Source organism: Bos grunniens, chromosome 1, assembly GCF_055505025.1.
Source record: "Bos grunniens cultivar Pamir isolate PY7600 chromosome 1, Bosgru_T2T1.0, whole genome shotgun sequence".
Lineage (NCBI taxonomy): Eukaryota > Metazoa > Chordata > Mammalia > Artiodactyla > Bovidae > Bos > Bos grunniens.
This window is the reverse complement of record NC_141165.1, coordinates 8,318,558-8,879,344: the sequence shown is the minus strand read 5'-3', so window position 1 is coordinate 8,879,344 and position 560,787 is coordinate 8,318,558. Positions and strand designations below refer to the sequence as shown.

At 46.5% G+C, this 560,787-nt stretch overlaps 5 protein-coding genes, 4 long non-coding RNA genes and 1 other non-coding gene across 36 annotated transcripts; 6 read left to right on the top strand and 4 right to left on the bottom strand.

Moving 5' to 3' along the window:
- Positions 1–5,976: 5,976 nt before the first annotated feature.
- Positions 5,977–26,782, bottom strand: CLDN14 (claudin 14). The gene is made up of 2 exons (XM_086412207.1): positions 26,357–26,782; positions 5,977–7,443 (listed from the first exon to the last, which is right to left on the bottom strand). The coding sequence occupies exons 1-2, from the start codon at positions 26,576–26,578 to the stop codon at positions 6,685–6,687; spliced, it is 981 nt and encodes a 326-aa protein (XP_086268333.1). The 5' UTR covers positions 26,579–26,782; the 3' UTR covers positions 5,977–6,684.
- A 7,973-nt stretch (positions 26,783–34,755) lies between these two features.
- LOC147378924 (uncharacterized) lies at positions 34,756–42,848 on the top strand. Its single transcript, XR_015167573.1, has 3 exons — positions 34,756–35,050; positions 38,490–38,600; positions 40,092–42,848. It is a non-coding gene; the product is annotated as an uncharacterized LOC147378924 (long non-coding RNA).
- Positions 42,849–223,361: 180,513 nt separating this feature from the next.
- Positions 223,362–245,687, bottom strand: LOC147378923 (uncharacterized). Of its 5 annotated transcripts, XM_086411512.1 has the most exons (8): positions 245,640–245,687; positions 243,019–245,276; positions 242,453–242,725; positions 230,286–230,457; positions 229,814–229,957; positions 226,696–226,822; positions 225,977–226,079; positions 223,362–224,473 (listed from the first exon to the last, which is right to left on the bottom strand). In XM_086411512.1, the coding sequence occupies exons 2-4, from the start codon at positions 243,262–243,264 to the stop codon at positions 230,419–230,421; spliced, it is 558 nt and encodes a 185-aa protein (XP_086267638.1). In that variant the 5' UTR covers positions 243,265–245,276; positions 245,640–245,687; the 3' UTR covers positions 223,362–224,473; positions 225,977–226,079; positions 226,696–226,822; positions 229,814–229,957; positions 230,286–230,418. The 5 variants fall into 5 exon arrangements, with proteins under 5 accessions (XP_086267638.1, XP_086267543.1, XP_086267807.1 ...); XM_086411417.1 differs by lacking the exon at positions 229,814–229,957; XM_086411681.1 differs by lacking the exons at positions 229,814–229,957; positions 230,286–230,457 and having other exon boundaries at positions 242,372–242,725.
- Positions 245,688–246,299: 612 nt separating this feature from the next.
- Positions 246,300–299,413, top strand: SIM2 (SIM bHLH transcription factor 2). 4 transcript variants are annotated; one of them, XM_086411198.1, is made up of 11 exons: positions 246,300–246,696; positions 255,062–255,144; positions 258,130–258,219; positions 265,425–265,533; positions 269,193–269,278; positions 272,792–272,991; positions 279,773–279,879; positions 292,077–292,224; positions 293,622–293,790; positions 294,352–294,760; positions 297,563–299,413. In XM_086411198.1, the coding sequence occupies exons 1-11, from the start codon at positions 246,522–246,524 to the stop codon at positions 297,649–297,651; spliced, it is 1,665 nt and encodes a 554-aa protein (XP_086267324.1). In that variant the 5' UTR covers positions 246,300–246,521; the 3' UTR covers positions 297,652–299,413. The 4 variants fall into 4 exon arrangements, with proteins under 4 accessions (XP_086267324.1, XP_086267158.1, XP_086267247.1 ...); XM_086411032.1 differs by lacking the exon at positions 297,563–299,413 and adding an exon at positions 296,947–297,537; XM_086411121.1 differs by lacking the exon at positions 297,563–299,413 and adding an exon at positions 296,947–297,537 and having other exon boundaries at positions 246,347–246,696; positions 294,355–294,760.
- Positions 299,414–300,965: 1,552 nt separating this feature from the next.
- Positions 300,966–525,883, bottom strand: HLCS (holocarboxylase synthetase). 20 transcript variants are annotated; one of them, XR_015167038.1, is made up of 12 exons: positions 501,579–501,821; positions 497,375–497,512; positions 480,406–480,568; positions 478,500–479,437; positions 472,321–472,503; positions 439,964–440,235; positions 346,288–346,448; positions 312,098–312,165; positions 310,417–310,577; positions 308,578–308,692; positions 306,160–306,373; positions 300,966–304,318 (listed from the first exon to the last, which is right to left on the bottom strand). XR_015167038.1 is itself a non-coding variant. In XM_086409960.1 (12 exons), the coding sequence occupies exons 4-12, from the start codon at positions 480,437–480,439 to the stop codon at positions 304,147–304,149; spliced, it is 2,157 nt and encodes a 718-aa protein (XP_086266086.1). In that variant the 5' UTR covers positions 480,440–480,568; positions 497,375–497,512; positions 510,664–510,717; positions 512,331–512,570; the 3' UTR covers positions 300,966–304,146. The 20 variants fall into 20 exon arrangements, 18 of the variants coding, with proteins under 18 accessions (XP_086266086.1, XP_086266257.1, XP_086265625.1 ...); XM_086409960.1 differs by lacking the exons at positions 346,288–346,448; positions 501,579–501,821 and adding exons at positions 510,664–510,717; positions 512,331–512,570; XM_086410131.1 differs by lacking the exons at positions 346,288–346,448; positions 501,579–501,821 and adding exons at positions 510,664–510,717; positions 511,971–512,042.
- LOC147378921 (uncharacterized) lies at positions 312,048–317,922 on the top strand. Its single transcript, XR_015167536.1, has 2 exons — positions 312,048–312,187; positions 317,831–317,922. It is a non-coding gene; the product is annotated as an uncharacterized LOC147378921 (long non-coding RNA).
- Positions 502,143–504,129, top strand: LOC147378920 (uncharacterized). The gene is made up of 2 exons (XR_015167505.1): positions 502,143–502,355; positions 502,764–504,129. It is a non-coding gene; the product is annotated as an uncharacterized LOC147378920 (long non-coding RNA).
- On the top strand, positions 511,738–516,454 carry LOC147378919 (uncharacterized). Its single transcript, XR_015167482.1, has 2 exons — positions 511,738–511,915; positions 516,148–516,454. It is a non-coding gene; the product is annotated as an uncharacterized LOC147378919 (long non-coding RNA).
- A 13,054-nt stretch (positions 525,884–538,937) lies between the features above and the next one.
- RIPPLY3 (ripply transcriptional repressor 3) lies at positions 538,938–550,361 on the top strand. Its single transcript, XM_086409269.1, has 4 exons — positions 538,938–539,550; positions 540,477–540,543; positions 544,960–545,027; positions 548,731–550,361. The coding sequence occupies exons 1-4, from the start codon at positions 539,324–539,326 to the stop codon at positions 549,029–549,031; spliced, it is 663 nt and encodes a 220-aa protein (XP_086265395.1). The 5' UTR covers positions 538,938–539,323; the 3' UTR covers positions 549,032–550,361.
- Positions 550,362–554,038: 3,677 nt separating this feature from the next.
- On the bottom strand, positions 554,039–554,145 carry LOC147378916 (U6 spliceosomal RNA). The gene has a single exon (XR_015135529.1). It is a non-coding gene; the product is annotated as a U6 spliceosomal RNA (small nuclear RNA).
- Between the last annotated feature and the right edge of the window lie 6,642 nt (positions 554,146–560,787).

Below are 560,787 nucleotides of genomic sequence, written 5' to 3'. Positions count from 1 at the left end.
TTTCCTTTTGGCTGCGCTGGGTCTTCACTGCTGAGCTCTCTAGCTGTGGCGCAAGAGCTTCTCACTGCAGTGACTTCCCTTGTTGCGGAGCCCGGCTCTGGGGCGAGAGGGCTCAGTGGTTGTGGCACATATGGAATCCGTTGCCCCGTGGTACGTGGACTCCTCCCGGACCAGGGACAGAACCCACGTCCCCTGCACTGGCAGGCAGACTCCCAACCTCTGGGCCACCAGGAAAGTCTGCCAGTGCCTTTCTTTCCAAAGCCCCATTTCCTCATCTGGGAAATGCAGCGATCGCGGTGGCTAGGTTCCTTGTGGCTGAACACTGCGGATGGCTCCCTTCTCCTGGCTTCCAGAGCCTCCCCTCTTTGGCACTCCTAGCTCACGGGGTGTTTCTCATCTGGTCACCTTGCCAGACCCCCCTCGCCCTCCCAGACCCAAAAGTGCAACCCTCAGCCTCTCTGGTGGCTCATCTGTGTTCGCATCCCACGGGACCCTTTCTAGCTGTGCAGCTAATTGCATCCCAGGCTGAGGCCCCACATGGGGCTGTCCCTCAGCTCCAAGTTCACACGTGTGAGGCCCCAGTTGCTTTCTCCACTCGAGGCAGCTCAGATCAAACACACGCCAAACAAATCTACCTCACCAGAACCCTTTCTTTCTCTTCCTTTCTGTCTTCCCTCCTTCTCTCCCTCCCTCCCCTCCCCTCCGCTTCCCTCCTTCCTTTCTCTCTTTCTTTCCAGAGTCTCCTTTCAGAAAATGGGGATCCTATTCTTCCACTTAATTCAGTCCCAAATCTTGGCACCACCCTTTAAGCCTTTTTTTTTTTAGCCTCTTTTTTTTCACACCCCACAACCAAGCCATCAGCAAATGTGATCACCTCTGTACACCTTCAGGCACATCCCAATCTCTTCCCCTCTCCATGGCTGCTGCCTAGTCCAGGCCTCCATCTCATGCCCGGATTGTCACCATCCACTGGAAAAGACCCTGATGCTGGGTCTGAAGGCGGGGGAGAAGGGGATGACAGAGGATGAGATGGCTGGATGGCATCACTGACTCAAAGGGCGTGAGTCTGAGTAACCTCTGGGAGTTTCGATGGACAGGGAGGCCTGGGATTCTGCAGTCCATGGGGTCGCAGAGAGTCGGACACGACTAAGCGACTGAACTGAACCGCACTGAACAGAGTCATCACAGGTGACGTTCCTGCCACCCGGGAGTGAGGAAGCACAGAGGGTCCAAGGCAGGAGAAGCAGGATGTCATGGGGCTTTGTGGCCATTTAGGGTGCAGACCCCGGTTTCATCTTTGGTACACAGTAAGTCCTCTGCATACAAATGAGTTCTATCCTGAGAACTAGATCATAAGTCCAATTTGTTCCCAACTCCAACAAAGTTAGCCTAGGTACCCAAAACACAAATGGCCATCTGGGACTGTACTGTAATAGGTCTATATACTTTTCATACCAATAATACGTAAAGAACAAACACAAAGACTAAAGCAAACATTTTAACCTTCCAGTACAGTACTTTGAAAGCACAGCAGTGCAGCACACCAGCTGAGACCTCCTGGCAGTGCCGGTCACAGCGGTGCCGCTTTTATGCAGCCTGGACTCGAACTAAAGACACTGCACCGCTGTACTCTATACAGTCCTGTGCAGGGAATCACACGAAAGACAAGCACTCGTAATGGGAGCACACACATGTGGTCACATACAACAGACACGTGAGCTACCTTAGGTGACGACATGTGAATGCGTATTTGCATCTTTAAAAGTTTGAAACTTGAAGGTTCGTATGTAGGGGAGTTATTGTATTACTGTCAAGTAATGGACAGTTATACACATTGTGAACGTACCATATTCACAAATTATTTCTATTCAGGACAACAGTGGCTGATATGAATGTAGGATTCTCTGGGGATTTCAGAGGTTTTTGTGTTTTTTTTTTTTTTTTAAATTTTTTTTATTTCAGAAGGCTTGAGCTTCCCAGGTGGCCAAAGTGGTAGAGAACCTACCCGCCAATGCAGGAGACATGAGATGTGGGTTCAATCCCTGGGTCAGTAAGATCCCTGGAGGAAGGCATAACACTGCTGATTTCAGAAGGCTTAAACAATTAGGGTGTCTTATCCAAGAAGGAGGACATCTTGGTGCTTTGAGTATAGGAGGGGCATGGATCTATTTCAGGAAGTGGATTCCTGGAGACTGGGCCTGGGTCTAGTGTTCCCTGGGGGAGAAGATTCCTGCGCCCCTTCACACAGAAGGGCCAGGGAGGGGCTGGGCAGTGGCTGAGGACGGATGGGCTATGACCTAGGAGCAGCATTGGCGGCCCTGGGTTGTGAAGGTTTCAGCACCTGGCAGTCAGCAGGTAACCAGGGCAACCCCAAGGACTAAAGGCTGAGCCTCACCCCTCCTCCAAGTCCAGGGCCTCCAGGAGAGCTGGGGCCCTGAGCCTCCCAAAGGCAGGGGAGGGAAGAGTGAGACATGGCAGGGTTTAGACCTCTCTGGATTGGAGCCAAATTTGATTTGATTTAGGGAAGCAAAGACATATAGCATTCCCTGTCCCAGGAGGGTCATAGGGTAATTTACATTCATAACAACGGTTTCCTGGAACACATCAGAGTCTGGCTCATGTTTCCTTTTCATTCTGAAATTTGGGACTATGCGTTGTACCTCGAAAGGAGACCATACCTCAGTCAACACAGCCTTGGTTATGGGCAGAAACAGGCATTTGCAGGATGGCCCCGGTGGTTGTCACGTGACAAGAAAGGGGAATCGCAGGATCTGAGGTCGTGTCTTGGGTGTGAACGAGAGCAAGAGAGCAAGAGGAAACCGGGAGCAGCGTTCTTACCCACTTATGTGAAGGAGGGAATGAGGTCTTCGCTGGTGGGCCCGCTGAAGGCCAGAGTCAGGTGTGTGTCACTTCCTGCCTTCTATGAGGATTCAGGCTTGGACCCATGGGTCCTCTACAACATTTCATCTAATCCAGCAGAACCCAGTTAACAGAAGCTTTGTGGAGTGATGGTTCTGGAAAGAACTAGATATGGTCATGAAACGATTCACCTGTTTGGAAATAGTCTGAATGAAAGTAATTAGGCTACGGGTCATGCCTGTGAGCTTCCCAGGTGGCGCGGTGGTAAAGAAACTGCCCGCCAGTGCAGGAAAGGCAAGAGAACTGGGTTTGAAACCTGGGTCAGGAAGATTCCTGGAGTAAGAAATGGTAACCCACTCTAGTATTCTTGCCTGGAAAATTCCATGGACAGAGGAGCTCCAGGGAGGCTTCCATAGCCTGGCAGGCTACAGTCCATGGGGTTGTAAAGAGCTGGACATGACTGAGCACACACACACACACACACACACACACACACGTTTCTACTTGAATTAGTGTGTGTGCTTCCTGCTTACCTGTCTGGGTTCGAATCCTGGGTCTTTTGCTCACTAGCTCTGTGACCCTGGGCAAATAATTTAATCTCTATGAACTCTGATGTGCTCTTTTGTAAAATGGGGTTAAAATAGTCTTTATTCATTGGGTTCTCATGTATCTCTTTAGATCAAATTAGTAAATAAAAGGTCTGCCTGGAACATAGTAAATGCTTAATAAATTGTAATCCTGATTATTATTAGTCTTTCACCTGATAAGAAGAGAGAAACATATTTTACTTGAGGAATGACAGAAATCAGAGAAAGAGTTTGGTAAAAGCTATTTTAGAACGGAATATTGCCATTTGGGGCAACAGGGGATGGACCTAGAGATTTCCATACTTACTTCAGACAAAGTAAGTCAGACAAAGACAGATACGCTCTCACTTACATGTGGAATCTAAAAAATGATACAACCAAATCTATATACAAAACAGAAACACACTCACAGACATAGAAAACAAATTTATGGTTACCAAAGGCTGGAAAGGGACAGATTAAGAGTACGGGATTAACAGATACAAATTATTATATATAAAATAGAGAAATTTACTGTATAGCACAGGGAAGTATACTCAATATCTTATAATAACTTTTAATGGAAAATATTCTGAAAAAATATATAATAATCACTTTGCTGTACACCTGAAGTTAACACAATATTATAAATAAACTATACTTCAAATTTTAAAAAGCTATTTTTATCTTTAAATTTGTAATCGATCTATTAACTAGAACAACTTCACTAAACACATTCTAGATTGCGATCACCAAGTAAGGACTGTAGAATATCACTTTATTTTAAGGAGATTTTGTTTCTCTTCTTTATTGATTCAGATACAATTTGAAGAGTAGAAATTGCTTGTTTTATCATAAATAAGTGATGATCTTTCTGATCTAAATCCCTGACCTAAATAGGATAGCATATCCCAGACCCTTTTAGCTTCTCTAGGATTGCTGGCATGCATGCTCAGTCACATCTGACTCTTCGCGATCCCATGGACTGTAGCCCACCAGGTTCCTCCATCCATGAGATTCTCCAGGCTAGAATACTGGAGTGGGTCACCATTTCCTCCTCCAGAGGAACTTCCCCACCTGGAATCGAGCCCAAGTCTCCTGTGTCTCCTGCATCTCCAGGATTAGATGGAGGCTAAAATGTATGGTACCCTCTCCTTCCTAACAGAAGAGGCTCCTGTTGCCTGGGGTCTAGAGGTCAGCACAAAATAGAAAAGAAACGTGTCTGTGTTGGACTGTCCTTTATACCCCGATTTTTCATGTTGCTCGAAGGTTTTCCTGTTGTTAGATCTCATCAATGGTGCAGCTTATTAGGTGTAGCTGGTGAGGCTTAAAGGAATCAGCAGAGCGTAGCTGGGTGCACACACTTTCCTGGTGGGAGCCTCTGCCTTCAGGGAAGCACATGGCAGCTAAGCTTCTTGTGATCCTCTCGGTGACCCCGACAACCTGGTCAGGAGGAAGTGTGCAGTTAGGGGAGCATCGGGCAACCTCCAGCCTTGCTGGATCCAGAGCGGCAGGGCTGGGCCTCCCCTTCCACCCTCCTGGTCCCCGGGCCAGGAACTCACCAGGCCAGGCCAGCAAGCCTGGCCACCCGGCTCCGTGCTCATGCTGACCCTCTGTGGCTCTCTTCCCTGCAGACAGTGACAGCTGGAGCCCTGGTGACCCTCTTCCAAGACCCCTTGAGAACGGAGGGCCTTCATGGGACAACCCTCAGACTCAGCTGCTCCACGGGGTCGTGAAGAGCTGGACACGACTGAGTGACTCAACAACAATAGCCCTTCCCCGGGACAAGGTGCTTTCTTCCGAATCACAGCTTGAGGCTGAAATAGAGGCTGGAGCAGGGTGCCTTCGGGGCGTGTCAACAGACACAAGCTCCCTGGCTAATGGGGTAACAGCAGGTGTGTGTGTGTGTGTGTGTGGTTTAGATCACAGCCAGAAAGCAGCGTCAGGGTCCTTAAGGCAGTCAGCCTTCACCTGGCCCTTCCAGCGGTTCTTTCCAGCTGGAAGAGCCTCAGCAGGCTCCCGTGTCTGTTCTGGAAGCAGCTGCCATCACACTTCTGTCCCCAGAAAAGAAGCCTGTACGTCCTGCCCCAGGGGTTAGCAGCTTTCCTACCTGGGCCTTGTGCCAATGCCTGGAAAGCAGGCGCATTCCACTCTGTCATTTTTTTTTCCTTCTGACTTTTGCTGCCTTACCATTGCGGCCCTAATGTGAAAGGGTAGAAGATGACTTTGTCCTTCTTCTTTGGTTTATGGCAATTACCTTTTTTTTTCCCCCCAAAAAAACCCTGGACTTCCTGCCCGGCCTCTCAAGCCAGGACAGGGTGGCAGTTTCTGGTGATGTCTCTCAGGCATCTCTGGGATGAACACCAGCTCAGCCCTCCTCTGCTTTCCCATCCTGCCTCAGGCAGAGCCTGGAAGTGGGCTGACCATGGTTACCAGCATCTCAGCAGACAGAATAACAGCCTGGAAACAGACATGGATGTTGTCCATTTCACAGACAACCACATCCAAAAGCTGTCTTCCCGGATTGCAAAACAAACCCCACTGACCAAACTCCCAAGTCGCTTTTTTATTCAGCTGTCATAAACCACCACATAAATACATAGAATAAATACAAAACCAGTAAGGATTACTTTTAAGCCTTTGGTATGGAGAGCTTTTCTCCTCTTCTTATTTCCCCCTTTCCCTGTGGTTCTAAGCCCCTTTCCTCAGGTTCACATGATGCCTTTGGACACCAGAGCAGCCCAGAAGTAAGCCTGGTGCTGGAGGGCCTTGAATCCATCAGTGGACAGGCTAGGTTCTTGCAGCCTGTCGGGGTGGGGGCTCCTTGCAATGGGGGGTGGGATAGTGGGGTGGAGACAGCCCCCTCCCCCACAACCGGACTCACACATAGTCGTCCAGCCTGATGTCTTTGGATGCTAACGCAGTCCACAAGGAAACCTGGTGCAGGCGGGACTTGAATCCATCAGTAGGCAGGCTAGGTCCTCGCAGCCTCTCGGGGTGGGGGCTCCTTGCGATGCGGGGTGGGATGGGGGGGTGGAGACAGCCCCCCCACCCTGCACCGGACTCACACATAGTGGTTCAGCCTGATGTCTTTGGATGCTAAAGCAGTCCACAAGGAAACCTGCTGCAGGCGGGCCTTGAATCCATCAGTGGGCAGGCTAGGTCCTCGCAGCCTCTCGGGGGTTGCCGAGGGCGCTCCGGAAGATGGGGGGTGAGGTGCGGGGGGAGGACAGGCCACCCCGACCCCCAGGGGGGGCACTCACACATAGTCGTTCAGCCTATAACCGCTGTGCGAGGCCGAGACGGCCGAGGGGGCCCGATTGTCCTTGTAGGCGTCGGGGGGCCGGTAGGCGGGCGCGGGGGCGCCGGCAGGGGCCGCGGCGGCCCGGGGCGGGGCCCGGGTGGGCGCCTCCTCCTGGCAGGCCAGGCAGAGCAGCGTGCCGCCGATGAGCGACAGGGCCGAGGCGATGAAGCCGAGGTAGAGGGCCTGCCCGATCTCAAACTTCATGCCGCTGGGCAGCAGCGGGTTGTAGAAGTTCTGCACCACGTCGTGGGTGGTCCAGGAGACGGCCACCAGGCAGAGTAGGCCGGCCAGCAGGAAGAGCGCGCCGCCCACCGCAGCGCACGCCGTCTTGGCCGGGGTGCCCTTGGCGCAGCGCGTGCACTGCATGCCCACCACGGCGCTGGCGCACGCGGCGCCCGACAGCAGGCAGGACACCACCATGAGCGCGCGCGCCGCCTGCAGGTCGCGGGGCAGCGCCAGCAGCGAGCGGTAGATCTGGCACTGGTAGATGCCCGTGCTGTGCCACACGCACTCCATCCACAGCCCCTTCAGGTAGGACACGGCCGTCAGGATGTTGGTGCCCACGTGCGCCGTGCGGCGCCAGTGCGGCAGGACGGTGGTGATGAGCGTGCCCACCAGGCCCAGGAAGCAAAGCAGGAAACCCAGGAGCTGCACGGCGGTGTTGGCCATGGCCTCGCCGGCGGCTGCCCGCTCACTTGGGCGCCGGCTGGAGTCCTAATGAAGCCGGGAGGCGGGGCGGGGAGACAGGAAACGAGTTAAAGATTATCTTCAGGCATGCCATTTCTGCCCCCGAAAGCCAGATTTCCATAAGCCGTTGGTACCACGATTAACATATTAAAAAAAAAATAGCTTCTGAGGCTTGATTGGGTGCAAGAAGAGCTGCTTCGTCTAAGCTTCCGTGGAAGGCCAGAGCTAGAAGGAGCGAGGGTCATGAGGCCGGCCTGTGCTTTCCAAGGACCGCAGGGCCCCCACTTGTCTCAGTGCTTACCAGCTGCACGTGGGAAGTTCTGCCTTATGTCTACCCTCACACTAGGCTGCTGCAGACTCGTACTTTGCTCTGTTTGATCAATGATCCACTAAGGTTGTTAGGGATACCCTTGGGGCTCAGAGGGTAAAGAATCTGCCCACAGTGCAGGGGACCCAGGTTCGATCCCTGAGTCAGGAAGATCCCCTGGAGGATGACCTGGAGGGCAATCCATACCCTCCAAACCCTTGTTTGAAGCATCCCATGGACAGAGGAGCCTGGTGGGCTACAGTCCACGGGGTCACAAAGAGTCGGACATGACTGAGCGACACTCATGTACTTACTGCTGCTGCTGCTAAGTCGCTTCAGTTGTGCCGGACTCTGTGCGACCCCATAGACGGCAGCCCACCAGGCTCCCCCGTCCCTGGGATTCTCCAGGCAAGAACACTGGAGTGGGTTGCCATTTCCTTCTCCAATGCATGAAAGTGAAAAGGGAAAGTGAAGTCGCTCAGTCGTGTCTGACTCCTAGAGACCCCATGGACTGCAGCCCCCAAGTCCCTCCGTCCATGGGATTTTCCAGGCAAGAGTACTGGAGTCATGTACTTACTGGAGGCTGCTAAATCAACAATGGACTGATCATTGTTAACAAATGGACTCATAAGCCTGTGCTGCCTATGGCTTAGAAAATAGCTTAGAGTGCCTGTCAGGACGAAACATTTTCTGAAAGTGGGAGGCTTCCCTGTGTGCTCAGGAAGGGAGGGGGTTAGCACCCTGGGCAGGTCAGATGCTGCCTTCCAGAATTCCAGGCATGACCTTAGAGATCATGACGCCAGGGGACAGGAACTACCAAGGCATCAGCTTCTTAGGTGCTATGGCCAAGACCATAAACCAATGGCCCTCCCCTCCAGGCAGGGCACCTCTCCTGACACCACTCTGAAGAGGGGTGGGCTTGTTACAGACAGAGGCTGCGACCTGGCTTTCGGATACAGGGTGGGGGTGTGCAGAGCCATTTCGTCCTCATTAGGAAATCAATTTTCATTAAATTAATTCCTTGTCTTGCCAAATGCTCAATCAATCCCTTAGTTTTCTTCTATTTTCACTTTAAGACCCTTCCTAGAACTGCCTGTTAGAAAGTTTGCATCTGGGACACTTGTGCGTGCGTGCATGCATGCGTGCTAAGTCACTTCAGTTGTGTCTGACTCTTTGTGACCTCAGGGACGTAGCCCGCCAGGCTCCTCTGTCCATGGGATTCTCCAGGCAGGAAAACTGGAGTGGGTTGTTAAGCTTTCATCCAGGGGACTGTTCCCACCGGGGGATCTAAATGGAGCCTCTGATGTCTCCTGCATTGGTAGGCAGTTTTTTTTTTTTTTTTACCACATGTTACTTGGGAAGCCCCCCAAACGTGCTAACCACAGCAAAATCTCAAACCCTTCTTGGGGGCAAGGACCCAGCACGTGTGTAGTAAGTGGTGGCAGGCATGTACAGGATACTCAGGAAATACTGGGAGGGAAGAAGGAGAGAGGTGGGGCGGGGGAGGGAGAAGAGAGGATGGAAGGGAGGGTGGAAGAGGGAAGGAGGGGAGAGAGCGCGAAAGCACCCGAGTGGACACCCCAGCTCCTCTCTCCTGCCGGAAGAGAGTCAGGAGTCCTGTGCGCAGGGCCACCCCCACCCTCTGGGTGACTAGGGGCCTGTCTTTAAAACGAGGGAGCTGCAGTGACAACCTCAAGGGCTGGGAGGGGTGGGGGGTGGGAGGCAGGGTCAAGAGGGAGGGCCATATGTATGCCTGTGGCTGATTCACGCTGATGTACGGCAGAAACCCACACAGCATTGTAAAGCAATTATCCTCCAATTAAAAATAAATAAAACAAATAAACCATTAAAAAAACCCAGCAACGAGGGACTGGACTTCATGGCCCCCAAGTGTCTTCTGATTCTGAGGGGAGGAAAAGGGAAGGGTCTCAGCTGGTGACAAGTCACTTCTGCAACCCAAACTGGTGATAATTCAGAAGGCACCCCCACCCCCACCTTCCTTCTTTCTCAGGGCATTTTTCTGCAGTTAAGCGCAGAAAGGAAGCAGGGAGCAAAGTGGGCTGAGAGGGAGTCTCCCAAGGCAATTCCTCCTGTGAGCTGTCTTTGGGGTCCCCCAGGACCTCTTGGCTTTAATCCTGGGTCTGTCGTAAAGAAATCCTCCCACTAAATCATAATGCAGGATTGGGTTAGTAACAGGTGATGCTTCCTCTGGGGACCTCAACGATAATCTTGCTGGATTTAAAAATCTATGCCTAGAGGTGGGAGGAACTGGCAGATGGGGCTGGACACATGTACACTATTGATACTATGTATAAAATAGAAAATAATGAGAACATACTGTATAACACCGGGAACTCTGCTTAATGCACTGTGCTGATCTAAATGGGAAGGAAGTCCAAAAAAGAGGGGATGTATGTATATGTAAAGCTGATTCATTTTGCCATCCAGCAGAAACTAACATAACGTTGTAAAGACACTATACTCCAGTAAAAATTAATTTTAAAAAAGTTATGCCTACATGTCTTAGCATTGTTGGAAGTAATCTTAGATCTACCCTAGAAGGGTGGGGGTATGGGAACAAGGCTGGGGGTTTTGCTGATGTTAAAAGTGACTGTTTGCAATAAATGCTGGAGAGGGTGTGGAGAGAAGGAAACCCTCCTACACAGTTGGTGGGAATGTAAATCGGCACAGCCACTACGGAGATGTTCCTTAAAGAGCTACAAGTAGAGCTACCGTGTGAGCTTGCAGTCCCACTCCTGGGCATATATCCAGAGAAAAACATGGTCCATAAGGATACATGCAATGTTGATTGCAGTACTTTTTACAATAGCCAAGACAGGGAAGTAGCCTAAACGTTCATCAACAGAAGAATGGATAGAAAAGGTGTGTGTGTGTGTGTGTGTGTATATATATATATATATATATATATATATATAAATGGAAATTAGTCAGCCATTAAAAAGAATGAAATAATGCAGTTTGCAGCAACTTGGACAGACCTAGAGATTGTCATACTGAGAGAAGTCAGACAGAGGAGAAATATAGTATGACATCCCTTATATGTGAAATCTAAAAAGGAATGATACAAATGAACTATTTTTTACAAAACAGAATCAGACTCACAGAATTAGAGAACAAATGTATGGTTTCCAGAGGGAAGGATTGGGGGAAGGGATAGTTAGGGAGTTTTCTGATTGACATGTGCACACTGTTATATTTAAAATGGATAACCAACAAGGTCCTACACTGTAGCACAGGAAACTCTGCTCAGTGTTTTGTGGCAGCCTGGATGGCGGCGGGGGGCAGGGGGGAGTTTGGGGGATCATGTATACATGTCTGTGTATAGCTGAGTCCCTTCACTGTACCCCTGAAACTGCCACAACACTGTCTATTAATCAGCTATCCCCTAATACAAAAGAAAAAGTTTTAAAAACTAAAATAAAAATAAATGACTGCTTGCCCAGGACCCTCCTGTTCGTCACTCACGCCTCGAGCTGATCGACCACACGCATCTGGTGATGGGGCTGGCTTTCCTTCGGAGGCCTTCTTCCCTCCATTCAGCAAGTAGCCACTCTGTGCAGGTGCTGGGCTTGCAGTGGCGGGATGGGGGCATGGGGGAGACCCCCCCAGTCCCTGCTGCCCAGGGAAGGGTGGGGGCCAGCTGTCCCGAGGTCACTGCCAGGGAGGCGGCGGAGCCGGCAGAGGGGGCCGCTCTGATATGGGGGGCCAGAGCCGATGCGTGGAACAGCAGCTGTTCCCTGCCCTGTTTTCCACACGGGGGACCTGGGTGCAGGAATGAAATTTCATTTTCTGGCCTGGCTAGAATTTTCCCTGGTTTACTTCCTCCTTTTTGAATTCAACAGGATTGAAGTTAGAGTAAGGGCTAGCAGTGGTGTTATGAGTATATCCTCTGTGGCTGACTCTCCCCACCCCGTCCAAAGACATCTTTCTACAGTGGTTCAGGTGGCCAGGGGTGGGGGAGCTTTCGGTGCTGAAATCGGGACAGTCCCAGGCAAACCAGGACGATCAGTTCCTCCAGGGAGTCTGGAGGCTGGGGACTTCTCCAAATGACCTCGGATCCTCCCAGTAACGCCCCCAGGCCACCTCCAGCAGGGTGGATGCACTGTCTGTCCCTGATCCTGGGCCTTCTGAGGCTCCTCCGGGATTTTGCTTGTCAAGGTCAATCGCTCAGTATCCTGAGCCTAAAGAATGTGGCATGAAAGCTAAGCCTGCTGACCCCACTGGTCTAGGGAGGGGGACTGGAGTTTATTGGACCTCTAAATATTTATGGAGAGCAAGGACTGCTAATTTTAGAAACCATTAGGTTGCTATATTTAAACTCCTGCCAGCAGGAGTTGCTAATTTAAGAAGTGAGTGTTAATGAGCCCCCAACTCCCAGACCCCAGCTCTCCACCCACTTCCCCCAGAGTTACCAGCAGCTGCTACTGGTCTTAGGTCATAATTCAATTTCCCAGCCCAGCCACTTTTCACTTTGGGGCCCCCTGGATGGAAAAACAACCTCAAGTGAATGAATCTCCTTGGAAACCACTCATCTTGGAGCTTCGGAAGGAAACTCGCCCAAGCATGGCCTCGGGGGGGAGGCGGGGGGCGGTGTGTGGAGAGGTCAGCTGGTCTGCAGTTGGCTTCACCCATGAGCTACCCTTTTCCTGCAGACGTGCGCGTGCTCATAGAGAGATGTGCGTTTGGGACAAATAAGGGTTCTAAGGATCAGGTTCTGAAAAAACCTTGACCAGCTGGATGGGTGGGGCTGCATGTAACAAGAAGACGCCTTCCAGGAAGAAACACTGGGCCTGCGCTGGGATTCACAGCCCTAGAAGCACCCTCCTGGCGGAGCAGTGTGTGGCTTAGTGACACACATGAGCAGGATTTCGGGCCAAGCTTCCCAGTGGCTGCTTCTTGAGGTGCTATGTTGGCAGGATGCCTCATGGAAGACATAAATGCCAGGTTGCTGTTGTTCGGCCACTAAATCATGTCCAACTCTTTGTCACTCCATGAACTGCAGCACGCCAGACTTGCTGGTCCTTCACCATCTCCAAGAGTGTGCTCAAACTCATGTCCATTGAGTCGGTGATGCCATCCAACCATCTCATCCTCTGTCGTCCCCTTCTTCTCCTTTTCTCAATCTTTCCCAGCATCAGGGTCTTTTCCAGTGAGTCGGCTCTTGGCATCAGGTGGCCAAAGGACTGGAGCTTCAGCTTCAGCATCAGTCCTTTCAGTCCTTCAAAATGGACTGGTTGGATCTCCCTGCAGTCCAAGGGGCTCTCAAGAGTCTTCTACAGCACCACAGTTCAAAAGCATCAATTCTTTGGCACTCGGCCTTCTTTATGGTCCAGCTCTCACATCCATACCTGACCACTGGGAAAACCATGGTTTTGACAGGTATGTTGGAGAAAATCTGGTAATGGCAGGACCTCTCATCATTGGCCACATGCAACCATGCATTGGAATCTCCCAGAAAAGTCTCTTGCGTGGCATTTCCTAAGTTTATTTGACTGGAGACATCCTCCCCCCGATTTTGCCAAAGGGCAGCTTAAAGTCAGATCACTTTGGCAAGTGGACTTAGAGGGTGGACGTCTGTTGAAAGTTTAATGGAGGAATGATGAGAGAGGATTGATTTTTTAAAAGGATAAGTTTGATGTTGGTGGGAGTTGAAAGAGCACAAATAGGAGGGACAGAAAGACATGCTGATGTGCCCCCGGAAAGTCTCAGGGTAACCCAGGGCTGTAAATTGATGTGAAAGTCTGCGAAGGGCAGCTGTGAAGTGCAGCAGAGTGACTGTGGGCCCCCTACACTGGATCTGGTTTTATGAGCGCCACATCCGAAAGGCGAGGGTTTGTTTCTTTTTCATATAAACTTTTATGTTGTCTCCTTCCTCTGTTGTCTGTAGGCTACATTTTTTTTTTAAAGGAAGGAATTTTAAAAAAAAAACAAGACAGGAACCCAGAGCACATGGTGGGTTTCCTCCCCGCCTGCCTGGACCCCAGCTGTGTCAGCTTTGGAGCTGGCCTCTGAATTAGGTCATCTCAACAGCCTTGGCCAGCGGGGGAGCTTTGCCGGGACAAGGGACGTGCGGGTTGTTTGCCTGGCCCCTGCTGCTGCCCCTTTACTGCCCCAGCTCCCTCTGCCCCTTTTGTGACGAGCTCTGCAGTGGACACACATGTCCTGTGTCCTTTCCACCCACACAGCTGAAGGGCATGTCAGCCCAGGAGCAGAGGCCGTGCAGGTTATACCCGGGATGCTGGGGGCAAGCCAGGTGCGTGGAAGGCTCTACACCCCAGAACCACTGGGGCCTTCCTGCCTTGGCAAAGAGCTGGACGACTTGAGCTCTTGCACCTCATTTCAGCTTCTGGCTACCCTGCAGTCACAGTGGATCTACAGCCAGTTGAGAACAGGCCATCCCCTATAGGACGGCTCCACGGGCTCCTGACACGTGTCGGATCCCCTGAGACACCTTGGACTTTGTTTCCTAGAGCTTTATCAGAAAAACGAAGAGCTGCCTTTCAAGCACGATGGTTGCTGGACTCTGAAAGAATGCTGAGTTGCCCCAGCTCTGATGTCCAGCAATTAAAGAAGTCTGGCTCAACCAATTGCAGTGTTGGGAGGGGTAGATTGGGCGTTTGGGATCAACATGTACGCACTGCTATATTTTAAATGGATGACCAACAAGATGATTGCTTCTTGGTGGGAGAGTGATGACAAACCTAGACAGCGTGTTGAAAAGCAGAGACATTACTCTGCCGACAAAGGTCCGTATAGTCAAGGCTGTGATCTTCCCAGTGGTCACGTACAGTTGTGAAAGATGGACCGTAAGGAAGGTAGAACGCCAAAGAATTGATGCCTCTGAACCGTGGTGCTGAAGAAGACTCCTGAAAGTCCCTTGGACAGCAAGGAGATCAAGCCAGTCAATCTTAAGGGAGATCAACCCTGATTATTCACTGGAAGGACTGATGCTGAAGCTAAAGCTCCAGTATTTTGGTCACCTGATGCGAAGAGCCAGCTCATTGGAAAACACCCTGATGCTGGGAAAGATCTAGGGCAGAAGGAGAAAAGGGCATCAGAAGATGAGATGGCTGAACGGCATCACAGATGCAATGAACATGAACTTGGGCAAACTCTGGGAGATGGTGAAGGACAGGGAGGCCTGGAGTACTGCGGTCCATGGGGTTGCAAAGAGTCCAAGACTGGGCGACTGAAAACAACCACCACCAACAAGGACCTACTGTATAGCACAGGGAACTCTGCTCAATGCTCTGTGATAATAACCTAAGTGGGAAAGAATTTGAAAAACTGATAGATACCTGTATATGTATAACTGAATCACTTTGCTGTATACATGGGAAACTAACACAGTATTTAACAATATCAATGATGCGTGCGTGCTCAGTCCCTTAGTCATGTCCAACTCTTTTGTGATCCCATGGACTGTAGCCTGCCAGGTTCCTCTGGACTTCTCCAGGCAAGAACACTGGAGTGGGTTGCCATTTCCTACTCAAGGGATCTTTCTGACCCAGAGATCGAAACTGTGTCTCTGGCATCTCCTGCCTTGGCAGATGGGTTCTTTACCACTGAGTCAACTATACTGCATTATAACATAAAATTATTTAAAAAATATCCTTCCTGTCATGCCAATTAAACTTCATTATAGCTTAGATATTTCATAAATGCTAAATCTTGGGAAATAAAAACTCCAGGGAAATTTGGATTCATCTAAATGAGCTACATTAACCAAACTACCCAACAGGAGAAAAGAAAAAGAACTTTTATGCACTATCGGCATGAAATAATTCCAACCAGTAATGCTTAAATCACATGCTGGATGCTTGCTACTTCATAATGTGCAAAGGGAGGGGATCTCTTTCCTAGAAATGTAGGTATTCTCCAAAGGTGCTATTTTAGTACTTCTTTTTGTGCAAATATGTCAAAATTATGACAAAGTGATTAAGCCGTACCTTGGAAAAACCATTTCATATTCATTTAGGATGGGTTGGACTGTGGGTTTTTTGGCTCTAAAAACAAAGTTTCCTTCATTAGTATTCCAAGCTTTCTGTAACTTTCCTTGGGTTATTTTTCAGACTGGCAGCCATCTGTATTTTAAGCTTATGAGGACTTTTATGCCATGTACATACGGTGTTGAAGAACTGCAGTCTTTCCATAAGAGGCAGAGTCAGAAGAATTATATAATTAACTTATTGACTGCTTGGATAGTTGATATTATTCAGGAAAACTGGTGTGAAATATCTTGCTCAAATCATATAGAATGACAGTTTATAGATGAAAACTTCCTCTCTATTTTGGATGAGTAAAGAAAAATCTATTTTTTCATAACAAGAGCTGGTTTGGGGGAAAATCCTGTGTTAATATGAATAAAAGTCATGGGATGTGGTTAAATGCTTGCAGAGGCCGTTTTCAACTCAGCGAGATTGAACAAACTATTGATTTAGTGAAATCTATAAGCTTAAGTTACCATGACTGTAAATTCCTAAACCGTTTCCCAGGAGGCATTATCTCTCTCATTTCAACTCACCAAATTTCATTAGAATCCATTAAAAATGCAGTAGATCAACATGTTTAAAATGAAGTGATTGAATTTCATTTAATAAAATACCCTGGTGCCTCTGCATAGGTTTTTTTTTTTTTCCTGACAAGATAGTTGTATAGATTGGCTATGTTGTTTTCATTTTTCAGGGGATAGGTGACTAAAAAAATCTGCCATACAAGAAAAATATTAGAAAAGCAAAAAAACTCATAGGTTATATGGTTATTTTCAAAAGTGTTAGATGATGATTAGGTAGCTACTAGTTTGAGTGTTCTCTAGGAAAGCTTTATGTAAGAGAGGCTATGGGTTGCACTATTTCCCCACTAAGATATGCTGAAGTCGTAACCCCTGCGTACCTGTGCTCAGTCACTTCAGTCGTGTCTGACTCGGTGACTCCATGGACTGTAAACTGCTGGGCTCCTCTGTCCATGGAATTTCCCAGGCAAGAATACTGGAGTGGGTTGCCATGCCCTCCTCCAGGGGATCTTCCTGTCCCAGGGATAGAGCTTGCATCTTCTGCATCTCCTGCATTGCAGGCGGCTTCTTTACCTACTGAACCTCCTGGGAAGCCCCATAATCCCTAAGACCTCAGAATGTGACCTTATTGGGAAATAGGGCCGTTACAGATGTAACTTTTAGTTACAATGAGGACCTATGGGGTAGGGTAGACCTTTAAACCAGTAAGACTGGTGTCTTTATGGAAAGATGAAGAAACACGGATGACACCATCTGAAGATGGAGGCAGAGATTGGAGTGATGATGCTGCTACAAGCCAAGGACAGCCAAGGATGACCAGCAGCCGTCAGGACAGCCAAGGATGACCAGCAGCCGTCAGGACAGCCAAGGATGACCAGCAGCCGTCAGAAAGGAGGAGAGAGGCCTGGAGCAGATCCTTCCTTGTGGCCTGCAGAAGGGGCCAGCTGGCTGCTTGAGTTTTGGACTTCTGGCCTCTAGAACTGTGAGAGGATACATTTGTATTGTTTTAAGCCACCTAATTTGCAGTGCTTTGTTAAGGCAGCCCCAGGAGACCAACACAGAGGATCACTGAATGGCGGCCTGGGGAATTACAGAAAAAAAAAGAAACAAACACCCATGTTTGAATATGAGAAGTGAGTTCCCTTCCGGAGGAGGCACTGAGCAGGGTCTAATGGCTTCACATCCCAAAGTGCGGAGGACAGAATCCAGGGAGAGAGAGAACATGGGGAAGGGGCTTTGGAAGCCCTTCTGTGGTTGTAAAAACTCAAGAGCAAGTGCCAACTACAGTAAGTAACCCAGACAGCGGTCAGATGACTCAGCTTCTCCAGCTTGGAAAAGTGCACGAATCCACTGACCCCACAAAGAGTTTGGGGGCTCAGTTCTTCACTTTTGTGTAATTGGCTGGGCTGCGTTCAGAGACATGGCAGACCTTTCAGCCTGCATGTCTGGTTTTCTTAAGTCAACATGTATCGGTTTCATAGACCATAAAAACCTAAATATGGGGTTCAGGCCAGATTTGGATAAGGCAACTCCTATATTGTCCAAGCTTTCTCTTGGAAATCCAGTAGATCTCAGAGGGACCTCCCTTTAGGACTTACATCAAAACAGAAACAAGTAACAGGACATTGTTACTTCCAGCTGGGCTGGAAACCTCCATGAACAAGGTAACTATCTGATGGATTTTGTAAACCTGAGAAAATGATTTATTTGAGCATTTAACTGGGATTATACAGCAGTGACTAAAAATATGGTGTCAAATGAGAAGGTAAGACTGAGATTTACAAATGCTAAATTAAATACTGCTAAAAAAAAATGATGTTTAGGGCTTCCTTAGCAGCTCAGTGGTAAAGAATCTGCCTGCCAATGCAGGGGACACAGGTTCAATTCCTGATCCGAGAAGATCCTCCATGTTGCTGAACAGCTAAGCCCATGAGCCACAACTATTGAGCCTGTGCTCTAGAGGCCCGGAGCTGCAGCGACTGAAGCCTTTGTGCACTAGAGACCCTGCTCTGTGACAAGAGCAGCCACCACAATGAGAAGCCTGAGCATCACAACTAGAGAGAAGCCCCCACTCAGTGCAACTTGAGAAAAGCCTAAGCAGCAACAAAGACCCAGCACAGCCAAAAACAAATAAATTTTAAAAATGATGTTTAATGCACATTCTCTGTACATTTAGCCTTTCAAGCCCAGGTGCACAGAAGCTGTGAGTTATTAATGATGAGGGTAGAAACAATCACAGCTCAGTGTCCATGATGTTCCAGACACGGGCTTCGTGCTTTCACTGGCATTAACTTAATCCTTCAACAAATCTCCAATGTGTGTGGCATCCTTGTTTACAGACGGAGAAACTGAGGCTTGGAGAGGTTAAGTAACTTGTCCAATGTCACACCTGGGCTGAATCAGGGAGACTCACAGGTGAGTCCTGCAATCACCCAGGTAAGAGATCCCAGCAGTAACAAAGGTGGGTGCTGAGAAGAGATATATTTGGAGGTGAGAGTGGCTTAAGGTCTTGGGCAACTGGAAGGATGGAGCTGCTATTTATTGAGGGTGAAGACAGTGGGGAGTGGGAGGACCTGTGTTTGGAGGGTGAAGGGCAGACAAGGGGAGTTTGGTTTTAGACATGCTGGGTTGAGACGGCTGTCGCCATCTGGTGTGGGAGGGGGACACTATGGTTGGATGTGTAAGTGCAGAGTCCGGGGAGGGCACGGAAGTGGGGAAGTCCACTCGGAACTCAACAGCAGAGAGCCAGGACTGAGGAAATCCCCTAGTGGTCAAGTGGTTAGGACTTGGTGCTTTCGTTGTGGTGGCCTAGGTTCAATCCCTGGTCAAGGAACCAAGATCCTGCAAGCCTCATAGCACGGGGGGGAAAAAAAGAGGCAGGTTGGAAAGAAGCCGTGAGACTGGGTAGGAGCCCCTAGGGAGTGAGTGTGGATCAGGAACAGCAGATGCCTGATGACTGATCCCAGGAAGCCTCCAAGAGCAGAGATGGAGGTGAGGAGGAGGAGCCAGCCATGGACCACGGAGAGTGGCGGGAGGGAGGAGACAACCCAGAGCGAGACTGGCGAGTGAGGGAAGTTCCAAGTTGGAGGGCACGACCCACTGGGTCAAGTCATCAGGTGAATCACATCATCTGAGCCCTGGAAATGACGGTTGGATTGAGCAACATGAAGGACAACGGAGACCTTGACAAGCTCAGTTTTTGCCAAGTGATGGGTGTGGCTTCAGGATAAGCTACAGAGAGGGGCACAGGACATAATGAGCCCGGAGAATTCTTTCCAAGATTTGGACCATCAAGTGAACCAGGAGATGAGGCAACTGTTGCAGGAGGGAGGTTCTTAATCTGGGGTCGAGGGCCCATAGAATTCACGGTATCAGTCAGCTTGGATGGGGAAAACAGTTGCATGATTTATTTCACTATCTTCTCCTTGAAAAGCATGTCCTTGTATAATGACCCCTTACAGTAATCTGATTAGTGCCTGTGACTTCATCACCAACAGAAATCGTGGTTTTACCAGCATTGCAGGTATCTGGGAAGATCAGTTACCATTGTTGCTATTTCAAAACTATGCTAGTCATAAGACCCCTGCTAGGTCTGATAAAGAAGCATAAATTACCATGGACAAAATGATATTAAAATACTTTGATAGGGACTTTCCTGGTGGCCCAGTGGTTAAGAATCCGCTTTCCAGTACAGGGGACACTGTGGTTTGATCCCTGATTCAGGAATTAAGATCCCACATGCCAAAACCACCATATGACCCAGCAATCCCACTCCTAGGCATATACCCTGAGGAAACCAAAATTGAAAAAGACACATGCACCCCCGTGTCCCCTGCAGCACTATTTATGATAGCTAGAACAGGGAAGCAACCATCTGCCCATTGACAGATGGATGGATAAAGAAGCTGTGGCACATATATTCAACAGAATACTACTCAGCCATCAAAAGGAACACATTTGAGTCAGTTCTAAACAGGTGGACAAACCTAGAGCCTGTTATACAGAGTGAAGTAAGTCAGAAAGAGAAATATAAATACCGTATTCTGACACATATATATGGAATCTAGAAAGATGCTACTGGTGAATTTATTTTCAGGGCAGCAATGGAGAAACAGACATAGAAAACAGACCTATGGACATGATGAGAGGGGAGGAGAGGGTGAGATGTATGGAAAGAGTAACAGGGAAACTTTTATTACCATATGTAAAACAGATAGCCAATGGGAATTTGCTGTATGACTCAGGGAACTCAAACAGGGGCTCTGTGACAACCGAGAAGGACGGGATAGGAAGGAGGTTTGGGAGGGAGGGGACATGGGTGTTCTTATGGCTGATTTATGTTGGTGGTTGACAGAAAACCACAAAATTCTGTAAAGCAATTATCCTTCAATTAAAAAAATAAGATTCCCAATTAAAAAAGAAATCCCACATGCTGCTGGGCAACAGAGCTTACACGCCACAACTACTGAAGCCTGCATGCCCTAAAGCCTGCTAAAATCTGCAACAAAAGAAGCCACCTCAACGAGAAGCCCTCCTACCACAACTAAAGAAAAGCCCAGGCAAAGTAAGGAAGATCTAGCACAGCCCCAAATAAATCAATAATAAATTTTAAAATTTTTTGATAACTGAATTTTGAAATAAACGGCTTCCTTTACAATCCTGGGTATCGTTTTACACATCTAAAAGTATTATTTGGAGAAGAGACACTTACTTCACTTCATTGAATTCAAGGCAAAATAAACAACCAGTCCAATAAACAACAACAACATCAATAACAAAATAAATAAACACAAAACAGTTCAGCATCTCTGCCGGTGGGATGTGCGGTCAAGAGAGGATGCTTGTTTGGTTGTTGATCTGAAGATGAGAGAACCCAGAGTATGTCTGCCTGCCTTCGGAAGTGACCCCGTAAGAAGCAGATATTGATGATGCTGAAGAGAGATCCTTGAACAGAGGACGTGAGGGACCCTGGCACACGTCTGGAGAGGCAGGCTCAGGCTGGAACAGGAGGGTGAATCAACGTGGGAGCCTGGGGAACGTGGCCACGGGCACTTGGTGATGTTCTCTGAGTGTCCCGGTTTTCTCAGGGGAAGAAGCAAGGAGATGAACTGGGAAGAAAAATAGGGGGGAAGGTGTTTAAGGTTTGTGCAGAGGAGAGGAGGGAGGTGCTGGTCACCTTGGAGAATGGGAGCGTGATGGACTAAGACAAGGTCAGCAGCAGAAGCTCGTGTGAAGCCAGGGCCCCTGAGGGTTCTGTGACCATCAGCCGCTGGACAGCCTCCTCCGGGACAGTCAGTGGGACTACATGGGCGCAGGGAGAGTAAAGGACTGGGGATTCTTCTAGGAGAAATGATGAAGGGAGAGAGCAGAAGGGAGACTGGCGTGCACACAGGGGAGTGACTGTAATGGTGGGCGGCGGATGGTGCTGGGGAGGAGGGGAGGAACGACAGGGAGGAATGAGCTGGAAGGACCGGAGGTTGTGGCTGGAGACTGAGACGCAAAACACAGTAACCTTGGTGGGTCACAGCAAGAGGTCGAAGAAGACAATGGGGATGCGTGGGAGCACCAGGGATGGTGCAGGGAACGGCTGGGGAAGGGACGGGTTCAGGAACTGATGGGCAGAACCAGCCGTGGATAGGGAACCACCGTGAATGACTTAGCACAGTCTGTAATCTGGTCGTTTCAGCGTGGTTTGAGAAGTTGCATCTTCCCTGATTATGGACTTATTCTCTGCCCGTGAAGTTGAGAGAAAGAGACACAAGGCTAGAAAGAGGAACGGCTCGCAAGTTGCATGTCTGTTAAGTACCCACTCGGGCACGGGCAAGTCAGTCTTCGCCTGGCTCTCCCTTCTGCCCTTCAGGCCTTTCACCCACAGGAGCGCCGTGCGATAAACACCCTGTCCTGGAACTCACTCTTCCGCTTTGTGTTTTCCTAAGCCACCCTCTGTCCTTGTCCCCTGACATCCTGTTCTTCTCTGCAGAACGGGGGGGACTGCAGGACAGTAGCTTCGTACCTTGGAAGACTGGCTGGGAGATACCGAGGGGAGGAACCGCATATGAACCGAGCCGGAATGCATACACTGCTCTGTGCGACCCCCGACAGCTTGACAAATAAATTGTGGGGCAGGTCCTGGCTGGAAGGGAGCTTCCTGGCTTGTGTGAGAGGTGGCCGGGCCTCCCCCAAGTAGGAGGCTGCTTAGGCTTCACCCTGTTGCTCACCCAACTCTGAGTATTCCAGCCAAGGAAACTGAACTCAGCAGCTCTCCACTCTCCCAATGGGTCAGCATCCCTTGGAGAACTTTAAAAAGACCCCGAAGCCCCAGCCACTCCAGACAGCATGGTTCATCCATTCATTCACTGCTTCATTCAGAAAATATGGAAACTTTTAACTTCCCCCCTCTCTCCAGGTGCTGGGATGTGCAGTCAGGTTTGAGAATCGCTGCCTTAATTCATGTGACTTGTAAAGGTTCTATCAGGAGCTTTCAAAGAGTTCCTGCTATATTTAAAATAGATCTCCAACAAGGGCGTAATGTCTAGCACTGTTAGTATTCTGAAATGAATGCGAAGAGAATTTGAAAACGAACAGATACAGGTGTGTGTGTAACTGAATCACTTTGCCAAACACTCGAAACTAACACAACACTGTTAATCAGTGATGAAGACAAACAACAACAACAACGAAAGAAATACAAAGTCAAATTTATCAAAATCCTCCCCCCACCTTCCCCCCCAAAAGAGCTTGAAATTGTTTAGCCAAGAGGCACAGTACCGATGTCTACTCTGCTTGCTGGCTCTGCTGGCTGACTCGGGGCCTTCTCTGGGCAGCCCAAGATGGAGACAGTTGTGTTCATCTACCTACAAGCCTTCGCCCCCACACCACCTCTGCCATCAGAACCACCTCTCCATCCACAAGTCCTACCTGCACTCAAGTCCCACATCCATCCTTGATCCTGCACTTCCATCTACCCCTAAGCTGCCTCTTCAATGGCCAAGCATCTTAGAAAGAGGCAGTTTCCCGATTCACCTCTCCACCTTCTGGCTCCTGCCCTCCAAGTATCCTGCCCCCCAAACTTGTTCTTACCACCTGGGTCCTTTTACTGGGATTCCAGCCCCTCTTGGGCATTCAGCCCACCTGTGGTGTTAATATCAGCCAAGAAGTTACCCCCCGGGGCATTTAGCTTTCACTGGGTGGCCCTTGAAAACAAAACTCTTTCTGGCTCCAAAGAATGATACGTGCAGTGGCAAGAAATGATGGGGTCAGTCCTGGAGAGAGGCCAGTGCTAATTTGATGTATGTATTTATAAAACATTTGAGAAGTTTAGAATGAATTGGGCCGAGTCTGGGATTCCAGCTTGCAGAAGTTCACATAAGGAGCTTGCAAATGAAACAGTGCAAAATGAAAATGAATCCCTTGTTCAAAAATGATTAAGAAGTTCAAGATGGTAACCGCAGACCAGCAAACCCAGCAGGTGCCCTCCCTGGCACCGAGTCCTGGGCGCCCATGGAGGTGGCAGGCCCACGCGACCTGGATGTTGAGATGTTCCTCCCTTAAACCAAAGAGTTCTAGTTTGAATGTTGAAAGGGACAAGAGACGCTTTTGCAGTGTTCTGCGGAATGAAAAATATGGTTTAATGTGTTAGTTTCTTTTTCTTCATTTAAGTGGAGCCCAGATGCCTCTGTAAACACCTGCCAAGGAGGAGCCTTTTGAAAACAAAGCTATTGCTGGTCTCCTGTGCCCAGGACAGGCCGCCAGGGGAAACAGACTTGATGTTCTGAATCTCAGCTTTCATGTCTTTCTTGTTCCAGGGAAGCTATAGGTGTGTGGATGTGCGTGCACATCCAAGTTCAAGGGTGAACCGCTTGCCTCTTGGGCCCAGAGATCCTGCTCACAGCCTCCCTGCACCCTGGCAGGGGACCCCCAACCCCAGGTGAGGAATGGGAGTCCCATCGGCTCCCTTCTTGCCTTCAAGGACAATCTCGGGGCACCCTCCCCTGGAAAATTTCTGCTCATGGTTGCTGTTGGCTGCCCAGCTGAGAGCCTATGGCCCTGGCACCCATTCATCCTGCAAACAGTAAGGACTCCACCTCAAGCTGATTCTGAAGATCAGCTGGAAGGAGGAAGGTTTGAACTGAAAAGTGCCAAGAATTACTCTTGAACTGGCTGGATTGACTGTCTGAATTAAAAAAAAAAAAAAAGACATCAGGATAAGCCTTGAAAAGAGGCTTTTAGACTTCTTGTTCTCTGTAATGCAAGATATTCTCTGAGAAAATGATTTTTTAAAACCCCAAATTGATATATTCAATTTTTATGAGCTATAATTGAAAAAAAAAAAAAAAAACTAACTGGAAAGCAGGAAATATTTATGGTAACTTTGTGTCCTGTCTGGGAAATCCCCTGGACAGAGGAGCCTGGTGGGCTACAGTCCCTGGGGTCAAACAAGAGTGGGTCACGACAACTAAACAATAACAACAACAAGGGAAGAAATTATCTCTTTCTTTCCACAAATTTCTCTGCAGATGCTTAAGTAGCATCAACCCCGTTATACAGATGGATAAATAAAGCATGGTGAGCTTTAGAGATTTGCAAAAGACTGATGCTGAGGCTCCAACACTTTGGCCACCTGATGCGAAGAACTGACTCATTGGAAAAGACCCTGATGCTGGGAAAGATTGAGGGCAGGAGGAGAAAGGAGAGTTAGAGGATGAGATGACTGGATGGTATCACAGACCCAATGGACATGAGTTTGAGCAAACTGCAGGAGATAGAGAAGGACAGGAAAGCCTGGCGTGCTGCAGTCCACAGGGTCACAAAGAGTAGGGTACGACTTAGGGACTGACAACAACGGAGCAGATGGAGCCAGATAAGAACAGAGGCTGGCATCTGGTCAAACTGATTTTGGATAAACAGCTGAGTCATACATGACTCACCTGGCTATCTACATCTTAACAGCTGCTTCCCAGAGTTCTCTAGAAGATGCTAAGATAATATCTGTAAAAACCCATAAGCCCCGCAAGGAAGGACACCCAGTACAGGAAGGTGTGTGCTGTTGAAGTTCTGTCATTGTTTCAGATACATCCACCAGGACTTCACTGATACCAACCAAACTGGAGACCCGGGGTAAGATGCTGGGGTAACTCCACAATGGGACTGTGCTCTGGTTTCCGGAGACTTTAAAACGAAACAGAGTGATCAAGCGACTGGGGGCCTTGCAAACAGCAGGAATGAAATCTCCCAGTAGGAAGCTGCCGCCAAAAGCCAGCGTACTGAGTGCTTTCCAGGGTCCAGGACCTTCTCAGGGCACTAGTCCCAGATCCCGGTCTCCTTTGTCTGTGGCCACCCCAGTGATAGTTCAGACAGTAAAAAATCTGCCGGCAATGCAGGAGACCCAGGTTTGATCCCTGGGTCGGGAAGATCCCTTGGAGAAGGGAATGACAACCCACTCCAGTCTTCTTGCCTGGAGAATTCCACGGACAGAGGGGCTTGGTGGGCTCCAGTCCACGGGGTCGCAGAGAGTCGGACACGACTGAGCAACCAGCAATCGCTCTAAGTAGGTGGTGGTCCTCCCCAGCAGCTGCTGGGGATGTGGGGTTCAAGCAGTCGAAGGATTAACTCACTGATCAGATTGCATGGGTTTCCCCTCTTCAGTACCAAACCTGACCCTCATTAACCAGAGATCCAGCTCTTCCTCTCTCTGTTCCAGGCCCGTGTCTGCGTGCTGGGGGGTGGGGGGAGGATACATCTCCCGAGTCTGGAGGCCCTTGACCCCCCACAGTACATGAGGGGCAGTGACAACAAGCGCTGTAAGCTGACACTCACAGATCCAGCCCCCCAGCCCCAAGCTCCGCAGGTGATGAGAGGGTTCTGCTGCCCAAACGCTCAGGAACTGGACTCTGTCCGTCCCTCCTGGCTCATGAGAAGCCGGGCTGTCTCCACACCCGGGGCAGGGTCCTCAGGGTGCTCCCCACCCAAGGCCCAGGCACAATGGCCCTTCTGCAGGGGGTGACATCTCCCACCCAGAGCACCCCCGCCTGCACACAGACCCCAGACAGACCACTGCTGACCCCAAGCCCTCCCACCTCGTCTCCCGGCCCCACACTCACATGCAGCGCCCTTGCAGTCCCAGCCGCCTCGCCGGATTCCCAGCGGCTGTGGGAACTGGCCGGGCGCCAGGCGGCCTGACCCACGGACTCCACCGGACCCTGCCGCCCTCCCGACCTCCCTCTTTCACTGACTGGCAGCTTCAAGGCCAGGGCATCTGAGCAGCTGGCAGCTAGACAATTACTGTGTCCTTTGGGATGAGCCTGTGTGGGCACACATGTCATTTGGTTGGATGGTTAACTGCCCTGTCCGCTGGGCCAAGGCAGACATTCAGGACCAACCAGAAATGCCATCTCTGCCCTTTGGAAAAAACGCCTGATACATCAGGGCATCATCATCTCCTCCCTAAAACACTCTCTGGAGACTCTCCGGGACTGGACAAAGCCTGGACCACTCCACGGGGTGTCAAAGGCCATCCACGTCCAGACTGGCCCACCTCCCTGCTCTCTGCATCCTCACTTCTTCGCATCCTTGTTCATCACCCCGCAAGGGACTGTGCAATTCCTGCCAGTGACTGAGACCCGCACGCATACCCTCCTGCTGCCCTGACCACCCAGCCTGCTCTGGGTGGTGACCTGGCCATCGCCTGGTTGCTTTGGACTTTTGTTCCATTGAGCAACACGAAGTTTCTCAACCAGCGGGCTGCTGGGCATCCTTCAGTGAGTTCTGATCAACGTGCAACTGTTTTTTTTGCTTTGTTACTTTATGCCTACATTTGCAGACATGGGTGGTTCAGGGACGTCGGTGGGGTGTATGTGTGTTGTAGGCACAGGGCAGATAAAGGGACAGTTTGTAATTAGTTGGAGAAGCATGTTCAAGCATGACTCAAGAACCCAACGAGTTCAATACCATCAGTAACAGTCCCCAGATGGCTCTTCTGAAAGTTAGGACTGCAGGAGAGGTTGGCCGAGGGAATTGGGGCTGTGCTGGGATTCAGAATGGCTGAGAACCCCTTGTCACAACTAACTTGTCACACACATCTGTCCCTGCCTCATTAATATCATCAATGAATCTCCAAGAGCAGTGACTATGCTCCTGAGTTCTTTCCCCAGCGCTCATCAACCTGCCTGACTCTGGCTGGTGCTTAGGAAAAGACACGGTGAAGGGACTCAGGTGTGGGATAGTGGCCTGGGCGTGGACCTGAGCCTGCCCTTTATCCCTGGCAATGGGACTGGGAAGGCAGGGATGGGAGCATCTTGTGTCTGGGGTCTTCAGAAGTGTCTGTGAGTTATCATTGATTGAAGATTAACAATCCACATCCACATAGCTTGCTTTTTTTTTTTTTTTTTGTCTCTTCTCCAGAAATAACTGTCCTAAACAAGATCATCTTTTGTTCAGGGTCATTCATAAGCCCTGATCCTCTTCTATTAATATTTAGAGATAGCTCACTATATTTTATATACTAAAAAAATGCACCCATATTATTTATAATATTATGCTGGGAACTTCTTTGAAATTATTTTGTAATTTTGCCTCTGGGATGATTCGGCTCCATGTGATACATTTCATTCACAACTGCCTTTGATTTCTTGACCTTGATGGTAGAATCTTAGGCAGTCCTGCAGAGAGAGACAGCCTCTAATTGTGATAAAATATCATGACATTTTTGAGAACACTGCACTTAGTAATGAAAGAGGTGAACATAACGTTAACGTTTTGCAGAATTCCGTAAAAACTTGATTTTCCTCTGGAACAACTCAGTCCTATTCTGGGCTGAAGAGTGAAAGCTCCCAGGCCTGCAGCCCTGGTCTGTGGTTGCTGGTGGACAAAAGGGCCTTTGCCCTCTGACTTCTCCGAGGGCAAAGTCAGAGGGACTCTCTGTGACTCAATCCAAGTGTAAAAGTATCGATCCATTTTTCATTTGTTGAATATTTCTTGAATTACAGCATGTGTGAGTTTGATGGGAAGACAGACACTGCCGCTTCATCCTCAGACTATGGGGGTCACTGGTACACGAAGCAGCTGCACCAGTGACCATTAGGCAAGGAAGCTAGGCTTGGAAAGCTAGATGGGGAAACAGTGGAAACAGTGACAGACTTTATATTTGGGGCTCCAAAATCACTGCAGATGGTGACTGCAGCCATGAAATTAAAAGACGCTTACTCCTTGGAAGGAAAGTTATAACCAACCTAGACAGCATATTAAAAAGCAGAGACATTACTTTGCCAACAAAGGTCCGTCTAGTTAAGGCTATGCTTTTTCCAGTAGTCATGTATGGATGTGAGAGTTGGACTATAAAGAAAGCTGAGCACCAAAGAATTGATGTTTTTGAAATGTGGTGTTGGAGAAGACTCTTGAGAATCCCTTGGACTCCAAGGAGATCTCACCAGTCCATCCTAAAGGAAATCAGTCCTGAATATTCATTGGAAGGACTGATGTAGCTGAAACTCCAATACTTTGGCCACCTGATGCAAAGAGGTGACTCATTTGAAAAGACCCTGATGCTGGGAAAGATTGAAGGCGGGAGGAGAAAGGGATGACAGGGGATGAGATGGTTGGATGGCATCATTGACTCGATGGACATGAGTTTGAGTAAACTCCAGGAGTTGGTGACGGACAGGGAGGCCTGGCGTGCTGCAGTCCACAGGGTCACAAAGAGTTGGACACGACTAGCAACTGAATTGAACTGAACTAGGTGTGGGGCTCCAGCCCTCCTCTCCCACCCAGGATCCTCATCATCACTCCTCCCCACTGCCATCCAGATCTGCCCTTAGATCTTTTTTAAACTCTAAGGTGTAAATGACTAATAACGGTTTAACATATTGTTCCTCCCGGAAGGTATTTTTAAGTCTAATGGATAAAGATTTAGTAGTGAAATTTCAAACACCAATCAGGGTGTACAGGAGGATTTGGGAAAGGAAGGTGGTGAGCATTTTTTTTTTTAACACCTCCAATCACTCCATTAGGGCTTCCCAGGTGGCACAGTGATAAAGAATCTGCTTGCTAATTCAGGAGATCCCAGAGACTGATGCGGGTTCAACCCCTGGCTCAGGGAGATCCCCTGGAGGAGGACATGGCAACCCACTACAGTATTCTTGCCCAGAGAATCCCATGGACAGAGGAGCCTGGTGGGCTACCGTCCATGGGGTCTCAAAGAGTCAGACCTGACTGAGCACGCATGTATAGGCAGTCATTCCATTGAGTTAGGGCAACCTGTCTTTACAGATATGATTGAAGCCAGTAGATATTTTGGAATAAATGGATGGATGATGGATGAATGGATGGACAGATAGATGATGAATGGGTAGTTGAGTGATGAATACTGTTGTTGTTTAGCTACTAAGTCATGTCTGACTCTTTGTGATCCCGTGAACTGTATCCCGCCAGACTCCTCTGTTCACAGGATTTCCCAGACAAGAATATTGGAGAGGGTTGCCATTTCCTTCTCCAGGAGATCTTCCTGACCCAGGGACTGAACCCCTGTCTCCTGCACTGGCAGGCAGATTCTTTATCACTGAGCCATCAGGGAAGCCCATTGGTGGATGAATAGATAATCTTTATTCTATCTAGACTGGTCGTTGAAGCTTGATTTATTTTATGCTTCCTCATAGAGCCAGGCTAGGGGCTAACATACATTAGGAAGTTGGTAGAAGTTTGTAGAATAAATGGGTAAGTAAAAAGAATGTTATGATTTTCAGTTACTATAGTACTTTGGGTCCCCTTGGAGTGGACTCAGCTATCTTGCTGGGACAGAAGCCACTGTAAAACTTGACCTTGATCAATTTATTGGCAGTAAATCCTGCCAGACACACAAGACTTCCATGGAATCCTTTCTGAGTGGTTTCATGTTAACTGTGCAGAGCTCTGACTTTCAGCGAATTCCTGGTATTAATAATAACAATGATACTGAACTCATTGTGGGTTAGTTATTGTTTTAAGCACATCACATATATTTAATAATTTTATCCTAAAAACAGCCTGATGCTTGAGTATAGTATTAGCCCTTCCGCCAATTTAATGGATGAGAAAATGGAGGCTCTGAGAAGTTAAATAACCTGTTCAAGGTCACATTAATAGGTGTAGGCAGGATTTGAATACAGGCAGATTGACCTCAGCATCTGGGCTCATATCACGATATAGTCAGCACTTGGTATCTGTGGGTTTGGCATTCACAGATTCAATCAACCATGAGTCAAAAATATGTGAAAAAAATTTTCTAGGAAGTTCCAAAATGCAAAACTTGAATTTGCCATGTGCTGTCAGATATTTGTGTTGTTGGAAGAGGGTGTTTGCTATGACCAGTGCATTCTCTTGGCAAAACTCTGTTAACCTTTGCCCTGTTTCATTTTGTACTCCAAGGCCAAATTTGCCTGTTACTCCAGGTATCTCTTGACTTCCTACTTTGCATTCCAGTCCCCTATAATGAAAAGGACATCTTTTTTTTTTTTTTTTTTTTGGTGTTAGTTCTAGAAGGTCTTGTAGGTCTTCATAGAACTGTTCAACTTCAGCTTCTTCAACATTACTGGTTGGGGCATAGACTTGGATTACTGTGATATTGAATGGTTTGCCTTGGAAACGAACAGAGATTATTCGTTTTTGAGATTGCGTCCAAGTACTGCATTTCAGACTCTTTTGTTGATTGTAATGCCTACTCCATTTCTTCTAAGGGATTCCTGCCCACAGTAGTAGATATAATGGTTATCTGAGTTAAATTCACCCATTCCAGTCCATTTTAGTTCACTGATTCCTAAAATGTCAACGTTCACTCTTGCCATCTCCTATTTGACCACTTCTAATTGACCTTGATTCATGGACCTAACATTCCAGGTTCCTCTGCAATATTGTTCTTTACAGCATCGGACTTTACTTCCATCACCAGTTACATCCACAACTGGGTGTTGTTTTTGCTTTGGCTCTGTCTCTTCATTCTTTCTGGAGTTATTTCTCCACTCTTCTCTAGTAGCATATTCGGCACTTACCAACCTGGGGAGTTCATCTTTCAGTGTCATATCGTTTTGCCTTTTCATACTGTTCATGGGGTTCTCAAGGTAAGAATACTGAAGTGGTTTGCCATTCCCTTCTCCAGTGGACCACATTTTGTCAGAACTCTTCACCATGACCCGTCCATCTTGGGTGGCCCTAAATGGGATGGCTCATACATTCATTGAGTTAGACAAGGCTGTGGTCCATGTGATCAGTTTGATTAGTTTCCTGTGATTGTGGCTTTCATTCTGTCTGCCCTCTGATGGATAAGGATAAAAGGCTTATTGAAGCTTCCTGGTGGGAAAGACTGACAGTGGGGGAAACTGGGTCTTGTTCTCATGGGTGAGGCCATGCTCAGTAAATCTTTAGTCCAATTTTCTGTTGATGGACAGGGCTGTGTTCCCTCCCTGTTGTTTGAGCTGAGACCAAACTATGGTGGAGTTAATTAAGATAAAGGCGACCTCCTTCAAAAGGTCCCATGCATGCACTGCTGCACTCAGTGCCCCTACCCTGCAGCAGGCCACCGCTGACATACAGCTCCACCAGAGACTCCTGAACACTCACAGGCAAGTCTGGGTCAGTCTCCCATGGGGTCACTGCTCCTTTCTCCGGGGTCCTGGTGCACACAAGATTTTGTTTGTGCCCTCCAAGAGTCTGTTTCCCCAGTCCTGTGTAAGTTCTGGTGGCTCTATGGTGGGGTTAATGGTGACCTTCACCAAGAGGGCTTATGCCATACCCAGATCTGCTGCACCCAGAGCCTCTGCCCATGTGGCAGACCACTGTTGACCTGTACCTTCACAGGAGACACTCAAACCCTCAAAGGCAGGTCTGGCTCAGTCTCTGTGGGGTCTCGTGGTGCACACAAGATTTTGTTTGAGCCCTCCGAGCATCTCTGGCAGGTATGGGGTTTGATTCTAAATGCAATTTTGCCCCTCCAACCATCTTGCTGGAGTTTTTCCTTTGCCCTTGGATGTGGGGTATTCTTTGCCACCAAAGATGGAGAAGCTCTATACAATGAGAAAAAACAAGACTGGAAGCTGACTGTGGCTCAGGTCATGAACTCTGTATTGCAAAATTCAGACTTAAATTGAAGAAAGTAGGGAAAACCACTAGATCATTCAAGTGTGACCTAAATCAAATCCCTTATGATTATACAGTAGAAGTGATTCAACAGATTAGATCTGATAGACAGAGTACCTGAAGAACTACAGATGGAAGTTCTTGACATTGTATCAGAGGCAGGGATCAAGACCATCCCCAAGAAAAAGAAATGCAAAAAGGCAAAATGGCTGTCTGGGGAGGCCTTACAAATAGCTGAGAAAAGAAGAAACACTAAAGGTAAAGGAGAGAAGGAAAGATATACCATCTGAATGCAGAGTTCCAAAGAATAGCAAGGAGAGATAAGAAAGCCTTCCTCAGTGATCAATGCAAAGCAATAGAGGAAAACAGTAGAATGGGAAAGACTAGAGATCTCTTCAAGAAAATGAGAGATACCAAGGGAACATTTCTTGCAAAGATGGGCACAATAAAGAACAGAAATGGTATGGACCTAACAGAAGCAAAAGATATTAAGAAGAGGTGGCAAGAATACACAGAAGAACTATACAAAAAAGATCTTCATGACCCAGATAACCACAATGGTGTGATCACTCACCTAGAGCCAGATATCCTGTAATGCAAAGTCAAGTGGTCCTTAGGAAGCATCATTACAACCAAAGCTAATGGAGGTGATGGAATTCCAGTTCAGCTATTTCAAATCCAAAAGGATGATACTGATAAAGTGCTGCACTCAATATGCCAGCAAATTTGGAAAACTCAGCAGTGGCCACAGGACTGGAAAAGGTCAGTTTTCATTCCAATCCCAAAGAAAGGCAATGACAAAGAATGTTCAAACTGCTGCACAATTGCACTCATCTCACAGCTAGCAAAGTAATGCTCACAATTCTCCAAGCCAAGTTTCAACAGTATGTGAACTGTGAACTTCCAAGTGTTCAAGCTGGTTTTAGAAAAGGCAGGGGAACCAGAGATCAAATTGCCAACATCTGTTGGATCATCAAAAAAGCAAGAGAGTTCCAGAAAAACATATCTACTTCTGCTTTATTGACTATGCCAAAGCCTTTGACTGTGTGGATCACAAAAAAACTGTGGAAAATTCTTCAAGAGATGGGAATAGCAGACCACCTGACCTGCTTCCTAAGAAATCTGTATTCAGGTCAAGAAGCAATAGTTGGAACTGGACATGGAACAATGGACTGGAACAATTTCCAAATTGGGAAAGGAATACGTCAAGGTTGTATATTGTCATTCTGCTTATGTAACTCACATGCAGAGTACATCATGTGAAATGCCAGTCTGGATGAAGCACAAGATGGAATCAAGATTGCTGGAATCAATAACCTCAGATAAACAGATGACATCACACTTATGGCAGAAAGTGAAGAAGAAGTAAAGAGCCTCTTGATGAAAGTGAAAGAGGAGAGTGGAAAAGTTGGCTTAAAACTCAACATTCAAAACATGAAGATCATGGCATCCGGTGCCATCACTTCATGACAAATAGATGGGGAAACAATGGAAACAGTGACAGACTTTAATTTCTTGGGCTCCAAAATCACTGCAGATGGTGACTGCAGCCATGAAATTAAAAGACGCTTACTCCTTGGAAGAAAAGTTAAGACCAACCTAGACAGCATATTAAAAAGCAGAGACATTAGTTTGCCAACAAAGATCCATCCAGTCAAAGCTATGGTTTTTCCAGTAGTCATGTATGGATGTGAGAGTTGGACTATAAAGAAAGCAGAGTGCCAAAGAATTGATGCTTTTGAACTGTGGTGTTGGAGAAGACTCTTGAGAGTCCCTTGGACTGCAAGGAGATCTCACCAGTCCATCATAAAGGAAATCAGTCCTGAATATTCATTGGAAGGACTGGGGCTGAAGCTGAAACTCCAATACTTTGGCCACCTGATGCAAAGAACTGACTCATTGAAAAAGACCCTGATGCTGGGAAAGATTGAAGGCAGGAGGAGAAGGGGATGACAGAGGATGAAATGGTTGGATGGCCTCACCGACTCAATGGACATGAGTTTGAGCAAACTCCGGGAGTTGGTGATGGACAGGGAAGCCTGGCGTGCTGCAGTCTGTGGGGTCGCAAAGAGTCAGACAAGACTGAGCAACTGAACTGAGCTGACTCAACTGTCAGCTATTTATATTATACTTGGTATTATAAGGAACTTGAGATGCTTTAACGTGTATGGGAGGATGTGCATAGGTTATATATGCAAATACTATGCCATTTTATACAAAGGACTTGAGCATCCTCCATTTTGGCTCAGGGGAGGCTGGCGCAGCTACCTGCAGATACCAAGGGACAAGGGTGTGTGTGACATGTCCAAAGTTAGCTGGAAGCGGCAAGCTCCCCTCGAACCCCTGCTCAGCTCAGCATCACCGAGCCATCTGCACTGACAGGTGGATTTGTTTTTGACTCAGCTCTGCCCCCATCTCTGCTGGGTTCAGGTGGCCTGTGGGCGGAGCTCAGTTCCTGGCCAGCTTTGCCTCTCATAGACTGCGGGCACAGAGCCGTCACTTTCTTTCAAACCATCAACCTGTTTGCGGAGGAACTGCCTGGCTGGGCCTTGGACTGTTCCTGACCCTCTATCTGGGGTTGCAGAGGCTGTGTCCAGTGAGGCCCAGAAAGCAAAGCTCAAGGCAGCTCCCTCTTCTGAGGCCTTCTAAGGGGTCACACGGTGAAGGACAGGGGGATTCTTCTCTGCTTACAGGTAACTGGAGAGCACAGGTCAGTCTTGGAAAGGGAGTCCCCATCTTTGGTTGAAAGAACCTGACCTCACGGTTGGTGAGGATGCGGTTGAATGGGATGATGGATGGCACCTTGTCCAGCACAGGGATCACTGAAGGAGAGGTTCTGTTACCCCTTTGTGGAGAGGGCTGTGGTGGGCACCCACAGGCTAAGTGCTGGTTTGGGGGCTGGGACCTTTGGGATCCCAGCACTGATGATGTCGTTATCCACGGCAGGCCCATCTTGGGGGAAGAAACTCCTTTCCCACCTGCCTTTGGCTTAGGTGGGGTGAGAAAGCCGGGACCAGCCCAGCTGCATACCTGAGTGGACCACAGTGTCAGCAACAGACATTTCAACACAATCCAGTGTTTGCTAATCGCTCTCGTGTACTCTGGACACAGGAAGATTTAACCTTTTGGATGAGATAGATACCAGTAACTTTCCAGCTGAGAAGCCAGGGATTATCTGATAAGTGACAACCAAAAAATTATGTCTTAAACTATAAAGAGGTCAAAAGAATGGAACGTGGGTTCTCAGCAGGAATCTGCACAAAAGTCTGTGTAATCAAACCTATGGTTTTCCTGGTGGTCCTATACAGAAGTGAGAGCTGGACAATAAAGAAGGCCGAGTGCCAAAGAATTGATGCTTTTGAACTGTGCTGGAGAAGACTCTTGAGAGTCCCTTAGACAGCAAGGAGATCAAACCAGTCAATCCTAAAGGAAATCAACCCTGAATATTCATTGGAAGGACTGATGCTGAAGCTCCAATACTTTGGCCACCTGATGAGAAGAGCTGACTCATTGGAATAGACTGATGCTCGGAAAGATTGAGGGCAGGAGGAAAAGGAGATGACAGATGATGAGATGGTTAGATAGCATCATGAACTCAATGGATATGAATTTGAGCAAGCTCTGGGAGACAGTGAAGGACAATGAATCCTGTCATGCTGCAGTCTATGAGTGCAAAGAGTTGCACACAACCTAGCAACTGAACAACAACAGCAATGCTCACTATTCACAATAGCCAAGAGGTGGCTATTCACAATAACCCGGATGCTCATAGGCGGGTAAATGGATAAGCAAAGAGTGGACTAGCCAAATGATGGAATATTTCTTAGCCTTAAAAAGGAATGAAATTCTGATATATGCTACCACGTGGATGAACCTTGAAGACATTATGCTAAGTGAAATAATCCAGTCACAACAGGTCACTGTTATATGATTCAGCTAACTTATAAGGTCTGAGTAGCACAGTAAAGAATCTACCTGCAATGCAGGAGACCTGGGTTTGATCCCTGGGTTGGGAAGATCCCCTGGAGAAGGAAATGGCAACGCACTCTAGTAATCTTGCCTGGAGAATTCCATGGACAGAGGAACCTGGTGGGCTACAGTCCATAGGGTTGCCAGAGTTGGACACGACTTAGCAACTAAACCACCACCAAAGTAGTGAGAGTCAAGTTGGATTCAGAAGCATCCCTCTTCTAGCTACTTCTGACAAACTAATGCCAAATCCAGATCCTGGCCACCTGGCAGGAAGAACCACTCCTTCTCAGGGGATTTAAGGTCATGAGCATTTTCTGCAGCAAATGCTTCCTTTCTCATGGGCTCATCGTGGTTATACCACTCTGCCTGAGTGGGCAGGCCTGGCATTGCAGGAGGAGGAGGTGTGCAGCCGTGAAGCCAAATGCAGGCCTCTGCGGGCGGGTAGCATCAGGTGGGGCTAGAGAAGGCTGCCAGGTCATCCACCTGCCGACCCGGCCTCCCTGGACTCCTCCTAATTGCTACCCCTTGCCTCAGACAATCCCGTGACGCCAGGTGTCTCACCTCGGGGTGCTTCGTGCCTTGTAATTTACTAAGTGCTCTCGCACAGACTGTTACTGAATCACACAGACACCTCTAAGAGGCAGCTGCTATCATCGCCAGGCATCTGGTCCCGCCCTCACAGACAACCAGAGAAAGAGCCGAGCTCCTGATCTAAGCCCGGAGTTCTCTCCTGCACAAGCTGCCAGCCCAGTGTTGCCAACCCTCCTTCTGGCTATTAGAAAAGCCAGTGGTTATGAGCAGCTGGGTTCTAGGTGGTGCTCTGGAAGCAAGCCCCAAGTCCACGGCTGAGATTCACTGAGTGAACAAGCGTGGGTCTCAGCACAGTTTTGTGAAAGGTCTTTCCTCCACCCTGGAGGCTAACTTACATCCATTACAGCTAACGGACCAGGATGACTTGGACAGGGTCTTGCTTGAAACACCTTCAAAAATACCTCAGTTGCCATGAATTTACCCAGGCAGCACATGGATGAGAGTCAGAGGCTCCTGAGATGTGTTTAGATACTAACAGGGCCTTTTCAAAAGGGAGAGGAACCTGAATATTGACTCTGATAATCTGGGAAGATGCTTGTTCACACTGCCCTCCACCTCTGCTTCCTGCCCCATCCTCTCTTGTTTATACACATGCACACCTGTGCACACACAATGGACCCATGGACACACAGTGGGCTTCAAGGGCTTCCCTGGTGGCTCAGATGGTAAAGAATCCACCTGCAGTGTGGGAGCCCTGGGTTCAATCCCTGGGTTGGGAAGATCCCCTGGAGAAGGGCATGGCAACCCACTGCAGTATTCTTGCCTGGAGAATCCCCATGGACAGAGGAGCCTTGTGGGCTATAGTCCATGGGGTCACAAAGAGTCAGGCATAACTGAGCACAGCAGCACGCACATTCACACACAGAGACCCACACTTTTTCTTAAAGCCAATCTTGGCAGCAGCAAAGCTGAATATTTCCAACCCTCTGTAAATAAGGTAAAAATGAGGACTTCCCTGGTGGTTCAGGGCTTAAAAAATAAATCCGCCTGCCAATGCGGGAGACACGGGTTCAATCCCTGGTCTGGAAAGATCCCACATGCCTCCAAGCAACTAAGCCCATGCACCACAACAATTGAGCCTGTGCTCTTGAACCTGAGGGCCACGACTACTGAGCCTTGAATCACAACTATTGGAGCTCGCATGTCTGCACGCCCTAGAGCCCATGCCCCACCACGAGAGAGGCCACTGCAACGAGAAGCCTGCTCACTGCAAGGAAGAGTAGCCCCCCTCACCGCAACTAGGGAAAAGCCTGTGCAGCAACGAACACCCAGCACAGCCAAAAATAAATACTTAAAATATCAAAAATAAGGTAAAAAGGAGAACAACTTTGAACCAGAGAAAGAGCTTCCTTCCATCAGGTGAAATGAGGAGGCTGAATGCCGAATGCCCTTCACCACGTTCAGTCCCAAACACTGGGCAGTGGCTTCCCCGAGCCTTGACTCCAGCAAATTGACAGGGCCATGTGGGGACCCCAGGGCACATTCTGGTCTGTGAACCAGGGTCCCCCCTCACGGTCTCCTCTCTAAGGCTTATGCTCTGAAACAAATCACTTCCCCTGCTCTCCACAGTGTTCCATGATCCAGAATCTCCCTTCGCAGCCGGAGGCCTCTCGCGTATAGAGGATCACCAGAACCCAGGACCGTGCACTCGAAGCTTGCGAAGGCAGAGCAGCGGAGAAGGTACTGTTACAGCGAGACCAGGAAAATAAAGAAAGGGAGCCCAAGGTCAACTTAACACGTTTTTTTTTTTTTTTTTTTTCCAAGCGCTTGGGGGATTTTTCATGTTGGTTTCATGGAAATTTATTTTTGCAGAGGAGACTGTGTTTGCTACAAGATCTTGCTGTGTTCATTTAGCCCAGTAATAAAAACCATCTGCCTGAAATCCTTTTTGGAAAGAGAAGGGATATAAACAAATAAGCAAATGGTTATAAAAGACCAGGGGGAGGAGGAGGGCTGTTTCAGAAGGAGGGGAAGGTGAACCCAGAGCAAGTGCGAAAGGCCAGTATTTACAGGAGCTCTGACTTCTGAAGGGACGTGTCAGGCTGTTATGAAAACATATATTGGGTTCAAGTAAATATGGCATGTTTGGGAGGACAAGTGAGGAGGAGAAGGCACCACTCTCTTCCCAGGCTCTCGTTCTGGGCTTGGAACTCCTTTATCACAGGAGTCAGAACGATATTAGGGGGACTTACCTGGTGGTCCAGTGGTTGAGAATCTGCCTTGCAATGCAGGGGACACAGGTTCAATTCCTGGTTGGGGAGCTAAGATCCCATATATTTGGGGGCAACTAAGTCTGAGCACTGCAATTTGAGAAGCAAGCCCACAACTGCTGAGCCCACGCACCACAACTAGAGAGAAGCCTGCACACCACAGTGAAAGATCCTGCCTGCCTCAGCTAACGACCTGACACAGCTAAATACACAATTATTTTTAAAAAGAACAATATTAGGAAACATTAACCTAGCAGCCCCAAACTCACATCTACTGGGAACCTCAGGTAGTGGTGGTTTAGCCACTCAGTCGTGTCCAACTCTTTTGTGACCCCGTGGGCTGTAGCCCGCCAGGCTGCTCTGTCCTTGGGGTTTCCCAGGCAACAATACTGGAGTGGGTTGCCATTTCCTTCTCCAGGGGATCTTCCCGACCCAAGGATGGAACCCTGGTCTCCTGCATTGCATGTGGTCTCTTGCAAAATTTTTTACCAACTGAGCCATCAGGGAAGCCCTAAGAACCTCAGACATGACCTTATTGGGAAACTGTCTTTGTAGATTTAATTAGTGAAGGTCATACTAGATTGCTAAGACTAGACTGGTAAAGACTAGATTGGTCCTAAAGGAGATCAGTCCTGGGTGTTCATTGGAAGGACTGATGTTGAAGCTGAAATTCCAATACTTTGGCCACCTGATGAGAAGAGCTGACTCACTTGAAAAGACCCTGATGCTGGGAAACATTGAGGGTGGGAGGAGAAGGGGACGACAGAGGATGAGATGGTTGGATGGCATCACTGACTCAATGGACATGAGTTTGGGTAAACTCTGGGAGTTGGTGATGGGTAGGGAGGTCTGATGTGCTGCGCTTCATGGGGTTGCAAAGAGTCAGACACGACTGAGCAACTGAACTGAACTGATACTAGATGGGAGCGAACCCTAAATTGAATGGCTGTTGTCCTCACAGGAAGAGAAGAGACACACAGAAGAGAAAACCATATGAAGACAGAGCGGTTGGGATGATGCACCTAAAAGCCAAGGGAAGCCGAGGGATGCCAGGAGCCAGCAGAGGCTGAAAGAGGCTGAATGGATTCTCCTCTACAGCCCTCAGAGCCTTCGGGGAGGACCGCCCTGCTGACACCTTGATTTGGGGCTTCTGGCTTCTAGAACTGGGAGAGGATAACATTCTGTTGTTTTAAGCTTCCTAGTTTGTGATGAACTATTATGGAAACTCAGGCAGCCCCTTTATGGCTGGGAGCTGGATAGGCTGGGACAGATGGGGCATATTAGGACCAAGAACATGGTCAAAGGGCTTCCCGGGTGACTCAGTGGCAAAGAATCGGCCTGCCAAGCAAGAGACACAGGCTTGATCTCTGGGTTGGGAAGATCCTCTGGAGAAGGAAATGGCAACCTGCTCCTGTATTCTTGCCTGGAGAATCCCCATGGACAGAGAAACATGGCAGGCTACAATCAATGGGGTCACAAAAGAGTTGAACATGACTTACTGACTAAACAACAGCCACAACAACGTGACCAAATTCTTGGCCTCTAAGTTAGGAGCATAAGTCCAGGAGTAGGGCAGAATGGACTTTGAAATAATATATTGATCTAGTTTTTCTTTTTTTCCATTTTGATTTGTTTTCCTTTCACTGAAAGAGAGAGAGAGACTCTTCTGGGCTGAAGGATTGAGAAGACAGCCTGAGTGACCTTCAGGGTCACCTCCATGGACAGGTGGGGTCCTCTAAATGTCCCAGCTGAGTTGGGAAATGGTGAGTACAGACAGTTGCCTTTCTGGATTCCTGAGGAGGCAGGACATGGAGAAGTAGCAGGAAGGACCAGGTTTTGGCTTCTGACAGCTAATACAGGTTATGTCTCCAGCAAGACAGTGTTCTTGAAGGCCAAGTATTGGCAAGAGATAATTTTAAAAATTCCTTTAGGTCCTGTGTGTGTGCTCTTGTGTGCTCAGTCATGTCCAACTCTTTGAGGCCCCATGGACTGTAGCCCACTAGGCTCCTCTGTCCATAGGATTTCCCCAGGCAAGAATACTGGAGTGGGTTGTCATTTCCTTTTCCAGTGGATCTGCCCAACCCAGGGATCAAACCCATGTCTCCTGCATCTCCTGAACTGGCAGTTGGACTCTTTACCACTAGTGCCACCTGGGAAGCCGGCTTTAGCTCTTCAGTTCAGTTCAGTCGCTCAGTCGTGTCCAACTCTTTGCGACCCCATGAATCATAGCACGCCAGGCCTCCCTGTCCATCACCAACTCCCAGAGTTCACTTAAACTCACGTCCATCGAGTCAGTGATGCCATCCAGCCATCTCATCCTCTGTCATCCCCTTCTCCTCCTGCCCCCAATCCCTCCCAGCATCAGAGTCTTTTCCAATGAGTCAACTGCATAAGGTGGCCAAAGTATTGGAGTTTCAGCTTTAACATCAGTCCTTCCAATGAACACCAAGGACTGATCTCCTTCAGAATGGACTGGCTGGATCTCCTTGCAGTCCAAGGGACTCTCAAGAGTCTTCTCCAACACCACAGTTCAAAAGCATCAATTCTTTGGCGCTCAGCTTTCTTGATAGTCCAACTCTCACATCCATACATGATCACTGGAAAAACCATAGCTTTGACTAGATGGACCTTTGTTGGCAAAGTAATGTCACTGCTCTTCAATATGCTATCCAGGTTGGTCATAATTTTCCTTCCAAGGAGTAAGCGTCTTTTAATTTCATGGCTGCAGTCACCATCTGCAGTGATTTTGGAGCCCCCAAAAATAAAGTCTGACACTGTTTCCACTGTTTCCCCATCTATTTCCCATGAAGTGATGGACCCGATGCCATGATCTTCATTTTCTGAATGTTGAGCTTTAAACCAACTTTTTCACTCTCCTCTTTCACTTTTATCAAGAGGCTTTTTAGTTCCTCTTCACTTTCTGCCATAAGGGTGGTGTCATCTACATATCTGAGGTTATTGATATTTCTCCCAGCAATCTTGATTCCAGCTTGTGCTTCTTCCAGCCCAGCGTTTCTCATGATGTACTCTGCATAGAAGTTAAATAAGCAGGGTGACAATATACAACCTTGACATACTCTTTTTCCTATTTGGAACCAGTCTGTTGTTCCATGTCCAGTTCTAACTGTTGCTTCCTGACCTGCATACAGGTTTCTCAAGAGGCAGGTCAGGTGGTCTGGTATTCCCATCTTTTTCAGAATTTTCCACAGTTTACTGTGATCCACACAGTCAAAGGCTTTGGCATCGTCAATAAAGCAGAAATGGATGTTTTTCCGGAACTCTCTTGCTTTTTCCATGATCCAGCAGATGTTGGCAATTTGATTTCTGGTTCCTCTGCCTTTTCTAAAACCAGCTTGAACATCAGGAAGTTCACGGTTCACATATTGCTGAAGCCTGGCTTGGAGAATTTTGAGCATTACTTTACTAGCGTGTGAGATGAGTGCAATTGTATGGTAGTTTGAGCATTCTTTGGCATTGCCTTTCTTTGGGATTGGAATGAAAACTGATCTTTTCCCGTCCCGTGGCCACTGCTGCGTTTTCCAAATTTGCTGGCATATTGAGTGCAGCACTTTCACAGCATCATCTTTCAGGATTAGAAATAGCTCAACTGGAATTCCATCACCTCCACTAGCTTTGTTCATGGTAATACTTTCTAAGGCCCACTTGACTTCACATTCCAGGATGTCTGGCTCTAGGTGAGTGATCACACCATCGTGATTATCTGGGTCGTGAAGATCTTTTTTTGTACAGTTCTTCTGTGTATGCTTGCCACCTCTTCTTAATATCTTCTGCTTCTGTTAGGTCCATACCATTTCTGTCCTTTATCGAGCCCATCTTTGCATGAAATGTTCCCTTGGTATCTCTCATTTTCTTGAAGCGGTCTTTAGTCTTTCCCATTCTGTTGTTTTCCTCTATTTCTTTGCATTGATCACTGAGGATGGCTTTCTTATGTCTCCTTGCTATTCTTTGGAACTCTGGATTCAGATGTTTATATCTTTCCTTTTCTCCTTTGCTTTTCATTTCTCTTCTTTTCACAGCTATTTGTAAGGCCTCCCCAGACAGCCATTTTGCTTTTTTGCATTTCTTTTCCATGGGGATGGTCTTGATCCCTGTCTCCTATACAATGTCACGAACCTCCATCCATAGTTCATCAGGCACTCTGTCTATCAGACCTAGTCCCTTAAACCTATTTATCACTTCCACTGTATAATCATAAGGGATTTGATTTAGGTCATACCTGAATGGTCTAGTGGTTTTCCCTACTTTCTTCAATTTAAGTCTGAATTTGGCAATAAGGAGTTCATGATCTGAGCCACAGTCAGCTCCCAGTCTTGTTTCTGCTGACTGTATAGAGCTTCTCCATCTTTGGCTGCAAAGAATATAATCAATCTGACTTCGGTATTGATGAACTCATCAAACTCATCTGGTGATGTCCATGTGTAGAGTCTTCTCTTGTGTTGTTGGAAGAGGGTGTTTGCTATGAGCAGTGCTATGACCTTTAGTTCTTAGTCCCATATAATTCACTCAGAGATTTGATCCTTAAGGTTCTTATAATCCAGATCACTCAGGACATCACAGATGAGTTTCTGCCATGAGGGATGGGGGTGGATGAGGACAAGGAAGGAAGCCGAGGAAGGGGAAGCCAGAGGTCACACGGGTTGCTCCAACTCCCTGCAAAATGAAGGTTCGGGTGGGAGCCCAAGGAAGATGGGCTTTTCTCCTGCTCCTTGTTTGGAACACTGGTGGACGTGCCCACATCCTAATACAGAGGCATGTGGGTGCTAGGGAGCCCAGTGCGGTGGTAGGAAGAAGCAGTAAACATGCTGGACCAGGATTCCTGGGCTCCTTCAACTCCTCTGCAGCGTGGAGGGGGCCCAGGGATTCTCTCAGATGCCCCACAACAGCACAGCAGGTAACCAAGGGTCTGCTGGGAGCAAGTGGCTGTGAGGGCCCCAGTTTGGCCAGGGATGAAGCAGAAATCTCACCAGACCTAGGGGATCTCCACGGTGACCTGGTCACACTCAAGAGGCCCCAAGCACAGGCCTTCAGTCCCTCGTCTTTAGCAGCGACATCAGCGGGAAGTCCAAAAGGGCGACCAGCACAGCTGCCTGGCAGGAGGGGCCCGTGCAGGGTCAGGACAAGACCAGGAGACCTGTCGTCTACCCACGGGGACCATGAGTTTCTCTGTGCACCAGCTGCTACCTTGGGTATGAGGGTGGGAAGGAGCAAACAGCACTGATGAGAGTTGAAATCTATCAACAAATATTTCCAGAAGTCTGTGTCCATTGAAGGCGATCATTTCAACCAGAGTTGACAAATTCAAAGACAAATTACTCCCTTCTAATGCCCGTTGGAGAGAGCCTAGCGTGGAAGAGAACTATGGAAGGTTCATGACCCCAGCACACCTGAAGGGGGGAAGTGAGTCTGAGTTCTCACCACCTTGGCCTGAAAGGATAATGGTTATGGCTGAACAGTGTCCCTCCAAAGATTGCTAAGTTGAAGTCCTAATTCCCAGCACCTCAGAACATGACTGTATTTGGAGATCGGGTCTTTAAAGAGGTGACCAGGGTTAAATGAGGTCTTACAGGTAGGCCCCAACCCAAGATGACTGTCATCCTCAGATACACTCATAGAGAGGACAACCAGAGAGAAACCATGTGAAGATGGGAAGAGACTGGAGTGACGCTGTCATAAGCCAAAGGACGCTACAAATCATTGGTCAAGACCAGAATCGAGAAGAAGCAGGGAAGGACTCTCCCCTAGAGCACTGGTCCCCAACCTTTTGGCACCAGCGACCGGTTTTATGGGGCTTCCCAGGTAGCTCAGATGGTAAAGAATCGACTTGCAATGCAAGAGACACAGGTTTGATCCCTGGGTCAGGAAGATCCCCTGGAGAAGAGAATGGCTATCCACTCCAGTATTCTTGCCTGGAAAAGTCCATGGACAGAGGAGCCTGGCGGGCTACAGTCCATGGAGTCACAAAGAGTCAGACACAACTGAGCAACTAACACTTTCACTTTTCACCAGTTTCATGGAAGATACTTTTTCCACAGACTGGAGTAGGGGGATAGTTTCAGGATGACTGAGTGTGTTACATTTATTGTGCACTTTATTTCTACTATAATTACATCAACTCCACCTCAGATCATCAGGCATTAGATCCCAGAGGTTGGGAACCCGTTTCCTAGAGACTTCAGAGAGAGCATGCCCCTGTTGACCACTTAATTTTGGACTTTCAGCCTCCAGAACTGTGGGACAACACAGTTCAGTTGTTTTAAATCACCTAGTTTGTGGTGCTTTGTTACTGTGGTCCTATGAAGCTAAAATACACAACTTCATAGGAATCAAGCTTTCAGAAGGATTTCACTCAATCTAGGTGGAGTTAGAAATCTTCCCCTTGAGAGCAAATTACTTCAGATTTTTAGCATGTGGTGAATTGGGGGCACAAGAGGTTGCAGGGCACCTCCCCTCGCTCTCCCTTCCTGGTTTAAACCATCTGACCTAGAGCCTGAAGAGCAAATGCCCCCTCACCCCCACTCCTGGCCACCAGGGCTCCCTCCCACCCCACCGAGGAGGGAGGAAATGGATGGCAGAGAACACAGGTTTTCTTAGCTTTCCAACAGGCAGCAGCCCCGAGTCTGGTTTTTTTTTTTCCCTCTTCCCTTCAAATTGGTCTTTCACGTCTCCAATAACTCTTATCTTTCAGCAAACTCAAGCAGGCCCAGAGCAAGCTGTGAAATTACCAAACTTCAAAGGTTTCACACAAATCATCTTAAAGGCCTGACCTAAGCTCAGGAAAGCCCGAAGGAGGCTGAGAAATCACTCCTTATTTCAGCACTGTGTCACTGAGACGTTGTTCCACCTTGCAGGTCACACCTGTCACCTTAACCGGCCCCACTGGGGTCCCAACCACCTCAAGACACCTGCATGATCCACCCTCCAAAGGCTGAGTTACAAGCTGCGCTCCAGGTCTGCTGGCAGCAGCTTGGATGTTATTCCAGGGGGGTGATGGCTGGGGCGGCCTCACCAAGGCTTTGGTTTAATTTCCTTTGCTGCTGTTGGGGTAGTTTTGCAGGAAGTGGGTGGAAGTGATGGTTCTCCACAGCAGTCAATCTTAGTCTCAGCCACTGGTGGTGATGGTGCAAAGTGATACTGTTGATGGCAGAGGTGGGATGCCTTTGTGAGCTGGGAGAAGTGTGAGAAGAGAGAAGAAAAAAAGTAAAATAATGATGGTGATGATGATGATGGTAGTGATGATGGTGCCTTTTCTCCAGTCCTGGAGGATTAAAATTTGACCTTTCCTTCTCCCTTTATTTTACATTTCTTGTCTGGATTTAGCTATTAAAGACCAATAGAACAACTGATGGGAAAAATACTGTCGGTAGCATTTAAAGTCCTGGGCTTAGGTCAGGCCTTTCAGATGATTTGTGCGAAATCTTTGAAGTTTGGTCATTTCAGAGCTTGCACTGGGTCTCTTGGCAGCAGGTTCATTGAGCAAGAGAAGAGGTTTCCAGTCTTGAACTGGATGTTCAGGCGCTCAGTCGTTATCCAACTCTTTACGACCCCATGGACTGCAGCACGCCAGGCCTCCTTGTCCTCCACTATCTCCCAGAGTTTGCTCAAGTCTGTGTCCATCGAGTCGGTGATGCTATCTATCTTGAATCGGATACGTGGCACTTGTGTTCAACAGACACCTTGGGAGGATGTGTGATGACTGGGTGCTGTTTTTGGTGAGGGAAATGTGAAAATGGATAAGACAGAGAGCAAAGCCTTCCTCCCAACCACCCAGGGAAAGATGCACACACAGAAAGCGGCTGTAAGTGTCCGGCAGCCTCTGAAAGATGAGAGTGGCCCCCAGCAGGGTCTTTTAGCTCCATAAAGAGATGATATAATGAGCCTGGGTCCTGCCCCGGGATCTGGCTGGCGGTGTCTGTCTGGGCAGCGTCAGTCCTATGCAAACATGGGCCTTGGGAGAGCTGAAATCCAACCAGGGCCCAGGAAGCTAAGACTCGTTTCTGCTCCAGGAGGTCATTTTCCTCTATGTGGCTCACTCAGCAGGGACACTTTTTCGCAAGTCAGCCATCCAGACAAAGGTGTCTTTTTGCAGTCCATCCTCCTGGATAAGGCACTTCCCCCACCCCCACTTTGCACCGTCTCCAGGCATGTAAGCCACCCTGATCTAACAGAATCAGGGCTGCCTGCAGGAAATTTTACAAAAGGAGGGCAAGAGAGATGACCCCGAGGATGGCAAGCCTCGAGAAGTAAACAACATAACACACTGGTTTGGGGAGGCCTGCGAAGCCCTCAACTCATGGGGAACTCGGCCATAGAGTTTTCGTGTGAATGGGGCCATTCTGCCTTCAGTCTTCTCCAATTTTGATTTTATAGGGGAAGTCCAGGACTATAATCTTGTGAGGAAAAGGGGGCCCTTGTGTTTTCTCTTTGAAATGATGCAGTGCCTACATGGGAAAACAAGGCCCGCTCTTAACAATTATTTGGTACACACTTAATGACCAGAAAAAGCCTTTAATTTCCGGAGGTGGCTCAGAAATCTTGTCTAAGCACGTGGCCACAGTGATAACCGTTTAGGAGGCACATGGAAGAGGGCATCAGAAGATAATGTCAGAGTGCAGAGCAGGGTGGCTACTGGGCCTGCCCACTTCCTCCTCTGAAAACATAGCCCCTTGTCTTCCAGGGATGCTGAGGCAGGGAGAGGCAGTGACTCCAGGCTCCCCAGGGCTCCAGCCTGGTCGCAGCTGACCCTGGGCCCTCGCCTGGCCATCTTTCACTCCCTAGAGACCTGTCTTCAGCTTCTTTTCTTCCCCAAAGCCCCTGTATTTGTTTCTCAGAGCTGTCTGACAAATAAGCACAAGCGGGGTGGCTGACAACAACAGAAATGTATCCTCTCACCATTCGGGAGGCTGTAAGTCCAAAATCAAGGTGCTCCTGTGGCTTCTGAAGGAGAGTCTGTCCATGCGTCTCTCCAGCTTCTGCTGGTGGCCTGCAAGCCAGTCTCTGTGTCTTTGCTCCGCTGAGAAGTCTTTGCTCCGCTGAGAAGTCTTTGCTCCGCTGACACCAGTCAGAATGGATGAAAAGTCCACTTTACTTAGTGTGACCTCACCTTAGCGCAACTGGTTATGTCTGCAGTGGCCCTCTTTCCAGATAAGGTCACATTTTGAGAACCTAGGGAGGACATGAATTTGAGAGCAACGCTTGTTCCACTGAATGGCGCTCCGTACTGTCTTTCCTGAGCTCACTGTTCAAGCCAGTCCACCCCCATCCTCCACAGACACTGAAATCCATGGATCTTGACCCCTGGGATCCCACAGAGTTAACCCATAGATAGTCTCAGCCTTGCCGCCCACTGGCTCTCTGACCCTGCCTGTCCCAGCAGCTTTCCTTTCTGTTCCAGAAGAAGCCCTTCTTCTCGTATTATGCTCTAAGAAATCCATTCATCTTTTACTTGTTGGTTGCTTTTGTTGTTTAGTTGCTAGATTGTGTCCAACACTTTGTGACCCCCATGGACTGTAGCCCGCCAGGCTCCTCTGTCCATGGGATTTTTCCAGGCAAGAATACTGGAGTGGGTTGTCATTTCCTTCTGCAGGGGGGAGCCTCTTTCTGATCCAGGGATCGAACCTGAGTCTCCTGCATTGGCAGGTGGATTCTTCATCACTGAGCCACTTGGGAAGCCCTAACCTGTTTAACCAAGTTTAAACTCCCGCACCCGGATTTTCAACCTGTCTCCTCACCCTCTGATGGACCTGCATCTCCCTACTGTTGATGCGGTTGCCAGTCACCCCCATCCCCCAGGCCTCACCCTTCTCTGCTCTTAGCTCACCCGACCCTGGTCAGGCTGCTCTCCTGTTTCTCCCCACTCCCTCCTGCCCCTGGCAGGACCCACCCCCCTCCTCCTCTTACAGCTTCTGTCCCTCAGGTGGTGGAGCCTCAGTGCAGGCGTGCTGCATCGAACGGGATTCCCTGCTGGCTTCCCGAGCTGTCTCAGTTCCTCCCATACCCTTTGTTTCCGGTTCCGGACGATGCCGGAAGTCGCTCCTTCCCTGAGCTGCTCATGGCCTCTCTAGTTCACTGGTGCTTTGCTGACGAGCCATCTACCCAGCTAGACTTTGGGCTTTCTGAAGGTTAAGACCATGACTCATCTGTGCTTCAGTCCCCTGGCACCACCCAGGACCCCAGAAGGCTCTATCAGTTTTCACTTAGAACTTGCATGCGTGGAGCCATTTTGCTTTATGAGCCTGGGTTGCCATGGAGAATTACTTCTTAGGAGTTGAGTCAGTTTGGGATGTTAACACAACAGGATGGGGGATTAGACTTTAATTGTTTTATGGGACGTGTTTAGAGTTTCTAAAGGTGGGCCTTAGGTCTGCCTGTTTCAGAGCCTGCAGAGTCGCTTTTTAAAAGGGAAATTCCAGGCCCCTGACCCAGACCTGCTGATTCAGAATTTTAGGAGGTGAGTGGGGAACTGAGCGCTGATGTCAGCGCTGGCTCCTGTCCTGGTGATTCTTATGCGTGGTAAAGTTGAGAGTCATGGATCCAGACACGTGGATGATACATACTGATTCTAGATGTTCTAGCAGGGCTGAAGATAAACAAGAGACTTATTACAGCTCATAGAGCCAGCTGGGCAAAGCCAAAAGTGATTCATTGCTTCCTAGGTGACCCATCACTTGAAAAGCGAGGGTTCTCTCCTGAGGTCTAGTGACATTCTCACAAAATCAGAGGCCCAGGAGGAGAACCTGGAGGGTCTTTGGAGTGACCCGTGGGCAGTGCTGAGCCCAGCCACAAACAGAGTGTACCTGTCTTCCCCTGCTGGTCCCCTTCCCCCTAACCCCAGGCGGAGAATTAGAGCATGCTGTTCAGAGCTAATGTTTGCTTTGCTTTTGGAAACACCTCAGGGCAACTCAGGATAGGTTTTCAGAGTGGTGTTTGCCTTGGCTTGGCTGCAAAGTTCCCCCTTTCTAGTCTATTTATTGCAAGTTAGCACTCGGCCCCAGATCCAGGAGTCAAACACTGGTTCTAACAGAAATCAGGGTGCAGACGAACAAAATGAAACATGGGGTGGGCTGAGGGCGTGTCCCCATGCTGGCTTCTTGGCTGGCGGGTGACCTGAGGTCAGGGTGGGGGCCAGCCTCGCAGCCCCTGGCCTGGGCAGTGATGCCTGTGGACCGTGGGATAATAACGGCCGCCCACTGCCCAACAACAGGCTCTGAAGGAATTGTTTCCCAGGACAGGGATGTGTTCCATTGTTAGCTCCTACTTTGTTTACATGTTTTCTTATCTTTCAAGAGATTCAACTAGCTTTCGACAGCAAATTGCGGGTCCTTCTTGATATTCGCTCTCAAGTTGCAAACAGAGGCTGCCTTACATTTGGATGATAATCGCCAGGGCTGTGCCAGCGAGTCCATTTACACCGTATCCTTTAATCCGTACAAAACTCCATGCGGAGGGTGTTATTAGATCCCACTTAATGATGAGAAAGCAAACTCAGAGAGGTTAAGTGAGTGACCCAAGGTGACCCAGCTGACAAATGGGGAGGGAGTAGCCCAGGGATCACCCCATCTGAGCGACAGCGGGGCTCGCCACTGGTGATGACCTACTCCCATCAAAAGCATCTTTCCTTGCCTTAAGGAGCAAACGCGACACACACACACTGCTGTATATAAAATCAGTAACTGATAAAGACCTACTGTATAGCACAGGGAACATTACTCAGCACTCTGTAATGATCTATAGGGGAAAATAATCTAAAAAAGAGTGGGTGTACAAATATGTACATGTGTAACTGATTCGCTTTGCTGTACACTGGAAACCAACACAAGTTTGTAAATCAACTATGCGCGAATAAAAAGGTTTTTAAAAGTGGAGGGATTAACAATGGTTTACCAAGGCCTGAAAAATTTCATCTTTTCATCTTCATCTCTATGCAAAGAGTCTAGCTCCTCTTTGCATTAAGTATATCAGCCCATTTTATATTAGCAAAATGAAAACTGAGGAAAGGTATGGGTTTCCCATGACACGTCTGCAGGGCAGTAAAATACACTATTAAGGGGAATTTCTGGCCGTATCACATTTCTATTTCACAAAAATGAAAAGCATGATTGAGCTTCACTAGTGTGGGTGGTAGAAAGTGAAAGTGAAGTCTCTCAGTGGTCTCCCACTCTTTGTGACCCCATGGACTATACAGTCCATGGAATTCTCAGCCCAGAATACTGGAGTGGGTAGCCTTTCCCTTCTCCAGGGGGAGCTTCCCAACCCAGGGATGGAACCCAGGTCTCCCTCATTGCAGGCGGATTCTTTACCAGCTGACCCACAAGGGTAGAAAGAGTTTAAAATGCAAATGGAACATAAGCAAGACCCTTGGGATGTGGCCGCCACCCTCTGATCCAGGGTGGGTTGCAATCAAAGGCGTGCTGGATGGAATCTGGGACATTAGGGGCTGGGTGAAATTAAACCAGAAGCTGTGGGCTTTAGGGAACAGATCCACAGTCTCCCAAATTTCCTACTTGAAGACCTCCTTCTCACTCTTCTGTTGCATAGTTTCTATGGCAGAGACATGGACACAGCTCTCCTGTCCCAAACCCACAAGGTCACTTTGATCATCGGAGACTTACCTCTCTTATCAACAGCCTGGCCTTCGTTCAAGGACCCATGATTCTCTCTACACTCAAGAATAGGAAAAAAGAGTACTGTGAATTAAAAAACCCCAGTTACTGATTGACTCTAAGGAACCCCAAAGAGGCTAAGATATTATTTAGACACAGACCTTAGCTCCTAGAGGCTGGATGAAGTGGGCTGGCAGGGGTTAATGGTGCTATGCTGCTTGACTATTCCGGAAAACATCATCTTTTGACTTACTGCCATGAGCTAAAAGCAGTTAAGAAGAAACCACTGTGAACAATAGTAACTGCTATTCTATCGGCAAAAGCTGAAGTTGGTGTTATTACCCTAGGTTTGCATTATTAGGGAACAAGAGATTTGATGAGTTTGGTAATTTGTACAATATTATAAAGCAAGCAATTGGTAGGGTCCAGAAAAAATGGAAACAGTGACAGATTTTATTTTCCTGGGTTTCTAAATCACTGCTGACGGTGACTGCAGCCATGAAATTAAAAGACACTTGCTTCCTGGAAGGAAAGCTATGCCAAACCTAGACAGTGTATTAAAAAACACAGACATCACTTTGCCGACAAGGGTCCACATAATCAGAACTATGATTTTTCCAGTAGTCATGTACGGATGTGAGAGCCAGACCATAAAGAGATCTGAGCACCGAAGAATTGATGCTTTTGAACTGTGGTGCTGGAGAAGACTCTTGAGAGTCCCTTGGACAGCAAGGAGATCAAACCAGTCAATCCTAAAGGAAATCAACCCTGAATATTCATTGGAAGGGCTGATGCTGAAGCTGAAGTTCCAATAGTTTGGCCACCTGATACAAAGAGGTAATTCATTGGAAAAGACCCTGACGCTGGGGAAGACGGAGGGCAAAATGAGAAGGGGCCGGTAGAGGATGAGATGGTTTAGACGGCATCGCGGACTCAATGGACATGAATCTGAATAAACTCCAGGAGATGGTGAAGGGCAGGGAAGCCTTGTGTGCTACAGTCCATAGGGTTGCACAGAGCCAGACACAACAACAACAACAGCAGGGCCCAGAAATAAACGAGGTCCTTTCTTCTCTAAGCAGTCTCCCATGAAACACGGTTCTCATCTCTGCCGTGGCCTGACGGAGTATCACATTCTACTACTGCATCAGCCAGAAGGTCAAGAGCAGTTATGCCATCCCAGTAGTATGCTTCAGTCAGTCCTGGAATTAGCAGAGTTCACTCTCAGTCAAGAAAAGAGTATTCCAAGGAAATGATATCTTAGATATTTTTTTTCCTTAGTTGGTAGACGTTCCTTGAGAGGGTTATGGTGCATTAAAGATATATTACTGTGACGTCTTGTAAAAATTTTATAGCTACTGTTTTACACTTATTCAGCATTCTGGATCTCACTGTGGTATTCACTTCAAATAATGCTGTGTGAGTCAGTGTGTAAGAATCAAATGCAAGTTGTACATTATTTAATGACATCCTAAATGATGATAGCTTTAGGAAAGAATTTTTCTTAAACACCGTGGTTGTAGCATTGTCCACTATTGCTTTAAAAGTCGAGTTTCTTGGCATTCATAATTATGATGGTTATAAGACATGAGTTGTTTACTATTAAACAGTATACCTAATATTTCTCAACTATTAAAAAATGTGTATAATCTCAAAAGCATCTGACTTAAAGGAAGAAATTATCAGCCCAGCCTGTATGTTAGAATTTAAAAGCTTCAGAAACTTTTACAAGTTCCTATTGTGCAGGTTTCACCCTTAGACCAATTAGATAAGATCTCTAAGAAGAGTTGTTTGGCTAGTTATAGTTTAGAGAGTTCTACAGGAAGGAATGATGCTAAAGCTGAAACTCCAGTACTTTGGCCACCTCATGCGAAGAGTCGACTCATTGGAAAAGACTCTGATGCTGGGAGGGATTGGGGGCAGGAGGAAAAGGGAACGACAGAGGATGAGATGGCTGGATGGCATCACCGACTCGATGGACATGAGTTTGAGTGAACTCCGGGAGTTGGTGATGGACAGGGAGGCCTGGCATGCTGCAGTTCATGGGGTCACAAAGAGTCAGACACGACTGAGCGACTTTGATGATGACTACACCTGTTATACCACTAATGTCCACTAGATGCCGCTGTGATCTGCTACTTCAGATTCCAAAACGAAATCTGAAAACCAATTTTCTCAGTATTTAAAATTGAAACAGTAAGCCACTTTTAAAGACAAAGGACTTTTAAAACCTCATGTTTTGAGAGATTGTTGCTCATAATTTCCTTCTATTAACATCCATCCTAAGTATCTCACAAAGTGTAAAATTATTTAAAAGGTGAATTGAAAAGTTTTAAAGGCTTTATAGAAAAGATTATCACCTCCCTTTTCTCCACATCCTCAGTTTTCACATTCTGTCTCGTCTGTAGTGGGCTATAGAGAAGGGGTAGTAATACTGATAGGTAAATGTCTGACTTAAATTAAAAGTAAAACATGAACAAAAGACTATGATGTCTTTTGGTTGGTAGACAGCAGATGATGGAACTTTGCACACATGAATTACTGCTTCCCACACAGGAAAAGCTGGGGGGAGGGGAGGCGACTAGGGTCGGTGGGAGAGCCTTGAGCTTAGACCCAAATGTAATGTTAACCCTGGGGATTGACCCCGGGGCCTCCACGCTGAAAACTGGGATGAGAATCCGTCTTCCAGTAAAATGATAAGAGGACTTAGAAGCTCAAAGAAACTTCTGGAGACCAACTTCAAGCAGCGTGACTCAAACTGTTTCCCATCTCCAGTGAGATGAGAGCAGAAATTTGGAGGAAGCATTTCAAAACACTTTTATAGCAAAATAGCAAAGTAATATTAGGTATGTTAAGCATAAGAAAAAGAAATTGGGTTTGTATTTTGTATGTCTTTATTTTTTATGTCACTTCTCATAATTCAATTTTTTTTAGTATTTTGCAAAAGTATTGATCTGTAACAGATTGGAAATTTAAAATAAAAAGAGTACAGTAGTACTTCACCTCAGATAGCCAGGGAAGCACTCAGAAACCCACCCTGAGCCACCAAAGGAGGAGATCCCAGAAGCATGACCTTATTAATCCCCTTAGTAATTTTCTATTACTAAGAACTATTATTTCTATTTCAATACAGGTAGAAAAGGGCTGAAGAGCAGGGGCACTTGGATTGTGAAGGATAGGATGACTAGAGAAGTGAAAAGAAATCCCAAAATGGCACACCTTGGGGGGCCCCAGCCTCTGAGCCTGCAGTTGGCAGCTCACCCCAGAATCCACATCCCTGTAGCTCTACAAGGTTCAGAGACCCCACGTCATCACTCTGAGCCTTGCCCAATGAACACACAGCAATTGACCCTGGGACTCAGGGACTGCAATGAAAAGAAAATACAAAACCACTCAGGATAGCCCAAATCTTACATATTTAGCTTCAGAAGAGAAGCATGAAGAGAAGTCCATAGCTCACTTGCTTCCTGGCTTAATCCAGCCCAAATCAGCTGGCGCTGATGGAAGGGAAGCTTAATGTACTGTCCATGTCCATTTACAGATGACTGAATTGGCCATTTTGCTTCTCTAGAAACTGCCCTGTTGTCTTATCATACTGTCGGTATCTTTTTTTGGAAAGTAATTTGGTTATAATTATCAACATGTAAATTGTGACTGCTCTTTAACCCAGCTGTAGAAATTCATCTTATAGTTAAACTCTTAAAGCAAGCAAACACACACAATACCCAATACTCATTGACGCTTTGTCAGAGAAAAAACAAAACTAGATAAAAGCTAAATGTCGTCAGTAAGAGACTAGCTAACTGATGGCACCTGTAAACCAAACTAGGACACCCTCAGTGAAATATGAAATGCTTCTCAAAGTTCTAGTGTGCGAAGAGTTCCAAGACACGATTGTAAGCAAAGGAAGGACGCTGAAATCCAGTGGGTCCAATGGGATCCTATTTGTGTACAAAGCAGCACATGCACTCTGATCATGCAGAGAACCCTCTCAAGCCTGTATCTGTCCACAGGGGTCACCTCTGGGAAGTGCAGCTAAGGGTGGAGACTTGCCAGAAGCACTTTCACTTCTAACACCGTGCTCTTCTCTGTGGTTTTTTAAGTAAAAATAAGTATTAATTTAATATGGAACAAAATGCCTACTGCAAAAGAAAAAGAGCTGAATGAAATGGCAACAACCATGTCAGCCAAAGATACATGCAAAAAGTAGTCACACCCTGAAGGTCGAGAGAAATTGACCGACGTCGACAAAGAAGAAACCACAACTCCTGGATGGCTGTCACCCATGGCTGGTGAATATTTTTAGTGTCAGGCAATATAAAACCCAGAGGACCACGCAGCAGGGGACCCAAGGCTCCCAGGCATGACGGCCACCACCAGGTGACAAAATCCAGAGACAACCGCTTGATTACTTAATAACTGTGTGGAAATGGAAAGGGGTCGGTTATCTGAAAAAACCCTACAAAAACAAACAAAAAATGATTGCCTGGGCCCACTTCACAGAGGGAGTGTCTCAGCTACCAGCAGTGTTGTTACTATTTGCAAATGGGAAACACACATTTCTTGTTAATTCTACCCCACATGATGCTGATTCATTCTGATAACCCTGGTCTCAGAAATACTCACCTTAAAAGTTACATGTAATTACTACACTCTCCCACGCCCCCCACCACAATCTGCACTCTAAGGATGAGAGCTGCGAGGGAAGCCCCTGTCCCCATCGGGGCCTTCGGCTCAGCAGACTGCATGATACATGACCCCTGGCTAATGAGTATTTTCAGAGCTTTTCCGAATTGAGTGCGTGCTGAAAAGCACACTGCTTATTCTACTTTGGCCTTTCTTTCTATCATTTATTTCATGTTCCAGCCATAGTTTTGAGTAAAAGGTGTTCGGACTTGCCTCAGAGGACAAAAGAATAGTACACTGGATGTCAGAAAGTCAGTTTCCAGGCAGCTCAAGTTGCCCTCATGGAAATGGTGGAGGAAGCAGAGGGTGAATGAAGGTCAGCGACCCCCGGGGACAGAAGTCTTCTGCAACTGTAACCAACACCACAAGCAGCCCTGTGCGCCCAGGAGAGATGACCAGGGGCACGTGAGAGGCCTGTGGAAGCAGAAGCCAGGTTAAACTTCTAAAGGCCCAAAGAGCAATCCTTCCTAACTTCTGTGTGCACTGCCCATGTCATGGCTTACTTATCCCACACACGTTGAGGGGGCCTGGGTTGCCAGAAGTGGGGGGCAAGGGGCAGGAAGACACAGAGCCACCCCTTACAGACACACCAGAGCACTCAGGCCTCCCGGTGTTCTTGGAAAGAAACTTCTTTCCTTTCAGTCAGGGTGGGCCGGCCCTACAGCTGCAGCATCACTGAAAACAGTAGCAAGACAGACAATAGTCTTCCAGATCTGCCTTTAGGGGAAACGGTGGGGTGGGAGAGGGAAGGATCACAGGAATAGGGCCTGGAATGAGGGGTTCTGAGGGGCCTGAGCGGGACAGTGTCTTCTGAGATAGGTGGGTGCCCTTAACCATGAGGCTTCTGTTTTGCCGAGGTGGGGGTGGGGGGAGGGTTTGCTGCAAATGTGGGGCCAGAAATGAATTTCTTAGCGGTGGGGGACAGGCTGAGGCTACCTCCTGATGAATTCTTCTCCTATTGAGCCCTTCCTTTATTTATTTAGAGGACTCAGCCTTTCCTCTGAGTAAATATTGAACAGATCTTTTCATACCACCCAGTTAAACAGTGGCAAATTGTTATCTTGTCTCCACCTGGCCCTGTGCATGGCTACGGTGCTTCCTGCTTTAGGCCCTAACTTCCTTGGTGGAGCAGGCGGAGCCCCTGCTCTGTGGGTGAAGGCCACTCGCTTCCGGTGTCGGCCATCTTGGGAGGAGGCTGTGCTCAGGCCTGAAGTCCACAGGGAGAAAGGTCTGAGACCTTACTTTGTTTGGTCTTGTTAGAAGGGTAGACGTTTGGGGGTGGTGTTTACCACTTGGAAGCAGGAGTGGGAATGGGGTGGATTTATTTAGACCCAGAAAAAGGGAGCCATGCTGAGCTGGCTGAGGTCCATTGAGGGTCTCCCATGAAAAAGAATGGTCGGGGCCGAGTCGCTGTGGAGGGGAGGGTTGCCCTACCATGCAGGACTTTTCTCCATAGAACAACTTCGGTGGTCCCGAGTTTCCTCTCTTGAGGAAAGCAGTAGGCACTACCCCAGAGACACTGCTTTTAGATTAACACCTCAGAAACCAAAAATCTCTTTACAATGGCCTATACAACCTGTCTATCCCCAAAGAACATGAAGACACAGGGCCCTACAGTAGACATATTGCATCTGGGTCAAATGAGGGATGTCCAGCCTTTGCTAGAGCCAATGGTCTGAACAAGCAGAGCCCAGGTGGGTCCGGGGCACAATTGGATTCTTGGCCTCCTCATCCTCAAACGTGGTGAACACAGCTACAGGCTCAGACCCAGCAAACACTGAACTTCCCAGGACATTTTCCCACCGGTCAGACTGGAAATACCAGAAAAGCAAAGGTAGCTGCCCTCAGAGGTAGGGCTGATATTTTCTTTCCTTTTGGCCAGTTTGGTTTTAACTAGAAACTGGAATACTAATTATAATGATACATGTTTACAGATTTTAACTAATTAATCCCTTGGAGTCCTCTTTTAGGGGAAAGCACTCTACCCACCTCATACATCAGGAAAACAGAGCCATATGGGTTGGTGGGGCTGGGTGGTCGCTTGTGTCAGTACAAGCGTGGAGGCCTGGACTTCAGCAGTTCTTGACTTCTTGGCCTGGGTCCAGGTTGCTGGGCCTCGCAGCCCCTAGAAAGGTAACACATGAGAAATTGAAGCAGACCAGACCATAAACCATCAGGGGCAGTTGGCTCCAGTTAGGAGGGTGGGCCCAGTGGCCCTGCCTATGCCTGTTTCTCTTAGAAAGACAGGTTTGGAGAGGAGGAAAACCCATTTCGCCAGGACTGGTTTGCCCACCTTTAATTACCAGTTAAAACAAAACATTCTGTAGAGGAAAAACTCCCCTTGAAAGAAAACCCAAGTTGCTCTGAAGATTTCATCTTCCCCTTTCAAATCTCAAGATCCACAGTCATGTAATCCAGTGTTGGCCTGAAAAAATATTTGTCTACAGAAACACCCAAAAGGGGTGTCAGGGACCCGAGTGCCTAGGCATGGGGGTGCAGCCTGCAGGGTGCCCCTCAGCCAAACCCCCCTAATCAGGCTCTGACCTACTTATTAGAAACTCTCTTAATCCCCTTTAACAAGGAGTATCTAGGTTTTCTCCTGATTCTGTCTTCTCTGTCTGCCAGCAATATTTTTCTCAACAAATTAGGATGAGATAGGAGGTGTGGGCAAAGAGAAAAGGGTAGAAAGGTCTTCAATGGCTATGGCTATTTCAAGGTAAGGGAGGTGGTAGGAAGACAGAAGGAGGCAGGGTGGGAACCTTTCGACGTCAACAACTGAAGACATATACAGGCATCCAGGTTGGCAAAGAAATCCAGGCTGGGTCCCCAGAGAAAACTGCTTTTCTGAAAAATGAGTAGGCCTGGTCAAGCACGACGCTGTCAGTGTATCCAGACAGATTACCAGCTCTGTTTGGAAGCAGAGCCTTGCTATCCCTCCAAACCCAAATAGGCATTTATTTAGTCTCAATCCCATATATTAACTTGTATTATTGTCCAGTTTTTCATATGTGGATGCTCTCTTTCCCCAATTCAATTGTAGACTTCTTAGTGGTAGAGATCAGAGTTTTTATAATCAATAGTAATTAAAACGATTGATCCAAAAGTTTCCCCTTGTGTGTTATCAACTGAGGGACATAAACTAATTTCAGTCTCATTTCTATTGCTTGATTTCCTTTCATCGTTCCAGATTTCCTGTTAAGGTCCAAATTTTGAGAGTGCTCCCCAATGCAAGAGCACATCTGGGAGACACGTGTTTCTCTTCTTTGCTCCTTCACAATGGTAATTTTTCCGGCTACTACAGGAAGCTGGGAAGATTCAGAAGTACGGGAGCCCCACCAAAGTCTGAGATGATATTCATTGATGCTATCAGCATGTCTGAATGCCAACATCTGCTTCAAGAGTGATTGCTTCAAGAGAAGTTCATCCAGTCCTAAATTTGGTTGGTCTGTTTTGAGGTGATAGCCTCATATTGAAGTAATTTCTCCCCACCAAAGGGTCTAGAATAGGTTCAGTTGTAACCAATTTTCTGTAGTTGTGACTGGCTCAAGAAACCTGGAGAAGGTTATTAAGAGTGTATGTCTAGGCATATGGACAACTGCGCCAGCCCAACTGTCTGTGAACACCATTAGTAGCCCTTGAAACAGTTCTCCAGGAAGTGCGGGCTGTTAATAACTCTGCCCCAGTGCTCCTATGAGAGCCGAATGTTGCAAGGAGCCCAAGTGCTCTGAATTGACAACCTGCTGGGAAGACTGCAATGAACCCAGGAAACACTGCCGAAGAAAAGTGGGAAATGATCAACTCTCCCTGGCCAGTAGATGGACTTATCACTGTCGAGAGACAAAAAGTGGCAAACTGATAGATTATGGAGCTGTGTCCCTTCTACTCACTCTGAAAAAGCCTCCACCTCAAACACTCAGAAGTGCTAAAACATCTCTTGTGTGGCAAGAGAAAGAATCTTCCCATCAGTAACTATTAATTGACTTTCACTTTGTAGGAAAATACTGTATCAGGTGCTTGGAGACAGAAAGAAAAATATGTCTTCAGGATGTTTACAATCTAGCTACCGGGATAAGACACAAGATTGAAAACCTAGTTAAAATGCAAAGCAGTGGAATATCCGCCCTATGGGATAATATTCTCCCACTGAAGTGAATGAAGAAAATCTATAAGTCCTGAATGCGAAGTGGAAAAAGGCCAGCAACTAAACAAAATACCATCTACATAAAAATTAAAGCAAAGTGCCTAAGTATGTATGACCATCCATATGTATGTAAATCCATAAAGGAAACAGGAAGAGGATACACCAAAATTGAGACAATTTCCTTCTCAGGAGGAAAGTGAGACTGAGGAAGGCTGTAAAGGATACTTTCCATATTTTTACTCAACACACTTCTGTACTGAATAAATTATTCAGAACAAAAAAAAAACCTGTGTATTTCTTACATAAAAAGGGGGAAAGAGTGAAAAATACAAAGCAAGTTCATGATAGATAGGTGATTAAACCAAAGGTAATTATTGTGGTCCCATCCCTCTGCAGTGATTCCTTGAGCTTAATCATGTGATATAATCATGGCCAATGGGAGGCTGCTGGGTAAAGCTTCCTCGCTCTTAAAGGGAGGAATGAAGAAGAGAAAGCACATCTTCTCCCTTCTGGTGGATATCTTAGAGTCCTGGATGAGAAGCCTGGTGGTGCAGCAGCCATTCTGTGCCTTGAGGAGCAACCCTGGGGACCAAGCTGACCTCTGAGAATGTGGCTAGAAAGATGGAAACACTGGGGTCTTTGAAGACCTCATGGAGCCACTGAATGAACATACCCCAGAGCTGCTCTACCTCTGGGCCTCTGCTTAGTGAGAGGGCACACTGTTCTTTTTGTTGAGGTGGGATTATCTGTTACTTGCAGCCTAATGCATCCTTACTGACATAGCAGTCAGCAGGAGCCCTGTCTGCTTATGAGGTCTCAGGCTCCTTAGGACTTGGGGCATCTTTGAGTCCTAGGGCAATGGAACATTTTCCAGAATGGAGAAGAGGTCAGGAGCCTGGTGGCTGGAAGGAGAGAGGGAGCTTTGGGGAAGCAGGGAACTCCTCCTAAGACAGGGGCACCCATTCTTCTGGCATCCTGGTGGCGAGTGAGGCTGCAGGTGTGGGGCAGGGGGTTATGAGATGGCTCAAAAGAGCCATCACAATGCTGGGCTATTTGGAGGGAATGTTTCCTTCCTTTGGAGTGCAAAGCTCCGGCTTCTACATGTCAGTAGCCTCCTTAGGGCTGAAGCCAGTGTGTGGTGGCCAGCACCACAGGGAGCACAGCTTCAACCTTGCAGAGCTGAGCATGGGCCACGGGGGGCTGTGACCCACAGTGCCTGGGCCGGGTGGCAATGTTTTGGAGGTGGCTCCATGCCACCTCGCAGTGGGGAAGAGGTGAGAAAGCCCCGGAGATGGCCCTCCACAGTGTCCCAGGATCCACCACGAATTTGCCCAGAAGTGGTGACGGTTTTGACTGGTTTGTAGAGAAGTCTAGCTGAATTAAACTCCAGTGATCCCCAACATGATGTTGATTTAAAATGTTTTAAACTGGAGTTTAAACATTGCTGTGTGGGAGCTGAGTCCCGGAAGGCAGAGCAGGGGAATAAGTCTGATTTATCATGGTTGCCTGGGGGAAGAGCAAGAGTCAGAGAGAGACACACACAGAGAGAGACAGAGAGGAAGACAGAGACAGAAAAACAGAGACAGAAACAGAGAGACTTAGGGAGAGAGACCGGGAAGAGAGAGCGAGAGGGGCCAAGTGATTTCTCACTTAACCTGATCCTAAAGAGGTGGGTGGCTGGTTTTCACGTGGGCTGTGAACGCCAGCCCTCGCTTGGAGATCTGTTTCGTTTCCTGGTCTCACCTGCAGCTTGAAATCAATCATCCCACTCAATTCTTGGAGTGAAGTCAAGGAGGGTTTACTCTTAAATCACAAACTCTGAAAGAGGGTCAAAAAAAACAAACCCAGCACTGGCTTTTGAACTAATCTGTGGAACCTAAAGTGACATGAAAGGGCTTCAGGGGCTGCAAGTGTACAAGTCTCATTTAAACACTTTTCTGGTTCACGTGGGAAACAAGATACAGAACAGGAAGCAAGTGTTGGTGGGAATGTGGAGAAATTGGGATGCTTGGGCGCGGCTGGTGGAAATGTAAAATGGTACAGTCTCTGTGGAGAACAGTATGGAGATACTTCAAAAAAATTAAGTATAAGACCTAGCAATTCCACGCTTAGATATATTAATATATCCCAAAGAATTGAAAGCACAGACTGAAACAGATACAAACAACTATGTTTTTGGCAGCATTATTCACAACAGCCAAAAGGTGGAAATAAGCCAAGAGTCCACTGATAGATGAGTAGATAAACACAATGTGTTCTATCCATATATTGGAATATTATTCAGGCTTAAAAAGGAATAAAGTTCTGTTACACACAACCATATGGATGAACCTGAAAACACGAAGTGAAGTAAAGCCAGCCACAAAAGGACAGATACAATATGATTCCATGTGTATAAATCGTCCAATTCACAGAGATAGAAAGTAGGGTCGTGATTGCCAAGGGCTGAAGGGAGGGAGGAATAGGAGGCTAGTGTTTCGCGGGTGCAGAGTTTCTGTTTGGGATGATGAAAAAGTCTGGAAATGGATGGTGGTGATGGTTACACAATATGAATGTACTTAATGTCACTGAATTCCACACTTAAAAATGGTTAAAATGCTAAGTTTTATGTTACATAAGTTTTACCACAATTGAAAAAATATTTATAAAACTCTTAACTGCTAAAAAAAACTATAATGGAAACGTCATAAACTTCCAGATAGTCAAATATACATGAATTGTGCAGACGTTAGAGGACACCTGTGTGTTAAATTGGGCTTCCTTTAAGCTCTCCTGGGAATCAAGCTTCTTCCAGCATTTCTCGGGGGGATTTGCATTTATTGCAAATGTGTCAGGGGCTACGAATCTTTTACAAATTCAGACTTGCCTTTATCCAGTTACATAAAATTATGGGAGCATAGCTATGACCTGCTTGTCACAGCCATAGGAGCCCGTTGTATGAGAGCACCTTGTGACATGCCCAACCACAAGATTACATCTGTCATTTATTTGAAGCTTTTGACGCTTCTTGTCTAACTTTTATATTTGTGAATAAGAATATAAACCACCATTAGATATCATCAGGGGTTCTGCTTTGAAACAGAAACTTCCCTCTCTCTCCTTTTCAAGCATCTGGACAGTTTGCACAAAGAGAATCTTCACACAGCCATCTGGAATCCCCCTTGATTTTTGTGTCCATCAAAATATACAAATGTTATCCATTTGAACTCAAAAAATAAAATTTTACTAATAACATACTATATTTGTTTCAAACACTGGGGTTTCTCTAAGATTCAAACTCCAAAATGTTTCTGCTGATAAAAACAAAGTTTGAAAATCACTGTTTTTCATCAGTTTCTGTTTCATTCAATTCAATGAACATTATTGAAGTCTTCATTCAATTATTAGCTGAACACACTGAGTTCGTGGGGGATAAAAGTAAGAGAGAGTTACATTCAGACTGCCTGCAAGCTAAGAATGGTTTTCACATTTTAAATGGTTGGGGGAAAGTCAAGATAAGAATAATATTTCATGACACATGAAAAATTATACTCAAATCATGTCAAGTAAAGTTTTATAGGAACATGGCCACATTTGTTTTTATTTATACATTGTTCATGGCTGCGTTTGCTGTACCAGTGCAGAGTTGAGTAGTTCTGATGAAGACCATGTAGTCCCAAAGCCTAAAATAGCTGCTATCTGGCCCTTTACAGAAAAATTCACCAATTCCTGGATCAGACAACAGCTGTATCCATGTATTCACTTTCATGCATTGGAGAAGGAAATGGCAACCCACTCCAGTGTTCTTGCCTGGAGAATCCCAGGGACGGGGCATCCTGGTGGGCTGCCGTCTATGGGGTCGCACAGAGTCGGACACGACTGAAGTGACTCAGCTGTATCCATGTGAGGTCTGAACATCAAGAACTGAGAAGCCTGCCATTCATATTGATGGTGCCAACATTTCTGCAACATTATTGCATAAGCCCATCTAAATCAGTGTCCTCCAGCCTGAAATATCTTGTCATGATATTATTGTCATGAAATATTATTCTTATCTTGACTTTTCCCCAACAAAATTTCAAAAAATTTTAACAATGAGATGAAATTTCACTGAGCCTGCATGCACGCCCTCCAGCATGACCTCATCTCAACCATATCTTCAAAGACCCTGTTGCCACACAAGGTCACATTTGCAGGTTTGAGGGATGAAGACGTGAACATCTCTTGGAGAGGCAGGGACACAATTCAACTCTCAACAGACTCCACACGTCCTAACAATCCCCCAGAAGCCACAACGACCCCAAGTAAAACATCTCTTTCCAAGGTCTTTTCAGCCTACGTGGTGCCATCCCAGGGGGCCTCCTGTGGCACCCAGGCAGGGAATGGAAAACAACGTGTGCGTTTTCCTTAGACGTTTGGCAGGAGGAAGCTGGTGTGTCTCTCAGAATACCGCCCCCTTTTTAGTTCTCCCCGTGGACGAGGCTCACAGCTTTGCAAAGCGACTCTCGTGGGATCGTGGACCATCAGACGCTGTGACCTAGCAGCTGCTCACTTCAATTTCCAAGCTGCGCTGAGCAGAAGGCCCAAAATGGCAGTGGTTTGGGGGAAGGCCAGACTTTCTCAAAAAGCTGTCATTTCAAAAAGGAAGGAAAAAAAATTCCACCGTTTGGGAGGATAGGCGCTGAGTAGCAAAGATTTAAAAACTTGGCTGCGACCACAGAATGTCTGAAAATGGAGGCTGCTTTGTAAAGATCAGCTTCTCTTTAAACCACCAGGCCATCCACTGGGTTCCTGGCAGCATTTAAGCCGCTCCGTGGGAGAAGCTGAGGTTTCATATGTCCCCTTCTGGTACCCACTTGGTGAAGGATGGAGAGGGAGAACGAGAAGGAAGGGAGGAAGAGAATGAAGGTAGAATGGGTGGGAACCTTTTCTAAAGGTGGTTTCCATCTTTCCCCAGCTCACAGATACACAGGAGAAGAGAGCACGGTGGCCTACCAAATATCTATTTAGGGCAGGACTATAGTTTCAGATGTTTTCCAGGTGTCTCAGTGGTAAAGAATCCACCTTCCAATGCAGGAGATGCGGGTTCGATCCCTGGGTCAGGAAGACGCCCTTGGAGGAGGAAATGGCAACCCGCTCCAGTCGTCTTGCCTGGGAAATCCCATGAACAGAGGAATCTGGCGGGGCTATGGTCCATGGGGTTGCGAAAGAGTCAGACACGACTTAGCAACTAAAAACAACATAGCTTCAGACATACCATCTTGTAACCAGAGCCACACAAACCTCGACTTCTGAACGTTCCCATGGCCAAGACAGAGATTTTCACAACATTCCGAGAAAATCCTGAAATCGAGTCCTGTAGATGGCTTGGAATTTGGTGGGGGGAGCAAGGAAATAATCTTCCACGCATCAGAGGTGCATCTGTGTGGGCAGATGTCTTGAGAGCAACTCAGTGAGGCCCAGAGCTGGTGGTCACTGCTGGAGGGGGAATCGGGCGGGGGCTGGAACACAGGCTGGAGAGAGTGTTTTGGTCCTGATGCCGATGGCGCTGGGCTGGGGCCTCAGGTGGGCTGATGGGGGTAGTGGGGGGGTGGTGGGGGGCACTGTGGCATGCATCTGTCATCCCTGTTCCCAGCCCCTCACTTCTCCGGGGAACTGGCAACACTGTCATGATTTCTCCGCTAAAAAAACCGTGTTGGGTGTATTCAGTTAACCTTAAAACTGCATTCCAGGGTACAGTAGATGCGAGCAAGTGCCGCCTGACTCCACTTAAACGAGCTACCTGGAATGGTCAGATTCACAGTCAGAAAGGACATTGATGGATGCCAGGGGTGGGGGCGGGGGGTGGGGAGGGGGAATGAGGACTTAAGTGTTTAATGGGGGCACTTTCAGTTTAGAAAGGGGACAAGGTCGGGAGATGGATGACGGTGAGAGTTGCACAACCATGTGAATGCACTTGGTGCCTCTGAACCATACAGTTAAATAGGGTGTGAGCAGTATGTTTTATATTATGTGACTTTTACCACAATTAAAAAGACATTAAAAAAATCATGCTGGAGAATATTTCGTGCTTTATTAAGACTCTTAGGCTTCAGGATGCTCTATCAATGGCAAAATGTCAGCTAAAAAAATCCCCATCAAGTTATTTGGATTTTTTTGGATTCCTAGTCACTCAGTCATGTCTGACTCTTTGCCACCCTATGGACTGTAGCCTGCCAGGCTCCTCTGTCCATGGAGTTCTCCAGGCAAGAATACTGGAGTGGGTTGCCATCCCCTTCTCCGGGGGTTCTTCCCGACCCAGGGATCGAAGCCGGGTCTCCTGCATTGTGGGCAGATTCTTTACCATCTGAGCCATCAGGGAAGCATCAAGTTATTATAGGAAATCCATTCATGACTTAAGGTTAAAAATAAGGGCCACACCTCCCAGCAGGATCTCTGTGTTCCTCTTGTCGATAAATGTGTCCCAAAGTAAGAGAATGGCTCGATGGCACCTACGCTCATTATAAAAGTCATCTTCTTTTCATGTCCAATATAATCAAGACAGCCACACCCCCACGCTCAACCCACCTAGCCTTCCTCTCCCATTTTCAGACCCCACACTATCTGAGACTATGTGTGATTGCCCTGGTGGGTGAGGAGCCTGTCTTGAAATAAAGCGCATCAGGACCACAGCGGAGTGACTCAAACCGAATGGTGCACCCTGGCTCGGCACAGTACACTTCCTGGCCTCACTTATTAACTCTTGGAGACACTGAGAGCTCCCCAGGATGGGGTTGGGGGTGGCGGTCTGCGAACATCCCTGCCTCAAGGCCAGCAAAGCCCGGGACTCCCCCCGCCCCCTCCCCAGCCCTGCGGCCCCAGATTTCAGCAGCTCCAAGTGACAGCATCCGGAGGACGCTGTGATGTATGGTCCCTTCCAGAGGACAGGATGCAGACGCGCGGGGGAGGGAAATCCGAGAACAGTGCTGTGAGGATGCTTCTGTGCCCGGGGGTTCCACGCGTAAATTACCAACCGCAGCTCCCAGTGGGAAGGCGAGTACTGACGTTCCTCTCTTTGGCAAACTTGGACCTTTTTGTGCTCAAGGTAAGTCTGAGAGGAGCGTAGTTTTGACTCCGAGGTGATGTTTCCCCCCATTCTGCTTCAATCATCTGCTGGGTCTCCAACAAACAGTATGTCCGGCTCAGTGACTAGGTCATGAGCAGCGAGGACTGTGCCTCTACAGCCCCGGCACCACCGGCCACACACCCCTGGTGGCCATGCGTGGTCGTTCCTGGGAGCAGAGGTGTTTGATAAGGGGAAGGGGGAGATGACGTGTGTCACACACGACACAGTGTGGGCAGACCCCATGTCAACTGCAGACCCAGCTTGAGACCAACCAGGGTGCTTGGCGTGGACAGTTGTCCTCCAGCCCCCGATCTGTCCCGAGTCACTCATGGTCCTGAGTGCGCCTTCTCCTCGTGCGAGGCTTCCACCTTCCCAGCTCCAGGGAGCAAGGCATGAGCCTAAGCAGACCCAGTGTGCTCCCCACACGAGGGCGACCATCTCTGCCACCCCCATATTTCTTTCCTTTGCCTTTGTACAGAGCAAACAGACAGCTTCAGATAATAGGTTGGTTTCCTGCACATCTTGCAGGAAACCAGCTTTTAGAGATCACAGATCCATCTCCTGAAACCTCATCTGGGCACAGAGTGATGGTGTGTGTTAATACATGTGTGTGTGCACCAAAAGGAACATTCTCAAGCTACATTGTTTAGGATCAGTGGTCCCTAACATTTTGGGCACCAGGGACCAATTTTGAGGAAGACGATTTTTTTCATAGGGTGGGGGACAGTTTGGGGATGATTCAAGCTCATTACATATATTGCGCACTTTAATCCAACACTGTCATTGATCTGATGGGAGGTATCCATCCGTGACCTGGAGATTGGAGACCCATGGTTTAGATGGTCTGTGTTCAACCAAACTTTTGCAAATGAAAGGATTGCACTCAGGATCAAAACTTCAATGACTTAGAAAATAATCTAAGGATGTCCCTGGCAGTCCAGCAGTTAGGACTTCTCACTTCCACTGCAGGGGGCTTAGGTTCAATCCCTGGTCAGGGAACTGTGTGTTCATTTAGCTGCTAAGTCTGTCCGACTCTTTGCAACCCTATGGACTGCAGCCAGCCGGGCTCCTCTGTCCGAGGCAAGAACACTGGAGTGAGTAGCCACTTCCTTCTTCATGGGACCTTCCTGACTCAGGGATCAAACCTGCATCTCCTGCATTGGCAGGGGAATTCTTTACCACTGAGCCGCCACTAAGATCCTGCAAACCTCGTGGCGTGGCCACAAAAAAAAAAAAAAAAACAGAAAAGAATATAGGAAGTTTCCCAGTTTGGTGGAATGTGGAGTAAGCACCCTTTCACACGATAAAGAGTAAGGGCCATCCCCACCGCTTGACCGCCTGCTCTGAGATGCTCCAACCCTCTGTTCCCCGGAAGACTCCATGGAGCAGTAACAGGACAGATGGGGAGGCATGTGACCTCTACACCAGGGCCTGACTGCCTTCCACGAACACAAGGAAGCCCCGCCACTCCATCCCACCCCCCAGCAGTGCAAGCTTCTGGCAGCACACCTCTGCCTTGAATTTCTACTCACACGAGGCAAACAGGGGAGCCAGTGACACGGAGAACTAGATGCCCCTCCCTCCGGCATCACATGACCACGGTGGAGGCCCAGAAACCAGGGGCACGGTCTGCCTGGTGCCACGTGACAGCCAGGATCACATACCTAGAATCTGCTGGACCTGGGCCCACTGGGGCGAATGCAGGCACTTGCTGTTCAAGTTGTCACATTCACACACAGTCACTAGCCACTTTCCGGCCGGGCGGGTAGGCACTTGGTAAGACTGGAAACAGGACCTGTGTGGAGACACCCAATCAGGCCATGACGCGTGGGAGAGGTAGGACTGGGACCTGGTGGGGGGGTGGGGGCAGGTCCAGAGACAGCGCTCTTTTCTCAGGTCACCCCCGCGCATGCTGGGGACGCAAGGCACAGACACAGGGTGCTTTCTGTTTTGGCTCTCCCTGCACTGCTGGGCAGCCCTGACTCATGGCCTTGGAGTTATGGGCCCTTTGAGAGCCTTCTTCACCTCCTGCTGCCCTTGGAAGATGCTCCATAGACCTTATACAGATGAGCAGGACCTCTACCCACATGTACGAGCTCAGTGAAATATGCCAGTTGATCAGTTATCCCCCAAGGAGAGTAGACACCATGGCCCTCCTCAGCAGGGCTGCCCAAACCGGTTGAGAATCAATGAAGCACTGACTCCTATCAAGGTCCAATCCTGTGACCTCAAGAGAAATAAGAGACAGAGATCCTGACGTCAAGGGCATGTGGCTGTGTGTAGAGATGGAACCAAAGTGCACAGACCCAGTAGCTGCTGGTCTGCTGAAATATGCTAGAGGAGTTGGGAAGGGGGCAGGAGAGAGTGGTGGTCTTCCTGGAGGAGGTGAACACTGAGCTGAGCCTTGAAGGATGCAGACATCAAAGCTAAGGGCAGGGAGAAAGGAGGTTCTGGCGCCAGAAGAGCAACACAGTGGTTGGGTGGGTGCACTGCGGTGGTCAGAGGATGGTGAGGAGCCCCCGGGCCAAGCCAGGGAAAATGGGTGATAACAGAGGAGCTGGCAGGAGGCTAGACAGGGCGTGGGGGTGGGGGCTTCGGAAACTTGGCAGAGGCTTCGAAGGGCGACTTCCTGAGCAGGCGAGTGACAGTTTGGGAAGGGTGGGGACCATGTGGCAGCCACATGTGGGGTGCCCGGAGCACAGCAGAAGAGAGCAGATACCCTCGGGATGGAATCAGGCCCTGCTGGGGAAGTGGCATCTACAAGGTCCCCAGCATGACCCCCTGCTACCCACTGTCCTGTGTGCAGAGGGGCAGGTCTTCGGGACGTGTGGGGAGCCCCTGGCATCATCCATTGCCTTATTGGGAACTGGCTTCCCTGGTGGCTCAGATGGTAGAGACTCTGCCTGCCATGCGGGAGACCTGGGATCAGGAAGATCCCCTGGAGAAGGAAATGGAAATGGCAACTCACTCCTGCATTCTTGCCTGGAGAATTCCACGGACAGAGGAGACTGCCAGGGTACAGTCCATGGGGTCTCAGAGTTGGACATGACTGAGTAACACTAAAGGGTTGTCATATCTTGAAAGTATGAGCTGGGGCCTTTCTCTGATCCCCTCCCAGCCACCCACATACACTTCCACCATGGGCTGGGCCAAAGCAACATCACAAGGGAAAACTAACATTTATTTCGGCCCATTCAGCCTCCCTTCTGACCTTTCCTCTCCTCTGTGCCACCCCTTCCACTCAGGTACCCACAGGTGTCCTATTCTTTCCTTCTTCCCAGAATCACAGAGTTCAGGGTTGGAAGGAACCTCTATGGAGATCACCTGGGCAGAGGCCTGTAAACTCTTATTCTAATGGGCAAGATGGTACGTACTTTAGGCTTTGCTGGCCATACAGCCTCTGTTACAAGCTCAACTCTGCCCTTGCAGTGTGAAAGCAGCCGTGATGGCACAGAAGTGAAGGGCATGGCTGTGTTTCAATAAAACTTTATTGACAAAAACAAGCAGAGGGCCGGATCTGGCCCACAGGTCCTAGCCTGCTGCTCCCTATCTAATGTTCACTCTCATTTCACTGATGATGAAGCAGAGCCCTGGACAAATGGACTGACTTGGCTAAAGACTCAGAGATCTGAAAGTCCATGGGGACCCGTTGGGATGTTTGTGTTTTCACTGGTGTAGAAAAAATAAAAACAGATGAAGGGTTTTATTATTATTATTTTAGGTGTGCTCATTCATATCCACTTTAAGTCTAGCCAGGCAACCACACTCGTGAGGTTGATTGAGCAACTGAGACAGACTTCACTCCAGTGTGATGATAACTAACCTTTCCTCTAGGCTTTACCATCACCTAATAAGTAGTACAATCCATCTGACTACTGAGGTCAGAAGCAGTCAGGCTGCTTCTGTGCTTGGTGGGGACAATATGCTGACCTCTGGAGACATGGGACATTGATGGACAGAACCTTGGCTCTGGGGACCACTGGAAAAGCACCGGGTTTCCCCAAAGTTTTGGTCATGCTCCCTACTAAGAGCTTTTTATCATTGTCACTGACACCTACAGGTACCGTGCACCCCAAATAAAAGGAAAGCAAACACTTGAAAAGGGGAAACTTGAGGATCCATGTTAAATGGTCAGTGCACAGGTAGCCCAACATATGTAACCGAACTGTTCTTCTTTTCGGACGTGATAATTCCATCTATTCGGACCACCCTGTCAGCGTGTCAGATGTAAAATATTACACGTGGAATCATGAAAAATTGCCAACATCTCACCACCATCTTTTGATTAATGGTTAGCTCCTCAGAGATTGATCGGTTTGTTTGATTTAGTTACTTGGAGTGACTGATGGCTACTTTAAAAAATACTTAGCTTTAGAGTTACACAACCTGAGATAATTTTCATAGTCCTTGTGTAGCCCCATCCAGAATAATTGGACTTTATTGCCTTCCTCCCATGCATGAACTGACGTTCCCTGGAGAAGCAAAACAGATTCAGACTTTGTTGCCTTAATATTTCCATGTAGATCAGCTGCCGTATTCATCGAGAGGCTCTGACCAGATGGCCAGCCAGCCTTGTAGTGACATTTCCCATTTCCCATCTATTACTCACTGATGGAAAATAATGTGACGTGAATTCCCCATTTTGGGTAATATGCGGTTAGATCCTTGTCGTACCTGCACTGAAGATAAATGACTTATCATGCAATAATTTCGTCCCTCTCTAGGGAGAAAATAGGAGAAACAACAGTTCCCCAGGTTTGGCAGGAGTAAGGAATCGTCACCGTTCAGGCATTCACCAGGACATCTCGATTTAATTTCCTAATTTTTTTCCCCCTCATTGCTTATTTTCCTATTACTGGGTGGGGAGGGGAACTTATTTCTGCTGCTTAAAACAATTAAGCTCAGGTTTTAGAAGGCGTCCTCAGATGCCCGGACTTGGTCACAATACTGGGACGTCTCTTTTCTAGACACCAGTCTGATGCAGAGCTGAAGTAGCAAACATTACTGGCGGTGGTGGTGCAGTCGCTACGTTGTGTCCAGTGCTTTGTCACCCATGGGCTGTAGCTTCCCAGGCTCCTCAGTCCATGGAATTTCCCAGGCAAGGATACTGGAGTGGGTTGCCATTTCCTTCTCCAGGGGATCTTCCAGACCCAGGGATCAAACCTGAGTCTCCTGCATTGCAGGAGATTCTTTACCGACTGAGCCACCTGGGAAAAATTAGTGGAAAAAAAGTCCAACTTTATCATCTAGACTGACTCAAATGTGTCAGCAATTTTTTTTGCATTTTAAACTATTAGTTATTACTCTTCACTATTTGACACAATGTTGTCAATATTGTAAGATTAGGCTTGGTTTTCAGTTTCTCTCACCTCACCCTAGGAGGTACATTTATTTTAGCTATCACACCCTCTAATTATTGCTAAAGATGAGTAAGTAATAATGGCAGACTTGTTAATAAAGAATGTACAATTAAAGGCAACGTTTCTTCCATCTTTAACATGTGCCAAGCAGTGTGGTAAGAGAATTCCACACTTTAGTCATATAATCGTCACTGTTGCCCTTTGGGGCGAGCATTATTATTACCATCATTTTCCAGTTAAGGCAGGGAGGCTGGAGAGGAAACTAGCCTGCCTGGGTCCACAGCTGAGTGGGATTTGAACGCACAAAAATGACTTGAGACGTTTAACATCTGTGCATCAGTGAAGCCAAGTGCCAGGCAACTCTTCTTTCTTAAACAGGCTAACACTCCCCTTCTTAGAAAGAAGGCAAACTAGTTACTTCCCAGTTTCTGTTCTTCCCACTGGGCTGCAGGTCTCATTTTGGCTGGTTCTCACTGGTGTGTGTGTGTGTGTGTGTGTGTGTGTGCGCGCAGGCACATGCTCCATTGTGTCCAACTCTTTGTGACCCTATAGATTGTAGCCCACCAGCCACCTCTATCCACGAGATTTCCCAGGCAAGAATACTGGAGTGGGTTGCCGTGCCCTCCTGCAGGGGATCTTCCCAGGGATCGAACCAGGGTCTTCTGCATTGCGCGCAGATCCTTTACCACTAGCGCCACCTGAGACATCGGAGCTAGCCTGGGATTCGCTCCCCTTCCATTGATCCTAAAGAATGTGGGTCCCCCGCACTGACCATCCGTGCGGGAGCATCTGTCCTTGCCCTGTCCCAGAGATGTGTGATTCATCCTGGGACCCAGGTTGGCTGCTGGGAAATCGATTTTGCTCAGTGAGGTAATCCGCACGTTGGAGATGGCGAAGGTTCTGGAAACGGCTTCTGCTCTCCTCCTCTCCCTCATTTCTACCACAGGCAGAATCTGCTTTGGAGTGAGCCTCACCTGGCCATAGCCCTCCATCCACTGAGGGCAAAGAGAACGTAAGCCAGGGGTGGCTTAGAACAGCCTTCTGCAACAAAGCTCAAACGAAGAAGGTCACCTGCCTGGAGTGTATACCCCGTTAGTAACTCAAGCCTTTTACAAGCTCATTTGTATTCATCCAGACGGCTGTTTTGGCTAGAAAGAAATGCTTTCTCCTCACTAGAATTAGAAATAATTTGAGCAGAAAGCTCCAGGCAAGACACACAAATCATGTTTGAAAGGATGTATCTTTTCATACAAAGGGTTTTCTTAAATGGAAAAAAAAAAAACAAAAACTCCCCAATCTGTACTTCTATTAAGTGGTTTCTAACTCAGAATGTACAGCTTGCTTTGTTTCCTCATCTCATTCCCATCATTTGAAAAATTCAGATCTTATCCCACATATATGTCCCTATAATCACAGTCTTCCTTGGTAACTTGCAGGAGGTTCTGAGGAATAAACAGCTAGGGGGAGTTTTTAAAAGATTTCCCCTTATCTTTTATTTGCATTTGTTGATGTAAAAAATAGCATTCACCTGCTGTATGAGATCTAGACATTTTCCCATACTATTTCTCTCATTTCTTATTTATGTTTCTCAGTCTAAAAAATAAGCGCTACCTGACTTCCCAGGCGGCTCAGTGGTACAGAATCCTTCTGCAATGCAGGAGATGTGGATTTGATCCCTAGGTCGGGAAGATCCCCTGAAGAAGGAAATGGCAACCCACTCCAGTATTCTTGCTTGGAGAATCCCACGGACAGAGGAGCCTGGCGGGCTACGGTCCGTGGGGTTCCAAAGAGTGGGACACGACTGAGCATGCACACGCACAGAAGGCACAGACATTTGACACACTTTAAGCAGAGAAAATACTGCCGTACACTCGGATATTATGTTAGTGTCAGAGAAGTGCCCGCTAACTGTCCCCTTCCCATGGACGCAGCCTCTTAGGTACCGGAGGGCACAACTTCCAGGGAGGCGGGTTTTGTGGGAAGATTTAAAAGATTTGCACCACCACCGCCAGTTTACACAGCACCGTGCGTCTCAGTTAAAGAGTAAGTCTTCGATCAGGGTTTGACAAACCTAGACAGCGTATTAAAAAGCAGAGACAAAGGACCTTTGCTGACAAAGGTCCGTCTACTCAAGGCTATGGTTTTTCCAGTAGTCTTGTATGGATGTGAGAGTTGGACTATAAAGAAAGCTGAGTGCAGAAGAATTGATGCTTTTGAACTGTGGTGTTGGAGAAGACTCTTGAGAGTCCCTTGGACTGCAAGGAGATCCAACCAGTCCATCCTAAAGGAAATCAACCCTGACTATTCATTGGAAGGACTGATGTTGAAGCTGACGCTCCATTACTTTGGCCCCCTGATCCAAAGAGCCGACTCATTGGAAAAGACTCTGATGCTGGGAAAGATTGAAGGCAGGAGAAGAGGACGACAGAGGATGAGATGGTTGGATGGTATCACCAACTCGATGGGCATGAGATTGAGCAAACTGCAGGAGGTGGTGATGGACAGGGAGGCCTGGTGTGCTGCAGTCCATGGGGTCGCAGAGTCAGACACAACGGAGCGACTGAACAGCAACAATCAAGCTTTTGCTCAAAGGCAGGTTTGGGAGGGATGTGGAATATATATATTTTTTAATAAAAATAAAACCCCTCATAGATAGAATGGGGTTTATTTTGAACAGGAGCAGAAGTACTATGGGGACTGGTTTGTGGATTCCATTTCAGCCACAGATAGCCTCGAGTCTCCCTAATGAGAGAGACTGGGGGCCTCCGAGGGGACCATCCCCACTCAGGGAGGAGTCTGTGGCAATCTCGCCTTCTCCCTCCTTCAACTGATGAGGCAGTCTCTGCCCACGAGCTCACATGCTCCACCTCTGGAGGCCTGTCCCCCTTTATCAGCACCTACTGCGTGCCAGAGGGCTTCCCTGGTGGCTCAGTGGTAAAGAACCCACCTGCCGATGCAGGAGACACAGGTTCGATCCCTGGGTCAGGAAGATCCACTGGAGAAGATGATGGCAACCCACTCGAGTATTCTTGCCAGGTGGCATTAGTGGTAAAGAACCCAACTGCCAATGCAAGAGACACAGGAGACGCAGGTTCCACCCATGGGTTGGGAAGTTGTGTCCCAAAGTCACGTCCAACTCTTTGCAACCCTATGGACTGCAGCCCACCAGGCTCCTCTGTCCAAGGGTTAGGCTTCCCTGGTGGCTCAGATGGTAAAGAATCTGCCTGCAATGTAGGAGACCTGGGTTCAATCCCTGGGTCAGGAAGATCCCCTGGAGAAGGGAATACTCACTCCAGTATTCTTGCCTGGAAAATCCCCTGGGCAGAGGAGCCTGGTGGGCTGCGGTCCAGGAGTCACAAAGAGTCAGAGGGTTAGGGTTAGGTTAATTATGTTCATAATTAAGGGAAGTCCATGTGAAGATAAAAACGTAAGTAAGCAAAATCCAAGTGTAGGTGTAGATAACAAAGCGTAGATGACGGAAAGAGGGAGTGAGGAATTCTGACAGATGGACGGGCAGGGAGAGTCCCCAGCATGGCTGACAGGGCTTATGAAGAATGAACAGGTAGACAGGGGACGCGCTTTCAAACAGTGGGAGGAGGTTTTGTTTTTTAAGATTTTTTTTTTATGTAGACCATTTTTAAGTCTTTATTTAATTTTGTTACAACAGTTTTTCTTCTTTTTAAAAAAGATAATTTTTAAAATTTGTTTTTGGCTGCGCTGGCTTTTGGGTGCTGCATGGACTTTTCTGTAATTGCGACCAGTGGGGGCTACTCTTCACTGGGATCCATGGGCTTCTCACTGCAGGGGCCTCTCTTGTTGCCGAGCACCGGCCCTAGGGCGCTGGGGCTTCAGCAGCTGTGGCACGTGGGCTCAGCTGTTGCGGCTCCCGGGCTTACTTGCTCCGTGGGATCTTCCTGGATCAGGGATCAAACCTGAGCCTCCTGCGTTGGTAGGTGGATTCCTTACCACTGAGCCACCAGGGAAGCCCCTACAATATTGCTTCTGCTTTATGTTTTGGTTTTTTGGCCACAAGGCATGTGAAATCTTAGCTCTCCGACCAGGGATCTGACCCCACCCCGACTGGCAGGTAAAGTCTTAACCACTGGACCACCAGAGAAGTCCCTATGCCTTACTAGATGCTCCCAGTGGAGTCAACGAAGGGGAGATGGGAAACCAGAGCAAACCTTCCAACAACCCACATAAAGGAATTAGGGCTAAATTAATTCAAATGAACATGGATCCCTAAGACAGACTGTTGAGTGAAAAACCAAGATGTGAAACAAGTTACATAAAAAAGAAACACTAAAAACAATACTATGTGTATTTTAGAGGTATATATGGGAGCCTGTGTCTATAAATGTATTTTTCAAAGATCTCTGTTATGTGTGCATCCCAAACCAGTAACAGTCCCTAGGAGGAACAGGAAGGAATTAGGACTGGGGGTGAGGGGGTCTGAGTGGACTGCACTTTTCTTCTATACTGGTTGTTTTCTTTATAATTAGCAGAATGTATTCTGTATTACCTATATAATTACAATACATTTTAAAAATTAAATCAATAATGTGTTTATTTTTCATTATAACACACGGCACTTAAGGATATTAAGGATATTACACTATGTCCATCTAAGCTAGGTATTTCTAAATGGATTCTAAAAAAACCCAGAATTACTGATCCTTAAAAGGTATAGAGTTCAGAGTCTAATTCCCTTCTTTTACAAATGAGGAAATGTGGGTTTCTGGGGGTCTCTTTATTTATAAGCATAGGAAGAAGTACGTAAAACAATTCATGGGAAAGTCATTGTTGCCTTTAAGTTTTCGAGGAAGCTATGAAAACTACATTAAAATGCTATTTTTCCACCAAAATTCATTTGCTCAGCCACAAGAGCCATTTTCCCTGAAAAGGGGTGCTCAATTGCAAAGCTTGAGGGTTAATATAGTCTAAGCTGGGATGGGAGTGGAACAGGTTAACTTCTGCCCAGAAACCACCACAGGACCTTGACATAAGCTAACCTCAGTGTCCCCATTCCAGCACCAGGGATTTCCTGCACCCTCAGAAAAGCTACTCCACTGACAACAAGATGGGTCGGTGGGGGTGGTGGGGGACTTTTATCTGTGAGCTAGAATGTTAGCCTTAAAAGTATGTGCTTCAAACTGATTTCAAAAGTGAGCGTCTAATCTAAGCCTTGCGTTTTGGTGGGGTTGAAAAACACAAGGGCTTCTCTAGAGATTTCGGTGAGAAAGAGAAGTCGGTACTCGGACTACAGAAAATATTTAAGTTATGATCAGAAATATATTTGTCTAGAAATAAAAAGGGGTTCTCCCCCCCTTAAATAGTCACAGCTGGCTCTCCGACCATATCAAGTTACCAGGCTGCTCGATGACTCAACTGCCCCATCTGCGTTGGTGATTGACACAATGTATTCAGGGCTAGGGAACCCGGTGTCAGGACACCCCTGTTTGATGAAGGTTTATTTTACCAGCACCAAGAGACTTGCACAGTTAACATCTGTGCTGCTGCTCCTGAAATTCCGAGCCATAAAACAAGTAAATTCAGCATGGTCTAAAATTCCCGGGGCATAGCAACCAACTGTCCAGAGAACACATTGAGAGGGCTGCTTGGTAATGGAGCGGGGTTTATCTTAAGCAGGACTGGACATCTGGCGGCATCTTTCCCGAGCAAGTGTGGGAAGAAGGAAGCTGGGACGGCAGAGGCCAGCTGGACAGAGAGCCGGGGAGGGGTCTGCTCCAAGTGCTGCTCACCTCTTAGGTTCCAGGCTGTTGAGATGGGGAACGCCACACTCAACCCCAGGAATCAAGGCTGTATTTGAAGATGCTCACAGCTTACAACTGTGGACTCAGCTCTGTGTCCAACCTCATGGGGAGAGTTCAGTAAGGCCCGCCTGTCTCTGAGTATCACAGAGTCTTTAAAAATGATGGTTCCATAGATGCTGAGCCATCATGGGAAAATACTGACAATCAGACTAAACCAGAGACAAAGAGCAAAAGAAACCAGGGCAGCACTGATACTATGGTAATAAATTAGTGAGACCTGACACGCAGCCCAGGACCAGAGGTGAACGCAGAGAAAGAGGAGTCGTTCAGCTTACTGGGGTGAAGTGTTCCTTTCCAAAAGCTTTTCTATTCTATTAATGGAAATGCATCATTTAATTATAGTATATGATTGGAAGCTATAGGGATGGAAATGCATCCTCTAAAGACACGATCTCCACTTTTTAGGAATCCTAGAGTCCTGGGGGCAGAGAAGGCAATGGCACCCCACTCCAGTACTCTTGCCTGGAAAATCCCATGGATGGAGGAGCCTGGTAGGCTGCAGTCCATGGGGTCGCTAAGAGTTGGACACGACTGAGTGACTTCACTTTCCCTTTTCACTTTCATGCATTGGAGAAGGAAATGGCAACCCACTCCAGTGTTCTTGCCTGGAGAATCCCAGGAACAGGGGAGCCTGGTGGGCTGCCATCTCTGGGGTCACACAGAATCTGACACGACTGAAGCGACTTAGCAGCAGCAGCAGCAGCAGAGTCCTGGGGGAGGCACAGGAGTGACGTAGGAATACGACACCAGGTCCACCGCTGAAACCAGTTATGACAGAAACACAGGACAACCCCTCCGGGGAGCCAAAGCGAGAATCATGAACTTGAAAGTGCTCTGACAGGTACAGGACGATGAAAACATGTGCCTTCCGGACGGTTCCCAGGACCACATCTTCCGGTGTGACACCCAGAGATTTTTGAGGTCATCCTCACATCTGAACACACGTTGCGTGTTCAGTGCAAATATGTTAGAGAGAGACGGGTGACACAATCACAGAGCTCTCCCAGCAAGACGACCCCCAGCTTCCTTTCTGGCCACGTGCAGGCCTGGCCACACCTGCCCAAAGCCCCCCCCCCAGAAGAAGGCAGCCTTTGATTTACCTGCCATCGCCAGCCCCAGTGTCCCTTCTTCACGATGCCACCGGCTCTGGGTTCCTTCATGCTACGGCTCATGTCCTTGCCCATCCCCCAGCACTTACATGGCGGTAACAGGACGCGACTTTAGACGCACTGGCTCCATCTCGCCCAGTCCCAGCGAGAGGGAAGGCCAATATTTCCCACCCCGCCCCCCAGGACGGCAGACCGGAACCATCCGAAGCCAGGAAGTGTTGCAGGAAGCCATGATCTTACTATATGATTAGAGCCACAGAAGTGTGATTTACGTAGGATGAAAAGGAGGGGTGAAACTATAGACTATCCGAAAACAGAGCAGCAGTTAATTAAATGGCCGGACATCCATTCAATGGAAAATCACTTATCTACTGCTGCTGCTGCTGCAGCAGCTGCTGCTGCTAAGTCGCTTCAGTCGTGTCCGACTCTGTGCGACCCCATAGACGGCAGCCCACCAGGCTCTGCCGTCCCTGGGATTCTCCAGGCAAGAACACTGGAGTGGGTTGCCATTTCCTTCTCCAATGCATGAAAGTGAAAGGTGAAAGTGAAGTTGCTCAGTCGTGTCCGACTTGTAGCGACCCCATGGACTGCAGCCCACCAGGCTCCTCCATCCATGGGATTTTCTAGGCAAGAGTACTGGAATGGCTTGCCATTGCCTTCTCCGCACTTTTCTACAGTATTTGTAAAAAAATACATCTGTAACGACAATATGGTAATGGAAAAGGGCACAGGACACAAAATTAAGAGAGAAAGCTTGTGCAAAATTGAATGTAGGTTATGATTGGAAATATACAGAATCTTTTTAAAGGCTTTAAAGGAATACAAATTTAGATGTGCTTACACATAAACACTGAAATATAAATCCATGTATAATCACACGCTGTATTGTCAAAGAGAATTAACAGGTGCAGTCACAGAGAGCAGTGGGTCTTTCTCTGAGCAGACTGATTATTCAGAAGTGGCAGAATCATGGGGGATTTTTTTCTCTATTGCCCCCAATTTTTACAACGTCATATATAACACGTAATTGCAAAATTATCCTCTGAGAGAGCATGTATTTTGTTTTCTGGCAGACTGCTTTCCAAAATTCAAACAAACAAACTAAATCATGCAGCTCACTCATCCTGGTGGCCTGCCTGGAGGCGAAGGCAGGATGGCCCCAAGGGACCCAGACTTCCCTCCTCACGGAGAACGGAGAACCCATCCTCACGGCTACACCTTCTCTAAACATTTTCCTGGGGAGGGAGGGAAGAAGCACAGCTGTGCTGTTCAGAGTTCTGGTTTGAGCCTTACACAGAAAGAAAAAAATACATATCAGAAAATCTTGACAGAGGTTGTAAAGTCAGCTGCGGCCACCTCTGGGCACAGGTTGTCAGATCCGGGGGCTGTCCTTCTTGGGGAACCCATGGCTTGGCTTTCTGCTTCATCCCAGAGGGCCAGCCTGGCACTTGCTTGGTGTCTGTCCTCGGGGTCCAGCTGGGATCGAGCATCCAGCTGAGACCCTCCTGGTCCTGAGGACACGTCCCGGGGCGGGCAGAGTGGAGAACTGAGTACAAGAGGCAGGGCCGGGCAGCCCACCCACCCCCAAGTCTGCCAGCTCTCCCCTGTATCAGGTTAGATGCCCAAGTCAACTTACTTAAAATTGACTTGGGGCAGGGGGGCCTTCCCTGGTGGCTCACGGGTAAAGAATCTGCGTGCCAGTGCAGATGTAGATTCGATCCCTGATGGGAGGAAGATACCACAAGCAGCAGAGCAACCAAGCCCGATGCTGCTGCTGCTGCTAAGTTGCCTCAGTCATGTCCGACTCTGTGCGACCCCATGGACAGCAGCCCACCAGGCTCCTCTGTGCACGGGATTCTGTAGGCAAGAATACTGGAGTGGGTTGCCATTTCCTTCTCCGACAAAGCCCATGCGCCCCAACTATTGAGTCTGTGCTCCAGGGCCCGTGCTCGGTAGCAAGAGAAGCCTCTACAATGAGAAGCCCACGCACCACATCCAGAGAGCAGCCCCTGCTCACCGCAACGAGAAACCCCGTGTGGCAACGAAGACCCAGCACAGCCAAAAAGAAACAAAATTATTATTATTATTTTTAAATGACTTGGGACTTCCCTGGCAGTCCAGTGGTTAAGAATGTAAGCTCCCGATGCGAGGGGCACAGGTTTGATCCCTGTCCGGGGCACTAAGATCCCGCATACCACTCAGTACAGCCAAAAAAAGAAAAATGACTTCACTGCGTTACATTTTAATGTTACATCCCTGACGTTGACTTCCAGAGAAGCAGCTCCATGAAGAAAGTCCCTGAATCATTTTATAAGCTATTAAAGAAGCTGCTCATGACTTTGCTTGGTGTCATTTGTCTAAGGATCTATGAGGCAGATTATTTTTTATCAATGAGTGTAAGACTGTTTCCTGCGGATGATTAAAAAAATATTTTTTTCATTTGTGCTTTGGCAGCTCTAAACTCAAAGTTAAATCTCACGTCTCATCACACTAACAACACTAACATACATTTATGATATATTTGCTCCCTCCTTCCCCTCCACCATCTTTCTACATGTTAAAAACATTTTCTCTTTTATTCAACAGACTATTTCATTGTAAATGGCCTTAAATTCTTTCTAGGAAGGGGCGGTTTATAAATAAACCTGCATAGCACCGTATCTTGAGGAAATTGTCTACTGGCAGAGGCCCAGCTTGATACATTAAACAAGGTTGTTAACATTGCTTAAGCGAAAAAAAAATCCACAGCCAGGACAAATCCAGAACACGGCTTTCTATACAATCACTAGACCGGGCAGTTCACAAACCAAAGCCATAACAAAAGGGGCTGAGAGCCTGCTCTAGATTGAAAGAGACAAAGACACACAACACAGACACGCTGACCTTTGATTGGATCCTGGTTCACGAGAAAACCACACAGCCATAAAAGACATTTTTGATGCAACTGGGAAATTTTAAATATGAATTGGATAGTTGTTGTTCAGTAAACCCAGTCATGTCCCACTCTTTGCGACCCCAAGGACTACAGCACTCCAGGCTCCCCTGTCCTTCACCATCTCCCGGAATCTGCTCAAACCCATGTCCACTGAGTCGATGATGCCATCCAACCGTCTCATCCTCTGTCATCCCCTTCTCCTCCTGCCTTCACGCTTTCCCAGCATCCAGGTCTTTTGCAATGAGTCGGCTCTTCACATCAGGTGGCCACAGACTTGGATAGTAGATGAAGTAAATTTTCACAGGTGTGCTAATGGTATAGTGGATATATAGGAGAAAGTTTTTCAAAGAGTGAGATATTTATTGTGAAGTGTCATGACTGTTTACAATTCACTTTTAAATAAGAAAATGAAACAAAACCATATGTGTGTGTCTCTGTGTGTGTATTACTCAGAGAGAGATCAAACACGGCAAAATGCAAGCAACTGCTAGACCCAGGCAGACAGTCGTTCATTGTACTGATTCCCAGACCTTTACTGTGTGTTTGAAATTCTTCACAATAGGTTGGGCAGAGGTGTGCAGAAGTCCATTCCAGATCAATCAAAGATGTTTTAAACCTCATGACAAATCATTTTCTAGAACCCTGAGTGTACCCCAAACATAAACAGTTAGGGCAAACATTAACAAGGTTCAAGGAACAGCCATGAACTTAGCAAGAGAAAAGGAAAACAGCCACCACCACAATTTCACCCTCGTCACAGCATGGAGGACAGGTCGCGGGACGCTTGGGTGGTCCAGCAAGACACAAGCATCAGAATCAAGATGTGACACTTCCGAACAAGTCACTTCTATTTAAACCTATTTATCTTCATAGTCTGCATCGACAGATTTATTCCACATACGCAAGCCAGCCAGTAGCAAGACATTCATGGACCTCTGTCTAGAATTGTGGAGATCACCCAAACCCAAATATAGGCAGTTATAGAAGCAGGAGGAAGCCCCTGGCACCTGACCACCAGCACTTCCAAGGCTGCTGAAGTCTCAGTTGTGTCCCCTCCATTTGCAGCCCCCGCCCCCATGGGGAGGGTGCTGACCCATGAAATTCTCTGACCTGAGCTTTTAACCATGGATTCAGAGCTGACATGTTACACCGATCCCACTCCAAACTGTCAACCGGAGAGGCTCTGCTGCTAGCCATATCAGTTTAAGGAATGCTGAGAATGAGCTCTGAATCATGCGTTCATCTGTTCAAGAGCATCTGCTCAGTACCTACTATGTGCCAGACACGGTGCCAGATGAGAACATGCCCTTGTGAATATATCAGATGAGGTTCTTGTATTCACGGTGTCTAAGGTCTAGTGACGAACATAAGCCATGAAACAAGCAAACAAATGTGTGTTTATATGTACACATAAAAATACATTGTTGTTCAGTCACTCAGTCGTGTCCAACTCTTTTGAGACCCCATGGACTGCAGCCCTCCAGGCTCCTCTGTCCATGGGATTTCCCGAGCAAGAATCCTGGAGTGGGTTGCCATTTCTTTCTCCAGGGGATCTTCCTGAGGCAGGGATTGAACCCACATCTCCTGCACTGCAAGCAGATTCTTTACCGCTGAGCCACCAGGAACCCTCTGGGTGCTTATACGTATACATAAAAACGTATCTGAATACAAATTGATTTGTCCTCAAAGGAAATACATGGGATCCAGTTGAATGATGGATTTACCTTTCCCACTGACATCAGACACTGGGTAGCCTCACCCCCTGAAATCTCGTCCCTTTCTGCCATGAATGAGGGGGCAGTGGGAGATGGAGAGGGGCAGGTTCAAGAAGGTATCTCTGAGGAAGTGACTTGAAGTCAAGTCCTAGAGGAGGGGCAGGAGGGACTCAGTGCTGGGGAGAGCTGGGGGAGGAGGGTGCCAGGTGCAGAAGACGTGTGAGGTGGGCCAGGTTGGGTGGAGGAGAATGACCCAAGATGCACCTGGCGAGACGACATCAGATCAGACTTGGTAGGTGGTTATAAACAGCTCTGCATTTACTCGAAGTGGATGCTGGGCCATTGAATCATTCGAAGCAATGGATGGACGTGATGTGACTCAGATTTTAAAATGCTATCCTGCGGCAAGTTGACTGCAAGGGGGCAAGAGGGTAAGCCATTGCTGTAGTTCAGGTGAGACATGTGTTCTAGGAATGCCCACTAGGACATGGAGTAGGAGAGACGTGGATAGCACTGACCAGCTTTGCTAATGGGCTGCGAAAAGGGACAGAGGGTGGCTTCTAGATTTCTGGTTCAACCAAATGCTGGTGCCAGTTGAGGACAGAGAGACAACTCAGAGTGAACAAACTGGTGTAAAGAACATAAGCGAACAGTTTAGACAGAGTTTTTCATCTTCTGAAGAATACCTCCTCTCTTGTGGTCAGTCAGTTAATCAGTCTGGTACTTGTGAAGGGTTCACCATGTCTCCACCTCTTCACATTTACCTTGACCATCTACTTACTTAAAGATGATTTGACAGGACATTCATTAAAAGTCACAGGTACAAAAAAAACTATTGAAAAGGGATGTGCGTGTATGTGCACCCGCGTGTCTGTGTATAAATAGAAGAACCAAATAACAAAAGGGTGGAAATAAGGGTGTGTGTATGCTCAATTGCTCAGTTATGTCTGACTCTTTGTGACCCCCATGGACTGTAGTCTGCCAGGCTCCTCTGTCGATGGAATTTCCCAGGCAAGAATACTAGAATGGATTGCCATTTCCTATTCCAGGAGAATCTTCCCGACCCAGGGATCAAACCCACATCTGAGTCTTAATTCTAACAGGAGCTGTAATGCTTGCAAGCACAAAACTTAGCTCTGAGCTCCCCAGAAGCCAAAGAGAAAAGGGAAAGGTGAGTTTTGTGTCCAACTCTTTGCGACCCCATGGACTGTAGCCTACCAGACTCCTCCATCCATAGGATTTCCCAGGTAAGAATACTAGAGTGGATTGCCATTTCCTTCTCCAGGGGATCTTCCTGACCCAGGGATTGAACCCTGGTCTCCCACATTGTAGGCAGACGCTTTATCGTCTGAGCCACCAGGGAAGTCTCAAGTTTTGTAGTTATCATTGTCTAATAACAGGAAGCTTGTTGGTTTAGGTGGAGAAATAAGCTATGCTTATTCTCTACTTTGAAAGCGTTTTTTATCACAACATAGCATGTCTAGGGGCCAGTGATCAATGTGGCAAAAGGTTTTGTCAATAACAGTTTAATACAAAAGCCTTCTATATAAAACCTCAAAAAGAAGCCCAAATGCCCAGCAGAATGGACCCATAGGAGGCACTGGTGAAGGGCACAGGTCCTAGGTTTTGTTTTTAATAGTCACTGTGATCTTGGAATCCACTGATTTAACCACAGTTTCTTTTGTCTTAGGATGTGGATCTTTTCTGAGTCTCTCTCTCTCTCTGAAGGTGTGTGTATGTGCATGGACCTTTTGAGAGTCAGTTGTAGAATTTCTAAGACTTTTTAAACCTAAGTTTACTTGGCGTTGCTGGGTCTTGGTTGCTGCCCAAGAAGAAACCAACTGGAAACTTGGTTTCTCTAGTTGTGGCAGGTGGGGGAGACTCTAGTTGCCTGCACAAGCTTCTCTCTGGGGTGGTTTCTCTGGTTGCAGAGCGCCGCCTCTAGGGTTCGAGGGCTTCAGCATCTGTGGCCAACTGGCGGCTTAGTTGCTCCCAGGCCTGTGGAATCTTACCAGATCAGGGATCCAAGCGGTGTACTCTGCACTAGCAGACAAGTTCTTGAACCACTGGACCAGCCAGGGAAGTCCCTCTAAGATGTTTTGATAAACCTCCCATGCTCCCAGCCACCCCCCCTTGCCCCCTCCCCGACTCTGGCCAGGAAAATTCGGCCTTGACTTGCTTTGGGAGAGCAAGCATCAGATAACAGTTTCCAGAGCTCGTCCGTGTCACCCGGGAAATAAACACGCCTGAACTCCCTTTCTGTCCTCTGCTCAGCTGACGCCCCTGAGACAGCCAGGGAGCCCCCTCTTACATCACAGCCTTCTTCTCAGGGGACCCTGGGGCCCTGTGAGTTCCTTGGGGCCAGCCTGAACCAGAGTCCGCTCTAAATGTCCTGAGGCCGGGAGAGAGACACCCCCACCCCCACACCTCGGCTGAGTGCCCGCCCCTGCACCCCACCGCGAACTCACCCTTCCCGGGGAGCTTCACCCCGGCTCATGGCCCTGCAGGGGTCTGCAGCTGGGGTCCAGGACGCCCCCTTCCCTCCTGGGAAGCGACCCTGAGTCCCGGACAGCCCCAGAGCGAGGGCCCCCAGTGGCCCGCGAGTGGCCCTGCACGCGGGCGGCGCGGGATGAATAATTGACTAATGCAGGCGGCGGAGTGGAATTACCGCCGCGGTCCGTCCAGCGCAGCCCACGCGCCCGTTGGGCGGCCGGCCGTCTCTGCCGCCGCCTCTGGAACACGGCTGCCTTTCCAAGATGCCCTTGCCAGCTCGGCAAGTGCACGGCCTTTTACTGGAAACATATTTGCATACTGCATTTCAGGTTCAAAGGTGTGCGCATAGCTAGGAGGATTAATGAGCGCAACCTGGGGGGGGCGGGGGGTGGTGGTGAAAACGCACCCCGCCCCCATCCCGAGGGGGTGCCGAGGGACTGGGGCTGCCGTCTGGGGTGGAGGGAGCCCCAGCATCCAAACTGAGGCGCTCAGAGGGCCACCAGCTGCTCCTCTATTCTCTGCCTTTTCTTCATTTATGTTTTTTCCCCAGATAGTTCACTGAGCATCTCCTAGGCGCCAGGGTTGCGTTGGGAGTCGGGGGAGGATACAGCCCGGAACAAAACAAGACGCTGCTTTCATGGAGCCTGCATTTGGTGGGGAGGGGAGACATACAGGCAACAAAGAAATAACACAGTTGGTGGGGGCGGGGTGGGGAAGGGAAGAGGGTGGGGGATGGAAAGAGCAATTATCCAGAAAGGGCAAGGAGAGTGATGGGAAGTTATTCAAGAGTGCTGAAAAGATGCTTCTCTCTGGCTATTTTAGATTCGCACTGTCATTTAACAACTATATTATTATTTGCTAATAGGACTTACTACAGTATAAAGTGCTTTAGCGTTTTTGCTTTATGTAATTGTCACAGCAACCTAATGATATGGATCTTTCTGTGCCCCTTTTAGAAAAGAGGAAATTGAGGCAGTGCATCCCAAGGCCACTTAATAACTAGTGGGTGGTCAAACCTTGAACCCAGACTGTTGTCTTTAGGGCCCCACTCTGAAACTCTGCGCCTTTCCCACTCCTTCCCAGATGTGTGACGGGGCCAAAAATAACCTCATATGCATGAAAGCATTTTGGAAAGTCAAGCCCTCCTCCTCCACATTACCTGATATGTCTCTTGTTCTTGTCTATTTCTACTGGATTCCTAAAGAGGGCAAGAAAACACCTGATAATTGGGACCTGAATCGCCCAAGGGTCCCCAAGCCGCCAGCAGACAGGTGGCCAGTGTCGTCACTTCTGCCTGCTATACGGAGCTGTGGCTGTGATGCTAGCAGCCAGGACACCCAATGGGTGACACTCGAGAAGACAGCGGTCACACGAGCTCCTGGCTCCTGCCAACCAAGTTTGCATTACAAGGGTGCTGCCTACCAGCCTAGTGGGTGGCAGGTGCCCTCTAGGAACCAGTGGGAGACGGGCAGGACCACAATCTAGGTCAGATCCTTGCCCTGGGTTCCTCTTGCCACTCTCCACCCCTATTTATGAGACGGGCAGCACCAGAGACAGTGGCCTTTCCCTGAGTCAGAGGAGCCAGGGCATCAAGTCCCTGAGTCCAGAACCAGGATCAGCCAAGACTCCCAAAGGCAGCTAAGACTGGATTCTGGGCAGAATCTTAGTCCTCGATGTTAAAACTAAGTACTTCCCTGGTGGCTCAGACGCTAAAGCATCTGCCTGCAATGCGGGAGGCCCAGGTTCAATCTCTGGGTCGGGAAGATCCCCTGGAGAAGGAAATGGCAACCCACTCCAGTATTCTTGCCTGGAAAATCCCATGGACGGAGGAGCCTGGTAGGCTACTGTCCATGGGGTCGCAAAGACTCAGACACAACTGAGCGACTTCATTTCTTTCTTTCTCCCAGGCCCCAGGAAGTCACCCCTGCCCCCACCATCTGACGATTCCATTGGAGGATTAAGAGGGACCGGGAGTTGCGATTTAGAAAGAGTAACGAATTTGAAGCTGGGAAGAATTTGGACTTTCCTGTGCAATCAATCCCTGGGGCTTCCCTGGTGGCTCAGACAGTAAAGAATCTGCCCACAATGTGGAAGACCGGGGTTCAGTCCCTGGGTGGGGAAGATCCCCTGGAGGAGGGCATGGCTACCCACTCCAGTATTCTTGCTTGGGAAATCTCACGGACAAAGGAGCCAGGCGGACTACAGTCCATGTGGGTCACCGAGTCTGACATGACTGACCGACTGAGCACCAACACCCAAGCATCAACCACAGATGGCCATCCCCTCCCCAGCCCCTCCATCTGGGAGTGCAGTTGCAGACGCTCAATAAGCCAAAACAAAATTTCTCCGGGTTTTATCCAAATATGCCTTGGACTTTGGAATGAACTCTTACTCCTCCTTCCCTCTGACCCGACTGCAAATCAGCTTTTGATGGGATTGGACAGTTTGCGGAGATGGGCAGTGATCACATTGAAATATGATGATGGGGGCAAGACTGTAAGGACATCCTCGAAGTAAGACATGTGTGGTGGAGCAGCCATGTGAAAACAATTAGAACAATAAATTTACTAATTGCCGAGAGTAACTTAATAACAAAACCACAATGCTCTCCGCTATTAATCCTGGCTACTGGGGCGGGTGCCAATTGCATTTTGCTTGCTGGAGGGATTGTAAATATCAGGCCAGAGACACGGTGTTTTTGGATATCAAGCGAAAAAGCTTGCGTGGCTTTTCATAATTGAAAAGTAAATGACTCTGCAACCTCAAACCCATTCAGGGGGCCCTAGGGGTTTGAGGTATTTCTTAAACCCATGCAGAGAAAGAAAGGAAGGAGGCAGGCCTGGCCATGACACACTCTCCTTCTTCAGCACCTTTTGCACTTTCTCCATGTAAACTCAAGAGATGGGAGTTGCTTCAGGTTTTGGAGGCTTGGTAATTGATTTCTAACAAGTGGAGATTCAAATGCCATATTTTAAAGAGGTTTGGAGTCTTAGGGTTGAATGGATAGATTCAAGGTAACAGCTAGATTCAGTGAACCATTCTTGGATTAGGTAAAGAGCCTTCAGTCTTTGGGTCCCCAAGTCTTTTGGGGGCTGCTTGTTACAGATGATTCCTCATCAGAAATTAGGTTTTGTAATTCCTGGCATAAGGAGTAAGGGGCTTCCCTGGTGGCTCAGATGGTAAAGAATCTGTCTGCAATGCAGGAGACCAGGGTTCAATCCCTGGGTCAGGAAGATACCCTGGAGAAGGAAATAGCAACCCACTCCAGTATTCTTGCCTGGAGAATTCTATGGTCAGAGGAGCCTCGACTACAGCCCATGGTGAAAGTCCATGGACTCGCAAAGAGCTGGACACAACTGAGGGACTGACACTTTAACTGTCACATCAGGAGTAAGTGCAGTGTGTTTGGACCAGAGAAGGACCCTTACCTCACAGAAGATCAAAGACAACCATCAAATATACCACCTTCAATAACCCAGCAAAATGCGAAGGACTGCAAGTTCCCTAAATAGATGGGCTCTTTGACTAGCATTTGTGGCTCAGACGGTAGAGTGTCCGCCTGCAATGCGGGAGACCTGGGTTCAGTCCTTGGATTGGGAAGATCCCCTGGAGAAGGCAATGGCACCCCACTCCAGTACTCTTGCCTGGAAAATCCCATGGATGAAGGAGCCTGGTAGGCTACAGTCCATGTGGTAGCAAGAGTCGGACAGGACCGACCAACTTCACTTTCACTTTGAGCCTGCAGTTATCTTAAGGTTGCCCAAGTCTTCAAGGGTTTTGGGTCGTTCAAGCTTCATTTTTTCTCTCTGAAATATTCAGAAAAAATAGACTGAAGTATTTTAAAAAATTTTTCCCTGGAGTATAGTTGATTTAAAATATTGTGTTTCTCCTGTACAGCAAAGTGACTCAGTCATACATACTCATGTATCTATACTTTTTTAGAGTCTTTTCCCATGTAGATCATTAGAGAGTATTGCAAAGAGTTCCTTGTGCTATATAGTAGGTCCTTGTTGTTATCTATTTTGTATATAGTAGTGTGTATAAATCAATTCCCAGTCTCCCAGTTTCCCTGCTTGGTGTCCATAAGTATGTTTTCTGCATCTGTGACTCTGTTTCTGTTTTGTATATGATTCTGCAACCCCACTCCTGGGCATACCTCTGGAGAAAATCATAATTCAGAAAGATAAATGCATCCCAATGTTCATTGCAGTGCTATTTACAATAACCAGGACATGGAAGCAATTTAGATACTTATTGATGGAGGAATGGATAAAGAAGATGTGGTACATGTATACAGTGGAATATTACTCAGCCATGAAAAGAACGAAATAATGTCATTTGTAGCAACATGCCTGGCTGCAGCGATTGTCATAGTGAGTGAAGTCAGTCAGACAAAGACAGATATCATAAGACAGCATTTACACCTGAAATTGGAAAAAAATAGCACTAAGTGTTTTTTTTTTAAATACATTTGCATCTACTTCTATTCTGTATTTGACCATATCTCAAGGGGAAGTTGCATTTACAAGAGCTGGAGGTTCTGTTGGTACTTCACCGTGATGTTGCTGTCACTGCAATGAGAAGGTTAACATGATAATAACGTGAAATTTCAGAGTTTGAAAGACCAAGCATGTTTTTGCTGGACCATCCCCAGGAGATGTCTGATGGCTATTGGGAGGCTGAGAGGAGGAGAGGTGAGTAGTGAGGCAGGGGGCACCTCAAACTCTCTGACGTGTCCCACTTCACTGAGGACGATTGGTTTTACCAAACCCTTAACCCCTGCCTCCAGCTGTAAGATGGGGGGCCAATGGGGGCCTAAATGGGATCCCCTGACCAGCTGCCTTCCAGGAAAGTCAGGGGTTATTACCTTGGACTTACTAAAAGTTTGGAGAAAAATAGTATTTCTGAGGCCATCCAACTTTTAGTTCCTCTTGAAGTTTGCTTTTGGCTTAATTCCAGTCTTTAGAGACCTGTATACATTGTTTTCATTCCTTTCAGAATTACTTTCACTAAATCCCACATGAGTCTTATCTCATTGGCCCACTTCTAAAGTAGTAAGACAACAAATTCTCAGGTCCATCCTACAGTCTGATGGAGTGTTTCCAGCGGTGCTCGAGAAAAGCTGCGTGTCTGCTGAGTCTTTGAGTCAGCGCCATTGTCCCCTAACAATTTTTGCTGGTGTGGTTGTTAGCGAGAGTTGTGCTTCTTCTGAACAGCTGGTTTATTTTTCTTTCTTATCCCTCGACTCTGGAGTTTCTAACTGATCATGTTATATCTTGGGGTTGACTGCATGGCTTCCAGATTCAAGTGCACGAGCTCTTACTTAGGACATTGTACATAATGTTCATTTTCAAATTTCTGTCTTTGTCTCCCCTCTTTCTTAAAATATGCACTTAACCATTTTTACTACGAAAAGTTTCAAACACACAGGAACAGCAAGTGTACTGTAATGAACGCTCATATATCCATCACCAGGCTTTACTAATTTTCAATTTAGAGTCAGTCTTTAATATCTGATTTTACTCTTATTGGGGTTTGGAATCTCTTGTAAGTCCCTCAAATCCTAGGTGGAGAGTACATTTTAAATCATCCCAGTAAGTCAGTGATTCTTCTTTTTTTTTTTTTTTTTTTATCTATTACAGAATTGACAGCTTTAATTTTTCAGCACTTTATTTTTTTTTATTTGATAAATTTAACGCCTTTTATTGCCATACCTCATTTTACTGTGTGCTTTGCTTTAGTGAACTTTATAGATACATGTTTTTTTTTTTTTCCTTGTTAATTTTCTGTTTAGTTGATCTATCCATAAGTGTGAGTGGGGTATTAAAGTCTCCCACTATTATTGTGTTATTGTTAATTTCTCCTTTCATACTTGTTAGGATTTGCCTTACATACTGCGGTGCTCCCATGTTGGGTGGATATATATTTATAATTGTTATATCTTCTTCTTGGATTGATCCTTTGATCATTATGTAGTGACCTTCTTTGTCTCTTTTCACAGCCTTTGTTTTAAAGTCTAATTTATCTGATACGAGTATTGTGACTCCTGCTTTCTTTTGGTCCCAATTTGCATGGAAAATCTTTTTCCAGCCCTTCACTTTCAGTCTGTATGTGTCCCCTGTTTTGAGGTGGGTCTCTTGTAGACAACATATGTAGGGGTTTTGTTTTTGTATCCATTCAGCCAGTCTTTGTCTTTTGGTTGGGGCATTCAACCCATTTACGTTTAAGGTAATTACAAATAAGTATGATCCCATTGCCATTTACTTTATTGTTTTGGGTTCGAGTTTATACACCATTTTTGTGTTTCCTGTCTAGAGAATATCCTTTAGTATTTGTTGGAGAGCTGGTTTGGTGGTGCAGAATTCTCTCAGCTTTTGCTTGTCTGAAAAGCTTTTGATTTCTCCTTCATACTTGAATGAGATCCTTGCTGGATACAATAATCTGGGCTGTAGGTTATTTTTTTTCATCATTTTAAGTATGTCTTGCCATTCCCTCCTGGCTTGAAGAGTATCTATTGAAAGATCAGCTGTTATCCTTATGGGAATTCCCTTGTGTGTTATTTGTTGTTTTTCCCTTGCTGCTTTTAATATTTGTTCTTTGTGTTTGATCTTTGTTAATTTGATTAATATGTGTCTTGGGGTGTTTCTCCTTGGGTTTATCCTGTTTGGGACTCTCTGGGTTTCTTGGACTTGGGTGATTATTTCCTTCCCCATTTTAGGGAAGTTTTCAACTATTATCTCCTCAAGTGATTCTTCTATGGAGGGGATTTTTGCCCCTCCGTCCCCCACCACGTCCTTCTTTGAGAACATTTAGAAATATCTGGGGACACTTTTGATTGTCACAACTGGGTGGAGGTCAGTGTCACAGCTGGGCTAGTGACATCAACATGTAGAGTCGGGGATGAACAGGATGACACCCAAGGCAGAGTGATCCGGCCCTAACTGCCAATAGTACCGAGGTTGAGAAACTTAACCCTAAATGAAAAGTATATTTCAAGCTAGAATATTCCTAGGAAGTTGAGCTTGAGTAAAGTTGAAAACTGCATTTTGAAGTTGAAAACTGTTCTATTGATGAGTACCATGGGGTTTGGTGGCTTATGGCAAATTCATGGTACATATGCTAGAACACCAGTGAGCAACTGGTTCATACGGGTTGTGTCTGGGGAGTTGGGGAACTGGGTGGATGGAGAATGGGGCCGGATAAAGACTTGCTTTTTTTTTTTACATTACTAATAGAACTGTAAGGTTTTTTGGGGGGGCGGGGGTCATGCCACAGTTTTTGGGATCTCAGGATCTGAACCCAGGCCATGGCAGTGGCCATGTACAGGAGGTGGTGACCAAAACCATCCCCAAGAAAAAGAAATGAAAGAAGGCAAAATGGTTGTCTGAGAAGGCCTTACAAACAGCTGAAAAAAGAAGGCAAGTGAAAGGCAAAGGAGAAACAGAAAGTTCTCCTGAATGCAGAGCACAAGAGAATAGCAAGGAGAGATAAGAAAGCCTTCTTAAGTGAACAATGCAAAGAAATAGAGGAAAACAATAGAATGGGAAAGACTAGAGATCTCTTCAAGAAAATTGGAGATACCAAGGGAGCATTTCATGCAAAGATGGGCTCGATAAAGGACAAAACCAGTAAGGACCTAACAGAAGCAGAAGAGATTAAGAAGAGGTGACAAAAACACACAACTGCACAAAAAAGCTCTAAATGACCTAACGGTCTGGTCACTCACCTAGAGCCGGACATCCTAGAGTGTGAAGTCAAGTGTGCCTTAGGAGGCATTACTACAAGCAGAGCTAGAGGAGGTGATGAAATTTCAGCTGAGCTATTTCAAATCCTAAAAGACGATGCTGTGAAAGTGCTGTGCTCAATATGCCAGCAAATTTGGAGAACTCAGCAGTGGCCATAGAACTGGAAAAGGTCAGTTTTCATTCCAGTCCTAAAGAAAGGCAATGCCAAAGAATGTTCAAATGACTGTACAATAGAACTCATTTCACATGCTAGCAAGATTTTGCTCAAAATCCTTCAAGCTAGGCTTCATCAGTACCTGAACCAAGAACTTCCAGATGTTCAAGCTGAATTTAGAAAAGGCAGAGGAATCAGAGATCAAGTTGCCAACATCCACTGGATCATAGAAAAAGCAAAGGAATTTTTAAAAAATCTACTTCTGCTTCATTGACTACACTAAAACCTTTGACTATGTGGATCACAACAAACTGTGGAAAAGTCTTAAAGAGATGGGAATATCAGACCACCTGACCTGCCTCTTGAGAAACCTATATGCAGGTCAGGAAGCAACAGTTAGAACTGGACATGGAACAACAGACTGGTTCCAAATAGGAAAAGGAGTACGTCAAGGCTGTGTATTGTCACCCTGCTTATTTAACTATGCAGAGTACATCATGAGAAATGCTGGGCTGGAGGAAGCACAAGCTGGAATCAAGATTGCCGGGAGAAATATCAATGACCTCAGATATGCAGATGACACCACCCTTATGGCAGAAAGTGAAGAGGAACTCAAAAGCCTCTTGATGAAGGTGAGAGTGAAAAACTTGACTTAAAACTCAACATTCAAAAAGTGAAGATCATGGCATCCAGTCCCATCACTTCATACAAATAGATGAGGAAAAAGTGGGAACAGTGTCGTATTTCATTTTCTTGGGCTCCAAAATCACTGCAGATGGTGACTGTTGCCACAAAATTAAAAGACACTTGCTCCTTGGAAGAAAACCTATGACAAACCTAGACAGTCTATTAAAAAGCAGAGACATCACTTTGCCAACAAGGGTGTGTAGGGTCAAATCTATGGTTTTTCCCATAGTCATGTACAGATGTGAGGGCTGGACCTGAAAGAAGGCTGAGTGCCAAAGAAGTGATGCTTCTGAACTGTGGTGCTGGAGAAGACGCTTGAGAGTTTCTTGGACAACAAGGAGATCAAACCAGTCCATCCTAATGGAAATCAATCCTGAACATTCATTGGAAGGACTGATGCTAAAGCTGAAGCTTCAATACTTTGGCCACCTGATGTGAAGAGCCGACTCATTGGAAAAGACCCCGATGCTGGGAAAGGCAGGAGGAGAAGCGGGCAACAGAGGATGAGATGGTTGGATGGCATCACCGACTCAATGGACATGAGCTTGAGCAAACCCCAGGAGGTGGGGAAGGACAGGGAGGCCTGGCGTGCTGCAGTCCGTGGGGTTGCGGAGAGTCAGGCGTGACTTAGTGCCTGAACAACAGCGAAGCGGCAGTGAAAGCCCTGGATCCCACCAGACCTTTTAAGCTTTTTAAAAAACTGAAGTAGAGCTGATTTGTGTTTCAGATATAGAGCAAAGTCACTCAGTTATATATACAAGATTCTTTTCCATTATAGGTTATTGGTTTGGTGGTGGTTTAGCTGCTCAGTTGTGTCAGACGCTTCGTGACCCCATGGACTGTAGCCCGCCAGGGTCCTCTGTCCATGGCATTTCCCAGGCCAGAACACTGGAGTGGGTTGCCATGTCCTTCTCCAACTGTAGGTTATTACAAGATACTGAATATAGTTCCGTGTGCTATTCCGTAGGTCCTTGTTTGTTTTTTAATCTCTTTTATATATAACAGTGTGTATCTGCTAGTTCCAAATTCCCAATTTATCCCTCCCTTCCGCCTTTCCCCTTTGGTGACTCTGAGTTTGTTTTCTCTAAGGTTTGCTTTTTCCTGTGTACCTGCTCGTGGTTTTTCTATTTTATACTGTATGTGTGTCTTACCTATTTGAAGTAGTTATGTTTGCATAATGTGGACTACCTGATGGTTTTTAAAGGATCAGAAAACACAAAATTATTATTAAAAAAAAACAAACTGCTAAAATGGTTGTGTAAGGAGACCGGAAGGAACCTTCTGAAAGGGCTTTCCAGAGAACCGTGAGCCTGTCAGACCCCGAGGACGGCTCGGCAGAGGCCTGGGCCATTAAGTGAATCAGAAACATGTGGAAGGGGCAGCCGTCTGGGCCCCGCATGACGGATCAATTGCAGGGGAGTGAAGTTAAACGAGATGGTCCCCATGCCAAGCCTCTGACACTAATGAGCCCTCAACTCAGGGAACAGGTCTCTGGCAGGCAGGGAGGGGTGGTGGTGCCCTGCAGCCTTGCCTGGCAGCGGTGTGGGCAGAGAGCAACCTCGGGCCCTGAAGATGAGTCCCCGCCACTGCTGGCTCATGGCCACATGCCCCTGGGGAGTCCTCCTCCTTTGGCCAGATCTTCCAGAGGACACGCCTGCGATGAGCTGTAAGTGGTGGTGGGAGTGAGGCGAGCTCCTTGCTCCTTTCAAAGAGAGCAGCTCTCCAGCAGTTTCAGCAAGCAGCTGTGCTCAGGGTTGGGGGGCGGATTGCAGGCCCTCCCACCTCTCTATCCTCCTCTTCCTCCAGGCTCCTTCCTTCTCAGCTCCAGCTCCCAAGGCCTGTGCGGGTCCCTCATATTCAGCAAGCTCCACTCCACTGAGATGCCTTTGCACATGTTGTTCCTTCTCCCAGACACACTGTTCCTGTCCCCATCCCAGTGAATAGCTATTCATGTTCACCTCCTCCAGGAAGCTCTCCTTGACTCCCCTAGCAGGCCAGATCCCCTTCTTACAGGATGTCCAGTCTCTCTCTCCCAGAACTTGGAGAGATGCGTCTTCAGACGGTTTGTGCAATTATGTGGTAGATGTCTGTCTTCTAGCTGGTCTCTAAGCTCCGTGGAGGCAGTCTGGGTCTGGATCCCAGCTCAGCACTTGGCACATGCTTGGGACTCAAGTACCTGTTCACCAAGTCACCCAGTGGGTAACAGAAATGGCATTGCCCCAGGGGTGTGACCACCAAGAACTCGTCAAGCCACTCCTGGAAGAGCAGGTAAGCTAGGAGGAAGGGAGGTGCCTCCAAGCTGTGGGAGAAGGGGGTTCTTGTGTCCTGGAGTCTCCTGTGACTTCACTAGGGGTGGGGGCCTGGGCGTGGCCAGGCCTGGTCTCCGCCAGAGAGCACAGCTGGATTGTTGCCCTGACCACAAGCCAGTGTCTTCTGTTTGTCTTCTTTCCCACCTGGTGCCGCTAGAGTGAGGCCTTGTGATGCTCAAGGGGTGAGTTAGTGACCTTCTCAAGTTGGCCCACAGATAGGGGAGCCCGGGGCAGGAAGAGCTAAGAGGTTCTTCAGGATGACCTGGGGGAAATGAAGGACCCCCTTTCTAGCTGACCCTTGGAGAAGGGCAAAGCGGTTCTGCCCTTCCTGGCTACGGTGACCCCAGATTGTGTTGAATAACACTTCTCTGGGTTCCCATGATGCCCTGGGCATATTCTAGTTGCTTAGCAACGGTGATGGTGACCTTTATGTCTGGTGCCCAGGTAGGTTGTGAGCCCTTGAGAATCAGACTGTGGGTTTTTTCCCCTCCTTCCTTTCAGTCCTCAAATCATGCACAATGTCTTGGTGATCCAGGTGCTCCGTAAATGTCTACAGGATGGGCTTCTCACATGATCACATGTCATCATGCCTAGAGGGTCAATTGTTGATGACTCTTTAGAAGGAAACTTGTCCATCCTGCCACCATTTCTATCGGCAGAAGTGAAGACTGAAAGAAAGGGGGTTTGCTTCAAGCAAGACTATTCTATTCCTTCAGGTGTTCATTAAACACACACACACACACACACGCACACGCTCTCAGCTACCAAGAATTCTTGTCGAAGCCAGGAGTGGTAGACGTGTAAGAAAATGCTGTAAAGTGAGAAAGATGTATTTGGTGTTGAAAAGTGAATTGATGAGGAGAAGTAACGTGTGGGTTCCCGGGGTAATACGAGCCGCCCGGGGGATGCAGAGACCCCCTGACAGGTGTGCGGGCCTCCCTAGGAGACCCCCACAGAGGCCCTGGAGGACATTCTGCCATCACCCGCTTCCGACAGAGACAGCACCTCCTCTGGCTGTCTCCCAGAGGAGATGGGCAGGTGGACAGGAATCGCGTCTGGGGGTTGTACGAGACACAGGCTGGACAGAGGTCAGAGAGACTGTCCTCAGAGATTCTGGTCAACCGCACAGCTGCTTTTAAGTGTGGACCCTAGGCTCCTGTGGCAGTTGGAGGAAGTCACCTGTGCCAGGTAAGGATGCAGAAGCCAAGGATGAACTCGAATCAGAGAACTTCCTCTCCTCCTTCAGGTCATCACTCAAGTGTCACCTTTTGGGGGACCCCTATGTTGGCCAGCTTCCCACAGCCTCGCCGCACACACAGCCCTTCCCTGCCATGTTTAATTGTTCCCCTGAACACTGATGCCCTCCCCCAAAAGCCCAAGTTGCTAATTTTCTCACAACTCCCTCCCTCCAGAACTGTACTATGAGACCCTAACCTGCACTGCTCGTGGCTCTGTCTCCAGCATCCAGAGCATTGCTGGGCAGGTGTGAACGCGTTGTCTATGGAATGGCCAAGAGAATGAATGAAGTTTACCTTAATAACGATGATCCTGTATTCTGATTCACTTAAAAATATTGCCTTCCTAGATGCCCCCAAAGCACTAGGCGGTCCCAACCTATATTTAAATTTTAGCGACTTAAAAGTACTTTTCTTTTGAGAATATATTGAGTGTTTTTACAAGTGATCCCAAGACAGCTGGGGGGCTTGGCCGTCGTCATGGCAACAACAACAGTTTAATACCTGTTACTGAGACCCAGATGTTGAATAACCTCTTCACTGGTGTAGATCCTCCTAAAATTCATTTTCTAGCCCGTCTGTGTCCAATCACTTCAGGGAGGACTTTTAGCAATTATAAGCTGAGGGAAAATTTGAGGTGCCCTAAAGATAATCACGATGGTGTGATCACTCACCTAGAGCCAGACATCCTGGAATGTGAAGTCAAGTGGGCCTTAGAAAGCATCACTACGAACAAAGCTAGTGGAGGTGATGAAATTCCAGTTGAGCTATTTCAAATCCTGAAAGATGATGCTGTGAAAGTGCTGCACTCAATAGGCCAGCAAATTTGGAAAACTCAGCAGTGGCCACAGGACCGGAAAAGGTCCGTTTTCATTCCAATCCCAAAGAAAGGCAATGCCAAAGAATGTTCAAACTATCACACAATTGCACTCATCTCACACGCTAGTAAATTAATGCTCAAAATTCTCCAAGCCAGGCTTCAGCATTACGTGAACCGTGAACTTCCAGATGTTCAAGCTGGTTTTAGAAAAGGCAGAGGAACCAGAGATCAAATTGCCAATATCTGCTGGATCATCGAAAAAGGAAGAGAGTTCCAGAAAAACATCTATTTCTGCTTTATTGACTATGTCAAAGCCTTTGACTGTGTGGATCACAATAAACTGTGGAAAATTCTTAAACAGATAGGAATACCAGACCACCTGACCTGCCTCTTGAGAAACCTATATGTAGGTCAGGAAGCAACAGTTAGAACTGGACATGGAACAACAAACTGGTTCCAAATAGGAAAAGGAGTACATCAAGGCTGTATATTGTCACCCTGCTTATTTAACTTCTATGCAGAGTACATCATGAGAAACGCTGGGCTGGAAGAAGCACAAGCTGGAATCAAGATTTCCGGGAGAAATCTCAATAACCTCAGATATGCAGATGACACCACCCTTATGGCAGAAAGTGAAGAGGAACTAAAAAGCCTCTTGATGAAAGTGAAAGAGGAGAGTGAAAAAGTTGGCTTAAAGCTCAACATTCAGAAAACGAAGATCATGGCATCTGGTCCCATCACTTCATGGCAAATAGATGGGGAAACAGAGGAAACAGTGTCAGACTTTATTTTTCTGGGCTCCAAAATCACTACAGATGGTGACTGCAGCCATGAAATTAAAAGACGCTTACTCCTTGGAAGGAAAGTTATGACCAACTTAGATAGCATATTCAAAAGCAGAGACATTACTTTGCCAACAAAGGTTCGTCTAGTCAAGGCTGTGGTTTTTCCAGTGGTCATGTGTGGATGTGAAAGTTGGACTGTGAAGAAAGCTGAGCGCTGAAGAATTGATGCTTTTGAACTGTGGTGTTGGAGAAGACTCTTGAGAGTCCCTTGGACTGCAAGGAGATCCAACAAGTCCATTCTGAAGATCAGCCCTGGGATTTCTTTGGAAGGACTGATGCTAAAGCTGAAACTCCAGTACTTTGGCCACCTCATGCGAAGAATTGACTCATTGGAAAAGACTCTGATGCTGGGAGGGATTGGGGGCAGGAGGAGAAAAGGATAACAGAGGATGAGATGGCTGGATGGCATCACCGACTCGATGGACATGAGTTTAGGTGAACTCCGGGAGGTGGTGATGGGCAGGGAGGCCTGGCATGCTGCAGTTCACAGGGTTGCAGAGTTGGACATGACTGAGCAACTGAACTGAACTGAAAGTGAGTGGTTTGCTGAGAGTCATCCTGTCAAGAGAGATCTAGGTGGGTGGCCAGACTTTCTCTTGGCTGGGGTTTCTCACATGGTATCTGAGGAGTTGGGTTCTTGGCATTTGGTGCCCATTCCTCATCCATTTCCACCTTTTACACACAGCTGGCCCCATTTCCCCATCTCGTCCCCGCCTAGGGCCCCGGACCATCGGCCACCACTTCCCTGATCCTTCCTGACTCCATCCTACTGGCCTTGGTCCTCACCACTGGCCTTCTCTGGTCCTAGTGACCTGTTTGCTCTCTCTCTGCGTCTTCCTTACGCCATCAATGGCTCCTATGCTAAGTGAGATGGGTGTACCCCCAGCATCACTCCCTGTGGAGACCATGGAGGGCAGGGCAGGGCAGGGACCCCTGTGATGAGAAAACAGCTTCTCTGAGTTGCTCCCTGCACGTTTCACAGCATGCCACTCTCACTCCGAGACTGGACATTTAGATCAGGACCTGAGGTTAGGAGTCTCACCCCCCGTTCCCTCTCACATTGCTTTTCCCAGGACACCTTTTAAAATAACCGCTTAGGGAGGCTGCTCTATAGAGCACAGAGCTCAGCCTGATGCTCTGTGATGACTTATGGGGTGGGATGGAAGAGGGGAGGTGGGAGGGAGCCTCAGAGGGAGAGGACATATGTGTACTTAATAGCTGATTCACTTAATTCTGCAGCAGAGACTAACACAGCATTGTAAAGCAATTATACTTCAATAAAAATGCATAATCAACAAAAATAAATAATCAACATTAAAAAATTAAGATCATGCCTTGTGGTCCCATCACTTCATGGCAAACAGAAGGGGAAAAAGTAGAAGCAGTGACAGATTTTCTTTTCTTGGGCTCCAAAATCACTCTGGACAGTGACTGTAGCCATAAAATTGTAAGATGCTTGCTTCTTGGAAGGAAAGCTGTGATGAACCTAGACAATGTATTAAAAAGCAAAGACATCACTTTGCCGACAAAGGTCCACGTAGCCAAAGCTATGGTTTTTCCAGTAGTCTTGCATGGATGTAAGACTTGGACCACATAGAAGGCTGAGTGCCAAAGAATTTATACTTTTTGAATTTCGGTGCTGGAGAAGACTCTCAAGAGTCCCTTGGACAGCAAGGAGATCCAACCAGTTCATTCTAAAGGAAATAATCCCTGAATATTCATTGGAAGGACTGATGCTAAAGCTAAAGCTCCAATACTTTGGCCACCTGATGCAAAGAACTGACTCATTTGAAAAGACCCTGATGCTGGGAAAGATTGAAGGCGAGAGGAGAAGGGGACAACAGAGGATGAGATGGTTGGATGGCATCACCAACTCAATGGACATGAGTTTGGTTAAACTGCGGGAGTTGGTGATGGACAGGAAGGCCTGGCATGCTGCAGTCCATGGGGTTGCAAAGAGTTAGACACAACTTAGCCACTGAACAAAAACAACAAAAATAAGCAAATAAAGTAACAGCTCAGGGCTCAGCCTGAGAAAACTGGACGACCTTTGTCCCAAGCACCTGAGAGGTCATCAGTGCCTGCTGTCCTGCTGTCCATCCCCTGCCCGCCGTGACCTAGGAGGGACGATGGCCCTTCCTGAAGCTCTCTGCGTGCCTCCTTTGCTGGGATCTGTAAGTGACAAATCTTGTAACTTTACTTTCTCTATGTGAATGCATTGCAACTGCACCTTGAATCTAAATGACCCGGTACCTTCACCTCCCCAGGGCTGGAGCTCAAATGCTGGCGGAGTGGCCTGCGGACACTGGGCGGGTGGCTTGGGTGTCCTCAGTCAGCAGGTCGTCATCTGCATGTTCTCAACTTAATATACCAACTCTGGCCTCCCAACTCCAGCCCCCAATGTTCATGTCCACCCGGAGCCCCCGAATGTGACCTTCTTTGAAAATTGGTATCTTTGCAGATACACTTCATTACGACGAGGTCATACCAGATTCGGATGGGCCCCTAATCCCATGGGACTGATGTCTTCAGGAAAGGGCTGTGTAGAGATGCAGGGAGACACAGGCACACGGAGGGGAGAAGGCCACGGGAAGACGGGGGCAGAGATTGGAGGAATGCATCTGCAGGCTGGAGCCAAGGGTCACGGCAGCCCCCAGGAGCACCTGGAGAGGCTGGATTCCCCATCACAGCCTCCAGAAGCCACCGACCCTGCCGACACTGTGCTCTCAGATCTCCAGCCTCCAGATCTTTCAGACAGCAACTCTGCGCGGTTTAAGCTGCCTGTTCTGTCGTACTTGTTTGCAACAGCCCCCAGAAACTGACAGAGAGCCGATGGCCTGGCCGGACTTCCCCCCCACCCACTGTGGACTTTCCTGCCGGGAGGAGGGTGTGGACCTCAGGGAGACAGATGTCCAGGCAGACATGCTGTTTACCCTCAGACAGGCTTTGTCCCTCGAGGCTCATCCTCGTGAGAGCTGACCCCCGAAACTCTGTCCCCGGCCCACTTTTGCCCTTAGCGCTCCTTCTAAGGGTCCACTTTTCTCATCTGGTTTCTCTCTGTGGCCCCCAAGCTGGCTCCGGGCTTTGAGCAGGGTGCCTGGCATGGGGTAGGACACCACAAATAAGCTCTTGGACTATAGCTACGCGTTACAGGGAGGAGATGGTCAGAGCCATCAAGAAAACTACTCTTCTGATCTGGGTCTTCGACACAACCTAGGTTGCGGGGTTGGGGGTACCCCTGAGCCAACTTTGTCGTAACTAGCTCTCCTGGAGACCCGGGATGAGCCAGGTGGGGCCACACACTGGGGGAACACTCAGTCTCATGAAAACAGCAGACTCCCCCGTGCTGTTGGAGATTGCTGAAACAGACAGCGGCTCCCGCCAACCACCAGGCCTGTGCTGTTGACCTAGATGAACGTTGAGCCTAACCCCATCAGTCCCGCCTTCCTGGCCTCAGACAAGCGGTCCTTCTTGGCTGCTACTTTCAGCATTTTTAGAGGACTGTTCGGGGTGGCAGGGCAGGGTGAGGAGGTGGGGGAGAAGGGAAGAAGGTGGTCTCGTGTGAGATTTCTACAGTTTGCTCACAGTGAAAAATGGGAGAAGTGATAAAGTTACCGCACGCACCAGTCATCCACCCAGAAACATTTGCAACTGATTACGTTCCTGGGAGTTGGCACTGAGTCATGAGAGATTCTGGGAAGCAGCCTGCTGGCATGAGCCAAAATGCGGGAAAACGAGAAGGTACCTCTGAAACACGCTTAGAAGGAAAATCATTCCAAGTCATAAAAAAGATAGAGAGACCGGTAGTTGCCTTTCTGAGCACCAAAGCATCCAGTGTTACCTTAAAAATAATAAAAATTGGAATGACTTTGGCAAGGGTCTCATTTGAAAAGACCCTGATGCTGGGAAAGATTGAAGGCAGGAGAAGAAGTGGATGACAGAGGGTGAGATGGCTGGATGGCATCACTGACTCGATGGACATGAATTTGAGTAAACTCCAGGAGCTGGTGGTGGACAGGGAGGCCTGGCATGCTGCAGTCCGTGGGGGTCACAAAAGTCGGACATGAATGACTGACTGAACTGAACTGGCAAGTGTAAAGATGCGGGCCTGCTAGCAGCATCAGATGGACTTTCTGAATTCCTGTTACCATTGAGAGAGGTCCCACTGGGAAAAGGGAACTGATGGTATGTCGACCCGGTATGTGGGCACCCGGGGCTCTGGGTTGGTCGCATCCGTGGCCACACCCAGTTGACCTGCTGCAGAACCCAGCCTCCTAAAAGGGTCACAAATGACATCTGCTGGAAGTCAATGCCCCAGCGGCCCTGGCTCTGTGCTTCTAGAAATGGCCATGATTGAATTGGATGAAGACTCACACCTAAGCCAAAAAAAATCAGTCCTACTTTTGGCCGAACTAGCCTTTATTGACTTAGAGAGTAAATTCAAATCACAGAAGGAGACAGAAACAAAGCTCCTTTCTGACCCAGAAAGGCCCCCTGCATCTCCTGGAGTGCCTGTCCTGGGGTGCCCGCCATCCTGGGAGCAGCACCCTGAAGCCATGGTCTTCGCCCTGGACGGCAGTCTTCTTGCTTCCCCTCTCCACTCTGATCTGGACCGCCTCCTGCTGTGGGGGCTTCTGACTGGTTCTGGGACTGATGCTGTTCCCGAGGCATGTCCTTTTTACCTCCTGGGCTTTGGGGGAGCGGAGGCCCACCTGTCTGGTCTCATCTCTAAGTAGAATCACTTGGTTGCCTCGCTGCCCCGGGGCCGGTTGACACAAGACACGCCAAGCCTGGGCCAGGGCCTGTGGACCAGCAGGAGCACTTCCCGCAACGGCCAGATGGGCACGTACTCTGCTGTGTTGAGAGGGAGGCGTTGAATCGTCTCAAGGTCGTGCCGCAGGGAGAGCCCCATTCCAGCTGACCTGTGGGGGACAGGGACCGGCAGCACCCACTGTGGTCTCACATCTTCCTTCCCCAGCCTCCTGCTTTCCTGAAGACGCTCAGGGGTGACAGGAAACTGAGGGTGAAGGGACGGGGACCGGCAGCACCCACTGCGGTCTCACATCTTCCGTCCCCAGCCTCCTGCTTTCCTGAAGACGCTCAGGGGTGTCAGGAAGCTGAGGGTGAAAACGCCAAGGGGCTGCGTTCCAACGTGATGCTGGCTGGCAGCTCCTGCGAGGCAGGGTGCCCTGCAGTGGGACAGACGCCCCGAGGGTCTGCGGCTCAGCGCCTGCTCCTGGGCGCATGCAGGGGGCATCTTCCAGCACTTTCTGCTTGGAAGCACCCCCAGGGCCAACACTGGGGAACCCCGAGAGCCTAGTCCAGCATCCCAGAGCCTCTTCTCCTTATTCCTGTACCGTCTTCCCCAGAATCCTGGTGACGTCTTAGGGGAAGCCAGGCTTGGGACAACTGTGAGTGATGACACCCCTTCCCTTGTGGTCAGTCAACCTCCCCCCACCATGGGGTAGGGGGACACACTGGTCTCACTGGCCAACCCCTGCAGGACCAGCTACAGCCAATAGCACTTGGAGGAATGTATTCTTACCCTGTCCTGTTAAGGCTATTGTGCCTGAAAGCAGCGAGGAAACGTGGCCAGACACACCTTTCCTGCCAAAGCCCTCCTGGCTCCAAACCTGAAACCACCTGTCCCTCCTCCTCCTTCAGCAAAGACCAACCTCCCTTCAGCAAAGACTGATTGCTTCCGGGGCAGGCCTGGTCCCTGAACTCCTGCCACACAGACCTTGCCTCCCAAGGCCAACGTGGGCATGTAGAACGGCAAAGCAGGGTCAGAGGTGCCTTGGGCTCCCCTGGTGGCTCAGACGGTAAAGACTCTGCCTGCAGTGCCAAAGACCTGGGTTCGATCCCTGGGTTGGGAAGATTCCCCTGGAGGAGGGCATAGCTACCCACTCCAGTGTTCTTGCCTGGAGATTCCCATGGACAGAGGAGCCTGGCTGGCTACAGTCCATGGGATCGCAGAGTCGGACCTGACTGAGGAACTAACACTGGGGCAAAGAGGGGTGTGGATAAAGGGTCACCGAAATAATATTAGGAGAAACGGCCGTGTAGAGTAAGTGCTTGGTGTGACCTGGGCCTGCCCGGTTCTGAGTGTTCCACTCACTTATTTCTCACAACATTCACAGGGGAGAGATTTGGGCATTCTTACTGTTCCACACGTGGGGCAACTGAAGCACAGAGAGGTCAAGAAACTTGCCCGAGGTCACACAGCTGAGCCCTGAGGTGAGAACCGTCCTTCCGGGCTTTCACTTGCCTAGCTGTGGTATTTCCAGCAGGACAGGCAGATGACGTCCGGCCGCCTCAACTCTCTATTAAGTTCCTTGAGGGCAGCGGAGCCACTTTCCCTCACAGGACCTCTTTTCATCGAGGAAGCACTTAATAAATCCTGATTATATTCTGCCCCAGCCTGCACAGGACTGAGGGGCTTGCCTCCCCCAATGTTGTTGTTCAGTCGCTCAGTCGTGTCCTACTCTTTGGGACCCCATGGACTGCAGCACGCCAGGCCTCCCTGTCCTCCACCACCTCCCGGCCCCCCATAACCTTCTCTGGTTGGGAACCTCTCCCGAATCACAGACACAAATGCCTTTCCCAAGCTCCTCAGTGTGTATAGGATTGTTTCCGTGTTTGTTGGGCATCGCAGCTCACTGTGTGTGCTTGAGAGCAAAGGTCAGCCTCTCTTACCTCCCCTGGGGTTCTCCGAGCCAGCCAGGGGCCTGGCAGGCCGTGAACCATCAGCGGACATTGGTCAAGTGAATGAAGGAACCTCTCCAACTTTGCCCGACTCTGCGATTCTAACAGGATCACTTTTCTAGAACACCCACCCCAACTCCGCCTAACGGAGAGAAGGCTGCTTTCCTAGCGTTTGGAATATATTAGGAGGGGGTTCAAATAAATTTCCAAGACACAACAGGCTCAAACCACTGTGGCTTTGCCAGAAATCACTGGGGAATTCAAACCAGAGGAGGGGGGTGGGGCCGACGACCCTCGAGAGCACCGCTTGCAGGATTCTGTCGAGGAGAGTGGGCTCGGGGCTCCCCCAGCCCAGCCTGGGATGGGGGCGGGGGGTTGCACTCATGGGCTTCCAAACAGAACTTATCAACGATTTAGTCTCATTAAGTTGTAAGAAAACAGGCAACGTGTTCCAAGGTCGTAAGTTTTCTCCAGCGTTCAAACGTTTCCAATGTTTTGTAAAACCAGAGCAGGGCGGGGGCCCGCTGGGGCTGGCTTGGGGTGATAGATGTATGTGCAGTTTGTGAGGAACTTTTCCAGCCGCCTTCAAAGCCAGCTCATTACCGTTCCACGGGCTCCAGGCAGTTTCTCTTAGTCCCCAAGCGAAGGCTGCTCAGCGGGTGTGTGTGACGATCTCCAAAGACCTGGAGGGCCCTCCTGGCATTTTCAGCTTTAACAGAAGCTTCTGAGACTGCCAGTGTGGACACACGCAGCCAGGTTTTCCTTGCTTTTCTGCAGGTTGGGGTGTATGTCACCCAGGTGTGTGTCACTCACAGGCCACTTTGCACAGCAGATCTGAGGATGGCGGCCCTGCCCTAGAATAAGGAATTCAAAGAAATTTCTCTTTGATCATTAGGTTTCCCTAATGGCTCAGACGGTAAAGCATCTGCCCACAATGCGGGTAGACCTGGGTTCCATCCCTGGGTTGGGAAGATCCCCTGGAGAAGGAAATGGCAACCCACTCCAGTATCCTCCCCTGGAAAATCCCATGGGCGGGGGAGCCTGGTAGACCTACAGTTCATGGAGTCGCAAAGAGTTGGACACGACTGAGCAACTTCACTCACTTATCCTTCATCTCTAGATTCATTCCCCAGAGAAGTTATTCCGCAAACATCAGCCTCACGTCACCGAGCTCCTCCAGGGGCACTTTGCAGGGCTCTGAGCTGCCTGATCAATGGACAGTAATTTCATTACTTCACTTCCTGATGCTGTGCGGCCGCCTGGTTTTTCAGCTGGCAGGTGTGGGCGGCTTACCTCGGGGAACCCTCTCATCCTCTACTTTGCAGCTCTCAGAGCAAAGGGGCTCAGTGATTTCTTCTCTGGAGTCCTCAACTGGCAAGGTGTGTTCTCCAGGATATTCTAATTAAAACAGCCTACATTCCAGGTCAGAAAATCTTCCCTTGAGTCAGACTCACCTCCCAGGGCATCAGAGGCAAGGTCTACACAGCTGCAGAGGAGCAGTGAGGGTGCTTGCAGTCCTGGGCAAACCACGGGCCCTGCAGTCTGCTCCATCCAATCCCTTTGCTTGAGGTCTCATGGTCATCAGACGACAGGGTGATCAGCTTCTGAGTCCAGCTGTCTGGGTTGGAAGTCTAGCTCTGTCCTTTCCGGGAGTGAGACGTTTGGCAAATTCCAACTTAAGTCTCTGTGGGCTCTTCCTTCCATGTGGAGAGATGTTGCACTCAGAAGGTGGCTGTTTGCGTGAAACCAAATGACCAATCCCCAGGTGGCATTAGTGGTAAAGAATCGCCCTGCCCATGCAGGAGACATAAGAGACACAGGTTCGATCCCTGGGTCAGGAAGATCCCCTGGAGGAGGGCATGGCAGTCCACTCCAGTATTCTTGCCTGGAGAATCCCATGGACAGAGGAGCCTGGTGGGCTACAGTCCATGGGGTGGCAAAGAGTTGGACATGATTGAAGTGACTTAGCATGTAAATGACCAAAGAAGAGCCCTTAAAACCACATCATGTGATGAGAGATACCAGTTCCTAAGAATCCTCTTTACCCAGCATCCTCCTGAAAAAAAGGCTCAGTAAATATAGGCCCTTTGGCTTACACAGATTTTTGCCAAACATCATCTTTGTTTCCAGTTGATTTTCAGTTGAAGAGGCTCTTCCTCTGTGCTTATGTGCAATCTTTCCCTCACCTCTGGGATAATTAAGTTAATTATGCCCCATGTACTATTTGTATGGGCCTTCCTGGTGGCTCAGGGGTAAAGAATCCACCTGCCAATGCAGGAGACATGGTTCGATCCCTGTGTCAGGAAGATCCCCTGGAAAAGGAAATGGCAACCCACTCCAGTATTCTTGCCTGGGAAATCCCACAGAGAGAGACATCTGGTGGGCTACAGTTCACGGGGTCGCAGAGAGTCAAACACGACTTTAGTGACTAAACCACAGCAACGGTACCACTTGGAAGTGTTTGGGGAGGTCACACTTAAAGGGAATTTTAAGGTGGGTAGATCTGAAAGTGGAGCATTCTTGACATTCAGGAATATTGCTCTGGAGCGGACAGCTCTGGTAAAAGGTAGAGTTCTCTGTAAGGGCTCTATCTTCAGACATTTGTCTTTAAGGTGATCCCCACTGATAAGTCCAAGACCGTGATCATGGCACCCTGGGACGTAAGCTTCCTGAACCCAGAATTTGGTTTGATCTGTGAAACTGTACTTTGCTGGGACACCAGATTGTACTTGGACATTCTCCTCCAACTGGGCCGGCTCTCACGTCGTCAAAGCCAAACTTGGCAGCCTGTCTATCTCAGAGCCTCACACTCCTTACCTCTCAGGATGTACCCCTTGGGTGGTTGATGAACCCTGAGGGTAGGGAGTGCTCTCCAGGAGGACAAAGACGCCAGGATGTTCCCCTGAGCCACTCTGCAGCTGTGTTCCATGAAGGCACCACATGTCCTGGGGCCAAAAGGAAGCCCCGAGAGATACATGGGGGTAAAAATGGGAAGATATTCATTCTTGTTACAATTCAGATGAGCAGGAAACTTCGCACGTTGCTCCTTTACTTTTTTTCTGGAATGAATCCAATCTTCCTCTATGCATCTCTATTCACTGGATTGAAGGGAAAAAATACTGTTTGTCTGATTTCGAACATAGTCCCATCCATCATTCAGTGCTTCTCTAACTGTCTGTGGTAAGGGGACCCTTTTATGGTTTGTTTTTAACTTCTAACAAGTTGCAGATCCTTTCATAACATCTAATAGAAATGGATGACTGGAAAATAAAATTTAAGAAGACATACAAAGTATAAGCCAAATTTTTTTTGTGATTGATTTCTGTAAACATGAAATTATCCTCTCAAGTGGCTACCAGAAACTTCTGAACATCTACCCTCCGTTTCAACGCTTTTATCATCCTATGCTGGCAGTCAACAGTTTTGAGAATCCATCCCAGTCCGAAGGCCCACTCTGAGTGGCACTAATTAAAACCATGTCCAAAGATGTAATTTGACTTGTTTGATTTCATCCTTACCTGCTGCCCCCTCCCAGGTGGCTCAATGGTAAAGAATGCTCCTGCAATGCAGAAGACACAGTTCAATCCCTGGGGGGATTGAGGATCCCCTGGAGGAGGAAATGGCAGCCCACTCCAGTATTCTCGCCTGGAGAATCCCATGGACAGAGGAGCCTGGAGGGCTACAGCCCATGGGGTCAAGAAGCGTCGGACACGACTGAAGCAATGTGGCATGCACACACACATCCTTCAGCTAAATTCTAAGCGTATTCCCACTCTCTGGTCTAAACACATAACAAAACTCCTTCTGGGAGCATTCCTGTGGAAAAGGACCCATTTTCCTCCCTATCAGAAACCTCACCAGTTCTCCATAGTGGAGAGCTTCCAACCCACGCATCACCTTGTGTTTTAAATTTATTCATCAGTTTTGTTTTTAAAAAAGTAATTTTCAGTAACCTCTAAAAAAATGCTTTCTCTCTTATCTCAAAATATTCAAATGACGGACTGCCCCTTCTTCTCGCATGAACAAATTCCACCTGGCTTCTTTCCACCTGGGAAGTTAACAGGAATCGTGTAGGGTGGAGCATGGGCTTGTCCTCCCCGCCGTGTCTATCTGTCAAGCGGTGTAGTTTTGTGGTGAGCCCACTGGCCTGGGAATGCTAATAACCCTGGCTTCACGGGTAATTTGGGGTGAGGTATTCATTCTGTTCTTCATTTAGCTCCTCTGCAAAATGGGACAAATAATAACACTGCGTGATCTGGAAGCCATAACAAGATGATGGGAACCAAAGTGGTCACCTCCATCTAGCCATGAACTTGAGGGCTGTACAAATGCAGAATGAAATGTTATCATTCTTCAGGGGAGCTGGATTTCATGAAGAGCTCTGTATTTAACTCACTTTTTTTTTTAATAAAAGAAGTAAAGAAAAAAAAATAAATGATTGCAGCCTGGGATACGTGGGTTACATTCTCTGTTGCTTGTCAGAGCCAGTAAAAGGGGCCACACTGATTTGCAAAGTTAATCACAGGGCACGTTTGAAGGGTTTACAATAGGAAAAATATTGTGTGTCTTTAGGCATTATTTGCATTTTAGTTTTTTGTAAATTTATTTTTCAATTGAAGTATAGCTGATTTATAATGTTACAGGTGTACAGCAAAGTGATTCTGTTTACATTTATTTTTTCATGTTCTTTTCCATTATGGGTTATTTTGAGATATTGAATCTTGAATATAGTTCCCTGTGCTACGCAGTAGGACCTTGTTATTTTTCTACTTATATATAGTAATGTGTATCTGTTAATCCCAAATTCCTAATTTTTTCCCTGCCCCTTTGGTAACCATAAGTTTGTTTTCTGTGTCTATGTGGATTTTAAATTCTAAATCGCGACATGAAATATATGGTCTGGTTTAGACTACGCAACCAGACATCTTGGCCTGGTTTCCTTGCTCTAGAGCTCTCTCCTAATAACCAAACAGGAGAAAAAAAAAAGCAGGGCTTTTTTCAAAGTTGCTAGTCAATGTGCTGTAAACATGGGTCTGAGGTTAGAATATTGAATTCCATGAATATCAACAATCTGTCTTACCCCATTAATCAGAGGTTTACAATCTCTGCAGGCTCAGGAGCCATGGGGCCGTCACTGATAATTCTCTGTCAAAGAGAAATGGAATCATCTAGACGTGTGCTTGAAGAGGAATTTTTCCCCTTGTTGATTTTATGTAGGAAATGATTATTAAAAAAATGTTGGCTCACAGGGTGGCTTGGGGGCTAGGGGAGGAGGCCTCATATTGGGGAGGGAGGAGACCTGGGTGACACACACGCCCTGTTGGCGGGGCTCTGTGAACCCAAAGAGGGTCAGCAATTTGTTGGGCCGAATCTCCTTGGGGACCTCTTTCAGAGCAGTGATACTGTGTGCTAAGTGACTTCAGTCGTGTCTGACTCTTTGCGATCTCCCATGCGATCTCCCATGAACTGTAGCCCGCCAGGCTCCTCTGTCCATGGGATTCTCCAGGCAAGAATACTGGGGTGGGGTGCCATGCCCTCCTCCAACCTTCCCAAGGATCTTCTTGACCCAGGGATCGAACGTGCATCTCTTAGTCTCTTTACCTCTAGTGCCACTTGGGAAGCCCAGCAGTGACACTAATCACCCTCAAATCCACACCCCCTCCCCTGCGTTAATACACCACTTGAGTTGTTTTATCCAGAGATAGACATTGGCTCGGCTAGGATTCCCTAAACTCCAAAGACATGTCCCTCTTCCCAGTGGGAAATCATGCTTGATGAACTGAAAGTTGTGTTTTTTTTTGTTTTTTTTTTAATTTTATTTTATTTTTAAACTTTACATAATTGTATTAGTTTTGCCAAATATCAAAATGAATCCGCCACAGGTATACATGTGTTCCCCATCCTAAACCCTCCTCCCTCCTCCCTCCCCATACCATCCCTCTGGGTCGTCCCAGTGCACACTAGTCCCAAGCATCCAGTATCGTGCATCGAACCTGGACTGGCAACTCGTTTCTTACATGATATTTTACATGTTTCAATGTCATTCTCCCAAATCTTCCCACCCTCTCCCTCTCCCACAGAGTCCATAAGACTGTTCTATATATCAGTGTCTCTTTTGCTGTCTTGTACACCGGGTTATTGTTACCATCTTTCTAAATTCCATATATATGCGTTAGTATACTGTATTTATGTTTTTCCTTCTGGCTTACTTCACTCTGTATAATAGGCTCCAGTTTCATCCACCTCATTAGAACTGATTCAAATGTTTTCTTTTTAATGGCTGAGTAATACTCCATTGTGTATATGTACCACAGCTTTCTTATCCATTCATCTGCTGATGGACAACTAGGTTGCTTCCATGTCCTGGCTATTATAAACAGTGCTGCGATGAACATTGGGGTACACGTGTCTCTTTCCCTTCTGGTTTCCTCAGTGTGTATGCCCAGCAGTGGGATTGCTGGATCATAAGGCAGTTCTATTTCCAGTTTTTTAAGGAATCTCTACACTGTTCTCCATAGTGGCTGTACTAGTTTGCATTCCCACCAACAGTGTAAGAGGGTTCCCTTTTCTCCACACTCTCTCCAGCATTTATTATTTGTAGACTTTTGGATCGCAGCCATTCTGACTGGTGTGAAATGGTACCTCATAGTGGTTTTGATTTGCATTTCTCTGATAATGAGTGATGTTGAGCATCTTTTCATGTGTTTGTTAGCCATCTGTATGTCTTCTTTGGAGAAATGTCTATTTAGTTCTGTGGCCCATTTTTTGATTGGGTCATTTATTTTTCTGGAGTTGAGCTGTAGGAGTTGCTTGTATATTTTTGAGATTAGTTGTTTGTCGGTTGCTTCATTTGCTATTATTTTCTCCCATTCTGAAGGCTGTCTTTTCACTTTGCTAATAGTTTCCTTTGATGTGCAGAAGCTTTTAAGTTTAATTAGGTCCCATTTGTTTATTTTTGCTTTTATTTCCAATATTCTGGGAGGTGGGTCATAGAGGATCCTGCTGTGATGTATGTCAGAGAGTGTTTTGCCTATGTTCTCCTCTAGGAGTTTTATAGTTTCTGGTCTTACATTTAGATCTTTAATCCATTTTGAGTTTATTTTTGTGTATGGTGTTAGAAAGTGGTCTAGTTTCATTCTTTTACAAGTGGTTGACCAGATTTCCCAGCACCACTTGTTAAAGAGATTGTCTTTAATCCATTGTATATTCTTGCCTCCTTTGTCAAAGATAAGGTGTCCATATGTGCGTGGATTTATCTCTGGGCTTTCTATTTTACTCCATTGATCAATATTTCTGTCTTTGTGCCAGTACCATACTGTCTTGATAACTGTGGCTTTGTAGTAGAGCCTGAAGTCAGGTAGGTTGATTCCTCCAGTTCCATTCTTCTTTCTCAAGATTGCTTTGGCTATTCGAGGTTTTTTGTATTTCCATACAAATTGTGAAATTATTTGTTCTAGCTCTGTGAAGAATACCGTTGGTAGCTTGATAGGGATTGCGTTGAATCTATAAATTGCTTTGGGTAGTATACTCATTTTCACTATATTGATTCTTCCAATCCATGAACATGGTATATTTCTCCATCTATTAGTGTCCTCTTTGATTTCTTTCACCAGTGTTTTATAGTTTTCTATATATAGGTCTTTAGTTTCTTTAGGTAGATATATTCCTAAGTATTTTATTCTTTCCATTGCAATGGTGAATGGAATTGTTTCCTTAATTTCTCTTTCTGTTTTCTCATTATTAGTGTATAGGAATGCAAGGGATTTCTGTGTGTTGATTTTATATCCTGCAATTTTACTATAGTCATTGATTATTTCTAGTAATTTTCTGGTGGAATCTTTAGGGTTTTCTATGTAGAGGATCATGTCATCTGCAAATAGTGAGAGTTTTACTTCTTCTTTTCCAATTTGGATTCCTTTTAGTTCTTTTTCTGCTCTGATTGCTGTGGCCAAAACTTCCAAAACTATGTTGAATAGTAATGGTGAAAGTGGGCACCCTTGTCTTGTTCCTGACTTTAGAGGAAATGCTTTCAATTTTTCACCATTGAGGATAATGTTTGCTGTGGGTTTGTCATATATAGCTTTTATTATGTTGAGGTATGTTTTTTAAGTTTGGCTTCCCTCCTCCCCAGCCAGCTCCACCCTGTTCTTTGGGATCCTTGGTTGGAAATGCTGAAGACTATGCAGGCTGGAAACTGCCTCCGTGAGAGTCCAGGTCCATGTTCGAGTCCCTTGAGGTCAGCACGATTAATTCCTGTATTCATATATGAATTGTCCATGATGCAGTTCATGCTGTATGTCAAGAAGGATGCTTGATTCTCCAGGTTAGCAGTACTTGGTCTGTGTGGGGCTTTAACACATGAGCAAGGGTGGAGGAATCAGAGACCTTCCGCGTACCCCCGCCAAGCACAGCTAGAAACTAGAGACGTGGTTTAAAGGAGTTTGCACGGAGTAATTATTTGGAGAAGGAAAATGCTAGCACCTCTGATTTTGGTCCCCAAGACTACAGGGCTTCCAGAAAAATCCATCCCCAGTCTCTAGGGCTGATGCAGTTTCACCCTGAATTTCCTTGGCCATCACTGAGGAGACACGCTGGGGTGGAGTGACTTTGGTTTAGGTCCTACCCCCAAAGATGTAAATCTAAGTCACTTCCAGTCACTGTTTCACTGAAGACTTGGGTGGCACGTGTTGCTATGACAGGCAAAATTATTTCCCACCAAACATGTCCTTGTTCTAGTTTCCAGGATCTGTGAATATGTTATGTCACATGGCAAAGGTCAGTTAAGGCTGCTAACAAGCTGCACTTATAACATGATTAGTGTGGATTATCTGGGTGGACACAATGTAATCACAAGAGTCCTTAAATGTAGAAGACAGAGGCAGAGGGTCAGTGTCAGAAGGATGTGACATGTCAGAGACTCTACTAGCCATTGCCCGCTTTGATGATGAAAGAAGGGACCATGAGCTAAGAATGCAGATGGAAAGAAAGCCAGAGGCTGGAAAAGGCAAGGAAATGGATTCTCCCTTAGAGCCTTTGGAAAGGAAAACTGGCCTGCTGATACCTGGATTTTAGCCCAACCAGACTCATCTCTGATCTCCAGAACCATAACAAATTGTGTCTTTTTAAGCCACTTTCTGGTAAATTGCTACAGTAGCAATAGCAAACGAACATAGTTACCTCGATGTTTTCCTCTAGTTGACAAAAATTACAAGAGAACTAATTTTGTTGTTCTCGAAACTGTTGCAAGTCAAGTGGGAACAGAGGTTTAGAGCAGCGGCGGTGATGCCCAGCACGTGCATAAAAGCAGGTAAGGATGGATTTGAGAGAACAGGCGGATGGCGTTTGGTCTCTCTGCCCGCCTCTTGTGAGGACAGGCATGGGGTCGCCAGACTCTCCCTGATTCTTTTGGAAGGAAGATGGTCATCCGGAACACCAGGGCTGCCGGTTCTTCAGAAGCCACCCTGCCATCTCCTTAGAGTATCATGGTTTCCATTTTTCCCAATGCCTCCTCCTCTAAAACAAAATATTCTTTTCGTAGGTTACCCTGCTTTGTTGGAAAGATGTAGGTTTCAGACTTCCTTCCCTGGTGGTGTGCTTGCTGGTCAGCTGGTTCTAGGGGCAGCCAGCAGCTCTGCTTGTTGCATTTGCCAGTTTCCACAGTGTAAATGTTTCCACCAGGGCTGACGTCAAGCTACCAACTTAAAATGCAGAGGTGGGAAGAGATGTTCGCAGTCTGGTTTGGGCAGGCTCCAGCGTACCCCAAGGAGTGTCTGAAGCACCCCCAGAGGGCTGCTGAAGTGCAGGGGCCCTGGGTTTTCAGAAAGCACAGCACATTTTAACAGTAGTTTGACTCTTCCTATAAAGAGCACTGCAGAGACTTTCAAAGCAGTTGTGCCTCATTTTACAGCTGATTCTGGAACTAAAGGCCCTCACCCCCAGGCTGCAGCTGCTTGGGACCAAAGAGAATTCTGGAGACCCAAAGAGCTGAGTCGCAAGCTGACACGAGTTGATTAAAAACTCCGGACATCATGGGCAAGCCCAGTTTGAACCCTGGAGTGTGCTTTCTAGAATTATTCTTACCTTTTTACAATTAAATAACTGTAAAGTCAGTCTAGCCTGACTTTATAAGGTTATTTGAAAACCACTGAAACATGAAACCATGGGTCTCAGGGAAATTATTAGGAGAGTTTTCATCAAATTAGTATGTCTCATTTTATAGCCATCATGCCCGAATGTACCAGTCAGTCTCATTTCTATCGCTGACTGTACCAGGTGTACTGCTGCTGCTGCTGCTAAGTCGCTTCCGTCGTGTCTGACTCTGTGCGACCCCATAGACGGCAGCCCACCAGGCTCCCCTGTCCCTGGGATTCTCCAGGCAAGAATACTGGAGTGGGTTGCCAGGTGTATTAGTTAGTAACCTGGTATGAGATACTTAAACAAGTTTGTTGGAGGAAGTTTAATGCACACATAGGAGATATCACATGTGCTTCATGATATGACCATTGACTTTCAGTCAGGAGTACGAGAAAGGGAATAATGACACCAAGCACAGATTGTTAGAAAGGGGATGCGAGTTAATATTTGTCAAGCACTTAGACTCATCCTAGGTGCTTTAGAAGTGTTTGCCCCATAGAGAAAGGACTTGTGAACACGGGCGGAGCGAAGGAGAGAGTGGGACAAACTGAGGGAGTAGCGTGTGTGTGCTCAGTCACTCCAGTCGTGGTGACCCCGTGGACTGTAGCCTGCCAGGTTTTTTCTGTCCACGGGATTCTCCAGGCAAGAACACTGAAGTGGGTTGCCATGCCCTCCTCCAGGGGATCTTCCCAACCCAGGGATCAAACCCGTGTCTCCTGCATTACAGGCGTATTTTTTACCACTGAGGGAAGCCCAAGCATGTATTTTTTACCACCAGGGAAGCCCAAGAGAATAGCATTGACGTATATATATACTATCCTGTGTAAAATAGCTTCTGCGTAGCACAATGAGCTCAGCTGGGTGCTCTTGATAACCTAGAGGGATGGGAAGGGAGTGGAGTGGGAGGGAGGCTCAGGAGGGAGGGGTTACATGTGTACATACAGCTAATTCACTTCCTGGTACCGCGGAAATGAACACAACATTGTAAAGCAATTATACTCCAATTTTAAAAAATTGAAAAAATTAAGTGCTTGCTCTTTGTCAAAGAAATCAATATGACTTTAAAGAATTGAGAACTTAAGAAGTCTTTGACTTGGGACTTACCACTCAATGCTACAAACACAAATCACAGCATAACCAAACAGTTTTTCTCTTGCAGTCTTTTACAGAAGTTTTATCCCCCCTCCCCCCATTTCATTGAAACCAGACACTTGCAGTGACTCTGCCCTCCCAGTTGAGCTCCTGAGACCGCACAGTCTCAGCAGCCCATCAGAATAAGCTTTGACCATTACCGTGGGTGAGAGCTCCATGCAGCCGTTCTCTGCATCACAAGAGCACTTTCTTATTCACCCAACCACACAGCCCCAACTTAAATGAGGTGGCCCCTTCCCTACAGGCTCTGTGTTCCCCCTCCTGATTCATTCCAAAGGCCAGGTGATAGTCTGGCCTCTGCGGGCCCTGTTCGCTGGGTTCAGGGTTATAAATCAGGGTGCTCCGGCTGATGGGCATGGAGGCCGGAAAACATCTGTCTGCCAGCAGGGAGAAGGAGGTGCTTGCAGCCACTGGGCTGACTACAAACTCTTAGGCTCCCGGGAGTGGGAAGGCTGGGATGAAAGGAAAGGCGGACATTAAGGATGCTGGACCTACATTTTCCAGAGCACATCTTCATCCCATTGTGAATTGATCTGCAGCCCTGGATTTCATCAACGGCGTAAAACCTCAAAGTCAGCCTGGAGGGACAGCCTGCCATTTCGTCCTCACCAACAATTAGGAGGCCGGTCCGAGAGGCCTGCCGTGCCTCAAGTTGGAACTGTTGAGGGTGTGTGCGTCACACGGACGCACGCAGAAAAAGTCTTTGCCTAGAAATTGAATCCAGTTCCTTTTTCCTGTATTTGTTTTGCAATCCACCCTTGGAAGGGAAAGTTGTGTAGGAAGACAATAATTCTCCAAGGCACACCACTTCAATTAAGAGAGAAGCCCAGAGGAGCCCTGGGGTTTCAGGAGGAGCCAACCGCAGATTAATGGATGTCGAAGAATGCTGCATTCGCAGCTGATTTATGCCTATTCGTGTATTCCGAAGTGTTTAACTCATGGGCATTCCTTAATCATAGCACGATCCCGCGACCACTTTCATTTGGGGGGATGGGGATGACAGGGTCTTGTTTATTTGGCTGAGCTTTAATAACTTAGCTCTTTCTTACAATGCTCTTACAGAAAGCATTTTTGTAAACTGAGAACAGTGTCCATCCAGTCCCCTCTGGGTCTCCCTTCTCTAGTCCCACATGTTCCTTAGCTGTTTCTTTTTTCCTTGGCCATGCCATGAGGCATGATCTTAGCTCCCTGACCAAGGATTGAACCAGCACCGCCTCCAGGAAGCCTGGACTCTTAACGACTGGACTGCCAGGGAAGTCCCTCCTTGGCTATTCTTAATACAGTAATTATTTTCTTCCTCTGAACTGGAAATTGTCCAGACTCCATTCACCCCAATACCAGGTGGCTCATACTTAGGGTGGTTTGAGCAAAATCAGCTCAGCCATTTCATTTGTGAAAGAGGGATAGAGGGAAATCTGTGTGCTTCCTAGGATAAGCCTAAGTCAATCATTTTTTTTTTGTTGTTTTACTTGGAGGACATTCACTTAGCATCTACTATGTAGGGGTTCCACACCAGGCAGGAAAGATTTGGAAAGAAAAAAGACTTCCCATTTTGCACATGAGCTCCCAGTCTAGTAGGGGAGACAGATGAGAAAACCTGTAATTACAGTAAAGTGAGACACTTTGGGGGAGGGCTTCTAGGACTACAGGACGGTGGAGCTGAAGACTGAGGGGCAAGTGGGAGTTGGCCAGGTCTAGAGATGAGCCCACTTGGACCCAAGAGGAAGTTCGTCCTCTTCAAGGAAGTGCAGGCAGCCTGCGCTGGATGGAGCATGGAGTGGTGGGGGCAAGGCTATGAGGTAATGAAGGGTCTTCCATGGAACAGGGCTGTGAGGTAGGTGAAGGGTCTTCCATGGAGCAGAGCTGTGAGGTAGATGAAGGGTTTTCCATGGAACAGGGCTGTGAGACAGATAAAGGGTCTTCCATGGAAGAGGGCTGTGAGATAGGTGAAGGGTCTTCCATGGAACAGGGCTGTGAGGTAGATGAAGGGTCTTCCATGGAACAGGGCTGTGAGGTAGGTGAAGGGTCTTCCATGGAACAGAGCTGTGAGGTAGATGAAGGGTCTTCCATGGAAGAGGGCTGTGAGACAGATAAAGGGTCTTCCATGGAAGAGGGCTGTGAGATAGGTGAAGGGTCTTCCATGGAACAGGGCTGTGAGGTAGATGAAGGGTCTTCCATGGAACAGGGCTGTGAGGTAGGTGAAGGGTCTTCCATGGAACAGAGCTGTGAGGCTGAGCAAGAAAGTCCCTTGCCACCTGCCATATGACTCCTCCAATGGGGAGTCTAATATCTGGACTCCCCTAGGGTCCCTGGCATGGGTGGGGGGGATTTGAACACAGTGGCCACCTAGATGCTTTTGAGTGATGATAACACAGAACTTCAAAATCCCAATACATGAGACAATGGGGGATGAATCCATCTCTCTACATCCCCTTTCTTCCTCTCACAAACACATCCCCCCTATTACTCCTTTATGGACACTGGGACTGTGACACTGTGATGCTACTGAACAAGCCATGTGATGGAAATGAGCACCATTTGTATCTAAGAAAGTGATTAACTTAATCGGGTAATCAATTTGACACTTTTTTATTGCTGAATTGAGTGGTTTTGAATTTACCAGTGATTTTCTATCTGATATCAATAAAGGCTGAAATTATATCAATATTCTAAATCCATTTATATCTAAAATCTACAAATAACATGGCATTTACAATATAAGGCCAGTGACATTTTAAGCGTGTACTCAGTTGCTCAGTCACGTCTGACTCCTTGTGACCCCATGGATGGTAGGCCCCCAGGCTCCTCTGTCCATGGAATTCTCCAGGCAAGAATACTGGAGTGGATTGCCATTTCCTTCTCCGGGGGATCTTCCTGACCCAGGGATTAAGCCCACATCTCTTGTGTCTCCTACATTGGCAGGCAGATTCTTTACCTTTGTGCCACCTGGGAGGTTCCAGATATTAAGCCGACTTACTCTAAAAATTGATTACAAAAGGAAAAGTACGTCAGGGTTATAAGCTAGACTTGATTTTGAGGAAAACCCTTCATTATGAAAGGATGCTAGCTAATAAATACCAAATAAGTGATCAAATTAGAAAATCACGATTTTGTAACCTTGAATGAAATAATTATTTAGTCAAGGATCCTTGATGGATACTAGAAGGATTCAGGGAAGAGTGGTTGAGAAGTCCTCTGATGATCTGAGATGACTTACTCATCTTAAGAGTGAAAGATAACTTTATAGTGGAGACAGAGATCCGTAGGCACCCTCTTACCCCAAACATGATCTTTATGTCCCTAAGAGTGGGATGACCTGGAACTGCCGTGACACAGTAGGAAGTACACAGCTACAACAGAGAAGGTTTCTTGGCAAAAAAATGTTTAACATGAAATTAACCAATTCTTAAGTTCTCATTGCCAGTGTGCCAGGAAGTAACAGGGGCTAACGGATGGCCAGGGAAGACATAAATACAATATAGGCTATTGCTGCTGCTAAGCTGCTTCCATAGTGTCTGACTCTGTGCGACCTCATAGACGGCAGCCCACCAGGCCCCCCCATCCCTGGGATTCTCCAGGCAAGAACAGTGGAATGGGTTGCCATTTCCTTCTCCAATGCATGAAAGTGAAAACTGAAAGTGAAGTCACTCAGTCGTGTCCAACTCTTAGCGACCCCATGGACTGCAGCCTACTAGGCTCCTCTGTCCATGGGATTTTCCAGTGCAAAGTACTGGAGTGGGTTGCCATTGCCTTCTCCGACAATACAGGCTATGCAGAAATGTATTCTTATTCTTTAGATGTTTACTAACTTACATTGTAATGTAGTGTTATTACTATGCTATCTTGGTAGTGTCTGTCATTTATTTTGAATTGCAACAAAAACACAACAAATTGCCACATATATGGCACAGTATTAACAACTGTTAAATCTGGAAGGTGAGTATATGGTCATTCATTATCCTACATTCTCTTCTTTTTCTGTATGTTTGAAATGTTTAACAATATAAAGTAGAAAAGGGAGATGCTGGAAGACAAAAGATTTTAAGATGAAAGCTTTTAGAGAATGCACCTACTAGTTTTCACCACGTATTTTAATGGCTCTGTGTAGAAAGTTGCATATTCTCTGGGGTTTTGTGAAAATGATGCTAGTTCAGAAACAATTCAAGTTGGAAAAATAAGCCATTCAGAAACAGAAATGTACAGTATGCCCCCTGTAACACCCTTACTGCTGCTGCTGCTGCTGCTAAGTCACTTCAGTCGTGTCTGACACTGTGCGACCCCATAGACGGCCGCCCACCAGGCTCCCCCGTCCCTGGGATTCTCCAGGCAAGAACACTGGAATGGGTTGCCATTTGCTTCTCCAACACCCTTACTACAGGATAGTAAAGAAAGTAATTATGTCCTGTGGTTAATACTATGCAAAGTCCTGTAATTAAAGTGCTTTTAAAATCTCTCCCTGTGCTTCCTATCATGGAGAGCTTATTCAGTGTCGTTGCTGTTCAGTCACTCAGTCGTGTCCGACTCTTTGCAACCCTATGGACTGCAGCACACCAGGCTCCTCTGTCCTTCACTATCTCCCGTGCTTTGTTCAAACTCATGTCCATTGAGTCGGTGGTGCTATGTAACCCTCTCATCCTCTGCTGCTCGCTTCTCCTTTTGCCTTTAATCTTTCCCTGCCTCAACAACATCAGTTTTGCTGTTCTTTGCCCATGATATAGTCAGTGGTGTTCAGAGTGGCATAAGACATCCCAAGAGCCTTCAAAGTAAAAGACAAGCTGTATCATTCTCACTCCACTTTGAAGACTATGGACCCCAGGATTCAGAGCAGGCCGTCAGGTTGGAAGGATTCCAGTGGTGAAGGAGTGAACTCCAAACCCAACCGCAGACTGAAAAGATGGAGATTCTTGGATGGGAATGCCTTTGGAGCTGAAGGACGTATCATTACGTCTAGGTGCCCTGATTGATGTGGAAGACCCTGCCAAATTCCCTTCTCCAGACTGGAAATTCCAGGGTAGTGCTGGTACCAGTGAGTGACATTTTCTTGGACTGTCCCCAGGAGTCATAAACTACTCTGCCCACCTTTACATACCTAAGGAATGAAGGGTGAAGATCATCACATAGACATTTAAATTATCTTAACAACATCACATTGAATTGACCTGGGAAGAATGTACAGAGGGTGGATGGAGTCTGACTGAATCATCTCAAGCCCGTTTCTCAAAGGCTCCCTCCTCCCTCAGTGAAATCAGATACAGCAGGGGGATTGCCAAGTTGAGACTGCACTGAAGCACAACAGGCTTTGTTTTACAAGCGTTTCTTTATGATTCTGTAATCGGCCGAGTCCAGGGGAACCCTGTGCAGTCAGGAGACGATGCACTCTGGGATTGTTATCCCAGGCTTTTACTGCCCGTGGTTGGGCTTGTTTTGTTTTGTTTGGGGGTCACTATGTAATTCCAGCCCTGGCGTCATCTGCATCTGTGCAGGGGGCTTGTGTAGGTTGTGTGCTTGTGAACTGGATGTGCTCCCCAAACAGCAGGGAGCACCCCAGGGGTGCCCCAGGCAGCCTTCTACCTCAGGTTTATGTGGCCCATGTATATGGCACCGTGGGCCACCTGCCCTCTGCAGAGGCTGGGCTTCTGCTTCCTGGGCATTAAAAACAATTTTTTTGGCCAAGCCACAGGGCATGTGGGATCTTATAACCCTGACCAGGGATCGAACCTGCAACCCCCATGGTGGAAGCTCAGAGTCCTAACCACTGAATAGCCGGAGAAGTCCCTGGGTTTGTGCTTTCTCTCCAGCCACAGCTCCCCATGGTGACCAGGGGTGGAAGAGGAGATATTGTAACAAAGAATATATATCTATATAACTGAATCTCTTTGCTGTACAGCAAAAATTAACACTACATTGTTAATCAACTATACTTCAATAAAATATTTTGAAAACGAAAAAAAGTTTAAAAATTAAAAATAAAAAAGAGGAGATTCTTAGCTAACACAGGAGATTAATTACCATCCCTCAGCCCTTACATGGCAATAAGTGAGAACTGGTATCATTTCATATCAGCCTAAGAATTTTGAAGCCTAGCTAAATTCTTTTTTTCTATCCCCAGTGAGTGTAGGAATTAGGGCTGCTTTTAAACAGATGTTTAGGAAGAAATGGGTCAAAACTGTGGGCTCTGAAGTCAAGAACTTTAATTCAAACTTGATTCTGCCACTTTTAACTGTGTGACCTAGCATACAACCGAATATAAGCCTCGGTGCCTCACCTGTAAAGCAGGTCTAAGGGTGGTCCAGATTTCACAAGGCCTGTGAGAGGAATGAAGGAAGTGATGTCTGCAAACGGCCTCACTCAGCTCCTGGTATACAGTCAACGCTGCCTAAATGACAACAATTTTCATTTCCAATCTTGCTCCTTTCTGCCCCATGCCAAAACTAAGGATGTGCCTTTCCAAATGACAATGGAGGGTATTTAAAAACAGTGACCCCTAGGGGTCTATAAGTCATACACTGTGAAAATTGGAGAAATGAATAACAGCACTAGGTATTAATGCTGAAGTCCCTGCAATGCAAAAGATATATAGATAAAGATGTGAATGATAGTTACATCTAAGTCTGGCTGTTATTTAGAAGCTTGACCACACTGTTTTGAAAGCTGACCACCTGATATGAAAGCTTTGTTTTATGAACTTTCCTCTGTACACACTATCCCCAGCAAAACCACCAGAGCAATACAACCTTTAGGAGAAAAGACATGAATTGATGGTCAAAATATTAACACGTAAATGTCTTAATTTATTTACTCTCTGCTGCTGCTGCTGCTGCTGCTGCTGCTAAGTCCCTTCAGTCGTGTCCAACCCTGTGCAACCCCAGAGATGGCAGCCCACCAGGCTCCCCCGTCCCTGGGATTTACTCTCTAATGAGTCTTAAATTATTTATTTTATATTAAGGACACACCCAAGGATCTAAAATAATTGCTAGAATTACATGAACTGAGTAAGGTCATAAAATACGAAGTCAATACAAGAAAAATCAGTTATATTTCTATATGCCTACACTTGAAAATGAGATCCAAAAAAATCAACTCCATTTATAATGGCATTCCAAACTTCAACTACCTAGAAATAAATCTACTGAAAGACGTTTAAGACTTATGTATAAAAAATGTAAAGCATTCCTAAGAAAAATGAAAGAAACCCAAATAAACGGAACATATTCATGTTAATTGACTGGAAGACTCAATACTGTTAAGATGTCTGTTTTTCCTTAAAATTAGGTATTTGTTCAACACAGTCACTACAAAAAAATTCCAGGAAGTTTTTTTTTTTTTAAAGACATAAATGAGCTGATTCAAAAAGGATCTAGAATATCCAAGATGACTTTGAAAAAGAAATACAAACTTGGAGGACTTACACTATGTAATTTCAAGATACATAATACAGCTCAGTAGTCAAGGCAGTAGGGTATCAGTATAAAGATATACACACAAATCAGTTGAACGAAACTGAGAGTCAATGGATTGACACTTAGACAGTCAGTTGTCCACAAAGATGCCAAAGTAATTCTATGAAGAAAACAAGTCTTTTAGTAAATATTGTTACAACTGAATGTGCCATAATTATACCATGAAATACTATTGGGCAATAAAGTAGAATGAACTATTGATATACCCAACAACATGGATGATTCTCAAATACAGTATATCGAGCAAAAGAAGTCAAACCCAAAAGAGTACATACACATTGATCCTGTTCATAGGAAATCTAAATAAAGACAAAATTAATCTCTTTATGTAATCTGTTAAAAGGTCTGAAAGTGAGGAGGAGGAGAGGGGATCAACCGGAGAAAGCTTGAGGGAAATTGCTGATATAATTAAAAAATAAAAAGTTCTACACCTTGTCTTGAGTGGTGATTACTAAAGTCTACTCATTCTCAAAGCTTGTTGAACCAAATACCCAGTATCTGTACATTTAATTTACATGAATTATACCCAAATAAAAAATTTTAAAACAAGAATGAAAAAGTATCAGGGCAGAAATTATTTAAGTAGTGAACTACTCTTTTATTATATCTGTCCTACATTTCTCTGCTTGTTATTGCAAAGACCACTCATATTATGATGGTACGGATCATGTGGTATGATTTCTTAAATTATAGCCCTATTTGAATTTTTAGAATTCTTATCACACAAAGTTGTTTCAAGTAATGAAAACACACTAGAATACTTTATACTGTTTGTGGTGCAATCATTTCTAACACAAAGGCATTCATTTTTCCACTTAACTTAGATGACAAGGATTTGATTCAAGTTTTTATATTCTTGTTAAATTTCCCGAAGACACAGGAAATGAAAGCCTTTAAAGCCAGTTCCCAGTGCTTTCTTCCTTCCCTTCTATCCCTCTCCCCCATGCCGTCATCTTTATTTACTGGTGACGACAGTTTTAAGAAATAAAGTCATATTTAGCAAAAAAAAGAAAAAAAGAAAAAAAATCAAACTGAAAAACAGACATTCTTGTCTTTCCTAAAGAATAAAAATGGGTAGAGCATGTCATCATATTACCTTCTTATGGAATTTCTATACCAAATTCTCTTACTATAGAATTGAAGTTACTGCTTTTGCAAAGGAATCAAGATTACTAATGCTGGTTATGCTGCTTGGCTGTTGTCTCTCTTGCCATCAGGCAATGTGCAGGGGCCCCCTTGTGTTTACCCCTGACTCCTCTCTTGGGTTGATAAGCTTTCACTGACCCTGATGCTCAGTGACATCAAACTGTGATCATCAGCCAAGAATAACTCATCCATGAGTGAAGCCAGGCAAATGGGGCTTCCCAGGTGGCTCAGTGGTAAAGAATCTGCCTGCCAGTGCAGGAGATGCAGGAGACGCGAGTTTGGTTCCTGGGTTGGGAAGATCCCCTGGAGGAGGAAATGGCAACCCATTCCAGTATTCTTGCCTGGAGAATCCCATGGACAGACAAGCCTGGCAGTCTCCAGTCCATGGGGTCACAAAGGGTCAGACAGGATTGAGCACGCACACATGTTACTTAGGACATAGATGCCAGGCATGACTTATATTAATAATCTCCACGTACTGCCCTGAGGTAGGACTATCATGAACCCTATCCCATGAAGCACAGAAATGTTGCATAACTTACATCTAATAAGGAACCGAGCTGGAGCCTGACTCCAGATGACTTGTCCCCAGAGTCCATGTTCTTAGCCACCATCTCACACAACCTCACGCTTTAGCAAAAGGGAACAAATAAAGCAGAAGCAGGAGATGCTGCTGTGCACGCTGGTTGATAATGGAGACAGTCTCCGGAGCGGGTACCTTGTTCACAGGAAGCACAAACAAGATTTATTGGCATAGACGGACATTCCTAAACACGACTCTCGTGATTTCATAGATGTTAATGGTCTTGAGTTGTATAACCTTGCAGCTGTTGATGAAGTGCCTCTGGATTTATACCTGGTTTCACTTACTCCCTAGAAGGAGCCATCTTGCTTTCAGAACATAAAAAGCGTCACCACCTTTCTGGTGAAATGAGCTCGTCGACCCTGAGAACAATTCTCTCCGGGATTCTGTAATGGAGATGCAATGACTCTTCAGCAGTTGCCCTCCTGGAGACGCCAGGGCAGTCCAGAAATGCGCTGGAGTTTCTTTCCTTTGGAAACTGATCTTGCTATTAATCAACATGAACACAAAGTCTATGTACCCCCAAATTCCTATCCCATGTGCTCAGTGATTAAAAGGGAGACAAACCATCCCTTCTCACCAGAGAAAGGTTAAAAACAAGAATATGTTTTGCTGACATCCTTAGAGTCCATGCTAAGTTGCTTCTGTCGTGTCTGACTCTTTGTGACCCCGTGGACTGTAGCCTGCCAAGCTCCTCTCTCCATGGGGATTCTCCATTCAAGAATACTGGAGTGGGTTGCCATTTCATCCTGTGGGTGATCTTCCCAATGCAGGGATTGAACCCATGTCTCTTATGTCTCCTGCATTGGCAGATGTGTTCTTTACCACTAGTGCCATATGTGTGTATTTATCTATCTATCTATATCTATCTATATATATATCTGTTTAGATTCCAGGCAATTAGAACCACTTAATAAAACAAGTTGATGAATAACTCAACAATCATCTAATCTATTCACACAGAATTTTCTCTCCTTGTCTTCCTTCCATCTTTTCTTTTTTCCCCCATACACAGGGAGACATACATTCATTCATTCATTTGATAAATATATACAAAGTGCCCATGTATGGGGCACTGTTCTAGGTGCTGCCTATACAGTAGCAAATGACACAAATGCACAAAATCCTGGCAACCATGATGCTTACAGACTCTGGGAATCAGATAACAAAATTAAAAAAGGAAAAAAAAAGACTGTCAACTGTGGTGGGCGGAGTAATGCCCCTCCAAAGATGCCCAAATCCTAATTCCAGGAAGCTGTGAATGTGTTGCCTTCCATAGCAAGAGATTTGACAAGTGTGATTAAGTTACCATCTTTCCTTTATAAACCTCCTTGTCCATCCTGCTCCCAGCTCGCCTGCCTGCTCTGATTATTTTCACCTTCTGTGGCAGAGACTCCAACCTCAAGACAAAATTAGGCAGAAATGTAATTGACAAGCTAGAGTGCAACTTACCGCGTTGGTGTGTCCCCAGCCTGGGCGACGTCTACATCTGAAGGCTCCTCCAGGCACCTCTTGAGCATCTTAGTTGGCCTCTTTCCCAGGTGCTCCAGCTCCGCACTTTCACTTGGCTGGATCCCCAGGCATCCTCAGTGGCTTCCCCCAGCCTGACCCCACCCCCCACCAGAGCCTCCTGGCCTCGTGTCAGGCTGCACTTTGCTCGTCCTTCCTGGAGATGCTGACTCTCAGCAGGTGTCGGCTCGCTCCTGGAAGGACATCTCTCAGACCTCCCAGGCACCCAGGCCTGTGGCACACACAGTTTCAGCTCTCAAAGCTGCCCTTTGGGTACTTGCCATTCCAACTCTGTCCACTCTAAAAAGGGGCCAGTGTCTCTCCGGCTCAGCTTAAATTTAGAGTCACTCTTCTCTCAACAAAAGGCCAATCAAGCGCTAAGACGGTTTCACTGACGTCTGTCCCGGCTCAGATGACCTGTTTTCTTAGGCTTCATTGTTGCCAGTCAAGGCTGGTGCCTCTTGTTGCTTAAATTCAGAAGAAAGCCCAGGCTAAGAGTGGTGTTAGGAAACAGGAAGAGATCGAGAGGAAAAGAGAGTGGGTGAGCAGGGCCATGGAAGAAAAATACTGCAGAAAGGCAGAACTGAGTCCCAGAGAGGAGGGAAGAGGTGGCCCGTGGGTGAAGTCCATCCAGAAGGGGAGGAAAAATGCACATGGGAAATGATTTCTTAAGGAAAGGTGAAGCCAAGAAAGGACAAGAAAACCATTAAGAAAGAAAGGAATGGAGGGAGAGAGAAAGGAAGAAACTTCACGATGAGGATTAAAGCTGTTTTGTTGTCTGGGAAAGATAAAGGAAAAGGAACTTCTTCCCACTGTGTGTGGAGATCCAACCAGTCCATCCTAAAGGAAATCAACCCTGAATACTCATTGGAAGGACTGATGCTGAAGCTGAAGCTCCAATACTTTGGCCACCTGATGCAAAGAGCCGACTCATTGGAAAAGGGCTCTGATGTTGGGAAAGATTGTAGGCAAAAGGAGAAGGGGGGAGGAGAGAATGAGATGGTTGGATGGCAGCACCGACTCAAAGGACATGAGTTTGAGCGAACTCCAGGAGATAGTGAAGGACAGGGGAGCCTGGGGAGCTGCAGTCCATGGGGTCGCAAAGAGTTGGACACAACTTCAAGGCTGAAGGACAACCAACTTTTCAAAGCAGGTTCACTTCCATTTTTCCATAAGGACTTCATCCCAATGACCAAAGTCAGGCAGACAGCCCAGCTTCCCAGAGGTTGTGGCTAGAAAGTTTCAACCCTCTAATCCACGTCTAATCACTAGGTCTTTCTGGTCACCAGCCCATCCTGTGGTCCCAACCCAAGTCATCACTAGCACAAGCTCAACAGGGATTTCTCAGGGATGACAAAGCAGACTTCTATGACTCAGGAGTTCCCGGGGTATGAGGAACTCTGTGCCAGGTCTGGGACCAGAGCAAATATATTCCTTATAACTACAGTGTCCGTGCCCTGCAACATAGCAGATCTTCCCATCTGAAGTCAGAATTGATTTCTCCATCCTTGGGTCTGGGTTTTGCCAGGTGCCTTGCTTTGACCAATGGGATGGGAGAAAAACCTCCAACAGAGGTCTGAAGGTGGGTGTACTGGGGTTTGCTGCTGCTGCTGGGAATCCACTAGCCACCATGTAACAAGGGCAAGCCAGCCTCCTGGGGAATGAGAGATCACGTGGAGAGAGAGCCCAGCCTCCCCTGCCTTCCACCTGACATACGGTACCAGCTGCAGAAGAAAGGCCATCCCAGACTGTTCAGCCCCAGCTGGGTGACTCAGACCAGAAGAAACGTGCTCTTCAACTCACAGAATCATGAAATGTAGCAAGTATTTGCCATTTTAAGCCACTACATGTGGGAGTGGTTTGTCACACAGCAAAATCTAACTGGTACAGCAACTGTACCTGGCGATGAAAATGAAAGTGAAAGCTGCTCAGTCGTGTTGGGCTTTTTGTGACCCCGTGGACTATACAGTCCATGGAATTCTCCAGGCCAGAATCCTGGAGTGGGTAGCCTTTCCCTTCTCCAGGGGATCTTCCCAGCCCAGGGATCAAACCCAGGTCTCCCACAATGCAGGCGGATTCTTTACCAGCTGAACCACCAGGGAAGACCAAGAATACTGGAGTGGGTAGCCGATCCCTTCTCCAGCAGATCTTTCCAACCCAGGAATCGAACCACGGTCTCCTGCATTGTAGGTGGATTCTTTACCAACTGAGTTATTGGGGAATCCCATACCTGGCAACAATAGCCAGTATTTATTAAGACCTTATTAACAACACACACACTGCTAGACGCATCCTGGTCTGCCATGGGATCTCCCTGGTACCCTGGACAGAATTTTAAACACTGTAGATGGCCAGTAGATATCATTTTAATAATTTTTAAAATGTATTTCTACTGTACTTAAATCCAGAAAGCTTAAATGAACACTAAAACACAATCAAGCAGCATAAGTTAAAATGAGGTAAAAGAAGAAAATGCAAGTGTCATAAATACAAGGAGTCATCAGTTCAGTTCAGTCGCTCAGTTGTGTCCGACTCTTTGGAACCCCATGAACTTACGCCAGGACTCCCTGTCCATCACCAACTCCCGGAGTTCACTCAGACTCACGTCCATTGAGTCAGTGATGCCATCCAGCCATCTCATCCTCTGTCGTCCCCTTCTCATCCTGCCCCCAATCCCTCCCAGCATCAGACTCTTTTCCAATGAGTCAACTCTTCGCATGAGGTGGCCAAAGTACTAGAGTTTCAGCTTCAGCATCATTCCCTCCAAAGAAATCCCAGGGCTGATCTCCTTCGGAATGGACTGGTTGGGTCTCCTTGCAGTCCAAGGGACTCTCAAGAGTCTTCTCCAACACCACAGTTCAAAAGCATCAATTCTTCAGCACTCAGCTTTCTTCACAGTTCAACTCTTACATCCATACATGACCACAGGAAAAACCATAGCCTTGACTAGACAGACCTTTGTTGGCAAAGTAATCTCTCTGCTTTTGAATACGCTATCTAAGTTGGTCATAACTTTCCTTCCAAGGAGTAAGTGTCTTTTAATTTCATGGCTGCAGTCACCATCTGCAGTGATTTGGGAGCCCCCAAAAATAAAGTCTGACACTGTTTCCACTGTTTCCCCATCTATTTCCCATGAAGTGATGGGACCAGATACCATGATCTTCGTTTTCTGAATGTTGAACTTTAAGCCAACTTTTTCACTCTCTACTTTCACTTTCATCAAGAGGCTTTTTAGTTCCTCTTCACTTTCTGCCATAAGGGTGGTGTCATCTGCATATCTGAGGTTATTGAGATTTCTCCCGGCAATCTTGATTCCAGCTCGTGTTTCTTCCAGTCCAGCGTTTCTCATGATGTACTCTGCATAGAAGTTAAATAAGCAGGGTGACAATATACAGCCTTGACGTACTCCTTTTCCTATTTGGAACCAGTCTGTTGTTCCATGTCCAGTTCTAACTGTTGCTTCCTGACCTGCATACAGGTTTCTCAAGAGGCAGATCAGGTGGTCTGGTATTCCCATCCCTTTCAGAATTTTCCACAGTTTATTGTGATCCACACAGTCAAAGGCTTTGGCATAGTCAATAAAGCAGAAATAGATGTTTTTCTGGAACTCTCTTGTTTTTTCCATGATCCAGAGGATGTTGGCAATTTGATGTCCGGTTCCTCTGCCTTTTCTAAAACCAGCTTGAACATCAGGAACTTCACGGTTCACATATTGCTGAAGCCTGGCTTGGAGAATTTTGAGCATTACTTTACTAGCGTGTGAGATGAATGCAATTGTGTGGTAATTTGAACATTCTTTGGCATTGCCTTTCTTTGGGATTGGAATGAAAACTGACCTTTTCCAGTGCTGTGGCCACTGCTGAGTTTTCCAAATGTGCTGGCATATTGAGTGCAGCACTTTCACAGCATCATCTCTCAGGATTTGAAATAGCTCAACTGGAATTTCATCACCTCCACTAGCTCTGTTCGTAGTGATGCTTTCTAAGGCCCACTTGACTTCACATTCCAGGATGTCTGGCTCTAGGTGAGCAATCACACCATCGTGATTATCTGTGTCGTGAAGATCTTTTTTGTACAGTTCTGTGTATTCTTGCCACCTCTTCTTAGTATCTTCTGCTTCTGTTAGGTCCATACCATTTCTGTCCTTTAGTGAACCCATCTTTGCATGAAATGTTCCCTTGGTATCTCTCATTTTCTTGAAGAGATCTCTAATCTTTCCCATTCTGTTTTGCATTGATCACTGAGGAAGGCTTTCTTATCTCTTCTTGCTATTCTTTGGAACTAAGGAGTCATAAAATGAAATTAAGCATAGAGCCAAAAAGAAAAAAAAAAAAAGCAAATATAAATAAAATCTAAATGATGGTTTGGAGTAGGTATACTAGTCTGCAAGGGTTGTCATGACAAAGTGCATTGACTGGGTGGTTTAACAACAGAAATTTATTTTCTGACAGTCCTAGTCATCCAAGATCAACATTCTGGCAGGGTTGGTTCCATCCGAAGCCTCTTTCCTTAGCTTCCTGATGGTCATCTTCTCCTTGTATCTTTAGTTTGTACATGTCTGGATCCATATTTCCCCTAACCAAATTTCCTCTTCTTATAAGGACAACAGTCATGTTGGATTACCGCCCAACCTAGTGACCTCATGCATGCATGCCAAGTTGCTTCAGTCATGTCCGACTCTTTGTTACCCTATGAACTCTGTAGCCTGCTAAGCTCCTCTGTCCATGGGATTCTCCAGGCAAAAATACTGGTGTGAGTTGCCATGCCTTACTCCAGGGGATCTTTCTGATGCTGGGCTCAAACCCGCATCTCCTGTGGCTCTTTACCACTGAGCCGCCAGGGAATCCCCTAGTGACTTCATTTTAGCCCAAAGGCTCTGTCCCCAAATACAGTCATATTCTAAGGTCCTGGGAGTTGGAGATTCAACACATGAATCTGACAAGACAGTGTGGGGAGGGGGCACCACAATCCACCCACAGTGGTTGAAGACCGCTTTGTTTTAAGCTTCCCAACACTGAAAGGGGACAGTAGAGGATGGTGGTCGGATGGCATCACCGACTCAATGGACTTGAGTTTGAGCAAGCTCCAGGAGTTGGTGATGGACAGGGAAGCCTGGCGTGCTGCAGTCCATGGGGTCGCAAAGAGTCGGACATGACTGAGCAACTGAACTGAACTGAACACTTACAGGAAAGCCTACACTATTACACAAGTTTATATACATAAACTCAGGAAAAACAGGACTACCCTGTGGATAGCTCTCCTCACAGACAGGGTTTCCATAATCTTTCCCATAAAATGCAAAAAAAAAAACAAAACAGCATCTTACAACTAAAACAGCAAATTACAAATCCATTTTCAGCACTGGCCAGTGGTCTAAGACTGGAGAGAATGATGATTTGAATACTTTGTCTTCTTAGCCTCATTACATGAAGGAGTAGCCACTAGACAGGATGGCTGTCAACTTCTGAACTGGTCTTTCCACTAGAATGGTTCCATTTCTTTGGAAGTTAAAGGGATTTTTATTCTCAAGAATTTTCCATTAAAATGCAGCACCATGGTTGAGAACCCATGAAGGTGAGAATGACCTGGGTGTGTTTATTAAAGACCCCAGAGTGTAAAGGGAGAGAGAGAAGTTTCTACATCAGAGATAATGTATGTCAAGGAACAGTTTTCTCCATTTCACATCTTAGGTGACATATACCAGAAGGGCATTTCTCAACATCTCAGTAAAATTTGGTGGCTCAGACAGTAAAGAATCTGCCTGCAAGGTGGGAGACCCAGGTTCGATCACTGGGTTGGGAAGATCCCTGGAGAAGAAAATGGCAACCCACTCCAGTATTCTTGCCTGGAGAATCCCATGAACAGAGGGCCTTGCTGGGCTACAGTCCATGGGATCCCTAAGAGCTGGACACAACTGAGCAACTAAACACTTTCAGTATCTAGCTTAACTCCCAGCATCTTTCTCCCTGTAGACTGAACATGCCGATTGTGACTTGTGCCCACGGCCCCTCCTAAGGGAAGATACCTGGTGAGGTCCTCCATAGACAGCCATGTACACGGCAACAGTGACCCTCCTCTTCCTGGTCTTAGCTGATGGTCCACTGACCCAGGGACTGGCAACCTATTTATTGGCCAGCAACCTATGACATGTGGCTTGGCATAATATATGTTGAGCCAATCAGGTTCTCTCTCTCTTACAGGAAATGGGCAGATGGGAGTGTGAGTCACGTTGTAAAACTTGGACCAGAGTCCTCAAGGGTTCAAACACAGACTAAAATTATGGGGAAGCAGAAATGAAAAGGAAGTAGAAGCCATAAAGCATTAACAATAACAGAGTATGCTTCTCATCCATTAGGAACAGAAAATATTATCCAGAGAACAGAAAAGCTGTGTTGGTGAGGATGTGGAAAAATTAGAATGCTTGTGCATTGTAGGAGGAAATGTCAAATGGTGCAGCCACTGTGGAAAACAGTATAGTAATTCCTAATGAAAATCAAACAGAAATATCATGTGATTCAGCAATTCCACTTCTAAGTACACACTGCTGCTGCTGCTAAGTTGCTTCAGTCGTGTCCGACTCTGTGCGACCCCATAGATGGCAGCCCACCAGGCTCCCCCATCTCTGGGATTCCCCAGGCAAGAACACTGGAGTGGGTTGCCATTTCCTTCTCAAATGCATGAAAGTGAAAAGTGAAAGTCAAGTCACTCAGTCGTGTCCGACCCTCAGCAACCCCATGGACTGCAGCCTACCAGGCTCCTCCGTCCATGGGATTTTCCAGGCAAGAGTACTGGAGTGGGGTGCCATTGCCTTCTCCCAAGTACACACTACCCCAAAGAATTGAAAGCAGGGGCTCAAACGGACACTTGAATGCTGATATTCAGAGCATCCTTTACAATAGGCAAGAGGTGAGAGCAGCCCAAGGTCCACTGAGTGTTTTGAATGTGTTAGTCGCTCAGACTGTAGCTTCTGTCCATGGAATTCTCCAGGCCAGAATACTGGAGAATACTGGTTGCCATTCCCTTCTCTAGGGGATCTTCTCGACCCAGGGATTTAACCTGTGTCTCCATAAAGAATCTGCTTGCAGTGCAGGAGAGTTGCCTACCGTGAGCAGACAATGAAAGCCCGTGATACTTAGATAACATGGAAGGAGATCACAGAGGTCATGGGAGCTTTGGTAACAGATCACTTTGGTCTCTGCCAAGCAAAAGTATCAATATGGACCCTCTGCTCATCCCTGTCATTTGGTTTGGGCTGCAGGTTCTGACAGAGCTTCAGTGGGTGCCAGGCACATTTCTAGGCCCCAGGGATACAGCAGGGAAGCAAGCAGAAAAGGAATCCCTGCTCTAGTGGGGGAGACAGACAATTACAAGATGAATCCTCAAACTACAGGGTGGCTTTACCGTGATAAGTACCGAGGAGAAAAATAACACAGGGAACAGAATAGAAAATCTGATATGGTTACCTACTTAGAAGGGTGAGAGATGGAAGGACTCGCAGAGAAAGTGGTGTTTGGATAAAGACCTAAACCGGTTGGGGGAGGAGTGGTTATTGGGGGAGGGGCTGTTCAGCCTTAGGGGACAGCATGTGCAAAGACCCTGAGGTGAGTGGTTTGGTGCAGCTGAGTGTCAGCAAGGAACACGATTGCCGGGTAAGACACGGGACACTCAGTTCCACTTGAATTGCAGATACAGAATGAGTAGTTTTTTACTATGCACGCATGCTAAGTCGCTTCAGTCATGTCCTCCTCTTTGTGACCCTACTGGATGTAGCTTGCCAGGCTCCTCTTTTTGTGGAATTCTCCAGGCAAGAATACTGGAGTGGGTTGCCATGCCCTCCTTCAGGGGATCCTCCCAACCCAGGAATCAAACCCAGGTCTCTTATGTCTCCTGCATTAGTAGGTGAGTTCTTTACCACCAGTGCCCCCTGGGAAACCCTTTTTAATGTGTGTGTGTGTGTTTATGTGCACACACGCACATCTCTGTGTGTGTATGTGTGTGTGTGTTAGTTGCTCAGTCGTGTTCGACTTTTTGCAACCCCATGGACTGTAGCCCACCAGGCGCCTCTGTCCATAGGATTTATTTCCCAGTCAAGAATACTGGAGTGGGTAGCCACCCCCTTCTCCAGGGGATCTTCCCAACCCAGGGATCGAACCCAGGTATCTTATGTCTCCTGCATTACTAGGTGAGCTCGTTACCACTAGTGCCACCTCGGAAACCCTTTTTAATATGTGTGTGTGTGCACAAACATGTGTGTGTGTGCACCCACATCTCTGTTTGTGTGTGTAAGTTGCTTAGTCATGTTCAACTTTTTGCAACCCCATGGACTGTAGCCCGCCAGGCTCCTCTGTCCATGGGATTCTCCAGGCAAGAATACTGGAGTGGGTAGCCATTCCCTTCTCCAGGGGATCTTCCTGACCCAGGGATCGAACCTGGGTCTCCTGCATTGCATGCAGATTCTTTACCATCTGAGCCACGAGGAGTTCCAAATAGTGCATGTTACAGTCTTCCCTGGTCCCCCTGTGAGAGACTGTGGGGAAAGACACAGCTTCTTGGATATGACACAAGTTGTGATGACCCAGCCATGAGGAGTGCTGAGGTCCGTTCCTTCTGGGTGCATATGCTATCCTAGCATGAGGAAGTGCATTCCAGTGAGGAACACTGCTGGGACAGCAGCATGAGGAAGCCCGCCTGGCCTTTCTCACCCAGCCCGCCTGACATTGTCGTCTGGTTTCCTGAGAGCCTTAGACCTACATTTCTCAGTGTGCTCTGAGGAACACCTGTACCAAAGAAAATTCTGTTGAAAAAACAAAAAAGGGGTTCCAGGAGCAGAGTTTGTGCAACACTGCCTATTTTATCCTGCCCATGAAAGATTCCAAGAAATCTTACCATAAAATAAACATGGTATCATTTTGCTTAATCCAGCCTTCCTAAACTCATTTGACTGCAGAACCCTTTTACTGGCTGGTGCAGCATATTTGCAAGCATTCCTCCTACAATGGTTTGTCTTTTTTAAAGTATTATCTTTTCTCCTTTTATTTATCCATTTTTGGCTCTGCAGGGTCTTCACTGATTTTCGTGGGCTTTCTCTTGGTGGCGAGCGGGGGGCTACTCTTTGTGGAGGGGTGTAGGCTTCTCATCGCAGTGACTTTTGTGGCGCGCAGGCTCAAGGCATGCGGCTTCAGTGGTGGAAGCCCATGTCCTGGGCAGGTGCAGTGTTGGGACTCGATAGCCGTGGCACGTGAGATTTAGTTGCTCCCGAGGCAATGGGATCTTCCTGACCCAGGGATTGAACCTGGGGCTCCTGCGGTGGCAGGCGGATTCTTATCCACTGGGCCACCACGGAAATCCCCCTATAATGGTTGATTTTTATGTGTCGACTTAGCAGGATCACGGGGCTCAGATATTTCATCAAACATTATTCTGGATGTTTCTGTGAGGGTGGGATTGGATGAGATTTACATCTAAATTGATAGACTTTGAGAGAAATGCCGACGGACCCTCCATAATTGGCCTTGTCCAATCTGTTGAAGGCCTGGTAGATATAAAAGGCTGACCTCGGGACTTCCCTGGTGGGCCAGTGGCTAAGGCTCCAGGCTCTCAATGCAGGGTTTCTTGTCCCTGGTCTGGGAACTAGATCTCACATGCCGTGACTAAGACCTGGCACAGTCAAATAAATGAATTTTAAAAAGAAATACAAAAAGGCTGACCTCCCTCAAGCAAGAAGGCACTCTGCCAGCAGGAGACTCAGACTTCAGCTGTAACACATGGGCTTCCTGAGTCTCCAGCCCACCAGCTCACCCTGCAGATTTTTGGCCTTGCCAGCCTCCAGTGGCTCAGATAGTAAAGAACCCGCCTGCAATGTAGGAGACCTGGGTTCAATCCCTGGGTTGGGCAGATCCCCTGGAGGAGGACGTGGCAACCCACTCCAGTATTCTTGCCTTCAGAATCCTCATGGACAGAGGAACCTGGTGGGCTACAGTCCATGGGGTTGCAAAGAGTCGGACACGACTGAGCGACTAAGCTCATAAGCATGTGAGCCAATTCCTTAAAACATCTGTCTGTCTATCTATCTATCTCTTAGCCAGTGTTCTCCAGAGAAACAGAACAATGAGACACACAGACAGGCTCTTTTATTGTGCTTTGCTTTATTGCCCATCAAAGATATTGTGTGTGTTGGTAGGGGGAGTTGTTTGTTTTTACAAACTGAAGGTTTGTGGCAGTCTTACACAGAAAGCAATTCTCTTGGTACCATTTTTCCAACAGCACTGGCTCACTTCCTGTCTCTGGGTCACATTTTGGTGCTTCTCACAATAGTTCAAACTTGTTTTTTATTATTTTTATATGTGTTATGGTGATCAGTGATCTCTGATGTTATTATTGTCGTTGTTTGGGGGCACCACAAACTGTGCCCCTATAAGATAAAAAACTTAATTGATGATGGTGTGTATGTGTGTGTGTTCTGAATGCTCCACCAGTTGGCTTTTCCACATCTCTCTCTCTCCCCTCAGGCTCCTAGTCCCAGAGACAAAACAATATTGAAATTAGGCTAATGAATAATCCTACAATGGCCTCTAAAGTGATCCAGAGAAAGGAACAGTCACATGTCTCTTACTTTAAATAAAAAATTAGAGATGATTAAGCTCAGTTAGGAAGACATGTCAAAAGGTGACATGGGCCAAAAGTTAGACCTCTTGCACCCAACAGCCAAGTTGTGACGGCAAAGAAAAAGTTCTTGAAGGAAACTGAAAGCGCTGCTCCAGTGAATACACAAATGATAAGAAAGCACCTCAGCCTTATTGTTGATCCAGAGAAAGTTTTAGTGGTCTGGACAGAAGATCGAACCAGCCATAGCATTGTGTGCATACTCAATCGCTCAGTCACGCCTGACTCTTTGCAAGCCCATGGACTGTAGCCTGCCAGTCTCCTCTATCCAGGGCATTCTCCAGGCTAGAATTCTGGAGTGGGTTGCCATGCCCTTCTCCAGGGGATCTTCCCGACCCAGCGATCAAACCCACATCTCTTGTATCTCCTGCACTGGTGGGCAGATTCTTTACCACTGAGCCACCTGGGGAGCCCGCAGCCATAGAATTCAGTTCAGTTCAGTTCAGTTCAGTCGCTCAGTCGTGTCTGACTCTTTGCGACCCCATGGACTGCAGCACTCCAGGCCTCCCTGTCCATCACCAACTCCCGGAGCTTACTCAAACTCATTGTTTTAAGCCAAAGCCTCATCCAGAACAAGACCGTAACTCTCTCCAGTTTTGTGAGGGCTGAGAGAGGTGAAGAAGCTCAAGAAGGAAAGTTTGAAACCAGCAGAGGTTGGCTCATGAATTCTAAGGAAAGAAACTGTTTTTCCATGACTTAAAAGTACAAGGTAAGGCAGCAAATGCTGATGTATTTAGCAGTTGCAGCAAATTATCCAGAAAGATCTAGCTAAGATCATTAATGAAGGTGGCTACACTAAGCAAGAGATCTTCAATGAAGATGAAAGAACCTTATATTGGAAGGAGATGCCACCTAGGACTTCCATAGCTAGAGAGAAGGCAATGCCTGGCTTCAAAGCTTCAAAGAACAGCCCAATCCTCTTGTTGGGAGCTGATACAGCTAGTGGCTTTAAGTTGAAGCCAATACTCATTTAGCATCCCCAAAATCCTAAGGTCCTGAAGAATTATGCTCAATCTACTCTCCTCATGCTGTCTAGATGGAATAACAAAGCCTGGATGACAGCACGTCTATTTACAACCTGGCTTACTGAGTGCTTTAAGCCCACTGCCGAGACCTACTGCTCAGAAAAAAAATATTACTGCTCATTGACAATGCACCTGGTCGCCCAGGAGCTCTGATGGGGACGCACAATGAGGTTAATGTTGTTTTCCTGTCTGCCAACCCAGCAATACAGAATCCATTCTGCAGCCCGTGGATCAAGGAGCCATTTTGACTTTCGAGCCTTACTATTCAAGAAGCACACTTTGTAAGGCAACAACTGCCATAGATAAGTGATTCCTCAGATGGATCTGGGCCAAGTAAATGGAAACCTCTGGAAGGGATTCACCATTCTAGGTGCCATTAAGAACATTTGCGATTCATGCGAAGAGGTCAAAATATCAACATTGACAGGAGCGTGGAAGAAGTGATTCCAGCCCTCATGGGTGACTTTGAGGGGATTAAGACTTCAGCTAAGAAAGTAACTGCAGGTGGGGTGGAAATAACAAGAGAACTGGAATTAGAAACGGAGTCCAGGGAAGGGGGAGGGCGTGAGGAAGGAGAGGGTGAGACGAATGGAGAGAGTAGCATGGACGCATACACACTACCATATGTAAAATAGTCAATGGGAGTTTGCTGTGTGACTCAGGGAACTCACACCGGGGCTCTGTAATAACCTAGGGGCGGGGGAAGGGAGTGAGGTGGGAGGGAGGTCCCAGAGGGAAGGATCCATGTACACCTATGGCCAATTCATGTTGATGCATGGCAGAAATCAAGCCAACACTGTAAAGCAATTATCCTTCAATTAAAAATAAATTTAAAAAAAGAAATGGAGTCTAAAGATGTGAAGTGCTGCAGTCTGATAATAAAACTTTAACAAATGAAGAGTTACTTCTTATGGATGAACAAAAACAGTAGTTTACTGCGATGGAATCTGCTCCTATGAAGATGCTGTGAAGACTGTTAAAATGACAACAAATAGCTTAGAATATTACATGAACTTAGTTGATAAAGAAGCATCAGGGTTTGAGAGGGTTGATTCCAGTTTTGAAAGAAGTTCTACTGTTTATAAAATGCTATTGGCAGCACGACTTGCTCCAGAGAAAGCGTTCTTAAAAGGAAGAGTCAATTAACGCAGCTAATTTCATGGTTGTCTTATTTTAAGAAAATGCCATGCCCACCCCAACCTTCAGCAACCACCACCGTGATCAGTCAGCAGCTATCAACATCCAGGCAAGGCCTTCCATCAGCAAAAGTATTATGATTTGCTGAAGACTCAGATGATAGCTAGTGATTTGTTTTTTTTTAAGCCATAAAGTATTTTTCAATTAGGTATGTGCATTGTTTTTTGACATAATGCTATTGCACACTTAATAGATAACAGAATAGTATAAACATATCTTTTCTACACACTGGGAAAACAAACAATTCATGTGACACTTTATTGCAATATTTGCTTTATTTTGTTGGCCTGGAACCAAGCATGCTCTATGTCCAATATATTCCTGTATATAAACATATAGAAGATTTATTAGAGGAATTTGCTCGTGAGATTATGAAGGCTAAGTCAAGTCCCATGACCTGCCATCTGCAGGCTAGAGGCCCAGAAAAGCCAGGGGTGTAATTCCAGTCCCAGCCCACAAGCCTGAGAACCAGGAGTGCTGATGCGGAAGGCCAGGAGCGCAGATTCGCCCTTCTTCTGCCTTTGTGTTCTGTTTGGACCCTCAGTGGATCGGGTGAGGCCCGCCTGCTCTGGTGAAGGCAATCAGCTTTACTCGGTCTACCAATTCAAAACTGCCAACCTCTTTCAGAAACCCCCTCACAGACGCACCCAGAAAAATGTTTCACCAGCTCTTCTGCGCATCTGTTAGTCCAGTCAAGGTGACGCATACAATTTAGCATCACAATATATGAATACACATCCTACTCGTTCTGGTTTTCTGGAGAACTCTGACTGATATGCTCTGACCAGCCTCCATAGAACAGCTGGGGAACAGCAGTGCAAAGTCTGAGGAAGGGTCCTGTCACTGATGCAGTGGGGATCTCCAAGAGCCCCGCCAGGCAGGCTGTCGAGGGCCAGAGAGACACACAGACCAAGTCAAGAGGCTTCAAACACGTAGTTCATTAGATCAACTCAGAACACGCAGCAAGAAGCAAGGGGAGAGGTCTGGGGGTGGTTGATTCCCTCTGGGTCAGGTGCTGGTGGGGTGGGAGGACCATACGCCTGAATCCTGGGCCTCGCGGTGTTCACTCGACCCCTCCATCTGCCACGCCAGCCCTCCTCCTGATGGTGCGGTTACCGGGACCAGCCGACAGTCGAACCAGGAGGCTGAGCGGACGGCAAGTGACCTTGCTCTCTGAAGAATCAAAGGAGTGCGTCCACTGAGCCAGTAGCTGCAGCTCATCCAGGAGCCTGTGAAGCAGCTGGGGGATTTACCTGCATTTTGAGCGGCTGAGCACACGCAGATGCAGAGAGAGTGACACCAGTGGGTGGCTGAGTTAAGACCTCGTGAATCCTGAATTCCTCGTGGATATTTTCTTCCATCCCTTCCAACTCCATTCAGTGCACAAGCTCTACTTTGTCTACGACTAATGGGTCTCACGGCTTCCCAGGTAGCGCTAGTGGTAAAGAACCCACTTGCCAATGCAGGAGACATAGGAGATGCGGGTTTGATCCCTGGGTTAGGAAGATCCCCTGGAGAATGGCGTGGCAACCCACTCCAGTGTCCTTGCCTGGAAAATCCCTACAGACAGAGGAGTCTGGCGAGTTATAGTCCATCGTGTCGCAAAGAGTCAGTCATGACTAAGCGACTGAGCACACAGAGATGAAGGAAAAGCAAGTGGTTTTTATTTCATGAAGGTTAGAATCTGCCTTCAAAACATACCAGAAGCTGTGAATTTGTTAAAAATGATCATTTTTGAGCAGAGTGAAGACGTTTTAGAAGGTGACATTTGGGGAATTCCCTGGTGGTCCAGTGGTTAGGACTCTGCACTTTCACCAATGAGGGTGAGGGTTCGATCCCTGGTTAGGGAACTAAGATCTCCACAAGCCACATGGTGTAGCCATAGGGGGGAGTGGGAAGCAACCTCATATAGAAAGTGACATTTCAACCAGGAAAATGGAATGCACTGGGCAGAGGAAGGGAAAGGGCAGCCCAGTGTGCTGAATGCTTACCAGGGATTCTAACCGGCCAGCGGGGGATGCGGAGGCGGGGTGGGGAGGAGAGCGAGGCAATGCAATAAATTTACAGAGAGAGACAGATGCATATGTAAGTTATAAATCTCAGAGAAGATAAATAAAAGATTAGGAGTGAGAAATGCGAAGGCTGAGAGGTGTTATCTGAATGAATACATTGAATGGAGAAAAAAATTCCACAACAGGATTAGCTAGAAAAATGCAACGTTCCCCCGCTTTAACCAAAGGAGGCAAGGACGTTCCAAAGAAATGTATTCCACTTGAGAATGGCCAGGGTAATTTTTCAGCAATGGAATCAGACATTTTTGAGGGGGGAAACCTAATAAATGGCCTCGCTCTCAGTGGTCAGAGGAGGTCTTTTGGAGGATGGAAAACAGAATCCAAAGGCAGGCATTGATTCCCCAGAGGAGAAAGGATAAAGCTGAGATGAAAATCAGGCCAGCACTGAGGGCTAAGCATTTGAATGTCCAAGGTCAACTTCGGTCTGCTAATTCCTGCCTCTCCTCCACTCAAGGACGGGTTCCAAGAGGCAGCCAGCAGCCCGCCAGCGTGGACCACTGAGTCTCCATCTGTTGTTGACCAACACAATCCGCTTGGCCTCAGACCAGGAATTTGACACACATTTCTTCCCAGGTGGCTCAGCGGTAAAGAATCTGCCTGCCAATGCAGGAGATTCTGGTTTGATCCTTGGGTGGGGAAGATCCCCTGGGGAAGGAAATGGTGACCCACTCCAGTATTCTTGTCTGGAAAATTCCAAGGAGAGGAGAGTCTGGTGGGCTACAGTTCATGGGGTTAAAGAGCTGGACACGACTGAAGTGACTCACCACAGCACACACACAGCACAGCACAGCACCTCCACAGCAAAGCAGCTGTAAGGAGAGGTTAGAGCTCTGGCAATGGAAGCTTCTCTGCAGTAACTTCCATGATCTTGAACATTAAACTTGGCAACAACTGATGCTGAGGCTGAAACTCCAATACTTTGGCCACCTGACTCGAAGAGCTGATTCATTAGGAATGACCCTGATGATGGAAAAGAGCTGAAGGCAAAAGGAGAAGAGGGTGGCAGAGGATGAGATGGTTAGATAGCATCACCCACACAACGGACATGAATTTGAGCAAACTCCGGGAGATGGCGATGGACAGGGAAGCTTGGTGTGCCACGGTCCACTGGGCTGCAAACAGCTGGACATGACTTACCGACTGAACAGCAACAAAGGCATACAGGACCTGCATCTCCGGTCCCCTGTCCTCAGCCCCCGTGAAGTCAAAAGTGATAACACAGCGCCTTGCCAAGGCCTTGAATGAGCTGTCAGCTCCTCAGTAGCAGCTGGAAGGTTACAAGGGCATCCTTTAATGACTCTTCGGGAATTCCCAAACCAACTCGGTCCACACGGCGCAGGTCCTTTACAGCCCCTTCCGGCCCTCCCATGATTGGAGCTGAGTTAAGAGTCTCAGCCAGGTTCCCCCTCCAGTCAAGCCTAAGCCCAGGGAAGAGAGTCAGAGATGCTGGGCTGGAAGGAGGATGGAAGGAAAACCCTTCTGTTACATGTAAGATGCAGGGAGAGCGGCCTCAAGGGTCCTGAACAGCCTTTGGGGGCCTGTCTGGCCACTCTCCACAGCAGCCCAGGTGGAATCCAGGTGTTTCCATAGACAAATCACTCCCATCGTGGATGTGATTGACAAGCTGGGGGTGGAGGCTGCAAGCCTCTAGGAGATGGTAGAGTCTCACTAGAAGTTAAGCCACAGGGCATCCCACCGCTGGCCGTCATCCTGGGTGGGTCCAGTGACACCTGATTCTTGCCATTCCTTCAGCTTCCCTCCACCAAAGAAATTCTACCTCCTGCTTTGAGGCCCACATGCTGAGCTTGCCGTCCTAAAGCCTTCAGGAGAGAATCCTTGCTGGCCCCTCTGGCTCAGCTGTTTGTAGACAATCCCTGGTGTTTTGTTTGGCTTGTGGCTGTGTAACCCCAGGCTCTGCTTCCTCATCTCGTGGCGCTCTGCCTGGGCCTGTGTCTCTGTGTCTGCGTTTCTGTCTTCTTATAAGGACGCACTGGGAATCTTGGAGGCAGGGCCCACCTTAATCCAGGATGTTCTTACCTTCACGTGATCACATCTGCAAAGACCCTATTTCCAAAGCAGGCCACAACCTGAAGCTCCTTTTGAGACAAGAATTTTATGAGCATACTACTCAATCCAGTGAAAGAAGCCAGAACATCTAACTTAGCAGGTATAGCCCACTTTTATTATATATCCCATCATCCTCCCCAGAGCACTCTGAAGTGACCAGGAGTCTCCCCTTTCCATTCCGTAAATCTGGTCCAGCACAGACAGGGCTCAGCTTTCACATAAAGGAGTTTTCCAGGTGACTGCAGGCAAGGACCTGTGTCAGCAGTGGCTACTGGCAAGGCCAGTAGAGGGTGACTGTGGGAAGCCCCTCAGGACTTCTTCCGGGTGAAAGGGTGCATCGGCGTAACTTCTGGCTCTCTGCCCACCCCTCACTTTCCTTCCTGGATGGTGTGCTTGGAATGGGCCTGGACAGGGAGAGATCCCCTCTTTGGAGTGTGCTGTACCTCTCCAGCACACCCCAGGTGGCTCAATGGGAAAGAACCTGCCTGCCCAGTGTAGGAGCTGCAGGAGACGTGGGTTCGATCCCTGGGTCGGGAAGATTCCCTGGAGGAGGGCATGGCAACCCACTTCAGTATTCCTGCCTGGAGAATCCCAGGGACAGAGGAGACTGGTGGGCTACAGTCCACGGGATGAGAAAGAGTTGGACAGAACTATAGCGACTTAGCACACACTCGTATACCTCCGTGGGGTGGGGTAGGGACTGCCCAGATCCACCACACACCCCTCTGAAGTTGGACTTCGGTATTAGAGAACTTACTTACTCACAGCTCGTCTTTATCTGTGGTTCAGTTATGAAGGTGGTCTTTGGGGTCCCTTACCCTTCATCTCATCTCTCAACTGGTTCAGAATGTGGGCAGGAAGGAACACGCTGTTCGGAGGGGAAACCCCAGACAGAGACACACACTGCTCACTTGTGTGTGTGTGTTAGTCACTAAGTCGTGTTCAACTCTGTGTGACCCCATGGACTGTAGCCTGCCAGGCTCCTCAGTCCATGGGATTCTGTAGGCAAGAATACTAGAGTGGGTTGCCACTCCCTTCTCCAGGGGACTTTGCCGAACCAGGGATCGAACGTGGGTGTCCTGCACTGGAATGTGGGTTCTTTACTGTCTGAGACACCAAGGAAGCCCACTTTTAACATCAGTCAACTTAGCACTTCACACACAGTCCACTCACATCAGTCCTTAACGTGCCAAAAAACATACCTGAGTCTGAAAAGTGCAGGGCCCGACCCCAGTGAGCTTGAAGGCTCCATAAAGGGCCCAGGAGGGAATTGATTTCTCCTCCTGTATTATTACTCCACAATAGCTGGTATGCACTCCAAATAAGGCAACAAAGGAACCAGGCCACGCTGGGGAAAGGAGTTTAAGAGAAAATCTGCCAAATGCCAGAAACTCTCAAAGGAGAGGAAGTAGCTGGCCACCCCCTGGGCTCCGGTTCACCGTCACAGGGTCAGTTTCTATACAGCAGGCTTCCACGACTATCTCTCTGCAGAGCTGTACAAACACGGCCAGCGTACTCTGTGCCCGTGGAAAGACCTGGATCAATAGGAGTAACAGGAGAATGAAGGGAAGAGGAAAAAAAGATTTTATCAAACCTATTTGCTTTAAAGATGCCCTAAAGACCTGCACAAACACACCTGCTTCTTCAGCGCCCGGCAGGAACAGAGCAAACATCTCTCCTTTAAAAGAAAGGGCAGAGAAAGAGAGACACTACAGCTCCAGAGCCGGTCCCCCGGGTTAGGCACTCCCATCTTAGCAAGTGAGAGCAAGAAACCTAACCTTCGGGTCATGACGCGCTAAACATGAGCCCGTGATCACTGTAAAACCCTGATCACCAAAGGCTTCTAAGTTAGTTCTACATCATACTGGGGACGGTGTGGGGCCGGGGAGCCTTCAGCAACTGGACCTCTGGGGGAAAGGACCCTGATCTATAACATCTGCCAGTATCTGTGGTGTAAATACCCCACCGTAGCTGATTTCCAGCTCCCCGTGTGACTCATGGAAGGGAGATTTGGAGTTGTTGCCGATCCATGTTGACGCAACAAACACAAACCACATCTCAGCACAGGGAACCGGAAAAAGTACTAAAATGGTTAGGAAGTGATACGTTGTGAGGATTTATGACCTGTGTTTTAAATATCATTTATTTAATTGTAAGCATATACATTTTAATTTTTAATAGTGACTGTCCAATGATCAACTCACAAAAATCAACCCTAGTTGAAATAAGACGTTCAGCACACCACTGCCTAGGGACCTTTTTGGAAATACCAAGACCCCACCCCCACCTTATAAATGCCCAAGACATTGGTGGGGACCACACAGATTTTTAAAAGCTCACCAGTGTGGTTCCAATGGGCATCCTCCACTGAGACATTCTGATGTATCTCTACAGAAAGGAAACTGAGGTTCAGAGGTTTAAATGTCCCAGTTGATGCTTCACCAAGGTGGAGAATGACCATGACCATGAGTTAGGTGTCATTTCTTCCCCCAGGCCTTCCCATGATGGTTATGTGCAAGGAGGAGAGGTGGCGACAGAGGATGAGATGGTTGGATGTCATCATCGATTCAGTGGACGTTGCGCAAACTGCAGGAGACACTGAAGGACCGGGAAGCCTGGCGTGCTGAAGTCCACGGGGTCACAAAGAGTCAGACATGACTGAGCAACTGAACAGCAACAACATGTGTATACATATATATGTGGGCTTCCCTGCTGGCTCAGGTGGTAAAGAATCTGCCTGCAATGCAGGATTTGCAATTTCAGTCCTTAGGTCGGGAAGATCCCCTGGAGGAGGAAATGGCAACCAACTTCAGTATTCTTGCCTGGGAAATCCCATGGAGAGAGGAGCCTGGCGGCTACTGTTCACGGGGTCACAAAGAGTCGGACACAACTGAAGTGACTGAGCATGAGCATGCATGCATACATATGTGTGTGTGTGTGTGTGTATATTATTGAATATAGTTCCCTGTGCTATACGGGGGTAGGGGTAGTCCTCATTGGTTATCTGCTTTATATACAGTAGTTCAGTTCAGTTCAGTCACTCAGTCGTGTTCGACTCTTTGCGACCCCATGAATCGCAGCACGCCAGGCCTCCCTGTCCATCACCAACTCCCAGAGTTCACTCAGACTCACATCCATCGAATCAGTGATGCCATCCAGCCATTTCATCCTCTGTCGTCCCCTTCTCCTCCTGCCCCCAATCCCTCCCAGCATCAGTCTTTTCCAATGAGTCAACTCTTCACGTGAGGTGGCCAAAGTACTGGTGTTTCAGCTTTAGCATCATTCCCTCCAAAGAAATCCCAGGGCTGATCTCCTTCAGAATGGACTGGTTGGATCTCCTTGCGGTCCAAGGGACTCTCAAGAGTCTTCTCCAACATCACAGTTCAAAAGCATCAATTCTTTGGCGCTCAGCCTTCTTCACAGTCCAAATCTCACATCCATACATGACCACAGGAAAAACCATAGCCTTGACTAGATGGACCTTTGTTGGCAAAGTAATGTCTCTGCTTTTGAATATGCTATCTAGGTTGGTCATAACTTTCCTTCCAAGGAGTAAGCGTCTTTTAATTTCATGGCTGCAGTCACCATCTGCAGTGATTTTGGAGCTCCAAAAAATAAAGTCTGACACTGTTTCCCCATCTATTTCCCATGAAGTGATGGGACCAGATGCCATGATCTTCGTTTTCTGAATGTTGAGCTTTAAGCCAACTCTTTCACTCTCCTCTTTCACCTTCATCAAGACGCTTTTTAGTTCCTCTTCACTTTCTGCCATAAGGGTGGTGTCATCTGCATATTTGAGGTTATTGACATTTCTCCCGGCAATCTTCATTCCAGCTTGTGTTTCTTCCAGTCCAGCATTTCTCATGATGTACTCTGCATAGAAGTTAAATAAGCAGGGTTACAATATACAGCCTTGATGTACTCCTTTTCCTGTTTGGAACCAGTCTGTTGTTTCATGTCCAGTTCTAACTCTTGCTTCCTGACCTGCATACAGATTTCTCAAGAAGCAGGTCAGGTGGTCTGGTATTCCCATCTCTTGAAGAATTTTCCACAGTTTATTGTTATCCACACAGTCAAAGGCTTTGGCATAGTCAATAAAGCAGAAATAGATGTTTTTCTGGAACTCTCTTGCTTTTTCCATGATCCAGCAGATGTTGGCAATTTGATCTCTGGTTCCTCTGCCTTTTCTAAAACCAGCTTGAACATCAGGAAGTTCACGGTTCACATATTGCTGAAGCCTGGCTTGGAGAAGATGAGTGCAATTGTGCGGTAGTTTGAGCATTCTTTGGCATTGCCTTTCTTTGGGATTGGAATGAAAACTGACCTTTCTCAGTCCTGTGGCCACTGCTGAGTTTTCCAAATTTGCTGGCATATTGAGTGCAGCACTTTCACAGCATCATCTTCCAGGATTTGAAATAGCTCAACTGGAATTCCATCACGTCCACTAGCTTTGTTCGTAGTGACGCTTTCTAAGGCCCACTTGACTTCACATTCCAGGCTGTCTGGCTCTAGATGAGTGATGACCCCATCGTGATTATCTGGGTCGTGAAGATCTTTTTTGTACAGTTCTTCTGTTCATTCTTGCCACCTCTTCTTAACATCTTCTTCTTCTGTTGGGTCCATACTTTTTAGTTCCTCTTTGCTTTCTGCCATAAGGGTGGTGTCATCTGCATATCTGAGGTTATTGATATTTCTCCCGGCAATCTGGATTCCAGCTTGTGCTTCACCCAGCCTGGCATTTCGCATGATCTCCTCTGCATATAAGGTAAATAAGCTGTATATATTTATACAGCTGTATATTTATATATATATGACGTCCTTCTTTCCCAACAGAGTGACTCTGTCACTGTTTTGTAGATAAGTTCATTTGTGTCATTTTTTAGTCCCACGTATAATTAATGTCGTATTTGTCTTTGTCTGACTCTGCTTAGTAGGAATCTCTAGCTCCATCTATATTGCTGCAGAGGGCATTATTTCATTCCTTTTTATGGCTGAGTCGTGTCGGACACGACTGAGCGACTTCACTTTCACTTTTCACTTTCATGCATTGGAGAAGGAAATGGCAACCCACTCCAGTGTTCTAGCCTGGAGAATCCCAGGGACGGGGGAGCCTGGTGGGCTGCCGTCTATGGGGTCGCACAGAGTTGGACGAGACTGAAGTGACTTAGCATAGTGCAATATTTGAGTAGTGCAGTTTTTTGAGGTATTGACCCTTATGTTAGGAGTCATGCAGAAAATCTCACTTTTTAATTATTTAACAAGAGCAGAACTAAAGTTTACCTTTAGACTACCTATAGACGGCAGAGGATGAGATGTTGGATAGCATCACTGACTCGATGGACATGTGTTTGAGCAAGCTCTGGGAGCTGGTGATGGACAGGGAAGCCTGGCATGCTGCAGTCCATGGGATAGCAAAGAGTTGGACACAACCAAGTGACTGAACTGAACTGATCTATAAAAAAAGGGAGCTTAACAAAGCAATGCATAGGTAAGGAGACTAAAAGGAGACATCAGTGACTTCAAGCATATTTTAAAACCAGCTCTGTATCTATCTTTATACAAACCATTTGTTAATAGCAAATGATTCTCATCTACTCACCCACAAAGGGCTGGCTGAGCTTGTAATGTTCAGTTAGTGGTTAGTTTAAGTTATTCTTTTTACTGAAAAAATGAAATTTACTCGGGCTAGCAAGATTATGGGTGATTTTTATTCACAATGATTTACTCTTCTGCATTTTTCCTGAATTCTCTTCAGCAAGCAGAATGTCATAATGCCAGTATATATTGATACTTTTAAAATGTTTTTATGATCGGGGGAAGTTGACATTATTTAAAAAAAAAAACAAAATCTACTCTGTTTCTTTCTGCATGCAGGCTGTTCACCAATGCAGTCTGATTTCTCTCCCAAATATACTAAAGAGAAGAGTGAGAGGTTTTAACTGAGCCTGCAGCTCCTTCAAACTTTCAGGGCTTTTCCTGACTCTTCCTGGGGAGTTGACGATAACTTCCTCTGAATTCCTGTGGGGTCCCCACGGGATAGGACATGGTTCCTGGCAACAGGTCCCAGGCCAGTTTCTCCCTCTCCTGCTGCTGGTTGAGAGAATGTCGCACTGTGAACGCCTTCTCCAAAGAGACGAAACCTGAGTTTCAGTGGCAGTGGGTCCAATTAAGCTGCTAAGAATGAGATCTGCCGATTCCAGCATCTGCCCTGGTCCATCCTGAGAGGACATCCTTGCCTCGTCCTGTTCCTGCAGAGGAAGGGTTGGTAAGGGTGGTGGGGGGGCGGTGGTGGTTGACAGGGCTGGGGAGCCGAGTGGTCAGGGCAGTGGATGCTGGGCTGGGCTCGAGGCTCCTGCGTTTTTCCTTAGAACGAGCACACACCTTGTGTCACTTTGTCTTTCAGGCAGGCCAGACTCCTTGAAAGCCTTTTCTTTCTACACCCTTAGCAGCTCTGGTCTCCAAAGCCACACAGATCCTAGCCCCCTTCTAAGCCACACTGATTAAAGCCCAGTTCTTTTTGTCCCAAAGCCTTTTTACTTTTGGCCGCACTGAGCCTTCCTTGCTCGTGTGTGGGCTTTCTTTAGTTGCACCTCTGGTTGTGACGCGTGGGCTTCTCACTGAGGTGGCTTCTCTTGTGGCAGAGTGCATCCTACGGGGCTCCGGGGCTTCAGTAGACGCAGCCCACGGGCCCAGGAGCTGTGGCTCGCTGGCCTGAAGCCCGATTCTAAGCCCGACTCCCCGACGCTGGATCTCCCTGTGGACGCCACGTCCAGTGGCAGGTTTCTCACCAGAACACTTCCACACCCACCCTCCTGACACACCTCACCCCACCCTGGGCAGGGGCCAGGGGGGCAAGGGGAAGGGGACTCCTGCAGACGGCTGTGGAAGAGTCACATCAGAGACCCCTCTCATGTGTGCAAAAAGGGAATCCTCTTACACTGTTGGTGGGAATGCAAACTAGTACAGCCACTATGGAAAACAGAGTGGAGAGTCCTTAAAAAACTGGAAATAGAACTGCCATACGACCCAGCAATCCCACTGCTGGGCAGGCACACTGGGGAAACCAGAATTGAAAGAGACACGTGTACCCCAATGTTCATCGCAGCACTGCTTACAATAGCTAGGACATGGAAGCAACCTAGATGTCCATCAGCAGACAAGTGGGTAAGAAAGTTGTGTACATACACACAATGGAATATTACTCAGCTATTAAAAAGAATGCATTTGAATCAGTTCTAATGAGGTGGATGAAACTGGAGCCTATTATACAGAGTGAAAGTAAGTCAGAAAGAAAAACACCAATACAGTATATTAATGCATATATATGGAATTTATAAAGACGGTAATGATGTGAGACAGCAAAAGAGATACAGACGTAAAGAACAGACTTTTTGACTCTGTGGGAGAAGGTGAGGATGGGATGATTTCAGAGAATAGCACTGAAACATGTATATTGCCATATGTGATCTATTTCACATAGATCACCAGTCTAGGTTTGATGCATGAGATAGGGTGCTCAGGGCTGGTGCACTGGGATGACCCAGAGGGATGGGATGGGGAGAGAGGTGGGTTCAGAATGGGGGACACATGTACACCCATGGCTGATTCATGTCAATGTATGGCAAAAACCACAACAATATTGTAAAATAATTAGCCTCCAGTTAAAGTATATAAAGTAATTTTTTAAAAAAAAAGAAAAGCAAAAAGTAAAAAAAAAGAGACCCCTCTCCTGTCCCTATGGGATGTGTGTTTGGAGGAAATTCCATGACCTCTCAGGACCTCAGTGGCCTCACCAGCCAGCTGGTGACAGTGATGTTCACCCACAGATCAGTGTGATCAGATTTGAGAAGTTACTGCATATGGCTAATGGTGCCAATGTCAGAGGCTCCACCAATGCCCGAAAGGCACGTCTCCTTCCCTGTGGACCCCTCCTCTGGGGTCCCCTCTGTCCCCGCACAGGCGTCATCCGTCATGTTTCCCTGATATCGGTAGGGTTGCCAGATAAAAAAACAGGACATCCGGTTCAACTTGAATTTCAAATAACAATTAACTTTCAGCATAAGTATACCCCGTGCAACATTTTTATTTGCTAAATCTGGCACCCTTAATTCAAGGAGAGAACGTGCTTCCTGGAGCAGGACACCAAGCCTGACTCACGCCTTCCCAACCCTCTCTCTCCCTCCCCAGCCTGGCACAACACCAGGCACACTCTCACACACTGGCCGACAGACATGAGACCCCAAAAGGGGCAGTCCTGCCCCCTAGAGGCTGTTTTGGAGAATGGAGGAGGCATTTTTGATTGGCACCATCAGGGAGCCACCACTTAATTGCTTCCCAGGAGGTGCTAGTGGTAAAGAGCCAGCCTGCCAATGCAAGAGACATAAGAGACTCGAACTCGGGTTCAGTCCCTGGGGTCGGGAAGATCCCCTGGAGGAGGGCATGGCAACCCACTCCAGTATTCTTTTCCTGGAGAATCCCCATGGACAGAGGAGCCTGGCGGGCTACAGTCCGTGGGGTCGCAAAGAGTCAGACATGACCAGAGCAACTTAGTACACACACATCAGGGTGCAGGAGGCGACAGGGGAAAGGGCTCCCCCCAAACATCTAAGGGACAGGAGCCAGGGACCCGTCAGGCACAGAACAACCCTCAGCAAAAAGTTGTCCCTGGCCCTACACACCATTCCTGCTTCTGAGTGTCTGAACCTACCCAATGGGTAGGAGGATTAATTTAGTTACTTTTTGATAAAACACTAGACCATGGCACATAGTAATGCTATGTATAGATGCAATTAAATATACTCTTAATTTTTTAGAGCACAGAGGAATAAAAGAGGGTCTGCAACTACCCAGACGGGAGAAGCATGAGACGGGGGTGTGAGACCAGTACAGGATGCCCTTCAAGCAGAGGGCCCCAACTCTGGAGGGTCACCAGGTCAGCAGCATGTACCCCTTCCAAGGAGAGCTGGGCTCCCCTGCAACCCTCTCTTTGCCTAAGGGGTTGCCTCCTCCTTACCCAGGCAGAGGGTAAAGCCCTTAGAGACCCCCAGTCAGCCGTGGGTGGTAACTGTCCCCTTGGGCCACTGAGGCTCCTGGACGGACGAGGAGGAGCATGTTGGGAAATAGTCTATGGCTGACTGTGCCTGGGGTGTCTTCTGAGGACTCCTGGGTGGCTAGGGTTAAAGGGCAGCATGTCTCTACCATCTGCCCTGGAGACACAGCAGCTCTGAGGGGCCTCTGGAGCCAGGTGCCCCCCGAGGCAGCCCTCTGGTAACTCTCAGCTCCATCCTGCTTGTCCAGGCAGGTCCACAGCCACAGGCTGGCCTCTCAGAGCCGGGGCATCCTCTAAACAGCCCAGTGAGGGAGTCTATCAGGCTCTCTGCTCTGGGCTTCTTCCTTCTCTATTTCCCCGGGAAATAAGGACGCCATGTTTCTTTTTACCCATGCTCCTCAGGTCACCTCACATCCCAGGAAAACGCCTCATGTCTTCCCTTTTCAGGCAATGCCCCCTCTTCACTGCCTACAATGGGGAGCAAACTTTCTCTAAAGAGCCAGACGGTGACTATTTGGGACTTCGTAGGCTATAAGCGGGATCTCTGTCACAACTGTGAATGGGTGTGACTATGTTCCAATAAAACTTTATTGATAAAAACGTGCAAGGGGCCAGATTTGACCTGGAGGTCATACTTTACCAGTTGCTGGCCTTTGAGGTTAAGGAATGTAAAAGGGCAGAAGCTTTTCTGTTGGAATCCCTGAAGGACAGCACAGGCTCCCTTTCCATTTTCCTAGCTGAGTTGCTTGGGCTGTTCTTCATCTTTGAACCCCAAGGAAAGCAGGTAGGCCTCATACTGCTCAGCTGGTCAGAGCAGCCTCCAAAAGACTAACAAGACTTGTTCCTCTTTCCCTTCAAGTTCTTTGAAGCTCACCCTGCTGCTTGTTAAAAATCCAGAACCTCCCTTAGCGAGTGCGCTCCTCTCCGTGTGTTTTATGAACACTCGGGAACTGGCCCCATTTTGAAAGAGTTTTATTACTACCTCTTGCTAAGTGAATGCCAAGCCTGTCAAGATACAGGGAGAGGAGATTCAGTTCCTTTTGTTTTATAGAAAAGAACAATCTCCTGGGCCCACAGGCTTTCTAGTTCCTTCTTCAGTAGCCTGAGCAGACCAGCTCCAGTGGCTAACACCAGTGACCAAAGGACCTATCCCTGGGACAGAGCTGGGCCATCTGGAGATCTTGTTATGATAGAAGCAGTTCCAAATACAGAGGATCCCTGGGGCTTTGTGAATGTATTTTCTGACTGTTAGACAAAACAGCAGTGTTTCGAAGCCGAAGAAACATAGGGTCTCTTCCTATATGATAGATTATGTTTCCAAGGAGAGTTTGGGTCTTGCTTTAATTTAATCTGACGAACAAAGGTTTGAAGCTAATGCTTTTCCCTCAAAGCAAAGAGTCTTTGGAACGGGACTTTAAAACCCCTTCAAGTGGCTTAGAGAGAGATTTTTTTCCCTGAGTTGAAGAACGTATTTGACATGTACTGAACATGCTGGATTTCCTGAGTAGGTGATGTACAGCCTAGCAGGCGAATAAGAAAAGTCTGGAAATGATGATTTCCAAAGGACCTCTGAAAAGACAAGGAAGAAAGAGAGGAGCGGGCGGGGAAGGAGGCAATTTTTCACTTCCTAACTTCCCATATTCTTTTGTTTTCTGAACCACGCAACTCTAGTATCCAGAACCCCATACCACGCTCCCCCACAAAAAAAAGCTAATTTTAAAACAGTATAAGAATGAAACTGTTCACTGCCTCTGCAGTCCAGTTGGGCCCCTCGACCACCTCCTTTGCCCTGGGCAGGGGACTGCTGGTCCAAGCCTTGCTGGGCGTGGGGCTGAAGAGCAGCGCCCCCTGGAGGTGAGCTGTGTCCTAGCTCTGGTTTTAAGACGCTGCCTGGGCCTTACCCCAGTTCCAGTCAAAGGTATCCAGCAATTTTCAGAAACATTTAAATTTCCTGATTTATTGCTAAATGAGTTCTTCTAAGAACGGCCAATAGTTTCAGCAGGGCTGTGTGGCCATCAAGGAGATCTCAGAGCCGTGAGGACAGAGGCAAGGAACTTGGGAGTCTCCAGGCCTAGATTCCATCTATCACAAAATGAGGACAAATCTCCAGTCTTGCGGACTTGTGAAGAGACGCCAGGGGATGCCCGGAAGTCCCTTAGTAGATCAGCTGCTGCCGCTGTTTACTCGCCCAATTCTGTCTGACTCTTCGCCACCCCATGGACTGTAGCCTGCCAGGCTCCCCTGTGCATGGGATTTCCCAGGTAAGAATCCTGGAGTGGGTTGCCACTTCCTTCTTTCAGAGAATCTTCCCAACCCAGGGATCGAACCCGTGTCTCCGGCCTTGGCAGGCACGTTGTTTACCACTGGGTCACCGGGGAAACCCCAGGCAATGAGCAGGCTCTCAGTAAAAGAAGCTAACACCAGCAGGGCCCTCGGAGGGAACACCCCCGGGGAAAGAGCCCGCCGCACCCTGCCCGCCTGCCCATCACATCCTGGTACCCGGCCTCTCCTGCTCGTGTGGCCCACAGGCTTGCTGGGTCCGCCAGCTCCCCAGCCGTCCCAGGCCCCGCCCCTTCCGGTCCCCCCATAGCCAACCCTCCACGCCCCTCCCCAGAACGCCTGCCTTCCCAGGGCCCCACCGTGGCCTCCCTGGAGGCGGGAAGGGCTGAGGGGGTCGGAGTGGGCTCCCGGGCCCCCCCACAACCCACACTCGCACACCCAGAGGCCTGCAGAGCCCAGGCTGGTCTCCAGATGACTCCGGCAGAAAACAACCACAGCCAACCGGTGCTTAGGGAACAGAGGGGCTTTTGACCTAATTATTCCCCATCACTGGCCTCCATCGATCACCTTCTCCCGATAATTGCCCGCCGCCCCACATCTCTCGTGGGATAAATGGGGTGTGACGCTGAGAACCAGCAGTCCTCACTTTGCACACACTGGGCCTTTGTGGAAGAGGGTTTTGTTTACCGCCGTTAAAACGGAAGAAACACAACCAGGGGGTGCTGGGGAACAGGAGGCTCCTGAGGGGGTGAGCTGCTGGTAGAAGCTGAGCAGGGCCTGGACCCCGGGAGACCCCTGCCGCCTGGCTCAGACCCCACTCACTTGCTCACTCAGTGGTGTTTGCACACCTTATCCTTCCCTCCCTGACCCCGGCGTATGAGGACTTCCCCCTCCTGGCCTGGCACTCAAGGCTCCTCCACACGCCGCCCCTTAGCTCTCTGCTTCATCTCCCACCGGTCCCTCCAGTGGCCAGGCGGCCCTGTTCCAGCTCAGTCCACTATTTGCCGGCAGGACAGTGAATTGCCGCCTCGGCCCCTTCGCTTGGCTGGCGTGTCCCCACTCTGCCTTGCCTCCTCTGCCCTAACACCCACACACACACTCTCCAGCTCTGTGTTGCCCTCTCTGGGGGTGGGCGCTTGCCCAGCCCCTCTGGACCTGCCAAGTACCCCCTCCATCCCACAGTGCTGCACTGGAGTGCCCCCTTTTCTGTTTCTCCTGGCCTCAGCCAGCCCGGGAACCCCGGGCCTTCGAGATCCCCGCATCACGAGCACACCGCACGTGTGCAGAGCACATGCATCTGCATCTGGTGGCTGATGAAATAACCAGGCGACAGGTGCGTTCCCGTGACATTTACCCCACTGAGGCACTTCCTTTACAGAGCAGGCCCAGGCCTTCCACGCTCCTCCCTCTAAACCCATTGAGACACCTCTGAGCTGTCTGGGGCTCCCAAAGCTAGCCTAGCAAGAGGCTTCAGCAGCGAACTGGAGCCTCACCCTGACCGAGTCTGATTCCTCTGTGCCAAGAATCCCATGGATGGCTGACTGAGAAGAACATCTTAAAAATCAAACGCAAACAGAATGGGTTGGGACTTAATGGAGACCTTTTCATGGAACCCGACAGAGGACTCGCAAACTGACCTCTCCCCTCCTTACCTCTTCCCATAGTCCCTCCAAACTGAGCTGATTGGACCTCCTGGCCCATGTGGGTTCCCAGCCTCAGTGTGGGAGTCGATCAGCTTGGCTCGAGGAACCTTATAACTTGTGTGTTTATGACGTCTGCTGCTGCTGCTGCTGCTGCTGCTGCGTCGCTTCAGTCGTGTCCGACTCTGTGCGACCCATAGATGGCAGCCCACCAGGCTCCCCCGTTCCTGGGATTCTCCAGGCAAGAACACTGGAGTGGGTTGCCATTTCCTTCTCCAATGCATGAAAGTGAAGTTGCTCAGTCGTGTCCGACTCTAGCTACCCCATGGACTGCAGCCTACTAGGCTCCTCCGTCCATGGGATTTTCTAGGCAAAAGTACTGGAGTGGGGTGCCATTGCCTTCTCCGTTTATGACGTCTACGCTCCCCTAAATCTGTGGTTCTCAACCCGGCCAGGGTGATCTCTGCCCCCAGGGGACAATGTCTGGAAACATTTGCGGTTATTACCACCCAGGGGGAGGGGAGGAGACATGCTGGGTGGAGTTGGGGGTGCTGCTATACACACCACAGTGCACAGAACAGCCCCCCCTTTAAGAAGGACTCAGCCATAAATGTCCATTGTGCAGAGGGTGGGCGCCTTGCGAGAGTTCTGTAACACATGTAGGAAAAGATCACAGCGTGCGTTTTCTAGACGCCCCATCTGTTTGATTTGAACTCTGGGTTGACATCTTCTGCTGGTCTTCCTTGTCCAGGGAGCTGCCAACGTCATCCTGGAGGAACAGAGAGCAGGAGGAAACTTCTAACTTGGAGAGAAGCCCAAAGGTGCAGACACCATAAGGGCAAGTGACTCGGGATGCAGGCAGTCCGGGTGCGTTCCCGGGAGCCTTCTTTTGAAATTCAGAGCACTCCTTCAATCCAGCTCACAGGAAGCCTCCGGATGAAAGGTCGATGAGAGACGTGTAAAGAGAGTACTTTTGTTTCGAAGCTTACAGGGAAGGGCGGGGAATGTTCTGAACGGAGCCAAACCACACACACCTCTATTGGGCCGTGAAAAATGCGCACATCAACAGGACAAAATAATGCACGTGATTCAGCTTTTCAGGCGCACAGCATACATGGCTTACCCAACGAAATGTGAAGGCTTATTTGTTTAGTGGAAATTCTCAAAGAATGGCTCTGCCTGTTGCAACAAGTAGAACGTGTAGTGTAATTGTGCTGGAGTTTTTCAACACAGGATTTCTCTGTCTGACAATATTTGAACAGATGGTGTGTAGGCCAGCACCCATGACAGCGAGAGGCCCGAGCGGTTTCCAGCCTGAGACCTGGACCCGGACTCTCTCTGTTGGCCAATGTGCTTATAGAGCTCGGCAAGCTCAGAGATCTTTCCTGCCTTCTGTGTCACTAAGATTCCAAAGGTCTTATTTTTGCTGACACTTTCTCTTGTCCTTTACCGACCGTATCTGTCAGGACTGCCTTCAGCTGAAAGTTACAGTGACCCTATCTAAGAGGGACTTGAGCAATAAAGACCCTCGATTCTATCTTGTCACAAGTGAGAAGTAGAAAACAGCAGGGTTGTTCTTGTGTGGCTCAGGCATGTCACTGAGGATTCTTTTCCTATTTTGTTGCTGTTGCTGGACTTCTGCTTATTGTTACTGTGCAGTCGCTCAGTCCTGTCCGACTCTTTGCAACCCCGTGGACTGCAGCACGCCAGGCTCCCCTGTCCTTCACTGTCTCCCAGAGTTTGCTCAAACTCGTATCCGTTGAGTCAGCAATGCCATCCAACCATCTCATCCTCTGTCGTCCCCTTCTCCCGCCTTCAATCTTTCCCAGCTTCAGGGTCTTTTCCAATGAGTCAGGTCTTCACATCAGGTGGCCAAAGTATTGGAGCTTCAGCTTCAGCATCTGCCCTTTCAATTAATATTCAAGATTGATTTCCTTTAGGATGGACTGGTTGGACCTCCTTGCAGTCCAAGGGACTCTCAAGAGTCTTCTCCAACATCACAGTTCAAAAGCATCAGTTCTTCGGTGCTCAGCCTTCTTTGTTCTCAATGATTCAGATTTTCATCCTTAAGCACATCATCTTGTGGTCCTAAGATGTTGCTGCCGCTGTAAACACAACGTCTCAAACAGGAAAGAAAAGGTGGTCAAGGGCTTCCCGGCTGGTAGAGCGGTTAAGAACCCATCCATGCATGCAGGAGACACAGGTTAATAGAGCCCTAGGCGGGGGAAGATTCCAGATGCCACAGAGCAGCTAAACCTGGGCGCCACGACTATGGCGCCTGTGCTCTAGAGCTGGCGAGCTGCAGCTACTGAAGCCTGCATGCCCTAGAGGCTGTGTTCCGCAATAAGAGAAGCCACTACAATGAGAAGCCCAAGCTCTGAAATTGGAGAGTAGCCCCCACTTGCCATAACTAGAGAAAGCCCACACGTCACAATGAAGACCAAGTACAACCAAAAATACATAAAATAATTAAAAAAAAAAAAGTTGGTCGACATCCCTCATTGCCCAGGACTGAATGGAGGTTTCTCTGGCAGACTGGGACACATTGGCCCTCATTCATAGGGGGGCATCTCCTCCCGGAGTCCCAGCACACTGCCCTTGTGTCTTGGATCACACCCTCACCACTAGGCCAGTGCCTGGAAAGAGGCCCAGGACCCCGTCATGGTTCACCCCTTCCCCTCACCTTGCCCACCACTCAGATAGAGTTGGTGTTCTATTGGCCAGAAAGAAAGCAAGGACCCAAACATCTGCCAGAGTGCTCCTGAAAAACTGGAATATCCCAATTAACCATATCTTACCAACTGAGTGAAGTCTGATGGACTACTCGTTCATTCATTGATTCGTTCATTGAAAAAGTATAGGTTTTATGACCAACCCAGACAGCATATTAAAAAGCAGAGACATTACTTTGCCTACAAAGGTCTGTCTAGTTAAAGCTATGGTTTTTCCAGTGGTCATGTATGGGTGTGAGTTGAACTATAAAGAAAGCTGAGTGCCAAAGAACTGATGCTTTTGAACTGTGGTGTTGGAGAAGACTCTTGAGAGTCCCTTGGACTGCAAGAAGATCCAACCAGTCCATCCTAAAGAAAATCAGCCATGAATATTCATTGGAAAGACTGATGCTGAAGCTGAAACTCCAATACTTTGGCCACCTGATGGGAAGAACCGACTCATTTGAAAAGACCGTGATACTGAGAAAGATTGAGGGCAGGAGGAGAAGGGGATGACAGAGAATGAGATGGTTGGATGGCACCACCGACTCAATGGACATGAGTTTGAATAAACTCCTGGAGTTGGTGATGGACAGGGAGGCCTGGCGTGCTGCAGTCCATGGGGTCACAAGAGTCGGACACGACTGAGCAACTGAACTGAGGAAGCAGAAGGACAAGGAATTAACAGGATTTGACCAAGTGACTTATGACCATAATTAGTCTCCTGTGTTGGTCATCCCTCCCATTGTCCAGCATGAGACTCTCTGCTGCATCTTTCATTAACCATTTCTGGCTGGCAAACTGCCCTGTGGGCTTCCCTGGTGGCTCAGATGGTAAAGAATCCGCCTGCAATGCAGGAGACCCAGGGTCAATCCCTGGGTCAGGAAGATCCCCTGGAGAAGGGAATGGCTACCCACTCCAGTATTCTTACCTGGGAAATCCTCCATGGACAGAGGAGCCTGGTGGGCTACAGTCCATGGGGTCACAAAGAGTCAGACACTATTGAGCAACTTTCACTCATCAACTACCTTGTAGGAAGCTACAGAAACACTCCTGTCAACTGCTTCTTCAGGACTGAGCCCCCAGGAAAATGACTCAGCCTGTGAGCTCTAACCCCAAAATGGATCTAACTCTGTAAATAGTAAACACCACACACCGAGGGTCATCCTTTAAAATGCTTCAGAACAAGCCAAACTAACAAGCACCCCCCACACATGCACTTTTTGAATTAAAATAGTATAAAATCTAAATTCCTATTTCCCCTGAATATAGCAGAGGAGACTTGGTAAATCTGATCTCTGTAATACTCCAGCCAAGGAGGAAAAACTCTGATGACCTGATATTCTATCTGTCAAAGTGAAGGAAATGACACAGAGCTTTTAATCAATATTTATGTAACACTCACCAAAAGCTGTACTTGCTGAAGTAAAATATAACCTCTTTCTCTTTAAACACCTTTTACTTGTTATTCGGATAGGAAGTTATTCTTTCAGAATTAGCTACATCTGTCAACCCGGCATTCCTGGCTGCCACATATAAAGTCCTTACCATTTCCCACCTTCTCAATAACCTTCTCTTTAGCTTAGATTTTATTTATTTTTGACAGCTCCCTGGGGTTTCCTGACAGGAGAAATCTTTAAGACGGAGGCAATATTGTTTTCACATTCAGAGCTACACTATTTTTTTATTGGTGTTTTCAACTCAGGAGAAGACAATGGGACAAATCCATGCCAAATGCAGTGAGTTTTTTTATTATTATTATTAATAATAATAATTTACTTTAAACCTTAATGTTCCAAATCAACATTTACTTTAAACCTTAATGTTCCAACTTTCTTGTCTCTTTTGTCAGTTTAAGAGGCGCCCAGCGTGTGCTCAAATGTGTTTTCGTTGGATCGGCGTAGGTTAGATCTCTTTGGCAGGAAAGCGTGGGTGAAGCAGATGAGAATTCATCAGAGTCTCTCTGTGCACAGCTCCATGCCCTTACTACCGTTGTTTCGTTCAGTTCAGTTCAGTTCAGTTCAGTCGCTCAGTTGTGTCCGACTCTCTGCGACCCCATGAATCACAGCACACCAGGCCTCCCTGTCCATCTTTTCGTTATATTGCCATAAATTGATCAGAATGAATCTGTCCCCTTTCTGCCTCTGATCATGGCTTACAATCCATTATCAAAGACAGCATCAGCGACTCAATGGACATGAATTTGAGTCAACTCTGGGAGACAGTGGAAGACAGAGGAGCCTGGCGTGCTGCAGTCCGTAGGGTCACAATAAACAGCTGGACATGACTTAGCAACTTAACAGCAACTATCAAAGACGGGGTTTTGAGCCTTAGTCCTTGGCTGAAAAACACAGATTATCTCCTCCTGCCTCTGACTTGTGCCTAATCCAGTGTCTGTAGCTCTCGCATCTGCCAAGGATACCCCTCCCTGTTATACTTAAACCCTATCATTCAAGTGACACAGAACTATTAGTAGTGAGGTTAGCCTTGGCGTCTCTCCAACAGAATTGCGCCCCTAAAGCAATGGCAGGGTTGAGATTTTCCTTACTTTCCTGGGGAGATCCTTACAGAGAGGGTCACAGTGTGTCTCTGGGGGAGGGTGGTCCTAAAAGAGGAGGATGGTTTGCGTACAAGAGAAAGGAAGAGTTTGATGAATTTGGCCTCAGAAGCTCTGATGTCCACATACCTCTGGCATTCCCTTTGGGGTTTTCTGGATGTCATCTGATCTAAGTGGAAATCAGAGAGGTAGAAACTGAGCTCTTGAAAGACTGAAAGCAAATGGATTGGGTGAGGTCTTAAATCAGCTTTTTCTTTTCTTTTCTTTTTTTTAACGAAATTGCAAACCACTCTGCCTGCTGCACAGACACAGCCGTTGCTAGGTTCTTGGTTGAAGAACCGCCCAGGCCCTAACTAGCAGGCTCCCTGTGATATAGTCCAGATTTAACTTTAAAATATATATTCTTTATTGTACCTGCCTTGTTCCAGAAGGCGTTTAAGGCAGCTAGCTGAAATATATAATCATGAAAAGCTGATTCAACTTCTTATTTGGCAAAAGACGTCCTGCTGTAAATGGGGGGAGAAAATTTGAAATCCTTTTTCATTATAAAGTGAGTTATTTGAGGTGATTACCTTATTTTACAACAAACAGACATTTCCAGTAATTGAACACAGTTAAGTATCTGTCCAAAAATTTCCTTTGTACCTTGTAAATTATGGCTAATACTGCTAATATATAGTGTTTTCATTCCTTCTGAACCACCAGGAAATCTGATGTCATTGTATAGACCATGCAGAAGAAATGTTTAGCACAGGCGAGGCTGGACAGTCACCAAATTTGAATCACTTGAGGTTAGTGCTTTGCCTGTGGGATGAAGGGTCTTCAAGGGCTCTGACCCCTCTCAGGGTTATTTCATTTTATTTTATTCAACATTGAGGGGCACGGGTTTCTAATTTTTTCCTTCCACGAGTTACTTAAAATACCATGTTTCTGTGATTTATTAAAGTATTCCAATGTCATTCTTTTACATCAATTTAATAAATGAACTCTTGCCCATATTCATAGCACAGAGCAGAGTCTGCACAGTCTCTGGCTGGCTTCAGTGGGGCCCCATGGCAGTCAGTTCCACTCTATTGGTCATTTCTGTCATTTCCTGAATTGATGGACAGGTTCTGGAGAAAGAAGGAGAGGAGAGATGCTATGGCGTTGGGTGGAGATGGACACCCTGGCTCAGGTGTGGGCGGGGCAACATCTGGACTCCGTGGTCCCCTCTGAGTGCCTGGTGTTTGAGGGGACACACTGCCCGCCAGCCCTCCATTATTCCTGCCTTATTCCTGAACAGACAACACCAGGTAAGCCAGGCTTAAGGAAGAGGTGACAGGGGCGGTCAGGGGGAGAGGAAGCGCTTTCCTGGGTGGGTGTCGGGCCCATTGGTGCTGAGGGTGGCAGGGGGTCTTAGAAAGTGGTTCCAACCAGGCCTACATCCAACCATATTCAGGCCACCCGGAGGCTGCTGGAGCCAGGACTCTGGAGACTGTATCATCTGAGGTTGAGGGGTTTTTATTATTATTTTTGCTTGTTTAATAAAAGACAGAACAGGGACCTCCTTGGCAGTCCAGCGGTTAAGACTCTGCACTTCCAAAGCAAGGGATGCAAGTTCACGCCTGGTCAATGAACTAAGATCCCACATGCTGCAGGGCACGGCCAAAACTTATTTAAAAAAAAAAAGTCATAAGAGTACATCAAGGAACAAAACAGAAAGAGGGAAGGACTCACAGGGGCCAACTTCTTTTTAGAGATCTTTCCTGGTATCTTGAGCTCAGTGGGCCAGGGCAAGTGCTGAGGGACTCACACACAGAATCGCTCTGTGGAGGAGACACCATCATCCATGTTTTACAGATGAGGAAGCAAGACCCAGAGAAGCCAGGATGTTCTGAAGATCTGTTTGTTTTAATCAGTGGACCATAAAGAAGGTTGAACGTTGAAGAATTGATGCTTTTGAGTGGTGGTGCTGGAGAAGACTCTTGACAGTCCCTTGGACTGCAAGGATAACAAACAAGTCCATCCTAAAGGAAATTAACACTGAATTTTCACTGGAAGGACTGATGCTGAAGCTGAAGCTCCAATACTTTGGCCACCTGATGCAAAGAGCCGACTCATTGGAAAAGACTCTGAAGCTGGGAAAGATTGAGTGAAAGGTGCTCAGTCGTGTCCGACTCTTTGTGACCCCATGGACTACACAGTCCATGGAATTCTCCAGGCCAGAATAATGAAGTGGGTAGCCTTTCCCTTCTCCAGAGGATCTTCCCAACCCAGGGATTGAACCCAGGTCTCCTGCATTGCAGGCAGATGCTTTACCAGCTGAGCCACAAGGGAAGCCCAGGGAAAATTAAAGGCAAAAGGAAAAGAGGGCTGCAGAGGCAGAGATGGTTGGATGGCATCACCAACTCGATGTACATGAATTTGAGCAAACTCCGGGAGTTGGTGATGGACAGGGAGGCCTGGCATGCTGCAGTCCATGGGGTCCCAAAAAGTCAAACACAACCTGCCAACTGAACAACAAAGCACAAAGACCCAGAAATGACTATGAGAGAGGAAGGAGTTTATACTCACAGCTTCTGAGAAGCAGGGGGCATGGGACACTGTGTAGGGTGACCCAGGGATGTGGTGGATCAGTCATGGGCAAAGGGCAAGGGAAGAGAAGCTTGGTTCACAGCCTTTACTAGGGTTTTGCCGGGAGGCAGGGCAGGGCACAGCAAACAGTTTAGGATGGTGAGTTTGAGTAACTACAGCAGGCTCTAGGCCACAGGGCTGTCCCTAATTGTCTGGATCCTGACTCTAGGGTAATTTAGAGTAGGGGAATATTGACACAGTCTGTGCCAGGTAGATGTAGGAGATGGTTAAGATGTGAGCTCTGGATTGGATGGTTTCTCTGTCAAAGACAGGCTTGCAGGGGAGCTGTTTACTGTCTGTAAGAATTAGCTGGGCTTCCCTGTTGGCTCTGTGGTGAAGAATCCACCTGCCAATGCAGGAGACACAGGTTTGATCCATGGGTCGGGAAGATCCCCTGGAGGAGGGCATGGCAATCCACTCTAGTATTCTTGCCCGGGAAATCCCACGGACAGAGGAGCCTGGCCGGCTATAGTCCATGGGGTCACATAAGAGTTGGACATGGTTTAGCGACTAAACAACAACAAAAAAGAATTAGCTAGCTCTGGGAGGAGCAGTCTCTCCAGGTTCAAGTCCCCAGATGCCGGAGCGTCAAGAATACAGAAAATAAGAAAACATGGTCAATATGCAGCTAATAAGCGACAGAGCCAGGGTTCGGACCCAGGCTGCCTGAGTCCAGGCCCTTCATCGGATTCAACCTGTGAGAAGTTTCTCATCTCCCACCCCAGCCAGCTGCTGCTACTGCTGCTTAATCACTTTAGTCATGTCCGACACTTTGCGACCCCATGCACTGTAGTCCGCCAGGCTTCTCTGTCTATGGGATTCTCCAGGCAAGAATCCTGGAGTGGGTAGCCATTCCCTCCTCTGGGGGATCTTCCTGACCCAGGAAGATCAAACCTAGGTCTCCTGCATTGCAGACAGATTCTTTACCAGCTGAGCCACCAGGGAAGCCCCAGCCAGCTAACAGGAGCCAACTAATCCTCAGGTCCTGCTCTTAGGAGCTTGTTTTGGTTAGAGAGTAAAAGTCAGAAGGAAAACATGAATATAAGATGAGATAATCTCGCCTGGAAAAGTCACTGCAGCAGAGCAAATGGTATTTTAAATGCTTCAGGGACATTTCCGTTTTTAAGGAGGCTCATGATTCATTTTTTCCCCTATAAATTATCAACAGTTTCCTTGGTTTCCTTTCTTCTTTAGATCCACCTTTGTCTTGCATCTTTGGGCCGGGGAGTCAGATTTACTAAGAACATGTCTGTTTAACCAATATTTACGTGTGTACCTGGAAAATTTCTGAGGCAGAAGTGGCTGTCGGAGCTTGAGTTTCTGGAGGGTTCTCCCACTTGCTGGAGAACCACCGCCCTGGCTGTCCTCTGTGCCACTGTCCACATGCAGGCCCACTGTCCCCACGACCGACACACACATGCACGGGTGTCTGCGGAGCAAACAAAACAAATGAGAAGCGTATCAGGAGAAACAAATGAGGGAGAGAGGTCTAGGTCAGCCCCACCTGACAAGACGTGTCATGGGGTTCTCCAGGCCAGAACACTGGAGCGGGTAGCCGTTCCCTTCTCCAGGGGATCTTCCCAACCCAGGGATTGAACCCAGGTCTCCCGCATTGCAGGCGAATTCTTTACCAGCTGAGCCACAAGAGAAGCCCATTCACACCTCAGATGTATTTAAAATTTTCCAGTAGCTATATAAAAAAGATAAAAATAAACAGATGAAGAAATATTTAGAAATCTGTTCTATTTAAACCTGATGTATCTGAAGCATTATCATTTCAACTCGTAATCATGTCAATATTTAAGATGCATTTAACAAAAATTATTAACGAGATATTTGACATTACTCTTTTCTTATGAAGTCTTTAAACCGGTGTGTATTTTACACTCACAGCATCTCTCAGTTCACACCAGCCACATTTCACACGCTGATATCACATCTCATGTGGCTGGTGGCTTTCACCCTGGATACAGAACGACAAGTACCAGGCCATTTGGCCTCACAGTTTTCTCCACTGATGTATGGGCCCTGGTTCAACACCTCCTTCAGCTAGTCTGCAGGTCTTTTTCAATGTTGTGATATGTAAACAATCCCAAGTTTTGAAGATGTTCACATATCTTCATTTGTCTGAAGCATTTCCTCAGGACAGATTACAGGGAAGGTTTTAAAAGACTGTGTCATCACGCAGGTGACACTGGGCCTCACTCTCTGAGGGTTAAAACACCCATATCACGATAAGTGTACAACCTGTATTCTTGGCTTGTCCAGACCTGCCAGAAAGGACCCTCAAACCTCCTCAAAGCGTGCCCCCTAAACTCTCCACCTAGGGAGAAGGATGTGGGCCTTTAGGCCTCCCTGTGGCTTCATCTGGTTTTTTCTGCTCACTTTCCCTGCGCCCATCTTATGAGATATCTGTGGGCCAGTTCCCCACGCTAAGGGCCCAACTCGCACCTCTGGGCTGATGGAGAAACGGCAAAGTCATTCCCAGCTCTGCCACATGCGGGCCAAGCTCAGCACTGCCTTGGCTCCCGTGTCTCTGTCCACAGACACCAGAGCTGGGCAGGCCTAGAACATTCCAGAACCCACCCACTAGGACAGCTTTATTACGCTCAGGCAGACTGGAATATCTGCCAGCCCTTAACTGTGGATGAAATTAAAAGATGCTTACTCCTCGGAAGAAAAGTTATGATCGACATAGACAGCATATTAAAAAGCAGAGACATTACTTTGCCATCAAAGGTCCATCTAATCAAGACTATGGTTTTTCCAGTGGTCATGTATGGATGTGAGAGTTGGACTATAAAGAAAGCTGAGTGCCAAAGAATTGATACTTTTGAACTGTGGTGTTGGAGAAGACTCTTGAGAGTCCCTTGGACTGCAAGGAGATCTAACCAGTCCATCCTAAGGGAGATCAATCCTGAGTATTCATTGGATGGACTGATGCTGAAGCTGAAACTCCAATACTTTGGCCACCTGATGTGAAAAACTGACTCATTTGAAAAGCTGGGAAAGATTGAAGGCGGGAGGAGAAGGGGATGACAGAGAATGAGATGGTTGAATGGCATAACCAACTCAACGGACATGAGTTTGAGTAAACTCTGGGTGTTGGTGATGTACAGGGAGGCCTGGTGTGCTGCAGTCCATGGGGTTGCAAAGAGTCGGACATGACTGAGCGACTGAACTGAACTAAGTGTGAATGGGTTCTTTCCAAGGGAACTCTCTCAGGCCTCCAGACTCCCAGCCTCCTGACTCAACCACCCACGAGCTTCAGAAATGCCCAAAACCCATCTACGTCCTAGAGTGAGCCAGTTCAGGTTCTTGTTGCGTCCCCCACCACAGACCATTGACCCTCTATCTATTGGCAGTGACAAAGGGCTACCTGGAGATTTTGTGGGAAGGAGTTTCATGGGCATCTCTGTGTGTCCAAGGCTGATGAGGATGGAGAGACTCAAGGGGACAACTCAGAGCTGGGGTCAGATGCACTTAAGAATGTGGGAATGTTAGAGCAGGAGGGAGACTTGAGCTGGTGTATCAGTCAGTGTTGCTGCAGTAACAAACAGCCCCAAATTTTCCATGGCTACGACAGGAAAGACGTCTTTCTAGCTACATTACTGGGCCCACTGCTGTGGCACCGCTCTGCCCATCTTCTCATCCCAGGATACAGGCTCAAGCAGCAGCTTCTTCTGTCTCTCAAGGCAGAGGAAGAGAGCAGGAAAGAGGGCAGCTGCTTCTGCAGTGCCTCCTAGAAAGAGTTTGTGCCCACATGTGACTTAAGTCCATGGATTCATGTTCCATTGGCTGAAAGATACCCTGTGGATAAGCCCAAAGTCAGTGGGGCAGGGGGTCTAAACCTTTAACAGCAGAGGGAGAGTGATTAACTATGAACACCAAGTCTAAGTACCACAGACACCACATCCCCAATTCTGTTACACACCTGGGGAAACTGAGGCACAGTAAAAGAAAGTGGCTTGCCCAAGTCCACATGCCAGGTAAGAGCAGAACCAGGGCTAGCACCAAATCTCTGGTGATCAACCCAGTGTTCTTGATACTACCCTCAGAGTTTCCCAAAACTTATCCCTTGTGTTCCAAGGGATATCAGTAAGGGTCTTTACTGTGAAACATCTCAGAGCCTTTTAATATGCCACTGAGAATTATGACTCTGCCAATCAAGGAAGTGGGTTCTAACTTTTTCTGATTTTTTTTTTTTACCACAAAACCCACAGAACCAGCTGAAGAGCAGTTTGTACAGTGGCCCTACCAGGAACACACTTTGGGACACACAGCAACCCCACACCAGCTAATCAAAGGGACTCTAATTAGCCATCAAGAACTTGAGGTTTTATGTTGCTAAAAGGAATGTGTTAATATAACCTTCCTATAAATTCTTCAAAGCTTAGAAATAGACACAGCTCTCCATTTTTAGAAGGTTCACATAGCTTTGTGAGGCCATCATTAATTTTGATTATTTTTTCCACTTTCTTTTTTCAGTTGTAGCAGAAAATGTAATAAATGTAATGAAACTGATCTTCATAAAGTCTTTGGTGGATGAATCATAGGTCCCTGAAAATGTGTTTGCCTATCTACAATGTCTTCTTTTTTTTTCTTTGATAAAAACAACAAATGTTACACATCACTTCTCAACAATAAAAATATGTTTCAACAAAATGAAAACGTGTGCTTTGGTGTGATAATGACGACACATGTCACACGAGACATCTCGAGGAGTCATAAATGATCTCCAGTTGAGGCCATGGAACTATTCTGAAAAAAGCATGAGAATTAGATCATCTCAAATCATGAGAGTATTTCTTTCCATGATGAATCTTTTGATCTGTAACATATGTGAAATTAAAATCAATGTCACACAGTTTTAGATTTCCCCAAAGCCTTCAGAAAGTAAAAGCCTATTCAAATGGCTCCAAAATAAAACTATGAAATACACTGCAGTCACCCTTTAAAATAATTTTCTGACACACTCGAATAGATAGAAACTCAGGCCAGGAGGGACTTCCCTGGTGGCTCAGCCAGCAAAAAACCTGCTTGTGATGCAGGAGACCCAGGTTTGATCCCTGGGTTTGGAAGTCCACATGCTAGGTAACAGCAGAACCAGGGCTAGCACTCAATCTCTGGCAATCAACCCAGAATTCTTAATCCTACTCAGAGTTTTCCAAAAGAAGGAAATGGCAACCCACTCCAGTATTCTTGCCTGGAGAATCCTGTGGACAGAAGAGCCTGGCGGGGGTAGAGTCCATGGGGTTGCAAAGACTCAGACCCGACTGAGCGACTAAGCATACACACATGCAGGCCGAGAGGGTTGGCTCCTTTTTCCAAGGCTCTCAAGCAGGTAGCCCCAAAGATCACAAACTTTTGAAACAGAAGAAGCCTGAAAGCCACCAACCTGCTCACTTGGGACCTGGGTCCTCCCTGATAAGTCCCTCTAGGTCACAGCATGGGTCCCAGGACAGGCACCTTCCTTGGGATAGATCAGGTGGTACCAAACTATCCAACTACTTATTTGGCTGTGCTGGGTCTTCATTACTGTGCATGGGTTTTTCCTAGTCCCCTGATCAGGGATCAAACCCATATCCCCTGCATTGGCAAGCAGGTTCTTAACCACTAGATCACCAAGGGAGTCCCCAGAGCTGTTTGTTATGTGCAATCAAGACACAGCTTCCCTTAGGTTCCAACCCTTGGGGAAGGAGAAAGTGAGTCTAGTTCCTCTGTTCCATGACCATCCCTTCAAATACGTCAGGACCGCCATCTTCCTCCCAATCTTCTCTTCTCCATGTCAAATACCGGCTGGTCCCAGGCTGCTCCTGGCATGAATGTCTCTAAGGCCCTTCAGCTGCTGGAGACAGACGTTAGCCTAAAGGAGCCTCATGCGTCCAGGACTCCAGACAGGGCAGAGACAACCGAGGGCTGCTGTACACCAGGAAGTGGGGACATGTGGCATCAGAGCCACATGGGGCTGGAGGGCCTTTGTCTTCTTCATCTCTCTGTGTCTCCATGACTGGGACCCACGCTGCTATGATAGGGACCAAACACTGGCTATGTGGGGATGTTTCTTCCTGCAGCAATGCTGACTCATATGCCATCAGCATATAATATATGTACAACTTAGCTCACCAGTAGATCACATTCATAGATTTGCAAAATATTTCTATTACCATTCCAGGATGAAGTAGTTTGTCATTTTTACTGGGGGACTGAACCAAATCTAGAATTTCAGGTTGTTTTCTGATAGTATTGAAAATGTGTTTAAAATAATTAAATCTTTTCCACGTGGTGTCAAAATAAAAGTCCAGCCAAATTGTTGTCCTGTCAAAGTATAGACTTCTACAAATAATATACGGGTTTCTTTTCTCTCCAGGGCTCCCTTCGCATCCCAGACAATCGTGCTTCTACAACAGTTGAGAGAAGGAAGAAAAATCGTTTGGAGAAGAGAGTTTGGTCAGCCTTCCATCTCTGTCAGGGCCTGCTCGGGGAACCTACCGAATTTCATTCCATGATCCCAAAGGCTACCATGTCTCTGTCCCCACATCCATACCCGGGTGAGCTGGAGCCCTCTGCTAACCGCTGGGGTCTGCCACCTTCCGGCCTCCTTGGGGGACAGTGAGCCTTTGTTTTTGTGAAGGAGAAAATGATGTTTAATGAGACCACACACACCCTCAGCCTTCTCTGCCAGGGTCTCATCTTGAAGGACACAGTCAGGGCAGTGAAATGCAGTTGTCCTGGGCCCCCAGGAGCCCACTCACCTGAGGTCACAGCTCCCCCACAACCCCCACTCCTGCAGGGGTCACCTCGGGTCCCCGGGTACCCTGTCCCCCTGAAACTGGACTCCATGGGACATGACCGCAGGGAGTATTGGTAGCAACAAAACATAAGTCACTTGCTTTTCCTCCCTTCTTCTGGAAGCAGCCAGTCAATTAGCCATCTAACTGACGTGCTGGAAATCGCAACATGCTGAAATGTCTCGATGATTATCAAGGTCTCAGCATCAGCTTTGTCAGGAGAACCCTGAACTTGCCAAGGGGACACCCAAGATGCCAGCCTCCCTGCCCCACTCCACACATCCATTCTGTTTCCATAACAGCAAGTGTGATGGGGAAAAACCTTTTGTATCCTATTACAAGTTAATCAATAAAGGGCTGTTGCCTATAAGCTTAAATTACCCATAATGACTCATCTCTGGGAACCTGCCTCCCAGGTAATGAACATGAAGCTTCAATTAAAAAAATTAATTAATTAAAAAAAAATACCTTTGTTTAGCTCACAGGAAACCTGACTAGGCCCCACCTACAAATGCCTGCAGGAAGTAAGAAACTAACATATCCCCTCCGGAGGCTGATGGGAACCAGGAAGTGTTTGACTTTACGCTTCCCTTTTAGTATAAAAGGAGGCTGAAGTCTTAACTCAGGCAAGATGGTTCTTTGGGGGCCATGAGCTTGCTGTCTTCTCAGGTTGCTGGCTTTCCGAGTAAAGTCGTTATTCCTTGACCCAACAATTCATCTCTGAATTAATGGCCCATCTTGTGGCGACCAGCACACTCTCAGTCTCAGTAACACAAAGGCTGCAGAAACCAGCACCCTGGGCTCAGTGTGAATTTGATCACAATTACATCTCTCACTGGTGCTTATAAGCAATGAGGATTCAGCATGTCGAGCGTGTAAGGACAGGCTACTTGCTATGTTCCTATGTCCTGAAATAGGAAGGTTGCCCCAAAAACAAATACAGGGAGGAGGGTTCCCCACCATCATCCCCTGGGACCAGCCATCAGGAAGCTTTCGAAGCATCAACACATGTGTGTGCAGGCAGGTTCTGAAGCTGTGCCTCCCAGAATCCTTGTGCCACTCAGGACCCCTGGCATCTACCCGGCCTTGCCTGAGGGTGGTCTCCAGTCCTAAGTGGACTGACGTCCCATCCCATCATGAGGCCCACATGCAAGAAAAACCACTACCTGTACCCCATGGATGAGTTGCTTTAGCATGTTTGTGTATATAGTTACATCTTTAAACTTTATTGAGGTCATTACAAGAAGCAGCTCAATGAGAACGGCTTCTGCATTTGGGCGGATATCACTGTCAAGGGCAGGCCTCTATTTGTCACCCAGTGAGCCCAATAGAGGTCCCAGGAAAGATTTAAATTTTTTAATGAATGTAATGCCACAGGGGAAAGGCCTTTGTGAAGATTGCAGGCTCCCCTCCTTCTGATAATGAATATTATGCAACCCAGTGGCTCCTAGGACGTTTAGAGCCGCGGTCAAGGATAAGCCTCGGAATGGTCTGCTTACTATATCTGCTTCCTTCTCCTTTGCAAGGTCTTGGAGGTTTTTGTTGTTGTTGCATTAACATCGCCATAATAAACCTAAACCAAATAATGTTATTTGGTTTGTGAACAGCAGATTCCAAGGTTTTTTGGAAGGAGATGGAGTATAAGTAAATAGAGCTAGATATTACTAGCTCCATAAATAAGCTTAGCCCTCCCTGTACGTCTGTAAGAATCCCCTGAAGTTTCAGGTCTGGAGACACCATCACAGCAAAACGGGTGGTCCTCATTAGTAAAAGTCGCCAAGACATTTGCAAATCATAGAAAAGTGGGGAGAAGGAAGCCCTATCACCTGAACATAGGAACTCTGATTTTGTGGCTGGAGGCCAAAGAGCAACAAGTCTCTTGAAAATGGCCATCTCCCCACCTAGTTCTGGGAAATGATGGAACAGGCTGCAGTACCTTCTCTAAGAAATATTTCCGTTTTTTAAATTAATTTATTTGTTTTTCACTGACCACGCAGTGCAGCATGTGGTATCCTAGTTCCCTGACCAGGGATCAAACTTTCTGCAGTGGAAGCAGAGTCTTAACCATGGACCCCCAGGGAAATCCCAAGAAACATTTTCTATAAGAGAATATGCCTACTTCATCCCTCCCCAAAATACTCATTTTTTGAAAATTCCTAGTTAGAAATGCTACATCATCACTGACTGAAAATAAAAGTTTCTCAAAGAAAAGACTGACAGATACAGGGAACAAGCTAGTCGTTACCAGTGGCAAGGGGGTAAGCAGGAGGACCCACACAGGGTAAGGAGGAAAAAGGGTTATTACAGGATTATATGAAATGAGGTGTGGGAAACTTTTGAAAACTGTAAACCACTATAGAATTTAAAGAATCTTTCCTTCAATTGAAAACTATAAAAAATGACTAAATAAAAAATATTTCCAGAAGGCAACTAGCACGCTAAAGCAGAAGTCTCTTAGGTGATTAGAGCTTGGTGGTTTCCCCTGTTTTCCGTGACACCGCCTGATAACCAGGGGCTTCCCTGGTGGGTCAGATGGTAAAGAATCTGCCTGCAATGTGGGAGACCGGGGTTCAATCCCTGGGTGGGGAAGGTCCTCTGGAGAAGGGAAGAGCAACTCACTCCAGGATTCTAGCCTGGAGAATCCCATGGACAGAGGAGCCTGGCCAGCTACAATCCATGGGGTCGCAAAGAGTCAGACACAACTGAGTGACTTTCACTTCACTTCACTTCACCTAGTAAGTGGGCTTCCCAGGGGGTGCTAATGGTAAAGAACCCACCTGCCAATACAGGAGACATAAGAGATGCGAGTTTGATCCCTGGGTCGGGAAGCTCCCCTGGAGGAGGGCATGGCAACCCTCTCCAGTATTCTTGCCTGGAGAATCCCATGGACAGAGGAGCCTGGTGGGCTACAGTCCATAGGGTTGCAGAGTTGGACACAACTGAAGCGATTTATGGATTTTCCAGTGGTAATGTATGGATGTGAGAACTGGACTATAAAGAAGGCTGAGCGCCGAAGAATTGATGCTTTTGAACTGTGGTGTTGGAGAAGACTCTTGAGAGTCCCTTGGACTGTAAGGAGATCCCACCAGTCCATCCTAAAGGAGATCAGTCCTGGGTGTTCATTGGAGGGACTGATGTTGAAGCTGAAACTCCAATACTTTGGCCACCTGATGAGAAGAGCTGACTCATTTGAAAAGACCCTGACACTGGGAAAGATTGAGGGCCGGAGGAGAAGGGGACGACAGAGGACGAGATGGTTGGATGGCATCACCAACTAGATGGACATGGGTTTGGGTGGACTCTGGGAGTTGGTGATGGACAGGGAGGCCTGACATGCTGTGATTCATGGGGTCGCAGAGTCAGGCAGGACTGAGCAACTGAACTGAACTGAACTGAAGCAACTTAGCACACACCCAATATCTCACCCACCATCAATCACATAAGGATCTGGGGAGAGGCCTAAAATTATCCCACCCCCAGCTGAAGATATTTTCAGTTAAAGACAGGAGGAGGCTCCAAGGACCCAATTCTTCATGGTGTTAAATGATCCTCAGTGTTCTGTTAGACAACCAATAGTTCTAAGCTGCTCTGCCCTTAATTAGCTCTATGACCATGGAAATGTCCCTTTTCTTCTTGGCCTCCATTTCCTTATCTTTGAAAACAGAGACACGTCTTGGATGATCTTAACATCCTCTTTTATTCTGAGCCTGTTGCATCCTGCTGGAGCCAACCTTTTCTAGAATTGCCAGCAAGCGCCTCTTGCTTTCCTAAGGGGAGTGGTCAACAATGTCCACCAGGGGGCGCCTGGTTCACTGCAAGCTGTGGCCCTGGGGTTCCGGACACCCTGTGGGCAGGTGGGGTGACCCCAGCTTTCCCATCCAGCCCTGGAAGGATTCCAGGCATCTAAGGATGGAAGGTCCTCCTAGGGGGTTAGGCTAGAATGGCATCATCTCCTCTACTAACCTGTTTGGCCATTTATCTCCACCTCTGAACAGCTGGTCTGGACATCTGTATTTCTGAAATTTCTGGTATTTGGTAATTTGGGACCAGCTGCCTATGTGAGAAGCTTTTCAGTTCATTCACTTCTGATCCATCAGAAGCCAAGAATCTAGGAGCTGGTTGAAGCTGGAAAAAAAAAAAATCTGCCTCTTACCCTCAATCCCTGGGTGCTGAGATCTGGGCTCACGACCAGCATTTAGAGGGGGTGGTGATTTAGAGGGGTGGTCAAAGAGAGTCCTGGGCAATGGGAAGGGGGCAGGGGGCTGAGGATGGGGGTGTGTTGGTGCTGTTCTCCCAAGATGGCCTGAATGTCTCTCCACTCACGAAGGCTACAGTCAACCCTGGACAAAATATGGGGCTTTGGCCCCTCTATCTGTAGGTGGAACTCAAGCCACATGGGAATTCTCCAAGTATAAATACAATCAGACACAACATTCCCTGTGCTCCCAATGAAGTTTCTTGGATTCTTGGGACTGCTGTTTCTAAGGCTCTTGAAGAACTTCGCCAGCTCTGTAGAAGATGTTTCTTACAGATTGTTATTCCCTCAAAAATATATGTTGAAATTTCAGCCATTGGTACCTGTGAATGTGATGTTATTTGGAAACCGAGTCATTGCAGATGGAACTGGTTATGTTAAGGTGAGGTCATTCAGGTGGGTTTTCAATCCAACGTGCCCGCTCAGTCGTGTCTGAGTCTTTGTGACCCCATGGACTGTAGCCTGCCAGGTTCCTCTGTTCATGGAATTTTTTTCAGGCAGGAATACTGGAGTGAGTAGCCGTTTCCTTCTCCAGGGGATCTTCCCGACCCAGGAATTGAACCTGGGTCTCCTGCACGGCAGGCAGATTCTTCACCATCTGAGCTACCGGGGAAGCTCTTGGCTCTTACTAAACTGAACAAAAGGTAGCCCCGCCTATTATCTCCAAACTTCCTCCATGGACTGTTTTCCAGTCAACCCCTGCCCTTCCAACATCTCCAACCTTTTCTTCTCCTCTGTTTCTTCCATTGCTTCTAAACAAAGATTGAAACAAATCATTAACCTTTATACATATTTTCTCTTCTTTCACTGTCAAAAATGTCAGTCTATGGTCATACTGGGTTGACTGGTGGCCCTACCAAAATTCACATCACCTGGAACCTAAGAATGTGACCTTAGCTTTGAACAACAGTTTTTGCCGACGTAATTGGGCTTCCCAGGTGGCTCAGCAATAAAGAATCTGCCTGCAATGCTGGAGACACAGGAGACTCGGGTTCGACCCTTGGGTCAGGAAGATCCCCTGGAGGAGGGCATGGCAACCCACCCCAGTATTCTTGCCTGGAGAATCCCGTGGACAGAGGAGCCTGGCGGGCTACAGTCCATGGGGTTGCAAAGAGTCGGACACGACCCAAGCGACTGAGCACACGTGCACACAGACATTATTAAGGTAAGGGTCTCAAGATGACATCATCCTCATTGTGGATGGTGGTGAGCCTGAAGTCCAATGACAGGTGTCCCTGGAAGAGTCAGAAAGGGAAAGAGCACAAGAAGAGACATGGGGGAGAAGCCATGTATAGACAGAGGTGAAGGCTGAAGTGATGCATCCACAAGCCAAGGCGTGCCAGGGCCCACAGAGAGCTGGAAGAGGCAAGGAAGGACGCCTCCCTAAAGCCTTTAGGAGGAGCGTGGGGGCTTCCTTGGTGGTCCAGTGGCTAAGAATCTGCCTTGCCATGCAGGGGATGCATGTTCAATCCCCAGTCAGGCAACAAAGATCCCAACATGCTGTGGAGCAGCTAAGCCTGAGTGTCACAGCTACTGAGCCTGCGCCACACCTAGAGAGTCCCTGCGTCACCGTGAAATGTCCGGATGCTGCAACTAAGACCTGGTGCCGCCAAATACATTAATAATTTTTGTAGAAAGGACTGTTGCTTCTTGACACCTGAGTTTCAGACTTCTGGTCTCCGTAACCGTGAGAGGATAAATTTCTGTTGTATTAAGGCACAGTGGCTTGTGGCCATCTGTGCAGCCGCCCCAGGAACCTGATATGATCCAAGAAGGTGTACAGTTGCTGCTCCCAGGTAGACCACTTCCCTTCCTGAAACACTTCTCAACCTTGGCTGCTGAGACTATCCCCGCTCTTTTCCTTCCAGCACTAAACACGCACTGGCCAAGCGCCTACTCTGTGCCAGGCACACTGCAGGGTCCAGGGCTGCGGCTGCAGTGACGGGTGGTCCCTGCCCCAGGGAGCTTAGGCTCTTCTGCCAGTGCGCCTCTCCTCCTTGGGTCCTCCTCCCACTAACCGGGGCATCTTGCCTGCTCCCTCTGCCCCGCAAAGCTTCTGTCACAAGAACAACCCCCGAATCTACAACTGTATCTTCTGCCTGTGTCTCCTAGCTTCCAGACCAGACCTGCCTCCTTTGGCTGCTCCGTGACTCCTCCTGGGGCCTCTCGAGATGGCAAAGTCCCCCTTCCCTCTAAGCAGTTCTATCCCCATCTATATAACCCGGCTCTCCTGCAGAGTGCCCCTCGGCCTACAGGCAGGTGCCTTGACACTCCTCCTGATGTCCCCATACCCAGGCCCGGCCCAGGCCTGCCCCGCCTCCTTCCCTCCCCCTCCCGCCCGCCCCCGGCTCATCCCTTATCACCCCCTGTCCTCTGTGTGTCCCTCACACAGACTAGGAATCTGAACGCCTCACTGTCACAGGCAGGCTTCCCATCAAAGACCCCTGATGGCCCTGGCCGGACTCCGGAATACCGTCTGGCTCCTTGGTGGGGGCAGCCACAGCCCTCCTTAAAGGGAGCCCAGCACATGTGCCCCTGAGGGCTTCCACCAACCTGGACCCTTCACATCCTTTAATACTCCCAGGCCTGTCCTCCCCTTGCCTCCCTGCCCAGCGCCCTCTAACTTCCCTCAATCCAGCCCTTCCAACCACCAGCCCAGCCTCAAGCTGGCCTCCATGGGGGACGGTGTTCTCTCCTTCCCTGGGATGCTGGTGTGGCCCTGGAGCAGGTTCTGACCTGTTGTCTGGGCCACGTCCCGTCTTCCACCTCCACCTTCTCCGACCTGAACCTGGCAGGAGCCACGGCCACACCGTCACCCACCCCTCCCAGCCGCCCCTACAGGAGCGGACCCAGCAACCAGCCTCACGGTGGACGAGTCCCACCAAGAGCTGTGGAATCAGAACGGGCGAGTTCAGCTCTTGGGGCACATTTTATCCTCCTGCAAGTGAAGCATGATTCTCTTGAAGAAATGCGGGTCCACTGGTGAAGACTCCTTGCTTCCAGTGCAGGGGGCACAGGTTCAATCCCTGGTCGGAGAACTACGCTCCGGCATACCGCACCCTGCGGCCAAGGTGGAAAGAAGGTGACAAGCTCCGTGTGAGGATGAGAACTGTCCCCAGCAGACGATTTCCCACCCTCATCACCCAGACTGTCAAAGACTGCGCCCCCCACCCCAAGGCCTCCTGCTATGAGCTGAAATTCACATGTTGAAGTCCTAACCCCCCGACCTCGGACTATGACTGTCTTTGGACACGAAGTCATTGCAATTACACAGATGTCATTAATTAAGATGAGATCATCCTGAAGTATGGGGACCCTTGATCCAAAATGACTGATGTCTATAAAAAGGGGAAATAGGACACAGACACACAGAGAGGGCAGACCCCATGAGGACGTAGGAAGCAGACCAACATCTACCAGCCAAAGAGAGGGGCCTCAGAAGACACCCACCCTGCTGGCATCCTGATTTCAGACTTTTATCCTCCACCACTGCAAGGCATTTCTGTTACTGAAGTCACCCAGTTATGGAGGGACATTTACCATATGTCCTTCCAACCCTCTGTCCTAAAGGGCTGCATTTGCTCCCAGGACCCTCAACAAGGGACGTGCTTAATTCCTAAAGGGCAGTTACCCAGCTCCAGTAGGAGCTAATTACCCGTCTTTTCATGGTGGGTTGGGGAAGGCAGGCGTGGAAGAGCCCTGTCTCCCCTCTTCCTTTGTCGTCCCCTTTTCTTCTGGGGTCCCTTGGGCATTTCTCCATCCAGCCAACATCAAGGGAAGGCCTGCCATATACTAACAAGGCCTGCAGTATGCAAACATACCGCTGGCCCACGTGTTACACCCTGATGTGAAAAGACCAGTGCACCTTGGGAACCTCATCGTGATCCCATATGCCTGGCTAGCCAGTCGGCGCATTTCCTCTGGACCCTGAGTCCAGCCCTGGAGTAGCAGTTGCCCATGAGAACACAGGTCTTCTTGGGTGCAGAGCATTATGTACAAATATCCCAACTTTATGCTGTTCTTCAAAGGAAAAGAGGAGATCCACTCCCCCTTCTCTTGGGAGGTTGCATCTCACAGAGGCAAAGAATGGACAGCATTTTCCCCAAAGGGTGGACTGGTGGTTCTTCCTGGGAGGCTCCTGGGCCCAGCAGTGGTGGGAGGCTCTGGCTGTGGGTCTTCACACCGGAGACCAGGCCAGAGAATGCGGGCTGGGATGACTGAGCCCTGGACCCCCCGGCAGGGTAGGGGGTTAGGGCTGGACAGAAGGCCAGCAGGGAGCAGGGCCAGGGAGGGAGGGGGTCCAGATGAGCAGAGAGAGCCCAGCCCACCACCGTGCAGGCCTGGGGAGTCCTGGCTGGGACCCAGGAGGAGAGGAGGGTCCAGGATCTAGAAGCAGGCAGCTGGGCTGGGAGACGGCCACAGCAGGTCACAGGCCCGCAGTTCAGGAAGGGAACGTCAGACCTAGGTGGAGAGGGGATGTTTGAGGGTGAGCAAGGCCAGGTCTCCCAAGGATAGACTGGGAAGCCCCCCAGCATGGGGGCAGTGGTCCCGAGAGCAGGACCTCAGCCTTGGCTCCTGGCCAGGATGAGAGAAAGGAACCGTGTCTCTGAAAATAAGAGGAAAGCCCACATTTCCAGAAGCAGACCGGCAGAAGCCGCGATTTGAGAAGCCAGCCTCCTGAATGGGGGGCAAGTGCTTTCCGCCTGAGGTCAGGACCCAACTAGGACACGAGAGGACCACGGGAGGGATTGGGGGGGATGGGGGAGGGAAGGGCAGGTGCACCGAGCTCGGAGGGAGCAGGGCTGGGGGACCACACCAGCCCAAGGGCCGTGCTTTTGGAAGCCAAGCATTCTGATGGTCTTTGCACTGTCCCCAAACCCACTGACTTTCCCCAGACACTTCGACGACTTAGCACCAGCTCTCAGACTGCCTCTTCCACCCAGGCAACAACCTTCCGAGGCTCACAGGGGTTTGGAAAGCACTCTTACTGCCTAAGACTCTCAGGTTGCAGGACTGGTCAGCAGTCAACCCCCAGCCAACACAAGGCCAGCCTGGAGCGTAGGCGGCCCCGATCAGGAAGGGTTTTACTTGGTCTCCCATCTGAGGTCTTGGGAGAGGTGGAAAGGAGTGGGTGGTTGAGCAGGTGACCTGGAAAGGTGACCTGAGTTGATGTTTGAATTGTGAAAACCCATTAACCAGAAGACTAATGTTTAGCCTGCTGCTGCTGTTGATAAGAGCAGGGTGCTTGAAAGTTGCACCTTCTACCATTTCCTGAGCTGGAATAAAAAGAGGATCTTTGTTCCATCACTAAACAGACAAATTTGGGGTTTCATCCTTCAGTGAGTCTAATCAACCTACATAATTGTTCATCTTTCCCTGTAATTCTAAAACCAGAAAAAAGATGAAGAGAAGCCAGTTGTGACGTTTAAAAGGATAAGGAATTGGCAGGAGTCACCTGCATTTTTGCAGTGTCTGCCTCCTCTTTCCCCTCCCCACCGTCCACTAGTCTATTTTGGAGAAGCGCCGGCAGGGGTCATTTGTGGATTAGAAATTTCATGACCCCACAGACTCAACAGCCAGAGTGAGCACAGTGAGTAAGAATGACTGCCTCTTAGTAAGTCTGAGAACCAGAAACCGACAAGAGAAATGGCCTCTTCTGCCTCTGGAGCCGGCTGTCTGAGGGATCGAGCAGCCAGACAGATGTTCCCCTGGACGTGAAGGCTGATCCTCCACGGTGACAGACACGCAGAGAATCCACGACACCCGGATGCGCCCCCTCCTCCAGCAGGTTCCACAAGCGAGGGGGACCCTCATTGGTTCAGTCACCGGGATCCTGCTCACCAGGCTTTGCATGAGACACAGACATGGGCAATGAGGATGCGCTGGTGGAAATCTCCCCAGTCATCGGTGCCTGCGGTTGTTTTACATTTTTTTTTTCCCCCAAGAAGGCCAGAAGCTAAACAGCAGGGCAGAAGACCCAGGGACCTGAGATCTTAGTCCCAGAAGCTGGCCCTGACCAACACCTGTGGGAGAAGCTCCCCATTGTTATTTCAGGCTGTCCTTGACTCTTCACCCCTGGGGTCCCTGAACCCCACCTGTGTGGATGGAATGTTTTGGAAGAATGAGAACTTGGGGGCCCTCCTTGGTGGTCCAGTGGTTAAGACTTGGCCTTCTTCCAGTGCAAGGGGTGCAGCTTCCACCCCTGGTAGGGGAGCGAAGATCCCATGTGCCTCACAGTCAAAAAAACAAAACTTGAAACAGAAGCGAGAGTGCAACAAATTCCATAAAGACTTTAAAAACTGTCCAAGATTCAGAATGGGGAACACATGTACACCCATGGCTGATTCATGTCAATGTATGGCAAAAACCACTACAATATTGTAAAGTAATTAGCCTCCAATTAAAATGAATAAATTAAAAAAAAAAGTCCAAGAATCTTAAAAAAAAAAAGACAGAACTTGCTCGTTCCCCAACCCACTCTGCTCAGGGCCTGCACACAGCACTACTTTGCACAGCGTGTCCCAAGGCAGATCCATGGGGCTGTGAGAAGAAGCTTTTGTCCCAAAGCTGCCAGGGAAGGGCTTGGCTTCCTGACCCGCTTTTGGGACCCAAAGCCTCCGCAGAAAGTTCCAGGTGGGATCCTGGAGGCGGGGAAGCCAGCCAGGCTGCTGGGCCTGGGTGACCACTTAGTGACACCTTTGGGTGCTGGGGTTGCAGGGCCCACCAGGAGCACCCTGGAAGGAGAACGCCATTCCCTCTGGCCCTCAGCTCATCCACCCCACCTCGGGCCTCTGTGGAGCCTCAGGGGGGTCCATCTGCTCTCTTACCCCACACCTCACATCCCACCTGAGCTCCCTGACCCAGGCCGGCCCCAGGGGAGGGGAGGAACCCTCCTTGGACACATAAAGGCCCGCAGGCTACTCCCTGGGAAAGAGCCCTGGGGCAGGTCGCTGATGCTCTCCAAGTTCCCCATCTCCTGCCTAATAAAGAACACCAGAGCCACCTCCGTCACGGTAAAAATCAGACAGCTGGAGCACACGATAGTTCTCAGGGCAGGGAACACAGAAAAGGCTTCCCTCCTCAAAGGCAGAAGAGGGCTCTTGGCTTCACTGCTTCTCAAGCCTGGGTGCTCCAGGTTTGCCCTCGGAACACAAAACCGGGCAGCGATTAAGGAATTAGGGTGTATATGAATGCATCACATGTATTTTATTTTATAATTATGCATATATTAGTGCATGTATCGGAGAAGACAATGGCACCCCACTCCAGTACTCTTGCCTGGAAAATCCCATGGACAGAGGAGCCATGGGCTGCAGTCCATGGGGTCACTAAGAGTTGGACACGACTGAGCGACTTCACTTTCACTTTTCACTTTCATGCATTGGAGAAGGAAATGGCAACCCACTCCAGTGTTCTTGCCTGGAGAATTCCAGGGACGGGGGAGCCTGGTGGGCTGCCGTCTGCGGGGTTGCACAGAGTCAGACACGACTGAAGCGACTTAGCAGCAGCAGCAGCAGCAGCAGCAGCACATATATGTGGAATCTAGAAAAATGGTGCAGATGAACTTACCTGGAAAGAAGAAATAGAGACACAGATGTAGAGAGCGCAATTTCTGGCACTGTGGAGTAGCTGTAAGACTTTGGACCCATTTCATAACTTCCATGCCTCAGTTTCCTTGTGTATAAATTGGGATTATAATGATGTATTGGTAGTAAGCCAACTCAGGGTAATTGTGAGGAGGACATTTGTTCAGGAAAAGTGTTCAGAAGAGTACCTGGTATTTTTCCCCCCGAATTTTTGGCACGTATTGTACACCCTGAACAGCCACCAGCTCTCCATTTGATGCAGCTTGTGGGTGGATTCCAGAGGGCATGGGCTGGGGCAGCAAGGCTCTCTCCTTTCAGATCTCTGATGGCAACCATCCCCTTGGCCCTTCACAGGTCCATGTCCAGGAGATAGCAGGAGGAGTCCAAGGTTCCCCTTTTCGGAGCTACTAGAAAGGACTTGGAGCATGCGTTGAGCAGTCAGCAAAGGTGAGGGGCAGACTGCTCAGACCACCCAGGGTCTGAGGTCTGCGGCAGCTGTGGATGTCCATCTGCGGATGGACACCACAGGTGAGCTTTAGTGGATGGTTTCAGGTGCTGGCAGTTGCTATTAAACTAGCATAATAAGAGCAAAATGTTTTCCAAAAGCAAGTGGAAACGTTTTCCGGGAGAATCTGGGGTTTCATTCGGACAGACATGTTGTGAGGTTTTTCATCAGCACTTCTCTGTGGAGGATCAAGACGTCAGGATGGACCCTCTCCACCTGCCCCCCAGACCTCACAGCTGGGCACCACTGCGTTGGTGCAAGCTTACAACAGCACCTGGCATTTTGTAAGCTCTCAATAACTGCTGGTTACCACTGCCATTGTTTTACTGGAGCATACCCTGAAGTAATTTTTCAAGATAGACTCCATGGAAGGGAAAACTTTGAGTCTTTTTTCATGTATGAGATGTCCTTATTTTGCCTTCTCATTTGATTGACAGGTTGCGAGATACAAAGTTCTATGTTTGAAATCACTTTCCTTCGGTGATTCAAAATCCTTTCCCTTGAAGGCATCGTCTCACTGTTTTCTCCCACCCAAGTACTAACCAGGCCCAACCCTGTTTAGCTGATGAGATCAGATGAGATCAGGCACATTCAGGGTGATCTGGCCATGGACTGTCTTCCTGTTTGCTAACATCCAGTGTTGCTAATGAGAAATTCCATGCAAATGTGATTTTGTACCTTTGTATATAACTGTTTCTTGCATTTGTGACTTTTTAAGGTCTCCTCTTTATGTTTGGTGTTTGGAAAATTCACAAGGATGTGTCTAAGGGTGAAATTTGACCTCTTCAACTTGCCCAATATTTGTCGAACACTTTAGCTGAGCCTGTGTTTCTCTTCAGCTCTGAAAGACTTTAGATCAGATCAGATCAGATCAGATCAGTCGCTCAGTCGTGTCTGACTCTTTGCGACCCCATGAATCGCAGCACGCCTGAAAAACTTAAGTTCTGATAATTTCCTTCTATCATTTTTTCTGAATATTTCTTCCTTTCAATTTTCTTCTTTTGCACTTTTGGAACTGTCATCTGATAAAATACTGGACTTACTGCAAACTGGTACAGCCGCTATGGAGTACAGTGTGGAGATGCCTTAGAAAACTGGAAATAGAACTGCCATATGACCCAGCCTGAGCATACAAAACAAGGAAACCAGAACTGAGACACATGTACCCCAATGTTCGTTGCAGCACTGTTAAAAATAGCTAGGGCATGGAAGCCACCTAGATGTCCACTGGCAGGCGAATGGATAAGGAAGTTGTGGTACATATACACAACGGAATATTACTCAGCTATGAAAAAGAATAGGGGCTTCCCTGATAGTTCAGTTGGTAAAGAATTCGCCTGCAATGCAGGAGACTGCAGTTAGATTTCTGGGTCAGGAAGATAAAAAAGAATGCATTTGAATCTTTTCTAATGAGGTGGACAAAACTGGATCCTATCATACAGAGTGAAGTAAGTCAGAAACAGAAACACCAATACAGTATATTAACACATATATATGGAATTTAGAAGGATGGTAAGGATGATCCTATATGCAAGGGAGCAAAAGAGACACAGATGTAAAGAATAGACTTTTGGACTCTGTGGGAGAAGGGGAGGGTGGGATGATTTGAGAGAACAGCATTGAAGCATGTATATTACCATATATGAAATAGATGACCAGTGCAAGTTTGATGCATGAAGCAGGGCACTCAAAGCCAGTGCACTGGGATGACCCAGAGGGATGGGGGAGGGTGGTGGGAGGGGGGGTTCAGGATGGGGGGACACATGTGCACCTGTGGGTGATTCATGTCAATGTATGGCAAGAACCACCACAATATTGTAAAGTAATTATCCTCCAATTAAAATAAATTAATTAATTTTTTAAAATACTGGACTTACTTAATTGATCCTCTATGTCATCTACATTTTCTTTCTTAATTTCCATCTTTTTATTCTGGAAGACTGCCTTTGTTGTTCCTTCCAAGTCTTTTATTACAGGTTTTATTTTGATAATAATAGTTTTCAATGTCAAGAACTCTTCCTTATTCTCTAAGTGCTCCTTTTTCAGAGCAACTGTTCTCATTTTACAACTTTCAAAAATTGTGATACCTTCAAAAATTCCTCTAATATACCTATTGGAAGGTTGGATACAAATTTTATTTTGAGTTCTTCTCTGTTTCCTAGTTTATCTATTCTTTCTCTTGCATTAGTTTTTTTTTTTTTTGTTAATCATCTAGGTCCTCCTGCTTGGCCCATTTCTCCTTGTAAAGTATGGTGCTCCTCAGTTGCCCTTCATATTTAGACACCAGAAGAGTTGGTTAGTGCAGGTAGCTATTTTCTCTGTTCTTTTTTTTTTTTTTAACATCAAAAAAATAGTTGTAAATGTTTGTTAGAGATATTTTTTATTTTAATTGGCAGCTAATTACTTAACAATATTGTAAAGAGTCCCTTGGACTGCAAGGAGATCCAATCAGTCCATCCTAAAGGAAATCAGTCCTGAATATTCATTAAAAGGACTGATGCTGAAACTGAAACTCCAATACTTTGGCCACGTGATGCGAAGAACTGACTCATTGGAAAAGACCTTGATGCTGGGAAAGATTGAAGGCTGGAGGAGAAGGGGACGACAGAGGATGAGATGGTTGAATGGCATCACCTACTCAATGGACATGAGTTTGGGTAAACTCCAGGAGTTGGTGATGGACAGGGAGGCCTGGAGGGCTGCACTCCATGGGGTCGCAAAGAGTCGGACATGACTGAGGGACTGAACTGAACTGAACTGATTGCAGTGGTTTTTGCTGAACACTGACATGAATCAGCCTTGGGTGCATCTGTGTCCCCTGTCCTGAACCCCGCTCCCACCTCCCTCCCCACCCATCCCTCTGATCTGCTGCCTGGATAGGCTAGGTGGGAATTGGGAAGCACGGGTTCTCTCTTCTGTCGTATCTGTCACCTCTCCCCTTCTCCCCACAGAGACCACTCCCTCTTTCCCTCTACTGAATTCTTCTCCTCCCCAACCCCGCAGCAACTAGCCCGTCTATCAACCGCAGCAAGTCCACACCTACAGTGTGAGCCAGCCTAAAATATCTCCACAAGGGCTTTGGTGTCGCTGGACCAGCTCCCACGGATACCCCCTTGGTGCCAGGTTATCTCCTTTCCCAGATGCCCAGTAGATACATGTTGCCCGCCCAGTAGATACATGTTGCCCGCCCAGTTGAATATCAGCATTTTGTGGAGGGGATACTAGAAGCCCTGAAGTTAATGCACCCAAGCAGCTCAAAGCAGCCTGTACAGTCTGCTGGTGTCTACGCATCCCCTATCTAGAGGTGCCACGGTCTTCCTTTCCAGTACAAGGAGTCCATTTGGGACAGCGGCCCCTGGAGAACCACTATGGCACTGCCAGACTGTGGCGCAGTGGTAAAGAGTCCGCCTGCCAACGCATGCACAGGAGACGCGGGTTCGATCCCTGGGTCAGGAAGATTCCCTGGAGGAGGAAACGGCAACCCCCTCCAGTATTCTTGCCTGGGAAATTCCGTGGACAGAGGAGCCTGGTGGCTCCTACAGTGCAGGGGGTGCAAAAGAGTCAGACACGACTGAGTGACTGAGCAAGCACACAGCACGGACCACTGCAGGGTCACCCACAGGCATCACAGTGGATCCTGCGTTTTGAGATTTAAGGCACTGACATGGAATTTAATAAGACTCATCATCCTAGATTCATGCCTGAAGCTGAAATGGTATTTTCATTTCTTTCTTCCTTTTCTGTGTAGTGGGATCTCAACAAACTGAGGGCTGGAGATAGACCTATTCCTAGGAGCCAGAAAACTATTCCGAATGGCCAACACATTCCTGTGACTAACATGTAAGATACTTGGATACATTTTCCACTCTGAGGAGGCTTCAGAGGGGACTGAGTACAGGTTAGTGACAATCAACAAACTAATTTACTATCAACTTTACTGTAGAATTACATTTCAAGCTGAACTCAGAAAGCAAGAGAAAGGATGCAGCTCCAAAACAATTTCCCAGCGAGTGAGTTTTTTTTTTTTAATCCATTGGTTTCAATGGCCATGGTAAATCAAGGACATTTTGAACTCTGTGCAACCAAAGAATTCAATGATCTGCAAGTCTTGTCCCACTTGACTAGTTCTCCAACTAAACTAGTTAACACCAGAGACTGAACCAAGCGTGAGAGCCGTATCTGCCTTGCCTAGTTCTTTGTTCTGATTAAAAACAAATATCTAAACTCAACCCCCAACCCCCTTATTATTAATTCATAGTATCCGTTTAACCACTACCGATAAGTTTTCCCACTCATTTTTTAAAACACAAGTTCAATTTAATTGTTCCAGGCTAAAAATATTCAGCTCCCACTTCTCCTAGAAACTGGAAGTTGAAGAATCCCTTTGTTTCTCCGAATGAGTTACTGTAATAACAATAATAATAAATTAGCACTACTGGATTACTTTCCTCAGTCAGTTCAGTTGCTTGATCATGTCCGACTCTTTGCGACCCCATGGACTGCAGCACTCCAGGCTTCCCTGTCCATCAACAACTCCTGGAGCTTGCTCCAACTCAAGTCCATGGAGTCAGTGATGCCATCCAACCATCTCATCTTCTGTCGTTCCCTTCTCCTCCTGCCTTCAATCTTGCCCAGCATCAGGGTCTTTTCCAAGGAGTCAGTTCTTCACATCAGGTGGCTAAAGTATTGGAGTTTCAGCTTCAGCATCAGTCCTTAATGTAAATATTCAGGACTGATTTCCTTTAGGACTGACTGGTTGGCTCTCTTTGCAGTCCAAGGGACTCTCAAGAGTCTTCTCCAAAACCACAGTTCAAAAGCATCAAGTCTTTGAAATTCTTTATAAAGCACTCAGCTTTCTTTACAGTCCGTATATAACTCTCACATCCATACATGACTACTTGAAAAAGCACAGTTTTGACTAGATGGATCTTTGTTGGCAAAGTAATGTCTCAGCTTTTTAATATGCTATGTAGGAATATTACTTTCCTAGAGCTTCCATAGAGTCGGACATGACTGAGCAACTGAACTGAACTGAACTGAGAGCTTCCATAACAAAGTACAACAAGCTGAGTGACTTAAAACAGCAGAAATTTATTCTCTCATGTTTTTTTAATTTAAATTTATCTATTTTAATTGGAGGCTAATTACTTTACAATATTGTATTGGTTTTGCCGTACATCAATAAGGGCCAGAAATCCAGAATTAAGTTGTGGGCGGGACTGACTTTTTCTTGGGGGCTCAAAGAGAATGCCCACTCACGCCTCTCTCCTCATTTCTGGTGGCTGCTGGCAATCCTTGGAATCCCCTGGCTTGTAGCAACATAGCTCCCATCACTGCCTCTATTGTCACGTGACCGTCTTCCCTCCACGTGTCTGTGCCTTTACATGGTGGCTTCTGCTGTATGTGTCTGTCCATTCTCTTCTTCCTATAACTTGCATCTTTTAATTACATCTGCAAAGACCCTATTTCCAAATAAGGTCACATTCCCAGGTGTCAGGGTTTAGGACTTGATCTTCTGGGAGGACCCAACCCACAACAACCGCCTACAAAGTCCCACCAACTTCGGTCTGGCTACCCTGCAGGAGGTGGGCGTCCAGCGCTGTCAGACAAAAGCATCTTCAGTCTTGATCCCAGGTCCTCAGTCTGTGACTATGCATACTGTTTCTAACAATGATGTAAGATCCTGAAGGAACTCAATCCTGAATATTCACTGGAAGGACTGATGCTGAGGCTGAAGCTCCAATACTTTGGCCACTTGATGCAAAGAGCTGACTCATTGGAAAAGACCCTGATGCTGGAAAAGATTGAAGGCAGGAGGAGAAGGGGATGGCAGAGGATGAGATGGTTGGATGGCATCACTGACTCAATGGACATGAGTTTGGGTAAACTCCGGGAGTGGGTGATGGACAGGGAAGCCTAGCGTGCTGCAGTCCATGGGGTCCCAAGAGTTGGACACGACTGAGCGACTGAACAACAAGAACCCTAAAGATGGGTTATGTTGAAATCTGCGAAAGACCTCTAACTCTAGGACTCAGAAAACCCAGGAATCCAAGCTCTCAGTCCTGCTCCTGAAAGCAGCTCATTTTCTGGGCCATGAGGCTGTATGGAGACGGCCCTGATGGTCTCCTGTCCATGGAACCAGCCCTGCAGACTTCCTCCGCAGCCTACAGAGCCATGTGCCATACGTCGTGCTGCTCTGAGCACCTAACAAACGGCAGGATGTGGCTTTGCATGGTAGTTTGAAATGATCAAAAAAATACATATTTACCAAAATATGAGCTGAACTAGGCCATCCGGATGCTGGGTGTCAATGCACCGTGGATCAGTGTTTAACAGCCGGGGCCATTGGTTTCACAGAACTGATTCGAATGTTTCCAACCGTACAGGCAACGCAGGAAAAACTGGCACATGGATTGGCTTATAGGAAAACATTTAATGGAGAGGTAAAGAAAAAAAAAAAAAAATGGAGTGCGAGGGGAGAAAAAGGCTAAAAGGAAAATAAATGTACAAGTGAAACTCTTTAAGTCTCACAAATCTACAGGGATTTGTAACTCAGGAAAACCCTAAAGTGAAACACAAATCAAAAAGTGACCGAGAGCCATAATCCACATTCCTAAATAAGTTGTCTTTTCCGGTAATGAAAAAAGAATAAGACTGTAAATATAAAATATCTCTCTCCATCATTGTGGCTTCTTTCATTTCTTTCTTAAAATATTACAAAGCAAACAAATCCTGCATTCTAATCCATTATAAACCAGTTCCATATCTAATCAACTTGAAGCCAAAGCCATATGGGCTGTGCAAACATAAAAAAAAAAGTAATTCTAAGATAAGCAAAACAGGAAATTGGAGGTTGATGATGCTGAAACTGATATCCGAGTGGTAATCTGAGCAGTGAAGTCACTAAACCCTTCCTGCACCATAAACAGAGTTTCTCGGGGTGTGTTTCATTTTCCTTCCCTTGAGATTTGGCGGTGGGTTACACCAGTTAGTGAAAATCATCGTCTTTTGCTTTCTTACCCCCACATCGGCAGAATGTGTTGGGGGCACCAGGCGTGGCCATCTGCTCAGCTAAACGCTGTGTGGTCCACCCTTCAGCCGAAGCCCAGGGAAAAGGCAGATGGATCCACCTTGGTTTCCCAGTGTCTGCGAAAGCCAGTCTGCCTATCTAGACCAGGCTTATCAGCCACGGCTCTTGTCACACTTTGGCCAGGATTTGTCTGTCGTGGGCGGGCCATCCTGAGCGTTGTTGAATCTTTAGTCACACCCCCAGCCTCTACCCACTAGATGCCAGTAGCAATTCCTTCAGTCGTGATAATCAAAAATATTTCCAGCCATGGCCAGACAGGTCCCTGGGGAGCTGGGGCGGGGGGCGGACATGGGCAACAGAGAACCACTTATTTAAAGGAACGTTTGCTGGAAAGAGCTCAAATCATGCATTTCAGGAAGTGTTACTTCGTAAGACTTCACAGAGGGAATTAGCTATATGATGCTTTGAACTTGAATGTCACCTTCTGCATAAGACCTCCTCTGACTGCCCTGTTTACTCTCACGTACTATTTCTGTTTGATCCCTGAGTCGGGAAGATCCCCTGGAGAAGGAAATGGCCATCCACTCCAGTATTCTTGCCTGGAAAATCCCATGGACCGAGGAGCCTGGCGGGGCTACAGTCCAGGGGGGTGCAAAAGAGTCAGACACAACGTAACGACTAAATGACAGGTCAGTCAGTTCAGTCGCTCAGTTGTGTTGCTCTTTGCGACCCCATGAATTGCAGCACGCCAGGCCTCCCTGTCCATCACCAACTTCCGGAGTTCACCCAAACTCATGTCCATCGAGTCGGTGATGCCATCCAGCCATCTCATCCTCTGTCATCCCCTTCTCCTCCTGCCCCCAATCCCTCCCAGCATCAGAGTCTTTTCCAATGAGTCAACTCTTCGCATGAGGTGGCCAAAATACTGGAGTTTCAGCTTTAGCATCAGTCCTTCCAAAGAAATCTCAGGGCTGATCTCCTTCAGAATGGACTGGTTGGATCTCCTTGCAGTCGAAGGGACTCTCAAGAGTCTTCTCCAACACCACAGTTCAAAAGCATCAATTCTTCAGTGTTCAGCTTTCTTCACAGTCCAACTCACATCCATACAGCAGAAATAGATGTTTTTCTGGAACTCTCTTGCTTTTTCCATGATCCAGCAGATGTTGGCAATTTGATCTGGTTCCTCTGCCTTTTCTAAAACCAGCTTGAACAACTGGAAGTTCATGGTTCATGTATTGCTGAAGCCTGGCTTGGAGAATTTTGAGCATTACTTTACTAGCATGTGAGATGAGTGCAATTGTGCAGCAGTTTGAGCATTCTTTGGCATTGCCTTTCTTTGGGATTGGAATGAAAACTGACCTTTTCCAGTCCTGTGGCCACTGCTGAGCTTTCCAAATTTGCTGGCATATTGAGTGCAGCACTTTCACAGCATCATCTTTCAGGATTTGAAATAGCTCAACTGGAATTCCATCACCTCCACTAGCTTTGTTCGTAGCGATGCTTTCTAAGGCCCACTTGACTTCACATTCCAGGATGTCTGGCTCTAGGTGAGTGATCACACCATCGTGATTATCTGGGTCGTAAAGATCTTTTTTGTACAGTTCTTCTGTGTATTCTTGCTACCTCTTCTTAATATCTTCTGTTTCTGTTAGGTCCATACCATTTTTGTCCTTTATCAAGCCCATCTTTGCATGAAATGTTCCCTTGGTATCTCTAGTTTTCTTGAAGAGATCTCTAGTCTTTCCCATTCTGTTGTTTTCCTCTATTTTTTTGCATTGATTGCTGAGGAAGGCTTTCTTATCTCTCCTTGCTATTCTTTGGAACTCTGCATTCAGATGCTTATATCTTTCCTTTTCTCCTTTGCTTTTTGCTTCTCTTCTTTTCACAGCTATTTGTAAGGCCTCCTCAGACAGCCATTATGCTTTTTTGCATTTCTTTTCCAGGGGGATGGTCTTGATCCCTGTCTCCTGTACAATGTCACGAACCTCCATCCATAGTTCATCAGGCACTGTATCAGATCTAGTCCCTTAAATCTATTTCTCACTTCCACTGTATAATCATAAGGGATTTGATTTAGGTCATACGTGAATTGTCTAGTGGTTTTCCCCACTTTCTTCAATTTAAGTCTGAATTTGGCAATAAGGAGTTCATGATCTGTGCCACAGTCAGCTCCCGGTCTTGTTTTTACTGACTGTATAGAGCTTATCCATATTTGGCTGCAAAGAATATAATCAATCTGATTTCAGTGTTGACCATCTGGTGATGTCCACGTGTAGAGTCTTCTCTTGTGTTGTTGGAAGAGGGTGTTTGCTATGACCAGTGTGTTCTCTTGGCAAAACTCTATTAGCCTTTGCCCTGCTTCATTCCGTATTCCAAGGCCAAATTTGCCTCTTACTCCAGGAGTTTCTTGACTTCCTACTTTTGCCTTCCAGTTCCCTATCATGAAAAGGACATCTTTTTTGGGTGTTAGTTCTAAAAGGTCTTGTAGGTCTTCATAGAACCATTCAACTTCAGCTTCTTCAGCATTACTGGTTGGGGCATAGGCTTGGATCACCATGATATTGAATGGTTTGCCTTGGAAACGAACAGAGATCATTCTGTCATTTTTGAGATATCATCCAAGTACTGCATTTTGGACTCTTTTGTTGACCATGATGGCTACTCCATTTCTTCTAAGGGATTCCTGCCCGCAGTAGTAGATATAATGGTCATCTGAGTTAAATTCACCCATTCAGTCCATTTCAGTTCACTGATTCCTAGAATGTCGACATTCACTCTTGCCATTTCTTGTTTGACTACTTCTATTTGCCTTGATTCATGGACCTGACATTCCAGGTTCCTATGCAATATTGCTCTTTACAGCATCAGACCTTGCTTCTATCACCAGTCACATCCACAACTGGGTGTTGATTTTGCTTTGGCTGCATCCCTTCATTCTTTCTGGAGTTATTTCCCCACTGATCTCCAGTAGCATATTGGGCACCTACCGACCCGGGGAGTTCCTCTTTCAGTATCCTATCATTTTGCCTTTTCATACTGTTCGTGAGGTTCTCAAGGCAAGAATACTGAAGTGGTTTGCCATTCCCTTCTCCAGTGGACCACATTCTGTCAGACCTCTCCACCATGTCCCGCCCTTCTTGGGTGTCCCCACAGGGCATGGCTTAGTTTCATTGAGTTAGACAAGGCTGTGGTCTGTGTGATCAGATTGGCTAGTTTTCTGTGATTATGGTTTCAGTGTGTCTGCCCTCTGATGCCTCTCGCAACACCTACCGTCTTACTTGGGTTTCTCTTACCTTGGACGTGGGGTATCTCTTCACAGCTGCTCCAGCAAAGCACAGCCACTGCTCCTTACCTCGAACAAGGGGTATCTCCTCACGGCCACCCCTCCTGACCTTGAACGTGGAGTAGCTCCTCTTGGCCCTCCTGCGCCCGTGCAGCCACTGCTGCTTGGACGTAGGGTTGCTCCTCTCGGCTGCCGCCCCTGACCTCAGACATGGGGTAGCTCCTCTCGGCCGCTGCCCCTGACCTTGGGCGAGGCGTAGCTCCTCTCAGCCACGCTTCTGCACAGTCCGTTGCAGCCAACAGCTGCAACTATTTCTGTTACTTACTTATCATATTTAGTTTGATATTCTTTCTTGCCTGCTAGAATACATGCAATTCTGGGCACACAGTAGGTGCTTAAAATCAATGGTTCAATAAATGAATGGATGAAGGCCATTCCATATGGTGTCAACAATGACGAGATGTGTTCCCCACATAACCAGCATCACCAATGTGTTGGGTGAAGCAGCTCCGGGGTTTGTTGAGCCAGTGGGGCCACAGACCCAGGGGTCTTCCTTCTCAGTAGACATATGGGTGCCCCATGAGGACTCAGTCTGCGATGCGCCCACAGCATCCCCATCAGGAGTGCCATTTGTCACTCTGGGATGAGCCACAGTTTTTTTCCACTTCGGCTTCAGCACTGCAGAGGGTGGAGCTTGTCACAGGACACCCCTGCTTGGGTCACTGATGTCCTTACAGCAGAGGGTCTGTCAAGGGTCTCAGAGGGCAGCGTGGGGCTGTGAGCTCACCCCATGAGCCTGTCCCTTCCCCACCCTGCTGGTCAGGGTGAGAATGCCCGCCCCTCACCATCCCCCTGCGAGAGCCGACTGGAACAGCTCACAGAGTTAATCCCCAGCCTGACAGATCCAGGAAGACACTGATACCGCCAGTCAGGAAGTCACATGCCTCCTTCTGTTGGCACTTATTGAGCACCTTCTGTGTGCCAGCCCTGATACACTGAAATGGCCAATCAGGAAGTCACATTCCTCTTTTGTCGGCACTTATTAAACACCTTCTGTGTGCCAGCCCCTGCTAGAGGTGCTAAACAAACACAGCCCTGCCTACCCAACAGGAGACTTGCAGAAATTTGATTTATTTTTGGAGTTTTGATAGCTTCAGAGTCCTGGTCACAGAGGAAAACTCAATAAAGATCTTAAATTAAATTGCATGTTTGCGAGTGAGAACGAGAGGAAAAAAGAGGGAACATGAGTGAGAGAATTAGCTCCTGCCGTGCCCAGTGAAAGAAAGTGAAAGTGTCAGTCACTCAGTTGTGTCCAACTCTTTGTGACTCCATGGACTTTAGCCCGCCAGGCTCCTCTGTCCATGGGATTCTCCAAACAATACTGGAGTGGGTTACCATGCCCTTCTCCAGGGTATCTTCCTGACATAGGATCGAACCCAGGTCTCCAGCACTGCAGGCAGATTTTTTTTACCATCTGAGCCACCAGGGAAGCCCCGCCGTGCCCAGTAGGACCATTAAGAAGCAAACCTCCATCCCTAGTTTATCCAACAATCATCCCCAACATTTCATCAGGGAGAGAAAACAACTCGTTTCCTTCTTTAGAGTCAGTACAGTATTGTTTTTTAATGTTTTAAACCCATAAACAAACAGCCCCATTTATATAAATGATCCATCTTCATCTCAAATGCCCATTTATGCTTCTTGGTCAAAATAAACCCAAAAAACCAAAACACTAAAGAGGATTTTGTGACCATTCCTTCAAACCTGAGAGGACAGAGGAGGCCTCGGCTTTCAGCTTTCAACTTACCTTGTTGGAAGGGGCTCCGACGTGGGTGTGGGTGTCACCAAGCACAGGAGAAAAAGTGGCTGGGAAGAGGAGTGTCCTGATGGAAACTCTGAGCAGGACATTGAAAAGTTCAGGAAAATCCTGAGTTGTCATAGCAAGATAGGTTTAATAACAGCCTCACAAGTAGGAAAGATCCACTGCAGAAGGGACTGGCAACCCACCCCAGTATTCTTGCCTGGAGAGTCCTACATTCAGAGGAGCCTGTTGGGCTGCAGTCTATGAGGTCGCAAAGAGTCGGACACGACTGAGTGACTAACGCTTCACTTACAAGCATCCCCAAGTGAGAAACCCTTCCTCCCAATGAGAGAGACTCCATTAAAATTTTTTTTTTCATTTTATTTATTTATTTTTGTCTGTGCTGGGTCTTTGTTGCTGCTCGCAGGCTTTTCTCTAGTTGCAGCGAGCTGGGGCTACTCTCTGGTTGCGACGTGCAGGGGGTTCTCCTACTGGGGAACACAGGCTCTAGGCGCATGGGTTTCAGAAGTCGCAGCACGCCGGCTCTAGAGTGCAGGCTCAATAGCTGTGGCACATGGACTGGTGTCCCCTGCATTGGCAGGTGGATTCCTCTCCACTGCACCCCACCAGGAAAATCCACTTTTAAAAAATATTTATTTGCCATTTGAAGTATAGTTGATTAAGGATGCTGTGTTAGTTTCAGGCGGCCGGCACAGTGATCCAGTTATACAGTATGCATGCATCTGTTCTTTTTCAAATTCTTTTCCCATTCAGGTACAGAACATTGAGTAGCATTCCTTCTGCCATATAGGAGGTCCTTGTTGGCGGTCTATTGTAAATAGCTGTGCATATATACAGCCCATCCCAAACTCCCTAACTATCCCTCCCCAGCACCACTCTCGCCAGGTAACCGTAAGTCCATTCTCTGGGTCTGGAAATCTGTTTCTGTTTTGTAATTAAGTTTGTTTACATCACTTTTTAAAAGATTCCGCACATAAGCAATATCATATGATGTTTGTCTTTCTCTAACTTTCTTCACTTAGTGTGATAGTCTTCAGGTCCATGCATTTTGCTGCAAATGGCGTTATTTCATTCTTTTTTGTGGCTGAGTAATATTCCATTGTGTTAGTACATGTGAGAGACTCCATTTACGTAATTCCACAACAACTGTCTCTTTGAGAGTTTCCCAAATCATCTCCTTTAGGAGCCCACCCCCAAGGTCGCTAATTGAATTACATTTTCCTTAACCTGCCAGAATTCCAGCTCGGACTTAGGTCTCTGTTCACTGCCTAATTCTGAGGGACCGAAACGCCATTTCCAGCAGTGGACACAGGTTTTGAACGCCTGCAGCACAAGCCTCTCTGAAGCACCGTCTTACGTCTGCTCCTGACACAGTCTTCGTGTGCCGCTGCAGATGCTTCTTGGCTATCTAATTCTGCCCCATTGTGCTTCCAAGGTGGAGGTGGAAGGGAATTTCAACACGCCATTCCGTCACATCCTGGCCAGAGAGCGACCTTTTGCCGTGTGCACAAAATCAGCCAGAAGCCAGTGCCGACAAGACTACCCAGTCACAAATGACTAAGGGAACAGACTCAAAGTAGCTTCATAAAAAAGAAACCACACATGCTCCATAAACATAGGTGGAATATTATGCAGCCACGAAAATGAAAGGCACACAGTGGTATCTGCTGCCATGCTGATGAATCTTGAAGTCAAGAAGCCAGATGCAAAAGACCTCATATGGTATGATGGCATTTATATGAAATACCCAGAACAGGCAAATATATAGAGAGAGATGGAAAGTGGTGGGGGGGCTGGGGAGAGAGAACGTGGTGCAACAGCTTAATTGGTTTCCTTTTGGGATGAGGAAAGTGTTGTGCAAGTAAACACAGGAGTGGTCGCACAGGATTGTGAATGTGCTAAGTGCCACTGAGTTTTCCATTTTAAAATGGTTACTATTAAGTTATGTGAATTTTGCCTCAATAAACATACACATACTTGTTACTGGCAACCTGAAAAGAGGCTGTAGTTTTAACCTTTTGGTGTCACCTGGGTGTTTTCTGTAAGTTGTATGTATGGCTTAATAATGAAATTCCTTCCATTATATACATAAGACACATCCCTGGATTTTGAATATATGTATATGTATATTTAATTTATATTGGCCTCACCATGTGGCTTGTGTAATCTTACTTCCCCACCAGGGATTGAACCCAGCCCCACTGAAGGGAAAGCATCAAGTCCTAACCAGTGGACCTCCAGGGAACTCCGGATACTTTTTTTTTTTTAAAGAGAATTGATGCAGGGGCTCAGTTTCTAATTCTCTGTCTGCAGTGGGGTCATACACTGACAAGTCTTGATAAGAATAATTTGCTTAAGGGGGAAAAAGAGCACAATTCCAGAACGTATGGAGCTCTCCTCTCTAAGACAAACATCATCAACTCAGCAATAGGGGTGCTGAGGGAAGAACGTTTATTTGGGGAGTGTCTCCACCACGCCTGCGCCCCCAGTGCATGGATGTCCCTTTAGCAGCACGTGGTCGTGACGACAGACTTTGCTGATTGCCTTGCACATCTGTGTTAGGGCTAGGGTCTCGTTTCAGTGCTTGACAATCGACACGGGACGTCAGATGTCACAAGGCATTAAGTAAAACCCAAAAGAGAAAGATATTGGTACCGTGTTTATTTGGAAGTGCCAACAACTGCTTAATTGCAATTTTGTAGCAACAAACTATTGGCTGAGAGTTATGTTTATCAAACAGGTTCTTTGTTTCTGCCATTTCCAGGTAGTTGAGCCTCAAGTACCAAGGCTGTTCCTCCGAGGCTGGAGTCATTTCTCACTCTGGCTGCAGGTCTGATGGCATTTGGTGAGCAGCTCATCACAGGTCCTGCCAACGGACCCTGCTTTGTCTCACTGCTGCCCCAGGCTTCCGCCCTTCCTTGTTGTCAAGGAAGCTTGGGGCTCATCCCTCTGTTTTAGATGGAGGGCCACCACCGACTGTCCACCCTCGACTATCCCAAAGCCGACTTCCCCAGTTTGGGACTCCTTCTGGGTTCTTGCTTCCTTCCCCTCCTACTCCTCTACCCCTTCTGCCATGGGATCAGGCAAGTCAGCCAAAGGGAGAGAAAAATCCAGAGAAGCCCACTCTACTGCTTTCCATCCAGAAACAGGAGAGTTGTGAACAGGGAGGGAGGTGACATAATTTGCAGGGTCCAGTGAAAAATAAGAATGCAGGGATGCTTATTCAAAACTTGTTGAGAATTTCAAGATGGTGCTATAAGAGCTTCAGAGCAAGGGCAGGTCCTGCTAAGCACAGGGCCCTTGGGGCCAAGCACAGGTCTAGGCCCCTGTTGCTGGTGAGGCAGTGCAAGAGGAAGGAAGGTTGAAACACAAGAAACTCTAGTTATTCAAGCCACGTCCTGAGTTAAGGGGACCCAAGTTCCAGGAACAGTACCCAAGACAGGGTAGATTGGAATAAACCAAGATGGGACATCCCAGCGGAGAAGTCAGCTGTGGGTAACAGAACTGCCCCTGACCCTGAGTTGCCCAACAGCCCCACTGCCCAGCCTCCTGGCACAGCAAGTCCAACAGAGACAACCTCTCCCATTTTCTGCCAAACAAAAGTCCCAAGAGACACTGATGGACCCAGCTTCAGGCAAGGGTCCATCCCTGAACCAGCTACTATGGCCAGGGGACCAGGGACTCTGAATGGTCAAGTCTGGGTCACATGCTCCACCCATGCAGTCTGGAGAGGGTAGGGCACCTCGATTGGCAGCTCCAACAGAAATCACAGGGAATAAGGGCTGGTTTCCAAAGGCAAAGTGTATGCTGCAACCAGAAGGGCAATGGAAAGGTGTGTTCAATCCAAAAAAAAAAAATAAAGCCAACCACAACAACTCAAGCTAAATTATACAAAAATGAAATTTAATTGCATGAAAAATTGGGAATCCTGAGTAGGGTTAGCCTCAGAGAGCCCAGGAACTCACATGTAACACCAGAACTCCTACCTATCTGGTTAACTATTCATCCATCCATCCATCCACTCACCTGTCCATCTGTCTTTCTCACGGTCCTGCTTCTATCTATGTATTATTAAGGCACAAGGCTCTGAAGCCAAACTACTGAGGTTCAAGTCCAGATTCCATAACTTATAGGTGTGTGGCCTTAGGGCAATTTACTTAAACCCTCTGAACCTCAGTTTCTCCATCTGCAAAATGGGTATAATAAACTATCTCATAAGACTGATGTGGGGATTAATGGAATTATTCTTGTAAAGTACTGAGAACAGCATCTGAAAAAGTGAAAGTTGCTCAGTCCGTGGACTGTAGCCCATCAGGCTCCTCTGTCCATAGGATTCTCCAGGCAAGAATACTGGAGTGGGTTGCCATGCCCTCCTCGAGGGGTCTTCCCAACCCTTTCTTTCACTTATGACTTTTTATTTTTATTTATTTTTATTTTTTTTAAATTTTTTAATATTAATTTTATTTTATTTTTAAACTTTACATAATTGTATTAGTTTTGCCAAATATCAAAATGAATCCACCACAGGTATACTCACTTACTTATCCAGCTTTTATAGGCATTGGCATCCAGATGTGTTCCATACCAGCTTTGTCCACCATGTTGCCAAAACCAGATGTGCAGGCAGACACTCAGCAAGACAGTTGTCAAAATTCTGAAAAACAGAGAAATGAGCTGTCATCTCAGAAAAGGGGAATGATTGTGCTTAGGCTGCCCGCCAGCCCTATTATTCTGCAACTATTTGAAAGATAATATGGAGAACATTACAGGTGCCATCCATATTTTCCTTTTCCGTTTGGCTTATGAGTTTGTTCATTCAGTCGCTTAGTCGTGTCCGACTCCTTGCAACCTCGTGGATTGCAGCACACCAGGCTGGCTTGACCTTCACTATCTACCGGAGTTTCCTCAATTTCATGTCCATTGAGTTGGGAATGCCATCCAGCCATCTCACCCACTGTGTCTTATGAGTTGGCTCTCATCAACTAAGAGAAAAGAACAGCCCAAGGTCGCTGTCATTAGCAACAATACAGATTGCCACTCTAGACAGCACTGATTCACCATGCACCAGCTCCTCTTCCTAGCACAGAACTATGTTAACATTTTTGGAGGCTTTCCTTGACTCACGCTCATCCCTCCCTCACCTCCATTTACCACTTCTTTTCCCTGCCCTAGAGTAAAGTTGTTGAAGCCTGAAACGCCCATGCTCTGGTTCAGGAGTTAAATGGCTCATCCCTAGAATGTTCACAAGGTGAGGAATATCAGTAATGCCCTCTCCTTTCTCCCAGTCTCCCACCCTTCCCCCAAGTCCAAGTCTAGCACAAGGGCTAACTCTGGATTCTGGGTCTGCACCGGAAGGTAAGTTGGGCCTTGGGGTATGCCCTCTCCCCTAGTCCACACGTGAGCTTGCCTCTGCCTCTTGGCACAAACACAGACCCGAGTTTGCCTTCTGGAGACCACAGTCCCAGAGAGAGATCAGGGTCAGAATCAGACTCCACCAGCAGGAGTAGCAAGTCAGCCGTCTAGAGCCCTATCAGCTCGAGGCTCTGGATCTCCAGGGTGATCTCAAGAGCACCCTTCCATGAATTAGAGAACTGGATGAAGGAGGGGAGAGGATACCCAAAAAAGTCTTCACACCAAAACTTTCAACACACCGGACTGAAACCATCTGTGCACACACCTTTCTGCTGGCCCCTGCATCTCTGCCCCTTCCTGAGACCTGCTCAGTCTTCTCTTTTCCGATAACTTTCCTCTTTCCTAGATTAGTTTGATGAAAGTGAAAGAGGAGAGGGGGAAAGTTGGCTCAAAGCTCAACATTCAGAAAACTAAGATCATGGCATCCAGTCCCATCACTTCATGGCAACTAGATGGGGAAACAGTGGAAACAGTGACTGACTTTATTTTCCTGGGCTCCAAAATCACTGCAGATGGTGACTGTAGCCATGAAATTAAGAGACGCTTACTCCTTGGAAGGAAAGTTATGTCCAACCTAGACAGCATATTAAAAAGCAGAGACATTACCTTGTCAACAAAGGTCCATCTAGTCAAGGCTATGGTTTTTCCTGTGGTCATGTATGGATGTCAGAGTTGGACTGTGAAGAAAGCTGAGTGCCAAAGAATTGATGCTTTTGAACTACGGTGTTGGAGAAGACTCTTGAGATTCCCTTGGACTGCAAGGAGATCCAACCAGTCCATCCTAAAGGAGATCAGTCCTTGGTGTTCACTGGAGGGACTGATGCTAAAGCTGAAACTCCAATACTTTGGCCACCTCACGCGAAGAGTTGACTCATTTGAAAAGACCCTGATGCTGGGAAAGATTGAGGGCAGGAGGAGAAGGGGATGACAGAGGATGAGATGGCTGGATGGCATCACCAACTCTATGGACATGAGTTTGGGTAAACTCTGGGAGTTGGTGATGGACAGGGAGGCCTGGTGTGCTGCGGTTCACAAAGTGGCAAAGAATCAGACACGACTGAGTGACTGAACTGAACTGAGATCAGTTTTCCTCTCCAAAGCTTTATCCCTCCCTATTTGATGTCCCAGAGCTGGATCTAAAAGAAAGATGTGCAGACATTTCTTCTCTACCTCAACCTCAGCTTCGCCATTGTACACCATGTCCCCTGCTGGCCCCCTGCCAACGCACATACACCTGACAATTGACAAAGGTAGGCATCTTTGCCACTGGAGACCAGTGGCATTTGCAAAGGTTATTGCTCTTACAGTAAACTGTGTAGCCCAGGGACAGTCACCTTGTGGGCTTCTTTATTCATGAATCCTCAGGATGGATGGGTTACAGTTCCTCCTTCTGAGCCTTTCTTATATATGTTTACAGTAGTTTCTGAAGTACATCCTTAATCAAAGGGGCCATGACTCATTGACACATCTTTGGAATATTACTGAGTAACTCATTAAAATGTTAATAGCTTCTGTCCAGATATATTGATCTTGATGTCAACTCTTCTTGGAATAATAAATAAAGTTGAGTCTTTAAATTTTATCTTTCAACCGTGCTGAGTGATACGTGAGCAAAGGAGTGTCTGAGGGGAAATACGTTACTTGGAGGCCTCCAGGTGGACTAGGATCAAATAAAGAGGGATCTTTAAGTGCTGTGATGAAAAATCTCACGGCAGGCCGAGTCAAGCTCCAACCCAGAGTAAGGGAAAATACCCAAAATCCACCACGGACCATGTTTTTTTCCCCAAGATGTTTCTAAGTAAACCAATCAACAAGGATGATTTGGGGGGACTTCCCTGGTGGTCCAGTGGCTAAGAATCCCCCTTGCAATGCAGGGGATACAGGCTCAATCCCTGATCCAGGAACTAATCTCCCACATGCTGCCGGACAAACCGACCTGTGAGCTGCTACTAGAGATCCTGCATGATAAAGAAGATTCTTTGTGTGCCAATTAAGACCCAATTCAGCCAAATAAATAAATAAATATTTTTTAAAAACCCAAGAATGATTTTATACCAACTACCTGCGCCAGGCTCCTCTGTCCATGGATTTTCCAGGCAAGAATACTGGAGTCAGTAGCCATTCCCTTCTCTAGGAGATCTTCCTGACCCTGGGATTGAACCTGGGTTTCCTGCACTGCAGGCGAACTCTTTACCATCTGAGCCACCAGAGAAGCCCTAAATAAATAAAACTGAGAGAAAAAAAAAAAAACAAAAACACGTGGATGATTTTGGATCAACAACCTGACAAATACCTCCTGGCTTTCCCAAGTGTTCTCAGTGATGGAGATCTGGGCAACTTCAGACTGAGAGGGGCCAGCGGTCCACGAGCCATCCTGTTTCCCGAGAGCAAAGTCCAGGGAGGGCGTGCCCTGGTGCTCCGACCACCGACTCATTACTCTCTGGCTCTCCCACCCCTCTCTTTCTACCTTTTTGATCTTTGAACACACCATATTCATATCACACTCCTAACCTCCCTCTGCCTTCTGCCTGGAAAGGTTCTTTGGGTCTCAGGTGTTCCCAAGGCTGTGGAAGGCTGGATCCTTCCTGCCAGTCAGCTCTCAACCCACCTGTCCTTCCTGGAGATGCTTCCTGGATTTCCCATCCTCCAACACGCCCTTCATCCGCAATCTAAACCTTCCCTAATGAGAACCTGCCCAATTTTAAATGCCACACCCTTTTCTGAAGTCATCCTTGCTCTTGGTCCACTTGATTTTGCACGTTTCCTCCCAGGAGAGTGAACAGGGATTCTGTGTCTATCTTATCCGTCACTGTAACCCCAGGCTCTCATCTGGGCCAGGGACATAGTAAGCCCTCAGTCAATACTGGTTGAATAAATGAGGAGTTCTCTAAAACAAGGAAGCGATCCTGGGATGCCCAGAAGGCAATTAAACTGAAAGGGGCTCCACTAAGCAAAGCGGGAGAGAGGCTGGGAAGGGACCAGTGTGGAAAAATCCACAGGCGATGTTTCCTACTCAGAGGATGGGGAGGAGGAAGGGATTTGTTTGGAATGCACACCAAAAACTCCAATGGAAAAAAAAAAAAAAAAAGAACAACTCCAATGACTACTTGGAGCTCAAGTCAAGAGGGAAAAATCCTTCACGTGGCTCCGTGACCTGGGACCTGAGTGCCATGGTTTAAAGACCTGCTTGAACCTTAAGTCAATGTTTCCAGAACAAACACCCACAACCCAAAGTGGCCAGGACCACTGACACATCACCCTGCTCTCTCGGGCTGGGGCAAGTTCTGGGACATTATTATCATTTCTGACGATCCCGCCATCCCAGCCCTGGCCGCTCTGATACCCATCAATGGGCCCATTCAGATGGAGCTCCGTTTTGCATATTATTCTTAATAAACATTCATAGTACAAGCCATAATGGCCCTTTCAAGGCTGCTGCTTTGAATGCGTGTTAACAACAGAGTGTCTTTGTGTACTTACATGTAAAAATACACTGGCCACCCTGTTGATATGCGGCATATATATTTATAAATATTTATCACCGAGTCACGGCTGACATTTTCAAAAGGCTGCATTTGAACTAGGACCTTGGTTTTTTTTCTGTCTCCTGAGCCAAGGGGCCAGACGAGGTTAATTAATCCAATTTTGCCTAATAATGTGCGGGTAATGATCTCCATGCCCTGGTTTTATTTGTCAAGGGGGAGGGGCCCCAAGGAAGGAGGGGTTTCCCAACTCCGGGCTTGATCTCCAGCCAGCCTGGGGCGATGGAAACGTGCCCCCGGCACCTTCTGGGGAAGCAAGAAAGAGAAGAAGCCAGTCGCATATAAAATCCAGGACCCTGGACATGGGTTATTCCCCGGGGAAGGGATAAAGTGACCTAATGAGTTTCTCTCCCGATTCTGTCCCCAGATTCTGTCCCCGAGCCCCTGGGAGATTCCGATGACTCAGACATGACATTCCAAATGCACTCAGATGGACTGGGATGAAACTCCTTGCTCTTTGTAATGTGGTTGATATGAGAACACTTGCACCCCTGGCTAGGACAAAACATGTATTGGCTCTGATAAGGACTGGCTGACAGAAATACCTGTTTTTAGAGAAAAAAAACAAAAAAAACTGGGGGAGGAGGGAGGTAGAGTGCGTGGTGTAAATGCTTTGACCTCCTGCGCTGGGTTGGTTCACAAATCACTGTGCACTGAAGACCCTTCTGCAAATCTCTCCATTTCCCCCAGAAGGGCTTCCTGCTGTGTGCATTTTGATCCCTGTTCAGATTCATCTCCTAATTCTTGAAGCTGAGCAGCATCTAGGAATGGACACAGTCTTGCAAGGAGGTCTTCAAAGTGTGTCTAAATCCCTTGAATGCTTGCTCATCTCTACTCATCTCCAGTTGGGGTCTCGGTTTTGCCTGGGTACTGCAGGTGCCTCTCTCTTCCCTGTGATGTCCCACTGGGGTCTCAGGAATCCTCTTTGCCCACCCCTGCTCTGCATCCCCAGGTGGCCTCCCAGCTCTCAGAACAGACCTCACAGATGATAGCTCCAAGCTCATTCTGCCTGGTCACCTCCAGGTTTCCCCTATCCAGCTCTATGGGTTCAGGAAGCTTCCCTATCCCCACACTACCCTCCACCCTCACTCACCTCCATCAGGCAAACCTGGGCTGCCAAATCCCAACACAACAGTCCCACTTAACCCTGACTGACCAAAACCTAAGAAGAGCAGTGATCTATCAATACTTAAAAAAAAAGTCAAACGCAGGCACCAGATTAGATTTTAAGTCATCTGTTCTTTGGATCACCTCTGTGCGACGGAGGCTCATTCTTCATGAGGCTTAAGTAACAGATGTCTTAACACACCCTCACAAATGGTGTGACTGCCCAGAGGGTATTCACCCCACCCGTGTTCTCTTCCTTATGCTCTATGGCCAGGAAAACAGCAATGGACTTGAAGTCAGAAACCTGGGGGAAAAAAATCCCAACTTTGCTGCCTAAAAGCTGCGTGAACTGACTGGGCACATTACCTAACCTGTATGAAACAGAGGTTATAAACTTATTCCACAGGATCATGGTGAGTTCTGAATAAGACAACTTAAGGAAGCACCCAGAGGGACTTCCCTGGTGGTCCAGTGGTTAAGATTCTGCCTTTCCAATGCAGGGAGCGCAGGTTTGATCCCTGGTCCAGGAACTAAGATCCCACAAGTAGGGTGGCCCGTTTAAAAAAGAAAAGAAAGCACCCAGCATGGAGCCAGGCCATAGTAAGTTCTCAGTTCTCAATAAAACGTTGAAGAGATCACTGAAGGAGGAAGTCAAATCTAGAAATGCCTTTATTTTTGTTACTTAAAATCAGATTCAATAACACTTCGAGAGTGCCAGCAGCTAAGACTTAACTCATAAAGCTGGTGTTGTTCAATCAGTCGTGTCCAACTCTTTGCGGCCCCATGGACTGCAGCACGCCAGCTTCCCTGTCCTTCAGCATCTTTCAGAGCTGGCTCAAACTCATGTCCATTGAGTCGGTTATGCCATCCAACCGTCTCATCCTCTGTGACCCCCTTCTCTTCCTGCCCTCAATCTTTCCCAGCATCAGGGTCTCTTCCAAAGAATCAGCTCTTCGTGTCAGGTGGCCAAAGTATTGGAGCTTCAGCTTTATGGACTCAGTGAAAAAAAAAAAAGAGAGAGAGAGATGAAATGCTCACTGCAGGGCCCAGGGGCTGAACTCCTCTCTGACAGGGAAGGAGTTGCATGTGGCAACTGGTTGTAGAGGGGAGTTAGCTCCCCAAGGGGTAGTCATAGACCAAGGGGAAGGAGGAGATGAGAGGCAGAGGCATGATGAGCGGCTTCTCTCTCTCCATCCAGGGGACTGGACTGAGAAACAGTGACATCCCACAGAGCTGAAAAGCACGTGGGCTGACCCACTACAGTAAGTTCCCTACGAGCCTTTCAAGTTGTGAACTTTCACAGACGAGAATGCGAGTTCTATCAGCGTCAGGCATGAGTGACATTGCCGCTCGCCCTCCGTCTCCGAGAGCTGACCATCCTTCAGCTCTGCCATCTCCCACCTCCGCCCCCTCCTCCAGTCAGTCAGTCAGTCTTCTTGCCCCTTCACTCAACGCCAGCCCCTGTGTGCCAGCTGTTGTACTGTGCCACTGTACTTTCCAAGGTACTGTACTGTAAGATTTAAATGCTTTCTTCATGTGTTTTTTGGAATGTTCATTGGAAGGACTGATGTTGAAGCTGAAACTCCAATACTTTGGCCACCTGATGCAAGGAGCTGACTTATTGGAAAAGACCCTGATGCTGGGAAAGATTGAAGGTGAGAGGAAAAGGGGGCAACAGAGGATGAGATAGTTGGATGGCATCATCGACTCAATGGACATGAGTTTGAGTAAGCTCCAGGAGTGGGCGATGGACAGGGAGGCCTGGCATGCTGCAGTCCATGGGGTCGCAAAGAGTCAGACATGACTTAGCGACTGAACTGAACTGAACTGTTTTTACGTATTACTTGTAGAGTGAAGTACTATATAGCGACCGTATTAGTTGGGTACCTAGGCTAACTTTGTTGGACTTAAACAAACGTGCTCTTAGAACAGAACTTGTTTGTATGCAGGGGACTACTGTGGTTCTGTCTTCACATCGACACCTTGCTTCCCACCCTCCTCGCCTCCACTCCCCCTTCCCTCACTCACTGCCCTGAGACTACACCTCCCCTCCATAAAAAAGCATTAATACTGAATCTTGGCTTTAGGCTCAATTTCTTAGGGAAACTGGACCAAGACAGGTTGTTTTAAAGAGGCACATGCTGAAGAGCAGGGGGAAGGGCTCCTGAATTGAGACTGTGAAGGAGACAGAGGTTGAGACTGTTCGTGAGTCCATTCAGTTGATTTCATTAAACCGCCTGGTTCACATGGCTCAATGGACTGAATGTCTGTATTCGTCCCCCTGCCGCCCCCAAACTCATCTGCTGAAAGCCGTCTCCAGTGTGGAGGTATTGGGAAGGAGGACTTCAAGGAGGTAATTAGGTCATGAGGGTGGAGCCGTCATGAATAGGATTAGTGCCCTTTTAAGAAGAGTCACCAGAGAAGGCACGGCACCCTACTCCAGTACTCTTGCCTGGAAACTCCCATGGATGGAGGAGCCTGGTAGGCTGCAGCCCATGGGGTCACTAAGAGTTGGACACGACTGAGTGACTTCCCTTTCACTTTCCACTTTCATGCATTGGAGAAGGAAATGGCAACCCACTCCAGTGTTCTTGCCTTGAGAATTCCAGGGATGGAGGAGCCTGATGGGCTGCCGTCTATGGGGTCGCACAGAGTGGGACATGACTGAAGCAACTTAGCAGCAGCAGCAGCAGCAGCAAGAAGAGTCACAGGGAGTTCCCTGGTGGTCCAGTGGTTAAGAATCTGCCTTGGAATGCAGGGGGTGTGGGTTCGATCCCTGGTCAGAAAACTAATATCCCACATGGCTTGGAGCAACTAAGCCCTTGCATCGTAATTACTGAGCCAGAGAGCCCGCTAGTGTCTGTGCACCGCAAATAAAGATCTCGCGCGATGCAACTAAGAGCCAGTGCAGCAAACAACCAAATATATTCACAAAAGAGCTTGCTCTTGCTCTCTTTCTGCTTCATGAGGACACAGCAAGAAGGGAGCCTTCTCCAGTCTGGGAAATAGGCTCTCACCAGGAAACCAGCTGCCCAGCCCTTTTGGCCTCCAGAACTATGAGAAGTAAATTTCTGTTGTTGAAGCCTGGGAGCCCAAGCTGACTAAGACATGCAGTCACACCAGTTACCCCTTGAAGTCCATGTCCTCAGAAAAGCAGGGACATCAGGCCGTGGGCCCCACCTGCCAGCTCACCTTGCTGGCTCTGGATGGCCCCAGAGGGATGGTCTTGGAAACCCTGCTCCCAGCCCCTTTGCCTGAGGCTGAATCTTCTTTAGCTGCTCAAGCTCAGCCAGAAAACCCAATCAAGGGCAAAGCATCAGACCTTTTCTCTTCTTAGCCTGGCGTTATTTTTATTTACTTTTTTATTGGAGTATAATTGCTTTACAATGCTATGTTAGTGTCTGCTGTACAATGAAGTGAATCAGCTATTTGCATACATATATCCCCTCCCTCTAAAGCCTCCCTGCTTCCCTCCCACCCATCTAGGTCATCACAGAGCACCAAACTGAGCTCCCTGTGCTACACCTTGTACTATTGTTAAATAATTAATACAGATGTGGTCATGAGCAAAAGAGTTTTACTCTCATGCTGTGATGAAAATATGGTCAGATCAAGGTCGATGAGTCAGGGGGACAGGCAGACGGCCTGCCCTTTGGACACACCTACTCTCTCTCTCTCACTCTCTTTTTCCTCTGAAGTAGGCTGATCCACAACAGGGATTTCATCTTAATTTTGTTCCTGGAAGAATTCGCAAGATCACAAGCCCAGCTGTGCTCCTTCTTGGCCAGGCCCCATTCACCATCCCACAAAAAGAGGGAAGAGCAGGGCTCCTTTTAAAAGAAGCCAATTGAGGCCTCTCGTAAGTAAACTTGGGCTTCCCAGGTGGCCCTAGTGGTAAAGAATTTGCCTGCAGTGCAGGTGGAGGTGGGGGGGGAGCGTTGATCTCTGGGTCAGGAACATCTCCTAGAGAAGGAAATGGCAAAACCCATTCCAGTATTCTTGCCTGGGAAATCCCATGAACAGAGGAGCCTGGCGGGCTACAGTCCATGGGGTACAGAGTCAGACACGACTGGGCATCTGAACACAATAAGTAAACTAGCAATTAAATCCAGAAGCCAGTAGATAATTCCTTTAACAATAAAAACAGTAGCACATACCTTAGATATAGCACCACACCTTTTCAAAATTCTTTTTCAGGTATTGTTCAGTTTGACTGTAACTACAGAAGCCACAAACCTACGTAGCAGTTTTGTATTGAGTTGAACCATATGACCAGTTTTGTAATTCAAAAATGGTTGAATGTGTTTCAAATACACTGAACAGTGTATTGACAACCAATGTCAAAATTCTGTCTGACAGCCAATGTCAAAATTCTGTGTATTTGACAGCCAATGTCAAAATTCTGTAAGAGAAAGCAACATTAGTAAGCAAGAGGCCTTGAGAAGGTCAGGGCTAGAAAAAGAGATGCAGAAAAGGAAGAGAAATGGGCATTAAATTAAACAGTACCAACAATTACCTCTTTTCTTAGTAATAAGAGTTCAGTGTGGTTTTGAGGTTTGAAATTTAATCTGTATTCCTTCAACCAAATAATCTTATTCCTACAATTAACACATTTTAAAGTGGGTATTTAACAAGTACTTGGTGACTGATGAATGGACACCAAGGTCAACATCAGGAAGAGGGCTACCAGCACCCCAAAATGAAAGGGTTGAGAGTAAAAACATGGCTTGTTTGTCTAAGTGATGGTGGGGCTTAAGCAATCGTGGTTTCTAATGCAGAATAATTTGTCAGGTGACCTTGAATGAGACTGTTAACCCTCTTCTTGTTGCTATGAGAAAGGGGGATAATACTTATTCCATACAGGGCAGTGCTGAAGGGGTAAACATGATTGATCACTGCGAGTTCGGGGAAGGAAGACGGTGTAATAAATACTAATTATAATAACCGTTCCTGGCTTGTAAGAAAAATGCCTCCTTTTAAAAAAGGAAGGAAGGAAAGAAAAATTCCACACAAAGAGGGTCTCATGGGGAAGTCATAGGGTGTCATGGCCTTATGCTCTTCAGAATAAATCTAAAGGGTAAAAGGCTTGGTTACAGTTCACAACAGTCAGAGAAGGTGGAAAATATTCTTTTAAAAAATTCTCCTTCCATAAATGCATTTCACATTTTGGTGATCAAACTTGCACAATTTTAGATTAATATATCAGATTATATTAATTGCAATTAATTAATTGTTCATAAGCACACATCTTCATAAATGCTAAATAAAAAGCATTCAAAACGTAGATTTCATAAATTCGCCTCCTACGATAGCTCAGCTATACATGAGTATGTGTGTGTGTTCAGTTGCTCAGTTGCGTCTGGCTCTTTGTGACCCCATGCCCTGTAGCCTGCCAGGCTCCTCTTGTCCGTGGAATTTTCCAGGCAAAATACTGGAGTGGGTTGCCACGTCCTACTCCAGGGGACCTTCCTGACTCCGGGATTGAACCTGCATCTCCTGCATTGCAGGCAGATTCTTAGGCACTGCACCACCCAAGAAGCCCCTCAGCTATACGTTGTGGTGTGTATTTCATCAGCACCCCCTGGGCCTCTTGTGGATGGTTGTATTCTTTTTCTTTTTTTCTTTCAATTTTTATTGGACTATAGTTGCTTTACAATGCTGTTATTTTCTGCTGTACAGCCGAGTAAACCAGCCATACATTATCTTGAATGGATTTCTTCATGCAACCGTGGCTTCCAATCATACGTACTCAAACATCCCATAGCGCAATCTCAAAACAATGGGAACAACACCTGAATTTTCAAGATGAATTTTCCAACCCTTTAGGTTCTCCCCCCTCAGCTTTCTGGGTCCCCCCTGTTTCTCCCTGACGCTGCACAAGGTTTATAGGGCTTCCAGCCCAAACAGAACATGCTCCACAGGGAAGGGGGCTGATTGGTTTAGTTTGTGGGCAGCCCCGTAAGGGGTGGTAATCGACACTGTAACGTATGACATGTTGCGTTCCTTCATCTTGCAGCTGTAATTGAATACACATGAACCACCCCCCGCCCCCACTGCACTGGTGACCCCGGAGTGTGCCACACACCTGGAAGTAGTGAGGTTCAATTAATGTGTCACCGCCACTAATAGCGGCTACCAGTGAGAACCACCAGCAGCCGGGGCACAAAGCCGAGAGCAGGGCGGCGTAAACCCCAGGAGCGCCACTCCCCAGCTGAGCTGCCCTGCACCAGCTCTTAAAACCTGGTTTTCCCAGGAAAACGATTTGCTTTTAATTACTCCAATTAATTTTACCTAATGGCTTTGCTCATCACTCACTCAAAGAGTTATTTTGGGGCCAACGTACCAAGTCAATGGAAAGGAAATGACAATGGCTCGAGTAAATTTCCGTGATAACACTTTTTAATAAAGAAACAGATGAGAGATTGAATATGATTTGAAAGGTGGGACTCGAGCTGAGGAAATGCAGAATTAGCATGACGAATTCCACCCCTTCTTTCTTTGGCTCCTTCCCTGAGTATTCGCAGAGTGCTTATGACGGTCCAGGGACCCTGCAGGGATTAGTGCGGAGGGGTCTCTGCCTCCCCAGAACCCAGGGCCTTGGGGTGAGTCAGAGCAGTTATGGGGCCCCAGGGCCAGGAGGCAGAGGAGAGGCAGTTGGAGCGAGTGGCCACCTGCCTGCAGGTCTGGGGGTGCTCCAGGAGGAAGCAACACCTGAGCTCAAGGAGGAGTTGGAGTTCACCAGGGAAGGGGGAAGGGAGAGAAGAGTTTTTCCGGGCAAAACCTCACATGTGGAGACACGGGAGGCCAGAGAGAAATTGAAATAACCTGGTGGGCTTCCCAAGTGGTGCTAGTGGTAAAGAACCCACCTGCCATGCAGGAGACATGAAGATCCCCTGGAGGAGGGCATGGCTACCCACTCCAGTTTTCTTGCCTGGAGAATCCCTGTGCACAGAGGAGCCTGGCGGGCTACAGTCCACAGGGTCACAAAGAGTTGGACAAGACTGAGCAACTTATCCAGCACGCACACACGCACAGGCGACAAAGAAGGGGCCAAGCTGAGGTGGGGGGTGGGGGTCTTTACTGGAAGAACGTGAAGGGGAGGACCCAGGCGAGAGCTGCCACCTCCTAGTCTTCTGGAAGACGAGAGTTTGGGCTTCAGTGTCAGAGTCTAGTTACACTTTTTCCACAGCCAAATAGCCTTTCTCTTTCTTAAATACACACACACACACACAGTGGGGGGAGCACTAACATTAGAACTCAAAAAGAGGGCAAGACTACAATTTTGATATATCCTTGAAAGAAAAGTTTATTGCATTGTATTTGCTAAATTTCATTTAATCTAAATTAATTAATTTAGTTAATTGCGGCGATTTCTGAAACAGTGAAAATAACACCAAAGCTGGACAGCAGCCCTGTTCTACAGAAGGCGCCAACTGAGTTTCCCTGACCACTCTCTACTCCTCCTTGGCTGTGGCCACGCCCAGGCAGCTGTCACTCTGACCACGCCCTGTCCTCATTGGCTGTGACCACGCCCAGGCAGCTGTCACTCTGACCACGCCCTGTCCTCATTGGCTGTGACCACGCCCAAGGCAGCTGTCACTCTGACCACGCCCAGTCCTCAAGGGCCCTGGCCACGCCCATGCTTTCTTCTTTCCCAACAAATACACAGCCCTGTCATTTTGCTGACTGGCAAGGACTGCTTGGTTCCTGGCCTTGGGCTGCCCTGTGACACAACAGGGGTGTAACCCAGATAAGTGTGCACGTTAGCGTGCTGGTTGACCTCCAAGGAGAACAGGCCTCCAGGAACCCCCGCTCGCTCTCTCATCCACTCCTGGCCCTTAAGTCGCCTGAGGAGGAAGGCCTCCTCCATCTAGGAGCCAGCCTGGGTGTCCCTAGACATGGAGGTCGTGTAGGTGTGCTTATGGGTGAACCTCTGGGCTGGAGTGCAGACGTGTTTATCGCTACACCCTCCTCACATCCCTCCAAAGTGGCAGAAAAGGCAGGAGAACCAAGGAGTGTCTCCCAAGGACAAAAAGGTCAGGAGAAGAAGCATCAGAAGAGAAGAATTTGTGAGGTGAATACTGACTGGAAAAATGGTACCTGACTTAGCAGGAGGGAGAAAGATGGCCCCTGCCCACTGGAGGGAGGTGGTGGGAGGGTCGTCGTAAGAGACAAAATGATCCCTTCAGACCTGTGGAAAGGCTCAGGACTTGGGGCAGGCAGTTACTTCTGAAGGCGAGGGTGCCATGCCACGTTGGAAACCGGAAGACAGGTGCGGGAGTGGTGGGGCCCGCAGGCCCGCTCCTCCGGTGCATGTTTGTGGTTCTGCACCCGAATGGCCTGCTACCCACCTTGTCTTGGAATGTCTGCTCTCTGCCCACCCCTTTAGGATACTAGAAGTTTCCTCAGTGACTGGTTGAACCAGAGACTCAGAGCACCAGACTCAGTGGAGGGCTAGCACACTCACCCCATCTAATGGCATTGCAAAGTGTGGGGTAGCCTTGGAGGGGATGGCCTTCCTGAATTGGTAGGGTGGAATTCATAGTTTGCCCCTTTCAAATCTGGTGAGCTGGGACTTCCCTGGAAATCCAGGTATTAACACTCTGAGCTTCCACTGAAGAGTGTGCAGTGTTCCATCCCTGGTCAGGAACTAAGATCCCACATGTCATGGGGTGCAGCCAAAAAAAAAAAAAAAAAAACCCTGCTGAGCTGACTGCTCTCTCACCTGGATCCCCACATGTTAACATGCAAGGGAACTTTCTAGCCTCTGAGAGCGGAGGAGTTTTGTGTAGGGGCTTGCAGGAGAAAAGAACATGAGAAGGGTGGGAAAAGTGGAGGAACCAGCTGAAAACTACCTCTCCCTGTCTGCTGAGCTGATGTGCGTGTCAGTGGAGAGTTGTGTTGAGACCCAGCCCGGGCAATGTGCCTTCAGAGCCCCATTGTGGGGCTTCCCTAGTGTTCTCGTTGTTAAGAATACACCTGCCAAGGCAGGGAACATAGGTTCAGTCCCTGATCTAGGAAGACACCATGTAGTTCAAGGCAGCTAAGCACAGGCTTCTCACTGTGGTGGCTTCTCCTGTTGCCGAGCACAGGCTCCAGGGTACTCGGGCTTCAGTAGTTGTGGTTCCGGGCTCTAGATCAAGGCCCAGTAGTTGTGGCACACGAGCTGAGTTGCCCTGTGCCATGTAGGATCCTCTTGGACCGTGGATGGAACCCATGTCTCCTGCATTTGCAGGCAGACTCTTTACCACTGAGCCACCAGGGAAGCCCATGGCCAAATTTTTTTTGCACAGAATTACCAGATTGGCTAAAATTTAAAGGACTGACAGTACCGAGTGTTGCCAAAGATTGGAGCAACTAGAAGTCTCACATTGCTAGTGGGAGACGTAAGATGTTACAACCACGTTGGAAAACGTGTGGCAGTGTTTACTAAACTAAACCCACAGGCTCTCTGTCCCAGTGGATCCACTCTTGCACATACACCCAAGGATGCAGGTACTTGGGTGCACAAAACACACACAAAACGGTTCATGGCAGCTGTATTCACAATAGCCCAAGGTAGCAAACAACCCAGATGTCCACTAAGAGTTGAAATGAATTTGTAAATGATCTGATATATATACAACAGAATGCTGGGGAAAATTGAAGGCAAAAGGAGAAAAGGGCTGCAGGGGATGAGATGGTTAGATATCATAACTGACTCATTGGACATGAATTTGAGCAAACTCCAGAAGATAGTGAAGGACAGGGAAGCCTGGAGTGCTGCAGTCCATGGGGCCATAAAGAGTCAGACCCGACTTAGCAACCGAACAACAAAAACTAGCAAACTATTTCTAAAGGCAAAAACATCTCACAAGCATAATGTTGAACAAAAGAAGTCATACCCTAAAGAGTACACAGTGTGAGACTCCATCTATGTGAAATTCAAGAACAGGCAAAGCAGATCTACAGTGAGAAGAGTAGTTACTTTTCAGGATGGTTTGAGAGTGGCGTGGGTGAGTGAGCCTGCTGGGGAGTTAGATATATTCTATAGCTTGATCTCAGTGGTGTTTACAGAGAGATATACAAATAGAGATCATTGTCAAGTTGTTTGCTTAACATTGGTGTACTTTATGTAATTTAAACCTCAATGAAAAATGAAGGGGAGATTGCTCAGACATCTCCTGTCTGGTTTGGGTTCTTCTGGAGGCAGATCCTGAGACTGAGACTGGAGGCATGTGGTTTATTATTTCAGAGGTAAAAAAACAATTGTGAGATAATAGAAAATACGTATATTGGTCTCTCCCCTCCATTCCTGGCCCAGAGCTCCTGAAACCCTTGTAATTTCCTGGGTGATGGGAGTGTCTTTTGTTCTAAGTGGGTGGGCTTCTGGATGAGGGCTGGTTACAGAAAGAACAAATTGTGGTTAGAAGCTGGGGATTTTCAGCCCTGCACCCCCAGTCTCTTGAGAAGGGAGAAGGGCTATAAATGGAATTAAAGATGGATCATACTCATATGATGAAGCCTCCATAAAAATCCCCAAATCCCAAAAGTACAGGGTTTGGAGAGCTTCCGGGTTGATGAACATATGACGTGAAAACTCTGCCCCTTCCCACTTGCCTCAAGCCTGCGTATCTCTTGGCTGTTCATCTGTATCCTTCATCATGTCCTTTAACACGCTGGTAAATGTAACTTAGTGTTTCCCTGAGTTCTGTGAGCCTCTCTAGCAGATTAATCAGACAGGCAGGGGGTGTCATGGGTACCTCTGATCTGTAGCCAAATCAGACAGCAGTTGTAGGTAACCTGGGGTCCTACCTCTTACAACTGGCCTCTGATGTAGCATAGGAGCAGTCTCGTGGGACTGAGCCCTTAGCCTGTGGAATCTGATATTATCTAGGCAGATAGTTCGGAGAAGGCAATGGCAACCCACTCCAGCACTCTTGGCTGGAGAATCCCATGGACAGAGGAGCCTGGAGGGCTGCAGTCCATGGGGTCGCAAAGAGTTGGACACGACTGAGCACACAGCCCAGGGAGGTAGTAGGTTGTAGGACACCCAGCTGGGGTAGCAGAGAATTGCTTGGTGGTGAGGAAACTACCTCCCTGACACTCTATGATTGGCTCTTAGAATCATTTCCTCACAGGTAGCAAGGAAAGGAGTTACAGGAATGATACAAGGTGAACTGTGGAACCAGCTCTCATGGTTGGTCATTGGGCTTAACTCCTCAAGGAAACTTGGGGAAACTTGCAGAACACACACAGAATTATCCCATCTAAGCGGGGAGGGAGCTGGGGTATTTATACACCTACTCCATGGAGTCAGAACTTAAGGGCAACCAGGGCCAGGTGCAGTGTCCTGGCACTTCTGGCCTGAAGGCTGGTGGGGCGGGTGGCCCCTCAGGTGGAAGGAAGTCAGACAGAGCACACAGAGGGACAAAGACGAGGCCCTGACAACACCTGTCACACTCTCATATCATACAAGTCACACTGATAGTGCCCAAAGAGAATTTATGTGTGTGTGAGTGTGTGTGCTCAGCTGTGTTTGACTCTTTGTGACCCCCTAGACTGCAGTCTCCAAGTCTTCTCCATCCATGGAATTTTCCAGGCAAAACTACTGGAGTGGGTCGCCATTTCCCCCTCCAGAGGATGTTCCCAACCCAGGGATCGAACCTGCGTCTCCTGCATTGACAAGCGGATTCTTTACTACTGTGCCACCTGGGAAGAGAATTTACCGTGACAAAAAATAAACTGAATTCCCAGAGGATCTTGAAATAAATGTGTACTTAAGTCCATCACATCTGCGACATTGGAAAGGCAGAGGTACAAATGTGCTTGCGAGAAACATCATTCGTGAAATCTCAGGGCCTCCTGGAGGGTCTCAGGCCCCGAGTAGTCCATGTATCAGCTACTGGTGCTCTTTCTATTATGAAGTGAGCCAGCTGCCCCCTCCAAGCCAGAGCTGCTAGGGCCAGGGAGCTGGGGAGGGAGGCATCTTGATGGCTTGATCACTAGATGATAAAGACACATTTTGGTATTATCAAAGTCTGAATTAAATGGGTACCCCAAATGATTATTGGGGCTTCCATGGTGACTCAGACGGTAAAGAATCTGCCTGCAATGCAGGAGCAGGTTCAATCCCTGGGTTGGGAAGATCCCCTGGATAAGTAAATGGCTATCCCCTCTAGTATTCTTGTCTGGAGAATCCCGTGGACAGAGGAGCCTGATGGGCTACAGTCCATGGGGTTGCAAAGGGTTGGACACCACTGAGGTAGTCGCCATTTAAAACACAGTCGTGGATTTTCCCGGTGGTTCAGTTGTTAAAAATCCTCCTGCCAAGGCAGGGGACATGGGTTCGATTTCTGGTCCAGGAAGATCTCACATGCTGTGGAGCATCTAAGCCTGTGCACCTCAGCTACTGAGATCGTGTGCCCTAGAGCCTGGGCTCTGCAACAAGAGAAGCCCCCACAGTGAGAAGCCGGCACAGCTCAACTAGCGAGTAGCCCCTGCTCGCCACAACTAGAGAAAGCCCATTCACTGCAGTGAAGATCCAGTGCAGTCAAAAATAAATAAATTTTAAAAAAATACAGTCACTTTGAAGAATCTCTTCAGATAAGTCGGGTTGGTTCTCAGGACAGTTCCACACTTAAGTCTTAGATGATCCTGGGGGCTTCTGCTCCCTGTCTTCCCACTCTGGTTGCTCCTTTTCCTGGTGTTAGTGATGCCCTAGCAATGATTCCACCCCTGTTCCATCCAGTCTGGTTCCCAGTCCCGTGACCTATATCTACACAGACCCCTCCCCTCAGGGACCCAGTGCCTAGCACTGAACAACAACCCCCCTCCAACAGACACAGAAATATTCACCCCTCACCCATTCCCCGTTGGGCTGCAAGAGGGGACGTCTAGGGCTCCATCCAGGGCTCGGTGCCTGGTCACCTTCTCTCTTCCCATCCCCACATGCTGCAGGCTTCAGTGTTTTGTCTACACAAAGAAGCCATTCTCCCGTCTGGGTTGTGGACCAAATGCGAGACCCCAGGAGGGGCCCCACTGCTTGACTGTACATGTGGGTTCCATGCACACATGACCTCGATCCATTCCTCTTCCAGCAAAATTCGATTTGACAACAGCCCAAGGTCTCTTCTCACTAATGAGTCTTTTCTTCTGCTGGTCACGTCCAAAGAGAGCAGCATCCCCCGGTGCCTGTTTTGTCTGTTAAAGAATCTTTTTCTCCTTCCCAACTCTCTATTCGTGCACTGTGAACCCAAAGAGAATTTCTCTTTATGATGTCTAATCAAATGCAGAAATAAGAGAAAAATCTTGAACCCGCCGGAGAGCAGGGTTGGATACGCAATGAAACAGGATGGGAGAGACCATCTATGCAGACAAAGGGACAAGGGGAAAACAGAAAAGGACGAGCACTCAGGGTGACAGCCGAGGAGCCGAAGTGAGAATGATGTGGGTGGGACACTGATGGTAACCACCTAAGCAGCATCCCCGGCGCCCGAGTTGTAGCAGCGGGACCTGGGCGGGATGTATATAAGCCTTTCAGTTCAGTCCCTCAGTCATGTCTGACTCTGGGACCCCATGGACTGCAGCACGCCAGGCCTCCCTGTCCATTGTCAACTCCCGGAGTTTACTCAAACTCACGTCCATTGAGTCGGTGATGCCATCCAACCATCTCATCTTCTGTCGTCCCCTTCTCCTCCTGCCCTCAATCTTTCCCAGCATCAGGGTCTTTTCAAATTAGTCAGTTCTTCGCATCAGGTGGCCAAAGTATTGGAATTTCAGCTTCAACATCAGTCCTTCCAATGAATATTCAGGATATTTACCACTCCCCACCCCCACCATTTCTGGAAGTCCATAAAACAAGAGGACTCTGACACTGGCCAGAACCTCCATGAGGCCTGACTCAGTTTATGTGGCCCCCTGATCTGCCCAGATCGAACCCGGGTCTCCTGCATTGGCAGGCGGATTCTTTACCATCTGAGCCCCCAGGGAAGCCCTTGTTCCCTGGAGCACTGGTTAAACACAACCTCAAGCTGTGGCCGGCTGGGTAATGACCCACCTGTGTTTTCTCCTCTCCCTTTTGGTCCCACTCCCCTTCGCCCTCACTCTGGCTTCCCTGGGATTGTACTATCATCCCCACCCCCCAGAAAAGTATTTGCACACAAGTTTTGCTGCAGGCTGTTTTCTGGGGCACCTGGACAAGCTTTGCCCCAGCAAACCGGCACCCCTCAGCACCACAGTGAGGAGCTGTACCCTGGCATATAAACTACGCCTACCCAGTTTGACCTGGGTTCGATCCCTGGCTGGGGAAGATCCCCTGGAAAGGGAATGGCAACCCACTCCAGTTCTCCTGCCTGGAGAGTCCCCATGGGCAGAAGAGCCTGGCGGGCTACAGTCCATGGGGTTGCAAAGAGTGGGACACGACTTAGCAACTAAACAACAATGAAAACAACTGGGAACAAACTGGGTAGGTGTTTGTTTATATCCCGATCTCATCCGTTTCCTGGAACTGGGTGTTTGAGGCATAGTCATCTATATCCATTTCCCAGGATGTGACGAATTGTAACAAAGGACCACACACTGAATGGCTTCAAATAACCAAAATTTATTCGCTCGTAGTTCTGGAGGACAGAGGTCAGAGGTCAAGGCCCTGGCAGGGCTGTGCTCCCTCCCAGGATCCCGGGGGAGAAGCTCTCCTCTCCTCTTCGAGCCTCTGGGGTGGACAGGCCCTCCTCGGCCTCCTTGGCTTGTGGACGCATCCCTCCGTCTCTGCCCCCATCTTCCCGTCGTTGCTCCCTCTGTGCATCTGCCTGCCCCCTCTGCCTCTGTCCCTTAAGGACCCTTGTGATGGCATTTAGGGCCCACCTGGATAATCACTGCAGATGGTGACTGCAGCCATGAAATTAAAAGACACTTACTCCTTGGAAGGAAAGTTATGACTTAGACAGCATATTAAAAAGCAGAGATTACTTTGCCAACAAAGGTCCGTCTAGTCAAGGCTATGGTTTTTCTAGTAGTCATGTATGGATGTGAAAGTAGGACTGTAAAGAAAGCTGAGCACCGAAGAATTGATGCTTTTGAACTGTGGTGTTGGAGAAGACTCTTGAGAGTCCCTTGGACTGCAGGGAGATGCCACCAGTCCATCCTAAAGGAGATCAGTCCTGAGTGTTCATTGGTAGGACTGATGTTGAAGCTGAAACTCCAATACTTTAGCCACCTGATGGGAAGAGCCGACTCATTTGAAAAGACCCTGATGCGGGGAAAGATTGAAGGCAGGAGGAGAAGGGGACGACAGAGGATGAGATGGTTGGATGGCATCACCAACTTGATGGACATGAGTTTGGGTAAACTCTGGGAGTTGGTGATGGACAGGGAGGCCTGGTGTGCTGCAGTCCATAAGGTTGCAAAGAGTTGGACACAACTGAGCAACTGAACTGAACTGAACTGGATGATCCGGGATGACGGTCTCCTCTCAAGATGCTCAACTTACACCTTCAAAATCCTTTTACCAAACATGGTCTCACTCACAGGTTCAAGGGACTAAAATGTCAACATATCTTGAGGTGGGTGGCATTTTCCAATCGCCCGAAGAATTGAAGCTTTTGAACTGTGGTGTTGGAGAAGACTCTTGAGAGTCCCTTGGACTGCAAGGAGATCCAAGCAGTCCATCCTAAAGGGAATCAGCATCCTCCCGCTTCTGGTTGGAATACACAATAAAGAGAAAGAAATTTTAAAAATCCAGTGAAATGCTAACCTTATCACCAAACAGTTCTAGGGAGAAGCATGAGCAGGAAAGAAGTGTGAATGTTTCCATTTCTGGGGCCATCTAGGGCACAGGAGAGACCCCACTTTCAATCTTCATGTCAACATGCGTTATTTCTTTCTCGAGAGAAACAAAACGGAATAATCCAGCATCGCCGGGTAGAGGAGCTCACAAGCGCAAGAGCCAGGGCTGGCTGCCCGCACCTGGCCCTTGGCAGTGGGGTCCGCCCACGCACCACCCCCCTTGCCTCCCACCAGCTCATTTCGGCTCCTCTGGGCCTGAAAGACCCCAGCCCTACCATAGCTGGAGTGGAACTGTCAGTCCCCTCATTTAAAACCCATCTGCGAGAGGCTCATAAATCACACCCTTGGAAAACTCACTCCTCATTATAACTCAGCAGAGAACAGCTCTGTTCAGAGATTTAAATAAATATGAGCACATAGTTAAGTTGGTTGTTTTTTCAGTGGGGGGTTCTATGTAAGGGGATTTTTGCGTCATATTCTTTCAGCTGTTCATGTTAATAGAGCCAGGAATAATGACAGGCCTGTCTCCACATGCAGCCATCCCTACTGTCGATTAAGCAAGTGGCCACTGAATACTTAATGTGATTTCAGGGGAGCCAAAAAGGTCCCCCAATAACTCTCTCCCTTCTGACCCTGCAAAACAACTCTGTCAATGTCCCAAATTCTACAATTAGAGCTTCCTTCCTTTGGGCTTCCATTGTGGCTCAACTGATAAAGAATCTGCCTGTGATGCGGAAGACCTGGGTTCGATCCCTGGGTTGGGAAGATCCCCTGGAGAAGGGAAAGGCTACCCACTCCAGTATTCCGGCCTGGAGAATTCCATGGACTATATAGTCCATGGGGTCGCAAAGAATCAGACACAACTGAGCGACTTTCACTTTCACTTTTCTTTGGACTGCCCCTGGTCAAAACTGATACCACGGGACTTCCCTGGCGGTCCAGTGGTTAAGATTCTGCCCTTCCAACGTAGGGGCTGCAGGTCTGATCCCTGGTTGGGAAACTAAGACCCCACATGCCACGTGGCCTGAACAAATTAAAAAAACAAAAGGCCACACTGGTGTCACTAACAAGGGGCCATGCGGTTTTTTTATTTGGCTATGCCAGGTCTTAGTTGCAGCATGTGGGATCTAGTTCCCTGACCAGGGATTGAACCTAGGCTCCCTGCACTGGGAGCTCAGAGTCTTAGCCACCGGACCACCAGGGGAGTCCCCTGCTGGGGACTATTAAGCAGGGCTCACGTACACATTTATCCTAGCATTTTCTCAGAGCAAGGGTTACGGTGGCCGTGCAGGATAATCCACTGGGTGGACAGGGAGCCACGACTGAGGGGAAGGTGAAGAATCAAACGCAAGGCTGAATCCCGGAGGAGGTCCCTGTGATTCTAATTTCACACTTGAATGTATGAAGTGCCTACCTTGTGTCCAGGGAGCTGTTCCATCCTCAGGACCACCTGTGGGGTAGGGACCAAGGCTCTTCCATTTATGAGCAGCGTTGGGTGTAAGTCCATGTTTTCCCACCTAAAGTGACACCCAACAAGTTACCAAGGTGTATATTCCTTGTTGAGGTAAGTTCCACAAAAGAACAGTCTCCACACTCTGAGCAAGTAGGTGCGTTCGGGCTGACCTGCTTCACAAGATCTATTCACAGAATAGACAGATGGACACCCAAAGGAACGCTGAATCTAAGAGGGGGCTGGGAAGAAGAGAGGGAACTGGGGGTCTCCAGTTTTCTGACCAGAAGCTGAGCAGGAATCACCAAGAATGAGGACAGGAATGGGCAGGAGCTGGCTGGAAGGCCAGGAGAGAGAGAGGGCTGGTGTAACCAGGAATCTGAGTGGTGGAAACTGGCCTGAATCATGGCAACAGGGAGTGGGTGGGGCTGTCCTGAGGTAGGGGGTGTGTGTGTGTACTCAGTCAGGTCTTGCTCTTTGCGACCCCATGAACGGTAGCCCGCCAGGCTCCTCTGTCCATGGGATCTTCCAGGCAAGAATACTGAAGGAGGTTGCCATCTCCTTCTCCAGGGGATCTTCCCAACCCAAGGATCAAGCCAGCATCTCCTGCATTGGCAGGCAGATTCTTTACCACTGAACCACCTGGGAAGCCCCAGAGAGGGACCCAAATCTGAGATTCTCACCCAAAAAAAACTCTGAATAATTCCAAGGTGAACTGTATGGACAAGAGGGAGCTTCCCCATCTGTTTGGCAAAAGCAGGCGTAGATCCTCTTTGGCGGGAAGGCTTCTCAGGTTAGTCTGCAGGAATCCTACAAATTAAAATTCAGCACAAACAAAATCAACAAATATTTGCAAGTCACTATGAACAAAAGCTAACAGAAACAAGAAGCAACAGCTGTAGGTCCCCAAGGACAACAGATCTTTCTATTGTAGCAACAGCATGCAGAATTGTGAAAAATAAAACATCTAAAAAAAAGGATACACTTATAATTTATGAATAAACAACAGGAAAATATTAAATATCAGTTGGTAGAATCGGAGAAAAACACACAGAACTTTTCAAATTAATAACATAACTGTTGGATAAAAAACTAAACTCAGTGGGTGTGTTAAACAGTAGATCACACTGTTAAAGAGAGCGTTCATGAATTGGAAAATATATCTGAATAACCTTTCTAGAATTCAGCAGAGTCAGAGGGATAAAGATATGAAAAAGTGTAAAAGAGATAGAAAAAGAACAAGATCTAGCACAGAGCTTGGCACACCTCAGCCTGTGTGTCAAATCCAGCTGGCCACCTGCTTTTAATAAATAAAGTTTTAATGGCACCACCACACAAATTTGATTGTGTGTTGCCTATGGCTTTTTTCACAATACAATAGAGCTGTATATTGGAGACAAAGATCATATGGCCTCCAAAGCCTAAAATATTTACTCAGTGGCCTTTTATAGAAAAAAAATGCCCCTGGACTAGTACATACATGACTGGGAACCCAGGAGGAAAATATAATATTTTAAAATATAATGACTACATTTTCTAGAACTGTTTAAAACATGTAGCCACATTGCCAGAAAGTACAATATATTCCAAGTAGGATAATTAAAAAGACTCATGTTTGCAGGATGGATTGAACTGTGTCCCTCAAAGATTCATCCAAGTCCTCAACCTCAATACCTGTGAACGTGACCTTATTTGGAAACGGGGTCTCTGCAAATGCAGCCAAGTTAAGGTCTTGAATGATATCATCCTGAATTTGAGATGGGTGCTAAATTCAATTGCTAAGTGTCCTTACAAGGAAAAAGGAGAAAGAGAGAGAAGGGAAGGGTACCAGGGGGCTCAGTGGTAAAGAGTCCATCTGAAATACAGGAGATGCAGGAGATTCGAGTTTGATCCCTGGGTAGAGGAGATCCCCTGGGGGAGGAAATGGCAACCCACTCCAGTATTCATGCCTGGAAAATCCCATGGACAGAGGAGCCTGATGGGCTACAGTCTGTGGAATCACAACGAGTCAGACCCAACTGAGCACATGCACACACACATACACACACACACACACACACACACACACACACACACACACAAGCAGTGATACAGATGCCAGGAAGGCCGTGTGAAGACAGAGGCAGAGACTAGAATGATGTAGCCACAAGCCAAGGGATGCTTGGAGCCATCTGAAGCTGGACAGAGCAAGGAAAGAGCCCTCTCTAGAGCCTTTGGAGGGAATGCAGCTCTGCCCACACCTTGATTTTGGATTCTGTCCTTCAAAACTATGAGAAAATAAATTTTTGTTGTTTCAAGCCACCAAGTTTCTGGTCTTTTGTTATTGCAGTCCCTGGCAACTAACACGGATTTTGTTTAGTGTGGAAGAATAAAGATGACTCCAAGTTGTTTGGCATTCTCCATACCAAGAGATGATATTATCTCCCCTCTTCTTGAATCTGTGTGTTGGCCTGTGACTGTCTTAACCAATAGAATATGGCAGGAGACTTCAGAAACCCTGGCAGATTTTGCTTTTATGCTTCTGGGAGCCTTGACCTGCCTCATAGAGGTGCAGCCACCTGCTGAAAAGAGCCCATGGAGAAGCCAGAGGAGAGAAAGGGAGGCCCTGGGCCTTAATGGAGAAAGAAAGAAAGGCCCCCTCTCCACCATTCCAGCCAGCCCAGCTGTCTAGACGTCCCAGCCACCCAACACTTTGGAGCTGGCTTCTTGCTTTGCCCCCCTCCTGTCCCCTTCCACAAGCCCGGTTCTCAAAATGAGAACCTCTCATGCCTTCTCAACCCCAAGGAACTTCTCCAGAGAAAGTCCTGCCCAGAAGGTCCTATCACAGGTGAGTGAGCCGTCTCGGTTGTCCCAGCCCAGTCAAGCCCCAAGAGGAGTGCAGTCCTAGACAGCAGAAGAACCACCCAGCTGATCCCAGTCACTTCACAGAATCACAAGCAGATGAGGCATTGACAAATTTGAAAAAGAGATGTCCCTACAGATATAGGAACTGCAGGCCAAACAAAGCAGAGATGAATGGCTGGTTCTTCATTCCTATTCTCAGTAGATGAACTTATAATAATAAACTCTTAAGACATGTATGAGTAGGAAATTTACAGGCAAAGTTAACTCTTGGGTCTTAGTATCATATGACTCTAGTTTTGTCAACCATATACAAGGAGTGTATTATTATTATTATTATCATCATTCACCTCTTTGGTACCTATGTAGATAAAACTACTAATCAAATAAAACTAAACCAACCCAGACAGTGTATTAAAAAGCAGAGACATTACTTTGTTTACAAAGTTTCATCTAGTCAAAGCTACGGTTTTTCTACTACTAGTCATGTGTGGATGTGAGAGTTGGACTATAAAGAAAGCTGAGCACCAAAGAATTGATGCTTTTGAACTGTGGTGTTGGAGAAGACTCTTGAGAGTCCCTTGGACTGCAAGGAGATCAAATCAGTCAATCCTAAAGGAGATCAGTCCTGAATATTCATTGGAAGGACTGATGCTGAAGCTGAAACTCCAATACTTTGGCCACCTGATGCGAAGAACTGACTCATTGGAAAAGACCCTGATGCTGGGAAAGATTGAAGGCGGGAGGAGAAGGGGACAACAGAGGATGAGATGGTTGGATGGCATCACTGACTCAATGGACATGAGTTTGAGTAAATTCCGGGAGTTGGTGATGGACAGGGAGGCCTGGCGTGTTGCAGTCCATGGGGTCACAAAGAGTCAGACACAACTGAGCAACTGAACTAAATGAAACATCAAATGAATAAATACTGAGTTTAAAAAATTAGTAAAACAAACTCACATGGTTAAATATGTGCCTCAGGACCAGAAACCTGCCTTCTTGAAACCTGACCACCAGGTGGAACTGTAGAAGTGAAATGGCATCTCACTTTGGGTAATCATACACACCTCATCTTATAGTCAGAAAGGAAAAAACACATTGTACCTGAGAGAAACAAACAAAACAGGGTCGGGGAAATAAAAGAAATCTTGAGCCTTTCCTGTAAGTTACTTCTGCTGTTGCTGCTGCTAAGTCGCTTCAGTCGTGTCTGACTCTGTGTGACCCCATAGATGGCAGCCCACCAGGCTCCCCCGTGTAAGTGACTAGCTACCTAGCGAAAACAACTTTCTCCCAGACTTCTGCAGTGCTGCTGCTTGGAGATTTGTCAGGACCTTTGTGGATATGACAATCATGTGATAAATTTGCTATTTTTCTGCCACGCACAGACCAACTGTAATCTCAGTAACTTTGGTAACTTTGAGAATTTTTTCACCTTTAGATACATGTGTATTTTTTTGATGCTCTAATCCTTTTAGCCCGTGGAGACTCTTAGCGGATCTTTTCCAAGTAGACCTCTTTTCTAAATACTTTTGTCTCCAAATTTTCCATTTGTGGGGTCCCCAAACTCAGGCAGAGCGGGCAGAGCAGAAGGTGAGAGCAGAAACCTGGATGGGAATAGAAGAGTTAAGTGAACGTCTGTATGTTGGACAGCTGTCTCTCCCACTTAAGTTCCCAGAAAACTGGAATGAGGTGCACTTTCCCCAGACAAGAAATGGGAGGATTTGACCAAAAAGAAACTAAATGGCCCTAGTTAAAACAATTATGGGCCTTCCCTGGTAGCTCAGCTGGTAAAGAATCCAGCTGCAATGCAGGAGACCCCGGTTTGATTCCTGAGTTGGGAAGATCCCTGGGAGAAGGGTTAGGCTACCCACTCCAGTATTCTTGGGCTTCCCTGGTAGCTCAGCTGGTAAAGAATCTGCCCACAGTATGGCGGACCTGGGTTCGATCCCTGGGTTGGAAAGATCCCCCGGAGGAGGGAATAGCAACCCACTCCAGTTCTTGCCTGGAGAATCCCATGGACAGAGGAGCTTGGTGGGCTACAGCCTATGGAGTCACAAAGAGTCAAACACGACTGAGCGACTAATGCATACACACACGAAATGATTATCGACACTCATAGCTGGGGCCCCCAGAGAAAAAGCCGAATAGCTTCTCAACCGCCCCACATGGAAGCCCAGCTGCCCACATGTGCTTCCAAACAGCTTAGAACTTTCAATCAGACCCATTCTCTGATCTGGCCAAGATCTCTTCCTCCTCTTTGTTTGTTTGCTTTGCTTTCTGTTTTTGTTCTATGCTCCATTTTTGTCTTATCATTGACACTGTCCTCTAACATCAGGTTACAGGTTTGGTTTTTTTTCTAGCATTCTAACATGACGTGGCCTCTAACATGATAGGTAGAAAACAAATCAACAGGGGAAAAAAGAGATATATGTGAGCAGCAGAATCAGAGCAGTAAGCGGTGTACTCCCAAATTCCAAGAACTTCAGTGAGTAACCTTACCTGGACACGTAAGTAGTTAGTTTATCTTGAGATGAAATTATCCTGATTCAGTGTTAGTCGCTCAGTTGTGTCCGACTCTTTGTGACCCCATGGACCATAGACCACCAGGCTCATCTGTCCATGGGATTCCCCAGGCAAGAATACTGGAGCAGGTTGCCATTCCCTTCTCCAGGGGATCTTCCTGACCCAGGGATCGAACCCGGGTCTCTGGCACTGCAGGCAGATTCTTTACTTCCTGAGCCACTAGGGAAGCCCATTGTGATTCAGAGTGGGCCCTAAATTCCATGACTGGCCTCCTTATAGGAAGAGAGGAGGACACAGAGACACACAGGAAGAGACCCTGTGAGAATGGAGCCAGCGATCAGGGTGTTGCAGCTACAAATCCAGGAATGCTTGGAGCCACCAGAAGATGGAAGAGGCATGGAAGGATTCTTCCTGAGAGCTTTCAGAGGGAGCATGGCCCTCATGACATCTTGATACCTGATCTCCAGAACTGCAGGGGAATAAATTTCTATTGTTTTTAAGCCACCAAGTTTGTGGTAATTTGTTACAGCAATGCCAGGAAACTAACGCAAGCCATACTGCTAGAGATGCAAAAAATTAGAATCCCAGGCCTGCAAGAGAGGAGGGGCCTTAAGGCTTTCTGAGGCTCGGGACTGATAAAAGCTTTCAACTGAGACCTCAGGTCTATACCCTGAGAGAAAGGGAAATCAGATTTAGTCTGAACACTGGACCAGATCGCAAGCATGAACAATGCAAAAACGTTCATACGAAACATGTGGAGCTCACTGTAAGATCTAACATAGGTATAACTGGAGTGGGGGCAAGATGATGGAGGGGATAAAGAGGGGTGATATTTGAAGATAGACTGAGAATTTTCTAAAATGACAAGAGACATCAAACCACAGAGTCAAGCATGATTAAATAACTACAACAAAAAAAGAGCATTTCTAGGCAAATCAGTAAAACTAATGAAAACCAAAGACAATGCCTTCTATTAGCCATTGATGATGCGGTGACCTTTGATGAAATCCATAATTTCATCAGAGGTTTACAACATGACATATCCTAATTCTATCCTGCCTTCTTTTATAGACAGTATAGTCAAATACTTTTACACAGAGATTTCCCCCTGTTAACCTGTTTGCTTACCTCAGATTTACTTATACTATTGTATTTTAGCACCTCATCCACGTTCTTTATTATCATTCTTGTCCTTCATGATTGGCAGTTTGATTTCTTTCGGTATCTGGTTGAATCTAAAGACCCACACTTTCACAGCATCTAATGATTCCTTTCTATTTCTATTACATTGCATTCACGAAGTCTATGATCCTCTTTCACCATTTTCTACTGACTTTCCAAAATTAATTAGGGAGGGATGCAATAAAATATTCAAAGACTTCGACAAAGCCCACTGAACAAGCAAAGAACACAGTCTGCTGAAGCTGTTCTGTGGACCAGCAGGGACCACCACCAGACAAAAGCTCAGAAAGCTCCTCCAACAGCTGATGCCCCTGAGGCCCGGTGTGATGGGTCACATACAGTGTGGGAGTAGAGGATGCACAAAGTCAAATGCATGAATCTGTGCTCAGCTAGAGAGTCCTATCCCCAGTGACCCCAGGGCAGCTGCAATTGGCAGCTGAGATATTATTTCTCCAGAAGCACAAGCCTCCCTCCTCAATATGCAAGTCCTCATTTCCTACCAGGACTCAAGTAGTAGAATGGGGTAGACATGGAAATCCCTGTGGATATTCACTTCCTCGTTTCAAGTAATTGACATTCAACCTATGTATCTTTCAACTCAGAGTACATAGGGACATGTGAGCATTTTATTTTATGGTTATATCTATAGCCTTTTAGCATTTGATGCTGTGAGTTGAACTCATGTTTAATGCATAAACTCAGGGAAAATCTGGTTGATAGGATAGATTGCTAATAGATTTAAGGAATCATTTATAGTTATCAAGCTAGACTCAGAAGAGCGGAAACTCTCTCCAAATAAATGAATAAGTGGCAAGTCCTTTACAAACTGAATAACTCAGCAAGTACTCGACAGGAAAGGAAAAGCTCTCCGAGTGAGTAATCTTGGCTTTCGCTCATGCTCCTCCTGACCCATTAAATTATACAAGGGCATCAGTCATTGAAAGCTAAAATTAACACCTACAGGTCCTGCCAGAGAGCTCTGATATCTCCAGTGGGAACTTTCCGTGCACTTGTGACAGACCAACAGCCATTGGTGTTGCCATGGGGAAAAAATAAGAATTGAGTTTCCTGCCTTGGTTTTTCCAGCAACTGCCAAGTGGGCAGTCTGCTTGGCCTTTGGCAATAACTCTGCTCTGGTAACACTGACTCAACAAATATTTACTGGCCATCTACTACACGACCAGTACAATGCTGGGAGCTAGGGGTAAAGAGGGGCACAGGACGGACAGAGCATGCACCCCAGGTCCCGGAGGCCTGAGCCCCTAGACCAGCCCCAGTACTCATCCGCCACATGGTTCAGGCAGATCCTAGGCACTGGAAGAGTTCCCAGTGAAAGTCACACTCCACACCGAGTGAGTAAGAGCTGGATTAAACTCCAGTTCTGTCCCTTACCAGCTGTGTGGCCCGTCTCTGTGGTCATTTAGAAACAGCCAGAAAGGCAGAAGTAGTTGGGATGGCTGAGTTAAAACGGTAATCTGATTATAATTTCTGCCTGGTTATAATTTCTTTTTTTCTTTAATTGGAGAGTAATTTTCATATAACTAAATAGTATATACAAGTTTTAAGTATGCAGCTTGATGAATTTTTCACATGAATCTCATGTAACCATCACCCAGATCAAGATCCAGAACATTCCCAACACCCAGGAGATACAATTTCTAAAGGGAATATGTCAAAAGTCAAATCTCAGGACCTCTGTTAAGTCCCCACAATCAGTGCTACCAACCACAGGGCTGTTTTCTGACTAGCTGTTGTTGTTTAGCCACTCAGTCATGTCCAATTTTTTTGCAGTCCCACGCACTGTAGCCTGACCATGGGATTTCCCAGGCAAGAGCAGAGATGAGCTTATAGTCTTATCTTTCTAGTGACCAAGTCCACTTATTATAAACTAGTCTGCTGGACATAAGGGTACAGATGAAACCTGTAAATGCAGCTTGGAACAGTTTGAATGTGTACTGAGCTAACTGACCAATATAGGATGAAATCTATAATCTTGCCCTATCCTTAACACCAGACTCAAATGTACTAGTTACCCAGGCCAGATTCTCCTTGCTATAAAATTTACACAATATCGCTTCCCTCACAGCTCAGTTGGTAAAGAATTCACCTGCAACGCAGAGGACCCCGGTTTGATTCCTGAGTCAAGAAGATCCGCTGGAGAAGGGATAAGCTACCCACTCCAGTATTCTTGGGCTCTCCTGGTGGCTCAGTTGGTAAAGAATCCACCTGCAATGCGGGAGGCCTGGGTTCGATCCATGGGTTGGGAAGATCCCCTAGAGAAGGGAAAACTACCCACTCCAGTATTCTGGCCTGGAGAATTCCATGGACTCTACAGTCCATGGGGTCAGAAACAGTTGGACACAACTGAGCGAATTTCACTTTCAAAATTGTTACAGGAACAAAATAAAAGTTGGAGGGACATTATTCAGCGTAGCCAAAAGGTGGAGACAAAACACACGGTCATCAACAAACAGATGAGGAAAATGTGGACTTCCCGAGCAGTCCAGTGGCTAAGACTCCATGCTCCCATGCGGGGGGCCTGAGTTTGACCCCAGTCAGAGAACTAGATCCCATGTGCTGCAACTAAGAGTTTGAATGCTGTAACTAATAGATTCTGTATGCCACAACTACAGACCCCACATGCTGCAACAAACTGAGGATTCCAAGTGCCAAAAATAAGAGCTGGTACAGTCAAATAAATAAAATATTTTTAAAAAAGAAAGTGTGGTATATCCATACAATGGAATATTATTTGACCATAAAAAAGAATGAAGTCCTGATACACGCTACAACGTCGATGAACTGTGAAAAGATCATGCTAATTGGAAGAGGCCAGACACATAAGACCACATGCTATAGGATTCTATTCATGTGAGAGTCTAGAAATGCAGAGAAAGAAAGTAGGTTAGTGGTTGCTTTGTGCTACTGGTAGGGGTGGGAGGATTGGGAGTTAATAGCTAGTGGGGTTTCTTTTGGAGGTGATAAAAGTGTTCTAAAACTGATTTGTGAGGATGATTGCACATATAGGAGGATATATACTAAAAACCACTGAACTGTACACTTCACATGGGTGAATCATATGGTTTTGCTGTTGTTCAGTCACTAAGTCATGTCCAGTTCTTTGTGACTCCAAGGACTGCAGCACATCTGTCTCCTCTGTCCTCCACTATCTCTCAGAGTTGCTCAAATTCATGTCCATTGAGTTGGTGATGCTAATCAACCATCTCATTGTGTCACCCCCTTCTCCTTTTGCCTTCGATCTTTCCCAGCATCAGGGTCTTTTTCAATGAGTTGGCTTTTCCCATCAGGTGGCCAAAGCATTGGAGCTTCAGCTGAAGCTCCAGTCCTTCCAATTCAAGGTTGAGATGGGCTTCCCCAGTGGTTCAGATGGAAAAGAATCTGCCTGTAATGCAGGAGACCTAGGTTCAATCCCTGGGCTGGGAAGATCCCCCAGAGAAGGAAATGACAACCCACTCCAGTATACTTGCCTGGAGAATCCCATGGGCAGAGGAGCCTGGCAGGCTACAGTCCAGGGGGTCACAAAGAACTGGACACAACTGAATGACTACACATTCACTTTCTTTTTCCTTTAGGGTTGACTGGTTTGAATTATATGGTACCTGATTTTAGTTAAAAATCACAACCCTGTTAAAGGTAGCTATTATCCCCATTGTACAGATCACAAAACCAAGGCTTAGAGAGAAACCAAACTAGATGTGACACGAAAGCTTGCATTCTTAACCATTATGCAAGAACTCATTTAAAGAAAAACTAACAACAACAAAAAAAGCTTATTGTCATATTAGAAATCATTTCCATACGACAAATGACAAGAAACAGAAGTTCTAGCTTAAAAGCTGTGAACATTTCTAAGGTCCTTGATACACATTAGTAGGCCAGATTCTCACAGGCAGGCAGAATGGACTGACTCCACGGCAGGGACTCTTACCAAGTGAATGCGTGGCTGGGTGCCCGGCACACTGTGGCCCCCCAGGAATGTCTCCTGAATGAGTAACAGCCTGTTTGCAAGCAGGAGAGAGGGAGGCCTCCCCAGTTCAAAGAAGGACAGTCCTTCTGAAGCGTAATGTACAAACTACTTCTAAGTGAGGCCAGCCCTAGACTACTTATAATAGCCAGTGCCTGGAATATGCAGCCGACCTATCTGTTGCAGCCACCTTCACACGCCAGGTGACTCATCACACAGGCTCCTGGTTTAGCTGACTGCGAAGAGGTAAAAAACGACCTAATAAAGTGTGCCGCGGTGCATGTGGGTGAGCACGAATGGCCTAGAGACTGCAGCTGTTCTTTCCGTGAGTAGTTCAGTGGGAGCAGTCTTTAGTGAGCGCAAGGGCTTCTGTCTGGATTGTTTCATACGTCCACTGCCCTGGTAAATGCTGGTTCTCCAATCAAATATTAGCAGCTCACATACTGTCACAGTCCACGAGAGCCCAAGGTAAGTCAGGCTGTAAACCCCATGCCTTCGGAAGCTGCATTAGCCAGTGTAGGCTACTACACAGCCTCGACAAGCCCTGCCCTACAAACCTTTGGACCTCAATGAACTGCTTTTTCCTGCAGAGCCAAGTCTGGTAGCAACAGAGTCTGTCTTGAGAATTTCACCACCAAGATACCAACCTGTGGGACATCATCTGACTGTGGGTATGTTCCAATGGGTTCATTCAATCTTTCAGACTCTATCACATGGGATTTTTCACCATCTTTATTCCCCCTTTAAGAAAAAAAAACAGCCCAAACCCTATGGGTATTAAAGATGCCCCTTTTAGTGCTACTTTACGCACCTCGTGGACTACACTTTGTAGGAGTCTTTAAAAGGACGGAATTATACTTTGTATTTTCAATACAGGAAATATCTAGAGAAAATGGAGGTCCCCTTCGGCTCATACTCCACAGGTGGCTCTCACATTCATGAAGCTCTATCAGATCCTCCTGGCACTGTCAAAGGCAGGCAGGGAGGCAGTCTTACCCAACCAGACCTTAATGGTTTTATTTATTCCACATGGTCAAAAAACATGTTCGAACATAACTTGCCATAATTTTTCTGGTGATTTCTATGCATCACTTTTTAATTATGAATAATGTTTTCAGAGGCACTCCTGAGAAATTTTACCCAAGGTTCCCTTGACAACCAACCTCATAAAGTATCGAAAGTGAAGCTGCTTCCATGACCAACAGGGAACATCAACTTTAAAGCATAGATTCCTCAAAGATCCATTACTCATCTTTGCTGAGAATGAATCTCAGATTCACAAGTGCAAAGGGTCTCGGAGAAATTCAGATCCACCCACATAACTAACAAAATATATTTACTGTCAAACAAGGTTCAAAGAATTTTTGTACAAAAATAAATTTCCTAACTTTTACTTGGAGCATTTTTTCTTTTTTTCTAGCAAGGGATTTTCTCTGTGTGTCTAAATTATTGCCTTTCTATCCTCTGCTGAAAGTCGTCAGTTTTTACAGGATGTGCTGTGGCCATGGCAGGAAGAATCCTTTCCTCTTGACTCAATCCAGGCCACTCAGAAATTTAAATGTTTGTGCATGTTAATGAGCACGAATTTCCCTTTCTGGGTTTTACTTAGGAAAATCCAAGTAACTCCTGGATCTCAAACGACTAAGTAAGAAAGGTCCAAGCACAGGTAAAGGACAGTGGGGTGGGGCTGGCCTGGGAATTCCAGCACTTTGCAGGTGCAGCTTCCCTGGCTTCCACTTTCCTTCCTTTGTCAGAGTTGACAGCTTCTGCAAAAAGAACGATGCAGACATCAAGCTGAACTGAAACGTAAATAGGTCAATTAGCTTTCAATGGAGCACTCTTTATGTGGGTTAGACAGGGAGGTATTTTCTGGTCAATTACTTTAAGTAGACATCAATAAACACTAAAATTATTTGTGCACCGGGAGTCATGGCGCTGGACTTTTTCCTCCCTGGTCCTCAACTCTCCAGGAAGTAAAGCAAATTCATACAGGAGCTTTGCAGTGGTCACTGCGGATATTTAAGGCGTTCAACAACTGTTTTCGGTTATCACTTTTGGTCTAGACCGCGCGGTGAGAGCCCCCGAAAGACGTGGAACCTGACGCCTGTTGTCTCGCCAGGTCGCCAGACCACGCTCCAACGACTGCGTTCACCACCGCGCATTTCTCTCCCCATGCCTGCTTGTATTTATTCAAAAGTTAGATTTCGCAATAAACTCCTCGCGCCCCCCCCCACCCCCCGCCCCATGCCAGCTCATGGCTTAGCAATCAATGGGAACGCTCCAGAATGAAATGCAAGATTGAAACTAAGTCTCACACCACTGGAAGAAAAGTGTAATTAGCTTCGATCGGAGCGGAGTAGCATTTGCACAACTCCACGCAGCCACTGCGCACACTCACACCCTGATCGCCCCTGCCGTCAGAGGGAAAGCGACAACAAAGTACCCTTGAACTTGAAAATCCGCCGGTGCCCGAGGGCTCGCCTGGTTCAAAAGCTTCTCGGGGATAAAAACTGAGAATTCCGTAGTCAGATTAAATAATGTCTTTGTCTGCACCCTTTGGTCGAAAAGAACGTCGGTGCTGTAACCAAGATTTTTTGTTTGTTTCTGCTCTCAAAAAAAAGGAGACGGTGCTGGAGTTGGGGCCAAAAATAGTCCCAAACCGCAGTTTGAATTCACCCTGTAGTTTATCCGCTAACCGATACTTTTGCCAGGGAAAATACTCTTGAACTGAAAAAAAGTGTTATGTGAAAAAGTCCCCATTTATGCGAAAACGTGCTCCTCCTCCTGGGTATTTGTTCTGGCAATTAAAAGGAATTCTGTCTTGGGGCAGTTAAGAGGGGGCGAGGGACGGCGTAGGGGAGTCGCACCTCCCTCCTCAATCGGGGTACCACGCCGGACCTCCCTCCCAGAAGGCGGAACCGCCAGCCTGAAAACCCGACTCCGGATCCGGGCTGCGGACGAGCGCGCGAACCGGGGACGGCTCAGGGATCTTTGGCGAAGCCGAGATGAAAGTACTGGCCTCTCTGTTTCCACCAGACTTCCATCCATCAACACGCGCGGGCTCTCACCCTCTCCCCAGACCTCACGCGGACCCCAGATCCCTCCTTTCCACGACGAAAGGCTCTGGGGAGAGGGTCAGACCAAGTACGGGGAGGATGAGAGGCGGGCACGCGCGGGACAACGCCCGCATCCCTCACGCACGCCTGTGAGCGTCCCTCACGCACGCCTGTGAGCGTCCCGCACACCTCCCAGCGCGCACAGCCTCAAGCGCTCCAGCTCCGCGCAGGCTTCCCTCCTTGCAAACGCGGGCCCTGACCGGTTGTAGGCTGCGCCGCCGCGGTGAGTGCAGCGCGCACGTTTGCTCCAGGGCTTCCTCGTGCTTTGCGCCCCCAGCCCCCTGCCCAAGTGTACTGACACCACCTCCCCGTGCGCGCGGGTCTGCCACTGTTCGCAGAGCCCTGTACCCTCCGCGTTGACTCAGCCTCTCCTGCGGCCGTGCGCATTGCGCCCCCTTCTGCCAACCTGCCCACGGCCGGGTTTCTAATCACGCGGGCGGTCCCGAGGCTCTGACCCCGCAAAGGGCGGGAACCCCATCGCAAAGTCCAGCCGCAAGGATCTCTTTCCGGGCCCGCACCTAGAGTAGGAGTCCCGAGTCCCTTCTGCGGAATTCAGATGATCTCTGGTGACGGGCATGCGTGAAGCTTGGCCTGTGGCTCTGAAGGGGAACAGCAACTTCCAAAACCAGATTTCCTCCTGCGTACCCTGCGAGATAGGGTGCGGTCCCCTACCGGGTGCCCACCCCCCAGCCTTTCTGCAGTCCGGCTTTAGCGTCCGAAACCTCAGACGCGGGATAGCTCTCTGCTTTAGGCGTCGCCACCTTCTCCTCCTGGGATGGAAGAGTGTATTCCCGGACACACACACCTCTCAGGAAACCCGCCTTCCATGCTAGCCCTTAAAATGAAAGAAAAAAAATAAAAAATTTGCGCGAAGCAGGAAGACGATCACGCCCCGGGTTGGGGAGGCCGCGCGCGCTCAGGCCAGGCTAGAGAGAGCGGGTTCTGCCTGCCCGCCCACCCGCTGGCCTTGTGGAACTTTACTAAACCACGAATGAACGAGCGTACCTCTTCCTACAGATTTGTTTAGATCAGGCCGGTTTCCCTCCATGTTCGCTTCGCTGTGCAAATAGTCCCTTGTTAATTAAATATTAATAAAACGACTTTGTGTCCTCAAAGTATTTTAAGAGCCTTATATTATAGTCAGGCTTACGTTAAAGGTTGGCGATTACTATTACTACGCGCTAGGGAAAAAAACTGCTTTCTTCGATATGCAAAAATTGTCTCTGGTGGGGAGATTCGGGTTTTGTTTTTTTTTAAGGAAGAGTTTTGGCTTATGTTTTTGAAAGGAGGTTTCAGCGCTGTCGTTAATGAACTAATTGGTTTTCGGATTTCAAGGCGGTCTGTAACTGGTATACCTATTGAGGAATTTCAGTTTACACCGGACTGGTAAGACTCCTCCAGCACAAGGGTTTCCAGACGCGATCGCGGGCTCGCTGGAGGCGAAAAGCGAGGTTTTGCCCGGGAGTCGATAGGCCGCCTCTCCTCGAACCAGGATTTTGAGGCGACGTTTCTGTTAAGCCGGGGCGAGAGCACACTGGGAGTGTGTTTCGCAGGCTTCGTGCCGCTGGGCTGTGGAAGGGTGGGAGGAGGCCAGGGCTGGACATTCAGCGCCCCTCTCCTTCGGCTGGGATTCCTGGCGGGTCGCTGAGCGCCGCGCGCGCTCCCACAGGACCCTTGCGCTCTCCCCAGGGCACTGGATGTCTGTGTGCACCGCGAGGGTGCCAAAGCGCCGTGCACCTTCTCAGAGAGAGGGGAGAAATCGAGGCTAGGTCTGGGAGGCAGGGAAGGAATGCAGAAGCAAGGGCTCCCCTCACCATCCCACCCCCACCCCCAGGTAAAATTAGAAGCAGCGTGTGGCCGTGTCTCCAAACCTGACCGCGGCTTCAGTGGCTCGCCGCGGCCCTCGCTGGGGACTGTGCTAATCACTGTAATTACTAGTGGCACTGATTTTGATCCCTAAATGCATTCGCCTTGAGGGAGGGAGAGAAGCAGGCAGCAGCTACTCTTTTCCTTGGATAGGTGGTCCCCTCTAGCACGCAATCCAAGAACCAAGTCCAAGAAGGACAGCGCTCTTTTCGGATTTCCAGGAGGCAGAGTCAGCCTTGAGCAGGCGGGGATAGGCGACTGGGAGATGGGACTAATCCCCCGCTGGGTGGTGCCTCCTTCCCTCCCCCCTCCCACCCAGGAGAGCCACTTAGGACACACACCCAGCGGAGGACCGAACACTCAAGCACCAAGGGACCCCAGGACCCCGTGCACGAGGGCGGATCTGTCCTAGTTACTGAGACATAATCAGATAATCAGAAAGAAGCCGACAAACTCCAAAGCAAACACTTTTCTCCTTCGGGGTAGCTACCAGTGAAATAACGTATTAAAAGCAAAACAAAAGGCAACTTCTCTCTTTTCACTACTTGGGAATGAGTGAGCAGAGTGAGTTACTGTCTGGGCTTCTCGAAGAATGAATAACATCATGAAATTGCTCTGGATACCTGGAATTACTTTTATACGACAGGGTAACATTGTAATTGTTGTCCGATCCTTTCTGGGAGGAGCAATGAGCCCAGGAAAAGTTGGTGACATCTCCATTGTCTTCCAATGGAAAGGAAGTGAAAAATCGAAGGGAAAGGAGTGAAAAATCGAAGAACGTTTTTTGGATAGCTCAGACCAAAAACACCTGGCAGCCATGAAATAGTTATATATGTGAGGACGAACCCGAGCTGGATTTTCTGGAGTAACAGCATCGTGCTAATCGCCTGTGTAGACAAAGGCTTTATAAACCGAAGAGGTTCACACCTCGGTCGTCCCGGGTTTTCTGCTGGCCAAGCTTGTCGGGCGGTTGGCGTTCTCCCTAAACACCGCTTCAGAGATTTCAACTCCCTCCTCCAAATCGAGTGCGAGGCCTGCGAGACGTCCTCTCCTCCCCGCCTCCTTAAGGACAAAGTCTTTGATCCCCTTCTGCCCCCGCAGCAGCCCATCCCTGGTGGAACGTCTGCGCGTTTCCGCCTTGATCTCACGCGAAAGTCGGTTTCCGCGGGGGATGGGCCGCAGGTAGGGGCCGGGCGCGACCTGGAGGAGAAACAGTTGCGGAGCATCTGAAGCGGAAAATCCAAGCAGATGTGGGTCGGCGGGGCCCCTCCCCCTTCCTCTCCGGGCCTCAATTTCTTCCAGATCAGTTTCCTAATGGAAAATTTCTAAGAGGTGTTGGGGGCGGGGGAGGGGGGGGGCGGCGTGCAGAGGCGTGCTCGTGCGCCTCGGAGTGCGCCTAAGCTCTGGAAGCAGGACAGGCGGGGACTGGTGGCGCCCCACAAGCAGGCCCCCGGCAAGCGCGGCAGAAGTTTCTTGGACTCGAGGTGTCCCACCTGCCCTCTTCCGGGCCCCCAGCCTCCACGCATTCCAGATTCTGCCCACTCCTTCCGGGCCAGGAGGACTGTTTCTGGGTGATGCCCGCGACAGTGGGGTCTTTCGTTGCCCCTGCGAGCCCGTCTCTGTGCTCTGAGCGACGCGCTCGGCTCTGAAAACAGACGAGGAGGGACTCCCTGCCCCCCAGGAGCCGTGGAGCAAGGAATATGTACTGGGTGTCCCCGCCGGCGGCCGCCGGCTGACATTGCAGTTAGCGCGGGGTTAGTGCTTTTCCCAATTTACAGAGAGCTTCTATCCTGTGGGTGCCGTCCCAAGTGTCTCCTGGGCCCCAGGTTTTTCCCTTCGGTGGGGAGTGCCCTGGGACCACCTCGGCTAGGCTCAGGGGTCCCTCCTTCGCCATCCCACGCAGACAGCTCTAGGCTTCCCCGCTGGGGAAACCCCGAGGTCTGCGCCGAAGTACTTTAAGTTATTTCGGGGCTGCTGTGTGAGAGTCCAGGCCCGTCACCGCGCGGTGTGTGCGTGTGCGTTTTGAATGAATATATTGCGGGTGGGGGTGATACAGTGCCCGCTTGGACGTTTGCTAGGGCAGACTGTGGTCCCAGACAGGACCCCACAATCCCCCGTGTGCAAATCTTCAATCGCCCCGCTATGCTACATCTCACACCACACGATGCGAACCTGTCTCACCAGCGCCCACTGTGCAGACCGGGTATTGACATCTCCAGGACCGTTTCCCGTAAAATCCGGGAACTTTGGTTTCAGGAACGTTTCTGTTCCTGTTACCTTGTTGAACTTCTCCCACTTCCACTTATCCATGTTTCTGCGATCCGGGTAATCCCTTTCAAGCTCAGAAGGAATTCTCCCGGGTCCATAATTGAGGATCGGAAATCGTGGGGGTGATGGGAAGCCTTAAATCCCCCCCGAAGCCAGGAAGGTGCCTGAGCGCACTCGGGGCGCGGCCTGTGCTAGAGCGGCGGGGCCCAGCGGGCAGTCCGTCCCCTCCTGGAGCCCCTTCTCCCAGAAAGCGGGGGACCACCGCTGTCCGCGCAACCGGATGCGGGATTCCCGGCCCAGAAGCGGGCCGGGTGGTGTCTTGAGTTTGGGCACTGCCTAACCGCGCCGCTCGCGCGACGGCCCGACCCTCTGCGCTCACGGCTGGAAACAGGAAAGCGCTCCTGGATCCGAGACCCCAAAGAAAAGGGCTAGTTCCTTCGTGCGCCGGGCACTTGTTTGGTAGCAGGCCACCAACTCCGAAACTCCATTGGGTCGATGGTTTCGAGTAAGACCACGGCTGTGGGTTCCGCGGGACGCTGGAGCAGGCGGGGGCCAAGACGCGGTCTGCGCACCCTGTCCCGCCCACCGAGGCAGCTACGGCGTCTCCAACGCCATGGAACTTCTGACCTTCAAAGGGGTCCCTGGAAAAAGTCAGGGGCGCCTGCAGCCGACTAGGTGGCCGAAGGGCCTGCCCTCCAGACCCCGGGGAGGGAGGCAAGTTCCAGGTCACTGTACGGCAGTGGTCGCGCTGAGTAGGCTGCTCCCAGGCCAGGGAAGAGAAGCCACCAAGGACGGAGATCCTAGAGCCTGGCCCCGCGGCTCCGGAGTCTCCCCTCCCGAGCTGACCTCTGGATCGGGGGGCACCTTACAGCCCCAAGCCCACAGCCTCAGCACGTGGCCGAGGGACCCCAGGATCCGTTGCCCTGCGTCCACTGCGGCTGCCCTCTGACCCCGCGCGCCAGGAAGAGTCCTCCTAGTGCCTGCGTCCACACCGCGTCCAGAAGGTTCAGGCTTCTGGAAGGGATGGGGGTGTGTGCGACCTTCGCGACCAGGGTACTTAGGAGGACCCCCGGGGTTGCAGGCAGGGGGTTGGGATGGGAGGGGATACGAGAGGAGGTCCAGGCTGGCCCTGAGGGAAAGCGCGCAGGAGTCCTACGCCCCGCGGCCGGCCGCGTCTCCAAGGGCGCCTCCCTATTCCGGCCTGCCTCCTGCCCGCATCACCTCGGCCCCAGCAACGCTCGTCCGATGCGCCTCCCTCGGTGCCCGTCGCCCCCCGCAGCACCCGCTCCAGCTGCGCTTCCCTGAAATTCCTGCTGCTCTGGATCGGGCTTCGAGAGCGGCTACCGGTGAACCCCGTTCTCTCCGCCGCCCAGGGCAAGGCCTCAGCGGTAGGTTCGGCTGCCCCCACCAGGCCCCTCTTTCCGTGCGATCCGCGCATCTCCGCGGCCTCCGACCCCTCCAGGGCAGGCGCTAATCTTTGGCTCTTGCGTTTCGAGGAGAGAAAGGGAAGAAGGGTCACTTCCGAGCTTCATTCGCGCCGTTTCCTGAGATGGGGGGCACTGGGGGGAGGCGCTTTTCTTCCCCCTCTGGCCTCCCCGCCACACTTTCGGCTCTCCCTGCAAACTGGGGAGAAGCGGGGGCCCCGCACGGCCTCGGGGACTCATCCTCCACCGCGGGGCACTCGGGTCGCGCCTCCCTGTAGCTACCCGGGAGCCACCGAGAAGGTCCCGGCACCCCTTTCCCCCTCCTTCGTCCTCCAGCGCCCCCCCCCATCCCCCGCCCCGGTGTCCAGGTCCCGCGACCCGCTCGCCCGAGCCCGTCCCCGCCGCGCGCCCCGGGCACTCACCGCCACTTCCTCGAGGCCCGGAGCGCCCGGGTCTCTCCCGGGAGAGTCCCTGGAGGCGGAGGCGCGCCTGTGACTCCGGGGCCGCGGCGGGGTCTGGAGGCGAGGTTGCCCGCCCCCGCCCCCGCCGCGGTCCCTCCTCCCCCCCTCTTTCCGCCCCCCCTCCCCACTTCCCCGGGCCGCGGCGCCCGAGCGCTCCGCCCGAAGGCGGGTCCGCCATAAACAAACGCGTCTCGGCCGCACGTGGACCGCGGAACTTCTGCGCCTGGCGGCAGATCGCGGGCTCCGGGCGCCGCAGCTGCGGGCACAGGGTACCGCCAGGGAGGGCAAGCGAGCGCTCCCGGGCCGGGCCCAGCCGCCTCCGCTCCCCCTCCGCCCCATGGCTCCTCGGCCGCCGCCGCCCGTGCCGCCCTCCAGTCCGGAGGGGCCTCGCGGCAGCGGGTACGAACACTCGGTCAAGGACTAAAAGCACAGCACCGCCGCTTCCTCGCCGGCCACTCTCCAGCCCTGGAAGGAAAGCCCGCGCGGCCCAGGGAAACGAGAGGGAAGGAAGGCAGAGTGCGGCCGAAGCGAGCGGGAGTCGGGGCTCCGGTTCGCCGCGGGACAGTTCGGCCCGGAGGAGGCTGCGCCCCGGGGCGGCGGCGGCGGCGGGCGGAGCGCGGGGCGGCGCCGCCGGGTTGCGCCGACCTCCCGGCCCGCGCGGCTGCAGAGAGGCGCCCCGGTGTCCCCCGGGTCGGCCCCACGCACCTGCTGGCGCGGCCGGCGCCCCCGACCCCCACTGCCAGGTATCCCGCGCCCCCTTCCCCATCGCCGCCGCTGCAGCCGGAGCGCGGCTCCGCGGGCCTGGAGCACCGCCGGGTCTAATATGCCCGGAGCCGAGGCGCGATGAAGGAGAAGTCCAAGAATGCGGCCAAGACCAGGAGGGAGAAGGAAAATGGCGAGTTTTACGAGCTGGCCAAGCTGCTCCCGCTACCATCGGCCATCACCTCGCAGTTGGACAAGGCGTCCATCATCCGACTCACCACGAGCTACCTGAAGATGCGCGCCGTCTTTCCCGAAGGTGAGAGGCCCGCAGGTGGGCGGCCGGGAGCTCTAGGAGGCCCAAACCGGAGCCGGAGCTCTCCCGGAGGGGCGGCTTTAGTTTCCCGGGCCGCTGCCGGAACATCTGGCGGAGGTCGCCGAGGGGAACTTCGGCTCCTCCTGGAGTTGAGGGGCCAGGGGCCTGGTGCGCAGACTACCACACCATCCTCTGGCCCAGGACTGGAGAGGGACGAACCAGGAATCGCTGCATGAGTGTGCGAGTCCAGCCTGGCCTTCTTTCCTTTCCTCTTTCCCTTCTTCGTTTCTTTAACTCCTCTTTTCTTTTTTCTTTTTTACTTCTCTTTGCGTGAAGGGGGAAGGGCAGTGTACCCCGGCGGGAACTGAAGGGTGTTTGCTGGTCGCAGCTGGGAGAGACTGGAGTACATACCGGGAGGCCCTGCAGGCCGAGCTCCCAGCAGAGCACCTGGGGAGCCTGGGGCTCAGACTCGGGCCTCCCCGGTTGTCTGTTCTCTGCTGAGCTTTCTCGGTGCTGGGATTCCAGAGGTCAGGGTGGGAGTAACCCCGCTCAAGGAGGTGAACCCAGATGAGGCAGGAGAGACAGAGGGAGGTGGTTCGTTTGGAAGTGGCAGGCGGGCCTGAGCAGTCTTCTTTTCTAGATTGGAATTAACAAGCCCAGGAGGGGCAGGTGCCCTGGTGGTCAAGGGTCACCAGGACCCTCCAGTCCTGGCAGGCCCTCCGTGATCAGACATGGTGGCCCACTGGGCAGGACACTCCCTGCCCCAACCGGCCTGTGGGTGCGTCGCGGGCACCTCTGGGCTGGAAGAGGCCTGATCACCGCAGCGGCCCTTTTGGCGTCCCTGTAAATCTGAACCGATGCCTTTCTGGCGTCTCTGTGCCCAGCCACAGGGGCTGCGGCCTGGCAGAAGGGATTAGGACCCTTGTCTGAGACTCTGCTCTGGAGTCTGAGGGGCACAACCCCCACAGAGACCTGCAGGCCTCGGTGTCCCAAGAGCTCCGCCAGGACTAGGGAGATGCCTTCGGCCACAGGGCACAGGAAAGGATCGAGGCAGCGTCGCGACAGGTGTCCCTCCAGCAAAGAGCACCTCTGTTAAGGCGGTTCCAGGCCAGGTGATCGACCTGAAGTCGGTAAACCCGACCTTTGTATGGTGGGTGCCCCTGAGCCTGCTGTTTGGCACCGTCTCTGGGTCTTAAGCTGCCTTTCACACCGCCTCCTGGGTGGAGTGTGGAGGGCCTGTCCTCCGGCTCCGCAGCAGGCGGCTTGGAGCCCAGCACCACGCAGGACGCAGAGCCCAGAGGACTGGAAGCGGTGGCCTGTCCCCGCCGGCGGGCGCCCTGTGCCTTCCAGCTGCGCCGTGCAGCCGACTGGCGCGTTTCTGCCAGGATCAGGAGCCCGTGAGACCTGACCGCCAGAACCCCAAGCTCTTAGAAGGGAAAGTTCTTTTCCTTTCCCACCAACCCCCCCACCCAGAGGCCCCCAACTCGACTCGGCTCCTCCCTTTGGGAGCTTCAGTGGCCGGCGGGTAGTGATCACTCATCTTGTCCATCTTCCACCGAAGTAGAGATGATTCCTCGCCTGCTGAAGTTTCAGTGAAAGTTAGAGGAGAATTAGGTTTTGTAAAAGCCGAGTCTCCTTCCAACCCAGGGAGGAGGGATGGCAACTGGTTTGCCATAGTGAGCCGATCAGTAATCCGCATGCTACAAAGCAGGTGCGGAGTCCAGACGGGACGGAAGCCTCCTCTCCCGTCCCAAGGTTAAATGATTTTCAAGCAAGTCAGAACTGAGTTAGAGGTTCGGAGAAAGGGGCTAACTTGCAGGCCATTCATTGTTTGGCGATTTCCAGGAAAGCAGGTTACAAATTGGGAACTGGTGGGTGGACTGCTGCTGCAAGTACTTCAACTAAGGCTGCAGGTTTCAGCTCTGGCAAGCAAGTCTCCAGGCCTTGGGGCCCAGAATGTCTTGGCCCTGAGGCTGAACGAGATAAAGAACCCGCCTGCCAATGCAGGAGACTGGAGTTTGATCCCTCAGGTTGGGAAGATCCCCTGGAGGAGGGCATGGCAACCCACTCCAGCATTCTTGCCAGGGAAAATCCTATGGACAGAGGAGCCTGGCGGGCTGCAGTCCGTGGGGTCACAGAAGAGTCGGACAGGACTGAGACGACGGAGCGTAGAGCTGGCTGCAGGGATGGGTGGGCTGCGGTCTGGCCCCTGAGCACAGGCCCTGGTGTTTTGTTCCTAGTGATCTGTGCATCTCCTGGAGGTGTCGGGGCGGGGGTGGGGGGGGACCATCCAGATTGGAACTCCAGGAGGGGTCGGGGATTGCAGTTTGGTCCTAGAGTTTGGTAAATAGTACTGGACCTATGGGGGGTCCCAGTTCATCCAAAATGGGGAGCAGGAGGAGGTCTACCCCAGCGGTCCAGCAGTGATGATGCTGGGGTCCTGGCCTGCCTCGTGGGCGGCAGCCTGGGGGACTCCTCCCTGGGCTCAGAGACTGGGCCCTGCTGCTCTGGTGGCGACACTACACCCCACCCCAACCCCAAGTGAGTCTGGGACTGGAGGGGTGCCTAGGGCAGAGAAAAGGATGAGTTTAGAAAGACCTCAACCGTGCAAAATGACTGGTTCCCCTCTCCGGTAGCTCAGAAGGGCGGGGAGTTCGGAAGTAGCACCTGAAATCAATTTAAGGTGTTCCGGAGGGACCGCTGGGAGGTGGTAAGGGGTTGCGATGGGGGCTGGTGGAACCACGAGGGGTCTCGAGGCAGGCTTCAGTGAGGTTTCAGGACCACCCCAGTCCTGCGACGTGGTGGGAGCTCCAGGATCTGCTCCAGGTCTCAGGGCAAATGGAAAGATACGGAAACACCCTCACTGTTGGGTGGCCTGGGAGCAGGCGGGATCCCCAGGTGAAGAAAAATCTAGAGACCACATTAGGACTAAGGGAGTTAGCACATGAATAGCACAGGCTGAAGGAACCACGGGGATCCTCAGACTAACGCTTTGCATTTGAGGAAATTGAGGCCAGAGCGGGACGGGCTTTCCCCAGATCCCCTTTGACCTGGCGAGGACCAGGCGGGCGGTGCCCGCTGCGGGCACGGAGGCCAGTACTGGAGAGGCCGCCGGGCCTCAGTTCTGTTCATCCTGAGACCGCAGGGTGGAAGGAGAGAAAGAGGAGACACCCCAGCATGGGGACAGGGGGAGGCAACTGGAACCAGGTAGACACTCCCAGGGGAGGCCAGTCTGCAAGCTGGACGGTGCTGGCAGCCCAGACAGCCGGTCCAAGGCTCGACGCTGTCGGGCTGCCCTGCTGGGCCTTGGTCTTCTTGTCTGTAAAATGGGCCCATCAGCAACTCCATGGCTGCGCAAGGTTCCTGGGATGCTGGGGTGTGAGGAGGCAGGCCAAGCAGGTGGAGGTGTTCCTCCTCCAGTCTGCATCCTTCCCGTGAGCTTGCTGCCTTCCCCCGCCCCAGCCAGATGTGGCTTGAATGCTGTCGGCCCTACTGGGCAGACTTCTGGGACCCACCGCCTGGAGTTGGAAGAGGAGTGGTTTTCGGGGTCCCCACCAGTTCTTCCCCTTTAACTGCAAGCTGAGAAGTGGTGAGGTAGATGGGCAGGCAAGAGGGCAAGGGAGCCAGGCCGGCTTTGGCAGGGACTCAGAATCAAAAGCTTAGTGGGTGGGAAGGCCAGGTGCTCCCAGGGAGCAGGGTCTACCTGGCCTGTTATCACTGTGCCCTTCCCTTCAGGGGAAGGGGGGTGGCTTTGGAAACACAGAAGTACCTCGGGTGGGCCATCACTGCATGTGACCACGCTAGGCAGGATGTATTCCGCTGTTTGGTGATCCGTGCTGGGCCTGGGGAGGCTGGGGTCGGAGCTGGGAGAGCTTGGGGTGGCCAGTCACCAGGGTTAGGCCCCCTTCCCTGGAGCCGGGGTTCCCAGGGAGTGGCCTCCTTCTGGACACTTGTCCAGAAACTCTTGCAGAAGAGACTGGCTTCACGTCCCCAGTTGAGGAGCGGAGCTGGAAACAGGCTGGTTATGGGGAGAGAACAGAGACCCTCCTCCCACCACCCGCCCCCCAAGACCCCAGACAGGTGTGAGCGCATGAGAGAGGCAGGGACCACAGCACACGTGACAACCTTTTACTCCAGAGAAGTGAGCTTGTCACACGCACAGTTAAGTGGGGTTGGAGGCCTGCGTTATTCCAGTGGCCGGATTTGTCTGGGTTTGGGTTCAGGCAGAACCTTTCCCGCCCACCCAGCCCCGCCACACCTGAGTGCCAAGGGGAGGGTTGGGGTGGGGGACGTCCTAGAAACAGTTGCTGGGGATGGAAACGCTTTGATTTAGAGGCTTTGGTAAGGAGAAACACGCCCTAAACTGACCTGGGGTCACAGATCCAAGGCCTTTCTCTACTGCAGCCCGAAATAGTGTAGGGTTTTTTTTTTTTTTTTTTTTTTAAGTAGACATATTTTTTTAGAAGAAAGTGGGTTTTTACAACCCTCTCTCTCGATCTCTACTTGGAAGTTTGCCAGGATGTGCGCGAGGTCTGGGAGAGGACGCTCACAGAGCAGGAGACTCCGGCGGGTGATGGGAACACCAGAGATGCAGGGCCCAGGTGGTTGGGGGCGCTCAGATTCACCTCTGAGGGGTTGACCAGTGCTCTAGAACGGCTGGGGGGCTCCGGGGTGCGCACTCAGAAGCCTGGCGGGGCATGCGCTGGCCACGAGGCCTTACCACCCCCCCATCCTTCAAGGGTAGACATCAGACAAGGTTCAAGGTCGCTGGTCGCTTCCAGTTGTCTGTGGTCTGAACGAGGTACAACGCTGACTCTTGGCCAAGTAGGACAGGCTGGAAGCCCCCCTTCCCCTACCCCGACCCAGAGCCAGGCTCTGGGACCTCTCTACCAAGCGCTCCCCTCAATACCCACTCTCCTCCGCTGTGCAGCTGTTGGTTTGGAAGAGAGTTCTAGGGCCTGGATTTTCAGGGAGCCCAGTGACAATGAACCATTCCAAGGCTGGGAAAGAACTGAATTACCCCCATTTTCGGTACCCAAGGTTGCGCTGGGGGAACTGTGAGAATCACCGTCGGTCAGGAAGTTCTTATCCAAGTCTGGACCCATTTATTTGTCACTGGATACAGTGGGTTCTGCTCCTGGATCCAGAGGAGCAGATCCAACTGCCTCCTTTGGGTCTCCACGTGTGTGTCCCTTCATCTGAGAGGGTGAGACCCGATCCCTCTGCGAGGGAACCCCTCCAGTCTCCCGCCTCAGCAAGGAATCCACTTACTTATGTGATCTGATGTTTATGGCCTATGACCTGCACCCAGGCACAGCTGGTGCCTTTTCAAAAGTTGTATGTTGACTGACTACCTGAGCACCCAGAGAGGAGAGACCATATTTAGGTAGCTTCTGTGGCGGGCTTGCCAAGTGGCTCAGATGGTAAAAAAAAAAAAAAAAAAAAAAATCTGCCTGCAATGCAGGAGACCAGGGTTCAGTCCCTGGATTGGGAAGATCCCCTGGAGAAGGAAATAGCAACCCACTTTAGTATTCTTGCCTGGGAAATCCCATGGACAGAGGAGCTTGGCGGGCTGCAGTCCATGGGGTCACAAAGAGTCACACAAGACTGAGCGACTAATGACTAACACTGGCAGGCTGGGCCTGGCAGGGTTGAAACCAAATAGCCCGCTGAGTGCGGGTACAAGGTCACCCACAGACCTTTGGAGGCAGAGGGAGAAAGGGGATACCTGTCTCCCTTTCCCTGTGACCTTGTGGCTGACCGCCCCCCCAAATGGCCTAGCCATCTAGATTCCCAGCATCAGACAGTGCCCCCCGCTGCCGACACATGTAGGGCACTCGGACCCCAAACCCTGGTTGGAAACCACAGGCCAGGTTGGGAACCCCATTTGCTCCAGTCATTGGTATGGTTGCAGGGATTTCCCAGAATCAGGCAAGACAGACCGCCAACGACATAAACCTGGAGGAGCTCAGCCCAGCTTTTTCTTACACTCTTCCTTCATTTTTCTAACAAACGAAGCTTTTTGTCAGATCCAAATAAAGACCACATATCCAGCACCTCACTTTTTCAGGAGTATATATGGCTTTATGGTAACGAGATGATTTTTTTTTTGGTTACAAACCTTACCTTCTTTAGTCTCTGCATCCAGCCCAGAGTAGATTTTTATGGGCCCCGGGAAAGGCCTCGCGCACAGCGGTTTCTAATGGAAGGCCTGGCAGCCCCATCACCCTGTGAGGTGGCCTGGGGGCAGGGAAGTTCGAGGAGAGCCTCCCACCGCCCACCCCCCTCGTGCCAGGTCCAAATCTCCCCTGGCAAAGCAGAGACGTGGAGAAACCGAGAAATCGTAGGAAACGTTATAATAAGAGGACAGGCTCTGCTGATGTATCCAGCTATTTGAATTACACAGAAAGTTGGCCTGTGTAGCCAGTGCACTTTGGTGTGTGAGGCTGGAAGGCTTTGGGGAGACCCAGGGAGTCTGGTGTGGGGGGCTCATTCCCAAAGGTGCAGATTTCCCCATGTCTCTCAGACCCAGGCGTTCTGAGGAGTGAGGGCCAGGGACTGTGCCCACTGTCCACAGAGAGCCAGGCAGAGGTGGCCTGGCCCAGACCGGGGAACAGGACCAGGAGTGGGCTAAAGGACAGTTTAGCAGCTGCGTTTGCCGACTGGCGGACATCAGAATTCCTGGACCCTGATTACACTTTTTTTTTGATTTAAACCCCCAAGGACTTCAAATGTTGGTTCTTTCCATTTCTGGTTAAAGGGAGTAAATGCCAGCACCAGCAGGCTCTCGGGTCTTGGGGAGGAAGGCCCTACCGATGGCCCTGTACTGTGGTCACCGTGGTCATCCTTGGGGATGGGGTGGACGGGGGTTTCCTGAGGTTAAAGAGACACCCCGTTCCACTCTGAGGTGGGGTCTGGGGAGTTGGGTGGGAGTGGTGATGGTATTTGGGAGATCGGGCTATGTGGAAATGAACCAATTCCTTATGGGGAGATCAGGATAAACCTCCAAGGAGACATAAAGGCCACACCTTTCTTAGTTGCTTGGTAGAATTGGCCAGTAGAGGGGTCTCCAGCGTCTCTGGGGGGCCCTGGGCCTGGAGGTGCTCTGGGCCCTGCAGCACCCAGGCACTGGGGGGGGGGTGCGTTTTCTGCCTGCTGGGATTGAAAGTTCCAGAAGCTGCGGTGCTCCTGGTGCCCCGCAGGGACAGCGGGGAGACCCAAGTGCCTGCGCACCACTCGGGGGGACTGTCCTGGGAGTGGTCCTCGGATTCGCTCTGGCCCGGGGTCGGGCCCACACTCCCGGGAGCTGCAGCAAGGGGGCCAGTCTGCCCTGGAGGAAGGGGACGCCCTCTGACCCAGAGACAAGACCCCAGCTCACCTTGTAAGGTCGCAGCTTAGGTGGGAGGGAGTGGGGTGCTAGGACAGCGGTGACCGGCCTTCGCCACGTCACACCGGCACCAGCCTCGGCGATCGCTGGAGGGTTTCAGGCCAGGCCGCCGGCAGGAAGGACTCCAGGGAGCGGCTTGGGGGTCCCTCTGAGCTGGCACTTAGCGCTGCAATCTCACTGGGCTTTCCTGCTTCCTGCAGAGAAAGCCTGGGAGCCCCTGGGGTCACAGCAGCTGAGCCGAGGGCACTCGAGAAGGGTATTCTGCTGAGCAGGGCTGTCTTTCCCCTGGTGCACTTTCTGCAACTCCAGTGGCCTTCCCAGAGGTTGTGGGGAGCCACCGGAAGCTTTGGGGGACAGTTAAGAAGCGGAGGGGCTGCAAGACCCCGATTGTGTGACAACAAACACTTCCCAGGTCTGTCTAGTATATACACCGCCCTCCCGGCCCTCAGGCCATCCCCTGCCCCGCCCCCAGCTGCTGGGGAGTTAGGAGTTCACCTTGGGGAAGCCCCCAGGGAACCCCTTTCCAGGTTGGGGCTCCTGGATTGGAAGAAGGTCAGTGCTTCTGGGGCCTGTGAGGGGGTTGCTGAAAAGTCAGGGAGTTGGGAGGATTCCGGGAGATTGAAAAAGATTTTTTTAAAAAAACCAGAAAAGCCGCCTCTAAGACGGCCAGGGCTCTAAGTGTGGGCTGCTCTGTCTTTGGGAAAATACATAGCTGCCAGCTTCGCAGGGGAGGGAGAAAGGAGGTACCTTTGGAGGTAATATTTACTGGTTGAATCCATATCCCCATTTGGATAGGAGGATGGCCGATTTCAAAGGAGATTAGATTACCTTGTGGCATGTCAAATAAAACCTGGAGGCCTCTGTGGGAATTTCTCCTCTGCCCTCTTTTCTTTTTGATCGAAGGCCAAGGAAGGGGTGACTGGGGGCGGAGGTCGCTGGCTGGGTGCTGCCGTTTACCGGTTTGCTTTGGTTCCCGTCCAGGTTTAGGAGACGCGTGGGGACAGCCCAGCCGCGCGGGGCCCCTGGACGGTGTCGCCAAGGAGCTGGGATCGCACTTGCTGCAGGTAGTGGGGTCGCCACGCAAGGGGAGGGGGAGGTGAAGCACTGTGCCCCCCAAGGCCCTGCGCCCCATGGGGCCTGCCTTCCGACCTGCCACGCCAGTCTTGGAGGGGGCTCCCTTCTCAGGGAGCCTCTGGAGGGTCCATTGACCAACCCCCAGGCTGAAGAGGACAACAATGATCAGACTTCGGGCCAATAGACTCCCCATAACTCCTCTTCTGGGGAGGAGGACTCCAGGGCCCCATGTGGGTTCTGCACAGCCAGTGCAACCTCGGGTTGGCCCCCCCATGAACCCCACACCTAGCCTCCTTTCAATTCCTGCCCCCAGGACTCTCTAGCCCTTGAGACCTAGGGGAAGGGTGAAGTCCTCTACAACCTGATTTTCCTCAGTACACTGTTTTGGAGCGCTTGCTCTGTGCCTGACACCGTGCCAGGCTCTGGAGCCAGAGAAGGAAGGCGCAAGGACACTCCAAGCCAGAGAGAGGGAGCAATGAAGTGCTTGATGCTTGGGTGTGTGTCTGGAGAAGTTGCAGTCGAGACAGCATCCATAACTGAATCTCAGCAGTTGACGGCAGAGGACCGGTTCACTGCCGGGCCCAGATTCTATTCTAAATCTACTATATCATCTCTTCGCTTAGAAGTGTGTTCTATTTTTAACTGCATTTTTTTCAGAGGAAGCAGTCGAGGCACAGAAAGGTTAAGCCGCAGGCTTGAGGTCACACCACACCGGGCGGAGCCTTGTTCCACCCGAGTGGTCCAGCTCTTAAGTGGGGGCAGCTCAGGACATGGTGCGGCGCCCCTGGCTTACCGAGGAAGCCCTGACTTGGTCTGTGGTCCGCCGCTTAGCGCCCCCAGCCCGCAGCCATTCAGCCAGGGGCTGTTAAACCGCCCTGACCTCGGGTTTCCCCCCCGCGGTGTCTGGGGCCGGGGCGGAGTGACCAGGCGCACGACCGGCCACTTCCAAGTCCGGGGCTGGCGCTAGGTGGGGACAGCAAGTCCTGGTGTCCCAGAGTCTTTCAAATGCCCTTTACAGAGCCTCATCAACGACCCGATTCATTCCCCCCTCCCGTCATTTGTCTCTGCCACCGAAAAATGCCTACCGAGAGCTATTTTGCATTTCCTCCTTCTATTTTGTGTTTTCTTAAAAAAAAAAAGTTGGCTTCGAAACTCAGGGACTTGGGTCCGCGCTTCGAAAAAGCAGATCTGTTCAAAACTCTTTTGCCCCCAAATGCCCTAGTGTGATTTTTTTTTTTTTTTTTTTAAACGCACGCGCTGGGGAAGAGAAGCTCCCGGGATATGTTTGAAACCCGAGGCGTTTCCAACATAGAGCCAGCGGTGCGCGAGCCCGCCCGGGAATGGCGCTGTTGGAGCCCTTTCCCCTGCGCGCTGCCTCCACGCTCACGTCCAGCGCCGCGCGCGATATTTTGCGTGCTTGATGCTCCTTCATATTACAAGGGACACTAATATCAGGGACAACTAAGTGCCAAGGAGCGCCACTGAAAACCTGGCGGCAAAGTCAAAGCCAAGTTTCTCCACTGTACATTTATTTAATTCCGGAGTGTGTCTGTGGATGGGCGGCTTTGCAGTTAATATACATGCAAACGCATTAGGTCATTTGCAGCTCTGAAGGCAGAACCAACATTTTCCATTAAGAGTATTATTTTTTAAGCTACTACTGGCAACGTTCAGAATTTAATTATGATACAACTTTTTTTCTTTTCCTCATACAGCCGCTATTATTTCATTTCGTGATTTTGGAGTTAAGCATGCAAAATGGGCGAACATGGTGATAACTTTAGAAATTGCTAGTTCATATCTTTGAAAAAGAGTTTAGTTGGTGAAATATTTCGTAGCTGATTTAGAAACATGGAAGTCGGGCTCCTGATCAAGGTGTTGATTTCAACCTCAGCACAAGGAAAGTTAATGATAGTTCAGTTGGCAAAGAAGTTTTTGCAGCAAAACTGTATTTGAGACAGCCGAATGTAAGGATATCTTTCAAGTTTCACTTCTATATTCTTTTTTAGGCAACCCCCCCTCCAAAGAGGGGGCGGATTTAGAAAAACCAAAGGTAATCTGGTTTCAATTACATGCTGTAAAAATAGAATTTGTGGCCAGAAATTAATTTGGAATATTTTTTATGGGGGCGACGTTGTGGGTTGTATGGGTCTTTCACCAACTTTATTGCTTTTCTTTGGTTCTGGATCTAAAATATGAATGGGTAAATAAAATGCAGTTTCCTTTTTCAAAAATAATTTAGTCCCTTTATCCTAGCCACACATAAATGCAATCATTACCTTTCATTTGACTTAATTACGTCTTATAATTTTACTTTATTTTTTTGAGGGCTAGCCAGCTTTGGCAAAAATCAGAATATCCTTTGGGTGGTTTTAATTGTTCAGAAATTGATCCTTCTTCTCCCTGAATTTTGCAAAGGTCGTTTGATCTCTTGCAAATTCTAAATAATTAATTCTGTAGACATAGTCTGTTAAAAATAACTGGGTATTTTCTTTTATTTTCTGGGGAGTGGGAGGGTTCAGAATTTATTATTCAAATGGTACTTAGGGATAACTAGAAAATTGTGGCAAATAAAGCATATGTTCTAGTGGTTTAAACGGCTGCCAATTATGACATAAAATGGTCTATACAGTGGTAGATTTTCCCCTAAGTACCATAGAACTCCGGATTTGTGCTAAGTGCTAAAATAACCCCAACAATAAAGCTACTACGTTTAAACTGAGCTTGATAGGAATTCTCAAATGTTTTGCATGATTTTTGTGATGTAGATGTAAGACTGTTTTTAAAGTCCTTTAAAAGTATTTGAGAGCCTGGCTGGGGAACGAAACCTAACGTCTGTCTCACGGCTCCAGGGCTCCTCTTTTATATATACGTTGATTATAATATTTTATACATTGCTCCATCCCAGTGACCGTATGATGACCAGCTTTAACTCTAACCTATCGTCTCTTACCCTGATGCTTTTTCTTTTACAGACTTTGGATGGATTTGTTTTTGTGGTAGCATCTGATGGCAAAATCATGTATATTTCGGAAACAGCTTCTGTACATTTAGGCTTGTCCCAGGTGGGTATCATCTAATTTTATGTACAATTAAAATAATAAATTAAGCGTTGGCGGATCTTGACAGCCTTGAAAATGAGTCTGTCCAAGATTCTGCTTTTGTGTATGAACCTAATCCAAAATTGCAAAATTGTTCTTTTTTTTCCCGCCGACAGGCTAGGTTTTTCTTCTCCGTGTTACATTTCACTTTTCCACTTTCTTTTTCCTTTGGGGCTAATGCCTAGTAATATCTTTGCAACAGTCAGCTTTGTCTGTTCGCCTGGACTCTGCTTATACTGTAAAGCTCCCTGCCACTAACAAGAACTTCACAAAGGGAGATTTTTCAGGGCATGCTTGATGGTCTACATGTGGTATTGTGAGTTGCTATGAAAGAAAGAGGCAAGCTGATGTAGAACGTGGATTTTATGCAGAATGTGCTTTGGGGAGAGAGAAAAGGGGGGTAGATTTATGAGTGTTCACATGGAATTCAGGGTAATTTTTCCTGAGTTTTTCCAGTTCAGTGGTCGTTTCAGTAAAGCATTTTATATGCTTGTGATAGAAACTCATAAAACTCAGTTTACTACTGTTTTTTTGCACAGCAAGGTCCTGGTTTCTTTAGAACATTTGAATATTACCGATTTTCCTGGAGCCATCTTCTAAAAAGGAGGTCATTCCCTAGAGGAGAGAGGGGCACTCGGTTTTATCTATCCCTGTCAAGCCAAGGGTTTGGTGGAGGATTTGGCTGCTTTCTGGGCTGTGGCCAGTCTGGATTGCGGGGGAGTCTACTGATGGTTGCCCATTCACATTTCTGATTTAACAAGCCTGGATCATGGTTCTAAGAGTCACACTGTTTAATACATGTAGGGGCTAAATATTTCTTTACATTGTGAGTGATCGGAGTGCTTTTTTTCATTACAACTGAAGACACACCAGAATTAATTAGATACAGGAAATAGGCTCCCAGGAGGCAGATGAATAATCTGTGTTGCACCACTCTCCTCCTGTAGTTAAGCCAAAGTAAAACATGCCAATTAAAGTGGCTTGAGTTTTCTCATTGAAAAACAGAATTACCAATTTGGAAACCTGCATCTGGTATATTCTTTTTTTTTCTTCTGCCAAGATGTTTCTTAAACTTTCCATTTGTTTACAGCCTTCTTTCCCAGTGGATGTACATCCTTAGCCAGGTCCAAGGGGGTTTCTGTGCCTGTATATTTCTTCTGCAGAGTCTTCTAAAATGAATCACATATTAAAATTGTCCAGTATTTTCTGTTCTCTTCCTCTTCTCTTCTTTTATGATACCAGGCCTCCCAGATAAGATTTAATAAGGTTTTTGACTCTTTGACCTATGTGACTCATGGGATTAGTGTACTGGTAGAATGGGAAACACTATCGGAAATATGAAGTTTTCTCTTTTTATCTTTTCTAGGGTTGTTATTCTCTGAATTTTCACCTTATTAATCTCTGAATGGTTAGAATTATTTAAGACCCTTTAGTTGGACCCAGCCTGGTTTCTACTCCTGACTTGATCTGTGGCTGAGTGCCCTTGATCAGATTTCTTTTTTTTTTTTTCAGATTTCTTAACTTTTTAAATGTAACTTACAATAACTTTTGATTAGCCTTATAATAATGTCACAAACAAGACAAAACGTTTCGCATACTTTTTAAAAATTTATTTTTAATTGGAGAATAATTGCTTTACAGTGTTGTGCTGATTTTTGCCATATAACGTGAATCAGCCATAAGTGTACACGTCACCTCCCCCTTGAACCTCCTTCCCACCCCCACCCATTTCACATACTTTTAAAATGATTGGCCAAATATACTTTAAACTGGTTAGAATCACTTTAACTGAACATTAAATTCAGATCTGAGCTCCCTAGCAGCCAAAGCAAAAAAGGAAATGCATTTAGTTGTATGGTTTTCATTGTCTGATAAGGGTTGGCAGTTAATCTCTCTGAACCATAATTTAAATAAGAAAGCAACGCCTACTGTACCGCTTCTTTAGAATCACGGTGAAAATCATACCAAAGGCCCATCTTGTGTGATTTATAAACTATAGGGAGCTACACAAAGCCAAGCAGTATCACAGCTAGAACTGCACTTCAATTAGCATCCTTTGGTGGGCACATATTAGGGATACTTAGTCATGGGAAATGTCCTGACACATCAAAAGGCTCTACCAGTGTACATACCAGGGCATTCCAGTTCATCCCATCAGGCTGTTCTGTCTGGCATCCTATATCCTTCTGTCATTTTTCTCTTTTCATATGGGAAATAAAAATGATTGTTTTTGAACACGATAATTAAAAATGACCAAAATACTGGCTAGGTAACATATACAGCTCGTGTTCATGATAAACGCCACAAATGGAAATCTAATCAGAATCACAATTTAAACTATATTTCCTCTCAGTCATAACGCAGACATAAAAGTTTGTATATCATAATTTTGAAAGGGGAGGGAGTTACACGCTACCATTTTCCAAGAAAGCTGTAGAGATGCCTTTTGTCTGTATGTTGCCCAGAGAAGTGTCCATTTCAAGTAAGTCAAACTGACCGTCTCTGAGCCTGGCTGATTTTTTTCTGATCTCCTGGCGGGACTATCCCAGTGTCAGCCTCCAGCTACAAAAACACTTTCCCGGCGACGTCTGGGGAGTGTTTCATGGTGAACTGTTTAAATAAGCAACAACAAACTTTCCCCTCAAATCTACCTCCTGTTCACGATTAACTCTGCAGAAGGAAACCTAGGCCGAATCACAAAGTGTATTTTTTTATGTCTTCTTAAATAGTAAAATAAGGTATTGAAAATAATGTCAAACACCCAACTTCTCTTTAAAAAAATGTTTGCACCTTTTGGATTATTTTTATTAGTGGTAACAACTCAGACAAATATATCAAACGTGAAAACTTAAAATAGGCCTCAAGATTTTTTAAATCACCAGAGATAAAAGTGTTGATAAAATTTTACCCACTAGTCAAGAGTAACCTTTTAAAAAGGTTTTCTGATGAATAAGGGTGATAATAGCTTATATTTACACTATGCCCTCTGTGTTCCCAGAAGTTTCAGTTACTCTCAATAATAATTTTTCTTTAAGTAATGACTCTTTCACCTTAATTTGGGGGTTAAAATCTATGTTAGCAGCTCCTAGGAAATATAAACTCCTAGGTTTGCCATAATTGTGTGATAATTCGTAGCAAAGTGTTTTGTTTTTTTTAATCTACACTATCTAAATAACTGAATTATCTGAGAGTATAAAAATGATTCTTTATGTGTTAATAAACCCATCCCAGTTCAAAGCCCTTTATTAAACTTTTTTAAAAGCACATATTGGAGTAAGTCTACTTCATTTGGCAGAGTTTATTCATTTATTTTTGCTTTTCAATTAGTAAATGTGGCCATCCTTGCTTTCAGACTTTGGTACCAAAAAAATGACAGAGAGGACCCCCAAATTCAAATTATCTCCTCAGCCCATAATTCAAGTGTTGGGGGGAAAAAGTCAGGCTTCGACTTGAAATTCTATTTGGTATATGCCACACTCATAATCCAAAGTAATTCGTGAAGACAAACTTATATCTGCTTGGAAGAGGTAGAGTTGAGGAAGCACTCCTTATCCGCCAAGTTTATTAAATGATTTAGTTTCACGGTTTTTTGATTAATTAACTTACATTTGAAGCAGGAAAAAAGCCTTGCATACATGCTGTGTATTTCTTCAAACATTTTAAAGTATTCTTGAGGTTTAAATTTCCTTACCAAAGTTGCATATGGTATGTAACATCTAGGTACCTAACATGCATTCTCACATAATATAAATATGTATGAAATAGCCGTTCACGAGCTACATAAAGGAAAATGTAATATTTGAGAGTGTGGCCGGAAGCACAACTGTAAAAATAACCATGGTGTTGTTTGGAGCCATAAGACTTAATCCTTTCACTTTTGAAATAAAGAGAAAGAACAGCGTTTAATGTTTGTTGACATAACTTGAACTCTGAAACCCAAACCATTTTATTTTAAAATGCTTAATTTACCATAGTCAGCAAAACACCCAAAGCAGAGCAATGTGTATTTCCAGAGTACTGGGTGAGTTTCCCCTCCGACCCAGAATATATCCATTTAGAGCTGTATTTATCATATGCAGTTCTCTTGGCAGGAAGAAAAGCTATTCAGCAAAACATAAAAAAGCTCTTAGAAGGAAAGCAATTCATTTTGTAGTTAGCTGGGTTTTACAAATACTAAAATATCACATTGAGGGTCTGTTTTAATAAGGTTGATGTATGAGAGCTGGGAGTTTTATAGAGACAACCATAATTTTCTTTTTTTTTCTGGTGAGGTAGTCACATTTCTTTCAACATTCAAAAGCACGAATAGATATCTCAATACAGGAAACACCATGTCAACCATAATTTTGAGTCAAGGTCAGCACTGTTTTATCATTCCCAAATTTGTTCTTTAAAAACATTTCCGTGATTTGAAGACTGTTTTACTTCCTAGACAGCCTTAGAGGTTTATCACGAACCTGAGTGTACAGAAAACCAAGCTTTTTCATTCATGGACTGCACTATTCTCATTCTCCAAAGGCATGTGATGAGAACAGGCTCTTTGGGAACAGATGAAGCTACTTTGGGGATTAAAACACAAATCAAATCCCTGTGAGCCCAGATGCAAGTCCTTTTGCAAATGTATGAAGATGTTTCTCTACAAAGACATCAGTTACTTTTTCTAAAAGCAAACTCCAAGCAAACCAGAGTTGTCATTTTTCTCTAAAAACCCGGGTTAAGGGAGAAATGATAGGCTAACACACACACACACACACACACACACACACACGCTATTTATTTTTTCATTTTTAAAAATAAGCCACTGGAATTGTGAATCCTTTAAAGAAAAAAATAGCTTTCTTATTGATTAGCCTCCATTATTCCCCACCTGACAGAATCTCTAGGGCTGCCCTTAGGAAACAGCTGACTTGAATGTTGCTGGTTTGTTTAAACTTTTAAAAGATTAACAGGACTGACTTAAAAGAAGGATATTTCATTTTTACTCTTTTATTTTTAATGAAGTCATGTACTAACTTTTTAAAAATAAAACTTGGCACAGAGTAGGTTCTTGTCTTTTTTTTAAATATCTGTGGCTGTGTTGGGTCTTAGTTGCGGCATGCAGGATCTTTAGTTGAAGCATGTGGGATCTAGCTCCCCATCAGGAAATTGAACCCAGGCCCCCTGCACTGGGAGCTCGGGGTCCTTAGCCACTGGCCCACCAGGGAAGGCCCTGACAGAGTAACTTTCTACATAGGCAAATATCCATTTGGGTCATCAGGAAAGTGCCAGGTTGGGGAGGTAGAGAGGGAGGCTTTCTGTTAGCATATTCTCTCTATTGGTCTTTATAATGTTGGGGAAAACATTCCATGAATAATACAGAAAGTAGAACTGAGAAAACCATTTTTTTAGGGACCAAGATTACTTAGCGGACCAGAAACATAATTTGTTCTGAATAAAAAGACAACTCTTAAACATCTCAACACGTTGGAGAAAGTGGGTGGGAAGAGTCGGTTGAACCCCTTCCCCTCTCTGGTGCCCCCCTAGTTTGATGATGGCCTTGACCCTGGTTTGGAACGGTAGCTCCCGGGAGAACGTCTCCTTTAAACCACTTGCTGGGGCTGCACAAGGGGGCGCCGTCGGGGCTCCCCTTTTCAGAAGGTCTCTGCTCTCAGCCATGAAGGGGTGGTTGGGACAGGCCTGCCTTTGCTGTCAGATGGCGCCCTCTCCCCTGGGGGCAGGGCCAAGAAGGTTCCTCAGACCCACCTAAGGTTCCGTGCCACCCAAAGGCAGTTAGTTCCTCACCTCTCTGCATCTTCCCGCACTGGGCTGTGGGGCTCCCACTGGCTGTAGAAGTACCACCACCGCCCCAGGGGCCCTGACTGATAGATACCAGGTGCGTTGATTCGCTAACCTGGCCTGCACTGTCGATCTCTGAAAGAGGATCCACCACCACTGCTCCAAAAGGTGGTAGCTTTTGGAACATTCTATACTACGGCCCATCTTCCGATGGGAGAGCGGGCCCAGGTCCTGAGGATCTCTGTCATCCCCTAACGTGACACTTGTGTTCGGGAGAACAATCCAGAAGTTCTCAAGGTTAGGATCTGTGAGTCATCTACAGGGACCTCTGTGGAAAGACAGTGACTATGGTACTCTCCTGGGGAGGCCCATGCCTAAATGCAAAAAGCCGAGTCTGATCCAGCAGGGACATGGCCTCCAGGCCTGCGTGGGCTCCTCCCTGGGGTGTGTCTGGAAGTAGGTGGTGTGTGAATATCAGGGGAGCAGCCCTCAGGTCACGTGGCTCACTGGAGTGGTCCACCCCCTCCCAGAGGTCACTCAGCCAACCAGCAGCACCCACAAGTGGGAACCATGGGGTTAACACAGTGATCCTGGACCAGACGCATTTCTGGCCATGTGAAGGAGGCCTGGCGGTGGTCCCAGGGGAAGGACCCTGTTGGGGAGAGTTGTCCTTAATCAAAGGGAGCCCCCAGGTTTCTCCTCTCAGCCCCTGAGGTCAGGAGCTGTCTGCTCTGGGCGTCTCCTGGCTACCTATTCCCGAGGGCAGCAGGTCAAGGATGCGCGTGGCTCCGGTCTGATTTTTCTTTTTTTTTTTTCCAAGATTTATTTATTTATTTTACTTATTTTATTTATTTCTGGTTGTGCTGGGTCTTCATTGCTATGTGCAGGCTTCTTGCTGCAGTAGCTTCTCTTCCTGTGGAGAACAGGCTCCAGAGCACCCGCTCGGTAGTCGTGGGCTTAGTTGCTCTGAGGCATGTGGGATCTTCCCAGACCAGGGATCAAAGCTGTGTCCCCCGCTTTGGCAAACAGTTTCTTAACCTCTGGAGCACCAGGGAAGCCCCTTCAGTCTGATTTAAGGTACCTCCCGTGTGAAGGATGCTGCCCAGACTGGGAGGGTCCCTCGATCCATGGTGCACCTTTTCCATCCTTCATTCTACTTCCTCCTGCTTGGGACTCTCCTGGCCCTTTTGGGAGACAGTTGAGTGCTGACTGAAAAAAGGCAAACGTTTCTGTCGGGGTCGGGGGTGGGGAGGGCGTGGGTTGTAAGCTGAGAACAAGGTCCTGCTTCCCCCTGGAGGGTGCACACCTGTGATACAACTTCACCTCCTCCCTCCCCACCTCCCCAAAGTCCTAGAGAAGATTCCTGACCCTTCCCCCTTTCCTTTCCATGGCAGGTGGAGCTCACAGGCAACAGCATTTATGAGTATATCCATCCTTCGGACCATGATGAGATGACTGCTGTCCTGGCAGCCCACCAGCCTCTTCACCATCATTTGCTCCAAGGTATTTCCTTCGGACGAAAAGAAACCAGAATGAACTCCAGACGATGCTCTTTGTTATGACCTAAGGGCTCTGTTTCCCACACTGCCCATCCAGGGTCCCTCCAGCAAACATGCAGTGTCCACGGAATAGGGGTTTGCTCTTATGCCTCTGTCCTTTAAAGCAATACTGCTGATCTCCTTTCATGTGCTGGAGACTGTGAGAGGTGCAGAGCAGGAGACAGAGAAAAGTGGTCCAAACCTTCCCCCCTAAGGTGCTCCTGGTTTAGAAAGCCAACAACCCAGGTCTAGATCTGGGCTTCTTAACCACAGGGTCTGAGGATAAAACTAGGGGAGACCATGAAATTGCATGAGATAAGTACATCTATTCCCTATTTAGTTGAGATCTAGCGTTTCCTTTGCCTGTAGACTGTAGACAGCAAGCCATCTTACTATCACTAATACCTGTGGCTTTGACTACAACAGAAATCATAGGTATTTTCACTTCATGTTATAGTTGTTGCAGGTATTTAAACATATTGGTTATGCTCACCACTGCTTTGAAATTGCAGGAGTTGTGATTCTGTTGCAGGATCTTGTTATTTTATGTGTTAATAAAGTAGCACATTTATAGCCCACTGTGATAAGCACCCTTAGACTAGATGTGGCATGGCTGTTCCATGGACAATGTGGAACCAGTCTTCACACAAAAGACTCCTTAATTTACAACTGCTACACATGCTAGGAAGACACAGAAAGACTTAATACAAGGGCCCTGGCCTTGTAATTCCTTCCCATGGTCTAATGAGATCAACCAGTATGCTGACCAATATGTCACTTGTCTGCTTTGGGCTATGGAATTCCAACTCGGCCAAAATTCCACAGTGAGATAAAATGCCAAAGAAGAAGTGTCAAATGTGATGAGAATGGGGTAGCCAGCTACAGGGGGAAAGAAAATGGATTCCATTCTTACTGCTTCTTCCTGGGATGGGTCCTTCTAAGGCTAGGAGAGAACACAGACCAGCACTCTCAGTTTTAAAACCGCTTGCAGATCCAGCTCTGCGGCCCTCCTGTTTTAGCCCCAGAAATAGTCACCATGAGTCCACCAAGCATGGACACTGGTAAGCTGGTTTCTGAGATGAGATGGGGCCTTAATTGTAGCTGTGACCTCTGGTGCTTAAGTCCTTGGAAATGGTCTGGCTGCATAAATGAACAGGAATACGACTCTAAAGAAGTAATTTCTAACAAAATGAGAGCTAGAAGAGCACGCTGCTGCTGAATCTAGTGCTTTCCCTGTGCGGTTGTTTAAAGTTGGACAATGACCACTGGAATCTTAAGAGAATCCCTCAGAACGTTATGTTGTGTGTGTTTGTTTTAATTGAAGTATAGGGGCTCACAATGTTAAGTTTCAGGTGACAGCAAAGTGATAACGCTTTTATATATATTCTTTGTCAGATTCTTTTTCACAACAGGCTTTTACAAGATATTGGATGTGTTATTGTTTTAAAAATTACAGTGAGTTGATTGCAGGGGAGTGGGCTTTCCGCTATTAGCTCTGGTTTCATTTTACCTTCCATGCCTTTAAAAAGTGTTTGGACAATGACAGTAAATGAGAGTTGGGATTATGGCGAGACACATCCAGTTTCCCCGTGGGGTTCACGTCTGAGGTGAGCCAACAACACAGTAGGAGGGGGTCTGGGAGAGGTGGGGTCTGTGTGGGACTCATTTCCACAGCCAATCGAGTGTTCAGGCTTTGAGGTTCACAAGCGGTTAGTTTTCTCCCCGATTTCTCATCTTCAGAGTTATTTTTGGGGGTCTGAACTGACCTCATTGTTTTATGGTAATGGTGTGAGACGTGGGGCTCTCCCCCAAACTGTATAATTTCCGGGGGTGATGTTTTTTAGACCTGAGCATGGAAACGTGACAGACTGGCCGCCATGTTAAAGGGAAGCTCCCCGGCCCCAGCCTGGGTGGAGGAATTATGGGTAAACGTGAAAGCCCCACCCACTGGGGGAGTCGGGGCCTCTGAGGCGACTGGGAGGGGCACAAGGCATTCCATTCCCCGTGGTGACCTTTCTTTAAAAATTAATTTATTAACCACCACCAAATGGCTGTTTATTTAGAGTGGACTGACCTCGCTCTCACCCGGGGCGAGGACGCTCTACCGTCCGTGCCCAGAGAGCTGATGTCCGCTCAGTAAGGCGGAGGGTGTTTCCTCAGGTTGTTTAGTCACCTCAGTCGTATCCGACTGTGAGACCCCCATGGACTGTAGCCCGCCAGGCTCCTGCATCCATGGGATTTCCCAGGCAAGAATCCTAGAGTGGGTAGCCATTTCCTTCTCCAAGAGATCTTCCCAACACAGGGATTGAACTCAAGTCTCCTGCGTTGGCAGGTGGATTCTTTGCCACTGAGCCACATGGGAAGCCCGTTTTCTTGGGGGATGTCTGCATTTGTAATAGTAAGGTGGAGATTTGTGTGTGAGGGCTTGGAAGGGAATGAAGGAAAGGCTTGGGCAGCCAGAGAAGGAGTGGGTGGGGAGCGGGGTCCACCCAGTGCTGTAACTCAGGGAGAACGCTTTGATCAGGCCCAGTGGGTTCACTGGGCCGTGTGCCCAGTCCCATGTGGCTGGGCAGTCCTGGTGCCCATGGTCATGGGCACACTGGTGGGAGGCACCCTGGGGCTGGCTCCCTCTGCCAAAGAAAAGCCTGCACTTCTGAGTCCTGGTCAGATGCGGGAAGTCAGATGCTTCTAAGCTACCAGGCAGGCACAGCACCAGCCCGGGGCTGGCCAAGGCAATTCTCTGGGCACCAGGCCTCTCCATGGCTGCCACAGGGACCACAGGCAGGTTGAGCTGGGCAGGGTCCCTACACAGAGGTTCTCACCTTGGCCCCAGGCTGGTGTTTCCGAGGTTCTTGGGATGGCCATGTTTCCGGAGCACATGGAAGCCACACAGGGCCAGGCTAGTCTCCTCAACCCACTGGAGGCCTGATAGTGAAAGTGTTAGTCTCTCAGTCGTGTCCGACTGTTTACGACCCCATGGACTGTGTAACCTGCCAGGTTCCTCTGTCCATGGAATTCTCCAGGCAGGATCCCTTCTCCAAGGGATCCTCCCAACCCAGGGATTGAACCTGGTTCTCCCGCATTGCAGGTGGATTCTTTACCTTCTGAGCCACCAACCAGGGCCTCAGTTCAGTTCAGTCGCTCAGTTGTGTCCGACTCTTTGCGACCCCATGAGTCACAGCATGCCAGGCCTCCTTGTCTATCACCAACTCCCAGAGTTCACTTAGGCTCATGTCCATTGAGTCGGTGATGCCATCCAGCCATCTCATCCTCTGTCATCCCCTTTTCCTCCTGCCTCCAATCCCTCCCAGCATCAGAGTCTTTTCCAATGCGTCAACTCTTCGCATGAGGTGGCCAAAGTACTGGAGTTTCAGCTTTAGCATCATTCCTTCCAAAGAACATCCAGGACTGATCTCCATTAGAATGGACTGGTTGGATCTCCTTGCAGTCCAAGGGACTTTTCCTGGTCACCAGCAAAAGTGCTCTGGCTGGGGGTCTGGGCGGCCCTGAGCGGAGGACTCTAGATGCTGGATCCGGCCCTGAGGGTTTATTGAGAGCCTGGGGATGAAGTCAGGGAAAACATTGTGGGACAGTTTGCCAATCTAACCTCCTGCCTGCTTTCAGAGTATGAGATCGAGAGGTCATTCTTTCTTCGAATGAAGTGTGTCTTGGCGAAAAGAAACGCTGGCTTGACATGCAGTGGATACAAGGTACCCAGCCTCGGGGCTCACAGGTAGAGAGGGGGCGGTGGCGGGTCTTCACTGTGCTCTGTGTTTTGCTTCACATTCAGGAATATCTGCAGACAGGCAGGTGGGGGGACCTAAGCGTTCTATACCGCCTAATGTAGAACTTTCTAGGGACACCACTCGTAGCAAATGCGAAAGCTGGCATTTTACAAGGACATCCCAGGCAGGCTGGATTGCATTGTCTAAGACCAGGAATACATGGAGCTAAGGGTAATATTTGGCTTTGGCACCTGCAGGTTCTACTCTGCACACAGGGCAGTCCCTCTAGAGTAGCCACATCTAGACTTTGTCCTGCCGCAGAGAAAAGGATCCTAAGCCCATCACTCTGGAGCGAAAGGTGGACAGGAGCCTTTTTATTTTTTCAGGTTTTTCACTTTGTATCGGGGTGTAGCCAGTTAACAATGTTAAGATAGTTTCAGGTGAACCAGTGAATTGATTCAGCCATTCGTATACATGTATCCCTTTTCCCCCAGATTCCCCTCCCATCCAGGCTGCCACATGACGTTGAGCAGAATTCCCTGTGTTGTACAGTAGGACCTTATTGATTATCCATTTTAAATATGGCAGTATGTACATGTCATCCCAAACGCCCTAACTATCCCTTCAGAAAGGAGGGAAAAACTATCCCTTTTTGCAGGAGAATTTGTATAAAAGGAGGGAGGGGTGAAGTGAAAAGAGAGGGGATGGTTTTGTGCCTTTGTCCTCTCTTTCTGGAATACCCTTCTCCCTTCCTCTCCATCTCAGGGTCTGCCTTTCCCCAGCCTCTCCTCAGCCCCCTCCTTTGAGCCTCACTCCTAGCTCCTCCCTTTGACCTTCACCTCAAGCTTATTTCATAATCTGGGCAATGAGTTTCATATCTGCTGTCCCAGCACCCCAGCCTCAGAGATGGGAGCCTCCAGCACTGCCCTACACATAGTAGCTATTCTTCTGGAGACTTGGGTCCTGAGTTGTTTCTGACTCTTCTTACCCATCTGACTGGCTCATCTTAAGTAAAACCCATCACCCACCTTGTCCTCAATTTCCTCATCAGTAAAATGGGAGAATAGGTTTCATGGGTAAGGTTTGTTCCAGCTCCAAAGACTGAGTGCATTTGGGAATACTGGAGGAAAGTTTTTGAAAAGAGAATATTTTAGCTGCTCATCACTACTGTTAGGATGATCTTGAGCCTTTCAAGATTTTACTGACTGTAACTTACGTAAATGCTTCCAATATTGAGGTTTAAAGCTGTGCGCATGTTTCAGTTTGACATCTGCCACTCTACAAACACTTGCTTGTATACGGTTCTTGGCTAGATCAGATGTTAATAGAAGGGTTTCTCTATAGCCACTCTGAATTTTTGCTTATTGTTGTTGTTGTGCAGTCGCTCAGTCATGTCTGACTCTCTGTGACCCCATGGACTGCAGCACGCCAGGCTTCCCTGTCCTTCATTATCTCCCGAAGTTTGCTCAAACTCATGTCCATTGAGTTGGTGATGCCATCCGACCGTCTTCCTCTGTCACACCCTTCTCCTCCTGCCCTCTATCTTTCCAAGCATCAGAGTCTTTTCCAGTGACTTGACTGTTCGCATCAGGTGCCCAAAGTATTGGAACTTCAGCTTCAGTATCAGTCCTTCCAATGAATACTTGGTGTTGATTTCCTTTCGGATTGACTGGTTTGATCTCCTTGCTGTCCAAGGGACTCTCAAGAGTCTTCTCCAGCACCACAGTTCTGAAGCATCAATTCTTGGCACTCAACCTTCTTTATGATCCAACTCTCACATCCCTACATGTACGTGAACTTGAAGTCGTTCAGTCGTGTCCAACTCTTTGCAACCCCATGGACTGTAGCCTACCAGGCTCCTCTGTTCATGGGATTTTCCAGGCAATAGTACTGGAGTGGATTGCCATTTCCTTCTCCAAGGGATCTTCCCAACCCAGGGGTCGAACCTGGGTCTCCCACATTGTAGACAGACGCTTTACCATCTGAGCCACCAGGGAAGTCCCTACATGACTACTGGAAAAACTATAGCTTTGACTATATGGACCTTTGTCAGCAAAGTGGTGTCTCTGGTTTTTAATATGCTGCCTAGGTTTATCATAGCTTTTCTTCCAAGAAACAACCATCTTTTTTTGCTTATTACCAGTAGATAAAATCTTAAATTATAAATAAGGTAAATAGGGACTTCCTTGATGGTCCGGTAGTTAAGAATCCATCTTCCAGGACAGGAGATGCAGGTTTGATTCCTGGTCAGGAAACTAAGATCTCACACACTGTGGGGCAACTAAACCGACATTCCACAACTAAGACCCAGCACAGCCAAATAAATAAATATTTCCAAAAAATAAATAAGGTACAATTTAAAATGAGGACTTTTTGCACTGAAAGAATTCTTCATTTACTGGAGTGATATAGTTTGTCAAATGATATCAATGTCAAGTTAACAGTTGCCAAGTTCATCCTCATCAGGGGGTGATAAGCATAAGAATCATTACTGAAATAAACATTATGGAACAAAAAGTTCAGTTCAGTTGCTAAGTTATGTCCAACTCTTTGCAACCCCATGGACTACAGTATACCAGGCTTCCCTGTCTATCACCAACTCCCAGAGCTTGCTCAAACTCATGTCCATCAAGTCAGTGATGCCATCCAACCATCTGGTTCTCTGTCATCCCCTTCTCCTCCCGCCTTCAGTCTTTCCCAGAATCAGGATCTTTTCTGATGAGTCAGTTCTCATCAGGTGGTCAAAGTATTGGAACTTCAGCTTCAGCATCAGTCCTTCCAATAATATTCAGGACTGATTTCCTTTAGTATGGACTGGTTGGATCTCCTTGCAGTCCAAGGGACTCCCAAGAGTCTTCTCCAACACCACAGTTCAAAAGCATCAATTCTTTGGCGCTTAGCTTTCTTTATAGTCCAACTCTCACATCCAGACATAACTATTGGAGAAACCATAGCTTCCCAAAATGTCTTTGTGTGCCATCTAATTGCAACTTGGCCCTGAGTTAAAGTGAAAGTGCTAGACACTCAGTCGTGTCTGACTCTGCAACTCCATGGACTGTAGTCTGCCAGGCTCCTCTGTTCATGGACTTCTCCAGGTGAGAATACTGGAGTGAGTTGCCATTTCCTTCTCCAGGAGATCTTCCTGACCCGGGGATCAAACCTGGGTCTTCTGCATTGCAGGTGGATTCTTTACCATCTGAGCCACAGGGGAAGCCTGTTAATTATGCCTAAATCCATTTTGCAGTACATTAGAATCCCCTCTTGTGGAGTTACCTAAGCATAGTCAATTACATAAGACAAACCTTATATTTAATTATGATATTACCTCCTAAGAAAGAAGCAGAGTTCATTTCTTCCAAGCAGTGAATCAGGCATCTGTCAGCATGTTGGCCACGGGGCTCAGTAGAGGCTGGGCTCGGGGATATTCCAGCTCATTCCAGAAGGCAAGCAGGCCCAGAGTCAGAAAGGTATGAGGCTGACCCTGCCTCTCTTTCCCAGGTCATCCATTGCAGCGGCTACCTGAAGATCAGGCAGTATATGCTGGACATGTCCCTGTACGACTCGTGCTACCAGATCGTGGGGCTGGTGGCTGTGGGCCAGTCGCTGCCGCCCAGCGCCATCACCGAGATCAAGCTGCACAGCAACATGTTCATGTTCAGGGCCAGCCTCGACCTGAAGCTGATATTCTTGGATTCCAGGTGAGTCTGGCACCTGCTGCAGCAAAGTTCCGGAAGATTCTGATGGTGGAAACCGGACCCTGGAAGCTACACTATTAAACCAAAATGTAACAAGCAGGAAGCCATACTCAGAATGCGAATTAGAAAGAGATTTAGTGAAAAGAAGTCAAGAATTGAAAGAATTAGTATCAGCCTTAATATTCAGGAGTGACTGGCTTCTCCAGCTTATAGGTACTTGTTTTTTTGTTTATATTTTCATTATCTCACTGGAGTTTGAACTGGAAGTACGTGTTGTAGGCAACAGCCTTTTCTGCAGGCCCGCAATGTCAGGATTCTGCCTCATATCTCCATCAAGTTGGTAGAACATTAAAACAAACAGAAAGTTTCCACTCTGAGTGGTGTGTGTTGCGGGAGGCCTTTCAGCGCCAGCTGGCGGGAAGCCAGGCTCTGACGGTCACCACAGGACGGGGCAGCAGGCAGAGAGGTGGCCTTCGCCTGGGGAAGAGCTGTGGGCTCAGCTCCACAGGCAGCTTTCGGGGCCTGGGCTGGGAGGCCATCTCCAGTGGATGGGGAGGGGGCACTGCAGCCCCCAGACTGTTTGCCACTGGGCAAAGCCCAGCGATTTGAGAATCTCTTCTCAGAGAGAGGAGGGAAGGTGGACGGGGCAGAGGCACTGACCTGTTGTCTTGCTCGGCCTGGGGGAGCCTGCTGGCAGGGGGAGGCCTGAGGGGGACACTCCCTGGGCTTCCATTTTCTTCATTCACTCGGCTGCCCACGGGGGTGTTAAGGAAAGATGAAACTAGATGGTAGATGGGAAGTGTTTGTAAAAGGAAAAAAATCTGATATACCTGCAAGGTGAGTCATCTTGCTTCCTGGCCTTTTAGATACCTCGGCTGTACAGACAGGAACAAGTGGTCAGAGACCCCACTCCTGACTTTTGGTGTGTGTAGCTGAGCTTTCTTGGAGAAAAATTAATATATATGTATATACACTTATGGCACTAGTGTATATATGCACATATGGTAATAGTGGTGAAGATCCTGCCTGCCATGCAGGAGACATAAGAGATATGGGTTCGATCCCTGGATCAGGAAGATCCCCTGGAGGAGGGCATGGCAACCCACTGTAGTATTCTTATCTGGAGAATCCCATGGACAGAGGAGCCTGGCAGGTGACAGTCCATAGGGTTGCAGAGTCAGACCCAACTGAAGTGACTTAGCAAGCAGGCATGCACATATATGTTATAAATACACATATGTATAGCACATTTTCCCTGTATGTCTTGAAGCTAGGATTTATTGATTTTTTTCCACTTCTTTTTTTAAAAGATTTGTTAAAATTTACAGCAGTTGTAGTGCATGGGCTTAGTAGCCCTGAGACGTGTGGGATCTTCCCAAACCAGGGATCGAACCCATGTCCCCTGCATTGGCAGGCAGATTCTTAACCACTGGACCACCAGGGAAGTCTTTTTTCCACTTTTAAAACATTGCAGTAAAGTATACATAACATAAACTTGATCATTTTACCCATTCATGGAATAAAAGTAAACTTACTTGGCTAAGGATGGGAGATGAAGACATTAATTAGTTTAGTTACTCGTAAATGCATCTCAGAACCACTCGGAGGTAGAGGCATGGCAAGGCATGGCCTTACAAAGTCGTCATCATGCTCCCAGAAACTCTAAGCCAAAGAGGAAACATAACTCCTTGGGGGAAGGATGCCGGCCCGATGCTGCCCGGGGATGTTTCCCTGCAGTAAAGATGGGAGCACCTGCAGGGGAGGAGCCAGGCATGGGGTAGACAGCACTACCCACAGTGACAGAGCAGCTCTCTCTAGACTTAGGAACCACTTCTAAAAGGGACTTCCTTCCCTGGAGGTCCGGTGATTAAGATTGCATGCTCCCAATGCAGGGGGTGTGGATTCGATTCCTAATTAGAAAACTAATATCCCCGCATTCTGCAAAACATAGCCAAAAAGACCAAAAAAAAGTGGACTGCAAGAAAATCCACTGGCTGTGTTTATTATTGTAGAAATTTGGGAGAATATGACAGGTTTCTCCTTTGTTTTGTCTCCCACTTTTTCTTCAGCCATCCTGGGGAAAGCCTCTGAAGCTCAGTGAATTCTCTAGAAGAGGAAAGAGGGGTGTTTCCCCAGAGGAGAGAGTTCGGGCCTTCTCGAGCTGTTCCATCCACACAGCTCTGACACGGGAGGGACAAGGGGAAGGCTTTATGGAAGAGGGTGTGCGACCTTAGCTCAGAGGCCAGCTTCCTCCCGAAGGGACCTCAGATGCGAGTTTTCCTCTGCTTTGGGGTGTGAGGGCCAGGCCCCTGAGTGGGTTGAAAGCAAGGGGGTCATGCCAAGGAAGACTTCCTGTCTCTATAGGAAGCTCTTCTTGCCAAGTACAAGGAAACGTCTAGCAAAGCCTTGAGGTGCTTCTGAACCCCAGCCACCCAGGAGGTCCTTAAGATGGTCTGAAATTTGCCGGGAAATTCTTCACACTCTGGCCTTCAGGTGGTTGTAGCAGTTGAAAGGCCACTGGGCCGGGAGACAGAGGAGCCGGCCCAGTGCTGGGTGGGCAGCAGAATGGCCTGGTGGTGTGACGTCAGTTCCTACATCCAAACCCCAGAAGCCACAGAGAGGGGTTGGCCTGAAGCCCAGTAGCTCTAAAGTCACAAGGGCCAGGGTGGTGGGCCTGTTGGAGGGGGCCCAGCCGCCCCCCACCCACCCACCCAGCATAATCCCAGAGAAAACTGAACTCGACAAAACCTGAAATTCGGTTCATAGGGGTTTTGTGGTATTTCACTTTGAAACTGTAGCTGGTGCTTTTGCTAAGGATGGGTGAACCCGACAATGTTTGGGTTTGGCAAATCCCCCTGACAGGTCTTCAGACACTAGAGGGTTGGAAAAAACCAAGAAGGCATGCTGCCAAAGCCTTCCCTTCCCTTTAATTTTTTAAAGCCAGTGTGTACTTTGATGAGAAACTTAATACATGTGTTTCTGATTCATTTACACGTTCGGGACCGTTGTTCTGAAACTTTACGTCTAACGGGTCTGGGAAGCCTCTTTCATCCCCACACGGTAGAGATGCCTGGTTTTCTTCTTGGGTGGGGGGGAGCCAGACGTCTCAATTTTCCTGCCACACAGAGGCAGACTCCGGTGGGGCCTGAAGTTCTAGGTGGCCCTCGGACAGGTCCCCCGGGCCCTGAGAGGCTCTGGCCTGTGCAAATTCCCTTTCTACCCACCTCGAGCCCCATCTCCTTCCTGCCCTGGAGGAACACCATGGAAATGTGCACACCAAATAGTGAATGATTCCAGGGAAATACGAGGCTCCCAGAGATTTACGACCCGAAGCCCATGCAGAGCTCAACAGAAAGGGGAGCGGGTTAGGGAATGAAAGTGAGGTCAAATTTCCCCATTTAATTTACAACTAGCGTTTCAGATCCGGGCCAGCAGGGCCCCCAGTCCGTGCCACCCTCAGTCCCCACTTACTTCTCCCCGTGGCCTCACTGCCCTTGGAATCTCCTCTCGTCCCCTTCTTTCATCTGTTCTTGAATATCTGTCACCAAGATGTTGGGGCCACCTCCTCCTGGGACGTGGTTCCCAACACAGTTGCCCAAGGCCTGGGAGTCAATATCACAGCCACATGCAGTTCTTACCTGCGAGTGGAGCGATGCATGTGCTAGTGATGATGCCATCGTGGGAGCTGGGAACTACTCTTCTTCAAAGAGCTAAAGTGGGAAATCAGTATGCTTGAGGCTGAATGAAAATAGGAACAAAGTAGGGGCGTATAAGCACCAGGAGAGTGTTTTCATGTCCACGGTGAGCTTAAGGCTTGCTTTCAGTCACAACAGTTTGGGATATTGTTTTACTATTTCTGGGGGCTCTAAGACAGTCCTCCATTGATAAAGAGGCCTCAGTGTCTCCATTATTCCCCATAGCTCATCCATCGGAATCACCCCATCATAGCATTATCACCCTGGAACCAGCTGTGCCAGTTAACTGTCCAGTGTGGACGGGAGGGTTACAGGTTTGCACATGCAATAGGCGAGATGTGAAATCAACCCAAGTGTCCATCATTAGGTGAAAGGATAAACAAAATGTAGTGTCTACATAAAGTAGAATGTTACACAACCATTAAAAGGAATGACATTCTGATAGATGCTATGGCAGGAATGAACCGTGAAAGCATGTTAAGTGAAAAAGAAGCCAGAAGCAAAAGGTCAAATATTATATCCCTCCTCTTAGATGAAATTTCTAGAGTAGACAAATACAGAGATAGAAAGTAGAAGAGAAATTGCCAGGGACTTGGGGAGGGGAAGGGGGGAATCGTTGTTTAATGGATACAGTTTCTGTTCTGGGTGGTGAAAAGTTCTGGAAGTGGAAGTGGTGATGGTCATTGTGAATTGTACCCTTTAATATGGTTAAAATGGTAAATTTTATGTTGTGCATATTTTAACTACAAGGATTTTTAAAGGATTCACAGTAATTTTTAAAACGTTCTCTTTCCCAAAAGCCCTAGCGAGAGGACATTTTCTCACCTTGGCAGCTTCTCCTGATATTAGTAACAAGTTCACTCTTTTTTAAAAAATATATATATATATTTATTTATTAATGTATTTATCCATTTGGCTGCACCAGGTCTTAGTTGTGGCACGTGGGATCTAGTTCCCTGACCCCGGATGGAACCCAGGCCCCTTGCATTTGGGAGTGCAGTGGTTAGCCACTGGACCATGAGGGAAGTACCAACAAGTTCACTGTTAAACATCCTCTGATAAGCTTTACTCTGAAAATGGATACAGTCTTCAGTTCAGTTCAGTCGCTCAGTCGTGTCCGACTCTTTGCGACCCCATGAATCACAGCACACCAGGCCTCCCTGTCCATCACCAACTCCCAGAGTTCACTCAAACTCATGTCCATCGAGTCAGTGATGCCATCCAGCCATCTCATCCTCTGTCGTCCCCTTCTCCTCCTGCCCCCAATCCCTCCCAGCATCAGACTCTTTTCCAATGAGTCAACACTTCGCATGAGGTGGCCAAAGTACTGGAGTTTCAGCTTTAGCATCATTCCTTCCAAAGAAATCCCAGGGCTGATCTCCTTCAGAATGGACTGGTTGGATCTCCTTGCAGTCCAAGGGACTCTCAAGAGTCTTCTCCAACACCACACTTCAAAAGCATCAATTCTTCGGCACTCAGCCTTCTTCACAGTCCAACTCTCACATCCATACATGACCACAGGAAAAACCATAGCCTTGACTAGACGAACCTTTGTTGGCAAAGTAATGTCTCTGCTTTCAATATGCTATCTAGGTTGGTCATAACTTTTCTTCCAAGGAGTAAGCGTCTTTTAATTTCATGGCTGCAGTCACCATCTGCAGTGATTTTGGAGCCCAGAAAAATAAAGTCTGACACTGTTTCCACTGTTTCTGCTTCTATTTGCCATGAAGTGATGGGACCAGATGCCATGATCTTCGTTTTCCGAATGTTGAGCTTTAAGCCAACTTTTTCACTCTCCACTTTCACTTTCATCAAGAGGCTCTTTAGTTCCTCTTCTCTTTCTGCCATAAGGGTGGTGTCATCTGCATATCTGAGGTTATTGATATTTCTCCCAGCAATCTTGATTCCAGCTTGTGCTTCTTCCAGCCCAGCGTTTCTCATGATGTACTCTGCATATAAGTTAAATAAGCAGGGTGACAATATGCAGCCTTGACGTACTCCTTTTCCTATTTGGAACCAGTCTGTTGTTCCATGTCCAGTTCTAACTGTTGCTTCCTAACCTGCATATAGGTTTCTCAAGAGGCAGGTCAGGTGGTCTGGTATTCCCATATCTTTCAGAATTTTCCACAGTTTGTTGTGATCCACACAAAGGCTTTGGCATAGTCAGTAAAGCAGAAATAGATGTTTTTCTGGAATTCTCTTGCTTTTTCGATGATCCAGCGGATGTTGGCAATTTGATCTCTGGTTCCTCTGCCTTTTCTAAAACCAGCTTGAACATCTGGAAGTTCACAGTTCACGTATTGCTGAAGCCTGGCTTGGAGAATTCTGATCATTACTTTGCTAGCATGTGAGATGAGTGCAATTGTGCAGTAGTTTGAGCATTCTTTGGCATTGCCTTTCTTTGGGATTAGAATGAAAACTGACCTTTTCCAGTCCTGTGGCCACTACTGAGTTTTGATACAGTTTTAAGTCATTCCAAATCTTTTTTTTTTTTTTTTAGCACCTCCTGCAGTTGCTTGCTTAAGACTGTTATTGAAACTCTTAAATATCCCACAGATTTCAGAAAATAACTCCTTTTTTACAATTTTATTTATTTTTATTTTTGTCTGCTCTGGGTCTTTGTTGCTGCATGGGCTTTTCTCTCGTTGTGGAAGTGGGAGCTGGTCTTCATTGTGGTGCACAGGCTTGGGCTCCAGGCATGCAGGCTTCAGTCCTTGCGGCTCTCAAACTCTAGTGCACAGGCTTAGTTTCTCAGAGACATGTGGGACCTTCCCACATGGGACCAGGGATTGAACCCATGTCTCCTACCTTGGCAGGCAGATTCCTATCCACTGAGCCACCAGCAAAGCCCCCAAACCTTCTTCTAACTAGTAGTTTCAGAAGGACATTCCTGCTCATGAAGAGTGTGGCGTCCTGCAGCAGGCTGGAGTTCATAGACTTCCTTCTTGTAAAAAAGATCATACTTAGTTTCCAACATCAACAACTTCACCAAGCCGTTTCAAATGATTGGTTGGCAAAACCGACATTAGTGTAAATGAAAGGCAATCTCAGGGCTGTATAACTCACCGGCAGCTGCCGTCCTCCCCTAGGGTGACGGAGCTGACCGGGTACGAGCCTCAGGACCTGATTGAGAAGACCCTGTACCATCACGTGCACGGCTGTGACGTCTTCCATCTCCGCTATGCGCATCACCTCCGTGAGTACCACGTCACCCTGGCCGGGAGCCCTGGCAGCTGGGAAGGGGCGCCACACAGTGGGGACGGTACCCGGGCAGCCAGGAGGGGGCGCCACAGAGTCCGGACGGTGCCCTGGTTTGCTGCAGTGACTCCCCATCCCGTACACACGGATCTGAGGCCTCAGATCTGTCTCTGGGCAGCCCTGGATTTCAGCACAGCCCCTTGTCAGCTCTCAAACATCTAAGGAATCCCTGGCAGGTGTGGGATGGCTGCTGGAGTATGGATGTGGAACTTCAATTGCTCTGGATGGCCATCTGGATGCCAGTTATGGATAACAACCAAAGCAGAAGAACTGATCATTTACAGGGAACTTACTACCATCCAGCTCTAGTTTAAGGGATTAAATACGTTACCAAGCCAGTGAGGGAGGTTCTTATGTGCGTGATCCTCCTTTTACTGTTGAGAACATTGAGGTTCAGAGAGGTTGCCCATGGTCACACAGCAAAGAGGGGGCAGAGCTGGGTGCTGAATCCAGCGAATTTGGTCTCCAATGGCTGGGAAGCTCAGGGAGACCACAGGTTCCTAGGATGGGAGAAATTCATATGGAAAGAGAAAATAAACAGTACTCCATTTGCAAGGCGGTTTGGGGACCATACAATGGGAGGGTGGGGGCGCTATTCACTTAAATGTCTAGACAAGTATCGCTTTCTTTTCTAGAATCTAAATTGAGGCAGCAGATAACTGGGAAGGAGTAGAATACCTTATCCCCCCAGTGTCTAACCCTGCCACGCTGATGGCCAGTTCAGAGGTGCTTGTTCGTGGGGGTGAAGAGGGCTGGGGAAGCCAGAGATGCTGTGACACGGCCCCAATGGCACATCCTGCTTCTTGCTGTGTGAGGAGGACTGAGAGGTGTCAGAGGACAGGTTGCTGGGGTGGGCCGGAGGTGGACGGTGGGTCTAGGGGCTGCCTGGCCATTTGGTGACAACTGGGACCTGGTCAGCCCGGCAGATGCTAGGGTGTCGCTGTTCTTTTGTCCTGAGTCACTCAGGGCAGAGACGCGTGACGACCGGGACATTGGCTGGGCAGACCCGTCGCTTCTTCCTGTTCCTCGTTAAGTCACGTGGAAAGAACTCTACCTGCTCAGAGACACGGAACTGTGAGCAGGCTTTTCTTTATTTTAGTACAAATGGCCAATCATGCTCTCGTATAAACACCCCTGACTTTCTTATAGCCCGGCTTGGTAGGAAGCAGCTGCCTAATATTGGGATGGGTTTTTAGGTCGGAGTCACTGATTCAGGAGCCAGATGGCTTCCTTGTGCAAACAGGGTGGGAAGTGTCCATTACAGAATGAGATCTTTGAGGGCCTGTACGGGCAGGCAGTAGAGGGGAGCAGTGGGGAGTATGTGCTCTGGAGCAAGGAGAGTGGACTGGGACGTGGAAGACAGTGTGCACCACGGAGCAGTCTAGAAGGGAGGACAGCTGGGGGCAGGGGACCAAAGGGGAGCGTTCACACCTCCACACCGCCCCACTGACCATTGTCGGGATATCCGAGGGGAAGCCCCAGCCCTGGGGTTCCCAGCCCCATCTCCCTGAGACAGGAGGGCTTGGGAGCCTCTCTCTGCAGCATAGGAGTTAACAGTAAATCCTTGAATTACATGGAGGGAGAGTTGTTCCCCAAAGAGTGGAAGCAAGTTGGGAAATCTGACCTGGAAATGCAGAGAGAGGAAGCTAACAGAATTAAAAGTCTTTGTTTTAAATACCATTTTTTAATATCTCTCACACTGCCTAGCTAACAGAGGGGAGCAGGGGATTTTTCAGGCAGAATAAATTCAACTCGGGCTTTGGAAACTGGCCATGGTGGTGGCCAGTAGGAGGCTCCCAGGTTCCCCAATGTGGACCGAATGCGTTTCACCTATCGAACCTGAGGGCCATTGGGCCAGGTGGGCCGGGTGGGCCAGGAGGTGGAGAGGCCTGTGGGTGGGACTGGCCCCCCCTGGGCCTGTTGGGCACTCTGGTCTTCAGTGGTTCTAACCACTCGATGGGTCTCCAGCATGTCCACCAGGAGCCCCTGGTCTTCGCCAGCTCATGTGACTTCCCAGAACCGGAAGAGGGTGTGTTTGTGAGGTCTCCTGCAATTCACGTGATGAGTTCACCTTCCTTCATTTGGAATGGGGATTTCCAGACCTTGCGGTTATCAAAGGGACCCTGAGAGGGAAGGTGCACCCAGGCATCTCAGAGACACGCAGAAAAGGTGGAGGGTTTACATACCAGAGGGAGAACGGCTTTCTTTCCCAAAAGAGCTGTAGAATTGGTCAATCAAAGACGGAGAACAGCGGTATTGACAGTGATTGCTGTGTGACTCCGACCTTCACTGTGGCCGAGAAGCCTCTGCAGAGGCAGGAGGCCCAGAGCAGGGGGCAGCGGGCCCCGGGGTGGACGGGTGTGGCCTCAGATCCAACCCGGCTCCCCTCCACCAGCTTCCCTGCACCCCATATCAGTGTGTGAGCAAAGTGGCAGCCCAGGCTCCTACCCACACATGGGGCAAAGGTGGGTCTCAGCCTTGGCTCCAGCCTTGGGACCCACCCCCCTCCAGACGCCCCCTCCCAGCAGCCAAGACACCACCCTGAAGGTCACTGACCCTCAGAGCTGGAGCTTTGGATGAGGAAAGCGATGATGGTCCTCAACCGGGGCAGGTGTTTGGAGGCAGGTCTTCGTAGAGCTCGGGCGATGCTGAACGTGTGGTCCCCGAGGCCTCGCTCTCTTTCCTGGGCTTCCTGTTCCCACCTCTCCACCCCCAGGAAGGCTTGGCATTGCCTTACCTTCCTTAAACTCCAGAAGCTGAGTTAGGTCCAAGGGCAGCAGGTTATCTAGACGGTCGCCGAAGCAGGGTAGTAAGTGGGAAGGACCTGCGGAAGGGAGGGAGCCCCTGAGGGAGGCAGCATGTCAGCCGGCGTTGCTGACGGGCCCTCCATGCCCCAGGGACCCTAAGCCGGGCAGGACCCCTGCCCCTGGTGGGTGCTGAGGGGAGAGGGGGTGCAGGTACTTACACCCCGGCAGGCATCAGCCAGGCACTCTTGGGATGTCGAGTCTGCCTGCTTATCTGTCCTCTGTCAGCACGGGCTCGGCCTAAGAAGGGCCAGGAGTGGGGGGTCTGGGAGGAGGGGAGGCGGGTCTGGGGAGTAGGGGGGACCACCAGGGAGGAAGAGGGGGGTCTCTGGGAGTTTCTGGTGTGTCGGCCCACGTGACGGTCCTCTCTCTACAGTGTCTGCTCAGCTTCCCCACTCCCTGGCCTCGTGGTCCTCTCTCCGCAAGCTGCCCTCGCTTCCTGTGCAGGCCAGTCTCCTCGCTCACTCTCTTTCTCTGTCGCTGTCTGTCTGTCTCTCTCTCTCTCTCGGGGGGACAGGCCCTTACCGCCCCAGGTCCCCGTCAGGTGGGGGAGTGTTCTCCACACACGAGCTCCCGAGGCCAGGCTGAGGTGCGCCACCCCTGGGCCCGGGCTCGGGGAGGTGCCCCTGGGCTGGGCTGGGCTCTTTCTGACGGCTTGCCCTCCTCTCGGCTCCCGCATGGACCGCATGAGTCAGCCCTGACAGAACTCCGCCGACTGGGCGAGGAGCCGCACAAGAGTGTTTTCTCACTGAGCTGGAGGCCAGAAGTCAAGGTCGGGGGTCACGGGGCTGGGTTCTGTCCTCTCTCCTTGGCGTGTGGATGCCCGGACGTTTTCTCCCTGTGTCCTCCTCCTGTGTCTGGGTCGCTTTCTCCTCTCTTCTTTCTGAGGACCTGGTCACATGGGGTCAGGCTCTCCCATGTGACTTCATGTTATCCGATCACCTCTTTAAAGGCCCTGTCTCCAGACAGTCATGTTTGTGATGCTGGGGTTGGGATGTCAACATGTGAACTTGTCAGTCAGGGGGACACAATTCAGCCCATGAAAAGGGCTTCTTTTCAGTGTCTCTGTGTCCTCGCCTGGGGGGTGGGCACAGTCCTGTTCCCACTGGACACCCTGGCTTGGGGAGGACAGGAGAGGAGACGGAGGAGGTGGGACGCGTCCCTTCACCAGGTGACATTTTGGTCGTGTCTCCGGCCGCTCTGGTGGCTCAGTGGCCCAGCCGACCTCCCGCCCTGCAGGGTCCCCACGAGTCCCCATGATGGCCCCTGGGGATGGGGCTTCGGGTCCTTCAGTCCAGCCACACCCAGAGCTGCCCTGGGGGCCGCCTGGGACCTGGGCGGCCACTTGGCTTTGGCTGCTTCTCCCCTAGCCGCCGTAGCTGAACGCGGCCACAGTGACCCTCTCGCTGGGCCCCTCAGGCCTCCAAGGCCCCTGGGGGAGCCGCTTCCTGTGAGATGCACGGACCTTCTGTCTTTGCAGTTCATGAGGTAATTTAGCTTGGGAAGAAAATTAACAGCTGTGGACACCCAGGACCAAAGGAGGTCACCCTCTGGTTCTCCCAGGTCAAGCTGTCTCCTCCATACTGCGATCCGAAACCGAGGAGCCAGGCGCAGGGCTCTGCTAGAGGCCTGATCGGACGTCATGAACGGAGGCTCTAGAGGACCGTGGTCAGCCATACGGTTTTCACACATTCTTCAAAATATTATCTTAACCGGGAGCAGGAGTCCACAGTCTGAAGAAAGCACAGCCCCTAAAGACAGAATCAACGCCTTCCAGAAACACAGCCTTGCGAGGAGTAGCAGGGCTGGCCAGCGTGGTTCTGGGGAGCTCGGCCTTCCAGAGGGCACGAGACAAGGGGGCAGGGCTGGCCCCAGCACCTCACGGCACTTCAGCCTGTGGTCAGTGGGGTCCTGGGCATTCCCAGCTGAGCTTTCCAAGGGAGACTGTGCCAGTGCTCCCCCCAGAACATTCTGTGAGGGGGTCCTCTAGGGCAGGGGTCCCCAACCTCTGTGATCTAATGCCTGATGATCTGAGGTGGAGCTGATGTAATAATAATAGAAATAAAGTGCACAGTAAATGTGATATACTTGAATCATCACGAAATCGTCTCCTCCACTCCGCCACAGTTTGTGGAAAAAATGTCTTCCACAAAACTGGTCCCTGATGCTCAAAGGTTGGGGACCGCTGTTCCAGGGGCTTCTCTGGGAAATGTCTTGGGCCCTCCCAGCTCGTTCCCCTCACCGCCTCCTGGTGGCTGAGGGGCAGTCCTGCAGCCCCATTACAGGGCCGTGGGGACAGGCTCCCCAGCTGGAGCTTGCCCCCTTGCTGCTTTCGTGAAGCATTTGGGGACTCTTTCTTGTATGTGGGGGGCTTGACCTGCAGGTCCTGGAGGTGGGCAGGGGGCAGCCTGGTGCACAGGTGGGGCAGGGATCAATACTGGTAGACCCGAAGGTGTGTGTCAAGGGACACTGAGCAGAGTTCTTGTGGACACAGTGTTTAGGACGAACCTAATGTCTGCATAGCTGTTCATCCAAAGTAGTGGAGAATCTCACCTACTTCCCTAGGGAGGCCCCTGTCCAGAGTGGGCCAAGCCCCAATGCCAAAGAGAACACAGGCTGTGTCCAACCATCAAAATATTTCAGTGTTCCGAAAAGGCTTTGAAGCCTTAACACGTGGAACATATTTCAAGCAACTGTCATAACAAAATTATAAAGTCTTTGACTGTGTGGATCACAACATATTGTGGAAAATTCTTCAAGAGATGGGAATACCAGACCACCTGGCCTGCCTCCTGCATACAGAGAAATCTGTATGCAGGTCAAGAAGCAACAGTTAGAACTGGACAAGGAACAACAGACTGGTTCCAAATCGGGAAAGGAATACGTCAAGGCTGTATAGCGTCACCCTGCTTATTTAATTTCTATGCAGAGTACATCATGAGAAACGCTGTGCTGGATGAAGCACAAGCTGGAATCAAAATTGCCAGGAGAAATATCATAACTTCAGATATGCAGATGACACCACCCTTATGGCAGAAAGCGAAGAACTAAAGAGCCTTTTGATGAAAGTGAAAGAGGAGAGTGAAAAAGTTGGCTTAAAGCTCAACATTCAGAAAACTAAGATCATGGCATCTGGTCCCATCACTTCATGGCAAATAGATGGGCAAACAATGGAAACAGTGACAGACTTTATTTTGGGGGGATCCAAAATCATTGCAGGTGATGACTGCAGCCATGAAACTAAAATATGCTTGCTCCTTGGAAGAAAAGCTATGATCAACCTAGACAGCATATTAAAAAGCAGAGACATTACTTTACCAACAAAGGTCCATCTAGTCAAGGCTATGGTTTTTCCAGTAGTCATGTGTGGATGTGACAGTTGGACTATAAAGAAAGCTGAGTGCCAAAGAATTGATGCTTTTGAACTGTGGTGTTGGAGAAGACTCTTGAGAGTGGCTTGGACTGCAAGGAGATCCAATTAGTCAATACTAAAGGAAATCAGTCCTGAATATTCATTGGAAGCTGAAACTCCAATATTTTGGCCACCTGGTGCGAAGAACTGACTCATTGGAAAAGACCCTGATGCTGGGAAAGATTGAAGGCAGGAGGAGAAGAGGATGACAGAGGATGAGATGGTTGGATAGCATCACTGACTTGATGGACATGAGTTTGAGCAAGCTGCGGGGGGTTGGTGATCCACAGGGAAGCCTGGCATACTGCAGTCCATGGGGTCGCAATGGGTTGGACACGACTGAGCGGCTGAACTGAGATAAGGCAACTGGTGTAGACCTGTGGAGAACACACTAAATGACACACAAGAGTCATAGACTCAAATGCGTACAGGGCCAGGCATGTAACATGAATGTATGAACGGGCTCAGGGAAAGAGAGTGGAGCTTATGGTCAACTGGAGAACACATGACCCACCCAAGGGTGTTCTGGTCGTAACGGCAACTCTGTGCCACCAACATAGCGTGTCTGTGGACACGTGTCCATGGGATGTCAGCTGGTCTTCAGATAGAAGATACACTTGAGGGCTTCCCTGGTGGCTCAGTGGTAAAGAATCCCATCCGCCAGTGTAGGAGACACAGGTTCGATCCCTGATCTGGGAAGATCCCTTAATTGCTGTGGAGCAGTGAAGGCTTCGTGCCACAACTTCTGCGCCTATCCTCTGGAGCTTGCAAGCCGTAACTGCTGAAGCCTTCGAGCTCTAGAACCCATGCTCTGCAACAAGAGAACCCGCTGCAGTGAGAGGCCTGCACGCCACCACCGGAGAGTAGCCACATGTAGAGAAAAGCCCGCACTGCCACAAAGATCCAGCGCGGCCAAAAAACACATAAATAAAACTGGTTTTACACTTAGAGGAGTACTCCAATTTCCAGTGAGGACTTTAGATTGATGATCCGGGGAGATTGGCTTCTGCTGCTGGCTTCTCTGGCCTCTGGACTGAAACGGACAACGGAGCTTAACTCACACACAGATCCCTTCCATATGCTGCCCTCCAAGCAGAGTCTGGAGGTTGAAGCAGCTCTGCCTTGCTGACGAAGGTGTGGGGAGCCCATGCCTTAACTGGGAGCCATGAGCCAGGAAACAGGAAGTAATCTAGAAAGCACAGTGCCGTCTACATGCCGCCCTGCCCCCGGGAGCAGTTTCGGGTGTTTATAGGTGTGACCCGATGGGTCTGTGGAGCCTGTCCTCTGTGCTGTCTCACTGTGCAGATGTTGCATGGTGTGGCCTTCTGGAAGTTCCTCCCGCCGCCCGCCCCCTGCCCCCTGAACTTTACAGATCTTCTTACCAACCAGACTGCCTCCAGCAGCAGGTGTAGAGCAGTGGGGTGTTGGGGGGCATGTGGGCACACCGAGACCCGCTCCCCTAAGGACCACGTGGCTTGTCCTCAGTCTTGCCATCTGCAGTCTCCCTGGGGCCCCATTGGCAGCAGAGACTGAGAGTCCAGAGGAACACGGGGACCGCACTTACATCTTCCCCACGGGGGTGGTTTAGTCTTCCGTGGCAGCAGTAAAAAGTGAAAGTGGTAGTGACTCCGTCGTGTCCCACTCTTTGTGACCCCATGGACTGGGGCCGGCCAGGCTCCTTTGTCCACGGGATTTCACAGGCAAGAATACCGGGGTGGATTGCCATTTCTTTTTCCAAGGGATCTCCCCACCCAGGGATCGAAACCGAGTCTACCGCACTGCGGCTGTAACCAAACAGCAAAACCGAGTAGCATGAAGTAACAGAAACGTCTTGCCTCACAGTCCTGGAGGCCAGAAGTCCCACGTCACGGCGTCGGCAGGGCCGGCTTTCCTCTGGAGCTTCTGGGGTCAGAGCCTTCCTGCCTCCTCCAGGTTTTGGTGGCTGCTGGCATCCCTGGCTGGTGGCCTCCTACTCCGTCCTCTGCCTTCGTCTCCCTCTGTGGGTCTGTGTCTTGTCCTTTCTGTCTCCTACAGGGACACGTTATTAAATTTACTGCCCTCCCTAATCCAGAATGATAACATCCTTAAGATCCTTATTTACATCTACAAAGACGCTTTTCCCAGGTATGAGTCACATTCACAGGTTCTTGAATTTAGAATATAGAATATATCTTTTTAAGGGGATGCTATTCAACCCATGACAGGTGGTAAAGTGAAGTGAAAGTCCCACTAAGTCGTGTCTGAGTCTTCTCGACCCTGTGGACTATAGTCCACCAGGCTCCTCTGTACGTGGAATGCTCCAGGCCAGAATACCGGAGTGGGTAGCTGTTCCCTTCTCCAGCAGATCTTCCCAACCCAGGAATTGAACTGGGGCCTCCTGCACTGCAGGCAGATTCTTTACCAGCTGAGCCACCAGGGAAGCCCACAGTGTCACTGGCATCCTTTTAGCTCTTAAAATTCAAAACAGAAATGGAACTTATGCTTGTGGCCAAAGTTTACTTTCCTTCCAGAGGCCAGCTCATTGACCTGGCTCTGCCTCCAGGGAAAATTCTGGAAGCAGGAGGAGTTCTGGAGGAACCAGGAAGGCTATCTGTCTTTCTGGATAGAGCATTTGTGGAACCGAAAGTTCTATTCCTAAGTGGCCTCGGAAAACCGTGACCATTGGCTCTCATCTGGACATGGGTCTCCTGATGTGGGAGACACTGCAGCCCAGATGGAGGGGCAGCTGAAGGCTTTGGGGACATTTCCCCCCGACCCCCACGAACCACCACAGTTAGCAGGGCCTTACGCCATAGCCCTCACCTGGGCAACTGTCATATGGCTGATTCAGTCCGACAGATTAGATGAGGAGCTCCAACAAACCAGGAACGTTGTAACTAAGTATCTAGGATTTCAACTTATATCAATATGTTGATTATCAGCATGAGTCACAGAGAAGAAAAAAAAAATTTTTTTTTTTAAACATATACCTATGTTTGTTTGGTCTCTGTACCTAAGTTTAATCTTAGCAGAATCAGGAAGGGTCAGAGCTAATAAAACAGCTGCAAATTCTGCCGTTTGAATCCTCATCTAAAACAGTTGGGATAAATATTCTAATATTCATTGTATCTAGCTTAAGGTGATTATGAGGAGATTTTTAGGAATATTGTAAGGATTAAGGGGAAGCCTAAAGTATAAGATAAGAAAAAGGAAAAGTATACTGTCATAGTCCCAGGGGCTTTATAGATACTGCAAGGAATAGATTTCAAAGCCAAAGAGATTAACGAGCGTTTCAGTTGAAGAAGGAATGACACCTCAGGAAATCCACAGACAGGCCCTCAGTTTGACCCTGTGGCCTCTCTTTGGGGGGCCATGAACAAATTGTTAACTGAGTTTCCTCTGTGCGTTGGCTCACACCCATCCCTGTAAGTAGCTTTGCAGAACCTTTGAAAGGCCCACTGCCCCATCCTGCCTCAGCAGGCCTGGAGAAACGAGAGTCAGAGCCCCTGGCTTGGGCCTCAGCCATGCTCTCAAGCTGTGTTAGCCCTGGTTTCCTGGTGATGCCCACCTGCCATGGTGTAGGGGAATAAATGAGGCAGTGCATGAGAAAATGAGCTGGAACTAGAAACCTTGTATTTTGTTCTTCAAATAGTAACCCTTTGGACTTCCCTGGAAGTCCAGTGGCTAAGACTCCACACTTCCACTGCAGGGGGCATAGGTTCGGTCCCTGATCTGGGAACTAAGATTCCCTGTGCCCAGCCCCAAAATAAAAACATAAAAAAGCGATCCTCAGAAAGAAGCGCTGGAAAGACTCTCTTCTTACCTACTACCTTGGGCTGTACTCTTCAGCATGGGATCTTGTTCCTGCCCACTGAGCCCACTGAGGTGCAGACATTAAGCCCGGGAGGGAAAGAGTTGGTCTCTGTGCTATACCAGAGCTCAGCCTCAGCTTCTGGGCCGGACGGTGGTTACTCGTTTGTCCCTGGCTTCATCCCTAAGGAGTGGGGATACTTATAGACCTTGTATTTTCACTTCCCACTCCCACACAGACTGTTTGCCTACATGAAAAATAAGTTTTCCTTCTGTTTTTAAAACTTAACACCCCCTGCTTGTTGGAAATTTAGAGAATCAGGAAGAGAAAATGAAAATTGCCTGTAATTGTGTCAGTCTGATAAGTGTGAGCTGGTATGTACAGAGCCCTTCACGCACGTCTGCCATGGTTCTAAATCTTCATGTAGATGCTCTAACCCTCACAGCACCCAGTGGGGTAGGAACTGTGACTGTCTTTCTGTTGCTGCTGCTGCTGCTGCTAAGTCACTTCAGTCGTGTCAGACTCTGTGCGACCCCATAGACGGCAGCCCACCAGGCTCCCCCATCCCTGGGATTCTCCAGGCAAGAACACTGGAGTGGGTTGCCATTTCCTTCTCCAGTGCATGAAAGTGAAAGTGAAGTTGCTCGGTCATGTCTGACTCTTCGAGACCCCATGGACTGCAGCCCACTAGGCTCCTCCATCCATGGGATTTTCCAGGCAAGAGTACTGGAGTGGGGTGCCATTGCCTTCTCCTGTGACAACCAGGGTAACTCAGGGAGTTAGTAACTTGCTCAGGATCATACAGTTAGCTGTGTGTGAGTGTGTGCACATACTTTTTCATAATTAGAATTATACTCTATGCAGTTCTGAGTCTTGTCTTTTCTTTCTTTAACATTATATCATACATACTCCCCATCACATGATAAATTCTTATCCATCATCATTTGGCTGTGTCTTTGGGTCTCCCATTGTGGTACACAGGCTTAGTTGCCCCAAGGCATGTAGGGTCTTAGTTCCCCGACCAGGGATCGAACCCATAATCCACTGCATTGGAAGGCAGATTATTAACCACTGAACCACCAGGGTAGTTCCCTCAGTCATCATTCTAATGGCTGCTTGGTACTCCACAATTTATTTATCCTCCTCCCTGTTATCAGAGAGTTACCTCTCTCTCCCTTTTCTCCTGAAATCTAAGCAGGACTACAAGGGATCTCTGGGCCCTTGAGTCTTTGCCACGGGAACCTCACTGATTCCCCTCCCCCCTGACCCCCACAGCCCCGCCTCCCTGCACCCCTGAAGGCCCTGCGGAGAACCAGTGCAGTGTAGGAGTCCCTGGAGGCTTGACAAGTGGTTCTCCAGCAGTCCAGAGTCTGCAGCCTTGCAGAGAAGATGGGTCCACAGGCCCAGTTTTCAGCAACTTCATAGCCGTGTTGGGGTCTCTCCTATCTGAGCAACATGGGAAATTCATGGGCCAAGGGAGAACTAGGGTTAACGTGCGTGCTTGCTCAGTCGCGTCCCACTCTCTGCAGCCATGTGGACTGGCTCCCCTGTCTATGGGATTTCCCAGGCAGGAATACTGGAAAGTATAAATGGCAATAGACTAACAGACAGAGCACACCCTGTGCACACAAAGTTCTGGGGAGCAGCGAAGATCCCTTTCTTGAACGCACTTAACTTACTGCTGTGTTTAAATAACTACATCACTCCCCATTCCTTATACCTATTAAGAGTTCCAGGGATTTTAGCATAATTATGGCATTTTGGAAACTAAAAAGCAAAACCAGTTTTATCCCTCTGCCAGGTGACAGTGTTGTCTGGGGACTGATGCTTCTCCCGGTGAAAGCAGTTAAATTAGAGCTCTTCACACGGGAGGGGAGAGGCTGCTCCGTGGGCCCCATAAAATTGGAAGCGAAAACCCTGCATGTGTGCGTGTGCGTGTGTGTGAGTGCACGCACACGCGCATGCATCCTCCTTTGGAGAAAGCTCACACCCTTTGTCAAGTTCTCAAAGGTGTCCTCGGCCCCAGAAAGGTCTGGAACCGGAGCTCGAGGTCGTCCGCAGGGGGCAGCCTCTGCACGGGCGGGTCCGGCTAACCGTCCCTCGGGACTCCTGTCCCCTTGTGCTTGCAGTGCTGGTGAAGGGCCAGGTCACCACCAAGTACTACCGGCTGCTGTCCAAGCTGGGCGGCTGGGTGTGGGTGCAGAGCTACGCCACCGTCGTGCACAACAGCCGCTCGTCCCGGCCGCACTGCATCGTGAGTGTCAATTATGTCCTCACGTAAGTCAGACGTATTTGTTTCTCTCCTTGCTCTCTCCTTCCCACCGCCCTACCCCCCGCCACCCCATCCTGCATCCAATCGGTCCTATACGCTCCATCTCTCCCTCCCTGTCTCTTTCTGGAACTGTTCATTTGTCTCCTGCTCTGTTCTATTGGACAGTCTGGTTGTCTGGGAGGTTCTGAACGATTTTTGTGTCAGCATCGAGGGCAGCGGTGGGAACATGCTCCTGCCCTGGACACAGCGGCCCCGGGTGCGGGGATGTGGGCGGCAGAGGGCGAGTAGGCGATGCCACCCTATCTTGAACACGACAGAAAGGGGGTGCACATCCCAGACCGAGAATACAAAGATAACACTCTCTGGGCCCACTAACATTCGGGCCATCATGCTTGCTCCTCCCACTTTTTCCATGTCTGCCTATACAGCCTGTCGTAAATGGTAATGAATATTTACTGCCTTTAAGTCCTCAGAAGTTAAGTTCAGTGGCAGTTAAGACCGTTAGAAGCCACAGGACACAAGTCTACCTGGAACCAAATATTACTTCTGCCCGCCATGCTGTTACGTGCTATATCTCTTTGTACCCAGCTCTGACCTTGAGCTCCATGTTCCCCCAGACACAGCCTGCACGGGGTCCTCTCGTGTCTTTCTGTCTGATGCAGTGAGGTTTGGGGCTCTCTCTTCTTTCACAGAATGATTGTCAGGTTGCTTGGGGTTTGGGCGAGGGGAGTGTTGGGAGGTGGGTGTTTGGTTTTTTTTTTGTTTGTTTGTTTGTTTGAGGCAGAGTGATTTTAGCAGAACTGTAGGGAAGAAAGCATTTTGGTCCCGTGATGATTCTTCCTGAGCCAACTTGCATGGGCTGGGGCTGGTCCTTGGGGCAACTTCCCCTCCCATGAGTGTGCCAGTGCCTGGCTGGCTTTTCAGGGCAGAAATGGGTCCCAAATGTGGAAGTGGACGAGGCTAGAAGCCAGGCTCTGGGACCCTCAAGGGACCCCTATTTACCTCCCTGGTGCTAAATAGGGAAGCAGCCGGGCCACAGACACTCAGTTGATCACGAGCGGTTTCTGCCTTTTCCTTGTTGCCCTGACATCCTGCCTCGTGGTGCATGGTGTCCCCAGGAAACGTGCCTGGGGGCCCCGTTAGGTGGGAGAGAGCTATTCCATGCTCCCTGTCTTCCCGCCACGGAACACCGGGCTCGCTCAGCATCTCCTGGGGTCTCCAAGCCCGAGGCTGCAGGTGGCTCTTTACAATGAGGGGAGGGGGGCCACCCCTCAAAGCCAGCACATCCGCTTAGTGCAGTGACACGAAGGAGCTTCTCAAATGAACTCGCCCCAGGAACGGGCCTGGGAGGGCGTCCCTCCTTGCGGCCCATGGACATGACCTGTCCCGTCTGGCTCCTCAGGGACATCGAGTACAAGGAATTGCAGCTGTCCCTGGACCAGGTGTCCACGTCCAAGTCCCAGGACTCCTGGAGGACCGCCTTGCCTACCTCACAAGAAACTAGGAAGTTAGCTAAGCCCAAAAACACGAAGATGAAGACGAAGCTGAGAGCAAACCCTTACCCCGCACAGGTAACAGCCACCACCCGCCAGGGCTCGGGGCACCTGAATGAAGAGTGAGGCCTCGGCCGCGTTCAGGGGTCTCTCTGCCTGGGAGTTTCTCTGGGGGAGGCAAAGTCCCTCTGGCCGTCCTGCCCCCAGGGTAGAGAGTTGGCCTGGGGGACACAGGCCAAGCTGATGGCCAGGTGAGTGAGTCAGATCTTGGAGACAGAAGACTCCCTCAGAGAGGCTGATCAGAGTCCGTGCAGTCGGGGCTCAGGACTCTGGGGCCCCATGTTTCCAGAGCGTTTTTGTCTGGAATGGAAACACTTCCATCTCTTTTTTTAAAAAAGGCTTTTGCAAGCTCTCCGAAGGTGCAAGTGGCTTGTGTTGTCACTTGGGGGTGAGGCGATCTCTTTCCACGCGGGTTGGGGGTAGTAGGGGGTTCCCCGGAGGGCTGTCGGCCGGCCTCCTGTCCCATGTGGGACCGCGCCAGTGGCCCTGGGACACCGGCAGGCACCATGGGGTGGGCAGGCAGCTTGCCGCCGGCCGCCCGCCCCGGCAGGCCCTTCATCTGTCTTCTTTGCTTGGCAGCAGTACGGCTCGTTCCAAATGGACAAACTGGAGTGCGGCCAGCTCGGAAGCTGGAGGGCCAGCCCCCCTGCCCACGGCCCAGCTCCCCCAGAACAGCAGCTCCATTCAGAAGGCGGCGACCTTCTGTATGCCCCGTCCTACGGCCTGCCCTTCTCCTACCACTATGGACCCTTCCCTCTAGACTCTCACGTCTTCAGCAGCAAGAAGCCTGTGCTGCCGGCCAAGTTCGGGCAGCCCCAGGGACCCCCGTGCGAGGTGGCGCGCTTTCTGCTGAGCACCCTGCCAGCCGGCGGCGAGTGCCAGTGGCACTACGCCAGCCCCCTAGTGCCCGGCAGCCCGTCTCCGGCTAAGAGCTTTTCCGAGCCGCCGGTGAACCCTGCTCGGCACAGCCTGATGCCAAACTACGAAGGTGGGTCCTGTTTACACGAGGGGTGCGGGCAGGACAGTGGACGGAAGTGGCGGTGGGTGGCAGACGGAGAAAGGATGCCCAGGCTCTGGGCAAACACGCCTTTCCTTCTGCCTCTGGGCGGGAGTGGCCGTGCCTTCCCGCCCTCACTGCGAGCGCTTCCCGAGGCTGCGACCGTGCCCATGCGCCTCGTGGGCACCAGGGACGGTGGAGATGGGGTGTGGGGCCACCCTCCCTAAAAGTCCCGGACCCCCTTTGCTCCCTAAAAGGGAGGCAACGTGATTTTCCTATATGGTTTCCCAGGTGGTGCTAGTGGTTAAAAAAAAAAAAAAATCTACCTGCCAGTGCAGGAGACACAAAAGATGCAGGTTCGATCCCTGGGCTGGGAAGATTCCCCTGGAGAAGGAAATGGCAACCCACTCCAGTATTCTTGCTCTGGGGAAATCCCATGGACAGAGGAGCCGGGCGGGCTATGGTCCATGGGGCCACAGAGGGTCGGACATGACTGAGCAGTTTAGCACAGCACATGTATCCCGAGAACCCCCAAGTGTATATATTTTATGATTACTTTCTACTCCACCCCAAAATGAACATGAGACACTATTGGTTTTCTTCTCATGCCAGTTTTCAAAGCGTAGGAAGCAGTGGTGGAAAATCACGGGCTCAGGGACAGAAATGCCGATGCCCACCCTAAGGCAAATAGCACAGGTCCTCCAGGACTCAGTTTCTTCATCTGTAAGATGGGAGCAAGAGCCACGAGGATCATACCTACCACAGGGCTTGGCAGGCAGACAGGATTGGCCATCCAGCGAGCAGCCAAGCAGAGGTCCTCTGTGGAGGTTTCACCAGCTGCCCCCAGGCCCAGAGAGGCCCCTGCTTCCTTCCCGGGGCAACCCCAGGCAGAGGGTAGGAGGAGGGGGTGGAGGGTTAGCTGCCACTCAGACCTGAGACTGTAGAGACTGTAGAGCAGGTTTGTGCAAGAGTCCCGCAGGACCACTGAAGGCTGGGGGGACGTTACAAGCCCCCAGAAGAGTGACCTGCCTGGTGTCCCCTCCTCTCCTTCGCTCTTTGGAGGCAGGTCGGGCTCTGCTGCTCCCACGGCTGCTGAGCAAACTTCTTGCCCTGTGCTGTGCCCGTCTTCACAAGCCTTTGAGATACAGAAGAAGAGGGCTAGTGACATTCTCGGAGATTACCAGGACGTGTTTTTTAAAAGTAACCAGTTCAGAAAACAATATGCCAGCAACCAGGGCAGGGCAGGCCTGAGATTTGCATTCCTAATAACCATCAGTGCACTGGGTCCCCCAAATAACCACAGCAGGGATTTCCTTGGCACAGCCCGGGGAAAGAAAAAGCAAAGGGATTGTCCTAACTGGTTATTACCCACTGGAGACGGGACTTGAAAGAATTACTTTTCTTTGTGTGGGGGTGTTGACCAATGAGATAAAACAGTATTTGATTTTTTTTTTCATTGCTATTTTGGAAGTGAAAGAGGTTAATAACCACTTCATTTGCCAGATACTTGGTAAAAACTGGACCAGAGGTGCTAATTGGGGGCAATTTGTAATCGATTTCCTAGTCTTTTTGATATTAAAGGAAGACAAAGGATGTCTGAAGGTTTAAAAGTGGGAAGGGGAGCTAACTGATTCTAGACCGTCTAATTGGTGATGCTGGTTATGACATTAATTAGGACAGTACTAAAGGGAGCAGGGTGATTACCACTCCACCCTCCCCACTGAGGGAAAAGCAAAACACACAAACAAAAAAGTCGTGGCCGACTGGGGCCACCTAAGAGTAGGGCCGGGGGAAAGAAGCCTGTAGACCAATGCTGTCCAGCATGGTGGCCACCAGCCCCGGGTGGCCAGTGCGGTGAGAGGTGGTCCTAGCGTCTCCCCCGCGTTTGGAAGGCAGAAAGGAAGACCGCCTTATCTGCTTTTTATACTGCTCACACACTGAACTAATCTTCGGCTCTGTGGCATTAAATCAAGGCTCTTGCTAACATTAAGTCCACCTGTTTCTCTTCACTGCTTCCTGCGGCTCCTAGAACAGGCCACTTGGATCTTGCGATTGGACTTGGCGGGGTGCGGGCGGCTCCGGGCGGGTGGCGGCCCCAGGCCCCCTGGGGGGGTGTCGCTTGGGGCGGGCCCCCTCCTCCCCCGCGCGGGCGTCTAACGTGTCGCCTGTCCCCGCAGCGCCCGCCGCCGCGCGCAGGTTCGGCGAGGACACCGCGCCGCCGCCGCCGCCGCCGAGCTTCCCGAGCTGCGGCCACTACCGCGAGGAGCCGGCGCCGGGCCCGGCCAAGGCCGCCCGGCAGGCCGCCCGGGACGGGGCGCGGCTGGCGCTGGGCCGCGCGCCCCCCGAGTGCTGCGCGCCGCCGGCCCCCGCGCCCCCGGGCGCGCCCGCGCAGCTGCCGCTGGTGCTGCTCAACTACCACCGCGTGCTGGCGCGGCGCGGGCCGCTGGGGGGCGCGGCGCCCGGCACCCCCGGCCTGGCCGGCGGCCCCGGCGCCCCCGAGGCGGCGGGCGGCGCGCTGCGAGCCCGGGCCCCCGGCCCCGCCGGCCCCGCCGCCGCCCCGCCGCCGGGCGCGCCGCGGCCACACTACCTGGGCGCCTCGGTCATCATCACCAACGGCAGGTGACCCTCCCGGCCGCCCGCGCGGAGAAGCCATAGGCCGGCCTCCTGGGCTCCCTGCCTCACCGAGTCCACGGGGCCGAGCTGTGTATGCACGGTTTAAATTAATTTATACAGAGACGACTATTTTACTAGAACTCCGCCGCCGACTTCTAGATTTTTTTTTTTAAACCGTAGATGCCATAAACGCCCACGTAGAGGACAGAAGCGGCGACGTCTGGGACACCCTGACCGACGTTTTGTTCTCCAAGAGCTGGGTTTTCTGAAAAGGCGACCGCCCAGGGGTGGCCCCAACTACTCCGTCCTTGGGGGGAACTTGGTTTTCTCGCCTTGAAATCAGGCCTGCGCGCCCCCGATGCTCAGTAGCAGACCCGCTTTTGGCGGGGGGCGGGGTGGGGGGCGTGGAGAAGGCAATGGCACCCCACTCCAGTGCTCTTTCCTGGAAAATCCCATGGACGGAGGAGCCTGGTAGGCTGCAGTCCATGGGATCGCTAGGAGTCGGACACGACTGAGCGACTTCACTTTCCCTTTTCACTTTCATGCATTGGAGAAGGAAATGGCAACCCACTCCAGTGTTCTTGCCTGGAGAATCCCAGGGACGGCGGAGCCTGGTGGGCTGCCGTCTATGGGGTCGCACAGAGTCGGACACGACTGAAGTGACTTAGCAGGGGTGGGGGGCGGGTAGCAGTTGTAATATCTCCAGACACCCTCCATTTTGCGAAGGTCACCCCACCCGAAGATGGTCAGATAGATGGGCCAGCCCGGGAAGCCTCCTGTGTTCATTGCCCTTTAGGTTTTTAAGTCAACGGCAGAATGTGATGATTTAAGTTCCCTGAATGCAGGACAACTCCGCAGTTTTCAAGTCATTCATGAGTCTCATGAAACGTTTTTGTTTTAATTTAACCCTTGAATATAAACATCGACAAGCCGAGACCAAGGGGGTGAATGTGGATGTACGTCTCAAGTGCATTCACAAAGTTTTTATTCCCTCCCAACCCCGTGAACTCTTGAGAATAGCACCTTCAGAATATATTGAATAGGCATTAAATGCAAATATATATATATATAGCCAAATATTTTATGAGAGTGACAGGTGGATGATTTCCGTGCCCAGTGGATTGGCTACCCCTGTCAAGTCTGATGACAAGCAAAGTCCCTCTGGCCCACACAGACCTGTAATTCCCTAGGCTCGTGTTTGCTACAAGTAGTGCTAATAAAGTTAGATAAATTGCATGTGCAATATGGAAACTTGTCAATGGACTGCGCCTCGCGGAAGAAAACATGCTAAAGGGATGTAACGAAAATAATGTACACGTCTTCAGCATTTTCTGCATTTTCTACAGAGTAAGAAAACTCCATATGAACATGTCATGTGTGTAACAGGTGAACAGGAATCTTTTTATAAAGCACCAGCAGTGTTTTTAAAATAAACTCCCATTAATTTTTATTTTTATACTTTTGCTTCAAGATTTCCCTGTTTAAAAATCCTTTCATGGCTCCAAAGTGGATCAATGCATTGAACCACACTTTTTCAATCTGCTACTCACTATAAACGCTCCCTCATTTTGCTGCTTTTTCAAAGATGGTTTACTTTTAGGAAACTATGTCCACCTTTCAGCGTGGAAAATTTGTTCACCAATGTCTCCAGCTCACTATTCCTTGAATCCGCGTGCACCTACATGTACTGTTCTCAAAATGTGAAAGGACCTGCCGCCCAGCCAGTGCCACTCTGAGGCCCTGCCTGCTTCCCTGGGATGGGTCAGTTGCCTTAGGGTCCAGTTTGCAAATTTAGGAACATGTGTTTTGCAGTGAAGGGGCGAGGTCAGAAGAATCCAGTGCGTACACCTCTACACTGCGCTTAGCCACAACTCATGAGCAGCTTGCTCTGAGTGTAGATACACAGAAAATAAGCCTGGGGTAATGTTTTTATGCTGTCAAGACCCATAATTAAACCCATGATTCCTGGAAGGTGCAGGTTTGATGAGCAGGAGATTCACTTGACATTTTTCAATAAAGTACCATAAAATACGTTTGTGTCTTATCTTGTTATTAATCATTGGGGGCTGTATAAAATAAATACAACTGTGAGGACTTCCAGAGCAATTTAAGACCAGCTGTTACTGTTCGCAAAGAAAACTGTTACAGATTTATAAACCTTAACATAAATAGGCTTAATGATGAGGGTATGTGTACTTGAAAAATAAAATGTGTACTAGGAAAAACTTCCTTGCCTAAACAATGCAGTTTTCATAACCTAGAACATGAAGGAGGATCCCATGCAAGCTGGCTTCCAGGCGGACAGCAGCTCTGTGCAGAGTTAGCAGGGCAGTTACTACGGCAACCTGACATTGTTACCTCCATCTTTTAGTCTGCACATTTAAGCTTGGGGATGTTGTTTCTCAACTTCGTGAGGCTCTGGAAGAGAAAGCATGTTAATAGATACGCATGTCTTTCACAGAAGAAGAAAAATGCAGTGGTTCCTAACATGTTGACAAAAAAATGCCAGATGAAATGGATTTCAAGAATAAGCCCAGTTCAAGACTGGTTTGGCCCTCCTTCCACTGGGCCTCCAAGGGAACGGAATTCCTTTATGTTCTTGGAAGCCCTTTCTAGAAAAGCCATTCCATTCATACCTTTGTAGAGAAGTGAACAGGGTGTGAAGTGCTGCTCTGAGGAAATCTGTAAAAGCCTGTATTTTCTGCTCCCTCACCCCCACCCCTTTGATCATATTAAGTCCAATGGCCATGTCTTCCTCCCTTGGATCCTAAGGATGGGAGAGGTTTACTCCATCAATGAATCCTGTATAAAGTATACTGTAGTTTATGATGGCTCAGACAGTAAAGAACCTTCCTATAATACAGGAGACCTGGGTTTGATTCCCTGGAGAAAGGAATGGCTACCCACTCCAGTATTCTTGCCTGGAGAATTCCATGGGCAGAGGAGCCTGGCGGGCTACAGTTCATGGGGTCACAAAGAGTTGGACATGACTGAGCAACTAACACTTTCAAGATGGTTAGGTAGACTGTGGGGGCTGCTACAGATAAAAGAAAAATTTCAAATAAATTCCATAAAATTACTGTGGAAATTTTAGTGAATTGTAGCCCTTGAGTTATCAAAGATGCATTATTCAAGCTATTCCTAAACTTAAGTATGATAAATAAGATTGAAATCTTGGGGAAGAACTGTGGAAACAAAAGTCAAGTAGTTCTCACAAAATAGGAAGAACAATTGGACAAGAACAGAACATGTTCTTATATTAAACTTGTTAAAATTTTTAAACTAAAAAATTTACATTATTAAATCTCACTTTAATTAAATTTTTTTGAACTTTTGGGATTTGCTGACTTTCATTCTTTGGAGTAATATGACTTGTCTTTTGTATGATACATAACACATTTTTCACAACTACATTTTTAAAAAAGCAACCAGCTTCTTAATACTTACATATACCTATTCCTTCTGATGTAAAACTATTTATTTTTTAAAATGTTTAAATGTGAATAAAAAAAAATATTGTAACTGAAAGGAATTGCTTATTTTGACGAATGAAACATGGTAAAAATAAAAAATAAGCCCAAACTACAGAGAAGGTCTCAAAGTTTATTTTGGTAGACTTGCTTTTTATAGGCATCGGTTTAAAGTGATTATGTTTCAGAGATGAGTCTTTGAAAAACTAAAAATGCAGAGGTTTAACGCTTTATTTCAAATATGCATAGTAGTTAGGAATACCGATTTCTCAATTCTTTGCCCATTAAGACCAGACCTACAGAAAGTAAGCCTAAAACGTCTCCTTTATGGATTCTGAAATGGCTGGCTGAGGCTGGCTTCTCTCCTGGTTCCCAGACTCGAGGGTGAGGGGTGCCCACGTAGTCCTCCCCGTGTGTGTAGGTGGTGGGGGTGGGGGCAGGGTTGGAGGTGCATGGTACCCCAGGCCTGGTCGTGTGGACCCACCCCTCCTTGGACCACTTGCTCCCACACCGGGCAGTCTGCTATGCTGTAGCAGAGAGCCTCTGGGGGACACAGATCCTTCCGACTGTGCCCCAGCTCTGTACATGCTGCCAGGATGACCAGTGCCAAGGAGTGTTGCGGGGGCAGGGGAGGGGCACGGAAAGCCCAGCTATGGCTGGGTCCTATTTTAGAATTTCTCTGAAATTTGCTACCAGCCCCGAGGGGTTGCCGTCCTTCCTGCCTTTCACGTAACTCGGTAGATGCTCAATGCGCAGCCTCTACGCTAGGGCACAATTCAAATATCCCAAAGCACATGCCAATCCTGAGTTTAGGTGCTATGTTTTAAAGATTAAGAGGAAAACTCGAAGTTCTCGTTAAGACTTTAAAGCTCCTTGAGATCCTAGATCGCTGGGTGCATAAACTGCACCCAAATTAACAAGTGCAGTGTAGCAAGTTTTCCTAATGCTAACAGCTGTAAGCAAAATGCCTTTATTTAGCTGTTCTATAGGAAGCAGAATTTCAAAAGTCTTTGGTTCATCTGAGGCAAAGTCAGGTTTATGCAAAACGCAGCATCTGCTCCAAGTCTATTTTGCCTCCCTCAAGACAACTGGGTGTCGGCACAAGTAAGAAATAAGAACAGTCTTGAAAGCGTAGGAGCAAAGCGATACGCCCAGAGCATCTCCATCTGCTGTGACATGGCCACACTTCATTAGTTTTAATTTACCAAAAGGAAATTAAATGATAACATTATTTTTTCCCTAAAGCAGACTGTCTAGAGTAGGACTTAAGCTTAAAACAAATCATAGCATGTTTTTCATTAAATAACCCCCCAAAGAAATGCAAAAAGTTAACGATGGCAGCTCTGAGAGATGGCTTGCCTTATATTACAGAGTTTGAGAAGTCAAACTTGCAACATTAGCCTGAGAACTTTCTTCTTAATGATATTTTGCAGATGCCCTCTCCAGGGTGAGTCCATTTGGTAAATTTGGGGTGCTGTGGACTTCAAACTTTTATTTAGACTTGGGCATTTAGGAAAGAGTGTTTTGTTTTGTTAAGAAAAATAATTCTAGTTGAAGCCTTATTTGTAAAATATGACTTCTGAAATCTTTTCAAGTTACATTTCCAAAACATACATATTGGGTTAGTGTACTTGACTAAACATGTTATTTTTTTCCATCTACGGGGTTGCCTGTGCCTGGCTAAAGGTAGACAGATTTTTATACCGAAAACCGCAACTTTCTGGAGTTAGCCTGACCGGTTAAAGCTGGAGAAGGACAGTGCTAGGGCACAATAAGGGAGTTCTGTTCAGAGCTGAGAGCCTCATCAACTTTTCTTTTCACTAATTTCAGTTGGGATTGGCAGGAAGAGAGAAAAGCGGACAAAAAGTGGCCTCTTCGGGCTGAAAAGCAATGTGTTATGAGTCTCAAGTTCAGTGGAGATAAGAGTTACATGGAAAAAGCATGGAATACATCTGGAAAGAGCAAATGCATATCAAAAGGCTTCCTTTCTTTTGTTCTTTCATAGAGATTCATAGGGCATCAGATTTTGAACATCTTCTTTTAAGACTTCACACACACACACACACACACACACACACACACGTGCGCGCGCGCGCTCTTAACTGACGGTATGCAATAGCAATAACTTTTTTTGGCAATGTGAAAAGGGGGCAAAGAACTGTGACTTAGCAATAAAATGCCATGTACGTCTATACTGTGTACGTCTATACAGTCCTGCAGGAATGCTCTATATTTCAAAGCAAGCCCGCAGCTGGCTTAAAGCTCCAAATCCTCCTTTGCGTGTGGTATGAGAGGGAGACTTCATCTCCAGCTGTTGGAGCCAAATCACCCACCCTCACATCCAAGCAATTACCTAATCAATGCTTTAAGGATCTTGAACTTGATCCCATCACGGCAGAATAGTCCATCAATTTAAACTTAGGAAAGCTCATTAATTAATGTCAAAGTAATGAACTGATTCCTTCTACGAGGTCATTACAACCAGAGCTGCTAGGGTGCCTCTGTAGCCATGTAGACATTGCTATTGGACCACAAACCACCAGGCTGAGAATAAGGCTTAGAAACCTACCTTCTCTTTTCTTCACTAAACAAACAAAAAATGATGACTAAGGACCAGTGTATGTTCCTATAGGAAAACATCTCCCTGGATTCTTGTAAACAGTGTTACCATACTCCTAACTCACCAATGACCAGGGCCTGAAAGCTTTTTAAAAAATTTTTTTAATAGTCTACGGATAAAGATCTTCACTGGGCTTCCCAGGTGGCTAGTGGCAAATAATCCACCTGCCATTGCAGGATATGCAAGAGAGGCAATACCTGGGCCGGGAAGATCCCCTGGAGGAGGGCATGGCAACCCACTCCAGTATCCTTGCCTGGAGAATCCCATGGACAGAGGAGCCTGGTGAGCTACAGTCCGTGGGGTTGCAAAGAGTCGGACGTGACTGAGCACGCACAAAGGTCTCCTCTACTGGGAAAACGTGAATTATTCCATTGCTGTTTCCATGTAAAAACTTTTTTTTTTTTTTTTTGCCAATTAACACACATCCAATTTCAAGAGGGGAGAACAAATCTCATATCTATGGCAGGTCTTTACCTGAACTACATCTTTTCAGTGATCGACCCTCTACCCTGAACAAAATTTAAGAATGAACAGGTTAATTGGAGGAAAAAAATCATCAACAACTCTGATTTAGTTTTTCCGGCTCCACGGGCTAGGAAAGGCGACAGAAATCCAAGGGGAAGCCTCCCGCCTCAGTTCTGCCCTTCAGTCTGTCCGTCAGTCCCCAGCCGGGACTACTGCTGTTTGGGGACGATGAGGTTTCTCAGCATGTCGAAGGAGTTGCCGTCAGGATGCACCGTGACCACATCGCCGTCTTCCTGGTGGACCAGAAGGAACCCGGAGTCATCCAGGCCAGCTATCCACACCTGTGGTCCCTCAGCGCTTCCCAGGCGGACTTGCTGAGCACTGAAAAGGAAGAACAGCCCTCGGTCACTGGGGCATGTGAGAGGCAGCGGAGGCTTGAGATGATTAGTTAAGTCCGTTATAGCAAAGGATTCGGGGCTGGCGGGAGAGAGGAGGCTGGGCTGGATACAGTTAAAATGCATCTGGGTCTGAGCTCTGCCTTTCACTGGTCCCGCGTGAACTGTCTCAGTGACTACAAGAATATAACCAAGTCCAATAGGGAGTTAGGAGTTGCTTCTCCTGCAAACACTGTCACTCCTAATTCTGAACATCCAGAAGGATTTTTTTGCGCCACTTCCTTCACTCTCTAGCACTTTAAAGAAACACTGCAACCCTCCAGGCTTTTTGGCTGAGATAAGATTGGCCTCTTTCTAGCTGTTCTGAAAAGAAGACTTTTCTTGAGTTGGGGTGCATCAATTATAAGTTAAATGCATGCTAATTTGACTTGTTTTCAATATTTTTCCAAATGCACCTACTGAGTTATAGCCTTAACAGTTTTAAATGTATAGAAGCTGCACCTCCCCCATTTTTATTTTGAAGAATTTCAGACCGACAGAAAAGGGGGAACATAGTACAACAAACCTCACGTGCCCTCTTTCTCTCACTGATAACCGACAGAAAAGGGGGAACATAGTACAACAAACCTCACGTGCCCTCTTTCTCTCACTGATAACACTTTCCACGTTTGCAGTTCTTCCTCAGTGTGCGTGCGCACACGCTCTTTTATGCGGGGTGGAGGGGGGTTCCTGATATTTAAAAATAAGTTGTAGGCATCATGACACTTTAAATATTTCGGCAAGTATAAGAATAATCTTCTTAAATCCAGAATATCATTATCACTCTCAAGAAATGTGATCTTGACACATTATTGATTATCTGTCCCTGTGCAAAAGTCCCCATCATCCCATTAATGTCTTCTGTGGGTACTCTCTCCCTTCCAGGATCTGATTATGAACCTCATATTGCATTCAGCTGTCATACCTCGTGAGTCTTCTTTAATCTCAAAAATCTCCTACCTTCTCTTTGTTTCTAAGACCTTGACATTGCTAAAAGGTAGGGGCCCCTATTGGTCAACATCAGTACTTTTCAAACTAAGGTGCCTGAAAGCTTGCTGGAGCCCTCGTTAAAACAGGAATGCTGGGCCCCAGCCCCAGGGCAGGAGTCAAGAATTTGCATTTCTGCATGTACATTACCATATGTAAAATAGACAGCCTAGTGGGAAACTGCTCTGTAACACAGGGAGCTCAACATGGTGCTCGGTGACAACCTAGAGGGTGGGGGGGGGAGGGAGGTTCAAGAGGGAGGGGACATATGTATACCTGTGGGATACATAGGTATGCATACAACATGAATGTTGTACGGGAGGAACCAGCACAACATTGCAAAGCAATTATCCTCCAAATAAAAAATTTTTAATTAAAGAAACAGAAGTCAGCAAAGGAGAAAAATAGAATTTGAACACAGAAAAAAAAAAAATTTGTGTTTCTAACAAAGTTCTCAGGTCAGGCTGAGGCTGGGAGGTCTCCCTTTGAAAATGATAGTTACCGAGAATGTTCCCCAATTTAAGATTTGCCTGATGCCTCACAATCAGATTCGGTTTAAACACACACTGGGGCAGGAAAGCCTTCAGTGATGCAGTGTCCTTCCCAGCGCGTCCCACCTGGAGGCACGGGATTGCCCGTTTGTCCCCATTCTTGGTGACGCTCACTCAAGGTGGTATCCCCCAGGTTTATCCATCAGTCAAAGAGGATTACCCAGACCTGTGTTTATTTTCTCGCTTTAAGATGTTAAACTATTGCCTTAGTAAAGGGATTTTAAGAGGATGCAGACAAGCCAGCACTGACCTGTGTACCCAGTACTTATAGTAGAGAGGAAGAACGCCGTTGGGCCCCTGGTCCTGAAACACGTCAATCAGCTTCTCCAGCACGGTCACCGTTCGGGCGACGAGACAGTCGGCTCTCAGGGGCTGTAGCTCTGCCCCGTGTTCCTTATTGTATTCTGTGATGAGATCATTGATGCATATGGTAGGGTTGCTGTTCGTCACGTTAAATCCACAGCCTGAACGGAGAGAAACGATGGACAAGGTGAGCAGCTCAACCTACTGAGACATCACACGTCTCTCTTGACCGCCTGGATAAAGTTACAGCTTTTACGCTCAACTTGCTGCTTTCTTGTCCTCATTTCGAGGTTTTTTTTTTTTTTTTTTTGTCTCTGGCCAATTAGAGAAGGACTTATATCTCAGAGTCCATCTTTCTTTTTCATCCTTCCCTTACTATCCTCATCAAACCAGAGCCATTCCAAATGTATTACACATTAGTTGGAAAAGAAAAAAAAGCAAGTCACACTGGATTCAATTAAGCAGAAAGGGACGAACAGGACAAAACAGAGTTGCTTCTTAAATGATACTTCCTGTGGTCTAGCCAAGAATGGGAGCTCAGTGCTGAACCAGATATAAAATAAAATCTCTTGTTTCTTTTTCTACTTGAATAACAGAACACATGCTTGAAAATAAATAATTTTATTCAGGTCTTAAGGAATAAACTCTGGATTCAGAGACTTCCAACCTCGATCATGGCATAACCCCAAACACATCTTTTAATGCTTTATCCTTGCAAGTCTTTGGTGCTAGGGTTACGTTGTTGGCAGAGGGCCAACCCACGTTCAGTGGCTCTTTCACAGGCCCCTAAACCAAGGCTTCAGGAGAGAGTTACCGGCTTATCTCTGTCGTTACTTAACACCGCTGTTCTCTGCCGGCTGGGGGTGAGGGGGGTCTTCAGAAAAGCTGAGACTTAGTTTTCAACAGGGCCTGAATCAGCCTCAAAGAGGGCTTCAATAAGAAGTGAAATACTGCAAGAACTAGGCAAGTGAGCCGACCATCTTTCCAGGGCCTCTGAGAAGAAAAGTTCCCAAATACTTGTCTTAGATAGAATAATAACATTCATAACAACAGTACTTTTTGATAAATGTTCTGAGCTGTTTTCGGTATGAAGGGAAGGCTTGGCTGGCCCAAGGTTGTTGTTATTTTTTTTTAATATACTGGCTACTAAAATACAAACCAGTGTAAATGACACCTGGGGAAAAAAACAACTACAAAGCAGGGAAGACTTTGCAGTCGTTCGTTCGCACTTTCACCAACAAGACACAACAGCGGAGTACCTGTGCCGGTACACGGCATTCACCTAAGCGTCTGCAGCGCTGAAAAACTCCCGTGTACCCAGAAAGTGCACGGTCCTGGGAAAAGAGCCACGTGGACTGCTGTCAGCTTAGGCTGTGTCTTTCTAAGGACCAGCAGGCGCCACTGATGGTGACTTCTTGAATCTTTCCCCAAAGATGCCCTCTGTGCCCCCTGCTCACCTCCCACGGCCTTAAGACGTCAATAAAAGCTATGGATTCTATCAGAAGCAAGTTTCGTTTCCCCTCACTGACAGAGAGTTCCTCAGCTCCCTGAAGCCATCATTTGTCCCTATTCAGAACCTCTGTATCCAGCCCAGTTACTCATTTACACATGGGAGACGGAGCTTGGAGGGGAGGAAATAACTTCCCTCGAATAACACTGCCAGTTGGCAGCAGCGCTGGAAACACATGCCGTGTCTTCTCTGGCTGGCACTGCCCACACACCATCACACGTTTTCTGTCCACTGCTGATTTCTGAACCCCACTCCAGTTCCTCTGGGCATTAGGGAGAAGGTGATGCTTGGATGATCAGGGACACCTAGGACTTCTCGAACTGCTTCTGAATCCACCCCCTTGACTGATGAGGAGGTGCTGAGGTGAAACGGGGAATCTTTACCTCACCCTGACCAGCCTGGAGTGTCTTCTGAAGGTCAAAAAGAAGGCAAATTTTCCATGGCCTGGGAAGGTCAGATTAAGAATGCAAGGACACCCATCCTTGAAATCAACTTTTCTTTTCTTATTACCAAGCAACAAAGTGGATATTTTCATCATGTCTAATTCAACAAGAAGCGGGAGTGTAGAGAGGTGTAAGAAAACGCCTGTTTGATGCGATACCCATGTGGTGGTTTCCACGGCCAGAGGTACAAATGCTAAACTCTCTGAAAGGCTTTCTACCCACCTGGCCTGTTCTGCATACATATTGTGTTCTGTAAGTCAAAGCTCAAAGAAAAAGAAATCCCAGATGATAATCCACTCCCCTCAATGGAGCCATGTGTGAGCCATTTTATTTCTATAATCTAAAAATTATAGAACTAATTAATAGGACTATTAATCTAAAAATTCTGGGGGTAAGGGCTTTAAGAACTTACCAATAAGTATATAGAATGTTTCTCCCATAAGTGTTGAGTTAACCAAAACTCCACCAAGCTTCATGAGGTCACTGTAATAAATATCATTGGGCCACTTCACTCGCAAATTGATGTCCTAAAAGGAGAATCTGCGAATTAATCAAGCAGTCTCAAGACACAAAGGGACCGGGAGAGGTCATCCAACTTAAAAAAGAAAACACTGGGACGACCCAGAGGGAGGGTAGGGGAGGGAGGAGGGAGGAGGGTTCAGGATGGGGAACATGGGTATACCTGTGGTGGATTCATTTCGATATTTGGCAAAACTAATACAATATTGTAAAGTTTAAAAATAAAATAAAAAAAAAAAGAAAACACAAAGATGAGCAGAATATTCTAGAAACGGGCAGGAATAGGGAGTCTCGTGCTCTCTTCTTTTTCAGACAGCCGATAACCTCTTTGGAGCAATACTTGGAGTATTAAAGTTCCCCGCGGGGCTAGAGGAAGGAGACCTAAAGAACACAGGAATCTCAGTCTCCTCTCCCTCATCACTGTGTACCGCCATCAGAAACACTCTGAAGACACCCATCTTGGGAATTAAATTGATTATCCCAAGATCCATAACCACAGCACAGGGGACCATCATGTGCTAGGGAGGAGGGCGGGGGGGTGGGGGGGTGGGGGGGGTGGGGGGGGGTGGGGCTTAAGGCAGGGAACAATACTCTTGGGGGCTCTTTTTCCTTAAGGACCTCCTGCTCCAGAGTGAAGGATGGCCCTGAACCAACCAGAGTCAAGCAGAAATGTCTTGAGTAGAATGCTATGGAGATACACAGGAGCAACACATTTTACTGAGTCATATCACATCATGTATGGATGTGAGAGTCGGACTATAAAGAAAGCTGAGCACCGAAGAATTGATGCTTTTGAACTGTGGTGATGGAGAAGACTCTTGAGAGTCCCTTGGACTGCAAGGAGGTCCAACCAGTCCATCCTAAAGGAGATCAGTCCTGGGTGTTCATTGGAAGGACTGATGCTGAAGCTGAAGCTCCAATACTTTGGCCACCTGATGTGAAGAGCTGACTCACTGGAAAAGACCCTGATGCTGAGAAAGATTGAAGGCAGGAGGAGAAGGGGACGACAGAGAATGAGATGGCTGGATGGCATCACCGACTCAATGGGCATGAGTTTGGGTAAATTCCAGGAGTTGGTGATGGACAGGGAGGCCTGGTGTGCTGTGGTCCATGGGGTTGCAAAGAGTCGGACACAACTGAGTAACTGAACTGAACTGACTGATTAGAGGATACTGAGTTTATTAGTCTCCATGAAGTGCCAGCGGTCAACCTGGGTAACAGAAACAGAGCGGTCCAGTGGCCGGGGCAAGGCTGCCTGTGCCCTCTGGGGAATGGCCCGCGAGTAGACACTGCCTTGAACTGGGCCACCTGGAACCCCACCTCCTGCCATGACTGTGAAGTTGAGGCACACAGACTGGGTGCCCGAGGTTTGTTTAGGCCTATAAAAGAAGTCTTTTCACCAGAAAACACGATGGATAGATAGACTCACCCAGTCCAATGTGCTTCAGTCAAAAAGAAAGAAAAGGAAAAGAAAGGCCTGCCTTTACTAGGACATTGGACACATCTCTCAACAGCACAGAAGGGAAATTCTGGGAAATGAACACATTCCAGCAAGCCCGAAGCTGCTATCAAACACTTTTAAAACTCCAGGAGCTCTCTGCTGCCAGCTTTACAAAAAGCAGGCTGAGGCTCCACACACAGCAGTCATTCAGACACGCACACACACTACAAGCACGCCTAAACAGAGATGTGCGTGCATGGCAGGGGTGTATCAGTGATGAACTGCACATACCTGGTACCCGGGGATGGATCTTACCGCCTCTACGACGGCCAGGGACATCAGATGCTGGACAAACGGAATCCTCTGTCCCAGCGGGGATCTCAGTGGGATGCAGACCAGCAGGGTGGAAAGGGCGCATCCCAAGGGGCTCAGCCAAGCATTCTTTCCCCGCCCTGGAACACAAGCCCCGTCAGGAAACTGGCCAGCCTGCCCTGTGAGCAGACTGAGGTGCACATAATGCCAGAAAAAATGTGGAGGGCTCAGAAACACAAATGCAGGATCTGTCCCGCTGGAACAAACCGGGACTGATGAAAACGCCTGGAGATTCTGGGGTTAACTCAACAATAGAGAAGCTGTTTAAAATCTGAAGCTCTGTGGCTGAACAAGTTCCCGATAATTAGCATAATGTTCTGCCTCATGTCATCCATGCTTTGATGATTCAAAGTCTTACACAGTGTCTGAACCTCACTCTCGGTTTAATTCTCACCATATGGCAACTCAGGCAGAAACAGAGACAGTGGGGAAACTGGACCGAACCTACACTGATCCAGGAGAGGTCCTGGAAGCCACGTTTTTTAGCAGTGATCTCAATTGTGATGGTCTCACAAAACCATTGAATTGTACACTTTAAGTGGGGGGACTGGATGGTATATGACTTACAGCTTGCTGTTATTTATTTATTTATTTATTTTTTAAAGGAAGCTGAATTTGAAAAATGATTCCTGATATTAACCCTTGAGTTATTTTTCTTAAAAAAGAAGTTGAGGAAATAAAAGAGAGAGTATACATCTCTCAAAAGAGAGGTATAACATAATTTCTTCCCTGGCTCTTTGTTTTTTTTTTTTAAACTACCTTATTGAGCACCACAGCCTCGAATAATATTTTTTTCTTTCTTTGAGTTATGTTCAAAAGACATGCTCAGGAGAAAGAAGTGGAAACAGTGGATTTCTCATTTCATTGCTTCTTCTGGAAAGGGTATAAGAGCCTCTGAGAGTTAAAAGTTGGGGGTCTGCCTGGTACTTGCTGGGGGTGGGGAGGGGCAGGGGACAGTGGCCCACGTATGACCCCTGAGCAGGAATAATCTGCTTGCAGCTGGACCCCAAGTGGATTCTGGGAGGATGTGGGCTCCTTCCTCTGAAGGTCAGCAGCAGGTGGAAGCTCTGGACAGCCCTCTGCTCCTTGGTGGGCACTCAGTGAATAGGCACTGCCCACTGATCGAGGGCCCACTCCATGCAAACTCCAGTGCCAGCCAGGGTGGGGGCTGGCAGATGAAAGACATGTGACACTCGGTCTAGACACGGAAGGCACCTCCCAGAGAACCTTCGGGAAAATAAATGCCTCTCTAACATAGTTATTATTCACAAACGGCAACGCATTTGTGACACGAACGGCAATGTGTCAGGAAGAGGAATTTACAAGATGTAGGTTAAAGAACATTAAAACAATCACAGGCGGTTGTCAAGTGATTTAATAAACATCTTGGTTGGAGGGTACACTTGAATTCTACTGAAGTTCAGTCTTCTAATCAATTTCCCTTCCTCTTCCTCCATTTTAGGGCAATGTGAAAACAAACAACTTCTGACTTGAGTCAGCTCGAGGATCAGCACATGCAATCAATTGGCCCTCTGGCCACGAGAGAGTCACAGATTTTAGAAAACAAAAACAACAGAAACAGTAACAAAAGATGACTGACCTTTGCCCTGCGTCTGGCGGACTGCGATGGCTATTAAACCCATTTCCTGCGGCATCTCAAACATCAACCTGCAAACGATGGGAAAGACCGGTGAGCCAGAACTGGGACAGGACGTGGGAGCCTCCGGCTCAAGGTGGGGGACGCTGCTTGCTTCCATTCGCGAAAGTGTTAGTAAGCAAGGGCCGTCTTCCGGGTTTCAAGGGATACTGAGCCCATTCCCAGCTTCTGGAGTGAGAATGATGGGAAAGGGATGCAGGAAACACCATTTAATAAGGAAAAAAAGGTGGGCTCGGGGGTGGGGCACGTGTACCTGCCCAAGCTATCATTCAGTTTATCCAAGACATTGTTAGGTTATATTTCTTCAGAATATCCTATCAAATTCCTCCTTCCCCCGGTGGTGTCCCCTTCTGCGAGTGACAACTAGCAATTCCTGACATTTGTTTCTACTTAGGGCGTGTTTCTGTCTGCACACTGGAGCATAATCATAACAGAAGTTTCTGATTATTCAGAAAACTAATATGGTGGCAATAAAGCCGTTTAAAAGACACACTATCCCCCGAGAACTAATTATGTTTTAACTATAGTAAATAAATCTACACCTTCTGAGAACTCAGGAGAACCTTGGATCCTTTTAGGCTTGAGTTCGGCTTTTAAAATGGTTTTTATTTAAAAGAATACAAACTTCCCTTTGGGGGAAGGGTAGAAATGTGCACTGTATCTCCAGCAAAAGAGTCAACATGAACTTTTTTTTCCCCCAAGAAAAGGAAAGCGGGGTGGGGGGGAAACCCTCACTCTGAGAATTTCCTCAGCTCCATTCTACCTGTTTAACTCACAGGGGGAAGGTTTTCCTCTGCATTCCCAGGAAATGAGCAGGCATAGCTCTCGGTGCCTGCTAAGTCGCTTCAGTCGTGTCTGCCTCTTTGCGACCCCATGGACTGTAGCCCGCCAGGCTCCTCTGTCCCTGGGATTCTCCAGGCAAGAATCCTGGAGTGGGTTGCCGCGCCCTTCTCTAGGGGATCTTCCCAACCCAGGGATCGAACCTGTGGTCTCCTGCACTGGCAGGCGGGTTCTTTCCCACTAGTGCCACCTGGGAAGCCCCCTAGCTCTCAGTAGGACTTGTTAAAGTCAAAAATCAGACCCGTCAGTGCAGCCGCCAGGATGTCTCTGAAATACTTTCTGGGCGTGAGGGTAGTAGCAAGGGCGGAGGTGACAGCGAGGTGGTACTCTGTTCGGAGGGTGGGTTCCAGAGCATCCCTGCGCTGAGAAGAGGGACCACGCTCAGAAAGCGCTTCCTCCTCTGTCTGGCTCGGGGAACGGAGTGGAGCGTTAGACACAGTGAGAAAAGTAGAATACTTAAAGGCCAAAACACCCAGAGCGCCTCTCTGTGACCCTGGCGGGCAGAGCCTCGTGGTGCCCAGGTGCGGTGAGGGGGAGCCCTTGGCTGGCTAAGAAGAGCCTGGCCACCCGGGGCAAGGGCCGGGCGGGGCCGACAGGCACAGGGCATGCCAGCGAGCAGGCAGCCCCCTTGTCTGGGTGCCAAGCCCACTTCCATCTCACATGAAATACAGCTCCAGAGGTATTTCTCTTGGACACCATGAATAACCCATTGAGATCGGCTCTGCTTATACGCTGCTGGGCTCCAAGAATAAAGCGTCCTTTTCTTGCGTGGAAAATCCAAAGAAGGAAGCTTTGTCCACGTGGGGAGATAACATTGTCTTCTCTGGCTCAGCAGAAACCCAGCTACCTTCACCTAGGCTCGGAAGGCTGCTGGGCTCTGGGGTAGGGGGGCAACACCTAACAAAGTTTTCTATGCAAAGGGGATTGGGGGGGTGGTGATTTTGCATGTGTGAGTAGATTGCAAAGGCTCTTTCCATCTCGGATGTTCTGTAAATAAATAGGTAGATGGTAGACAGTCATGTCTAGAGCCAGCCACGGTGATGGTGGAATTAGGCATGGGGAGGTGGGAAGGTTCAGAAACCAAACACAGGCTTCCAGAACAAAGAAAAATGATGAAGGGAACATACGCACTAAACTACTGGAGGCTTGGCAGCAGTGCACAGGGCATATTGATGAGAAGACTGAGCTTGTGAAGCTGAAGGCCAAGAGGAAATTCTGCGAGGAGGGAAACAATGAATGGGGCGGGCGGGGGGATGGGGAATGCTTAGTTTGAGCCAGGTGAAGACGGCTAGGTTTATTTGTGCGATCTGAGATAGCTCTGGGGGCAGAACCACATGGCTCATGGTCCACAAAGAAGCATTTATGAACTTTGGCAAAATGGAAAATTTGCATCTCCGAAGGTGGAGTCGCTAGGTTGCCTTAGCAGAAAGGAGACACCCTAAATGCATTTCTAACCCGAGCTGATGTTGTTCTGACAAAAGGAAAGAGAAAAAGGGGGGGAAGGCGGGGAGCAGGTTACATAACAACACCTCCCCACCTCTGTGGTTTTTTTCTTTGTTGGAAAAGGCTGTTTGGTAAACGGTTCCTGTGATCAGCAGCCAGGGGCAGGCACTGGGTACCACCGGGACACGGGAGGAGACTGCTCTGTTTTGGTACACTTCCCTTCTAGCTCAGTGGTAAAGAATCCGCCTGCCAATTCAGAAGACACAGGTTTGGTCCACAGGGCGGGAAGATCCCCGGGAGGAGGAAATGGCAATCTACTCCAGTATGCTTGCCTAGGGGGTCCCATGGGCAGAGGAGCCCGGTGGGTTATCCTCCACGGGGTCACTAGAGAGTCAGACACGACTTAGCGACTAAACAACAGCAGCTTCGGGCTGAAATACGCGGAGCCCCAAGGCTCACCTGGCAAACAGGACAGGGCCAGGGACACCTTGTTACTGAGGACATCGCAGTTCCGGCTGCGTGCTCTGCCAGCCAGAACCCCCCGAATGTCACGTGGCTGTGGGAGTTAAGTTTCAATATTTAAAACTAACCTAGAAGACAGACCAGGATAAGCTGGTGAAAGTTTAGGGTGAACAGAAGTTTATATTCAGAGTCAAATCAATCTACTTTGAGGATTCAAACCTAAAGACATAGTCCACACTCACCACAGTGCTATGAAAGTGAAAGTTTGGAAAAAACATAAGAGTTCACTGGGGAAATGAGGCCGGTGGGACAATCTGCAGTCATCATAAATGATAATTATGAAGATTACATAACAACACAGAAAAATGCTTGCAATAAATTTTCAATTTTAAAAAACAGGATATGAAACCCACATACACTTTTACCCCAACTGTGTAAAATTCACAGAAAAGCAAGGGAGGGAGATTCGGCAAAAGAATAATTGTGGCTATATTAGGATGATTTTATTTTTTAAACTTTCTTTAAGGTGACTGCTTACCTGTTTTTTTTTTTATTTTATTTTTAATTAGAGGATAATTGCTTTACAGTTTGTGTTGGTTTCTGCCGTACAACATGAATCAGCCACAGGTACACACCTGTCCCCTCCCTCTTGAACCCCCCTCCCACCTCCCACCTCCCACCTCCCACCCCATCCCACCCCTCAAGGTTGTCACTGGGCACCAGGTTGAGCTCCCTGTATTACACGCAACTTCCCGTTAGCTATCTATCTTACATGTGGTAATGTATATATATCAGTGCCACGTTCTCAGTTCAGCCCACCCTCTCCTTTCCCCACTGTATTCCTGCCCTGCAAATAGATTCATCAGTACCATTTTTCCAGATTCCATATATGTGTGTTAATATACGACATTTGTTTTTCTCATTCCACCTCACTAGAAGTGACTCAAATTCATTCCTTTTGATGGCTGAGTGACATTCCATTATATATATATACACACACCACAACTTCTTTATCCACTGATGACTGCTTGCATTTAATTTGAGAAGCATTTTTGAAAAATTTGGGGGAAAGAAGCATGGTTTTTATGTTTAGATATAATATTTGTTGGCAACCCACTCCAGTATTCTTGCCTGGAGAATCCCATGGACAGAGGAGCCTGGAGGGCTACTGTCCACTGGGTCTCAAAGAGTCAGACACAACTGAAGTGACTTAGCACACATTCGTAATATTTGTAAATATGTCAAAGAATAGGACTAAAAGACCAGCTTTAAAAATAAGATAATAACAGTCACCTGTAGCATCCATTTTATTATAACCAATGAACAAGACTTTATTTAATTTGTAACTAAAGAGCAGAAATTCTTAAAACCAGTCTGTTCATCTGCAATGGGAGCCTTAAAATTTTTATACCTTCTCACCCAGTGACTATATCCCTAAGATTGAATTCTAAGGAGTATTCAGACAGGGAAACAATAATTAAGGGTCACAGCTATTTCCTCACAGCACTGCACGGTGAAAAAAATCATAAATAGTACAAACAGCCCACAATAGAGGAAAGAAAAAAAATCATAGTATCCCCAACATGAAAAAATATCATAACGCCATCAGTGATACAGGCAAATGCCCACTGAACACCATTAGAAGATTTAAAGAGTGTGGAAATTCCTACATGCAGCATGATTCCACAGGTGCTTTAAAATATACTTTTAAAAATTATTAGGAAATATACCAAAATATTAGCTGTGGTTACTTTAAGTTATGAGTGTAGTTACTGGAAAAACACAGGAAAGTACAAAGCAGAAAAGTCATCCAAAGAAGTCCTTCTTAGAAATGTATATTCTTCTATACTTTTCGTCTTAAAAATACGACACACACACATACACACACACAATATATTATACAAAATATTTTCTGATGATTGGAAGGATTGCTCATTTTGGATCTTCTTTCTTTCTTTCTTATTAATTTTTGGCTACACCAACCAGGGAACTCATGCCCTATGCAGTGAAAGCAGAGTCTTAACCAATGGGCCACTAGGGAAGCCCCTGAACTCTTAAAATGAAGTAGATATTTAGTTATGGACATTTTTGTTTTGTTGGTAATAAACAAAAAAGGCTTAAAAACAACATCATGATATGATCCCACCTATGTAAGCTATGTACTCCTATGTGCATTCTTAGACAAACACAGGACACCTATTAACGTTGGCTACCTCCAGAAGGCGGATGTAGAATGATACCACGGTTTAGTTTCTTCATTGTGCTCTTCTGCGTAATCTCTGGGAGTTAAGATTCCAAGTGGTTTTTAGTTTCATTATATTTGTGCAAGTTTTCCACTATTTCTATACTTGGAGTGCATTCATTTCATCATCAGGAAAAAAAAAATGGTTTTTCAAATGTAGTACATTGGGAACACCAACCATTATATCTGAGCATCACTGTTTTTTAAAAAAAGTTCAAAAGCTAAAATTTAAGGATTTTTAAAAAAAGTTTCACTCTAAAAGTACAATCAATTTTTTAAAAAGTTGCCTTCTATTCAAGAATGCACAGTATCGCTTTTGGAAAGAAAATGAATAGAGTTTTCTGCTCCCAAGAACGTGCATACTGGAGCGAGGAGGGTGACAGGGCTCTGACATGCTCAGGGAGATGGTCTAGGGTGAAAGATGCTGGACCCTGGACCAGCGACTTCAGAACAGAGGGCCAGGCATTCGGGGGCCAAGCGGAGACCAGCAGTCCCAGAGGAGCACGGGGTTATCGAGGGACCAGGGGGTTATTGCTCCTGGCGGGAAAGGAAAGGTTCCAGGGGAACTTGAGACATGTCACGGCAGAGGTGACTCAGGAAATGGAACAGGTCCGGATTCGAACCCCAGTGTTGACGTGAACTAACATGGAGTGACGGGCTCCTCCTCTCTCCATCTCTCGGTCGCCTAGGAAACCGAACACCTGGCGCGGTCTCAGGCTCCCTAAGAACGAAGCGTGAAGATACACAAGATGCTCCGTCACAGCGTCGGTGCTTAAAGCATCACTTCCTCTTGGTTGTAGATCCCAGAACTTCGTACTTCCAGCACAGAGGAAGGCTTTGCATTTCCTCCTCTTGGGGTAAGGAGGGTGGTCAAGGAGAAGGAGAGGAGAAGAAGGGGTAGAACACGTCTGTTTTTGGACCGTTCACAAAGTCTAGAGGTAACGTCTCTTCCCCGAACCTCTCGCCCCCTCTCCCATCTCTCTTACACACACATACTAACCTGATCTGAAGCCGGGCTAAAAAGCGTTTAGATTAACACTTACAGCTGGGTTGCAAAAAATCTTCATTTCCAGTTTGAGGGACTCTGAACTCACTTAGCAAAGGTATAAACGGTTGGTTGAAGTAGCTATTTGACTTTTTAAAGATAACACGTTTTTAGGTTATTGCTTTTAGAGATGACACATTTGTATGTTACTGCTTACAAATAATTGTGGTCAGTGACACACACAGGCACAGCAGTGTTACTACTGTAGTTCTTCTGTTATCTTCTGGGTTTGACATTTAAAGCTACCCATCATCAATCTACCTTTCTGGAATGCTATTAAAGAAGTAAGCTCTAGATCATTTTCCCTTAGCCGTGTTTGGTGTATAATATAACAGGAGGAGCACTTATTTCAGTTAGAGGCAAAGTGGGAATGTGGACTGCCCAAGAGTAGAACCATCACGCCTCCCCTGGGTGCGCCCCAGAAGCAGAGGCCCCACCTGTCCTCCTGTTGAAGGATGTCTGGGGTCAGCTGCTCTGGTAGGCTTCCATATCTCCTAGCATCCCAGGCACTCATAGGTTTTTATCTAATCTTCTCCATTTCCAACCTCATACAGAGCAGCATCCATTCTACTGCCAAATCACTTAACTGCTCACGGGGAGGGCGTCCTGTGGACTCAGCTTTCAGACTGAGGCACCTTCCTAGTCCATCAAGCATTTATTGTCTTTGGTCTGTATTACTCAAGATAAACTCAAACCATTGTTTCTTACCCCTGATATTGCTCCATAAATACCAGATGTCTGAGCATCACCTCCATGGACAGAGGAGCCTGGCAGGCTACAGTCCATGGGGTCAAAAAGAGAGAGACATGATTTAGCGAGTAAACAACAACAACAGTAACGATTTCACCTGCAACCTTAGACCAATGCTGTTACAGAACTCACAGGGGCATCCCTGATGGCTCAGTGGTAAAGAACCTGCCTGCAATGCAGGAGATGCAGTTTTGATCCCTGGTTGCAGAAGAGCCCCTGCAGGAGGAAATGGCAATACACTCCAGTATTCTTGCCTGGAAGAGTCCATGGACAGAGGAGCCTGACAGGCTATAGTCCATGGAGTCACAAAAAGAGTTGAACGTGACTAAACAACAACAACCTCTCAGGCCCAGTTTCCAAGGCAGTCCTGATCCTAGATCCTCAGCATAACATTGCCACCACACATGGGAACTCAGACCATGTCCTAACCCCTCCACTAGGAGTCCCCAGATCACAGCAAGCATCTTCTCAACGCTCCTCTCAGGCTGATCAGAGTCCATCATCTTCAACTGGAGCCATCATCATGGCTCACTTACCCCAACAGAGGGCCTTTTGTTTGGAAACGCGGCTGCCATTTCAGAAGGTGGACTGACTCATCTTGACCACAAGGAAAGCAGACATCTGGGAATCATTTTCCTGAAGGCACTGTAGACCTTTCAGCTTGGTCACCTGGAATCAATGCTGATTTTCTACACTACAAGTCACCCTTTACAGGCATTATCTCATCTACACTTTACAAGTCAGATGAGGACACAGTCTTGGAAAGGCGAAACCACTTCTCTGAGGCCACGGAGCCAGCATATCAGGGATTCAAGTTCTGGTTGGTTCTAAGGCCCATGATCTTTTGTTCTTCGTTTTGCTTTCAACCTTTTACTTTGAATAAAACCAGACTCACAGAAAACTTGTGAGGATACTGTATGATGAACTCCTACCTGCCCTTCCACCCAGCATCACCGACTCGACGGACATGAGTTTGGGTAAACTCCAGGAGTTGGTGAGGGACAGGGAAGCCTGGTGTGCTGCAGTCCATGGGGTCACTGAGAGTCAGACACGACTGAGTGACTGAACTGAACTTCACCCAGCACCCAGATTTCCCAAATGTTGACTTTTTTACCACATAGGATACTCCATAGTCTGTCCATAATTGTTTTTTCCAAACTATGTGAGAGTAAGTTGCAGCCATAATGTCTCTTTATCCCTATATTCTTCGGTGTATCTTTCCGAAAAAGTAAGGGTATGATTTAACATTAACCAACATACAATGATCAAAATCAAGAACTTGACATTGGCACAACACTGTTATCGAACTCGGGGATCAGCAAACTTTTTTCTGTAAAGACTAGACAGTAAATATTATATAGTCTTTTGTGAGCCACACTGTTTCCATGGCAACTATTCAACCCTTCTGTCTAAGCACAAAAGCAACTAAACACAACATGTAAATACGTCTGGCTGTGTTTCGATGAAATTTTACTGACACAGAAATCTGAATTTCATATAATGCTTGTGTCACAATCTAGAATTTATTTTAATTAATAGACTCTATTTTTTGAGTGGCTTTAGGTTTATTTAAAAAAAAAAAAATCAGGGACTTCCCTGGGGGTCCAGTAGTTGGGACTGCGAGCTCCCACCGTAGGGGATACCGGGTGAATCCCTGGTTGGGGAACTAAGACCCTGCACACCACACAGTGTGACCAAAACAACAACGACGACGAGACCCTAAAGAATGAAAGAAAGACTGAGCAGAACGCACAGGGTTCCATATACTCCCGCAACCTCACCCCAGCGGGTTTCCCTATAATTAACATCTTATGTCAGCGTGGTACATGTCCTATCATCGTGGCTGTTGTTCAGTCACTCAGGCACGTCCGACTCTTTGCAACCACGTGGACTGCAGCACTTCAGGCTCCCCTGTCCTTCACTATCTCCTGGAGTTTGCTCAAATTCATGTCTTGGATGTATGATGCCATCTCGTCCTCTGTCGCCCCCTTCTCCTCTTGCCCTAGGTCTCTTCCAGCACCAGGATCTTAGCGACTAAACAACCACCACCTTCTCAATGCCCTGCGTCAGGAAGCACCTGGTGTTGCCGGCCCCGGGACTGGTGCGTTACCGTTGACCCACTTGGGTAAGGTGGGGTGTGCGAGGGGGTTTCCACTGCCAAGCTGCCAGTTTCCCACTGTAGTTAATTAAGTACTTGTGGGGAGACAAATATCCCATTTCCCATGAAATTTAATCTACTAGTCTTAGCATCCGTAGATGATGATTTTATTCACATCAGTTATTTATTGGATGCTGCTAAAGAGTGGTTTCTCTGACTCCATCATTTCCTCCAGGTGTACTTGTTGCAAGCTACTATAAGGAAGAGCTTTTTATTCTCCTCGCACATGCTTTTCTTTCTTCCTTTCTTTCTAGCAGAGTGAACTTGTGGAGTCTTCTTTATTCCGTAGATTTTTCCTATCATTGTTTATTTTCATGCCCCTATTACCCCAGATTTGGCAAGTAGAAGCTTCTTCAAGCTGATGTCTGTCTGCTGCTGACAAAGCCCTGTCATCTTTCAGCACTTCCTTACTTTTTGGCAATAAGAAGAGGTTCCACACCCATCCTGAACTTTCCCAGGACCAGCCCAGGACCTGGTCTTTTCTCCAAGGAGCTATGGTTCCTTTTAGAGGAGAATAGTGTTTAAAAAACAAATCTGGGTGTTAGGAAAGAACAAAAAAGTGCATATGTTTCCTTCCTTTTTTTCCATCTGTCCAGCCATCTTAAAACCCATGAATTAAAAAAAAAAACCAACACCATTAATTAATTGAAAATTCTCAGTTCCAACCCAACAGCACCAGGTCCATTTTACTCTCCTTTATTTTATTATTTTATTTCACTTCGTTTTGCCACACTGAGCAGCAGGTGGGATCCTAGTTCCCCAACCAGGGTTGGAAACTGCAGCCCCTGCATTGAAAGCATGGAGTCTTAACCACTGGGCCTCCAGGGAAGTTCCTCTTCTCCCCCTTTCTGCATTTGTAACCTCCTTGTCAAATAATGAGAAATCTGGCTCCCATTATCTCAAATATATTTACTTATTTGCTCAACACTCTGACACACAGAAAGTGGTTTCAGAATTGCTGACCTGTGCTACTGTGAAGAACAAATGCACTAACTAGGCTTCTCCAGGTCTTGTCTTTAGCCTGAGGGTATATAGTCAGCGACTGTGCTTTAAAGTTCGTAGGGTTTGTTCTTTTTCTCTTTTACCCGAGCGCAGCTATGTTAGTCTTCAGAAACAAGGTGAGGTTGAACTGCACTTTTGTGTTCCATCACAGGGTCACCCTGCCATTCCTGTTTCTTTATTCTTTAACTTGATCCCAAGAGTTAAAACTGTACAGAAAAGGAAACTCTGAGAAGTGTCACTTTCCTCCCACTTATTCCTTCTACTTAAGTCTTCCCATCAAACTTCTTTCTACAATTAACAATTCAGCTAGTCTTAGTTTCCGGTTTATTGTTCTCGTGATTCTTTCTGAACACGGGAACAGATAACTGCATATTTTTCTTTCTCGTGCTCCCTTACAGAAAGTCACCACTTTGTCAGTGATTATTTTCTTGTGTTTGGCCATGCGGAATCAGATTTTAGTTCCCTGACCAGGGACTGAACCTGTGCCCTTGGACAGAACTGACATCTTGGGGGTGTTGAGTTGTCCTGTCTAGGAGCAAGGAATGGCTTATATCTGTTCATAGGTATACTTTTTCTGAAAAGTTATGAAAATTTATATTCAAGAGTAAAATCAAAATGGGGTCCTTTTTTAAGAATGGAAATAGTGTCGTCCTAAATGTTTAAAAACCAAACACCACCACGCTTGCTCCAAAGTCCATTACGTCTGCGGCGCGTGTCTGCAGAGGTATTCTTCCCTGCTCTATACACGTTCAGTCTCAAACATTCTATTCTTTCCTAACTAGATTTACATAAAGCACTGTAATAAGCAGTTTCCTTGCCTGCAGAGCCAAGTGGCTGCTGAAACATCTGGGCAGACAAAGCAACGTGAAGGTAATGAATTTCTTCCTCTAGAAAGGGAGGCTCCACCCTGCCACTTAAAGGCCCTTCCTGGGCACTGGTTTTTCCACCCCAAGATGGTTGCCATTTCAAGGGTAATTACAAGGAAGAAATCTCTGCCCCTGCCAGCTGGCCCCCAAACCACTGATCCTTTCACCACCCTGCTGCCCTAGATGTCACCCTTCTCCCCTCTCGTGCTCAGACCTCTCTCTGGAGCCTCTCATGCACCCCACCCTGCAGAGAGCAAGCAGCGTGCCAGAGCTTGCTCGACCAGGAAGCTTAGCACCAGCTTAACTCTTCACTCAATGGGACAAGGGGCCTCTTTCTTTAATGCAGGGCTTTGCTCCATGATATGCTGGGTATATCGTCCCCATGAACCAAACCTGGTGCAGAGTCCAATTCTAGAACAGATTTTCCTTCAAATGGTCATTTTCCAGCCCCCTGCTTCCCCAATCCCATTTTCTAGCCAACTCTGTTGACCCGAGATTGGTTTCTGCTTGGGCTCCTTGCTAGTAGAACATTTTATAGCCTGCTCCCTTACTGAATTCTTAGTTTGTTTTGTCATTGATTCTCTAAGGTTTCTCAGGTATGCTACCATATCAGCTGCAAGGAGAGATAGTTTTACTTCTCTCTCCATTTTGGTGGCTGTTATTTTCTCATAAAGCCATATTGGGCTCTTTTACGACCCCTGGACTGTAGCCCACCAGGCTCCTCTGTCCATGGGACTTCCCAGGCAAGAATACTAGAGTGGTTTGCCATCTCCTCCTCCAGGGGATCTTCCCGACCTAGGGATCGAACCAGTGGCTCCTGCTTTGGCAGGCAGACTCTTTACCACTGAGCAACCAGAGAAGCCCTTTCTCAGTTTGTATGCTTCTAATTGACTACTCTTGTCCGTCTGAATTGGCCAACATTTCTAGGATGATGTTAAACGAAAGTGCGGGTTGTTGACTAGAACTGCCCTTGTTCCTGTCTCATTGAGTAGGACACGAGCTTTAGGTCTCAGAGCATCTCACTCCCTCTTTCCCAGTGCTGGGACTCAGTCTCTACTCACACAGATTCTCCAGGGGGTTCTGGGAGATACCATTTCATCCCTTGTCCCTTCAGACCCAGGGGTGACAAGGGATTCCTTCTGCGGCATCTCTAGAGACCCTCCACACATAAAGCCTATCACCCTCCCTCACCTCCACAAGCTTTCCCATCGCCTCAGCTGGACTCTGTCTGTGGTCCTTGTGACTGCCCATCCCCACCACGTGCCCAGGGCAGTGGAGGTACAGTATTCTCAACCCTAAGTCATCAGGACACTTGTGCGTGGAGAGGAGAAGGCACACAGATGAAACGTCAGCCTTCCTAGGGTTTGTCGTGAAAACACTCCTCTCCTGGTATCCTTGTCTTCATCCCCTACCTCTTAAAAAGGAAGCGCTTTCTCGGGCTTCCCTGGTGGTCCCGTGGTTAGCAAGCTGCCTTGCAATGCAGAGGACAGCGGTTCGATCCCCGGTTCGGGAGAATCCTGCCTGCCACGGGGGAACTGAGCCCGTGAGCCACAGCTGCTGAGGCCACGGGCAGCAGCTACTGAAGCCAGGCTCCACAACAAGAGACCCCATGGCAGTGAGAAGGCCGCGTGCTGCAACTCGAGAGGCGCTGCTGCTCATCGCAGCCGGAGAAAGCCCACATCCAGCGATTAAGACCCAGTGCAACTACAACTAAATATTAAAAAAAAAAAAGAATTTCCTTGCTTTAAAAATAAAGTGCTTCTCATTTGATAACTTTTGAGTTTCACTGTCCTTTTATTTTGCTGGACATTTCAGAATCAATCTTCTGCATATGTTTATATATGCTTTTCTATTTAAACTTCTTTTTTTTTTTTTAAATCTAAAAAACATAGTACCATACCGCCAAAGGTGTTAGGAAACATGCTCAAATAAGGACGGGCTCCAAAGACTGCTCTGCCAACAAAATGCCAGTAAAATCTGAAACCCGGGTTCAGACACACTGGGAGCGTTCCAAAATTTAAAACTTAAAGAACTTCTTTATTCCAGTAAATCAGCTTCCCTGTGAATACCATCAAAATCCTATGCTTTAATGAGTGAGGGAATATCAGAGGAAGGGGTGGAGAAGGAAAGGATTTGGACGAGTATGAAATTTAATTTAAAAACTATTATGAGGAGTTTAATTTCCCCCTCCCCCAACTAAATACATAAATCTTTCCCATGCATTTTCTTTGTTTCCTTTTCCTTTGAAAAAACTTTTTAAAGGCATCCTGAACCATCTGAAACCATAACAGAGTACGTCCAACAGGGTGGAGTTTTTAATAATAAATACAGTTACTGGATTCCTGTTAATTAAAATGCCATGTTAGATATATGGAAGATATATGCGAAGAAACGTTACATAATGGTGTGTTCTCATTGAACGTTTAATCAAACCAAGGAGAAAAAGACCTCGGCAGCAAGGACAGTCAGCAACACAAGGCCATGCGGGCCATCTAAGTCCTAGGGACAATAAGAGGCATCAAGAGTAAGGGGGAGATGGCTCACTTCCTGAAGGGTAGAGTCGGGGGACAGAGGACAAGGCACATGAATTGCATTTAAAGATGTGAACACGTGTGGAAACTAAGCTGGCCTTGGTTGGTGGGCACTAGGGCACTGTCACTTCTGCTCCAAGCCCTGATGTAACTCGGGATGCTCTTCTAAGGGCGTCTCCCAGGTGGGATGGGGCACCATTGTCAGTGAGTTCAGTTGCTCAGTCGTGTCTGACTCTTTGCAACCCCATGGACCACAGCACGTCAGGCCTGCCTGTCCATCATCAACTCCCAGAGTTTACTCAAACTCATGTCCACTGAGTCAGTGATGCCATCCAACCATTTCGTCCTCTGTCATCCCCCTCTCCTCCTGTCCTCAGTCTTTCCCAGCATCAGGGTCTTCTCCAACGAGTCAGTTCTTTGCATCAGGTGGCCTAAGTATCGGAGTTTCAGCTAATACTTTTCAGCCAATACCATTTTCATCTTAGCAGAAAACTGGCAATGGAGTGTCTGCCTTTGAGAGAGTGCCAGGCCATTCCAGCTCCAGCACAACCACCATTTAGGGGGCACTTGGTTCGACCAGCCTGAGGGGCTGCTGGAGCAGGGATCCTCTACCACAGTGGGGAATCACAGAAAACCCAACGTAGGTGCTTTTGCTGGGGGGGGGGGTGCATCCCTGGGGTCACCTGTCTATGCCAAGTCCCTGTCCCTGTGCATAAAACTGGGCTTTATCTCTTCACAGGGCCCTGGGAGGAAGGAACGGGTCACCCTGCATGGGCACCCTGAGCAAAGTACCGAGCACACTGCAGTCTTTAGTTAACCCACTGGGATAAGAGATGGACCACTCCCCACAGTGAGCCCTCAAGGAGAGCTGGCAACTTGAGCGCTCTGGATTAACACAGGCATTCTCCACCCAAGGTGCTCTCTCATAAAGACATTCTGGAAAAAGAGGAATCATCTGATGTCTCCTTCTTACATCACTGACTGTAAAGAAGATTAAGAGAAAAGACCCTGGAAACACCTGATAAAGCCATCCAGGGCTGCCTAATGCTGGTGCTCATCATCCCCAGGCCGATTAAGGCCAAGACTGGCTGTGCTGAAGACAAGACCAGAAACCATTTCTGCTGTTATCTAGTTAGTGCAGTTCAGTCACTCAGTCGTGTCCGACTCTTTGCGACCCCATGGACTGCAGCACACCAGGCTTCCCTGTCTATCACCAACTCCCGGAGCTTACTCAAATTCATGTCCATCGAGTCGGTGATGCCATCCAACCATCTCATCCTCTGTCATCCCCTTCTCCTCCCGCCTTCAATCTTTCCCAGCATCACGGTCTTTTCAAATGAGTCAGTCCTTCCCATCATCAGGTGGCCAAAGTACTGGAGTTTCAGCTTCAACATCAGTCCTTCCAATGATATTCAGGACTGATTTCCTTTAGGATGGACTGGTTGGATCTCCTTGCTGTCCAAGGGACTCTCAAGAGTGACCTAGTTAATGGTGTCCATTAACTATGAGGGTTGTCAGGGTTCCCAGTGGATCCTAGCAGCCCAGCGTATATTTCTTTGACTGTTATAGCTCGGCTTGCCTGGAGTTGGGTCACAGGTTTTTCTGTTTCCGTTCTGTTGCATGCACTCAACTCCGTCTAGTGAGCTGTTTGGTCATCACGCCCCATAAGACCATGGCATCTCCTAGGGATGGCACTTGGTCTTCCTGAAGCAGTACTGTGCACACGTCCCCTCTGCAACCATCCTAAATGCCTGCACAATGCACCTCGAGGGATACACACACAGCCAGCCAATCTGCAGGGTACCTCGGACGATGACCCACCACGCCCAGTGACCTGGGTCCACATGCTGCTGGGACACATAGGCGCAGAGCAAAGCAGCGGAGCACGCAGGACCAGAGTTGGTTCTTCTGCGGATCACGGTATCGACAGAACCTCGGACCTGCTGCTCACGCTGCTCCAGCGAATGACCCTCAGGCGAGCCAAGAGCGGTGGGCTGAACTTAGCATCCTAATGAAATGGAGATTGCTGGTGTGCCTCCATGTAATGAAGCTGCCTGGAACTTCTCAGACCGCTTTTTACGATAAGCATTAAAAGGCAAGGAGGAAGACGAAAGTTCCCCCTGCAGACCCCGTCTGTAACGGGGGGCTGAGGAGGCCTTCAGGGCGGGGTCTGGGAGAGAGGTTTATGGACTGGGTTACAGTCGGAGGTCATTATAGAAAAGGAGTGTGTTATTAAAAGTATCCTGAAGTTATAAAAACTCAGAGGATTTTTTAGCGAGGATGAATAACATCTTTGGTAAAGATGAAGTCATGATACTCTGGAGCAGGGGCGGGAGCTCTGATTGCAGTCACCCCTTTTCCTATAAACTGGGGTGCAGCCGTATGCAGTTCTTGCTGGCAGTGGATTTTGTTGTTTTTGCAGGGCAGTGTGAGGAGTATATTCTTTGAAAAAGAAAGTTCTAGTGGGTATGAGAGAGTCCCTCCAGTTAGCAAATGAATGCATCGATTGTCCTATTAGAAAAGGGCAACAAAACAGTCCATTTCCTACAGCCATGCACGCCATCTGACATGACCTGCTTTTTCTTCTTAAACACTTCCACACCACCTCCTCCAGTAATTGTCAAAAAGAGAATGAAAATGTTGAGTCAGACAACGGTAGTCTGGTGTGGTGGGGAAAAAGTCTTCTAATACAGTTCTACTTCTTACAAATGAATTCAGTTAACTAAAGTATGCTAAAAAAAAAATGACTGGGCTTAAACTACGAAAGTAATTTAAATATTTTGCCTATAATTTTGTCTGTGCCCATCAACAGAGGAAATTCCAATTTAACCTCTGTCCAGATAGTAATCGTAAATTCTAAATTCATGGCGGTTAAATTAATATTTTCCCTTAACAATGGTTAGAGGTATGCAGGATTTTTAATTTATGAAAGTAATCATACTATATAGGTAGTTTGGAAAACAGAAATGAAAGCTTTAATTATTTATCCTAACAACTATTATTACTTTCCCATATTTCCCATATTTTCTAGTCCTTTCATGCATGTACGTTTCAAAGGTTTTAATCTTCTAACTATAATTTAATGGCTCTGGCCATTTCTCTACATTGTTAGTCTTTCTGTTGATGGATAACATTCCCAGTGATTGTGTACTATTTATTTAATTATAAATTAAATTACTGATTGTGTACTATTCCTATTTGATTATAAATCTTCCAGAGGATGGATTTTCGCATATACCTGACTATTTCTAGATTACTAGAAGTAGGATTATTGGGTCAAAGAATATGATCTTTGATTCCTGATGCCTACTTCCAAATTGTTTTTTGAAAGGATTTTCCAATTTGCATGTCCACCAAGATTTAAAACAAGATTTAAGAGTATCCATACCTGTTTTATTATATCTCTGCCCATCTTGAAAAACATGGGTTTTTGTTTGGGTTCTGTGTTTGTTTTTTTTCTGGTGGCTAATTTAGTGGGTGAAAAATGAAGTTCAAGGAATTGTAAAGTAGGGCCCTATGATGTCATCTTGGCTCCTATATTCAGAGTAAAGACAAAAATAATCGCAATGACATAGTCCGTGTTTGGCTGCTTTTCTCTGAGTCTTATGTTTCTACTCATCCACAAAGAAAGATCCAGAAGGCAGCAGGAATGTTCCAATCTGGTCTGTCAAGACTCAGACAAGCAAGGGGGGCTGTCTGCACTGGAACGAGGGTCAGGCGATGCTGTATAACCCTTCTGGCAAGCCGTCAATTCCTCAGCCTGCAGAACGCTTGAGTTTCCAGAAGCACAAGATGGTAATTCTGGTGTTCTCTCCATTTAAAAACAATTATGGAGTCAGCAGAATTGTTGAAGTGGCACTGGCTTGGCTTCTGTTTTTTTTAAAAGCAACGAATTCAGGTGTTGGACAGTGTGCTTTGTAAATAGAATAAAATGAAGTAATAAATTAAGGTGTGCCTTTGTTTGAGCTTGCTTATATTTAAAGTGGGTTAAATATAACTTCTTGGAGATCTTCTGGAACATGAATCATAGTAGAAGAGATTTCACACTGGGAAAAAATAGCAAGGTATGGGCTTGTCCAAAACAAAATCCATACATACCTTGCTGTGCCTTGGGTAACTCTTAAAAAATACTCGATTATAAATAAATTTCAGACATAGAGCAACTAGCAAAAACTGTGTAAGGAGCCCCCACGCCACACTGTCTGTGTCCACACTGCTAAGCCCTTTAACTCTTGCAGACTGGAATGGCACACCCAGCCCTCCCCAGCCCGCCTCCGGGCCAGGCACCCAGTCCCCCGCAGCAGCCAGTGACTCTCAGCGAGGCAGCTTTGAGCGTTTGCGAGAAGCATCGCCTTCAGCTGCCAAATTCCTGCTGGGTCGGCCAAGAGGTATGAACCAAAAATGAAAAAAACATGAAGGATTTGTTTTTTAAAAGCAATACATCAAACATAAAAAGAGCTCTTTTGTAGGAGAATTTTCGCTGTGGGAGCCAGAGGGGAGACGATCGTTTGCCCTCCCAGGAGGAAGCAGTCTGACCTCACCTGCGACTTTTCTCTTCCAGTGTGGATTTTTCTCACCCCATTAAATGTAACCTATTCTAGGTTGGGTTTGCACCGTATGAGAGAAATAGAGAGTGATGGGGAAACCGCCAACGGCCAGGCTGGGGCTCAGACCAGCACCACCTGGGCACCCTGGAAGGCGGGCCCTCTCGGGGCACGTGAGCAGGGCGGGGGGCTACGGGGCCACGTGAGCAGGGGGCTACGGGGCTACGGGGCTACGGGGCCACGTGGAGTGCGGCTGCGTCACAAGGGCCTCTTTGCGAGAAGCACAAGGATTCAGTTTCCGTGGCTTCAGAAACCTTGTGGGGAGCACCCCCCCCCAAAGAAAAAAACATCTTTGCAAAGGGAAGAGAAAAAAGCAAAGAGGGGGAAAAGGATGAAAAAAACGCCAGGTTAGAAAGGGTGTTCTCACATCACTTAGAAAGGGCCACTTGGAATGGATGGAGCAGGTTTCCGCAGTGACTCCCCCACCACCCCAGAGGAAAAGCGGCAAAATAAAAGCAGTGTCCAGGAAGGCACGGCGCAGCCGTGTAAAGGCAGGAGCGTGCGCCTTGACACCCAGGCTGCCTGTGGCCGAGGCACGCAGGACTATGCTGCGCGGAGCAGGAAAAGGCAGTCTCGTTGCCGGGTCCCTAAATCCCCATCCCATTAGCCAGGTGCCCAGAGTGAAACCTGCAAAAGGACCCTGGTTAAATCACCAGGCGGCCACTCCACCGGCGCCCAGAGCTAATCCCTGGGGGCCGGCAGCCTTTGTTTTTTTTTTTTTGGTCACAAGGCACGAAGACGAAGCTTGCTCTGGGACCAGCTGCCACCTGCTGACAAACAGCTGGTTGTTATAGGGCAGAGGACTGGGTGGAGCCACAGGAAATCACTGCCATTCCTCTGGTTTTGACAGACCTGCAACAGTGACGCTTTCCTGGGATTCCCGCCGAGGAGGAGCCTCATCTGCAACTGGTTTCATTCCATCAGCCCAGGTGAGCCCCTGCTGGTGATCTCATTCAATCCTCAGGACGCGGCTCCACATTGGGGAACAGTATTGATCTTAATGCAACCCCACTTGCAGATGGAGAAGCTGAAGTTACTCATTCAGAGTCACAGAGCTAGCACGAGGCATGCCTGGTATGTGAGTGCCAGGTCCCTTCAGTCATGTCTGATTCTTTGTGACCCTATGGACCGCAGCCTGCCAGGATCCTCTGTCCATGGGACTCTCCAGGCACCAATACTGGAGTGGGATGCCGTGCCCTCCTCCACAGGATCTTCTCGACCCAGGGACCAAACCCCGTTCTCTTAAGTCTCCTGCATTGACAGATGGGTTCTTTACCACTAGCGCCACCTGGGGAAGCCTGGTAGCCACATCAAATAAATGCTCTCAAATAATGAAACCTACAGCTATTGTCTCATCTCAGAACCATGGCACTATTAAGACACGTGGTGCTTCTTGGAACTACAGCCAAGGGAGGGAAAAGGAAGATGGCGGAAAGCCTCCGGGAAGAGAAGCCTTCTCACAATCTGTTAAGAACACCCCGAGGCTCGTGCCCATCAGAGGGTTCACGAAAACACAGGATAACAGGGTGCATCCTCACTAGTGCATTCGAGTTACTCCAAGAAGCAAAACACTGAGTAAGCCCAGAGATAGGTTAAGGTAGTATTTTTATATTGAAACAAATACACACGAGAATTACGGAGTAGAAATCATGGAAAATTTGCGAAAATGTTGAACATAAATCAGACTCCGAAGAAATATGCCTGCAGTGAGAAAAGACACTGTTAGAACAAATGGTCGGTTTCTCTTGTCTCCGATATTTCCAGCCAAGAATCCTGGGCAACTTCATAACCTCTGTGAGCCTCAGGTTCGTCAGCTATCAAATGGGGGTAACTGCTGCCTCATTCATAGGGGTGCTATGAGGGTCCGCTAAGTTAGGACCTACATGCACAGACAGCTGGAGCCCATGACATGCCTATGTAAAAAGCAGCTTGCTTTTCCATAGAATGTGTTCTCCAGCTCACCCTAGATGCAAACGGGGCCGCCCATCGTGGACTCCCTGGAACAACTTTTCCCAAGGGGCAAGCTCCTTAAGCTCCTTGGGTCACATCGGCCTGGAATCGTCTAGTTCAGCGAATGCGGACTACGTGCCAGGCCCTCATCCAGGCTCTAGATGGGTTGTTACAGTGAAAATGCTCTGTCCTTGCTCCCGACGAAGCACTCCTGTTAGGGGAGAGGGGTGGGCATGGCAGTGAGGGGGTGGTGTGCAAATTAACAGGTAAATACAAGATTGTCAACGTGGTTAAAATAAAAGAGTGACAGGGAAAGAAAGGGACAGGGACAGGGTGTTGTTTTTGTGTTGAAAGGTCAAGCAAGACTCTGCTGATCAGACCTTTGACAGACCGCAGAAGGGCAGTGAGAGAGTTCGCCGAGAAGGTGTCTGAAAGAGGAGAGCTCAGGCAGTGTGGACAGGAAGGCCAAAGGCGCAGAACCGTCAGAGGAAGAACAAAGTGACCAAGGTGCTAAGTGCGTTTTGCAGGGGAAGGCATGTGAGCTCGGGGGTGCAGGGGAAGGCATGTGAGCTGGGGGGTGCAGGGGAAGGCATGTGAGCTGGGGGGTGCAGGGGAAGGCATGTGAGCTGGGGGGTGCAGGGGAAGGCATGTGAGCTGGGGGGTGCAGGGGGGGCATGTGAGCTGGGGGGTGCGGGGGGGGCATGTGAGCTGGGGGGTGCGGGGGGGCATGTGAGCTGGGGGGTGCAGGGGGGCATGTGAGCTGGGGGTGCAGGGGGGCATGTGAGCTGGGGGGTGCAGGGGGGGCATGTGAGCTGGGGGGTGCAGGGGGCATGTGAGCTGGGGGGTGCAGGGGAAGGCATGTGAGCTGGGGGGTGCAGGGGGGCATGTGAGCTGGGGGGTGCAGGGGAAGGCATGTGAGCTGGGGGGTGCAGGGGGGCATGTGAGCTGGGGGGTGCAGGGGGGCATGTGAGCTGGGGGGTGCAGGGGGGCATGTGAGCTGGGGGGTGCAGGGGAAGGCATGTGAGCTGGGGGGTGCAGGGGAAGGCATGTGAGCTGGGGGGTGCAGGGGGGCATGTGAGCTGGGGGGTGCAGGGGGGCATGTGAGCTGGGGGGTGCAGGGGGGTCATGTGAGCTGGGGGGTGCAGGGGAAGGCATGTGAGCTGGGGGGTGCAGGGGGGCATGTGAGCTGGGGGGTGCAGGGGGGCATGTGAGCTGGGGGGTGCAGGGAGGCATGTGAGCTGGGGGGTGCAGGGGGGCATGTGAGCTGGAGGGTGCAGGGGAAGGCATGTGAGCTGGGGGGTGCAGGGGGGCATGGAGAAAGCAGGTTAGGGCTTTGTGGGTCTGGATTCCGGATTTTTATACTGAATAAAGGAAGCAGCAATCCTGAGGCCTTCTAAGCAGAAAGATGATAAGTCTGATTTGTGTTTTAAAAGGATTCACATGGCGGTCAGGCTTCCCAGGTGGAGCTAGTGGTAAAGAACCCACCTGCCAGTGAGGAGATTTAAGAGACCCAGGTTTGATCCAGGGGTTGGGAAGATCCCTTGGAGAAGGAAATGGGAACCCACTCCAGTATTCTTTTTAATTAATTTATTTTAATTGGAGGCTAATTACAATATTGTAGTGGTTTTTGCCATACATTGACATGAATCAGCCATGGATGTACATGCGTCCCCTATCCTGAACCCCCCTCCCACCTCCCTCCCACTGCAGTATTCTTGCCTGGAGAATCTCATGGATAGACAGCCTGGTGGGCTATGGTCCTTGGGGTCTCAAACAGTCAGGCACGACTGAAGCAACTTAGCGTGACTTAGCATGCACACACTCATTTGGGAACCATTATCGTGGAGATGGTACTTAGAGCCCTGAGACCAGACCATGAAAGGTCAGCAGGGGAGTGAGTAAGTCCAGCGAAAGGAAGACATCTGACTTTGCTTCTCTGGCTGAGGCACCAGGCTAAGACTTTAGAAACCCCTGATTTCTTTTTAAAACCACAAAGCATGGAAACAGTGGGATGTCATCACACCTGGGCTGCAAACATGGAAAAAAAGGTAGAACTGCGTCTCCTGTTCGGAGAAGGCAATGGCACCCCACTCCAGTACTCTTGCCTGGAAAATCCCATGGACAGAGGAGCCTGGTGGGCTGCAGTCCATGGGGTTGCGAAGAGTTGGACACGACTGAGCGACTTCACTTTCACTTTTCACTTTCATGCACTGGAGAAGGAAATGGCAACCCACTCCACTGTTCTTGCCTGGAGAATCCCAGGGATGGCAGAGCCTGGTGGGCTGCCCTCTCTGGGGTCGCACAGAGTCGGACACGACTGAAGCGACTTAGCAGCAGCAGCAGCAGCGTCTCTTGTTATGCTTAAGAAATATGGATGGTGCTCAGTGACAAGCATCTGTGAACTCGTGAGCACAGCAGGGCTGGAAGGAATTGGAAACACAGGGGTCTCCTCCAGAGCAGCTCATGCCTTCAAACACAGTTTAATATATTCAAAATGGGAGCAAATGATGACAGTATGCAGATGCCAAAGTACTAACAACCTTTGACACAAATTACTGAAATCGACAGCTTCCCTGGTGGCTCAATGGTCAAGAATCTGCCTGCTGAAGACACAAGCTGGATCAGGAAGATCCCCTTGGAGGAGGAAATGACAACCCACTCCAGTATTTCTTGTGTATGAAATCCCATGGCCAGAGAAGCCTGGCAGGCTATATAGTCCATGGGGTTGCAAAGAGTTGGACACAACTAAATGCATGTGCGCTGAAATCAACTTCACAGTTTCTGTGCCACACACACTGTCAAGCATATAGTACATACTTCACACACATACGAAGAATGACTATGTATGTTTCTAACCGAAGCTAGGAAATTTGGGACCGTGATTCCTTTATGGCTCAATAAACAAATTATTATTTCATGAGAGACAAACGTCTGAAAGTCCCACATGGTTCAAGCCCTTTCTTTCACAGAATGAGACATGCTGCCTTGGGTAGTAATCACTGGTGAGCGAACCCTGGAACAAATGAGGGCATGGTTCTTGCCATTCATCTCTCCCCCAGCCTGGGATAATGCCCTGTGCAGAGCAAATACCTAATAAATCTAAATGCATGTCTAATGAATGAGTGGATAAATATTCATTAAAAATTAACTCGACAGTTAATTTAGGTCACTCACTGGAAAAAAGAAAAACAGGAAAACTAGAAAAGTATCTTTTTAATTTAAAAGGTTAATTAAGGACAAGGTTTTAAAAAAATATTTTGGTGGCTTAAGTAAACTGAGCACAACTGGGGTTCAAAACAGCTGCAATTAGTAACTCTGAAAACATTCCATTATGTTCCACAAATTAGAAAAAGGGGGAAAACTGCCTGATTCGCTTCATGATTCTAGAATAATCTCAGTTCTAAGTAAGTAAGCAAGAAAAAAAAAAAAGAGGCCCTCTTCACTTATAAACATTGATGTGAAAATTCTAAATGAGATGCTGGCTAACTAAATTCAATGGTGCATCTTATGTATAATACATGGTAATCAAGTAGTGTTCATCCTAGAAATGCAAGGATGGTTTAATGTCAGAAAAAAATTTATCAGTGTAATCCATCATAAGGAGGAAAATCATGAGACATTCTCAGTAGATACAGAAAAGACGTGATAAATGTCAATAGGTCTAGGTCAGTTCTCCAAATGACCTATTAGTCAGATGATCAATTTCCTGAATTTACAAAATTTTCTGGTAAAAGCATGTTTCTTTTTACTATTAAGATATGACAGCAATTTGATGACAATCTCTCAACACTATTTGTAAATTAAGGCTGTGACACTCAAAGACAGTATTTTGTGCTATGTCTAAAATCTTCTAATCTGGCATAAAATAAATTTTCTGCAACAGAATGGGGAACAATGTCAGAAAACAGGGTTGGTTCCATGTCCACAGTTCTTTTAATAGCATTTAAAAGACCAAAATTTTATAAATATTATGAAAACTGTTTTCTCCTAGTTTTGGCTTATATATGTATATTTTTATAAGTGGCGCAATGGGATGAGGAAGCATACTAAAAGCCAGCACGCTGCTTCTCAGTCGCTCAGTCGTGTCTGACTCTGCAACCCTGTGAACTGGAGCCTGCCAGGCTCCTCTGTTCACGGAATTTTCCAGGCAAGGATACTGGAATAAGTTGCCATTTCCTTCTCCTGGGGATCTTCCGGATCCAGGGATCGAACCGTCATCTCCTGCATTGGCAGGCAGATTCTTTACAACTGAGCCACCTGGGAAGCCCCAAGTCGGTATGCTACGCATCATTTAACGAGTTGCTTGTGTAAAAAGCTCTATGTTAATACCGTTGCAAAAATGAAAGGATTTCCCATTTTAACATGAAATGAAGTATTAAAGGCATCTGCACTCCTTCCTGGTGTGCATGTCATCAGTTTCTCAGAGTCAGAGCCAGTCCAGCACATGAATGAATGAAAAGGCAGACAGGGGAAAGCTGCTAACACAACTCAGTGGCATATATCTTGACACGTCACACAAAATCTCATCCTATCCTTCTGCCTACATTCTGAATTGTGTTCCTTCATATTCATTATTTAGCAATTACTTATTGAGAATGCATAAAGATAACACTAGTTTCCAGGGGACAAGAAGTACAACAGTAAACAGAACAGGCATAATCCTGGAAGGAGGCAGATATTAAACAAACATACAAATAAATACATTACATATTAGGTAAGGAGGTAAGAGAAGGAGTAGTGGATGCTGTCTTCTGTTTTATAAAGGATGGACAGGAGAGGCCTCTCTCATAAGGTGATGTGTGAACAGAGATCTGAAGGAAACACGAGCAGGCAAGGTATTTGGGAGAGGAATGGTCTAGGCAGGGGAGGACCTGAGTTAGGGAGTGTGCTTGCCATTTCTGAGGCCTCACACCTATGTGTGCATATGTGTGTCTAGGAGAAAGGGATGTAAAACTTCTGAGCAGGTAAGAACTATGGGTTTTCACTGAGCACAGTATTTCTGAGGCCCATGCATGCTGTTGCATGTACTAATATTCTGCACCTTTAACTTGCTGAGAAGTATCCCAGCAACTTGTCTGTCAATTACAACTTAACAAATATTTGGGTTTCCTGTTTGGAGCTATTATGAATGAAGCTGCCACGAACAACCATGTACAAGTCTTTGTGTGGACTGTTTTCACTTGTCTGGGGCAAATCCCCAGGAGTAATGTTGCTGGGTCGTACAGTGAGTGTATGTTAACTTCATATTTCCAGAATGTTTTCAGAACTGTGAGAATCCAAACATCAGGTAATGTAAAGTTGAAAGCCATCACTTTAGAGTTGATATTTAAAGCAGGGGGCCAGGGTACACACCGCAATGCTCATGCCCCTTACCATGCTGTGGTCAGCTTGAACTAAAACAGTAGTCTCCCCAACATTTCTGATCTGAAAGAATTTGGGTTCCTATCCCTAATGGGGCCCACAGGGTTCAGTACAACTCTTGTCTGGATCTGCCAGCTTTCTAAGGACCAAAAACCTGGACTTTATGAATCAGAGTCCCAGATTCAGCCCAGGAAGTAACTCCAGTTTCAAAATCTCAGTTCTCAAATTTGAGAAGAGGGCAACACAGTAATTAGCCCAAATCACAGGGCTGTGCAACCAATTACAGTAGAATGGTAAGTTCAGTGGTGGCTACAATTCCTTTACTTTGGGCTGTGGATTCTGTCCACCACTTTTGCAAGGAGAGAACAATGTTGAAGGAAAGAATCGAGATTCAAACCTTGAAGTCAGTTCTTCGTGAAGCACTTGAAGCTGCTGTGGCCATATCATCAGTGGGGGCATTTGCCTCGGTGGAAATTTCTGCTGTGGCTGTAGTACATGGATAGTTAATTCAGAGGGATGAAGCTGGCAGGAAATGGTATTTGGCTGGACATATTCACACAGCAGAGTTAAAGACTGGTAAGTCACTGTTAAACCATGAAAGCCTGAATAATCATTCGTGTGATGCACGCCAGCCCAAACACACCCAGTTCACAACAGAGACACGTCATTTTTCAACCTGAAACAACCTACAAGAAATTGATTTCAGTAGATGCTGCCCTGTGACATCTCAGAAATCAGATTCTCGTACATAATTAGGTCCCTGGGCAATCATCTGAGTCACATTCTGTTGCAACAATGGGGAGGGGGTATGACAGTCCAGAAAAAGAAAAAGCCAATTCAATCTTAACGATGAAAGTAATTTGAAAGAAAGAAAAAAGGTCTCATTTCAAGGCACATTCCTATCACATCTGCAAAGTTCTTAGCACTATATGCCTGCCATGTGGTAAAAGTGCTTAATCAATGGCACTTAATATTATTTTATTATTATTAATGTTTCCAGCAGGAATTCACCCCTCACTGAGTCTATTAATTTCTCCTGTTGGTCAAGATATGCACAAAAATTTAGTAAAATTTAACATATGGACTTGCTTCATTGTGAATAATTGTTTCCTATATTAAAAATTGCAAGTACATTGATTTTCACTTGTACTTTTTTTTACAATAATGTCATATATAGGGTATAAATGGCCTTCAACAACAGTATGTTCTATTTATAATAGGTATAATGCAAAGTACATAAAAATAAAATTATACATTAATGGTAGCAAATAATATTCTTTTCCAAAAATTGTGATTCATCAGGGTATGCTAACATTAGCTCAAACAATTCCAAGTGCAATGCACAAGTCCAAGGCTAGTCAGGTGGCTGTCCTCCAAGTGGTGACTCAGGGGCAAGCCTTTCCCAACTTGTGACACCACCATTTTCCCACAGGACCTCCAAGATCACAGTGGAGAGGGAGAGTGGGAGACTCCTCTGGGCCAGGCCTGGAACATGCACACTTCACATCCATCCCGAACCCTGGCCACCCACACAACACCAACCCGGCTGAAAGGAGGTGTGTGTGCCCAGGAGGGAAATGAAACACGGTTAGGAGTCATGTAATATTTCCTCTGCCAAAAATATTCTCTACATATACAATTGACATTTGCCTTGGATTTCACTCATGTTTACCTGCAACTTTTGAATGATGCCTTACTTACTCATGACTAGAAAAAGCTGACGAGTGGCCACTGTTATTACCATCTTACAGATAAAGAAACTGAAGCTTGTAGAAGTCATTTAGTGTTAGTCAAATAGTGGTGGCCTGGGGCTAGACTACTGTTCATGGGATTCTCATCACCAACTTAGACAGCATATTAAAAAGCAGAGACATTACTTTACCAACAAAGGTCCACCTTGTCAAGGCTATGGTTTTTCCAGTGGTCATGTATGGATGTGAGAGTTGGACCATAGAGAAGGCTGAGCACCAAAGAACTGATGCTTTTGAACTGTGGTGCTGGAGAAGACTCTTGAGAGCCCCTTGGACTGCAAGGAGATCCAACCAGTCCATCCTAAAGGAAATCAGTCCTGAATATTCATTGGAAGGACTGATGCTGAAGCTGAAACTCCAATACTTTGGCCACCTGATGCAAAGACCTGATTCATTGGAAAGGACCCTGATGCTGGGAAAGCTTAAAGGCAGGAGGAGAAGGGGACGACAGAGGATGAGATGGTTGGATGGCATCACCAACCTGATGGACTGAGTTTGAGCAAGCTCTGGGAGTTGGTGATGGACAGGGAAGCCTGGTGTGCTGCAGTCCATGGGGTCACAAAGAGTTGGACACAACTGAGCGATTGAACTGAACTGATACGTCTGTCATAGCTTTCCTTCCAAGGAGCAAGCATCTTTTAATTTTCATGGCTGCAGTCATCTACAGTGATTTTGGAGCCCAAGAAAATAAAGTCTGTCAGTGTTTCCGTTGTTTCCCCTTCTATTTGCCATGAAGTGATGAGACCAGATGCAATGATCTTAGTTTTTTGAATGCTGTGTTTTGATTTATAAAAGAAGTAGCTTTTTGTAGTACAAAACAAAGTAGGTCACAGGCTAACAGAGTTTTGTCAAGAGAACGCACTGGTCATAGCAAACACCCTCTTCCAACAGCACAAGAGATGACTCTACACATGGACATCACCAGATGGTCAATACCAAAATCAGATTCATTATATTCTTTGCAGCCTTAGATGGAGAAGCTCTATACAGTCAGCAAAAACAAGACCAGGAGCTGACTGTGGCTCAGATCATGAACTCCTTATTGCCAAATTCAGACTTAAATTAAAGAAAGTAGGGAAAACCACCAGACCATTCAGGTATGACCTAAATCAAATCCCTTATGACTATACAGTAGAAGTGACAAATAGATTCAAGGGACTAGATCTTACAGAGTGCCTGAAGAACTGTGGATGGAGGTTTGTGACATTGTATAGGAGGTGGTGATCAAGACCATTCCAAAGAAAAAGAAACAAAAAGAAAGAAAAAGGCAAAATGCTTCTCTGAAGAGGCCTTACAAATAGCTGAGAAAAGAAGAGAAGTGAAAGGCAAAGGAGAGAAGGAAAGATATACCCATTTGAATGCAGAGTTCCAAAGAATATCACAGAGAGACAAGAAAGCCTTCCGCAGTGATCAATGCAAAGAAATAGAGGAAAACAATAGAATGGGAAAGACTAGAGGTCTCTTTAAGAAAATACCAAGGGAACATTTCATGCAAAGATGAGCACAATAAAGGACAGAAATGGTATGGACTGAACAGAAGCAGAAGATATTAAGAAGAGGTGGCAAGAATACACAGAAGAACTGTACAAAAAAGATCTTCACAACCCAGATAATCACGATGGTGTGATCACTCACCTAGAGCCAGACATCCTGAAATGTGAAGTAAAGTGGGCCTTAGGAAGCATCACTATGAACAAAGCTAGTGGAGGTGATGGAATTCCAGTTGAACGATTTCAAATCTTAAAGATGATGCTGTGAAAGTGCTGCACTTAATATGCCAGCAAATCTGGAAAACACAGCAGTGGCCACAGGACTGGAAAAGGTCAGTTTTCATTCCAATCCCAAAGAAAGGCAATGCCAAAGAATGCTCAAACTCCCACACAATTGCACTCACTCTCACACGCTAGTAAAGTAATGGTAAAAAGTCTCCAAGCCAGGCTTCAGCAATATGTGAACCGTGAACCTCCAGATGTTCAAGCTGATTTTAGAAAAGGCAGAGGAACCAGAGATCAAATTGCCAACATGTGCTGGATCATCAAAAAAGCAAGAGAGTTCCAGAAAAACATCTATTTCTGCTTTATTGACTATGCCAAAGCCTTTGACTGTGTGGGCAACAATAAACTGTGAAAAATTCTTCAAGAGATGGGAATACCAGACCACCTGATATGCCTCCTGAGAAATCTGTGTGCAGGTCAAGAAACAACAGTTAGAACTGGACATGGAACAACAGACTGGTTCCAAATCCAGAAAGGAGTATGTCATGGCGATATACTGTCACTCTGCTTATTTAACTTATATGCAGAGTATATCATGAGAAATGCTGGGCTGGAAGAAGCACAAGCTGGAATCAAGACTGCCAGGAGAGAGATTAATAACCTCAGATGTGCAGATGACACCATACTTATGGTAAAAAGCAAAGAAGAACTAAAGAGCCTCTTGATGAAGGTGAAAGAGGAGAGGGAAAAGGTTGCTTAAAACTCAACATTCAGAAAACTAAGATCATGGCATCTGGTCCCATCACTTCATGGCAAATAGATGGGCAAACAATGGAAACAGTGACAGATTTTTGGGAGGGAGGGGGGCTCCAAAATCATTGCAGATGGTGACTGCAGCCATGAAATTAAAAGACACTTGCTCTTTGGAAGAAAAGCTATGATCAACCTAGACAGCATATTCAAAAGCAGAGACATTACTTTGCCAACAAAGGTGCATCTAGTCAAGGCTGTGGTTTTTCCAGTAGTCACATATGGATGTGAGAGTTGGACTGTGAAGAAAGCTGAGCACTGAAGAACTGATGCTTTTGAACTGTGGTGTTGGAGAAGACTCTTGAGAGTCCCTTGGACTGCAAGGAGATCCAACCAGTCCATCCTAAAGGAGATTAGTCCTGAGTGTTCATTGGAAGGACTGATGATGAAGGTGAAACTCCAATACTTCGGGCACCTGATGTGAAACACTGACTCACTTGAAAAGACCCTGATGCTGGGAAAGATTGAAGGCAGGAGGAGAGGGGACAACAGAGGATGAGATGGTTGGATGGCATCACCGACTTGATGGACATGAGTTTGGGTAAACTCTGGGAGTTGGTGATGGACAGAGAGGCCTGGTGTGCTGCAGTTCATGGCGTCACAAAGAGTCAAACACCACTGAGCAACTGAACTGAACTGAATATTAGTTATTTCAGGGAGTGTTTGGAAAATAAAATAGGAATATGACAACAAACCCAAAATGTGACCTCCAATTCTTATTTTGGAGATGCAGACATAAGTACAGGCATGGGTAAGTATGATTGAATTGAAAATGAAGGATGTGAGAAAAGAACTCTGTGCAGAGTCAAGTTCCTAACCTTATGAAAGTGAAAGTGAAGGTCACTCAGTCGTGTCCGACTCTTTACGACTTTATGGTCTATATAGTCCATGGAATTCTCCAGGCCAGAACACTGGAGCAGGTAGACTTTCCCTTCTCCAGGAGAATCTACCCAACCCAGGGATTGAACCCAGGTCTCCCACATTGCAGGCAGACTCTTTACCAGCTGAGCCACAAGGGATGCCCTTATACATTGAACTAAAAGTGAATCCCACACCTAACATTGGTTGTCATGGTGACAGTGAGCGGGCTGGAACTTGAAGATAGGCCTGGACACACTGCTAGGAATCCAAAGGCCAAGGTACCCAGAGCTTGCCATAGAAGTAGCTATCCTGCACACCAGCCTTTAATGACAAGATGATCTTCTCGATATAAAAGTTAAAGCACCACCATAGAGAATGAGGTGCATGCTGGTTGGCCAGGAGCCAGGCAGATAAACTGCCCACAGCCTCCTTCTCCATATTCTGTGTCTAGCATCAATATTTCCACATTGAGGATGGAACAGATTTTCCTAGCATTTAATGTCATGCTTTCTCCTTTCAGAACAAGGAAGCATGTGTAGTATTAAATCTGGATTCCAGAGACCCTGGCATGGGGTGACCTAGTGTCCAGAAGTTTATTGCCAAGGTTCCAGTTTATGCCCACCAGGCCCAGAGCAAAGTTCCGGATGAGCCAGCAGCTTTTGGCTCCAGTGGGTTTTGGCTGCAGTAACGATCTGGTGACTGATTTACTCCACCCTTTCAGTTCTTTACTCTTCATCAAAATAATTCTGCACAAATCATTTCCATGTTTCCAAAGCAAAAGTTGGGGGGAGAAAAACCACAAGTTAAAAAATAAAAGATCCTGCAAACAGGGAAGGATTTGCTCTCCAACAGTCGTTTCAGGAAACCATCAGGTGGAATTAAGCGATATAATGGGCAGTTTGGTCTTGACTTCCCATCAGAAACAAGGCTGCACACCCACACAGACACACACGTCCACTCCCAGGCGACGCCCCGCACCGGACCATGGGCTTCCGCTGAGACCGAATTCCTGTCAGGAGGGCGGTTTCCTTTTTGCTATGCCAACATGATGCTTCATTACACCAAGACACAGAATGCTCCAATCTGCCAGGTAAGTGGAGGGATTGGGGGCAGGAGGAGAAGGGGACGACAGAGGATGAGATGGCTGGATGGCATAACCAACTCGATGGACATGAGTTTGAGTAAACTCCGGGAGTTGGTGATGGACAGGGAGGCCTGGCGTGCTGCGATTCATGGGGTCACAGAGTCGGACACGACTCAGTGACTGAACTGAACATTTAAAATGCTGAGCATTTCCGTCTTAAGTGAGCGTGCGCTCTACCAAGCTCTTCCCATGGCGAGGCTCCACAAGGCCCATTAGTTCTTCCTGGGCAGTCCCCCAGCTCAGTGCAACGCTCCCAGCAGGTGCTGTAACTGTCAACTCATTGACATGTGACATTTTGGGGCTTCCCTGGTGGCTCAGATAGTAAAGAATCCACAGGAGACCTGGGTTCAATCCCTGGGTCAGGAAAATCCCCTGAAGAAGGGAATGACAACCTATTCTAGTATTCTTACCTGGGGAATTTCATGGACACAGGAGCCTGGCAGGTTACAGTCCACGGGGTCACAAAGAGTCGGACACAACCGAGCGACTAACATTTTAGTGTGATGCTACATCGCCAACAAGGGCGTGGGGAGCTGCCTCCACTTTTGCTGATCACCAGAAAGAATTTCAAGCCACTTGAGGTAAGTAAATCTAGTTTACTCATTGGAATCAGTAAAGATGCTAGGTTTGTCATAAGCCATCAGAGGCAAGGCTCACTCGCCGAGAAGTAATCAAGGCAGTTTGAGGACTTCACAGTGGACCTTCCTACTGAAATTACTGGCCCTGAACCACAGAAATGTTGAAATGAAACATCTCACCCTCAGTTCCTCCAATTAAATGGGGGGACCTGGAAGTCCATCCTGAAGGAGATCAGCCCTGGGATTTCTTTGGAAGGAATGATACTAAAGCTGAAACTCCAGTACTTTGGCCACCTCATGTGAAGAGTTGACTCATTGGAAAAGACTCTGATGCTGGGAGGGATTGGGGGCAGGAGGAGAAGAGGACGACAGAGGATGAGATGGCTGGATGGCATCACTGACTCGATGGACGTGAGTCTCAATGAACTCCGGGACTGGGTGATGGACAGGGAGGCCTGGTGTGCTGCGATTCATGGGGTCGCAAAGAGTCGGACATGACTGAGCGACTGATCTGATCTGATCTGATCTGGAAGGTCTTATGACTAAATGAGGAGTCACACTGAGCTAAGCTTCTCCTGCACTGACCCACTCTGTATACCATGGTCCTTAATGTGCATTAGAGTCTCCTGGCCAGAATTTAAAAGAAGTACTTATATTTTCTACTTATTAAATGCTGCAATATTAGATCGCATTTCTAGGAAAATATTGGCTTGCCCAATATAAAATATCTACCAACCCCACCAGGCTTTAGTATGGGAACCATTGGCCTTCGCAGGTGGCGCAATGGTAAAGAATCCGCCTGCTGACGCAAGAGACTTTAGAGACACGGGTTGGGAAGATCCCCTGGAACAGGAAATGGCAGCCCACTCCAGTATTCTCGCCTGGAAAATTCCAGGGACAGAGGAGCCTGGTGGGCTATAGTCCATGGGGTCGCAAAGAGTCAGACGCGACTGGGCCACTGGGCACTAAGATCACAAGCACAAATGTAATCATTAAAATAAATACCGATCTTGGCTATAAGAAATGAGTCAACTAAAAGCAACCCAATCCTGATGTTCAATAATACCACCTCAGATTTGAACAATACTTGACACTTTGCAAACTGTTTCTATATTAGATCTTCCTAATAGCTTGCCCGGGTAGGTGGGGCTACAATCACCTCCATTTTGCAGTGGAACAACTTGCAGTGAGGAGAGACATAGACAGGCCTCAAAGCCAGTGAGAAATTCTAACTTTGGCCACATGGTTCTGTACAATGGCCATCGGCAGGCCTCAGCCATGCTGGAAATGGGGCAACAAGAGATTGCTTTTAATACCAAAGAAAGTCAGTGTGATGGCCACTTGGGGAAATATGAAGTTGGGAAAGATAAAAAGATGCCTCCAAATTTTAAAGGAAAAAAAAAATCCAATCTCGATGAACCTTCACGACTCCATCATCAATAAAAGCAACACTCGGGGATCCCCCGGACCTGTGTCAGGCCCAGGCCTGTGTCTGGCCTCATCTCAGGCCGTGCAGACATCTGGGCCCGGCTGCGGGTTCTATGTTTATGGGAGGCGGGTGAGGACATGACCACCTAGGCCCCGGGGTGGGTTAAGCAGCCTGATTGAACGTCGCTGCTAATTAAGGGCCCCTGTCATCTGGCAGGACCGCCGGGGTACCTTCTGCACTTGTTCATGACCACAGCACCTCACTCAGAAATTAACTCTTGATGAGTGCAGACAGGGGCCCAGCTGGTCCTCCGAGTCCTGCCAAGCAGATAAATGAAATGTAATCAGGATGCTGCTGACTGCCAAGAGAAGAGGGGCTCTCCGTGACCTCTTGGTGAAACCCAGAGTCTACTTTCAGCGTGACTTAATTCTCTGCACTAGAGACACTTAATGCAGCCAGGAATGGTGTGAATAGGCCCGTGGCCACAGGGAGGGCACTGGGAAGTCCATCCTCGAATGTCCACTTTATTAAGTATAAGCTAAAAGAATAAAGAGGCAGTGCAGGAGAATCTAATTTTCAATTGGCAGATACCTTCTCTAGGAGAGAGGTGCTATTTTCTTCACGACTCTTCACAGGTCTGGGGACGATGGTGGCTTGTTACAGTTTGCAAATTGTAGAATCGTTTCGCTCGGGTTTAAAATGTCGAACAGTCATTTTTCTAGCACTTGTGGCGGAACGCTTGCCCCTAAGTTCTGTTTAAAAAGAGGAAAATAGTGGTTATTACTGCCTGGGCCTTCCAGACACAGAAACTAGATAGAGAGATACATTCTGGCTTGCACAGCAAAGCTGCAGCTCGGGGCAGGAGACTAGAATCCAGGAGTCTCGCACCTCGGTTTTGGACACTCTGGTCAGAGTGTTCGCCACCACTTTATTTCAGAAAGTCAACGTGTAGCAGGTGATGATGGGGAGGGCGTGGGGCCAGGAGACTGGACAACGAGCAGGGTCGCAGCCTCACTGCACCAGCCCCTGGAGAACGACTCCACGGGTGGCTCCTGCATGTGACATACTCCTTGAGAAGGGACGAGAAAGGCAGGCTGCAGACCATGGCTCCAGACCACAAGGAAGATGCGTCTCTCTATGACTTCCGGAAGGCACGGAGACGGCCTCCAAAGAAAAGGATGAAATGACGGCAAGAGTCATCTTTTGCTAACACATCTAAAAAGTGGTGACTGGGCCGGAAGCAAAGGGAAAATGAAGAAATGGGCAGGAAAGGCATTTGATGTCCTGATAAAACATTTTAAAAAACTAAAAAGGTGTTGGGGAGAAACTGTAACAACTCCCAAAGGACTAAAGGTGGAGGTGGGGTAAGGTGGGAGGAGTCAGGAAAGGTACTCAATTGCTTGAGAGAATGTCATGGTTTCCTACTGGCGCACAGCAAAGCAACCCCACACTGAGCAGCCCAAGGGCTTCTCAGGTGGCACTAGTGGTAAAGAAGCGGTCTGCCAATGCAGGAGATAAGAGATGTGGGTTTGATCCCTAGGTCGGGAAGATCCCCTGGAGAAAGGCATGGCAACCCACTTCAGTAATCTTGCCATGGACAGAGGGGCCTGGTGGGCTACAGTTCACAGGGCTGCAAAGAGTCGGTCGGACACAACTGAAGTGACTAGCATACATGAACAGCTTAAAACTACACACAGCAACCGTCTCCTAGTTTCTGGGAATCAAGAGTCTGGGAGTGGCTCAGTTGGCTACTTTTAGCTCAATAGCCCCAGGTGTCAGCTAGGGAATGGTCATCGCAAGGCTTGACTGGGGAGGGTTCCCTTCCAAGCTCACTTTCATGGGCGCCAGGAGGTCTCAGCTTCCCATGAAAGCGAACAATCTTTTTCTGCCATGTGGGCCTCCCCATCGGACTAGTCACTGCCCATTAGCTTGCTCCTCCCTTAGTGACAACTCCAAAAGACAGAGAGGGTGAGAAAAAGCTAGCAGGACAGAAGTCACGGTCTTTTTTGTAACGTAACCTCAGAAGTGATGTTCCATTACTTTGTCATATTTGGTTTGTTAAATGCGAGCCATGAGGTCCAGCCCACACTCAACTAGTGGGGCTTACAGAAGAGCATGAAGACCCGAAGGCAGATCACTGGGATCATCCCAAAGGCAGCTTACCAAAGAGATTCCTTACTCCTTGGATAAACCTAGAGAGGCACTCTTCCACAGTGAGCCTCTACAGCTCAGTCACTCTGCTGTGTCCAGCTCTTTTCGACCCCATGGACTGCAGCGCTCTCCAGACTATATGATTAGGCTATGCCAGGAGAAATCTCAATAACCTCAGATATGCAGATGACACCACACTTACGGCAGAAAGCGAAGAACTAAACCTCTTGATGAAAGTGAAAGAGGAAAGTGAAAATGTTGGCTTAAAACTCAACATTCAGAAAACTAAGATTATGACATCTGGTCCCATCACTCACTTCATGGCAAATAGATGGGGAAACAATGGAAACAGTGAGAGATTTTATTTTGGGGGGCTCCAAAATGACTGCAGATGGTGACTGCAGCCATGAAATTAAAAGACGCTTGCTATTTGGAAGAAAAGCTATGACCAACCTAGACAGCATATTAAAAAGCAAGAGACATTACTTTGCCAACAAAGGTCCATCTAGTCAAAGCTATGGTTTTTCCAGTAGTCATGTATGGATGTGAGAGTTGGACTATAAAGAAAGCTGAGCGCCAAAGAATTGATGCTTTTGAACTGTGGTGTTGGAGAAGACTCTTGAGAGTCCCTTGGACTGCAAGGAGATCCAACCAGTCCATCCTAAAGGAAATCAGTCCTAAATATTCACTGGAAGGACTGATGCTAAAGCTGAAACTCCAATACCTTGGCCACCTGATGCAAAGAACTGATTCCTTTGGGAAAGACCCTGATGCTGGGAAAGATTGAAGGCGGGAGGAGAGGGGACAACAGAGGATAAGATGGTTGGATGGCATCACCGACTCAATGGACATGAGTTTGGGTAAGCTCCAGGAGTTGATGATGAACAGGGAGGTCTGGTGTGCTGCAGTCCTTGGGGTCACAAAGAGTCAGACACAACTAAGCAACTGAACTGAACTAATCAGCATTATCATCTTCACATTCATTGTTTATTCTCACACCGCAAGGACATCTTCAGTGAAGGTGTGGAGTTTTAAATTTAAGGAAAACGGGGTACACATGCCAGACTGATGTTGCTGTTTAAACACAGCTTCCCCAAACTGGCTGTCCAGAGTGCTGTCAGAGGCTCTTCCTTTCGTGTGATCTGCCCACGGACTACAGTGCCCTCTGAGGGCTCAGCTCTGCACCCTTCCAGAAGAGTCTGTACCAAGAGATACATCCATCCTCACAGTAACAACCACTAGTGTTTGCTGAGAGTGCATGATAGCCAAGTACTGAGTCCAGACTTTACATCCATCACCACCATTCATCCTTACAACGACCTTCTCTAGAGATGAGAAAGTGCGATGTCGAGCAGGAGAATTTCCCATTGTCAGGAATCCATCAATTAGTGTACTTAGTGCTGAGCAGGTCCTGGGCAATTAGTTACCTATTGCATTAAGGTAGACAGACAAGAAGAAACTGAATGACTGTATTATGTGCATACCACATGACCGTATACTTTTAAAAATCAGTGAAAAATTATTAGAATAAAATTAAACTTAGTAAGTGAAGTGAAAGTCACTCAGTTGTGTCTGACTCTCTGCGACCTCATGGACTGGGGCCTGCCAGGCTGTTCTGTCCATGGAATTTCCAGGCCAGAACACTGGAGTGGGTTGCCATTCCTTCTCCAGGGGATCTTCCTGACCCAGGGATCAAACCTGGGTCTCCCGCATCGCAGGCGGATTCTTTACCATCTGAGCCACCAGGGAAGCCCAAACTTAGTCAAGTATTATATAAAATTAGAATACAGAGAAACTAAGTGTTCCTGTATGACTATGTACTAGCAGTAACTAAAAAACAGATTTTATGATACCCCATTGTAGAAAATCTAGGAAATGTAAGAAAGTAAGACTAAGACATGAAGTTACTTGTGATTCTACCACCAAAAGGTATTTTGGAACATACCTTTTAGCCTTTTTTCTATATTGTATGAGAGTGTGAATATATCATATCTTTTAAAAATTATTGTTGTACTATAGTGGCTGAATATACCACTTTTTCCATGTTATACAACATTGGGAGTGTTTTTCCTATATTAATGATTCCCCCCCCCCCAAAAATCAGTTTTAAATGGCTACCATCATATTATTCTAATCTAATTTTTAAAAACGATTTCCTTGTATTCCTTTAATGGGTCAAAACCGCCAGAACTATGGTCCTCTGTTTCTCATTTCCTGCCTTTTAAAAAATTATTTGAATATCCATTTTTAATTTTTCTACTGACTTTTCAGCTACATTCTTTTACTTTTTGAAGTGGCTACCCCAAGGATTATAATATACGCTATAATTTTTCATAGTCCACTTACAGTCAATATTGTACCATTTCCTGTAAAATATAGAAAACTTGCAACAATAGGTCCATATCTATTTTTATGGTTGTTATATGTACTATATCTACAAATGGTATAAGCCCCACAACATACTTATAAGTTTTGCTTTATATAGTTGAATGGTTAATAAAGAAATTGAGGCAGAAAAGCACAAACAAAAAGCCAGCATTTCGTATTTACCTCAATATTCACGATATCCAGTGCTTTTAATTTTTCCGGAAGGATCTGAGTTTCTACCTGGTGTCGTGTTCCTTTGCCTTTAACATCGGGAAGTACAGCTCTGTTGGTGGTAAATTGTCATCATTTTCTTTACATGAAAAGGTCCTTATTTTCCCTTCATTCTTCTTTAAAAATTTTGTTTTGTGGTAAAATACATATGACAAAGAATTCACCACTTAATCCATTTTTAAAGGTATAATTCAGTGGCATTAGGTACATTCTTGTACAACAGTCAGTACCTCCGACCTCTGAACTCTGTCATCATCCCAATCTCTTCATTCTGGAAGAATCCTTTTACTGGACATAACAGTTTTCTTTCAGAGCTTGACAGACACTCTTCTGGCTTGCATGTCTTCTGAAGGCAGCCACTGATTGGCTGGGGTTCCCCTGTATTCTTCCCCTCTTGCTGCTTTCAAGCTTTGTGCTTTACCTCTGGTTTTCAAGAGGTTGAAAGAGTCAGCATGGGCTTTTTGTATTTACCTGATGTTCCTTGACCACCTTGCATATGTAAACTCCTATTCTGCATAGAATTTTGAGAAAGTTTAGCTTTTATTACTTCTAAGATTGTTTCCTGTTCCATCTTCACTCTCCTCTGTCATTTCCTTTTGTCAGTAAAGTCCACCCAGCATATTTCGAACTTCAGATATTGTACTGTCAGTTCTACCAATTCTACTTTTTAAGTCACTTCTGTGTCACTAATGGGATACCTTGTCTGTTCCTTCACTGTGGGCACTACTGTTTTACATCATTTAGCACAGTTATTCATCTTGGGCTTGGACTCAGTTGATTTTCCTTTCTTCTGAGAGAGTGCTCTACTTTCTTGGTCTGTTAGTTGTTGAGTATTTTATCTTCATGTCCTAGACATGATGAGTGTTAAATTGTATAGATTCTGGATTTTGTTACCTTTCTTTAATGAGTGCTGTTTGTTTTGTTTGGCAATTATTGAATTAATGTTTATATAAGAAATAATGGCATTGCGCTGATGTAGGAGAAAGTCTTTATTGGTAAGAGATGCGTGTCAAAGTCTTTAGAGGTGACGTGTAAAGATGTTTTAAGGGAAGATGGCGGAGGAGTAGGACAGGGAGAACACTTTCTCCCCCACAAATTCATCAAAAGAGCATTTAAACGTCGAGTAAATTCCACAAAACAACTTCTGAATGCCGGCAGAGGACATCAGGCACCCAGAAAAGCAATCCAACTCTTCGAAAGGAGGTAGGAAAAAATATAAAAGACAAAAAAAGAGACAAAAGAGGGAGGGACGGAGTTCCGTCCGGGAAGAGAGTCTTAAAAAGAGAGAAGTTTCCAAACACCAGGAAACCTTCTCACTGCCGAATCTGTGCCGAGCTTTGGAAGCACAGAGGGCAACATAACAGGAAGAAAAAATAAATAAACAATTAAAACTCGAAGATTGCGAGTCCTACGGTCACTCCCCCAGCGGAGAAGCAGCGTAGACGCCTGTACGTGCCATTAGCAAGCAGGGGCTGGGCAGGGAGGCACAGCGCGGGCTGCATCGCTTAGAGTAAGAATCTGGCCTGAATACCCTGAGCACTATCTGAGCGAAATAATTTGGGCTAGCAAACCAGACTGTGGGATATCTACCACGCGAAAAGCCAGCCCCAACTTAAGACACCACCAGGCCCGCGCACGGAACAAAGAATTGAACAGAGATAGCCGGCTGCAGATCTTCCCCCTCCGGTGACAGGCAGCCAGAGCCGGAAGGGGGCAATCCCAGCCCCAGAGAGACATTATCTATAAAACTGTAAGCAGGCTTCTTTGCTAACTAAAACTTCTTGGGGGTCTGGACGGTTAACATCTGCCTGAGAAGGTGCGCCAGTTTTACGCCCAGATAACCGAGTGGCGGGGAGGCAATAAGTCGCAGCATTGGCGCTCGCCAAACACCTCATCACTTGAGCTGCTCGGACCTGGGAAGAGCACAAAACTCAGGCCCAACTGAGTCTGCACCTCTGAGGACTACCCGAGTGCCTGAACCTGAGCGGCTTGGACCTGGGAGGTACATGCAACCCAGGGCCAGCCTCGGATTGTTCCCGGCGGAACAACCTAGAGCCCGAGCAGTGTGGAAAGGGAGGCTACACGCGCCGTGAGCGGGGGCAGACCCAGTGTGGCTGAGGCACTGCGAGCACACGCCAGTGTTATTTGTTTGCAGCATCCCTCCCTCCCTCCCCACAGCGCGACTGAACAAAGAGAAGAAATACAGCTCCACCCATCAGAACACCGACACAAGCTTCCCTAACCAGGAAACCTTGACAAGCCACCTGTACAAACCCACACACAGCGAGGAAAAGCCACAATAAAGAGAACTCCACAAACTGCCAGAATACAGAAAGGACACCCCAAACTCAGCAATTTAAACAAGATGAAGAGACAGAGGAATAGCCAGCAGATAAAGGAACAGGATAACTGCCCACCAAACCAAACAAAAGAGGAAGAGATAGGGAATCTACCTGATAAAGAATTCTGAATAATGATAGTGAAATTGATCCAAAATCTTGAAATTAAAGTGGAATCACAGATAAATAGCTTGGAGACAAGGATTGAGAAGATGCAAGAAAGGTTTAACAAGGACCTAGAAGAAATAAAAAAGAGTCAATATATAATGAATAATGCAATAAATGAAATTAAAAACACTCTGGAGGCAACAAATAGTAGAATAACAGAGGCAGAAGATAGGATTAGTGAATTAGAAGATAGAATGGTAGAAATAAATGAATCAGAGAGAATAAAAGAAAAACGAATTAAAAGAAATGAGGACAATCTCAGAGACCTCCAGGACAATATTAAACGCTACAACATTCGAATCATAGGGGTTCCAGAAGAAGAAGACAAAAAGAAAGACCATGAGAAAATACTTGAGGAGATAATAGTTGAAAACTTCCCTAAACTGGGGAAGGAAATAATCACCCAAGTCCAAGAAACCCAGAGAATCCCAAACAGGATAAACCCAAGGTGAAACACCCCAAGACACATATTAATCAAATTAACAAAGATCAAACACAAAGAACAAATATTAAAAGCAGCAAGGGAAAAACAACAAATAACACACAAGGGAAATCCCATAAGGATAACAGCTGATCTTTCAATAGAAACTCTTCAAGCCAGGAGGGAATGGCAAGACATACTTAAAATGATGAAAGAAAATAACCTACAGCCCAGATTATTGTACCCAGCAAGGATTTCATTCAAGTATGAAGGAGAAATCAAAAGCTTCTCAGACAAGCAAAAGCTGAGAGAATTCTGCACCACCAAACCAGCTCTACAACAAATACTAAAGGATATTCTCTAGACAGGAAACACAAAAATGGTGTATAAATTCGAACCCCAAACAATAAAGTAAATGGCAACGGGATCATACTTATCAGTAATTACCTTAAACGTAAATGGGTTGAATGCCCCAACCAAAAGACAAAGACTGGCTGAATGGATACAAAAACAAGACCCCTACATATGTTGTCTACAGGAGACCCACCTCAAAACAGGGGACACATACAGACTGAAAGTGAAGGGCTGGAAAAAGATTTTCCATGCAAATAGGGACCAAAAGAAAGCAGGAGTAGCAATACTCATATCAGATAAAATAGACTTTAAAACAAAGGCTGTGAAAAGAGACAAAGAAGGTCACTACATAATGATCAAAGGATCAATCCAAGAAGAAGATATAACAATTATAAATATATATGCACCCAACACGGGAGCACCACAGTACGTAAGACAAATGCTAACAAGTATGAAAGGAGAAATTAACAATAACACAATAATAGTGGGAGACTTTAATACCCCACTCACACCTATGGATAGATCAACTAAACAGAAAATTAACAAGGAAACACAAACTTTAAACGATACAATAGACCAGTTAGACCTAATTGATATCTATAGGATATTTCATCCCAAAACAATGAATTTCACCTTTTTCTCAAGCGCACATGGAACCTTCTCCAGGATAGATCACATCCTGGGCCATAAAGCTAGCCTTGGTAAATTCAGAAAAATAGAAATCATTCCAAGCATCTTTTCTGACCACAATGCAGTAAGATTAGATCTCAATTACAGGAGAAAAACTATTAAAAATTCCAACATATGGAGGCTGAACAACACGCTGCTGAATAACCAACAAATCACAGAAGAAATCAAAAAAGAAATCAAAATTTGCATAGAAATGAATGAAAATGAAAACACAACAACCCAAAACCTGTGGGACACAGTAAAAGCAGTCCTAAGGGGAAAGTTTATAGCAATACAGGCACACCTCAAGAAACAAGAAAAAAGTCAAATAAATAACCTAACTCTACACCTAAAGCAACTAGAAAAGGAAGAAATGAAGAACCCCAGGGTTAGTAGAAGGAAAGAAATCTTAAAAATTAGAGCAGAAATAAATGCAAAAGAAACAAAAGAGACCATAGCAAAAATCAACAAAGCCAAAAGCTGGTTCTTTGAAAGGATAAATAAAATTGACAAACCGTTAGCCAGACTCATCAAGAAACAAAGGGAGAAAAATCAAATCAATAAAATTAGAAACGAAAATAGAGAGATCACAACAGACAACACAGAAATACAAAGGATCATAAGAGACTATTATCAACAATTATATGCCAATAAAATGGACAACGAGGAAGAAATGGACAAATTCTTAGAAAAGTACAACTTTCCAAAACTCGACCAGGAAGAAATAGAAAACCTTAACAGACCCATCACAAGCACGGAAATTGAAACTGTAATCAAAAATCTTCCAGCAAACAAAAGCCCAGGTCCAGACGGCTTCACAGCTGAATTCTACCAAAAATTTAGAGAAGAGCTAACACCTATCCTGCTCAAACTCTTCCAGAAAATTGCAGAGGAAGGTAAACTTCCAAACTCATTCTATGAGGCTACCATCACCCTAATACCAAAACCTGACAAAGATACCACAAAAAAAGAAAACTACAGGCCAATATCACTGATGAACATAGATGCAAAAATCCTAAACAAAATTCTAGCAATCAGAATCCAACAACACATTAAAAAGATCATACACCATGACCAAGTGGGCTTTATCCCAGGGATGCAAGGATTCTTCAATATCCGCAAATCAATCAATGTAATACACCACATTAACAAATTGAAAAACAAAAACCATATGATTATCTCAATAGATGCAGAGAAAGCCTTTGACAAAATTCAACACCCATTTATGATAAAAACTCTCCAGAAAGCAGGAATAGAAGGAACATACCTCAACATAATAAAAGCTATATATGACAAACCCACAGCAAACATTATCCTCAATGGTGAAAAATTGAAAGCATTTCCTCTAAAGTCAGGAACAAGACAAGGGTGCCCACTTTCACCATTACTATTCAACATAGTTCTGGAAGTTTTGGCTACAGCAATCAGAGCAGAAAAAGAAATAAAAGGAATCCAAATTGGAAAAGAAGAAGTAAAACTCTCACTATTTGCAGATGACATGATCCTCTACATAGAAAACCCTAAAGACTCCACCAGAAAATTACTAGAACTAATCAATGATTATAGTAAAGTTGCAGGATATAAAATCAACACACAGAAATCCCTTGCATTCCTATACACTAATAATGAGAAAACAGAAAGAGAAATTAAGGAAACAATTCCATTCACCATTGCAACGAAAAGAATAAAATACTTAGGAATATATCTACCTAAAGAAACTAAAGACCTATATATAGAAAACTATAAAACACTGGTGAAAGAAATCAAAGAGGACACTAATAGATGGAGAAATATACCATGTTCATGGATTGGAAGAATCAATATAGTGAAAATGAGTATACTACCCAAAGCAATTTATAGATTCAATGCAATCCCTATCAAGCTACCAACAGTATTCTTCACAGAGCTAGAACAAATAATTTCACAATTTGTATGGAAATACAAAAAACCTCGAATAACCAAAGCGATCTTGAGAAAGAAAAATGGAACTGGAGGAATCAACCTACCTGACTTCAGGCTCTACTACAAAGCCACAGTTATCAAGACAGTATGGTACTGGCACAAAGACAGAAATATAGATCAATGGAACAAAATAGAAAGCCCAGAGATAAATCCACGCACATATGGACAGCTTATCTTTGACAAAGGAGGCAAGAATATACAGTGGATTAAAGACAATCTCTTTAACAAGTGGTGCTGGGAAATCTGGTCAACCACTTGTAAAAGAATGAAACTAGAACACTTTCTAACACCATATACAAAAATAAACTCAAAATGGATTAAAGATCTCAACGTAAGACCAGAAACTATAAAACTCCTAGAGGAGAACATAGGCAAAACACTCTCTGACATACATCACAGCAGGATCCTCTATGACCCACCTCCCAGAATATTGGAAATAAAAGCAAAAATAAACAAATGGGACCTAATTAAACTTAAAAGCTTCTGCACATCAAAGGAAACTATTAGCAAGGTGAAAAGACAGCCTTCAGAATGGGAGAAAATAATAGCAAATGAAGCAACCGACAAACAACTAATCTCAAAAATATACAAGCAACTCCTCCAGCTCAACTCCAGAAAAATAAATGACCCAATCAAAAAATGGGCCAAAGATCTAAATAGACATTTCTCCAAAGAAGACATACAGATGGCTAACAAACACATGAAAAGATGCTCAACATCACTCCTTATCAGAGAAATGCAAATCAAAACCACTATGAGGTACCATTTCACGCCAGTCAGAATGGCTGCGATCCAAAAGTCTACAAATAATAAATGCTGGAGAGGGTGTGGAGAAAAGGGAACCCTCTTACACTGTTGGTGGGAATGCAAACTAGTACAGCCACTATGGAGAACAGTGTGGAGATTCCTTAAAAAACTGGAAATAGAACTGCCTTATGATCCAGCAATCCCACTGCTTGGCATACACACTGAGGAAACCAGAAGGGAAAGAGACACGTGTACCCCAATGTTCATCGCAGCACTGTTTATAATAGCCAGGACATGGAAGCAACCTAGATGTCCATCAGCAGATGAATGGATAAGAAAGCTGTGGTACATATACACAATGGAGTATTACTCAGCCATTAAAAAGAATACATTTGAATCAGTTCTAATGAGGTGGATGAAACTGGAGCCTATTATACAGAGTGAAGTAAGCCAGAAGGAAAAACATAAATACAGTATACTAACGCATATATATGGAATTTAGAAAGATGGTAACGATAACCCTGTATACGAGACAGCAAAAGAGACAATGATGTATAGAACAGTCTTATGGACTCTGTGGGAGAGGGAGAGGGTGGGAAGATTTGGGAGAATGGCATTGAAACATGTGAAATGTCATGTATGAAACGAGATGCCAGTCCAGGTTCAGTGCACGATGGTGGATGCTTGGGGCTGGTGCGCTGGGACGGCCCAGGGGGATGGTATGGGGAGGGGGGAGGGAGGAGGGTTCAGGATGGGGAGCACGTGTATACCTGAAATTTTTTTAATTTAAAAAAAAAAATGGAAAAAAAAAAAAAAGAAATATAGATGATTGATAGAGAGATGTATTACATATGAAGCAAAACTTGCAGAGCTGACAAGTGAAATGACAAACCCAAGCCTATAAACAAATAAAAATTGATCACAAAATAAAAAAAATAAAAAAAAAGATGTTTTAAGGACTTTCAAATGTTCTATACAAACCAAGAAATAAAGAGAGCTTCCCTAGTGGCTCAGTGGTAAAGAATCTGCCTGTCAATCCAGGAGACAAGGGTTTGATCCCTGGTCCAGGAAGATCCCACATGCTGTGCAGCAGCTAAGCCGGCGTATCACAATTATTGAGCCTGTGCTCTAGAACCCGGGAGCTGCAACTCCTGAGCCCATTCCCACTAGAGCCTGAGCTCCACAGCAAGAGAAGCCTGAGAACGCCAATGAAGAGCAGCCCTGCTCTACACAGTTAGACAAAAGCCCACTCGGGCAGCAATGAAGACCCAGGACGGCCAAAATTTAGTAAATAAAGAAATATCTTTTGAAAAAGAAACAAAATAAATGGGAAAAAAGGACAAAACAGAAACAGAAATTGAGGTGTTGGACATACTAGTGCACGCGGTATTGTGTTCTTCAACTCTCCCGTGTGTGTAAATTTGTTCATAATGAAAGTCTGCAGGAAAAATTCTAGTTCACTCTTTCACATGGTGTGACTTTAAACCTGGGATTACATTCAGACGAAAGTGATTTTTGCGGTCACTCTTGTAATGATATCTAGGTGACAAGCCACTGGCACTGTCTACTCTGAAAGTGACTTAGAAAATAGTAATCAGTAGGTAATTCTTGTCCTTCAAAATTCTCAACAACGTGTTGAGTCAAGACATTGGGAAAATAAAATGCGGTACATCTAAGAAGGCTGACTAGGACCACTGCATGCAAGTGAGGTTTCACTGCTATTAATTCACTTATTCACAAATTGGCCTGTAATATGTCAGGTGTTGGGTTAAGCACTGGGGATAAATTCCAGCCCTCAAGGAGCTACAGTGTCATCAGAAAGAGAAGAAAATAGGCCACGACAAGTAGTGGAATAAATAGGATGATTAGCCATGAAATTAAAAGACACTTGCTCCTTGGAAGAAAAGCTATGACAAACCTCGACAGTATATTAAAAACCAGAGACATTACTTTGCCAACAAAGGTCCATAGAATCAAAGCTATGGTTTTTCTAGTAGTCATGTACAGATGTGAGAGTTAGACCATAATGAAGGCTGAGAGCAGAGGAATTGATGCTTTTGAACTGTTGTGTTGGAGAAGACTCTCGAGAGTCCCTTGGACAGCAAGGAGATCAAGCCAGTCCTTCCTAAAGGAAATCAACCCTGAATATTCATTGGAAGGACTGATGCTAAAGCTGAAGCTCCAATATTTTAGCTACCTGATTTGAAGGGCCAACTCATTGGAAAAGGTCCTGATGCTGGGAAAGATTGAGGGTAAGAGAAGGGGACAACAGAGGATGATATGGTTGGATGGCATCATTGACTCAGTGGCCATGAATTTGAGCAAACTCCAGGAGTTGGTGATGGACAGGGAAGCCTGGCGTGCTACAGTCCACGGGGTTGCAAAGAGTCGGACATGACTAAGTGACTGAACTGAACTGAACTGTACTAGAAAGCTGAGTCCACAGGACGCCCTCCCCGTGAGCAGTTAAGTGATTCGGCAGTAGAGTGGATGCTGCTCTGTTTGAGGTTGGAAATGGAGAAGATGAGATAAAAACCCATGAGTGACTGGGATGCTAGGAGATATGGAACGCTACCAGAGCAGCTGACCCCAGACATCCTTCAACAGGAGGACAGGTGGGGCCTCTGCTTCTGGGGCGCACCCAGGGGAGGCGTGATGGTTCTACTCTTGGGCAGTCCACATTCCCACTTTGCCTCTAACCGAAATAAGTGCTCCTCCTGTTATATTATACACCAAACACGGCTAAAGGAAAATGATCTAGAGCTTACTTATTATTTGACAGCATTCCAGAAAGGTAGATTGATGATGGGTAGCTTTAAATGTCAAACCCAGAAGATAACAGAAGAACTACAGTAGTAACACTGCTGTGCCTGTGTGTGTCACTGACCACAATTATTTGTAAGCAGTAACATACAAATGTGTCATCTCTAAAAGCAATAACCTAAAAACGTATTATCTTTAAAAAGTCAAATAGCTACTTCAACCGTTTATAGCTTTACTAACTGAAGGATAGGGAAGCCTGGCGTGCTGCAGTTGCAATGAGTCAGACACGACTGAGCAACCGAACAAGAAAGTTAACTGGAGAGCAAAACTAGAAGGAGTAAGAGAAAAGTGGGGGAAAAAGCAGCAGCAGCACTGTGATAGGGGAGTTACCACTCAGATCTACAAGAAAATCCAGTTGACTGACAACCTCCGGCCCCTCCCAGGATACAGTGCAGTTCCAGGCCCACACATTAGTTAAACAGCCAGAGTTTAGTAAAAATAATAATAATGATAAATCCCCATCACCCATGCTCTTCCTGGTCCCCACCAGTACTTTAGATAACTGTGATGCTCACCTAGGTCTCAGTTCTGATGACCTAATATTAGATAACAAACCACCCCAACAGATAGGGGCTTAAACAATCCCATCAATCAATTTGCTCACAGATCTGTGATCTGGGAAGACGTGAGCAGTAGTGTCATCTGGGGAGGCCACAGTGGATGTACAGGAGGAACGAGCAAGATGGCGCATGCACACGACTAGCTGGTTGGTGCCCGCTGAGAATTCAGCTGAAGCTGAACCAAGAACTTGGCTCTCCAGAGAGTGATATGGGCTTTCTCACACCATGATGACTGGGTTCAAGAGCAAGTGTTCTGAGAGGCAAGAAGTGGAAGTCACCAATCTTCCGAAGCCTGGGCCCAGAAATCAGTACCGTGTCTCTTGTACCAGATTCTATTGGCCCAAGCAGTCAGAGCCCACCCACACCGGAGGAGAGGTACAAACCCCACCTAGCCAAAGGAGGACCTATCCTGGCCACATTCTCTTATTTTGGGCTACTTAGGAAGTGAAAAGGTGTATTTACCTCGAACCAGAGTATACACGTACACATCAACAGTCACTCAGTGTGGCATTTGTGACCTCGAGTTTGGTAACAAATCAGGGACTCTCCTCACCAAGTCAAAGAAGGCTTTGGAAATGAATGTACCTTGTCTTCCAGCATAAGAGCAAAACTGACAAAAGTCTCCTTAACTAAAACCCAATGATATTCATTCATTCATTTATAGAAACGACTACATGTTATCTTAGGAGCTGCAGGGAAGACAGAGTTAACCAAATATGGTCATTAAATTCAAATTCCCAATCTAGCAGGGAGCTAAAGACACATACAACTAACTCGGGCTTCCCTGGTGGCTCAGCAATAAAGAATCTGTCTGCATTTCAGGAACTGCAGGAGACCTGGGTTTGATCCCTGGGTCAGGAACATGCCCTGGAGGAGGGCATGGCACCCCACTCCAGTATTCTTGCCTGGAGAATCCCATGGACAGAGGAGCCCGGTGAGTTGCAGTCCGCAGGGTCACAAAGAGTCGGACACGACTAAAGTGACTCAGCATGCACACACCCACAATTCCCTCTGATGGGATGGAAATCATGGATGCCAAGAGTGAGCAAAGCCCAAGGACCCAAGCAGCGAAGGTAGAGGGCGCGGCCATCCCCTACATCCACCCAGAAGGAGTCCACTCGTGTCTCCATCTCTCTCTGTCACCTCTTCAAGGGCTGAGGGGCAGAAAAGGCCGAGCACCAGGGAAGCCACAGCAGCTAGTGTGGATTGGCCACTCACCAGATGGCTAGAGAGAGATGACTACACACCCCGGAGTCTTGGTTTCTTAACCTGTAAAACCAGAGGGCTGAGGAAGAATTTGTGGAGGTCCCTTCTTTCTCTGAAGTTCTGTGATTTTTTTTCCACTGGTCTGAAAAGGCTGGGATGCCGAGAGCATTGGACAGGTCCTTCCACCCTACTATGGTCACTCTGCAGAGTAAGTAGGTACCTGCAAGACATACAAGCTAGCCTCATGCACACAGGGACAGATGTCCCTCGACAAAGGACAAGGGGCCTGTATAGTCAGGTCAAGGTGAAAACTCAGTCTTAGACAATCAACTGGACCTAAAATCTATTTATTAGATGTTTCCTGCCTCTAACCTTTTTAGAGTCTGCTCATAAAGTATTTCATACAGAGGGAAGAAAAGATCTACCTTCTCTGGTATTATTTATAATTTTTATAACATATAGTGTGCTAACAACATTTTACACTTGAATATCCCTTATTTTATTCATGCTATATTTTATCCTTTGACTTCTGATCAATTATTAGTTATATAATAATACTGCATAATACTGAAATCTACAAAGTTACCTTATCATTTTAAATTTTAAAGTAAGTTTTAAAATTGTGATGTGAGGGTTCATAAGCTCCCAAATGCACGTTAACTCTCATTATTTTGACTTCAATTGTTTGCTTAAATTGTTAAGAAAATTATTTTCTCAACAAACAAATACTATTTTTCAAATAAGTGAGTTGAAAATGAGAAATTATATATGAGTGAGTGAGCGAGTGAAGTCGCTCAGTCGTGTCTGACTCTTTGCAACCCCATGGACTGTAGCCCACCGGGCTCCTCCGCCCATGGGATTCTCCAGACAAGAATACTGGAGTGAGTTGCCATTTCTTTCTCCAAATTATATATGAAAGAGCAAGCAAAAGACCAGAAAAGATGGAAAAAGAAAATTATTTTTAAAAGATAAAGAAAATTATTCAAGTGTTCATTTCTGACTTTTCTCTCAAAAATCAAAACAAAGCATATACACACAGAGTCTTGAATTTCCATTTTCAGGCAAAACTCAAATATATTTGCAAATACATAAACTTGATGGGTGATTCTGCTGCAGCTAAGAATATTTCTTTACTGGATTATAAATTTAGTCAGAATTCCAGGGTACAACCTACTTTATGATACTAAGCAACGCAAACACACTGCCAAACAACTGATGTTTTAATATTCTAACTTCCATTTCTTCCACAACATAATTTCCTGTAATAATCTCTCTCATGCCTGAGGTCCAAAGACATTCTTATTTATGATATTCAGGTCAGTATGCCATTAGCAGGAACATGTATTCTTCAAAGACTGGGCTTTTAGAATGAGTCCTGAAAGCATTCTACCATCACTGCTTTGTGGTAGAAAGTATTCTACCACACAGGGATAATGTACAAAAGCAAATTTTAAAGAAAATGGTTGTAACGCGATTTTTAGTTAAAAGCATGGGAGATCGAGTAATATGCCAATTTCTTTCAAATATCGCCAACATTTGATGCCAACACAATTACAAGTTGGAAAAATGTATAATGAATGAGGCAGCTCATAATTTCCCTTAGAATATGTATGCACAACACATTAAGTGGCATAAAGAGCAAAGAGTCATGGCAAATGTTGAAACCTTAAATCTGTGAATCGTTGCTTTAGGGCATTTGAGTCAAACTCCATCATCTGGAAGTGGCTAACAATACGAATATTAGGTCATGAGCTGTTTTAGAAACACCTGCAAACCTTCACCTAATGAGGTGAATAAACAACAGCTTCATGTTTCTCATCAAATAAGAAAACTTAACAGGTTTAATAATATAATAATATATTAAAGTTAATAATAAGCCCAAGTTAGAACCCTGAATAAATGAAAATACTCACATGGAGAGGGCTTCCTCCCAGATTTTGCTGTTCAGCTCTGCCAGCTCCCTCACCTAAAGCCACCTGGTAGAAAAATGTGCCCCCTTATTCTAGGTTGGCATGAGTTTTTCCAGAGTATGGCTTATTTTGATAATCTTAGGAGGCTCAGAAAGAATAAAGTTTTCTTTGATGTCCCCCTTCCCCATCCACCCCACCCCCCAGCACACTTCACACCCACAACCTAGGTCAGGAAAAAGATGCTACTCAAAATCCCAAATTCCATCCCATGGAAAGTACCAGCTCAGGCAAAGGTAGGAACATGAATGGATGACTTACCAGGCTCCCCCTCTACTCTAAAATCAATTGTTTGAAAGGGAAAGGGGTAGTCGCTCAGTTGTGTCTGACTCTTTGTGACCCCATGGACTGTAGCCCACTAGGCTAGTTTGTCCATGGAATTATCCAGGCAAGAATACTGGAGTGGGTAGCCATTCCCTTCTCCAGGGGATCTTCCCAACCCAGGGATCGAACCCAGGTCTCCTGCATTGCAGGCAGATTCTTTACCTTCTGAGCCACCAGGGAAGCCCAGATGTATACTAATACTTTCTCCCCAAAAGGGTTATACTTTCATTTTCTTCCAACTAGGGTTGCCAGATTTTGCAAAGAAAAATACAGAATGTCCATGCTCACTTTGGCAATACATATACTAAAAACACGGAATGTCTAGATAAATGTGAATTTCAGATAAACAGAAGGTAAGTTATTAGTAAAGTATGTTCCAAATTTAAACTACTCAATCCATGGATGAACATGAATAGGATGTCTGTATTCGTTGTCTATTCAATTCAGGACACTTGTGTAGGGTTTTAAGTTTTGGGCAAATTGTTTTTCCTTAACTCAGGGAGCTCAAATATGCGATGGTCAAGACTATCAGAATTCACCTGCTGTGCGAGAAACACTGGCTCCAGCGCTCACGGCTGGTACCCCAGGTCACATAACCACTCGTAGCCTGTTTCCACATCTGTAAAAAGGAGTGGATAACACTGCATCTGACTTGCTGTGAGGGATTACTGAAAAAACTGTGTCAAGTACTCAGCACAGTACTTAGGAAGCATTTGATAACCTCCATGTTAATATGTTCTCATTACTACTGTGGTAGTCACTGTTATTTTGCTACTTTGCATGAAGTTTTGAATTGTTCAATACCACCCTGAAACCACAGACTAGTCACTTAGATTACATTACCTCCTCACATTTAGCCTGTCTAGAGATAAAGCCAAGGCTCTAGCTGGGCCCAAGGATGTACAGTTCTACATGTGAGTTGATATGGCCAGCAGAATGTGTTGATAGAGATAATGATCTATCTCAAATATTTATTTTGGAAATGGAGAGATTAAAGCTTTCCAGATGACGATAGTGGAAAAGAATCTGCCTGCCAATGCAGGAGACGTAAGAGATGCTGGTTTGATCCCTGGGTCAGGAAGATCCCTTGGAGGAGGGCATGGCAACCCACTCCAGTATTCTTGCCTGGAGAATCCCACGGACAGAGAAGCCTGTCAGGCTACAGTCCATGGGGTCGTAGAGTCGGGCACAACTGAAGCGACTTGGCACGCACGCATGGAGATATGAATACACAGCTTTGACTGGTACACACAGAGTCTCGATCCACTAAATCCTAAATGCATACAAACACATTTATTTAATAAAAGAGAACCCGTTTTTCCACATTAGAGTTCAATGTTTCAGAACCAGCCGATGCTCCACCTGACAAATTTCAGAAACAGAGATGACAGTGTCCGGGTCACAAGCACGTAACAGATTATGCCCCAGGAAGAAGGTGAGAGTCACAATTCAACTTGCTTTATCAATAGCCACAACTACACGTAAGGATAGCAAACTTCCTTTCCCCAGACGCTATACTGGTGTGAGGGATGGCCTGGCACTGGAGCGAGGCAGCAGGACCCGAGCTGACCCCAGAGGAGGGTCAGAACACGCCTGCAGTCTCACATGTCACAAGGACGCTGCCAACCGCAAGAAGGCCACAGCTGCCCATCATCTAAGCGCCCCCACGCCCCTGCTTTTTGCTCTATATCCCCAGGTGTGAGAGAAATAGGTGTGAGAGAAAATGTTTCCTTTTCCATGATTAGTAACCTTTCTCAAAAAGTCAGAGAGTTACACTGATTACTCAAGCAAAGGATCAGAGAAGTCAGCTGTTGCCACTGCTCAGATCTCGGTAAGACTTCCATTAGCGAAAATTATAGCTGGCTTTCCTCCTTCCTGGCAATCATTCAGGGCGACCTTGTTTGGCTGCTCTACACCATGGCTGTCGTAGGAACTTTCCAGAGCGAAGAGTTGATACAGATAAAGATTAGATTAAAATCAAAGAGTAAGCATTACATGAAAGGACACAGCACATACCGTATTATCTCCAAAATGAAAAGGACTACTCACTTGGAGTCCTTTGAAATAAGGGTAGATTATAAACATCTTATTTTCCTAGCATTTGAAATTACTCTGGACTTGGTGTTTGTGTCTTTGCTAAGTCTGGACTTAACTGGGGTTTCTATGCCCTTCCCTATAAGAACTGAATCTTTTCTCCCAATGACCCTGCATTTGCTTTAATTTGATCTTCTAGGTTTATGGTATTTTCATCTTCTAGAAGCCATTGCTTGCGCCAAAGTCGTGATCAGTTCTCCAACATCTGTCTGACTGTGGCTCAAGATTTTTGAATCTTAAAAAAGAAGAAGAATTCAAATCTCTTCATTCTCAAACGCTGACCTACTCTGCACCCACAGGGTCTTTCTCTCCCTCATCCCCCTCCACCTCCATCCCCACCCACCTCCCTGGGGCTTCTTGTCTTTAACACCATACAATCCCCTGAATAAAGGAGATTGGAGTTTTGTTACCAGCGAAACGAACTTTACATGGAGACGTCCAAATTGTGTGGATTTGATATAAGCTTCTTTGAAAAAGTACTCCTCCATTATGGGGAATGTTTATGCCTCAAAAGAAGATTCTGTGTTCTGTTGTGTCAGAAGCTTTCAAAGTGCAATTGTTCAATTTGCAAACTGCAATCGGTTAACCAAGCTAAACTTAATTAGTCCAACGATCCTCCGGCCCACATCAAACCCCACCGTTTGATGTATTCTGCGAGGTGTCCGAGCCGCCTCCAGCTGTCTAAGTGCCACAATGAAAAGGCAGCTAGGCTTAGGTCTGGGAACTGAAATGAGCTGTTCTAAGTGGAGCTTTTCTTCCATTTTCTGAGGCTGCACTGCTCTGACCTTCTCCAAATCAATCCTTTGCGGATTAACATGTAAAGCAGTGTCGAATTAATTTCAGAAAGGGAATATGAGATCAGCCTAGGATCATACAAAACATCTAACTCCTAAATACACTAATGCTTCCAGCCATTCAATGAGAAGCTGTCAATAAAGGGAAAAAAGTCGGACGGGGCCGGGGGGGAGGGGGGCCAAAAGGATTTGAAGGTTGGAGCAATCTATCAGACGAGTTAGCACATTGCCTACTTTTGTGGCATGGCTAATGCATTCCTCTAGAAGTTAATCCTATTTCTAAAGACCCTCCCGCTAGGAGCACATAGGCTGTGATGAATGAGAACTAAAATGCATTAAAATTCTCAACAACTTCACCAAAAGGCACACTATTAGATTCTAAGTGTCTACAATAAGACGGTTCATTAAAAGTGCTGGTCTCAAAGAACCCGCTTTTGTCCCTACACACTAGGGAGAGGGGGTCCAGCGTGTCACTTGTGACACCTGCAGCCAAAATATTTTTACATCAGGTTGTCCGAGTAATCGCATGAGAACCACATGAAACGGCAGGGGAAGGCCCTTTTCCACGGGCTGGCTTAAATACCGTGATTATGTGCCTCCACTCAGGAAGGATGCACGTTTCCATGGCATTAGCCACACAACGCTGTCATTAAACCCACTTTTAAAAAATCAGACATGAAAGAGCACTTATTCATCTTGCCTTGAAGAAGCCGCAGTGTTTGAACACTTCTCTTTTTCTCCCATTGTATTTTGCTTGTACTCAATTAAGAGATAATTAAGCCATTTATCACGATGTAGTCCAGGCTGAGCATTTATACAGGCACTGAGTACAGCTTTTCTTACAGGACTAGGAGAAATGACATCTGGATAACTTAGTTTTCAGTCCCTGTCAACATATATAGGAAAAGGCTGCACTACCCTCTAGAATGACTGAAACAAATTACAAAGCAAAGCCTAACACCAGAAATGCCAAGAATGAAACACTTGAGACGCTAAGAAATGGAGCAGAAGCAGCAGGTGAGGAGGTTCTGAGAGAGAACACCACAGAGGAGCGGCGCATGCATGCAGGCTCTGTCATGTCCAACTCCTTGCGACCTCATGGGCTGTATGGCCCACCAGGCTTCTCTCTCTGTGGGACTCTCCAGGCAAGAATACTGGAGTGGGTTGCTGTTTCCTCCTCCAGGGGATCTTCCCAACCCAAGAATCAAACCATGTTTCCTGCATTGACAGGCGGATTCTTTACCACTGAGCCACCAGGGAAGCTCCACAGAGGAGATGTTAATAAAGCAATTACCATTTCAAAAAAAAAAAACAACAGAGGAGGGAAGCACACCTAGAAACGGGAGGGATTCCACGCAAAGTATTTGTTACGCGAGTGAATGAATGAATGGAGTCGACCTCCGTAGTTAGTTCAGTTCAGTCGTTCAGTTGTATCCGACTCTTTGCGACCCCATGGACAGCAGCACGCCAGGCCTTCCTGTCCATCAGCAACTCCCAGAGTTTACTCAAACTCATATCCATTGATTCGGTGATACTATCTAACCATCTCATCCTCTGCCATCCGTTTATCCTCCCACCTTCAATCTTTCCCAGCATCAGGGTCTTTTCAAATGAGTCAGCTCTTCGCATCAGGTGGCCAAAGTACTGGAGTCTCAGCTTCAACATCAGTCCTTCCAATGAACACTCAGGACTGATTTCCTTTAGGATGGACTGGTTGGATCTCCTTGCAGTCCAAGGGATACTCAAGAGTCTTCTCCAGCACCACAGTTCTAAAGCATAGCAATACAATCATTCATGTTTTGCAAAAATTCTTCCTTGATGTGAACACAAGGTTCAGCAGAGGCCAGGACACCTAAGCAGATGGAAGAAAAGCAGAGATAAAGGTATGATGACGTCCACTTTGTTTCAGTGCTTTGGAATTTACGTAGTAGTAGAGATGGAGGTATGATCATGTCCACTTTGTTTCAGCGCTTTGGAATCTACGTACTAGTAGTGAAAGTCCCTCAGTCATGTCTGACTCTTTGCGACCCCATGGACTATACAGTCCATGGAATTCTCCAGGCCAGAATACTGGAGTGAGTAGCTGGTCCCTTCTCCAGGGGATCTTCCCAACCCACGGATCACACCCAGGTCTTCCGAGTTGCAGGCGGATTCTTTACCAGCTGAGCCACTAGGGAAGCCCACCTACATAGTAAGTGCTGCATTTATTCTTTTGTATATATTAAATATTACACTGAGGGGGAGGCCGCAGGGGGCGGGGCCTGGAGGGGGCGGAGCAGGGCCCAGGAGCCGAGCAGCCTGGCAACAGCGGTGGCGCCTGGACCCCGAGAGTTTCCAGTATGGCCTCAGCACCAACTTAAAAAAAAAAAAAATAAATAAATAAATATTATACTGAAAAATTGGAGATTAATAGTCATTCCCTCTGACCTTTAATTTTTGCATAAGCATCTATCACTTCTTTGTAATTCAATCCTACAATAAACCATTTCTCATTCCAAAGTATATTGCATCTGAACATAATAACAATCATGGTTATGACCTTCAAATAAGCACCTGTTTTACAAAACTTATCTCTAATCCTCACAATCCTTCAGGTAGGTGGCATCCTTGTTTTACAGATGAGACGCCTGAACCTCAGAAGGGGCAAGTTCACTGCTCAATCCTCATTTAATGGATGAAGCACAGGCTGCATAAGGCCTATCTGACCTGATAGGGTTTTTGGGTTTTTTTTAAATAAATTTTTCAGTTTGGAATAATTTTACATTTACATTGTTTTTTTAAGATATGGCAACCACAGTGATTTTCTTTGTGCTGAGTTTAGTGCACCAGTCCTTATACACAGGCCCTCTCCAATCAAATTAACAACTTGTTTGGGGATATATAGATAAAGACTTGTATGTAGATACAGTATCTAGACATTACTATGAATCTTCTCTTGCAGTATTACAAAAATATGGCTAAATAGGGCAATTATCCATACCTAGAAAACATCCAGGAAATGGAAGAAAATCTAATTGTTTATGTTTACTCATAGCAAGATAATATTTTTTTTAAGTAACTTTTTTGAAAGTATCAATAAAAATAGCACTTAATCCAGAATAAGTTTAAATGAAATGAAAACACCCAAGTAAACTTAATGTATCACTTCCTAGACCACCTGTTCTATAGGTCAAGACACAGCCACACAGGTTTTCTTGAACTACGAGCCAGGACTCCTCTGCCATTTTTTTTTTTAAAGGCCTGCTAAACACAATCATGACTAATAGCTTTTTAATCTGATCTAAGACTCCACTGATCGCAGTACACATGCCAATTTCAGAAGGGTTAAAATGTGTGTTTTAGAAGTGGTGAAACAGTAATCAAGTTAAGCCCAAGCCAACCAAAACCACATTTCCTATTTATTCGGATAATGATGCCAGGCAGAGAGTAAGAACTAGGCAAACATTTACTGAATCGATGGATGGTCTGGGAGGCGATATTCATCTGTAAATAGGAAATTGCTTGCAGCCTCCTGACAAACTGTCTTCTTTCCCCTCAGCACCTGTCCATGCCATCACCCTCTACCATCTCCTTTCGTGAAGAAAAATCAGTTCACTGATAATGGATACCGCTTCACTGTACATGATCATTTCCATGTCAACTAGAAATACTTATTTAACTTTCCTCAAGGATTCAAGGGGACGTAGTAAATCACTTCATGTACTGTGGACTTGAAAATACGTGTAGGTGTGAACTGGGTCTGTGGTAAGACTGACAATGGCCCATTTACCAGCTTCAGATGCACAGGAGGTCTTGGTGCTCTCTCCCTACATCTGCCTGTCTCTATTTCTGTGTGGGTCAGGGAGACAGCAGCTGAGCGAGTACACACAAACGTGCTTCATGGCAAGACTTTCTACATCTCCTACTCCCGGATCGACAGAGTCAGCGTAAATTACACCCACCTAGGTTTTTGTCTTTGCATCATCTAGGTAAATGCACTGGAACTACATAGACCCGGGCTGTTTAGCTATTTCTCCCTCTCGTCCAAAGAGGACAAAACTCAATTTGTTGTCTGTGTATCTAACACTATGACATCAAGAAAAACGAAAGACAGCACAGACACCACGCTTGCTGGAGAGTCAGCAAGAAGGATTCAGGGCAATAAATACAGTAGGTAATAAAATACCATCACTTCTCAACATAAACAACAGGGACAATGTCAGGTTGTCAGAAATTCATTGACGAGCAACTAAAACTGCAGGCTCCCTGCAGTGGAGAGAAATCTTCTTACGGTGTAACCAGGAGAACTGGGAGTTCTTCGTGAAAGCCCACTAACAAGCCGTCAGAGGCATCTCAGCAAACGGCCCACAGTCTGCTGACCCTCTGCCCTCCTCCTCAAGTTTCCCTGCCAAGCTATCAGATGCCATATGGTACGGTTAAGGCCAAGTCTGATGCCACCTCGGCAATCTCATGCAGGGGCTCCTGTGCTCAGATGCTCGATTATGTCTGACTCGTTGTGACCCCGTGTGCTGTACAGCCCGCCAGGCTCCTCTGTCCATGGATTTCCCAGGCAACAATACTGGAGGGGGTTGCCGTTTCCTCCTCCATAGAGAGGATCTTCCCAACCCAGGGATTGAACCCACGTCTCTTATGTCTCCTGAACTGGTGTGTGAGATCAGCCCTGGGATTTCTTTGGAAGGAATGATGCTAAAGCTGAAACTCCAGTACTTTGGCCACCTCATGCGAAGAGTTGACTCATTGGAAAAGACTCTGATGCTGGGAGGGATTGGGGGCAGGAGGAGAAGGGGACGGCAGAGGATGAGATGGCTGGATGGCATCACTGACTCGATGGACGTGAGTCTGAGTGAACTCCAGGAGTTGGTGATGGACAGGGAGGCCTGGTGTGCTGCGATTCATGGGGTTGCAAAGAGTTGGACACGACTGAGTGACTGAACTGACTGACTGAACTGAAGACAATCTGAAAGCACACTGGGGCCTGTGAAGCCTTGCTACCAAACACCAGCAGGAGCCCATCTGACGTAGGAGAGGAGACTGATCAGCTTGTTGCAGATGGACGTGCACAGAGGAAATGCGGAGCATCCCAGAAAGAGGGAGGAGGGAGCCACTTATCCCAAGTCTGGGCTAGCGCTGACTGATGCTACGTGGGTGGTTATGGGTGGAACCGTGTTCACAGTTGGACCATCAAGAAGGCTGAGTACCAAAGAATTGATGATTTTAAACTGTGGTGTTGGAGAAGAGTCTTGAGAGTCCCTTGGACTGCAAGGAGATCCAACCAGTCAACCCTAAAGGAAATCAATCCAGAATATTCACTGAAAGGACTGATGCTGAAGCTGAAGCTCCAATGCTTTGGCCACACGATGCAAAGAACTGTCTCACTGGAAAAGACCCTGGTGCTGGGAAAGATAGAAGGCAGGAGGAGAAGGGGGTGACAGAGGATGAGATGGTTGGATGGCATCACTGACTCAATGGACATGGGTTTGAGCAAACTCTGGGAGATAGTGAAGGACAGGGAAGCCTAGCGTGCTGCAGCCCGAGTCACAAAGAGTGAGACACAAGTTAGCGACTAAACAACAACAACAATGGTCTACTCAGCAATTTTTTCTTGCTTTCTAATTACAACATATAACATAATACTACATTTTTACTATCAGCAAAACCAATTCACATTAGTAGGGCTTCTTCCATCCACTAGAGTTAAATTTTTTAAGTGGATAAGCAATTAACGGTGTCAAGTAGATTAAAATTGATCCCTAGCATAAAAGTTGTGATCAATAAAAAACAATCTGTAAATTTGATTGCATAAATCCTTTTACTTAAGTCCACCATAAGCATAATTTTCAGGATCACTCCTTTGATCTCACCTACTGAAAAGGAAAATGCAATAAAATTATTTACTATGGAGCTTCGTTTCCAGAAGAAGACAATATGGCCTATTTAGAAATGTTGAAATATTTGTGGAAGACAAACGTGTGATTATCAGACCATGCTGCTAATCACGGAAAATGTGTCATTAAAAAGCCCCTTGGGTCTAGCCAAGCTCTGAAACTAGTATAAAAAAAAAATGCTCTCGAAAATGCAGCGTGCCTTATTTAACTGGTTCCAGCAGCCCCTGGCTGGTTTATGGTTTGGCAACTTTATATGTTGTCCTCTGGCTTCCCGCTAGGAGGATTTAGCTAACTCACCCATCATCCATTTCTTAGCTGTGCATCTGTTGCCAGTTCTACTGAATGCCTGTGAAACTTCAAACAACACACCAACAATCCCACTGACTGTTTTATGTTCCAGAAAGTGGAACTTGTTGGTTAGTTTGCTTAAGAAGCATGTCGGTGTTCAACTCTCCATTCTTTTTCTCCTCAGTTTCTCCTTCCGCCTCTTCCACCTATTACATCAACAGACCTGAGGACGTCTCTACTCAGTTCAGCAGCAACTGTTATATCTTCTCTTGTCTATCAGTTCAGTTCAGTCGCTCAGTCGTGTCCAACTCTGTGACCCCATGGACTGCAGCACGCCAGGCCTCCCTGTCCATCACCAAGTCCCAGAGTTTACTCAAACTCATGTCCATTGAGTTGGTGATGCCATCCAACTATCTAATCCTCTGTCGTCCCCTTCTCCTCCCGCCTTCAATCTTTCCCAGCATCAGGGTCTTTTCAAACGAGTCAGTTCTTCACATCAAGTAGCCAAAGTATTGGAGTTTCAGCTTCAACATCAGTCCTTCCAATGAACATTCAGGACTGAATTCCTTTAGGATGGACTGGTTGGATCTCCTTGCAGTCCAAGGGACTCTCAAGAGTCTTCTCCAACATCACAGTTCAAAAGCACCAATTCTTTGGCGCTCAGCTTTCTTTATAGTCCAACTCTCGCATCCATACATGACCACTGGAAAAACCAGTAGTCTATAGTCTATAGTCTCTTGTCTATAGATTCATTCTAAAAGCTGATGAATACCAACTTTCACTTAATGAAGCTGAAGGATGCTGTGTTCTGACCCCTGGAGCCTCCGGAAGGAACACGGTCTTGATAGCACTTTGATTTTAGACTTCTAGTCTCAGGAATTGTGAGTGAATAAATTTCTATTGTTGTAAGGCCCCCAGTTTGTGGCAATTTGTTGTAACAGCTGTAAGAAACTGATACATATGTCCACGTTTTACTAAGCTCTTCATCACAGTACATACACTGGCCACTTCCTTTCTCTTCCAGAGGTTTTCCTCCTGGAGGGCTCTGTCTCATTCTTCAGGACTCGGAATGGGTGAACCTCGGCCTGCTTTTTCATTGTCTTCTCAGGAACTCCTTCGCTGATTTTCTAAATTGGACCCACTGTTTCCTGGATATCATGATTCTATCCTTCTTGGCTTCCTTTCTTATTTTTCCAAAGCATTGGAGGCAGCTCTTCATCTCATGTTCATTCCTTATGTGCTTTTTTTTTAATCTCTAAGAAAGGGTATGGACATAAGCTCAGTTTTTGCAAATAACCTGTAAGATTATGTGTCTGTTCAAGTTATATATACACTGAAAATGCAACTGAAATGTTTAAAAGATGAGTATAAAATAAATGTGACCAATGCAAAAAACAAAAAGTATCCTCAAGTAACTTCCTGAGAAAAGATATTCATCACACTGGCTTTCTGAGACTCTCAGCATAGTATCCCAAATCTCTCTACCTGTCTTTAAATTTAATTGATCACTTGGGTGGAAATGACTATAGACTTGAAATCATCTTCCCGGACTTCCTTGGTGGTCAGGTGGCTAAGACTCTTCACTCCCAATGCAGGGAGCCACAGTTCAATCCCTGGTCAAGGAACTAGATCCCATATGCTGCAATGAAAAATCCCTCATGCCACAGCTGAAAAACATGCCACATTCCACAACTAAGACTTGGTGTGGCCAAACAATAAATATCTTTAAAAAAAATCACCTTCCCTCAGAACTTTCCTCAAAACTAGCACTACTAATTCTCATTTGCTTATAGTTATCTATATTTATCCCTCACTTACAATTTTTATCCTACTCCCTTTATCCGTGGTTCCCTAAGGATTTCACAACGGTATGTCATAGCTAGATGTATCTACATACATGTATTTTAGGTCCACTAAAATCCACTCTGCCTGGCTATATGTAGTGTCTTTCAACGTCAAGAGTCCTGTGCTCACGTATGATTTATCTGGAAAGTCCCTCCCCTCCCTGGCCCCCTTTTCTCTGGTCTCCCATATGGATTGCGGGGGCTATCACAATAGAACATGCTGTGATGATGGAAGTTTCCCATAAATCTGCACTGCCCAGTAGCTGTTATATACATATGGCCACTGAGCAACTGAAATGAGACTAGTGTCACCGAGGAACTGATTTTTTAATTTAGTTTCTATTTAAGGCACATACAGCTACTGAGGTCAGTTAGACCTTTCGGGCTTATCTTCTACATGTCTCCTATCTCCTCCCATATTCCCTGTATCCCTATATTCCCTCCCATATTCCCTATTTCATATTTTCAGTCCTTATCTAAAACATTTTCCTGACTACATCTTTATCTAGCCTCTTTATTAATACTTAAAAACTGTGGCAGTCATGATACATTTCCAATATTGTAGCTCTTTTTATTCCCCCTGGCTTTCGGGGGATCTTAGTTCCCTGACCAGGAATCAAACACGAGGCCCAGCGGTAAAAGCACTGGAATTCTAACCACTGAACCCCCAGGGAATTCCCTGTAACTCTTTAATAGAATATGATTCTTGTTTCAAGGATGAAATGACTGCAGATTCACATCCTAATTAGATGTTTTCAAATTCTATTCATTTCCTTGAATTAGCTATTTTTCCTTAGTAGTCGGTTTTCCTGTTTATCTTGGCCTTTTTCATTGTAAGCTTTAATAACATTTCTTGGTAATCCTTGGTTTTCCATTCATACTCAAACTTGAGGTAATAAAAAGATCGACATGTGTTAGGACACAATTCTCCAGGAACATTTTCATATTTTTGCACAATCCAGGTATTCACAGCAAAGAGAACGGGCCGATTTGATTCAAGAATGACTGGATAAAATAAATGTCTTGGTGCACAGCAGCTACACCTCAGTAAAAAAAAATAATAAAGTAAAAAGGTAAAAAGAAAATATGCCTTGGAAGGTAGTGGTAGTAAGTACATTGCTCCAGAGGGATGTAGGTCTATCTCCCTGGACCGTTTGTGTACATTTCAGGTTAGTGAAACCCTAGTGACTTCCTTCCCCTTCCTCCTGCTGCCCTCTTCCCTCCCCTTCCCCAGGGGAAGGTTTGCTTATTCCAGTAAAGTATATCTCCCCTCCCTCCCAGGGAAGGAGGGACAGGTGTGCCAGCCGCCTTATAGGAGGCCCCAGTCTCCTAATGCAGGAATTCCTCTCCTGTGGTACCCCCCAGCTGCACATGCAGACTGTTAAGAGTGTGGCCCCCTCCCTGCCAAATTCCTAATGTTGAAATCCGAACCACCAGTGTCTTAGAAGGCAGCTATATTTGGAGACAAGGTCTTTACAGGTGTGATGAGGCCCTCAATCTAGAATGACTGATGTCCTTATAAGATTAAATCTGGACACAGAGAGGGAGGGCAAGGGGAAGACACAGAAGCAGATGGGCACCCGCAACCAAAGACAGAAGACCTCCCCCGCTGGCTCTCAGAAGGAACCAGGCCCGCCCACACCCTGATCTCGGACTTCTGGCCTGTGAAACTGTGAGAAAATAAATTTCCGCAGTTTAAGCTGCTCAGCCAGGAAGGGGCTTCCCAGGTAGCACTAGTGGTAAAGAACTGGCCTGCCAATGCAGGAGACATTAAGATGTGGGTTCTGTCCTTGAGTTGGGAAGATCCCGTGGAGGAGGGCATGGCAATCAATCCACTCCAGTAGTCTTGCCTGGAGAATCCCACGCACAGAGGAGCCTGGTGGGCTACGGTCCATGGGGTCGCAAAGAGTTGGACATGACTGAAGTGATTTAGCACACACACAGCCAGGAATACTTCAGAATAGAAGCCCTGGCAAATTAATTCACAGGGTAACACCATCATCTTACTGCATCAGCCATGGGGCTTGAGCACTAAGAAGCTTTGTAACACAAGGTCTATTCTCTGATCCAGAAACTTCATGTTTCTTGTCAAAGAAATATGTGTATGCTCAGTCACATGCGACTCTTTGCCACCCCATGGACTGTAGCCTGCCAGGCTCCTCTGTCCATGGGATTTCCCAGGCAAGAATACTGGAGTGGGTTGCCATTTCTTCCTCCAGACGATCTTATGGATGCAGGGATCAAATCTGTGTCTCCTGCAGCTCCTGCACTAGCAGCAGATTCTTTACCACTGAGCCACCTGGGAAGCCCTTATCAAAGTATATTTATATCTCTAAATAGATAGATGCTGCTTTGAGGTACCAATACCATACTGACTGCCCTAGCTATCACCTGTGTGTGTGTGTGTGCGTGCTCAGCTGTGTCTGACTCGTGACCTCAGGGGCTCTATCTGCCAGGCTCCTCTGTCCTCGGGATTCTCCAGGCAAGAATACTGGACTGGGTTGCCATTTCCTTCTCCAGGGGATCTTCCTAACCCAGGGGTCGAACCTGCGTCTCTTGTGCCTCCTGCACTGGCAGGTGATTCCTCACCACTGTGCCACCTGGGAAGCCAGTTATCACCTAAAGTCATTCAATTTCTTTATAAAAATAAATATTTTATTCTGGGCAAAACTACATGCCATTTCTGCACTGGGGGTATAGGACAGGCATACTGACAAGTGGGCATATAACTGAACCCTATGCTTCCAGAATAGACACATCCCAAGTCCAGAGCTTATGAGGACTCTGATGGGGACCCCCTCCACAGCGGCAGAGCTCCATGGGTACCCTAGGCTGCACCAGCCATGATCCCTCCATCTGCTTTCCATCTTCTAGAAAATGGCTTAATACTCATCTGCTGATAACCATCACTCACTTTCTTTAACGTTGTTGACATTTAACTTTTACTCTCATACAGTTATTTCAGTGGGGGCTCAAGAAGGGGATATGATGAACACATGTGCAGACTGCCATCCTCAACTAGAAGTGCTGACAGTTTTTCTTGAATCTTCTTTCTTGTTATTAAGAGACCCAGAGTTATCTTAACTATAATTTACATTCTCAAATAGTTAAATGAACAGGTTATGACTTCCCTGATGGTACCCTGATGTTGGGAAAGATTGAAGGTGGGAGGAGAAGGGGTCAACAGAGGATGAGATGGTGGGACGGCATCACCGACTCGATGAGCATGAGTTTGCGCAAGCTCTGGGAGTTGGTGATTCAGGGAAGCCTGGCGTGCTGCAGTCCATGGAGTCGCAAAGAGTCGGACACGATTGAGCGACTGAATTGATGGGGATCCCTTTCTGCTCAAAAGATCTGGAATCAGACCCTGACTATCATGCCTGCAGTGTGTCCTCCTTCATCTCCAGCTCTTAGTAATCCAGTAATGTTCTAAGGTGTGGCACTGTCCAGGACGTCTGCGTCAAGCTGTATGCCGTGCCATACTGTTAGTGAACTTTCACAACACCATGTATGAAATCCTTCTCATTACTGCTGTTTAACAAGTGAGGGAGCTTGTCCAAGGTTACACAGTTAGCCACACAAGTGGGATCCCATTCTGCTCTACTGCCTCCCGAGAGAAGTTTATACCATGAAGATCAGACAAAGTATTCTACAGGGAGAAAGGTGAGAAATGGAGACAGTAGAGGGTCTAGTAGTCATTCATGATGAGCAACGAAACTGAACTGAACTGATGGTGCAGTGGGTAAGAATCCGCCTGTCAAGGCAGGGGACATGGCTTCGATCCCCAGTCTGGGAAGACCTCACAGATGGCGGGGCAGTTAAGCCCATTCACCACAACTGCTGACCTGTGCCACAGCTTTAGACCCCGAGCTCCACAATAAGAGAAGCCACCTTGATGAGAAGCTGGCGCACCGCACCTAGAGAGCAGCCCTGCTCGCCACAGCTGAAGAAAGCCCGCGACCAGCAACAAAGACTCAACACCACCAGAAGGACATAAATAAGTATTATTAAAATTATTTTTCAAAGCTACTTTTCAAATGCTATTGAAAATTTTTAAGGAAAATTGAAGAAATAGCAATCTTTGAGAATAATCTAATGGTAGGAAAGAGTGCAGAGATGGAGTTCTTTTATCAAAAGAACTATTGGAAACTGAAAAATACTATATTCAGGTATTAAGTTTTCTGGATTTAGGCTTCTTAGCAGATGGAAGGAAATGTATTTTAAACTTTAGAAAACTACCTCTGCTTACATTCTGTTGCAGAACTGGTCCCTGAAGCATCAGCTCTCAGAACTCTCACTAGGAACACTCCCCAGTGACTTGACCTCTCCTAATAGCGTCAAGATAATGGATTAGACGTTAAGACAAGCAGCCTGAGATACACAACACAACCATGCTTTTACAGCTCCGATTTTCTGCTTTTCTACCACTACAGTGGAAGGGGGAAAACTCCTCGCAATTCGCTGAGAGATGTGTTCTTGCACATAAGTGGGCATTTGGGCTCAAGCAAGGAAGTCCCAGGCAGACAGGTGACTGCTGCTATACGTGCATAGGCACCTCTTATCTGTATTCGGTCTACTGTTTGGCAAATGGCCTTCTGGCTTTGATGTGATCACAGCTATGACCCAATGAAAGGGCAAGAAGGTGAGGGAAATACCTGATGAGGAGGAAGAGGCAGGAAGGAAGAGGACACGAGGACTGACCTCACTGTCTATGTGAATGGACTCCCAGCAGGCAGAGTGTCACACCAGAGAACCCTGACGAAGAACCGAGTGCAGAGCACACGTGACTCAGTTAATGTTTGAAGAGCTGGTTAAATATGAACCATTAAAAAAGTGATGCAGGAGCTCCCCAACCTCACCTGCAGCCTAGACAAGGATTCCTGGGGTCCTGACTGAGCGACTGAAAGGAAGAACATAATATGGAAACATCTACAGCAAAAAGAAGAGGATGGGACATTAGCCAAGCAAGGAGGATAAAAACGAAGGGACAGATTCCAAAATAAGAAAGAAAGTGGTAAAGGATCCAAAGACTCTCACAGCAAAATTACTACAGCTTTAAATAACTGAAATTATTGCATCTTGATTAATATTTCCAGTGATCAAAATTAGCCCACAAACTGTGGACTTAAGTTTTGAGAAGAAAAGATTGTCCCTCACATATCTGTCCAGAATGGAGAGAATTTGCTGGTATTTTGTTATTTATCATTAGACACATGTTGGCTCTTCATGAATACTTAGTAGTCACACAGCTTCTTCACATTGACAAGTTATCTGATTCCAAATGTGGAAGTGAGTTTGCTTCTCTAGTTGTAAGTGCATGTGTTTGAGCAAGCTCCGGGAGTTGGTGATGGACAGGGTCCATGGGGTTGCAAAGAGCCGGACATGACTGAGCGACTGAACCAAACTGAGCATGGGTGTGCCCAAGCGTGGGAGACACCAAGAGCCAGAGAGTGACCCACTGCAAAAGTGACTGAGCGTGACAGCAGCCGAGTGCGAGCATGACCCATCACAAGAAAGACCAGGCAAGAGCATGAGAATACGCGAGGGCAAGTGTGACCTAGTGCAAGAACACCGCGAGCGAGACTAATCTCAAACCCGACCCCGTATGTCCTGGGCCTTTGGGTGGCCCAGCAGATTGTGGCCACTTATGAAGAGACTCTTCCAGCAAATACTTCTATGGCTTCATATTCTGGGTTCAACACCAAATTTTCAGGTTAAGAAACAAAAATACCTTCTTAAAGGAAAAGAGTAATTATCCGAGCGCAATTGCCTGGGATCAAGGAGCACCAACTTGCCCAGTGGAAAGCCTCTCAGAGAGACCACTATCTTCCATGCCTGGATGAAAGCCTTCAGCCTCGTCTTACCCATCCTCAGGGTCCTGGCTTTATGGGACCCCGTGGGGAACCCAAGGGTTGGGGAGGAACCACTTCCAACAGAGCAGCCAACTGCTTCCAAGATTTAAAGCCAGGAGATTTCAAGGCGTCTGACTCAGATATCAGTAACACAACTTATGGTTTTGTCTTTCCTAAATATTGTGACAAAGACTTTAATTTCATATTATGTCAAGAGTCTTCTGGAGCCAAGAAGCTTTCCAGCACTGAAGACTCCTATATGAATCCCACAGAAATCCAACAGCAAAAGCAGCAATCAGAGCTATCACCTTTGGGGTCAAAATTTTGATTAAAACCAACTGACGGTGCAAACGTATTTTATTAGCAGTCAGATTAAATCCAGAGCATGTGTCAAAGCTGTAAAGTCGCAATTTCTCCAGATTACAGTTGGAAGTAGTCAGTTTGTAACTCGGCCCCTCCCAAGCCCATAAACCCGAAACACAGTTCAGACGGCCTCACTGGACTACAGGGTGCTATCCTGCTCAGGGCAAGACGGTGGGAGCGGGGAGGGGGTGCTCCTTTCTCCGGAGCCTCACTCCCCCAGCAGGGCCATGCCAGGGCACCCTGCTCCCACGTGTTTATGGACCTGGGCATCTCCCAACCCAGCGCCGGGATCAGCTGCCACCAGAGTCCGGTGTTCCTGTCCGCCCTGCGTCAGCTGTTCCTGGGCAGACAGGCCCCTGGAGCAGGCTAATTAGCTACCGTAAAGATGTTATGTTTTGCCAGGGGTAATCAGTACCAGGTCATTTTTAGACATGAAAATATCTCCTCGGGCGTGTAAGAGCTGGTGCCCTCTTTCTGTGGGCGTCCCCTACTTCAGTCACAGTTACAAAGAACTGATTTCCAATTTGTTAAAAAAAAAATCCAAGCAGGAGTCACCTGGCTTATATTCACCCCCTAGCCCACCATGCCCACATCTAAGCTGCCTGCTTACTCAATAAGGCCATTCGAACATGCCCACGACCTCTTGCCAACTCCTAACCCCCACGCCACCGTCTGTCTTCTCATCCTGACCACGCTTTGCTTGATTTAGTGACGCAGTTTCCAAAACACCCCCAAGTCAATCCACCACTCCTCTGAGCCACTGTCACAAGACTTTTCTGGAACAAGGCCCTGCCCCACACTCAGAGGGCAAGCCTCCACAAGGCAAGCCTTCTATCCAGGCAAATTAATCTGCTGCTCCTCTTGCAAAACAGGATCAAGAACTACATTTACCCTAAGGCTAAGATAGGAATACTATCTTGCTTACTAGCTCAGTGAAAATCCTAGTGCTTAAAAAAAAAGGCAGTAAGTTTAAGGAAAGTGCTCATCACTTTTTTCTTAAGTACCAGTCAGGAACTATATCAAAAATGTTTGCTGAATAGTGATAAATGTACACAAACTGAATGGACCTTGATGTTCTCAGCACTGGAGTTTGATCTGCTTATTGTTCAAAAAGTTATTTATAAAGGTTCTGTGAAGCATTACAAAAACTACGCACTATGTTTTACAAATTTTTATAATCTTACGATCCTTTTAAATGGAAACCTTTAGTACACAACTCAAAATAACTCCAATACAAATTACAGACATTTAAAAATGCAACACAAAAGACAGCATCTTGGCCAAGTCTATGTCAGGAAGAGCCCAAACAGAATAAAAGAGGCTGAGGGTGAATTATAAATCCCAGTTTAAAAAAAAAAATCTATTAATCAAGAGAGCATTAATGTTTAATTTACCTCCTGGCTGCCAGTATCACAACTCTGTAACCTCAAACACACAAAATTATCAGCAGAAATGGAATGATACTTGTTATTGTTTTTTTTTAATTCTTTCCCAGAAATGTTAGTTCATAGAAGAACATACAAGATCCCCAGCAGTCACATGGGAAGAAATGAGTGGTAATTTTTACACGTTGGAAGAGTTGGTTTTTCATAAAAGTATAATTTTAAAGAAATGTGCAAGTCAGCTGCAATCACGAACCTTGTGTCAAGCTCAATAATGAAAGCCACTTTTGTCTTCATGGGCTCAGCCCTCGTCGAAACCCTGATATGAGGCTGAGCTAACCAAGTTCTCACACTGAGGGGTGTGGGGTCGGGGTAAGGGAAGAGCAACAAAATATAAATTGAAAACAAAATGAATATGTTTCCTGAAACAAAGCCAAAATCTGAAATAATCCTTAGGTAATGACCATTTAGGCAGTTGATAGTTTTCCAAGTTTTTCTTTCCACACTTTCTAAGTAACATGGGAATCTGGGCCAATTTTAAAGCCAGAGATTACTTAGGACTATTTTTAGGTCATTTCATCCCATTTTTAGTTGATGAGTATAACCGAGGCTGCAGTTTTCATTTCAAAGCTGCAGAGGAGGACATGTCTAAGTGCTCCCCGCACCAGCGACAGGATGCAAGCAAGCCCGCACCCTCCCAGGACGCTGACCAGGGATGTTCCGCCTCCCTTCCTGCTGTCAGCTTCTTAGTAATACAAGCTGTTCTTCCTTCAGTGGTGTGGGTTAATCACGGCCCACCCTCCCCACAAATGTATGTCTATGCCCCGATACCCAGACTGTGTGAATATTTCCTTACTTGGAAAAAGGGTCTTGGGAGATGTAATTAAGGATCTTGAGGTGAGATTCCCAGGGTGGGCTCTAGATCCAATGACATATGTCCTTTTGAACCAGAGGAGAAGGAGACAGACACAGAGGAGACGGTCACGTGAAAACGAAGTCAGAGACTGGAATGATGAGGCTGCCAGCCATAGAACACCAGGAACTACCAGAGGCTGACAGATGCAAAATCCCGCCCCCTAGAACCTCGGAGGATGCGCGCCCCTGCACACACCCTGATGAGGGCCTTCTGGCCTCCAGGACTGGGAGAGAGCAACTTTCTGTTGTTGAAGCCACCCAGCTTGTGGTCACGGTTGCAGCAGCCACAAGAAACAAATACAGTCTGGATACATAGGTAAACTCTTCTTATTTCTAAGCAGCAAAGAATATGACAGGAACGGGGACCAACTTCCCAACTGAAGCATTTGGTCTCTACAGTTAAATGAGACTGGACATAGACATCGCTTCACATATTCAAAGCTCCACAAAAACGAATAGTTGAAAAGACACAAGAGGTTGATGGACAGAATTAGCAGGTTCACTTCAAGGGGAAAAAAAAAAAAAAAACAAGACCCGATTTTCAGTATGGCTTTACTAAATATGGATTGAAAGGGAGAAGGCTTGTTTCAGTCAAAGGCGGATGGGTCTTTCAGAAATAAACCTGCAATAGCTGACCGTCTTCTTTAGAATCACATCTCAGAAAGCAGGTTAGGAAGACGCCTGACTCTAAGGTCTCACTCACACACATTTCTTTTTTTTAATTAATTTTTTACTGGAGCATAGTTGCTTTCCAATGCTGTGTTACTTTCTGCTGTACAACAAAGTGAATCAGCTTTATGTTTACATATGCCCCCTCTTTTTTGGATTTCCCTCCCAACGTGGTCACCACAGAGCGCTGAACAGAGTTCCCAGTAGGTTCTTATTTCTTATCTGTTTTATACACAGTATCAATCGTATATCTCCCAATTCACCTCACGCTTCCCCTTTGCTCCTTGGTCTCCATGCATTTGTTCTTTCCATCTGTGTCTCCATTTCTGCTTTGCAGATAAGACCATCTATACCATTTTTCTAGATTCCACATTGAGCGACTTCACTTTGACTTTTCACTTTCATGCATTGGCGAAGGAAATGGCAACCCACTCCAGTGTTCTTGCCTGGAGAATCCCAGGGACGGGGGAGCCTGGTGGGCTGCCGTCTATGGGGTCACACAGAGTCGGACATGACTGAAGCGACGCAGCAGCAGCAGCAGCAGATTCTACATACATGCATTAATTTATAATATTTGCTTCTCTCTTTCTGACTTACTTCACTCTATATGACAGCCTCTAGGTCCATCTACATCTCTGCAAACGGCATTACTTTGTTCCTTTTTATGGCTGAGTAATATTCCATTGTATACATGTAGCACATCTTCCTATCTATTCCTCTGTTGAGGGACATGTATGCTGCTCCCCAGTCCAAGCTACTGTAAACAGTGCTGCAATGAACACTGTGGTACATGTGTCTTTTGGAATTATGGTTTTCTCTGCATATATGCCCAGGAGTAGGATCATATGTTAATTTTATTTTCAGTTTTTTAAGGCACCTCCATACTGTTCTCCACAGTAGCTTTATCAATTTACATTCCTACCAACAGAGTAAGAGTCAACATTTATTATATAGAGATTTTTTGATGATGGCCATTCTGATTGGTGTACAGTGATAATTCATTACTCACACACATTTAGAGATGACTCATTATTTTGTGAGAATTTGCTTTCCTTTCTGTACAGAAACACAAACCATACTTCTGCTTTATTATAGAGTATAATTCTCAAAAGGAGCTCAAAGAAAAATTAGACTTACAGATAGAGAAAACAAACTAGTGGTTAGTTACCAAAGGGCAGAGAGGAAGGGGAGAAGGAAATTAAGGGTATGAGTTTAAGAGACACAGACTACTGTGTGTAAAACAGATAAGCCACAAAGATGTACAGCACAGGGAATCACAGCCATTATCTTGTAATAATTTTTAATGGAGCACCATCTGTAAAAATACTGAGTCAGTATGCTCCAACCTGAAACTAACATTATAAATCAACTTTACTTCAACTTTTTAAAAGCGGGGTGGGTGGAAGAGACAGCTCAGGGAAGAAAGAACCACGAGAAGAGAGATAGCAGGAGGGGACCAGGGAACGCTGAAGGGGACAAGACCTACGTAACAAGGGAGAAGATCGCTGAAGACGACATTCGCGGTGTGGGCAAAGGAAACTAACAGACACGTCACACAAAAGACCTAACTCAAAAGTTCATGGGAAGATGGTCCAGCTCACTATTGATATTTTACACGCATGTTTTGAATTTTTCACACTGTTTTAAGATACAATAGATACCTCACAGTGATAGGGAGATGGTGAAGGACAGGGAAGCCTGGCGTGCGGCAGTTCAGTGTCGCAAAGAGGAGACACGACTTAGTGACTGAACAGCAAGACACTTCATACCTGGTTACTGACCTATAACAGTGTTATAAGTGTTTTCCAAGCCAGCTACATTTACACAAAGATGACTCAAAATGCCTACTGACTTGAATGATAAATCGTAATGGTAACATTTATTTCACTGAATGCCAAGACTACTGAATAAGAAAAGTTTTATTTAGCTTATAAATGGTCCACATATAATCTGCTAGCACAACTTTACAAGTGCTTTCTGTAGGTGGTGGGGGTGGTGGGGGAGAGCTTCAACATATAAACAAACTCTCATCTTCAATAAGATTCCATTTCTGTAAAAGGTTGGATGGATCTTATATAGCTCATAAACAGACAAAACATTAAAGTATAAATCAAAGGTATCCCTCAATTTGCCAAAAATATTTAAACTCAGCTTATACTTAAATTTTAATGGATAGAATGTGTCAACAAAGAGTATTCTGTTGGCTTTCTGATGTCATTGTTTCATCAGCAAACAAAAAAATAAGCCACTGTACAAATATTAGGAACAATGTATAATGTGTGTAAAGATCTAGAGTTCATAGCCCCAAACCATCAGTACATTACTTATTATTACAGTTATTTACAGTAATAAGACGCTATGTAGGAGGATCAAGTTAATGTCCTCCATCCCCACGTTTTCTAAAAGTCATATAATGCAACTTCTTTGGAAGGCAAGAGGATTTAACCAGCGCTTAAACACAAAGGCAAGGGCTATACAATACCGCAGCTAAGAACACAGGCTTCTGCTTTGGGATCTGTCTCTGGTTGTTGTTACGTCGCTAAGTCGTGTCTGACTCTCTACAACCCCATGAACTGCAGCACGCCAGGCTTCCCTGTCCTTCACCATCTCCCACAGCTTGCTCAAACTCCTGTCTGTTGAGTCCGTGATGCCATCCAACCATCTCATCCTCAGTCACCCCCTTCTCCTCCTGCCCTTAGTCCTTTCCCTGTCTTTGGTACACACAACACTACTGCCTTTAAGACCGTGGACAAATTACATCACCTTCGTTGCAGTCTTTCCATCTGTAACAAGGTATAATGAAAGCACGAGGCAGAAGGCCTGGTCCGTGGTGGGTGAATACGAATGTTAGCTGTGCCCCTTAGCTGGCTTGGCTCTGTTTCGCAGCTGAGGTTAGGCTTGGCACCCTAGAAACGCTGTCATTGGTAACACAAGGTCATCAAGTAAGAATGCGAGTACTAGTCTTGAAAGTCTGCTGATCCTGAACTCTCATACATGGCTGATTGGAAATCGGTTTGTCAGACTGAGTGGAAAACTATTCAGGCTGACATATGAATACCTTACAACACAGCAATTGCACTCTTAGGTATATACTTAACAGAGATGATTACATATGTTCGCCAAAAGAACCAGACTGTTCGTAACAGCACTATTCATAAAAACCCCAAACCGGAGACAACCTGAATGCTTGTCAATAGTAGAACAGATAAGCAACTTGTGGGGCATTCACCAGATGGAGTATTAACAGCAATTTTTTGTGGTTTAGTCGGCTCCAACTCTTTTGCAACTCCATGGAATATAGCCTGCCAGGCTCCCTGCCCATGGAATTCTCCAGACAAGAATACTGGAGTGAGTTGCCATTTCCTTCTCCAGGGGATCATCCTGACCCAGGGACTGAACTCTCATCTCCTGGACTGGCAGGCGGTTCTTTACCATTGAACCACCAGGGAAGCCCATTAACAGCAATAAGGATCAACAAACTACGCCATGCAGTGACAGATGGACCAGTACAAAACCAGGCAAAATTATGATAGTGCTAGAAGTCAGGATAGAGCGCCTTAGCAGAGAACAGTGACCACAGGGACCACGATGGGCGCGTCTGGGGAGCTAGACGGCACTATTCCTTGATCTGGTTACATGTACTAGTTTAACCTGTAAAGACTCAGATGCTACCCTTTAGGACATGTATCCTTTTCTGTGTACATGATGTACTTCACAAGGTACTTAGATACTCAGTCTTGCCTCACTCTTTGCGATCCCATGGACTGTAGCCCACCAGGCTCCTCTGCCCATGGGACTCTCCAGGCAAAAATACTGGAGTGGGTTGCCATTCCCTTCTCCAGGGGATCTTCCTGACCCAGGGATCGAAGCCGGGTCTTCCACATTGCGAGGTAGATTCTTTACCATCTGAGCCACCATGGAAGCCCTGTATTTCGTTCGCTAAAGCTCTTTAACAACATCTACCTCTACTGCTGACAGAAACACGAAGTCTGCACCCTGTTCAAGGGCATGTACCCAGGACAGTCCAACCACTCGAATCCCTGGCCCTGAATGCCAGAGACCTACATCAGCCTAACCACGTGTCAAGAGGGTACAGGCCTCTCCCACGCAGTTCTAAGCCTGGCATCACTCTGTTGTTTTTCACATGATTGAAACTGGGTGCTTTTCCCTGGCATAATTCTCCTCTTCTAGACTTTGGCTATCATCTATACGGAAGGAATCTTCAGATGAAAGACAAGCCTTGGGACAAAAGAGCTGAAAGCAAACTCTTTCCACTAAACACATCTTACCTGATGCAACTCATTTAAAATAAGTGTCCACAAGCTTTTGCATACATATACATAAATGGTATGCATCATATACATCTTAGAAAACTTGGGAATTTTTGCCTAACTGAAAAATTCATGACATTTTGACTCCACTTGTTTGATTTAGTATGAACAGAATGCTAGATTCTAATTTTTAAAAAAATAGATGTGCAACAAGCAATAAAGATTTACTGTACAGCACAGGGAACTATAGTCAGTATCTTATAATAACCTACAATGGTAAATAATCTGAAAAATAATACACGTGTAACGGAATCACCTTGCTGTGCACTTGAAACATAATAAGTCAACTATACTTCAATAACGGAGAAGGCAATGGCAACCCACTCCAGTACTTTTGCCTGGAAAATCCCATGGACGGAGGAGCCTGGTGGGCTGCAGTTCATGGGGTCGCGAAGAGTCGGACACGACTGAGCAACTTCACTTTCACTTTTCACTTTCATGCATTGGAGCAGGAAATGGCAACCCACTCCAGTGTTCTTGCCTGGAGAATCCCAGGGACGGGGAAGCCTGGTGGGCTGCCATCTATGGGGTCGCACAGAGTCGGACACGACTGAAGTGACTTAGCAGCATACTTCAATAAGGGCTTTCCTGGTGCCTCAGCTGGTAAAGAATCCACCCGCAGTGCAGGAGACCTGGGTTTGCTCTCCAGTCTGGAGAAGGGAAAGGCTACCCACTCCAGTATTCTGGCCTAGAGAATTCCATGGACTGTGTAGTCCATGGGGTTGCAAAGAGTCAGACATGACTGAGCAACTTTCACTACACTTCAATAAAATATATATATTATGAAAAAATAAAATGTGTCCACAAAAAAGATACACTCTTAAGTTTGATCCTTAAAAGAATTATTTATATACAACTAAAGTGAATGCTAGCAATTTACAGAAATTTCTAATTATTAGGCATACATCATGCCATATCAACCTGAGTAAAATTTATGAAGTATATATGAGATGTTATTTTAAAATAGGAAGCACATAAAAGATTGTTCTCTGAAATTTTGTACATTCAATTGTGAAACATCAAAATGACTACTTCTTTGGACCACCATGCATCAGAAATAATTCCTTTTTAAAGTAAACATATCATCATACAAGAATATTTCCGTCCATAATGCTCCCTCCCATAGGGATTTTGAGAGTAGTGAAAGTGCTCGGGACGATCCTGTAATGTGGAGACACGTCATTCCAGATTTGTCCAAACCCACAAAATGGATCACACAAAGAGAGAGCCCTAATGTAAGTGATGTGCTTATAATGAATGACGATAATGTATCAATCAGTACAGATGTACCACCCTGAGATGTTAATAAGGAGAGAACTCGAACAGGGGAGGGGAGGAGAGGCAGTGTTAGGGGGAACTCTGTACCTTCGTTCAATTTCGCTCTAAACCTAAAACGGCTCCCAGAAAAGAAAGCTGTTGGTTAAAATACGAAACAGGATAAAGAATGCTTCTTCCAGCTCTTAAGATTTCTACATTTCCCTTTGCTGACTTTACAGGAAACACTCCATTGAAAACACAAAGGCAGCAGAAAAGGACAAAAGCTCTCACACATCTTCAAGGGTTTACCATTATACACACAAACATGCTTCACCTGTTATCAGTCATTATAGAGACACAATTTTAAAAATTTATTATGGAGCCTAATTACCTTGGTTTGGTTTGGGTTTTTTGTGTGTGTGTGTGTGTTTTTTTTCAACTGGGCTGGCATACTGCTCTTGTGTGTAAGAAAATATAAAACAAAGTGTATTCAAATAAAAGCGAGAATGAGGGTTGACTTTAATACCTCAGGGAGGAATCCGATCGATTGGGTCCATAAGGAAAGATGTATGCGTAAGGTGCTCCCTAATTACGACTGCTTTGGTGGGCGGCGGCAGCAGTGGTGAAACAGATGTTGCAGACCTATTAAAGAAGGGGTTTCAAACATCTGCTTACAATTTGAAGGCAATTGTAAATACAGCAGAGAAGGTCAATTGGACCAATTAAGGCTGATGTGCAAATCCACCACTGCAGGTTTCTTTTCAAGCTTACATGGACTTGATTTTTTATGCTTCTATTTTCTTCAACCACAATTTTTTCTTTTTAAACACAGGAAATGGGTTTAATAACAACTTTTGTCCATTTTGTGATTTCAAAAAAAAAAAAAAAAAAAAACAACGAGCAACAAACTTTCTGTTCAAGGCATTAACTGCACACTCTTCTTTCATGAGGACTCTTTGGGTCTCCTCTCCTTCCCCCCGACCCTCACCGCCTGCTACTCAGCTCCCTGCAAAGGGGGTCCCGGGGAGGCGACAAATAACTAGAAGGAACAAGGGCAAGTGTCCCGTCCAGAACCAGTACCAAGACATGCAATTTAACAGGGCTCTTAGCTTCGCTGACATTGCCACCTGGAGCAATTTGCTATTTCTATCATAGGCATCTCCACCACCCTTAATTAGAAAAATCATGAAAATCAGGCCACTAGTAAAACACTGGCAAATGTTTCTCTCCCTACTCTAAGTATGCAAAACCTAAAATTGTCCCTCAGTATGAAAAGATAACACCAGTCGGAGATAATATGAGGAAAAGATTTCGCAGGCAATTCTAGGCAGTGTTCCAAAGACCAACACGTCTTCTCTCCTCAAAGGCTGGCCTGGGGCGAAGTAAGACCCAGGGGGAGGTGAAAGGTCAGCGAACAGGCAAGGTTTCCATCCGAAATGTTAAACAGGTAATTTTTCTTAAAGCTGAAAGTTTAATAGTTTGATTTTTAGGGTCACTCAGTAGATATAAGGGGCTTCCCTGGTGGCTCAGGGGTGAAGAATCCGCCTGCCAGTGCAGAGATTGCAGGTTTGATTCCCGGGTCAGGAAGATCCCCTGGAGAAGGAAACCGTAACCCACTCCAGTTATTTTGCCTGGGAAATTCCATAGACAGAGGAGCCAGGCAGGCTACAGCCCATGGGGTCGCAAAGAGCTGCACACAACTGAGAGACTAAGCAACAGCAACAACAAAGTAGACAGAAATGTCCGAATAGCCCAGGAGACAGAAGGGCCTGCGCTGGTGGGAAGAAGAAATAAACCTGACTTCCTTTTCTCCTTGGAACAAAAATTTTTGGTGGCCCATACCACTATTTATTCTGTTTATAAAGAGAGGAAAAAAGACGAGCTTAAGCAGACCTAGATCAACTTCAAATCCTGTACTTTCTAGCTGAGGGACCTCAAGGTGTGTTTCCCCATCTATGAAACGGCAATACCGCCGCCTCCTAAAGCTTTAAATGGCAGGACTGAGTACCATTCAAGATGGCGGAGAAGGAGGCGGACGTGGAGTGCATCTCTCTGCACAGATGCGTCAGAGCAACACCAACAGAACACAGGCCAGAGCTTTAAATGTTGACACACAGTAGGCACTCAACAAATGTTGGGTTTCTGCCCTCCTCCTGAGCCCTGTACGATCTCCAAAGACACTTCTAGGAGCCTGGGCCTGTGTTCCCAAGAAGTGGGACGGAGGACAATTCTCTCGAGTTTATTTGGGGGGAAGGTCTATTCAGTTTTTGTGCTTCTGAGGCTGTTGTAGCTTTGTTTTGGGGAAAACAAAAAAGAGAGTGGAGGGGCTTCCCTGATGGCTCAGTGGTAAAGAATCCGCCTGCCAATGCAGGAGACGTCGGTTCAATCCCTGATCTGGGAAGATCTCAGAGAAAAGAAAAAAAAAAAAAAAAAGACAAAGTTAAAAACAAAATAGAGACTGCACTGGATGACGAAAGTATGCAGTTAAGTTCTAAAGAAGAAACCTTTAGGGAACAGGATGGGAAGAATTATCAGTAAGGACAAAGAAAATTCTGAAGGGAAGTCAATAACACACAGAAATCTAACTTGAGAAAGAACTTTCTCTTATGTTCCCTTTTTACTTTTCAACCTTGAGGCTCAGCTCACTCAGGTCTGAGCAAGAATAAAGAGTTCTGCTTGTCTAAACAGCTGCTAAATCTGAAAGCAAACAGCTCAACTCTTGTGCTTCTTCAGCAGCATTCCTGTCAATAAGCCCGTCTTTGCTCGACTGGTGCAACAACGCCAGACTGAGGCACCGGCTCATCTCTGCCCAGCATAAGGGGATTTTCAAAAGGCCATTCTGACAACCGCTCTCGCAATTTCTGCAGCCTTTTCAAAAACACAAAAATCGAATTCATTTGGCTCACTGTTTCAGCTCTCCAGCTCAAACTGATTTAAAAATTTCCCTTTTGCAAATACTGACGTTGGGAACACCATCGCTGCCTCAATATAAAATTATTGTAGTTTTCTCTTTTGCAACAAATCATCATTGTTTTAGCAGTGGAAAACTTCAGGCAGAAACCTTAAGAAATACTACCTGGGGTTCAGAATCTACCAACAGCACCAGATGCCAGAAATCTTTTCAACACCAAAGTTGCAAGGGCAAAAGTTTCTTTTTATAAAAAAAAATCAAGTGTTTAGCACAGGACACGGTATAAAAAGTGACCAATTAATAAATTACAACTGGTATTCATAAAAGCACAAATCTAGTATAAACTCATCTCTATGAATCATTTAAAGGAATCTCAGTGCTAACAGCATCAGCACAGAAATTTATAGTAAGCATGAACAGTAAATACAAATATATTTATGTTTTATACATTATTATAGTAGATATAAATAGTATCTTATTTATTATCCTAATTGGTCTTAATTCACTAAAGTTGCACATTAAGCTAAGTAATTGTTATCTAAAGTACTTCAATTTTTTAATAACCCTGAAGTAATTTTTAAAACTAAAATAACCCTTAGGTTGAAACTCCAAATAATTGTAGTATTACTGAGCTAGAAAGAAAAAAAAAACAGCATAAAGAAAATCCTTTAATATTCCATATGCCTAAAACACTTAATTCTTTCAGTTGGATTTCTTCCTGTTGACAGCAGCAATACATATTCACAGAAGAATTTTTTTAACATTAAAAAAAAATCATAAGGAGTGGAGGGGGTCCTCCCATAATTCCACTTCCCACAGAGACCTGTCTTTAATATTAATATCCTCAGGTAAACTTTTCTCACCTTCTTTCAATTTATGCACAAACCATATTTCTTTATTTTTTTAAAACAAAACTTGGGTCATACCCTGGGTATTGTTTTTCTGATCTGTTCTTATGGGTTTTCTTGTTTTTAACAGCTATACATATAGTTCTAACAAACTATACAGTTAATCAAATGCATATAAAATTTAACCTATTATTTGTAGTCACTGAGACTTCCTCTGTTTTTTCGTATTATACATAGCGGAAAAATGAACATGCAGACATATATTTAAATCTCTGTGCCCAATGCGTCTTCTTGGTTTAAATTCCTACAAATTGAATTATCACAATATATGTACATTTTCAGGCACGTGTTACACAAGATGTACCAGAAAGTTTATATTAATTCTGTACCAACAGTAAGAGAATGCCTTTTCACCCACACCTTTGCTCAAATAATTTTTTAATCTTTACAATTTGGGCTGCAAGAAATTATGTCTTTCCCTACATTTATTAATAATGATATTCAGATGCTTTCCCATATTTTGACTGACCACCTGCTTCCATTGGGAATTCACTTCCTTTACCCATTTTTTAACTGAAAAACTTTTTGTTTATTGAAAATATTAATCCTTTCACTAGTACCTATTGTGCCAAATATTTTTCTCCATTGGCCACCCATTTCACAGTGTTGCTTTGCATACAGAAATTTATTACTATACAGAATCCTATCTTTTTCTTTTAACATTTTTCTTTGGATTTGGGGACCGAGCAAGGACTTTCCTATGCCAAAAGCAAATAAACAGGAGGTTTTACATATTGAACTAATATTGGGAGGGCAATGATTTTGATTGCAGTGACTGAGAGGGCAAAACACAGCTAAGGAAAGAAAGAAGCAATCCCAAGGGAGTGAGAAAGAGGTGAGAAGGCTTCTAAAAATAACATTTGGCAGACATCGGCTAAATGCAAGTCTAATTTGCCTCTTAGTTAATGAAGGAGAAAATGGAGATGGTGAAGGAATAAAAGGTCCATTCTCAAATGGTAATAATAAAATCCCTTCTGAAGACAATAACAACATTCTTGTTATACACCGAAATCTAATCCTAAAATAATAAAGAATATATTGATATAACAGCACTGTGAATAAATTCCATTTAAGCTGTGTTATTCTAACAATGACCCAGAAAATGTTGGAACTGAAGGAGTTTGCTACGTGCCCAGTTTGGGAGGACCATACCCACTTGGAGAAGCACAGGGTCTCAGTAGCATACCTGGAAAAGGCCTTTCTGTCTGCAATCAATTAATCAATAATTATGCACCAAGAGGCTAACTTGTACATTGTTTATGATGAGATCATACATAAACACAAGTGCATGTAAGCTAAATTTTACTTATTTCAAAAAGTTTTAGAAATCTATAAAACTCGGTTCATTTTTCTAGTCTTTAAACAGTATCATAATCCCATCAGGCTCCAACAGAAAAGAATGAGTCTGGCAGCTTCTTGGCCAAGCCCCTGCACCTCCCTCCTGTGGGAGGACATGGAACCTGTGGCAAGTCTGGGTGGGAGGAAGCCAGAGACTTGCCCAGACCAAGAAACTACAACCTCTTGGGGGGTTGGGGGTCGGGGGCAGAGCAAGAGATTCCCAGAGCTTTCTCCCCAGACTCTACTGGCTCTGTCTGCCTTCACTTTCTTTCCTTTAAAAAAAAAATTTTTTTTTTTAATTTATTTTTTTTGGCTAACACCAGGTCTTAATGTGGCAAGCAAGATCTTTATCTTCATTGCAGCATGCAAACTCTTAAGCTGCAGCATGTACAATTTAGTTCCCTGGCCAAGGTTCGAGCCCAGCTTCCCTGCATTGGGAGCCCAGAGCCTCAGCCACTGAACCACCAGGGACATACCTGCCTTTGATTTCTACTCTCTGAGCTCTACCCTCCAACTTTCTCCTTAGCAGATACACTTCTCTGCTCAAGTTTACCCAAGTCTTAACATCTAAAACACTCCGCAGTTCCTAACATAAAGTAAAAATTAAAACCCAGGAGAGACAGCTTTGATGCCAAAATGTCCCTAGCCCCAAAGTGTGCTTACCCTGTTAACGAGCGACCTTGGGTCAGCTCTTTCTCTCCCAGGACATTCACAGGGTTTTACACTTCATTTCGTTCCTCTCACTTCTCTTCATGGTCAATGCCACTCCCTAAAATGGGTATCTAATGGGAGAGATGATGAGGCAAAGCAGAGGCGAGAACAGCCTTCTACATTTCAGAAACATGGATTTTAAAAAGTAAAAATTAGGGAAAAAACAAACATATCACATTTTTTGGTATAGGTAATTTTTTCTAAGTTTTTTAAAAGTTAACGTTATATACTACAGTGCCACCCAATGACACTAATAGAGTAAAAATGCTTCTGAGGGTGCTATTCACCCTCATACAGCATTCTTTTATGAAGATCAGAAGAATAATTCTCTTTTCTTTAAGTGCTTCCATTTTTAATCTGCAACTAGTTTAACAGAGTAGATTTTACCCTTTGCTGCTTGTCATTTTAAGGAAAAACTTTAACTGCGATAAATGGTATTTTTCCCTCAGTCATATCCAACTATTTACAACCCTATGGACTGCAGCCCGCCAGGCTCCTCTGTCCATGGAATTCTCCACGGTAAGAATACTGGGGTGAGTAGCCATTCCCATCTCCAGGGGATCTTCCCAACCCAGGGATAGAACCTAGGTCTCCCGCATTATAGGAGGATTCTTTACTGTCTAAGCCACCAGAGAAGCCGTAAGTGAGATCAGAAAACTACCCATAAGCTCTTCTAGACTATCTGGGTTACCAGCCACCTGAGACTGGAGGTTCATCCCTTCCTCCAGCTCCCTCTGAAACTAGAAGTCTCCTCTCCTGGCAGAAAGGGCCACCCTCCCCTCTCCCCACTTCCTGCGGGCTCACGACAACATCTGTAAATAGCCATAACCCTGTCCTATTGCTCAGGGCCAGGCCATCTGCTGCCCACTAACAAGAGGGCTCTCACTTGTCTTTAGGAAGTCAGAGCAAGAGGTAATCAGAGTCCTTCCCCAGGATGTGTACTCACTTCCTGCCAGCACGGTGCCAGGTCACCTCTCCCACAAGTACCAGAGATGGGGGACCTGGAACAGTGGCTAGTAAGCTTCCTTCTGCATCATCCCCAGTGGCCTAGGGACCCTCACCAAGTCCTGGCACACAACAAGTGTATTCTGCAAAGGGACCAGCCTCGGGCACAGACATCTAAGTCTTCATCTTGTGCATCTTTTAAAACATAGTTTTATTGATTTTTTTTTTTGGCTGTGCTGGGTCTCCGTTGCGACGTGAGCTTTTTCTCTAGTTGTGGGGAGCGGGGCTACTCTCTAGTCGCAGTGTGCAGACTTCTCACTACAGTGGCTTTAGGGCGAGGGGGCTCAGTAGTTGGGGCTCCCGGGCTCTAGAGCACAGGCTCAGTAGTTGTGGCTCACGGGCTGAGTTGCTCCACGGCATGTGGGATCTTCCTGATCGAGGACTGAACCTGAGTCTCCTGCGATAGCAGGCGGATTCTTTACCACCGAGCACCAGGGAAGCCCTTTATGCCTCATTATTCATTTCCACCATGCTTTCAGTATTTTCCCCCGACCATTGTATCTCCACCACTGCTTCTCCTCTTGTCCCTCTCAATTTTAATTCAGGATATGATCAATTTTAGCACACTTATCAATTGTCTTAAATAACTTCTGGGACAGAGAAGGGCAGAAGAAAGGGAGGGAAAGAAAGGAAGAGACAAGAAGAGCACAAATTCTCTAACTTCCAAACACAAGCGTAACGGTCTTACACATTCTGTAGCCTTTCTAGAACACAGCACATACCATGGCTGCAAAAGTCTCATGATTAATGAGGATTGAAAATGTCCTAAAATCTTCTAACTGGGGCAAAACATCTTTCCAAGAGGGCATGTAAGCACGAACAGTTCTAAGAGGAAAATCCCCCAGAGCTTCAACTTTCCATCTGCGTTCTTTCCTAAAACAAGTCTGTTTCAGAATGGACTTGGAGTCTGGGCATATAAACCTCCGTTGAAACTCCTGTCTCCCTCCCACACAACAAGAAAAGGAATACCTCTCACTGTGCGCCGTGTGTGCTTAGTGGCTCAGCTGTGTCTGACTCTTTGTAACCCCGTGGACTGTAGCCCGTCAGTCTCATCTGTCCACAGGATTCTCCAGGCAAGATACTGGAGTGGGTTGACATTCCCTTCTCCAGGGGATCTTCCCAAACCAGGGATCAAACCCAGGTCTCCCGAGTTGCAGGCAGATTCTTTGCCATCTGAGCCACCAGGGAAGTCCATGAACACTACAGTGGGTAGCCTATCCCTTCTTCAGGGATATTCCTGACCCAGGAATTGAACCAGGGTCTCCAGCATTGCAGGCAGATTCTTTACCAGCTGAGCTACCTCTCACCCTCCCTGGGTCTAACTGTGGCACAGGCCAGGATGTAAAAAACAACCATAGGGATAGCGAAGGGGTAATGCAAACACTGATGTCACTAAAAGGGAGCTTTTAATCAAACACCGTAAACAAGAGAGTGTTCCCCATCTTAGACACACTTTGCAAACTGTAGCATTTAGAAATGACGCATTTTGATCCATGCTACATTGTTCCTGTCCCAGGTATATTCCAGAGACTGGCAAAGGGAATGCAAACAACTTCACTTATCAATCTTGCCTCTTCCATGACCTAGCTGATATCCAAGAACACTTTACTCCTACAAAAATAACAGAGAGAACTATTTAAGATGGGGGTACATTGTTTCATTCATGGGACAAAATGCATTTCTCATCTGTTTCAGTTCAGTTCAGTCACTCAGTCGTGTCCGACTCTTTGCGACCCCATGGACTGCAGCACGCCAGGCCTCCCTGTCCATCACCAATTCCCGGAGTTTACCCAACTCACGTCCATTGAGTCAGTGATGCCATCTAACCATCTCTTCTTCTGTCGTCCCCTTCTCCTCCTGCCTTCAATCTTTCCCAGCATCAGAGTATTTTCCAATGAGTCAGTTCGTCACATCAGATGGCCAAAGTATTGGAGTTTCAGCTTCAACATCAGTCCTTCCAATGAACACTCAGGACTGATTTCCTTTAGGATGGACTGGTTGGATCTCCTTGTTGTCCAAGGGACTCTCAAGAGTCTTCTCCAACACCACAATTCAAAAGCATCAATTCTTCGGCACTCAGCTTTCTTTATAGTCCATCTCTCACATCCGTACATGACTCCTAGAGTCGGACATGAATGAGCAACTAACACACACTTCAAAAATTGGAAGAGGTAAATCTGTACCTCAAGTGTCTTATGAAAGTACATTTAAAATATAGGAAAAAAGAAAATTATTTTGTTTAAAAAGGGTATAATACTATGAGGATGTGTGAAAATTAACTATTTCAATTTTCTCAACTATTCTCAAGTAAATTAAAGTAGGTATATCTAAGAAACCCATTAATAGGTATAATAATAACAATTTGATAAGTCATAATGAAGTCTCATAGGCACAATCAGATGTTAATACAGTGAATGATTCTAATGACTAGTAAAAATCTTTTCATAAATCAAGTGGTTTCCAGTTCTTTGCATTCAACAAAACTGAAGGAGGATCTCAGTTATTAACTGACAAATCAGCAAAAATAATTACTGATGAGAGAGAATGTAATTTTCAGCATACAACTTGAAAATATTTCTTAAAAAATGAGTGGCAGTGCTATATAAGAAAAAACAATCTTCCATTCCCATCCACTTTCACGTAAAAAAAGTACAAGAAATTTTCTCACTGGTTACATACATTTGAAAAAAAAAAAAAAGATTTTAATGCTAAACTCTCTTATTCTATCAATAAGTCATGTACATCCAGAGATGAACTAACTGAATGAAACTATCCCATCCATTCCATTCAGGGATAGATTTCCAGTAAAAATTTAGTTATACTTAATAAGCATTTGTCAAAATTTATAATGTATTTGTTTCTGATATACTGTATACCATTGACAACTGCAAAGAGAACTCAATCCAGAATTTTCTTATTCTTAGAGCTTTTGTTCACAGAAAAGTACATGTTTCTGTTGCAGGGAAAGAGACTAGTGTGATCAATAAGACTTTCAAGCATAAAAATGCTTTAGATGAGCATAACATTCTTTAAGGGCGGGCTTCCCTGGTGGTCCAGTGATTAAGAATCCACCTTGCAAAGCAAGGGTCATGGGTTCAATTTTTGGTCCAGGAAGATCCCACATGACTCAGGGCAACTAAGCCCATGGCGAACTACTGAGCCCATGAGCCACAACTGCTAAAATGTGCAGGCCTAAAAAGCCTGTGCTTTGTAACTAGAGAGGCCACCACGATGAGAAGCCTGTGCACTGCAACCAGAGAGAAGCCTCTGCTCACTGCACCTGGAGAAAGCTGGCGTGCAGCAACACAGACCCAGCACGGACAAAAATAATTAACAACTTAAAAAAATAAAATAATGCACAGTCAAGGTCCAACAGTCTCTTTCTTAAAAAGAAAAAAAAAATTCTTTGAGGGAACTGGAATGGAAATGAGCTCTAGGAGATAAAACCACAATATAAAATTAAGACTATCAAAGAAGAGTTTCATATATTAATACTTTTTAGTGGATGAGGTAGGCCTATACATACATAAATTCACTAGAGAAATTTTAGAAAGAGATACTACTCTTTTGAATATCAACATTTGTCATATTCTCTGCAATTACTTAAAATTTTGGTGAAAACTGTAAGCTCTCTGCTTAAACACATGTAAGAGGATCTCTAGATTTCCAAAATTATTTCAGGGGTACACAAGTGAGAAAGCTAAAACACTGCTGCAGTAACAACATCCCTCTTCTCTACCATGGAGACAGATGCTCACTGTGTTCCCACCCGAGGCAGGCACACACCAGGCATAGCGAGGGACACTTAGGAAGATGCCCTGGTCAAAGCAACAGTTGCGGTAAGCATCAGAAGGAGATGTAGACTGTCTGGATCCTCAGAGCTCTGCAGAAGGCGTGACTTCTTGGGATTGCACTGACAAGCAACATTTCGGAACAGAAGTGGAATTCCAGCAGCATCTTAGGGCATAAGGGACTCGGGGTGGGGGGCAGGGGGAATCAGACAGAAAGTAGTCCCTTCCCACCACGCGAGAGGAAGGTGCCAGCTTCCCTCCTGTCTGTGAGAGCATGGTGAATAATCTGAACAGTTCAACGAGGGGAAAGAAAGCTTAATAAGAGATACCACATGGATGAAGCCAATGTCACAAGCTAGACCCCTAGAGAAGAGGTCCTCCCTGGGTGCAGGACAGCCCCTAGGGCACATTTCAGAACTTTATTTATTTTTGCTGGTCACAATGACTAGAATTCAGCGCTCAGAGGGCCCAGGTCCTCACACTGTCCTGCAGCCAGCGACCACTCTCGCACCCACTGAAACAAGGGTCTAATGTCCCTCTGGCTACTCATGTAGATGTAAAAGTGAAAGTCGCTCAGTCGTGTCTGACTCTTTGTGACTCCGTGGCTATGCAGTCCATGGAATTCTCCAAGCCAGAATCCTGGAGTGGGTAGCCTTTCCCTTCTCCAGGGGATCTTCCCAACCCAGGGATTGAATCCAGGTCTCCTGCATTACAGGTGGATTCTTTAGCAGTTGAGCCAAGTAGATGTAAAACCTGCTCACAATTATCTGATATTAGAAAATGATTGCATTTTTACATAAAAACAAAAAGTACTTTCTGTACAGTTTTATTATGGTCTTAATTTTCCAAGGATGTTACCACCATATAAATCAGTGGAGGAAAGATAAAGTCCAAAGTACAGGATTGTTGCCCTTCATGAAAAATCTTGTCATCCAAGGCAACACCACTCATGGTGTCTGAATTATTCGATGCAACACATATTTATGCGTCTAAACAGCGGTCAACAGATTTGCATACGGTGTCTAACTACTTCATGTTTTCTTCAACAGTCAGATATGAACATATATTAAGATGCATAATATTTTACCTTAACTATTTGCTTCTTTTTTCTCTTTTTATTATGCTTAGAACATTACACTGACTTTTTAAAACTATGTCTTGTAGGTTGGTTATACGGTCTATGAATTTAACTTCAAGAGGTTAAACGTGGCATTATAAAATATCTGTAAAAAAATCGAGGTATGGACATGGTACAACATAAATGATCCTTTCACTTATGCGAAGCAAAAGAAGCCAAATACAGCACAATTCTGTAAAGCAACTATCTTTCAATTAAAAAATAAATATATATATATTTTTAAAAAACAGAAGTTAAACGAAAAAAGGTCACATGTTATATGATTTCATTTGTGTGAAATATCCAGATTAGGCAAATCCCTGGTGGCTCAGATGATAAAGAGTCTGCCTACAATGTGGGGGATGGGGGTTCGATCTCTGGGCCAGGAAGATCTCCTGGTGAAAGAAATGCAAACCACTCCAGTATTCTTGCCTGGAAAAATTCCATGGACAGAGGAACCCGGCGGGCTACAGTCCTTGAGGTCGCAAAGAGTGAGACATGACTGAGCGACTAACACACAGAAAGAAGCAAAAGGTAAAGAGAGGTCGCCGAGGGCTAGAATTGGGGCGGAGACAGGGTGGGACGGGAAGTGACCGTCAATGGGTGCCGGGTTTCTTTCTCTCTGGGGCGGGGGGTTAAAAACATAAACGGGTTGTAGTGATGTTTGCACACGTGCAGATATACTGAAACCCACTGAATCAACTGTATACTTTCAGTGTTGAATTGTAAATTGTATCTCCAAAAAAATCTGCTTTATGAAAAAAAGAGAAGTATGGGTCTGATAGAGTTGGAAACCACTACTCTCTGGGTCACTGACATGGAAGACCAGGCAGGCCAGGACACCCTGGTGGGACTCCTGCAGCGTTACACGGTCCTGTGAGGTGACCGAGCACTGCTGGGATTTAGATTGGGGACAGCTTCAGTTTTAAAAGACAGACGAATGGCAATAATCGTAGGTGAGACTTTCTAAAATAGAATCTGTCTCAGATTACAAGTGAATACCACAGCTTCTACGGGTCAGAGAGACATAAATAACATATCCCATACCCATAGTAGTTTTTTGAAACCCTCCAGACCCAATTAACACACTGAAAAAGCATTAGAACATAACCCGCTCTAGGAAGTATATCATCAGGCAACATAACACAGTCCCCACAGCAACAAAAAGAAAAATGGAAAAAAAATACAGCAATGCCCAAATAGCGCCCACCACCAATAATCACCTAGTTAAGAGAAAACCACATCTAGGCATCATGTTCCCTCACCTCCAGTTATGAGGTGGGTAGGAGCCAGAGCACGAAATGGCTAATGTATTTTGAAATCAGAAAACCAAAGGAACTCAGATTTACCAGGACGTGAAACCACACACACAGACACAGACGCACACACACAGATACAACCCGTGCACTTTTTCCACATGGTATCATACTTTGATTACCTTAAATATATTAACTTATTAATATAGGCCATTTGCACTTTGCATGTGTGCGTTTGTGTTAATTGCAAAGTCGTGTCTGACTCTTTGTGACCCCGTGGACTGTAGCCCACCAGGCTCCTCTGTCCATGGGGATTCTCCAGGCAAGAATCCTGGAGTGGGTTGCCATGCCCTCCTCCAGGGGATCTTCCCAACCCAGGGATTGAACCTGGGTCTCCCACATTGCAGGCAGATTCTTTACTGTCTCAGTCACCAGGGAAGTCCCTCCACTTTGCACGGTACTCAAGCAAACTGAAGCTCATCCATGTAGGAACTGTGTCCCCAGCAACCACGCTAAGTGAGGTCACTGTTCTGACGTGCACCCATTCCAATCATCACGGTGCCGTGCAAAGCAAGGGAGCCTGTACTGAAAACAGGCCAAACGAGGTTTTTAAGTCTTCACACTGATACAGGAATTCACTGAAAACCTGGTCCAGGATGACCTACTTCTTTTTCCAAACTGCCCTTTCATACCCCAGGCACACAAGGTATTCCATTTCCACATGGTTGCTTCAGCGATCCTCCAGAACGGGACAACGGACGACAATTCTATGAACATTTTCTCCTTCCCTTTATTTAACCTTTCTTCCCTTCCCACCCCATCCCAAAGGTGGAGATGTGAAGAGAGAGGGCAGAGGTGGGGTGGGAGAAACACAGAGAATCTCTGTCTCCCTGTTATGCCCTTGCGTCACACCAGCCCTGTCCCTCGGAACGCTTGATGATTCACATTATCTGTGCCTTTATCTGCGTGTACTTGAGGGAGCCAGCCGGGTCCTTGGTGAGACCAGCCAGCCTGGGCAGGGCCTTGGGGAAACAGTGAGCTGTAGTGCCAAGGCCCCAGCATCCATCCTGCTTTGCTTGCCCACCCCGAACCTGCTGGGGCTCTCTGCCTTCCACCCCACACTGGCTTTTCGGGGGGTCCACGTGTCGACCGCATCATACAAGTTCCCCGAGTCAAAGCAGAGTGGCCCTGTTTTACTTTTTAACTTTTTTTAACTAAAGCACAGTTGATCTACAGTGTTGTGCCAATCTCTGCTGTACAGCAAAGTGACTCAGTTACATGTGTGTGTGTTGGTCACTCCATCGTGTCTGACTCTTTGCAACCCCACAGACTGTAGCCCGCCAGGCTCCTCTGTCCAGGGGATTCTCCAGGCAAGAATACTGGAGTCAGTTGCCATGCCCTCCTCCAGGGGATCTTCCCAACCCAGGGACTGAACCCTGGTCTCCTGCACTGCAGGCAGATTCTTTACCGTTTCAGCTACAGGGAAGTCCTGTTACACACAGATATTTTTTTTTAAATGCTCTTTTCCATTACAGCTTATCACAGGATACTGAGTTTAGTTCCCTGCGTACAGTAGGACGTTGGTCGATCCATCCTGCACAGAACATTCACATCTGCTAGCCCCGAACTCCCAGTCCTTCCCTCCCCTCCCCTCCTCCCCTGGGACCACAGGTCTGTCCCCTGTGTCTGCGAGTTTGTTTCTGTTCAAGCGTGCCATATGTCAGATCCCATCTATACCTGATATATGGTATTTGTCTTTCTCTTTCTGACTTAATTCACTTAGTATGATGCATCCATGTTACTGCAAATGGCATTATTTCATTCTTTTTAATGACCGAGTGATATTCCATTGTATATCAGAATGGCCCTGTTTTGTCTTATTTTTTCCTGAAAATCCCAGTTCATAGCTGGCTGTTAATTATTTTGGGGTCCTGGGTGTTTTTTTAATTATTATTTAATTTATTTGGAGAAGGGAATGGCAACCCACTCCAGCATTCTTGCTTGGAGAATCTCACAGACCAGAGGGGCCTGGTGGGCTACAGTCCACGGGGTCGCGAAGAGTCAGACACAACTAAGCAACTAACACACGTGTCCACACACACACACACATTTAATGTATTACTGTATTTTACACATTTTCATTAAGCTTTCTATAAAAATCTCACTCAGTACCCTTAAACTTAAGAATTCGTACCAAAAGCACGGCTAACTCTCCACATCCTGTCTTCTCCTTTCTCATGCTTTTAATTATTTAATCCATGCGGAATTTTTGATACATCTCCAAATGACAAAAAATTCCAAACGTAGCTACTGGCTAAGAAGCCTTACTTGAAATATAAAGTTGGGACGCTTTCCCTAACCACCAGGCCTCGTTTCTAAGTGGAACCGGGACTGGCAAAAGCGAGGTTGGAAAGATCCACCTCGAATAAAAACATACGCGGATGGAGGGAAACAATCACAGCAGCCCGAAAGGCGTCTGTCTGTGGATGCACGCACTCGCTCGACAAACATCTCCTGGGCCCCTGCCGTGCCGGGTGTGAGAGTCAACAAGCCCCTGATCTTAAGTTTGCATTTTTAGAGGGAACAGTAAACAAAATCTGGAGACCAGGAAGAAGCGTGAGCCGAGCAGGGTGCCTGGGGTGAGGCGGCATCAGGAAACCACGGCGGGGACATCCGAGCAGAGGACCATGGGGAGACAGAGGGCAGGCCCTGCCCGCGTGCGGCCGGCCTTCCAGTGAGGGGGCCAGGTGTGCACCAAAGGTCTATACCACAGCCACGTGTCCAGCGACCCTGCTCAGGAACCCTCCTCACCAGCCGCCTTCTCTGGCTGAGAATTCCCGAACAAGGCTGAGGTCCGCTGGACTGGACTTCCCGTGGGGTTGGTGGCTTGACCCTTATTGCCTCTGTGTGGCAGGTTTCAGGTCAGAATGAGCAGGACAAGAATGTGTGAGCACCGTTCATTCACACACCCGTGTGCCTTCTATGTAATATTTGTAGAGTGTGTGCGTGTGCTCAGTTGCTCATGTCATGTCTGACTCTTCTGCAACCCCATGGACTGTGGCCTGGCAGCCTCCTCTGTCCATGGGATTTTCCAGACAAGAATACTGGAGTGAGTTGCCATTGCCTCCTCCAGCGGATCTTCGAGACCAGGGATCAGACCTGCGTCTCCTGCGTCTCCTGTATTGGCAGGCTGATTCTTTACCACTGCACCACCTGGGGTGCTCAATAATTGTCGGGGGAGGGGTAAACGTCCTTGGAGCACCTGGGATCAAATTCAGTGTTGATTTCATCTTATTCTGAGTAGGCATAATTCTCCCTGGTTTTTCAGATGAGGAAACCGAACACAGAGAAGTCATGTGACTTCCCCACGGTCACGCAGGCAGTCAGTGGTGGAGCAGGACTCAAGCCAGGCTCATCCAACTCCAAACTCATGCCCTCTTGGAAAGCTAAGTTCCTCCCCCAGTAGGCCACCTAAGACAAAGTTTGAATTCATGAGGTGGGGAGGGTGAGTCAGACCGGTGCGCTGGGGGAAAGCTGCTCAGGTCTCATTGTTAACTACACCCCCAAGTCCAAGTTTCACTTGGAGATATTCAAATTTTAATCATAAGCTCTTTTTCAAGCTCAAATACACTAAGTCAAATCACAGCTTCAGCTTTATTGTACAAGGAAAAGAGGCTGAAGGGACAGGCAATAAATAAAAAGGAAAAACTATTTCTCTTAGAAATTCACCTGATACGGGGATTATTGCATTTTTCAAACCATGTCTAGTTTAGACATGTCACATCTGGCATGATAGATGCTGTGTATGAATGGAAACAAATTTAGAGTAATAAATGTTTCCCAGTGTTAAAATAAACACCTCAGCGGTTCAGATTCTAGCCAGGCAATTTCTCCGCAGTAGGAAGCACTTACCTACTTTAACACTCTGCTACTTAGAAATTATCACTCAATCAATTACCGTCCACATGGGTTTATTTTTACAGAGAGCTTCAATAAAATGAGTGTGAAAATAAGTTAAACACATTCTATTCATTTTCTCAATTTTTCACCTCTCCCCATGGTGGATATGTTGACAGAAAAATTACTTCATTTTATTTCAACAGACATTTATGGAATGCTGACCAGGTTCTGTGCTGAGGGCTCAGAGACAGGATATGACAAAGAGGAATGAAATGTGGTCCCGTGTCGTTAAGGACTGTAGGTAACCTACCTTATAACACTGGCTGTGTCTCTACAGCTCAAATAAGGGCACATCGAGGAAAATTCTGGGCTGCACAACCTCAGCAGCTCCCTCTTTCTGCCCCCAACCCCTAACCCCCTGCCCTTTGCACAGCTGATTTACCTGTGCTTGGCTGTTGATGCTGTTTGGCCCTGTCTGACTCTTCGTGTTTGGTCAGAGCTGCTAGTCTACGTGGTCTGTCAAGCTACTCTCTGCTGCTTCGAGACGTGGAAATAACTTTTCATCAAGAGATGTTTGTTTATTATATTGTATTTTTAAAGAGTACATGCCTGTTAAATCATTTCTGACATATAGTTCTGAATTTCTGTACCACCTATCTTTTTATTTAATAACAGCTTTATTGAGATATAATTGAAATGCCACAAATTCACCCATTTAAAGTGTGAGATTCAGTGGTCTTAGTATAGTCAGAGTTAGACAAACATCACAATTAATTCCAGAACATTTTCACCCCCAAAATGTTTCATTTCAACCCCCAAAAGAAACCACTTAACCCTTAGTAATTACAACCCAATTCACCAACCTATCCCCGGGCAACCACTCATTTACTCTGGATCTCTATGGATTCGTCTGTTCTGGGCATTTCACATAAAAGAAACCATACGATACGTGGTCTCTGGTGTCTGACTTCTTCCACGTAGCATACTGTTTTCATGGTTCATCCACGCTTTATCACCTATGAGCACCTCATTCGTTTTTATGCCTTAATAATATTCCATTGTACAAACAGACCACATTTTATTTAATCCTTTCATTCTGGGAGTCTAAATTTTTGGCATAGGGCTTCCCTTCTGGCTCAGCTAGTAAGGAGTCTGCCTGCAATGCGGGAGACCTGGGTTCAATCCCTGGGTTGGGAAGATCCCCTGGAGAAGGGAAAGGCTACCCACTCCAGTATTCTGGCCTGGGGAATTCCATGGACTAGTTAATGGGGTCACAAAGAGTCAGACACGACTGAGTGACTTTCACTTTCAGGCAGAGGGTGTCTACATGATCAGCCCCCAACAAAAATTCCGGGTATCTAGTGAGTGGTAGGCGGCATTTTGGACTGTTGCCACTGCTCACTGCTGGGGGAATTAAGTGTGTCCTGTGTGAACTGTGGAGGAAGCAATGGCCACCCACTTCAGCATCCTTGCCTGGAGAAATCCCACGGACCAAGGAGCCTGGCAGGCTACAGTCCCTGGGGTCACAAAGAGTCAGATACAACTGAGCGCACGTGTCCACCGTGTGCACTCCTGGGGAGACACCTGGAAGTCTGTGCCTGGCGTCCTCCAGGCTTCCCCCCGTGCCTCTTCCCTTTGCTGATTTGTTTTGGGTCCTTCTGTTGCAATAAATCACAGCCATGAGTATGTCCGCATGTCCTGTGTGTCCTTCTGGGGAACCAGTGAATCTGGGGGTGGTCTTGGAAGCCCCAGGTATAATAACTGTACCAAAGTTAACTTCTTGCTTTTGACAAATATACTATGACTGTGTCAGATCTTAACATAAGGGGAATCTGGGTGAGAATCTTATGGGAATTCTATTTTTGCATAACCCGTAAGTATCTCAGAAAACAATTGTTTTAAAAGGTGAAGTACTCTTTCTTACCCCACAAGTAATGCACATCTATGGCACAAAATTTGGAAAAGACAGAGAAGCATAAAAAATAAAAATAAAATTCCGAAGGCTTGCCCCCTTCCCAAGAAAAAGTCAGTTATAAAGTAGCAACACTCTCTAATGAGGTGGATACACCAAGAGCCTGTTATACAGAGTGAAGTAAGTCAGAAAGAGAAAACCAAATATCACATAGTAATCCATATATATGGACTCTAGAAAGATGGTACTCATGAACCCATTTGCAGGACTGCAAATGAGACACACAGAAAGAACAGACGTGTGCACACAGTGGGGGAAGGAGAGGGTGGGAGGAATGAAGAGAGCGGCATGGAAACATACACACTGTCATATGTACAATAGAGAGCCGGGAGGATTTGCTGTGTGACTCAGGGAGTTCGAACTGGGGCTCTGTGACAACCTAGAGGGGTGGGATGGGGTAGGGAGGTTCAAGAGGGAGGGGACACATATGAATGGTTTCCCCCATGGCTGATTCATGTTGCTGTATGGCAGAAACCAACACAATATTGTAAGGCGATTATCCTTCAATTAAAAATAAATAAATTTTAACAACAACAACAACAAAAAACCTCTCCGCCCTCATAGATTCCTCACCAACCAGTCACTTTCCCCAGGTCATGGAGAAATAGTTTAGGGTAAGACCACAGTAATGCTCGTGGGGAAGCAGGTTTTAGGAAAGGTATGTTACCTTGACAGGGCTCACCAATTTTATTTGTCACACTTCAGCTGCAGATAATAATACAGCCCTTTTAAAAATAAATATTATTTCCTGAAAAGAATGATGACAAAATGAAGGGTAAAGCAACAGAGCTCATACAGAAGCTACAGCATCCTGGGATAGGCAGGAACATAAAATAAGACAACATGGTTTTAAACAGGAGTTGATTCTTGTTGTGCCAGAAAAAAAAGAAACAGTTCAAGAAATGTTGTGTGGTCTGTCAAAAGGAGTCGGAGAGTTACCCTGAACAGGGTACCACTGGGCAAATCTGGGGCACTCTGAGCACCAAAGTCAATAATGACATGCAGTACATTATAAACCACTGAATCAAACAGAAATCCACACGTATGTGCTGACACAAATAAATAAACAGATACAGAACGAGAGAGAAGGCTATTTCCTACACTGAATGTCAACAAATAAATGTCAAAGGAATGATTTACAAGTTTGCTGTTTTGCCACCTGATGTGTGCAAGAGTCATAAGAAAACAATTAGGTGAAAGCTTGATACTAGCCTGAAAGCATCTCCCCGTCCATTACTTCTTTGATACAAAAGGAAAACGGCACTCTGTGTACACCACGCTCACCAAGGGATGAAGTCTATCTTGCAGGTACAGGACGCCTGGCCTCCTGGTGAGCTGTTCTGAGGACACAACATCACAAGTGCTGTGTTTCTGCCCCAAACTGTCCGAATCAAATCCAGGATTCCTCAAAATGTCAGTGCCGTCTATGGCGAAGGCAGGCTGGGGTAATGCTCCAGGTTTCAGGAGACCTGATAAAGTAAATGTGACTGGGTGATCCCGGAACAGGGAGAATTCTCCAGGCAAGAATACTGGAGTGGGTAGCCATTCCCTTCTCCAGGGGATCTTCCCGACCCAGGAATTGAACCATTGTCTCCTGCACTGCAGGCAGATTCTTCACCATCTGAGCCACCAGGGAAGCAAAACCAGGCAGTAAGCCAAACGGGAGGCTGCCACTGTGCAGGCTTCCCAGGCGGTGCTAGTGGTAAATTCGCCTGCCCTGGAGGGCTACAGTCCATCGGGTCGTAAAGGGTCGGACACCACTGAAGCAACTTAGCATTCACGGTGTCTGTGAAGAGGGGACATAACAGAAGAGACAGTAACATCTCAGGATGGTGGCTAAGGGGACACTTCCAAACAACAGTTGGTGCACAGGCCTAGAAGAAGGTTGTCGGAAAGGAAAACTGGAACCAATAAATGCATTCAAGCATTTTGAAAATAACATTAATAAGTTGTATGTGTGTACACATACAATTTAGCGGGTTTTAGTATATTCTCAAAGTTGAGCATTTTTATTGGGTTTGCCTCACAGCTTAGTTGGCAAAGAATCTGCCTGCAATGCAGGAGACCTGGGTTCGATTCCCGGGTCAGGAAGATCCCCTGGAGAAGGGCATGGCAACTCACTCCAGTACTCTTGCCTGGAGAATCCCATGGACAGAGAAACCTGGTGGGCTACGGTCCATGGGGCCGCAAAGAGTCAGACATGACTGAGCGACTAAACCACAACCATGACCACCACCAGCTCCTCCCAAAATAACCCCAAACCCATTATCAATCAACTCCTGTTTCCCCAAACCGCCAACCCCTGGCAACTACTAATTTTATTTTCTGTCTCTATAGATTGGCCTACTCTGGGCATTTCACATAAATGGAATCATACAATATGCAATCTTTTGTGACAGACTTCTTTCACTTAGCATGATGTTTCCAAGGTTCATCCATGCTATATTACATGTCAGTACCTCATCTCTTTCCATGGCTAAATACTATTCTGCCCTCCTCCAGGGGATCTTCATACAAAAGGATCAAATCCAGGTCTCCTGCACTGCAGGTGGATTCGTTACTGTCTGAGACCCCAGGGAAGCCCATTGTATGGACAGACCACATTTTGTTGATCCATTCATCTGCGGGGTCGCTTTCTCGTTGGCTATTATGAATAATGCTGCTACAAATATCCACATACAAGTTCCTATGTGGACATATACATCTCTTGGGTTGATACCTAGAAGTAGAAATGCTGGGTCAAATGATAAAACGTTAGTCACTCAGAGGTGTCCGACTCTTTGCGACCCTATGGACTGTAAGCCCACCAGGTTCCTCTGTCCATGGGATTCTCTGCTCCAGAGGGTCTTCAGAACCCAGGGATTGAACCCAGCTCTCTCATATAGCAGGCAGATTCTTTACCATCTGAGCCACCAGGGAAGCCCATATATACATACACTGCAGGGTCATATAGGAACTCCATGCTTAATCTTTTGAGGAACCTCCAGACTTTACCAAGATGTTGCAACTCTTTTACATTCCCAACAGCAGTATAAGAAGGTTCCAATTTCTCCACGTCTTCAACACTTATTATTGTGTGTCTTTTCCAGAACAGCCATGGTACCTTGCTGCGGTTTTGACTTCCATTTCCCTGGTGGCCAATGACATCTCTTCATGTGCTTTATAAGCAGATCTGTCTTCCCTCACAAAACGTTCTAAGAATTTATGCACTCTTTCAAATTTCACGTTTTGCCTCCCTTGTTCAGAAACGCTTGGCAGGTGCGTCTCTCACCCTCTCGCTCCCTGCAGTGAGCTTGCCTGCCTCACAGTCAAAGCCTGGGTGACCGTCCCACTCACAGCTGGCTAACAAGCCCTACAGAGCGTGTAACTCAGCTTCCCGACCAGAGGCGGATGAAAGAAGCTCTAATCAAGTACTTGTAAGTTTGACAGACCAGGAAAGGAAAGAGCGAAAAGGTCTGGGGCCTTGCCAAAGTGAAAGCAATTCAGGGATGGCTGAAAGGGAGCCTCAGGTCTCTGGACTCTTCTTTCCACCAACCCATGCCACACCACTAATATCAACACTTGCCCTTTTTTCACTGCCACAAAACTCCCCAAATCCCACATGAGCCAAAACTGTACACGCAGTCATGAATGCGAGGGCTCGTTAACTCTCCCATATCCGGTGTGGCATGGATACGCGTGCTCTCCCGTATCCGGCGCGGCATGGGTGCGCGTGCTCTCCCGCATCTGGTGTGGCACGGATGCGCATGCTCTCCTGTATCCCGTGGCATGGATACGCGTGCTCTCCCGCATCCGGCGCGGCATGGATACGCGTGCTTTCCCGTATCCGACGTGGCATGGCAATGCGTGCTCTCCCGCATCCGGCGTGGCATGGCACAAGTGGGGAAAAAGGTAAGAGCCAAGTGGCTATCCTCTCTGGTGTGCTAAGGGTTGGGACTTTCAAGATTTGGGGAGTGTAAAGCCTGCGAATTTTTGAGGAAAAGGGGACGTAGTCAGATTGGCCCTTAAAAGGCTCACTCAAGCGACAGTGTCCCTGAACGCCATACAGATCTATTTTTCTCCAGCAAAGTTATGACAATAGAAAATTACTGTAAAACAGCACCGAGACTTGCTCACGATTCTCTTTTTATTATTTCTCCTGGGAGAACTTTTTGCTGCTCAAGACCCAGCAGCCCATCTGAACCCAATATGATGTGGTAAAAAAAAATGCTAACCATGTCACATGGAACTCTTTGCGCCCCAAAGCAGTGATCTTTGAACCTAGGGCTTGCATGCCGTCAAATGAACTGAGGAAAAAAAAAGAAAACCAACTGTGAAAGCTTTGCATATTTTTAACTTGACATATAAATTTGGGTAGTTCCAACAGATGGAATTTCTGATTGGGTAGACACTGACATTTTAAATAAAACTATTACACTGCAATTTTTAAAATGTAGTCAAAGGAATTGAAGTACCATAGCAATGCGTTACCCATTATCATCAGTTTTAAAAGTGCAGAAATAAACTTTTTAGTCAGCAGAAGTTTTCATTCATTTTCTCCTTCAGCAAAATTTTACTTCACCCTCAAAATTTCACCTTAACAATCATTTTATGTTTGAGAGTCTTAACCTCCCTGATTTACATGTTTACAAATTGTAAAACTATGTAAACATAAGCATTTTAGTTATTTTCCACAACCATAAGCTCTAAGAACTAAAATGTTTTTATTGTGGATTGATTTCTAGGTACAATTATTGATAGTAAAGAACTGACCAAAATACAACTGTTTCAAATGTTCATAAAAATATTACATATATAAACTTCAAATCCGTTGAAAAAACAACTCTTTCAGAGATGAATAGGTCTTTTTTTCAGTTGGATCCATGAATGAATATTACTTACTCTTAGAATGAGACAGGGATCAAAATCAATTCTACTCCTACTTTCCATTTTTTAGAGGTAAACGCTAAGAAACCTTATTCACATACATTAGTACAAGGCAATAGAAGGAATGTTATTATAGCAGTGTCACTCAATTCTTTAAATTCCTTCCAACATATGTGTCAAAAATCACACCCTTATCTATCACCCAAAGGTATGTTTAATGATCTTTCAGCTGACAGATTGGTTAGTCTCACCTTCAGTTTACTCTAAAGAATTGGAAACCAGCTGACATGCAACAGGAATGGCTACCCAGTGTGTTACTTGCTTTCTGAGACCAATATTTCACACCGTCCCTTTGTTTGCCACCCCAGAGGTTGCTCCATCTCAGACAAGGCTCATCCATCGTCAGATTATGGATGGATGAAAAGGGCAGTTATGAAGGGGAGACTGGGAGAATAAAACAGGCCTGATCCCCAACCACAGGCATTTTCTCGAGCGAACAATTTCAGGGAAGTGCCCCAATGAAAGCTGAGGGTCTAAAAACTAAACATATACCCCAAAATGCAACCCCCAGATTAAAGACCACCACCCCAGGCATATGCCTGCACCTGCAGATTCCTGGGTCTTCCACTCTGCTCAAACCTTGAACTGGAAGCTTTGTTCCCATCAAAAGCAAGAGACAGGATAGGGACGGCTTCCTTAATGGCTCAGCAGTAAAGAATCTGCCTGCCAGTGCCGGAGACATGGGCTCGATCCCTGATCTGGGCAGATCCCACATGCCACAGAGCAACTAAGGGTGTGCCCCACAACTACTGAGGCTGTGCTCTGTAGCCCGGGAACTGCAACTGTGAAGCCCACGCGCTACAACTACTGAAGACGGTGTGCCCTAAAGCCTGTGCCCCGCGACAAGGAAAGCCACTGCGGTAAGTCTGCACGCTGCAACTAAAGAGTGGCCCGGCTCTTTGCAACTAGAGAAAAGCCTGCACAGCAATGAAGGCCCAGCACAGCCAATAAGAAAACAAATGAATAATTAAAAAAAAAAAAAGAAATTTCAAAAAAAAAAGCATAGGGAAGCAGGAATGAAGCAAAGGTAAAAGAAGATGGGAAATGTTAGGAAACCGGAAAGAACAAGAAGAAAAATGTTCAACAGAGAGAAAAGACCTGCAAATCAGGACCCTGCCACGTGCATGCCACACCAAGTCCATCAAATTAAGTTCGCCTTTTCACTAGCCCCTTCCCAGCTCCCGCTTCTCCCTGGAAGCGCCCACAGAGCCTCTGCTGCTTTTCGCACTTGTTTCGTTTCTTCGTTGTTGCCATTGTTTTCAAAGCAAAGGGATATCATTTCAACCCAAGCTTTTTCCAAACACACAGTAAGATGTGATGGAAACCCCGGAATCTTCCATCACTACTGAGCCTTACTCTTCTGATACAGTCTAATAACTCACAATTATTCCCTGTCATGTGCACTTTAGATGGCATCGGCTGCCACACAGGTTTTTAATACACAGCAAGCAGGTGGCCCTAGCATTCTCTCCTGCATCTCACATCTGGTATTGTACTCCATATAAGGTGCTGAGTCCGATTTTTTAATAAAAATATGGCCTAAGCTTGTAAAAGTTCAAGTAAAATATACCTCTAAAACTGCTGTATTTAATTTCCAGCCATGAAAGTCTAAAATTATTGTAAAATAATACTCAACCTTTTTCATAGATCCGTTCAATGAAGCTTAAAACTACTTTCCTTTCAGAAAGGAAAAGCGCTTCATAACTAACAGCTTCTTGAATTCACATGTGCTGTCTTACTTTTGTGAGCCTGAATTGTAGGAATTTTATAACCTTTCAATCTGGACAAAATTAGTTTGGTTAGTAGCACAAAGTAATAATACCTTGAAGTTTCTGGATAATGGCTGGGGGAAGGGAATGGTAGAGGAAAGGGCAGAAATGCTTACAGTTAAATCAATAACCCTTGACTTGGAGAAATTCGTCTTTTTTCAAAAACGAAATTTAAGATTTAAAAGGAGATACATTCAGAAATAAATATAGTAACAAATGCCGATGATTATAAACACCATCTTATAATTAAAGAAATAACCATTTCAACCATATTACACTTTATATGACCTTGGTGTCAAAGTGTGTTGACAAAAATGGTATAGATTTCTGCAAGTTCAAGATGTATTCCTGTATCAGACCAAGCGCAAGTTACTGCAGTAGTCTAGGTCTCCCCTTCTGTCTGTGAAAGGTGGACTCCCTCTAATCTACATAACTATTTTCAGGATTTGAGCAAATCCGTAGCGGAAATACAGGGATCCCATTCCTTCGATCATAAACTCCTCAAAACCAATCTTGCTCTAAGGCAGCTGGTTCTAAATCAAAAGGTAACTTTCATTTCCTTTAAATAATCCAGTTTCATCTTTAACCATCATCTTCAACCACAGATTTTTAAATTGTTACTAAATTGGGTAACCCAATGGTATTAGATGCTGGCTATAAAACAAAGCCAAGAACTTGAGTAGTTTTTTTTTTTTTTTTAAGTGTTCTGCTCTAATGAATTTACTCAATAATAAACATTTCTCTAAAGAACTTTCATCCGAGTGTTTCATTTTTCTATTTTCTTTTTTGGGGGGTGGGGGTGGTTACTATCACCTAGTAAGATGCAAGAATCACCCCACCAGCCTTTGTAGGGAAACCGGGTCTCTCCAAGCCCAAGGGAAAACGAAATTGTATATCCACTAGGTTGGCAGGCAGTTTAACAAAGGCCATCCAAACTAAAGACACGAGGGTGAGGACCCAGTTCCCACAGGAGAGAGACCCTGCACAAGTCCACAGTGAGCAGTGCGTCACAGCCACTGTGACACGGACTCGAGGAGCAAAAGGTGGAGACCAGCTGGCTATCCACTGAGAAGATAATCGCTAAACAGAGTAGCAGGCTCTCGGTGCGGAGTGGCATGCAGTCATTTACAGGAATGCGCTATATGGATATACGATAACAGGAAGGCTGGGCCACAGGAGGATGAAGTAGCACAAACAGAACAGCCCGCCCGGATCTGGTCTCCCCTTCCAGGCTGTGCTCCGCCTCCCCTCACCCTCCTCCTCTCAGGCAGGCTGGCTGGGAGCTCCTGGCAACGGGAGGTGAGAGTGGGCCACTACAGCCAAGTGTCCTTACGAGAAAATTCTGGCCCTCTTTCTCCACCCTGTTGCCCTTCTTGCCGGCTGAAATGGCAGTGACCAGACTGACCTAAGAGGCTACACATGAAAGATGACAAGCCACTGTCGGCCTGGGACCCTGAGTGACCGCGTGGAAGACTGCAGCCCAAAGGCCTGGACTAGATATCCTGGACTACCACCTAAGGAAGAACTGAAGGCTTTTCTTTTAAAACCAAATCATTGTTGGGTCTCTAGGTATCTAGCAACTTAATCTTTTATCCCAGTGCAGATAAAAAGATACGGTAAGGGTTTTAAAGATACAGTGAGGGTTTTAATAACCTTTAAATAATACTGTATTTAAAAGTCCTAAAGAAAGACAAATCGACCTCCCAACAGTGAAGTTGGAATAAGGAATGGGAGGGTGGGGAGAAAGGAGACAAACAGGACTAGGGTGGTTGTTAATATTAGTTGTAATTTTCAGTTTTATGAAAAGCAAACATATTCACATGTTGCTTGTATAATTGAAAGCTGATAACAATCGACAGATGGTCCCTGACTAACGATGGCTCAACTTACAATTTTTTCACTTTACAATGGTGCCAGAGCAATATGCACTCAGCAGAAACGGTGCTTCAGATTCTGAACTCTTAGCCTTTCCTGAGCCAGCAATGTGCAGTACAACACTCTTCTGTATATTGGGAAGGAGCAGCGAACCACAGCGCCCAGTCACCTACATGATCATGAGGGCAAATGACTGAGACACTGAGAACCGATCTGTATCCAGACAACCACCCCCTTTTTCACCTCCGTATAATATTCCATGGGCTTCCCCAGTGGAACCTGCCCGCAGTGCAGGAGACACGGGTTCCACCCCTGGGTCAGACAGATCCCCTGAAGGAGGAAACGGCAACCCACTCCAAGATTCTTGCATGGAGAATCCCACGGACAGAGGAGCCTGGTGGGCCACAGTCCACGGGGCTGCAAAAGAGTTGGACAAGACTGAGTACACGAGACACACACACACGTAGTATTCCATAAATTACACGAGATCTTCAGTGCTTCATTATAAAATGGTCTTTGTATTCGATGACTCTGCCCAACGGTAGGCTAACCTAAGTGCCTTGAGCACTGTGAAGCTGGGGTGAAGAACAAGGGTGCGCCCCTCCGCCTCCTGAGAACAGGGAGGTTTGGAGCAGCCCTCCCTCTCTCTCGGCTGCAGTTTCTTCCCATGGAAAATCGAGAGACTATATAGGTTGTACCTGAGCACTGTACCTAGGATTCAAGCCTCAGCTGAAATGTTCTATGGGGAAAATGACGACTTATTTTTTCAACAATTTGTGTCAATTTATTAATGGAAAGATATTTTCCATGAGTTCCCTTCGGCCATCTCGTGATGTACCAGAAAGAAATTTTCACTTTCCAATTTATTTCTTTCCTAAGGATTACCCATGCTCACTGCATTTTGTGTTTTCAAAATGTCCTTTGCTTTTCAAAAAGCAATATGAGAACACAAGACATACTTAAGAAGTTTCATAAAACTCAGAAAAAATTCTACCTTCAGTAATTCTCATCTATACCAGGTACACTTTAGTCTTATGACATTATCCACCCCATGAAAAAGTTGCTCTCTGATACACTGAATCCTTATTTTGTGAATACTTCACTTCAAACTTGCTGACATCCTTAATCTTGTGTTTATATCAGCTGAGTTAAAACCACAGCTCTCAGAACTTCAGCAGTACCTCGGGGATCAAATCCAACACTCTTATTTAAAAAAAAAAAGGAGGGAGCTGGGATCATTTTATGAACAAGGGAATTTAACTTCTGGGGGAAACCTAGATTGTTGCTTCAGAATCTTTTACGAGTGGAGCAGGAGTAAGAACGGTAGAGAGCCCACCTTTAAAATAAAACCTGTGAACCCTATACATGACAGGTTCAAATTGCACAGAATCTGAACAGAAAAAGTTGTTCACCATGGTTTTAAAATTAATTCCACACTGAAGCATGTGTGTTTTTTCATTTAAGAGACGCCAGAAACTGATACTGAAGAACTGTCAGTGGCAAGATCCGGCAGCTTTTGTTTTTCTCCCCAGGGCTGCAGTAAGGGGCACAGCCTCTGGCCACCACAGGCCTGCATTCAAACCCCATGGCCTCTCCAAGAAGCTCGCACCTGGATCTGTGAGGCTCCTTAGATGCCCACCAGGCTTCCCAGGCCACGCCAGTGGTAAAGAACCCGCCTGCCAACGCAGGGGACATAAGAGATGCGGATTCCATCCCTGGGTCAGGAAGATCCCCTGGAGGAGGGCATGGGAAGCCACTCCAGTATTCTTGCCTGGAGAATCCCACAGAAAGAGGAGCCTGGCAGGCTACAGTCCATGGGGCCGCAAAGAGTCGGACACGACTGAGTGACACAGCACGCGGGCACATGCACGCGAGGCTCCTTATTACCAGAGGGACGTGCGGACCAGTAGAAGAGAATATACAAGAAGTTCTTACCAGTGGGCACCGTACACAGTGTTAGCAAATGCAACTGCTACGCTCTCATGGCTAGCAGCTATTGACAGGAGCTCATTTTTTTTTAAGGTATTATCCTATGAGCAAACTTTTCCTTCTCATTTCTTAAAATACCTACCCAGATGATTATTAATTACCCCTAAAAAATAAGCAGAAACTTAAAGAGGGGCCGCAGGACAAAATATCATATTAGGGAAAACATCTTAAGGACTGAATGACAAGAAGACTTTTCAGTAAAAGTATGAGCCGGAGATACAGAAGACGAAAATCCAAACACTAAGAAAAGAAAGCTAACTCTTCGTGGGTTCACTGTGACAGTTTTAAGGGACCCGGGCAGAAGGGTCTGGAAAATAGCATCTTAGGGAGAGAAATTGGCACCTACCCTCCACCTCTGGCTAGAGCCTTGGAGAGGTTCTTTTGAGCAATTATGGAGTAAAATTACATCAGAATATACAGTAATGAGAATATTTTAAATAATGAGAACACTGCTAATTACATCTTCCCATTTTAACAGGAGGTCAAAGACTTTACTGCAACCCTGAGACACTCGGGGTGCCCAGCAGGGAGCCTCCTATTCCACACACACTTGTAAAGGCCAAGACAGCAGGCGGGATGATATGAGGTGTGAGAAATGAAAACTTTATGTGCAGACAAATTTAGATTTTTTAAATATTTTCACTAGGGGCATAAATAGAAAGAAATTAGACCACTGGGATTTCAGAAAATGAGAATACAGACTGTGATTTTTATTTTAAATTTTAGTACTGAGAATACCCAATACCAAAGGAGTAAATAACTCAGCTAGTCACAAAAGGTAACACTTTAGTCTTAACTGCATACTTTTCCTGTACCTCAAAGCCATTCTGTTCAAGGGAGAAAATGGTGAGGATTCAAGTAAAAGAAAGAAGAAAAATGTATGTACATAGGAAACAACATATATTTCCTTTTATGAGGTGGCTTTGACATACACCTGGGGATACAGAGAGGTTACACAGATCCAGTTTTCATCAATTTAAAATCATTTAAAATATACTATCATGGATATTTTTAAAAATCTTCCACAGTAATTTACTTGTTATAAAAATATTGGTAACAGCTCATGCAGCTTAATATCAAAAACCCAAACAACTCAATCCAAAAAGTGGGCAGAAAGTCCAAACAGACATTTCTCCAAAGAAGACATACACATGAGAAGATGCTCAATATCACAAATTGTTAAGAGAAATGCAAATCAAAACTATAATGAGCTATCACCTCACGGGAGTCAGGATGCCCATCATCAAAAAAATCTATAAACAATAAATGCTGGAGAGAATGTAGAGAAAAGGGAATCCTCCTACACCATTGGTGGGAATGTAAACTGGTACAGCCACTATGCAGAACAGTAAGCAGATTCCTTAAAAAACTAGAGCTACCATATGATCCAGCAATCCCACTGGGCATACAACCAGAGAAAACCATAATGCTAAAGGTTACATGCAACTCCTTGTTCACTGAAGTACTATTTACAATAGCCAGGACATGGAAGCAATCTAAATGTCCATCAGCAGAGAAATGGATCAAGAAGATGTGGTACATACATAAAACGGAATATTACTCGGGCCACTAAAAAGAATTAAATAATGCCATTTGCAGTAACATGGATGGTCCTAGTGATTGTCATGCTGAGTGAAGTCAGACAGAGGAAAACAAATATCATATGACATCACTTTTATGTGAATCTAAAATAATAGTATAAATGAACCTACTTACAAAACAGAAATTGAGTCACAGGTTTAGAAAACAAATTTATGGTAACAAGGGGGAAAGGAGTGGGGGATAAACTGGGAGATTGGGACTGACATATATACACTACCATATATAAAAGATAACTAATAAGAATCTATTGTACAGCACTGGGAACTCTATTCGATACTCTGTAATGATCTATATGGGAATGGAATCTAGATGAGAGTGGATATATGTAAATGTATGGCTGATTCACTTTGCTGTACAGTAGAAACTAACACAACTTCGTAAATCAACTACACGGCAATAAAAAATTAATTTAAAAATACTGATATGATATGTTACAGCAAATATGAAGTTTTAGGACCAGAGTGAGTCTACCATTAATATTCTATCCACCCACTTATTACTTTATGCATTCCAGCATGAACTACGGATATTCCCTCCTTGATAATTAAGCCAGCACTTAACTAGAGCTCAGTATTTTCGTTTTTATATAAAATTTATCTGGAATGATTTTTATTATAAGATCTGCTGGGGTTTGGAAAATGTATACACCTATTTTACCTGTTTTGTTAAAAACAAAACAAAATATTACTATTAGTCAAGGTGTTCCTCTGGGTTTTTCCCAGCTGATGTCCACCCCATCCCCCAGAGACAATCAATCTTCTGAGCTCCTCCCACCACAGAATAGACTTGCTGGTTCTAGAACTTCGTAAAACGGAGGCATACAGCAGGTACTATTTTGTGAAGGCTTCTCTGACTGTGCATAAAATTTTCAAAACTGGCTCAAGTTGATGCATGTATCAGTAGTCTGTTCTTAGTCTGTTTCAAGATAATCACGATGGTGTGATCACTCACCTAGAGCCAGACATCCTGGAATGTGAAGTCAAATGGGCCTTAGAAAGCATCACTACGAACAAAGCTAGTGGAGGTGATGGAATTCCAGTTGAGCTATTTCAAATCCTGAAAGATGATGCTGTGAAAGTGCTGCACTCAATATGCCAGCAAATTTGGAAAACCCAGCAGTGGCCACAGGACTGGAAAAGGTCAATTTTCATTCCAATCCCAAAGAAACGCAATGCCAAAGAATGCTCAAACTACCACATAATTGCACTCATCTCACACGCTAGTAAAGTCATGCTCAAAATTCTCCAAGCTAGGCTTCAGCAATATGTGAACTGTGAACTTCCAGATGTTCAAGCTGGTTTTAGAAAAGGCAGAGGAACTAGAGATCAAATTGCCAACATCTGCTGGATCATGGAAAAAGCAAGAGAGTTCCAGAAAAACATCTATTTCTGCTTTATTGACTATGCCAAAGCCTTTGACTGTGTGGATCACAATCAACTGTGGAAAATTCTGAAAGAGATGGGAATACCAGACCACCTGACCTGCCTCTTGACAAATCTGTATGCAGGTCAGGAAGCAACAGTTAGAACTGGACATGGAACAACAGACTGGTTCCAAATAGGAAAAGGAGTATGTCAAGGCTGTATATTGTCACCCTGTTTATTTAACTTATATGCAGAGTACATCATGAGAATCGCTGGGCTGGAAGAAGCACAAGCTGGAATCAAGATTGCTGGGAGAAATATCAATAATCTCAGATATGCAGATGACAGCACCCTTATGGCAGAAAGTGAAGAGGAACTCAAAAGCCTCTTGATGAAAGTGAAAGAGGAGCGTGAAAAAGTTGGCTTAAAGCTCAACATTCAGAAAACGAAGATCATGGCATCCGGTCCCATCACTTCATGGGAAATAGATGGGGAAACAGTGGAAACAGTGTCAGACTTTATTTTTTTAGGCTCCAAAATCACTGCAGATGGTGACTGCAGCCATGAAACTAAAAAATGCTTCTCCTTGGGAGGAAAGTTATGACCAACCTAGATAGCATATTCAAAAGCAGAGACATTACTTTGCCAACAAAGGTCCGTCTAGTCAAGGCTATGGTTTTTCCAGTGGTCATGTATGGATGTGAGAGTTGGACTGTGAAGAAAGCTGAGTGCCAAAGAATTGATGCTTTTGAACTGTGGTGTTGGAGAAGACTCTTGAGAGTCCCTTGGACTGCAAGGATCCAACCAGTCCATTCTGAAGGAGATCAGCCCTGGGATTTCTTTGGAAGGAATGATGCTAAAGCTGAAACTCCAGTCCTTTGGCCACCTCATGCGAAGAGTTGACTCATTGGAGAAGACTCTGATGCTGGGAGGGATTGGGGGCAGGAGGAGAAGGGGACGACAGAGGATGAGATGGCTGGATGGCATCACGGACTCGATGGACGTGAGTTTGAGTGAACTCCTGGAGATGGTGATGGACAGGGAGGCCTGGCATGCTGCGATTCACGGGGTCGCAAAGAGTCGGACACGACTGAGCAACTGAACTGAATATTCAATTGTATGAATATGCTACAGTGTATCCTATCCATTCTTCTGCTTATGGCCTTCTGGGTTGTTTCCAGATTTTGACTATTACAAATAAAACTGCTGCGAATGATGATGGACAATTTTTTGCACAGACACATACTTTCGTTTGTCTTGGGTAAACAACTAGCAGTCAGACTGCTGGGTCCGAAGGAAAATGCATGTTTGCTCTTAGAAAACAAACAGCCAGGCCTTTTTGTCAAGGTGGTCATAGAATTTTACACTCCCACTGATGATGTGATGTTTGGGAACTGTGAGTTGTTCCATAACCTTGCCAATATTTATTGTGGTTTTTCGCTATTCTGGTGGGTGTGCATATCTCATGGTTTTAATTTGCATTTTTCTGAAGACAGAAAATGTTGAGAAATGTTTATGTGCTTATCTGGCTGCTGGCATTCTTATTTGTGTGAAGTATTGCTCCAATATTTTAATTGGGCTGTTTGTCATTTTGTTACTGAGTTGTAGAAGTTCTTTATAACATTGGCAATATCAGCTTTTATAATATATATGTTTTGAAAATATTATCTCCCAGTGTGACTTGAGTATTCATCTTTTATTAGTATCTTTCATTGAGCAGAATATTTTCATTTTTGAGAAGTCTAGTTTATCAATTTTTTTTTCTTTAATGATTACTGCTTTCTCTAACCAGTTTTTGAAACCTTTGACCACTCTCAGGTCATGGAGATTATTATTTTCCTTTAAAAGCTTTATAATTTTAGCTTTTGTGTGAAGGTCTATGATTCATCTCAAACCAAGTTTAATGTATGATGTGAGGTAGGAGTCAAAACTCATTTATTTTCCTATATGAACAGATATCTAATATGCCAGCACTGTTCTTGAAAACCCTTTCCATTCTCCACTGAACTGCATGGATGTCTGTATCAAAAATCAAATGGCCAATTAAGGGCAGGTCTATTTCTGGGGTATTCTGCTCTACTGATCTATTTTTTTTTTATTAATGCCAATATCATCCAACTTTATCACAGATCTACAGTATATCTTAAAAGTCACATATGACTTCAAGTTTGTTCTTATTCAAAGTTATTTTCTCAATTGTAGACCTCTTACATTCTTATGTAAATTTTATAAACAGTTCATATATTTCTACTAAAGCTCCTGCTATGGTTTTGACTAAATTTGCAACTGAATTTATAAGTCAATTTAAAGCAAACTGGAATCTTAACATTGAATCTTCAGATACATGATCATGGTATCTTTATTTATTGAGATCTTCCTTAATCTCAAAATATTTTCTACTTTTTCTTGGGATCTCTTTCTTGATCCATAGATTTAGATGTGTGTTACTTAATTTTGAAATACTTTTGATCTTCCTAGATACATTTTTGTCGCTAACTTCTAATTTACTTCCATTGTAGACAGAGAGTATGCTCTATGTGATTTCACTTTATTTTCACAGAGACTTGTTTTGTCTCCCTTGGTGAATATACCATGTGCGCCTAAAAAGAACATGAAGTCAGCTGGGGGGAGTGCTCTATAAACACCCATTACGTGCAAGTGGTGGACAGTGCTACTCAGATCCTCTTTCATGATTTTTGTTTAGGTGTTTCATTAGCTATTAAAAAAGTGGTGTAAAATTCTTCAACAATGATTGTGGACTTGTGTATTTTTCTCTTTAACTCTGTTGATTTTTGCAACATGTGTTTTGAAGCTCTCTTATTAGGTGAACACACACCTAATCTGTTTTATATCTGTTCAATGAATTGATGCTTTTATCATTCTGAAATATCCTTCTTTTGCTTTCCTAATTCTTTGTCTCAAAGTCTGCTTTATTGGATAACAAAGTCATATCTTTCTTATCCTTTTATAAGAAAGGTATATCTTTTCTTATCCTTTTACTTTCAACCTATCTGTCTCTATAATTAAAGTGTTTCTCAAAGACAATATATGCTGAGGTCTTGCTTATTTCTTTAAAAGTCCATTCTGACTTAGTCCATTATCCTTTAATGATGATTTATTACCATTTTGTTCATTTTTTTTTCCTTTCTATTTTTTTGCCTCACTATTCCTTTCTTATCTTTTGTATTATTTTTTGCTGCCTTCTTTTAGATTATTTGGATATTTTATCTATTGGCTTATTGGATATAACTCTTTGTCATGCTTTTAGTGGTTACTCTAAAGATTACAATAGGGACGAATAGAGAAAGTAGCATCAACATACATATACTATCAGATGTAAGATGGATAGCTGGTGGGAAGTTGCAGTGTAACACAGGGAGCCCTGTCTACACTCTGGGATGAGCTGGAGGGATCGGATGGGGACAGAGGAAGGAGGCGAAGGAGGTAGAAGATGTATGTATAATTATGGCTGATTCGAGTTTTGTTTTTTTTTTTAGAAAACCACTAAGAAATTAGACATGCCAGTGAGTCTGATTTCTTTCTGTAACAAAATTAGTATATAAGTACATGTTAGAAATGTGGGGGGCACAGTATATTAGGATTTCAGCAAAACATCTGTTAGAGGTCTAATACAGTATTGGGGGCTAAGAATTAAGGCTTGAGACAAATCTTGTAAGTGCTGCTTCCTCCACTTAACTCTTTATGTGGCTCTGATCAAGCCATTTAAATTCTCTAGGCAAGTGAAAGTCGCTCAGTCGGGTCCAACTCTTTGTGACCCCGTGGACTATACAGTCCGTGGAATTCTCCAGGCCAGAATCCTGAAGTGAGTAGCTTTTCCCTTCTCCAGGGGAATCTTCCCAACCCAGGGATCGAACCCAAATCTCCCACATTGCAGGCGGATTCTTTACCAGCTGAGCACAAGAGAATCAATAGTGCCCTCATCTCTTAAAGTGGAAAGTATAATAGAATCTATATTTCATGGGGTCTCAGTAAAGACTGAATAGGGAAAACGTGCACTACCTGCCATGGAGTAAACGCCGTATTAATGTCAGCTATTATTACTGCTAAAGCGTAACATCTCTGTGGACAAAAGATAAAATAATGTAAAATGATTATATGACAGTGATAAAATACTATGAATAATAAGAAATATTACTTGCCTCATCCTGTTCAACTTCTATCTATGTCTGCTTTTGTTTTATAATTTTCCAATTATCCTCTAGGAAAAAAATACTGCAATGGGGTCACTAACAGTTTTGTATAAATCTGTTGGCTCAAAAAATATGCTTATCATTTATAACAGGAAAACATGAAAAATAACAACAATGCATTCATAGGAGACTGTGCAAATAAATTATGATCAACCTATATGTAGCCCATGAAAAAGATATTTTTAGGCCATTTGATTAAGAAACATTTATTTCATATACAATATAATCACAATTTTACAAATGTGTGTAGGAGGATAAAAGACTAGTATAAGTAGATACAGCAAAAGGTTAATATAATCTTTTACAAGAGATGATTTTCATCTCATTATAAATTACTGCATTTCCAAGTTCTCTATAATGAATAAGAATTCTTCTTATAGTTGAAAAATATTTTGATAAAAATAAAATAGAGTAGTTTTATGCACCATGACTGGCTTTCTATCAAGGTTTCTGGTCCTTCAGACCCAAAGCTTTGATCTCCAACAAGGCTGAGCGCCAAAGATGGCTAAGTCCTTGGACAGCAAGGAGATCTAACCAGTCCATCCTAAAGGAAATCAGATATGAATATTCATTGGAGGGACTGATGCTGAAGCTGAACTCCAGTACTTTGGCCACCTGATGTGAAGAACTGACTCATTTGAAAAGACCCTGATGCTGGGAAAGATTGAAGGTGGGAGGAGAAGGAGATGACAGAGGATGAGATGGTTGGATGGAATCGTCGACTGAATGGACATGAGCTTGAATAAGCTCTGGGAGATAGTGAAGGACGGGGAAGCCTGGTGTGCTGCAGTCCATGGGGTCACAAAATCAGACACAACTGAATGACTGAACAACAATGGAGATATAAAGAAATGTTTATTAAGGAAGATACTTAGAGAAAAGATGGCATGGGGATTAAAAAGGGCCATACTAACTATCTTTAAATATCTTAAACTATCTTACCTAATTAACAAATATCTGAACTATCATTTGGGGGAAATTGGATCCATGGCCAGATTTCCTTTTTGAAATGAGATGGGTTTTAAAAGACCCATCCTGGAAGACAGCACTAGGCTAAGATGACTGGAATGAACTACCCCAAGTTATAGGAACCCAACACATATCCATTAACTGAACAAATGGAAGGAGTCTGGTCACCATCAGGTGCTCTGACACACCCAAAACAGTGCAAAGGGTGTTTGAGAACTAAGGAGCGGGGGCTTCCCTGATAGCTCAGTTGGTAAAGAATCTGCCTGCAATGCAGGAAACTCCGGTTCAATTCCTGGTTTGAGAAAATCCTCTGGAGAAGGGATAGGCTACCCACTCCAGTATTCTGGGGCTTCCCTTGGGGCTCAACTGGTAGAGAATCCACCTGCCAATGCAGGAGACCAAAGTTCAATCCCTGGGTTGGGAAGATCCCAGGAGAAAGGAATGGCTACCCACTCCAGTACTCTGGCCTGGAGAATTCAGACATCTCTCAGATCAAAGAGTTCTGTGACATACTCTTGGTCTGATTTCAGGCGTGAACGTGAAAGTTGCTCAGTCATGTCTGACTCTTTTCAACCCCATGGAATAGTCCACGGAGTTCTTCAGGCCAGAATACTGGAGAGGGTAGCCGTTCCCTTCTCCAGGGGATCTTCCCAACCCAGGGATCAAACCCAGGTCTCCCTCATTGCAGGTGGATTCTTTACTAGCTGAGCCACTAGGGACGTCAAATGTTCATCCTATCCCAATTATGAAAACTCCATGCTGAAAAGTGTTGGTCTGTTTCATGGCAGTTTTCCAAGTGCCAGAAAAAAGTGAAACTGAAAAGATCATCTTATAATCTTACAAGGATGAGTTGTCTCTACCCAGCTAGAGGGAGTTCTCCAAGAAGACTTCTAAGGACCCTGAACACTGGGAGGCACTTACACACAGCACCAAAAAGAAGAGATGAGAAGGCAAGGCAAGGGAGCAGAAGGGAGCCAAACCTGAACCAAGACCTACAGGAAGCGTTTTAAATGACCTTCTAAACCAAAACCGATTTCCTGTAAGACGAGCTCCACATTCTAGACTCACAACACTGGTTGGCAGCAACCAACTTTCTCATATCACCTCTGCAGGTAACAAAGGACGTCAAAAATCAAATGACATTTCCTTTGGTTAAAATTTTTAAAAGAGAAGGTGCCACAGCATCTTTTCAGAAGTAGGATGGAGACTAAAGATTACAAATTTGAAACTCCAGGAAAGAAGGGAGAAAGCGACAACTTGTTTAAATCCTCCAGTTCAAACTCCCCACCATTGTTCAAGCAAACGTGACCCACACTCCTATTCAGGACAGTTTCTACACCATATTGTGATCCAAACAAGCTTTGATGAAATCTCAAAATCTGAAATGTTAGACAAGACCTCACCTGGGACAACTGCAAACCTGCCAAGCTCCTCCTCTGCCATTTCCACCACTGCCTCCCACCCACTGTGCCTCCCTGCCCACTCCTAAGGCTTCTGTGAATGGAGGAACACCCACCACAGCTCTCTACTCCATGGTATTATCCCTTCTTAGAGTCTGGGTGTTTGAAATGGAAGCAATTCCAGCAGAGATTTTTCCTCTCAAATACCATTCAACACTTTGCCAACAAAAGTACATATAGTCAAAGCTATGGTTTTTCCAGTAGTCATGTACAGATGTGAGAGTTGGACCATAAAGAAGGCTGAGTACTGAAGGATTGATGCTTTTGAATTGTGGCAATGGAGAAGACTTCTGAGAGTCCCTTAGACAGCAAGGAGATCAAGCCAGTCCATCCTAAAGGAAATCAACCCTGAATATTCATCGGAAGGTCTAGTGCTAAAGCTGAAACTCCAGTACTTTGGCCACCTGATACAAAGAGCAGACTCGCTGGAAAAGACCCTGATGCTGGGAAAGATTGAGGGCAAGAGGAGAAGGGAGCAGCAGAGGATGAGATGGTTGGATGGCATCACTGACTCAATGGACATGACTCCGAGCAAACTCCAGGAGACAGTAAAGGACAGGGAAGCCTAGGGTGCTGAAGTCCATGGGACCGCAAAGAGTTGGACACAACTGAGTGACTGAACAACAACTAATTGGAGACATCTGAATAACCACCTGGATAATCAGCCCCAGGGACAAAAGCTGCTTAATTTTAACAAGGGCACCAAACCTACCCAGGTTTCTCTGGGTTCCAGAAGGGAGCCACAGTTACTCAGTTACCATGTTTATTAGTCTGGAGAAGTCAGGAAACACTGAATGATGCTGAGTGTTATGAAAAATACACAGAGGTTTTGACGTGGTATCTAAACAACCAAAGAAACATGGCGTAATCCACTTGGATTACACAATCTCCTGCAGAAGGCTGAAAGAACTTACCTCAAAAGAGAAGAACTTAAGTCTCCATTGCCTTAAATCCTTTTGGAATGAGGCTGGGTATAAAGAGACCAACCAGTCAGCCTGCTATTTAGATATAAGATGTGGGAGAGTTACTCCCCAGTCATCAGGGCCTGAGTGATCATTGCAAAGGTTTTGGCCAGTGGTCTTGACACCCGTGGAGAATCCACCTGCCAACACAGGAGATGCAGAAGACATCCTTGGTTTAAGAAGATCCCCTGGAGAAGGCAATGGCTACCGACCCCAGTATTTTTGCCTGGGAAATCCCAGGGACAGAGGAGCCTGGTGGGCTACAGTGCATGCGGCCACGGACTTGACTGAGAAGCTGCACACATTGACACCCAGGCACTGGGAACCTAGACTCCAATAAGACTTCCCAGTCCCATCTGCACAGCAGGATATTTCATTTAAAGGGGGTTTTTGGCTTTGAAAAGGAAAGAAAATGAAGCTGTGTATCTACTACAACCTTACCCTTTTACAGAGGCCCAGAGACGTTGAGTGCTTTACCCAACGTCACACAGATAGTACGTCAAAACGGCACAAAGTTTCAGCCCAAGTTTCCAGGGCTGTTGAACACCATTCAATGCCGTTCACCATTACTTACATTTTGAAGTAAGTTCTCTGTACTCACATGATCTAATTTTAACGGTGAAAACCCCATTGGCATCCAGGTGACCTCTAGAAAAAGAGGTGAGTGCAGACCTTACCGTAACTCCTTCCCCTTCTCTTGTCTTCTCTACCCTTCTCACATCTCAAGGAAATACCTCCCTGCCAAGCAATGACTTCATCACTCTCCTTCTCGCTAATTTGAATACTCTTGTGGGAGAGCCAAACAAAAAATGAAAATGATGAATGACTCCTTGTGCAACGCAGAAAAAATGTGGTGTTTGGGATCTCGACGTGATGGAATACCCCTCATGCAGAAACAGAACATGCTTCTGTCCAAAACAAAGATGCAGAAACGAGAGTATTTCAGAGCTCCAAGGGCGTCTGGCCAAATGGTAAGTGTGCAGAAGACTTTAAAGGGCCAGATGAAAGCAAATCAACCCTCACCTCCAGAACAGGTAAGTGTTTTATTTGAAAGAAAAACAGAAGTTTTTCTAAGTTTTTCACAAAGCCAAGTCAGGGGAGAAACGGTAGAAGGGGAGAGGGATGCTAAAAAGGGGAAAAGAAAAATATCTGCTTGATTATCCAACGCTTTCACCGATTTTTACCAAGATGAGTTTTTTAACCCAGAGCTCAGCCTTCATCTTCTCATCACATACACACAGGTAAGCGGTCACACTGCAATTATCATGAACACTAAATTCTAATGATATTTAAAATCTTTTCCACACAGGAGTTAATGTTAATTCATAGACTGAATTTTGTGGGTTTTCTGTGTTTAGAGAGGTTTTTAAATTAATCACATATTTGAGGTATAAAACGATGTAAAATTAAGGTGCACATGTTAATTCACCACATTTATATTCTATAATGTCCTTGCCACTGCAGCAATAATTAGCAGTTCAATCATGTGACCTAATTATCATTTCTTTTTAGTGGCTGGAATAATTGGATTCTGGTCTCTTGCAAGTCTGATGATTATAATGCAATATTGTTGTCTACATCCACTGTACTGCACATAAGATCTCTACTCAGTGCAAATCTGTATCCTTAAGAAACAAACCCCCATCCTCCAGCTCCTGATAACCACTTCTTTACTGTGTTTATGAGTCTGGCTTTTTTTAAGATTCCACACACAAGCGATATCAGACGGTACTTGTCTTCCTCTGTCTGACTGACCTCACTTGGCATAACGTCCTCAAGGTGTAGCCATACTGCTCTATAATCAAGGTTTTAAAATGCCATTTTCTTGTCATACATTTCTTGCTGCATTAGAACCTCGGATCATATCCTCAATCTTCATTTTTGCTATTTCCAGAGAGGTGGCCATCAGCCGTCTCCATATGAGAAAAGCGCTCATCTTAGTTGACAGGCAGAGAGGAGTTTTAAACCAGCACTTGCTGGCTGACCTGTTCCATGTCAGAAGCTGTCCCACAGGCTGTTTATGCTTCCCTTTGACCTCTGAGACATGACTGGCTCTCCTGAATGGGCATCAGTACCATTTAGCCATTTTTTTTACAATGAGAAGTCATGAAATTTGCCCCAGGCCAGTAGCCAGTGAAACTCCACTGCCTGTTCTGCCATCAGTATCCCATGCTGGCCCAGGGTACAAGCTCACTCTGGATGCCCCAACATCATCTAAATGGCCCTGTTGCTAACAAATAACTCCTTTGCACTTTACAACGATAGCAGAAAACATCCCACGCGTCAGAAGACTCAACTCCCTTCTAAACTACAGTCAAAACTCTTGGTTTTCTACCTAAGGTAAATCTGGACTGAGATTTTTAAGGGACCTCCATACGGTTCTCCATAGTGGCTGTACCAGTTTATGTTCCAACCAACCTTGTCTCCACACCCTCTACAGCATTTACTGTTTCTGGATTTTTGGAGGAGGGCCATTCTGGCTGGAGGGAGGTGATATTACATTGGAGTTTGCTTTTTTTAAAGAAATAAATTTATTTATTTTTAATTGGGGGATAATCGATTTACAATATAGTATTGGTTTCTCCCATACACCAACATATTGTTAGCCGGCTATACCCCAATACAAAGCAAATAGTTTATAAGGATAAAAAAAAATCTGGACTGAGATTAAAAAAAGAAAACTTTTGTCACATTTATTGCCTTTTCCAGCCCCAAACCTTGCTTTACCTTGTGCCATCTTCTGTGGTCCTTTATTAGTGTTTAAATATAACCAATAAGAGACATTCATACTAAATCAAAGACATTATAAAATCAAGCAATTCTGCAGAGTAACACATATCTGAGATGTTTGAGGAAAATCAAGAGAATGAAACAGTATCAAATCCATGCATTATGATTGACACAACAGGTCTGGAGGAAGATACAGATAATACACAAGGCAAACCCATGGGACTAATAAATACCTTCAGACTGTTGAAGTTTTGGCTCTTTTGAATTGACTATCATTTTCATATGTCACAAGAGTCAATTAAGTCAAATAATCGTAAGGATTAAGATTTAAATAAAGAGAAAGTTCGATTTAAAAACGAGAGCGTGAACTGGCTATACATGTTGTAAGGGAACCATAAAGAATCAACTATGTTTTCTCATCTTTCCAGAAAAGCTGAACTCAAACAACACATTTTTTGCAAAACAGTAACCACTGAGGAGCCATTGTGCTTCTGGTACAATGAGAAAAAATTGTCAAAATCTTCAATAAAAACTCCACCCCAAGGAAACACACATCAAGAACTCAAGTCAAGCTGACAATGATTTGCTTCACTGATGCGCGCAGCACCGCCACCGGAAGAATGCATTGGTCAAAAAAGGAATCATATCTAAAATTTAAGGAATAATGAGAATTCAACAACATGAGCTATGCACTAAGAGCTTAGCAGACATTTTACATACACCCTCACCCTATGCTGGAGCTGAATGGGGGCTCCTGGAAGGAAAGTCCCACATCTACTGTATTCCCCACTGGGTCTCTGAGCCTAGTGTGGAGTCCTGCACACAGCTGGTGCTGAAGAGAAATTAGCTGAGGGATTGAACTGGGAAAGAAAAGAGAAGTTAAAGAACTGAGACTATTACCAGCTACTTCACATAGACAAGGAAATGGAAGCTTGAAAGGTTACTGATTTGCCTGAGGTTACTCATGCAGCAAATGGTGGACCTGCAATTCCAACCCAGGGCAGCAATATTCCACATTAAGCTCTAAGCCCCTAGGTCAACCAAGATATTCGATCCTCAGTCATGGGAAATGAGTGAGCACAGGAACCTAGGCAGTTTCTGGAAATACACAGGGTCTGTGCTGCGCTGCGCTGTGCTTCAGTCCAACTGTCTGTGACCCTGTGGACTGCAAACAGCCAGGCTCCTCTGTCCATGGGGATTCTCCAGGCAAGAACACTGGAGTAGGTTGCTATGCCCTCCTCCGGGGGAATCTTCCCAACCCAGGGATCGAATCCTGATCTCCCACATTGCAGGTGGATTCTTAATCCATCTGAACCACCAAGGGAAGCTCACCATAGGATCTAGGTTTACCAAAAAGTCTGGTATACCCTCGAAAGATTAAGACTGCCACCCACCACTGAGAACATGCAAAAGACTGTGCTTTGAGTTTGGAGGAGGGTCCAGGGAAAGAGCTTCCAAACACCGCAGACTGTCCCTGAAGTGTTTCATCACTCAACAAGGTATCGGCTTGATGGTCACTTTCAGTCTCGCTTTTCTATACAGTAAAATGTGGGGACCTTTCAGGTTGTTAAACGTTGTTCAACATGGAGAGAGAGAGGCAGAAAGAAGGTCCAGTTCTAGTGAAAATGCTATCTAAATAGAACACGCTGTCATCATCACAGAATGGCAAGCATCATAAGTTTGCCCTACTGAAAAAAATAAAATCAGTTAAAAAATGTAAACTAAACATCCCAAAACACTAACAATTAGTATGGAAACATTTCTGGAAAACAATAGATCATTTTATCATTTGATCCCAGGAGTTTCGCATGTGAAAGGCTAACTTATTCAGGTGTTGAGTTGAGACCAAGAAAACAAAAGCATTTGATAGAGAACTGGCTAGAATAACTCTTCAGTCATGACCAGCGGAGTCAAAGGCTGGAATGTGTGAACCTTAATTTAGAAGTAAACATTAAAATGAAGGTCTCTTTAAATTCTCCAATAATTTTCACTTTAAAAGTACCAAGTTGGCCCATAAAAAAGCTCACGCTAATTTATTTCAAAGCAATCAACTTCTTAAAAACCCTTTATTTCACAATTAGGCTAACATCACATTAATTTGGGACACTTACCAACGTATTTATCCCTTGCTCATTACCTATGTGCGCATTAAGAGTACACCGATAACACAATACAGGCATTAATATGTAAAACATCAACAAAAGCCATCTGGAAAGCTAATGAATAATCAAGGGATTTCAAATTAAACTACAGAATTTTCCCTTAGAATCTTTAGGACAACACTGTCAAGTTCAATCTATTCATTTCGCCTCCAGAATCAATTTTTCAAACTTTATGACAGGTCTAATCGCTTCCACCTGTGTCTCTAGCTTGACTCTTGACTGGCATGCTACCAGCCAGGGTGGAAATGTAGACAAAGACCCCTATTAGGATCCGGCTGTTTCTCTACTGTGAGGTCACTCAGCCATTAAATTAGTTCCAGCCCAGTTTCTGTCCTCTCAGGCCTCCACTTGTGAGGAGGAGGGTGCGCAGTAGAGTGAGTTAGGGGAGCAGAGTCAGAAGAGAAGAAAAGCGGAAAGAGATGTTAGGGGCTGACTAGACACGTATGCGAAGGGCGGAAGGAGATGTGAGGGGTTGACAAGACACGTATGTGAAAGATGCAAGGAGATGTTAGGGCTGACTGGACACGTCTGTGAAGGGCGGAGGAGATGTTAGGGGTTGACAAGACACGTATGTGAAAGATGCAAGGAGATGTTAGGGCTGACTGGACCACGTCTGTGAAGGGTGGAGGAAATGTCACGAGGCTGACTCGACACGTATGCGGAAGGCGGAAGGAGATGGTAGGGCTGATGGGACACGTATGCGGAAGGCGGAAGGCGGAAGGAGATGCTAGGGCTGATGGGACACGTATGCGGAAGGCGGAAGGAGATGCTAGGGCTGATGGGACACGTATGCGGAAGGCGGAAGGAGATATTAGGGGTTGTGGGCCACGTATGCAGAGAGGTGAAAACCTGGGACTGGCCCCAGACTGTGACACAAAAAACAGTATCTTTCTTAAACGATGCTGGCTCTTCTCCCCTGTGCGATTTCCCCCAAATACGTTGTAGCGACTTGAGGTTTTTCCTTGTCTTTCCCTCCGCTTGGAGAAAGTCCACCGTCTCCCATACAAGGTTTCCTCAAAGGACGCTGAAGCTAGTTCACAGAACCATTTCGGCCCTCTAAACGCCTTGGAGGTTACTGAGAGCCAGGAAGGTGGGTAGAGTATAGGATTCTGACTCCAGGATCACTCCATTCAGAGGAGCTGGGGTGCTGCTGATGCCCAGATTGCAGAACCGAGGTGAGCAAGGGCCAAGAAGGTGAGAATGCCAAGGTCACAGAGCTAGCTGGTGATGAAACCTTCAGGTCCAGTGTTTCTCTCTACTAGACAGTGAGCTTTACGCGTGATACAGAAACTGCTCCAAAAACTTCACTGATCAGTCTGCTCCTCACCCAGAGCAATGTTATGTGCTGTGACCACTTCTGTCTGCCCAAACTCCCAGGCTCAGACCAAGAAGAGGTGCACAGACGTGTGTGCATGAACTGAGTGTGCCCTGGGAACCACTTCCTCCAGGGCCCTGTGAGGTTAGGGCAGTACACTCCCCGCTTTCTCTCCCCAGTGCCTAACACAGGGCCTAGCATACAGCAAGCACTCCATAAATGCTTACTCCACGTAGGATGAAGGCAAACTTAAGCGTGAAAAATCAAAGGACTTCAACAATGGTAAGAAAATAAACCTACTTATCCATGGGCGGAGGAGCCTGGTGGGCTGCAGTCCATGGGGTCGCAAAGAGTCGGACACGACTGAGCGACTTCACTTTCACTTTTTACTTTCATGCATTGGAGAAGGAAATGGCAACCCACTCCAGTATTCTTGCCTGGAGAATCCCAGGGACAGAGGAGCCTAATGGGCTGCCGTCTATGGGGTCGCACAGAGTCGGACACTACTGAAGCGACTTAGCAGCAGCAGCAGCAGCAGCAACAACAAAGAAATCTAAATTATTCTTTACAAATTAAAAAAAAACTGTCCATGTGTGGCCAGTTCATCCAGGATATATACAAGGATGCAAAGAGAATCAGTATGAATGAGTTCATCTGTCTCACCACACACTGGCTTCACACCTAAGTTGTTTCAATCTCTGATCAGTGAACTATGGGTCAAATAAAAGACAACCGCACAATTACCATAATGGCTCAGTTACCCTAAGCCGGTGCTCCAAGGTCTAGTTTTCCCCTTCCTGCCTTCCCTAGGGCTGATGGTCAATCAATGCTTATCACGAGATTCCACTAAATGTGCAGCGCTCTGGACCAAACCAGGTCAGAGTCAGCACCTGGAGGCACTTGTCCAGCAGTGAGGAGGGCTGAGCACTGGCCGATCCACACCCCCTTGTCTGGGACCCCACCACCAGCAGCAGCTCACATCTTCAAACGGCGTCCCAGGTCTGCAGCCACAGGACTGACCACGGAACACAGTGAAGGTTCCCTGGTCCAGACGCAGGACTAAACCCATGGCCCTGGTGGGACTCTTCCCAACCAGCTGAGCTAACTGGTCACAAGAAAAGCTCCCAGAAAATAACTCAGGGGGAAAAAAAAGATTGTCTAAGTGAACCGAAGTCAGAATTTACCCTGTGTTATCCTGACCATCAGGTAGAAAATGCATTTCGTGGTTAGATCAGATCAGATCAGATCAGTCGCTCAGTCGTGTCCAACTCTTTGCGACCCCATGAATCGCAGCACGCCAGGCCTCCCTGTCCAACATCAACTCCCAGAGTTCACCGAGACTCACGTCCATCGAGTCAGTGATGCCATCCAGCCATCTCATCCTCTGTCATCCCCTTCTCCTCTTGCCCCCAATCCCTCCCAGCATCAGAGTCTTTTCCAGTGAGTCAACTCTTTGCATGAGGTGGCCAAAGTACTGGAGTTTCAGCTTTAGCATCATTTCTTCCAAAGAAATCCCAGGGCCGATCTCCTTCAGAATGGACTGGTTGGATCTCCTTGCAGTCCAAGGGACTCTCAAGAATCTTCTCCAACACCACAGTTCAAAAGCATCAAATATATGTTAACCAAAAAAAAAAAAAAAAAAAGCCTGGGGTAGGGGATTCAGGGTGAAATTAACCTCTTCCAACCAGACTTGGTTGGGTGGCTTGCCATGTCAGACTATCCGGGAAACAGCGCTCACTCTTGTGGTTTTTGCTCTTTATTACTGGAGGGTGAGTCCTCAGGGCCATCAAACACCTTGACGTTATCAGCAAGCCACTCCCGCCTTTCCCTCTGCTGCTCCTTGTCCTCAGAGCTCCTTCCCTTCTACAGAACCATTGGCCAAGCTTTAACTGGGGCAGGAGGTGATGGTGGTGGTGGTTCATGGCTTCAAGACCAGCCTGCTCCCCTGACAGGAGATGAAATGAAAGCTTCCAGTGCTACCTCAGTGTCACAGCAGCTTAAGCTGGGCTTGTGGTCAAAGAAGCACACATAACCTCCAATAATCTGTCCAAAGAAAAAGGTCCAAATCCTCCTGGATTTATAACAACATAAGAAAGTTACCTCTAACGACACTGAATAAGCAGCGAAATAAAACCAGAGTTACCTGAAAATAACTGTTTCCAACTATGATTTTAACTTTTGCAAGCAATGGGGCCATCATGATGTATTATACTTCTTAAAGGCCTTCTGCTAATTTTTTAGCAGCCTGACAAACAGAAAGTACAAACGGAAGTTAGAAAGACTTCTAACTGCCCTCTAATATCTGCCCTCCTCTCCTCCTGGTTAACAGAAACCTAATTTTCAGTAGATGCATCGATGCCAAGTACAAAGATGGCATTTATTTCCTCGTCATCCTTGGAGGTAACTATGGTCATGTTCTAGCCCTGGGAGATGAACAAACACACCATGAGCAACTTCTGAAAGAGCCCATATGTGGACCGCCCCAACTTACACTCTCCTTTGCTCACCAGGTAAAATGAGAGAGAATATAAAAGCTTGGGTTACCTCTTGGCACCCACCCTAGGAAGGTACCCACAAGCCCTCTTGGTAACACACTGCCCACTGCCCAAACCCAGCAACCATAATCTCCATGTTTCAAGATTGCCCCGATACAAAATACTCTTCACTATTGTCCACAAAAATGGTCTGGAAGTGCCAGTGTTTTTCTATCTGAATTTCACCCAAATATTTTTTGTTAAATATTGTCTGATTTTTTATTTGGCAGATATGATTAGAATGGGTCACCTTTTCGATATAATAGTGTACACTAGAGTAGCAAAAGATTATCACAGAGTTTGTACAAGCAAGTAATAATCGCTCCATACAAATACAGGGTTTTCTGTCTCTATGGGAACACCAAGGATTGGGGAGTGGAGGCAGGAGACGATGGCAACACTGAAAGAAAAAAAACAATACAAAACAACTCGGGAGACAAGACCTATTCATTGCCATTGCTCATATTCCCCTTTCGACTTTGTCTCCTCACTGCTAGGTCCCCTATAGTAATGCTGTTTCTACATCCTGTACATACACTAAAACTGCCGTTTCCATGACTGAGCATGAGAGTCACGAAATCCTAAAATTATCTCATCACCTTATATCAACATACTAGCAAATTCCAGAAATCATTGTTCAGAAGAAAAGCCAAAATATTTCCATACGTTCCATATGCTGAATTACATATCTGCCTAATTATGCGGTTCCACAGGTGAAAGTGCCCAGAAACCATGAAGGGGGTGGGGGATTCTGCAGTCTTAACATTCCTCAAATTTTAGTCCCATGTTGAAGGAAGATGCTTTTCTTATTCATGCCCTCTATAACCCTACTTTTTAAACAACATAAAAGTATTAATTAATAGAGACTAATTTGGAGTTTAAAATGAACCTTTCATCTGTTTCCCATTGTTTAACCTTTAATCAAAGTCCATGAAACAGAAGAAATAAGAAGGAAAACTTGAAATAAGACTGAATTTCCAACATCCCAATGGGATTAGAGAGTGCTTTAAAATAGCAACATACCAAAACAGGTAAGTACAAAGCTCCTGTTTATTTCAACCGAACACAGCTTACATGTTCAAATTTGCTATGCTAATAACTCCCCAAACATCTTAAACTGGTTATAACATCTCAACACTGGTTACAACAGAGTAAAATGGCAACATGAACAATAGCGCCACCTGTCAAACACCTTTTTTTCATAATATTCTTTTTCCCAAAGACATGAACGGTCAGATTAAAGGAAGACAGACACAAGGCACAGAAGTCCCTCATTCTTTAAAACACAGATCTCTGACCCAAGAATTTTAATTTCTCTATCTACAGACGGGTGTATTGCTAGTGGTATATTAAAGAGTTATCGCTCTAATCTTCATGATTAAGTTATGAATAAGCTATTGCTTTAAGCATAGCATTAGGTTATTGCTCTAAATCTTCCTCCCTCTCCCTGAACACTGGTTGGAGAGAACCATCAAGATACCTGGGGTCCTCCAAGCAAATATAGAAACCAGCCTGGCCAGGACTTACCCGTCCAGAAGATTCATTGTAGTGGGCGTCACTTCGGCAAACAGAATGACTTTCCCAAGCTTCTTTGTCTTCAGGTTTTGTCGGTAAATCTCGAAGTCAAAGTTTTCTGATGAGCAGGACTCTGTGTCAGTCACCACGGGTATGGCGGATGGGGTGATTTCTATTTCAGATGTGTAGGATGAAATGAATTTCAGGGAGACTTTGCTGGATCTTATTACTCCTTCAGGATCCACATGTTTCCCCAGCCACTGCACAAGAGGACCCCGGATTTCCTGTGCCATAAAGAAATAAGTGGGAAGGTCATAATTTGGTATTACATTAGATGATGGTAGCTTTCCCTTAAAATGCCACTTTGGTAAGAGAAGTACTTCCTAATTCATGACCAATAAAAGCTAGGTTAACATATTCTGAAAGTAAAAACTATCATACAATAGACAATGACTACACTAAGTATGGACTTCCAGGTGGCTCAGTGGGAAAGAATCCGCCTGCCAGTGCAAGAGATTTGGGTTCAATCAATCCCTGGGTGAGGAAGATCCCCTGGAGAAGGAAATGCCAACCCACTCCAGTATTCTTGCCTGGAGAATTCCATGGACAGAGGAGCCTGGTGGGCTACAGTCCTTGGGGTCACAAAAGAATCAGACATGACTGAGCAACTAAACAACAACACTAAGTATACCTATATTATAAAAATATGAACTGGTTCAGAAAGCAAGATCCAGGGAAATAGGCACATTTCTATCCTACACTAGATCCTAAATTCTCAAAACTCCTTCCTTTCCAGTTCTAGAGTTCATGAGTGATCCTCTAGGCCTCTATGGAGGCCTCAGTTTTCATTCCAATCCCAAAGAAAGGCAATGCCAAAGAATGCTCAAACTACCGCACAATTGCACTTATCTCACATGTTAGTAAAGTAATGCTCAAAATTCTCCAAGCCAGGCTTCAGCAATACGTGAACCGTGAACTTCCTGATGTTCAAGCTGATTTTAGAAAAGGCAGAGGAACCAGAGATCAAATTGCCAACATCCGCTGGATCATGGAAAAAGCAAGAGAGTTCCAGAAAAACATCGATTTCTGCTTTATTGACCATGCCAAAGCCTTTGACTGTGTGGATCACAATCAACTGTGGAAAATTCTTCAAGAGATGGGGATACCAGACCACCTGACCTGCCTCTTGAGAAATCTGTATGCAAGTCAGGAAGCAACAGTTAGAACTGGACATGAAACAACAGACTGGTTCCAAATAGGAAAAGGAGTATGTCAGGGCTGTATATTGTTACCCTGCTTATTTAACTTCTATGCAGAGTACATCATGACAAATGCTGGGCTGGAAGAAGCACAAGCTGGAATCAAGATTGCTGGGAGAAATCTCAATAACCTCAGATATGCAGATGACACCACCCTTATGGCAGAAAGTGAAGAGGAACTCAAAAGCCTCTTGATGAAAGTGAAAGTGGAGAGTGAAAAAGTTGGCTTAAAGCTCAACATTCAGAAAACGAAGATCATGGCATCCGGTCCCATCACTTCATGGGAAATAGATGGAGGAACAGTGGAAACAGTGTCAGACTTTATTTTTGGGGGCTCCAAAATCACTGCAGATGGTGACTGCAGCCATGAAATTAAAAGACACTTACTCCTTGGAAGGAAAGTTATGACCAACCTAGATAGCATATTCAAGGGCAGAGACATTACTTTGCCAACAAACGTTCGTCTAGTCAAGTTTTTCCTGTATGGATATGAGAGTTGGACTGTGAAGAAGGCTGAGCGCCGAAGAATTGATGCTTTTGAACTGTGGTGTTGGAGAAGACTCTTGAGAGTCCCTTGGACTGCAAGGAGATCCAACCAGTCCATTCTGAAGGAGATCAGCCCTGGGATTTCTTTGGAAGGAATGATGCTAAAGCTGAAACTCCAGTACTTTGGCCACCTCATGCAAAGAGTTGACTCATTGGAAAAGTCTCTGATGCTGGGAGGGATTGGGGGCAGGAGGAGAAGGGGACGACAGAGGATGAGATGGCTGGATGGCATCGCTGACTCGATGGACGTGAGTCTGAGTGAACTCTGGGAGTTGGTGATAGACAGGGAGGCCTGGCGTGCTGCGATTCATGGAGTCGCAAAGAGTCGGACACAACTGAGCGACTGAACTGAACTTAGGCCTCTATGCATTTTACAGAAAGTTTTTAACCTTATACTTCCACCCCTCAAAGAAATTCATTATCTGGGAAAATAAAGCCTAGGTGAAAAGTCACAGGAGACAAAGTACTAAGATACTAGAGCATTCCCTCTCGGCCTCTGCACGACCTCCACCTCGTCTCGTAGACAAGCTGACCACCACCAGCCACTGACAGGTCACTAACAGTGAAAGGAATGGGGTACCCAAGATGCTTTCGCTTTACTCCAAATGCAGTCCATGGAGGGGAAGACAGAAGTCCAGTACTTACAACCTAACCTAGTACCGAACTCTCTATCCTACCTCCCAAGAAGCTGCAACTTCCTCTTGGACCCTGGGAGACCTGGGGCCTCCCCCTGGGGTGGAGCATCAGGGGATTCAGGTGGGGAAGTCAGCATCCCAAGGGGCTAGCACAAAACATATTAAAATCTGCTACAGGAAGTGCTGATCTGAACTCCTGGGCCCTCTTCACACAAATGCCAGGCACTTCCTAAGAGGAGGCCTTCTGTTAGCACCCGGGGTCTGTCCCAGAGCTCTGCATGCCTAAGAGAAACACCTTCAAAGATGAAATTTCATTTAACTAAATTCACTTGATGAACCTTTAAAACTCAGTTCCCCTTTGCAGAAAACACAGAGGCTAGAGGAAGAAGTTAAATGGCTTCAGAAGGAAGTGATCAGAAGAAATCCAGAGGGCGAGACATTTTATAGCACAAGAATCTTCAAGTGTGTGTGTGTGAAAACAAATCTGAATTTGCTTGAACACATTCAACAGCTGGATGTTATAAGGGCACCGCACAAGCTAAAGATACATCAGTGGATAGGTTAAATCACGCGCACACAGAGAGAGAGAGAGATGTACAGTAATCTGAAAAATAAACACTTCTTAACTAACTTGGTTTTCATTAATTCAAGCAGGGAGGTAAACAGTTACTCAACAGGTGTAGGTAATGTGATTCCTCTCTATTCAAAGTCAATGAAAGTCAAACCAAAAAGAAACAGCCAGCACCAGGTAGAACTTTCAGAACAGGAAGAAAGCAGGGAACCACTTCTGGAGCAAATTATCCAATTGGCCATCTACGCATCATTCATCTAATAAACTGTTTTTGAAAGCAACACATAGAGACGTACAAATATGCAAAAGAAATTAAAATTTGAGTAGGCAAGGTACAGGAGGTTTTTATTTTTAATCTTATACTTCTTTCATATAATCTTTCAGGACTTAATCAGGGCAAAGTAAGTTACTCAGAAAAAAAGAGAATCTAAAAAGATACAAAATGAGGTGAGGAACCTCTTAAGAAACATACCTATATACCATCTATAATTCTCCTAAATTTTTATATTCACTATAGTCAAATGCAACTTGTAGCCATCGAGTAAAACTAAGTACACAAGGGTAGTATTTAGGCTCCCCCCCTCCCCCGCCCCTATTGTCCCTGGACAAGAGATACAATTCTGGCCACAAGAAATATCAAAGTTACTACCTGTTTGAAGAAATTCCACCTGCTATATGCTATAAAAGGACATATGTTACAATGATGACTTAAGAGCTGCAGAAGTAGCTGCTAACACATATAAGGAAAAGGAATTAATTAACGAATCTTGGCTTAACTCTACCAATGACCACTAAGAGAGAATAGAAATGCTATTGAAGAAAAAAGTTTGGATCATATATATCAAGGCAAATGGTCAGACATGAGTAGTAGTAACAATCCTCTACCCCTCAAATCTACCTGAATCTTTAAACACAAACTACCAGAGAGCGCAAAAATGTCACCACTTTCAGGAAGACTGACCCACAGCCTGTCTAGGTTAGGACTATCCTTCATAAACTTAATGACTTTATAGCACTTTTCAAACTGTAATTCCATAGTTTGTACAACTATTTACTCAATGTCCCACTGTTTTGCTAGAATAGAACATAAGCTCCATAAAGACAACAAATGTGTGTTTCTGTCTTGCTCCCAACTGTATCCATGGCACCTGGTACCAAGTGGATATTGCATGCTTAATAAGCATTCATTGTATAAATGCACATTAAATTCCATACCAAAATAAAGTCCCACAAGTAATAGACATAAATAGGTATATCCAAGAGGGAAAACCCAGAAAAGGCAATGATAAGAGATAGCCTTGAAATGAATATAATATGCATCAAAAAGAAATGTGAAATTGTTAAATTAGTTCTGTTGAAAATAAAACAACTGCTATCAAATTCCACCCCAATGAAATTCATAAAAACCTTCTAATTAATGTTATTTTTTTAACATTTGAACTTCAAGAATTTAGTATTTACTTTTCTCTAAGATTTCAGGCTAATTAAATACAATTTAAGTGGAACCAAAAACAACGTTTTATAGTCACATAAATGCTGGCCCCTTTGAATTCACCACAGCACTAGGAAAACACTAGCTATTCTCAAGGAAGGTGAATGTGCCTGTTTCCTACTGGGACATGTCGCACACAATATGAAAACCCCAAGGAATCCCCCCCAAAAAGTACTAGAACTAGTAACTTGGTTTTCAGCAAGGTTGCAAAATACAAGGTCAATATAAAAACTGGGTTTATTTCTAGCCATGAATATCTGAAGCCTAAATTTTATTTAAACATCATTTTCAATGGCATCAATAGATGTGAAACATTTAGGAATAAATTAAAATATGTGCCAGACCTGTACACTGCAAACTATGAAACACTGAAAACTTAAAGAAGTCCTAAATAACTGAAGAGATATACTATGTTCATGGATTAGAACATTCAATATTATTAAGATATCAATGCTTCTCCAATTTGATCTACAGATTTGATGCAATTCCCATCAAAGTCTTAACAAGCTTTCTTTTGTAGACATTGATAAGCTATTTCTAAAACTTAAACAGAAAAAGAATAGGCCTAGAATGATCAAAACAATTTGGGGAAGAAAAAAGAAGATTTCCATTATCTGACTTCAAGACATTATAAAGCTACAGTAATCAAGACAGTATGGTATTGGCTTGGTGGTGGTAGTGGTGGTTTAGTCACTAAGTCATGTCCAACTCTTGTGACCCCATGGACCATATCGGGCTCTTCTATCCATGAGATTTGCCAGGCAAGAACACTGGAATGGGTTGCCATTTCCTTCCCCAGGGAGAATTCCCGACCAGGGATCATAGGTGGCTTCTTTACCACTGAATCACCAGGGAACCCCACTGTATTGGCTTACAGATAGACTGCTGCTGCTAAGTCACTTCAGTCGTGTCCAACTTTGTGCGACCCCACAGACGGCAGCCCACCAGCGTCCCCCGTCCCTGGGATTCTCCAGGCAAGAACACTGGAGTGGGTTGCTATTTCCTTCTCCAATGCATGAAAGTGAAAAGTGAAAGTGAAGTCACTCAGTCGTGTCCGACTCTCAGCGACCCCATGGACTGCAGCCTTCCGGGGTCCTCCATCCATGGGATTTTCCAGGCAAGAGTGCTGGAGTGGGGTGCCATTGCCTTCTCCGTACAGATAGACATACATTACTAAAAACAGAATAAAGTCCAGAAATAGGGCCACACACGTATGTTCAATTGATTTTCAACAAGGTAATTCACCTGAAAAAGAATCATCTTTTCAATACATGGTACTAAAACAAGGGAACATATGCAAAAAAAAAAAAAAGAAAACCACCAAAATTTAATCCTTACAGGTATACTAAAATTAACTTGAAATGAATCATAGACCTATATGTAAGCTATATATATATATATACACACACACACATATATATACATATATATATATATACATATAACCTATATGTAAATAAATGTAATGCTATAAAACGAATAAAATAGAGGAGGAAATTTTCTGATCTTAGAATCAGATCAGATCAGATCAGTCGCTCAGTCGTGTCTGACTCTTTGCGACCCCATGAATCACAGCACGACAGGCCTCCCTGTCCATCACCAACTCCTGGAGTTCACTCAGACTCACGTCCATCGAGTCAGCGATGCCATCCAGCCATCTCATCCTCTGTCGTCCCCTTCTCCTCCTGCCCCCAATCCCTCCCAGCATCAGAGACTTTTCCAATGAGTCAACTCTTTGCATGAGGTGGCCAAAGTACTGGAGTTTCAGCTTTAGCATCATTCCTTCCAAAGAAATCCCAGGGCTGATCTCCTTCAGAATGGACTGGTTGGATCTCCTTGCAGTCCAAGGGACTCTCAAGAGTCTTCTCCAACACCACAGTTCAAAAGCATCAATTCTTCGGCGCTCAGCCTTCTTCACAGTCCAACTCTCACATCCATACATGACCACAGGAAAAACCATAGCCTTGACTAGACGAACGTTTGTTGGCAAAGTAATGTCTCTGCCCTTGAATATGCTATCTAGGTTGGTCATAACTTTCCTTCCAAGGAGTAAGCATCTTTTAATTTCATGGCTGCAGTCACCATCTGTAGTGATTTTGGAGCCCAGAAAAATAAAGTCTGACACTGTTTCCACTGTTTCTCCATCTATTTCCCATGAAATGGTGGGACCGGAAGCCATGATCTTCGTTTTCTGAATGTTGAGCTTTAAGCCAACTTTTTCACTCTCCACTTTCACTTTCATCAAGAGGCTTTTGAGTTCCTCTTCACTTTCTGCCATAAGGGTGGTGTCATCTGCATATCTGAGGTTATTGAGATTTCTCCTGGCAATCTTGATTCCAGCTTGTGTTTCTTCCAGTCCAGCGTTTCTCATGATGTACTCTGCATATAAGTTAAATAAACAGGGTGACAATATACAGCCCTGACATACTCCTTTTCCTATTTGGAACCAGTCTGTTGTTCCATGTCCAGTTCTAACTGTTGCTTCCTGACCTGTATACAGATTTCTCAAGAGGCAGGTCAGGTGGTCTGGTATTCCCATCTCTTGAAGAATTTTCCACAGTTGATTGTGATCCACACAGTCAAAGGCTTTGGCATGGTCAATAAAGCAGAAATCGATGTTTTTCTGGAACTCTCTTGCTTTTTCTATAATCCAGCGGATGTTGGCAATTTGATCTCTGGTTCCTCTGCCTTTTCTGAAACCAGCTTGATATTAATAAATCTTTTCTATGAAAGAAAGGAGTATGAACTCCCAAAGAAAAAAAGAACTAGACTTTATAAAAATTAAGAACCCTAAGAACTGCTGCCATTCAAGGATTAATGTTAAGAAAAATGAGAAGACAATAAACTGAGAGTAACTATTCTTAATACACATATCTGACAAAGGACTTGTATCCAGAATGCAAAACAACAACAACAACAACAAAAAGAAACACTTAAAAAAATGATTTTATTTATTTTTGGCTGTGTCGAGTGGGGGCTACTCTAGTTGCGCTGCTCAGCCCCTCACTGTGGCGGCTTCTCTGCTGGAGCACGGGCTCTGGGGCATGTGGGCTCAGCAGCTGCGGCTCCCAGGCTCTAGAGCACAGGCGTAGTCCTAGAGGCGCATGGGAGTACCTGCTCCTCGGCATGTGGCATCTTCCCAGATCAGGGATCAAACCTGTGTCTCCTGCATTGGCATGTAGATTCTTTATCACTGAGACACCAGGAAAGCCCTCCAAAAGCACTCTTAAACATAATTAGAAGAAAACAATTCAACTTAGAACAGCAGCAAAAAGATTTGAAAAGACATTACCCAAAAGAAAATATCAGACAGCCAAAAAGCACATTAAAAGTGCTTGGCATTGTTTATCACCAGGGAAATACAAAGTAAAACCATGGGATACCTCTACACACCCATTAGAATGGTTAAATTTCTTAGTTCTGACAGTATCTAGTGTTGGCAAAGATGTGAAGTAACTGAAACTCTCATACATTACTGGGAAAATAAAATGGTACAACAATTTTGGAATGCAATTTGGCAGTTTATCAAATTAAACATACACATGCCATACGATCCAGAAATTCGATTCCTAGGAAATTAACCAAGAGAAATGAAAACACACATCAACGCAAAGACCTGTATGTGAATGGCCATAGAACCTTTACTCATAATAGCAAGAAAAAAAATGCAAACAACCCAATGTCCACTAACAGGAAAACAGATAAATAAGTCACAGCAGATCCATACATTGGAACACTACTCAGCAATAATGACCTACTCAGACAGGCAACAAAATGGATGAATCTCAAAAACATAAGTCTGATTAAAATTAAAATTAAAAAAGACAAAAGAGTATGTATTGTGTGATTCAACTTATGTGAAGTACTGGAAAGGACCAATCTAATTGATAATGATAGAAAGCAGATGAGTGATTGCCCAAGGATGAGCATGGGGATGGGAGAGTAGACGAGAACCGAATGAGAAACAGAACAAGAGAATTTTGTGGGATTCTGGAAATGTTCATCTTCAATGACAGTTACTCCAGCATGTATGTATATCAAATCCTACACACAAGTAAGTACATTTCCTTGAATATCGGCCACACCCAGCAACATCCTTAGGCAACACTAAACAGCAACTAAAATCCACAAGACTCTGTATCCATTAATGTCCAAAAAGAACACCATTGTCTCTAGTTCTGACGAAATAAATGCTTAAATTCACATTTAGTGAAAATACACGTAAGTGACTATTCCATAGTTAACATATTGTAACATCTGATACATGGGGTACAACTAAGATCAGAGATGTCCAGTATGCTATGTCCAGGTATGTTACAGCCATTCCACCCCCTCCCTTGTCTTATCTGCTAAATTTTATCCACCTAGCAAGACTCAGTGGGTGAAACAGCCATCCCTCTAACTCAGCATTGGATTCAAAATACTTATTACCATCTCTGCGTTCTGTGCTCCTTTTCCCAAGAAACACTAAATAATTGATCTTAACCTTTAAAGGTTTTCAATCTAGGAGACACATTTGCCCCACTGTAAATAATCAGATTAGTTGCGCTTCAGCCATAACATTGTAAGTTGCTAGGCAACATTATAAATTTATGAGTGGGTAAATCAGAAAAAATGAATCTACAAAGACACAGAATACAAGTTTTTTTAAAGGATGTTTCCATTCTCAAACATCAGAGTACACAGGAGTAGAAGAATTTATTTTTAAAAATTCTTACTACTGGTATTTTACAAACAAAATATTCCCAGACAATTTCACATTCACTCAGTGTCTTCACACAAGTGATGAAGGCACACAGCATAGAAGATTTTTACAATCAAAAGACGACACTCCTGGAAATTCCCTGGTGGTCCAGTGGTTAGGGCTTCGTGCTTCCACTGCAGGAGGCATGAACTCTATCCCTGGTCAGGGAACTAAGATCCCACAAGCCTCAAAGCATGGCAAAAAAAAAAAAAAGACACTCTTGAAAAAGCAAGACTGTTTTTGGTCCTGATCTCATTTAAAGCAAGGATTGTTCATGTGGCAGCCTTCAGGGTAAACTTTTATTCTGACACCAGAACCAAGCAGAGCAAAGCCTCAGGCAGGGTCTGAGACGAGTGTGTGCCTCCTTAGGTGACTGGTCCCCCGTGAAGACCCTTCTGCTGTCTCAACTGCAACTGACCCACTGTAGTCTGATGGCAGTCGGATTCCTCCTTGGAAGGCACTGCTCTCCTGATTGGATGCCCAAGGCCCCCGCCTTCCTGCACCCCCAAATATGCTCAGTCACTGATCCAACACTGTCACCCCGAGAATAAATGGGCCTGCAGGGGCTTGTAGCTTCAGTGACTGGCTCATGAAAGCAGTCTGTCCCCACAAACATCCAGGTAACTCTCACCCACAGACACCCAAGGGCCAAAATGATCCAATACACGAAACATCTCTGAAAGAAATGGACACACTTTCCCACACGTGCTCCTGGCCCAGGAGCACAACCCTCATTATGTGGGGACACACTCTCCAGCTGGACTCTTGGCTGCCACCTCTTCTACTTCTAAGCATCTGGGATTGAGACCATCCACCTCAGCCCCAGCATGAAATCTGGAACCAAGCCAGCAAGATCTCCTGTGGGGCCCCTGATGATGCTTCTTTCCAGTTAGGTCCCCAAGTAATAATTCATCAGAGTGCTTCTGGCAATGCTGATTCTCAAATACAATGGGTCCAGTTTGGCAGTTCCTCAAAACGTTAAACAGTATCAACATATAAGCCAGCCATCTCCGAGTATATACTCAAAAGAGTGGGAAGCAGAAGCTTCCTCAAACACATACCTCAGCAACACCGATGTTCAGAGCAACGTTGTTCACGATGGTCAAAAGGTAGAAACAACGCACATCAGTCAAAAGATGGACAGATGGTTAAACAAAATGTGGTGTGTGTGCATATATACATAAAATACTCCACAGCATGCATGTGTGCATATATATATATATATATATATATATATATTCCAGGGTCTGTGATACATATATATGTAAATGCTCCAGTGTGTGTGTGTGTACATATATACATAAAATACTCCACTGCATGCATGTGTGCATATATATATATATATTCCAGTGTCTGTGATACATATATATGTAAATGCTCCAGTGTGTGTGTGTGTACATATATACATAAAATACTCCACTGCATGTATGCGTACATATAAATATTCCAGTGTGTGTATATATACACAAAATACATATATATAAATATTCTAGTGTGTGTATATATATATAATATATATAAATATTTCAGTGTGTGTGTGTGTATATATATATAAATAAAATACTTCAGTATGTGTATGTGTACATATATACATAAAATACTCCAGTGTGTGTGCATATATATACAGACACACTGGAATATATATATGCACACACACTGGAGTATTTTATGTATATATGTACACACGCACACACATATATATATTGGAGAAGGCGATGGCACCCCACTCCAGTACCCTTGCCTGGAAAATCCCATGGACGGAGGAGCCTGGTGGGCTGCAGTCCATGGGGCTGCTAAGAGTCAGACATGACTGAGCGACTTCACTTTCCCTTTTCACTTTCATGCATTGGAGAAGGAAATGGCAACCCACTCCAGTGTTCTTGCCTGGAGAATCCCAGGGACGAGGGAGCCTGGTGGGCTGCCATCTATGGGGTCGCACAGAGTCGGACACGACTGAAGCGACTAAGCAGCAGCAGCATATATATATAAAAAATACTCCTGTGTGTGTGTGTATACACACACACACACACACACACACACACACACACACATATATATAAAATACCCCAGTGCATGTACATGTATTATTCAAGCATAAAAAGAAATCAAGTTCTAATAGACACTATGGCATAAATGAACCTTGAAAATATTATGCTAAGTGAAAGAGGCCAGACAGAAAACGACAAATATTGTATGATTCCACTTTTGTGAAACATCTAGAAAAAGTAAATTCATAGAAACAGCAAGTAGAATAGAGGTTACCAGGAGCTGAGTGGAGAGAAAATGAGAAGTTATGATTAATGGGTATAGAGTTTCTGTTTGGGGTGATGAGAAAGTTTCCAGAATAGTAGAATGGTTGCAGTGTGAGAGTAATTAATGGCACTGAACAGTACAGCCGAAAATAGTTAAAATAACAAATTTGACGTTCAGTCGCTCAGTCGTGTCCAACTCTTTGCGACCCGATGGGCTGCAGCACGCCAGGCTTCCCTGTCCTTCACCAACTCCCAGAGTTTACCCAAACTCACATCCATTGAGTTGGTGGTGCCATCCAACCATCTCATCCTCTGTCATCTCCTTCTCCCGCCTTCAGTCTTTCCCAGCATCAGGGCCTTTTCAAATGAGTCAGCCCTTCGCATCAGGTGGCTAATGTATTAGAGTTTTGGCCTCAACATCAGTCCTTCCAATGAACACTCAGAACTGATCTCCTTTAGAATGGACTTGTTGGATCTCCTTGCAGTCCAAGGGACTCTCAGGAGTGTTCTCCAACACCACAGTTCAAAAACATCAGTTCTTCGGTGCTCAGCCTTCCTTATGGTCCTACTCTCACATTCATACATGACTACTGGAAAAAGCATAGCTTTTGACTATATGGACCTTTGTCGGCAAAGTAATGTCTCTGCTTTTTAATATGCTGTCTAGGTTGGTCATAACTTTCCTGCCAAGGAGTAAGCGTTTTTTAATTTCATGGCTGCAGTCACCATCTGCACTGATTTTGGATCCCAAATAAATAAAAGTCTGTCACTGTTCCCACTGTTTCCCCATTTATTTGCCATGAAACTTGACAATAAAGTTCACCAAAAAATTTTAAAAGAGAAGGGGATCAAGATCTCAAGCTGTATTCTCCCCAGAAGCTTCTGGTCTTCTCTGCAGCCAGGCCACTGCCTGCTGCCAAATTGCCCTGCATAAGATGAAGTGGAGAGGCAGCCATGTAGCTATGGGGTTGGTAGATGGGCGGAGCCCTGACAATGCCTTTCCCAGGGTTCCTCCTTGCCTTACCCATAAATCACCAAGGGAAGCCACTAGAGTGACTTCTCACAAGTCTTTTCCCGAGTAACTTTTCACCTAGGCAGACAAATGATTGGCAGTGTCTCTCGTGGAATGATTTTAGGTTGTCTCCATCAGGCACTAGGCTACATCCACCGTATGGAAGTGCTCACTCACTCCATGCAGAGCACTGGGGCTTTAGACAAGGATCCCAACCCTCACTAGCAATGCCACAGCACTATTATCACCATCTACGGAAGAAGAAATGGAACCTCAGATATTCCAAACCACAAAGTCAGTAAGTCACAGAGCTGGAATTTGAAACCACAAAACCAAATCTGGCTCCTAAATCATTGCTCTAATTTCTATCCCACCATCCTCAGTAAGAAGAGCTAACCCAAAATGAAGCAACATAGGAGAAGCCTGTTTACTATAATCAAAATATCGCAGAGAGTCAGACACGACTGAGCAACTGATCTGATCTGATCTGAAGGCATCACAAAGAAAGATATAAACTCAATATAATATGCAACTATGAAGTAGTGATAAAACAGATATGGTTTGGAGCTGAGGTGGGGTGGGAGGGAGAGTGGGTGGTGGGCAAGGATTAGAATGTTTGGTAAGAGAAACCTGAATCTGAAGAAGTTTGGGTCAACCGTGCCTCCTTCAGTTCAGTTCAGTTGCTCAGTCGTATCCGACTCTTTGCAACCCCAAGAATACAGCATGCCAGGCTTCCCTGTCCATCACCAACTCCCCCGGAGCTTGCTCAAACTCATGTCCATCAAGTCGGTGATGCCATCCAACCATCTCATCCTCTGTCATTCCCTTCTCTCCTGCCTTCAATCTTTCCCAGCATCAGGGTGTTTTCCAATGAGTCAGTTCTTCGCATCAGGTGGCCAAAGTATCGGAGCATCATCTTCCGCATCAGTCCTTCCAATGAATATTCAGAGCTGATTTCCTTTAGGACGGACTGGTTTGATCTCCTTGCAATCCAAGGGACTCTCAACAAGTGTTCTCCAATACCACAGTTCAAAAGCATCAAATTTTTCGGCACTCAGCTTTCTTTATTACCCAACTCACACATCCATACAGGACCACCGGAAAAACCATAGCTTTGACTAGACGGACCTTTGACACCACAGTTCAAAAGCATCAGTTCTTCAGTGTTCAGCTTTCTTTATGGTCCAGCTCTCACATCCATACAGAACTACTGGAAAAACCATAGCTTTGACTAGACAGACCTTTGCAGCAAAGTAATGTCTCTGCTTTTTAATATGCTATCTGGGTTGGTCATAGCTTTTCTTTCCAGGAGTAAACATCTTTTAATTTCATGGCTACTCAGGCAAGCCCAGATGAGGACATTTTCACAAAGAAACAAAATTTTTATCATTTAAGTGAACTACCCGTTCATTGCTCTCTGGTTTCAGCCAGAAAGAGATGGCATATTCTAGAGTTCAAGGGAAGGGCTACTTAAGGAACTGTGGGCAGAGATAAGAAAATCAAAGCAGCAGGGCTGGGGAACACCTAGACCAGCGACAGGCCCAGAGGAGGAGCAGAGGAGACGGCACCCACAGGGGCTGTGAGCAGACAGGGTGGAGAGGAACCCCTCTACCTCTCTCACCCACTGCCAGCACAACCAGGGTCTGGGAAGGCACCCAGAGAACAAGTGGACAGTGTAAACTGGACAGTGGCCAACACAAGTGCTGAGAGTGGACACAACCGCTTTCATCAGACCCAACTTCGAATGGTAACTCCACAGCACCAAAGGATTTATGACGAAGGGCATCCGAGATCCAAATCCCAGGCATGGGGGGGCTCCTCCCCTGAGTCAAACTTGTCACGGTCATTTCCGGTCCCCAAGGCCTGGGACACAGTAGGCACTCAATAAATGTCTGTTAAAACCTGTATTCCCTTTATTATGTAAAAGTTTCTCTCAGGCTCAGGCTCTGAAAGGCCACGGGTTTACTGCATTTTTTGTTACCTGCCAACTAGCGAAGACCACAAAAGGCTGGGGTGGACCCATAAAACAGAGGTAATGAATAAGTCATTTCTAACAAGGCTGGTTTTATAGGCATCACACCTCTGCTGGGCCAAATGGGCTCATTTTAGAGGTGAAATCTATTCTGCGAGTGCGGAGACCAAAAAAAAAAAAGAGAGAGAGAGGGAGCCGTGGGCGGCACTAAAAGCAAAGGGAGGCTTTCTGGGTCGGCGCTCAACCACCGCTCCTACTCCAGAGGCGCTAACTTCCACTGACGGGGCCCGTGGGTTTGGGGTTCAACATCCGTAGAAATCTCCAGAGCCTTCATTAAGCCTTGCCGGTGTAAAACGCCCGCCATTTGTCCGAGGCCAACACAAACAGGCTCCTAACGGAGTTAGGAGTGTTGGCTGGGAAGCCAAGAAAGCTCCGGGTGGGAGCCCAGGCCGCAAGCTGGAACGCGAGTGGGGCGGCCCATCGCGCCTCACCCTGCGGGGGCACGTTCTGACTGGCGCACACGCACGTAGGCACGTACATGCACGCATGCGCACATATAGATGTGACCGTTCCCCACCTCAGCCATGTTGGGGCGAGCAGCGGGTCTAGAGCCCTAGGCCCAGGGCTGCTTTTTTTTTTTTTTTTTTTTTTGAATCATCAGAAGGCCCCCCACCCCGCTCTCGCAACTCATCCCAAACTACGTGCCTGTCATTCGTAGCCTGGCTTTGACCTCTCTGGAGCGCTGTGTGTGGGAGCAGGAGATAACCAGCACAGAATTGCCCACAGCTCTGCTCCAGACTAGCTGGGAGGTTTTCTTTTTAGAACGAGAAAATCCCCAGCTCCCCTTTCACCTTTAACATTCAAGAGTGAGTGTTTTGTCCCAAATGCTAAATGCTCAAGTTAAAACTGGAACATCCTCTCTAGGATTCCAAAATTAAAATACACATGTTGCCTGCAAAGAAGAGAGGTGGCCAGTATGAGGACGATTCAGGGAAGGCAGAGAGAGTTTTCTACTCCAGTCCATTTATTTTAGCAAAACCTCATTTGGTCAACTGTTTTTGTACATGACACTGGAAAATTCAGAGTCCCAGAGGATATTACATTGGAGGGGAAAAAAAGGGCCTGTGAAGGCATTCCCTTCTGCCCTACAAGGAGAGGACGGACAAATTCGCAAGCAAGCATTCCAAGGAGACGGTCTAAAATCTGCATTTTAGGAAGCCTTACTAGTTGATGGGAAAGAGCAGCTAGCTGATGAGCCAGTGTGTACTTAGTTATAGTTTCTAAACTGGAAAGCACTTTAATAACAGATAAACTATTGCAACTTTTTTCTGAAGCTCCATCTTTCCAGTCTTGCTCTGGGGTACATCAACAGCTGATTCTTTTAAACTGTTTAATGTGATGTTAATGAAGCCCCCAACACACCTGGATAAAGGGTGACAGCTAGATTGAACCGGGCAGCCAATCTGAGCCTGGTGGGCTGTTTACTGTTGGCCTGTCCCCCAAGGCTTGTCGGCTCTCCCAGACACAGGAATGGAAGATGTGTTTCACCATACTTCAGTGAGAAATGCCAAAACATTTTTTAAGTTTTCAAACAAAACACACTTATTAAATGCCTACTACAGGCAAAATACTGGAAAAGGGATACAAAGATTAACAACATATGGTCCTTGCCTTCAAATGATCTTGTATTACAGTTTAATAGGGTAGACAGATATTCATAACTACAACCGCATTTGTGCACCACCCCCCCACCACCAAATTTTAACCTTCATATAAAAGTAAGCAGTCAGATCTAAGGTTCCAGTATTGGGATGGGAAACTGAAAGAAAAATTGTAAATCCTGTATACATAACATGGTCATCACTGGAATTTTCCTGGATCAGGGTTGAGAAGTCCTATGCTGAGCATAAAAGATCAACTAGTTGTCCTCAAAGCATGTGGCTCTGAGGTGCTTTATGTTCCATAATTTAGAACTTTTTAAAGATATATTCTAAAAATTTTCTACTTGCTGGCCCATTGTGAGGATCGGATGTGCCCATAGTCCAGTACAGCAATGACCAGCTATCCAGAACCATTACAAACCAGTAGGCTACTGGTTTTACTTCAAATAAAGAAAACAAGCCCAGGTCCAAATGGAAATTAGTGGCACTCTCTTATCAACTCCTAGAAACAAAAATGTGGTAGCCTCATACTGTCATAAATAACTTAAGTTCTATGCTCTGTGTTAACTTGAAGACACACATCTTTTGAAAAACAAACTCTATCAATAAATTGTGGTAAAACGTTAACCAGTGGTGAATCTACTAGGTAAAAGTTACATGAGATTTGTGTACTATTTTTCACCCTTTCTTTACTTAATTTTTTAAACAAAAAGTTGAGGAGAAACAAAGGGATTTGCTCCAAAAGCTCTCTAAGGCCTCTGCCAGTTCCAACATTCACTGGATGTTTTTGTTCTGCTGTTAATCCTGGAATCATCAAAGACACAGCCTTTGTTTAAAAGGAGAAAAAAAAACAATCATCAAGAATACCTTCTAGCACCCCCATCTTAGTTGGATCAGCACAACCCTTCACGCAGTCTGCATGAGGGCTAGGTTGCAAAGGTCACTTCAGGCGAGAACACCTCCCTGAAAAACCTGATTTTGACTGTCACAGGCTGTGCCTCCAGAGGCCTGGAGCTCGAGCAGTCCAAGCGAAGGACGTTCTTTCCTGAGCACAAACCCCAGTGCGTTTCATGAAGCCTTTCAGTATACGTGGAATCAGTGTATTAATAACAGCTTATTGGCACCGAATGAAAAACACACAAGTCTTAATCTTAGGTCTTGAATTGGGTCCAGGTTCTACGTAATAGCTGGCTGGAAGGGATACAGCCGTAAGCATTGCTTGGTGACTGGAGGCTGTGTAGTGAGACCTGAGTTCTGAAACCAGGATTGGTAGCTTAGCAAAATTTACTGGTTGTAGAAAAAAGTAAACTTGCCTCTAGGGAGGTGAGCTCAGCCGCACCATTCTGACAGCAGCCCCTGGTGGCCAGTTTAGTAAAAAGTATTGGCTCCGATGCAGAAAGTTCCGACCTTGCCTTAATGAAGGTTGCTACAAGCAGACGGGCCATTCTAGGTGACAGCTGGGCAGTGATTGGGGAAGCAGCAAAAGTCCAAACTAAGGTGTGCCTGTGAGTCACATAAACTCATCCACATCACTAGGGTTCCTGTCACTTGCATTAACAACAACAACGAAAACAGGAATATTGCCCTTTGAAAATAAGATGAATATGAAAATTTATTTTTAAAGGGCAAGATAATAACATGAGGCAGATAATACTTACCTGGGTTTGAAAGTTACATTCCTTAATTATGTAGAAAACCTTTAAATATGCAAGGCACGTGGACTCCTACACAAAATAAAACATGCCCTGTCTACTTCCCTACACAGTGGGACCCTTCCCTACACCCAGTGCTCTTAATTTCCACACATGCCAAGGAATTCCTACTGTACTATCGGGAATCACTCATATGGCAGAAATTTCTAGAAGATGCTGCTATCATTCATTCAGGGAATAATAATCAAGATAGTAATATGTGAAGTCTGATCTCCAGTGCCACAGACTCACACCCCGTCACTGGATATAAATAGAAAAATGTTCAGAGGCTGACCGTTGGCTTCAAAGGCAGAGAGCCGTAGGAAGTAGAAGCCACAAGCTTCAAGCCGACTTCATCGTAAGGTGCACACACTGCATCCTCAGCCATGAGAGAACAATCTGGAAACAATCTGCTGGGCAGCTGCTCTCATCAACAAACTGTTTATTATAAGAAAGTGGCTGGGTCAAAGGCTAAACATCAACCCGAACCGAAAGCATACAAGCAAAAATCAATAGTGTCCGTGCTAAAGGAAACCCAGGACTTCACAGAAAAGAGGGAGCAAGAAACTTGTGTTTAGTTCTGAAAGGATGGCACTCACACATCTCAATGTGCAGGGCTGTTCTGCATGATATTACAAATGGTTACTTACTATCTTCAGAACAGGAGCTCAAATATGGCACTTAAAACATACGGAAATCAATTTTACAGATCACTTCCCAAAAAAAGTTACAACAGCTTATATCTAGTTGCTTCCATCTTGCATTTGTTTTATAAAAGGATCAACACGCTTAAACACAATGCTGCTGCTGCTGCTAAGTCACTTCAGTTGTGCCCAACTCTGTGCGACCCCATAGACGGCAGCCCACCAGGCTCCCCCGTCCCTGGGATTCTCCAGGCAAGAACACTGGAATGGGTTGCCATTTCCTTCTCCAATGCATGAAAGTGAAAAGTGAAAGTGAAGTCGCTCAGTCGTGTCCGACCCTCAGCGACCCCATGGACTGCAGCCTTCCAGGCTCCTCCATCCATGGGATTTTCCAGGCAAGAGTACTGGAGTGGGGTGCCATTGCCTTCTCCAACTTAAACACAATACGTAGATAATATAACCCATCTTTTAAAAAGCCTGTTTAGTAATTGGATTACTGACTGGTATATAAGAAATTATGTGAAGGAATTGTATTATTTTAGGTGTGACAGTGAAATTCCACTGCTTATATTTTTAAACAGAGTTCTTATCTTTTAAAGACACACACTAAATATTTACAGATGAGAGATCTGCTCGGGGATCTGGGTAAAAAGCTACACATACAGGAGGAGAAGTGGGTAGGAATAGATAAAATGAGATTGGCCAGAATGGAAAACTGTGAAGCAGAGTGCTGAATACATACGGCATCTTTACATTACTTTGTTTACTTTTGTATATTTGAAACTTTCTATGTGTTTATTTTACTTGTGTGCATGGTTCAACAGTCGTTACGAAAGGAAAAATGTTTTCTTAAATAGAAGTATTAACCCACCAGTGCAAATTCATTAATTCACCATAAGGATATGTATAGAGAAGGACAGAGATGGTGAAGATGGTGAAGGACAGGGAAGCCTGGCGTGCTGCAGTCCATGGAGTCTCAAAGAGTAGGAAAGGACTGAGCGACTGAACAGCAACAAAAAAGGATATATATACACCCCAGGATTATTAAGTGTCCAACATGGTTGTTTTCAAGCGGTATCTGATACGAAGCTGTTAAATTCTAAGTCAAACAGTGGAGAAGTAGAACGAGACGTTGCGTACATCCCCACTGCGTTCATGACCCACCAAGCCGGAATCTGACAGAAACGATACCACAAGAAGGCATGCCACAGTTTACCTGCGCCACGGGCTAGGAGGACAAACAGGAACTGGTGAGAAAACCCAACCGACAGAAATGACGGGACCAGGCTGTGTTTGAAAACAGGCAGTTTGGCACACAGACTTTGAAAACACAACTTGTTTGTAAACCTGAGGCTCCTACATATTGCACTGTTCATTCTTAAACTAACAGGAAAAGTAATTAGAGAAAGAGCCTGAGATGAAATAAAGCAGAAAGCAAAACACGCTTTCATTATGCTTAAAGTAACTGAAAAGTATCTATCAGTGACTTCAAACTGCTCCAGTATAAAGATGAAATGGTACTAATCACAAATTCTTTTTTTTTAAACCAACTTTGTGAATAATCACAAATTCTTACCAAAGAATGCTTTCAAAGGAACTGTTTTAAAAGTTAAAAAAAATTTTTTTTTTTTTTTTAATTTTTCTCATCATTGCTTTGCTGGGTCCAGCATAAATACTACGGAGCCCTGGAAAGGATGTGAAAGGTCATTTCATCTACCCTCCCCAGATAGCAGAGAGAGGGTTTGGTAATGAGGACTCAGAGTCCTTTAAAAAGTCATCTTAAAAAAAAAAAAATCCATCTTTTGTGACAAACTCACTAGGCCAATCTTGAGACACAAAACTAATTCCACCCGCATGAAGGGAAAATACATGCAGAGAGGAGAATCTTCAAAAGTACGGACCTTTGACCCTTACAGCATTTTATGGGCTGAAAAGCCACAGAAAAACTCATGTATTTCAAGTTGTCTATGGAAGCCCACAATCTAGAGTAATAATCTAGGCCATTCTAGGCAGAGAGAGCCTGGACATTCCCCACTCCCCCACCCACAGAAAAAATGAACCATCGTTTTTAAATTTATGAAACCACAATTTGATGTTTTCTTTTAAAAGATGTATTTCCGTATTTATTGAGATTAACAACAGGAAGGGGAATGACTGGTGCCATCACTCAGTTACTCCCTAATAACTGCTATATGTGGGATTCATTTTTCCTCAGACAAGAAGACAATTTGTCAAATACTTTCCTACGACAAAGAAAAGCAAACCTTTACAAGTATTCTTAAAAAAAAACTTCATTTTTAATTTTTTAAACTTTTGTTTTGCTCCTGGAAGCCAAGTCGGTTTAAACTAACATTTTTACAGTTCAGGGTTCAGAAAAGACTCGTGGTTAGTGATACTGACTAATAGCCCAGCAAGGTGTTGCCAGTTCCATACTGGGCAATGCTGGTGACGGTGGCATTTCACTTTGAAAGAGATCTTATTGGGGAACTTATCGTGGAGGTGCAGGAGCTGACTAACGCAGTCCTTCTCTTTGCCAATCACCCCTCTCTCTCCATACTTCAACAGAGTAGACAGCCCAAAATAATGTTGTGAAGCTTCATGTATCAGTGGGAAAGCCCATCTCATTTTTAGCAGCATTATATACATAGCATAAATGCTTATGTATTATAACCTAAGTCTTCACTCATCCTCGAGAATAAGTGGGAAAAAGACCTCTCCACCAAGGAAGATCCTAATTCAGCAGCATTTTCTTTTAAAGTTTTAGTGAAAGCAATTCATATGCTAAAACTGAAAGACTTGAATGCCCCTAAAAAACATCAAGTAAAACAAGTAGTATAAAGGCTCAGAATTACTGCCATTTAAAACCAAGTTCATAGCGGCCATGTGTGAGGGGTCAATTCCCTAGAATTGTCTATAAGGGATAGTATCTCCAACAATTAAGAACAAAATTATAATCTCCACACTGGTATTTCTCCCACTGCTTATATCATTAAATATATCATTATCAAAACAAAGCCTGAAAACATTTTAAGAGACAAACATACTCACAAAGCAAGCAAAGGGACCACGCAGAACTGAACGTCTGAGGAACATACAGGACCCGGAAGACTGTAGGTAGCCCAGCGGTGCCTGGACAAGATGCATTTTACTGATAGGCAACCACTGAGGGGCAGAGACGGGAACGCCATCAACAAAGAGAACAGCATTCTCTTCTCATCTCCAAGAGAAAGAGACTGATGGACAGACAGACTGACCCTTGGCCAAGCTTTCCTGTTGGTGACCTGGTTGGCTTTGGTGAAGAAGCCCGAGAAAAGGCACCCAGGACTGACCCAGCCTCCCCCGCTGAGACGCGCCCCGGGGAACACCATCACCCAGAACCCGGGGTGTCGTGGCCCTTCCCGCGAACGCAGTGGAAACAGAGGCTCAAACAGGCCAGCCGGGTCCACAACCGCCTGGCGGCCTTGAAACTTCGGAAACACTTAGAAACATTTTCTCCAGACGGCACAATCCTCCGAGCAACATTCCCAGATTATCAGCGTGAATGGAAAACAAAATGCCATTCCCCAGCCATAATTCACATCCCGGAAAACTGAACTAGAACATTCATCAAAAACGGGATTCAGGCCCCCGAGCCCTGCATTCCTGCACCGCCTGGCAGCTTCGGTGGCCGGGAGAGCCAGGCTCTGACAGTGCTGCTGCAACCACGGTGCCTACCTCAGTCCTGGCCTCTGGCCCCTCATCTGACCACCAGGGGGGCCCTTTGATCGTGTGGGAGATGGTACTCATGCCCTGGGACGTTATTTTTCCAGACTTGGGAGACAGAAATCTGTTCTTTGCAGAACGTTGCAAGCCTTCCGAGAGACAGCTTCAATCGACTTCCCCAGGAGAGGAAGGCCGTCCCCCATACCCGCTCACACATGGCAGCTATTAGGGAGCTGCTGCAGAAGGCAGAAAGCATTTGGTCCGGGAGGACTTTTTCTTCCATGAGAGCCTGTTTCCCATCCACAAATCTGCCCAACTGCACGAGCGCTGGATATAAATAGTCTTGAGGAAATAAAACTACCCCCTCTCTCTCCATCTCTCAACAGGGTCCTGTCCCCGCTAGGACACTGCGGAAAAGGTGCCCCCTCCAACCCGCCACCCTTGCCCCCTCCCAGTAAGGCAGCCAGAGCCGCACCGCAGGGCAAACACGGGGACCACAGGGCAAATGCGGGGACCACACCAGCTCAAAGTGGAGAGCGACCACACTGGTGCCCATCTGCATTTCCCCCAGCATGTTATCAAGTCTCTGCCTTGACTGTGAGCAGAAGAATTCGCCCCGGAGTCACTTGGAAACTGGCTTGTGGAAACAAGATTCAAGTAAAAATACAGCACATCCAGTAGCTGAAAAGCCTCTCCCCACCCCAACCACCCACCCACCGCCAAAAAAAAAATGACGGCAGCTCAGGAAAACATCCCACGTATTATTCCTTTTGCATTTCAATGTCAGACTCGTCATGTCGCCTTTGCCGTAGGTATTAGGTTTGATAACAAGAAGTCGGTTAAAACTAACAAAAAAATTTTTCCAGTTGGAGGTGAAGGGCAAAGGAAGAAAGAAAGGAGAGAAAGGGGTCTATGAAAGACCCTTAAAAACCTCCCCAGCTATAAAAGCTTTTAAAGGTTGGCTTTAATCTGCCAGCTGCTCTTTGGCTGTTGCCATATTGTAAAACGGCCGCCTCAACACCGCGTCAACCACATGTCAAAAGCTATTCAGCGTGCACCTGGAATTCCGAGCTCCTCTCGAATGTGGACCTCTCAAAATTATTTTTTAAGCTGTATTTTAGAGGGGCACTAGACGTTTCCCTCTCCTGTGTGTACATTCGATTCAGAACTAGGATTAAAGGTGCAGGGAGGGAAGATTCCGTGACAAATAACTATGCTAAAACCAAAGTTTTTTTTTTTTTCCTTTTAATTGGAGAATTCTAATTAACTCAAAAAAACACATGAGACCCTTCACTGCTCCACAATCCAGTTTGCTCCTCAGAGGGGCAAGGACCCCCTCCGTGCCCTCCCCCGACTGGCAGGGCCATGTGAGACTCCGATGAGATCCGGACAAGGAAAGGCACTACTACAAAGCACTCGAGCAAGATGAGAAACCATCTTCTTGTTTTTCAGAAACTTGCAGAGCAAGGACTCGGAAGCACTCAGGTGTTTGCAGAATGAAGCGGTCTGCGAGAGGAGGGGGTAACACCACGTGACCTGACTTAGTCCAAGTTTCTTCATAAAGCACCCAGCGTCGAAAACGGAACGCCCCAGGTGGAAGGGCAATACAGCTTTTTGACATATTTCACAAGTATTGACACTATCTTGATCGACAATACCTGGGACTTCTCTGGTGGTCCAGTGGTTAAGAATCTGCCTTCCAATGCAGGGGATGTGGGTTCGAGCCCTAGTCAGGGAACTAAAATCCCACATGTGGGGGCTGGGAGGGGGGGCAACTAAGCCTGATCTCTGCATTTAAAGAGACACCCTAGTGCTACAAGGAAGCCCCATCACAGTCAAAATAAAAAAGTAATTTAAAAAAAATGCCTGTTTGCGGTGAGGGGGGACAGGGAAATGTGTCAACCACAAATAATCTAGGGTTAAAATCAAAATGGAATGTTACACTAGTTTTTAAGCACACATGATCCACCCTACAACTCCACACCACCGAAGCTGCACACACCAACAACATGGTGATGTTTTTGCCCAGTTTCTTTAATAAGAAACCCAGTTGTCACTTCTGGTTATGCTTACATCTTGAGCCCCCGAGGAGAAGGAGCCCCACACCCTCTGGCAGGATGCCTGCTGAGGCTTGGCCTGCTTCCCAGACTCGGGGTGCCATCATGACACTAGCTCTGAGCCGTGAGGAAGGCCCAGAAGTAACCCCAGCTTGCTTGTCTCAGAAAGAACCCCATGCTCCCCAGCCCCAAGTGGCGATGTCCCAGGATGAGAGGACAGGTCAGGTCCTCCTCGGCTGCTGCCCTGTGCAGAGAGTGGTGCACAGTCCCAAGCCCCCTCGATTGCTCCAGGGAGGCAGTGGGTGGCGAGGGGGTGGGGGATGGGCGACAGTTCTGTCCCACCCTGTCCAAATCAACCAGCTGCCCCTCTCAACACTAACCCCTGTGACTCCACGGCACAGAGAGGGGGAGTGTGCCTTCTTTCTGCCATTTCCTTGGCAGAGATTGAAAATAGCAGCAGAGCCCAGAGAAATGGAAACAAGAGGGTGAACTTCTGGACCAACCGGACTTTAGGTCCTGCCAGGGAAAGCACTGTGGCTTTTCTGTAAAGTCGGCATCGCTCACGAACACACTGGTGCCTCCCTCCCCCCGACCCCGTGCAGGAAAGGTGTATCCTGGCTAGCTCCTGGTCACCACCAGTGGTGGGGGGCTGTGATGGCCTTGGACCCTGGGGCGCCCCAGTGGTGCTTGACCCTTGGGCTGTAGCCACTCCTCCGGAGAGGAAGTGATCTGTTTGCAAGCATTCACTACATAGATGCCCGCACACATGTGGTCTCCTTTGACTAATGGTTCAAAACAGTTTGACAGTCAAGAAACTGCTAGGTCCTGGCAGGGGTCGGGGGGGGCGCTAGAATGAGGAACGACCACCAGGAACATCTTCCAGTCATTGAGCGAGAGGATTGCTGAGGCCCAGAAATGCACACGTGCTGAGCTGGGGGCTTAAACCAACAGGCAGCAGCCAGAGTAGAGGCATTTACTAACAAACTCAAATCCTTTTTGAATAACTAATGCGGGTGTCAAATATCAAACAAACTATCAACTCCTACACAAGAGTACTTGCCCTTTCTTATTAAAAATATTAATCATTACTGCTGGGAGAAATTGAAGGCGGGAGGAGAAGGGGATGACAGAGGATGAGATGGTTGGATGGCATCAACGACTTGATGGACATGAGTTTGGGTGGACTCCAGGAGTTGGTGATGGACAGGGAAGCCTGGCGTGCTGCAGTCCAGGGGGTCACAGAGAGTCAGACACGACTGAGCGACTGAGCTGAACTGAACTGATTAATGATATTGTAATAACACTTTTAAAAATAATTTTATTTTATTTACTTCTGTCCGTGCTGCGTCTTTGCTGCTGTGGGGGCTTCTCTCAAGCTGGGACGATCAGGCACGCCACACTCTACTTGCGCTGCTGGGTTTCTCATTGTGGCGGCTCCTCCTGTTGTGGAGCACAGGCTCCAGAGCTCAGACTTCAGCAGGTGTGGCCCGTGGGCTCAGTACTTGTGGCTCCTGGGCTCCAGACCACAGGTTCCATAGCTGTGGGCCTGGGCTCAGTTGCTGTGCAGCATGTGGGATCTTCCCTGGATCAGAGATCGAACTGAGTCTCCTGCATTGGCAGGCTGATTCTTTACCACTGAACCACCAGGGAAGCCCCAAGTCCTTGGCCTTTTAACATTCAAGTTTTGACCTCTTATGGGATGCCTTCAAAGTCCAATGACATACAGTGATTTGGTTTTTTAAAATCTTTAATAACTGGTTTTGCTCATTATAAAAATAATACATGTCTGTAATAGAATCCCAGACCACCTGACCTGTCTCTTGAGAAATCTGCATGCAGATGAGGAAGCAACAGTTAGAATTGAACATGGAACAACAGACTGGTTCCAAATAGGAAAAGGAGTATGTCAAGGCTGTATATTGTCACCCTGCTTATTTAACTTATATGCAGAGTACATCATGAGAAACGCTGGGCTGGAGGAAGTACAAGCTGGAATCAAGATTGCTGGGAGAAATATCAATAACCTCAGAGATGCAGATGACACCACCCTTATGACAGAAAGTGAAGAACTAAAAAGCCTCTTGATGAAAGTGAAAGAGGAGCATGAAAAAGTTGGCTTAAAGCTCAATATTCAGAAAACTAAGATCATGGCATCTGGTCCTGTCACTTCATGGCAAATAAATGGGGAAACAGTGGAAACAGTGGCAGACTTTATTTTTTTGGGCTCCAAAATCACTGCAGATGGTGACTGCAGCTATGAAATTAAAAGACGCTTGCTCCTTGGAAGGAAAGTTATGACCAACCTAGACAGCTTATTAAAAAGCAGAGATATTATTTTGCCAACAAAGGTCCGTCTGGTCAAGGCTATGGTTTTTCCAGTGGTCATGTAAAGATGTGAGAGTTGGATTATAAAGAAAGCTGAGCGCTGAAGAATTTATGCTTTTGAAAGGTGGTGTTGGAGAAGACTCTTGAGAATCCCTTGGCCTGCAAGGAGATCCAACCAATCCATGCTAAAAGAGATCAATCCTGAGCGTTCATTGGAAGGACTGATGCTAAAGCTCAAACTCCAGTACTTTGGCCACCTGATGCGAAGATCTCACTCATTTGAAAAGACCCTGATTCTGGGAAAGATTGAAGGCAGGAGAAGGGGACAACAGAGGATGAGATGGTTGGATGGCATCACTGACTCAGTGTACATGAGTTTGGGTAAACTCTGGGAGTTGGTGATGGACAGGGAGGCCTGGCATTCTGCAGTGCATGGGGTCGGGGTCGCAAAGAGTCGGACACATCTGAGCGACTGAGCAGAACAGAATTATGTGGAAAATAAAAAGATTTTTTTTAACATTTAATAAAATCACCATTAAGTCCCAAACCCAGAAATATACCCCCATATGTATTCCTTCCAGCCTTTTTTTCCTGTGGACGTATGCATGTGGTGTACAGGTGCTCACACAAGATGTAACGTCATAATTCTGCAGAGAACTGAATTTCAGTCCTGCCCCCAGCGGATTTGCTTAAATGGGAAGACCTTGTGCAGATAAGTTCAGCTGGGCCACCCAGAGTCTGCACCTCCGCGGAACCTCGCCTCTGCGTGGTGTCATGCATGGTGACACCCATGAAGTCATACGTGACCAGATTTTATAGCGGAAATCACATGCTACTATGGTGTCTGGGTGTCAACGAAGGTCTCAGAAACACACTTCTAGCAAATGCCAAGGGTCGGCTGTACCTCGGGTGAGTGTTTTTTCCTACTTGGATCATGTGTTATTTTTTTCCATTTATATCAGTGCAATATGGAAACACATAGGTACCTCATAAATCTTCTGTGCTATTTGCTACAAAGAGTGAGTGTCCAGGCACCAAACTGTATAAACACAGCTGGTATGCAGTAAAACTATTTAGATAGCCAGTGTGTTTATTTTGTTCTTTCATAGGCCATCCTACGGTCCCACCTAGTACACACAGTAAATGTTCAGTGAAAGGTGAATATTATTAACTGTGACTCTGAAATAATTTCTATGGGCCCAAAAGAAAAGTGCCAGCAAAACGACTGAATTACACTATGCAACACTGATGTCGAGAGAGAGGGAAAAAAAAATCAAATCTCTGCCTGCTCACCAGGAAGCCTGGCTCAGCAGCGACACCGTGTGGTCAGAGATCTCAGATTCCCAACAGCACAGAGTATTTTACAGGAAGAGGGAAGCAGGGTCTACGGGCATCTAATCCCAAAGGCAGGTGAGAAACCTAAGGATGAGTCATGTGTAACAGATGGTGGATACCAGGATCCTCCCTTTGTAACTTATTTCCATGCCGAGCAATGAGATCTATTAAGAAGGAAAACCAAATAGAGAGTACAGTCCAATTTTGTTCCCAGTCTGTCATCCGGATCTTTGCCACGAAGCACCAGCACAATGACCGAGGTGTTCCAAGACGTCTCCAGTTCAGCATCAGAAGAGGAGCCGGGGGACTCGCCCAGAAGGACCATCACAGCCACCTTCACATTCATTTGCACAATAATCCTTCGGAGAACTTGTATTGCAGAAAAACACACGCTAACACCCTGAATTCCTGCGTCTCCTTCTACAGCAGACTCACGGTCTTCTAAGAGGAATTAATGACCACTAAAAAATGAGGAGTCACACAACAGTCACGTGCTCACTCAGGCCTTCCCAAAGGAAAGGAGAATCCAGAGTGCAGAACGCAGGAGGGAAAGTAGTCCCCAGGACAGACACCCAAGACCCATCAGACCGAGTGCAGGACTCAAAATGAGAAACGAACTTTTCTCAGAACTCCTCTTTCCCAAAGATATATAGTAAAGATCGGCATGCAGTCCGTGCGGAATGTTTGTGTATGTGTATATAAATCAAATATCTGCTTCCCTGGTGGCTCAGATGGTAAAGAATCTGCCTGCAATACAGGAGACCCGGGTTTGATCCCTGGGTCAGGAAGATCCCGTGGAAAAGGGAATGGCTACCCACTCCAGTATTCTTGCCTGGAGAATTTCGTGGACAGAGAGCCTGGCAGGCTACAGTAGTCCATAGGGGTCGCAAAGGGTTGGACACAACTGAGCAATTAACACTTTCACTTTTACATTCGTTTTCACATTGTTCAACCTGTGCATCCCCACGGTTTGTTGAGTTGTTGTTGTTATTGTTCAGTTGGTAAGTCATGTCCGACTCTTTGTGAACCCCATGGACTGCCACACGGAAGGCTTCCCTGTCGTCAGTGGGGGTTACCAATCAATAGGAGAAAATGGAACTCCCATCCCCAGGCAGTTAAAAGAACCAGGAGAACAAAAATATGAAGCATCTTCTGTGTATTGTAATATACACAGTTCAGTTCAGTCACTCAGTCGTGTCTGACTCTTTGTGACCCCGTGGACTGCAGCACGCCAGGCTTCCCTGTCCAGCACCAACTCCCAAGGTTTACTCAGACTCATGTCCATCGGGTTGGTGATGCCATCCAACCATCTCATCCTCTGCTGTTACCTTCTTCTCCCGCCTTCCATCTTTCCCAGCATCAGGGTCTTTTCAAATGAGTCAGCTCTTTGCATCAGGTGGCCAAAGTATTGGAGTTTCAGCCCATACACAGACAAATATGTAAAACCTAAGGTTGTGCCCATCCTAAAGAAGAACGGGAAAAGCTAGACTTCCAAACCTCGGCTCACAGGGGATTAAGACAAGAGCAGGTGACTTTCCACTGCTACGTCCAAGAGTCAAGAGGCTCAAGTCCCAAGATTGGCACGGTCAGAACTCATGGGAAAGTTCAGAGGGCACTGCCAGGGCCAGCCTGGGTCTGTCTCCCTCCCTGACCTTGGAGCAGGCAGGCACCACTCACGAGTCCAACCTCAGCCCTCCACGCTCAGGAAAGGAGAGGGAGAGATCTAGAAGGGTGACTCCCACATTCTAGAGGACGAGAAACCCTCACCCCAAGACTCCGCCCCATCCCTCCAACGTGGCGGCTTTCCTATTGTTCTGCCGCTCAGTCATGTCCAACTCACTGCGACCCCCTGGACTGGAGCATCCCAGGCTTCCCTGTTCTTCACTGTCTCCCAGAGTTTGCCCAAATTCATGTCCGTTGAATCGGTGATGCCATCCATCTCACCCTCTGTCGCCCCCTTCCTATCCTGCCCTCAATCTTTCCCAGCATTAAGATCTTTTCCAATGAGCTGGCTCTTCACATCAGGTGACCAAAGCATTGGAGCTTCAGTTTCAGCATCAGCATCATTCCTTCCAATGAATATTCAGAGTTGATTTCCTTTCGGATTGATTGGTTTGATCTTCTTGCAGTCCAAGGGACTTTCAAGAGTCTTCTCCAGCACCACAATTCAAAACATCAATTTTTTGGCGCTCAGCCTTCGTTATGGTCCAACTCTCACATTCATACATGACTACTAGAAAAACCACAGCTTTGATTATATGGACCTTTGTCAGCAGAGTGATGTCTCTGCTTTTTAATAAGCTAGAGGACGAGAAACCCTCACCCCAAGACTCCGCCCCATCCCTCCAACGTGGCGGCTTTCCTATTGTTCTGCCGCTCAGTCATGTCCAACTCACTGCGACCCCCTGGACTGGAGCATCCCAGGCTTCCCTGTTCTTCACTGTCTCCCAGAGTTTGCCATAGCTTTCTATAGTTGTATCTATGAGTTGAAGCTCAGAGGACTGGCTTTATTTCAACACTTTATTTCAAACTCACAAAATGGAGCTGATGCTTTGCCTTCTGTTAACTTAACATATAAAACAGAGATAAATGATGTGGAGCTTTGAGGTCTGAGATGAAAGTGCAAACAAAAGTCCTAACATTATCCTCAAGAGCACCCATTAGGAAGAGGGCTGACTGCCTAAAATCTGTGTAATGAAAATGCAATGAATGTTTCTCAGATGAAAAAAAAAAATTCATCCATTGCTATAGTTACAATTTTTTATTTTTTTATTAAAAACATCACTTAGAAATGTCATGTATGAAACGAGATGCCAATCCAGGTTCAGTGCACGATGCTGGATGCTTGGGGCTGGTGCGCTGGGAAGGCCCAGGGGGATGGTATGGGGAGGTTGGGAGGGAGGAGGGTTCAGGATGGGGAGCATGTGATTTTTTTTTAAAAAATAAAATTAAAAAAAAAAAAAAAATAAAAAAAAAAAAAAAATAAAAACATCACTTAGTCCTTTTATCCTCGGCACCAGGAACTTATTAGGCACATTATACACTCTTAACTCATTCAATCTCCCAACAACAACAATAATAACATAATAGTAACAATAATAATTGCGCTAAAGTTTAAATAATACAATTTACACAAAACTTTCATAGGTATGATTTCACGTAGTCCTCAAATAATCCCACAAGGTATCCGAATCCTAAACGCTGTCAGATTTTCTACCTGTCTCCTCCAGCTGACATTCCCACCCAGAAAACTCACAGCTCTAGTCTCTGCCAAAAAGTAAGTTGGCCAAGGGACAGAGGACAACGCAAAAGAGAATTCCTCAGGGAATTTCCAACAGTTCGGACTCCGAGCTTCCACTGCCCACGGCCTGGGTTCAAATCCTTGGTCATGGAACTAAGATCCCACAGGCCGTACCCGGGGCTTAAACAAGACAACAAACAAACAAAAAAACACCCAAGAGAAAACGGAGAGCATCCTTCCTCCTTTGGAAATGTTGGTGCAGAGGGTAAAATTTGCTCTTTTCGAGGGAAAGCAGGTAAGTTTAGAGTAACCTGGACTATCAGCTATTTGCTGAAACTACACAGTTATGTCACTAAACTCACAAGTTTACCTACCGAGGAAGAGACAGACCCACAAAATAATATGCCGCAAGTAATAAGAGATGAACAACTTCACAAAGCCAAGGGATTGCTGAAAAGACGCACCCGAAGAACCTGGCGTAAACGGAGACAGAAGGCCAAGAAAAACTCTGAATGCATTCCCAGCGCCATGGCATTTTCCTTTTAGACCCAGAGCCCCCTTTGCCACAAGATGGCAGGCGTCAGCACAAAAGAAACGAGATGTGGTCTTCCCACCCAAAGATCCCCTGAGAAAGGCCCAAATGAAAACAAAGGCTTTTAATCCCAACTGAATACACTGTGCTTTCCAAATACACTCCTGACACAGAAAACAGTGAGCTTCCCCTGCTCAAGTGGAAAGGGCGATAACTTAAGAGACTTAACACCCTCTAAACTCCAGTGTTCTCCCTCTGCTTTATAGAAACCCAAAAAAAAATCAGTTATACTTGGACAATTTTCATGTGATTTCCAAACCCAAAGTCAAAAGAGAAACAGAAAATGAAAACAGAAATCAAGGATGTCCTTGGTGGTCCGGTGGTTAAGAACCTGCCTGCCAGTGCAGGGGACACGGGTTCGATTCCTGGTCCAGGAAGATCCCACGTGCTGCGGGGCAACCACTAGGCCCTTGAGCTGCAACAAGAGAAGCCCCTGCAATGAGAAGCCCACACGCTAAACCGAAGAGTAACCCCCACTCGCTGCAACTAAAGACCCAGCAAAGCCAAAAATAAATGAATAAGCATTAAAAAAAAAAAAAGAAATCAAAATTGAAACCCCCAGCCACACAACAACTAGGGGAAGGGTCACCATTCTGAAGAAGGGCATCTGAGGGGGTCCTTCCCCACCACACACTCACCTCGGTCGCCGTCAGCAGGTAAAGAGGCGTTAAGGCAGGAGCTTGCTTTGCGTCGCAGCTTAGGCCCAGCGTCGTCAGGATCTCCGTAAGGACTTCGTATCTTCTAAAGTTGCTTGATTTAAGCAGGTTAAAATCCTCTTGTGTTTGCACTACTGGAGAGCTGGGAGGTAGTTCCAAGTGCACCTGAGACGGAAAAGACAGCACCTCATAAATCAGAGGCGCTGAGGGACGTAAGGAAAAGCAGTGTCTTTACTAGTTTTTCTGAAAACGGGAACATGCGTTCTTCTCATTATCAACACTATATAAACCTGGAGCCTGGGCGTTTGGAAAAGAGCAACAAGCAGTGAAAAGATTCAAGGGAGCCCGTTAAAATCACGGCTGTGGATGAATGGAGAGAGAAATAAACACGACCATCTGCCTTCCCTGGTGGCTCAGACAGTGAAGAATCTGCCTGCAGTGTGCGAGACCCGGGTTCAATTCCAGGGTTGGGAAGAGTCCCTGGAAAAGGAAATGGCAACTGCCTCCTGTATTCTTGCCTGGGAAATCCCATGGATGGAGGAGCCTGGCAGGCTAACAGTCCATGGGGTCGCAAAGAGTCGGACACGACTATGTGACTACCACTTCACTTCACTTCACCATGTGTAAAATAGAGAGCCAGGGGGAATTTGCTGTGTGACTCAGGGAGCCCAAACTGGGGCTCTGTGACAACCTAGCGGGGTGGGATGGGGTGGGAGGGGTAGGGAGGTTCAAGAGGGAGGGGACATATGTACACCCATGGCTGATTCAAGTTGCTGTATGGCAGAAACCAACACAATATTGTAAGGCAATTATCCTTCAATTAAAAATAAGTAAATTTTTTAAAAGAACTATGAAACTTTGCCTTAGAGATATTTAACCTAATAAATTCTTACTGATGGGAAAAAAAAATTGTGGCTGTGAAGGCTAAAAAGATCTGCACTAAATGACCATGGATAGTAATTTTCCAGGTCCCAAATTTTATCACTAGTCAGTCACAGGACCTTGGACAAGTCCTTAACATGGTTATAGAACCAAGCATATAGGAAAATGGATCTGCTGAGAACCCAAATATAGTTGCTGCTGAACTTAGGACGGCACAGTGAGCCACGCTTGAAGCTCCTGTTCTACCTACTGGTCCTACCACCTAACTGCCGGGGATGGCAGTGGCCTAATTCACCTCTTGAAGAGTGTTGGTGATGGGGTGGGAGGGAGAGGAGGGAACATGTGTTTAGTTCAGTTCAGTCGCTTAGTCGTGTCTGACTCTTTGCAACCCCATGAACAGCAGCACGCCAGGCCTCCCTGTCCATCACCAACACCCAGAGTTTACCCAAACTCATGTCCACTAACTCAGTGATGCCATCCAACCATCTCATCCTCTATCATCCCCTTCTCTTCCTGCCCTCAATCTTTCCCAGCATCAGGGTCTTTTCAAATGAGTCAGCTCTTTGCATCAGGTGGCCAAAGTATCGGAGTTTCAGCTTCAACATCAGTCCTTCCAACGAACACCCAGGACTGGTCTCTGGTCTCCTTTAGGATGGACTGGTTGGATCTCCTTGCAGTCCAAGGGACTCTCAAAGACTTGGGGCTTCATGTGTATATTTAGTTCAGGCTTTGTTGTAAAGTGAAAATTAGAGGAGTTCCACCCATCAGTAGTCTGTGTCTTGGTGTGAAGGAACATACTAGAACTTCTGGCTGCCTTGAACTAGAACTTTCATATCAATGGTCTGTGTCCTGATATGAAGGAATGTACTAGAACGTCTAACTCTCTTGAAATCTGATTTTAACTGAGCATTAGCACCTCGACGACACCAGAACATTGAGGACCAGAAGAGCAACCTGAGCATGTTATTCTCATTTGCTTTTGCCAGGAACAGCTGTGAGTTTCTGTTGCCAGCAGAACTCCCAGCCTTATGTTATAAGAACATCATAAAAAGCCTAGTGGCAGCCTTCAGGCAACTTAAAATCTCTCAATCCCCACTCAAACCTTAACCAGAACAAAAATACTGCCCAAATACCCTGACCAAAACAATGCACTTGTGGAAAGTTGAAGCCAATCTAAAAAGGCTCGCAGAACTGTCCAGTTCCCACATTCCATCGGGTCAGCTGAGGGCGGCCCGCTTCACCCACGACTGAGCCTGATGCCCACTACCAGCGGTCCCCAACCTTTTTTGGCACTAGGGATCATCTTCATGGAAGACAATTTTTCCACGGGGTGTTGGGGGAGTGGGGCAGGTCCGGGGTGATTCAAGCACACTGCATTTATTCTATTCTGATTCCATCAGCTCCACCTCAGATCATCAGGCATTAGATCCTGGGGGCTAGGGACCCCTGCCTTAAACCACCCTGGAGGAAGGAGAAGGCAGAAGATGACATCCTTTAAGGTATCTGAATCCCACTGCATGTCCTCTATGTTGCTACCCAAGGGTGTGCCTCTCCTCTCCAGGGGACAAGGCTGGTGCCGGGACAGACGGTCAGCAAGGCGGTGGGTCACGTTTCATCCAGGTGACCATGTGACTGTCCGGAGATTACCTCTTGCAGGCGGCAGATATCAAATGAGCAAGCTCTGTCTTCACCTGGGGCTGTGGGTGGTGGGGGGTGGAGGGTGGTGGTGCGTGGTGCAGGAGTGTTAATGGTACATGTGCCCCCTGCACAAAGCAAGTACTCTGGGGGGCTGTTACTGAAGTCACTGTCACAGGGGGGAGATGTGGAGAAGGAAGAGGAGAGCTCCCCCTAGGAGCGGGCCTCGGGATTGCAGGAGGTGAAGGAAAGCATGGACATTGTGAAGGGCTACTGTCAGTTTCTGGAGAAGGAAATGGCAACCCACTCCAGTGTTCTTGCCTGGAGAATCCCATGGACAGGGAAGCCTGGTAGGCTGCAGTCCGTGGGGTCGCACAGAGTCGGACATGACTGAAGCGACTTGGCGGCGGCGGACTGTCAGTTTCAAGATGAGGTGTTTCTACAATGGAGACGGGTCTTCCCTGGTGGCTCAGAGAGTAAAGAATCTGCCCGCAATGTGGGATACCTGGGTTCGATCCCTGGGGTTGGGGAGATTCCCCTGGAGAAGGGAATCGCAGTTCACTCCGGTAGTCTTGCCTGGAGAATCCCCATGGACAGAGGAGCCTGGAGGGCTGCAGTCCATGGGGTCGCAAAGAGTTACACATGACTCAGCGAGTAACACGCATACACAGTGGAGACAAGAAGAGAGGCCACGTCTGCCCCTGTACCTCGCTCCACAAAAAAGGCCACCGGGGCGCGTGCTAGCCACACTCACCCTCATGGTCCTCTGCGGTTTGCGACCAATGTCTCGCCCTCCAGCTGTAATGATGTTACCACAGCAATGGGCCCATTTCAGTAACTTGGCTTTGTCTAAAATTAAGGCATTTAGACCAGACCCAAAGCTTTAGTCAAAGCTTTGGTTTTTAGTCATGTATGGATGTGAGAGTTGGACTGTGAAGAAAGCTGAGCACCAAAGAATTGATGCTTTCGAACTGTGGTGTTGGAGAAGACTCTTGAGAGTCCCTTGGACAGCAAGCTCAATAAGGACACAGAATACTTCAAATCCATTTCACAAGCTCTACTTGGACAACTTCATGCCAACGTCCTGGTTCAGTTGATAATCGAGTGTCGGCCTTAATCCACAGCCTTAAAATTTTTCCTGCATGTCTGGTCAGGAGAGCGGTACACCAAGATTGCCTTTTTCTGCATGACGATGAATGCCCAAGGCATTAACTAGTTCCCCGGCCGTGAGACCACCACCTACTGTGCAGCTGTGGTTTGCCCTTGAAGCCCTCCTCTTACTGGGTTACATCAATGCTCCATTTACTACAAAGATGAAGACTGTGAAATTGAACAGGCAAAGAGGAAACGAACCAGCCTGTGCTCATATTTATTGGTTGATCTCGGCGGTGCGGTAGTGACACAGGCCTGAGGAGCAAACAATACTTGGGCACACAGAGAGTGGAAGTCATTTAAAATCAAAAATGACATTCTAATCCTCTGAATCTCATTTTTGAAGCTGCATCATATTGCCTTTTTTTCCTAGGGCAGTGCATGCAGTATCAAATTTTATGACAGTGATAGGGTCAATTTAAATGGTGCAGCAGGCAGATTTGCTATGTAACTCGGAGCAACGGATCGCCACAGTGCCGAATCAATTTTCTAGTACAAGTCTATGCACCGGGGTGGTAAAATTCACTACTCGAAGCTGAAATACAGCTCTAGGAAGTCAGGTTTTTAAGTGGATTTTCTGAGAATGCGCAGTTACTATAGTTACCATATTTGCAGAGAAAAAAAAGAGGAGCATTTATTAGGCCTCCAAAAACGAATTCATGGGATTTGCAGCCCACATGAAATCAGCTTGGGTTGTACATGTTTATCTGGCCTGATGGTCAGATTTCTTCATTATATGCATCTATAATCTTCATTATATACATCTATATACAATTCAAGAAGTATTACCTTAAGAACGAGTGAGTGAACTTCAGAATAGTAAAGAAACAAGTATCTGTCCCCTTGAAGAATGTTTGATCAGAAAACCCAAGAGACTTAATTTGTAGGAGGGCTGCAGAGAGACACAGCATATGAAATGAAAAGAAGCCACACCAAAATAGAAGGCAACAATTCTCTAACTCAAAAAAAGATCCGTATAATAAAACAAAATCTGTTACCCTCATCCTGGGAACCATTCTGGGCAAAAGAGCCACATCTACTTAGTTTTCTCATTAGATCACAAATCCTTAAGGATAAGAGTTCACCTAAACTCTAACAAAAACTTTCGTCCAAAGGTATTAAAAGATCTGCAGTAAATGATCAGGAATTCTGAAGCAGTCTATCCTGCTACCTACCATTTGCTTAAACAAACAAACAAAAAGCTAAAAGGGGAACATGGGGGGAAAAAGACAGCTCTGGTGCCAAAGGCACCCCCTAAGGATGGGAAGGGAAGTAGCATTTTCCTTTCATCTCTGTTTCCGTTTTCTTCTTACTTATGTATTTGTGTGTGTGTATGTGTTAAGTCCCTTCAGTCGTGTCCGACTCTCTGCAATCCCACAAACTGTAGCCCACCAGCCGCCTCTGTCCATGGGATTTCCCAAGCAAGAATACTGAAATAGGTTGCCATTTCCTTCTCCAGGGGGATCTCCCCCACTCGGGGATCAAACCCGGGCCTCTTATGTCTCCTGCATTGGCAGGCGGGTTCTTTACCACTAGCACCACCACCTACGTAATAATTTGCCAGAAATCACTTCAAGATCACTTCACTTATTTGAACTTGTGCTCAGCACTTAGATTTTAAGAGTGACAAATCATAAAGGAACTAAGGATTTAAAGGTGTTTTCAACACAGTATCCCAGCAGTGGGTGAGTGTCCAGGCACATCCCTGACATCAACTACAACATTTTAACATGATAGACACTACTGTTGGGAATCACCACCCCAAGGTGCTCAATTCCCTACATTAAATAACAGTTTGAGTTTATTAACTAGAGTGTTTTGAGGCAAGAGAGTGAACTGACGGATTTTAGAAAGAGTATTACCAACCAGAGGAGAAGGGGGCAGCAGAGGATGAGATGGTTGGATGGCATCACTGACTCAACGGACATGACTGTGAGCAAACTCTGGGAGATGGTGAAGAACAGGGAAGCCTGGCGTGGCTGCAGTCCAGGGGGTCACAAAGAGTCGAACATGACTGAGTGACTGAACAATATAACCAGTATACAGTTTAAAACAAGTAAGAAGCTTTGGCTAACCCTTGGTTAACCAGCAGTCTTTAATTAGCCTTAGCTAGTAAAGAATCTGCCCACAATGCGGGAGACCTACAATCAATCCCTGGATTGGGACGATCCCCTGGAGAAGGGAAAGGCTACCCACTCCAGGATTCTGGCCTGGAGAATTCCATGGACCGTGTAGTCCATGGGGTCACAAAGAGTCACACACGGCTGAAGGACTTTCACTTCCATTCTCTCCTCCATCACAAGCCTTTCGGTGAAACAGGATACAGGACAGCCCACATCTCAACCTGCAACTCACCAGCGGCAAAAATTCCCCGGATAAGGACAGAAGTACCCTACCCACACGGCACACAGACCCTTTAGTTACCCCTTCAGGAACCTTCAGGAGCCATGTCCCATCAAGAGACCCAAAGACCCGGCTGCCAGCTTCTGTACCTGGCAAAGAACAGCTTCTCCTCCGTGAATCCCGAAAGGCACTTGCACCACAAGCCTGTCCCCATCCTCACTGTCCAGGTGGCCGTGGAGCTTGCCGGGGCCGAGCGGCTCCCCGGGCCCCTCCTCGTAAACGCAGCCACTGCTCAGGATGCTGAGCCTCAGCAGGCTCCCGTCTGCCTTGCAGAAAACCAAGCTCTGGACCGTGTCCTGCAGCGGGGACTTGCTGGTCACCCGGAAGCCAGGCAGCGTGAAGGACGACGCCAGGGCCAGCACCTTCCCTCCCTGAGAAAGATAGGCCATGAACCTCCGGGACAGGTCCTCGGGGACGGGCTCCCCGGTGGCGATGACCAGCAGCAGACAGTTGTCTGGCCACGGGTCCCTGAGAGCGTTTTCTGGAGGCAGGTGGTACAGAGTGTAACAGTCCGTGTCCACACAGTCGGCCAGGGCAGATCGGACCTGCTGGAGCCTGTCCTGGCCATCCCGAGAGTCAGAGCCCACGTAAAGGAGGATGTTGGGGGCCTTGCCCATGACATTGACCCTCCTCTCATCCCTCTCGGGGCGGAGGTCATCAGCGAGGCCCTCCAAACCGCTGCTGTAGTCGTACGGGAGATCTGGAATGTTCTCTGCAGAGGCAAACCTGACGGATTCAATGGTGCTGTTCTCAAGCTCCAAACATTCATGGCAGCTGGACAGATGGAGGGGACAGTGCTCAACGGAGCCCACGCCTCTGTCACCATCCATGGCTGGCTCACTGCCCCCAGGGGCCCCGCCTGGCCCCCTTGTGGATGCAGAACCAGGAGACTGGGGGTCCTCCATAGTGTCGGGCTCAGGAGGGTTCCTCTCAATACAAGATTCAGGGTCAGGCTGCAGGAGCTGGGCTGGCAGGTCTGAGGCCTGACCCTTAAGTTCCTTTAGGGCAGAGTCCTGCAAGTGGACAGCTAAAGGGAAGAGAAAAGACAGCCCATCAACCCTCTGCCTTGCCTCACATCTCAGTGCAAAACCTCGGGGCCTTGTCTGTACCGCAAGACCTCCATTCCACGAAGCTCACATCACCTTCTAACTCTGCGGCCTCCGTGGGATCCACATAACCGCTCCCCACCCCCCACCCCCCGGTTCGAAGGGTACCCCTGAGAGTCCCCAGTGAAACTGCAGAATTTCCACACCTTTCCCATACAGATCAGAAAACCTCAGACCCTCGTATTGATTGGTGAACAGTTGGAGTTTCAGAGAGGTGACTGTGTCCACTTGCCTACAGATTCAGTTGTGTGGGTGTCAATCTTTTATGCCATAGTGATTCTAAGAAACAAGGTGCAGGGCCTCCCCGGTGGCTCAGCAGGAAGGAATCCACCTGCCAACGCAGGAAACTTGGGTTCGATCCCTGGGTCGGGATGATCCCCTGGAGAAGGAAATGGTAACCCACCGCAGTTTTGTTGCCTGGAGAATCCTCATGGACAGAAGAGTCTTGGCGGGCTGCAGCCCATGGGGTTGCAGAGTCGGACATGACTTAGCGACCATACCACCAGTGTTGCCCTTACTGCTAAGTGCTGCTAAGTCACTTGTCATGTCCGACTCTGTGTGACGCCATAGACGGCAGCCCATCAGGCTCCCCCGTCCCTGGGATTCTCCAGGCAAGAACACTGGAATGGGTTGCCATTTCCTTCTCCAATGCATGAAAGTGAAAAGTTAAAGTCAAGTCGCTCAGTCATGTCCGACCCTCAGCAACCCCATGGACTGTAGCCTACCAGGCTCCTCTGTCCATGGCATTTTCCAGGCAAGAGTACTGGAGTGGGGTGCCATTGCCTTCTCTGTGTTGCCCTTAAGTCATACCAAACAGGAGTGTTCGATCATCCTTAAGCTTGTTAAGGATGGCATCCTGCTATGATGAACATTTCCCCAAGTTACTTACACACGATCTTCTGGGGTATCAGTCCATTAGCCATCTGGAGTCTATCTTCCAGGAATGCCACCCCTAGCTTGCTGAAGTCATCCACACTTGCTTTGGCGATTAATTGATAAGGATCCCCAGGTCGGCAAGCTAACGGCAAACAGCAGTCAGACCACTTCACAATCTGAGATAGAGTGGGCGAAGGAAGGTGAAGAAAGGGTGAGATTTTTCTTCCTTAAAATAACCAGATACTTTACTTTTCCCTTCAGCTCCCACCACAGTCAAACCCAAAGGGTTACTGGATGTTACATTTTAACATCAAAGTTGTCCTGACTGGAACATTCTCATCTCTCCCTGACAACAGGGCTTACAAAGCACTAGACACAAATGCTCTCATTTCAAAGTATCACTGAGGGCTTCCCTGGTGGCTCACTGGTAGAGAATCCACCTGCCAATGAAGGACAAACGGGTTCAATCCCTGGTCCAAAAATACCCCACATGCCAAGGAGCAACTGAGCCCATGCGCCACAACTACTGAAGTCCGAGGGCCCTTGAGCCTCTGCTCTGCAACGAGAAGCCACTGCAATGAGAAGCCCACACGCTGCAGCTGAAGAGCAGCCCCCACTCGCCACAACCAGAGAAAAGCCCGCACAGCAACAAAGGCCCGATGCAGGCAAAACTAAGTAAACGAAATTTTCTAAAAAGTAATTCAAGTATTGGACTTCCCTGATGGTTCAGTGGTTAAGACTCTGCGCTTCCAGTGCGGGGTGGGCTTGATCCCTGGGTGGGCAACGAGGATTCCACATCCTTCAAGCACAGCCAATAATAGTAACAGTAATTGAAGTCATATACTGCTTTTCAAGGGACTAAAGGGGAAAGGGCCACTCCCCAGACGCTGGGAAAATCCGCTCTTCAGTAATAGGAACACAGTAACTCCACAGTATCCATGATGTAAACAGATCATGTTCACATCATGATACATACATACAAATCATACTACAGAATTTCTTAAAGTCAGGTCCAAGACCCAAGGCAACAGAAGTCCCCTGGGAACACGTGAAAACTCATATTCCTGGGTACCACTCTCTGTCTGAGCGGGAAGTGAGAGCAGCTGTGACCGACTCTCCTGAGCGCCCGCCTGTCGCAATGCACACTTCCACCACAAGGGGGCCAGGGAAAAGGAGAGACAGGAAAGGGAGACAAAGCTCAGGCCTTAAAGCTTTCCAGCATTCATCAAAGAACTGGAAACTGGAACAGGCAGAAGGGGAGTTCCCTTGGGGCCGGGAGCCTGGCTAAGGAGTCCAAGGTCTGGGTCTGGTTAAACGCACCTAATTGTCGCTGTCTGTCCTCAGGTTAAGTCTCAGAACCTCTGAAGTCTCTGCTTATTCGTTTATAAAACAGGAATAATGGGGGTACCCATCGTGTTACAGGTTCATTATGCTAATGAGATTAAAAGTTAATGTCATGCCCCCAGTCAAAAGCTTGGGACAGAAAATGTGTCTGTGTTAGTCGCTCAGTCATGTCCGACTCTTTGCGGCCCCATGGACTGTACCCACCAGGATCCTCTGTCCATGGGATTCTCCAGGCAAGAATACTAGAGTGGGATGCCATTTCCTCCTCCAGGGGATCTTCCCGACCCAGAGATCAAACCCAGGTTTCCTGCATTGCAGGCAGATTCTTTGCCATCTGAACCACCAGGGAACAGAAAAAGTGCTCAATAAATGGCAGCTGCTATTACTAGACATTATGAATTTGACTTTAAAAGCAATACTGAATATTTGATTTGTCGTGTGTGCATGCTTAGTCACGTCTGACTCTTTGCCACCCTATGAACTGTACCCCACCAGGCTTCTCTGTCCATGCAATTCTCCAGGCAAGAACACTGGAGAGCGTTGCCATTTCCTCTTCCAGGGGATCTTCCTGATTCAGGGATCGAACCCGCATCTCCTGTGTTTCCTGCATTGGCAGGTGAATTCTATAACACTGAGCCACCTGGGAAGACCCACTGAATACAATGGTCCTTCTCTAAGATACCATGAATAATTTCCCTACTTGCCAAAATCTTCTCAGGAACATACTGCCCCCTCTTCCTGAAAATGCTGTATAAATAAATTTAATGCTGTATAAATAAATAAATTAAAAAATCATCTTAAAAGCACTGGAGAATTGATGAGATAATGAACTTCTGAGCCAAATGCGAGGATAAATCCTGAACCTACAGAGATAAAAGGAATTCCCACAAGTCACTTCTGCCCTAAGTATACTTGCCCATCCAGGACACTTAGGGTTTAAAAGTCAGGGTCCAACAGGCATCAAGATAGACATATAGATCAACGGAATAGAACTGAGAATATAGAAATAAATGTATCTATTTGAAGACAATTCATTTTGGACAAGGTTGCCAAACAACTCAAGGGGAAAGAATAATCTTTTCAACAAATGGTGCTGGTAGAACTGGACATCCACATGCAAAGAATGAAGATGGACCCCAGTGCCAGACCATGTACCACCAGGTATAAAAATTAATTCAAAAGGAATCAAATCCTTAATAAGAGCTAAAACTACAAAATTCTTAAAAGAAAACATAGATGTAAATCATCATGATGTTGAATCAGGCACTGGTTCCTCAGGTAACACACCAAAAGTACAAGCAACAAAAGAAAAAATATATATAAACTGGACTTCATCAAAATGTGCTTCAAAGAACACTTTGTGAAAGGACATTAACAAAATGGGAGAAAACATTTGCAAATCATGTAACCAATCAGTAAGAGATCTGTATCCACAATATATAAAGAATTCCCACAACTCAACAATAAAAAGACAAACATCTAATTTTTTAAATGGGCAAATAATCTGAACCAACATTTCTCCAAAGAAAATACACAAGTGGCAGCAGCACTTGAAAAGATTCTCAAAATCATCTGTTGTTCAGTTCAGTTCAGTCACTCAGTCGCGTCCAACTCTTTGCGACCCATGAATCGCGGCACGCCAGGCCTCCCTGTCCATCACCATCTCCCAGAGTTCACTCAGACTCACGTCCATTGAGTAAGTGATGCCATCCAGCCATCTCATCCTCTGTCGTCCCCTTCTCATCCTGCCCCCAATCCTTCCCAGCATCAGAGTCTTTTCCAATGAGTCAACTCTTCACATGAGATGGCCAAAGTACTGGAGTTTCAGCTTTAGCATCATTCCTTCCAAAGAACACCCAGGGCTGATCTCCTTTAGAACGGACTGGTTGGATCTCCTTGCAGTCCAAGGGACTCTCAAGAGTCTTCTCCAACACCACAGTTCAAAAGCATCAATTCTTCAGCGCTCAGCCTTCTTCACAGTCCAACTCTCACATCCATACAAGACCACAGGAAAAACCATAGCCTTGACTAGATGGACCTTTGTTGGCAAAGTAATGTCTCTGCTTTTCAATATGCTATCTAGGTTGGTCATAACTTTTCTACCAAGGAGTAAGTGTCTTCTAATTTCATGGCTGCAGTCACCATCTGCAGTGATTTTGGAGCCTAAGAAAATAAAGTCTGACACTGTTTCCACTGTTTCCCCATCTATTTCCCATGAAGTGATGGGACCGGATGCCATGATCTTCGTTTTCTGAATGTTGAGCTTTAAGTCAACTTTTTCACGCTCCTCTTTCACTTTCATCAAGAGGCTTTTGAGTTCCTCTTCACTTTCTGCCATAAGGGTGGTGTCATCTGCATCTCTGAGGTTATTGATATTTCTCCTGGCAATCTTCATTCCAGCTTGTGTTTCTTCCAGTCCAGCGTTTCTCATGATGTACTCTGCATATAAGTTAAATAAGCAGGGTGACAATATACAGCCTTGATGTACTCCTTTTCCTATTTGGAACCAGTCTGTTGTTTCATGTCCAGTTCTAACTGTTACTTCCTGACCTGCATACAGGTTTCTCAAGACGCAGGTCAGGTGGTCTGGTATCCCCATCTCTTGAAGAATTTTCCAGAGTTTATTGTGATCCACACAGTCAAAGGCTTTGGCATAGTCAATAAAGCAGAAATAGATGTTTTCCTGGAACTTTCTTACTTTTTCGATGATCCAGCGGATGTTGGCAATCTGACCTCTGGTTCCTCTGCCTTTTCTAAAACCAGCTTGAACATCTGAAAGTTCATGGTTCTATTGCTGAAGACTGACTTGGAGAATTTTGAGCATTACTTTCCTAGCATGTGAGATGAGTGCAATTGTGCAGTAGTTTGAGCATTCTTTGGCATTGCCTTTCTTTGGGATTGGAATGAAAACTGACCTTTTCCAGTCCTGTGGCCACTGCTGAGTTTTCCAAATTTGCTGGCAAATTGAGTGCAGCACTTTCACAGCATCATTTTTCAGGATTTGAAACAGCTCAACTGGAATCACCTCCACTAGCTTTGTTCATAGTGATGCTTTCTTAGGCCCACTTGACTTCACATTCCAGGATGTCTGGCTCTAGGTGAGTGATCACACCATCGTGATTATCTTGGTCGTGCAGATCTTTTTTGTACAGTTCTTCTGTGTATTCCTGCCACCTCTTCTTAATATCTTCTGCTTCTGTTAGGTCCATACCATTTCTGTCCTTTATCGAGCCCATCTTTGCATGAAATGTTCCCTTGGTATCTCTAATTTTCTAGAAATCAGCGAACTAAAATGGACTGGAATGGGTGAATTTAACTCAGATGACCATTATATCTACTACTGAGGGCAGGAATCCCTTAGAAGAAATGGAGTAGCCATCATGGTCAACAAAAGAGTCCAAAATGCAGTACTTGGATGCAATCTAAAAAATGACAGAATGATTTCTGTTCGTTTCCAAGGCAAACCATTGAATATCACAGTAATCCAAGTCTATGCCCCAACCAGTAACACTAAAGAAGCTGAACGGTCCCATGAAGACCTACAAGACCTTTTAGAACACACACCCAAAAAAGATGTCCTTTTCATTATAGGGAACTGGAATGCAAAAGTAGGAAGTCAAGAAACACCTGGAGTAACAGGCAAATCTGGCCTTGGAATACGGAATGAAGCAGGGCAAAGGCTAATAGACTTTTGCCAAGAGAACGCACTGGTCATAGCAAACACCCTCTTCCAACAACACAAGAGATGACTCTCCACATGGACATCACCAGATGGTCAACACCGAAATCAGATTGATTATATTCTTTGCAGCCAAAGATGGAGAAACTCTATACAGTCAGCAAAAACAAGACCGGGAGCTGACTGTGGCTCAGATCATGAGCTCCTTATTGCCAAATTCAGACTTAAATTGAAGAAAAGTAGGGAAAACCACTAGACCATTCAGGTATGACCTAAATCAAATCCCTTATGATTATACAGTGGAAGTGAGAAATAGATTTAAGGGCCTAGATCTGATAGATAGAGTGCCTGATGAACTATGGAATGAGGTTCGTGACATTGTACAGGAGACAGGGATCAAGACCATCCCCATGGAAAAGAAATGCAAAAAAGCAAAATGGCTGTCTGGGGAGGCCTTACAAATAGCTGTGAAAAGAAGAGAAGCGAAAAGCAAAGGAGAAAAGGAAAGATATAAGCATCTGAATGCAGAGTTCCAAAGAATAGCAAGGAGACATAAGAAAGCCTTCCTCAGTGATCAATGCAAAGAAATAGAGGAATATACTTAAGAGAACTAAAAACATATGTCTGCACACAAAACCTGTACACAAGTAGCAGCATTATTCATCACAGTCAAAGTGTGGAAACACCCCAAGCGTTCACCTATATTGTGCTAAGTCTAGGAAGCCAGTTATTAAAAGGTCACATATTGAATGATTCTGTTTATATAAAAAATCAAAATGGAAAGATCTATAGAGTTAACAAGTAGATTAGTGGTTGCCAGCGACAGAATGCTGAGGAGTGACTGATGGGAATCAGAGAAGAATGCTGATGGGTATGTAGTTTCTTTTGGGGTATGAAAATGTTCTGGAATTAGTGATGACTGTACAGCTGCTAAATTGTAAATAAACACTTTAAAAGGATGATGTGAATTATATATCAATTAAAAAAAAAATTCTGGAGTCCTCTAATGTCTAACCCTACTCCACAAAATCTTTACTCCTTAAGATTTCACTTCTCTCCTTAAAAGAGAATTCAAATTAAATTTAACTTTGCTCCTTAGACAAACAGTCATTCTAAAAGCTGAGAAACATTGTCTTAGAGGTAAAAATAATAAACACAAATATTTATGATCAACAGGCTGAAACCCAGTACTCAGTCTAGAGTATCTGCAGAAAGAGAAACCTCAGAATTCTCTTTTAGCTCTACATGTAGGTTTCCCTCACAACTGCCGGAGTCACAGGCTCCATCCCTGGGTGGGGAAGATCCCCTGGAAACGGAAATGGCAATCCACTCCAGTTTTCTTCCCTGGGAAATCTCATGGACAGAGGAGCCTGGCAGGCTACAGTCTGTGGGGTTGCAAAGACTCAGACACAACTGAGCAACTGAGCTCACATACACTCGACTGACTGCCACCTCTGCACAGGTTCACCTGGAGGGTGGGTCTGACCCTTGCAGGCTTCAGTACAATTCTGCATTTCAAATACAATCCAGTCTACAATCCAGACAAAGATCTAGCTGATTTCCAGCTCGGAGAATGCAGGAAGGATGTCAGCTCTGGAGAATGAGAAGATAAACGACCACCTCGGTGACAGCTGACTTTTCTGATGAGGGTGAATGGGAAACAGGAAAAGGAGCAATGCAACCCCCCTGCCGGAGACTAAAAGCATCTTTGTTCTCAGCATTATGTCGGGGAGAATGATGGGAGATGTTCAGCTACTGGAGATCCAGCCCAGGATTTAGTTGTTCAGATCTTGACGTAGCACCCTGCTACCGCGAGCACCAGCATGGAGCTGGAGCTCAAAGTAGGCACTAGGTGTAAAAGGAGCCAACAATCAAATCCTCACGCTTGGGAGGAGAGCCACAGGAGGTAAACAAAGCAAGGGGAAGGACAGGAAATGGCCAGAGAACAATATACACACTCATCCCTGATCAAGTTTCTAAACCCAGCCAGCTGTTTCCTCACCTAAATGCGTTTCCTTTTTCTAGGAACCTGGTCCGTGAGCCACAGACCATGCAAACTCCTCCAACAGCACCGTGGCCCCATCAAAGCAAAGCCACACAGTCACTAAATGCAAACAGTCTGCTTCCCTTTTGCACTTTGAGATGGAGACAAAGAGGCAGAGAAAGAAAGGGGAACGCAAGCCAAAGGCTCACTCCCAAAGATCAAAGCCAAGGAAGCCCCGGTCAGCCCAAAACAAAGGGATTTCCTCGCCCATGCAGAAAGCCCTTCCGAAACCCAAGCTCGCGACTTGAGGCTACAATGATCACAGCAAAGGCAGTGATGTGTCTTCTCCACTCAGTTCAGTTCAGTCGCTCAGTCGTGTCCAACACTTTGCGACCCCATGGACTGCAGCATGCCAGGCTTCCCCATCCATCACCAACTCATGTCCATTGAGTCAGTGATGCCATCCAACCATCTCATCCTCTGTCATCCCCTTCTCCTCCCGCCTTAAGTCTTTCCCATCATCAGGGTCTTTCCCAGTGAGTCAGTTCTTCGCATCAGGTGGCCAAAGGATTGGAGTTTCAGCTTCAGCATCAGTCCTTCCAATGAATATTCAGGACTGATTTCCTTTAGGATGGACTGGTTGGATCTCCTTGCAGTCCAAGGGACTCTCAAGAGTCTTCTCCAACACCACAGTTGAAAAGCATCAGTTCTTCGGCGTTCAGCTTTATAGTCCAACTCTCACATCCATACGTGACCACTGGAAAAACCATAGCTTTGACTAGACGGACCTTTGGTGGCAAAGTAATGTCTCTGCTCCACTCACCTCAATACAAATGTGCACACGGAAGGGGATCCTGGGGCCAAGGGCGCTGGGTTAAACCCGCTTCAGTGAACTACCCCTCCCAAGGCTGCCTGCAGCCGGTGCTGAGCTGAAGCTCTGCAGCTAATGGGAGGATGGGAATCTTAACAACTAGCCAGGTGATGGTTAATCTTATGTGCCAACTGGGCTGGACCACAGTACCTGGATATTTGGCCAAACATCATTTCAGTGGTGACTGTGAAGATATTTTTCAGATGTGGTCAACATTTTAAATGATTTCACTTCGAGTAAAGTAGATCATCCTCCTGTAACACAGGTGAGCCTTGTTACAGTTACAGCTGAAGGCCCTACAAGAAAAAGACTGTGGTTCCCAGAGGAAGAGGGAATTCTGCCTCTAGACTGGCTTCAGACTCAAGCTGCAACATCTATTCTGCAGGAGTTTCCAGCCTCTGGCCTGCCCTGCAGATTTGGGACTCCCCAGACTCCACAATTGGGCTTCCCCAAAGGCTCAGTGGTAAAGAATTCACCTGTAATGCAGGAGACGTGGGTTTGATCTCTGGGTGGGGAAGATCCCCTGGGGAAGGAAATGGCAACCTACTCCAGTATTGTTGCCTGGAAAAAATCCAAAGGACAGAGGAGCCTGGCTACAGTCCATGGGGTCAATGCATAAGCACAGACTCCACAATCACGTAAGCCAGTTCCTTAAAATAAACCTTTCTTTCTGTCTTTCTCTCCCTTCCCCCACTACTTCTCTGTCTCCCTCCCTCCCTATATGTGTGTGTGTGTGTGTGTGTGTGTGTGTGTATAATCTGCGCGCACACACACACACCCCCTATTCTGTTTCACAAGAGAACCCAGATAAACACAAGTTATCATTAGTGAGCCTGGGTAAGATCAATGTCACTGCTTCAACACTGCTAATTTTTTGGCTCTCATTTCTCTTCTCCCAATTCAGTGTAATTACATGTTAGGTTTTTTAAACATCTAGTAATGAACGGATTGAAAGAGAGCTAGACACACAAAGATGTGAAGATCTGAAACCAGGACAGTCAGGGGAAGAGGTTATTTCCTACTTTCAGCTACTCTCCGTGCCTTTTGGGTTTGGGAACAAAGGATATAGCAGGACTACAGAATTTGTTTTCACTATTTAGCAAGGTACTATGACGTGTGGCACTTTTAAAAGAAGTGGATTGGAAAACCAAGTTAACAGTATAAGGGATATGATAAGTCCACCCACAACAAGCAACAGTTGAAATGATAAAGTGACCCTGATGAGACCTAAGATGGATCTGCAAAACCATAACTGACCAGAAAACTCAGTGAAAAGGGTGGTCTCGGTGTTCTAATTTGCTGAATAACTGAGAGCTAATCAGAAAATAACAGAAATACCTTGTTGCTATAACTTTTTTTTTTTTGGCCACACCGCACAGCATGCAGGATCTCAGTCCCCTCATCAGGGGTCAAACCTACACCCCCTACAGTGGAAGGTTAGACCGCCAGGGAGGTCCCTGTCATAACCGTTTTCTATTATGTGTGTTATTTAGAAGCCCGATAAGCATGTGAGGCCCAGCATCTACAGGGTACTATATTAGCATCCACAATTTTTCACTTTATATCCCTGTCCACCCCCCATGTTGGTAAGCCGACAAAGAACAGAAGTTTTAACAGACATCCCCAGAATGTCTCTTCCACCATGTCCCATGAGGCAGACAAATCACTAAGCTGAGCCCAGATTCAAGGGAGGGATATAAAATTCCACTTGTCCATTAAGAGGAAGGAATCTGCAGCCACCTTAAACCAAATCTATAACACGGGTTTCAGCCAGCTCATTCACTCCTCCACTCCGTGTAGAAATGGCACGTCCTGAGACGGCCGTGTTCTCTCTGCCTGGTCCCTGCGTGGGAAAGAAGCGTGGAGCAGACCCAGCTTGAAACAGCAGCCAGAGACCTGCTCAGCCTCATGTGCGACATGAGCAAAAAACGAAGATTTGCTTTTAGAAACCACCGAAATTCTGAGGTCACCTGTTCATTCCAGCCAAGCTGACTCCAACAATGTGCAAAACTGCATTCTTTAAAATAGGGGCCCCTCTACCAGCCCCTCCTGCCATAATCCCCATCTCCAGGAATGACCCCCAATCCACCCAAAAATCCATCATCATCTCCTAAAAAAGCTCCTAACTCTGTCTCCACACCTCTCCTCCCTGCTACCAATACTCTGCAAGGTTCATCTCTTCCCACACAGGGTACAATCCATCCCAGGTTTGCCTCCCCCAGATCCAGTCTCCAATCTGCCTGCATTATGATCTTTAACATACGAATCTGCTCATTCTGCTTTAAAAAAGAAAAAGAAATGTTTTAGCCTGCTGTCCACAGGATAAAGTCCAAATTCCCAATTAGTGTATATAAACCTTTATAATCCGTGTACCCTATGTATTTGCCATACTATTAAAGAACATTTAATTCTGGTACATAGAAAACCAGAAAAACAAATAGCATGAATTTCATGGATATTGTCAGTCACTTTTAAGATGTGATGAAGACAAGCAAAAGGAACATATGTGTGCTAAACACTGATAAAAAGAACAAAACAGAAAACAGTATTGCTCCCAAGCAGAAAATCAAGGATGGACCAAGTAAATCCTAGGTAATAGTAAGACACGGATCTGCCACCTCCCAACTGACCACCTCCCAGTTAAAAAGTGAAAGTGAAAGTCACTCAGTTGTGGCTAAGTCACTTCAGTCGTGACCGACTCTTCATGACCTCATGGACTGTAGTCCACCAGGCTCCTCTGTCCATGGGACTCTCCAGGCAAGAATGCTGGAGTGGGTTGCCATGCCATCCTCCAGGGGATCTTCCCAACCCAGGGATCAAACCTGGGTCTCCTGCATTGCAGGAAGATTCTTTACCATCTAAGCCACCAGGGAAGCTCCAGTTGACAGTTATGTCATCCCTAAATCAGCCACCCATTAGGGTTCCATGCATATTCTGCCTAGAAACAGGTAAAACACACAGCTTCTCTGCAGGTCACTGGTAAGCCACAACTCTTCCAGACACCCTGACATCCTGAATCTCCCCAACAGAGCAAGCGTGTGCTGGCCACAGGCAGCCTCCACCTGCAAAGTCCCTGTGACGGTATCCTCGGCGGGCAGCCGATGTGGCAGACAGAGGCAGAATGTGTGAACCTTGCCTAGCTCAGGATTCAGGTGTGCAGTCCTTCCACCCCTCAGGAGCCCCATTCCAAGTGTTAACAGAACCCAGAACTGTTTCTTGCTTATATTTTGAATTAATTTAATAGACTGTGCAATTTGAGCATCTTAACTTGGTCTGAGAGCCTCTCTATTCTGTGACCACTGGGTAATGTGACCATTTGGTAAAGTTGGTAATGTTTGGTAATGGAAAGCTATCACTGGTAATGTTGATTGGTAATGTTCTGGAAAGCTATCACTGCACCAATGTAATTTGATGCACCACAGGGTCACAAAATGAGTTGGACATGACTTAGCAACTAAACTAAAATAACAATACTCCAGCCACACCTTCGGAGAAGGCAATGGCACCCCACTCCAGTACTCTTGCCTGGAAAATCCCATGGACAGAGGAGCCTGGCAGGCTGCAGTCCATGGGGTCACGAAGAGTTGGACACGACTGAGCGACTTCACTTTCACTTTTCACTTTCATGCGTTGGAGAAGGAAATGGCAACCCACTCCAGTGTTCTTGCCTGGACAATCCCAGGGACAGGGGAGCCTGGTGGGCTGCCGTCTATGGGGTCGCACAGAGTCGGACACAACTGAAGCGACTTAGCAGCAGCAGCAGCCACACCTTTCCCCTCTGGCCTTCCCCTGACCCACTTTGTCAACTCATGTTAATTAGACTCCAATTGGGAGTTCCCTTCTGGTCCAGGGGTTTAAGACTGCCTTCCAAAGCAGGGGACCTGGGCTCGATCCGTTGTCGGGAAACTATTAATAAGATCCCTTGTGCCACGAGAGCTTCCCCGGTGGCTCAGCTGATAACAAACCCGCCTGCAATGCAGAAGACCCTGGTTCGATCCTTGGGTCAAGACGATCGCCTGGAGAAAGGATAGGCTAACCACTCCAGTATTCTTGGGCTACCCAGGTGGCCCAGATGGTAAAGAATCGGCCTGCAATGCAGGAGACCTGGGTTCGCTCCCTGGGTTGGGAAGATCCCCTGGTGAAGGGAATGGCCACCTACAGCAGTATTCTTGCCTGGAGAATTCCATAGACAGAGGAGCCTGGCAGGAAACAGTCCATGAGGTCTCAAAAAGTCAGACATGACTGAGCGACTTTCACTTCACTTTGTGCCATGAAGCAACTAAGCCTACGAACTGCAATGAAGAGCCAATGCAGCCAAAAACAAATTTAAAAAAACTGTTTAATTAGACTTCAATTGTCCCCAAGTACAAACGCTCTGTGTGCCTCCGTACCTGCCTAGAAAGCCCTTTCCTCCTCCTTCACCTAATTCTTATTTTTCCTTAAAACCTCAGCTGTTGTGCCCACCCTGAAAGTCCTTCCTGACATCACCCCATCTGGATAGGTTCACCCTCTCCCCCTGTACTTGCTTTCCCAGAGCACTTATCACAGTGAACTTTAATTGTTCATTTACTTAGCTGTCTTCTCCCCTCACATTGTGAGCTCCTTAAGATGACTGTGACTCTCATTTCTGAATGCATTTTTTTCCTTTAAGTCTTTATTGAATTTGTTACAATATTGCTTCTGTCTTACCGTTTTGGTTTTTTGGCCACAAGGCACAGGGAATCTTAGCTCCCAGACCAGGAACTGAATCCACACTCTCTGCATTGTAAGACAAGTCTTAACCACTGGGCTGCCAGGAAAGTCCCTCTGAGTGTTCCTTTCATCTTCAAATGACATACATCCAGCCCTAGAACATAATCTGACACATAGCAGGCACTCAATAGCCCTTGGATGCACGCATGAAGGCCTTTACAGAATGCAAAGAACATGAGTGAATTTTCTGCAACAAAAAAACTGTGTAAGTTCTTTGGGTCACCAACTCTTACTAAACAGGACTGCTAATATAAGCACAGAAGACACTCAAAACTGAGCTGAATCTGCCATGACTCATTGGTATGTCTTACGGCACTTATGAAATAACTAGGAATACTGTTCAATAAATATCTGTTAGTGAAAGAATGACTAAGTGAAAATATGAATGTGTGAATGCTACAGTTTTTAAACTGACTTCCTGAAATTCATTTTTTTTATTGTCAGGGGGTCTGTAGAATGACCACAAAGGAGATATTAAAAATCCGCAAAGCATTTTTCAATAGCTGTAGGAGTGGTACTGTCCTAAAAATGGGAAAGAATTTTATCAAGTTCAAAAGTCTTTCCTCAATAACATATTTGCTATTAAATATCTTAGGGTCCTATCAAATTCAAATGACTTGAGAGTTAGGTGAAATACATAGAATACATAGATTCATGAACACCCCCAAGCTGCAAAATCCCATTAAGCAATAAACCTGAATGGGAACAGCAGACGTAGAAGACAGAGACCTGTGAAATCAACTCCTTTTTTAAGATCTGAAGTCCAGTTTACAAAACAGAGCTGTGTAAGTTCTTTGGGTTATCAACTCTTGGGTCATCTGAGCAATAAATAGCCATGGTGGTCCAAAATATGGCTCTAGACAGCTCTAGCTCCTGGTTGCAAAATCCACTAAACTCTCTGATCACAAATAAGATGACTTAACTGGAGAGTACCCTTGGTGGATAGGCATCTTTTTGCCCCCAGAATTAAGTAACCACTGGGATATTCCAGTGTTGGTAGTCCAGTAGTAAGAATCTGCCTGCCAATGCAGAGGGCACAAGCTTGATTCTTGGTCTGGGAGCTAAGATTCCATATGTTGCAGGGCAACTACGCCCGTGCGCCCCACAACTACTGAGCCCAAGCACCCTGGAACCCACGCTCCACAACGAGAGAAGCCGCCTCAAAGAGGAGCCCTCACCCGCCGCGGCTAGAAAGTAGCCCCCCACTCGCCGCAACTAGAGAGAGGCTCAAGCACAGCCAAAAGTATATAATTTATCTAAAAATTTTAAAAGCTCTGTAGGTTTTTTAAGGAGGAGGGCATGACAACCCACTCCAGTATTCTTGCCTGGAGAAGCCCTATGGACTGAGGAGCCTGGTGGGCTACAGTCCATGGGGTCACAAAGAGACGAACACGACTGAGCGACTAAACACAGCACAGGTGATTTAAAATAATAAAAAGAATTAGGTAACAGCCATGAGGAGAGATCTTAAATCGACCTTAGAAGGTAAACTAAATGAGAGAGCTGCGGCAGAAATGTTAATCATGTCCCAACATCTAGTCTTTCTTTCTCCCTTGTAGTAACAGAACTCCAGGTCTTCACAGAATCCATGGCTGCCCAGCTACGGACTGCATTTCTCCACCTCCCTCCAGCTGGGAGACGTGATGTGAAGCTCCTGGATGACAGCCTCAAAGAGGAAGTGCGTTGGTCCCCACCTTCCCTGTCTTTCTCTATTCTGAGGGCTGGAATGCAGATCAGGTTAGGGGGTGGGGGTCGGGGTTGGGTAGCAGGAGCCCAGCCTCCACCAAGAGAGAGAACAGGATGATGGCAGAGGGGAGGCAGCCTAGCAACAGGGCAGAAAGGGGCTGGGTCCCTGGGTGGCCTTCCAGAGCAGGACCTTCCCCCTCAGAGACAAGTTCGCTTCTACCTTGTCTGAAGCACTACGGGCTAGGCATCATTCATTACAACAGCTTAGCCTGGACCTTGGGCTTCCCTGATGGCTCAGACAGTAAAGACTCTGCCTGCGATGTGGGAGACCTAGGTTCGATCCCTGGGTCGGGAAGATCCCCTGGAGGAGGGCATGGCAACCCACTCCAGTATTCTTGCCTGGAGATTCCCATGGACGGAGGAGTCTGGGGGGCTACAGTCCCTGGAGTCGCAAAGAGTCGGACACAACTGAGTGACTTTAACAACAGCCTGTACCTTACCTAATACAGTAACCACGTTCCTTAAGATACTATGTGTATAGAGATACACATTAGGCAACAATGACCCATGAAAATTAAGAGCACAGTGGGTCATACTTTTGTGTTAAAAAAGGAATCTGTGCATATGTGATATTTGATATAGTTGCAATATTTTAGAAATTTTGGCACAGATTTTAAGTTGAAATCTTACTAGATATATACAACATTAGAATACATAAGAAAACTTCAGAGGCTTCCCTGGTGGTCCCGCAGGTAAGACTTCACCTTGCAATGCAGAAAGCGCAGGTTCTATCCCTGGTCGGGGACTAAGATCCCATACCCCTTGTGGCCAAGAGACAAAAACATGAAACAGAAGCAATATTACAACACATTCAATAAAGACACTAAAAAATGGTTGATGTCAAAAAAAAAAAAACTTTAACCTTTAATCATATAACTTCGATTTTCTTCTCTTTAAAAATGACCATAATATAAAACTGTAAGCACTAGAGGTAATAAAACACCAAGCAGGGGCTCAATAAATGGTATGATTATTATCCTAAGTATATATAGAGCTTAATAAACAGCAGGAACTGGCAGGACAAAAATGTCATGTCCTAGCACACTAGGTTACTGTCAGACCACCACCTGCAAAACTCTAAATCCCTCCTGAGCCCCAAACAGAGGAGAGGTTCCTGCTCTCCTTTACTTTTTCCTATCTGCTCTTATTTCCATCCACCTTGAGTTCTAGTCAATTATTTCCAGTCTTATTTCTCTCTTCCTTTTCATTCATCCCAACACAATGTCTTCAAGACAGTGTTGTGAGATGGAGGTCCAGTGGCCATGGGTGTCTTCAGCAAAACACCTCCTGGATTGTTCACGCCACAGGCAGGAAGCATACAATGGGTGAGTGAGGGCAGAAAGGACTCACCCCAGATGCCAGCAGAAGCAGCTATAAGCGGGTGGGGGCTGGGAAGGAGTTAGAGTCAGGCACCCATGAGCCTGAGAGGTGACAGCCCCGGGGAGAAGGCATCCATTGAGAGCTTACACCAGAGGGTGTGTGTCCAGAAAGATGACAGGCCGTCTCAAGGAAAACCCACAAAGGAGACCCAAGGCATGATCATGCCATTTTCAGATTCAACAAAAAGATAATGAAGAGGAGGATGCAATGAGGAGGAATGGAAGGGAAGGAATAAAATCTGGGACGTGTGGACAGTGGATTTAGCAGAAAGAAAGGAATTAGCAGAACTAGTCACTGACTGGCAGGAAGGAGGCAGGAGGAGGGGAAAGGATCCACAGGCTGGAGTGTTCATCTGAGATTTTCTTTTTTTTTCATCCAGGAAATAAATACAAACCACCAGTTTGGGACACGTTACTGAGTTTGAAGTGCCTTCAGAATACTCAGGGTGAGACGTCCAGGAGAACTCAGTGATAGAAATGAGCTGATTTGGGCAGCAAGAAGCTGTGGGGCTGGACTAGATGACCTAGGGAGAGACCTGAGCGCTGCTGCCCAGTAACATACCACAAGCCAGAGACACAGCTTAAACACAGGTAGCGCTTTTTTTGTGGCTGTATCATGCAGCATGTACGATCTTAGTTCCCGAACTAGGGACCTAAGTGCCCCTACAGTGGAAGCATGGAGTCTTAACCACTGAACCACCAGGGAAGTCCCCAAATACAGATATATAAATAGATATATAGATATATGTATGTATGTATTTGGATATATATGTATTTGGCTGCACAGAATCTTAGTTCCCTAACCAGGGATCCAACCTGGGCCCCAGCAATAAAAGCACTGGGTCCAAACCACTGGATTGCCAGTGTCCCTACTAATATATTTTTATCTAACCCAAAATAGGGCTTCCCTGATAGCTCAGTTGATAAAGAATCTGCCTGCAATGCAGGAGACCTGGGTTCGATCTCTGGGTTGGGAAGATTCCCTGGAGAAGGAAATGGCAACCCACTTCAGTATTCTTGCCTGGAGAATTCCAGGGACAAAGAGCCCGGTGGGCTACAGCCCATGGGGTCACAAAGAGTCAGACCAGACTGAGCAACTTGACACTTTCACTTTCAACCCAAAATATCCAAAAAGAAAGCAAATCAGGCAAGCCAAGAAAGAGCACTCATGTAAAATAACAAATTCAGTTTTGATAATGGTTGACAAACGACAAACACGGTACTCACAGTTTCCGAAGAGGATGCCGGTGTCTGTAAATTCTCACCTTGCACCCAAATGCTCTCTGTCACAAAGGCGATGTGCTCTGCTTCAAGTATAAAAGGAGATACCAGGAACAGGGCCCATTTGTTTAAGTCATCAATGGACTGGATGGAGGGAAAGAAACACAATTCAATAGAGGATTCAGTATGACTTCAAAAACAACTGTCCCTTATATTAACATCTAGGACGTCCTCGCCTTTGTAATTCCAGGTGGCATATACATTAAGGCCATCCGATGCTCTCCTGTACACTGCATTAACTCACATTTTTTTGTTGTTGAGCTGAAAGTTGCTCAGTTGTGTCTGACTCTTTGTGACCCCATGAACTACACAGTCCATGGGATTCTCCAGGCCAGAATACTGAAGTGGGTAGCCTTTCCCTTCTCCAGGGGATCTTCCCGACCCAGGTATCGAACCAGGGTTTCCTGCATTACAAGCTGATTCTTTACCAACTGAAGCCTAGTTGTTGCGCTGTGACCATATAAATAGCTGCAAAATCCCATGGACAGAAGAGCCTGGCAGGCTACAGTCCAAGGGGTCGCAAAAGAGTTGGACACGACTGAGCGACTAAACAACAAAGAACAACATCCTTCAGTGACCCATGACAGCTTTCACTTCTTCTGTTACTTGTTAGGGCTTCCCTGGTAGCTCAGTCGGTAAAGAATCTGCCTGCAGTGCAGGAGACCAGTGTTCATCCAAGCAATTAATTCTGAAGCTTATTCCCACCATTTCTTACTGCCGAGCACATGTAGGAGTTTTCCAAATTACTATTTTGAAGTACATTTAAAGGTGAGGTGGCTCAGAAGTACATGCTCGTCAGCAGAAGCTTGTTACTGACAGTTGCCCAAAGAGCTGTTCTTCCATCTCCTCCAGCCGTGACAGCGTCAAGATCAGTTAGCAGATGGGCTATGATCACTGACTTCTGCTTGCCCCCTGAAATCTCTCTAGAAAGACTGTACACTAATGTTAAAAGGCTTTAAGACAAGGCACATCCAGAGCAGAAAAAGCTGAAAGCTAAAGTTGCAAGTGGGGTGCCTTCTCATCATCACCCACCCCCAAAAAGGGCATTTGGGTCAAGTTCCATAGGGTTACTTGTCAGTTCAAACCTGCCCTTGCTGGGAAGATCGGAAAGTTATTTTCACGTGTCCTAGTAACCTGGCACAAAGCAGAAGCTTAATAAATATCTGTTGAACCAATCAGTGAATGAAAATGAGAGAGAATAACTCCTATGGGTAAACGTAATTATTTGATGGTAGTTAAAAACAAAAACCAGGTTGTAGGAACTTGCCTGGTGGTCCAATGGTTAGGAATCCACCGGCCAATGCAGAGGACAAGCGTTTGAGCCCTGGTCCGGGAAGATCCCATACGCCTTGGGGCAACTAAGCCCGAGGAACCACAACCACTGAAGCCCACACACCTTAGAGACCGTGCTGTGCAGCAAGAGAAGCCACCACAACTAGAGTAGCCCCTACTCACTGAAACTGAGGAGCAGACCCCGCTCGCTTGCAACTATAGAAAGCCCGAACAGCAATGAAGACTCAGTGCAGCCAAAAATAAGTAAAAATTTTTTAAAAGAGCAAAATAATTTAAAAGATTGTCCACTTTACCCATAGAAAATATGTACATTAAACAAAAAGCTTCAAAGTTCCAGTTTGTATAAACTATCTTTGGTGATACTTAATTCTTGCAGGACCTTTGATTACATAAACATACACATATGGTACTTTTATGCATCTGATTTTAAGTATATAAAATACGGAGACCGCAAAGGCATAAGATTCAGTTCTGTAAAGTTACTTCGGCCCAGGGAGACTGACAATAAGGTATCCATTGAACCAAATCATCAGCCCCACGGTATTTTCAGTCTTAAAATAACAGTAGCTAATCACAAATAACCAAACTTCCCAATTGCAGGCTTCAAACAGAGCTTAATTAAGCCCAGCAACCACTACTTTATTCAGTGAAACATTGAGTAACTATTACAGGTCAAGCTGCTAAGCCAAACAGACCCAATTTCTAGGGAGAAAAAGATAAAAATTGGACATAATGAAAAATAATTTTTAAAAGAATATATATATATAACTGAATCACTTTGCTGTACAGCAGAAATTAACACAACATTGTATATCAACTATACTTCAATTTTTAAAAAATGAAAATAAAAATGAGGACTTCCCCTGTGGTCGAGTGGCTAAGACTCCGCACTCCCAATGCAGGTGGCCCAGGTTCCATCCCTGGTATACGAAATAGATCCCACATGCCAAAAGGAAGGATCCCACATACTACAAAGAAGATCAAAGATCCTGTGTATTTCAACTAAGACCCAGCACAGCCAAATAAATAGTTTTTTAATGAAAAAAATAAACGTCACAATGAAAAAAAAGATAAAAACTGGAATTTCATATTTGAATTTGAATTTCATATTTGAAAGGCGACTTAAAGTCTATGAGGATACAGAGCTAACTGGTCACATCTAGTGTGGACTAGGGGACATCTCTGTGAAATAGTGATTTCTGGGCAAAGCTCTAAGAAGGACAGCAAACAAAAACCCAAAAGCCCAAAACCGGTTTAGCCCAGGTACCCCTAAACCCAGCTAGAGCAGTAAGCAAGGGCTGAAAAGCTTTAGTTAACAGTTATCAAAGTTAACAGAAGCCCAATGAAGTCATGGAGATGTGCAAAAGTAAAACTGTCTCCCAAGAAAACTAAAGACATTTGCATCTCACTTCTCATTATTTTTGGATGTTCAAAATTTCTACTCTAAATTTTTAAGTAAATGAATCCAGTTTGGAAACCACTACTTATAAAAGAAGGGCTTCCCAGGTGGCTCAGCAGTAAAGTATCTGCCTGAAATGCAGGAGACGCAGGTTTGATACCTGGGTCAAGAAGATGGCAACCCACTCCAGTATTCTTGCCTGGAGAATCCCATGGACAAGAGGAGCCTGCAGTCCAAGGGGTGGCAAAGAGTCAAACACGACTTAGCAGCAACAAATTATAGAAAAATCCACCCTTGCATTTTTCATTATCATCTTTCTCAATCAGGATTCCTTAAAAGAATTAAGCCGTCCTTCGCTCAGGAATCTACTGAATGTAATGAATGAACATCTAGGCGATATTAGACACGCACTCTCTCAGAACTGACAAAAATCACTCATATTCTGTGTTATATAGTATATCAACAAGAATGGGTATTTTTGATTTGTAGCAGCAAAGTACAATGGCATACCTAAGCATAACCCCAACAAAATATTCAAACCTGGGATAAGAGTTTAATTTCCGCACGCTTTTACACACACAAAGAAAAACTCATTTTAATGCCAAGAGTGATCCAACTTTTCACGAGGAAGAGCAAAGAGCAAGAAACCATTAAAAGCAAAACACTTTTAAATGTTAATGACAGCAATATGGGTGATGTCCATGGCAATCTGCACAGCACTGCCCTCGCAAGCTCACTTCCAATAGCTGAGTGGAAAGAACTATTGTTCTGCAGAGATTAAAGCAACGGCCGCCCCAGGTCATCCTGTGAGTGACAGGGCCGGCTGAACTTGTACTTTAGGCTAAGTATTCGGCCAAGGCGACCGGACTGCATGCAAACCGAAAGCAAAAAGATGCAAAGATTAAAGAGTAGGTGCCCGGATTGGTACATGACGCAACTGACAGGAGCTGGGGGCAGGGCACTTTTTGTCACCACGGAAACAGGCGACAGAAAGCTGAGGATTTTGCTGTGCGTCTCTGGAGTCGGGTTCACCACATCTCCGGCCCAGGGCAGGCGAGAGACGATGGAGGGACTCGAGGCGGGCGCTGCTCAGGGGCTAATCGACTCTGCACAGGTACAGGGGTACACGCCGCTTCGGCACCGCCAAGACCCAGGCGTCCGGACCCTCGCGCCGGGCACCGCGTGGACAGGTGATCCGATCGGTTTCTGGCCCGATATTCCGGGCTCCCGAGGGTATCGCGTGCAGGGCAGGCCCCGAAGCTGGTCCTCCAGGGACCCCACGGCCTCTCGAGGCCTCCAGGCAAGCGGAAGGGGCCCGCTGGCCGCATACACCAGGGCCGATCGCGGGGTCCGGGCTGGGGGGCGCTCCCGGCTCCCTGCCAGCCCCGCGGCCGCGTGCCTCCGACCGAGCCTGCCCCCGGCCCCTCACCACCGGCCGCGCACCCAGCGCCCGCCCACCTGGCTCTCGCCGACACAGAAGACCCGGCCGCCACGGCTAAGGAACACGCGGGAGCCCCGGGGCGGTGCGGCCGCGCTGCAGAAGGTGAAGGAGCAGCGCGAGGCGCGCAGCCGCTGCACCGTGGCGCGCACGAGCGCGGCCGGCCCGCGCCCCCAGCGCGCCCACAGGTACAGGTAGCACAGCGTGATGAGCATGGCCGGCCGGCCGGCGGCGGCAGAGCGCGGGCCCCGGACGCTTGCACTACCGGCCGGCCCTCCCGACCCCGCCCTCCCAGCCCGCCCCCACCGAGCGGCCCGCCCCCACCGAGAGGCCCTCCGGCCCCGCCTCCGCCCCGTCCCGGCCCGACCCCGCCCTCCCATCGGCCTCCCCGCGAGCGCCCGAGCGCCCGGCCCCGCCCTCCCATCCGCCCCGCCCGTGCACTCGAGCGCCCGGCCCCGCCCTCTGGCCGGCCCCGCCTCCCGCCCTAGAGAGCGCCCGACCCCTCCCGCCTTACCACCCTCCCGCCGGCCCCGCCCTCCTGCCTAAGCACCCGGCCCCGCCCTCTCGTCGGCCACGCCCTCCCCCGCCCGGCCACGCCCTCCCGCCGGCCCACCTCTCCTGCCGGCCCCCATCTCCCGCCGACCGGAAGAGGCCGCGCCGCCGGAAGAGCCCGCGGGGTAGTTGGGGAGGGTGACGGAGGACGTGTTGATGGAGGGAGAAGGGCGGCTGGAACCAGAGGGAGGGAGGCCTGTGGGGAGGGCGGTTATGGAGGGAGAAGACAGGCAGTGCCAGGAGAGGTGAGTGGAAAGGGACCGGGGGAGGCCACTCTGGGGGGAGGCTGGGGGGCAACGTAAAGGAGGAAGAAGGCAGACGGCGCAGTAGGCTGGGGACCAAGAGGAAGCCCAGTGGCTGCCTGGCCGGGTTAAGCCAGAGTCCAGCCGTCCACCCTTGAGGGTTCGGACGCAGATTGAGGAAGGGGCTGATTAACCAGCGCCATACAAAAATAGGGAAGCCTTGCGTACTGCATCCACGGGGTCGCGAAAGAGTCCGACACGACTTAGCGACTGAACATTATCAGGGCCCGAAGTGGGTTGATACACACCAGCCATCCAGTCCAAGTGGGAAAAGACGAGACTTTTTATTAGATTATACGACGACTTCATCTCACACACTAGCAAAGTAATGCTCAAAATTCTCCAAGACAGGCTTCTACAGGAACTTCCAGATGTTCAAGCTGGGTTTAGAAAAGGCAGAGGAATCAGAGATCAAATTGCCAACATCCGTTGGATCATCAAAAAAGCAAGAGAGTGCCAGAAAAACACCTGCTTTATTGATTATGCCAAACCCTTTGACTGTACAGATCACAACAAACTGTGGAAAATTCTTCAAGAGATGGGAATACCAGACCACCTTACCTGCCTCCTGAGAAATCTGTATGCAGGTCAAGAAGCAACATTTAGAACTGGACATGGAACAAAAGACTGGTTCAAAATTGGGAAAGGAGTATGAAATGCTGGACTGGATGAAGCACAAGCTGGAATCAAGATTGCTGAAAGAAATATCAATAACCTCAGATACGCAGATGACCCGAGAACTAAAGAGCCTTTTGATGAAAGAGGAGAGTGAAAAAGCTGACTTAAAACTCACATTCAAAAAACAAAGATCATGGCATCTGGTCCCATCACTTCATGGCATATAGATGGGGAAACGATGGAAACAGTGACAGACTATTTTCTTGGACTCCAAAATCACTGCCAATGGTGACTGCAGCATGAAATCAAAAGACACTTGCTCCTTGGAAGAAAAGCTATGATCAACCTGCTGCTGCTGCTGCTAAGTCGCTTCAGTCGTGTCCGACTCTATGCAGCTCCATAGACGGCAGCCCACCAGGCTCCCCCGTCCCTGGGATTCTCCAGGCAAGAACACTGGAGTGGGTTGCCATTTCCTTCTCCAGTGCATGAAAGTGAAAAGTGAAAGTGAAGTCACTCAGTTTTGTCCTGTCCGACTCTTCACGACCCCATGGACTGCAGCCTACCAGGCTCCTCCGCCCATGCGATTTTCCCGGCAAGAGTAGACAGCACATTTAAAAGTGGAGACATCATTACTTTGCCAGCAAAGGTCCATCTAGTCAAAGCTATGGTTTGACCAGTCATCATGTATGGATGTGAGAATTGGACTATAAAGAAAGCTGAGGGCCAAAGAATTGGTGCTTTTGAACTGTGGTCACCTGATGTGAAGAACTGACTCATTGGGAAGACCCTGATGCTGGAAAAGATTGAGGGCAGGAGGAGAAGGGGGCAGTAGAGGATGACATGGTTGGATGGTATCACCGACTCGATGGACATGAATTTAAGCAAGCTCTGGGAGTTGGTGATGGACAGAGAAGCCTGGCGTGCTGCAGTCCACGGGATTGCAGAGTGGGACACAGCTGAGCAACTGAACTGAACTACACCTTCAAGCAAAAGGAATTTTAAGATAAAAGACATAAATTCACACAATGCAATAATAATATGTATTTCTGGACTCTTTTAGAATAAAGACAGGAAACAAGTGGAAGACAGAAGAGCACTACAAGGTGGCCTGCTGTTCTTAAATACGTGGGTCACCAGCCTAACTATGAGCATCCTATGACCAAGAGAGAAAGGGAAGCAGGATTCAATGTTCCTGTCCCCTCAGAGAATCATGGTGGCCCCTAAACCTGACAGGTTTCTCCCCTGGAACTTCATCTTTTTTTAAAGGCAGTATGTAAAGAACAGCGTCCTCAGCTCAAGTAGAGCAGAGGTTTTCTCTGTGTTACTTCCTGCCCCCACCTTTGCTGTAAATGGAGGGCAGATTGCAGGGAGGCCACTCCCAAGTCTGTCTTAATCCAGGGGCTTATTTTTAACATACCTGAACATTCATCTGCTTTAAAATAGCAGCATAGGGACTTACTGGTGATCCAGTGGCTAAGACTCTGCACTTCCAATGCAGAGGGCCCAGGTTCGGTCCCTGGTCAGGGAACTGGATCCCTCATGCCGCCACTAAGACCCAACGAAGTCAAAGAAATAAATTTTAAAAAACAGCAGTATAGGGATTTCCCTGGTGGTACAGTGGATGAGAATTTGCCTGCCAATGCAGGGGGCTTGGGTTGGACCCCTGGTCCAGTAAGATTCCACCTACCACCAGGGCAACTAAGCCCAATAGGGAGCCACCATCTACTGAAGCCTGTGTGCCTAGAGCCTGTGCCCAGCAACCAGAGAAGCCACCACAATGAGAAGCCTTCGCGTTGCAATGACAAGTAGCCCCCACTTGGTGCAACTGAAGAAAGCCTATGCACAGCAACAAAGACCCAGTGCAGACAAAATTAATTAACTCAATTAGAATCATTTAACCAAGTGACTAACCCTAATGCTTTATTAGAAGAGCTCGTCAAATAGCCTTCTTGGAGTTTGCTAAATTCTGGCTCAGCTAGAAATGCAGAGGTCACCTCATCTACCTGAAGGTCACAAGTAGCCCGAGTTTTTTCAAGTTCCTCAAGAACTTTGTGCCCTCTGCTTCCCACAGACACCGTAACTCCATCTGGCCAGATGAGAACTTCAGAGGTTTGCACTTAGATGCTTTAGGATGTCAGGGTCTCAGAAAACATCTTAAGAGGGACTTCTCTGGTGGTCCAGTGGTTAAGAATCCACCTTCCAATGCAAGGGACAAGAGTTCCATCCCTGGTTGGGGAACTAAGATCCCACGTGCTGCAGGCCAGCTGAGCCCTTGTGTTGCAACTAGAGAAGCCTGTATGTCCCAACAAAGACCCAGTACAGCCCAAAAAAAAAATTTTTTTTTAAAGCAATGTGGTAAAATATGAGGATCTGCCAGTTCTGGGTTACAAAGCATGGGGACCATAAGGGACAGGATGAACTGAGAAGAGGGTAAGGTCCCTCTGAACCATTGAATTGAAGACCAGTGATACCATTCACACCCAGGAAGGAACTCAGTAAGGGAGGTAGAGAAGAGGAATAAGAGAAGTCACACAATAAGCCCCATTTATGATCCCATGTAAAATGATGGAAAGGGCTCAGAAAGGAGCTTAGCTCATCATCCCCAGACAGCAAAGGGGAAGGATGCAAAACTAAGATATCAGGGATCGTACTGGGTATACGTGATTCATGTCGTGTAGCCCCTCACTACTCAAAATGTGGTCCTTGGCTGTATCAGGATCACAGGGGCCTTGCTGTAAATGCAGAATCCTAAGCCCCACCCCAGAACCACTGAATCAGCATCTGCACTTGAAGAAAATCCCCAGGTGATTCACAGAGTTCAAGAAGCAGTGCTAAAGTCACCTCTGTCATTCCCTGCATCTGGGTAGTCTTAGACAAAGCTGTTATTTAAATCTTGCTAATTAGCAAATGCCCAGGCCCAAACCAACCACCACCACTACCCTTGCTCAAACGTTAATTTTGTACCGTATGATCCAGCAGTCCCACTCCTAGGAGAGTGTAATTCAAAGATACATGCACCCCAGTATTCACCAAAGCACTGTTTACAATAGCCAAGACTTGGAAGCAACCTGAATGTCCACGAGAGATGAATGGATAAAGATATGGTACATATATACAGTGGACTAGTATTCAGCCATTAAATGCCTTTTGTAACAACATAGATAGGCCTAGACATTATCATACTAAGTGAAGTAAGTGAAAGACAAATATCCTAAGATATCATTTATACGAAAAAAGATGTAAAGTTATTTACAAAGCAGAAACAGACATGCAGTTAGAAACAAAAATTTTTGTTAATTTGAGTCCCAGTATTTGAAAAGGTTTATTCCAAATAAGAAAAATTTATATTAAATGCCTTTTGAATTTCCCTAAATGATTTCTTATTATACAGTGAAGCTGAGAAATTTATTACATTAATGGCATTTTATTTTGGTAAAAGTGAAAGTGAAGTTGCTCAGTCGCGTCCAACTCTTTGTGACCCCATGGACTGTGGCCTACCAGGTTCCACTGTCCATGGGATTTTCCAGGCAAGAATACTGGAGTGGGTTGCCATTTCCTTCTCCAGGAGATCTTCCCGACCCAGGGATTGAACCCAGGTCTCCCACATTGTAGGCAGATGCTTTACTGTCTTGAGCCATCAGGGAAGACCTTTTTTTTTTTTTTTTGGTAAACTTTGGTTATTTTTCTACTGTTATTACTGCTTCTAAAGTTTTATATTTATCAAAAGGACTCTACACCAGAGTTGTCTGTAATTAAAAATATAGATGACAGTAAAGACAAGATGTGAACTGTGACCCAAGAATTAAGTTTTCACATAAACCTACGATGATGACACATGTAATGCGTCATTATATCTTAATTATATAATTAATAGCTACCTGTGGCACAGTGGTAAAGAATCCATCAGCAATGCAGGAGCCATGGGTTTGATCCCTGGGTTAGGAAGGTTCTCTAGCGAAGGAAATAGCAACCCACTCCAGTATTCTTGCCTGAGAAATCCCATGGACAGAGGAGCCTGGCGGGCTACAGGCCATGGGGTGGCAAAGAGTCAAAGTCAGACACTAAACAACAACAAATACTAAGATAACAGCTAACTACCTGATCTTTCCGCAGTAAAAATAAACCATGACTATTATAGGTCAAGATAACACTGACTAGGAGAATCAACTGAATTTATTTACTATAAATCTTGCAACAATATGAAACATATATAAAATTGCCAAGAAAATGTTACTGTATTTTTAAAGAAAAAATCAGTTTTAAGATAAGGTTGTGAAAGTGGCTCAGTCGTGTCCGACTCTTTGAGACCTCATGGACTATACAGTCCATGGACTTCTCCAGGCCAGAATCCTGGAGTGGGTAGCCTTTCCCTTCAGGGGATCTTCCCGACCCAGTAATCAAACCAGGGTCTTACCTGCATTGCAGGCGGATTCTTTATCAACTGAGCTATCAATACTAATTGAAACCGGAATTCAGCAGAGTGTCACTAAAGATTATCAAGGAAAGAGACACTCTCCAAAGGGAATGGGAAAGAAGGTTGCTTCCAAAGTCAGAACAATGAGATAGAAAACAATAGAATAACACATTCAAAATATTGAGGGAACTAGCTCAACCTAAAACTGTTGACCTCCCCAAACGATCACTCAAGTAGAGCACCAAAAAAAAAAGATGTTTTCCGAAATGTGACCTCAGACTTCAGCTGACTACATACAGTCTCACTAGAGGATGTACTTTAGGAGGAAGATGGATGGATGGATGGATGGAGATGTGGCATACGAGAATCAAGAGAGAAGAACGATAAAGTTTTCAGAATAAAGAATATTTTTGTGACCTCAGATAGGGGAGGACTAGTCGATCAAGATACCAAAACCAGAAGTTAAAGAAAAAAAGATTGATACATAAAATTAAAAATATCTATTAAGACACTATGGCTTTCCAGGTGGCTCCTGCCAAGCAGGAGTGAAAGTGAAAGTCGCTCAATCACATCCAACTCTTTGGGATCCCATGGACTATACAGTCCATGGAATTCTCCAGGCCAGAATCCTGGAGTGGGTAGCCTTTCTCTTCTCCAGGGGATCTTCCCAACCCAGGGATCAAACCCAGGTCTCCCGCATTGCAGGCGGATTCTTTACCATCTGAGCCACAAGGGAAGCCAAGAAAGAGACTTAGGTTCAGTTTCTAGGTCAGGAAGATACCCTGGAGGAGGAAATGGCAACCCACCCCAGGATTCTTGCCTGGGAAATCCCATGGACAGAGAAGCCTGGCGGGCTACAGTCCATGGGTCACAAAGAGTCCAGGGGGACACAACTGAGCTCACATGCACATTAAGACACTATGAGAAAGACACAGTTCTAGAATGAAAAAGGTATTTGCAAAACACAAATCCTCAATAAAGATTCACTCCCTAGCCTATAATAAAGAATTCCAGGGACTTGCCTGGCAGTCCAGTGGTTATGACTCAGCCCTTCCACTGCATGGGGCTCAGGTTCAATCGCTGGTAGGAGAACTAGAATCCCTCATGCTGCCTGGCGTGGCCAAAAGAACAAAATTCCAAATCAGTAAGAAAAAGTCAGGGAAAAAAAGGGGGTGGTGGGGAGGTGTGCTAAAGACTTGAATAAGCTCTTCAAAAAAGCCATTTGGCAAATAAAAGGTGCTCAGGACTCCCCTGGTGGTCGAGTAGCTAAGACTGTGGTCTCAGTGCAAGGGGCCCAGATTCAATCCCTGGTCAAGAAACCAGATCTGACCTGCTACGACTAAGAGTTCCTGTGCCGCAACCAAAGAACCCGCCTGCCGTCATGAAGAGTGAAGATCCCACATGCCGCAACAAGGACCAGCGCAGCCAAATTAAGAAAAATAAATATTTAAAAAATAAATTTAAGAGGGGATGGTGGCAGACAGTGCAGGGTGTGCCACTTTGAGCCCCAAGGACAGCCATTTGCACCCAGATCAGATAAGCTAGGACTGCAGAGTTCAAGCACACCCACAGAGCTGCTGCAGGATGGCATCAAGATCTCCAGGGCAAACAGCTGGCTCTGGAAACACACCAAGCCTACTCCCATAGACAAAGGGGGCTTCTGACAGTGTCTGGACGGCAGCAGAACCTCACTAATTCACTCCTGTTTCAAGGAACAGTAATGAAAATCTAAAGTTAAAAACTAGAGTCTAAATGCAATGTGGTAAGTAAAGAAGTGCTATGTGATATCCTGAACTGGATCTGAAACAGCAAAAGAACTGTAGTAGAAGAACTGGTGAAATCTGAAGTCGTAGTTAATAGTATTGTGCTAATGTTAATGTATGTGGTTTGATAAACCCATGGTTGTATAAGATATTAACACTGGAGGAAGCTGAGCAAATGAACTCTGTACTATTTTTGCAACTTTGTGGTAAGTTCCAGAAGTATTTCAGAATAAGTTATGAAAATCAAAGGATGACTGTCCACTGAATTTCACTGGCATTTTTTCCCCCTTTCCCTAACTGGCCATGTCATCTTAAGGACATCATTTCATCTCTCTGGACCCTGGTTTTTCAACTGTTTAAAAAAAGCAGAAGGGAGACAAACCAGATCATCTCTAACTTCCCCTTCAAGCGCTAAAATTCTCAAAAAAATCCTAATACATTTACACCGTGATTCAATTTGCAAGGATTTGACTAGCAGTGACCTCATTTACCTCCATATCCCTGGGGTTTAGCACTGTGACAGCACAGTAGATGCTCCACAAACATTTCCTGACGCTAAACTGGCTCCTGACTTCCGTTTGTAAAGTGAAGTAAAACTGTTACCTCTTTCGCCCAGTTGGCCACTAGAGAGCGGAGTACTCACAAAATTTTCTCCATAGAAAGCAAACTTGTCTTCATCCAGCAGAGGGGAATGGTCCTTTATATCCCAGGCGCATAATAAAAGTTTTCCTGGTTGGGGAGGGGAGTCACCATCTGTGAAGAGTCACCTGCCCATCAGACAGGACCAGGACCGGCAGCTGGGCTGGTCAGTACCGTAAGTTTCCAGAACTAACAATGCCACGCTCCTTCAGAAAGCCCTTAGCAGCCTCAAAAGTCTAAACCACCTCAGTGGATCAGAGACTACACCACAAAGAGATGAGCTGCCCCTCACCCCCTCCAAGCACCAAGTTTGTCTTCTGAGCAATTCTGTCCCGTTTTCTGAAAAATCTCACTTTTAGAGGACGAGTTATTGGGGTCAAACGAATGAATGGGGAAACGGACTAAAACCATTACACTTTAAATGAGAAAAGGAATTCCCTGGTGGTCGAATAGTTAGGGCTGTGGGATTTCACTGCCGGGATTCGGGTTCAATCAGGGAACTAAGATCCTACAAGCCACACAGCCAGGCCAAAAAAAAAAAAAAAAATTTTTTTTTTTTTAATGAAATGAGAAAGATTATTGGCAGCGCATCTCCCCACCCAGCCCAGGGCCCATCCAGGGCATATCTGAGCAATGAGAAGGGGCCAAGAAAGAACCAAGGGACAGGCAGACGGGCATCAAGGGAGAACTGGAAGAGCAAAGGGACTGAAGGGTCAGAAGCTGAAAGGGCCCTAAGCCAGAGAGCCCTGGGAGTGTGCGTGGCGGCCAGCAAAACACAGGTGAAGATGACTTAAAAGGCAGACTCACGGATACATACCTCCAAGTGGACAAACAAGGTCTCACGGTATAGCAGAGAACTATATTCAGTATCCTATGATAAACCATAATGGAAAAGAATATTAAAAAAAAAAATTAAGGACTTCACCTTCCAGGGCAGGGGGTTCAGGTTCAATCCCTGGCTGGGGAACTAAGAGCCACATGCCTCGAGGCCAAAAAAATCAAAACAAAAGCAATATTGTACCAAATTCAATAAAGACTTTAAAATGGTCCACATCAAAAAATGTTATTAAAAAAGAATCTCCAAGTGTATAGAATCATAAAGATCATAAAACCAAGACATATCTTGGTTATGCATATCCAGTTATGCATATCACTGCATATCACGCAGCACTGCAATTATATGAAAATTCAAGAGTCATACTTGTACCAATCCTAAGTTTCATGGATCTTCCCCCAAAACAAACAAAGCAGACTCAGCCTGAAATGGCAGACACTGCAGTAACACCCAGGACAGTCAGGTCCTCTCCTTGTGGCTGAAAGTGCCACAAAAAGGGGCCGATGAATCACATCATAATTTTCTCTTTTCTCTCAGCCAACCTGAACATTTTCCCCTGGGAACTGCAACTTAGTGATTAGAGAAAGCCAAACCCTGCTTAAAAGGGAGGGGGTAAAAGTCATATACCTGTTATAAAGCATTGCTACTGGAAATTTCATGAGTCTGAAAGGGAAGTTCCATGGCAAGAGTGGATGGGGAAGCCAGGAGCTGTCATACAGCCCCTCACATCCCCAGCCTGGACTTTGCTTCCCGGTTTTCACTGAATTTGGTTCCCATAGAGGTACCACTACCAGGCTCCTCAGAGGCAAGGCTGCAATGTCCCCTTGTTAATCTCCCTTGCTCTGCAATCAACCTTGGATTTTTAAAAGGCCTCTATGCAAACCCTGCTTCTTCATCCCCAGAGCTTTAAGTCTATAAGAAAATAACAGTAAATCTGGTGGGGGAAAAAAATTGAAATTCAGAGTGTAGAAAAGCAAGAAGCCATCTCAGGAACCACAGGGCCCTGAAGGGAGAAAAGAGCCATCTCCTGGAGAAGCCAAGGGCGGCGAATGCTGCCGAATTGGAACTTGGGACGCAGCGCGCAGAGAGCAAGACTGCAGGCTGGAAGGCAGCCTGCACCCAGCCACCCATCAGGCATCTTGAAAACAGCAAAAGCCGGAGAGCAGGCCGAGATGGAACGACTGGTTTCTATAAATAAGTCTCTCTAGGTGGGGATCAAACAGCAAGATCAAAGGTAGGAAATCCGAGCCCTTGCTTGCCAACCCACGCAGGGCGCCCCAGCCCTTTACCTGGTTAAGAGGGAGCCCTCAGTAACAGGTGCCTGTGGGCCAAGCCCCGGGACCCCTCGGCCAGTGCACCCGATTGCGGGGGGGTGGGTTGGGGGGTAGAGTGGGGGCAGAGGCTTCCCCCCAAGGACTGAGCAGGTGGCTGCAGGGGCATGGGAAGCAGGCCGTGGGAAAGGCCGGGTGGAGATCCCCCTTGGTTGGGGCCCCGCTGCCCGGCACAACCCCAAATCCTGCCCGCTGCTCCGGCCTCCGCTGACCACATTGGCTGGGGCTTCTGGACGCTCCAGAGCACCGTTCCCACTGCCCTCCTCCGTCCCCCTTTCCGCATCGATCACCACCTGGCCCGTCCCAGCATCCTCCTACCTGAAACCCTGAAATATTAGCTCAGGCCTTCAATGTTACTGGGCTTCCCTGGTAGCTCCGCTGGTAAAGAATCCGCCTGCAATGCAGGAGACCTGGATTCGATACCTGGATTGGGAAGATCCCCTGGAGAAGGGCAAGGCTACCCACTCCAGGATTCTGGCCTGCAGAGTTCCATGGACAGTCCACGGAATTGCAGAGTTCGACACGACTGAGCAACTTTCACTTTCAATGTCACTATGTCACCTCCGGGGGTGGCACAGGCCGCCTTCCAGCTGCCCTGCAACTCTGCTCGCCCACATTGCCCTTGCGGGTCCAGGGTGTCTGCCTCCCCTGGAGACGTGTGGAAGCCCTGGGGACGGGGACCCGGATCTGTGTTCCCAGCTCACAGTGACGGTGGCCGAAGCTTTTGCTGAATGAAGGAGAGAGGAGAGGCGCCGCATAGGGATCCCCTCGGTAGGATGTTGGCTGAAGGAGGTGGACAGTAGAGAGCTGAACTTGTTTACTCAGTGGATTGCTGTTCCTCCCTGGCATTACTCCTCCTTTCAGTACAACTGAGAGCTGGATGTATTAACTAAGTCTTCCTTTACTAAGAGCAATAGGAGATTTCCATTGTTTCCCTAGGGTATGGTCCCTGCATGGTAGGTCTCTTCAGTAGTGTCCAGCTCTTTCTGACCCCATGGACTGCTCCTCTGTCCGTGGGATTCTCCAGGCAAGAATACTGGAGTGGGTTGCCATTTCCTTCTCCAGGGGATCTTCCAGACCTAGGGATCGAACCCTTCTCTCTTACAGTTCCTGCATTGGCAGGGGGATTCTTTACATCACCTGGGAAGCCCACCCTAGGGATGAAGGAGTCTTAATTCTGCCATGTGAACCCTTCTGAACCCTTCCAACACAGCATTTTCAAACAAGGACTGGAGGTTTCCTCCTCTTTGGGGAAACAGGGAATTCATTATTGGGGGGTATGGGGGGAAGTGGACTGACACCTGGGATCGATTAGATGCCCACAAAGGGGAAAGCAGTTGTCTCGACCTCCAGGGAAGTGCTTAGGGATGGTCCAAGGAATAAACTCCAGGTCAGAGAAAACCTCAAGCTGAGATCTCCACCACACCCGATACATTTTGACAGCTACAAAATAGTCCATGTTTGAGTATCCATGATCTGTTTAGCCATTCCTCTGGTTTTTTTTTTGTTGTTGTTGTTTTTTGGTCAGGCCAATCGAGGGGCTTGGGATCTTAGTTCCCCACCAGTGATTGAAACAGGGCCTAGGCAGTGAAAGCACTGAGTCCTAACCACCGGACTGCCAGGGAGCTCCCAGGGACTACTGTAGAATGTGCACACTTAAGTCGCTTCCTGTACAAAAGTTTTCTCCACATCCTCACTAATACTTACTAATACTTGTTTTTTATGATAGCCTTTCTGACAGGTGAGAGGTGATATATCACCATGGGTCACTGTTTATTTAGTGAGTGAAATCGCTCAGTGTGTCCGACTCTTTGCGACCCCATGGACTGTAGCCCACCGGGCTCCATTGTCCATGGGATTCTCCAGGCAAGAATACTGGAGTGGGTTGCCATTTCCTTCTCCAGGGGATCTTCCCGACCCAGGGATCAAACAGGTCTCCTGCATGTTTACCATCTGAGCCACCAGGGAATTGTTTGTTTAGGGGTTGTTGTTTTTGTTTTTGTTTTTGCCTTACCGCCCAGCGTGCAGCATCTTCCTTCCCCAACCAGGAACTGAATCCGTGCCCTCTGCGATGGGTGTGCAGAGTCTTACCACTGGACCACCAGGGAAGTCCCTCACTGTGGTTCTGATTTAGCATTCCCTGAAGATTAGTGATATGGAACGTTTTTGCATAAGTCTATTGGTCATCTGTATGTCTTTGGAAAAACGTCTATTTCTAAAGTCCTCTGCCCATTTTTTAAACACTTTTTTTTTAATGTTGAATTCTGTTGTTTTTTTTTTTTTTGAGGACCCAAGTTACTACTATACCGTCAAAAAAATAAACTGTGGAATCAACCTCTGGGGCTATAATCACTGTATCACAGTGTCACTCATTTGGCTCTGGGTGTACAATACGAAGCACCTGCAGCTTAATATGCATTCACTTAGATATTAATTCCTTATAGACATATTGTTTGCAAATATCTTCTCCATTCCGTAGGCTATTTTCTCCTTTTGTCGATAGTTTCCTTCATTGTGCTAATGTCCACTGCCATTTTTCAACTTTGGTATTACTGTATTTCCTACTGATTTTATGGGTTCTTTATATTGGGTTGGCCGAAAAGTTCATTCAGGTTTTTCTGTAAGCTGTCATAATGTTGTATTAAGGGCGTCAACGCTGGGCTGGTATATAGTTGTGGCTTTTTTTTTTTTTAATTTAGCTGTATGGGTTCTTAGATGCAGCACACAGGCTCTCCAGTTGTGGTGAGGGCTCCAGAGCATGCAGGCTTCAGGAGCTGCACTGCTCTGGGTTCAGTTGCACGAGGAAGCTTTGTTCCCCAACTAGGGATTGAACCCAAGCCCCCTGCACTACAGGGCAGACTTTACCAGTGAGCCACCAGGGTAGTCCCTGCTTATGGCACATTTTTAATCAGTTTAACATTTGCCTTTTAATTTTAAGATGATTTTTGAGGTATCAATTTTACATTTCAATTAAATAAAACCTCAATTTTTTTCATGACATTTACCATTGCTTTTATGTTTAGAGTCATCCCCAATTTCCCAAACTATAAATATTCCCTAGTAGTTATAATTTTTAAATGGTTACCTTTCAGATTAGCCATCATCTTGAAGGCCTCTTCCAATTAGAAAATTGTATGGTTTCTTGATTTTTATCTACATTGCTATTTTCAAATTCAACATGCAAAAACAGTAGACACCAGTGATGTTTTCAACTGCAACACATTCAAAAGAATTTCCAGTAACATATGTAAGGTACAAAATCTAGTAATAACATGAATATTATGTACCTAGCCCTCATTAAGAACTAGATTATTGCCAAATGAGCTTGATAGCTTACTGAAACTGCATTCATATAAAATCCTAGACTTTTTCTTTTTAAAAAAATCACTAATCCTAGACTTCCTTGGTGATCCAGTGGTTAAGAGTCTGTGCTTCCACCGCAGGAGGCGGAAGTTTGATCCACCATCCAGGGAAGTAAGATCCCACATGTCATGCACGTGGCCAAGACAAAACAAACAAAAAAAGTCACTGGTCCTAATTCTAGCTGTACTTTTGCTGCTGACATTTGAAACCAATGTCAACAGGTTTACTCCTGTTAAATTGTATCCTGTTGACCTGTGCCCCTTGGATTTAGTCAACTAGGACCTGCCATCCTAACTATTAACTACCTTCCAAGTTTACATCACCCATGAAATGCAGCACCTCCCCTGGAGAAGCTTGAAAATCAAATAAAATGAAGTGATAAACTGGTAAACACTCCATCCTGGCTATCCCTCTTTAAAGTATTACAATGCACATTAAAAGAAAAAAGAAAGAAATTATTGCCAACAATGCTATACTTCTTACCTACCTGCTATACTCCATGCCTAACTATCCTCAATTTTATATATATATATATATTTTTTAATTCATTTTTATTTATTTGGCTGCACAGGGTCTTAGCTGTGGTATGTGGGATCCAGTTCCCCAACCAGGGATCAAACCCAGGGCCCCAGCATTGAGAGATGAGAGTCTTAGCCACTGGACCACCAGGGCAGTCCCTCAATTTTATATTTTTATTTACTTTGTTTTTAAAAATCTTACTATAAGGACTTCCCTGGTGGCCCAGTGGTTAACAATTCGCCTGCCGTTTCAGAAAACACAGGTTTGATCCCTGGTCTGGGAAGATCCCACATGCCATGGAGCAACTAAGCCCGTGTGCCACAACTTCTGAGCCCCCGCTGCGAAGCCTGCGAGCCACAACTACCGAAGCTCGTGTGCCTGGAGCCTGAGCTCTGCAACAGGAGAAGCCCCCGCAATGGGAAGGCCTCCAACCATAACACAGAGTAGCCCCGCTCGCCGCAACTAGAGCAAGCCCACGGACAGTAAGGAAGACCCAGTGCAGCCAAAAATCAATGAGTAAATCCATAAACTTAATAAAAGAAAATCTTAATACAAATAAATACGTCCCTAAAAGCTCAAGTTTTTTAGCTTCAAAAATATTATTCAAAAAGGAACCTTCTAAGCCTTGTCACTAATTGTTTCTAAGCTTCACACATATAACTGTGCGTGTGCCCTAAGCCGTTTCAGTTGTGTCCGACTCTGTGACCCTATGAACTGTAGCCCGCCAGGCTCCTCTGTCCATGGGATTTTCCAGACAAGAATACAGGAGCAGGTTGCCATTTCCCTCTCCAGAGGTTCTTCCTAACCCAGGGATCGAACCCTTGTCTCCTGTGTCCCCAGCATTGCAGAAAGATTCTTTACCCACTGAGCCACCTGGGAAGCCGCATAATTTTGCATAGCTGGACTTTATTCATTTTCACTGCTATATAATATTCTGTTCTACCATAGATTGTTTAGCCATTGTCCTGTTGATGGACACTGGGTTATTTCCAGTTCATTTGCTCTGACAAGTAATGCTGCTCTGAACATTCCCTTACTTGCCTCTCTGGAGTCCATGTTGAAGCATTTCTCTGGGAACACACCTACTTAGGATAGGAGATACTGGATCAAGTTAATGTTGAGTGTTAAAAACATAACACTAAGCGGTTTTCCAAAGTAGTTAAAGCAATTTACACTCCCATTACTAGCAGTTTTTATTTCAACTCAGTATCTTTTAGGCCAAATACTCTTTCTTTTTTATTTTAGATTTCTACTAATGTTCACAGCTATCTTGCAGAGTCATGAGGTTCCTGAACACAAAGCATCACATTGTGTTTCTTAGCCAGAAGAATCCTCCGGAGGCACAAATCCCTTATTGTCCAAAGTCTAGATTTAGGTCATGGTGGTTTGGATTAGACCCATGAGTCCTAGGACAAGGGTAGGGAAGTTGCTAACCGAAAAAGTCTGCTGGAAAACCCCCCACGCTATGCTTACAGCAGCCGTTTTGGGGTAGCAAGCCCCCTGCCATAGTGCGGGGAGTTTCCCAGGACTGGGAGAGCCCTTTGCATGAGCAGCTGCTTTTAAAATCTCCTGCTATTTGTAGCTCTGTTCTCTCACCTCCCATGGTTACTTACAACCTTCTATTAAATCAACCACTCTTAGCATCTTGAATTACTACTCTCTTATTAAAGGCTTTAAAAACACTGGCACTCTTTGATTTGGTATTCCTAATTCTGGGCATTTATACTAAAAATGGTGACAAAAGAAAGAATTTCTATTCGTAAAGATGTTGATAGCATCATTGTTTGTAAGAATGATTTTTTAAATTGGAAAATTTAATGTTCAACAATAGAGAACATATAGTGTAAATTGTAGCATATCCAGTTCAATGGTACAAAGCAAAACAGAGACTTTTTTTTCTTCCCCGAACCTTTTGAGATTAAGTTGCAGAAATCTTGACTCTTCACCCACAAATACTTTAGGGATTATTTCCTAAGAACGAGAAGGCTCTCTTAGGTAACCAACCTACAATGATTAAGTTCAGAAAATTAACATAGATCCAATGCTAACATCTACGACCGAGTCCATATTCACATTTTGCCAATTGTTCCAATAACATCCTTTATGCAACATTTTTCCCACTTCAAAGTTACACCTTTTCACTGGAGTTGTCATGTCTCTTTATTCCTCTTTACTCTGGAACAGTTCCCTAATCTTTGTCTTTCGTGACTTAGACTTTATTTTTTTGGACTAAGCCAGGTCTTAATTGCAGTATGTGGGATCTAGTTCCCTGACCAAGGATCAAACCCAACCCCCCTCATTGGGAGCATGGAGTCTTAACCATTGGACCAACAGAGAAGATCCGCAACATAAACATGTTTTTAAAAATCAGGCCCATGGAGAAGGAAATGGCAACCCACTCCAGTATTCTAGCCTGGAAAATCCATGGGTAGAGGAGCCTGGCAGCTATAGTCCATAGAGTCCCAAGAGTCAGACACAACTTTGTGGAAGTTTCCCATTTAACTAATGGAAATATCTCTGGAAGTTTCATGAATGTATTAAGGGTACGTAAGATGAAAGGTACTCTGGTCTGTGGTTCATTCAATGCAGTATTTCTTTCCCGGCATTTTTGCTTCTTTTCTTTCCAACTTTCTTTCCCCCCTCCCCTCCCTCTTTCCTTCGTGTGCTTCCAATACCATGCATCCCTTCCCACTTATAAACAGATTAAGGAAATATTTTCCCAGTTGTTCAAATAAAGTCTAGTGATTACTCTTAAAAAAAGAATCAGGCCCATTACTTTGTAGTCTGTCCTTCAATTTTAGTTTGTCTGATGTTAACTCAGGATGCTTCCCTAGTAGCTCAGATGGTAAAGCATCCGCCTGCAATGCAGGAGACCGGGTTCGATCCCTGGGTTGGAAAGATCCCCTGGAGAAGAAAATGGCAACCCACTCCAGTATTCTTGCCTGGAGAATTCCACAGACAGAGGAGCCTGGCGGGCTACAGACCATGGAGTCGCAAAGAGTCAGACACGACTGAGCGACTGACACACACACCCCATGATCCAATTCAAGTTATGCATATTTGGCACTTTTTTTACGTCATTCTCTGCGGTGCTGATTTTGATCACATGGTTAAGGTGGTATTCGCCAAATTTTCCCACTATAAAGCTTCCTTTTCTCTTTGTAATTATTAAATAATCTGTGGAATGATCCTTTGAGACTGTGTAATAAGTATTTTTTTATACTGGAGACTGAGGGGTTACAGTCCATGGAATCACAAAGAGTCAGATGACTGAGTGACTAACACTCACTTTCACTGAGTGAGCTACTTCTCCAAGGAACTTTGGAGAATGGGATTTAGAACCAAAATACGAACACTAGGAATGCTTAGGGCCACTGGGGCGGCCCTGGTCCCAAAGTTCTTTCAGCGGGCAGATCTGGGAACGGGAGCCCAGTCCACAGAGCTCTCCCTGGCCTGCCTTCCTCCAGACTTGCACCACTTTCTCCCGGCGAGACTCCTCGCTCTCAGCAATGCCGTGATAGTGCCTAATTTGCTTAATCCCAAAATACACAGAAAATACTTTCAGAATTGCCAGAAAAGGCCATGGCTGGATGGCATCACTGACTCGATGGACGTGAATCTGGGTGAACTCCGGGAGTTGGTGATGGACAGGGAGGCCTGGCGTGCTGCGATTCATGGGGTCGCAAAGAGTCCGACACGACTGAGCGACTGGACTGAACTGAACTGAACTGAACTAAGTGCAGTTCAAATTTTGTCTTTTGTTTGCTTGTTTACACACAGAAAGCATATAGTCAAGAGTTTTGTTCAACACAGACAAAACACAAACTTAAGGTTACCAAAGGGGAAGGAGGAGAAACTGGGAGTTTGGAATTAACATATACACATTCTCTCTCTTTAGTAGCTAAGTCATATTCGACTCTCCCGACCCCATGGACTGTAGCCTGCCAGGCTCCTCTGTCCATGGGATTCTCAAGGCAAGAAGACTGGAGTGGGTTGCCATTTCCTCCTCCACATATACACACTACTATATATAAAATTTGATAAATGGGACTTTCCTGGGGGGTCCAGTGTTTAAGCATTTGCCATGCAATGCAGAGGACACAGGTTCAATCTATACTGCCTTGAAGGAAGGCCAGGCATGTTCAAGTGCCAGGCACACTCAAGCCAGAAGTCTTAATAGTTAAAACACAAGATAATACATATGGAGTCCAAATCTTGTTACATGAAGTCAGGGAGTTAATGGTCCTTGAAGAAGAGCATTTATGCATGTAGCCAAGACAGGAATTAAAGGTGCAAGGTGAAAGAAACTTGGTGAAAGGGGACATTATGCTGAAACCTGAGATGAATCATCATATTTTAATACAAAGTAAGTGGAAGTGTCACTCGCTCAGTCCTGTCTGGCTTTGCAACCCCATGGACTGAAGCCTACCAGTCTCCTCTGTCCATGGAATTTTTCAGGCAAGGATACTGGAGTGAGTTGCCATGACCTTCTCCAGGGGATCTTCCCCACCCAGGGATCTAACCAGATCTCCTGCATTACAGGCAGATTCTTTGCTGTTTGAGTCACTAGGAAAGTTCCCATTTAGTGTACATCACCACCATATGACAATCACCCAGTTAGACAATCTAGGGTCAAATAACTAATGATGTAAGCCTTGATGTCTTCCCAAAAGTGAGGAAAAAGACAGTCTTCTCCCCACTTTTTTTTTGGAAACAACATTATTTTTTAAAGGCTTTTTGGGAGCAGTTTCATGTTCACAGAAAAATTGAGAAGGTACAAAAATTGTTCATATACCCTTCCCCCTCTCCATGCATAGCCTCCCCCACAACTTTTGCTTTGATTATACAAATATAGCCCTCTTTGTTCTTAGGGCTGCAAGCCCTTGCCTGCCCACCAGTATCTCACACAAGCGTCCTATGCTAATAAACTAATTGTGTTCATCTCTTTGCCTCATGCTGAAATCTTTCCACAAGGAGACAAAAGAACGTAAGAGATTCAGTAAGTCCTGACACCAGGGCAGTCAGTCAGTCAGTTCAGTCCCTCAGCCGTGTCCGACTCTCTGCAACCCCATGGACTGCAGCACGCCAGGCCTCCCTGTCCATCACCAATTCTTCAGTTTCCATGAAATGACAGTGGGTTCCAGTCCCCTCCTCAACCAGGGATTAACAAAGCTCCGTCTAGTCAAAGCTATGGTCTTTCAAGTAGTCGTGTATGGATGTGAGAGTTGGACTATAAAGAAAGCTCAGCACCAAAGAATTGATGCTTTTGAACTGTGGTGTTGGAGAAGGTCCTTGAGAGTCCCTTGGACTGCAAGGAGATCCAACCAGTACATACTAAAAGAAATCAATCCTGAATATTCATTGGAAAGACTGATGCTGAAGCTGAAACTCCAATATTTTGGCCACCTGATGCGAAAAACTGACTTATTTGAAAAGACCCTGATGCTGGGAAAGACTGAAGGCAGGAAAAGGGGATGACAATGGATGAGATGGCTGGATGGCATCACCAACTCAATGGACAGGAGTTTGAGTAAACTCCGGGAGTTGGTGATGGACAGGGAAGCCTGGTGTGCTGCAGTCCATGGGGTCTCAAAGACTCGACATGACTGAGCAACTGAATTGAACAGTTGTGTTGTTGGTTTTTTTACCCTTGCATCTGGATCGTGGGTCATTAGAAAGCCTCTGCCCACACGCAGGTTCCAGAAAAACTCGTCCCCGCTTGCTAGCTGCGGCTGGGTCGGTTCAGTTGCCGCCCCTAATCCATGCGTCTGAGCGCCCCCGCAGCGAACACGGGGGGCGGGACCAGCACACTGGAGCTTCGGGCCGCGCGTGCGCACTGGCGAGCGGGCCGTGCCAGCCGGGGCTCCGCAGCGGGAGGCGCGCGAGTGCCGCAGGGCCCCTTCCCGGCCTCGGCGGAAACTCCGCCCCTCTCGCTGGCTGCGGCGGCTCAGCCGGCTCAACGCCGGTGCGCCCCCGCGACCCCGACCAAAGACGAACGAGGCCCTCGGAGGGGCGGCGACCAGCCTATCCCACCCGACACCCTCCCTGACGGGTGCGGCGCCCCAGATACTTCTGAAGGGGGCAGGCCGGGCGGCTTCTCCGCCTGAACGTCGCCCTCCTGACCCGCCGCCGCGCGCTGCGCCCCCTCGTGGCCAGGCAGCCGCTGTGCAGGCTGGGCTTGCGGACCGCCCGGGCTTCCGCCGGGCCCCGGGGCGCCCGCAGCGTGAGAGCTGGACCGCGCCCAGTGCAGCTCAGCTCAGGTCAGCCGTGTCGGACTCTCTGCGACCCCCTGGACCGCAGGACGCCAGGCCTCCCGGTCCATTACCAACTCCCGGAGTTTACTCAAACTCAAGTCCATCGAGTCGGTGATGCCATCCAACCGTCTCATCCTCTGTCGTCCCCTTCTCCTCCCGCCCTCAATCTTTCCCAGCATCAGGGTCTTTTCCAATGAGTCCCTTCTTTGCAACAGCGGACCAGATTCAAGAGAGATTAAAAAAAAAAAAAAAAAAACCCGCGGATGCTTCTCATCCAGGAGACGTCTCTCCCCACCGCCTACCCGTTGTGGGCCTTTTAGCTCTTTAACCCTCCTTCCCGCAGCCCGCCAGTCTCACCCCCTTACTCCATCCAGCCTTATATACCCTCCTGGAAAGATGTTGAGCAAAAATAAGAGGCCCTCCGCTTGCCTCCTCTGGTCTCACCCCGACGAACACCGAATGTGGATACGTGGGGGTCTTTGCTAACATCAACAACCGGTTCTTCGATTTTCTGCCCACCATATCAGACGCCAGCCGCGAATCCGGGTACCCAGGCTACGGGGCATTTCTGAAGCCCGGCCAGACGAAAAGGCCCACAGGTTCCCACCATCCAGCTCCCGGTTTGATAATTTGCTAGAACACAGAAGGCAGCCAAGCGCTGTACTTACTGTTTCCGGTGAGAGATGCTCAGAAGCAGGAGGTGGGGGAGGCAGACGGTCCAAGCCCTCTCCGGGTTGCCCTCTCGGTAGCGCTTCCCATGGGTTTTTATAGAGGCTTCTTTGAAGCAGGTCAGGAGAAAGTGCCAAACCTCTTTGGTTGGCTCCTCTGGACCCCCATCCCCCATCCCAAGCCATTTAGAAGTTCGCCAATTATCACCTCATTAGCATAAACTTTGATAGGCTTGAAAGGGGCTCATTATGAATAACAGAGACTCTCTTAACACAGAGGGAAATTCCAAGGATTTTAGGAGATCAGTGACAGGAATTAGGGACAAAGGCCAAATTTTTTTTATTATTATACCTCAAATCCTTAACCCAAATAAATCATGAGAAAAACGTTAGATAGATTCTGTCAAAGTCAGCCATTGGAAGAATTGGAGAACTTCACAGGCAAGAGGATCTTAAGGAAATGGTTAAATGTAATGTGGTATCTAGATGGAATCTTGGGATGAAGAAAGGACATCAGGGAAAACGAGATCTGAATAAAGTAGGGATTATAGCTTCTAAAGAATGTTCCAACTACTGGGCTTCCCTCCTAGCTCAGTTGGTAAAGAATCCACTTACAAGGCAGGAGACCTGGGTTCGATCCCTAAAGATAGAGAAGGAAGCCTAGGAAACTTTGGGGACCCACTCTAAGTTAATGATCGCTCAAGAAATCTCTTGGAAAGTAGGCTTGTTTAATTATAAAACCATAAACAAAACCACAAGATACGCTCCAGGCCATTACATGGAAGAATGTCACCACCCTTCTACTAATACGATAATCCTAGTTTGACCACATAGGGTCATACAAATTAGGGCCCTCCCTAATTTGAAGTAGGAATTAATGATGTATGTGGTGGTGGTTTAGTCTAAGTCATGTCCAACTCTTGCGACCTCATGGACTGTAGCCTGCTAGACACCTCTGTCCATGGGATTCTCCAGGCCAGAATACCTGAATGAGTTGCCATTTCTTTCTCCAGGGGATCTTCCCCTGGACTGGGCGTGCTGCAGTCCAGTTCAGTTCAATCGCTCAGTCATGCCCGGCTCTTCGAGACCCCATGGACTGCAGCACGCCAGGCTTCCCTGTCCATCACCAACTCCTGGAGCTTGCTCAAACTCATGTCCATCGAGTCGGTGATGCCATCCGACCACCTCATCCTCTGTCGTCCCCTTCTCCCCCTGCCCTCAATCTTTCCCAGCATCAGGGTCTTTTCCACTGAGTCAGTCCTTCACATCAGGTGGCCAAAGCAGTGGAGTTTCAGCTTCAGCATCAGTCTTTCCAGTGAATATTCAGGACTGATTTCCTTTAGGATAGGCTGATTGGATGTCCTTGCAGTCCAAGGTACTCTTAAGAGTCTTCTCCAACACCACAGTTCAAAAGCATCAATTTTTCAGCGCTCAGCTTTCTTTATGGTCCAACTCTCACATCCATACATGACTACTGGAAAGACCATAGCCTTGACTAGATGGACCTTTGCTGGCAAAGTAAGATCACTGCTTTTAATATGCTGTCTAGGTTGATGATAGCTTTTCTTCCAAGGAACAAGCATCTTTTAATTTCATGGCTGCAGTCACCATCTGTAATGATTTTGGGGCCCAAAAAAATAAAATCTGCCACTGTTTACACTGTTTCCCCATCTATTTGCCATGAAGTGATGGGACTGGATGCCATGATCTTACTTTTCTGAATGTTGAGCTTTAAGCCAACTTTTTTCACTCTCCTCTTTCACTTTCATCAACAGGCTCTTTAGTTCTTCTTCACTTTCTGCCATAAGGGTGGTGTCATCTGCATATCTGAGGTTATTGATATTTCTCCAGGCAATCTTGATTCCAGCTTGTGCTTCCTCCAGCCCTGCATTTCACATGATGTTCTCTGCATATAAGCTAAATAAGCAGGGTGACAATATACAACCTTGACGTACTCTTTTCCCAATTTGGAACCTGTCTGTTGTTCCATGTCCAGTTTTAACTGTTGCTTCTTGACCTGGATACAGATTTCTCAGGAGACAGATCAGGTGTTCTGGTATTCCCATATCTTTAAGAATTTTCCATGATTTGTTGTGATCCACAACAGTCAAAGATTTTGGCATAGTCAATAAAGAAGTAGATGTTTTTCTGGAACTCTAGTAAGAAGTAGATGTTTTTCTGGAACTCTAGTTCTTCTTCAATGATCTGGTGGATGTTGCTGCAGTCCATAGAGTCTCAAAGAGTCGGACACGACTGAGTGACTGAACAATAGCAACAATAGAGCTACCGCTTCATAGTGCTTCCAGTTTTTGAGAATTGGACATAAAGAAGGCTCAGTGCTGAAGAATTGACTCAAGAGCCTGACCCACCTATGTGAGCTGACCAGTGGAGACCACTGAGAAGGTTGCAAACTCTTCATTTAAAAGGTGACACCCAATCTCACAGATGCCTCCTACTCTTCATCACAGGGAATAGGCAGTGAGCTGGGCAAATGTACTCATCTTTATTTCAAAGGTTTGGAAAACACTGCATTTCCAGGCCATAGATTCCAAGGGTTGTCTTCCTTTTTCTCCTTATGCTCTCCTTGTTCCTCTCTTAACTCCTTTGAAATCTGCGTCCATCGGAGTGTTCTCCCTTTTCGGGGAGTTCACTGATGGCCCGGGGTTAGGATGCAGCACTTTCGCTGCCATAATCCTGGGTTCAGTCCCTGGTCAGTGTTCTCAGCTTTCGACACCATAATAACCCAGAGGGTCAAAGGAAATAAGGGAGGCCTGAATTTCGACTTCGAGTAGAAGCAGAATTTCAGCATGACTGGGAGCCTGGATGGTGTCATTTGAGGACAATCAGAATGAACTCTGGGTCTGGCTGCCACCAGCGCCCAGCACAATATAGGACAAATTGTGGCTGGCCCCTGGACTATCAGATCAGATCCAACAGGTGACGGGGTGAGGTGGGGTGGGGAGGGGTGCCTATCTTCCATCTGGCATGCTTGCTAAACTCCTTTAAAAAGAAAACCACAGACCCAAAATGGCATCCATGGTGCTAAAAGCCCATGATACCAAACCCAGCTTTCATACCCAGCCTAATTGTAGTTTTGACTTTCCTCGGAAATGTGATCTTAGCCAACCAATTTGGAATTTTCTGGTCAGCACCAGTGAGGTCATCAGTCTTTCAGACTCACCTTGCTCCCCCTGAGGAAGAAGGGGGGATCAGCATGATAAAACCATTGCCTAGACACTTCCCTGGTGATACAGAAGTTAAGACTCAGAGGACACCAGTTCAATCCTGGGTCATGGAACTAAGTTGCCATGGAGTGACACCAAAAAAATAAACACTTGCGTTTCTGTTTTCCCCCCAAAATGTTCTCAACTGAAAATAATCCTTTCTTTTCTTTTGCTCATAGCTCTCCTGTTCCACTCTTCTTCTAATAAAAACCCTCCATTTTGTACGATTCTATGGAGTGCCCACCCTTCTAGCTTCCAGACAAGGCACAGCGTACTAAGTGAAACACGTAATTAAGCCAATTAGATCTATTGACTTGGTTGGGTTTTTTTAACATGCAAAGTCTAGAGAGAGCCCTTGTGAGTTCATGTCTAACTCCTGATTTTCTGGGTGACCTTGAGGAAATTATTTAAAATTGTATTTTTTTTTTACTAAATTTCTTTCAAAATTTGAATATAAACTTTCTAATATAGGCCTGAATTTGAGCAAACTCCAAGAGACAGTGAAGGACCGAGGAGCCTGGCTTGCTGCAGTCTGTGGGGTAGCAGAGAGTCAGACACGACTCAGCGATAAACAACAACGTAGGCACAAAAGCATGTCTGTCTTGTTGGCCGCCCAACCCCAGCGCTAGAAGGAGTGTGTCAAACACAGGAAGTATTACACGATTATTGAAGAAGGAAATAGAATAGATAATAGGGATACAAAAAGATATGGAAGTGAACATTGAACTGTTCTTCTGGGAAAAAATGACTTAACATCTCCATGATTTCGGTTCTTCACCTGTCAAATGTGGATAATACTACTCTCTCCCTTGTAAGTCTGTGTGGACCAAGTGAATTAATATTCTTAAACCACAGTGCCAGGCACATAATGGATGCTCAGTAAAAGTTAGCCAAAGTTAAGACGACTACATTAGCTAGTATTAGTGTGAGGGCAGGCCATTTCCTGAGCTTCTGTCATCTCGCTTCTGAAATGGAGAGGACCCAGGAATTGATACCACAGGCCACTTCCAGCTTAGGATCTGGGGTGTGGCTTCCCTCATATTGCACGCCAGACTCTATCTATATCTATCAGTTCAGTTCAGTCGCTCAGTCATGTCCGACTCTTCGAGACCCCATGGACTGCAGCACGCCAGGCTTCCCTGTCCATCATCAAAACCCAGAGCTTGCTCAAACTCATGTCCATTGAGTCAGAGATGCCATCCAACAATCTCATCCTCTGTCATCCTCTTCTCCTCCTGCCTTCAATCTTCCCCAGCATCAGGATCTTTTCAAATGAGTCAGTTCTTCGCATCAGGTGGCCAAAGGATTGGAGCTTCAGCTTCAACATCAGTCCTTCCAATGAATATTTAGGACTGATTTCCTTTAGGATGGACTGGTTGGATCTCCTTGCAGTCCAAGGGACTCTCAAGAGTCTTCTCCAACACCACAGTTCAAAAGCATCAATTCTTCGGCGCTCAGCTTTCTTTAGAGTCCAACTCTCACATCCATACGTGACCACGGGAAAAACCATAGCTTTGACTAGACGGACCTTTGTCAGCAAAGTAATGCCTCTCCTTTTTAATATGCTATCTAGGTTGGTCATAGCTTTTCTTCCAAGGAACAAGCATCTTTTAATTTCATGGCTGCCGTCACCATCTGTAATGATTTTGGAGCCCAAGAAAATAAAGTCTGTCACTGTTTCCATTGTTTCTCCATCCATTTGCCATGAAGTGATGGGACCGGATGTCGTGATCTTTGTTTTTTGAATGTCAACTTTTAAGTCAGCTTTTTCACTCTCCTCTTTCACTTTTATCAAGAGGCTCTTTAGTTCCTCTTCACTTTCTGCCAGAAGGGTGGTGTCATCTGCATTTCTGAGGTTATTGATATTTCTCCTGGCAGTCTTAATTCCAACTTGTGCTTCATCCAGCCCAGCATTTCACATAATGTACTCTGCACACAAGTTAAATAAGCAGGGTGACAATATACAGTCTTGACATACTCCTTTCCTAGTTTTGAACCGTCTGTATTTATGTCATTTTTTTTTCACACAGCACTAGAAAGACGTAGGCAACATGTAACTACGTGATTCTTTGTCCTCTTACAGACACAATTAATAGAGTGAATCTTACGGTTTCCCTGGTGGTCCAGTGGTTAAGAATCCATCTTGCAATGCAAGGGACATGGGTTCCATCCCTGATCTGGGAAGATCCCATATGCCTCGGGGCAACTAAACCCCTCACAGCAACTACCGAGCCTGCGCTCTAGATAGAGCTCAGGAGTCGCAACTACTGAAGGCTGTGTGCCTAGAGCCTGTGCTCTGCCGCAAGAGAAACCACTGAAGTGAGAAGCCCGAGCACGGCAACTAGGAAGAGTTGAGTAGCCCCAGCCTGCTGCAACTGGAGAAAATCCCAAGCAGCAACCATGACCCAGCACAGCTCAAAATAAATAAATGAATGAATGAGTCTTTTTTTAAAAAAATAAGTGAATCTTAGATCCAACTATGGAGGACATATTTGGGACTTCCTAGTGGTTGAATGGTTAGTTCTCAGTGCTTCCTCTTCGGGGGGCACTTGATCAGAGAACTAAGATCCTGCAAGCCATGGGGTGAGCCTGCCACTTCCAAAAAAATAGGCTCCATTGAGGATGTATTCGTTTCCTGGGGCTGCCATAACGAATTAACATCAACTGGGTGGCCTAAAATAACAGAAGAAATCGAGGTATCTGCGTTTCTTCATCCTGGAGGCTCTCCTGGATTTGGGTGGCTGCACAGTCCTGGGCATTCCCCCGCTTGATGTGTTATTCGAGAATCTGCCTCTGTCTTCACACCTCCTTCCTGTGTCTCTGCTTCAGGTCTCTCTCTGCCTTTCTCTTACAAGGAAACCCATTGCTGGATTTAGTGTTTACTCTAAATCTAATTACATCTGCAAAGACCCTGTTTCTAAGTAAGGTCACATTCACAGATGCTGGGGTAAGAACTTGGACATATCTTTTGGGGCAACTATTTGATCCTCTTTAAGTGGAATACCACCCTGTTTTCTTTGGGGACAGCCTGAAGCGAGATCCTATTTTTTATCACCTGCCACATGTGGCTAAAACATTGCTTTCCGTATTCTCTCGCTTTGGATGTTAGGTCAGCATACATAATTAAATTAGACCACTGCTAAGTTTTTGCTTCATTTCCTGCAGAAGCTACACACTCTCCAGCACCTTCTATATTGTTGTTATAAACACCAGGATATAGTAGTGAACACAAACAGACAGAATTTTTGCCTTCATGGAGATGACATCCTACTGGGAGAGGCAGACAATAAATAAAAGATTTTTTAAATAGTATATTAATATAAAAATATAATATGTATTCTAGAGGCCACATCGGAGAAGGTGATGGTACCCCACTCCAGTACTCTTGCCTGGAAAATCCCATGGACGGAGGAGCCCAGTAGGCTGCAGTCCGTGGGGTTGCTCAGAGTCGGACAGGACTGAGCGACTTCACCTTCACTTTTCACTTTCATGCATTGGAGAAGGAAATGGCAACCCACTCCAGTATTCTTGCCTATAGAATCCCAGGGACAGGGGAGCCTGGTGGGCTGCCGTCTCTGGGGTCGCACAGAGTCGGACACGACTGAAGTGACTTAGCAGCAGCAGCAGCAGCAGAGGCTACATACACTCCAGTGTTCACAGCTACATAATTTATAATTGCCAAGGTATGGAAACAAGCTAAGTGTCCATGAATAGATGAATGGATAAAGATGTGGTGTGTGTTCATGCTCCCTAAGTCGTGTTTGACTCATTGCCACCTCACAGACTATAGTCCACCAGGCTCCTCTGTCCATGTGATTTTCCCAGCAAGAATACTGGAGTGGGGAGACAGTTCCTTCTCCAGGAGATCTACCTGACCCAAGGATCAAACTTATGACTTCTGCACTGCAGGCAGATTCTTTACCATTGAGCTGCCTGGGAAGCCACGATGGAATATTACTCAGCCACGAAAAATGAAAAGTTGCCATTTGCAACAACGTGAATGGCATTGGAAGGCATTATGTAGAAGACTCTTGAGAGTTCCTTGGACTGCAAGGAGATCCAACCAGTCCATCCTAAAGGAGACCAGTCCTGGGTGTTCATTGGAAGGACTGATGCTAAAGCTGAAACTCCAATACTTTGGCCACCTCATGAGAAGAGTTGACTCATTGGAAAAGACCCTGATGCTGGGAGGGATTGTGGGCAGGAGGAGAAGGGGAAAACAGAGGATGAGATGGCTGGATGGCATCACCAACTCGATGGACACGAGTTTGTGTGAACTCCAAGAGTTGGTGATGGACAGGGAGGCCTGGCATGCTGTGATTCATGGGGTCGCAAAGAGTCGGACAGGACTGAACGACTGAACTGAAGTGACTGATGCTAAGTGAAATAAGTCAGATGGAGAGACAGATACTGTGTGATACCAGTTATATGTGGAATCTTAAAAAAATACAACAAACTAGTGAATAAAACAAAAAAGAAGTAGATTCACACACACATACACACACACACACACACACATATATATAAAACTCGTGGTTACCAGCGGGGGGAAGGGAACAGGATGGGGAAAAATAGGTGCAGAGGGGGAATAAAAGGGTTATTATGGGATTATATGAAATCATGTGTGTGAAACTTTTGAAAATCTTAAAGCACTATAGAATTTTTTTAAAAGAAGCCAATAATAGTATGCTAAATGTGGCGCTTACTATGGACAAAAATAAAGCAGGTAAAGAAAGAGGACAGACAATGCTGAGGGATGTGTTTGTGTGTGTGAGAGAAAGAAAGAGAGAGATGATTTAAACACATGTCCAGGGAAAGCATCACCCTCAGGGGACACTTGAGTAAAGTCTTGAGGAAGATAAGAGGCAGGTTCACGCAGGAGGTGAGTGTGTCTGGGATGTTCCTGGTCTACAAATAGTCCAGAGGCCAGGGGTTTTAGAGGGAGGGATGGAAGTAGATGAGATCTGAGAGGTAAAGGGTGTGGGGGGAGGCCAATCAGGGTCTTGTGGCCATTGATCTGGTCTGGATTTAATGCAGGGAGTGTCTGGGGACGGTTCCAGTGTCCAGACATCAGTTATCATATGCTTGAGCCATGGATGTCCACAGTCACGGAGGAAGCTTGGTTACTAAATGTTTTCCCCACTCCCACCTTGAACACAAATTTCATGTTAATTTTTATTTTTCAAAAGCAAACTCAAAAAAAAAAAAAAAGCAAACTCAAGGACTTCCCTGGTGGTCCAGTGGTAAGTTTCTGAGTTTCCAATGCAGGGGGCACAGGTTTGAACCCTGGTAGGGGACTAAGATCCCACATAAGGTTCAGCCACAAATTAAAAAATAACAATAAAAATAAATTTAAAAAAAGAAAGCAAACGCAAGGCTTAAACTAAGAATTCAAACCAAACATATTTCATCTAGCAATCTCACTTCTGAGTATATACCTGAAATAATTAAAAGCGGGGACTTGTGAAGGCTGTTCATTGCAGTATCATTCACAGTAGCCGAAAGACAGAAGCAACCCAAGCGTTCACTGACACATGAATGGGTAAAAGAATAATATTCAATGGAATATTACATGGCCTTGAAAAGGAAGGATATTCTGACACTTGCTACAACGTAGATGAACCCGGAAGACTGTTAAAGAAACAAAATTTGAGTACACTTTAAAGATCTTCTTGATTTTATTCAAGGATTTATGAATCAGCATCCAACCTAGAAGATAAAAAAGAGCTCTGAGGAGCTGTACACAATAAAAGACTTTTACAGGCAGAAGGGAGCAGGAACAAGGAAGTTAATGGGGCACCAAGCAGACTGGTTGTGGCAGGTGCCCTTCCTTCAGGGGATGGCAGGGTCTGTGAGGCAGGTGACCTCACTACTGCTGAGCAGATGACTCCTGATTGACTGGTTTAAAAGATCCCATTTCTGGAGGAGGCCAGACTCTAATTGTCTTAGTTTGGCAACATGTGGCTTAGCAGAAGTGACTCCATATGGGGTCTCTTGTGTTGTTTTTCTAAGATTTTTTTTTCTTTTTTTGGTTGGAGCATTTTTGACATCTTTATTGAGTTTGTTACAATGTTGCTCCTGTTGTTTATTTGTTTGTTTGTAAAGTTTATTTATTTTGGCTGCCCTGGGTTTTCATTGGGCTTCCCTCATAGCTGTTAGTAAAGTATCTGCCTGCTTCAATTCCTGGGTCCGGAAGATCTGCTGGAGAAGGGATAGGCTACCCACTCCAGTATTCTTGGGCTTCCCTGGTGGCTCAGCTGGTAAAGAATCCGCCCGCAATGGGGGAGACCTGGGTTCGATCCCTGGGTTGGGAAGATCCCCTGGAGAAGGGAAAGGCTACCCACTCCAGGATTCTGGTCTGAAGAATTCCATGGATAGTCCATGGAGTTGCAAAGAGTCGCACACGACTGAGAGACTTCCACTTCACTGGGTCTTCATTGCTTTTTGAGGGCTTTCTCTAGTTGGGGCGAATGGGAGCCACTCTGTTTCAGAGCATGGGCTTCTCAATGCAGCGGCTTCTCTTATTGCAGAGCACAGGCCCAGGTGCCCCGTACTTGCAGTGCCCCTGCCCAGTTGTTCCGTGGCATGTGGAATCTTCTGGACCAGGGACTGAACCTGTGTCCCCTGCATTGGCAGGCAGATTCTTCTTCACTGCACCACCAAGGAAGTCTTTGCCTCTCTTTTCTGTTTTGGTTTCTTGGCCCTGAGGTACTGTGGGATCCTAGCTCCCTCACTAGGGATGGAACCCACACCCTGGCACCCCACCCGCTAATCCCTGGCACTGGAAGGTGAAATCTCAACCACTGGACCAGCAGTGAGGCCCTTGTCTCGTGGCTCAGATGGTAAAGAATCTGCCTGCAGTGCGGGAGACTGGGGTTCAGTCCCTGGATTGGGAAGATCCCTTGGAGGAGGAAATGGCCACCCACTCCAGTATGCTTTCCTGGAGAATCCCATGGACAGAGGAACCTGGCAGGCTATAGTCCATGGGGTTGCAAAGAGTCAGACACAACTGAACGACTACTATAACAGGGTATTATGCTAAGTGAAATAAGACAGTCACTAAAGGACAAATCGGAGAAGGCAATGGCATCCCACTCCAGTACTCTTGCGTGGAAAATTCCATGGACAGAGGAGCCTGGAAGGCTGCAGTCCATGGGGTCACTGAGGGTTGGACACGACTGAGCGACTTCACTTTCACTTTTCACTTTCATGCACTGGAGAAGGAAATGGCACCCCACTCCAGTGTTCTTGCCTGGAGAATCCCAGGGACGGAGGAGCCGGGTGGGCTGCTATCTATGGGGTCACACAGAGTTGGACACGACTGAAGTGACTTAGCAGCAGCAAAGGACAAATACATGACCCACTTACATGAAGTACATAGAATCGTCAACTCTTAGAACAGAAAGGGAGAAATGGGGTTATTATTTAATGGGTGCAGAGTTTGTTTGGAATGATGAAGAGGTTCTGGAGTTGGATGATGGTGATGGGTGCATAAAAATGTGAATGTATTTAATACCACTGAAGTGTATACTTAAAAATGGTTAAAATGGTAATTTTTAAGGACTTCCCTGGCAGTCCAGTTGTTAAGACTCCACACTCTCAGTGCAGGGGTATTGGTTCGATCCCTGGTTGGGGAAGTAAGATGACACAGGAGCAGCCAAAATTTAAAAAAAAAAAAAAAAAAAAGGTGTAATTTAGTTATATGTCTTGCCATGATTTCAAAAAACAAAAATTAATTGTTAAATATATATATATACATTTGTTTTCCATGAAACAAATTGTTTCTGAAGATACAAATATGTGTATTTTTTGTCTCCAAGAAATCTTTCAGAAACTTCATCAACAGCACTAACAGCATCTTGTAATTCCAAAATCGCATTTCAGAGGAACAGAGTGCTCTGTGGAGTGGGTAACAGGAAATAGATTCTGCCTAAACAGAAGGAAAGGAAATGGTCACTTCCCTGCTTGTCTTCAACACTGTTTATGTAAAAATATTCTGCCCTCTTAGATGTTTTGACTTTTGGTATCCTCCTCCTAGGCAAGCCGGAAACCCTGAGGGTTAACATCATTACCCTTTGTTTTCAAGGAACAGCTGAAAGTCAGCATTCGAAAAAGAAATTTTAATTGAAGAGAGCAGAACTAGAAACAGAATCTCAATATTATTTAGTTCCCACACTACCTCTCAGGCAGGAATTTGCATACTTGAAGTTATACAAATTTTCCCAGTTTATAAACCTCGGGCCTAATTATGTTTAAGATTTCTATATCTTTCATCAAATGCTTCCTCTCTCATAAAGATCTTTCTTGGATCCAAAAAAGTTTAAGAGATACTATAACATACTGAGTAACACAAAAGCCCTTTAAATTCCCAATTATCTCACCAGCACTGTATTTCTTTCCCAGTATTTTAATTCCTTTACTTGAAAAAAATTAAAAAATAAAAACTTTTTTTCTGTATTTCCAATGAATTTACTTTTTATTACATTATTTTCATCAAAAGCATGCATAATTTTCAAACTATGGTTTGTATAGTTCTATACACTCCACCTCACTGAGGGTTGAGTATCTGCATAAGCTTTTTTTTGCTTAATTTTTTAAATGAAGTATAGTTGATTTAGGGGCTTCCCCAGTGGCTCTGGCAGGAAAGAACCCATCGGCAAAGCAGGAGACACAGGAGACTCAGTTTTGATCCCTGGGTTGGGTTGGGAAGATCCCCTGGAGAAGGAAATGGCAACCCACCCCAGTATTCTTGCCTGGAAAATCCAGTGGACACAGGAGTCTGGCGGGCTATAGTCCATGGGGTCGCAAAAGAGTCAGTACAGCAAAGTGATTCAGTTATACATATTCTTTTTCATTTATATACTTTTTATAGTTTTCTGTGCTGTACAATAAGTCCTTGCTGGTTATTTATTTTATATATAGTAATGTGTGTATGTTAATCCCAACCTCCTAATTTATCCCTTCCCTCCCCTTTCCCTTGGTAACCATCAGTTTGTTTTCTATGTTTGTGGTTATATTTCTGTTTTGTATGTAACTTTATTTGTATCATTTTTGTAGATTCCAAATATGAGTGATATCATACGATGTTTCCCTTTGCCTTACTTCATTTAGTATGATCAGCTCTAGGTCTATCTGTGTTGCTGCAAATGGCACTATTTTGTTCTTTTTTATAGCTGAGTAATGGTCCATTGTGTGTGTGTACCACATCTTTTTTATCCATTTGTCTGTCAGTGGACATTCAGGTTGCTTCCATGTCTTGGCTATTATAAATACAGCTGCAATGAACATTGGGGTGCGTGTATCTTTTCGAATTATGGCTTTCTCTAGTCTAAATAAACTTCTGGGAACTCTTGTGAAAAGAATACTTGCCTAGGGCTTCCCTGGTGGCTCAGTGGTAAGAAGCTGCTTGCCATTGCGGGGGACACAGGTTCGATCTCTGGCCCTATAAGAGCTCACATGCCACAGAGCTACCAAGCCCGTTACCACCACTATCGAGCCTGTGCTCTGCGGCCCAGGAACCCCAACTACTGAGCCCACGCACTGCAACTACCGGAGCCTCTGCACCCCTAGAGCCCTGGCTCCACAACAAGAGAAGTTACCGAAATGAGAAGCCCCCAGAATGAGAAGCCCACAGACCACGGCTAGAGAAAAGGCCTCACAGCCACGAACAGCCAGAACACCCCAAAATAAATAAATATATAAAATAAAATTATATGAAAAAAGAGTACTTGCCTATTAGTGCCCAGGTATTCATTCATTCAATATTTATTGATGTCAATACAAACTGATATTATTTATTGTATATTTTGGCTTATAACCTAATACTGCTTTATTTGGTTGTTCAAATTGTTCCAGCCTTGGCTACTGTGCTCCTGCAGGTGCTGGGCAGAAAGAAAAACAAAACAAAAAAGACAAAACTTAGTAGGGGCGAGGATAAATTCAGAGTTTGAGATGAACAGATACACACTACTATATATACAGTAGATAAGCAACAAAGACCTCCTGTATAGCACAGGGAAATGTACTCAATATTTTGTAGTAATGTGGAAGGGGAAAGAATCTGAAAAATAATGTATATTAGATTAATTAGATTAAATCACATTGCTGTACATTTGAAACTAACACAACATTGAAAATCAACTATAATCCAATTAAAAAAAAACTGAGTATCTAGTGTGTGCAGGTACTGTCTTGGGTCCTTTTGCCCTTTAAATTTATTTTTTTGGCATTTGGTTAGTCTCTTACCAGACAGTGACTTTATACCAGTTATCTAATCTCTCTCAATTTTAATTTCTTAATCTGTAAAATGGGAATCATGCCTGTTTGCAGGGTTGGGGTAAAAATTAAATGTATAACTTATAAAATTAATACATGCTCCACTAAAGGACAAACGATTCCCATTATACAAGCTGGGAATAATCACATCCATAAAGACAGAATGGTGGTTATCACAGCTGGGAGGAAGGAGGAATGGGAAGTTATGTTTTATGAGTACAGTTTCTGTTCACGACAGTGAAAACGTTCTGGGGACGGAGGCCGGTGACGGCTGCACAGCAGTGTGTCTATCTAGTGCCACCGAATTATATTTGAAAATGCTTCAACTGGTAAATTTTATGTTATGTATAGTTTAGCTTAGAGTCGAAGCTATGGTTTTTCCAGTAGTCATGTATGGATATGAGAGCTGGATCATAAAGAAGGCTGAGCACTAAAGAACTGACGCTTTTGAACTGTGGTGTTGGAGAGGACTCTTGAGAGTTCCTTGGACTGCAGGGAGATCAAACCAGTCAATCCTAAAGGAAATCATCCCTGAATATTCATTGGAAGGACTGATCCTGAAGCTGATGGTCCAATAATTTAACCATCTGATTCAAAGAGCCAACTCATTAGAAAAGACCCTGATGCTGGGAAAGACTGAAGGCTGGAGGAGAAGGGGACAACAGAGGATGACATGGTTGGATGGCATCACCAACTCAATGGTCATAAATTTGAGCAAACTCTGGGAGATAGTGAAGGACAGGGAAGCCTGGTGAGCTGCAGTCCAAGGGGTCACAAAGAGTTGGACCTGACTTAACGAGTAAACAACAACATATTTTACCACATACACAGAAGTAATATAGTCTCATTGTGGAAAATTTAGAAAACATTCAAAAAGGTTAAAATTCTTAGAAATGTCAGTACTCAGTGGCCACATCTACTCTGCCATTTGTATCTTCCCTTTATAAAATCTTTCTGTGTTGGTAGGTTGTCTGCCCCCTTCTTTAATTAGGTTTCATTATTGTCATAACCGGTTGCTCTTAAGAAAAGAACATGTGCAAATGTTACTGAAAAGTATGTGTGTCATCTTCAAATTGGTCATCAGTGGTCTGGTCATCACCTTCTTTTAGGTTCAGTTACTCTTCACTTCCAGGGTCCATTTGTTCCCATTTCTTTGTGATCAGTTCTCAGAATCGTGGCAGCTCGTATCCTGGGTACCGGCTGGTCATCATGTAGTTAAGTTCCCCACCTGGTGTTTCAGTATCTATATGACAGCTCACAGGATACGGCTCAGAATATTATCTATAGACCTTGAGAAAGAACTAAAGGTCCTTGACTGTGCTTAATGACTACATTATTATCATTTGGTCTCCTTTGACTGTTTTCCTTTGTTTCAGCATTTTCTCACTTCTCTGATGATTCTTTGACTAAAGTCTTCCACAGGCAAAAGGCAGGCAGAAGACATGGTGAGGGAGCAAGGACCACATAATCCTGCTCCGTTTCAGAAACATTTTAATCTCTGAAGCTCTTTGATTGAAAAAAACCAAAAACCAAAAAACCCATTACTGTAAGTCAGGGGGCTTCCCTGGTGGCTCAAATGGTCAAGAATCTGACTTCAGTGAAGGAGACCTGGGTTCCATCCCTGGGTCGGGAAGATCCCCTGGAGAAGGAAAAGGAAACCCACTCCAGTATTCTTCCCTGGAGGATTCCATGGACAGAGGAGTCTGGTGGGCTAGAGTCCATGGGATAGGAAACTAACTTTCACTTTTTTCACTTTCACTGCAAGCCACAGAATGGAGGCTGGCGTTCTCAGAGGCGGCGGGGATCGGGCGTCTGTAAGCGAGGGGCCTGAGTCTAGGCTGGCCACCTTTAGGTTCTTTCGCGGGGCCCTGCTGATGAAACAGCACTCCTGCCCTAGCGCTGGGGACCGCGACAGCCACGCCCCCGAGAGCCCTGCAGCCGGGCCAGGTGTTCCCAGGGCTCGCGCACCTTCCCGGCCCATCGAGGCGCTTTCTGTGCCGGGGCTGGAGCTATCCCGAGGAAAATCGTACCCAGTTCCGTTCAGTTCAGTCGCTCAGTCGTGTCCGACTCTTTGCGACCCATGGACTGCAGCACGCCAGGCCTCCCTGTCCATCACCAACTCCCAGAGTTTACCCAAACTCATGTCCATCGAGTCCATGATGCCATCCAACCATCTCATCCTCTGTCGTCTCCTTCTCCTCCAGCCTTTAATCTTTCCCAGCATCAGGGTCTTTTCAAATGAGTCAGCTCTTCGCATCAGGTGGCCAAAGTATTGGAGTTTCAGCTTCAGCATCAGTCTCCTTCCAATGAATATTGAGGACGGATTTCCATTAGGCTTTCCTGTGGCTCAGCTGGTAAATAGCACCCACTCCCAGAAAAAGCCACCTCCGGTCCCAAGGCCTCCCAGGCGAGAAGGGTGCGAGAGGTCTGTCGGCTGCCTTCCGCCGCCTGGAAGCGAAGCTGCAGCCCCATCGCCAGTTTCCGCATCCCAGTCGGTGCGTCCCCGGCTCCCGCGGTCCAGCCCCGAAGGCAGGGCGGGTCCATAGGCTTGGGTAACCGCTCCTCCCGCCCCAGCCCCGAACCCCGCGGCCGCTTTAACAGCCGTGGACGTGAGAATTTTCCACCAATCTGGAGACCTAGATGCTGGCGCAGGAACCAAAACCCGAGGGCCGCGGAGACGCCAGAAGGGCGAGAAGCCAGGGATCCCGCCTTTCCAGCACCGGGAGGGGGAGACCCCTGGGCGAAGACCCCCCCCCCGTGCCCACCACGTGCCCCCCTCTTGCCCCCCTCTCCAGGCGTCCCGGGTCACTTCCCGCCGTCCCCTCCCCAGCTTCCTCGCCCCTGCCCCTGGCGACCCTCCCGGGGTTTCCTTTGTCCCTCGCCCCCACGCCCTTGCCCCCTGGGCGTCCCGAGTCCGCTCCTTGGCCTGGTCCCCCCGCCTCCCATGACCTTCGCTCGTCCCCTCCCGGAGTTTCTCCGGTGTGCACCCCACCCTCTCCCGGGTCTCCATGTCCCCTCCCCGCCCCGCCCCCGTTTTTAAACCTGGCGCCGAGCGCGCGGGTCGGGGAGCGCCCTCGCCGGAGCGGTTAAAGGCGCGGCAGATCGCGGGCGCCGCGTCTTCCGAGGGCATCATGAGACCCGAGGCGGCGGCCGGAGCCCCGGAGGAGCGGGGACGCGTCTGTCACTGCGTCGGGGACGGTTCCCGGGGACCACCGGCGCCGCGCGGGCCCGAGAGGTGAGGGCGTCCCCGCAGCGCGTGGGTGCGGGCAAGGCAGGCAGGATGCTCCGGCCGAGCTGATCACGGGGTGACCAGGCGGAACCCTGGAGCCCGACGGCGACGCCCCGCAAGTTCCTAGGCGTGAGACGGGGACGCAGAATCTTCTCGGCTCCTGAGCTCCGTTCCCAACTGGGGAGGCCCCAGAGGCGGCCGGCAGTGGACCAAAGCTTCCGTTTCTAGATCTGGAACCCACCGAGCCGGCCGCTGAGCGAGCCCTGCGGGGGGCAGGGGGTGGGTCGCGTCCTGTTGACCGGCACATCCTTGGTGATATTCTTTGTTTGCCCCGTGCTTGGGGTTCAGCGTTCGCTGTTCCGGCGGTGCGGGGCGTGGGGTGGGGGATACCAGCCCCTTTTAAGGTAGTCAAGTTAAAATCAAATTAGCAGGGGAGGTGGAGAAGGGGCTGGGTGGCCAGGCGGTCAGAGAGGAGAAACTCAGTCCCGCTTTTTTTTTGCCTGGTAAAACTCTGCAGACTGGTCTCTGGAGTCCTGATCTTTCAGTAGTCAGGGAGATGAGGTTGAAATGAATAGGCGACCAAGTAGCCAGCTACAGTGGGGAGAACGAACTGAAGAATCCAGCCAGGATGGGAGAGAAATTTCTCAACTAATGTGTATCAGATTTGGGAGTTCTGAAAGCCCGGTGAAGGCAGAGAACTGGAAATGTGGCAGGAGAAACACACACACACACACACACACACACACACACACACACACACACACACACACACACAGCACAGGCTTAACGCACAGACTGAGAACTTGAAAGAACATTCTGGTGTGTCCAGTGACATTTAGGCAGACGTTAGAAATGATTAGAGTGATAACTCTTATGATCCAGCTTTAAAAGCAGAAAATGCTGTGGTTCACTCTTGGTCCCTGTCCTTCCAGCCAAACTCCATGGAGACCTTGGACCCTGACCCCTCAGGAAGCTGAGCCCACCAGAACTGGAAGTGAGGTAAGGTCAGTGTGTGGGCCTTGTAGATACCAACCGGTTGGCCAGAAAGCGGCACCATCTCTACAATGAAGGGACCAGGAGAGGCCTCCTCGGCCAGTCCCTCCCTCGGTCATCTAACGCAGAGTTGCCTTGGGGTCTGGGAGTGGGCACCCGGCCGGTCAGGTGTTGATGGGGTCTGACTCAGACACGGATTGGCTCTGGCTTGCTTCTGTTTCTTGAAAAGCAACGCCATGATGGCAGAACTATTTCAAGGACATCGTAAAAGGTTTCTTCTATATTGCGTTTTTCTTCCCCCTGGTAACACAGCAGGTAGTGGGGAGAGAAGGCCTTGGTCCCCCTCAAATTAGAGAAAAGATGAGCACAGGCTCAAAAGATTAGCACCAGGCTGGTGCCCTAGTGCAAATATGGGCAGAGCTCTGTCTGGAGGGCCCAGAAGGTGCAGTGAAAAGTCTCCACCTGCCATTTGACTCTTTCTGAAACTTTGGGCCCTGTCTGCAAGTGCTCCTAAGTCATGCTTTCTGAGCAAACACACTCCAGCTGAGGGCTTTGGAGGGCAAGATTAATCGCCACCACTATTCTTTTGTCTCCTGCACTGGTAACTAAAGTGCTTTATACTTACTGGAGTAATGACTTGCTTTCATAGAATTCACCTGTCCTCTGTCATATTTTAAAGTATAAATGGCTGACTTTTAAAGTGCCAGAGTTAATCAGGCTAGGAAGGACCATTAGGTAACACTTATGGCAGAGTGTGCAGTTATTTCTAGTCTGATAAGAAACTCAGGTTCAGACTTCTCTGGCATTTGCTATTTAGATTCCTTCATTAAATTAGTCTGAATAATGGGAGTTTTAATTCAGTTACTATTTAAAGAGTGAAGCAAATCAAATCTATATTAAATGAATGCGGAATATAATTTTTTCTTGCCCCAAATTATTCTTACCTGCAATAACTAGATAATGGGAAGTAATTCCTTCTCTTGCATCCAAACTTAAGTTCGTAAGCATAAGATTTTAAAAAGTGCTTGGGAGAAAAAATTATCCAATTTTCTTTTAAATGAAAAATATGTGCAGTCTACCAGTTGTTTGCAAGAATAAAAAATACAGCACACTTTCCTAGTGTAAGGTAGTCCTGTTTTCTATTATGATGAGAAGGTCATTGGTGAGAAAAAAAATGAAGATTACTGGCAGAAAAATGTTAAGCTACAGCAGCTTTCTATGGATCATCCACAAGGCACATGGATTTTTTTGCGGGGGAGTGGGGTGGGGTGGGGTGGAGAGTGGGTGTTCGCAAGAGCTGTAGCGCTCAGCTGCCCGGCTCCCCACTGGCCAGCTGTTTGCAGGGTCCGATTGGCCGGACAGAGAGGTCAGTGGCGAACGACCCCCCATACCGCTCTGGGTTCCCGGGAGCCCCGGCCAGGTGAGCGCAAGCAGGAGAGGCGAGGGCCGGCTTCTTACTCAGCAGCGCCCCCTCCCGACAAAGAGGGAGAATTGTTCGGCTCCTGAGCTATGCTGTATGTTTCTTTTTTAAAAACTGTCTTTTAATTTATTTATTGGCCGCTCTGGGTCTTCGTTGCTTTGCGCAGTCTTTCTCTAGTTGAGGCTAGCGGGGACTACTTTTTGCTGTGGTGCACGGGCCTTCCCACTGCGGTGACTCCTTTCGTTGCAGAGCCCAGTTGTCTCGGTTAGTTGCATGCAATTCGTAGGCTCTAGAGCCGGGTAGTTTTGGCATAAGGGCTTAGTTGTTCTGCAGCATATGGGATCATCCCGGACCAGGGACTGAACGATACCCCCTGTCTTGCAAGGCGTATTCTTTTTTTTTTTTTGCAAGGCTTATTCTTAACCACTGGAAGCCCTGTTTGTATTTCTTGAGAAATGTCACTGGCCTGGGACGTTAGGGGTGGGGGTGGAGGGGACTACTGCCTAGGGACCTGAACTGCAGGTCAGCAGACCAAAATTAGAATACAATCTAAAGTCAAGGGAAAGTCTCAAACCCCTGAGCAGGGCGGGGGTCACTCTCCCCCATTTGATGTCCCTTTCCACTAAACAACAGCAATAATTACAAAAGAGCTTAGCGCAGACGTGACTTCCTGGAACCACCCCTCTCCCCCGACCTGCGTCGCACCCCCCCCCCCCCCCCCCCCCCCCCCCCCCCCGCCAAACAGTGAACTTCATTATGGAACAGATTTTGTTCCAAAGACCCTCATTATTTCCCTTAGCTCAACATAGCATGTTATTAAAATAAGGCTGATAAAATGTCAAGGAGGCTTATGATTTCGGGTCTTCCTGTTAAGATTTTTGTTTTGTTTGTTTCCTGGTTTTTATTTGTTTTGTTTTAGCTGCATGGTTTGAAGGGATCTTTGTTCCTCAACCAGGGATTTAACCTGAGCCCATGGACGCGAAAGCGTGGAGTCCTAACCTACCCAGGGAATAACCACGTTTAAGTTTTTAACTCAGTCTGAGTTATGTGCTCTGTATGGTGTAAGATAAGGGCCCAGTTTGCAGGTGGTTATTCAGTTTTCTCAACACCGTTTATTGAAAAGACTGTCCTTTGCCCGTTATGTATTTTTGGGCCCCTTGTTATGAATTAATTGATGATAAATGCATGAATTTATTTCTGGGCTCTGTAATCTGTCCCGTTGATCTATGTGTCTGTATTTAAGCCAATAGCTTTTTGATACTGTTTTGACTACTGTTCTTGATTTTGATCGACTATTGTTTTGCTCACTACAGCTTTGTAATATACTAATAGTTTGAAACCAAGAAATGTGATGGTTCAAGCTTGTCATCCTTACTTAAGATTGCTTTGGCTGTTCAGGGCCTGCACCGAGCAGTGTCTTACCTTTCAAATGCTATGCATGTCCTTGGGAACCTGTCTTCCTCTTCCCTTCTGGTTGGTGTTGCATGCATGCTAAGTTGCTTCATTTGTGTCTTGACTCTGTATGATCCTGTGGACTGGAGTCCACCAGGGTCCTCTGTTCAAGGGATTCTCCAGGCGAGAATACTGGAGGGGGTTGTCGTGCCTTCCTCCAGGGGATCTTGCTGATGCAGGGATCAAGCCCACGACTCTTATGTCTCATGCATTGGCAGGTGGGTTCTTTACCGCTAATGCCACCTGGAAAGCCCCTTGGTTGGTGTTACTTGAGTTCAAATCTCTGTCACCTCTTGCCAGAGACCTCCAAGCCCTTACCTCACCCAATCTATGCTATTCGCTGCTTCCAGCAGCCACCGTGATCCTTAAAATACAGAGCTCATTGTTGAACCCCTAGCTCAGAAATCATTAATGGTCTTGAATTCTGTCTCCAGAATGAAACCTAGACTCAGTCATGTGTTTTCAAGGTGTTCAGTATCCGGATTCAACTTCCTGTTGAGCCCTTTTGCCAGGGCAGTTTCTCATTCATTTCACACTGGGCTCTACCTTTCCCTACCTATGCTGTCTATTTTCCTGACCCTCAGAATCGGATGCTCTGCTCCACCGTGGATGGGTGGATGGGCCCAGAACTGAATACCCAAGTGCTATTGATGTCTCTGCCAGGCTCCCCATGAGTCCTTTCCTGATCTCCCTCCTTGCTTAAAATAGTGAGCATCTTACTGCTTGATGCTTTTATAGTGTGTTTATTTGCCTCCATGTGTGTCTTTCCCCATTAGATTTTAAAATGTGTGAAGTGGGGGCCTGTGTCCAACTCATCTTTCCGTCTTGGGACCCCTCACAGTGCTGGGACATTGTGACAACTGTCAAAGGAAGGGGAGCTCATCAGTATTCTATTCAGTTGTTTAAATTGTCTCTAAAATTGGAACCGATCCTAACAAGTGCAGGCTGTGCACACATGGGTGCTCAGTCGTGTCTGACTCTTTGCAACCCCGTGGACTAGGCTCCCATGGGAGTTCCCACTAGGCTCTGTGGGATTTCCCAGGCAATCATACTGGAGTGGGTTGCCATTTCCTACACCGGGGATCGTCCCGAGCCAGGGATCACACCCTCATCTCTTGCATCTCAGGAATTGGAAGGCAGGTTCTTTACCACTGCAGCACCTGGGAAGGCCCAAGTGCAGGCTGCTGCTGCTGCTGCTGCTAAGTCGCTTCAGTCGTGTCCCACTCTGTGCGACCCCAGAGATGGCAGCCCACCAGGCTCCCCCGTCCCTGAGATTCTCCAGGCAAGAACACTGCCATTTCCTTCTCCAATGCATGAAAGTGAAAAGTGAAAGTGAAGTCGCTCAGTCGTGTCCGACTCTTGGCGACCCCATGGACTGCAGCCTACCAGGCTCCTCCGTCCATGGGATTTTCCAGGCAGGAGTACTGGAGTGGGGTGCCATCGCCTTCTCCGAAGTGCAGGCTACTTACATCTTATTTTTAAAGGCTTCAGGATGCTCCTTTCGAAGGATTCTTGACTGTGTCTGTGTTTGTATGTGTCTGTCCTTGCAGCTGGAGCCTGCGGGTGATCAAGAAGCCTTTGGATCGAAGGGGGCCTTTGGGTTTCAGCATCCTGTCAGGTAATATCTAACTTCACCATAGAAATATATCATTCCTTTTAATATAAGCTTCAGTACACTTTAGTGTCTTCAAGTGTATACATTTTCAAAAATCGAAAATAATTCAGTGTATTTCCCAACATTATTTGGTTATGATTACTCTAGGGAACTTCAAGAATATTCTGTTGAAAAAAAAAAAAAGAATATTCTGTTGGATATCTGGAATTTATTCATTTATTTATTCAGTGTTTCAGTTGCAAGTTGAAATTGGCGTCTTTTTTTTATATCTATACTTTAAAATATATATTTATTTATTTACTGGCTGTGCTGGATCTTAGTTGCAGCTTATGGGATTTAGTTTCCTGCCCGGGGATCGACCCGGGTCCCCTGCTTTGGGAGCTGGGAATCTTAGCTAGGAAAATCCCCTGTGTTGATACTTTTTGTCTATGTCTCTCATTATACATTTTTCCATGCGTTTAATTGCATGTGACTTGTATATGTATATATCTGCTTATTCACTTAGATATTTAGGTTCCTTTCTATTTTCTCCCAGGATATAAGTTAATATATTGCCTAGTGCAAAATAGACCTCCTAACTGTGGGCGTGGAGAAAACGAGGGGCTGGGTGGATGCTGTACTGTGGTTGAACCTCTGCCGTCTCAGTAGTTCTGTTGACAATGATCGGGACCATCACTGCTCTAAGCCTTTTAAGTTTCATTTTAGGCAAGTGGTTCGTTCTCAGCGTTTCTGTTCCTCTGTGTGCCTCTCTCTATTTCTCTCAGCCTCTCTCTCTCCAGCTGTCATTTCCTTCATCAAAGTAAACCTAGCCTGTGCTGTCACCTCTCGGCAGAGTATTGTTACCCTGGTTAGCCTGGAATTAGAGGCTTTAATAAAACCTAAAGCTGTGAAAAGAAGAGAAGTGAAAAGCAAAGGAGAAAAGGAAAGATATAAACATCTGAATGCAGAGTTCCAAAGAAGAGCAAGAAGAGATAAGAAAGCCTTCTTCAGCGATCAATGCAAAGAAATAGAGGAAAACAACAGAATGGGAAAGACTAGGGATCTCTTCAAGAAAATCAGAGATACCAAAGGAATATTTCATGCAAAGATGGGCTCGATAAAGGACAGAAATGGTATGGACCTAATAGAAGCAGAAGATATTAAGAAGAGATGGCAAGAATACACAGAAGAACTGTACAAAAAAGATCTTCACGACCCAGGTAATCACGATGGTGTGATCACTCACCTAGAGCCAGACATCCTTGAATGTGAAGTCAAGTGGGCCTTAGAAAGCATCAGTACGAACAAAGCTAGTGGAGGTGATGGAATTCCAGTTGAGCTATTCCAAATCCTGAAAGATGATGCTGTGAAAGTGCTGCACTCAATATGCCAGCAAATTTGGAAAACTCAGCAGTGGTCACAGGACTGGAAAAGGTCAGTTTTCATTCCAATCCCAAAGAAAGGCAATGCCAAAGAATGCTCAAACTACTGCACAATTGCACTCATCTCACACACTAGTAAAGTAATGCTCAAAATTCTCCAAGCCAGGCTTCAGCAATACATGAACCGTGAACTTCCTGATTTTCAAGCTGGTTTTAGAAAAGGTAGAGGAACCAGAGATCAAATTGCCAACATCTGCTGGATCATGGAAAAAGCAAGAGAGTTCCAGAAAAACATCCATTTCTGCTTTATTGACTATGCCAAAGCCTTTGACTGTGTGGATCACAATAAACTGTGGAAAATTCTGAAAGAGATGGGAATACCAGACCACCTGATCTGCCTCTTGAGAAATTTGTATGCAGATCAGGAAGCAACAGTTAGAACTGAACATGGAACAACAGACTGGTTCCAAATAGGAAAAGGAGTATGTCAAGGCTGTATATTGTCACCCTGTTTATTTAACTTATATGCAGAGTACATCATGAGAAACGCTGAACTGGAAGAAACACAAGCTGGAATCAAGATTGCAGGGAGAAATATCAATAACCTCAGATATGCAGATGACACCACCCTTATGGCAGAAAGTGAAGAGGAACTCAAAAGCCTCTTGATGAAAGTGAAAGTGGAGAGTGAAAAAGTTGGCTTAAAGCTCAACATTCAGAAAACGAAGATCATGGCATCCGGTCCCATCACTTCATGGGAAATAGATGGGGAAACAGTGGAAACAGTGTCAGACTTTATTTTTCTGGGCTCCAAAATCACTACAGATGGTGACTGCAGCCATGAAATTAAAAGATGCTTACTCCTTGGAAGGAAAGTTATGACCAACCTAGATAGCATATTGAAAAGCAGAGACATTACTTTGCCAACAAAGGTCCGTCTAGTCAAGGCTATGGTTTTTCCTGTGGTCACGCATGGATGTGAGAGTTGGACTGTGAAGAAGGCTGAGCGCCGAAGAATTGATGCTTTTGAACTGTGGTGTTGGAGAAGACTCTTGAGAGTCCCTTGGACTGCAAGGAGATCCAACCAGTCCATTCTGAAGGAGATCAGCCCTGGGATTTCTTTGGAAGGAATGATGCAAAAGCTGAAACTCCAGTACTTTGGCCACCTCATGTGAAGAGTTGACTCATTGGAAAAGACTCTGATGCTGGGAGGGACTGGGGGCAGGAGGAGAAGGGGACGCCAGAGGATGAAATGGCTGGATGGCATCACTGACTCGATGGACGTGAGTCTGAGTGAACTCCGGGAGTTGGTGATGGACAGGGAGGCCTGGCATGCTGCGATTCATGGGGTCGCAAAGAGTCGGACATGACTGAGTGACTGATCTGATCTGATCTGATTTGAAAGATAGTAACTGCTGGAGATGAAATTTCGAGCCCCTCAGACTGATCAAAGAGTGATTTGGGGATAAAGGACATTCTCCTGGTGTTTCACACCATAGTCTTCAGTTCTCGTAGAATCCCTGCAAGTGCAGTGCAGGTCGCTCAGTCGTGTCGACTCTTTGCGACCCCGTGGACTATACAGTCCATGGAATTCTCCAGGCCAGAATACTGGAGTGGGTAGCCTCTCCCTTCTCCAGGGGATCTTCCCAACCCAGGGATGGAACCCAAGTCTCCCACATTGCAGGCAGATTCTTTACCAGCTGAGCCAGGCAGATTCTTTACCAACTGAGCTATCAGGGAAGCCCCAGAATCACTGAGGAAGCTTTAAAAATACTAATGTGGGGTGACTCCTCTGGGGATTCTGGAGAAAACTCAGTCATGTCTGACTCTTTGCGACCTCTCTCCATGGGATCTCCCAGGGAGGAATACTGGAGTGGGTTGCCATGCCTTTCTCCAGGGGATCTTCCCGACTCAGGGATTGAACCCAGGCCTCTCACTTTGCAGGCAGATTCTTTACCGTCCGAGCTACCAGGGAAGCCCCAAAAGAGCAGGTTTCGGGATTTTTGTTTGTTCCGGGTCTGGCAGCATGTGGGATTTTAGTTCCCCTACCAGGGATCCAAGCAGCGCCCCCTGCAGTGGAAGCGCAGCCTTAACCACTGGCTCTCCCGGGGAGTCCTCGGTAGCTCATTTCTGACCTAGAATGGGGTTCATCACCAGGTGCCCCCACTTGCTCAGTTTTGTGTCCTGTGCGCAGAATAAAAAAAAAAAAACAATGCTGTCCACACTGAAGGCAAAATGAGAGAGGAAGATTGGGCGTTAGCTGCTTCTAAAGAAAAGGCTCCTCTCAGTGCGGTTGAAAACTGTCTTCAGGCTGACTAACGGTGTACTTGTTTCTTTAATCTCAGACTCTACTTGCCCATTTCTAAGCGTCAAGAGTATCTGCAGAGCTCCGGGGAGAAGGTGCTGGCCAGTTTCCCCGTGCAAGCCACCATCCACTTCTACAATGACGAGTCTGAGTCAGAGGAGGAGCTGGAGGAAGACACCCAGTTCTCCGCCCTGCAGCGCGAGGAGGTGGCAGATGGCTCAGAGAGGAAGGCCAGAGACGGGGCCGCAAACCCGGCGCGGCGGCCCGGGGGCCTCGATGGGAAGGGTCCACCCCCCGACGCTGACTCCCCCGAGGCCGCTGCCTGCCCCTCATGCGTGTGAGTCTGTCTCTCCTGCACCTGCCCACCTCGAATGTGCCCTGAGGACAGCCCTGCGGGACAGTTGCCCCAGGATACTTCGCGTTTCCACTGGGCGTACAAGGACTTGGCTGCCTTTGGCCAGCACCCCGCTGGCCCCCAGGACTTGGCTTTTACTCATCCTCCTCTGAGTGATTCTTTGCATCTCATTCATAGCTTCGAGAGAGGATTCTAGATCCAAGATGTTTGCATTAATGCAGGTTGTTACCCGGTAGGGCCGGCCTTCAAAGCACACCCAGCAGTGTCACTGTGCCGATTGAATGACAAATCATTCCATATTGATTAGTACCCCACCCTTGCCTCTCACTTAACCTGAGACCCCTCATTTGGCTACGTCCACATTTGTAAACAAAGGTCCCAGCAGTCAAAGCTATGGTTTCTCTGGTAGTCATGTACAGATGTGAGAATTGGACCGTGAAGAAAATTGAGTGCCAAAGAATTGATGCTTTTGAACTCTGGTACTGGAGAAGACTCTTGAGAGTCCCTTGGACTGCAAGGAGATCCAACCAGTCCATCCTAAAGGAAATCAGTCCTGAATATTCATTGGAAGGACTGATGCTGAAGTTGAAACTCCAATACTTTGGCCACCTGATGTGAAGAACTGACTCATTAGAAAAGACCCTGATGCTGGGAAAAGATTGAAGGCAGGAGGAGAAGGGGGTGACAGAGGATGAGATGGTTGGATGGCATCACCAACTCAATGGACGTGAGTTTGGGCAAACTCTGGGAGATAGCAAAGGACAGGGAAGCCTAGGGTGCTAGAGTCCAGGGGGTTGCAGAGAGTCAGACATGACTGAGTGACTGAACAACAACAACCACTTTTATAAAAATGATTTATTTTTCAAGGTTGATGTGGTTGTTTAGGCATTCTGAAAAAAAAGTTTATGAAAAGCACATAAACACACTGAACAATTTCCATAAGAGTAACAAAAATAAAAGATCAGAATTTGGGGATGGGAGACCATTCTGGATAAAAATGTCTATGATTCTTGTCTAAGGGCTGTGTGTATGAACAGAAGAGCTTACTAGCTCTTCACTGGGGACTGCTTTGGGCTTTTTACTTAAATAACAAAACACTGTTTTCAATCGAAGTGCTTAATGTAATATTATTTTCAGGTTTTTATTTTTTAATGACCAGATGAGTGTATTTGTCAAAGTTTTTTATGGAACTATTTTACATGTGATTGTCTTCCTAGTTTCTACCTGAAATAAATATTTTGAAAGACAAAATCATTGGATAATCACCTTCTCTTTGACATTTTACATTAAATCAGTGCCTGCTTTAAAGTTTTTAAGTTTGTCAGGATTTTTCTATGTTTAACTCTTCAATTTATATTTGTGTTTTTTAGGAATGCAGGAAAAGTATAAAAATGAAAGTAAAATGGCCTATAACCTCGATGCTCAAATAAGTCATTAATATTAAACAATAGGAGACACATGCAAATATTCTAACAATCCAAACAGTACTGAAAAATGTCTGCTGTAAAATAAAAGTCACCTTCTCCTATCTTTCTCTTTCTCTGTCCAAAGGTAGCCAACATCTGGGTTTTCTGGGGTTTTTTTGCTCTTTCTCTTGAAAGAAATACTTAAAATTTTTCTTTCCTTTAAATTTTTCTTTAAAAATGTTTTTTTAATGTTTTTATTTTAGTTTTATTGTCTTACTTACTGTCTAAATAACCTTTTTCCAATCTTAACGATTCCTTTGGGGATTATTTGGTAGGCTTCCCTGGTGGCTCACACAGTGACGACTCTGCCCGCAATGTGAGAGACCCAGGTTCGGTTCCTGGTTCTCGAAGATCCCCTGGAGGAGGAAGTGGCAACCAGCTCCAGAATTCTTGCCTGGAAAATCCCTGGCGGGCTGCAGTGCTTTAGGTCACAAGGAGTTGGACACAACTGAGCAACTCTCTCTCACACACATGGAGCTTATTTTAGAAAGGATTTAAGATGACTTTCTCTTTATCTAGTTAACTAGAAGTCTTACTCTTATTCTCCCTCCCTGTGATGCTTGGGATGCAGCTTAAGTCATCATGTTTGGCTTTGTGTTGCTTTTCTAATAAATCCATTTTACTGAGAAAAAAATCTGGCCCAATCACCTGTTTACCTTGAAGAAACCAAACCTAGCCCTCAGGGCACCAGAATTTTAAATGTGCCGCATGGTCAACTTTCCTTAAATTGCTTAGCATATGGCCAGCTGAGTGCAAATGTGGAAAATAAAGACCCTGTAGCCACAGCAGTAACGGTGTCACAGGCTCTGTGAGTGCATGAGGGTGTTTGTGATGCGGGAGATGGTGGCCTTGGGGCTCCTATGTTCTTGCTGGTGACTGTGGTTTGGCTCACAAAGGCTCAAACCTGAATGAGTTCCCCACTTTTGATCATGTGTCCCTAGCATTAAAAAAGCAGCTGAGGGGAGGGGAAGATAAATTAGGAGTTTGGAATTAACCTATACACACTAGTTCAGTCGTGTCTGACACTTTGGGACCCCATGGACTAGCCCGCCAGGCTCCTCTGTCCATGGGATTTCCAGGCCTATCGCCCACAGTCTCAATTTCCCTTCATTTACCAAAAAAAAAAAAAATCCAATTGATGGTATTTTCTAAAATCTGCATTTCCCCTTCAGTTTATTTCCTGCAATAGCTTGCCTAATAATGATGCAGTTTGTAAATGACCATCTTTCTACCTTTCCTCTGGAATCTTACTAATCAAAGTACCCACCCCAGCAATGGTTACACTTGCCAGGTTTCCATAAAGTGTATTATTTCGAATAAGTAATTTATGCTTGAGGCCAACTACCCTGACACATCTCTCTTTTGATGGCTCACAGAAAGTAGCTCCGAATGAATCTTGCAAATACCACAAGCTGAAACATGCTGGAAACATTTTTGAACTCTCACCCAGCCGTACTGCAAACCTCCCACACTGAATAGTTTGTTGTAATCTGTGTTTCTCCAAATTTCTACCACATTTTCATTGAGTCTTCCAACCTGTCTGCTAACAAAAGAATGCATTTCATTTTGTTGCTGTATTGTTTTCTGTTTACTATGTTAACCAGTTTTAAATAGGAAGAAAAAGTATTATCCCAGTGGTGTGCTTCTTTTTGCACTTCTGTGTTAAAAAGTCTGTACTTAGTGACTCTGTCGTGTCCGACTCTCTGTGACCCTGTGGACTGTAGCCCGCCAGGCTCCTCTGTCCATGAAATTCTCCAGGCAGGAATACTGGATTGGGTTGCCATTCCCGTCTCCAGGGATCTTCCCGACCCAGGGCTCAAACCCAGGTCTCCCGCATTGCCGGCAGATGCTTTACCGTCTGAGCCACCAAGGAAGCCCAAGATCTCTTAAACAAGAGATCACAAAACAATCTGCTAAACGTTTATCATTAAGTTTGATGAAATTTTGTAAAATACTAGATTGAGAATCTCATAGTCTTAAACATATGGTCATTATATCTAAGGTATAAAATATGCTTTGAGGTTCACTGATAATGTTAATTCAATTATTTTTTAATTGAGTATAATTGATGCTATGTTAGTTTGAGCGTACACCATAATCAATTATTCTTCTTGAAAATTTCAATTGTTTTGCCATCTTTTCATCTAATCTTTCTACCTTGATAAAGTAGTAGATGAGGTTATGATGAAGGTGTTTTTCAGCCTTGCTATTATCTTGTGGTTTGCTTGTACTTGCATTTCTTGTACTGTTTTCAATCCAATTTCTGGGGCAGAAATTGTTTTTTTATGTGTGTTATAACTCACATATTCTAAAATTTACCCTTTTAAAGTATACATCCCACTTTTAGTATATTTACAAAGTTCCACAACCATCTCCTCTAATTCCAGAATATTTTCATTATTCCCAAAAGAGAACCATTTCCATTGTCAGTCAGTCTCATTCCCCCCAACCCTTCCAGTCCCTGACACCTACTAAGCTACTTTCTCTCTGTATTTCTTTTTGTTATTATTGTTTTTTTTTAATTGGAGTCTAATTGATTTACAATGTTGTGTTAATTTCTGCTGTAGAGCAAAGTGAGTCAGTCACACATTTACATAAATCTACTCTTTTTTCCATTCTTTTCCCATATAAGTCATTATGGAGTACTGAGTAGAGTTCCCTGTGCTGTACGGAAGGTCCTTACTAGTCATCTGTTTTACACATAGCAGCGTATATATATCGGAGAAGGCAATGGCAACCCACCCAGTACTCTTGCCTGGAAAATCCCATGGACAGAGGACCCTGGTAGGCTGCAGTCCATGGGGTCTAGAAGAGTCGACTCAACTGAGCGATGAGCGACTTCACTTTCACTTTTCACTTTCCTGCATTGGAGAAGGAAATGGCAACCCACTCCAGTGTTCTTGCCTGGAGAATCCCAGGGACGGCGGAGCCTGGTGGGCTGCTGTCTATGGGGTCGCACAGAGTCGGACACGACTGAAGCGACTTAGCAGCAGCAGCAGTGTGTATATATATATGGGGCTTCCCAGGTGTTGCTAGTGGTAAAGAACCCATCTGCCAATGTAGGAGACATCAGAGACGCAGGTTTGATTCCTAGGTTTAATTCCTTCTTCCCTGGAGGAAGGCATGACAACCCACTCCAGTATTCTTGCTTGGAGAATCCCATGGACAGAGGAGCCTGGTGGGCTGCAGTCCATAGTGCTGCAAAGAGCGACTGAGTGACTTAGCAGCAGCGGCAGTGTATATATGTCAATCCCAATCTCCCCATCCATCCTTTTTCTCCTCTCCCTCTGGCAACCACAAATTTGCTTCCTACTCTGTGACTCTATCTCTGTCCTGTAAATAAGTTCTTTTGTACCATTCAAAAAAATTCTACATATAAGTGACATCACATGTTTGTCTTTTTCTGCCTGACCTACTTAACTCAGCACGACAATCTCCAGATCCATCCTTGCTACTGCAAATAGCAGTATCTTATTCTTTTTCACGGCTGAGTAATATTCCATTGCACATATGCACCACATCCTCTTTAGAATGTGGAATGCTTCACAGATTCGCATGTCCTCCTTGCCCAGGGGCCGTGGTAATCTTTTCTGTATCATTCTGGTTTTAATATATGTGCTGCTGAAGCAAGCGCTCTCTGGATTTTTTTCCCTAAATATTTGATGCAAATGGGACCTTACACATGTGACCTTTTGTGGCCTGCTTCTTTCATTTAGCATAACCTTTACAAGAGTCATCATGTTGCAGCGTGTGTCGCTATTTGGCCGAATATTTCATTGTATGGATAGACCATGTTTTATTGACCTGATCATCAGCTGATGGACATTTTGTTGTTGCATTATTTCCCACGGATCCCTTGGCATCCTCCCCTGGGCTCCATGTACCCATGTACAAGCCCCTCACCTTGGTTATACTCTACTGGACTTTAATCCAGCTACCTTGGCTCAGGGAAAAAGCATTCTGAATAAGGAAATAGGCAAAACCTTTTTTGCAAGTTTCTGCAGTTGGCCAAGCTCCCCCCATGCCAACTGCCCCCTCCCCTTTTCAGTATCTGACTCACATCACATGACTCACGGTGCATTTTCAGTAGAACTGTCTTCATGCAGGGAGAACCGAATATTTGTTATCACGGAAAGCTATGAAGAACTAATATATGTACTATCAAAGCCCATAGGCCCAGGGGATTTACTTTTCAGGACTTGGTATTAAATTCTAATGGAAAGTGAAAGTTAAGTGGCTCACTCGTGTCCGACTCTTTGCGACCCCGTGGACTGTAGCCCACCAGGCTCCTCCATCCATGGGATTCTCCAGGCAAGAGTACTGGAGTGGGTTGCCATTTCCTTCTCCAGGGGATCTTCCCGACCCAGGGACCGAACCCAGGTCTCCTGCATTAGAGGCAGACGCTTTAATCTCTGAGCCACCAGGGAAGCCCAAATTCTAAATGGGCTTCATACAAAAAAAAAAAATTGAAGACTTTATTTTAGGTAGATTTTAAATAGAGGCATAAAACTCCTTTCTGAAATTATATAAAATATTTCATTTCTCTTTATATTCCAGAGGTCTATTCGATGAGCACAATTTTTTAGAGGCAATTTCACAGCAATTTTATTATAAGTATTATATTAATAAATAAAAGCATCCCTTCTTCCTTACCCCCCTCTTTTTTTTTTTTTTTTTTTTGGCTCTCCTACATGGCTCATAGGATCTTAGTTCCCCAACGAGATCCCCAGCCACCTCAGTGAAAGCACAGCATCCTAACCACTGGGATGCTAGGGAATTCCTTCCCTTCCCTTGATTAAAAAAAAAAAAAAAATCAAGCTAACTTTTTAATGTAATTATTATTATTTTTTGCCAAGTGGGCATGCAGGATCTTAGTTCCTAGACCAGGGATCAAACCCGAATCTGCTGCAGTAGAAACATGAAGTTGAAATCACCAGGGAAGTCCCAGTGTAAACTTCCTATTGAAAATAATACTCCTTGTAAGGAAAGTTATGACGAACCTAGACAGCATATTAAAAAGCAGAGACGTTACTTTGTCAACAAAGGTTAGTCTGGTCAAGGCTATGGTTTTTCCAGTAGTCATGTATGGATGTGAGAGTTGGACTATAAAGAAAGCTGAGCGCCGAAGAATTGATGCTTTTGAACTGTGGTGTTGGAGAAGACTCTTGAGAGTCCCTTGGACTGCAAGGAGATCCAACCAGTCCATCCTAAAGGAGATCAGTCCTGAATAGTCATCGGAAGGACTGATGCTAAAGCTGAAACTCCAATATTTTGGCCACCTGATGTGAAGAGCTGACTGATTTGAAAAGACCTTGATGTTGGGAAAGATTAAGGGCAGGAGGAGAAGGGAACAACAGAGGATGAGATGGTTGGATGGCATCACCGACTCAATGGACATGGGTTTGGGTGGACTCCGGGAGTTGGTGATGGACAGGGAGGACTGGCATGCTGCAGTTCGTGGGGTGGCAAAGAATCAGACACAACTGAGTGACTGAACTGAACTGAAGAACTTCTAATCACATAAACTTGATACATTTTTGCAAAGTTAATATGCTCATGAAAACAGCACCCCAATAAAAAGTAACAGAAGCCCAGGACAGCCCCTGCAATTGCTCCTGGTCCCCACCACCTCCAGCACTTAGGGATTCCCCTTGCCTGGTTCTGAACTTGCCATCAGTGGACTCACACATGGGCTCTTTTTTATCTGGCTTCTCACCTTAGCATTGCACTGTGACTTCATTCAGAGTGTTGCAGTTGTAGATGGCTACTTCTCAGTGCTGAATAAGACCCCGATTGTGTGAATAAACCACTATTTCCTCATCCCTTCTCCAGCTGATGAGTACTGGCTCAGTTTCCAGTTTGGACCTATTAGAAATAACACTGTTTTGACCATTCGTGTATATGGCGATTGGTAGATGGACGGGCCCATTTCCACTGTGGGTGTAGAAATGAAAGCAAGAGCACACTTTGAGTCCACCCTGCATGCGTCTGGTCTCTTTCAGCCAGAAAATAGTTTAAGAACTGGGGAAAGGGAGGCAGAGAGCAAGAAGTTCTAAAGAAAAAAGATGAGATGACAACAAGGCTTTTTTTTTTTTTTTTCCCTTTGAGATCTTTAAAGATGGGCTGGAACTCAGAGGCGCTTGTTGGGGCCAGCAAGTGACCATAGTCAGTGGGATCTTCATTCTTCCTGAGTTGGAATTCTGTAATGTGATTTAGGAGTTTATTTCATTAGAGAATGGGACATGCAATGGAAATGTGAGGGGAGACCTAGGACTTACAATTCCTTCAACAAATTGAAAGAGAAGAAAATTTAAGAACTCTTTTCTGCAGATTCCGAGACGTTTTCAGAAACTTATTAAGCTTTCGACAAAACTCTTGAACTCGTTTCATTCCTTTACATACAGAGGAAATCCAATTACAGAGTCAAACCTGAGAACAGAACCCGCAACCCAAAAAACGCTCTCTTTCTAGCAGTGAGCCGGGCCCCTTCCCTACCTCCCTGCCTTGGTCTCTGGGCAGCTTCCCTGATTTGGAATTAACTGCACGAATCGAAGGCCACAGGTCCCTACTCTTATCTGTTTCTGTAGCACACACACCTTGCTGTGTGAATTATACAGACTCTACTAAGATGTTTCCATCATTTTATTTTGGACTCTTGAACAAGCAACTGAACTCAGAGGTATTTGTTCTAGCAGTTTACTTTAATCACCTTTTTTTTGGTGGCAGGAAAATGATATCTCTGAATATGAGGAAAAGTACACTATACAGAAATATCACAGGGAGGAGGTGGAAGAAGGCGGCAGAGGAGGAAGATGGAGAGATCACCAAGTGAAAGAAAGTGAAGTCGCTCAGTCGTGTCCGACTCTTCGAGACCCCATGGACTGTAGCCTATCAGGCTCCTCCGTCCATGGGATTTTCCAGGCAAGAGTGCTGGAGTGGATTGCCATTTCCTTTTCCAGGGGATCTTCCCGACCCAGGAATCGAACCTGGGTCTCCTGCATTGCAGGCAGATGCTTTACCATATGAGCCACCAGGGAAGCCAGCCTGGAGAGATCACCAGCCCCCTGACAAATACATCAAAAACTCATCAAGATACTGCAACAGCTCCTACAGCAGAAGACCCTAGGCCTCCAGGGGGGCAAGCTGAGCTCCTGGGAATGAGAAATAAAACCAATATTATAAAGCAATCATCAATCAATTAAAAATAAATATTTTTAAAAAAGAAATATCAGAGGGAGAATTTTCTACTTTCCTGCAGGGCATGAGTCACTGACTCACTTTTGTAGAATTACTGGTGAAAGACCAATGCATGAATAGGTGATTTTTTATGATGATCATGAAAATAATGGATGCTTATAAAAATTGCCTTTGAGGTTGCTGGGCAAGTCTAAAATACAGTATTATTTTAATATTTCATTATGTCCCTAAACGGTAACCCTTACAAGCCAATTTTATTTTATAGTTTTAGATATTTCAAAAAAGATGCTCCATGTCATTATTCCTTACAGAAATGCAAATTAAAACCACAATGAGATACTGTCATTAGAATTTTTAATTCTAATAAATTGTGATAAAATTCTAATAAATTGTGAAAAAAACCTATCACAATTTTTTTTTGAAATTGAAATTTTTAGAAATTTTTTAGAATTTTTTTTACAATATTGTGCTAGTTTCAGGTGTATAGCAAAGTGATTGAGTTTTCTGTTTATATATATATTCTTTTCAGATTGTTTTCCATTATACATTATTACAAGATAAGGAATATATCTCCTTGTCCTGTACAGTAAGTCCTTGCTGGTTATCTATTTTATATATAGGAGTGTATATGTTAATTCCACACTCCTAATTTATCCCTTCCCCTCTTCCACTTTGATAAACATAAGTTTGTCTTCTATGTGTGTGGATCTGTTTCTGTTTTTTAAATAAATTCATTTCTATTATTTTTCAGATTCCACATATATGTGATACGATATAAAATGTGTCTCTGTCTTATTTACTTCACTCTTAGTGTGATCATCTCTAGCTCCATCCATGTTGCTGCAAATGGCAAAAGGTCATCCGTTTTTATGACTGAGTATTATTCCACTGCATACATGTACCACATCTTCATTTATCCGTAGAGGGACACTTAGGTTGCTTCCGCATCTAGGCTATTGTAAATAGCCACTGTGAACACTGAGGAATGCCTTGTTTTAAATTAGAGTTTTCTCTGGATATATGCCCAGGAGTGGGATTGCTGGATCACATGGTAACTCTGTTTTTCGTTTTTTAAGGAATTTCCATACTGTTCTCCACAACAGTGTAGGAAGGTTTCCTTTTCTCTACCCTCCCCAGCATGTATTATTTGTAGACGTTTTGATGATGGCCACAGAATGGTTACTATTTCTGTAAGATAATAACAAGTGTTGTCAGTAGTGTGGATAAACTGAAAACCTCATGCATCACTGGTGGGAATGTAAATTAGCTAACAGTTTGGGAAACAGTTTGGCAGGTTCATTAAAAAGTGAAAGTGAAAGTCGCTCAGTCGTGTCCGACTCTTTGGGACCCCATGGATTATACAGTCCACGGAATTCTCCAGGCCAGAATACTGCAGTGAGTGGCCTTTCCCTTCTCCAGGGGGTCTTCCCAACCCAGGGATAGAATCTAGGTCTCCCACATTGTGGGCAGATTCTTTACCAGCTGATCCACAAGGAAAGCCCTTCATTAAAACGTTTAACATAACTTTACCATACATTCTAACAGTTCCATTCCTTGGAATCTATCCAGGAGAAATGAAAGCATTTGTCTACTCAAAGACTTGTACATGAATGTTCATAGCAGTTTTATTCATAATAACTCCAAACTGGGAACAATCCAAATTGATAGATATATCAACTGGTGAATGGATAAATAAAATATGAGACACCCATGTAATGGGACATTATCGAGCAATAGAAGGAATGCAATGAAGTTTTAACACAGGCTAAGACATGAATGGATCTTGAAAATGTCATGCTAAGTGAAAGAAACAAGATACAACAGATTACACTGTGTGATTCCATTTATATAAGAAAATGCAAATTTATAGTAACAAAAAGCAGAACTGGTTGCTTCGTGCTGGCAGTGGGAACAGGGATTAACTGTAAATGGGCACAAGGAAACTTTTAGCAGTGATAGAGATGTTCTAAAGTTGGATGATGGTGATTGTTGAACATTTCTATTAATTTACTAAAATCATTGAATTGTTTAGTGCCAACGAGTGACTCTATAGTATTTAAATTACATCCCAATAAAGTTGTTTTAAACAGCTTAAGCTCTTCTATTATAACCATATTTGTGTCTTCTTTAGCCACGGAACCACTAAATGAATTATACAATCTCTTTTTGGCATAACAAAATTCACTTTGAAAAGTGACGTAAAGAATCAAAGCTCTAAAGAAGCCCTTTGGTTTCCTCTTTGGCACTCTTAGCTTTTGACTCTCCTGGGTTTATCAAGGTTCCTGTCTTTCGCACACTTGCAGTGACCTCTGAACCATCCATCACATAAACGTAAAGAGGTCCCAGGTGGGCTTTCAGGATGAGGACTTCAATTTCAAAGTAAGACATGACAGGAAGACCAGTTGCTGAGATCCAGGTCGTCATCAGGCTAGATACTTCTGAGTCTCTTAAATTATTTAAACTCAAGATGATGCTATTGAACAACATACTCTGGCCAATACCCAGATTTAAGTGAAGTGTAAGACTTCAGTTATCAACAATACGAACGAATAATGGTCCCCAGCTGTCATAATTTGGGGTCTCTCCAGGTACCTCGAACAGTATAGCTGCAAATTCAGAAGTTTTACATAGTTTTCTACAAGATGCTGCTGCCCCCTGGCAATAGTTACAGCTACCATGGGGATCATTAAAAGATATTTTTTAATGTTTCCTTGGAAGTACGTTTCCTATCAACATACAACAGATACAGAAAAGTGAGCAAATTATAAGCGTGTGAGGAATTTTCAAAAACAACACACCTTTTGAAACTCTGGCCAATTTAAGAAAAAGAAGATTTTCACCACCCCAGAAGCCCCCTCTTATGATCCTTCCCAGCTACCACATTCACTCTCTTCCTCAAAAACAATCACTATTTGGATTTCAAATACCATAGATTTGTTTTGCACCCCGACCCAGCTTTTTGTTTCGGCTGTGCGGCATGTGGGATCTTAGTTCCCCAACCAGGCGTCAAACTTGTGCCCTCTGCATGAGGAGCATGGAGTCTTGACCTCTGGATCACCTGGGAAGTCCCCCTTTTTGC

Bases quoted from the DNA above. Each gene is read 5' to 3' on its own strand.
- SIM2 (XM_086411032.1), top strand. From the start codon at position 246,522: ATGAAGGAGAAGTCCAAGAATGCGGCCAAGACCAGGAGGGAGAAGGAA. The intron at 258,220-265,424 runs GTGGGTATCATC...TTTCCATGGCAG, and splicing joins TACATTTAGGCTTGTCCCAG to GTGGAGCTCACAGGCAACAG. The intron at 272,992-279,772 runs GTGAGTCTGGCA...GTCCTCCCCTAG, and splicing joins CTGATATTCTTGGATTCCAG to GGTGACGGAGCTGACCGGGT.
- HLCS (XM_086409407.1), bottom strand. From the start codon at position 501,773: ATGCTCATCACGCTGTGCTACCTGTACCTGTGGGCGCGCTGGGGGCGC. The intron at 497,513-501,578 runs GTGGGCGGGCGC...CCCTCCATCCAG, and splicing joins TCTGTGTCGGCGAGAGCCAG to TCCATTGATGACTTAAACAA. The intron at 479,438-480,405 runs GTAAGTAACTTG...TCTTCCCTTTAG, and splicing joins GATACCCCAGAAGATCGTGT to CTGTCCACTTGCAGGACTCT.
- RIPPLY3 (XM_086409269.1), top strand. From the start codon at position 539,324: ATGTCCCCTCCCCGCCCCGCCCCCGTTTTTAAACCTGGCGCCGAGCGC. The intron at 539,551-540,476 runs GTGAGGGCGTCC...CTGTCCTTCCAG, and splicing joins GCGCCGCGCGGGCCCGAGAG to CCAAACTCCATGGAGACCTT. The intron at 545,028-548,730 runs GTAATATCTAAC...CTTTAATCTCAG, and splicing joins GGGTTTCAGCATCCTGTCAG to ACTCTACTTGCCCATTTCTA.
- CLDN14 (XM_086412207.1), bottom strand. From the start codon at position 26,578: ATGACATGTGTGCCCACACAGGCTCATCCCAAAGGACACAGTAATTGT. The intron at 7,444-26,356 runs GTGAGTGTGGGG...CGGCTTCATTAG, and splicing joins GGACTGCAAGGGCGCTGCAT to GACTCCAGCCGGCGCCCAAG.
- LOC147378923 (XM_086411512.1), bottom strand. From the start codon at position 243,264: ATGTCAGCCGGCGGCCGCCGGCGGGGACACCCAGTACATATTCCTTGC. The intron at 242,726-243,018 runs GTGGGACACCTC...TTTCTCCTCCAG, and splicing joins GGGGGCCCGGAAGAGGGCAG to GTCGCGCCCGGCCCCTACCT. The intron at 230,458-242,452 runs GTGTGAACCTCT...ATTCCCATCCAG, and splicing joins GAAAACCCGGGACGACCGAG to GTTTCTGCTCTCACCTTCTG.